The sequence below is a fragment of the Dasypus novemcinctus genome, chromosome 15 (assembly GCF_030445035.2).
Source record: "Dasypus novemcinctus isolate mDasNov1 chromosome 15, mDasNov1.1.hap2, whole genome shotgun sequence".
NCBI lineage: Eukaryota > Metazoa > Chordata > Mammalia > Cingulata > Dasypodidae > Dasypus > Dasypus novemcinctus.
The window spans coordinates 14,845,004-15,421,719 of record NC_080687.1 but is presented as its reverse complement, the minus strand read 5'-3'; the positions used below and the strand labels follow the sequence as shown (position 1 = coordinate 15,421,719).

General features: G+C 38.8%; 3 protein-coding genes, 2 long non-coding RNA genes, 1 other non-coding gene and 1 pseudogene across 10 annotated transcripts; 2 read left to right on the top strand and 5 right to left on the bottom strand.

Annotated features, from left to right (window-relative positions):
* Window positions 1-121,972: 121,972 nt before the first annotated feature.
* LOC131273533 (uncharacterized) lies at window positions 121,973-125,941 on the bottom strand. Its single transcript, XR_009180785.1, has 2 exons — window positions 125,795-125,941; window positions 121,973-122,335 (listed from the first exon to the last, which is right to left on the bottom strand). It is a non-coding gene; the product is annotated as an uncharacterized lncRNA (long non-coding RNA).
* Window positions 125,942-152,281: 26,340 nt separating this feature from the next.
* On the bottom strand, window positions 152,282-173,576 carry LOC131273532 (uncharacterized). The gene is made up of 2 exons (XR_009180784.1): window positions 173,241-173,576; window positions 152,282-152,596 (listed from the first exon to the last, which is right to left on the bottom strand). It is a non-coding gene; the product is annotated as an uncharacterized lncRNA (long non-coding RNA).
* A 103,833-nt stretch (window positions 173,577-277,409) lies between these two features.
* SGCG (sarcoglycan gamma) lies at window positions 277,410-435,004 on the top strand. Of its 2 annotated transcripts, none has more exons than XM_058277057.2 (8): window positions 277,410-277,563; window positions 337,217-337,411; window positions 360,573-360,674; window positions 368,032-368,119; window positions 387,310-387,429; window positions 408,191-408,263; window positions 431,187-431,310; window positions 434,187-435,004. In XM_058277057.2, the coding sequence occupies exons 1-8, from the start codon at window positions 277,510-277,512 to the stop codon at window positions 434,358-434,360; spliced, it is 930 nt and encodes a 309-aa protein (XP_058133040.1). In that variant the 5' UTR covers window positions 277,410-277,509; the 3' UTR covers window positions 434,361-435,004. The 2 variants fall into 2 exon arrangements, with proteins under 2 accessions (XP_058133040.1, XP_058133041.1); XM_058277058.2 differs by lacking the exon at window positions 277,410-277,563 and adding an exon at window positions 310,099-310,190.
* On the bottom strand, window positions 292,281-292,412 carry LOC111762875 (small nucleolar RNA SNORA31). The gene has a single exon (XR_002795880.1). It is a non-coding gene; the product is annotated as a small nucleolar RNA SNORA31 (small nucleolar RNA).
* On the top strand, window positions 370,046-373,243 carry LOC139436565 (protein SDA1 homolog; annotated as a pseudogene).
* A 1,104-nt stretch (window positions 435,005-436,108) lies between the features above and the next one.
* SACS (sacsin molecular chaperone) lies at window positions 436,109-518,049 on the bottom strand. Of its 4 annotated transcripts, XM_058277055.2 has the most exons (11): window positions 517,826-518,049; window positions 504,683-505,210; window positions 477,284-477,434; window positions 471,745-471,832; window positions 470,785-470,870; window positions 467,183-467,294; window positions 462,406-462,552; window positions 459,033-460,518; window positions 458,309-458,400; window positions 452,932-452,958; window positions 436,109-448,960 (listed from the first exon to the last, which is right to left on the bottom strand). In XM_058277055.2, exons 2-11 carry the CDS (start codon window positions 504,700-504,702, stop codon window positions 437,403-437,405), a joined length of 13,767 nt encoding a protein of 4,588 aa, XP_058133038.1. In that variant the 5' UTR covers window positions 504,703-505,210; window positions 517,826-518,049; the 3' UTR covers window positions 436,109-437,402. The 4 variants fall into 4 exon arrangements, with proteins under 4 accessions (XP_058133038.1, XP_071064281.1, XP_058133039.1 ...); XM_071208180.1 differs by lacking the exon at window positions 467,183-467,294 and having other exon boundaries at window positions 517,826-517,966; XM_058277056.1 differs by lacking the exon at window positions 452,932-452,958 and having other exon boundaries at window positions 517,826-517,964.
* A 50,935-nt stretch (window positions 518,050-568,984) lies between these two features.
* On the bottom strand, window positions 568,985-569,763 carry LOC101435828 (ferritin heavy chain). Its single transcript, XM_058277054.2, has one exon. The coding sequence runs from the start codon at window positions 569,622-569,624 to the stop codon at window positions 569,076-569,078; it is 549 nt and encodes a 182-aa protein (XP_058133037.1). The 5' UTR covers window positions 569,625-569,763; the 3' UTR covers window positions 568,985-569,075.
* Between the last annotated feature and the right edge of the window lie 6,953 nt (window positions 569,764-576,716).

The following is a 576,716-nucleotide window of genomic DNA, read 5'->3' as shown; positions in this document are numbered from 1 at the left end:
AGGAGAGCCGCCCAGTGTGAAAGAAAGTGCAGCCTAACCAGGAATGGCGTCGCCCATACTTCCCGTGCTGCTGACTTGACAACACAAGCGTACAAAGAAACAAGACGCAGCAAAATAGACACAGAGAACAGACAACCGGGGAGGGGGGGAATTAAAATTAATAAAAAATAAATCTTTTAAAAAAAAAAAACAGCAATATTGTGATCTTCTTGCACAGATGCCAGAGATTTACTATGTCAATAATGGCGGAGTATGGAAAAAGTGTGTCATATATACACTATGGACCACAGCTGGTGGTTAATAGTCTGATGATATTATCTCATAATCTTCAACAAATATTCTACCATGGTGTGGTGTGTTTTTGAAGGGGAATTCTACACATGTGCATGATTGTTTTGTAAGTTCACCACTTTTGTAATAAAAATATATTTTAAAATAATAGGGTGGGTTAGGGAAAAAGTACACCAAATGTAAGATATGGACCATAATTAGTTGTAATATTTTGATGCTCTTGCACAGTTTGTAATAAAATGTTTCACAACAAAGCAAGGTGTTGGTGGAGAGATGATGTATGGGACCCCTGTATGACACGTGCTTCTTTCATAAATTCACAACTTTTACTATAAACTTATTGTTTATGTATGTTCATGTATGAATGATACTTCAATAATATATATATACACATAAATATATATATATATATATATTTTTTTTAAGTAAAAAAACAACAACACATTCCTTACTGCATGTTTAACTTCTGGAACTTAGCTCATTTTATTTTTTTCAAGCAGATACAAAGATGTTACCACAAGAGAGCGCCATTGTACTTTCTTAATCTTTATATAGCCCTATTTCCTTGATCCTTAATTTTAAGGCTCACGTTAAACAATAGCAATGATAATTTAAGCTGAATTTAGAAAATCTTTTCATTCTATTTCTAATCTTTTTCTGTTAAAAATATCCGAAGACATTGCAATTTGGTTTATTAAAATGAGATGTGAAAACCTTTTAAGTGTTTTTAAACACCATCATAACATAAAATATTTTAAAACAGTTTTGCCTAAGATTGATTCTCTCTGATTTAATGTTGATTATATCATTTCCTTAAGGAGGTTCATATAATATCTATTTCCTGATTTTCAAGAAACATTTGTGCTCATGCTTCTCAGCTTTTGTTAATTGAACATCTATGTCCATCCTATTTATGAATCTTGAGAATTACTGCTACGACTTTGAATATAATTTCAAAGTTGCTTCATTCTCCTATTGAATAAACATTTAGACTTATCCTCCTTTTTTTATCTGCAAACTCTCCAAACTTACCTAAGGCCATTTACATCTCTAACATTCGATGACTTTATATCCTCATATTCAGTATGTACTAGCAATAAAATTCTATAGAGAAAGCCTTGGGAACAGCTGAGAGCCAAAACGAAACAAATAAAAAATCAACAACAAAAATGTGCCATACTTACTGCTAGAACTCTTTGAATTTCCTTTTGAAATCTTTGAAATTTGAAATCTTAATCAAGATGGCTGATAGCTAATCAAACCTCTAACTAGTTAACTTTTACCCAATACACAATAAAGCCCACCTGCCCTAAGCCTGCCCTTCTAAAGTGGATAAACCCCCATCCAATCAACAGGATTCAAGCTAACTTCGTTTTTATGTCTATAAAAATCTATGGCCATCCCTGGGAGCTCTTTGCAGCTTTCATTTTTGCAGGTGATACAGCTTCCTTGCTGCAGCAAAACTTGTGGTATTCCAAATGAAATGTGTCATCTGCAAATTCAACTCTGGTTTGCCTTTTGACAACAGTCAGAGAACATTGCTTCATTAACACAAAAGATGAGCAATTTCTATAATGAGTCAAATTTGACCATATAATTATGTGCTCTTTCCTAATCTTGATGATGTTTTTAGAATAAAGGATGCATGGTCAATTTTCTATAAAGAGGAACTGGCTTTTTCTCTGGTTGAGTTCAGACACTGACAATTGGGAATCCTGCAGTTTTGGTTTCTAGGGTTATGGTTTCAATTATCTTTGCAGTGGACTTATTTGCTTTAGGGAATTCTCTAGGATGGCAATTAGTTGCACAAATGTTAGGTAAATATCCATTCTTTTATCTAGAGTCCATGTCTGGGCAGCTTAGTTTGCCAGAGCTGCTGTGACAAATACCATAAACTGGTTGGCTTAAACAGCAGAAATGTATTGTCTCATAAGTTTGGGGGCTGGAAGTCCAACATCAAGATATTGGCAAGGTTTGCTTTCTCTTGGAATCTGTAGTATTCTGGCAATCCTCTATCACATGGTGATCTCTCTCTCTTATGACTGCTCTTCTAATTTTCATGTGGCTTCTACTTTCATATCCAATTTTCTTTGCTTATAAGACTCTAGTCCTATTGGATTAGGGCCTGCCCTCATTCAAGTTACTAATAAGAGCATCTTAAGGTCCTATTTACAAATGGGTTCACACCCACAGGAACACAGGCTAAGACTTGAACATGTCTTTTATTGGGGACTCAATTCAATCCCCAACACTGGTGAAAGCTGCTTGTGAGAATTTTTATTCTTTTAGAACTGATCAACAAACCTCCAGCTTCTGTTATGAGATGTCCCTGCCAGAACCCAGTGCCTTGGTGAATGAGCCAGGGGACAATGATCCCACGGAAAACCACTGACCCTCTATACTGTGTTTAAAACCAGGGCTGATCTTTTTGTCAGAACAATAGTCCTAGTGAAGGGAAAACATGCAAAAAATAAAATAAAATTCCCTCAATATTAGAGATGGGAATTCAAAATAATACTAATTTGAACTTTAAAAAGAATATGACTGTAGCAGTTTGATATTATTGATGAATTCCAAAAAGAAATATTGGATTATGTTTGTAAACTAGTCTGTACCTGGGCATGATTAAATTATGATTAGGGCTTTGATTGGGCCACATCAGTACGGTGTTCAGTCCCTGCCCCTTGGAGGGTGGGAACTCACTGATAAGAGACTTGGCAAAGGATAGAGTTGGAGTTTTGATGCTTGAGTCTTGAGCTGGAGCCCCAGGAAGTAAGAACACAGAGGAGCTTGGTCATGAAGAACGAGAAAGGCTCTGGGAAGAGAAACAAGCTGTTTGCTTAATAGACTACAGCTGGCCTTGTGGAGATAACAGAGCAGCTAAGCCTGGAGAGAGGCAAGCCCCAGGAAGAGCAGAGCCCAGGAAGCCTGAACCCCTATAGATGTCAGCATGCCATCTTGCTCCAACACATGGAAATAGACTTAGGTGAGGGAGATAACTTGTGCTTTATGGCTTGGTAACTGTAAGCTTTTACCCCAAATAAATACCCTTTATAAAAGACAACAGATTTCTGGTATTTTACAGCAACACTCCTTTGGCCAACTAATACAGAATTTTGTACTGGAGAGTGAGGTCATGCTTTTGCAATTACCAAAATGCTGGAACAGTGTGATAAATGGGAAAGGGGTATTTTCTGGAGGAATTGTGAGCTGTTTGATAGAAAAGGCCAAGATTGCTTTGAAGAGACTGTTGTTAGGGATATGGATGCTAAAGAAACTTTTTATGATGGCTTAGAAGTAAATGATGAAACTGTTATTGGAAACTGAAGGAAAGGCAATCCATGTTTTCAAGTTTCAGAGAACAGAGCAAAATCAACTCCTGGTGTTTTATGGAAGGCAGAAATCAAAAATGGTGAACCTAGGCATTTAGCTGCAGAACTTTTGAAAGTAAGTTTGGAGAAAGCAGCTTGGCTTCTCCTTGCAGATTATAGCAAAATGCTAGATGAGCAAGATAAGCTGAGGACTGAATTGTTGGGCACAAAGAAACCAGAAACTGATTCCAGAAATTCCAAGCCTCTGGAGATCAAGTCCCCAGAAGACAGTGCCCATTTGAGGACTTAACTAAACTAAGAACTTGTAAATCAAGATTGAAGATATAGTTATCTAGGAAAGATTTGTGGCAAGTCTTACTGTCTGATGGCTTGGACCCCTGCTTCTTGCATGCTAAACCAACAAGCTTTTTGAAAGAGCTGTACAAACAAAGCCACTGCCAGCTTGGACTAAAAGGGACGTGGAAAGGAGAGATTGAAGGAGAAACAGCTTTAAGAGGAAAACCATGGAGAGGTGGGGCAAGATGGCATGTGAGTGAGTGCATCCTGGTCATCTCTCCTGCAAAAACTGGCTGAGTGGGGACAGAATCCTGCCCCAGTGGGTTGTTTTGGGTACCCACAAAACAGGAGGTTTCTGGACATCGATCCAGAGAGAGTGTGACAAAAGGAGTGCTTGTTCAAGGTAAAATCTGGGGTTTCTGGCTAAACCCTTCCTCTAGGGCTAATAGCTACAACATTCCTGGAACACCACTGGTTGCATGGCAGCATTCCTGAGCCCCTTGTTCTGTTGTAGAAGTTGAGAGAAGTTCAATTATTTGAGTATAGAAAGGCCAGGACTCAGGAATTATTTTGAGAAGGAAAAATTATTTATTGACGCTGGCTGGACTCAGGAGCTTTCTGTTGCAAACCCGAGTCTCGGACAAGATTTTCAAGTTCCTTTTATACAGGGTGGGGAGTCAAATGGTGTTTTATTAAAGAAAACTACTTTCTTTGTTAGTTAAGTGTTTGCCTGAGTACCAGGTAGGTTTTGAATTAACATATCGCCCACATTTCAGGTGAGCTTGAATTAGCATCTTGCCCACATTCCTTCTGGATGCAACTTTAAATACACAATCAGTCTTACATCCTTTCTGAACATTCAAACCCCTATCACTAAACTGGATTTCTAGAGACTAGGCACACTTGGATACAGAATTAGATGATTTTGAATTTATGCACAGGGTATATTATATTTCCCATTTGAGGACAAGTCCAAGTTCCCTTAGGCTTCGGCATCACCACCATCAGAGTTTCCCGGGACAAACTGGTATGTATATAGAGTTTGCATTGCTAAATTGCCTCCCAGGACTGGAGTCATTGCCATGGTCCCCAAGGGCAGTACTGTAGTCTTTTAATGTCCCACACCCACAAGTCAGGACACAAAGGGATGAACAGTCTCGCTCCCATAGCCCACATCAGTTCCCCAAACCCACAATCCCCAAACTGCATTCCCCAAACCCCACTTTCCCCAAACCCAGCATTCCCCATGCCCCATGTTCCCCGGAACCACATTCCCTGAGCCCATGTTCCCTGAACCCCAGTGCTCCCCAAGCCATGGCATTCTTGAGCCCACTGGTCTCAGACAAACTCCAAGAGTGGGAGGGTTCTGGTGAGGGGTGCAGAGGGGCCCAAGGAGTGTAGGCAATTGTCAGGTCCCCCCTTTATTGAACTTGGAGGAGAATACCAGCTGGCTTAGGGAGAGATTAAGAGAGGAGAGGTGAATCTGCCGAGGCAACCTGATTTATCTAAAGTCGCTGGGATAGGGAAAATTGGTCCAGGAAAAGGCGGGGTCAGACAATTAACTAGTCCTGTGCAATACCCCTAAAGGAGGGGGACAGTAGGGCATGCTTGGTAGGCTTCCAATAGCATATTTAGGGTTCCCAGCAAGGTGTGGGTGCTAGCTCTCAAAAAGACTGAGAGTCATTATTTTCTGTGGTGAGTTGGTTCACCAGAGTCCCATTTTAATCTCAGAGGGGAGCTCTCACATGGGCTTCCTGCTGCCCTGGGAGAGACAGAAGTGAGAAATGAAGAAAGGGGGAAGGACAGATTCTTAAGCAGTTTATTCAATTGCAAAGAGGACTCCTTTCTTGAGGGCTTGTCTAGGTTTTTGTTTTGTTTTCTTGTCTTTCCTTCCTCTTTATACCCCCACCACCCTTTTCTTCTTTTCTTTTTTTCTATTAGGTGCTGCAGGCAGTGTCTCTTTTTTGCTGTGCTTCCTCCTCCTTGATTTCCTCTTTTCTGTGTGTACTGATTTTGGCTGCCAATGCTATCCCCTTTCCTTTACATGTTTCTATCTTCCATCTTCTGTTCTTGCTCTTACATTCCACCTCTCTTTGTTTAGCCCCTAATTTTCCTGGCTTTTTATTTCTAACACTTCTATTCTGTTTTCTATATTTTACTCACTCTTTATGCTTTCCCCCTCTCCTGATCACACTGGCCTTTAAATTCATACTATATTCTTCTCCATATTCCAGTTCCCATATCATTGTAGGTACTCCACTTTTTTACTCTTATAACTCTACACAGCTTAGATGAGTTTAATATTCATTCTCTTAGGTCTTACATGGTTCTTCTGCTAAAATTTATTATCAAGACTATTATTATACTTTTTTCTTTTCTTACCTCTTTTGCTTTCTCTGGCCCTAATCTTTTTTTCTTCAAGGGAACTTGGACAGCAGCAAGGAGATAGAATAAGAACAAAGTGTCAAAGTGAAGACTTAACACACACAAAAAAACAGCACCTAAATAAACCCTGAGACCAGATGGAGAAGCTAATCAACTAAACAAGCTAATCAAAATAAAATGATGACAAGACAGCAACAAATTACAACCCATATCAATAATCAGGAAGACATGGCCCAATCCAATGAACAAACTGAAAACCAGGAAGAGGAGCAGAACATCAAACATCTAATTGAAACTCTCCAAATATCATGGACCAACTTAATGACATGAAGGATGAGATTAAGAGTATTAAGAAAACACTTGGAGATCATACAGGAGAAATTGTAAACATACACAAAACCATAACAGATATGATGGTGGTAAATGGCACAATACAAGAAATCAAAAATACACTCTTAACAAATAACAGCAGATTTGAAGAGGCAGAAGAAAGAATTAGTGATGTGGAAGACAGTACATCTGAAATCAAACAGGTAGTAGAATTGATTGATAAAAGATAGAAAAATCCAGCAGGCACTTGGGATCTGAATGACAACACAAAACACACAACCATATGCATTATATGCTCCCAGAATGAGAAAAGAACGGAATAGGGACAGAAGGGGTGCTGAAGGAAATAATGTCTGAAAGCTTCCCAAACCTATTCAGGAGATGTACATGCCCAGGAAGTGCAACATGCCCCAAACAACATTAATCCCAACAGGCTTACCCCGAGACATACATTTGTCATATTATCCAATGCTCAAGACAAAGAGAAAATATTGAAGGAAGCAAGAGAAAAGAGAACCATTATATACAAGGGAAGCGCAGTCAGATTAAGTGCTGTATTCTCATCTGAAACCATGGAGGCAAGAAGGCAGCAGTATGATATAGTCAAGATACTAAAAGAAAAATTTCCAGCCAAGAATACTCTATCCAGCAAAGCTGGCATTCAAAAATGATGGAGAGTTCAAAATATTCACAGATAAACAGAAACTAAGAGAGTATGCCAACAAGAAACCTACCGTTAAAGAAACACTAAAGGGAATTCTGCAAGAGGAAAGAAAAAAAACAAGAGCGAAAGAGTTAGAGGAGAGTGTAAGAACAACTAAAAAGACAAAAAGAGAAATAAAAACAACATATGACATACACAAATCCAAAGAAAATATGGCTAACGTATGTAATTCCTTGAGAGTAATAACATTGAATGTCATGTCAGTGGATTAAACTCACCTGTCAAGAGACACAAATTGGCAGAATGGATAAGGAAATATGACCTATCTATATACTGTCGACAAGAAACCCACCTTAGACCCAGGGATTCAAGGAGGTTGAAAGTGAATGGCTGGAAAACAATCTTATAAGCAAACAATAACCAAAAAATGGCAGGAGTAGTCATATTAATATCAGACAAAATAGACTTTTAAAAGCAAAACTATTGTGAGAGACAAAGATGGGCACTACATATTAGTAAAAGGAGTACCTTTCAAGAAGAAACAACAATCATAAACGTTTATGCTTCTAACCAAGGCGCCTCCAAATATGTGAGGCAAACAGTGGAAAAACTAAGTGAAGGAATATGTGCCTCTACAATTATAGTGGGGGACTTTAATACATCATTATCACAATTAGCCAGAACATCTCAACAGAGAATTGATAAAGAAACAAAGACTTTGAACAATATTTTAGAGGATCTGGACCTAATAGACAAATACAGAACATTACACCCAAAAACAGCAGGATAGACATTCTTCTCAAGTGCACATGGATCATTCTCCAAGACAGACTACATGCTAAGCCACAGAGAAAGTCTCAATAAATTCAGAAAGATTGAGATCATACAAAATAATTTCTCTGACCACAGTGGAATGAAGCTGGAAATCTGAAAGGACCGGAGAAACATATTAGGCACAAAGATATGGAAGTTGAACAACACCCTCTTAGACAAACAGTGGGTGAAGGAGAAAATCTCAAAAAAAATCAGGAATTAGTTAAAAAAAAAAAAAAAATGACAAACTAATTCCAAAGGAAGAAGAAAGAAAGAAAGAACAAAGATCAGAGCAGAACTAAACAAAATAGAAAATAAGAAAGCACTAGAAAAAATAAACAAAACCAAGAGCTGGTTCTTTGAGAAGATCAATAAAATTGACAAACCCATAGCTAGACCAACAAAGAAAAAAAGAGAGAAGATGCAAATACACAAAATAAGAAATGAGAAAGGGTATATCACCACTGATCCCATAGAAATAAAGACTATCATAAGAGGGTACTTTGAAAAACTATATGCCAACTAGAAGGATAATTTAGAGGAAATGGACAAATTCCTAGAAACACATAAGCAACCTACATTGACAAAAGAAGAAATTGATGATCTCAACAAACCAATCACAAGTAAAGAGATAGAATCAGTCATTAATAATTTTAATGACTGATAGAATCAGTCATTAAAAACCTCCCAACTAAGAACCCTGGGCCAGATGGCTTTACAGGTGAATTCTACCAAAAATTCCAGAAAGAACTAATACCAGTGTTGCCTAAACTCTTCCAAAAAATCAAAATAGAAGGAACATTACCTCACTCATTCTATGATGCCAACAATACCCTAATACCAAAGCCAAATGAAGACACCACAAGAAAGGAAAATTACAGACCAATCTCTCTAATGAACCTAGATGCTAAAATCCTCAAAAATACTTGCTAAACGTATTCAACAATACATCAAATGAATTACATACCATGACCAAGTAGTTTTCATCCCTGGTATGCAAGGATGGTTCAACATAAGAAAATCAATCAATGTAATACATAAACAGATCGAAGGAAAAAAATCACATGATCATATCTGTGGAAGCAGAAAAAGCATTTGACAAAATATAGCACAATCTCTTGAAAAAAACACTGCAAAAGATAGGAATAGAAGGCAACTTTCTAAACATGATAAAGGGTATATATGAAAAATCCACAGCTAACATCATTTACAATGATGAAATCCTAAAATCTTTCCCTCTAAGATCAGGAACAAGACAAGGATGACCACTATCACCCCTTCTATTTAACATTATGTTAGAAGTACTTGCTGGAACACTGAGGCAAGAACCAGATATAAAAGGTAGGCAAACTGGTAAGGAAGAAGTCAAAATTTCACTATTTGCAGACAACATGATGCTATATATAGAAAGCCTGGAAAAAATCTACAACAAATCTTCTAGAATTTATAAATGAGTTCATAAAGTCACAGGTTGTAAGATCAATGCACAAAAATCAGTAGCACTTCAGTGCACCAATGATGAGTAATCTGAGGAGGAAATCAATAAACAAATACCATTTGCAATACTAAATAAGAAAACCAAATACCTAGGGATAAATTTAGCTAAAGATGTAAAAGACTTATACAAAGAAAACTACACAACTCTGTTAAAGGAAATCAAAGAAGACCTAAATAAATGGAAGAATATTCCCTGTACATGGATAGGAAGACTAAATATCATTAAGATCACTATCCTATCCAAACTGATCTACAGATTTAATGTAATCCCAATAAAAATCAATGCAGCATTTTTTAATGAACTAGAAAAACTATGAAATTTATTTGGACAAGAAAGAGGCCCTAAATAGCCAAAGACATATTGAAAAAGAAAAATGAAATAGGAGGAATCACACTGCCTGACTTTTTTTTAAAGATTTATTTTTTATCTTTCTCTCCCCTTCCCTACTCCACCCCCAGTTGTCTGTTCTCTGTGTCCATTCTCCATGTGTGTTCTTCTGTGTCCAATTATATTCTTGTCAGTGGCACCAGGAATCCGCGTCTCTTTTTATTGTGTCATTTTGCTGAGTCAACTCTCCATGTTTGCAGTGCCACTCCTGGGCAAGCTGCACTTTTTTCATGCTGGGTGGCTCTCTTTATGGGGCACATTCCTTGGGCATGGGGCTCCCCTACACAGGGGAAACCCCTGCATGGCACAGCACTCCTTGCATGCATCAGCACTGTGCGTGGGCCAACTCATTACATGGAGTCCTAGGTTTGAACCCTGGACCTCCCATGTGGTAGGTGAATGCTCTATCCATTGAGACAAATCCACTTCCCTACCTGACTTTAAAACATGCTACAAAGCTAGTGTGGTCAAAACAGCATGTTATTGGCACAAGGATAAACACATTGACCAATGGAACCAAATTGAGAGTTCCGATATAAATCCTCACATATACAGTCATCTGATATTTGACAAGACCACCAAGCCCACTCAACTGGGAGAGAATGGCCTCTTCAGCAAAGGGTGCTAGAAGAACGGGATATTCATATGCAAAAGAATGAAAGAGAATTACCACCTCATATCTTATACAAAAATCAACTCAAGATGGATCAAATACCTAAATATAACAGCCAAGACGATAAAGACCTTGGAAAATAATGTAGGGAAGCATCTATAGGACTTTGTAATAGCAAATGGCTTCATTAACTTCACACCCAAAGCAAAAGCAGCAAAAGAACAAATAGATAAATGGGACTTCCTCAAAATTAAAGCCTTCTGCACCTCAAAGGAATTTATCAAGAAAGTGAAAAGACAGCCTACCCAATGGGAGAAAATATTTGGGAACCATATATCTGAGAAGAGACTAATATCAAGCATGTATAAAGAAATACTATTTCTCAAAAATAAAAAGACAACCCATTTAAAAAATGGGCAAGTAATTGGAACAGATACTTCTCCAAAGAAGATATACAAATGGCTAAAAAGCACATGAAAAGATGCTCCACATCACTAGCTATTAGGGAAATGCAAATCAAAACTACAATTAGATACCATGTTACACCCATTAGGCTGGCAGCTATTAAAAAAAACAGAAGACTACAAGTGTTGCCTAGGATGTGGAGGAATGGGAACACTTATCCTCTGCTGGTGGGAATGTAGAAAGATCCAGCCATTCTGGAGGGCAGTTTGGCAGTTCCTCAAAAAACTAGCTATAGATTTGCCATATGACCCAGCAATTTCACTGCTGGGTATATACCCAGAAGAATTGAAAACAAGGACACAAACTGATATATGCACACCAATGTTCATAGTGGCATTATTCACTATTGCCAAAAGTTGGAATCAGCCCAAAAGCTTATATACAGAGGAATGGATAAACAAAATGTGGTATATATGTACAATGGAATACTACTCAGCTGTAAGAAGGAATACAGTATTAACACACAGGACAACATGGATGAATCTTGAGGACCTTATGTTGAGTGAAGCAAACCAGGCATTGAAGTACAAATACTATATGACCTCTCTGATATGAATTAAGCAAATCAAGCTGTCTCAGAGAGCTGGAGACTGGATGACAGGCTTATAGGAAATTGGGGGCACTGGAAGGTTGTAAACTGATGCCTACGTGGGCAAAATCTGATAAAGTGGAGGTAAGTAGCTGTTCAGGGAAGGGATAAGAAGGGGGCATAAGGATACTATTGGGTGGGGCTTTGCAGGCTTGAGGGGGCTAGGGTTGGGAGGATGGGTCAGATGGTCCATGGAACTGGGGGGAGGTTTTGGGGAGCAGGTGAACGAACATGGGAGATTGCCAGGTACGTAGTTGAAATATAATATTGAGAAAACTCTTTAGAAAATATAATAAGGAACGGTTACTTGTTTAAGATGTTCGATGGGGAGCATCTGGCACAGGGTGTACCTGGGGCTGTCTTCTAGGGAGTGTGCAAGTGCTCATCTTGTCATGGAGGGTTATATCATTAGGTGGAGACCCATACAATGAATGGGAAAGTGTTGTACCCCCATCCTGGGGAGGCCTGATGTTCTCAAACAGAGGGAAGGGTGTCTCTCGAGAGCATTGGTGGCTCCAAATTGGGTAGGATAGTCTAGCGTGTCAAGCCCTCAGCATTGCTGCAAGTATCTATGAATTTGGTCCTTCAGGCAGTGAAACTTAGTTGTCACTGTGGGCCCTTAGGGGAGGGGGAGAGAAAAATAGAATAGTTGGAAGGGGGGTAACTGGGGGGCAATGGAATTATTCTATAAGATTGTGCAATAATGGATATAGGCCATGTTAAATTTCACCAAGAATTTATAAAAGTGTATAGTCTAAAATGTAAACCATAATGTTAACTAAAAATCTAGAAAATCGTACAGTCTAAAACATAAACCATAATGTAAACCAAAATGGTTTATGTTACATAAATCATTTTATAACATACATAACGTTACAAAATGGTTGGTAGCTGTTTCAATATCTTTACATCAGTTGTAGCAAATACAGCACACACATGTAAAAAGATCATTGCTGGGAAAGGGCAAAAAGGGTTTGATGTTGGCTATATGGGAGTCCCCTATATTGCATATGTGACTTTACTGAGATCTAAAACTTTTTTGAAGACAAAATTAAAAAAGAAAAAAAGATGTAGACACTGAGGAAGGAATGGAAGAGATTGCCTTGCCACAGTACATTCAGGGCAACACCTATTACAGTGATGAAAGGCAAAACGTGAAAAACAAAGTTTTATGATATTTTTTTATTTTTAATACCTCAATTTATTCTTTATTTTAGTTTTTTTTAAATTCATATCTATTCTATTACTAACCTTTAAACCTATCATTACTATTTCATTTTCTTATTTATTGAACTTGGCAATATATTAGGCTTCATTTTTTAAGAAGTTTTGGATCACAGATGGGTTCAACTATGGCAGGAGAGGAGCACTGGTGTGGGGTGTCATTGATGGGGGACACATGGTTGGGAGGGAGTTCTCCAGGGCATGTATATAGGGTATATAAAAATGTTCAGATAATCATTGGGTATTGTCATAGTAGGTAGAGTTACACACCACAACTGAGGGATGCTGAGTTTCTAGCTGCGAGAACTGTGTCACTTTCCCCAATGGAACAGCAACAATCCCCCAAGTGCAAGGGCAAAGACCAGTGAAGAAGGATGGTCCAATGATGGACCCTTGATACTGAAGACTCTGCTTGTGAGCCTGTGTGCTTGAAATTCCAACTAGGCCTAGAGCTGCAGGGTGCCTAAGAGTTCCCTGCTGAGAGTCTCCATGTTGCTCTAAGCCAAACTCATCATGTAAATGCATTACCTTCCCCCACAGCATGGGACATGACTCCCGGGAATGAGACTCCCTGGCACCAAGGGATTACTACCAATCCCCAGCTGGTGATGCAACTAGAAAAAGATCTTGAATATAAAGGTGACATTTTTAAAACAAATGAATTTATATAGCTAAGAGACTTCAAAATGAGTCAGGAGGTCATCAGAGGGGTCACGCTTATGCACATCTCAGGAGGGTCCCAGAGACAGCAAAAGTAGATACAACCCTAGCTACTGGTGCTCCTGAGGGCTATGGCACAGGTTCTATAGCTATGGCAGATGGATCTGGAGTTCAGTGCTTTGCCAGTGGGCCCTACTTTGGAATTTGTGCTCCTGAGTGTGATGGAGTTGGGTTCAGATGTGACCTTTTTATACATGCCTCTTCTGTCACTTTTTCTGAACCTGTGGCTGGTGCTGGTGTTGGTGTATACTCAGGAGACTTGAATCTCTGGACTGTCCATGTGCCAGCTGGGCCCTCAGCCTCAGCAGAGTTGCAACACCTATTCTCCAGTTTGTTGGACTTACTCAGGTCAGCTAACAGGGAAGTGAAGATGGTCAACTACCACACCAGAGAACTGAGAGTGTCTACAACTGCAAGCAGAAGAATCACATACATCAGCCATGGGGGATCTAAGCCCCTCTCAATTTAGAGGTGGAGTGGACATCACCATCCCAAGGTCCACAGGATGGAGAAATAAAATATGGATTAGAGTGGACTTATTGGTATTCTACTATAGAAATATAGTGCCTCTAGCAATGGAAGATATTGTATCATTGATCTGGAGACAGTGGCCATGGGAGTTGAGGGCAGGGAGAAGGAAAAAAAGGTGTGAGGTGGGGGCATTTTCAGGACTTGAAATTGTCCTGAATGTTATTGCAGGAAGAGATGCAGGACATTATATATGCTGCCATAACCCACTGAATGGACTGGGGAAGAATGTAAACTACAATGTAAACTATAATCCATGTGGTATAGCAGTGCTCCAAAATGTATTCACCAAATGCAATCAATGTGCCACAATGATGAAAGAGGTTGTTGATATGAGAGGAGTGGGATGGAGTGGGGTTTGGGGTATATGGGGACTTCATATTTTTTAATGTAACATTTTTTTGTGATCTATCTACCTTTACAAAAAGACAATTAAATAAAAATGGAAGGAAAAAAAAGAGGAAAACCATGGAAGCTGAGATCTGGAATTAAGATATCACCTAGGGCCAAGAGAAGAACCCCACCCATGTGTACATAGAAGGTGAGTTTCCACCAGCAATTGAAGAGGGTGGATGTTCCCACCTGATGTTCATGGAGAAATTTGCTGCCCCAGGGTACAGAGAAGGTAGAGCTCATTCCTCAAGGATTAGGGTGGTTAAGGTCAGCAAACCATAGGTCTGAAAGTGGTACACCTGTCCCCCATGGATTAGGGAAGGCCAGGTGGTCAACTTGTTGCTCTGAGAGGGTTGAGTCTGTATGCCAAAGGCTAGGGAGAATGTTGCCCTTGCCTCACTGAAATTGGGGGGTTAAATCTCTAACCCAAAGACTGGGTAAGGTGTGGCAATCACCCCAATGCTCTTGGAGGGTGAGGTCTAGATCTCGGTCCACACCCAGATGCTTGATGAGGTTGGAACCAAGAAAATGGCCATGGGGCAAGCCTATAGAAATGGTGGGTCCTCATGAGGCACCAAGGAGAAGAAACCATCATCTTAAGAATGATTCTCAGACTTTGAAATCAAATGGAGGATACCCTGCCGGTTTACTGAACTGTTCTGGACCCGTAACTCATGTTTCCCTCCCAATTTCCCCTTATTGTAATGAAAATATGTATCCTTTGTCTGTCCATTTGTGTATTAGAAGCAGATAAATTGTTTTGTAAGTTTCGGAGGTCTATAGCAGATGGGCTCTTGCCCCAAGACAAACTGTATTTCTTTAAACTGATTGTGATGTTATTCGATACTTAGCATTGCTACTGATGTAAGGGTTTTTGAATATAGTAATGTCTTTTTGGAATTCAAAGGATGGAGTGAAGGAGTTTGATATGGTTTATAAATTCCAAAAATAGATATTGGATTATGTTTATAAAATGGTCTGTACCTGGGTGTGATTAAATTATGATTCAGGCTTTGATTGTGTCACATCAGTAGATGTTGAGTCCCTGCCCTTTGATGGGTGGGGACTCACAGATAAAAGACATGGTAAAGGACAGAGTTAGAGTTTTGATGCTGGAATCTTGAGTTAGAGCCCCAGGAAGTAAGCACACAGAGGAACTTGGTCATGAGTAAAAAGATGACCCCAGGGAGAGAAAGAAGCCATTTGCCTAATAGTCTACAGCTGGCCTTGCGGAGAAAACAGAGGTGCTGAGCCCAGAGAGATATGAACCCTCGGAAGAGAGAAACCCAGGAAGCCTGAACCCTGGCAGAATTAGGCAGCCATCTTCCTCCAACATGTAGCAAAAGACTTTGATGAGGGAAGTAACATATACGTTATGGCCTGGTAACTGCAAGCTTCTACCCTAAATAAATGACCTTTATAAAAACCAACTGATTTCTGGTATTTTGCATCAGCACCCCTTTTGGCTGACTAATACAATGACCTTTTTATATCCTAATCTTGTTTACCCATTACTAACCAAAGTTTTAAAAAAAGTCATGAGACCACATTTTTAGTAAACATACTAGAGTTTATTCATCCAAATGAATGATCATAAATGTGAAAAAATATGCTTGAGTCAATTTTTCCACTGATAAATAGATGCTTTGTACTCTATTTTCTGGAATAGCTAATAATTCACAATTTTATATTTTTATAAACAAACATTGTCAGGCCAATAATGGCATTCCCAGTGTGCTTACCTACTTTATTCAAAAGTCATTGCACAAATAACATTTCATTATGTCCAAAACAAAAATGCATCCTCATATGATGAATATAAACCATCCCTGATTATGTACAAAACAACCCATCACAAGTTTTAAAAATTATGACTTGGTATGAAAAGTGTTTTGAAAATATCTCTTATCAGACTTCATTTAGAGCCAGTCTTGGAAAAGTAATCCCAATCATCTACTGATTGTTTTTCCTCTTAAAAATTCCTTTAAAATTTCAAATCCTTTCTCCTTTGGGCATTGTTTTTGAAGGGGGAAGCAACATTGTGAAGGGGCACAAAAAATGTAGTTATTTTATATAATAAAAAACACAAGTAAGTGGCGAAGAGATATAATAATGAAGCATCCCATTATTGCTATAGTCCTGAAATTATGTCTGTGATTTTCACTTGCATGTGATATTAGGTTATGGAAGTCTTTAACTCAAGTTAAAACTGTGAGCATATAATGAACATATATAAGGCTCAAATTCCTTATCAGATTCTCCTAACAGTTAAATGAGAAAGGGGGAAGACAGTTCTCCTGACACATGTAAATTCCTGTTCCACAAACTTTCTTGAGACCACTACTCCTGGTAAATATTAGTGGTCTTTCTACAGCAAAGACCACTTTCTATAGAAAGAAAGATTCCATGTTCAGGACCTATCTCATCTTACAGATTCACAATAAACATAAATATTTAAAAGCTCTGAATTTCTGAAGAAGAACTGCTAGAAATTTTTTAATATAATTTCCTAAAATTCTATGACCACACCTTTTAAAGGTTAAGCATTCCGTATACTACAATTGGAATATGCTACTCTATGAACAAGAGTAGGATGGAATAATTATCACCCAACACCACCAAGAAACATTTTAATGGAGTTAAAGAAATAAGAGTGGGAACCAGCAAGATGGTGGCGGAGTAAGGAGCACCTAGAGTCAGCTCCTGCTACAAGGCAGTTAGTAACCACCCAGAGCTCTCTGGAGCTAGCTGAAGCACCTGTTTGGGGGCTCCAGGAGACCAGAAGAGCATCCTGCAACATCCTTGAAGGGGTGGAAGGAGGAGACTGCCCATCTGCAGAGAAGACTTCATGACCCAGAGGACGGTGCCCATCCTCCACCGGAGGCACAAGCTGCCTTGGGAGTTGTTATATGGCAGGAATTGAAAGCTCTGCTTCCCTGAAATGGGGGAGGAAGAGACAGTTGGGCATCAGTCAGCTGTTGATGAGTAAATTCAGTGAGCTAAAGTATAATCCTGTGAACAGCTAAAGTTTGAGCCTGCCCAAGTAAGAAAGAGGCCAGGAGCCACCATCTTAACTCCACACCTAGCATGAGGGGAAGCAGGGCAGAATGAGAATCCCAGTGTTGGTGGGACCGGTTTTTTTCCATACAGATCATATTGCAGCTCTAGCCTAGGCCCCAGTGCCACCTCCAGCAGGGAGGAAGCTGCAGGTACCTGCGCCAAACTCTTCAGGAAATTACCAGTCAAGCAACAGAGGCCAGTGAATATCCTATTCTGGCAGCACGAGCCGTCCCAGGAGCTGTTCTGTGGCTGGAATTTGTAAGCTCCATTTCCCAGAAACAGGGGAGCAGAAGATAGTTGATTGCCAATTTCGGCTACCAATTGGTGGGACTTGGCTGGTTAAGAGATAACCCTGGGAACAGGGGGGTGTGAACCAGCCCAAGTCAGAGAGAGTCCAGTAGCCACCATTCTGCCTCCCCCCCAGCCAGAGGGGAAGCCAGGCTGACTGAAACTCTGTGTCAGCAGGAACCAGTTTCTTCATGTAGATCAGCCTGCAGCCCTAGCCTAGGCTTCAGCCCCGCCTCTGGCATGGAGTAGGCTAAGGAGCCCTGCACCGGCCTATACAGGTGACTGAAGGTAACTTTGGCTGGCATAGGATGAAGATCAGAAGTCTACCAGGGCAACTGTGGTCATCTTGGACCCGCACTGCAGAGATTGCTGCCCACACCTGCAGCTCCATCCCCACCCCAGGCAGGAGAGAAAGGGATGTGAAGATTCATCAGTCTTTCTGGACAACTATAGTATAGGTCTGCACTTGGATTATTCCACATAGCTGTGACTCTGACCCTACCCCTGGTAAAGGAGAAAGTTGAAAGAAGCTTCATTGGTCCCTGGAGCAATAAGGGCAGCTTGAGCCTCCACAGCTTACAGCACCAGCTACATGCTTGGCTCCTACTGTACAACCAGCAAGAGAAAAAGGATAGGAAACCCGAAACTAAAGAGAAAAACTGCACCCAGAATGAATACTCTAATAAGCCAGATGTGAAGACACCAACAAAAAATTACAATCCACACCAAGAAACAGGAAGCTATGGTCCAGTTAAAGGAAAAAGATAAGCCTCCAGATGACATAAAGGAGTTGAGACAACTAATTATAGATGTTCAAACAAATCTCCTTAATAAAATTCCATGACATGGTTTAAGAGATTAAGGATATTAAAAAGACACTGGATGAACACAAAGAAGAATTTGAAATCATACATAGAAAAATAGCATGTCTTATGGGAATGAAAGGTGCAATCAATGAAATTTAAAAAAACTTCTGAGTCATCTAATAGCAGATTTGAGGAGACAGAAGAAAAATTGGTGAGCTTGAAGAAATGGTCTCTGAAAGTGAACATACAAAAGAACAGATGAAGAAAAGAATGGAAAAAATTGAACAAGGTCTCAGGGAACTAAATGACAGCAAAAGGTGTGTAAATATACATGTCATGGGTACCCAGAAGGAGAAGAAAGGGGAAAAAAAGGGACAGAAGGAATATTTGAAGAAATAATGGTAGAAAATTTCCCAACCCTACTGAAGGACATAGATATCCCTGTCCAAGAAGCACAACATACTCCCATCTGAAAAAATCCAAATAGACCAACTCCAAGAAACATGCTCATCAGAATGTCAAAGGCCAAAGACAAAGAGAGAATTCTGAGAGCAGCAAGAGAAAAACAATGTATAACATATAAGGGATATACAATAAGATTAAGTGCTGATTTCTTACCAGAAACCATGGAGGCAAGAAGACAGTGGTCTGACGTATTTAAGATACTAAAAGAGAAAAGCTTCCAGCCAAGAATCTTATATCCAGCAAGACTGCCTTTCAAAAATAAGAGTGAGATTAGAATATTCACAGATAAACAGAAACTGAGAGAATTTCTAAGCAAGAGACCAGATTTTCAGGAAATACTAAGGAGTGTGCTAGAGCCTGAAAAGAAAAGACAAGAGAGAAGGGCCTGGAAGAGAGTCTAGAAATGAAGATTGTATCAATCAAAGTAACTAAAAGTGTCAAGAGAGTAGTGAAAAGAAAATATGACAGATAAAACTCAAATAGTCAGGAATAAACTTAACCAATTATGTAAAGCACTTTTATTCTGAAAACTGCAACTCAATGTTAAATCAAAAAAAGCTCTAAATAACTGGAAGAACATTCCATGCTCATGGAATAGAAGACCAAATATCATCAAGATGTCATTTCTACTCAAATTGTTATACAGATTTAATGCAATCCCAATAAAAATTCCACCAGCATTAAAGAAAAAAATGAAAACACAATCATTAAATTTGTTTGGAAGGGTAAGCAGTCCTGAAAAGCCAGAAACATCATAAAAAGGAAAAGTGAACCTTTATCTCCAGACTTTAAATCATAATTCCTACTAATAGTGGTAAAAAAACAGCATGGCACTGGCCTAAAGACAGGCACAATAGACCAATGGAACGAAATTTATGGTTCAGAAACAGACCCTCACAGGTAAGGTCAAGTGCCTGTCAAAATCGCACAGCTCAGGCAGAACAATCCATTCAACAAAAGGTGATGAAAGAATTGGACATCCATAGCTGAAAGAAGGAAAGAGGACCCCTATCTCACACCATATCCAAAAATTAACTCAGAACGGATCAAAAAACTAAAAATAAAAGCAAGAACCATAAAACTTCTAGAAGAAATTGTAGGAAAATATCTTCAAGACCTGGTGGTAGGTGGTAGATTCCTAAAGGAGATAAGAGAAGGACTGAGTGGACTATTGATGTTTAATGTATGTAGAAGTTTTCATTAGCTTTACTGTAAAAGTGTGGAAATGTATAGAGTGGATGGTAACACACAGTGAGTAACAGCTAGTTTATAAATGGGGATATGACTGAAAATGGTAGTCTAGTTATGTAAATGCCAATTGACAGAATGGTTGAGAATAATCTAGGAACTGGATAGCACGGTAAACTAAGAAGTGGAGGAGAAATGTGGTCGATGGTACAGATGCAAGAGTGTCCTTTGTTAGCTAGAACAAATGTATATCACTACTGCGGTATGTTGGGAATGTGAAGAAGCATGGGGGAAAATACAGCTGGAGTGACCTATGGACTGTGGTTAATAGTAACAATATAATATTCCTGTTTCTATGCAAAAGATGTACTGTGTTGATACTGAGGCAGTATGGAAAATGTGAGCCAAATGTATACTGCAGACATGGTAACAATCAGATGATATATTTTATCTGTAGCAAATGGCACACTACATTGTGGTGTGTTGAAGGAGGGGTGTTGTTTGGGAATTCTGCACATGTGCATGATTGTTTTATAAGTTTACAACTCTGTCATAAAGAAATATATTTAAAAAATAATAACAGGGTGGGTTGGGGAAAAACACACCAAATGTAAGATAAGGACAATGATTAGTAGTAAAAAAACACACCAAATGTAAGATAAGGACTATGATTAGTAGTAAGATTTTTTTTTCTCTCCCCTCCCCCCGCCAGTTGTCTGCTCTCTCTGTCCATTCGCTGTGTGTTCTTCTGTGACCACTTCTATCCTTATCGTGGCACCAGGAATCTGTGTTTCTTTTTGTTGTGTCATCTTGTTTTGTCAGCTCTCCGTGTGTGCGGTGCCATTCTTGGGCAGGCTGCAATTTCTTTCTTGCTGGGCAGCTCTCCTTACGGGGCGCACTCCTTACGCATGGGCTCCCCTATGTGGGGGACACCCCTGCATGGCATGGCACTCCTTGCCTGCATCAGCACTGTGCATGGGCCAGCTCCACACGGGTCAAGGAGGCCCAGGGTTTGAACCGCTGACCTCCCGTGTGGTAGGCAGATACCCTATCTATTGGGCCAAGTCCGCTTCCCAGTAGTAAGATTTTGACAGTGTTCTTTCATAGTTTTAACAAACATCTCATGACAATGCAAGGTGTTGTTGGAGGGTTGGTGTATGGGACCCCTATATGATGTTATGCATGTTTGCTTTGTAAGTTCACAACTTTTACTATACACTTAATTGTTTATATATGTTCATATATAAATGATATAAAGATAATAATAGGATTGGTTAGGAAAAAATACTTTGTTTAGCAGTAATGTTTTCACAATGCCTTTAATTATTGAAAAGGTTTAAAAGCAATGCAAGTTATTGGAGGTAGGGCGAGATGTTATATATGTTTGTTTTGTAAGTTCACAACTATTATATTCTATTGTTTATGTATGAGTGATATATTTCAATAAATTTTAAAAAAGAAAAAAGTTGTAGGCAAACACACACATAAAAATAATAAGAGTGGATTTCTCTGTAACTACTGAAAGTTAAATGGAGTCTCAATTATATTTGCATAATCACCATGAACTTATATTTAAACTTTTGTACAATAAGAAATTAGAACTTTTCCTCTCTCGAGTAATGAAGAATTTTTGAAAGATTGTTAAGAACTTCTTAACTGGAAGTTAGGAGAAATATTAACAAGGTCTAGAAATTTTACATTATAAAAAACAAATTGTGAAAGGATTGCCACTTACCAGCTAAGTTATCTTGGGTAAGTTATTGAAATCTGCCAGATTGTATGAATATTAAATTATATTATGCACACAGTGCTAAAGATTCATAGAAGACATTGAGTAAATATTAGTTCTTTTTTCCATTCCTCAGGAACATATAAACTAGATTAAAATCAATGTTCCTTTTCATTAAAACATTTGCTCTCATACATTGAGTTCTATGGCAGATACTGCCTAGCATCCATTCCCCAACTATTTCTAAAAGTATCTTGATTTATTACTTAAGTATTCACTTTTCTGCAATATAGCCTGTACACATCCAGGGAAGTTTATCCCACTCCAGCTAAGAGGTTGGCCTTAGAGGTGGGTTTAGGAAAAGTTAATGATCCAAACGAGATCAATGAGACACAGGGAAATGTTCATATAGGCAAGCCCCAGAAAGTGGTTGTAAGAGATGTTCTCCTGTGCTGGACATTTGCCATTTATAACCACTTTGAACCCTTATTCCCCCCACTCTATGTCCTGAGAAGCTGTCTTCTGTGGATTGCCTCACCTAGACTCCCTTGCTCTCATATTTGATTGATTTCAACTAATGGGAGGCACCAAGAAAGGACTGCAGTGCAAGGGGAAATTTTAAAAGCAGAGTACTTATTACCTCACCCCTGGCCCTCTGCTTGGTGGTGGCTGCCTTTCATCTTTCTCTTCCCTTGCACAGTATTACATACATCTACACAGCTTCTTTCCTACTTAGCCTCAAGAATTTTCGAAGAGCAAGGGAAAAATTGGCATAATAGATTCAAAATTCTCTTTGGAATTCTGGGATCAAGGCAAAGTCTGAGAACACCCTCGTGTTAGTAATTCTGATTCCATCACATGAATAAATAAATAAGAACAGCAGAGAATTAAAGGTACTATGATTTTGTTACATTCCAGTTGTTATGGGAGGATGCACACAAACAGTAAGTGGACAGTTTTACCAGTATGGGTAGAGAGCTATCAAGAAAAGCAGCTTCCTAAAGGAGGTTACAGTTGAGCTGAAGCTTTTAGACATAAACAGATATTTTTAGTGAAGGCAAGGAGGAAAAGAAAATTATAGGCAAATGGTAGTCTAATCACATAATAAAAATAATAGCGTTCTGAAACTCAGCCGTGTACAAGAAACTTCGAGCAGTTCGTTAGGTTTGAAGTACTGAGTATGAGATGTTGACAACACAATAAGAGGTGAGTCTGATAGGAGATGAGATATACCGGGATGGGCCTTTTTGCCCCATGAGAGAATTGGGGCTTCCTCCTTCTGTCAAAGTGAATTTTAAGTAAAGGAGTAATAGGATCACTGTTGCACTTTAGAAAGCATGCAGCCCATGAATTAAATGAGGGAAAGGGAAGAATTGGAAGCATGAAGATACAGTGAGTATTATTATCATCTAGGTGACTGATTATAAATTAGGATTCTGGCAGTGGGCTGAAAGAATCAGTATTTAGACAAGAAAACTGTAAGGGAGTAGAGTAACAATGATTTCTGCATGGAATAAATGAGGATGAGAAAAAGAAAAGAGAAGGGTGAATCCCATATTTCTAGCCATAATATAAGGAAGAATGTCCTACCATAGAGAAGCTTAATTTTTTCTTTATGTGTTTATTTAGCAGTACCACATTCTTACTCAACTTGTCCATGCTGTTGCTCTCTAGCAGGCAGATATAATGTATCTTTCTGGTTTATGTGGAATCATTTTATAAAGCCACAGTGGCTCCTGAATGGAAAAGAAGAGTCTCTTGGAATTAATATCCTATATCCAAGCTATTGATGCAGCCACATGTTTCTGGAGCCTGAGGGAGTCACAATTAACAAAACATTTTCCATCTGAATCAGTATATTTAACACCCATTCAAGTCTGAGATGAAGACATACAACATCACTTGAATTTTACCAATCTTCAGGGTTTTTGTGAATCAGACTCCAAAGGGAAGCCAGATAGCATAGTCTTTGAGTAGCTGATGAGTAGAGACTCTACCCTCTATAGGCAGACACAGAGCAGCAAAACCGATAAATGGACTGTTGGTCCCATTCAGCTACCACACCAAAAAAAAAAAAGGTAGGTAGGTACCCTTAAATAGGTGGGTAGATGATAGATAGATGGAGGATACATATATACATACATGCCTACATATATGTCATTAGATTTGATAGAAATACATGATCCATAGAGATTAGGTATGGAGACAGAAAAAGAGAAAGATAGGATAGATAGGTGATAGATTAATGAAAGAAAGAAGAGAAATACAGAGAGAGAGAGAGAAAACCAAAATGTAGAAGCCACTTTGCCAGGTACTAGGAAACAGAGACACCACACTGAAGAAGATTCATACATTTATTCAACCAACATTTGTTGACCATCTGTTCACAGGCAACTGCTGGATTTAGGGAAATGAATATTCAGGAACAATATTTACTTTCATAGGTCATATATTATAGAAGATGCAACGGGAATGAAATAATTAAGAAAAATTCTAAAATTCCACTTTGATAGGTCCTATCAAGGAAAATTGCATCCACATAGTGATCTTTTTTTAACCACATAGTGATGTTGACACTAATTTAAAGCACTTCTAATATGCCAACTATTTAATTCATATTTTATAAAACAGGCTAACCCTCCATATATAGAGAACTAAAGAAACAAAGGGATAAATAAACCACACGTTGAAATGCTTGGACAAGAGCGATACCCTTTCAATGCATTATAATGTATCTTATAGTGTGGACTTGAACATGAACTTATTTTTTTATTTTTTTTTTAAAGATTTATTTTTTATTTATTTCTCTTTCCCCACCCCTAGTTGTCTGCCCTCTGTGTCCATTCGCTGTGAGTTCTTCTGGGTCCGCTTGTATTCTTATCAGCAGCACCAGGAATCTGTGTCTCTTTTTGTTGCGTCATCTTGCTGCGTCAGCTCTCGTGTGTATGGCACCACTACTGGGCAGGCAGCACTTTTTTCACATGGGGTGGCTCTCCTTACAAGGCACCCTCCTTGTATAGTATGGCACTCCTTGCGTGCATCAGTACTGTGTATGGGCCAGCTTCACCACATGGGTCAGGAGGCCCTGGGTTTGAACCTTGGACCTCCTGTGTGGTAGGCAGATGTTCTATCCATTGAGCCAAATCTGTTTCCCTGAACATGAATTTAATGCTGCACACAATCAAGAAACTAAAAGACTCATACATGAACTACATAACTTTGATAGTTCTGTGGCTACAAAATAGACTAAAACTCTTTTCACTTTGAAATGGTCATATTTCATTAATCACCAAATTCCTGTGCAGACTATTGCTTGGTGATTTCTTTGCAACTTTCAAACCATAGTTTCTAGCAGTATCCATAAACAAATTCATGTTGTTGTCATTGACAGATTGAAATGAATGCATGCTTTCAAGCAGGAAGATTTTACCTTATTTATATTACTGTAAGATTTGAATTGATCTGTTTGATCAGGCTATAGATTCTTAACTCATCAGCACAAAATCTCACCTTTGTCTCTGCATCCTCATCTAATGAACTGCCTAAAAATAAAATGAATGGAAGTGGTCATGGTTTGCTCATTTTTGTTCCTTCCACAGCAGTTGGCTTTATAGTTGTGTTTATTACCATTTTGGGCTTATTTGTTTAATTCTAATTGCTGGTTATAAATGGCAGCAAGGATAAGCAATACTTACTGATGATATGATAATTTATTTAGAACCTATTACAAAGTAGAAAACAGTAGACATTTCTATATACATCTTCGCTTTTAGTTATCACAACATCCTTTGGAGATATGTATTGTTGTCATTTTACCAGAGAGGAAATTCAGTCTTGGAAAGATGAAGTATCTGTCTGAAGACCTAACAGCTGGTAAGAAGCAACTGAGATTAACAAAAGTACTATTCGACTCCAATACCTAAGACCATCTTGACTAAGCAGAAAACTAGTAGTTCAAATGCTTTAACCACCCTCTATTTTTCATTTATGCAGGGAATTATCTTCCTCATTTGTAAAAGGAGAATTTGAATCAGATAATGCCTAAAGCCCATTCATTCATTCAGTGAATTAACTAAGTATGACATGCCTATTAGGCACCAAACACTCTTCAAGGGGCAAGGATACACAGGGAACAATAGAATAAAAATTCCTCCCTTTGCAAAGCTTATATTCAAGCCGGAAGAGACTGGCAATTAATAAGATAGAGGATAGATAAATGATAGAAGATAGATAGGTAAATAGAGAGAGAGAGATAGAAAACATAGATGATAGAGAATAATCAAGATATTATTTATTAAAATATATGTGTGTGTATCTTGTCTGAAATTATTAAAGCTAAAGTAAACAAAGTTTGTTAATAAGAGACAATAATATATTAACATGTATGAGTAAAACTTTCCCTTTTTGGGGGGATTCAATATCAGAACATCCTGTCCAATCACTCCCAAATCTGAATACTATCCCCATACTCTCATTTATTAGAAAATGTCATTAGAGTCAGCCACAGAAAAATGAGTTGATTTTGATTCTGGTTTTCACACCATTGTACTTTTACTAATATTATAGCTGGGGACTAATGGAACTATAATTCAGGTCTTCTACTCCAACAGAAGTTCATTTTTCAATAAATAAACTTCAGGTTAGATTCCATTAAGTGCATCAGGAGTAGACGTTTCCTTGGTGGAGATCACATAATTCCTCCATGTGACACACTCAAGGGTAGAGCTTTGGAATGACATTATCCACAGTGAAATCTGCTCATGGGTCAGGATAGATATACTGTCCATCATGTATGGCATCTCAATAACTCACTGCTCAGATATAGAACTCTCAGACTTCATTGAGAACCCATTTGGATTTAGGTCCATTTTTCATATCTCCATGTCAATTAATTCTATGTGATATAAAATTGACTCTACTAAGATAGATAATTTGGATAAATTTTAACAGGGGAAATCTACTTTATCTGTCTATTATTGTTTCTGTAGAATTAACTAAATAGGGTTAATGTCCTGAAATGCCAAAAAAATTTTTTCTTTAAAGGACTGGGGATGTCCCTGTCCAAATTAGGCTTCTGAGAAGTGGTTGCAATAACTTGTTTAACCACTGAAATCTTGACATCAGTTTGTCAACATCTTCATTCAGCCTGATCTCTATCTGGATCAAATACACTTCCTAGAAGAACTAGCTGGCTTAAGATTTAAAAGTCTTGAATTGTAGCCCCAGCTGTATTATTGGCTAAGTGTATAATCTCAGACACTGTCTGAACCTCCTTGCCCTTCACCTGTCTCCTATAGAAAATGACCACAATACCTAAACCTGACAAATATATGGAGTTTTGAGACCCTGGGAAAGTACTTAAGAGCAAAAGATGCTGCAGTTGTGATATATTTTTATCATTCTAGTTATTTTATCTGATTTTCCAGATTATAAATCAAGTATCTGAGTATTCCATGCCATATCTTGCAATTAGAAATAACCTTGTTAACTGTGGCACTTTGGGTAAAACAATAGGCAGCTAGAAGTTGAATGGTGGTGTCTTATTTTGCAGAAGGTGCTATTACAAGTACATGCAGGGGTTGTCTTAAACAACAAGCATTTATTTTTTCATGGTTTTGAAGGGGAGAAGGCCAATTTTAAGGTCCTGACAGTCATTGTAGTGTTCTGGTGAGGCCAGTCCTCCATTACATGGTCATGTCCATGGTCTCCTGTGGCTTTCTCTGGCTTCTGGCTTCTCTCTATAAGGCCCCCAGGAATAAAGATTAGGGTTCCCTCTGATCCAGTTTGATAGGATTTTAGAAGATCCTATTCATAAATGAGTCCAACTTCAACGAATGCTACATCTTCAAAGGGTGTTATTTACAAATGGGTCCATACCCCCAGGAATGTGGACTAAGATGAAGAACATATCTTGTGTTGGGGTACATGGTTCAATCTACCACAGGAGGTATCCTAAACGGTTGTTCAGGTGTCAACAGATCACCAATTTAAAAATTTGTGAATACTTCTGTCTGCTGATAATCCCTCCAAGCTCTGGGGGTAGAAGGATGAAGAAGAGACAGCATCAGGTCTTAAGGAACTCATACTCAGACACAAAGAAAAGAGAAAAAACAGTCATAGTCCATGGTGATAAGTCTAACATGGAGTTATCCCTAGGGTATTCCAGTAAGTAGTGAACTCTATCCCTGAGCAGGAAAAAAAGATACAGGTTCTGGTGGTACATAGAAAATGAAATAGAGCACGATCAGTAAGTAAAGGCAATTATAATGCATGATGTTCTAGACAATTTTCACTAGACACTGGAACTCCTATGGTTCATTATATTGCTGCTGGCTTCTTGGAGCATGTTTTAGTTTCCCAGCTGGTAAAACAAATAGCATTCAATGGGTCAGCTTAGCAACAAGAACTTATTGTCTCATAGTTTCAAAGGCTAGAAAGCTTGCTTCCTCTCAGGGTCAGTATCTTCTAGCTGGCTGGAAATCTTTGGGGTTCCTTGGCTTTTCTGTCCCATAGTAATACACATGTGCACATCTTCTCTTTTTTCACCCAGATTCTATTTTTCCAGCTTCTGGCTGTCCCTGTGGCTTTCTCTCTGTGTCCAAATACCTTTGCTTAAAGTCTTGGACCATACTGGATTGAGGCCTGCTCTCATTCAAATTGTGCACACCTTAACTATTAATACCTTCAAAAGTCCTGTTTACAAATGGGTTCATAATCATAGGATTAAAGTTTGAGACCCAATGCTTTTTGTGGTGGAAATGATGCAATCTCCAACAGAGCAAGAGTGGGTTGTCCTGGGTTGCTACTGGGTCAGGGCAGTGAATATACTGCAGAGTTTCATCTTAAACTCCTATCTTAAGTTCTATAAAAGGCTGCCCTTGGGAGCACAATTTTATTGCCTCATGTCAGCATGCTTTTCTCTGGTCTAGCACAGGAACAGTGTGGATCAGTACCAGGCCCTTCAGCAATCTGATTCTATTGCTTGTCTTAATAAAAAAAGTGTCAACATAAATGTTAATACTTTAATCCACAATCCATTATTTATGGAAAAACAAAGTTCAAAGGTACGTGTTTCCTTAGCTTTGACAGTCTGCTACATTTCAAAGATTGACCTATTCTAACCTATGTTCTAGAATTTGTTTTCAGGCTGGCCACCCTTACTATAGACCAGGGGCTGGCAAATGTGTGGTCCTATTCCATGCCTATGGCAAACATCATTAATCAATGTATGATGATCTTTTATCTTCAGCCTAAAGGAAGCCTATGGATCCTTTTAGGACTAGGTTACAGGATACAGGCGTTACAGATAAGAGTTGGCACATGAATGAAATGTGTTTGCTATTTCAGCTTTAGAACTTTAGTCTCTGACCAGTCATACTGTAGACTTAGCAATTTCAAATCAATAAAATTTATCAATCAAATATTAAATTGCTTCAAGTATCATGAATACAGTAAAGAATAAGACACAGGATCTATTCTTAAAACTTATAGTCAAATGGGTGGGAAGAGAACAAAAGTGATTTCTATGCTCTAACTTGTCTATATTAGATTTTTTTATCTGTGGCCCAGGCTTAAATCAGTCATGCCTTTCCTTGTACAAGATAAATTAGCACTGTTTAATTCTACCAGAATGCTTAGGGAAGAAATAAATCCCAGTACTGCTCAAACTTCTAGAAAACTGAAGAGAAGGTAATATTTCCCAACTTATGTGAGACCAGCATTACAATGATACCACCACAATAAAAGACATTACCAGAGAAGAAAATTAAGATGTGTGACTTTGGGCAAATTATTTAAGCTCTCTGCAATTCAATTTACTCACCTGTAAAATAGGGATAAGAATAGTGCCTATAAGACTGGTTGAAAGGACAAATTATATATGTAAGAGCACTGTACTGGTTTTCTATTAGCTATATAACAAATTACTACAAATTTCGGGGATTAAAACAACACAAATTTCTTACCTTATAGTTTTGTAGGTTAAAAGTCCAACATGGGTTTCACTGGACTAATATCAAGTTATCAATAGGGCTGCATTCCTTGTTGAGGCTGGGGAAGAATATGTTTCCTTGCCTTTTCCTGCTTCTAGAAGTTGCCCATATTCCACAGCTCATGGCCCCTTCTTCCATCTTCAAAGCCAGCAGTGATGTATTGAATCTTTCTCTTGTTCCATCTTTCTGACTTTCTCCTCTTCCTCCTTCTTCTACTTTTAAAGACTCTTGTGACTATCTTGGGCCCACCTATGTAATCCCGGAGAGTTGACCTATTTTAAAAACCTTAATCCTATCAACAAACGTAATTTCCCTTTGACATGGAATCTAACATAGTCACAGGGTCCAGGATTAGCACATGGACATCTTTAGGGGGTATAGGGAGCTGGCATTCTAATTCCAACAGTGCCTACCAGTGGGCACTGAGCAGGGCATTTGAGGTTAGCAAGTCAATGAAAGGTGCTATATTAAGCCAGCTACCTAGTTGGCAAGCCCTTAGTATGCTTCTCCCACCTTACAAGAGAAAGGCATCCTGCCTCCATCCCTGGATCCAATCAATATGACAATTTGAAATATTAGTGCGGGTATTAGGAAAGTAAATGACTCTAATGAGTGGGCAATACATCTTTTCCTTGGCAGAAAGCTTTAAATTCTTTGCTTTCACCAAATTTGAAAAAAGACCTATGGAACTTTTAGCTCATAAGTCATTAAAAATAAATTTTAGTGATAGATCATTACGTGATTTTTGGTTTATAATTAAAAAATCATTCAAAGAACTTGTATTATCACCATAACAAAATTCATTTACTCACATCTATTTGAACAAGGTTTTTCTATTTGAAAAGTGAAAAATAAGAACAGATTCATTGCTGTACCCTGTTTCATTCTAGCAATGATTATTCAATTATGTATAACATGCTGATAATTGCTTATTAGTAATAAGTATAATAACTCAATCCTCAAAAAATGATATTTAGAATCGCAGTCATTTGAAATAAAATAAAATTTATTTTTAATTCATATGCAGATTTTTCATGCAGAGTAGTATGATGAGCTGCATAAATAAAAGACTCTCAAGCAAAAATTAGTTGCCTTAATATACAATTTTGTGGAGAAAGTGGCATGAAAATAAGTTTAAGAAGAAAATTGAACAATGGAAAATTCTATATTGCTATAGAACAGTTGTTTTTAAGTGTTTTTTAAAAGGATAATGGTAAATTTAGAATTGTAGTTTGCTATTTTGTATGAGATTTAGACTAAATATGCTACGTTTAAAAAGTGATGTAATGGTTGTATTTTTAATTGTAAATAATTACAGTATAATAGAAAGTACACTTTTTGCAACAACTAAAACATGATGACAATTTTATAAGATAAAAATATCTGGTAGTATTCAAGGAAAATAGAAACAAAATGTTTACGCCATTTCACTCATTCTCATATGACAATAATTTAGTCTTTCTATTAAACACAGCAAAAAGTATCAATAAATCTTTTGTTGACCATCTACAACATGCCAAGCTCTTTGCTAAGTTTTCAAGAATGTTTTCTCATCAAACCTCGCCACCATCATGTAAGGTCTTTCCTATTAAAGCCCTTGTTTTCTCTTTAATCTATCCCACTCATATTTCAGAGGCCTCTGTTTCCTTAGGAATGTGTCGCTTTCCTATTTCCTTTGCCCTTTGGTGTATTACCAGGAAGGAAATATCCCCTGCCGGGGGCTAACTAAAAATGATTTAAAAGGTTATGCCCCCAAAGACATTTACACTTCAATAGAGAATCAAAAGAGCTCCCAGAGCTTCCCAGAAGTGATGTCTCGAAGATAAAGGCAGTGCTGGTAAGAAATAACAGACACGGCCTGTGATTTCATCCAGAAGGATCAATAATTTTAGATTTAAAATACATTGTAAGCATCCATGAATATTTCTCACTTTAGGATTGAATTCATCTTAACTGAGATAATTTGGGACAAGGGCCCTCCTATAGCCCTTCAAATTCTCTTTAAGTTGTGTTCTGTCAAGGCAACTGTGCCAACATCCCTCTATTCTCTAGGTTTTAAAGTCTAGGGCAGACAGTAACATCACTGGCAGTAACAATAAGGACACACATGTAGACACACGTTTCTATTAGGGTCTCATAATTAATAACATTTTATAAACCAAAAGTTAATATAATTGGTGCCCCAAAATGAGGAAGAATCACGAAGGGTTACCTAAAATGGAGACGTTGTCCGACCAAAAGACCATCAGAGCTACTGACAAGGGGATGGAAAGGAACATTCAAAAGACAAAACTATTTTCAAAAACTATTATTGGCAAGAACTTATTTTTAGCTAAATATAGACTTAAAATGTGGAGAGAATCAGGGCAATATTCTATTCTTGTTACATCCAAATCCTTTCTCACTTGAAGGTCTGTTCAACTGCTATACCTATGACTGGACAATTTTTCCAGTAATGTGTTTCTTCTCATATTTCAAGGATCACTTAAAATATAACCTCCTTTGAAAACCTACCTTGATTATACTGTCTAATATAGTAGTCCCACCCCCCACACACTAAATGTCATATCACTCCATTTTCTTCACAGATGCTATCACTCTATTTGTCATAACCATTTTTTTACTTGTTTATTTTCTATATCTGCAAAGAGTAAGTTCGGAATGTAGCAGTGCCTGGCATAAAGGAAAAATGCATTTAATTAATGAAAATTCAAAGGATACACTTTGAGCCTTCTGCTTCTAGCCGTAAGAAAGTATGGTCCTGGATCTGGACTCTTGCTGAAGAGTCCAATCTTTAAAGCAAGTAATAATTCCTTTAAAACTGTGGGTAAAATAAAGACATTCTCAGATAAATAAATCTGAGAGAATTAAAAGGCATACAATTTGTGATGGATAGGCTAATGTGTCAACTCAGTCAGGTAATTGTGTCCAGTTGTTTGGTCAAGGAAACACTAGGCTAATTGTAATACAAGGACATTTATGGGTTTTAGTTATCAGTGGGTTTATTGCATAGATAGCTGATTATATCTATGTCAACCAGGGATATTGCCATCAGCAGTGAGTGATGTTTTATCCAAACAATTGAATGCCTTAAAAGGGGAAGTGACTTGAGCATACAGAGAGAATTTCCCAGCTCTTCTTTGGACAGCCAGCGTCTCCTGTGTCCTGAAAACTCAAGGATCATCACTACTTTCATCGAGTCCCTGGTTTGCTGTCTGCCTGTGGAACCTGGACTTGTGCATCCCCGTGGTCATATGAGAGAATCTCATAAAATCTCATACTATTAACATTTGCAGATATTGCCTGTTGACCCTGTTCCCTAGAGAACACTGACTAATACAGCTGGGTACCAAGAATGGAGTGTATTAGTCAGGGTTCACCTCAGTGAAATTTCTAGGTGTCCAGTGGTGTGGGCATGTTGAGATATCCTTCCTAAAATGAAGGATAAGCTGTTGCATCTGGCCCCTCCTATGACCAAAAAAGAGGCACAATGCTTTGTTGGTCTCTCCAGATTTTGGAGACAACACATCCCTCATTTGGGTGTGTTACTCTGGCCCATTTATGGAGTGTCCAGAAAAGCTGCTAGATTTGATTAGGGACTGGAACGAGAGGAGGCTCTGCTACAGGTCCAGGCTGCTTGTGAGAGCTACATTACCACTTGGGCCATATGATCCAGCAGATCCAATGGTGCTGGAAATTTCAGGGGCAAATAGAGATGCTTTGGCAGGCCCCTATAGAAGAATCTCATTGCAGACCCTTAGGATTTTGGAACAAAGCCCTACCATCCTCTGCAGGTAACTACTCTCCTTTTTAAAAATAGCTTTTGGCCTGCTACTGGGCCTTAGTAGAGACTGAACACTTAACCATGGGCCATCGAGTTACCATGAGAACTGAGTTGACTATCATGAGCTGGATATAGTCTGACCCAATCCATAAAGTTGAGCATACAAAGCTGCACTCTATAATGAAGAGGAAGTTGTACATAAAGAGATAGGGCTCGAGAGGGTCCCAAAAGCACAAGTAAGTTACATGAGGAAGTAGCCTAAATGCCCATGTCATCACCCCTGCCATGTTACCTTCTCTTTCCCAGTCCACAGCTTTGGCCTCTTGTGGAGTCCCTTACAGTCAGTTGACTGAGGAAGAGGTAACTTAGGCCTGGTTTATAGATGTTTCTACATGATATTCATGTGCCTCCCAAAAACAGATCACTGCAGCCATTTTCTGGGACATCCCTGAAGGACAGTGTTGAGGGCAAATCCTCCCAGTGGGCAGAACTTCTAGCAGTGTACCTGATTGTTCATTTTGCTTGAAAGAAGAAATGGCAGAGGTGCATTTGTACAGTGATTCATGGGCTGTTGCCAATGGTTTGGCTGGATGGTCAGGGACTTGGAAGGAACATGTCTGGAAAATTGGTGACAACAAGTTCTGGGGAAGAGGTATGTGGATAGACCTTTCTGAGTGGGCAAAAACCATGAAAATAGTTGTGTTCCATGCGAATGAATGCTCACCAAACAGTGACTTCAGCAGAGGAAGATTTTAATAATCAAGTGGATAAGATGACCCGCTCCATGGCTAACACTCAGCCTCTTTCCCCAGTCACTCCTGACATTGCCCAATGGGCTCATGAACAAAGCGACCATGGAGGTAGGGATGGAGGTTATATATGGGCTCAGCAACATGGACTTCCCCTCACCAAGGATGACCTGGCTATAGCCCCTGTTGATTGCCCAATCTACCAGCAGCAGAGACTCACACTCAGCCCTTGATATGGCAACATTCCCCAATGTGATCAGTCTGCTACCTGGTGACAGGTTCATTACATTGAACCACTTCTACCATGGAAGGGACAGTGATTTCTTCTAACTGGAATAGGCATATACTCCAGGTAAGAGTTTGCATTTCCTACGTGCAATGCTTCTTCCAAAACTACCATCCATGGACTTACTGAGTGTCTTATCTACCACCATGGCATTCCACATAGCATTGCCTCTGATCAAGGAACCCATTTCACAGCAAATAATGTGTAGGAATAGGCACATGCCAGTGGAATTCACTGGTCTTACCATGTTCCCCACCATCCCGAAATAGCTGGATCAATATAACAGTGGAATGGCCTTCTGAAGACTCAATTACAGCACCAACTAGGTGGCAATACTTTGCAGGGCTGGGGCAATGTTCTCCAGAAGGTTGTGTATGCTCTAAATCAGCATGCACTCTATGATGCTGTTTCTTCCATAGCCAGGATTCATGTGTCCAGGAATCAAGGGGTGATCCACTGGGGATAATTTTGTTTCCTGTCCCTGCAAACTTACGCTCTGCTGGTCTACATGTCTTAGTTCCAAAAGGAGGAGTGCTGCCACCTGGGAACAAAACAATGATTCCATTGAACTGGAAGTTAAGACTGCCACCTGGACACTTGGGTTCTGCTTACCTCTGAATCAACAGACAAAGAAGGGAATTACTGTACTGGCTGGGGTGATTTCTCTAGCAAAGGGAAATAGGACCACATCTACACCATGAGGGTAAAGAAGAGTTTGCCTGGAATATAGGAGATCCTCTAGGGCATCTCTTAGTACTGCCATGTCCTGTGATTAAAGTCAATGGAAAATTGCAACAACCCAATCCAAACAGGACTAACAACGGCCCAGAATTTTCAGGGATGAAAGTTCGGGTCACCCTACCAGGTGAGCATAACAGGAACATGGAATGGGTAGTGGAAGAAGGTAGTGATAAATACAAACTTCAACCACATGACCAGTTACATAGACAAGGACTGTAATAGTCATGGATCTTTCTTCCTTGTTTCCTTATGAATAGGATTGCATATGTTTAAGACAAATTTCTTTTTCTTCCTCAACCTTTTCCCTTATCATATGGCAAGTTGTAATAGTTTCAAATCTTAATATTTAAGGATGTCAAATTTAAGCATGAATATTACCCAAGGATTTGCACCCTATTATATAGGAAATTAATGTAATCCTGGTTGTACACAGGAAAGGTGAACATTGTTAGGTGGAAATATATATGTGCATGTCTGTTACTGTTTTTACTTAGAGACTAAGTGTGATTTAAGGTAATGTGTATGTATGCCAAGTTGAAAAGTGGTAGACTGTGATGGTTAGGCTAATGTGTCAACTCAGCCAGGTAATTGTGCCCAGTTGTTTGGTCAAGCAAGCACTGGGCTAATTTTAATACAAGGACATTTATGGGTTTTAGTCATCAGTGAGTTTACTGCATAGGTGGCTGATTACATCTATGATCAACCAGGGAGATTGCCATCAGCAATGAGCAATGTTTTATCCAATCAGTTGAATGCCTTCAAAGACCAAATGATTTCAGTATTCAAAGAGAACTTCCCAGCTCATCTTTGGACAGCCAACATCCCCCAGAAATTCATCAAGGACCTTATCAGAGCCGCTGGTTGCAGTCTGCCTGAGGAAACTTGACTCGTGCATCTTATTGGTCACATGAGAGAATCTTATAAAATCTCATAGTATTTACAGATATCTCCCATTGTTTCTTTTCCCTAGAAATTCCTGACTAATACACAACTATTTAAAGCAAAATAACTTGTGTTTAAACATAGGTAGAATAAAATATACTGTTGAAAAAGTCTTACTTTTTCCATGATGTCATAGAAAAATAAACCAAAGTAGACATAATTAAGATGACATTAAGATTATATTTTGTAATCCCTAGAGAAATCATTAGTTAACACAAAGAGCTTTTAAAAACCAATAAAGTTATTGAAGGGAATATTGAACAAATTGTTAACCCCAAAGAAGGCAGAAAAGGAAGAGCAATCAAATAAAAATGGCTGGGAAGCCTAGGAAAAAACCAAACCAGTAGACCAGAATCCAAAGAAATCCAACCAACAATTACAGTAAGTATACACACTTGACTAAAAGACAGAGATTTCAGGAAAGGGTAAAAAGATTCAATTATGTAATGTCTACAGAAGAAATAGTTAAAAATAAATACAGTTATGTTGAAAGTAGAAACGGAGAAAAATATTCCATGCCATCAATAAAATTATTGAAAAAAACAATTGAAAATAATATAGCATACAAAACAGTAAGCAAAAGGAAGTCAAAGGGACAAAATTAGTATCAGACAAAATATATAAAAATAAGTAGTACCAGAGAAAAAGACAGACATCTTAACATGACAGGAAAATAAATTCATTAGAAAGATGTAACATTCTCTCTTTGTGCATAGTAACAGAGTCTCAAAATGCTTAAAGAAAATCTTTCATAAGTAAAGGGAGATTGATATATCCATAGTCATAGTTGGGGAAATTTTTCTGAATTATGCAGGTCTGCTAAGTGTAGCAGGTAAAAGTCTGACATAGAAAAAGATATTTGCATAGTAGTTGTGACAGTTTGAATTTTGTGACTCCCAAAAAAAGCAAAAGATTATGTTTTAACTAATCTATTCCTTTGGGTGTGTGGCCCATTTGACTGGATTACATCAGTGGGGTGTGATTCACGTTGAGTCCGCACCCCCTTGCTGGGTCTGATGTAAACCAACACACTCAGACAGAGGAAAAAGGGAGCAGGCATAGTTGATTCTGCAGTGTGAGAGAGAGGATTATTTAAGTACAGAGACCCTGAGAGGCTGGGCCCACAAAACAACTCAAAAGGAGAGCAGCTCAATCACATCAGCAGTGCTGGTCTATGACAGGGAGTAGGATGGGGGAGTTGAGTTGGACTATCCATGGAACTGGGAAGAGGGTTGGGAGAAGGAGCATGTGAGCTCTGGGGATTTGCTGGTCTGTGATTAAAACTACAATGTTGGAAATGTTCTTTCGGCAAATATGGTAGGGGAGGGTTACTGATGTAGGGTATCAGGCGTGTTGGGATACGCAGGATAGGGCAAGCCTGGGACATGCTTTTATGGAATATATAAGTGTTCATCTTGTCATAGTGTGCTATCTCAATGGGTGGGACCCATATAATAAACAAGAAAATATTAAACTCCCATCCTGGGGGGTCCTGCTATATTCTCAATTAGAGGGCAAGAATCCCTCGAGAACACAGGTAGTGCCTAATAAAACAGATCAATATGTCAAGCCCTCAATATTATTGCAAGTGTCTAAGAATCTTGTTCTTCAAAAATTGAAACTTAATGGTTACCATAGGTTCTGAGGGGAGAGGGAGGGAAGAATAGAATTAATGGAACATAGGACATTATATTAGTCAGCCAAAGGTGTACTGATACAAAGTACCAGAAATCAGTTGGTTTTTATAAAAGGTATTTATTTGTGGTAGAAGCTTACAGTCACAAGGCCATTCAGAGTAAATTACTTTCCTCACCAAAGTCTGTTACCACATGTTGGAGCAAGATGGCTGCTAACATCTACGAGGGTTCAGCCTCCCTCTTTCTTTTAAGGGTCCGTGGTCCCAGCTTCTGCCAATATCAGAGACAAGTCTCAAGACAAGTCTCATCTCTCTCCCTGGGCTTGATCATCTCTAGGTTCAGCTGCTCTGTTCTCTCCACTAGGTCAGCTGTTGACTATCAGGCTCTCTCTCTTCCTGGGGCCTCTGTTGTGTCTATGGAGCCATCTCTATTCCTCTTAGTTCTTCTCCTGTGTTTTTAGTTCCCAGGGCTCCAACATCAAAACACCGTAACCCTGCTGCCATATTGTTTTCTCTGTGTGTCCCCACTCACCAAGGGGGTGGGGACTTGACGTCCTACTGATGTGGCCCAGTCAAAGCCTTAGTCATAATTTAATGAAGTAAAAGTGAAACCTGTGAATCCAATAAAATGTAATGCACCCAGAGAAGAGACCAGATTACAAACATAATCCAATGTCTATTTTTGGAATTCATAAACAATGCCAAACTGCCACAGGCATTTTTAGGGCATTAGAATTGTTCTGCATGATTTTGCAATAATGAATACAAGCCATATTAAACTTTGTCAACACCTATAAAAGTGTGTGGTCCAAAATGTAAGCCATAATGTAAACCATTGATCATGGTTAGTAGCAATGCTTCAACATTTACACATCAATTGTAACAAATGTACCACTGGCATGTAAAATGTTATTAATAGGGAAGTGTTGAAAAGGGGAGGATGTTGAGTATATGGGAAGCCCTTATATTTTCAATGTGCCTTCTCTGTATCCTAAAGCTTCTTGGAAGATAAAATGAAAAAAATAAGACACTGGGGAATTAGAGAGAAGAAAATGTCACTATACATACAAGACAACAGATCTTACAGTGATGAAAGACACATGTCTAAAAAATTTTTATATTATTTCATTTTTTAAATATTTTTTGTATTTTATTTGTTATTTTTAAAACTATTATTCTCATTTCAATTTCTTATTAATTTTATTTGGTTATTTTGTTGCCTTCATTTTTGGAGAAGTTTTGGATCACAGAAGGTTCACAATGGTGTCAGGGGTGGATCAATACTGTGGGGTGTCAGTGATGGGAGATGTGTGGGGAGTGATGCACCTGGGGTATGCCTCTAAGGTATATGAATATGTTCAAGTGTTCATGGGGCATTATCTCTGTGAGTAGAGACCCACACAATAACCAAAGTAATATTGAATTCTCATCCTGGGAATTCTGCTGCATTCTCTAATAGAATGGCAAGAATTTCCCAAGTACAAGGCCAGTGCCTAGTGAAAGAAGACAGACTATTACATCACACCCTTGATATTGATGATTGTACTATGAACCTTTGCTTGTGAAATTGAAACTTAGCCTACTCTTATATATTACCTAAGAGTTACCTCTTGAAAGCCTCTTTGTTGCTCAAATGTGGCCTTTCTCTAAGCCAAACTCAGCATCTAAATACACTACCTTCCCCAGGCACAGGACAAGGCTCCTGGGGATGGGCCTCCCTGGTCCCAGTAATGGGACATGAATCCTGGGGATGGGCCCTGGCACAAAAGGATTATTACCAAGTGCCAACTAGCAATGCATCTGGAAAAAGATCTTGACCAAAAGGGGGAAATATTAAATACTGTTATGGGAAACTGGCTTACCTGTTTGTTATTGTAAATGTTAACACCTGTTAAATGTAGCGGTTGTTAGATGTTTCAGTTGTTCCTTGTTATTGTAAATGATGTTGCAATTCAGATAGTAAACAGCTGCTTGGTAGTTTCCCAATAAATGCGATGGGAAAACTAGGATTGAGGCTCTCAGTTCCAGAAGCTGTGAGTCCCCTGGTCCCAGGTTTGTCTCCTCTCTTGTGTCTCTACTTTTATTTCTGCATTGCCTTCCCTTCCAGCCAACATATTGTGAGCTGAATGCAGGAAAATACAAATGAGTTTTTATGGCTAAGAGATTTGAAAGTGAGTAGGGAGGTCATTCCAGAGGTAACACTTAAGCACATCTCAGCATGATCTCATTGATTGCCACAGTAAACACCGCCTCAAACAGCAGGGCTCCTGAGGACCCTAGAGGCATCCAGATAGCATAAGCAGCGCAGACAATCTCAGGAATTCCGCACCCTGTCAGTGAACCTTACTTTAGAATTTATGTTCCCCAGTGTAACAGAGTTAGAATCATTTATAGTTTCCCTACACATGGCTCTTCTGCTCCTTTTACTTGAACCTATAATAAGGACTGTACTTGTTAAATATATGTCCCAGAGTCTTAAATCTTGGGTCCATTCATGTGCCATTTGAGCCCTAAATCGCAGCAGAGTTGTGACATCTACTCTTCAATTCATTGGACTCACTCAAAACAATGAACAAGGAGATGATGATAGACATTGTATTAGTCAGCCAAAGGGGTGCTGATGCAAAATACCAGAAATCTGCTGGACATTATAAAAGGGTATTTATTTGGGGTAGGAGTTTACAGTTAACCAGGTCATAAAGCATAAGTTACTTCCCTCACAAAAGTCTATTTCTGCATATTGGAGCAAGATGGCTCCTGATATCTGTGAGGGTTCAGCTTCTCTGTTTCCTCCACAAGGTCAACTGTAGACTATGCAGCTCTCTAGGCTTTGCCTCTCTCCACAAGGTCAACTGTAGACTATCAGGTGAATGACTCTGTCTCTTTCCCCCGGGTTCCAGCTTAAGACTTCAGCATCAAATTCTGACATCAAAACTCCAACAACAGAAACCCCCAACTCTGTTCTTCACCATGTCTTTTATCTGTGAGTCCCCACCCACCAAGGGGTGGAGACTCAACACTGTAATCATAAATCAATCATGCCCAGCTACAGATCAGATTATAAGCATAATCAAATATTTCTTTTTGGAATTCATCAATTATATCAAACTGCTACACCCATCCCAAGGAACAGAGAGTATCTGCAACTGCAAGCAAGATAGTTCCATCCATCTGCCCCATGGAATCCAAACCCCTCTCAATTAGAAACGAGTGGGCATCATCATCCCCAAATCCTCATAATTGGGGAATGACCAATGGACTAAAGTAGATTTATTATTATTATAAATTTTTTTTCTCGCAATGGAAAAACTTTTAGCATTGATAAAGTGGCCACCAGACATTCTGAGGCGAGGGAGAGGGAAGAATAGGCATATTATGGGGGCATTTTGGGGGCATTGGCATTGTCCTGCATGACATTGCAATGATGGATACAGGTCATTATGTATTTTGTCATAGCCAACAAAATTGTGAGAGACAGAGTGTAAACTACAACGTAAACTGTAGTCCAGTTACTAGCAATGCTTCCATACGTGTTCATCAATTGTAACAAACATACCACCCTAATGAAGGATGTTAATGTGGGAAAGTGTGGGAGGGGTAGGAGGTGGGTCATACAGGAATCCCCTATATTTTTAATGTAACATTTATATTATCTAAAATTTCTTTTAAAAAAAATTTTTTTTTTGAAAAGAGGAAAACAACCCTGCTATCAGCATGATAGCTTAAACCTGAATTGGGCAGAGAGCAAAACAGTAGAGGTTGACATAGGAAGCCCACAAAGAGACAAGCCCTATGCCTTGTTGCTAAAATCTGAGCTCCAAGCGACAGTAGATTCTGGAATGCAAGGCAGAGACCTCCGCAGAGATTGCTGGTCATTGTGCTTCACCATGTGGCAACAACACCAGGATCAACAGCAGCTGTCTCAGGGAGAAAGCACTTCTTATGGTGCTTTGAGTTGGACTTTTCATGGCCTTGGAACTGTAAGTTTTCACCCTACATAAAAATCCCTTTATAATAGCAAACACATTTCTAATATTTTGCAGTGGAAACCCTTTGGTAAACAAACAGAAATCTCAAAATATCTCCCCATGAATTACATATTAGTTGCAAAAGGAAAAAACTCCACTTGCAGAGGGCTAACTGAAAACACTGTAACTAAAGGATCAAAGTTGACATCAACATTTGTACAAATAGATAATATGTGTTTCCTGGAATGATGCACTAAGAACACAAATTTCTGTGGAATGGAAATGGCTATCTTGAGTCAAAATAACGGGCCCTGCGTTCTTCAAAAACTGTGAAGGTCAAGAAAGAAAAAATACCTGAAGAATTATTCCCAGTAAAGGAAACTAAAATGATGTGATGCCTCAACACAATGCTTCATCCAGGATAGGATTCTGGAGCAGAAACAAAAAGTAGCTAAAAAGGACATTATTTGGACAATTGATGGAATTTGATCAGATAATAATATTATATCAATATTAAATGTCCTGAATTTTATGATTGAAATTTGGTTAATATTAAGTGATATCCTTATTCTCATGGACTGTACACTAAACAATTTAGTAATGAAAGGGGCAAAATGTCTTCAACTTACTCTAAAATTGTTCAGGAAAAAGAAGTATGCATGCCTAGATTATATCTCTTTATGTTATATTTATGGAAATAGTGATAAAACAAATAGGACACTATGTATACATATATTCCTTGTACTATTTTTGAAAGTTTTCCTAAGTATAAAATTATATTAAAATAAATTTACCAATAAAAAGAATGCACATTGACAGATCAAAAATGGAAATTGCATCAAAAATTTTATCTTCCCTATTATGACAAATTCTCGAATTTGTTTAGATGAGAAAGATGTCAATTACTGAGTCATAGTCGGACGGCAGCACTGGTTAAGAGATAGTAGGAAAGAAAGTTCACTCTTAGCAAATGAGTGGATATTCATTAAGAGGGAACATAATTTTTACATTCTGGCTGACTGTGAAAGAACAAAGTTTTCTCATTTAAAAATGACAAGCATTATATTGCACAAAACTTTCTGCACAATAAAATGGATTTTAAATGTCCTAATATTACATGTTTTTAGAAGAAGCACTCTGGCCCATAGAACTGCTATATGGATGTTAGAGATATGGAAGAATTTACTTCTTATTGTACTTGATAAAATGACTGGAAATAACAACTTGAAAATAAAATTGCCATTTTGTTTCAATTTTCAATCCAAGAAAGCCCTTTATTTTCACCCCATGGCTATAAATGCCTTTGCAGGCTTACAAGAAAATGAGTCAAGAATTCACAATAATACAGTTAGAATACAACCTTTTGACTTATATGTTTGCTCTTATTATACAAAATTAGTGTCATAGGTCATTCACTCGAGTTCTGCTCTGAGTGATAGGATGCCCTTGGCAGCCAGAAAAGGGTGAGATGACGGACCATAAAATATCGACTCTGGGAAGGACATTGTTGGGTAAAGAGTGCTGCTAAGATTTCATGCCTTGGAGGTGAGCCAGGAGGAAAGCAAGTACACAGCTCAATCAATAGTAGTTACGTTCAACAAGACAGGAATAGAGATATTAGGTGAGCATCAGAGTGGCAGCAAGTATAATGGAAGGTAAGGCACAGTCTTTAGTTTAACTTGTAATACATATTATTACATATATAATAATGATGGAGAATTAACATCGCATGGGTCCTATGTCACAGAGATTTCATTTATTTTTCATAACCATCTGGAAAAATATAAATTATACTGTCACTTCCTTTATAAATATGACAACAGATTCAGTGAGATTAAATACATCACAGAAGCTACAAGGTCAGTCATTGTGGATGGAGTTGAGATTCAAAATTAGTTACTGTTCCCAAACATCATTTCCAATCACTATGACCCACTGCATACTCCAAGACACAGAGAGATGGTGTTTCCTTTGAGAAAAAAGTGTTTAAAAAGAAGTAGCTGCCCTACTTCTTTTTTTCTAGAATCTTCTCTCTATCGACCTGCCATCACTCTGGGTTGAAGAGAAGTGGGGTTCCCGAGGAACCAGAAGAACTCACAAGGCAGTGAGGATGACTAAGATCCCTGGAAGTGGGACCCTAACTAACCACAGGTTCAGCTCACAGCAACCCAGTGCATGCATAGTTCAGCCTGATGAATTTCTAACTGGAATGCTCTGGCCTAAACCTGGAGGGCTAGACAAAATGCTGATTTCTAGCTTTCCACACAAAGAGATTTTCCCACCTCTGAACAGAACATTTGGGATTACAGGATCAAGGCGGAAAACAGAGAGATTCTCACTGAGACTTAGAAATAAGGAAAAATCAGGTTGTTCAGTGAGAACCAAACTATTAATAATAAATTCTACACAGAATAGATGGGAAAAGCAATTTTAGGTATAAATTAAAATAGTAATAGTAACACTAGTTACCATTTGCTAACCACCTATTACATACCAGTCATAGAATGTGATATTATACACATTATTCAATTCTCATAACAATTTTATTAGGTAAATTTTATTAATTAATTTTCACAGAGGAATATGAGGTGTAAAAAAATTAAAACTTGGCTAAATTCCACAGCTGATAAGCTGCCAAAATTCCAACCTAGCTTGTCCAACACCAAAATTTTTGCTCTCACAGCTAGGTTGCTGGCTATAAATTACTTCAAATTGTTGGGGAGAATCTGGAATTCTAAATAGGGGGCAGCCCTGGCATGTGACTATAATGTACACAGTGGAAACTAAATCAAGTATATCACTTACATATGCATTCCTGGAGTCTTTCTTCTCTCTGTGTTTTGTCTGCCTGTCTAATTTAGATCTCAGTTACAAGGAGCTACTTCCATCCATGCAGGGATGGCACTAACAGCCCTTTGGGAAATTGTTGTCACTTACTATAAATACCTGAATCAATCTCAGAAAATTCTCCCATTTTCTCCTGGTGGCTTAGTTCCTATTTTTACTTGAATAGAGTCCAAGTTAACTTAATTTTGGAAAGAAGGGTAGTAGTGGCCTTATCTAAAATTTGAGGAAGATTACTGTGAAGTGAACATTCAAAAACCTCCAGGCTGGAATCATTGGCTCAGCTTCCAATTAACCTCATGAAGGTTCTAATCTTGTACCCAAGTTTCCATAACTGGATCACCTCCTTGCTTCCTAGTTACAATAAATGACTCTGCGTTTTATCTTCTCTGCCAACACAGTAGAGTAGGTTTTGACCCAAAATGGGTATACTGGTTTCCTATTGTTGTATAACAAATGATCACAACTTTAGCAATTTAAAACAACGCAGGATTATTGTCTTGTTGTTTAGGTGGCATTCACAGAACATTCAGGAGTTCAGGGAAGGGTTAGCTGGATTCTCTGCTCAGGGTCTCACCAGGCTGAAATCAAAGGGTCACCTGGGTCTGCAATTTCATTTGAAGCTTGAGATCCTTTTCCAAGCTCACTGGTTGTTGGAAGGACTCATTACCTTACTGTGGTATGACATCTTCTTGCAAGCTGCCAGCTTGGGAACTCTCTCTACAACTAGACACTGCCCTCAGACCCATGCAACATCCTCTCACAATATGAAAGTTTACTTCTCCAGACCATCAGGAGAGTGTCTGCTGCTACTTATCGTGTCTTTTGAGGACTCACCTGATGAAGCCAAGCCCACCCACAATAATCTGATTAACTCAGACACAATTGATTAAAGGCCTTAATTACATCAACAAAATCCTTTTTGCCATGTCACATAACACAATCATGGGAGTGGTATCTTATCCTATTCACTGGGCCTGCCCACGCTCAAGGGGAGGGAAGTATACAGGGTATGTATACCTGGAGGCAGAATGTTGGGAGCCATCTTAGAATTCTGCCTACCACATTGGAGAATAAGATCATCTTCAGTGGGTCAGGGTAAGAATCTGAGAGACTGAATGTACGGTGCCTGAAGGAGTCTTGGAGTACACTTGATCTCAGTTGATGTTAATTATTACTCTGTGGTGGTTTGAAACTCTGTGTAACCCAGAAAAATATGTTCTTAAAGCTTATTCATTCCTGGGGGTATAAACCAATTGTAAGTAGGTTCTTTTCAATAGGTTACTTCAGATAAGGCATGGCCCAGGGAGGGTCTCAATCTTCTCACTAGAGTACTTTATAAATGGATGAATACTGGGGAAGAGGGGGAGGAGGGAGAGAGAGAGATGGCCCACACAATCAAGAAGCTGAAAGCAACAAAGAAGGGAGAGACCAGTAGATGCTGTCATATGTGTTGCCATGTGGCAGAAGAGTCCAGGATCGCTGACAGTCAGTTTCAGGGAGAAAATATCACCTGATGATGTCTTGATTTGGACATTCTTCTAAGCCTTGAAACTAAGCTTATAAAGTAATAAATTCCCACTGTTAAAAGCCAACCTATTTTATGGTTTCTGCTTTTGGCAGTCTCACAAATTAAAATATATCATCTGGGCCTCTGCTATAATTGCCTGTTTTGTATCCCTCAAGTCTTAAAGAACCAGAAAGATCCCTAAACATTAGAATACTACACCAGTATCAAAGTATTATTTTGTTACCCATGTTCCTGATGGGAGAGACTTCTAACTCTATTTTTATCTCTCTCCATAATGTTGTATGCTGGGAGATAGATATTAGGAATTCAGGACAAACTCTCTTTCCATGGACTTCTTCATATTATTCATTCTTTAGGTCTAGGAACTTGGAGAGAGAATAGACTCAGAAGCCCAGGATAGGTATTGACAAACTGTGTTCAGTGTCATGACTTCTTCTGAGACCAACTCAGAATATATGAATATATGCAATAGTCTCCTAAAGCCTCCTTCTAGCTCTCAGAGAACTAGACTTCTTCCATCTCATGGTTTTGGCATTTCAACATGTATGGCTTCCAAGGTTTCCAAGGCAGAGGAAGAGAAAGCTAGTGGAGTCACAACAGTCCTTAAGTGCTTCAAGTCAAAGAGAGATGCCCCACTTCTGTTCTTAGTTCATTAACCAAAACTAGTCAAACAGGCCTCAGCATGGGAAGCTGGGAATCGAGACTCATAGGGATATTTGGTAAGCACTGTCTTTCCAAACTCCTTTATGTCTAGCAAAATTGAAATTAAAGGTAAATTTGGTTGATTGCCTAGTGGATGTGATAGTCCACTATTTTATATGATGGGGTTAGACCGAAGTGGACTTACTTGTTAGGCTCAGATTGCTATGAGCAATCTGGACTAGCCCAGTAGCTGAATCTGATGAACCTTCCAAATAGGAAAGTTTGGGTTAAAATCAATAATAAATGGAAAGGAAAGATAACAATAACTGAAGATAAAGGAATGAATGTATGAATAATATCTAGGAAAATCTAGTAATAGATTGGTGTCTGAGAATAATAGTCTTTCTTAACTTAAATTCCATACTTGAAAGAGTGAAGCAATATGTTTACCAAATCAGTCTCTACTTCTGGAACATTACAAAGTAGAAAGACAACCAACGAAGTTGAGTGGCATCTCTCCAGTGAACTCATAAAGAACAGGAACAATTGCTTGTGACTAATCAATACTATCTCTAATGTGCCTACATCTTTTGGTTTTTCTTTTAAAGGATATGTATATTCTAAGGGATGGTAATGGGGAAAGTGTTTCCCTTTTGAGCAGCCATGGCAAACAGTATATAATATCAGGCAGATCAATTATTGTGTCAGTATTACTTTTGAGGACAAAATGCTTAGGCAATTTCTGGATATAGTGAGAAACATTGTGACTTCATGCCTGCCATGTCATAGTGTGAAGTGTAAAACTATTTTCAACACTTGTTTCATGAAAGGAAATCTATTAAGCAAGAAAAAAAAGGGTAGGTTTCAGATCTGGTAAAAGCATTTAGCATCACATGGTGGGCTCAAATCCTTGCTGAAGTTGCCCCTACTGAGATGAGGAATGTTGTGGGAAACTTTGTGACACACTAAAACAAAATTACATTTGGAAGAGACCACTATACATTCTACCTTAGTATGGACCCAACATTTTTGTATACAAAATGTGCATTTTTTATTGTTCTCAGGCAGTTGGCCCTCAATAGCAACAGTAACTGCGGTGGCTTGAACAACACTGGTGAGCAAGACAAAGGAGAGCTCTTGGGAAAACCAATGCTGTTCTAGCATAGTGAGATCATCTAATTCACTTTTTAAAAAATAGAAATAGCAGCATTTATCGGGATACCATCTGCATTAAGTACCTATGATGGCATTGCCTTTATTTTATTTTTTATTTTTTTAGTTCATGATAATTATTTTCATTTTCATTTTTAAATCTTTAGATTAAATAAGTGTTACATCAAAAGTATAGGAGATTCCCATATACCCTCCACTTTCCTGTCCCACACTTTATCCATTAACATCTTTCATTAGTCTGGTACATTTGTTATAAATGATGAACACATGTCAAGCATTGCTACTAACTATGGTCTATTGCATACATTATAGTTTACACTTTGCACCACACAACTTTATATAGGTTTAGACAAAATGTATAATAGCCTGTATCCATCATTGCAATGTCATGCAAGACAATCCCAATGTCCCAAAAATGCCCCATGTTACACAAATTCTTCCCTCTTCCTTCCCTCAGTACCTCTGGTGACCACTGCCTTTTTATCAGTGATATAAGTTTTTTGATTGCTAGAAAAATCAAAAACCTTCTTTAGTCCATAGTTGCATTCCTCCCTTATGTTTGCTCATTCCTCAGTCTTGAGGATTTGGGGGTGGTGATGCCCACTCTGCTTCCATCTAAGAGGGGTCTTAGATCCCATGGGGTGGATGGATGGAACTGTCTTGCTTGCAGTTGTAGATACTCTAGGCTTTTGGGGATGGGTACAGTCCATCATCATCCTTTTATTTGTTATCCTGGGCAAGTCCAATGAACTGGAGAGCAGGCATGGCAACACTGCTGAGATTCAGAGCTCAATGGACATATGAACAGACCAAAGACGTAAGTCTCTGGGACATATATTTAATGAGTATAATGCTAATTATAGGTTCAAACATAAAGGGCTATGTGTAAGGGAACTATAAATGAGTCTAACTCTGTGACATTGGGGAGCATACAGTCCGAAGTAATGCCCACTGACAGGGTACTGAATTCCTGAGATTGTCTGTGCTCCCTGTAATGTCTAGATATCTCTAGCGTCCTCAGGAGCCCCACTGTTTGAGGCCTTGTTTACTGTGGCAGACAATGAGATTCTGCTGAGACGTGCATAAGAACGACCTTCCAACTCATTTTGAAATCTCTTAGCCAAAATAATTCATTTGTATTTAATATTTCCCCCTTTTGGACAAGGTCTTTTACCAGACGCATCTCTAGTGGGTACTTGATAATTATCCCTCGGTGGCTCATACCCTGTAGTCATGTCCCATGCCAGAGGGAATGTAGTGCATTTATATGCTGAGTTTGGCTTAGAGAGAGGCCACATTTGAGCAACAAGGAGGCTTTCAGGAGGTAAATCTTAGTCAATATATAATACCAGGCTTAGATTCAATTTCACAAGAAAAGGTTCATACGTATGCTCATCAATATCAAGGGCCTGGTGTAATGATCTGTCCTCCTTCACTAGGCACTGCTCATACACTCAGGGGATTCTTGTTGCTCTATTAGAGAATGTGGCAGGACTTCCCAGGGTGGCAATTCAATATTCTTTTGGTTATTGTGTGGTCTCCACTCACTGATAGCACCCATGACCACTGGAACATATTCGTATGCCATAGAAGCCTGCCCAAAGTATACCCTTCCCCACACATCCCCCCATCACTGACACCCCCACATACACCAGTGATCCTGCCCTGCCACAGTCTTAATCCTTCTGGAATCCAAAACCTCCCCAAAAACAAAGCCAAAAATATAAACAAATAAAAGTAATAGAATGGTAATCTAACAAATAAAATATGAAAATGAAAAATAAAAAGAATTTAAAAATAACAATTTTAAAAGCACAATAAAATTTTTTATCAATGTGTTTTTCATCCCCATAAAATCTGTTATCTTTTACGTACAGTGATAATTTCTTCTATAAGTTCCCCCAATGTCTTCTTTTTCACAGGTTATTTTCAAAGAATCCTTAGGTTACAGAAAAGTCATATTGAAAATATAGGGGATTCCTATATAACCAACCTCCTCCCCCTCTCCCACTCTCACCTATTAATATCATTTTACATGTATATGGTACATTTGTTACAATCAATGTACAAAATCTTGAAGCATTGTTATTAACGGTGGTCAGTGGTTTACATTATGGTTTACATTTCGCACTGCACACTTTCATAGGTTTTCACAAAGTTTAAAACGGCCTGTATCCATCATTGCAAGATCATCCAGAACAATTTTAATGCCCTAAAAATGCCCTATTTTCCATCTATTCTATTCTTTCCTTCCCCTCCCCTCAGAACCTATGGTAACCATTAAGTTTCAATTTTTGAAAAATAAGGTTCATAGCTACCTGCAATAAAAATGAAGACTTGACAATTGGTCAGTTTTCTTTTGTTAGACACTGCTTATGCACTTGAGAGATTCTTGCCCTTCTAATTGAGAGCATAGCAGGACTCCCCAGGATGGGAATTTAGTATTTTCTTGTTTATTGTGTGGGTCTCCACCCACTAAAATAACACACTATGACAAGATGAACACTTACATATTCCATAGACGCATTCCCAAGGTGTGCTCTATCCTGCAAATGGCTCCACCCACGTTGCCCTGCAACCTCTTCTACCTCTTCTACCATATTTGCCAGAAGAACATTTCCACCATTGTAGTTTTAACCACAAACTTACAAATCCCAGAGTTCACCTATTTCTTCCTCCAGCTCTCCCCCAGTTCCATGCATTGTCCAACCAAACTCCCCCACCCTGCTCCCCATCACATTTCAGCACCACTGATCCCCATCACATCACTGCACCACTATCACTTCCATCCATTGCCTAACCAACCCCTTCCAACTTATCACAGATTTTGCCCATATTGAGCATGAGCTCACCACCCTCTACTCCCTCTGTGTCTACTGATAACGTATCTTCCAGATATTAGCTCTGTGAGTCTGCTCAATTTTCTTAAGTCGTATCAGCAAGGTCATGTAGTAATTGTCCTTCAGTGACTGGCTTACTTTACTCAACGTAAGGTCCTCAAGATTCATATATATTGTCCTGTCTATTAAAACTGCCTTCCTTCTTACAGCTGAGTAATATTCCATTGCATGCAAATACCACAATTTGCTAATGCATTTTTCTCAACTTGGGTAGCTTCCAACTTTTCCATAGTGAATAACGATGTTATGAACATAGGTGTGCATATATCTGTTCATGTCCCTGCTTTCAGTTCTTTTGGGTATATACCCAGAAGTGGGATTGCTGGATCAAATGGCAGTTCTACAGTAAGCTTTCTGAGGACTTGACAAACGATCCTCCACAATGGCTGCACTGTTCTACATTCTACATTCCCACCAGCAGTGAACGAGGCTTTCCTTTCTCAACATCCTCTCAACACTTGTGGTTCTCTGTTTTTTTAATAACCACCAGTCTAAGAGGTAAAAGTTGATATCTAATTGTAGTTTTGACTTTCAATTCCCTAATAGTTAGTGATGTCGAGCATCTTTTCATGCGCTTTTTAGCCATTTATATTTCTTCATTAGAGAAGTGTCTATTCAAATCTTCTGCCAAATTTTTAAATGGGTTGTTTGTCTTTTATTTTTGAGATGTAGGAATTATTTATATATGCTGGATATTAGGCCCTTATCAGATAAGTGGTTACCAAATATTTTCTCCCACTGAGTAGGCTGCCTTTTAACGTTCTTGACAAAGTCCTTTGATGTGCAAAAGTTTTAATTTTGAGGAGGTCCCATTTTTCAATTTTATCTTTCTTTACTTGTGTCTTGGATGTAAAGTTTATGAAACCATTTCCTACCACAAGATCTCATAGATGTTTCTACATTATCTGCTAGGAACTTTATGGTCTTGGCCCTTACATTTTGTCTTTGATCCATCTTGAGTTAACTTTTGTGTAGGGCATGAGATGGTGATCTTTTGAATATGGATATCCAGTTCTCCAAGCACCTACTGTTGAAGAGACCATTCTTTCCCTGTTGAGTGGACTTGATGCTCTTGTCAAATATCAGTTGACCATATATGTAAGGATCCATATCAGAACTCTCAGTTGGTCAGTATGTCTATCCTTGTGCCAATACCATGCAGTTTTGACCACTGTAGCTTTGTATGTGTTAAAATCAGGCAGCAAGATTCCTCAATTTTGCTTTTCCTTTTTTTTCAATATGTTTTTGGCTATTTGGGCCCCCTTTCCCTTCCAAATAAATTTCATAATTAACTTCTCCAATTCAGTAAAAAATGCTGTTGTAATTTTTATTGGGATTATAATAAATCTGTCAATCAATTTAGGAAGGATAGATATCTTAATGGGGTTAGTCTTCCAGTCCATGAACATGTAATATTTTTCCAATTATTTAGGCCTTCTTTGATTTCCTTTAACAATGCTGTGTAATTTTCTGTATACAAGTCCTTTATATCTTTGGTGAAGTTTACTCCTAGATATTTGATTATATAGTTGCTACTGTAAGTGGAGCTTTTTTCTCAAGTTTCTCTTCATATTGCTCATTATTAGTATACAGAAATGCTATGAATTTTTGCATGTTGATCTTATATCCTGCCATATTGCTGAACTCATTTATCAGCTCTAAAAACTTTGTTGTAAATTTCTCAAGGTTCTGTGTATAGGATCATGTCATCTGTAAATAGTGAAATTTTTACTTCTTCCTTTCCAATTTAGATTCCTTTTATATATTTTTCTTGCCTAAGTGCTCAAGCAAGTACTTCTAAAACAATCCTAAATAGGAGTGGTGACAGTGGGAATCCTTGTCTTGTTCCAGATCTTAGAGGGAAGCCTTTAGCATTTCACATGAATATGATGTTAGCTCTGGGTTTTTCATATATACCCTTAATCATGTTGAGGAAGTTTCCTTCTGTTCCTATCTTCTGAAGTGTTTTTGTCAAGAAAGGATGGTGTATCTTGTCAAATGCTTTTCTGCATCAATAATCATGATCATGTGATTTTTCTTCTTTTGATTTGTTAATTTGGTGTATTGCATTGATTGATTTTCTTATGTTGAAGCATCCTTGCATACCAGGGATGAAATCCACATGGTCATGATGTATAATTCATTGGCTGTGTTACTGAATATTATTAGCAAGGATTTTTGCTGAAGATTTTAGCATCCAGCTTTGTTAGAGAAATTGGTTTACAGTTTTCTTTTCTTTTGACATATTTATGTGGCTTTGGTATTAGGGTGATGTTGGCATCATAAAATAAGTTAGACAATGTTCCCTCCACTTTTTTTTTTTTTTTTTTTGAAGACTTTAAGCAGGATTGGTGCTACTTCTCTCCAGAATGATTGGAAGAATTCACCTGTGAAGTCATCTGGTCCTGGGCCCTTCTTATTTGGGAGGTTTTTGACTACTATCTCAATCTTGTTACTTGTGATTTGTCTGTTGAGATCATCAATTTCTTCTTTTGTCAATGTAGGCTGCTTGTGTGTTTCTAGAAATTAGTCCATTTCATCTAAGTTATTCATGTTTTTGGCATACAATTTTTCAAATTATACTCTTATGATTCTTTATTTCTGTGGATTGGGGATGATAGTCCCTCTCTCATCTTTTCTTTTCATATTTGCATCTTCCATCTTTTTTCTTTGTTAGTCTAGCTAAGGATTTGTCAATTTTATTCATCTTTTCAAAGAACCAGGTTTTGGTTTTATTAATTTTTTTCTAGTATTTTTTAATCCTCAATTTCATTTAGCTCTGCTCTGATTTTTCTTATTTCCTTTTTTCTGCTTGCTTTGAGATTAGTTTTTTGTTCTTTTTCTAGTTCCTCCAAGTATTCCGTTAGGTCTTTGACTTTAGCTCTTTCTTCTTTTCTAATACAGGCATTTATTGCTATAAATTTCCCTCTCAGAAGTGCTTTTTTTGCATACCATAGTTTTTGATATATTGTGTTCTTATTTTCATTTGTTTTGAGGTAGTAACATTTCTTTCACAATTTCCTCCTTGACCACTGATTGTCTAAGAGTGTGCTATTTAACTCTCATATCTTTGAGCCTATTATGGTTCTCTGCCCCTTATTTATTTCCAGCATCATTCCATTGTGGTCAGAGAAATTATCCTGGAGAATGATTCATATGCACTTGAGAATAGTATATATCTCACTGCATTTGTGTGTAATGTTCTGTATATGTCTCTAACAGAACATATTTTTCAAGTCCTCTGTTTCTTTATTGATGCTCTGTTAAGATGTTCTTTCTAATGGTGATAATGGTATATTAAAGTCCCCACTATAATTGTAGAGGCATCTCTTTCTCCACTTAGTCTGTCCATTGTTGCCTCATGTATTTTGATAAAAGGTGAAAGTGTTCTTCTTTGCCTCTTACAATGCTTTTGCATTTAAAGTCTATTCTGTCCAAAATTAGTACAGCTACTAATTTATTTTTGGTTATTGTTTGCATATAAAATCATTTTCTAACCATTCACTTGCAACCTCCTTGCATCCCTGGGTCTAAGGCGAATTACTTGTAGACAGCATATAGACGGGTCATATTTCCTTATCCATTCTGCCAATCTGTCTCTTGATCAGAGCATTTAATCCATTAATAATCAATGTTATTAATGTCAAGGCCTTACTTACATTAGCTATATTTTCTTTAGTTTTATATATGTTATTGTATTAGTCAGCCAAGGGGGTACCTATGCAAAGTACCAGCAATCTGCTGGCTTTTATAAAGGATATTTATTTTGGAATAAAACTTATAATTACAAGGCCCTAGAGAGTCCAACTCAAGGTTGCTTTCTCGCCAAGTCAGTTGCTATATGTTTAAGCAGGATGGCAGGCAATCTCTGCCTGGTCTCTCCTTCCTTCTTCCTCTTAGGCTCCATGGCCCCAGTTTCTTCTGATCTCAGCTTTAGGCCGGCACATGGCTCATTTCTCTGTGCGTCCTATATGAATCTGGCATAGGGCTCATTTCTTTCCAACTGCTCAAATGCTCTGTTCTCTTCTGCTGCTAACTATCAGGTGAATGGCTCAGGTCTCTCCAGGGCCCCAGGACCAAACATGACTCTCCTCTTCTGTGTCTTCTTCTGTGTGTCTTCTTGAGGAAGTGTATATTTATATAGGTCAAAGGGGACAGGGACTCAACCCAAGCTACACCTTACCCTAATCAGAAGCCTTAAATTGATTTTATCAAGTAAACTTAATCAGAGGCCCCTCGTGGAATCTAATATAATCAAAAGGTGTCAGACCCAGAGGAACAGACCAGTTTACAAATACAATCCTTCTCTTTTGGGAGTTCATAAATAATATCAAACTGCCACTGTCATAATTTGTTTCTTTCTCTTTTTATCTATTTCTACTAATAATCTTTTCTACACTCTCCTCCAACCCTCTCTCTCTCCTGTTTTTGCCTTTCAACATGCAGAACTTCCTTTAATATTTCATGAAGGACAGGTTTCTTATTGACAAATTCTCCTAATTTTGGTTTATCTGAGAATATTTTGAACTCTCCCTCATTTCTGAATGCCAGCTTTGCTGAATACAGAATCCTTGCCTAACAATTTTTTAAGTTTCATTTTAACATTTTAACTATGTCATACCACTGCTTTCTCACCTCCATGGTTTCAAATGAGAAATCAGCACTTAATCTTACTGAGCTTCCCTTGTATGTAATGGATCTCTTTTCTCTGGCTGCTTTCAGTATTCTCTCTTTGTCTTGAGTGTTTGACAGTTTGATAAGTGTATGTCTCATGTTAGGCCTGCTAGAATTTATACTGTTTGGAGTGTGTTGTGTCTCCTGGACATGTGTGCCCATGCCCCTCAGAAGATTTGGGAAATGTTTAGCCATTATTTCCTCCAACACTCCTCCTACCCTGTTTCCCTTCTCTTCTCCCTCCGGGATGCTTACAATGTGTATGTTTGTGTATTTTGTATTGTCTCTCAATTCCCTGAGCCCCTGCTAAATTTTTTCTTTTTATCTATCTTTTCTATCTGTCATCAAGTACAGATAGTTGTAGATCTGGAGTAAAACATATAATTTAGTTCGTGTCATAGTAAATTAAATATGAAGTGGATTTTTGCAGTTGTATAGATTGTTTCTCCACTAATCACTGACTTCTAGAAATGTGGGCATATTTGCATTATTTATTATGTTTTACTTTACAAATTAATGTTATACTATGTATATATAATCATCCGGCAGGTGGCTTCAACTTTGACCAAGGACCAGGGGATAAGCTGAGTAATGAGCTAATGCAGGTCTGCTTACCCAGTGCTTGCTTATCTCTATAGTCAAAGAGACCTAAACTTCTGGAATGGTCATCTGTTCACTGGTTAATGAAGTTATCTTATATGCTCAAGGAGTGCACCAGGCTGTCAGCACTGTTGAAAGTAAACATGAAGCTGTGTATCCCTGAGGACTGCTTTGGGTGCTCAGAAAACTCTGTGTCCAGCCTTCTTTAAGAACTTCAGATGCCAAGACTCAAGCAGGCATTCCTGGGTGGAAACATCTTGCATATGTCTTTTCTGTTTGCAAGTGGACAGAAAAGCACACTCAAGTGAAGTGAGCCTTATATAGGGGAGAACTTGAAAGCTGCCCTTGACCACTCCAGCATTTACATATATGCATCTTTGTCCTGCTATTCTGGCACTGAATCATTTGCTGTAATAAATCTTAGCCATGAATGTAAATGTGTTGAGACATGTGCATCGTTCTAGAAAGCCACCAGAATAATGACTGATTGTGGGATTCCCAGAAAAACAATAAAAAGATCGACATTAATCTACTGGTTTTGTTTGTTTGTTTGTTTTGCATATTCCCTGGAACTCCGCACCATCACTGTGGATGTCTCATCGTGTTCAGATATGGCCCAACTACGTTCCTAAAAGAGAGTGGCAATTTAAATATTCCTCAGTCTGCTTTGGTTCAGAGAGTCTACCTCACTTCACCTTTGCTAATGCAGAAATTTCATAATTTAAAGAAAGATTTGTTTTTTTAGTCCAAAATAAAATTTGATTAATAAGATTCAAATGTGGTTCAAATAATCAAGCAGTTTTGTTCAAACTTAGGTAATTTTCTATTAATCTTTGTTTATCTCAGCAGTTTTGAGCTTTTTATAGTGAAAGAAATGGAATATTTTCTTTGTCATCTTTTTTGCAAATAATGTATCAGTTTCCTAGGATGGGAATTTTCTTACTCCAATAGTGTTCAACCTGGTTATTACTTGCTTTACAGTTTAAAGTATTGTTATCATACATTGGTTCAGAAATTGTTAAATTTATTACACTTTCCTACAGATTCTAATGGATTTTCAATGGGTTATAATAGATAGTCCTCAAATCACCTTTAAAAGTAATCATTGCACCCTTTTTTATGTCCATGTTAAATATTTGTTATCCTCAAAATAGCACTCTAGTGTTTTATATCTAAGAATGTTGTTACTTTAAAATTGAGATATTCTTTATCATCTTATGATATATCTTCAAGATCAGGGATTCCCCCCCCCCCCATAATTTATCAAGAATGTATGGTAAATTAAATATAATGACTTTTCAGCAACTACTTAGATAATGTTGTAATATTTCTTATTTGACCTATCAATGTGAGATACAGGCAGTTCTTATTAAGTACAGGACCACAAAAAATACTGTATACTGAAACCATGTAAAGCAATCATAATAAGCAATGAGAAAAGTTACAAATGTTTTATGACCTTAAAATTTTTTGTCAACATATAGAAAACTCTTACTGCCAATTAAAAACGTACAGAGAAGTGAAAAAAGAGTAAAACCAATAGTTACTTAGTACAATGTGATTTTAAAATGAGAAACATTGAAAATTAATGTTTTATTTCTTTGTGAAAAACTTATGAAGAAAATTTGAAAGCATACCCCCTTAAAAAATTATGTACTTCCTTGTACATTTTTAAGTTGATATCTAAAAATCTCACATCATCAATTTAAAAGTTGTAAGGAATGTGATTTCCAGTACATTGTAAATTGTGACATTTTAAAATGTGTTCCATCACTCTTCCAAATGTATCCAGTGGGCTCTAAATACCATAGTGATTTAAATCTACTATCACCCATTTAAAACATAAGCAAGCTTTTCTTTAACATTAAAAAGAAAATTAATGAAGAGAAGTTTCAACATCACCTGCCTTGTTCTACTCATCATATAACTTAGGGAGAGAGCACTTCTTCTATGCCTGGTCAATTGTCATACTCCTTTCTAAGTTTGAATTAGCTTCGCAGTTATATCCATTGCATTTTTCTGTGTTGTGAAATAGTTTTGAGTCCTTTAATGTGGTATTTTCTGCCAACGTCACTTCTTGGGCATCTTCATCCCTTCTGTTACAACCACTTTCCTAGCTTATGTGCATAAATTCACCTTCATGAGTCCTGCGGCTGCCATCTAAAGTCTCTCCAGCACTGGCAATAACATTGACACAGCCAGTGGTTTCTTCTATGTACACTTGATTTAAATTTCACTCCAAGTCTCCAAGTGTTACTGCTTTTGTTTCTTTGCTTCACTTTCATCTTTATTGGACGATTCCCTCTTCCAACCAGCCATTTATGTAAAATGCCACAGGAATTTATCATTGAAAGACAAAGAGGCAACACTACTACATACTTTACTGTCTGTGCTCACAGCCAAGTTTGTACAATATGCAGTTACCAGAGTTAATAGATCATGGACCTTCATTCAAATCATGTTGTTTATATCTTGGTATTATTCAATTAAACCATGGAAACAATTTCATACACATCAAAACCGTGCAAAATGAGGACTTTCTATATGATATTAAAGGCTTTCTACTCTTAGGATATACTCTTTTGGCTCTTGTAAATTATGAATTGTGTATGTTATTGAATTCTCTCTGATCATTGTTAATGAAATTCTATATTGATATTATAAGTAATGTTGGTCACTAATTTTTTTTTTCTGTAGTTTCTTTTTCCAACTTTCTTGTATAGTCCTGAACAGGCTACACATCTGAGAAATTATTTTTCCTGAAATATTTTAAATATTTAAAATTTCTTTGCATTTGTTACATTATCACTCCCTGATTTCTTTGAGTCAGTATTTGCTTGACCACTGTAATTAATTATATTCAGCATTATTATGTTTTGTGTTTGTTGGAAAGAGCAAATACTTGAATTCTGTATGCAAGTGTACATATTGGTGTGTGTTTTAGTGTGAATTTAATCCCTAGTCTTTTCATAATAACTCTCTTTCAGTATGACCATGCCTCTGTCATTTTCTTTTATAGTTTCTAAATTTATAGTTTCTTTCTAGTCTATTTTATTTTCTGCCAGACTATGTTGTTTGCTATTATTTCCTTTAATGAAGTGGATGATAGATCTTGCTATAAATCTTGTAATAGCTATCTCACAGTTTACAAAGACATTCGTAAATTATTTTTCTTTAACTCTGTTAGCTTAATTTTTCTCATCATTCATTCTGGTATTAAAAATCAACAAAGCATTAAATAAAATTTAAACAAATGAATAAGGACAAATAATCTCAAAATAAAGGAGCTATAGTCTGGAAGCCGCATAAAAGTGGCTGTCAGATTTAGATAAGATCATGTAATTATTTTCCAGCTGAATGCTTTCTGTAGTTGGGTGTCTCATTTTCCTGTATTACTAAAAACAAGGGGGAAATAAAGCAACAATAGCATTGATCATAAAGAAGCATGGTCTTTTCAAACATATAGACATACTATAAAACAGAAAGAAAAGAGTCTAAATAGGCTATCTTTGCAGGCAATCATCTTCATTTCTGCACTTAGAAATGCTTCTTTCCATCATTAGTCTCAAATACATTAAAAGGAAGTTGTCGTTCCAGAATCTTCTTCCCTCCCTCCCTTCCTTCCTTCATTCTTTCTATCCTTTCTTTTCCCTCCTGATTTCTTTTTCTTTTCCTTTCTTTTTCTTGGCATGGAATATTGGAGTTAGAAAGTATCTCAGAGAATACCCAGTTTAACCCCTCAAAAGTTTATGTGACTTGTCAAAGTTACTGACATTCAACCACAGAAGTAGCATTAGAATCCAGGTTTCCTGCAGCTCAGTGCTATCACCTTCCCATCATTACCCTCTAGCTCCCTTGTTTTTGCTGCTTTGTTTCATTTATTTCTTCCCAGAATAAATAACACATCATTTTGTCACTTAGTTGTCTGTAAATGCACATCAAAAATTAAAACGACCCCTGATCATAATTCACAGATTCTGAACTAAATTAAATGCTCACACACACACACAAGGATGCACAAAGTAACATCATCCCTAATGTCAGAGACTTGAAGAGTGATGTATTAGAGTAACACTGAAGATATGTCTCTTTCTGATGTTTCCAGCCACAAGATGGAAATTATCAGTTGTCATAATAATTAAAACCAATGGAAATGAGATGTTAAACAGTACCCTAGAATCTAAAAATATGAATTAAAGAATAGAAAAACACTCTTTCCAGTTGCCAGTAAGGGTCAGATATTTTTACGAAACATAGGAGCTTCACTCATAGGCCTTCTTTAGAAATTCCTTGAGGCTGATATTGTTTTATGTAAAACACCACTGATATATAATCAGATAAGGCAAAAAAGAAAAGAAACCATTTCCACTCTGTGGTTTTCCTGCTCTCCATTTGCTTCTGTGCTTCACCACTCTGATAGTTTGCTGGGTGGCTGTGCCCATCCACAACCCAGTTCTGGAGTCTGAGCTACAATCCACTGATGTAAAAAAAAAAAGGGTCGTCCAGGGAGGGAACAACAGGGCCAGTCTCTGGCTGCTCGTGAGGAACTGGCCTGGAGCTTGCAGTGCCGTGGGCCCCGACCCTCGGCAGCACCACCAGGGCTGTGAACTCCACAAAGGCAGATACTTCGTCTATTGTATTTCGTGCAACTGTCTCAGCACCTAGACTAAGGCATGGTGTGTAGTAGATGCCCAATAAGTATTTGTTTCATAGGAAAATAAAAAGGCCCAGATGAAGTCAAAATGAAAATATATAATGAAGATGTAAAGTGGATTATTAAGCAGTGGCACAGTCTTTGAAGAGTTCTTTGTGCCAATTCTTTGACTTATTTTTTAATTTTGAAGAAATTGTAAGTTAACAAGTCATGTTTATCCATGAAATGAATTAAACTGAACCCTGTTGACTTTTGTCTAGTATAACTGTCCTTTAATTCTTTTTAAATTAAGCTCTCAATGAAGAACACATACCAGCTCAAACCTTAATTTCCCAAATGTGGAACCTGACACGTTGCTTTATTCTTTGAGATGTCAAATAATGTTGGTTAACAGAAAAAAGAATCAGGCTTTAATCTATCTTGTATGCCAGGAAGATTTTTATTATAAGATGTCTGCATATGCAGCGAAGATGGTCCTTTCTCACCGCCAGGAGGACAGAGGAACAGCTCTAATCTGTTCTGATAAAACACAGATGGTCTCTGCACAGCACCCATTCATCTTTCTCCTTGAGTATTACAATCAATCAGCTGCATTCCCCTGCCACCTTCTTTGGGAAAGATCGTCCACTCACGTTTCTTCTCTCTCCCACTGACATTCATAAAACCCATGTGACAGTTTAGGCATGCACACCCCTGAGAGGGGAGAATTCTGACGGAAGGTGGTAATAGTTAAATCTTCTACTCGAAATTTTTTAAAAATTCGATTTACTTTTAATTTTGAAAATAAAATTATGTACTTGCAATTTTAAGAAATGAGTAATATAGAAGAGTTATTCACTTATAATCTTATTGGTGAGGACTGAATACTATTATCTTTTACACATTTCCTTTCCAGGTTCTCTTTGCCCATGCATATTGTATATACAAAAAAGTATAGTAGTCTCTGTTTATGTTCAATATCTTGATTAATTTACCATACTTTTACAAATCTTTCTAAAAGATCACCTTTGATGGCTAACAACATTTCACCATATGAATCAAATGAAATGTCAATCCTCAGGTTAGTTTATTCATTTCCAACCTTTAAAAGTAGCATTGTAATTAACAAATTTGTACATAATGTATTATAATCACAGGAGTCCTGATAAGGAGGCTGGAGAGTCAGAGTCAGAAAGCCAATGTAATAATGGAAACAGGGCTCTCAATCAGAGAAAGAGGTATGAGATGCTACCATGATGGCTTGAAATGGAGGAAGGGGCCATGAGCCAAGGAATACAGGTGGCCACTAGAAGCTGGAAAAGCCAGGGAAATGTATTCTACCTTAGAGCCTCTGGAAGGAGCGTAGGCTTGCAAAAATCTTTACTTTAGCTCAGTGAAACTGACTCCATAACTGTAGAATATTAAATTCACATAGTTTGAGTCACAACATTTATGGCATTTTGTTACAGAAGTCATAGGTCAAGAAAACATTCTCTTATTTAACAATCCCCAATTTTACATCTTCAGCAAGACTAGACTTCTGAGTTCCAGAACTTATACCCTACTTCCCATTTGCCAATTGAGTTTCAGAGGGTCTTAAACTAAGTGTAATCCAAAGGAAACTGTTTATCTTCTTCCCCAAATACACTCCTTCTCTAGTTTCCATATGTCACTAAGTGGTAAACAAGCCACTCAGTTATCAATTCAGCAATCTGGATAGAATCCAAAATGAATAGACATGACCTCCCCTCTTCCTCATTCCCCAAATTCAGTTCATTCTTAGCCATTTTAACAATTCTGCCAACATATTATTTTACATCTCATGGATGGTTGTCATTCTCTGCTTCCATTATACTTATCTAGGCCATAGTGAACCAAGCCACTCATCATTTATGTGGATTTCCTGCTTCCATTTGCCCGCACTTCAATTTGCACATCTCCAAAGTTGTTATACCATATCAATATTCTGCTCAGTACCCTTTGATGAATTCATAATTTCTTTCCTACGGTCTACAAATGCTCAAATAACCTAATCCCTGTTTACCTTCCCAGTCCTGTCCTGTGCTACTTTCCCACCCTCCTTATTAAAGATCTGGCAATCTGCTCTTCATTTCACGATAGCATGCTCTCTTACATGAAATGACCTTTCTTATGGTTTTTCAATTGCATAAACTCTTTTACTCATTGATAACTCCCAAACTCTTACTTCAGTTCCTAGCTTAACAATTGTCAACCCAATGTTGACCCCTGATCCTCCACTGTAAATTAAATTCCCCCACATTTCTTCCTCAAAGAACCTTGCATTTTTCTTCATAGCTATTATCATAGTCTGTAACTATATTTTGTGAATATTTTTACTTAAGGCCTTTTCCCCATATTAGAGGTTAAGTAATACGAGATGTTAAGTAATTTGCTCACCATGGTATCCTTTAACCTGGGACAGTGGCTACAACACAGAAGATGCTCAATAAATAGTTGATAAATGAATTAATGAATAAATAAATAAATAGAAACTAGTATCTGATCCTAAATCGTTAGCTTTTTCTTTCATTCTAATTTGCCTCTTGAATAATTATTTCCATTTAGGTAAAGTGGAGTACTTACACTGTAAGATCATTACAAAGATGAAATGAAATATATGTAGAAGGATGACACATCTACTTGACGATTGAGGCTCCAACCTTGCCTTATTTCTCTCACCACCATATCCCAAGACCCATTGTTTGTGAATGTCAAATGACACTTGCATAGCATATTCTTTGATTCAAATAGTTCAGCCTTAAAATACTGAGTGGAAGATATGTTACATACTACAATGAAATATTAGGAGAATCATTTCTCATAATTAAAGATAAAGAATATTGTGAATTTAGAAAGGAAGTCAGTGGAGCAGGTGTAGCTCAGTGGTTGAGCACCTGCCGCCCGTATTTGAAGTCCTGGGTTCAATTCCCACTACCTCCTTAAAAAAAAAAGAAAGGAAGCCAGATTTCATTCTTTAATCATATTCTTACCACTGATAGAACTGGCTTGAAGCACTGATATCAGTATTCTGAGTCAAATATTAATTTTGGTACAAATCAGAGAAAAGAAGCTCAATACTAGATAAAGAATTTGAGGCTGACCTTTAAATGTTGATCAGTATTTCCTTTCTGCATTTTGAATCAGTATGTTTCTGACAGTATCTACAGATTCCTTTCAACCAGACATTATAAAATTATCTGCATTACTACCTCAACCTTGATATTACTCATTGTATAAAACTGACCAAAATAAGACTTCTTCTCCTTTGCTCCCTGGGTAGATCACATTCCAAACTTGAGTTCAATAAAAAGCCTCAACTGAAAGAAAATTTTAATGTGATTTGAATTTGTCAAATCTTGTCTGAAAAATGAGGGTGGCTAACACATGCAACTGGAGTGTTGTGGATGACATTCAACTGCTAGGATAGAAAATTTAGCCCTGAGACCCTCTAGAAAGCCGCACTGTCCTATGCATTAGAGCCCACAAATACTTAGGATTAATCCTTGCTGGAAACACCCTCTCTACTAGTGACTCTCGGGAGTTGGTACATACATATGCAAGGCCTTGCCCCTTACATGGGCTGATAATAAAACAAGTAGTTCATACCATTTCCAAGTGGGGTTACTCTCCTATTAGGCACTGAGGCCACTCATTAATAGTAAACCCATTACTGCTGGCCTTCGTGTGCTTGGATCCCGCGGCAGCCAGGGTGAGCAGGGTGGGGTAAACCGTGGCACTGCTGTAGTATCCCAGTTGTTAAAATACTCCCCCGTGGTACACTGGAATAGGTAGAGGGAGAAGGGGCAAGACTCGAGCATTTGAGAAACATGGTGATGACGCGTGAGTTGGCAGTTGTTAAGTTTAATTACAAGGTTAATCTAGCTAGCCACCAAATCATACAACAGTGTGAGAGATCTTTTGGCTGTCAAAAGATCCTTATCCCACACAGTTCGGGGGCAAATCTTTAAAAACCAAGTCAATACCTTAATTGTGAGAATGTATGAATTATAGAGGAATAGAGAGGAGGCTTGACTTACAGGCCTGGTAACATCAGGGCACAGATAAGGAAATTCTGGGACCTTGCGACTTGGGGTGGGTGATGTCCTTGAGAAACTGGAGGCCTTGTGTTACCTAAACCCCAGCCTTAGGTATGGTCAGCTACTTTGTCTAAGAGGATGGTGGTCTCCTCTTGCCGGGAAAGCAGGCAGAACCCTCACCTGAGGCAAATGTCGTTAAGATGGTTCTTGTCTTCCTCAGTGCTGCTCCATTTCACTCATGCTTCTATTCCAAGAACTTGGATTGGACCTCAGCACGGCCTGCCCTGGCAGGGGAAGAGCCGGTTTGGCGGTAAGACTAAGGGACTGTCCACCAAAAGAGCAGGAGGACATGCCTAATATAGCAAAGAAAAATATAGTCAAAGATACTCATTTCATTTTTTTAAATACATTTTATAAATTATCTGGGAAGGCGCCCTGGTTCAGGAACCCTCCACTCAAATTTAACCCTGAGTTCCCTAGAAACCAAAGCAAAGAGAGAATCATGACTCATTCCATAGCCCACCTTGTTTTTATCATCATACCCAAAGGAATTTAAGTTCCATGAGAAAACAAACGAGATCTGAAGTGTTCAATGTTATATAACAGGTGTCTAGAACAGTACTTGGCAAACGTAAACATTCAGTAAAGATCTGCTGCTCACCTAAGAGGCTGGTGATTTACCAAGTAGGTCTCTATATTAGAGACACTACATAACAAAAATAATGCCTTTAAAGGAATTTTATTTTTAAATGTAACTATTTTTAAATAGTTTACATTTGTCTGCTTCTTAGATCAACCTCTGTAAAAGTCATGGACACTGCACTAATCTTAACTGTGTAATAGAAATTTAAAAGCAAGACCACATCAGTGGGTTCTGGTGCATAGTATATGGTCCAGGACAGGTTTAGTTCCAACTTTCCAAAAGGCAGTGGATGACATGAAGTATTAAGAAATATTGTCTCCAAGAGAATTATCAGAAAAAGCATCATTTGCTTAAAAATTTTAAACATCATACCTTCTTCTATGTATAATTATAATGTTTCTAGAAAGACTGTAGGACTTTAATTATTTGAAGAGTATATACAAAGGCTGTATTAGGGGAAGCTTTTTATAGCATGTTTCCTTTTCACTTCCAGGAAGGGAGAGGAAGTCAAAATAATAATAATAATAATTAAAACAATAAAGGTATAAGGGATTATTATCTCTTAAGTATCCAAAAATTAAATAAAATGAAACAAAACAAAGAACAAATCAGAATGATACTAAAAAATAATTAAAACCTTGCTAGACTCTTTTAGGTTCAATGGCTTCCGCGAAAAATCATACTAAAGACTGGTTAATTAAGCCAGTGCTTTCACTTTAGATAATGTTAATTATCTGAAGAGGCAGGTGGAAAAAAATTTCGTACAGGTCAGTCACAAAAAAGGAAAACAGGGCCAATGGAATGTGAATAAACAGAAGGGAAAGGATTAATAGACAGAAATACCAGTTCTTTCAGAATCTTTATTTGACTGGATTTTGCCACTGTAATAGCTCCTATATTCTTCAAATTTCACTAAACAAGTGCTCAAAATTAACCATATATAGCTTAATGGCCCACCAAAGAAAATGCCCTTCTGATAACATGGTACTCTTTGTACACTGCTGGCTTTTCCAGTGTAATCTCCTTGTCAATAATTTATCTTGTTCATTGCCAAGTTTGACAAATTTCACTCCATGTCTGTAAGTTCAAAGCTCAAATTTCTCACCAATATACCAGATAAATTTCAGAGTAATACCCAAAGAATGTCTAGTATAGGCATATATATCTATCACTACAGTTGTGCATTTTCTAAGATTGCAGTAAAAATAACAGCTGCAAGGACTACTAAACAAGCAATTTCAAAATGTAGACTCTATTTTGCAGAAATGCATCAACACCTTGCATCAATAACGCTACTGTCTTGCAAATCTCTTGCAGGTAATCAAAAATCAGGCCAAGAATTCTACCACAGTCCTCCTATTGATAACTTCAAAAAGGAACTGTGGCAAGCAGCTTAGGCACTTGAACATTTTAATTAAATTAAAATTGCTGAAATAAACCAAATACCAACTTGATTACTACTATAAAATTATAATGAACAATGAAGGATGCCATCAGCAGCAAGTGGATCCTCAGAAAAATGTAGTGGAGCACAATTCTAGAAAAACAACCAGAAGCAGGCCACATACTCAGCAAATACTTATGTGGTGAGTGACAAAGATCGGCACTGTGTGAGGTGTCTTACATGCATTACCTCATTTAATCAAAAGCTGCCTTTTGAAAGAAATATGATTAATTTCAAATTCCTTTTACAAATGAGGACACTGAGGCAAGACAGATTAAGCACCTTGCCAAGAAAACACAGATTCTGTCTAACCCCAGCATGTATCCTTGAACAAAATGTTATTAATATGTTAGAAAGAAATAACTCGTATCTAATTATAGATAATTTTCAAAAATGAATGCATAATAACAGATTTCCTCACGACCATATGAAATTGTAAGAACACAAATTTGTAAGGTCTATGTAGGCAAATGGAATAAATGAACACATACATGTGTACAAAAGCACATTATATAAATCCCATTATGCTGGTAAAACTGACTATCTGGAAGAAAATGTTGACCACTTACTGCATGTCATATTCAAAGGTAAACTCGAGATATCTGAAGTTTTAAATTAAAAAGTAGCAAAAAGTATAGAAACATTTAAAAAGTGTTAGCAAAAACTGAAGCATTAGGAGAACATTTTAAAAGGATAGGATACTCAAACCTATTGTTTCATTCATTTAGTAATACATATCAAGTGCTTGCTATGTACTAGTTCTAAGTTTCCCTGTTCTAAACTCTAGAGATACAGTACAAAACAGGAAAGAAAATATCCACCTATGAAATTTATATTCTTTTGGGGGAAAAACAGATGATGAATGAAATTACTAAGAAAAAAAAATATTATATGGCAATTTGTGCTAAAAAGGAAAAAAAAAAAGGCAAGAAAATGGATCAGAATGTGCTGAGGCAGGATGGAATGAATTTTAATGAAGGTGGGCAGGAAAAGCAGCCCTCCAATTGGACATGTAAACAGAGACTTCGAAGGGGAGGCACGTGCCATACAGATGGCTGAGGAAAGAGAAGAAAAGGCAGCAAATGCTATTGCCTGGAGGCAGGGACATGAATGGCTCATTGGCAGCCAGTGTGACTAGAGCAGAATTGGCAGGGTATAAAAAGGGGCTGGTGTCCAGTACCTTGGGACCTGGCCCAATATTTGTAATGGCTACATAGCTGCAGACTCTTCCACGTGTACATCTTTTTCTTAATATCTAAGATCACTATAAAAAAACAAGTTTCAATAGAATTGCTATCCAGGTGGAGACTTGAGGACTGGCCACATGGTGGTCACAAATCCATCTTGGAACTGCACCCTGAGGGAACCGAGGGAGAAGCTGCTCACTCTCGCCCTGGGACTGTAGTCCAGAATTGGTGAGGATCATTAGTGCTCTGAAGGCTTTAGAGGGCACCTTTCCAGGTTTTTCTCAAAGAACCTAGGTACCCAAGACTTTTCCGGAGATGAAGTCTCTAACTGAGAGAAATCCAAAGTCAAGTGCAGTCAGGAACTGAGGGAGCGAGGCTAAGCCATTCTCTAACCCAAAAGTCTGGCTTTACTCAGGCAGAAGTGAAGTTTCCTTTCCCTCATCCTATTGCCCCAAACACAAAGACCCACTTTTCTACTGAGCAGCTATTGGTGTGACAGAAAAGCGGGGCAGTCCTGAGCCAGGAGAAGGTATTGCCGCAGAGACCTGGGAGTTCCAGGGTGCCGCAAAGATGGTCTGGGGGGTGTACGAGGAAGGATGGAAAGTTTGGGGGGTGTCCAAGATGGAGGCTGATGTGTGGAGGTGTTGTGAGGCCCTCCCGGGAGGCCTGCACACTGGTCCCCTCTGGGGTCTGCATGTCCCCGACTCTTGGTCTGGGTGAAGGATGACATAGAGGGACCAGATGGAGGAGCAAGTGGGTCTTCAGAGTAATATAGTGGAGCATGGACTTCTCGAAGCAATGGGAAGACAGACACCACGTCTTCATCCTGGATATTCTTAGGTGATAATGAGTAGCAGAGGCCATGGACAAGAACAAAAGGCAAGTCCCAGTGACCATTCAGAGGAGGGGAAAGTAACCCCAGGACCCTTCACTATCTAGGTCAACCTAATCTGCAAGGCTCCATCCACCCCTTCTTGGCTATGGGCAAGACTAGAGGGGTTGTAACTGCTAAGAGTTGGGCTAGAGCTTACACAAGAATCGTGTGCAGGGGAACAGATGGGGCCTTTCTCAAAAAGTTCTCCAAGAAAACCCTTTACCTCAAACTTTTCCTTGCTCTGGCTCAGGGACAGGAAACTAGGGTTCATGCTCCAGGCTGCCCCTGGCTTCAGAAAATGGGTCCCAGAGTCAGCAAAAGATGGAGACAAGGAGAGAAAGTGAAAAAGATATTCATAGATTGCCATTTCATAGCAAAGTCCACTACTGGGAGAGAATCCTAGGCTTTGCTGCCTGCGCTGTGCTTCTCCATTGACCCTGAGTTTGGTGGGTCCTACGGTGTGTGGTGGTTTCCATTCAGAATCTCTCTGGAGTCTTTCACTCTTCAAATGGAGAAAAGAAATTGCCTGCACCATTCTTTGACAGGATAATGATAAAAGTTGAGGCATTTTATGAACTTTATGGATTTACTCTCAATAGAATTATAAATCCTTTGGTTATATTAATTCAAAACATGTTTCGGCAGACCATTCAACTTTGTTTACAAATATAATTCTCTTCACAAATGTTTTTGTGATCTTTTTAACATCTCTCTTAAATATATGCATCAAAACAGCTCCTCTTGGCCCTTTAAGAAAACTTACACACTGTTTCAAAAATCAATATGATCTCTTCATTGTTTACTCCCTAAAAGGCCAAGAATCAATCATGCATACAGAGAAAGTATATTAGTTATAGCATTCCACCTGTGTAATATTTTTTTCCTACACACCACATATCTTCTGACTCAGTTTCGATGTGCTTGGATGAATTTCAGTGTAAATCTGATGTATGCTTTACAACCAAGGCCATACCCTGGCCCACTCTCAGGAGCTGAAAGAAAATTTGAGGACCTTAGTATAGTTTCTCTTATCTTCTTCAGCAGTGTCACCACCATGATCCTCCACATTAGGAAGGGGACCAAAAAAAAAAAAAAAAAAAGAATTCTGAGGCTTTATTGTCCAGGGTCCAGGGGCCTATCCCATCCTTTCTAGTCTACGATTCACACGGACACCACAGAGCACCATCACTGTGCTTTGACAATCCCCGATCACCTAAATCTACACCTTCTATGGGAAGCAGATTTGGCCCAAAGGATAGGGCATCCACCTACCACATGGGAGGTCCACGGTTCAAACCCAGGGCCTCCTGACCCATGTGATGAGCCAGCCCACACCCAGTGCTGATGCACCCAAGGAGTGCTGTGTCACGCAGGGGTGTCCCCACGTAGGGAAGCCCCACGTGCAAGGAGTGCGCCCCATAAGGAGAGCTGCCCAGTGTGAAAAAAAGTGCAGCCTGCCCAGGAATGGCACTGTACACACGGAGAGCTGACACAGCAAGATGACGCAACAGTAATGAGACACAGATTCCGGGTGCCACTGACAAGAATACAAGCAGACACAGAAGAACACACAGCGAATGGACACAGAGAACAGAAAACAGGGGGGCAGGGGAAGAAAAATAAATAAAAAATAAATCTTTAAAAAATAAATAAATCTACACCTTCCAGAAAAATAAAAACAGCAGTTATTTTCAAAATTTTCTTTAGTATTTTGTTTAAAATAGGGGCAAGAATATAAAGGACAAAAGAGAATCTTCTATGCACATTTTCCCCTAGTTCGAGCCAATGATAACTTTTCTACTGCATCAATCATCTATGGGCACAAGAATACTGCCTTCCAAATAACTAAACCTTGGGGTTCTCATGGCAGTCACAGGGAAGCAAGAGCAGAAATGGAAATGCACAAAAGCTCTCTTTTTCAAGGCTCTGCTTTCATCACATATGCTAGCATTCTTCTGCTGAACCTCATGGCTAAGCCCAGAGTGAAACTGAGAGGACACTGCACCATTCCATGGCCAGGCGCATGGGGCAGGGATGAGTGAAGGATACAGGGGGTTAATGTGTTATATATTCCGGTTCTCAAATAAGCATTTGGTTATTTTTTATAGATTCAATCTCTTGATGGTATTTTCCATCTTGATAACTAACTACTTGAACATATTAATCACCGTTATTTTAAAGCCTGCTTCTGTTAACTCCAGTTTCCAGAGCAACTCTGCCTCTGTTTCGATTACCTGTTGTTGTTGTTTCTTGTCTTGTGTCTGAAATGCCTGATCGTTTTTTATTTAATGTCTGACATTGTGTTTGAAGAAATGAAAAGCTTTCAGAAAATGTTATCTTCTTCGAAAAATGATTGTTTAAGCATCTGGCAATAATTCTATGAAGGGAAGCTCAGCTTAATCAGACATGAAGCTGTCTTGAGACTGGGTTTCAGTCTTTCTAAGTGCTGATATAATTCCTGTGTCCCCTTATTCCTAGGGCGTTGTCCTTCCAGCAAGGCAACCAAATGTCTTGGGTGATTACCAGGCTTTCTATAAAGTTAGAAACAACTGAAATATGAAGCTAATTTGGGGGAAGACATATAGAAACAACAAAACAATATTTGAAAAACAGGAAACCATGGACATAGGAGTCAGGATGATAGTTACTTTTGATGAGAGGAAAAAGGCTTTGGATTGTGAGCAGGGTATATAAGGCTAGATGTGGATCACCACCAGGTCATGACTTTGTTTGGTAGGCCCACAGGTGCATCTCGCCTTAACAAGTAATCAAGAAATCAGACAAAATTTGAGTAAATCAACACCCTCAGTTGTGTAGTCACAAACCTGAAGTCCATTCAAAAATAGAGTAAGAAAGGAAGAAACGGCAGATAAAATATGATATTAATTCTACAGGTGATTTCTTCATTACAAGTTAGGTGGATGGATGGATGGATGGATGGATGGATGGATGGATGGATGGATGGATGGATGGATGATTGTGTATCAGTCACTGTTTATTGCCTAGCCAATAGCCATCACTACTTCTTCCATTCTACCATAACTGATTTTTTCCATATACCCGCTTTTCTCTTAATACCCTCTACTTCCTTCTCAGATTCCAGAAGTTAGGTTAGGATGGGTTTCATATGCTCATAGGAGTCCCATTCCCCTTGAAGCTGATGGAGACAGATCAGTTATCTGGTTCTGGGAGCTAAGTCTACTAGGAGTTTCTGGAAATGTATCGTTACTCTTAAGAAGGTGTTGTTTACGTATTTTATGCCTCTGAATGGTTTCACACAGGTGATATGACTGTAAATCTACTGCAGAGATCCTGTCAGCCTGAGAAAAGTTGCTAGAAGACCAAGCCCACAGGGTGGGGGGGTGGGGGGGCAGAAGGAGGGCTGCACCTCACTGAGCTGCTGGACTTAGAAAGTCTTGGAACTCTCTTATCCATTCCATTCTGTTAATATAAAATCACACATTTTCTTTCTGTTTAAGCCAGTTGATTTGGGGGTTTCTGTTATTTACAGATTATGAGAGAGGATAGTTAAATAGATGATAGGTAGACAGATAATAGATTAGAGAAAGATGATAGATTATTTTAAATGATGTTACTTTTATCTCATACAGCGATTATTATTTTTCCTTAAAATGTGGTGTAATTACCAATTTTTTATCAAGACATTGCATCTTCAATATATTTGTACGTTAAATAAACAAAAATTTTAAACTTGGCATAGTATTCCATTAAGAACTGATTTAAAATTTCTTACCTTGACAGTCAGAGCGCCACAAGTTCAAGCCCCTCCAGCCTCATCTCACCACTTCCCTTTTCTTTCTATTGTCTAGCCACTGCCCTTCATGCTGTTCCTGAAAATATCAAGCTTGCACCTACCTCAGGACCTTTATACGTGACATTTCTTTGGCCTAGATGCTCTTCTCCTTCCTTCTTGCAAAGCTGGTTTGCTCTGATCACTGAGTTCTCCATACAAATGTCACAATCCTCATCCGAGAGACCTCCTAATTCTATCTACTTCACTACCTCTATCTACCTCTTCAACAGGCTTTATTTCCTTTTTGCACATATCAGTAACAAAAATCCTGGTTGTATATTTGCTGTAGGAATTTTTGGTTGTTATTTATTTTCTCCTCCCTTTAGGATATAAGTTTATAAGGCAGGAATATTCAATATACATAGCTTTCATTGTTATACTCCCAGTACCTAGAATAGTATATGGAAAAGAGTACATGTCCAGCAACTTTTTGTTAACTGTATAAAAGAATGAGTAATAAGGTTATAGTTTTTGGAAATCGGAGACTCTAATAAAATTATGTATTGCATAAGACCAAAAAATGTCTTGAGTGGATTCGTGATCTGATTCATGCAAATATTTGTTTGTATATGTACTAACTTAATGTGTATTTAAATTAAGAGTGCTTTGATATCTTTCAAGATCTTTCAGAGACTCAGAGACACCTTGGAATAATTGGCGATAGTCTTCAGTATTCAAAAAAAAAAATCGTGTAAAGAATTCCTGATTTAAAGATTAAGTTTTAACACAAATGAGTTCTAGTTGTAGAAAGAGAAAATTCCCTTAACTTGCAAAGATGTGCCCTCATTACTAGGACACTATTTTTCAGTTTAATGCTTACTTTATATTCTACACATTCCTGCTGAATAAAATGTTTGAAATAAGGGAATATAACCTGGACGAAATGAACTTCTATTTCATTGCAAATTAATGATTCAATTTAATAAAATTCCTCCTTAGCACACACCTGCTATGTATAGCATACACAGTTCAACTTACATTATTTAACCCACTTCTATGCATGGAGATCCAAATAATTGATATTGTTTTCAAGTTTTGCTATGTATACCTGGAGGGTTATATTTATTGCTTATTTTTCTGGATCTTTTAATCTTACATTCTATTCAGAAACATTAATTTTTATTAATAATTATCAGGATAATTATTATTTAATAATTATTAAATATAAAATAATTATCAAATAATTACCAAAACTGGTTAACATCCTAATTTATTCTCAACTGAATAAATCAAGGGAACAATCAGAGATGAATGATCTCACTTTCTTCTATAATTGGTAAAGTTCAGGTGCCATAATAAATCAATAGATTAATTTAAATTTTACAAGGTATTTTTGCTTCTATTACCTCAATAAATTTCCATTATAATCTTCTGAAATGGATATTTAAATCTCCAATTTACTGATAAAGAAACCAAGGCACAAAAACATTACCTGGCATGCTGTTCAAGACAACTGTATTACCAGGGACCTGGAAAGAAACATAGCACTCTCAAATGGGGTCTACAGGAGTAGGATAGAGAGAAGCTACAAGAAAGAGCCTAGTACCTCAGGCTAGCTATAGTGTAGGACTGTAGGAATGATGGGAAGCAACAGTTACTGAAACCTGGAAGCAAAGAGAGTTCTGTCAGGAGCCCAGTTGTCAGGAGCCACATGTTGCAGGTATCCACAGCTGCATAACAAATGACCCCCAATATTTAGCCACTTAAAATGTCATTTATTATCTTACATTTTCTGTGGGTCAGGAGTCAGGGAGTGACTGAGCCAAGGCCTCTGACTCAGGATCTTTCATAAAGCTGCAATCAAAATATAGGCTAGGGGAAATGGATATGGCTCAAACAGTTGGGCACCCACCTACCACATGGTAGGCCCCAGGTTTGGTTCCCACTGTCTCCTAAAGAAGATGAGCAGGACATTGAGATGACATGATGCGCTGGCACGGCAAGCTGACATAACAAGATAATACAATGAGGAGACACAATGAGGAACCACAATAAGAGACACAACAAGCAGGGAGATGATATGGCATGTGTGATTGGGCACCTCCCTCACAAAGGGGAGGTCCTGGGTTTGGTTCCCAAGTGCCTCCAAAAAAGACGATGAGCAGACACAGAGAGCACAACAAAAAGACAGAGAGAGCAGACAACGAGTGTAAACAATGTGGGGGGGGTAATAAATAAATAAAATAAATCTTTAAAAATAAAATAGATACAGGCCAGGATTACAGTCACCATAAGTCTATGACAAAGAAATAACTGCACCAGAAAATGTTAAATACACAAGGATGGGTTTATTCAGTGCTGCTGTGGCAGGGGAGAGAGAAAAGAACTCAACTTTGCTGAAACAAAGGACAGCCAGCTTTTTAAGGGCTGAGAGTAGGTTGAAGAAAAGCCCTGGATGATGGTCAGGGGTATATCACCGGGGTGGGTGAGGGATTTCCTGAGGTTGTGAGTAGGACCACTTTGTGCTTATTAAGCCCCCTGGAGTCTGCAAGAGCCAGGAGAGGAGGAGAGAGATAAAGAACTACCCGTTTAGGAGCTGGGTAGCTGGGGTGAGAGGGAGAGTTGCTGGGGAGGTTGGGGCAAGTTTTGGATTTAGAATAGTTAGGGCTGAAAAGATTTTTCCTGTAGTCATCTCCACAGTCCCTGCAAAGCAAGATTAGTTTCCAGGAAGGCAGGATGGGGGAGATCACAGGGAGGGGCCTCAGGAGCAAGACCCAGCAGCTTGGTCAAGATAAAGTAAACGTCTTAGTCATTCCACTGCAGGAATATCCCCCCCAGGCTCATTCACCTGGTTGTTGGTCAACCTAGGTCCTCACTGGCTCTTGCCTGGAGATCCCAGTTCCTTGCTATGCAGGCCTTTCCATAGAGCTACTCACAACACACCAGCTCTTCATGAGTGAGGAGCCTGAGAGAAAGGCCAGAGGGTTTTTTGTAACCTAATCTTGGAAGTGACATGCCCTCCTCTTCATCAAATTCTATTTGATGAATCACTAGGTCCAGGCTACACCCAAGGACGTGCACACCAGGAAGCAGGGATCACTGGACACCACTTTAGAGGCTGCCCATCACAGGCTGTGTGACCTTCTCTCAAGAGAAGCCTTCAGCCTGTGGTAACTCCACAAGGAAGGAGCCAGGGAACACCCTGACCTAATTATCCCAAAATAAAATCCAGAAAGTACAAAGCATGGTGGCCACGAGAGACGAGTGGATTCAGGGGACAGCTGGGTGATACCAAGAACAATTTGTACCTTGACCACATACTGCCAACCAAAAAGAAAAGTTTAGAAATGAATTTCACAGAAAATACTAGGATTCTATGAATCTGTCCGTGTAAATCTCCTGCCAATATTCTTAAATAAAATCATCTTATAATTAGAAGTTAGAAATTAGGAAAAATGAACAATTTTAGGGGAAAATGGGTCAAAGACATGAACAAACTATTCACAAATATAAATGTTTGATGTCCACTAAAACATTTAACCTTATTAGAAATCAAAGAGCACGTTTTTAAAAGCTCTATATCATTTTAATCTTTCAAGCTAACGAAGTTTAAAATGATCTCTAAAACCTAATGTTGTAGGAATATGGAGCGTCCTCATAAACTGACAGTGAAACTGTGAATTGTATAATGTTTTCAGGAAATAATTAGACAATATATACTATATTTAAAAATGTGAATATCCATAGGCTTAGAATATCAACTGGCCTAAAAATTTACCTTCTAGAAATTTATCTTCAGAAAATAAATGTGTATGTGTGAAAGTTAGTTTTATATGAAGAGACATAGAAGTCTTGTTTATAGTTAATTCCCTCTCTATCAAAAGGGGATATTAGTATAAAAACATTATGTTACCATTAAAATTATGATGTCAAGGTATATTTATTGATATGAATAAGTCATTACATAGAGCACCAGCAAATACATTAGTTGCATACCAATATTGTAACAATGGATTACAGGATAATGCATAAATTTTATTTTCATCTTTAAATTTTCTATATTCTAAATTTATTCATACCTTAACACAAATATGTTGCTGCCTCCCTTCACCCCTCCTCCTAGCCTTTGTTATCTCCCTTTTCCAGCCGTTGCTATCCTTCACCGCCTACCTCATAGCTGCCTGCACAGCTCCGCCTATCCACTACCGCCCCGTAGTTCATCCGCCCCCGCTCCTACCCCTCCCTTGACCCAACCTTATATAATCAAGTGTATTTCCGCAATAAAATGGACTAGCTCACTCTCACAGGCTGTCTCCGTGGTTTTTACCGCGCGTCCCCCACACCTGGAGAACCTAGGCCTACGCGCTGGCCTAGGGGCTCACCGCCGAGCCGTGGAAGCCCGCCCGGTCCTCGTGGGTTGCTAACTCAAAGTAGCAAGCTCAAAATAGCAAGCCCACAGTTGGGGGCTCGCCCGGGATCCTTTCCTTCCACCGCCCTCTGGCCCCTCTCTGCTGCTGCTGCTGCTGTCTACAGGCGACCATTTCAGCTCTCCAGGTAGGGACCCCATCGCCGTCTTTTCTTCTCCCACTATGGGCGCCTCTCTCTCCTCACACCATACCCCTCAGGTTCGGCTTTTAGCCACCCTGCTTGATACCAGTGGAGTCCGCGTTTCCCTAAAACAGCTCCAAAAATACTGGGACCTGCTACTTCCTTTTAATCCGTGGCTCGCCACCTGCCAGCTCTGGAGCCCAGACACATACTCTCGACTCATAGATCGAGTCACCTCCGCCATAGAGCATGAAAAGCGGTCTTTTCCGCCCGGCCTGCTGCCTGCTCTAGTAGCCATACACGCCTGTCTCCTTGGTGCGCCGTCAGAAGCCATCCGAGACAAATCGGTTAAGCAACCCAATGACTATGAGCCCGATGATCCTGGCGACACAAATTCTCTGTCTGACCAGCTCGCCGCCGCTCTCGAGCGCGAACCTCCCCGCCCGCGCTCCCCACGACCCGCAGAAGCCGCTTCAGTAGCTCCTCAAAATAGCGGACTTTCTCCCTCTTCTTCCACCTCTGCCCAAAATGGCGCACTTCCGGCTTCTTCTTCACCTATATCCGAGCCCGCCGGCGGGAACAAAGGCGCTTCCTCTCACCTTTACCCGCCCCTCCCTGTCCCGTCATCTTCCGGCCCTGCCCCGGAAATAATGCAGCCGCCATCTTGGCCAGCGCCCGGAAATGACGCGACTTCGCCGCCATCTTGGCCGGCGCCCGGAAATGACGCGACTTCGCCGCCATCTTGGCCGGCGCCCGGAAATGACGCGACTTCGCCGCCATCTTGGCCGGCGCCCGGAAATGACGTGATTTCGCCGCCATCTTGGCCGGCGCCCGGAAATGACGCGACTTCGCCGCCATCTTGGCCGGCGCCCGGAAATGACGTAACTACACCGCCATCTTGGCAGGCGCCCGGAAGTGATGTAGCCGCTCCGCCATCTTGTCCAGCGCCCAAAAATATCCCGCCGCCAGTTTGTTGCCGCCTTGACGCTGCTAAGCCATCATTCTCTCATCTGTTTCCCGCTACCGTTCGTCCCTCGCCACCACCGTATGGCAGCAGCCCCCCACCTGCTTCTAGCGAAGCACATTCTCCCGCCCCCCAGCTATACCCGCTCAACCCGCTGCCCACGCAGCAACGCCCTCAAACTTGGCTTCCCTTCACAGCAGAAGAAGTTAAAACTCTTCGTAAAGCCGTTAAAGAAGACGGCATTGATAGCCCATATGTTCAACAACTAATAGAAGAGTTGGGGGTTCAGCTTGTTCTTCCCTATGAATGGATTTCTCTAGCTCGTTCCATCCTTCAGCCAGGCCAGTTCCTTGAATGGCGCGCTCACTATCAAGTAGCTGTTGATCAACAAGTAGTGGAAAATGTTCGAGCGGGTGTCCAAGATCCAGCTGATGCCTACACAGGGGTTAACAACTATGCTGACCCTCGTTCCTATGTGAACATAGACCCAGGGTTTTGGCTCCGAGTGAAAGTTCTCGTTCAGCGGTCATTCTCTTTAATATCCACCAAACAATCCACCAAGTCCGCGCAAATGCTTCAAGACTCGCAAGAAACCTTTCCGGCATTTGTCGCCCGCGTTATCGAAGCATGCCAACGTAAAATTACTAACGAAGATGCTCAGTTTGCGTTAGCAAAAGAACTCATTCTCGATGGGTGCCTCGCACCCTTCCGAGCTGTCATCCTTCCTATCCGCGACAAGCCGATGCACGAATGGGTCCTAGCTTGTCGAGACATTGACCCACAGACTAAAGCACTTACTGCTGCCTTCGCTTCCGCCATGGCTGTCTCATCTGCCTCCACTTCTGCCTGCTTTCGATGCGGTCAGCCCGGTCATTTTGTTCGCGAGTGCCCTCAACCGGCAGCTCCCCGCCCTGCCGTAGCACTGCACAGACCAAGAGGTCCCCCCACGCCATGCCCGCGCTGTGGTAAAGGGTATCACTGGGCCCGCGACTGCCGCTCAGTGCAACGTTTTTCTCAGCCTTTAAACTTCCAGCGGGGCAGGCCTCAGCCCCTCCCCCAAGAGGCCCTCCACAAAGCTCCAAAACCCTAATGTGGACCATGCCTATCAAACGTCACCAAAAACCTTCACTAGAACTTAAAATAGAGGGACAATGGCTTGACGGACTCTTAGACTCGGGTGCCGAAATCTCTTTTATTCCCTTCAAAATCGCCGCTTTTAATCACTGGCCCCTCGAAACTGGCCCTCAAGTCATCGGCGCCACAGGAGCTGCTACTTCTTGGAAAACATCTCAGCCTCTGCATTGGAGCGACCGAGAGGGTAACGAAGGTCAAATTCGTCCACTTGTCCTCTCTTCAGTCCAAACCATCCTGTGGGGAAGAGATGTACTCAGCCAGCTAAAAGCTCGAATCACCACAGAAGCCTTCTTAGCTGCGCCGCCCCCCCCCCCCTTATAGGGGCCACTGCTCCTGTTTCAAAACCTGACCCTATCCCTCTGGAATGGGACACAGAGGAGCCCATCTGGGTCGAGCAGTGGCCCTTGCCAACTCACAAACTACAAGCTCTCTCTGCCCTCGTTGAAGAGCAACTACAGGCAGGGCATATTGAGCCGTCTACCAGTCCCTATAACTCGCCAGTTTTTGTCATCAACAAAAAGAACACAAGTAAGTTTCGCCTCCTCCACGACCTTCGAGAAATTAACAAGCATATTAAGCCAATGGGGTCACCTCAGCCTGGTTGCCCGCATCCCACTGCAGTCCCCCAGCATTTTTATGCAGCCACTATTGACATCAAAGATTGCTTTTTCTCCATTCCTCTTCACCCGCGAGACTGTCCACGGTTTGCGTTTACAGTCCCGCGTACCAACAATCAAGGAGCAGCACTCCGATTCCAATGGCAAGTACTACCACAAGGCATGCGGAACAGTCCAACTATATGTCAGCTCTATGTCAATCATGCCATTGAGCCGCTACGCTCTAAGTTCCATCCAGAGCACACATACATCATCCACTATATGGATGACCTTCTTTTAGCAGCAAGTTCTAACACACTTCTCAATGATTTACTTTCTGCAGTTATGACGAACCTCTCAAGTCTTGGATTAATAGTGCAACCTGACAAGGTCAACCCCCAGCCACCTTTCCAGTTCTTAGGCTTTCATTTTCATCAATATATTCGGCCCACCAGCCCGCAAATCCATGTTTCCGATCACATGACGCTGACTGAGCTCCAACGGCTTTGCGGACAAATCAATTGGCTTCGATCAGCACTCCCCATCACAACAGCGCAAATGCAACCCCTTTTCGAGCTCCTGCAGACTAAGTGCAGTCCATCCGCTGCAGTCGTTCGCCCCATCACCATCACCCCAGCTGCCAAAGAAGCCATCCAACAAGTAAATGCTGCACTCCAGCAATGCCGCCTAGAGCGATTCTCTCCCGATCTCCCAATCCTTGCCTTAGTTTTGCCAACACCAGTCACCCCAACGGGTCTCCTATGGCAAGATGGTCCTCTTCTCTTTCTACACACGTCAAAAAGTAAACTCCCAAAAATCTGCCCATTTACAAGGGCTTGGATCACATTAGCCACTGACTTAGTACTTCTCTCCATACAAACGTACGGCGTCCCGCCACACACCATTGTTTGGCCCTTTGATGCAAAAGAAGTTACTTCCCTTATCATGAATAATGCTCAAATGCAGAGGCTGATAGAGTTCTTTCGTGGCTCCTTCGACAACCACTATCCTCATCATCCACTGCTGCAAGGTGTATCTCAATTAGCATTTTTCAACCCGTTCCGTCCGCTGCCCGCAAGAAAGCCAATCCCATTTGCCATCACTGCTTTCACTGATGCCTCAAAAAGGGGCTTCGCTGCTGTCATATATGTGCCAGGAAAGCTTGAGCCACGACAGTTGATGTTTGCCAATCACCTTTCTGTTCAAGTGGGTGAACTCTTAGCTGTCGCTGCAGTCCTCAATCTTTACCCAGACCAGCCTCTCAACATCTTTACAGACAGCTTGTACACCTTACAGGTATGTCGCAGCCTCCCACTTGCTACCTTTCTACCCAGCGACTCATCTATAGACCAAGCACTCGCCTTTGTACAGCGACTGCTTGAAGAAAGGCAACAACCCTGGTTCATCGCTCATATCAGAAGTCACTCTGGCCTGCCAGGACCACTGACTCAAGGAAATGCCCTTGCTGACGCCTTAGCGTCCGGCCGCCATGTATACCCAGCTGCCATTCGAGAAGATTCCATTGACAAAACAAGACTAGGAGACTTCGTCAACCAAGCCAAACTTTTACACTCTCAATTCCACTTCTCTGCGCGATCTATCCAGAGGCTCTTTCCAGACCTCCCCATCGAAACGTGCAAACATCTTGTGCGTTCCTGCCGAACATGCGCACCTTTGCTACCCCTTGGACCCTTGCAGCCCCGCGGAGCTAATCCCCGCGGCCTGCGGCCTAACTCCCGCTGGCAGCTAGACGTCACCCATGTTAGTGCTTTTGGGCGACTTAAATATCTTCATGTTGCAGTTGATACCTTCTCGCACCTATGCTATGCCGTGCCCCTCACAGGAGAGAGTGCCAAACATTGCATCAAAGCACTTCGGCAAGCCATTCTATTCATGGGAATTCCCTGGGATCTCAAAACCGACAATGGACCAGCCTATCGCAGTGCCACCTTTGCCAGCTTTGTGCAGATGTACCACATCACACATCATTTCGGCATCCCCTACAACCCGCAAGGGCAAGGAATTATTGAGCGTACTCACCAGCAGCTCAAGCTACTCATTCAAAAGGAAAAAGCTTCCTCTCCCCACAAGGCCCCTGCCGACGTCATTACTGCCTGCCTTATCCATCACAATCTCCTGGCCTTCGATGACAAAGGACTCTCCCCAACCCATAAACATTGGGGACCCATGTGGCAACCTTCGCAAGTTCCCTTTGTTCATTGGAAAGACCCCGCCACAAACCTTTGGCAAGATCCAGCTCCCTTGCTAGCACAGGGGAGAGGTTTTGCTTGTGTCTTCCCAGACTCCGAGCCACAACCGCTCTGGGTTCCTGGGTGCTACATCCGGCCTGCCACCGACCCCAAAGTTCCACCGAATGATGAACACACTATGCCCTCCGTAAGAGACAACATTGACTACGGAGGCCCAGATGTCGCCCCATTCACTCAAATCCAGCACCAACCAGCCCCTCCCTGAAATGTTTATATTAGATAAGTGCTCTCTCCGAGTTTCCTTCTGCTGATTGTCCCTCCCCTATGAGGGCTCTCTTCTCCTTTCTTTGTCTTTACAGATTCCCCAAAAGGACTCACCTCTGCACAGTCTACAAGAAGAGCCTTATTGCCGCCTCTACAACCTGCTGCTGACAAGTGCCTAACCTCCACCGAAATGTGCCTTACAACTTATCAGAGAAGAACTCTCAGTGCAGATGCTCTTCCCACTCCCCTCGCACCCTCACCCACTTTTATACTTCTTTTTTATAGTCTTCATTTTTTTAACAATCTTTTCAGCTGTCTGTCTCGCGGCTACAGCCCCAGCAGATTGGAACCTCCGCCAACGCTTTCTCCTTGCTGTCGCCTTTCTACTTCTAATTGGCGTTTTCACCTCCCTCGTCGCCCTCCTCCCATGACCACCATGCGCCCCCAAGTAAATTCACTTGAGCCTACCTCTCCAACACCACCGTCCGTGAGAACCACACCAGCTCCTTCTCGCCGCGAACGACGTCGACAACGCTTCCTTGCCTGCCGCTTAAGCCGTCTTTCCCTTGAAGATGATGACCCCATCGAGCGCCAAGTTCTCCAGCTCCTCCGACAGGCCCGCTCTGTTCACACCCCCGCCTCCTGTTCCCCTACCCTTCCCTACCTCATCCATCTCCTCATTCTCATGTTGTCTCTAGCCTCCTCTGCCCAAAGCTCCTCATCCCATCAGCCATTCAACTGGACCTTGCAGACATTCCCGGAAAAACGCATTCTCGCTTATAATGTTACTAGTGTCGCTCCCTCCTTTCTCACACACGTCTGCCCTCTTGCTGGAATTTCCTTCCGTCCCGAATGCCAAGTAAGCAACATCAGAAAAGCGAAAGTAGGCCACCACTCCTCCTCATCCTGTCGAGGCGGGAATACAGCATGCCTGCTTTCTCGAAACAACCGTCTCCTTGGCCCTCAATTCAACCCTGTGTCTGGTTTTTACATCTGTCCTGCTAGTGCTCGAGGTTGTCATGACCCATCACACTTCTACTGCCCCTCTTGGGGATGTGTGACCATGGCCCATGGATGGTCCGGCGCCCCCAACAGAGACCCGTATCTCTCTCTCCAAGTAGCCAACAATTCCCGTTGGGACTTCATTTGGCTGACAGTAAAAAACCCAAACGATGATACATGGCTGGCCGCTCGCCCCTATGGACTCCAGTTGTATATGAGCAACTATGATCGTGGCGCTTTGTTTGAAATCCAAAAGCGTGTTGTCTCCACCCCACCCTCTGCTATTGGTCCCAACCACATCCTTAACCCTCCTCCCTCACCCACTGTTCACCTTCTTCCGTCCTCATCTACCCCCCTCAAAATCTCTTCCACCTCGGCCGCCGTCGTCCCTTCTACAAGCCCCACTTCCCCCCCCCCCCCCCGCTTCAGGTATACAACCACATCCTCTCATCCCCTCTAGTCCCTACTTCAAACTCCTAAACGCCTCCTTTTCCTCTCTCAACGCCTCCCACCCCAACCTCACTCGCTCTTGCTGGTTGTGTCTTTCCCCCAGCCTCCCCCTCTATGATCCACTTGCTATCCCTTCACCACTCTTTACTTCCTCCACCGACGATTCCCCCTCTTCCTGCAATTGGAATCAATCTACTCATGTCCCACTCACTTTTACACACATCTCTTCCAAAGGTTTATGCATTCACCCCCGTTCCTCCCACACTCCTAGCCTTACTGCCTGTACCAACTATACCTCCCCAAACATCTCTGCCAAATACTTAGTTCCCCTAAACACCACCCAATGGCTCTGCTCTTCCACCGGACTTACCCCATGCTTATCTGTTGCCACACTTAACAAGACCAAAGAAACGTGTGTTCTCATCCTCCTCACGCCTCGAGTCATCTATCACACTCCTCTACATTTCTTTGAAGCCTTTGACCACACTCAAGAAGCTATTTACCTCCACAAACGCGAACCTATTACTGCTGTACTCACTGTCACTTCCCTCCTAGCTACAGCTGGAGCTGCCACTGGTGTTGCAGCCCTAGCCACACAAGCCTCCGCCCTCCAAAACCTCAGACAAGCAGTAGACTCTGATATCATCTACCTCCGAGATGCAGTCAAATATCTTAAAGACTCCCTCAATTCCCTTTCAGAAGTTGTCCTGCAAAACCGCCGAGGCCTTGACCTCCTCCTCCTCAAAGAAGGTGGCCTATGTGCAGCTCTGGGAGAAGAATGCTGTGTCTATGCCAACTATACCGGTTTAGTAGACTCCAGCTTAAAAGAACTTGAAAAAGGTCTCAACCAACGCCGACTTGAACGAGCCCAAACTGCTGGTTCCTGGGGCTTCCTGCAGCCCCTCCTCCCCTATCTCCTCCCGCTAATAACCCCAGTTGTGCTCATCATCCTAGGTCTCACCGTTGGTCCTTGGGCCATTCGACGAATCATCCGCCTTGCCAAAGATCACGCTGACAGTGTATTTTCCTCGTTTGTTCAAATCCATTACCACCGTCTTGCTACCTCTGATCTCGCTCCTCAATCTCGCCCTTGTCCTCGCCCCCCTTCCCACCGTACTTCCCGCCTGTGAAGCTGCTTGCTGTGAAACTCCCTGACCTTAGCCGCCGGCACGGGTTTGTTTCCCTCGGCGTAAAGGGCTTGGGTGCACCCTCCGCCCCCCTTTATTGCTATACGTCTGAGAGTCCTTCGCGGTTAAGCCAGCCACAGCGCTATCCACCCCAAAAAAGCGTGCGCAACATCATGTTAGATATTTCGTCTAGCACCGGCACGCACCGACCCTAAGGGCTATGCATACATTCTGGCCAAATGATATGTCATTTGCCCATCGCCAGTCGATCCTACCCCCTTTTTCTCTCACCCTCCACAGCCCATCCCCCTACTCTCTCACGCCCCTTTTTTTTTTATAAAACAAAAGGAGCAATTGTTGCTGCCTCCCTTCACCCCTCCTCCTAGCCTTTGTTATCTCCCTTTTCCAGCCGTTGCTATCCTTCACCGCCTACCTCATAGCTGCCTGCACAGCTCCGCCTATCCACTACCGCCCCGTAGTTCATCCGCCCCCCGCTCCTACCCCTCCCTTGACCCGACCTTATATAATCAAGTGTATTTCCGCAATAAAGTGGACTAGCTCACTCTCACAGGCTGTCTCCATGGTTTTTACCGCGTGTCCCCCACACCTGGAGAACCTAGGCCTACGCGCTGGCCTAGGGGCTCACCGCCGAGCCGTGGAAGCCCGCCCGGTCCTCGTGGGTTACTAACTCAAAGTAGCAAGCTCAAAATAGCAAGCCCACACAAATAAAATAAAATCCAATAAGTTTATAGAAAAGTAAGAGCTAAGGAGATTTCTTTCAAACTAATTGAATTAAAGAAATCACCCCTATTGATCCACTTAGCATCAAATTCTACTTTACCTATTTTTTTTTTTGACAGGGGTCCAACATATTTATTTTATTTGTCTTTATTTATTTTTTTAATGTTACATTCAAAAAATATGAGGTCCCCATATAACCGCCACCCCCTCACCCCACTCCTCCCCCCATAACAACGACCTCCTCCATCATCATGAGACATTCATTGCACTTGGTGAATACATCTCTGAGCACTGCTGCACCTCATGGTCAATGGTCCACATCATAGCCCACAGTCTCCCACAGTCCACCCAGAGGGCCATGGGAGGACATACAATGTCGGGTAACTGTCCCCGCAACACCACCCAGGACAACTCCAAGTCCCGAAAACGCCCCACATCACATCTCTTCCTCCCACTCCCTACCCCCAGCAGCCACCATGGCCACTTTCTCCACACTGATGCCACATTTTCTTCAATTACTAATCACAATAGTTCATGAATAGAATATCAGTAAGTACTTTACCTATTTTTATGTGTTGTATTAACAATACTTTAGCAGAAATACCTGTCCAGGCACCTGCCCACTTCTAGCAAGCCAATTACTTCCTTAGGGATTAGCTCACAAACGGCATCCTCTGACAATACCTTCTGGTTTAGATACCCCTCATGTATGCTTGAATTGTTCTCTGTCACCCTCTTTAGCAGCACCAACCACATTGCTTTGTGTTTAGCTGATTGTTTGGATGTTTCTTCAAATGAAGTGTGAACTGGTCAAGGCAGTCACTGGGCTTTAATCATCTTTATGATTGCAGCACCACATTTCAGGTCTAAATCATAGAAGATGCTCAATAAATGTGTGTAGAGAAAGAAATGAGCGATTGAGGAAGGACGGAAGAAAGCCAAGAAGAGAGGGGTCCACACCCACTGTCAGCACCTGATGCCCTACTTAAACTTATTGAAGGTTTACACCTATGAAAAGCATGAGGCACCCACAACCTCTTATACATTAATAGGTTGCATTTTTATAATAAATTTTGAACTCTTAGAAAATAATTTATTTTCTTTTTTAAACCTTTATTAAGTCCTGAGACCAGTAGGATATTGTGAGATGTTCCCCCTCACTAGATTAGCAATAATTAACAAGCTGTGACTCAGTTTTCCACGACATGCATTGAGGAAAGACAAACTCCCTCCACCAGAGGAGCACACCATGGCCTATATGCCTGAAAGCCCAGCACCTCTCCCAAAGGTTGAACAAAGAAATCACATGGAGATGGGAGCGAAGTGAGATGGAGACCTTCACTCCCTCCAGATCAAAGCACTACCAGCTCCTCCAGCATTCCAAGAATGCATAACTCCCGAACCCACTACTCTCTAGCCATACAAGGGAAAAATTTCACCTCTATGACTTCTATTTGGTCCCTGCACCTTACTCGAACCCTTGACCTCCTCCCACCAACTATCATTTCCCTGCCTAGGGATGTACTGTATAAATTCATATTCCCCCTATCCAGGCGTGGGCTGCAGTCTATTCTTCAGACCCCCTCCACTGAGAGAACTTCTCAATAAGCTTCCTGCCTGCAATCATCAGTCTCCAGTCCCAGTGAGCATCGCTTTTCTCCAAAAGGTATCTTGGAGAAGTAATAGTAAATTGTAATCAGAGGACACACTGGCAAGGGCTACTCTGAGAAACCACCCAGGCTTTCTGGACTTTCATTAAAATAAGTGCTAAAGGTCCACTCCAATCAAGCTGGTGAAGAGAGATACTTCAGGGCTCTTTCCCCCGACAGAGGTTTTGAACTGGCAGCAATAACTGGCAGAATCATCTTCCTCAAAGCTCTACAGAACCGTTAAAAGACTATAGTAAGATATGGAGCATGTAATCAGGAACAAGTCTACTTAAAAGAAGTAGAATCTCCTGGAACCCAGGCTGGTGCCACCCCTATCCCTCACCAACTTCGTGCTAGCTGGTATGTACTCCCAGTGCACAGATCCCCGGTCCCTGTTTGGGAGGCAGCCGAGGAACCCTCTGGAAGCATGTATGCCTGGCCCAATCTGTCTGGTGATGGCCTGAGGGATCCATCATCCCAGAATTTGCCCTTCCTTGTAGCAGGCAGCTCACAGGTCTTTCTACAGGGCGAGAGCAGTCAAGTGGCTGCTGGTTGTAGGACTTAGAGTGTAGTGCCCAGGAGTGTGAGGACATATTTAATTTATCAGTTTTGCTTTTTCAGGCTATGCTTTTAATTGGGCCAGAGATGACATGTTGTACTTTAATCACTCAGATATTTAAATATCATTTAAATATTAAAATAATATTTAAACAAAATATTTAAGTAAAATGTGCTGTATTCATATTATATAATATATTATATATCATGTTACACATTACCATTTAAACTTTATACTAAACATGTATTATTCTTTAGATATATACTTTCCAGATTTGTTATGCTTAGATCGTATATTTTTATTGTCTTAATAGCATATCTTATTTATTATAATTTTAAATATTTACATTACCCTCAAATAAACAAACCCAAATTAATTACATGGATTCTTTCATGCTCCATGATATTGACATTCATTGATAAACCATCGATAAACCCTTGTTCTATTTTTCCTAGGCTACCACCCACTTTCTGTTTGACATCATTCACTTATTTTGCCTCCCTTCCTTCCTTCCTTGTTTTCATCTGACTGTCCTTCACTAGCAACTTTCCTTGGCTCTTCATTTGGAGTAGCCCTTCTCAATGGAGGTGGGGGCAGGCATTAAATCTCTAAGTTACTGTGAGCTTTTATATGTATCATGAGAGATCCCCGGGAGCACATGCATTTAAATAAAATGGTTGAGTCTTCTCTTCAGGGCCCGCCCAGAGGAGCTACGGCTCTGGCCCACAATGGCACCGTGCTGCGTGGTAAGACCTGCCCAGTGCGCATTAGGGTATCTTGCATTTTTCACTTTTTTCTTAAATGAAATGGAAATTTCAGGAACAAAAGTTTCCTCATGTTCTTTATTGCTTATCAAATGTAACACTAAACAGTGCCCTAATGTTACATAGAGAGTTTTCACTCTCTCCCTGTAAATGGCCATCTGAGCTCTCCTCACCCCAGAGTTTGTCCTCAGCACCTGGGAAGGATGACCACAGCTGGGTGGCCCTGCCTTACTGCTGGGGGTCCTCGGGCCCGCCATCCAACTGTTAGAGAAATGGAGAAAGGGCTGTTCTGACTCGTTTAATTACGTTTCCTGGGGCAGAAATTGTGGGCACATGGTGAAATTTAATTATATTCTCAGTCCAAGCTAAAATCCAATTATAGCCTCTGCCCAATAGTGAAATCACATCACAAGTTCCTTTCACTTTGCTTCAGATACAAAGAGACACGTCTATCCATAATCTATTTGTAGAGGCATGCAAATTTTTTAAAAAAGAAAAGGGCCTCATGTAGGAGATGGGCATCTGTTAGTCATGCTCCTTGGGAGCTTGAGAAGTGTTTAGCAACTTTGGCTGGGCTTATTAAAGATTAATGGTCATAATTAGATTCCTCTCTTGCTCTAAGAAGGCAAAATCATGACCAAGCAGTGCCATGTGTATCTCAGGTATCACTTGAGAATTCTTTCCAGGACCCTCCACGTCATAGTGACACTTTTCTTACTGTTCAGTTACATGAAAGGCAAAACGAACATGCTAGACTCCCCAAACCAGCTTTCAGGAAGAACATATAATTACCTTTCTATCAGGTGGTAGTTATCTATCTGTGCCTTATCTCAGCCACGTGCTTCTATGACTTTTGATCACTGTGCTCCTCCTTAAACCTTTGACAAACAGTGTATGTATATTGTGGGCAACTTAAAAATTCCTGCAGAGAAATTTTCTATAGGAAAAAGATCAAAACTCATGACTAAAATATGTGTCAGCCCATATATAATTATAACCAGGAAGGTATTATTCATTCCAAAATAAATTTCCCACTGCTAATTCTTGGAATTCAACACGTAGTAATACAGATCTCTTTCCAATTCTTTTATATTGTAAATTCTCAGTGAGTTACAGTGCATGGTCATCTAAGATGAATTTGTCAATGTGTTTTCTTTTTAGATAAGAAGGGTCTGGTGAAATATGAATGGCCTACAGGTTAAACAAGACTGTAAAAGAGAGAAATAAAATAGAAGGGGCAAGAAAAGTAGTGACAAAAATTAATTTTGCCTGCACCACAAATTTAACTACTGTTGACCATAGTTAGAGAAAAAGATTCCGATTATATGCTATTTCTGTCTTTTATCATGATGCTTTAAAAACAATAATTTGACATAAACATTAGCAGTATTTCATGTAGGCAAACCATCTATTTAGCAAAATTCACACAATCCAAAATGATTTGATTCCCGATAATATAATAGCAAATACAATTTGCGGATTTTCCTTTTTCTCTTAAAAATACATAAAATTAAGTTTTTATTTTAAGGGAAAACATTTCTATATTCCTGTTATAAGATAGCATTTAAGTGAGATTTGAAATTAGTGTGATTGTGAGTCTATCATTTTCTTGTCTTGTCAGGTGCTGACTATTGAGTCCCCAAGATCACCAGACCACCAAGCAATTCTAATTTTATTAAACTTAATTCAGTAAGGAAAAATGCCACCTTGACAGTAAACACTTATTAGTATCTCGGAAGGGGGACGATAGTGAAGTATATTTTTAGGATTTGGAGTCTTTCTGAAGTGTTTTTTTATGGGAAATATTTCAAAACGGATATCTGATTAAAATTAGGCAAATTTTGTGACTTAATTTGCAATTGGTGAAATCAGGGAAGCAGATGTCTTGAAGCAATCCTTGGTAAGGTAACCATCGTGTGATAAACAAGCTATTTTCCCAGGCGAGTAATCTATTTTGCTGATAGAAAGTCTATTTGCCCATAGAAGGCTTCCAAATACATACCATCTGTTACATAGTTCTCTATCAAGCTCTTTTTCTGTAAAAGTTCGCTTTCTAAGCTAGTGCCTACCAAAGGTCCCCAGGAGTTATTTCAGTAGATAGGAACCTCCCTTGCTAGATTTGACGTGAGAGAAAGTTTAGACTTTTGGTCTCTGGCCTGTGATGGTGTTTACCATCCAAAATATGTCTTAGTGATAGAGTCCAATTATTCCCACGAAATCATCTACTTCATTGCAAGAGTACTAAAGGAAACTAGGTAGAATCCAGAGGCTATAGTGTACAAACTCAACAGTCAGTTTGATACTATATTTTTGCCAAATCAGAAGCAAACTGTAGCACAGTGGGTTCATTTCAATGAGTGACTGTGAATACAAAAGCAATAATGAAAACAGCAATTTTAGAGATATCAAAGCTAGAAGTAACAAATGTTCATTAACACTCCAGGATCTTAACAAAGTGGATGGAAACAACAAACTCCTAAGTAACCGGTAGATCAAAGAAGAAATCAAGAAAGAAATTTAAAAAATACTTTAAGATGAACAGACACAAAGACATAGATTACCAAGATGTTTTGAGTGCAGTGAAAATAGTGCTAAAGGGAAATTTATAGCTGCAAATGCCTATGTTAAAAAAAGAAGATCTCAGACCTTTACCCAACTTAAACTTCTATCTGCAACAAAGGAAAAAGAACAAAACAAAACAAAACCTAAAGCAAGTATGAAGGACAGAGTACAGTAGAAATTAATAAAATAGAGAACTGAAAATAAGACAGAATTAGCAAAATCAAAATCTGGTTCTTTGAAAATAACAACAAAAATTGACAAGTGTTTAAGCTAGACTGATAAAGAAAATAGAAGACTTAAATTACTAATCCGGAATGAAAGAGGAGAATTACCCCAACCTTACAGAAATGAAAAGGATTACAAGGAAATATTATAAATGACAACAAACTAGATAAAATGGACAGATTTCTAAAAATATAAAAACTACAGAAGCTGACTCAAGAAAAAGTGAAAAATTTGTATAGACCTATAACAAAAAGATTAAAAGATTAATTTTAAAAGTTTCCACAAAGAAAACCCCAGTCCCAGCTGGTTTCACTGCTTAATTCTATGAAATATATAGAGAAGAATTCAAGCCAATTCTTCACACACACACACAAATAGAGAGGCAGGAATACTTGCCACCTCATTCAATGAGGTCAATATTGTCCTGATTTACAAAACCAGGCAAAGATACCACTAGAAAAGAGAATTACAGACTAAAATCTCTTATTAATATAGGCACTAAAATCCATACTTGCAAACAAAATCCAACAAAGTATAAAAATGATTATTTGCCATGACCAAGTAGGATTTATCCCAGAAATGCAATGTGATGTAACATCTGAAAATCAATTAATGTGATGTGGCATTTCAATAGGATAAAGAACAAAAATCACTTGGCCATCTGGATAGGTGAAGGAAAAAAAGCCTTTGACAAAATCCAGCACCCCATAATGATAAAAACACTCAACAAACTAAAAATCGAACTTCCTCAATCTCGTAAAGAACATCTATGAGAAACCCACAGCTACCATCCTAATTAATGGTGAGAGACTGGAAGCTTGCCCCTTGATCAGGAACAAGACAAGGATACTCTATTCAACATTGCACTGGGGGATCTTACCATGATAGCTGAGAAAGAAAGTGAAATAAAAGGCATAAGATTGGAAAAAGAAGAAGTAAAATGATCTCCATCCACAGATGGCAGAATCTTGTACCTTGAAGTCCTAAGGACTCCACAAAAACACTATTAAAAATAAATAGATGTAGCAAGATTATAGGGGGAAGTAGGCGAATGTTGCTGTCCTATTCTGCAGACCTCTGAATATGTTATGTTACAAGGCAAACGAGACTTTGCAGCTCTTAAGTATCTTGAGATGGGGAGATTATCCTGGATTATCCAGGTGGGCCCCAGGTAACCACAAAGGTTCTTATAAGAGGGGGACAAGCAGATCATAGTCAGGGACAACAGGGGAGGATGGAAGCAAAAGTCAGAGAAAACAGAGACTCACTGCTGGCTCTGCAGTTGGAGGAAGAGGCCATGGATCGAGAATTGTAGTCAGTCTCTGCAAGCTGGAAAAGGCCAGGCGACAAAGTCTCCTGTCGAGGCTCCAGAGGTAACATAGCCCTACAGATCTATTTTAGACTCCTGACCTCCAAAACAATAAGATAATTAAAACATTGTTTTAAGGCATTAAGTGCATGGTAATTTGTTGCAGGTGCAATAAGAAACTAATACACAGGGCATAAAATCAATATAAAAAAATCAGTTGTGTTTCTAGACACCAATAATAATAACCCAAAAATGAATGTAAAAAGACAATTCCATTTATAATAGCATTAAAAAAAAATAAACCTTAGGAAATTTTTAACAAAAGAGGTGCAAAACACTGAAAAGTACAAGCTCTTGCATTAATAAATTAAGGAAGACCTAAATAAGTGAAAAGAGATTCTATGCTCTTGGATCAGAAAACTGACTATTGCTAGCATTATAAGACTTTCCCACTGATCAACAGATTCAAAGCAATCCCCACCAAAAAACCCAGATGGTTAGTTTGCAGAAATTGGTAAGCTGAAGCTAAATTCATATGGGAAGTACAAGGGACACAGAATGGGCCAAATGATCTTGCAAAGGTAAAACTAAGCTGGAATACTCACACTCCCAGTTTCAAAACATGTAACAAAGCTATAGTAATCAACAAATGGGACAGATTTGAGCTTCCAGAAATAAACCCTCACATTTATGGTCAATTGATTTTAGATAAGGGAGGTAAGACAATTCTATGAGGAAAGAATATTTTTTTCAACAAGGGGTGGTAGAACAACTAGATATCCGTATGCAAAATTATTGGACCCCTTCCTTAAACTATACACAAATCTTAAACCAAAGTGGATCATAGACCTAAATATAAGCTCTAAATGTATAAAACATTTAGAAGAATATGTAGGAATAAAATCTTTGTGACCTTAGGTTAGACAAAACCTTCTTAGATATGACACCAAAAGTGCAAGTGAGGAGAAAAAACATAGATAAATTAAATTTTATAAAAATTTTTAAAATTTGTGCCCAAAGGATATGAGGAGGGAGTGAAAAGATAATCCACAGAATGGGAACAAATTTTTGCATATGAAAAATCTGCTAAGAAGCATTTATCTAGAATATATAAAGGATACTTACAGCTCAACAGTAACAAAGAACTCAATTGAAAATGAGCCAATGATATGAATAGATATTTCTTCAAAGAAGACATTCGAATGGACAATAAGAACAAAAAAAGATATGCCACATTATTAACCATCAGGTAACTGCAAATCAAAATCAAAATAAGATACCATTCCACAGCCACTAGGATGGCTATAATAAAGACAGATAGTAGCAAAGGTAGATGAGAATGTAAACAAATTGGAACTCTTATACGCTACTGGTGGTAACATAAAAAGGTAAAGCCTTTATAAAAGTTTGGCAGTTCCTCAAAAAGTTATACATAGAATTACCCTATGACCCAGCAATTTGACTGCTAGGCACATACCCAAAAGAAATGAAAACTTAAATGCACACGAAAATTTAAACACAAATGATTAATGTACACTACTTTACATAATAGACAAAAAGGGGAAACATCTGAAATGTCCATCAGCTGACGAATGGATAAATAAAATGTGGGATATCTCCAAAATGGAATATTATTCAGTTATAAAAAGGAATAAAGTACTGATTAATGCTATAACATGAGCATCCTTGAGAACATCATGCTAAGTGAAAGAAGCCAACCATAAAAGCTCACATATTTATGATTCCATTTATATGAAATGTCTATAATACGCAAATCTATAGAGACAAAAAAATTGACTCCTGGTTGTTTAGGACTGGGTATGGAGGTGGGGAATTTGAAAAATGACTGCAAATGGGTACCGGGTTTCCTTTGGTGCAAAGAAAATCTTCTAAAATTGGTTGTGGTAATAATTGCACCACACTGTGAATATACTGAAAGAATCATTGTTCACTGTATAAATTGGTGAATTGAATAGCATGTGAATTATATCTCAGTAGACCTGATAAACACATACACATACAGATAACAGCAGAGGATAAGGAAAATACCTAAGAAAATAAAGAACAAAAGCATTCAATTTAAGCCTGACAATCTAGCTGTGGTCCTCTAAATCTCGTGCTATGGATCTTAAGTGTAAACCGTCACTTCACACAGTGTTCTCCTAGATCTAAATGTCTTGGTTGGAAGCTGTCTCCTCTTAAAGACTGTCTGCTTTTAGAAGAATCCTAAAAATCTTCATCGTGAAGTCTCTGGTTAGAGCAGCCTTCCAGGAGTTCAAACGTTATTTAGGGCTCTTTGATGGATAGATCACAGCTGAGGATCAACCTGTCGGGGTTTACTGTTGTGCTGGTTGTTAACTGTAGCTTGAAAAGCTCCTGCCCATTTGCAGTTCTAGAGCTTCTTCTGGGGTTCCTTTCAGAACACCAGTTCTTCAGGTTTTAAGGTAATGCAATGGGCTTTGGAAGATGATAGGCAAAGATTGTCCCTACCTCTGCATTACAAGAGCAGGTATATAGCACATATTCTTTTCTGTATTAGATGGGTCTGCTTGCAATAGCGTAGGGCTTAGAATTAGAGGTGCTCTTCTTAGATGTGTTTGTGGGCTGGCCTGTCATAAGAGTCCATGAGCCCAAAAGATATGATGTCGTTGCCATGAAAGCAAAGGCTTCTGAGTGCTTTCCTCTGTTTAGTTTCTAAATTCCAATTTTTCTGTTTCCTGAATATTGAAGATTCATATGGGCCGTGAAGCTTCAGAGTAAGCATTAAAATTTTATAAAGCTTTTTAAAGACATTCCCAGTAAAAGGGGTTGAAATACAAAATCAAGTAATATTTTTATGCTGTCAGAACCATAAATCTACAGCAAGGAAAAACTTCACCTCATCCCTTAGAATCAGTGAACAGTGACTAGAGCATATTTTAATCTGTTGCAGTAGGTAGTTATCATTTGTGAGTGAGGCTCTTGTCCAGGTACCACTTTTATAGGTTTGCCTGCATTATCCTGGTGACAGAGGAGACATGGAATCTTAGTAAAATCTTCACTGGCAGTGTTGATTAAGTACATTAAGCAATTTGTCCTTTCAATGGTGGTTAATTTCATGTAAGCATTTTTAAAGATGCATTTGAGATTCTCTGTTGCCCCTGAGCAGTTGTTCTGAAAAGAACCTAAATTTATCCTTCCATTATTTGTGACCAGATTTTTCTTCCTATCATTCTCTGGCTCTGGAGTCAATTGCTGGCATTTGATGATAGCCTTTTGGAACTTCACCAAGTATTTGGTATTTGGGGTATGGTGGGGCTAGGATTTTATTGATGGCTAGTATCTAGCATAATGATAGAACAATCCCTTTAACCTTCATGTTATCTCTTTTTTGCAGAGGTTTCTATCTATAAAATCACCACCACTTAGAAACATTTTAAACTGTTAACAAAAATTGGTTCTTTAACACATTAGAAGGAAAAATAGAATTTCCTATTCCTTTATAGAAAATAGTACAAAACCGTGATACCAAGGACCAGACTTAATTCCTTCCTGAAACAAATGGAATATTACAGCTACATGCTCTGGAATGAGCTGTTGCTTAGGTTAATGGTGTAAGAGTATCTCTGAAACTGGACCAAGGCAAGGCACTTAGAATAGAAAATAGTTTGACATCCCTTTCCTCTAGAAGTCCTCTGAACCCTGGGAAGACACATCTGGATGGTGAAAACCCATTCTGGGAGAATCGTAACTGTCATAGAATGATGAGAGATTGTGATGATGGAGCCCAGTCACATCTGGATTTGCAGATCCCTAGGGGAGAAAACTTGGATCTGACTCAATACTGGAATGTATACATACACTGAGGTTTCTGTTAGATTCCAGATCCTGTGAAGGAAGTCAGCCTGGGGAGAGACAAGAGAGCACACACCTGAGCATGTCCAGCCAAGAGGGTGGGTCCAGCCAGACAGCAGCCTGACACATGAAAGGAACACAGGATCCCGGCATGGTAGGAGGCTGGGCCAACCATGTTCAGATGAGGACTCCTGTTCCCTGTGTGCCCATCCCTCAGAATGCTTGAGTACTCTGCAAAACAGAATGTCATGGTGAAAGGACAGGAGTATGTCACTGGAATCCCAAAACTCTGTTCTGTAGAATCCCTTTAGAGAACAGATGATGAGGACCTGCTGGTAGGAGAGAAAGAGGAGCAGCAGAAGACAGTGATGGCAAAGAGGGCTGTAGGAGATGGACAGTGGTCCAGTGGCCATTTGAGATTCACCATACCCAGAAGTAAGAACTTACCCCATGGGCATCAGAGGATAATAATTAATGGAGAGGAAGGAAAAGAAAAGCTGCAGATTCTCTGGAGCTGCTCTGTTACCTGGGTATATCTATTCTCCAGTATCTCCTGAAGGGAATAGTACAATAGGGATGCTGGGAATTGCTAGGCTGCCAGGAGATAGGCAAGCATAGTGCTCAGAGCACTGGGGTTTGGGTATCTTTATTGCTGTAACAAATTTGAACTCAAGGGCAGGTGAGGCTGGAGATAAACTTGTGCATATGCTTATTCCCGATAGCTGTCTTGTGTCACCTACACAGCTCCCATGAAGCTGTGCCACCACGACAGTCAACAAGCTAAGGTTCTACAAGCCAGAATGGCCTTTGCAGGCCCCTTTTTATCGTTCACTTTTTTTTCTAACAATATCGTGTAAAAAACTGCCAGACATAGGTGAGTCAGTTTGCTGTGTCCGCTAGGCTAGGCTACAGTCCTCAGTCAGTCACTCAACCACTCATCTCATGTTGCTCTAAAAGGATTTTGTACCTGTGATTAAAGCTTATAAATAACTGTCCTTAAATAAGACAGATAATCAGGGTGTGCATGGTTCAATCAGTTGAAGGCCTTATAAGGATATCCCTAAGGAAGACAAAAAATCCACATATAGACTCTAGCTTCAGCTCTTGCTGGAGAGTTCCAGGCCACCCCTCCTGACAGCCTGCCCCACAGAGGTTGGACCTACCTCACTGGCTCCCACAATCACATAAGCCAATTCCCTTCCATAAATCTCTTACTGTATGTCCCCTACTGGATTTGTCCCTCTGGTTGAACCCTGACTGGCACAGTGGGAGAAATAAAAAATCATTTCTCCTGTTGGACTTAAAACAATTAGCCTAAGTTCACATAGAGCTTGAACAGGAAGTCCTGGTCTTAGCTGGCTATTTCTCTTTCAGAATAATAACTTACCATTCAGCATCCACAGTCTTAGGGGGCATGGGGATCCTTTTACCTGGAAAAGTGAACAATTCCATCAGGAGCATAGTTTGTGTGTTTGTGTGTTTTAAGGACTAGTTTGCAGTCTCAAAGTATTGATTTTATTAGACTTTTCAAAAATTGAAAACAGCTGTTTGGGTTTTTTTTTAATCAGTATATTAACTTGAAACACATGGCTCATATTTTCAATTCTTTGGTAAAGCTCTTAGATGTCCCCAGCATTATGGTTGCCAGTTATGTCAATTTAATACCGAATTCCCCATCTTATCCCCTAGTGAGAAGACTTCCTCTGCCCAGAGACTGTCTTGGAGAGTCAGAAGAATGTAATAGTAAAGGACAATGGCTGTGGACTCAAAGTGCCTGTGTTTAAATTCCAGCTCCTCCATTCACTCCCTCTATGCTTTGCTTAACCTCATAGAATTGTCATGAAGATTAAACAAAATGATATTGCAAAGTGCCTAATGTATTGCAAGCACTGAATAATTGTTACCTAATAAAATGATGATGAAGGAGAGGAAGATAAAACAGGATGAAAACACCACACCTTAATGATGACTTTCTTCAAATGGTTATTACAGTCAGAAGGATAAAAGATGGTAGGAAGTCAGGATGGTGATTCAGCAAGATTCTCGGTCTTTTCTAATAGGCATGTGCAAGCTCACAGATGGCAGTAGGTTGAGAATATTTGACATTCACTAGTAGCTGCTAATCTACTCTCCGGTCTACCTTCAGGCCACCAAGCAAGGATCCAAATGTCTTCTGGGATAATCTATCCATGGTAAATAGTGTTCCTGCACTGTCTACATCTAATGTTCCATGTACTTCATTTCAATTCATTTCTGTGTTTAGTGTTTGGGGTGCTGGAGAAGGGTAAAAATAGCTCAGAAATATGTAGATGGTTTTAATTATGTCTGCAACAGTCTTTGAATTTCTTAAACAATGTTCCATCACTCAATTGAATCTGAACAACTCTAATCAAGACTTGGACTTAGAGCTGTTTCTGCAAATGGTAGTAGATTAAGGCTACTTCACCCCTGCTCTCTAACCCAGATATGTTTATGAATTCTGGCATTGAGACCATGGGCCAGTCTTTTCACATCTAAAAAATAATAGATTGTTTCTACAATTCCCTTGAGCCTCAAAATCTATGATTTAATGGGTTATCTTTGTGAGGTTGATGGCTCAAGTTCATTACAATTTGTGACAGTAAAACTGATAGAAGACAAATAGCTCCCACAGAAATTGAACTGCCTCTGTGGCTCCACTAGCTGTGTAGTCAGGGAGGAGAACCAGACACAAGGCAGGCTGCTTTTTTGTTTCTTTACATTTGGTACCTGTATAGGCAGATGTGCCTCCGCAGACTGTGTTTGTAAACTAATTTCTAGTAGCATTATTTAAAAACTATAACTAGAGTGATGTCCAGGACTGCTTCACGAGTTTAGTTCTTATAGAAAAAGATGTATGTGGCTGCCATGTGTATTCAAAGATGGCATTACTCATTCTTGATGATTCTATAAAACAACAAAGACGAAATCCAAGGACAGTAACTACTCTCTTTTGTGTGCCAATGAGCATCTGCAAAATCTGTATTGACAATATGCATCAGGAGCAAACGAAGTCACTGAAGCAGAAAAGAACTTAATTAACATCATCCTATTATCTCAAAACCTCAGAAAAAGTAAGCTCTTCTGTGATCTCTCCTGATTTGCACATCATGTTTTTTTTTTTTAAATTACAGCGTCATTTATAGGGAAATAAGAACAACAACAACACATTATATTTCTACCAACAGCAAATCTCTTTGGGTAGGCAGCCCCTTAAAGATGAGCAGGGTGTTTATGTGAGCCTCCAGCAGGCAGCCAGGATTGCCCAGCCATAGGGCCCAGCAGGCAATGCTCTCTAGCAGTAAATACCACCCTCACTCCCAGAGAGGAAAATGACCAGATCAGCAGGACTGTGCCCAACACTACCCCATCCAATTCTATCGCCTTAGTTGCCAACCACCATTTACGTGGGGTAAATTGTCTCTTCTGAAAAGTCCTTTCCTTGCAGTTATTTCCAATAAAATATGTCCTCCAAATACTATCAAAGTAAGCTGTCAAGTATAAATTTGGGTGCAACCTGTGCAAATATTTGCTGGAATATAAGTATATCACTGATTATGAAAACACCAACAGTTTTATATAGCATTATCTGCTTTTCCTATCCTTCTGCTGCATTATTGATAAGATTTATTAAATAATGCACAAGCCCAGATGTGCCACCAAAATAAAACTCATTTCAACTGATAGGAGAAAACACAGATTTATAAAACAGGCAGTTTAGGAAACAGTAAATCACCTTTAAAATATCTTTGTGCTTGAGAACAGGATTTGCCAGACTAAAGAGCAAGTCCATTGATCCAAGAAAGACATAGGTCCTGCCAGACTCATAAAGTCTACCTGGGTACATAAGCATGGTCTCCAGGAAATAACTGCCCCAGAAAAACTGGGAGTGGGATTTCTTAGACCTCCCTACTGTGTTCACGTAAGATTTCTCTCTATTCTCCACTTCATAGCTTCACATTTTGCTATTTCCTAGGACCCTCATGTCCTTTCCTCATACTCTCTTCCTAGTCTCATTTTCCTAAGCCAGTCTAGAAGGTTTTGCTGACAGCAACCAGGGTAGTTAGGCCAGCAGGGCAGCGTGAAGCAGGGAAGGTAAAGCCCTCTCTTCCTCTGCTCTGGGTCCTGGCTGCCACTCTCCCAGCCAAGCCGCAATTTCATTAACAGGAGCCATCCATGCCTATTCTGCCCCTTGACTCCACCTACTCCTTACCTATTTTCTTGACCCCATTCTCCATAAGAAAATACCTTAAGACTCACTAAATCAGATGCTAACTCTGACATCTAAAAGAACATTATTTCAGCTATTGTACAGAGGCAACCTTCAACCTATAAATGAGGTGTTGTCCAAATGTAGCTTTTGCAAACTATTCCTGCATTGAAATCACATTACGTGGAGTGATTTTATTTCCAATCAGCCCTGAAATGCAGGTTGATTTTAATTTCAATCTTTCTATGCCATGTTCTCCTTATACCTTTTTAGGTTTAGGATTAGGTAAGATTGGGTAAGTGTTAGTGTTAGGGATTTAGCATTAGGGTTAGATTTCTCACGGATGTTACGGCATATTTCCAGAACAATGTGCTTGTAAGGTAGATATCATATTTGCCATTGAAGTGATGAGGCAAATAATATTTAGAGAAGGTATTATATTTTGCCCAAATCTCACAGTTAGTAATTGGCCTTTGAACCCAAACTTTGGAGCTCCAAAGCCAACGTTTGCTCTATGGAAAAGATACAAAATTAATGAGCAGTTTCATATGTTCCAGTTATGGTTCCCCTGCAAGTATTTAAGCTACTCTTGTAGACCCTGATTGAATGAGTGGGAATTTTGTCTTACCAATTCATTCTTAATTTCCTCCCAAACCATTTGACTTAGCATGATTTTTATATCAGGAGAAAATTAGAGCATGCTTAATTTCTTATTGAAACTTCCCCTGGGAGGGTTCCTATCTGGCAGAATGCTTCTCTTTTCATCATCTCTTCTACCTTTGCTTGGAGGCTCCTCTAACACCCTGCTCCCCATCTCCCCACCAGCTGCTCTAATTTGTATTATATCTCCTGGCTTCCTTTTTCTCAGTCTTCTTTCCAAACCAGTAGCCTGCAGGCACCATCAGCCTACCAGCCTGGAATTTGCTTCTTACTCAACCCAAACATACATCTGTCCCCTTTCTCAAAAAATCACTATAAATAAATGGAGATATATTTATGATGATAAGTATAAATATGTGATATATATATATATACATATATATGGTAGCAATTACTATCTCATGTAGAAAAAGTGGCAGGGTTCTCCCCACCAGATTTTTAACATGGTTTAACTATAAATATCTATCTGATTATTTAAAACCTATGTTCGCAGTTTAGAGTGTGGAATCACTATTGGGATCAGGAGACAATTACAGAGGATATTTTAGTGTTCCTTTTTTTTTTTTTTTTTTTAGCTTTATTTCTAAAGAAGTTTTAGATTTCAGAAAATATAGGGGATTCCCATATACCCCACCCCTCTCCTCTCACATTTTCCCCTACTAATACCATCTTACATTAGTGTGGTTCATTTCTTACAATTGATAAACAAATATTGAAGCCATGTGGGGTGGGGGCGGTGGAGGTGAATGGGGATCTCATATTTTTTTAATGTAATGTTTTTTAAAAAATGAATAAATAAAATAAAATTTTAAAAAAAAACAGGAAGAAAAAAAATAAAAAATAAAATATAAAAATGTCCTATGTTCTGCCATTCTTCCCTTCCCCTTCCCTCAGAAGATCTGATAGCCACTATCTTTAGATCAATGTTACAAGTTCTAAATAACTTGTAATTAAAAATTATAGTTATTATTACTAAAATAATAATGTCTACTTTGGTCCATGGTTGCTTTCCCCCTTATGTTTGTTCATTCCTCAATCTTGAGGCTTTTGGGATGGTGATGCCCACTCTGCTTCCACTTAAGAGGGGCTTAAATGTTATGGAGCAGATGGGAGGAACTCTTTTGCTTGCACTTGTAGGTACTCTTTGTTTTTTGGGATGGGGGTTGTCCACTGTCATTTTGTTAGTTGTCGTGGGTGAGTCCGATTAACTGGAGAGTAGGTATTGGCTGCAACTCTGCTGAAAATCAGGACTCAGGTAGTGTATGAACAGACCAAACATTTAAGTCTCTGGGAAGACTTACAGAAGTTTTCTAGTGCTATGAAACAGAAGAATTTTGAATTGTGGAAGATTTGTTCCACAGGCTACATAGAAATACAGTGATCTTGAGTAGCAGACTCTATAAATCACATCAATGACTTTTTATTCGCAGAAACATTTCTTTTGAAGTAGTACTGAAAAAAAGCATGATCTCATTAACTTTCCTGTTTCTTCAAGTGGCCTTTAAGTAGAGTTAAAGTCATCTGCATCCTGCTTTGGTTCTCTTCCTGAGGGTTCCCTGTGCAGACCCTACACACTGTATTATCCGGTGTCCACACCCATGGCAGATGACAGGTGGTCAACTCAAGTTCAGATACCCTCCATTTAGGGGTCTGAAACCCCTGGCTTCCCAATTCTCCTATTTCTTTTTCTAGCTAAATGGTACTTTTCCTGGCTTAGTTGCCCAGTCTTCATCTTTCTCTGGAGCTGAAGCATAAGGAAAAAAGCCATGGGGTTCAGATAACTGAATTGCTCTTTTTTATTTTGGTGCAGTAATGTCACCTTAAATCTTGATTATGGGCTCAAATTCCAGAAAAGCACAGCTAATTATAAGGAATGGGTGGCACAAGCATCTAGTTTAGGAAAAGGAAGAGAGGACAAAGTGACTGTAGAAAGGAAATTAAGAGTGAGAAGCGGCAGGGTTGGCCTTGAGTCCTGAGGGCTCAGATAAGGAGTGGTGAATTGGGGTGTACTGTCCTGCTGCAGGCAAGAGCCACCTCCGTAGGAGCAAGGGTCACAGAGGTGGGAGCTGTGTCAGCTGAATGTCCCTTTCTGGATTAAGTCTCTAGGCTTGGCCCACACCCAAGGCAGCTGAGGTCCACTTATCCCACATGTTTGCATCCCTCATGAGCTCGCTTGTTGTAGAGCAAGTGGGAGTTTGGGAAAGCCTGGGGTTCCTCCAGCTCTTTCTTAGCTGTCACGTTCGTGACTTTTTTCACTTCAGGGGAGTTCAGTTCTGACATAGTTTTGAATCCAGGCCTGAAGAATGATTTGTGAAGCAGGAATGGGTGACAGTGTCATCATGGCATTTTATTGATTTAATGCACAGCTAGACTTTAAAATCATTTTGGGTCAGAGGATTGTGGGAAGATGGTGATGGACTAAAAAGCAGAGCTCAATCCTTTCACATAAACAATGGAGAAAGAGTCAAAAGCTGTCCGAGGGACCTGCTTTGGGGGTCAGCAAACCAGGACCGTGCTACACAACTCCCAGGAGGATGAGGTACAGAGAGATGAAGAAGCCGAAATAACAATCTGAGTTACCAAGCCTGGTGGAAGCAAGGAAGGGCTCCCCTTCCCAACCCTCAAGATATTAAGCTGGGGTAAAATACCTACAGCTGACTGAGAGGAGAACCGACATCTTCCTCCCTTTCAGCTGTCTCAAGGTGAAAGGATGGGTAATCATCTTCAGTGAATTCAGCCAGCAGAGCCTGCTTTGAATCTCCAGTCTGGAGATTCAACACAGGAACACAGGAAAGCAGAGACTGAAACACCTCCATGGAAAGGTGTGTTGGCTAGTGCCATCTGCTGGCCAACAAGGAAATTGTATGGACAAAAACTGTTCACACTCTGTCTCCAATCCCTGGGAGAAAAATCTGCACCCCAGTAATAAGTCTGTCTAATTTTGAAAACTTAAGCTGGGTAATTTTAAATTCTGATAATAAGTTGAACCAAATATCAAAGAAGAATTGTGTGGGGGGGAGGCAGAAACAATAAGCAAGAGAGAGAAATTAGCCATCAAAGTAAATTCACCAACATATTCAGATGCCTAGACATCAGCAAAAAATTACAAGCTATAACAGGAAACAGAAAGAGATGGCCCAACCAAAAGAACAAAGCAAATATCCTGAAGAGATACAGGATTTAGTGCAATTAATCAGTGATAATTACACAACTCTCCTAAATCACTTCAAAGAATTTTTTAAAAATATGACCAAAGAAATAAAGGATATTAAGAAGACACTGGGAGATCGTAAAGAACAATTTGAAATCCTGAAAAGAAAAGTAACAGACTTTATGGGAATGAAGGACATGATTGATGAGATTAAAAATAGATTAAAGGCATATAAAAGCAGATTTGAATTGCTTGAAGGTAGAATTAGAGATTTCAAAGACTGAACATCTGAACTGGAGAAGAAAGGAGAATAGAAAGAGAAGAGATGGGAAAAAATGGAGCAGAGTCTCAGGGAATTGAATGACAATGCAAAATGCACAAACATTTGCATTATTGGTGTCCCAGAAGGAGAAGAAGAGAATATAAAGGGGCAGAAAGAATATTTGAGGAAATAATGGCCAAAAACTTCCCAAAACTTATGAAGGACATAAATATCAATATTGAAGAAGGACAGTGCACCCCAAACAGAATAAATCCAAAAAAACCTACCCTGAGAAACCTACTATTCAGAAAGACAAATATCAGAGAGAGGATTCTGAAAGCAGCAAAAGAAAAGAAAAGCAACACATACAAGGGAAACTTGATAAGATTAAGTGCCAACATCTCATCAGAAGCCATAGAGGAGAGGAGAAATTTAAGGTATTGAAAGAGAAAACCTGGCAGCCAAGAATTCTGTATCTGGTAAAACTGTCCTTCAAAAATAAGAATGAGTTCAAAGTCTTCACAGAAAAACAAAAGCTGATAGAATATGTAACCAAAAGACCAGATTTGCAAGAGATACTAAGGGTATATGCCTTAAAGGAAAAAACAAGGGTGAGAAGGTTGGGTAAGAGTTTAAAAATGAAGATTATTAGGAAGTATAAACTAAAGGATAAAAAACAGACAAGAGAACAATATGACAACAGAGAGCCAAAGGACAAAATGTATGAAGTAAGTAATGCCTTTGAAGTAATAATACTGAATGTTAATGGATTGAACTCCCCAATCAAAAGTCATCAAAGATAGAATGGATAAAAAAATATGAGCCGTTCTATATGTTATCTATAAGAGACCCACCTTAGACATAAGGACACAACCAGGTTAAAAGTGAAAGGTTGGAAAAAGGTATTCCATGCAAATAGTAACCAAAAGAGAACTAGAGTAGACCAGATAAATGTAAAATAACAACATTATAGTATATGAACAATAATTGCTCAGTGCAACTGGCAAGTTGTTCCTGTGATCAGTATTCTATAATTTTTTTTCATACAAAATAAACACTTGCTTTTAATTGAGGAGGACTGGAAAAGAGATTTATTTTTGGATACTTCATGTTTATGTAACCCTTTCTTATTCAAACTCTTTAATTAAAATAATCTATCAGGATCAATAATGATTTAGCATGATTACTTTTGAACAAGATTTTGAGTTTTCCTGCCTCATAAAATTATGAGTTGGCAAATTGTTATCTGCTGTAATTCATTCCAGTAAGATGTGAAGAATTCTCAAACAGGAATTTGATTATCTAGAAAGAATTATGGCCTAAGTGGAAATTAAATAATCAAAACAATAATTTAATTCATTCTTAGAGATTATTATGCCCAATAGTTAGAGCTGCAATATAAAAATTAGAATTCTTGTTGATGTGGGAGGAGCGGAGGGGTGAGAGTGGGGTATATGGGAATCTCATATTTTTAAATGTAACATTTTGTGTGATTTGTGTATTCTTTTTAAAAAAGAAATAAAATTTGATTTTAAAATAATTAGATTTCTGTTATAATTAATTTTTATATTAAATTATTATTTACATTTATAAAGGTTTTTTCCTATACCATATTTTATAATTGATTATATTAAATCTAAACTGGCCCTGCACTCTCTTAAAATTTATCATTTCTTTCAATATATTTTTCTACTTATTTTACAGTTTAACAATAAAGGACTTTTCAACAGCTTTTTAAAAAGCCATTGATTATACACTTTGGATAGAGCGTATGGTATGTGAGTATATCTCAATTAAAACTGCTTAATAAACAAATAAATAATTGTACAAGAATAGCCAGTAATAGCAGCTATGCACAGCAGGGGAAACAGAGATTGAGAGGCGAGGAATTTTCTTGTTTGTTTGGTTTTTGTTTATTATTATTATTGAAATAATGAAAATGCCTTAATAATGATTGAAGTGATGAATGCACAACTATGTGATTATACCAAATACCATTGATTGTAACTTTGGATAAATGGTATGCTTTATTAATATGTATTAATAAAATTGATTCATCTAAAAAAAAAAAAAAAGAATGAGAAGCTCTCAAGTGTTTGAAAAGATTGCAATCAAACTTCAGAACTTAGCAAGGTCCTGGTCAGATAGTTCCCCAGTAATGACTAGTTCTCACCCTCTGCTCTTAATTCCAATTCAATAACGTTTCCTGGTTTATCCCTGCCACTATCCAAAATGATTTCCCATCACTGGCCTGGACCATATGGCCAGCTCCTCACTGGTCCTGAGGCGCCCAGGCCACAACTCACTGGTCCGTTGGCCCTCTCTACCCCAAGCTACCTCCCACTCCAGCCCCTGCCCACCATGTCTGTCTGTCTGGCACGATCTTTCCAAATTAATTAGACGGAGGTTCAGTTCTGATGAGGACATTCCCTGGATCAAAGATTCTTCAAGCAGCTTTCTTTTTGACAAATCAGAGGGTAAACAACCAACTCTAAGTACTTTCCAAAGCCTTCCATGACCTGGCTGAAATCTCTCTAACAATGTGTGCATCATCTTCTTGAATTTCTTTTCAACGGGATCAGATCTCTCCTTATCCCTGAGCACTTTTCTGGTCATAGTCCTTAACTCACATTGTTCTACTTTTCTGCCTAAAATATTCTTCTCTAACTTCCCTTGTCATTGACATTCTGCTTTTACTCAAGATCCACACAAATGACATCCCAACCTCGTAAACCTGCAGCAGTATGACTTTGGGCAAACTTAACTTCCCTCAGCTTAAGTTTCACCATCTGTAAAAGAAAAATAGTGATACCAATCTGATGATGTTTCAGTAAGAAGAAGATAAGACATTCTATCTTGGAGGTGACAAACAAATTTTTAACTGACCCTCTTCAAATCTTTGAAATCTTTCCAGTCAGTGTTAAGTCCCCTGCTTTCTTCTACACTCAGTTTATAAGTCTATGTAGAAACACTGATCACCATCTGTTTTTGTTTCAGTTATTTGTCCAACTGCCCTAACTACTCCCCTGGAATATAAATTCTCTGAAGGCAGGGATTATCTCTTTAAGACTCAGTCATCTCTGTATCCTTGGAGAACAGTAGGCAGTCAAAGAGGATGAATCTCCCTGCCGAGGGGATTGGTGGAACCCAGTGTCACGTCTTTAATAATGTATTGATTTTTTCAATAACATGCTTCCTTCCACCTTCCAAGGGGATCTAAGAGTGCCCAGAGATTTGTCTTCCCATAAACGGCTCCTCTCTGGGTTCATTACAATGCTGGCCTCCTCTATACCTTCTTGGAACTTGTAAGGACTTTCTCTTTGGCAGATGATTGCTTTGTCAACTGGGAACTGGAACCCTCACTTCCATGGAAGCACCTGTGAACAGACTGGTCAGGTGGTGTTGAGAACCCCAGGCATTTAGTTGAGTGTAAAGACAGAGACCCCTGAGAAGGCAGAATTCACAGGTGAGAAATCAGTGTGGTTTGGCCATGGCCCAGGACAGATCAGCTGGGTGGAGGGGATTTTCTGCAGAGCAGTAGTTAAAGTCTCAGATGGAATGAACAACCATAAGTTAGCTGGAGATTAAATGTGGACACCAAGTCACCAAAAACAAAGTTTGACTTCAGTGCAATGCTCTGTACACAGACTGTGATGGTTAAGCTCATGTGTCCACCTGGCTAGGTCATGGTATCCAGTCTGTGCTTGGTCAAGCAAACTCTGTTCTGATCATTACAGTGGGAGTACTTCAGAGATGAGTTTAAATCTTTAGTCAGTTGATTGCCTCTACAGTTGATTGCCTCTGCAGCTGTTTGCATCCACAAACAAGAAAGAAGATTGCTCTTAGCCATGAGGGGAGTCCCCTCAGGCAAACAATTAGAAGTCTTAAAGTGAGAACCAAGGATTTCAGAAGTCGGAAGAAGAATTGTGTGTCTACTTCTGGGGAATTCAACTTGCAATTTCTCCTGGGGGAATTCGATCTTTATCAGCATTTCCATTGTGCAGCCTGCCCCATGGAATTCAGACTTGCCAATCCCCAAGGTCATATGAACCAACTCCTATAATAAACCTTTTAATATTTACATATATGTAATATGAATTTGAATATATACATATTCTATAGACAAATAAATATTTACATATCTATCTATGTGTATATATACAGAGAGAGAGAGAGATACATCTCCTGTTGGTTCTGTTTCTGTGGGGAATGCTGGCTAATAAACAGACTATTAGTTGACACACCCCATGCCCCTCCCCCCAAGTTAGAGCGCTCATTTAAGCAGACTGCTCTTGTAGAAACAAACTATGCAAAGTCGTGGAGAAGTAAAAAATAAACACTCTCTACTCATACCTCTGTGCCCCAAAAGTGATAATATCTATATTTTATTAAAAAAGTAAAAAATAGATGGTAAAACATCAAATTGAGTACTAGGCAGAGCCACTCGTCCCACATTCTCTGAGTGTTCTACTGGCCTCTTGCACACCATAGTGATTTTAGTCCTTTAGTCTGAAGGCCAGGGATTAAAAGGCAGAAACTGGAATCATAACCATAAAAGGTATCCATTCATCTCCCAGTATTTAGCAAATACTTCATTGGTAAAATTTGCAGCTCTTTGCACACAGAAGGACAAAGAGCTCCACATGATCAAAATAGGCTAATGTGACATCTACATGGTTCTTCTTTTCTAATAGGTGAGTTTTGCTGAACTGAATTTTTTTTAACTTTGGTGAATCCCCATGTCTCCAATTATGCTCTATGGAAAAGTGAAGGTTAATTGCAGTTACTGAAAGGAGTTCAGGGGCTCAGCACAAAGTGTCTGTGGTGGCTTTGTATAAAGATAATAATAATAATAATAAGGTATTTTACTTTTGAAGTTGTCTCCTAGGTTCCTACACATAACTTACGAAAGAGGCAAAAATAAAAGTGGTGGGTCCATGTCACCACTCACAGACAAATACTGTTTGTAAAAGAGAAACGACAATTTCAATCTTTAAACTGGAAAATATCAAATGCCACTCAACACATGAAGGATGATCCCAAATCCAGGAATGAATTCTAGTCCAAAACTGGATTTTAGATAGGACTGTCACTTGTGTAACATTTGAGAAAATTGCTGAAAATCAAGCTATGGTACTTATTAACCACTAACTAGAGAAAATAATTAGGCAGTCCCTAGGGGTACATTTTCTGAGATGCAGCAACAACTCTTTTTTCCTGTGTGACCTTATGTAACATATGTAACCCCTCAGTCCAGTTTACTCATGTGTAAAATGAGGTCAAGGACAGCACATATGCAGAATGCTGCTAGGAAGAATGAATGCAATAATGCACTGGAAAGCTTGACCCAGTGAGGGCAGATAGTAAACACTCATTAATCTTAGCTATTGTTATTGCAGGTAAATCATTGGGAGGATTTTTCTCTGAAGCTAGTGAGGGCTAGCCTTCCATTACTAATGAGGATAGCAGTTTTTCTAATGGATTTACATCTGAGCAGGAAGGAAGGTTTAACCCTTGGAAATCAAAGGTTGTCAAATGCTTATGGTAATTTCAGAGCACACATACCTGTGTGCTTACTCCAAAAAAGCATGGCATGGGCAAATAAATACTATAATTCAGACGAATTAATGACTTTCTGTTGATGTGGGCTATGGGTGGAAGGCTCTGTGTCTCTTCAGAGATAACTAAGTTGTTTGACTTGTGGGTGTGGAACGGTAAGAGGCTGCAGTCCTGCCCTTAGGGACAGTGACAGCAGGCTCCAGTCCCAGGAAATATTTAACAAAGCAAGGGCTATAAACTTTAAGTATTTAGGGGAAATGCAAAAACCAAGGCTTATCTAGAATGTCTGGAGTCCTTGCTAAAAGCTTACCTAAGATGTGGAAGATATATGCTAATTGAAGCCTATTGAGAACTGAAACAAAGGGACCATTTGGCCTTTCCTCTCTGTATAAAAGACGTTTGAAAATCTTGTTCGGGGCTCGGGATTCAAACTGAAAGCTCCCGAGTCCGGCCGTCCGTCAATAAACCATTTTTCCTTCTCAAAATCATTGCTGAGTCCTGGCCTCTCTATACTCAAATAATTGAACTTCTCTTAAATTCCACAACATTTTTGGCGACCACGGAGGGATAATAAATGAAGGCCAGAGATGGTAGCATTTTGCTGCCCCTTCCAAATCCCCGAGGAAGCCGGGAGGACTCGGGTGAACCCCAAATCTGGGCGCCCCTGGATTAAATTTAATCCAGAAAAGATGTGGGCTCCACCAGAATCTTCCCGACAAAATCGAGGGGCAATGGAAGGTCTGAAGAGAAAGATTCTGGGAACGAAAAAGAACTCCGAACATGGAAGAAGGTGAGACTCCCCGGGTGAGCACAGTCTGGAAGGCCCTAGCTTTAATTGCTAGGAAGGGGAGGCTGATCACCTCCCGAGAGAACCCTAGTAGCCCCAGAAGGCTGGGGGGAAGCCGTTCTCTCTAGGCTTGGGAAAAGGAGGAAAACCGGGGAAAAGCCCTGGTGTTTTGGGTTTGTCTAACTGCATGTTAGAATCTGGTACTGGTCTTATATCCACTAAAGGAGTGGAGTCTCGATTTTAATAGGAAGGGCTATTTATAGGTTCAAGTCCTAATGTCCTGGAAATTGGTCTAGATTAAGGGAAACAAAACTTGGTTACAGGAAAATGGATCGGCTTTTCTGGTGGAGCTTGGTCTGGGTGTAAAGTTTAAACAGTGGAAAAGTCTAGCTGAAATCTTTTGTTATGGTGCTAATTTGTGAATGAATTCGCTTTATACCAAATGTTAAGTGTTCTGAGGTTTGTGATGGCTGTGGGGGCAGCCATGGTGAAAATAAATATATAAACTTGTGGGTCAGATTAGTGACCTTTGTGCTTCTCTGTCTGTGTCAGCTCAAGGCTAGTGTTGGAGTTGTGTCCTTATGTAGAGTGGAATTACAGCTGAGCTGGAGCCCTCCCTTGCCATTGGCAAGGGGGTGAAATGATTCTGGGGCAAAAGCTGAGGAGTCTGGATGTTTGCGGAGTCTAGATGTTTGTGCATGCTCTGCTGTCTTGTCTCTGGTCTGGCCCTTTGCCGGGGCTTGGAGGCCATCTGTGTCCGTGCCACGCACCCAGTTTGTTGGGGATGTCCCAGTCAGGGTGGCTGGGTCCCTGGGAGAGTTGCCAAATTTGAGTAGGTTCTGTCTGCCCATTTTGGCTGAAAGCTGGAAAGGGGGGAGCGGCTTGCCCCTTTCCAGTGAGTCCACCCTTCTATTCATAAGTCGCATTCCTGTTTGTTGTGCGCCTGACTGCCTGGAAGGGGGGGAAGTGAAGGAGGTGAAAAGCAGAATCAGAATAAATGCAGTAAAGTTCCCTCCTTAGGGTGTCAAAGCCAAAATATGTTTGCATTCTGCTCAGGTTCTTAGAAGGTATTGTAGTAACCTTAAGTAAGAGAATGTGTTCTGTGAAGGTAAAATTTGTTTTAAGGGTATAAATAATTATAAAAGTTTTACAAAGCATTGTTTAAGGTATTTAAGTGGCTAATTGCAGAAAGTCATTATTTAACAAAACTGAATTGATAATAATAATAATAAAAGGCAATTTTATAACAAACTTATTCCGCAGCCAATCTCCCCTGCCAACTTGCTTCCAAAAAAACTGTTTCTGGTATTACATGCTACTAAGTATTTAAAGTGAAGAAAAGTTCATTATTTTAACAAACTTGTTTAGTATTAATGGCAATTATATGTTGTAAGAAGTTTGCCTGGTAACTTAGTATGTGGGATATATGGAGTGGGTTTTTATTGTTAAGGAAACAGAAGATGATTTTGTCCTAAGATAAAATGATTGATTATTGGAAAGAGTAGAGTGTGGGACAGAACCTGAATGAATACTGAAAGTGTAGAAGGTTTGTGGAAGGAAAATTTTTATGATTAAAATTGAATAAGATCAATATACAAAGAAAATCTTTTATCAATAGCTTCTTGTGCTTTAACCTCATCATTTCCTCAGTGTTTAAAGAAGAGTCTTACCTCTTTTAAAAGAACATTTATGTTCTAGAAATCAAATCCTGAAAAGTAGCCTTTTATTTCAAACTAACTGCAAGAGATTTATTCTTTTACTTTAAAGGAAAAATTAAGGTAATAAGTTCATTTAATATGTTATAAGTCGAATGAAAGGTATTTAAAGGTGTTATAAAATTAATAGGTTTTTAAAAAATTAATAAAAACTGTAACTAAGAGTTAAAATCATTTATAAATGCATTTATATTATAAAACAGTGGAAAGACAATAACTGAGATTATAGCTGGGTGAATTTAGCCTGAAACTATTATTTAAGTGTAAATTCTACACTAACCTTTCCTTTGTTTATGGTTACTTCAAGCCTAACCTCACCCTTTGCCTTTGCCTATGGTTATTTCATAATTGAGAAGAGCTGGGACATCACTGTCTCCTCTCCTGGTATTAGTAACCCTTTCTCTCATGAATTCAAGTGTAAACTAAATAAATTGCTGCCTGATAGAATAAGGTTAAATGGCCACTGGAGTTTTATTATCTCCAAAATCAAAAAGGGGGGAGCAGGTAAAAACTAAAATGGTTGGAATGTGATAGAAGAAGCAGTTAAATCAAACTTTTGCATGGGAAAGTTAAATCTCAGATAAGCTGTAACTTCTGAAGTATCCAATCTATGGAAAAACAGGAAGAGCTTGCATGCTAGGCTTAGGGGTATAAATTGTGTCATTTTTCTTTGTTCGTGGCACCAGCCATATCTGGCTCTGCACCCCTTCTTGCAAGATTGAGAATAAATTATTTTCTTCTCCACAATCTGGTGAGCCTTAATTTTTCCAGAAGATTTCTTTCCAACGAAATAAAGGTAATTAGTGGCTCTATTAACAAATTTTCAGTAAGTAAAGGAAAGTCCATAAAAACTATGGAGATCTTTCCTGGGTTATGATTTAAAAAAAATTAAGTAATTGTGTAATGTGTTTTAAAACCTGGTAGTCAGTATGCTTTTAATTTAATAATATTCATAACTTAAAGAAAAGAAGTTCTTAGCTTCCTGTAAGGGAAAAAGAGAACATTCCTTGCATAAACTATTATGGTTTCAATTTTATTTAACTTGAGTGTAATCTCCCATAGTTAATTTATAAACTAAATTAACATTATGTACGAAATCTTTAGTGAGTGAAATTAGGCTGAAGGAAAAAGATTGTAGATATGCTCTCTTAAATAAAGAGTAAATTTCTTTCATTGGTAATTGTAATTTAGTAAGTTTATTTAAACATGAGGTGTCTAGTCAATGCAGTTATAGTCAATTATAAAGAGTTTGTAAAACATCTTCCAAACTGAAAATGTTTAAATAGTTCTAGTTATAGAAGTCATTGTTAACTAAAGAAACTTAGATTGGTATTGGTAGCAGAAATAACTTCATGATAATAAACCTGTCTGAAGGCCACTGCAAAATACACATTTAAGTAAATGGTAATAAAAAGTTGTCTTGATTCTATTGGAAATATTCTGTTTTCATTCTAACAATGAAAAATAATATTTTTCCTCTATTACTAAAGTAAAGTACCTACTGTTATCTTCATAGTAAAATTGTGTAAGTAAATAGTCATTTGATATATGTATTGCGTTAAGTTGTTTAAAATATATATAAAACAAGGAATAAACTTTAACATTGTCAAACTCTTGTGCATTCGAACCAGGCCTTGTATACATTACAGGTGGCCTCTCCATGTGAGTTATTGGCTAGGCTGGTCACTGACCCCTCAATTAAAAATATGTGCTATATCAGTCTCTGGTTCTGCTCCTGAAGTTGATGGAAACTATATTGCAGTTTCAAGCTCCTGCAGCCAATAATGACTCGGTGCAGCCAAGTGTACAATGGATATCGCCTCCAGACTGGCACTGTTCCATGGTGCCAGAGAGCACTATGCACCAGGCTAGTAGAATACTGGAAAATCTCTGGAATACTGGAAGGATGCTGCAACTTGCTCACTGCGTTGAAGAACATGCTAAGTGGAGCCATGATACCAGGAGACTGTAAGTAAAACTTAAACACAATTGGCATTATGGCCTGCTCTCATGGAGAGATAACATGTAAAGTATTACAAACCTGAAACTCAAAACTAATAATGGCAACTCTGAATCCTTATGCATTAAGTAATACATTAGTTAATATTAAGTGCTGTACTTTTATCCTGTACTAAATATATGCCTAATAATTGTAATGTTATCTTTTCTATTTTGGATCAAGTGCAGAAGTATATTAGACATGTTAAATTCCTGGTAAAATCATTTTCTAAACAGTTAATAACATGTCTATAGAATAAGGTGGCAGTCTCAGCCAGTCTCAGTTAGCAAAAGTGAGGCTTGCTTGCTGATGGTGAGTCACCTATTGAACAAGTCAAAATTGCTAGAAATTGTACAATGAAAACCAAGGTGTAAAAATCTTTATTCTGTAGTTCTGATCACTCCCACAGGTGAAAACTAAGAGTATTTCCAAATTAGTGTTCTAATCCTGAGTGAAGCCAGTTGCCCAAGGAGTGCCAGTTCACCAGGAGCATCTGACAAAGCGAATGAGTGTCAATCATTGAACAGCTTGGAATGTGTCTTCAGACAAAGCTAAGTGTCTGTTGCAATTTCTCTCTAAAGATGGATAACTTAAAAAAGAATATATATGCTGTTCCCACCAGCTTTTAAGGAATGCCATCTTTATAGGCACCTAACCTTGTCTACCTCTGTAATCCAATGTGTCCTCTTTTAAAAACAGGTATTCCAAAATTTTAATTAAGTTTGTTTCTTTCAGAGTGAACATCTTATTAACCATATGAAAACTTCATCCAACTTCGTACAGAATGCCAGATCCATCTTCCTCCAGTTAGAATAAATTAAAGAGTTTTACACCTTATTAGGCAATGACTACAGCCCATGGCCAGCAGGAAGCAGTTACAGAAAAGAGATCGTCTCCCTTCAGCACCCCTTTTAAATTAAAGGTGTAAACTCTTTAAGAGTAAAATAAAAGTAATAGATGGATCTGGAACCTGACTGGAAATCCACGTGAGTGCCAGTGGCAGCAGAATAACTGCGGGAGGCCCCTGCCCAAGATTCTGCTGTCCAGAATGAAAAGTTCTAAATTTCTAAAAACGGTCCTGGATGCTGTACTAAAGACTGATAAATAATCAGTCAAGACAACAAACAGCCATCCACCTCATAGCTCCAACAATAATTATGCCAAAGCTTAGCAAGTAAACTTTGACAAAAGGGGGGGAATGATGTGGGCTATGGGTGGAAGGCTCTGTGTCTCTTCAGAGATAACTAAGTTGTTTGACTTGTGGGTGTGGAACGGTAAGAGGCTGCAGTCCTGCCCTTAGGGACAGTGACAGCAGGCTCCAGTCCCAGGAAATATTTAACAAAGCAAGAGCTATAAACTTTAAGTATTTAGGGGAAATGCAAAAACCAAGGCTTATCTAGAATGTCTGGAGTCCTTGCTAAAAGCTTACCTAAGATGTGGAAGATATATGCTAATTGAAGCCTATTGAGAACTGAAACAAAGGGACCATTTGGCCTTTCCTCTCTGTATAAAAGACGTTTGAAAATCTTGTTCGGGGCTCGGGATTCAAACTGAAAGCTCCCGAGTCCGGCCGTCAGTCAATAAACCATTTTTCCTTCTCAAAATCATTGCTGAGTCCTGGCCTCTCTATACTCAAATAATTGAACTTCTCTTAAATTCCACAACACTGTCAATGGCTGAAAAGTTCGACTATTTAAGCAGGTAGGTTAATACTTATTCAAAGAACACACAGAAGAAGAGAGAGGGAGACGGGGAGGTTGAGAAGAAGGGAGACTGAAAGAACAGATACAGGAATTTTCTTCTTGGGTGTTTACAAGGAGAAGCTTCATGGAAAAGCCATTAAAGATTGCAGTTTTATCCCCAAACCATGAAAGTATATAGAGACTCAGGATTTGCTCTGCTTCAGTATCTTTCTGCTTAAGGTGTTCATAAGTGCGGTGAACTACAAAAGTAATTTTTTTCTCATTGTTAGAATACAATATACAAAAACAATATATTAAAAAAATGACTTGAGGCCCTTAATTACTTAGGTTATAAAGAAAGCACATTTCAGGCCATTTTTGTGCTTTGAACAAAATACTAGCTATAGAGTTAGAAGACCTGGGTTCGAACACCAACTACTATGGAACTAAGGAGCATGCAGCTTAGATATAATAGAGGCTCAGCTAAGATGCTACCAAAACCAATGGCTTCCAGCACTTTCACTATTGCTTATGATGACAGACCATACTGTCACTAGATCCCCAATCACCCAGGACTTTTGATTCCCAATTTAAGAACGTATGGCTTTACCCTGACTGCAGAAAACTACTAAGAATAAATGAGAAACTCTGTAAAGTCATCCTAAGGAATGACTACATAATTGAAGGCACCTGAAAACAGAAGCCTGCTCCTGCCTGGAAAGAGGCAGTGCTTCAAGGAAAGATCAGTAGGTGCTACACTGCGGCCATTCAAAGATAATGGGTTGAAGGAGTACAGCAACTGGGAAAGGAGAAAAGTAGATTTCAGGGGAGTCTAAGAAGCCAGTGTAATGGAACAAGAAATATAGTCCATTCTGCCTAATATGTGGGAGTCTATGCTCATGGGAGAACAGCATTCATCCTAGGGCTTCTCAAAGATCAAGGGGAATTAGTGAAAGTTCTAGATCATTCGTGTTACCTCCAGTCTAGAGCCTGTCTGCAAACTGTATCCAGAGCTCAGGGTTGAAAGTCAGATAAATTTAATCTCATTTTGCTGTTCATTTCCTTGAAAATTTTTAAATTAATCCCTTTTTGATAAAGAGTACTATTATATATATATATATATATTTTTTAGAGGTACCATGGATTGAACCCAGGACCTAGTACATGGGTAGCAGGCATTTAACCACCAAGCTACATCTGCTCTCCACTGAGAGTTGGTTTTCTTCATTCATTTTGTTTGTTGTTAGGAGGTCCCAGGGATCAAACTCAGGATCTCATACTTGGGAAGCAGGTGCTCAACCTCTTGAGCTACATCTGCTCCCCATAAAATATGTGTTTTTAAAGGAAATAGATTGGGAAAACACTATGAACAAATATTTGGAGCCTGGCTTAACCTGACCTATATTGAGAGGCAAGGAGAAGAGTGACTCCACTAAAATCCTTTCTCCAACACTGTGGATATGGAAGCCCCATTTAAGTGTTTTCTTTTTCAGGGGTGTGATTGCAATAGTAAAATGTTGGATGGAGTTGGAGCTCAAATTCTACACTTTAGATGAGCACTTTCAAATGGTAATATTGGAAACCAACTCGGGCTTGTTCTACCATGGGTGTTCGCAAAGAAGACTTAGAAAAATAAATTATAAATAAGCCCTTTCCTTTTAATTTATCTCTTTAAAATTCTAAAAAGGAATTTAATGGGTAAATGTACACATCCACCAAGCATTTTTATTGTCACAGGAAACCATATAATATAGTTACATCCATTAAAGTTTTCAAGCAATGATGAATATTTAGGCATACAAAGCAATTCCAAATCAGAGGCTAGAATATCACATTCTTATTTATGTTATAATACATCTCTTTGATGTGCTGTTGGTGGAATGAGAATGTCATTTTTGAGCATAAGTTTGTACTTTTGAACCTTTTTTTCCTCAGGTGGAAATACCACAGCTTTTCATCTTTTGTACATTTTCCTTCATGTCTCTAAGTTGTTCTCACTTGCATCCATCACAAATCCAAATTATAGCAGCACTTCCCCAGTGGCTTCCAAGAGAGCAGCAGGCCTACCCCCATATGCATGGCTAATTGGAGGATGTCACTTCTGCCCAAGCACCTGCACTAGCTTTACACAGCTAATTTCTACATGAGATGAAAAACCATTCCTCGCCTCAGCCAGCCATTTCTCTCCAAGCCTAACCTCCTTGAATTAGTGGAGTCACTCTTCTCCTTGCCTCTCAATATAGGTCGGGTTAAGCCAGCCTCCAAATATTTGTTCATAGTGTTTTCCCAATCTATTTTACTTTTTCCCTTGTCTATTCATCCATTCAAAGTACATGATGGCAAGGTACCTTGGTAACTTAGATAAAAAGCATCACTCTGTAAACTTGAGCTCTCCTTCCAGCATTTCAGTTTCTTGATATCTACTTTATCTTACATTCCTTTTTTGATGCCTTACCAGATACTTATTTGGGGCAGCAGACAGGTTAAATGCCACACAACTCACATTTGATCATTTACTAATTATTTCATGTCCAACCCCTACATAGACAGAATAATATTAAGGACAGGGCATTATTTAATTTTTTTTTTAATCCAGCACAGTGCATTGCATGAGGCAGAACATAGGTTAGGTGCTTATTAAATATTTATTTATGTATCAAATAATCAATGTATTGGTTGATTTTACTAGACAAGCTAAAGAAGTTGGTTGACCAGGCTCCAGATATACAAACTGTTCCCAAGCACTGATACACTGCTTGGCCATCCTTCCTCTTTGAGAGAATTAGAACTGCTGAGACCAGCTCAGCAATAGGTTTGCATGAAGGGAAGGCGATGCAGAACTGAAGAAATAAAAGGACAGAAAGAAAGACATGAGACAGAAATTAAAGATGGGACCAAGGGACTCAACAGCTTCCAGAACTGAGAGCCTCGACCCTAGTTTCCACATCGTATTCATTAGAAATTACAGAGCAGTAGTTATCCATGTTTACTTTCACGGCTACTTGTTATTAAAGCTGCAGCACCTGCAATGCCAGGGAACAGGCCATACAAAGTTCAAAGGCCTCTGCACACAAGTAATTTTCATGCTGACCAGACAGCATTCCATCTAGTCAAGGCCAGTGTTCTAAGCCTGCACTTTTTATCGGCGTTATGGAAACATTTCAACTTCAAGCCAGGTTCCCAAGTTCAAATTGAAGCTATTTTCCCACATTTCCCCCCTTTTGTTTTTGCAAAGCAGTGAAGGCAGATTTAGTGGTTTCTTGCTGTATTAATCCCCGGAGGGTTTGCAGCATGCCACCGAGGACTAAATACATACAAAACAGACAGGAACAGATAATTAATATACCTTTTAGAAGACCCTCTCTCCAATTCTTAATCCATATCATAGGGTTCAGGTATCTTAATCCATCCACAATTCCTGTCATAGTTTGTGAGGCAGGAAGCAATTGCAAATGAGCATGTTGAATGCTTGTTATTTGGGCTTGTAATTGAGAAATATCCAAGCTTAAATTGTTTTTACGACCACGCAAATGACGTTTCACTGATTCCTAAGGAATATCACTGCTATTGTATACATAAGGGGTCACACAAAAACTAGATATATTCCAATCACTTTGTAGGCATAAGCACATACTTACAGTTTGTAATTCTTCTCCTAAACTCAAAACTGTATTTCATACATAATCTATAACTGCAGTAGATTATGCAACAATAAACAACAAGACTTCCAACTAGCAGACGTTAATGAATAGACTTTCATCTTTCGTGGGCTTAAGATTCCCAACCAGCAAGGCTATATAGGCCAGTACTCGATCAAAAATGACCTCATTTTCCCCAGTTTGTGTAGTTGAGGCATAGGCAGTGACAAATTATTGTTCCTCCCCCATTTTGGGCTCTGGGGCACCTGGAAGTTTATTTCATAATTTCAATGCCTTCGTTGGTTTTGCTGTTAGAATCTTTACGGGACCTGGGGCCACAACTCAGTGCTGAATTTAAACTTAGTCCATTGCTGTGAGGATTCATTTTCTAGTCAGAAAATAGAAACTGTCTTGTTATAAGAGTCCCGCTACAGTGTCTGCAGCAGTGAAAGCAAATCTCATCCCTCCCAAGAGCAGAGAGGTCCAATGTCATAGTCATTGACGTGAGCACAATGGACGCTCATGGGTGAAGTCAATGAGCTGTTGGCAAGTAACAGGCAGCCGTAACTGCTGGGCCAGGCACCACAAGGTCTGGTACTCAAGACGTTCACCTTTCCAGTGGAGCCATTCTGCTTCTTCCCAAGTCTCAATGGTATGGCTCTCGATCTTCATGAAGGCATCTGCCTTAACAGTCCGGAAAGGGATGTTAGAGGAGTGGGAAGGGACATGACAGTTACCTTCCACTGCTGGTAGGTGTCCCAGATGTTCCTCCACAGATCTCTCTCCCAGAGGGTGAGTCATAACAGTCCATTATTTTGTCTTGTTTTTAGTATTTGTAATCCACCCCTAGATAGGGATGGCAGTCTTCAGAATCACCAGACACTGTTAGGTTAAGCCTTTCACTTTCAACAGGGCTTCTTATGCTGCACACAATTGCTTTTTTTTTATATTGTACTTTTGGCCCCTTCTCAGAGTTGTGACTAAAACCCAAGGGGTACTTGTTTAGAATGTTTCCTCTGCCACAAACCCCACCCAAAGCCAATATTGGTGCTGGCCACATCCAATTCACAGGCTAAGTCAATGTCCACCTTCTCCCTCTTTTTCTATTTTTTATTTTTTAAAGCAGCTTGCTGGAGGTCCTCCTACTCCCATGAAGAACCTTTCCCAATTACCACATACAATGGATTTAATATTTGAGCTAAGTGAGGGATGAAAGGTTTTTACTATTCCAATAATATTACAAACTACATTAACATGAGAAAACATTGTACTTTATTGATTACAGCAGTGTATAGTTTTGTCTTACTCAATCAAATAACATTTAAGAATTTGATAGAGCAGTAAGGACCTTGCAGCCCGTCCCAATTGTTTGCCTATTTCAGGCTCTTAAGATAAGATACTATTGTCTCTGATGTTTTTTTTAATTCTGAAAAAAGGATTACTGGTTAACATATTGTCATCGGTAGGGTTTCAGCCACAGAGTTCTTCTACACAGCCAAATTCTTTGCCACCAGGCCAGGGCAGATTGTTGGGCTATGCACACAGCCTTGGGGAAGGCACTGGGAAAGTCTACTGTTGACTTTTCTACAGGTAGGAGAATGCAGGTGGCTTGACTTGCCTAAGGAAATATTAAAGAAAGTCTTAGCAAGTTTTAAAACAAAGTGATAGATAGATACTTTTATCTAATATTATGCTGAAACCTTGGAAGTTTCCGGGAATTTTATACACTCTTCAAGTATTCATATGAACTTTTTACTCATACAACTTTAATTAACAGACGGTTAAGTAATCCTTTTAATTTTATAACACTTTTAAACAATTTCCATTCAGCTTATAACATATTAAAGGAACTTAATTATTTTATTACATTAATGTTTTCAAGGCAGAAGAACAAATCTTTTGCAATAGTTTGAAAGAAAAAGATACTTTTCAGGATTTGACTTTGAGAAGGCAGGTTTGAACATTATGTTTCTTAAAAAGGGATGAGACTTGTTTCTTCTTATAAAATCAAGGAAATGATAAGGTTAAAAAGTACAAGAAGCTATTTTGATAAAACACTTTTTTTTGTATACTGATTATTCAGGAGAAAAATTCTTTATAAGCGTTTACTAAAGCAGACTAATGACTTGAGAAACTTTGTTACACTAACAGAGAAAGAACAAAATTCTAACTTGCATTAGTATAATCTTTGATAATAAAGCTTTTAAATTTTTATACATAGACCCATTAAATCTTACTTAACTTTAACCATAAAATTTCCTTTTCCACAACCTGCACTTTCTGTATTCATTCAGGTTTTGGCCCACATTTTACTCTTTCTTAATAACCAATCATTTTTATCTTAGGACAAAATTATTTTCTGTTTCATAATAATAAAAACATATTCTATGCACCCTACATACATAAGTTACCAAAATGATTTTGGAAACTGTCTCCAAGCAAACTTCTTACAATAGACAATTATCGTTACTACTAAACAATCTTTTAAAAATAATGATTTAGCTTGGTTATATGCAAAAATAACTTTAAGTACCTAGTAGTATGCAATATTAGAAATAATCTTAGAAACAAGTTGGCAGGGGAGGTTGACTGCCAACAAATTTTCCTGTTATAAAATTACTTTTTGTTATTATTATCAATTCAGTTTTTGTTTAATAATGACTTCTTGGAATTAGCCATTTAAATACTTTAATTCGAACAATGCTTCCACAAACTTTTTACAATTATTTCTAACCATATAGACAGTCATTTTATTAATCAAGACTTAAAATTTTTATTATTGTAGAAATCTTATCAATATTTAAACTCATGTATTAAGTTAATATGTAATACTTAAGTTTTTGGCTATTTGAATAGAGAGCTCTTTTAGACATTTTTATTTACTAATTTATATTACCATCCAGAGTTATCAAAATATACACTGACATTGAACAAAGAGACAAACACAAAAACAATTACAACACATCAACAGAAACATAAAGTTTACAATTTGACTCATAATTCTTACTTTTCTGGTATAGCTGTTTTTTAAGCTCTCCATCATTTCACATCTTAGATTATACTGCTTTTAAGATTTCTTTTGGAATCCGTGTTGCCTGTAACATGCAAGCTTGTTCTTGGAAACACTTTTATTAGCAATCAGCAAGCAGTTAGAATAACTTGAGCAGCATAAATGCGGTTAAGCTCTTATTTAACAGTTTGGATGGTTAACACACATTTTTTTGGGTTACTACTCTTTAAGACTACACTGAGACTTGAAGTTCAGAAGTGAGCTATTGATCCAAAACCAAAAATTCCTTTTAACACCTTGATAAAAATTTTGTACTAATTTTATTAATTTGGCTAAATAGGCCCAATCAGAATTCGTATGAAAACAAAACAGAATCTCTCCTTGATAGTTACTATCAATTACTCCTGTATGCGCTCTAACTCCCTGTGACATAGACGGCTTCTCTTGAGAAGTCCGACCACGCAACTGGTAAAGGTCCCTTTATTCCTGTTTTCACATGGACATAGGGTGTCTCCTAGAAGCAAAGTAACAGGTTCTGCTGTAAGGATATCCATGGCTGCACTGCCTGCTGTGGCAGGGAATAAATCCAGGGCACGGCGGAGAATCGGGGAGTGCCGGGATTGCTCTGCTGAACTGGGAGATCCCCCTTTGGGAGCATGGTGTTTGGAAGTTTCCCAACAAGGGGGTGTCATTCTTCTGATAATTAGACTGACATAGGCCAGACCAATACTTTCCTTTACCACTGCGGGGACACAGCTCTGGTCGTTTCTGAGCAGAAATATTCTGTCCAAGCAGCATTGTTTTCCCCTCAGACCTTTTCCGACAATCTTTTCTCATGTGAGCAACTTTTCCGGAATTAAAACCTTTTCCAGAGAACCTCTTATTGATTATCATCCCTGCCATAGCCTGAGCTACCATTGTAGCATGGTGGCCCTCTGTCCTACATTCTGGCACATTTTAATATATCCAGTCAAATCCGCTTTACCCTTCATAATCCCTATAGCTTTCTGACAATCCTGATTAGCATTTTCATAAGCCATTAGCTGCAAAATAGTATCCACAGCCTCTAAGTTACTAACCTGTTTTTTGATAGCATCTTGTAATCAGGCAATAAAGCCAGAGTAGGGTTCTTTAGGTCCCTGTAGTAATTTTTGAAATTACACCAGAGGCTGGTCTTTAACCTCAATTTTTTCTCAGGCTCTTAAGCAACAGCAGCAGACCTATGCGATGGCTTGATCATCCATTGTTAATTGCTGATCTACTCCCGCCCAATTCCCCACCCCCACTAACTGATCCAAGGAAATGGGGATATTATGGGCTCTATTATGAGCAGCCTGAGTCTCTGCATGATCTGTCCACCAGGTTTTGAATTGTAAAAACTCTCCAGACCCTAGGGTGATGTGTGCTAATGTGGACCAGTCAGCTAGGATCAACCTAGAGGCTTCACTAAGATCTTGCACCACACAATGAGCAAAAGGAGAATTTGGACCATACTGTTGCACTAATGCTTTTAACTCTTTCCAAATTTTAAATGGGAAGGGTTCATGGGTAAACTCATAAACTCCAGTAGAATTTTGAGGATCCACTCTGGGAGCTACTCTTTCTCATCTGGTAACCAGAAAGGGCATTTGAAGCGCTTCCAAGTCACCTGCCTTCTAGCCTGTAAAATACCTTGTGGTAAAGCTGACAACTTCGTGTCTCCAGGTATAGGAGGGGAAGGAAGTGTCGGCGGAGGGGAAAGTGACTTTCTAAAGTCAGTTAATGAAGGAGCTGAAGGCAAAACAACTTCAGATTTAGTAGATATAGAAGTGGGAGGTACTTCCTCACTTTCTCTATTTTCATTTTTCTCTTCCTCATCTTCTGTTTGCAAGGGTTCCAAAATAGATTTAATAATAGGCAGAGTGGTTTCTATAATCTGTTAAGAGTTCTAAAATATGAGGCTCGCTGGCCTTGGCTCCTCCTGCTTTAAGAAGCTGTTTGAGGAGACAAACATATGGGCAATATTTTGTTGAACTGTCACCATTTCCCATCGTAACCCTGCTAAAATACCCGAGAGTATTTACTCACTGAGGACGTGGAAGGCCTTCTAAAACACTTGGGGCTCTGCACCATGACACATGACACCTTTAGTTTCTCTCGAAGCAATTCTTCTTCCCCTTGAGTCCCTGTTTGGGTGCCAGTTGCTGAAACCAGCTCAGCAATAGGTTTGCACAAAGGGAAGGCAACACAGAACTGAAGAAATAAAAGGACAGAAAGAAAGACACGAGACAGAAATTAAAGATGAGACCAGGGGAGTCAACAGCTTCTGGAACTGAGAGCCTCGACCCTAGTTTCCACATCGTATTTATTAGAAATTACAAAGCAGTAGTTATCTATGTTTACTTTCACAGCTGCTTGTTATTAAAGCTGCAGCACCTGCAATGCTAGGGAGCAGGCCATAGAAAGTTCAAATGCCTCCTCATGCAAATAATTTTTGTGCTGAGACCAGACAGCATTCCATTTAGTCAAGGCCAGTGTTCCTAAGCCCACACTTCTTATCTGCATTATGGAAACGTTTCAACTTCAAGCCAGGTTCCCATGTTCAAATTCAAGCTATTTTCCCACATAGAACATTTAATGTTCTATTTAAAACATTTTAATTAAACATTCTTTTAATATTTAACAACAATCTCTAAGTGTATATGGTGTACTTAGCTCTCCTACGTATATTATGAAAAAAAAATACCAGAAGTTTCAATAAATATGACCCAAATCCTTTTAACAGGTGCCTGGATTAACTTTTTTTTCCTCTTCATGGAGAGTTTTGCTTCTAGAGATGATGTACCTCCAAGGAGACTGCTATCCACAGCTCTGGATGGACATATGGACATATTGTAAATTCAGTGTCCAGATTTGGCCTTCAATGGCATTGTGTTCTTTTGGAAATCATTAATTTTTAGCAATTAATTCTCATGCAAATGCTTTTCAGAATGAAATACAATAATTTAAATATCATGTGCTTAAATAGGACATAGTGCTCACCTCCGAGTAAATATGACATAATAATAACACAGGCAATAGAATTATAGAATTATAATTCCTAACTAAAGTCAACTGTCCTTTAATAAATGGTTAAGGACTTAAATAGTTTAAGAATGACAAAAAAATTTAATCCTTAAAAGTTTCTCAGTAAGATTCAAATATAAAAAATCAATTAAATTTATTTGAAAACAAAGAAGTAGGTAGACGGTAATTTCAGATTTACTCTAAGAAATTCAAGAAACTAAACTTGCCAGTCACTTAGGTAATTTCTAAAATGTAAGAATTTCTTTCTATATTCTTTTTGTTATCACTAGCAAATGGGACTCTGAAATTATTGTAACCCTTCCTGTTTTGTATCCATTAGTTTTCCTCTTTTACAATAAAAACCTTGAGTTTACAACTCTCCATGCACAGAGCCAAGTTAAAAATAAATACATAACAGGTGAAGAGATAGATGCCTCAAATTAACGGAGGTGCAGAGGTTAGAGTTGTGTTTTGTCTTTTGCTAATTCTGCTTAATCTCTAAACAAGAGAGTTAAAATTCATTGCAGCACTAGAAAGTGGGACAGATTTTTCCAAAACTAATTTGAGAACATGCCTAAAAGTGCTTATGCCAAGGGGTCTAATTATTGCTTTCACCAAGTGGATCGTTGACCAGGGATTCTCAAGCTGGAAGCAACATTGGTGATCAGATGATTCAACCACCTCATTTTAAAGACAAGGAAACAAGCAGGAGTAGTCGGGTGCCACTCAGCACACAACACGGAGCTGGAAGCCCCATCCAGTTTCCCGATTCCAGAGAGGGGTGGCCATACCCCCTTCCTGGGTGTTACATGGAGAGCAGCATTGCAGTTTCCCGAAAGGGCTTGATGTTTTTCTTCAATTTTATTATAAAACACTCCTGAGAGAGCAGAAATAGTTACAAAAGAGCTCATTTAATTTCAGTATGTTGGATACCATAATTAATTTCATTTAATTAAGCCTTACAAAGGAACATGAACAGAATAAACTGAGAAGAAAACCTAGAAAGCTACAGCCAGAAGAAAAATTTTAGCATAATTATATTTTTGAATAGGCAATGTATTTACATAATTCTAAAACTAAAACATTATAAATATACATAGCTGGATATGTCTCATCTTTTCTTTTATAGCGTCTGGATTTCAGACCACAATTTAAAAGGTCTTCCCCATTCCAAAGTTATAGGCAGTTCACCCATGTTTTCTTCTGGTATTTTTAGCCTTTCATATTTTGAATATCTAACTTTTGATGCTACTCACCACATTCTAATTTCCTATATGTTACAGGTTTGTTTTCAGTCTTTCTCAACTGTTCCATTGTTCTGTCTATCCAACCACATGTCAATGCCATTCTGTTTTAATCTTGAGGTTTTAAATGCATGTTAATATTTAATAAACATTGCTCCTCTCAATTGTTCTCCATTTTAAAATTTTTCTTGGTTCTTTATTTTTCATTTGAAATTTACAATTGGATTATCTACTACCAAAAAAAAAAAAAAGCAGTATTTTTATTGGCTTCATTTTACATTTATAAAATCAATATATAGAGAACTGAATTTCTTGTGATTTGGTGTCTTCCTGTCCAAGAATATGGTATGTATTTCCATTTGTTCAAATCTATTTGGGTTCCATCAAAGAAGTTTTCAAACTTATCATTGGTTATTGTACATTTCCTATTAATCTTTTGTTCACTCTTTTAAATGAAGTTTCCTCTTTAAGTTTACCTTCTAATGAATTACTATTTTTTATATTTGAAGGCTATTAATCTCTGTATAGACAATTAGTGCACTGCTTCGTTAATGAATTATTTTCTTGCTTGTAATAATTTTTCAGTGGATTCTTTATGAATTCCAAAAATAGGTGTTGGATTATGTTTGTAAACTGGTCTGTCCCTCTGGGAATATTAGAATATATTGGATTCAGAGGTTTCACTTTTACTTGATTAAATAATGATTAAGGCTTTGATTGGACCAGGTAAATAGGACGTTGAGGCCCCACACCCTTGATGATCAGGGACTCACAAAAAACCACAGGGCAGACAAAGGAGTTGGAGTTTTAAAGCTAGAGCCAGGAAGTAAGCATGCAGAGGAGCAGAGGGAAGGCTCTATTAACGATGGCAGAGGCCCCAGGAAGAAAGGCAAGCTGTTCACCTGATGAACTACGGCTGGCCTTGTAGCAATAGCAGAGTAGCTGAGCCCGGAGAGAGGCAAGCCCCTGGAAGAGAGGAGCCTAGGAAGCCTGACCCCTTGGCAGATACTGGTAGCCATCTTGCTCCAACACGTGGCAATAGACTTTGGTGAGGGAGGTAACTTGCACCTTATGGCCTGGTAACTATAAACTTCTACCCCAAATGAATACCCTTTATAAAAACCAACCAATTTCTGGTATTTTGCATCAGCACTTCTTTGGCTGAGTAATACAATTGGGAATTTAGAAAATCATATAATCTATAAATAGAGATAATTCCACCTCTTCCTTTCTGCTGCCTATGTTTCTATACTTCTATACTGCTGTACTTCTTATTTCATTGACAAATACCACCGATACAATGATGAATAGTGGTAAGGACAGTTTCACTCTTGTTTTGTTCTTGATTGGTGTTTCCCCTTCTGTTAAGATGCTGATTTGGGGACTGAAACATCATTTTCAAATATATCCACTAATTCATAATTTTTTTAAAATGGTAATTTAGCCATAAAATTTTTTTTCTCCTTGGACCTATTAATGTAGTTTAATTTTGTTAATGAATTTCCTAACAGTAAATGATTGCTGCAAACCTGGAATAAAATCTTTTTAGTCCTATACATAATTGATTGTGCTATGGGAGTCTGCTTCCTATTTGGGGAGTTTTTGCAGTGAGATTCCTAAATAAAATTGAGGTATAATTTTCTTTATTGTATAATCTTTATCAGATTTTGGAGTGTAAGTTATGCCCACTTCTTAGAATTAGAAAGTTCTCCTTTTTTTAAGATTTGGAACTATTGCATTGAAGTTATCTGCTATTAAAGATTTGATAAAATTCTTCTGTGAAACTCTCTTGGCCCACTTTTTGTTAGAAGAGAAACTTTTGATAAGCTTCATTTTCTTTTCTATAAAAAATGTCTGTTCGGGCTTTTTATCTCCTTGCAGGTCTGGTTTGTTGAATTTCCCTAGAAAATTATTCCTTTTAGCCTGAGTTTCAAATTTATCTGTATAAAGTTAGGCAGAGTAGCTTCATGATTTAAAAAAAAAAAAATCCTTTTTTTTTAATGATTATTTATTCTGGGCATTTCTTCTTTTGTGAATTTGTGCCTTTTTCCTCTTTAATGTTTATGTTTGTTGGTGGTATATATGTTTTTCTTTCTGTTTTTCAAAGATCTCACTGTTTTATTTATTATTTTTACTGTAGTTTCATTCCTCATTGATTAATTTGTTTTATTTTTTCAATAAATCTTTTCTTCTGCTTTTAGTTATTTTATTATTCTTTTTGTAATATTTTTGCCAAAGCTTAGTTAATTTATTGTCAATCGTTTTTTAAAGACTGATGTAAGTATTAAGTAAGGGCTGTGAATTTTCTTTCTGGACAACTTTAGCATTTTCCATAGATTTGGTTATATGGTGTTTTATTATTGTCATTTTCTAAAAATTCATTTTATTTTCTATTTTTCATTTGACCCAAGTGTAACTTACTAGAATATTTTCAAATTTCCAGGTGAAAGGGTAGTTTTGTTTCCTATTTTGTAATTTAAACTCTGGTTTTACTGTATCTATATCAAAGAATGCTCTCTATATTAATCTAAACCTTAGAATGCATTAAAGATTTTTTGTGTCCTAATGTAAAGTCAATTTTCCTAAATATTACATGTGTACTTAAAATAAATATTCTTATCTATTATGGCAGAAAGTTAAATATATCTAACCTAAGATCTACTTTGATCATTGTTTTGTTTCATTTTATATATTATTAGTTTATTTAGCTACTTGATCTCCTTTCTCAGTTTTAATATGAGAAAATTGAGGCTCAGAGAGACTCAGAAAATCACATATCTTACTGCAGCCTCAAGTCCTAAACAATTTTAGATTTTTGTTAATTCTCCACCATGCAAATCCATTGGTCCAGTCTAGCTCCCTATATTGTAGACACATTACACAATTTACCCAAGTCATTCCTTTTTCTGAAATTTGTTTGACACTTCTAACTCACTTGCATTGTCCATCCCAACCCTCTTCTCCTCCATGAGTTGGAATACCCATCTAAGTGTGGGTTCACCATTACCTGCCACATTGCAAGGAACTGTCCTTTAAATTTCTAACAGCAATTACAGCCTTCATTGTATAATATTTATCTCTTAACTTAAATCATCCACAGATTGGTCTGGAAACTTTGGAAAGGGCAGTCATTACGTCTTATTTTTTGTAAATCCTCTTTAATGCCCAATTATTCAGAAAATATTGTATAAATTGAATTTCCTATATATTTCATCCTATTATTAAATACTCTAAATCCCAATTCCTTAAGCATTTGGTATCATTCTCCAAAAACAATGCAATGTTAATAAATGATAACAAAAAAATTTTCACATTAAATCATAAATAAGTAAAAATGATGATTTTCAATTTAATTTTGGTTAACACTCCTTTCATCCAAATTGTGAATAAAATTTAGAATTGTGAATGCTTACATGGGCCAATAATTAATATCCCTAAACTTTCTTTTGGGATTTATGATATGAGAGAGACCATACATGGAAATGGAACTAATACAAGGCAAATCACAAATACAAATGGTCTAACATGACCACTTAAGAAGTTGCATTATTTTCAATATTTATAAGATATTTCAAATCATGTATCAAAGTTGTTTTAGTTACGTGAATTAACTTTATTATGATACTTAAATGCCATAGCCATTATATAAACTGTAAGAAAAACATGTCTCTCTTAAAAGTATAATATGCTTTTCTTCATTTAAAACTGACAAAGCAATTATATCTAGAGAAAAACAACTTTTACAGGTCCACAAAAATTTCAAATTTCAAATATACAGCATGGAACATGACTCCCAGGGATGAGCCTCCCTGGCACCGAGGGATTACTATCAATCACTAGCCTGTGATTCAACTAGAAAAAGACCTTGAATAAAAGGGAGAAATGTAAAGACAAATGAGTTTATATGACTAAGAGTCTTCAAAAAAGAGTTGGGAGGTCATCAGAGGATCCGTGTTTATGCACACATCAGTAGGATCCCAGAGACAGCCAAAGTAGATGCAGCCCCAGGTACTGGTGCTCCTGAAGGCTATGGAGACACACAGGTTCTATGGTCATGGCAGATGGCTCTGGAGTTCAGTGCCTTGGCAGTGGTCCCTACTTTGGAAGTTGTGTTCCTAAGTGTGATGGAGTTGGACTCAGATGTGACCTTTATATACATGCCTCTTCTGTCACTTTTACTGAACCTGTGGTTGGTGCTGGGGTTGGTGTATACTCAGGAGATTTGAATCTCTTGACTGGCCATGTGCCAGCTGGGCCCTGAACCTCAGCAGAGTGGCAACTCCTACTCTCCAGTTCATTGAACTTACCCAGGTCAGTAACAAGGAGGTGAAGATGGTCAACCTCCACATCAGGGAACCGAGAGTGCCTACAACTCCAAGCAGCAGAATCACATCCATCAACCATGTGGGATCTAAGCCCCTTCTCAAAATAGAGGTGGAGTGGACATCACCATCCTAGGGTCCACAGGATGGAGGAATAAAATACGGAATAGAGTGGACTTACTGGTATTCTACTATAGAGCTATTGTAAATAGTAATGGAAGAAACTGTAGCATTGATCTGGACAAAGTGGTCATGGTGTTGCTGAGGGCAGGGAGAGGGAAGAAGAGATGAGATGTGGGGGCATTTTCAGGACTTGGAGTTGTCCTAAATGATATTGCAGGAACAGATGCTGGACATTATATATCCTGCCATAACCCACTGAATGGACTGGGAGAGAGTGTAAACTACAATGTAAACTATAATCCATGCAGTGCAGCAGTGCTCTGAAATGTATTCACCAAATGCAATGAATGTGCCACAATGATGAAAAAAGTTGTTGATGTGGGAGGAGTGGGGAGGTGGGGAGTGGGGTATATGGGAACCTCTTATTTTTTTAATGTAACATTTTTTGTGATCTATGTATCTTCAAAAAAAGCAATGAAAAATTAAAAAACAAAAACAAATATCCATTATTTGATAATTCATACTGAGGACAAATATTGACAATTATTCTCAGCAGTTAACTATAATTGAATACAGCTGGAAAACATTCATGTGGACTCAGCATCATTACTAAAACACCTGTTCTTGATACTGCTTTTTGCTATAGTAGATATTAAGGTATTTAAAGGAGACAATCACTCTTTTCTATAAAGCAATTCATTTTCAATTCATATTTGCTAATCATTAGGATTTCATTAAACTTTTCCACTGACAGTTTCCTAATAATAAATGATGCTCCTCATGATGTACAGGATTTCTTTATTTGCTGACAGTAATTCAAACACCAGAGAAAAACAAAACCATAAGGTTCATATTAATACATCCTATTATTTTAGAATGTATAATGTATTATGATAATTACCACTTTATATCAGTTAATTAACCTATAGGGCCAAGTATAATCTTTAAGATATGGGAAAATCAGCACATTTAATTTGATGAATTTTACAGTCCAACACCTAGGCTAAGAAATAATTTAAAGGTACCCTAAATTTTCCATTTCATTTGGGATATTGTTCTATAACAGGAAATTATGCTTAACTTAGGCCACTAAAATAATGCATCACTGTAGAAGTTGGCCTACATCTTGGTTGGACACCAAGGTAGCTATATATAAACCATCTAAATGATGGGAAATCTGGGGTTATTGGAAAAAAGAAAAAGGTCAGGGCTGAGAGTAATTGCCAGGGAAAGAGGGAGCATGGCATAAACTGAGTAGGGAAAGAGTTGAATATTGCTTCCTGTCAATAAAAAAAGTATCAGGAGAGACAGGAAAAGTTCAATGACTTATTAGTAAATCTACTGCTTCAAACCATTTAGAAAGGGAAAAGTGGTTGTTTGAGTCAGCCAAAGGGGTGCTGATGCAAAGTACCAGAAATCTGTTTGTTTTTATAAAGGGTATTTATTTGGGGTGAAAGCTTACAGTTTCAAGGCCCTAATGAGTCCAACTCATAGTACCGTAAGAGATATTTTCTCACCCATAGTCTTTTGTTGTTGTTGTTTTCATTTTTTAAATTTTTCTTTTTTTAAAGATACATAGATCACACAAAATGTTACATTAAAAATGTAAGAGGTTCCCAAACACCCCACTCCCCACACCCCCCACTCCTCCCACATCAACAACTTCTTTCAATAGAGTGGTACATTCATTGCACTTGATGAATATATTTTGGAGCACTGCTACACCACATGGATTATAGTTTGTATCGTAGTTTACACTCTCTCCCAGTCCATTCAGTGGGTTATGGCAGGATATATTAGGTATGACATCTGTCCCTGCAAAATCATTCAGGACAACTCCAAGTCCCCAAAATGCCCCCACATCACACCTCTTTTCCCCTCTCCCAGCCTTCAGCAACTTCTGTGGCCACTGTTTCCACATCAATAATATAATTTCCTCCATTGCTAGAGTTACAATAATTCTATAGTAGAATACCAGTAAATCCACTCTAATCCATATTTTATTTCTCCATCCTGAGCACCCTGGGATGGTGACATCCACTCCACCTCTAAATTGAGAGGAGACTTAGATCTCAGATGGCTGATGGATGGGATTCTCCTATTTGCAGTTGTAGACTCTCTCGGTTCCTTGATGTGGTGGTTGACCATCCTCACCTCTTTGTTAGCTGATCTGGGTAAGTCCAACAAACTGGAGAGTAGGTGTTGCAGCTCTGCTGAGGCTCAGGGCCCAGCTGGCACATGGACAGTTCAAAGATTCAAGTCTCCTGGGCATACACCAGTCCCAGCATCAACCATAGTTTCAGTAAAAGTGACAGAAGACGCATGTGTAGAGAAGTCACATCTGAGTCCAACTCCATCACACTCAGGAGCAAAGTAGGACCCACTTCCAAGGCACTGAACTCCAGAGCATATGCCAACCGTAGGATCTGGATGTCTCCATAGCCCTCAGGAGTACCACTACCTGGCTTATATCTACTTTGGCTATCTCTGAGATCCTGCTGAGACATGCATAAGTGCGACCCCTCTGATGACCTCCTAACTATTTCTGAAGTCTCTTATCCATGTAAACTGATTTGTCTTTACCATTTCCCCCTTTTATTCAAGGTCTTTTTCTAGTTGCATCACCAGCTGGTGCTTAGTCATAATCCTTTGGCACCAGGGAGGCTCATCCCCAGGAGTCATGTCCACACTGGAGGTAAGTAATGTATTTATATGCTGAGTTTGGCTTAGAGAGTGGCCACATTTGAGCAACATGGAGGCCCTCAGGAGGTAACTTTTAGGCACCCTGCAGCTCTAGGCCAAGTTGAAATTTGAAGCACACAGATTCATAAACATAGTCATCAGCATCAAGGGTCAATCATTGGACCATCCTTCCTCACTGGTCTTTGCCCTTGCATTTGGGGGATTGTTGCTGTTCCATTGGGGAATGCCATAGAGCTTCCCAGAATGGTAACTCAGCACTCCCTCAGTTGTCGCGTGAAACTCTACCCACTATGTTAATACCCAACAAACATCCAAGCATATTTATATACCCTATATGCATGCCCTGGTGAACTCCTTCCCATCCTTGCATCCCCCATGAATGATACCCCACACCAATGCTCCTCCCCAGCCATAGCTGAACCCCTCTGTGATCCAAAACTTCTTTAAAAATGAAACCAAACATATTGCCAAATTCAATTAGTAGGAAAATGAAATAGTAATGATAGGGTTAAAGATTAGAAATAAAATACATAGTAATTTAGAAAAACTAAAATAAAGTAAAAAATAAATTGTGGTATTAAAAAATGAAAAATATCATAAAATTTTATTTTTGTTTTGCCTTTCATCACTATAATAGCTGTTGTCCTGTATGTACAGTGGCAAGGCAATCTCTTCCATTTCTTCCTCAGTGTCTTACAGCTTTTTTTTTATTATGTCTTGAAAAAAGTTTTAGGTCACAATAAAGTTACATATAGAATATAGAGGACTCCTATATACCCAACATCCTCTCCCTTTTCCCCTTTCCCTAGCAATGCTATTTTTACATGTGGATGTTATATTTGCTACAACTGATGTACAAGTACAGAAACATAGCTACTAACCAGGATTACATTATGGTTTACATTATGGTTTACATTTTAGACTGTACACTTTTATAAATTTTTGGTTACATAAACTGGTGGGGGCAATGGAAGTGTTCTGTATGATCGTGCAATGATGGATACAGGCCATGTTAAATTTTCCCATAGTCTGTTGTCACATGTTAATGCAAGTTGGCCAGTAATATCTTCCAGGGTTCAGCCTTCCTTTTTCCTCTTAAGGCTCCATGGTCCCAGCTACTTCCTATCTCAGCTATAGGGTGGAGGACTCATTTCTTTCTGGGCTCAGCTGAGCTTTTCTCTTCACAAGGTCAGCTGTAAATTATCAGGCAAGTGCCTCATCTCTCTTCTCAGATCCTATTCCATGTCTGTGGCACTCCCTTCCTCTGTGTATCCTCTCTGTGTATCTACTTTTGTGTGTTCTTGATGAGCATCCATTTATATAGTCCATCAAGGGGACAGAGACTCAACCCTACACACCGCCAATGACATGGTCAAATCAAAGCCCTAATCTCACCATAATCAAGTAAACATAAAGCCTTTGAATTTAAATCTATCAAAGGGTATCATGCCCAGAAGAACAGACCAGTTTACAAACATAATCAATATCTCTTTCTGGAAATTATAAATAATATCAAACTGCTGCAGTGGTTTATTAAAGTAAAAGGTGTCAATTAGAATAGCTCAGTCAATCTGTATCTTTCTTTGCCTTCTTTCAAATGCACCAAGAGTCATGTCATCCATTTCATATTAGAGCAAAGATAGAAAATCAGCTTTAATTGTGCTGTGTACTCAGTACATACTTTGTGAAACAGTGTTTTATTAACTATATAAAATAGATACAAAGGTATAAATATGTCATTGGATATTTTATCTCACATACAAGAAAAAATACCAAAAGAAGTATATTTCCTTCAACTAAGGTTGAAAAATACTGCACATTTTTCTAAGGTTTTAATAGCAATGATTCAAAGATTACATGATCTCTCTCATGTTTATCTCAGTCTCTATGTGTTGGTCTTTATTTGCTAATGTAATTTGTGTCTATCCTTGTGCATGGCGCATGGCCCTTTATCTTTTTTTTTTTTTTTTTTTGTCTGTGAGTGGCTATTATGTGATAGGTGTTGAAAATATGAAGATGAATATAAAATGCAGTCCTTTCCCTTTACAGGTCTTTGTATTGAGGAGAAAAAATAAAATATCTGGATGAGAAGAAAACAGAAATTTTTTGAAATTCTTCATTTTGCTCCATGTTAACCTTTACATTTAGTGAAAGTACTAATAGAATTGTTTTTACTATGACAATTTGATGTTCAGTTAGGATGAATCTCTGATACCTGATACAAAGGGATTTTTTTATGGTAATATTTTCTACTACATATGGTACTTTTCTTCACTTTATCACATCATATTACATATGTATTATATATAATGACAAACGTAATAAGACATAATTACATTTAATCTCTGTTTAATGTACCTTGTAGATTTTAAGCTTTGTGAGGAAAGAAAATGTGGCTCTATTTTTAAACACCCTATTCGCAGGTCTTTGAATAATATATACATAATATCTATCTATTAAATAAAATCATGAAGGATATAGAATATTTTCTTAATTATTTAAAATAAAAATTTACAGACATCAGTCTAAGAAAATGGTAGGATACATTACTTTGTAGTACTGTCATGCTCAATTAAGCTTTTTAGATTAATTTAATGAATATAAAAACAATGAAATATCACACTTTAAAAATATTTGCCAGCTGGTTACTAATGGGGCACAAGAATGCTACTGAACTTTACTAAATTATCTTTAATGAGTTTAGGAATATTTTTGTAGGCTATTTTGTTTGAATATTCAACCTAATCAATATATAAATATGAAATTTGTTCTTTGCTCTTCCAATATTTATTCCTTTATATATTTTCCATGTCTTATTACATTAGCTAAACTATTAAAGCATGTTAAATAATAATGATAATAGTGGCAATATCATTTTATTTTTGAGTTTTCAGAAATGAAATTAGCTTTCAGAAATCTGGGAGTAAATGGATGGCATGTTTGGCTTTGCTATAAAATACAGAGACTGCATTTCATTCTTCCATCAGGAGACACCTTTGGTCCTTTGTTTTGTGATATTGGCAGATGATCACTGCAAATAGGAAACTGTTCTGACACCTGGAGTTTAGGAAAAATTAGAATTTGATTCTTTGCCTCACACCAAATCCTGAATTGAAGTCCACCTATGTTAAAGATTTAGGAACAAATATTAAGAATGAAAGAAAATATAGCTTTTGTTTGATGATCTCAGGCAGAAAAGAAACAAATGGCAGCTTTGACTCTATAAAGATATGAGATGTATTTTAAAAATTCTGTAAACAAAAATTAATTCAAAATAAAAATAAGTAAAATTCAAAGTATATGAAAAAAGATATCTTTCTATTTGAAAGGCACAAAATTGTGAAGAAAAGTCAAGCTGATCTTATTAAAACTTGGGCAAATGACATAATATGAGACATCATATGAAAAATACAAAATATAAATGAATACATGAAAAGATGGTAACTGTCACTAGAAATCAATATCATTAAATTTTTTTTAAAGTAATGCAATTTTTCACATATTAAATTGCCAAAGTATTTCCAGTTCATCTTCTGGTGATGGAATGAATAAGCAAACATTTTTTTGTGGCTTTTAGACCATACAAAGCAAAAGCTTCAAAAATTATTATATCTCTTCACCTCTATTCCCAATTTTAAGAATTTTTCCAAGGGAATAAATTCAGTGATCATTTTTAAAACACATAAAAGTAAAGAAAACTCATCTCAGTATTATTAAAATAGCAAAAATTAAAATTGCAAAAATTAAGAACTACTTAAATTTCTAATGCTAAGGGATACTGGTTAGATACATTATATGATGGACACTATTAAATTATTAAAATCATGTTTTAAAGAGTATGAAACAAAGTAGGATTTGTGTGTGTATGCAGTGAATCCTCAGTATTCACAGACTCCATATTTGCAAATTTGCCTACCTGTTGCAGTCATTCAAGGACATTCACAGAGTGCCAAAATATTTAGGTCATCTGATATGCACATTCCTATCTGAAGTCAAACAAGGGGATGCTCTGCCTTCTTTTTTCAGCTCCTGTACTATGAAGTATCCTTGTAAATATACAAGAGCAGTATATTTAGTGACACAATTTTCACATTTTTGTTTTTTCTTTAATTTGTGTTTTCACTACTTAAAGTGGCCCCCTAGTATAGGGCTGAAGTGCTGTCTAGTGTTCCTCAATACAAAAAGGCTGTAATATTCCTCACAGAGAAAACACATTGTTAGATAAGCTTTGTTCAAGTCTGAGCCATGGTGCCATTGGCCATGAGCTCAATGTTTTTTATCAAAAACATGTTAAATAAGCTGTCTTTACAGAGAAATGCATAAGACAAGATTATGTATTGATCAATTGATGAAAATGTTGTAACTAGAGACTCAGAGAAACCTAGCACTGTATTTCCCTAGGAGTAATAGTTCAATAATCACTAATTCAGTATTCATGATGCCTTTATAGAACACAACTACAGAAATAACAGTAATAATTATATATATGTATATATATACTGTACAAGCAGATAACAAATAGTAAACATTATACATACAAGCATGCACACTTATTCACAAAGATAAGTGTCTGGAATGGTATACACCAAAGAAGTAACAGTAGTTACATCTGGGGACTAAGCTTAAGGGAAATTTATTAATCTTCTTAGCGGCTTTTCATAGTTTCAGATTTTCTAAAATGGACATATATTTCTTTCATAATCATAAAAAAGGTGTTGTGCTTTTTTTAAAAAAACAAGTAGACATTGGCAGAAAAGAGAGTGAAGAACATTTAAACAGAAGTCAAAGCCCAGGTGAGCACGTGAGAACAACAAAGTACATGCTGAATTCTCAGAGATTCTCAGTTAGAATGGCACATTTAAAGTTTTCTACTGCTTACTGAGAATTCAGGGCTTTTGCTGAATCTATGAGCTCTAATCCCCCAAGCCATCTAGTTCACAGAACAGGGACTAAGCCACAACGGGATGCATTTCAAGCTTCAAGGAGGATTGGCCAGTTGGGACATTTCCCTAAGGAAAACGGGCTCTGAGCAATCACTGTCTTTCAGATTTTTTCCCTATCTTGGAGTTGCCAGTTTACAATTAGAAATGCCCCAAAGCATTTTCTCTCATCATGGTGTCACAAGGGGAAATTTAACAGTCTCTGAGGATTTATGAAGGGCACACTGGCATTCATCAAAGCCAAAGCAAGAAAGGTTTCTATTACTTTTACATTGGTAAAGAATAGAAATTTTATAATTGCTGTTGGTGGGCATTCAGTGACCTATTCACCAGTGCACATTGAACTTCAGGTGCAGCCAATTAGGGACTCTGAAACATACCAGTTTTCTGATGGTCATTATGCTTTGATTCTGAAGGCTTTGTTTATTTCACTGTCCTTGTGAGGAGTTCACAAATGCAGTCTTTTATTTTTACTTTTTCAGAAAAATGACAGGGTCATTAAAGAACTGTAAATAGCAATGATCTCCATGGATTGATTTGACATCATGGAGTCATGAAATGTTGGCCTTTGCATAGTCCAAAATACCATTACTCACTGTTCATTAATAAACAAAGCTCTAGGTTACAATGAACAATCATTTCAGTGCTAATGTTGGGAAGAGAAGATAATAAAGAGCAATACACTATACTTTCATTTCTAATTTGGTAGTTAGAATATTTCATATTTTTTTAAAAATCAAAACTACCCTGTAAAGGTAAAACTCAGTTAAAAATGGAAAGCTTTATCCATCTATATGTAAAATGCTGAGAAAAGTGCCTAGTTGAGAGTAAATATTTGTCATCCACAGAGCATATCTATTTCTATACCATACAGCACCTCAAATTTCTGGCTTTCTATCTGTCTTCAGGACCACAGTGAGAGTTTGACTAAGTTACCAGATAAACTAATTATGTCACAAAAATAACTATTCAAAAGCACTGCATAGAGACCCATTGATCTGTACATTGTCTAATATTCCAAGCATTACTTAGCTGATTGGGATGGGGCATAAATAAAGGAATAATGCTAATTTTCCAATACACCCATTACAAATTATTTTATCCCTAATTTTTATAAGTTTTAAATAAATTATTTCTTTGCTGTGGTTTGTAGAAGCCACCTTATCTTCAGATTGGGTAAAGTGAGGAAATATAAGCAGGAATAGCTTCAGAGTGAGCCTTAAAGTCAGGAATGAGTTATTTGAACCCAAGTTTGGAGACAACTCTAGGTAACTGATAAATGGGCAATAACTTTCCCCCTTTGAGGATCAAGTTAACTTGTGGTTCATTCACCTCAGCCCTAAGCCAGACTTTTCTGTTTTCCCAAGTATCTGAAATGTGGATTGACTGCCTTCCAGTACATGGTGACAGTTGGGGTTTGCCAGTCAAATGAAGACATGGCAAGAGCTGGGGTTTGTCAGCCAATGAAGATTCTCTTAGGGAAGGTAAAGGAATCAGATTAAACCACACCATGCTTTAGAGATTTAAAAATTAATCACATTTCTTCATTAAAAGTAAATTATTCAGGGAGCAGCTGTGGCTCAATCAGTTGGGCTCCCATTAACCATATGGCAGGCCCTGGGTTCATGTCCCAGGACCTCCTTGTGAAGGCAGGCTCACCTGCACGCCACAGAGAGCCACCAGCCCACAAGCACTGCAGAGAGCCGACTCAGCAAGGTGACACAACAAAAAGGGAGACAAGTAAAAACACAGAAGAATGCACAGCAAATGGACACAGAGAGCAGACAACAAGCAAGCTGCAAGGGGAGGGGGGATATTTTTTTTTAAAAAAAGGAAAATTTTCAGTACATCCTAATCATTAATTTTGAAAGACTACATACTATCAATGTAATGTAAATAAATCAAATACTAAGATAAAACACTGTTTTCCACTAATTTTCAAGTATTTTCAACCTCTGCTTAATTTAACCTTGGTTCTTTTGGCCATAAGGAGGAAAACATAGTTTTCTATGAATCAAAATCATTCTAAAAAGTATACTGGTTCTAGTTCTTCAGAACAGGTTTGTATTAAATGTTCTTATGTGTAGCTTTGACTCTAGAATTTTAAAAAATGAAAAGTCATATTTGACTATGTATCTTTGCAGACTTCCTATCAAGATGAAAAAAAAGGAGGTAAGGAGGAAATAGCATTTATTGACTAATTTCTATCCAAGGATAGAAAGAATACATAAGGGTAAAGAAAGTATGTTAGATAATTTACATGTGAAACAACTTCATTGAATGCACTCAATCTGATGAGATAAAAAACTAGAAATAGCTTTATCCATAGTCCCCACCCCATCACAGCCTCTTAACATGTTTTATCAGCTCTGTTCTGCTCCATTCCTTTTGGATAGGTTCCATCACTTTTCATTTGTTTTTTCATCTACTAGAACAGTACCATTCTAAAATTTGACTTTACACTCAAATTCAAATCATTTCCCCTTCTCCCACATCACAGGCCAATCGTGGTTAAGGAAAGACACCTACTTTCACCTTGCTCAACCTTTTCTCCCTCACTCCTCCACATCTTGTCTCTGCCAGGGTCAAGGTAAAGAAAATGGGGATTAGAAAGAAGAAAAGTGGAAGGATGATGAAGCCTGGTGCCCTTTGTCATCCTTACTCAGCTGACCCCAACTGGCTAGCATATCCTCCATGTCCACCACCAATGGCTGGCTCTTGGATGGAGCGTATTTATGCATTCTTCAGAAGACCAGTGGGCAGGGCCCTCTGGACTGTGCTGTCTTCTGACACAGGTAATCCACTCCCTGGCTGCTGTCCTGCACCAACCCTAGGGTCTCTTATGGCTGGTACAGGCAGCCCTGCTGGACAGAGTTCTTTCAAGATGTCTTAGGCTTTCATACCTTCTAATATATGGCATCGAATTGATTCATAGAAAATATATGTATCCTTGCATGGCAAAAGAGAGGAAGTATAGCTTGTCCACCTGCTAACCTCTTTGCCTTGTATTTTGGGCTACTCATACCAGACTACAGCCTTCAAAACTCTCAATTTGGGAAGTGACACATCAGTGTCTAGACTAACTTAGGCTTCCAAATTCTGGAGAAAGGTAGCAAGTCCTCACAATAATTCTTTTACTTTACTCTATGCAAATGGCTACATGCACATGGACGTACAGATTAGCCAGCATTCACCTGTGCATCTTACCTTCTTTGCGGGACTCTCAATTTGTAAAGCAGTTTTCTTGGGTCCCCTTCTTCTCAGCTTAGAAGGAGGAGAATAGCTACTCTTTTCTCCGAAAGAGAAAGGAGGACAGAAACTTTAGAATTGCCTACTTCTGCAAATTCCCCTAGGCATATTCTTTATAACTTCAAGTCTTATAGTTTTAAGTCTTTTATCATTTCTTTTTTACAAAGCATAGGCTCTTGATGGTTGCTGGATCATTTCCACTACATTTTAGGAATTCCTCCTTGGACCTATCTAGCAACTTTAGGAACTTACTGATCATTTACTGTGATAACAGGGGAAGACCTATTAAATATTCTATTAGCTATTCAGTGTCACATTTAACCTCAACAACACTCCTACAGTGTATTTATTTCCATCTTATAGAGGAGGATAGCAGCATCCTTTGAATTTAAGTAGCTTCTCCAAGGATAATAAGCACATGTCCAGTATCGGAAATGCAGATGTATCCAAATGTTTATCTCATGGTGGTTGTAAAACTATCTACTTCATCGCTGGTTGTAGAACTTTCATGTACATCAAAATAACCTGAAGAACTTGTTAAAACATAGATTGCTGGGTCCCTCACCTGGTCTGGGAAGGTGCCTGGAAATCTGCATTTCTGACAAGGTGTCAGGTGATGCTAATCCTGCTGGTCTGGGGACCACACTGAGAACCACTGCTAACTCATTCATGAAAAAGTGCAAGAAAAATAATGCAAGTCTGTACCTCATCCACAAAGCTGTGCCTCCCAGACACTCATTCTCTCAATACTATTTATTCTACAGAAATTAACATAAAATGTATTTCCTTAACAATCTTTGTAAATTATTCTGTTTTTATGTATTGATCTCAATTGCAGATGGACTAATACAAGCTGCTTTTCCTTGAGCCATCCAAGCTCCTCTCTTTATCTCCCCCCTGAAAACAAAGCAAAACTTCTAAACAGAAGTAGGCACAGGGTGACTTTGCTGGTATTTGTCATTCACACTTTGGTGTGGATTGATTTCGAGACCTTTTTTGAACATGCAGCTCGAACACATAAGATGGTAAGGAGAGAGAGAGAGAGAAAAAAAAAAAAGAATTGCCCCAAGATGAGAAGGTAGGTAGAGAATCCAGATAATGGGATTGAGGACCTCAATGTTTATTAGAAGCTGTGTGTCAGAAGGATCATAGTATGGATAGCCACATATAGCATGGTTCAGTGACACCAAAAATGTATGAAAGAAAACTGATCAGCACTGAGATTCCAGTAAAGAGAAGAGCAGTGTGCTCAGTGACCTTGAGTCTGTGGTGCCTTTATACTGTTAAATGGGTGGGGCTGTAGCACTTGGTCAAGCAAGAGTGGGGACTGGGGTGTTTGTATTTGACTTTCGTGGACCATGAGCCCCCGGGTTGGCCACAGGGAAAAGCAAGAGAAGCTGTCTATTTTGTATAAGCAGGTGTCAGGGTGGTCACCGAGGGACCCAAGGACAAGCTATTGAAGCATCATAGCGGTGTGAAAGCCCCTATTTTATTTTAATTCATTACAGACTGGCCATGTGCTGCTATGACAGGAATTTCCCTTCATGAAACTAGAGGAAGGACCACATCTCAATGTTACAGTGAAGATCTTGATTTTGTCATTGATAATGATGATAGGTTAGTATTGGACTTCAGGAGGCAAGATAAGTCTCTAGCTCACCACTGTCTTGCGTTTTCTTTTTTCCATTTTAGTATTAGACCGTTACAACATTTGATTCTTTGTCTTTTCTTGGAAGAAGAAAACAATACAAACAAATGAAGACCAACGAATATATCTAAAGAACTTCAAAATGACTGAAAAAAATAAAGAGCTATCTTTTACCCAAGGGGAAAAACAACAGAAAATTGCATCACATTTCATGTATTCAAGCACTGAATATGGCATAAGCTACTTGGCTAATTACATATGATTTGTGACCATGGTCACTTAAACCACAGGGAGGGAGTTTGACTGGGGAGACAATATTCAGTTTGATAACAACTGGCAGGTAACCTCATCAGGCTGCTTTTTTCCTACAAAAAGGTATAATTATGTTGTTTAGAAACGAGAGTACGAGTGAGATGATGGCAAAAACAATTACAGTGACAGTGAAATATTTTAGAAACTTAGTGATTTACAGACCCTGTTAGGCACATTTGTCAATGTAGCCAAGGCGGTGAAACGTTGCATAAACTTCTAAACACAGAAGCATAAAGATGAAAAATGGGAATTTCCAATGCCTTAGGCAAAGACTCTGTTCTTCCGATGTTGCTGACTGGGACAACCACGTAGGCAATTCTGAGCCTCCCTGCTTGCCCAGGGTTACAAATCAGTCTCTCTCATTTAGTTGGCATTAATTGGATAGAAGTAGCTTTGTAGAGGCCATTTGGCTTCGTACCTTCTCAGCTGTTTTCTTCATGAAGTAAACACTTTTTGTTTTATGACATACATCCATTTCCAATTACAGTTTTACAAAGAGCTCCTATCTTTGGAGGAAAGGCAGTTTGTGGCATTGCATCACCGTGGCCTCTATTCCTCTCACTCTGTCTCAGACACTAACGGCTCACTCGGGCCCTTATGCTTTGTACTCTGTCAAGTTCCAAATGCCTTTCTGGGTTCAGAGTGCTTGCTCAACATGATATTACACTGACATCTCAGCCAACCCCAAACACGGGTTTCATTTCAAGGTTAGCACTTCCAGCAGCAGAAAATCAAAGATAAAAATCACAGCATGGTATACACATCACCATAACAATATGGACAATAAAGAGAGAAACTATCATATCAACAATGGCAACAAAATCGGTCATGCATCTGAATATAAGTCACAGGAAATCTTTCTTTACATTCTGACACTAACCATAAAATTCCCTCCAAAATGAATATGTGCTATATAGCAGTTTGTTACTATTGATGAATTCCAAAAAAGAAATACTGGATTATGTTTGTAAACTGATCTTTTCCTCTGGGCATATTAGATTATATTGGATTCCTAGGTTTACTTGATTAAGTAATTATGTAAACCTCTTGTGCCAGTAGGGCATTGGGTGGGTGGACACTCACAGATAAAAGGCATGGCAAAGGACAGAGTTAAGGGTTCTTAATGTTGAAGTTTGATGTTGGAGTTTGATGCTGAAGCTGGAACACTGGGAAGAAAAGAACCCTGAGCCCAGAGAGAAGAAGACCTAGGAAGAAAGGAACCCAGGAAGCCTGAACCCTGTCTGACATCGGCAGCCATCTTATTCCACACATGGAAATAGACTTTGGTGAGGGAAGTAACTTATGCTTTATGGCCTGGTGTCTGTAAGCTCCTACCCCAAATAAATACCCTTTATAAAAACCAACCAATTTCTGGTATTTTGCATCCAGCACCCATTTGGCTGACTAATACATGCTGTTTTGATCCTTTTCACTGCCTTCTGAAAATTTAATTTCCAGTAAATAAAAATACTTTAACTGAAAAGTAAAAGCACTAATTTTGAAAAATGAATGCAGCAAAACCCATGGAATGAAATAAAATGAGTGCTTTTCTTATTTAAGGAAATATAATAAATATCTGTAAGTGTGTTTTAGTGTATTCTAAGAGCTGCTGGATTCTGAGAAGATGTCAACAAATCAACTTGAAAGATTATTTTATTTTTTGGATAACTAAGGCATGGAGAAGTTGTGACTTAGAGTTTCTTAAGAAAAGGTAATGAAGTGAGAACTGAAACTCAGCATTTAGGTTTCCTAGAAATATTTCTCTCTACGAAATAAGACCTTTTTCATCAATTTTTTTAAGGTTTAATTGCTTTCATCAGAAAAACTCCTTTTAAGGCCTTGATTAAGATATATTCCTGATTTCAGGATCTTCTTTGTGTCTCCTCTTGAAGGATAATTCTTTTCACGTGCTCCAAAAGATTTCCCCTTTCCACCTTTTTATTGGAACCCTCATAATTGCTTACAACACTGTTTTAGTTTGCTAAAAGCTCCTGGGAACAATGTACCAGAAATAGGTTGGCTTTTATAACGGAAATTTATTAGTTAAAAACTTAACAGTTCTGAGGCTGTGAAAATGTCCAAATCAAGGCTGCCTCACCGAACGTCAGCTGCTGGTGATCCTAGACTTCTGTCTTGTGGCAAGACACAAGTGGTGGCTGCGCTGCTCTGGGTCTCTGCTTCTCCTCCGGCTCAGCTGTAGGCAATCAGGCATATGGCTGGTCTCTCCCCTGTCCTCCAGACCTCTTTTCTTTCAGCCTCTCGGGGGTCTCTTTCCACGCCTCTGTGCTCTGCTGATTCCAGCCTCTGGTCTCTGGGGCCTCTCTCAGCCTCTCCGGGTTTCTCTGCCTCTGCTGTTTTTTTTCTGTCTATCTGTGGCTTTTTAATCCTCTGTTTGTAAGGACTCCAGTGAGAGAATTAAGACCAACCCTAGGTCCTGCAATCTAATTAAAGGCCTTTTCCTGAATCGAGCTAATCAAAAGGTCCCATCTACACTGGGTTTACAGGCACAGGAATGGGTTTGCTTTAAGAACATGATTTTCCGGGGTCCGGAAAAGACTCAAGCCAGTGCAAACACTTAAGGAAGTGATATTAAAGCAAAAGCACAAATAAGATGTCACAAAACACAAGCATGTTTCAGTGATAACTTTTTTTTTTTGCATCTGCATTTTAAGTTTGCATTTCTCAATTAATGCAAGCATCTGGTAACTAAAGCAGTAAGTCACATCACAGCTCATTTTGTTTGGCCGGTTCTTATGCTCAAAGATTATCTAGTCCAAAACCCACTTATTTCATTCCTTTATTCAACATTTACTGATCACTTTCAATTTGTACCAGCGATACCAGTTTATCTGCCTACATCACTCCCTGAAACCACTTCTACACATTCTTTGTTACAGAGAAGTTAAGACCTGCTAAGATACAAATATGGAAATAGATGTTTTAATTGAAATGCATTAAGCCTAGGTTTGACATACAATAGGCATACAGAAGACAGGTCTTAACCCTATCCAGAAAGTGTAAGACACAAGAGAATCAGAGAAGAAACCATACAACTTGTTAACTGATGATTTGAATGATTATGTAACAGGTGTTTCGTATGTTTTTTTTCAGATTCTACAAAGCTGGAAAGATGATGAATACATTGAATGATGGAATAATGATCCAGAAATATCTTTATAAGTTTAAAAAAATAATCAAACTTAGAGAGATGAAGTTCAGGAAGAATAAATATGCACTTCCTTTCAAGAAAGCACTATATGAATATGAGATGGTGTCTCTCACTACGTAAGTGCCAACAGTGCTGACTGGCAGAACTACCAGTGCCCTACAGGAATTGCCACAGAACAGGTGAATGAACTGATGGGGTCAGAGGCAAGTGAGCCCTAATCCAATTGGGGTTGGGGAAACAAAAGGGAAGAGAGACTTAGGTCACCACAAAGCACCTGACCGAGTTTGTTTATGAATGCATGGGGACTTCTGTCTGGAGACACACAGAAATACTTGAGTAAAGGAAAATTTTAGGGGATCTGATGCTTTAGTGGCAGAAGGGGTGAAGACCATGCCATAAGAGGCAAAAGCCTGAGGATGTTTATTCAGGAGATGAGAAGATTTACCATAGGGGAAAGATTGCTATGTGGCAAATTAGTAGAACTAGACCATGGGAAGAAGCAAAGTGGAGGTGCAATCCAACTCTCTGAGATTCTCAAGAAGGAAGGAATTCCTGGGCTTTATTTATGAGATGCTTAAAACAAATTTGGAGGAGTATAGTAGAAGCATCCGAAAATAAAAAATAGCAACTTCCATAGGTGACCTTGTAGGAGCCTGCATTCTGGAATTTTATTATTACTTGATTACTTTTCTTTCTTACCCCAACAATGTCAGCTCTTTGAAGGAAAAACTATGTCCCACAAACTATTCATACTTCATGGAGACCATCAGCTACTATTTGCTAGGTTCCCACTCTGTGCCAGTAGTAGTGAGTACTATACATTATCATTTCTACTGGTCATAAAACCTCTAAAGTGAGGTCTTAGCATTAAGCAATTGGCCGAAGTCAACCAACTAATATAAGGTCTTTCTAAAACCAATGATGTTTTTAATTGTCTTTGTTTTGTTTTCTATAATATTAACCAGATTATCCAGCTGCTAAAAATAATTGAACTATTTTCACTTATCAAAGAACATTGTAAAAGAAATAAGTGGCAATGCAATTTCTGTAATTAACCCTAAATCCTGAAATGTTGTTATATGTACATTTTTCACAATTTATGTAATTCAAAACCATGGATTTCCTGGGATTATTCGTTTGTTTTTTAATTAGTAATATTTGCTTTTAGTTTATTACTCTATTTTATATCCCATATGTCCTTATTTGAACATTTGGTTATTTCCTTTAGTGTAATATTGATTTGCAATTTTTATTCTTTAAGAAGAGAAAACATTTATCAACTTGAAAAGAAGGTGGCAAGACTGAAAGAGTCAGTCACTGGAGGGAAAATTGTGACTTTGACCATTTTTGAGGACTTTTGAATTAAACTACCCTGCATTTTCTTTATTCTACCCTGAAAAGTTTACCTTAAGATATGTTAGAAATGGACACGTTTGGTTTTTCATTTTCCTTCATAAATGTTTGAGAGCCGTAAGACCTCATTCGAAACTTCTCTCTTTCAGCCACAGCATCTAGAGGAGTGAATTCCTGTAGGGATGATAAGTAACTACTGACTGTGGTGGGCAATTTGTAGACTTCATCTCATCTTATTTTGCTTCACTAAAGAAGTAGAGATAGTGTTCTTATCTACTTTCAGCAAATGAGGAAATTGAAGCTTAGGGAGTTGAAGAACTTGCTCAAGGTCAACAGCCATCAGGTGGCAGAGCTCTCATTCTAAAAAAGCTGACTTCAAAGCCCATTTTCTTAACCCCTACAATTACAGCACAGTGAACACTGAATATCATGAATATTTGTTGGTGCTGTACGACCAGATGTGGAATGAAGATCTGAGATCAAGGAGTAGAAGACAAACACCAACCCAGACATAGGTTGATAAAGGTCACCAGCATTAAAGCACAGGCCAAAATCTCCCACCTACCTTCTCACATTCTTGGGTATGCTTCCCTAATTCTTAAAGCATATCACTAGGGAACTGAAAGTGAGTTTAGTATTTTTCCTACATTTTGTTTTCTAGACTATTCAGTTTATGGTTTTCTAGTTACAAAAGAATCACCTGTTCATTTTATGACACTTAAAAGTAAAGCACATTTAAAAGAATATAATGACCATTTACAATCTCACCACTTTCTTCCTTTTTGTTTGAATCATTTAATCATAGCTAATAGCTTGATGTTTTTCCTTCCAGACTGTTTTCTGTGCTTATACAGATATACATGCATAAATGCACACAAACATACACATGCACATACACACACACAACCAAGTTTTGTTATTGATGTTGGTCTTATTAAAATGGAACCATTTACTACAAATTGTTTGCAATGTGGTTATTTTTTTTTACTCATGCAGAATGAGCACATGTAAATCACTGCATTCTTCTGATCTCTGTAAAGTATAGCACTTCCTGATTTCTTCTAGTAACAAACATTGGAATAATTTTTAATTGGTTGTTCAATTTAATTAAATTCCAACTGGTTTTGCAAAACCTTTATGTATATTATATATTTTTACATCCTGCAAATATTTATTTAGGATAAGTGCTTTCAAGGGGGATTTCTGAACCATGCCCATATTTTCCTTTTGGGCACCATTTTCATGCCATGCTTAGAAAAGCTTCATCTCCTAACACTATACAAAATATTTTCTTATATTTTATTGTATAGATACAATATTCAGTTAGCTTTTTGATGTATTTGAAAATTATTCTTTTATATGATGAGAAGTGGGATGTAATGGCATAAAAGAAATTACATTCGGTGCTTTGTCTTCCTGCCTGATCTAGTTACAAGTTTCCTTTTTGCATGACCACCCCAGCTAGCCCTGCCCTGGGCACAACTGCAGCTAGCAAGACATGCACCTCCACATGGTCTGGATGATAAGAGTGGTCCTTAGAGATGAGATGTGGAGGCGTTTTTGGGACGTGGAGTTGTCCTGGGTGGTGCTTCACGGACAATTACGGGACATTGTAGATCCCCCCAGGGCCCACTGGATGGAACGTGGGAGAGTGTGGGCTATGATGTGGACCATTGACTATGGGGTGCAGTGATGCTCAGAGATGTACTTACCAGGTGCAATGGATGTGTCACGATGATGGGAGAGAGTGTTGCTGTGGGGGGAGTGGGGGGTGGGGGTGGTGGGGTTGAATGGGACCTCATATTTTTTTTATGTAATTTTTAAAAATAAATAAATAATTAAAAAAAAAAAAAAAGAGTGGTCCTTAGTTCCTCCAAACGGCCCCTGCCACTTTCCCTCTGAACAGTCAGTTTAGTAAGGTCAGGTTAGGTTAGGTTGGGTTAGGTAAGGTCAGGTTAGGTAAGGTTAGGTTAGTTAAGTCAGTTTAGGTAAGATTAGGTTAGGGAAGGGAAGGTTAGTTAGGTAAGGATACAATAGGTAATTACATTTGGTGCTTTGTCTCCTGCCTGACCTAGTCATAGGTTAGGTTAGGTTAGGTTAGGTAAGGTTAGGTAAGGTTAGGTTAGGTTAGGTTAGGTAAGGACAGGGTAGGTAAGGTCAGGTTAGGTAAGGTTAGGTTAGGCCAATCCCACACCCCTCCACAGCCCTCTTTCTCCCCTCTACCCCTCTAGGGCCTCTGATCTAACAAAGCTGTCCTTTCTTGCATTCTCAGCAGGCTGGCTATCTGTGTTTGTGTCTTGTCACCAAAGACCTTCCACATATCATCCAAAAACAGATGATAATTTCATTTTCTTCCAAATGGAAATTCAGCAGTCTCAACACCTGGTATTAAAATATCCTCACTGTCTTAGGTTGGATTCCCCAGAACCAGATCCTGAGTCAAGAATTCTCATGCAAATGATTTATTAAAGTGCTCCAAGGAGAAACTTTCAAGTTGGGAGTGGAAGAAGCAGGAAAGGGAAGGAGAAGAAGCCAAACAAGGCAAAGCTCTAGACCTGGCCAGACCTATAGGAAGCCTTGGAGTATACATTTCACAGAGGAGTTGCAGAGACAAGGAAACTGAGCTCTCAATCTTCGAGGCCAATCAGTCATCAGTAACGGTCCACCAATAGGGAAATTCAAGTTTCAGGCACTTCTGGCTCTTCATAAAGCAACTCCAATAGTCCAAAGATAGTCCTTTGAAGAAGTTTGCAGGTGTGATCTGTTAAGAATGAAGCACACAGAAACTGAAAAACAGCAATATAGATTCTGTAGATGGGATCCAGGGATCCGGGCCAAACACTAGCAGTGTCTGCTTTAGTTCATCCCTTTGACTGCTTGGATCCATTTGCTTCTTACATTAAGTTAGTAACTGTCATCATGTCACAATTTGATCAAAATTCTGATTGCTCATAATTGCTGGGGAAAAACTTACAAGAAGATGGTAATCCATAGCCCATGGGAATCCATCAGAGCCAGGAAACTATCAGCACAACCTAAAAATCTGGTCTTTATTAATTATAAATTGTCCTTCACTTTTAAAAGGAATAATATAGAATAGCAAAGGTTGTTATAACCCAGAACACATAATTGCACGTGAGGTCTGATAAAAGCAATTTTTTTTAACTGTCTCTGCAGTTGTGCGAGAACTTTTCATATCTGCTGTCACTAAATAATCAAATACTGGTATCTTTGGATATCTTAACTTTTCCAATCCAAACATAGCAACTCAGTAAGATTCGGATAATAGGATATTATGTGTGCCTAATTGATCTAACCATGATTTCTTTATTTTCAGTCATCCTGCATCAAGCAAATACCAGGTATAGAAAAGTAGTCCAATAAACGCTTGCTGAATAAAGAAAATTTAAATTATTTATAATTAGTTAATTATTTAAATCCATCTATTTATAGCATGTTTTGGTTGTTGGTTTTTTCACAAGTTCACTCAAATTTAGATCATTTTGTTGCCACTTATAAAGACTTGTTAAAAGAAGTGAGACATGTTGGACAGAAATGAGGCAGAGATAGAGGGAGATAGAGGGAGATAATTTAATACTTTTGGAAGTTCCAGTAGCATATTATGGAAGAACTTGACATCATTCCATAGATGTAAAGGATACACTAATAGAAATCATGCTGTAGACCTCAATGAAACTGAGTAAACAACACTATTATTTAATTTTTGTTAGGTTTTCTAACAAAATTCACAAAGGAAAATATGAACTGCTACCTGCCAATTCTTTTGCTTTTTTCATCTCTTGATATGGGCAACAGCTGCATATACTAGACAGAAATACTGGGCAGTAAGATAGATGTTGATAAATATCCCTGACCTCTATATTTGTAAAACTGCAACAAGTTTTCATTAAAATATTAGCTATTATAAGTTGACCAAAACACCAAAATTTAAATGCAACTATTTCCTAGACTTTTTATTAAACATATCACTTCTGACCAAAAAAAAAATATATATATATATACATGTATATATATATATATATATATATATATACATGTATATATATATACACACAATTTCCAAGATAACTAAAGCAGCAAAGAATCCATTATTCCAGGCTGACTTTCATTCTTATTTTGGGGTAAGTGATCTGTCTCAAGAATAATGTCATTTAATGTAGCCAGAACTTTTGAAAGGGAAGTGAATTGGATCCTGGAAAAGTATTCAGGCAAAGATTTTTACTACATCCAAAGTTAACTACAGTACTTTGCTCTAGTATACTTTATTTCCTTCCTGTCAAATGGAGGGAAGTAGTTTGCATTAAGTCCTGTCATTCTGAGATTATCTCAATTGACCAAATACACATCATTTATGTAATGACACCCTCTTTTTCCCAGGTTTGCAAAGACCTAAAATTAGCCCCAAATTCAAAGAAGTGCCAAAACTTCTAGACTCTTAAGAAAAGCTTGGAGAGGGAAGCGGATGTGGCTCAACTGATAGAGCTTCTGCCTACCATACGGGAGGACCTGGGTTCCATCCCTGGGGTCTCCTGGTGAAAAAGAGGAAGAGAAAGTGTGCCTATGCGGCAAGCCAGTGCCCGCACGAATGCGCATGTGGTGAGCCAGTGCCTGCTTGAGTAAGTCACGCAGCAAGATGATGACGCATCAAAAGAGACAAGGAGAGTCAAAGTGAAGCACAGCAGAAACCAGAAACTGAGGTGACACAATTAACAGAGAACCTCTCTCTCCCCATCAGAGGTCTCCAGGATCGAATCATGGTGAATTCCAGAGGCGAGAAAATGAGAAGAGAAGACAACACGGACAGCAAAAACAGCAGGGTGGGAGGAGGAGAAGGGGGGGAAATAAATAAATAACTCTTTAAAAAAAAGCTTGGAGAAAATAAAGGATCAGTGAGGAGACAGACAGAAGCCAGAGTTTGAGAACCAGAGTAAGAGCCAGAGGAATATCTCAGTCAAAACACGAGCAAAAAGGGTGCAATACATGGTCTAATTCAACCTGAAACCTAGTCACTGGGCTTTCATTACCAATCTATCTACCATGCCAAAGTCTCAGCCCTGAAATGACTTAAAGGCTCTTGACAGCTTCTGACTAAGATGCCATTCTATTTCTCCATGGAAAAATAAAGTAGATCAGCTGAAAGGAGAAATCCAAATAAAGAGAAGGGACTTGCCATACATGACTTATAAATTATGATGAGAACTGAAAAATGTGGTATTGAATAAGGGATAAAGAAATAAACCAGAAAAGATAAGCCTCCAACCAGAAAAAATGTTTCCGACATGCAAAACCAACACAGAAATAGCATACAGAATATATATGTATTTCATTAAGCTCCTACATACTGAAGGAAATAAAAAACAAAGAACCCAATATTATAGTTTTAAAAGGATGTAATAGGAGCAATTCAGAGTGTGAAAACTAAATTGTCAGTAAAGAGATGAAAAAACATTCAACCTAGTGTTAGGAAAATACAAAATCAACCTAGTGTTAAAAAAAATACAAATTTAAAAATAGTAGCAATGAGAAAATATTTTATAATTATCTGAATAAAAAAAATGTTTGATAATAGCAAGTGCTGGTCAGAATGTGGGAAAATAGAAACAGTCATATAATTCTGATGAGAACATGAATTGTTGTTGGTACATCTAGTTTGGAGAACAATTTAGTAATATCCTTCAAATTAAAGGTGTAAATAGCCAATAATCCAGCAATCATATGTCTCAACCACTCTAATTCATGTGGAGAAAGTATGAGGATGTTCACCAATGTTGGCTGTAAAAGCAGGGAAAAAAGGAACAATCTAGTTGTCCATCAATAGGGGACTACATAAAGAACTGTGGCATTCACGTAGAGGAGACCAACAGCCAGTTGAATGAATGATTTAGATTAATATGCATAAAAAATGTGGGTAAAAAGTTTACATACATATGGTGTGGTGGTTTGAATCTATATGAACCCCAGAAAGGCATGTTGTTAAATATAATCCTTTCCTGTGGGTTTGGATTCATTTTAAGTAGGACGTTTTGGTGGGGCTTCTTCAGTTGAGGTATGACCTGCCTCATTCAGAATGGGTCTTAATCCTCTTACTCTAATCTCTTATAAATGGAATGGAGAGAGAGAGAGAGAGGAGCATGCCATGGAAGAAAGAAGTTGAAAGCAATGAAACCTGGAAGAGAAGGGAGAGACCAGCAGATACCACCATGTGCTTTGCCATGTGGCAGAAGCTTCAAGGATTGCCAGCATGTCAAGCCAACCCCTTTCATTTATCTGCTTAAAGCAGCCTAGGCGGCAGACTTGGCCCAGTGGTTAGGGCGTCCATGGGAGGTCCGCAGTTCAAACCCCGGGCCTCCTTGACCCGTGTGGAGCTGGCCCACGCTCAGTGCTGATGCGTGCAAGGAGTGCCAAGCCATGCAGGGGTGTCCCCTGTGTAGGGGAGCCCCACGAACAAGGAGTGAGCCCCATAAGGAGAGCTGCCCAGCGCAAAAGAAAGTGCAGCCTGCCCAGGAATGGTGCTGCACACACACAGAGAGCTGACACAACAAGATAACACAACAAAAGAAACACAGATTCCCGTGCCGCTGACAACAACAGAAGCGGACAAAGAAGACACAGCAAATAGACACAGAGAACAGACAATGTGGGGGGGGGGGGAAGGAGAGAGAAATAAATAAATAAATAAATAAATCTTTAAAAAATAATAAAAAATAAAGCAGCCTAGCAAACTGAAACAAGGGATATAATACTATTTACATATAATTAAAAAGTAATTTACATTTTAAAAGTATTATAGACTGTGTACATTTTATATACATTGTAGTAAAATTAATGTCAGAGTATTGGTTACCTGAGGAATGGAAGGCAGGGGTATGATGGGGATACAGAAATAAATTGTATCTATATCTATATATCTTTATTTACTTTATGAGAAAGCTATTTATTTACTTTCTAAGAGAGTTATCTTTTTAAGATGCTCCTATTTTAGTTGTGGAAAATGTTGTGGACCTTCAAAGGGGATGAATATTTTACTTTCTGAAACATAAAGATAATAGTTTGGTATATGGCAAGTAGTTTGCTTTCTTTCAAAACATAGATAGCTGCTATGTTTTAAGACTATTCAGATTTGAAGATTAGCATATTCTGGGGAAGAACCAGCTATGATCTGACTTTCCATCATTCTTTAGCAAAAGTCATAGTTCATTATGACTTCAGGAATGTTTAAGTTTCTGTTACCCATTTAGACTGAATTGGAACTAATTGGCCAATAGTCCTTGACAGTAATGAGTTGAAACTAGCATTAGTTTCCTAGGGAATTATACAGATGCCTTGTCACTGACAGTGAAAATCCATTAGAGTTGTTGATCAGATAGTAGTGGTTTTCACTGATGATATTTCGATGGCACTTTACTGAGGGAAAGAGAGATGCCAAAGGCTGCCCTTATTAAAGAACCCCGGGATTGGCATGGAAAAGTAAAAAGTGATAGTTTAACAATAATGCAGACTTGGAATCTAGATAATAGCAACAAATTTAAGATATGTGGGGAGAGGGAGGAGAGGAGATGCTGTCATGTTAATTTCCTTTTGTTACATGGGGAATTTCAACCCTGATGTTGTTGGTCTAATATATAGACAAGGTTACATACCTACACTTACATACATATATATGCAAATGAATATCTGAAAATTATCACGAAACTGCTCTCAGAATGAAAACAAGGATGTTTAACTTTCAAATCAGTGGGGAAAAGAAATGAAAAGGAAATTATTACATGAATAAACATTAGAAAGCATAATAAACAGAGAGTGTAAACCAAGATTAGAGATGGTGAACTATGAATATCCAGTTATAACCCTAAAGTTTGAGGATAATGTCTGTAATAGGAAAACTATATCTATTTTGCCTACCACTTCAGTCTTCATGAAACAGAAACTGGCCTACACAAGTACTCAGTGATTCTTGGATTAGATGGAAATAAAAAGCCAAATTTCAGCATTCTGTGGAATACATGCATGTTGAGAGTCAATTTGCTGATATTTTGTGACGTATATTGCATCTTTGTTGAGAGCTAAAATTGCCTTGTAATTTTTCTTTCTTGAACTATCATTTTCAGCTTCTGGTATCAAGGTTATAATAGTTTCATACAATGATGTCTGAGTGACCTCTTTTTGGGGGTTTCTGGAAAAGTTCATGTGAGATTATAATTATTTTTTTCTGGACTGTTATTTATTAGAATTCTCCAATAAAATGATAGGGTTTTGCATTGTCTATGAGGATAGATTATGAAGTAATTATTCTATTTAATCATATTGCTATGTAAGCTTTTTGTTGGTTCTAAAACAATTTTTCAGTCATATTTTTCGAAGAAATTGTCTTATTTCATCTAACTTGTCAAACACATTAGCCATTAATTGATACATAGTGGTCTCTTACAGTTTAAATCTCTTGCTATATCTATAGTTCTGTTCCCTATTTCATATTTAATGTTATTTATTTGTGCTCTCTTTTATCCTTGACCAATCTTTTCAGAGTTTATATATTTTATTACCTTTTTTCCCCCCACAAAGAACCAACTTCTGGCTTTGCTAATTATCTGTAATTGATTTTTTTTTTTTGAGTGTGGTTTCATAAATTTCTGCTCTTCCTTTTATTATTTAATTTCTTCCTCTTTATTTTTCCCCTCAATTTCTTAAATGCTGTGCTTACCTCATTAAATATTAGTTCTTTCTTTTTTTCTAATATATGAAATTAAAACTGCAAATTTTCCTTAAAATAGTCTTCAGAAATATCCAACAAGAACTGTGATGTAGGGTGATTTTATTATATTTAAATACAATAGATGTTCTACTTCCTTTTAAAAATAAGATTCCAAATAGGGTTTAACTGCCTCTATTGTAGGGTTTCTAACTTAATCACATATTGATAGATAACATGGTTAGGATGACACTCTTCTTTGAAATGTTTAGAGACTTATTTGTTGGACAGAATATAGGGGATTCCCATATGCCCACTCCCTAGCCTTCCCACATATTCCCACATCAACAACATCCTTCACTACTGTGGTACATTTACCACTATTGATGAACACATCTTGGAGAATTGCCACTAAGGAATGATTATAGTTTACACTGTAGTTTACACTCTCTCCTACACATTTTCACAAGTTATTACAAGACATACAATGGCCTGTATCTGTCATTGCAATGTCATTCAGGATAATTCCCAAGTCCCAAAAATGCCCCCAAATTACATGTATTTTTCCCTCTTCCTCTCCTCAGAACCTCCAGTGGCCACTGCCTCATCCATGATAAATGTTCTTCGATTGCTAGGGTCACAGCAAGTCTACAGTAGAACAACTGTAGGTCTACTCCAGTCCATCATCCATTCCCCACTCCTGAGGATTCTGGACTGGTGATGCCCACATAAGGGCTCTATATATATGCTCATTAAATAAAGCTTGTCAGTTTTTCTGTTCTGTTTTTCATGCTTCTAAATTAATTTCTGAGAGACATGTGTTAAAATATTTCACTATGATTAATTTAAATTTTTTTCCACCATGATTGCATATTTGTACCTTTCTCCTTTTGCTGTCATTTTTCGCTTTGTGTATTTGAAGCTATACTATTAGGTTACAAGCTTGGAATTATAACTTTCCTCATTTATACTCTTTTAATAATTTTATAGTGACCTATTTTTAAAACCTAATGTTACTTTGTATCTGAAAGTCTATTTCATATGTTTATTTTCTTTTCAAAAGCACTAGGTTATGTTTTATTTAATAAAATTGAATTGCCTTTAATATTTAAAAAGGTAATTTTGTAAATAATAATATAATATATATTTGTATCCCAACACCCAGAATTTAAACATTAATATATCTCCTTCCAGATATTTTACCATTCATATACATAAAATATATATACATAATTTATGTTATATATAATTTTCATTAATGTGTGACATAAACTACACATATGCAGGCACATGTATAATTTTTTTAGCCAAAATGAGATCATACTCTACATAACATTTTGCTGCTGCCTTCTCTCCCTTGACAATTTCCATATATTATTAATTGAAAAGTCTGGTTCAAAATCAGCATCTAACCCAGTCTGATGCATTGCATCCAGTTACATATCTTAGAGAAGTGAGAGAATGAAATGAAAAGTGTAACAAATCCTAATATAGTTATCCCTCACTTTCAGAAGGGTATATTTGAAGAAGATATTAAAATATGTTTCCAGGGTGAGATAAAAAACAAATTGCAATACAATATTTGAGTCCCAGCCTTACTTGACTTTTATGAAGAGATGCTTTGAATTGATTATGAGCTGAATATAACTTCCCACATTATCTAATCACTTCCTCTTTGAAACCTAGGGACGATTAGTTCCCTAAACTATTATTGACCCCTGTTTATTGATCATTCCCTCCCCCGCCCCCCCGACAATTCTCAATTCTCCCACCAGTCCAAATGTCTCATGGCAATTCATGTCATATTCTCGGACAATAAAATATTTCTAAGAATATATATATATATATATGAACTTGTAAAAATATTTTCCTATTCAGTTTTAAATTTAATTTTTAAGGTGTTCTAAGGTCAGAGGCCCTATTCCCTCTACTGAGATGTGCCAAAGACACTGGTATCCAAAAGCTGTTTTATGGGGAGTGAGAAGTAAACAGACGTTCATGAAGAATGAACTAGGGGAAACTCCTCTTCTTAAAATCCTCTTCAAGTAAAACCACTTACCTAGTTTAAGGAAACACATTAAATTCTATTTTTTAATTGACTCCTGAATCTCTGCACTTTCCTTTCCAGCTTATGCCTGGTCATTCCCTGACTCCATCTCAACACTTTTCTGAAACTATAACAACCCTCTCATCAGAGATCCTACTCCACTAGTTTAAAGCTTCTCCTGGTCCTCTTTCCAGCTCTTTACTGTTCTGAACCCTACGCTTAGAGAGCTGTGAAAAGGCCATCTTTCCTCCACTTAGCCTGAATCATGAACCAAAAGGCAGGAACTACAAATTCATATTCTTCAATAATGCATTCGAGCAGTTGTTTCATTGACTTCTTTCAGACAAGTTTCTGAGAGCAATTCAAGAAAAGCTTGAGAAATGGAGAGTAGAACCTGTTTGTTGATTGGAAAACGTAAGATTGTTAAGAGTTAATCCTCCCCAAATTGATCTACAGATTCAGTACAATTCCTATCAAAGATACAGCAGGGTTTTTTTTTCTTTTGTAGCAATTGAAAGGCTGGTCTTAAAAGTTATATGACAATGTACAGGACCTAGAATAATCATAACAATATTTAAAGGATAGTAATGTTGGAGGACACAGGCTACCTGATTTCCAAACTTACTACAAAGTTAAAATAAATAAAAGAATGATGAACTGTATGTGTAAAGATAAATACATTACTGAAAGAGAAATGCAGTCCAGAAATTGATCCTCACAGAGTCAAAAGAGGAAGAAAGAACAGTCCTCCAATTGTAGTTCAACCACACCTGCAAATCCCCAGAGTTCACCTGCTCCTTCCTCCAACACTCTCCCCAATTTCACGGATAGTCCAAACCAACCCTCACAGACCAGCACTGTTGAACCCAATCACATCACTGCACCACTCTCATACCCATCCACCCAACCACACTGTTCCAACTTATCATAGATTTTGCTCATATGGGCCATTTACTCCCTTTCTGTCTCCTCTTATCCTATCTTCCAGACTCTAGCTCTGTGAGTCTGCTCAATTTGCTTAGTCATATCAGTAAGGTCATGTAATATTTTTCCTTCAGTGCCTGGTTTGCTTCACTCAACATTAGATCTTCAAGGTTCATCCATGTTATCCCATGTGTTAATAATGAATTCCTTCTCACAGCTGATTAATATTCCATTGTATGTATATTCCACAGTTTGCTTATCCATTCATCTGTTGATGGACATTTAGGTACTTCTAATTTTTGGCAATAGTGAATAATGTCACTTTGAATATTGGTATACATCTATCTGTTCATGTCTCTGCTTTCAGTTCTTCTGGGTATATACCCAGCAGTGGGAATATTGGATCATGTGGCAATTCTATAGTTAGCATCCTGAGGAACCAACAAACTGTCATCCACAAAGGTTGCACCATAATACATTCCCACCAGCAGTGAATAAGTGTTTCCTTTCTCCAAATCCTCTCTAACACTTGTAGTTCTTTTTTTATAATAGCCACCAGCCTAATAGGTGTAAGATGATATCTCAGTGTAGTTTTGATTTGCATTTCCATATTAGCTAGTGATGTTGAGCATCTTTTCAGGTGCTTCTTAGCCAATTGTATGTCTTCTTTGGAGAAGTGTCTACTGAAATCTCTTATCTATTTTTAAAAATGGGTTTGTCTCTTTTTTTAATTTTCAAGATGTGGGATTTCTTTATATATGTTGGATATTAGGCTCTTATTGGATAGATGGCTACCAAATATTTTCTCACATTGAGTAGGCTGCCTTTTCACTTTCTTGACAAACTCCTTTGCAGTGCAAAAGTTTTTAATGTTGAGAAGATCCCATTTATCTACTTTTTCTTTCATTGCTCTCATTTTGGGTATAAAGCCTAAGAAATCATTTACTAATACAAAATCTTATGATGCTTCCCTACATTATCTTCTAGGAACTTTATGGTCTTGGCTTTTATATTTAGATTTTTTATGCATCTTGAGTTATTTTTTTTTTTTACAAGGTATGAGATGATGATTCTCTCTCATTCTTTTGGATATAGATATAGATATCCATTTCTCCAAGCACCATTTGTTGAAGAGGCCATTCTGTCTCAGTTGAGTGGACTTGGTAGCCTTCTCAAATATCAGCTTACCATATATGAAAGGATCTATGGCAGAACTCTCAATTTTATTCCATTTGTCAGTATGTTTATCCTTGTGCCAATAACATGCAGTTCTGACCATGGTAGCTTTGTAGTATACTTTAAAGTAGGTAATATGATTCCTCCAATTTCATTTTTCTTTTTCAATATGGCTTTGGTTATTTGGGACCCCTTGCCTTTCCAAATAAATTACATAATTAGCTTTTCCAGTTTAGTAAAAAATGTTCTTTTAATTTTTATTGGGATTGCATTACTGTAAGTCAATTTGGGTAGGACAGACATCTTAATGATATTTAGTCTTCCAATCCATGAATATGGAATATTCTTCCATTTATTTAGGTCTTCTTTGATTTACTTTAACAATGCTGTGTAGTTTTCTGTGTACAAGTCCTTTACTTCTTTGGTTAAGTTCATTCCTAGGTATTTGATTATTTTAGTTGCTATTGTAAATGGAATCTTTTTCTTGATTTCCTTGAAAGATTGATCATTACTGAACTATAGAAACGCTACTGATTTTTGCATGTTGATCTTAGATCCTACCACATTGCTAAACTTGTTTATCAGCTCTAGAGTCTTTGCTGTAGATTTCTCAGGGCTTTCTATGTATAGGATCATGTCAACTGCAAATAGTAAAATTTTTACTTCCCCTTTTCCAATTTGGATTCCTTTTCTCTCTTTTTCTTGTCTAAGTGCTTGAGCAAGTGCTTCTAACAAAATGTGAAATGAGAGTGGTGACAATGGGCATCCTTGTTTTGTTCCAGATTTAGAGGGAAAGCCTTTAGCATTTCACTGTTGAATATGATGTTAGCTGTGGGTTTTTCATATATACCGTTTATCATGTTGAGGAAGTATCTTTCTGTTACTATCATTTGAAACGTTTTTATCAAGAAAGGGTGCTGTTGGGAAACGGACTTTGGCCCAGTGGTTAGGGCGTCCGTCTACCATATGGGAGGTCCGCGGTTCAAACCCCGGGCCTCCTTGACCCGTGTGGAGCTGGCCATGCGCAGTGCTGATGCGCGCAAGGAGTGCCGTGCCACGCAGGGGTGTCCCCCGCGTGGGGGAGCCCCCACGCGCAAGGAGTGCGCCCGTGAGGAGAGCCGCCCAGCGTGAAAAGAAAGAGCAGCCTGCCCAGGAATGGCGCCGCCCACACTTCCTGTGCCGCTGACGACAACAGAAGCGGACAAAGAAACAAAAGCAAACAAAGAAACAAGACGCAGCAAATAGACACCAAGAACAGACAACCAGGGGAGGGGGGGAAACTAAATAAATAAATAAATCTTTAAAAAAAAAAAAAAAGGGTGCTGTATTTTGTCAGATGCTTTTTCTGTATCAATAGAAATGCTCACGTGATTTTTTTTCTTTCAATCTGTTAATGTGGTATATTACATTGATTTTCTTTTTTTTTAAAGATTTATTTTATTTATTTCTCTCCCCACCCCCACCCCCGTTGTCTGTTCTCTGTGTCTATTTGCTGTGTATTCTTCTTTGTCCACTTCTGTTGTTGTGGGCAGCACAGGAATCTGTGGGGTTTTTTTGTTGCATCATCTTGTTGTGTCAGCTCTCCGTGTGTGCAGCGCCATTCATGGGCATGCTGCACTTTCTTTCGCACTGGGTGGCTCTCCTTACAGGGCGCACTTCTTGCGTGTGGGGCTCCCCTATGTGAGGGACACCCCTGCGTGGCACGGCATTCCTTGTGCACATCAGCACTGCACATGGGCCAGCTCCACACGGGTCAAGGAGGCCCGGGGTTTGAACAGTGGACCTCCCATGTGGTAGATGGACACCCTAAACACTGGGCCAAGTCCACGTCCCTACATTGATTTTCTTATGTTAAACCATCCTTGCACATAACATACGGGATGAAACCCACTTGGTTATGGTGTATAATTTGTTTGATGTGCTATTGAATACAATTAGCAAGTATTTTGTTGAGGATTTTAGCATCCAGGTTCATTTAGAGAAATTGGTCTGTAGTTTTCTTATGGCATCTTTATGTGACTTTGGTATTAGGGTAATGTTCACATGGTAAACAGGCAATGTGTTCCCTCCACTTTTATTTTTTGGCTGAGTTTAAGCAGGATTGGTGCTAGTTCTTTTCAGAATGATTAGTAGAATTCACCTGTGAAGCCATCTGGTCCTAGGCTCTTCTCATTTGGGAGGTTTTTCATGACAAATTCAATCTTGTTACCTGTGATTAGTATTTTGAGTTCATCAGTTTCTTCTTTGTAGACTGTGTGTTTCTAGAAATTTGTTCATTTCCTCTAAGTTATCCATCTTGTTGGCATACAATTTTTCAAAGTATCCTCTTATGATACTCTTCATTTCTGTGGGATCAGTGGTGATATCCCCTTCCTCATTTCTTATTTTATGTATTTGCATCTTCTCTCTTTTTCTTTGTTAGTCTAGCTAAGGGTTTGTCAACTTTATTAATTTTTCTCAAAGATCCAGCTTTTGGTTTGGTTAAATTTTCTAGTATTTTCTTATTTTCAATTTCATTTAGCTCTGCTCTAATCTTTGTTATTTCCTTCTTTTTATTTGCTTTGTGATTAGTTTTTTTTTGTTCTTTTTCTAATTCCTCCAGTTGTGCAGTTAGGTGTTTGATTTTAGATGTTTCTTTTTTTTTAATATAGGCATTTATGGCTACAAATTTCCCTCTCAGAACTGCTTTTACTCATCACATAGGTTTTGCTACATCATGCTCTAATTTTCATTCATTTCAAGGTAGTGACTGATTTCTTCTGCAATTTCCTCCTCGATCCACTGAGTGTCTAAGAGTCTGTTGTTCAGCTGGTATGGGAAGATACGCAGGATAGGGCACACCTAGGGGCATACGTCTGTGGAATATGTAAAGTGTTCATCTTGTCCTAATGTGCTATTTCAGTGGGTGGAAACCCACACAATAATAAAGAAAATATTAAATTCCCATCATAAGGAGTCCTGCTATGTTCACAATTAGAGGGACAATAATCTCTCGAGAATATAGGCAGTGCCTAATAAAAGAAAACAGACCAATATGTCAACTCCTCAGTATTATAGCAAGTAACTGTGAATTATTCTTCAAACATTGAAACTTAGTGGTTACCATAGGTTCCAAGGACTGGGGGTGGGAAGAATAGAACATAGGACATTTTTAGGGCATTAGAATTGTTCTGCATGATCTTACAATAACAGATACAGACCATTTTAAATTTTGTCAAAACTTATAAAACTGTATGGTGCAAAATGGAAAACACAATGTAAACCATTGACCATGGTTAGTAGCAGTGCTTCAATATTTGTACATCAATTGTAACAAATGTACCATCCACATGTAAAATGTTATAAATAGGGGAGAATGGGAAAAGGGGAAAAGTGTTGAATATATGGACATCCCCTATATTTTCTATGTGACTTCTCTGTAACCTAATGCTTCTTTGAATATAAAATGAAAAAAATAAAATAAAACACTGAAGGAACATAGGGAAGCAATTGTCACTGTATATATAAGATAACAGATCTTAAAGTGATGAAAGACACAATGTATAAAAATTTTTATTTTATTTCAAATTTTTTATTTTTTATAATTGTATTTTATTTATTTTTAAAATTATTATCATTATTTTGTTTCCTCATTTAATTTTATTTGGTTATTTTTTTGGCTTCAGTTTTGGAGAGGTTTTGGGTCACAGAAGGGTCTCAGCTGTAGCAGGAGAGGATCATTGGTAGGGGTGTTGGTGATGGGGGGATGTATGGGGAGGGGTGCACCTAGGGCATGCCTCTAAGGCACATAAATATGTTCAAGTGTTCATGGGGCATTGTCTCATTGCGTGGAGACCCACACAATAACTGAAAGAATATTGAATTCCCATCTTGGGGGGTGCGGCTACATTCTCTAATAGAATGGCAGGAATCTCCTTAGTACATGGGCAGTGCCTAGTGAAGGAAGACAGACCATTACACCAGGCCCTTGATATTAATGACTGTACTTTAGAAACTTTTCTTGTGAAATTGAAACTTAGCCTAGTGTTAAATATTGCTTACAAGTTATGTCCTAAAAGCTTCCTTGTTGCTCAAATGTGGCCTCTCTCTAAGCCAAACTCAGCATCTAATTGTACTACCTTCCCCTGGCATGGGAAATGACTCCTGGAGGGATGAGGCTTCCTGGCACCAAACGATTATTACCAAGTGCCAAACTATCAATGCATCTAGAAAAAGACCTTGACCAAAAAGGGGAAATATTAAATACAAATGAGTTTTTATGGCTAAGAGAATTCAAAGTGAGTCAGGAGGTCTTTCCAGAGATTACGCTTATGCATGTCTCAGCAGGCTCTCATTGACTACCATGGTAAACAGTGTTTCAAACAGCAGGGCTCCTGCAAGCTCTAGAGATATCCAGACACTATAAGCAGGGCAGACAAGCTCAGGAATTTGGCACCTTGTCAGTTGGCCTTACTCTGAAATTTATGCTCCCCAGTGTAAAAGACTTAGATTCATTTATAGTTTCCCTACAAAAGGCTCTTCTGCCCATTTTATTTAAACCTATAATTAACACTATACTTGTTAAAAATATATGTCCCAGGGACTTAAATCCTTGGTCTGTTTATGTGCCAGTTGAGCCCTGAACCTCATCAGTGTTGCAACACCTACTCTCTAGTTCCTTGGACTCACCTAAGACAACTAACAAGGAGATGATTGTGGACAATGCCCATCCCAAGGAACAGAGAGTATCTGCAACTCCAAGCAAGATAGTTTCATCAATCTGCCCCAAAGGATCTAAGCTCTCTCAATTAGAGAAAGAGTGGACATTACCATAACAAAATCCTCAAGATTGGGGAATGAACAATGGACTAAAGCAGATAGACTTATTATTAATCTAGCAATGGAAGAATTTTTATCATTGATATAAAGGCAGTAGCCACCAGAGGTTCTGAGGGGAGGGAGAGGGAAGAATAGGTGTAATATGGGGCATTTTGGGGATATTGGAATTGTCCTGCATGACATTGCAATGATGGATACAGGCCATTATACATTTTGTCATAACGTATAAAATTGTGTGGGGCAGAGTATAAACTATAATGTAAACTATAGTCCACAGTTACTAGCAAAGCTTCAATATGTCTTCATCAATTGTAACAAATAGCCACACTAATGAAAGATGTTGTTAATGTGGGAAAGTATGAATGGGTGGGTGGGGCATATGGGAATCCCCTATAATTTTTATGTAACATTTATGTAATCTAAAAAATAATTGAGAAAAAAAGAAGAGAAGAGGAAGAATGTGAATCTGATGACATTATTTGACTCCCTGAATCCCGGTTTGCTTGAAGTCACTCTTGGACTTCCCAGTTAACCTATTAATTCCCTTTTCCCTTAAAACACTCCAAGTCTAAGTTGTCACTTGCAATCAAAAGAGCCTTGACAAATATTCCTGGATTTGCAAAAGTATCTAAATTGTGATACTACCCTAATTTTCTAGCCTTTCCCAATGACAGACCTTCATTTACTGTGCCCCTTAATGCTTTGTTCTTCACTGTCTGCATGCCTTTCACAGACTTGCTGGTCCCCCATCCTGTAGCATCTCACCTTTTTGACATCCATCTGAAATGCCATCTGCATCATGGAATCTTTAATCATTTCTCCAGTTGGATATTGTTATTTATTCCCTTTTATCTTCTGTGTGCTATTAAGGAATTATAGAAGCTAGCAAGAAAAGTGGGGGAGGTTTCTACCTTCCTTTTCAGAATTATATTTTGAATGAAAAAAGAAGCATTGAAATCTCCTTCAAATTTGTCAACTATGTCCACTAGTGTGAAAAAGGAGGCTGAGATTCACAGTAGGAGAAAACAGTGGAGCTTGGATTCAAACCCATACATAGCTGACTCAAATCCCAATTGTCTCCACAACCCTTGATCTTCTATTGAAGAATTATTTTTATTTTTCCTCATTCTTTCTTTTACATGGCAATTATTTGACTTAGTAACTTTCAAGGTTTTTTTCTTTTTTTTTCTTTTTTTTTTAATTCATTTTTTTAAAAAATATTACATTCAAGAAATATGAGGTCCCATTCAACCCCACCGCCCCCACCCTCCACTCCCCCACAGCAACACTCTCCCCCATCATCATGACACATCCATTGCACCTGGTAAGTACATCTCTCGGCATTGCTGCACCCCATAGTCAATGGTCCACATCATAGCCCACACTCTCCTATGTTCCATCCAGTGGGCCCTGGGGGGATCCCAGGACAACTCCCAGGACAACTCCAAGTCCCGAAAACGCCTCCCCATCTCATCTCTTCCTCCCATTCCCCGCACCCAGTAGCCACCATGGCTACCCTTCCCACACCAATGCCACATTTTCTCTGTGGACATTGGATTGGTTGTGTCCATTGCACATCTATGTCAAGTGGGGGCTTAGATTCCACATGGATACTGGATGCAATCCTCCTGCTTTCAGTTGTAGGCACTCTAGGCTCCATGGTGTGGTGGTTGACCTTCTTCAACTCCATGTTAGCTGAGTGGGGTAAGTCCAATAAATCAGAGTATAGGAGCTGAAGTCTGTTGAGGCTCAGGGCCTGGCTATCATATTGTCAGTCCAGAGATTCAAATCCCCTAAATTTATCTTAAACCCCAGCACCAACTACAATTCCAGTAAAGTAGCATGAAAGTCTTGTGAAAAGAGATCCCATCTGAGTCCAGTTCTATCATGCAGAAATACCAGCTCCAAAGAAGGGCCATCTGATATGGCAGTGAACCCCATCTGCCATGACCATAGAACCCGTGGGTCTCTTTATCCCTCAAAAGAACCAATACCTGGGGTTGTATCTACTTTATCTGTCTCTTAGACTCTGCTCAGTTGTGCATAAGGGCAATCCTTCTGACAACCTCTAGACTCTTTTTTAGAGACTTGTAGCCATATAAACTCATTTCTCCTTTCCATTTCCCTCTTACATTAGGTCAAACAGCATTTTGAAGTCATGTTATTATATGTAGACAGGGATATTCTGCTGATCTGCATTGAACCTTTAATTCAAGGTCATTTTCTAGTTGCATCTTCAGCTGGTATTTGGTAGTGATCCCTCGGTGCCAGGGAGGCTCATCCCCGGGTGTCATGTCCCTCGCTGGGGAGAATGCACTGCATCTACATGCTGAGTTTGGCTTCGAAAGTGGCCACATTTGAGTACCATGAAGGCTGTCAGGAGGAAACTCCCAGGCATAATGCTGCTCTAGGCCTTGTTTGTAACTTTCAAGTTTTACGGTCTCTGTTAGTTCATTTTGTGTTAAAAATATAATAGCAAAAACTAGTAGATTTCATCTTATGGACTTTTTAGATTCCGTATCTAACCCTTCTCTTTGTCTCAGTTTAATCTTAACTGCCACTCACAGGTATTTGGGTGACTGACAGAGGATCATTTAATCTGTCATTCCCACCCTGTCCCATCCCCCATAAGCTCTTTAATTCTGATGTGTGAATCCTAAAATCCTTGTTGTAGATTTCACACAAGATACCACCCACAAATGGGAAGCTAACTATGATGAGATTAATGTCATTGCTGTTGAAATCATCATTCTCCCAAGAAAGACTTCATGACAGCTGACGATTGTCAGAGAGATTGAGACATTTCTTTGGCAAAGAATCTGCTTACTCTGATCTGAGACATGAAGCTATGTGAGCCTATGGGGAACAATTTTAATTAAACGTATTTACACAAATGTGGGTACTATAGCTGGGTCCCTTGCTCTCAATTTCCCACAGGCTACAATCAAAGTGTCTGCCAGAGCCACAGTTACAGAAAGCCTGGGTGTCTCCACATCAGAGCTCCCTCAAGTGGTTTCTGACAGGATTCAATTCCTCACCAGTTATTGGACTGACTATTTCAGTTCCTTGCTAATGTTTACCCAAGACTTCTCTCAGTTTCTTGTCATGTGGGTGTTTCTACTTGGCAGCTCATAAAGCAACAGATGATTTCATCAGAGCAAGCATGAAGGCACAAGAGCGAGATTGAGAGAGAGAAAGAGAGAAAGAGAGAGAGAGATAGACTATAAGCAAGAAGTCACAGTCTTTTATAAGCCTAATCTCTTAAATTACATTTTACCACTTTTGCTGTGTGCTATTCATAAGAAGCAAGTCCTTAGAGCCAGCCCACACTCAAAAGGAGGGGATTATACAAGGGCATGAATACATAGGGAAACATCTTAGAAACTGTGATCACACCTAGTACCAGGAGAAAAATAAAAGAAAATAATCTCTGAAATACATCACCTCTATGGAACATAAAAAATATATGCAACCATTATCCATTCTCAGGGACCTAAAATGAGAGCATTGAAATTTGGAAACAAGATTAAACCCTGATTAATTCTATGATAAAACAAATGAGACCAAAATATGAAATTGTAAAAGAAGGATCTATATAAAATGGATTAGGAAAGCCAACAGTAAACTGGAGGAACATACATGATCACAAAATAAATTAGTGGAGTCGTGAGAAGAAGGAGGGAGAAGATTGCAACCTAAAGAACAGTCAAGCATGGAGATCAAATTGCAAATAGCAGTAGAAGAAAGAATAATCAGATTGTAATCAATTTTTGAGTGGTTATAAAACTTTCCAAAATGAAAAAATAAAATTGAAATGGGCAACTAGGTAGGCCCACTCTACCCTAAGTAAAGTTAGTATTCAGAAGCCAACACAAAATACATTCTGCTAATTAGAAATTCAGAAATAAAAAAGGATCTCCCACTATTCTCTATTTTTAAAAGTAAAACAAAAGCATCAGAAACAAAAAGCCAAATTTTAACAGTCCACTTGCAGAGGAGCTAATTGAGGTTTAGTGATAATATTAGTTTGACTTACTCCTGAAAGTCTTCCCAGGGGATCAGCGATTTCAGCCAGACTCCAAAGTCAAATCCAAGATATAAACTGGCAGAAGGACAACTTGGACTCACTTTGGTGTACTCTTAAACCAGCTAGTAAGCAGAGCAGAGGACACGCAGCTGAGATACTGGGTGGGAGGGTGAATGCTGCATCTGTTCCTCTGTCCAGCAATTTAGGACACCAAGTCAAAAGTGCCCAGGAAGGCGGGGCCGCACTCCTATAGCCCCTATCAGTATAACAATAATCCTGATGCTTACATAGCACCTATGAGGTGACGAGCAGGTATTATTTATCACCAGTCCCACCGTGCTGGCTTCATCCACGGAAGCTGTACAATCACAAAGAGCCCTGTGCTCGCTTTAAGACCCTGCTGCCACCACCTTGAAATCTTTAATAATTTCTGAATTGAGACCTCACATTTTCATTTTACTCTGAGTCTCATGAATTATGTCCTGAGGCCTATTCCCCATTTTACATGATGAGGAAATTGAAGATAGCAGATAACTAACTTTTTCAAAGTACCAGGCTAGTAACAGGTGGGACTGGGATTTGAATCCAGGTAATCTGGCTCCAAAGCCCTGGGGCAATCTCCCTTTGCACTTCAGGACCTGTGGGTTTTCATTTAATGATGAAGTCAGGCTTTCTTTGGCCTGGGTCTTCCACAACGAAGGGCTGTGCATTCTCTTTATTTCCCCGTCATGATGACATATTACCTTTATTGCCATTACTTACTAATTGTCTGTTTCTTTTGTTAGATAATAAGTTCATGAGAGCAGGGATCATGTTCTCTTGCTCATCATCGTATCTTCAGACCATTCTGGGCCCCAAATTCCAACACACATTAGGAACTAAGTAGCCAACCTCCTAAGATACTGCTGAATGAATGAATGATAGGTACAGACTTCCTGTCACAACAGGAAATATCAGAATAAAATGAAATGAAATATAAAGTTGACATTTATTACTAAAACCAACAGGAATATTTTCTCAGTCATGAAAACTTAGAAACGTTTCCACCCAAACAATCTTTCACTAGAAAGTCTAGAAACACATTATTCAAGTTACTGTCAAGATTTTTGTTAGGGGTATTGTCTCTTGAAAATTCTTATATTGTCTACTGAAATTATCCACTATTGAGATGAATAAGGTGTTACTTTTTTTCTGATAGGAAAAGTGTAATTACAACAGTGATTGCTACAAATCACTAAGGCAGCTCTTTTGCCTAATTAACTGGTGTAAGTTTTTTGATGATAAATAGTATACAAAATACCAACGATTTAAAAAGAGTGAGAAAAAGAAAAAAAGAAAAAGAATTAGTGCAAAATTAAATGCGGGAACATTATTTTCAAAGCCAAAGGACTTTATTATGAGGAAATTGGGCTTGGGGGTCAGGCATATCTAGATTCAAATTCTGGCCAAAACATTTACTTGTTACTTTGGAGAAATTACTGATTATCTTAAAGCCTCTGTTTCCTCATGTATAAAATTACCATATAGCATTATTGTATGTAAACTGCTAAACTCAATGCCTGGCACTCAATAAATGATGCCAACATTTGAAAAAAAAAATGAATATGGTGAAACAACCAGCAAGATGACAGCAGTGTAAGAAGCTCCTAGAGTGAGCTCGTGCTACAGGACAGTTACTAATCACACAGAACTATCTAGATTACCTATTTTTGGACCCCAGGAGACCAGAAGAGAATCCTGCAACATCCTTGAAGGAACAGAAGGAGACTGCCCATCTGCAGGGAAGATGCTGAGTAGAGCACTCCAGAGGCCAGTGCCCATCTTCCACCAGAGGCACAAGCCACCTCGGTAGCTGTTCTGTGACTGGAATTGAAAGCTCCACTTCCCAAAAACGGGGAAGGAAGAGACGGTTGGGCACCAACTTCAGCTACTGATGAGTAAATTTGGAGGGCTAAAGTATAATCCTAAGAGCAGCTAAAGTTTGGAACTTGCCCAAGTCAGAAAGAGGCCAGGAGTTGCCATCTTAACTCTGCGCCTGGCACAAGGGGAAGTGGGGCAGACTGAAAATCCCAGTGCTGGTAAGGACTGGCTTCTTTCCATCCAGATCAGAGTGCAGCTCTAGCCTAGGACCCAGTGGCACCTCTAGCAGGGAGGAAGCTAGGGGGACCTGTGCCAGCCTCTCCAGGAAATTACCAGCCAAGCCACGGAGGCTGGTGATCATACTACTTTGGCAGCACAAGTCGACCCAGGAGCTATTCAGTGGCTGGAATTGGAAGCTCCATTTCCCAAAAACAGGGGAGGAAGAGATGGTTAACCACTAACTTCAGCTACTGATTAGTAAATTTGGCTGGCTAAAGTACAACCCAAAGAACAGCAAAGTTTGAACCTGTCCAAGTTGGACAGAGGCCAGTAGCCACCATTTTAACTCCACCCCCAGTATGAGGGGAAGCCCGGCTAACTGAAAATCACAGTGACAGTAGGAACCACTTCTTTCACCCAGATTGGCATGTAGCCCTAGCCTAAGCTTCAGTCCCACCTTATCAGGGAGGAGGGTGGCAAACCCTGAACCAGCCTGCAAGTATATTCGACTGGTACAGATTGAATAGTTGGAAGTCGACCAGGGCAACTGCAGTCATTTTGGACCTGCATGGTCTATTGCTGTCCACATCTGCAGCTCCACCCCCAGTCAGGGAAGAAAGGGGCTTGAAGTTTTATCAGTCTCTCTGGCTATAGTCTAGGCTTGCATGATATCAAATATTATACATGGCTGTTGGCTCTGTCCCTCCCCCTAGCAAAGGAGAAAGTTGGGAGAAGCTTCATTGGTCCCTGGGACAATGAGGGCAGCTTGAGCCTCCATAGTTTACAGCACCAACTACATCCTTGGCTCCTGTTTACACAACCAACAAGGGAGAAAGGGCAAGAAAGCTCTAAACTACAGAGAGAAACCATGCCCAGAATAAATACATCTAGTAAGCCAGATGCCAAGATACCATCAAGGAATTACAATCCACACCAAAAAAAAGGAGGATATGGCCCAGTAAAAGGAACAAGATGAGCCTCCACATGACATAAAGGAGTTGAGACAACTAGTCATAGATGTTCAAACAAAACTCCTTAATAAATTCAATGAGATTAAGGATATTAAGAAGTCATTGGATGAGCACAAAGAAGAATGTGAAAGCATGCATAGAAAAATGGCAGACCTTATGGAAATGAAAAGTTTTTAAATGAAATTAAAAACACAATGGAATCATATAATAGCAGCAGAAGAAAGGATTGGTGAACTTGAAGAAATGGCCTCTGAAAGCAAACATACAAAAGAACAGATGAAGGAAAGAATGGGAAAAATTGAAGAAGGTCTCAGGGAACTAAATGACAGCAAGAGACATGCAAACATACATGTCATGGGAGTCTGAGAAGGAGAAGAAAAGGGAAAAGGGGTAGAAGGAATATTTGAAGAAATAATGGTAGAAAATTTCCCAACCTTATTGAAGGACATAGATATCCATGTCCAAGAAGTACAATGTACTACCATGTGAATTAATCTGAGTAGACCACCCCAAGACACATACTAATCACAATGGCAAATGCCAAAGACAAAGGGAACTCTGAGAGCAGCAAGAAAAAGCAATGCATAACACCTTATAAAGAATACCCAATAAGATTAAGTGCTGATTTCTCATCAGAAACCATGGAGGCAAGAAGACAGTGGTATGATATATTTAAGATACTGAGAGAGAAAAACTTCTGGCTAAGAATCTTATATCCAGCAAGACTGACTTTCAGAAATGAGGGCTAGTTTAGAATAGTCACAGATAAACAGAAACTGAGAGAGTTTGTAACCAAGAGACCAGCTTTGCTGGAAATACTATAGCCTGAAAAGTAAAGACAGTAGAGATGCCTGGAAGAGTGTCTAGAAATGAAGATTATATCAATAAAAGCAACTGAAAGTGTCAAAAGAATGGTGAAAATGAAATATGACAGATAAAACTCCAAAATTTGGGAATAAACTTAATCAATGATGTAAAGCACTTATATTCAGAAAACAACTCATTGTTAAAAGAAATAAGTTTAAAAAGACCTAAATAATTAGAAGAACATTCCATGTTCACAGATTAGAAGACAAAATATCTTTATGATGTCAATTCTATCAAATTGATAGATTCAAGGCAATCCTGACAAAAATTCCACAAGCATTTTTTAAATAAATGGAAAAGATGATTATCAAATTTATTTGGATAGGCAAGGGGTCCTGAATAGCCAGGAACATCTTGAAAAGGAAAAGTGAAGTTAGAGGACTCTCACTTCCAGACTTTAAATAATATTACCTCCTACAGTGGTAAAAACAGCATAGTATTGGCAAAAAGACAGACCAATGGAACCACACTGATGGATCAGAAACAGACTCTCACATCTGCAGTCAAGTGAATTTTGACAAACCTGTCAAATGCACCCAGCTCAAGCAGAACAGTCCATTCAATAGGTGGTACTGGGAGAACTGGATATCCATAGCCAAAAGAAGGAAAGAAGACCCCTATCTCACACCTTATATAAAAATTAACTCAAAATGGATCAAAAACCTAAATGTAAAAGCAAGAACCATAAAGCTTCTAGAAAAAAATGTAGGAAAATATATTCAAGACCTAGTGGTAGGTGGTGGATTCTTAAATGAGGTAAGAGGAGGTCTGGGATGAACTACTGATGTTTAATATATGTAGAAATTTTAATTAACTTTACTTTAAGTGTGGAAATGTATAGAGTGGATGGTAGCACATTACAGTGAGTAACAGCTAGTTTATAAATGGGAAAGTGGCTGAAAAGGGTAGTCTAGGAATGTAAATGCCAACTGACAGAAAGCTAGAGAATAATCTAGGGACTGAATAACACGGTAAATCCAGAGGTGGATGAGAAATGTAGTTGATGGTACAGATGCAAGAGTGTCCTTTGTGAACTGCAGAAGATGTACATCTCTACTGCAGAAAGGTTAGGATGTGGAGAAACATACAACTACAGTAACCTATGGACTGTGGTTAAAAGCAAAAATGTAATATTCATGCATTTATGGCAAAGATGTACTGTGTTGCTAATGGGGGAGTATGGAAAAAGTGTGCCAAATATACATGATGGACCATAGTTGGTGGTAATAGTCTAATGATATTATCTCATGATCTGTAACTAATGTTCTACCATGGTGTAGTGTGTTGATAAAGGGATGTTGATGGGAATTCTGCACATGTGCATGATTGTTTTGTAACTTTACAACTTCTGTCATAAAAATATATGTAAAAAATAATAATAGAGTGGGTTAGGGTTAAAATACACCAAATGTAAGATAAGGACTATAGTTAATTGTAAGATTTTGACAATATCCTTTCATAATTTGTAACAAATGTCTTACAAAAATTCAAGGTGTTGGTGGTGGGCTGACCCCTGTATATGCTATACATGTTTGTTTTGTAAGTTCACGACTTTTACTATACACTTATTGTTTATGTATGTTCATGTATAAATGATATAATAATAATAACAGGGTGGGTTGGGGGAAATACTTTGATTAGTAGTAATATTTTGAGGATACTCTTTAATCATTAGTTAAAAATGTTTCACAACAATGCAAGGTATTGGTGAAGGGTGAGGTATGAGAGCCCTGTATAATGTTGTTTATGTTTATTTTGTAAGTTCATAACTATTACTACACACTTATTGTTTAAGTGTGTTTATGTATGACTGATATACTTCAATAAATATTTAAAAATTGAAAAAAAATGAATTTGGTAATCAGAGGATAGAGCAAAGGATTACCTCCTTTACTGCATATCATTTGTATATGCCCTATATCAGCTGAGATGCATTAGGCTGCAAGTAAGAGACGCCTAACAACGGAGACTAACTAAAGAAAGGTTTAACTTTTTTCACATAACGAGAACCCTGGAGGAGGACAGTCGGGGCTGATGCAGAAGGTCTTCTTCCTTTCTTCCCCAATACGCTTGACTGAGCTTTCATTCTCACCCTTCTCACTCATGGTCTCATGTATCACCTCCAGCCTAATATTCATCTTCCAGAAGGAACACGGAAGCAATAAGGAGAAAAGGCTAGAGCTACAATGGAAATAAAAAACTTTTTCAGAAATTCCCCTGGATTCCTTTGATGTATCATTGGAAAGAACTATTTCATAAGTCCAAATGCATCTGCCAGCAAGGATGGGAAATATGTTCTTAGCTGGACCCACTGCCACCGGATCATATGGGGGTCATGTAGTAAGGTAGAAGGGAGGAATGCATTCTGAGGGGGCAGGTAGCAATGTCTGCAGTCATCACTAGCCTTAAGGAAATGGAAGAGAGGCAAGTGAGAGTGAAATCAGACCAAAAGGCTTATTACTGCCTCTGCAAATTAGGCATGATGTATTTGACCATGTGGTGGCCTTCTTGTGGCTTTGTCCATGGGAATGGTTAGCTTTCATCTGGAGATGTGTACGTCATAATCAGAAAACCACTAATATCCTGATAAAGAATACAAATGTGCTAATACCATTGATTTAAATGTGTTGCTTTATTTCAATATTTATCCTTATATAATCCATTTTCTTGTTCTTGCACTTGTCTGTCATTAAAGTTTGAGTAGTGATAATTATTTCTCTACTATCCTGACAGTTCACTAATCTCCTAAGACCTAAAAGGGATATTTTAGACAGTTGGTGGTAAACCAATTGATTCTTGTTCTATACATGGGACAAGTTTGCACCAGCCAAAGTGATTCATATAGGAAATGCTACTCTTCTGACTGGGCCCTCTTTTATAAGAAAACTTTAATTTTCACATCAGTAAGGCTGATTTTAAATTCATGCCATCAACCAAGGCTTTAGCTTCTTTCTTCCTTTTTATTTCTTTTATTTTTAATTTTTTGTAACCTATTCTTCCTCTGAAAGGATCTACTTTTAAAGCCTTGTGTTGCCAGAATTTTATAACCTAATATCCTGTCCTTAAGATACATTTACTCCACTAGATTGCATTATTAAAAGCAATTGGTTACCTTATTGTCATCTTATTATAATTAGTATGGACATCTAAGATATTTCATATCCTAGGAGATAAAGACAAATTCTTTGTAGTCACACTCCTCTTTAAGACATTGCTTATCCCATTATTTTAGAATAGACCATTGAACTTAATTTTAATAAATTACTTAGGGTGGCTACTTAAGTTTACCCTTGGGCCCCTTTGCAATCTCTTTATTAGCTATGATCACTGCATACTTTTTTTCCCTAAGATTATTTACATTATTCAATGGACTACGGGGGTACATGTAGCTTGATGGAATCAAAAGTGCTGCTGCTTAGATTGGCCATTTATGGAGGCTGTAATGAAAACACATTTTAAAATCATGAATTCAAACTGAACTTTCTAAGTTAAAATACTATGCCTTTTTAATCAATTTTTCTTATAAGGTTCATTGACAACAAAGACTTTATAAGGCACAATCACGGAACAGTCACAGTTTATTCCCAGATTTTTTTACTAAATTAAGAATACCTGAGGAAGGATTAAAAATATAAAACAGTTGCTTTAAAATGGAATGCTTACCTAAAACTACACAAACAAAATTAAATGTTACAGGGAATACTCCACTAATTGGCTTAAAATAGGATGGAAATACACAAAGCCTAATAATTATCATAAATGACAAATTTCTAACATTGAAGGATACTGTTTCATAGTAGACTTTTAATCTAAGATTTACAGCCTTAAATATGAAGAAATTTGAAAATTTCATGAGAGGAAGCATGAACTAAATATTCACCATAAAATAAAATACAGGGAAGCGGACTTGGCCCAATGGATAAGGCATCCGCCTACCACATGGGAGGTTCATGGTTCAAACCCTGGGCCTCCTTGACCCGTGTGGAGCTGGCCCATGCACAGTGCTGATGCATGCAAGGAGTGCCCTGCCATGCAGGGGTGTCCCCGCATAGGGGAGCCCCATGTGCAAGGAGTGCGCCCCGTAAGGAGAGCCGCCCAGCACGAAAGAAAGTGCAGCCTGCCCAGGAACAGTGCCACCCACATGGAGAGCTGACACAGCAAGATGACGCAACAAAAAGAAACACAGATTCCCAGTGCCGCTGATATGGATAGGAGAGGTCACAGAGGAGCATGTAGCGAATGGACACAGGGAGCAGACAACTTGGTGGGGGGGGGGAGAATAAATAAATAATAAATCTTTAAAAAAATAAAATAAAATAAAATATATCTCAGACTCTCTTTTACGCAATGTTTTCTCATCCAGAGAATGGAAAGTTTTCCACACATTTTTGTTGACACACTGAATGAATGAATTTGTGAATGAATGCACACCCATATGAATTTATTAAATCCAGACCGTGTTAAAGGGGGGCGGTCTGGGGGGAGGGAAGGGACGAGGGAGGGCCGCGGGTGTCCCAGAGGGTGCCCAGACCCCTCCCCCGCCTGGCCCACCCCGGCCCGACAGCGCCAGTCAGCTTCACCTTGATTCCCGAGGGTGCTGGCCTGGTGGGGAAACAGGGCTAGAAACACTGAGGAACAGACCGACAGACAGCGCCTCCACGACCAACGTGCTCTGGCTGGCCCCGCCCCCATCGACTGGGCCCCGGCCGAGAAGGCCTCCTGCCGCCCCTGCCTGATCTGCCCAGGGAAGGGGCGACAGGGAGGGCAGGTGGGGGCCGTCACCAGGAGGACAAGGGGCAGCGAATCCTTTTCCTTGGCCTCTTTTGACTTTGGAGGGGCTTCCTGGGGCTCCTCTGCGCTGTGGCCCCTGGGTGGGCTTGGCAGGCAGCAGGTGGTGGCCTCCTCCCTGGGACTTACCCAGGCAGGAAGGAAGACGTTTAGAAGGGTGACTGGCCAATGAGGGCGCTTACGCTAATATCCAAATCAGTAGCTCAGATGGTGGGGGTGTTTGGGTGAGCTCTAGATTTGTTTAAAAGTTTAAGTGTGGGCAAACTGTCTATAGTAGGAGATTGAAATAGAAAAAGCTTCCGGGTAAAGGAAAGAAGTGAAACAGAAGGAAGGATTCATGCATTGAGGAAAGAATGCATCTAAGAAGGAATTCTAAATGAAGGGAGCTGAGTGTAGAAGGTTGTAAAAGAAAAAAAAAATGATTTGAACTATCATGACGAAACCATAGACATAGTGTAGTTAGTTCGGAAGTTTGTGTAAGGAAAGAATCCCAAGGACCCACACTATATTGGGACCACATTGAAGAAAGCCCCTGAATTAATGGTAAAGACTTTGCACGTGATTCCTTTGGCATGTGGAAGCGTTTGCAATTTGGAAAAGTTAGAAAAAATACTAAAGTGTGATTTTAATTTTTTACATCTTAAAATGTGTATTTGTATTTTTGGCAAGAAAAAAAAAAAAACAGAACCCAAAACATAACAGTCCTAGTTTCTCTATGTTTTCTCTTCCCCCATATCCCATCTGCTAAAAAAAGTGGACTTATGATTTTTTCATGTGTAGCAATAGTAATCATTTTCAATTGAATTCCATTAGGCTTTTAGGAAACATTTTCTTTATTTCAAATTAATCACCAGTTGGTAGTGATCGTCACACTTTGGCTTTGTTTCTTTGCCCTCTAGACTTGATGCCTGGAAATTAATTGTCTGGAAAATACAGATGTACTAATAGCATCTGGTTCTTATGGAAAAACTTCTCTAAATTCTATGAAATGAAAAATGCTTTGGGGGATTGAATACTCTTCCTCTTATTATTCCTTTTTGTTCATCCAATTTGGCATATCAGGTCTCTATAAAGCAATTAATACCAGAAGGAAAGTTAAAAGCAATTAATGCTTCATTCAAAATTAGATTGGGATTTACACAAGTTTTAGAAATGAATTAATTTGTCTTAAATGACTCACTCTTCCCGTCCCACAAGTAGTCAATTATTTCGGGTATTATAAATACACCTGCAGTAGAAGAATCCAAAGCACGATCCACCCAGAACAGTTGTTGGAGGAAAAAAATAAAAAAGTGGTGACATGGTGACATATGCTGAATGAAGAAAAGCTAATTTTAGATGCTGCCTTTGTTATAGAAGGAAGCACTACAGGATGACAGACAAATCTTTTGATGCCTATTGGAGGCTCTTCTAGTATTTTCTGAGATGGTAGAGGAAGCACAAATTATTTTGTAAAGATTCATAAAGATTTGCAGAAATAACAGATAACACCAGCAATGAGCTCAGCGACAGCCTCAGAGCTGCGGAGGCTTACATTCCCAGCACCAGCGAAGCCCACCCAGGAAGTTATTACCCAGCAATGGTTTCCAGGGCCAATCGCACCAGGCACATAGCTCTGTACTGAAGAGTTTGCAAAGATGTCCTCTTTTAATTCTCACCAGAACCTTATGAGCAAGACTGTTATTTTAAAAGGATGCAGAAGTGCTGAGAAGTTGAATGGCTTCCTCAAGCTAACAGCAGTGCAGAGCTAGAACTTGGGCCAGATCTAGTAGATAACCACTGTCCCAGCATCAAGCAAAACTTCATCATTCCCTGGTAAGTTGCTTGCATTCATACATTTGACTGCTTCTATTTTACCTCGAAAACAAGTGTATTACACCAAGATAATATGAATATTTCGAACAACTTTTTCACAGTATTAACTGAAAAAAAAATCATTTTGTGAGAAATTCTCTTTGAATGCTGATCACTTTTCATATTATCCCATAGTAGGCTGTGAGGCTTTTAGAAAAACCTGTTTCCATTTAAGCCAAACATGAGCCTTAATCCTGGTCAGAATTCAAATCTATGACATTTTAACCTAGAAACATCTGTTCCAACTGCTAACTCAACTATGTAATAAAGATACAGAATCAAAAGTGAAATGAATGAATGAATGATGAAAGCTGTGACCATTTTGATAAGGTACTAATTTTTTTCCTTATTTAGTTGGAAAGTATAAATTTTCCCAATCAAAAAAGTGGAAACTGTAACTCAAGTTTATTCTTGTCAAATTATTATGTTTAGTTTATTTATTTTCTTTTGTTTTACAGTATTGTCAGTCCTGCATCACAGATAAGTCTAAAACCTAGGAGTATGTTTTAACCTTTTTATTTTTAAACTCATCTATACCTTTCTAGTCTAATATCCTCCTTGTCCTAGACTCAAAAGTTAATCAACGTAACATTTATTTCTTTAACTTGGGAATGTTCAAGAATTGTCACTTTAATGAGGGCAGATGTCTGCTTACAAGAATCACTTAATGATTCCAGATTAAATGTATTAAATATTATCATGATTAGTAATTTTAAATTGAATATAAATAAAAGTATTGTTTAAAGTGACAAATTCCTTTTTTTTAGGTACCAGGGACAAGGGTTGAACCCAGGACCTCGTATGTGAGAAGCTATGTTCAACCCCTGAGCTACACTGGCTTCCCTGAGTTGTTTTTCTCATTTGTTTGCTTCTTTGTTTTTATTTTTAGGAGGTACTGGGGATCGAACCTAGGACCTTGTACATGGGAAGTAGGCACTCAACCATTTTATCTACATCCACTCCCCATAATTCCTTTTTATGCTGAATATTTCAGTTCTCTTGCTGAGTTGACCTAACATATATGATTTTAAAAGAAATGGCTCATATGGGCAGTTAGTTTCAATGTTTTCAACCTCATATAATAGAAGTTAGCCATTTAAATTTTAATTTTAAAAGTATTTTTACTGGAGAACAAAATGGTAAGCTTAGTATAGCATAATGGAAATAAACCTAATTTCTTCAAGCATTATTGAGTACCTACTATAGGGAAGATACTGTCCTAAGAACTATATTTATAATTCCAAAACTTTGTTCATTTATTATAGGAAGAGTCACTTGTTTTATTTCTATAAAATTATTTTTTCTGATTACAAAGTAATTCATGTTCGTTCCTGGTAATTTGAAACATACACACATACGATTTAAAAATCAGCCATAACTTTCACCACCAAAAATAAATCACTATTATATGCTGGGTTTATAATTCTCTATGTGTGTGCACATATTAAATTATTTTGCAAAGCTGATGTTGTGCCATGCATCCTGTACAGAGCCTGCTTTGTTTTCTCAAGAATGTTATAATGGACATTTCTCTAAAAAATGGAATATTCCTCAATAATGGTATTTAAGATGAGCACAAAATATATTAATAATTCAGTTAACCTACTGGATGGATGGATGGATGGGTGGGTGGGTGGATGGATGGATGGATGGATGGATGGATGGATGGATGGATAGGTAGGCAGTTAGATGACAGATGATTAAAGCAAGAGAGATAGAAATAATAGATGATAGACAGCGATAGAAAAATAGAAAATAGAAGGCACATATAGTTGCAGGTTGCCTATATGTCTGTACAACACATCTTCCATGGAAATGAAATTATGCAAGGTATAATTGCATAATATAGACTATTGTCTGCTGTTATTGGCAGTATTATTTTAGTTAACTGTTTTTCCTCCATTGTGTGAGACTAGCATAGATAAAAATATCTTTTTAAAAATATTTTCCTCATCAATACATTGATTGAATGGCATTCCATTACTGGACCATAACACTCATGTAGATAGGATTTCTGTTCCCAACTCCCTTTCTCTATAATAGTACGATTATGCTGTCCACTGCCTCCTGACTTACCTGTGCTTCCCGAGGGAACACCATATATCCTCGTCTTATTTACTTTGGACCTTGGTCAATGTATTATGAGAAAACTGGATTTGCCTTAGCTAAGAAGAAACATTTGATAAGGGCTTAGCATTTTTTTCTGTTAAGGTTCAGATAGTAAATATTTTCATCTCTGTAAGTCATACTGTCTTTGCACAACTACTCAACTCTGCTGTTGTAGCACAGGAGCAGCCTTAGAAGTTGTAGAATTTGAGAGAGGTTCAATTATTTGTGTATGGAGAGGCCAGGACTCAGGAATGATTTTGAGAAGGAAAAATGGTTTATTGACGGCCAGCTGGACTCGGGAGCTTTCTGTTTCAATCCCGAGCCCCAAACAAGATTTTTGAGTCCCTTTTATACAGAGAGGAAAGGCCAAATGGTCTTTTTGTTTCAGTTCTCAATAGGCTTGAATTAGCATATATCTTCCACATCCTAGGTAAGCTTTTAGCACGGACTTCATACATTCTAGATAAGCTTTTAGCACATTTGGTTTGCATTTTCCCTGAATATTTAAAGTTTATAAGAGTTTGCATTGATAAACTGTTTCCTGGGGCTGGAGTCGTTGCCATGGTTACCGGGGAAAGGGCTGCAGCCTCTCACCATCCCACACCCACAAGTCAGGACAGACAGCTTAGGTTAAGGTTATCTCCGAAGAGACAAAGAGCCTCCCACCCATAGCCCACATCAAGATAATACATAAAGAAATGGACATGGGAGTATTCTAACAGATTTTTATTTTAAAAGTAGGTGGCAGGGGGAGTGGATGTGGCTCAAGCAATTGAGCTCCTGCCTACCACATGGGAGGTCTGGTTTGGTTCCCAGTGCCTCCTAAAGAGGACAGTCAGCTGGCATGACAGGCAGGTGTAGCAAGCTGACACAACAAGAGACACAAGAAGAAAAACATGAGAGATGCAACAAAGCAGGGAGTGGAGGTTCCCAGTGCCTCCTAAAGAAGACGAGCAAGACAGTAAGCTGGTGCACGGCAAGCTGATGCAACAAGAAACACAAGAAGAAATACACAATGAGAGATTCGACAAAGAGGGAATGGAGGTAACTTAAGCAATTAGGTGCCTCCCTCCCTTATTGGAGGACCTAGGTTCAGTTTCTGGTACCTCCTAAAGAAACTCAGAAGGTGAACAGACATAGCAAGTGCAAACAATGAAGGAGTGGGGATAAACAAATAAATAAAATCTTTAAAAAAAAGTAGGTGGCAGGCTGAATTTGGCCCATAGGCCAGAGTTTGCAGGTCCCTGACTTATATGATATTGTACAGTTCAGCTCATTCACACTACAGTTTCTTTCTTTCTCATGGGAAGAGCATGTGCCTGATAGGAGTAACTCTGTTTACATGAGTTCTGAACCCAGCCAAGCCTAGCAGGTGTCAGTAGAGCCACTGCCCTAGTGTAGCAAGAGCCAGAAAGAGATGTGGTTAAGATTTAGGGGTTCACATTACTTTCTCCAGGCTTTCTGCATGAATGAATACATATAAATATTCTATCCACTTCCCACTCTCTCAGTCTACCTTTTATTAAAGCCCTTCTCTGGCAGTCAGCTTCACAAAGGTAAAATGTGACAACAATTCACCTCAACTCTACCATGTACTTCTTGCTTTCTGCATCAGGGCTCTGTAACATTGCACAAGGGATACATGTGCAAACCTAGCGTTAAGAAAGATTTCATATCTACTGGGGAAATTCATGACTAAATGAAATGGGAGGCAGTAGATAAATGTTCCTCTCCCTTTCATATATCAGGGGGACAATTCTGAAGCCCATTCTACATGGCTTCTCAGAGAATCCCAAAAGGATTAAAACCTAAATTGCCCACAGGGGTGATCCACTCAATAACACACCTTGTATTGGCTTACCTTCCTTCCCGGTCATGAACTCCAGTTCTCTGGGATCTCTTGTACACAGGCCCTTATGTTATGCTCTGGTATCAGAAGGAAACCAATACTAAAACAAGCTTAATCATGATGAAATAACTCTGCATGATTTTTTAAAAGTTTTCCTTATTTTGTCATGCTCAATTATATTCAAAGTAAGATAAAAGTACATCAAAAGACACTTCTCATCATGAACAATCAGTTATGTAGGTAAGAGATCATGAAGATGAATATAAATTAACCAAGCCTTGGACATTTGAGATACTCTTGGCATTTTGCCAACAGAACTGACTTGCAGAGAAATATGGCAGACAGAATAAAAAAAAGGGACCAAAATTTTCCATTATTTAGTAAAAATGTATCTGTTTCATACAGTTAAAATAGCTGCAAGAGACAACCAGATCCTAATCCTTGAAATTTGTGAATGCTACCTTATATGGAAAAAGGCCCTCTACAAATGTGATTATATAAAGTTCTTGAGATGGGGAGATTATCCTGGATTATCCTGATGTGGGCTATGGGTGGGAGGTTCTTTGTCTCTTAATAGATAACAAGCTGTCTGTGACTTGTGGGTGTAGGACGATAAGAGGCTGCAGTCCTGCCCTTGGTAACCATGGCAGCGACTCCAGTCCCAGGAAACAGTTTAACAATGCAAAGTCTATAAACATTAAATATACAGGGAAAATGCAAACCAAATGGGTTAGAGGCTTATCTGGAATGTGTGAAGTCCATGCTGGGGCTTACCTAAGATGTGGAAGATATATGCTAATTCAAGCCTATTGAGACCTGAGACAAAAGGACCATTTGGCCTTTCTTCTCTGTATAAAAGGGACTCAGGAGTCCGGAGCTCAGGATTGAAACAGAAAGCTCCCAAGTCTGGCCAGCCATCAATAAACCATTTTTCCTTCTCAAAATCATTCCTCAGTCCTGGCCTCTCTATATGCAAATAATTGAACCTCTCTCAAATTCTATAACAATCCCAGGAGGCTCTAAATGTAATCTCAAGCATCCCCATAAGTGGATGACAGAGAGAAATTTGACACAGATACAGAAGAAGAGAAAGCAATGTGACCGTGGAGGCAGATGTTGGACTGAGTAGTCACAATCTAAGGAATGCAGGCAGACCCCAATGCTGGAAAAAGCAAAGAACACTCTCTCTTCTGAAGGAACACAGCACAGCTGATACTTTATTTGAGCCCAAAGATACTGATTTGGGGCTTTTGGCCTCTACGGCTGTGAAATAATAAATTCCTGCTGTTTGACACTGCCAACTATGTGGAATTTGTTACAGCAGTCATAGAAAATGAACACAACAGTAAAGACCTCTTTAAATTCTGTTTTCCATTAATCCAATGGGAAAACTGGAAACGTTTTCAAAGTCAGCCATTTCCATTTCCAAACTCTATTAACCAAAGTCTTACAGCAACCAAAAAAGTGTATCTTCAAGAAAAACTGCTGGTTATTGGTAAAAACAGCAAAATTTGGTGTAATTTGACTTAATTCCTATCCCTCCCCCTCTCTCCAGTTCTGCAATGGCCTTGAAAACCAGCAGCCTAAAAGCAATTGGAGGTGGAAGAATAAAGTTGGAGTTACTGCAAAGCCTCATCCCTAAAGAATTCTCATTGTTTAACCTGCCTGGTGGATCCCTGGAAGACTCCATTCACAAAGTTATCTTTATTTGGCCTGATTTGGAGTCCAATCAATGCAACAAGCCTTCTCCCTGTGAGTATTGGTTGCAAACAATGAAAATTATTTTTTTAAACATTTTGGCTGCTGGAGCGGTGGATAACAGTTTGGGGTGTCCAATAGGCTAACCAGAAGCTTAAGTGTGAGTGAGCTGCAGGCGCCACTCCTTAAAGATGGCGCTGAGCCTCACAGTAAACAACTGTGAGCCACTCCTAATTCTTCCCCACCCCTCAGCAACAAGATCCCATGAGCCAACCAGCCTCGCTGAATTAGCATAATCAATCGGGAGCCTGCAGGACACCTAGCTTCCCCCCAGCCACCCATAAAAGTTGTTGCACTTCCTCAATAAACTAGACCTGCGCCACCAGCCTGCGTCTCCAGAGTGGTCACTGTGTGTGTTTCCTTGCTCTGCCGTCCTTACCCGTCCGGCTGAGGGGGTCTGCCGGCCAGACCCCGTCGATGACACTTAAAAGGAAAAGCTGGGGAATTAGATACCACAGGACATTTGAAAAATTCCAGCATAGTCCTTGAACTATACACACACTCAGGAAAGACCTGAGCAAGTTCTAAGTTCTCACCACCTCATGGCTAACCAGCAAGAGTTACGGCTGAGGCAGCGATGTTGACTGCCTGGCTGATTATTGAAGGCATGCCCCAAAATGCACACAAAGCCCCTCAAGAAATACTGGAAGACTTATGGGCTCCAGGTATTTAAAGAAATTTCTGCCCCCTCATTAGCTGATCACTAACTGAACAGGGACTTGAGTGGACACAGATGACAAAGAATACAGACTTTAAGAATTAGTTAAGAAATTTTACAAAAAAAATTAAAACAACAATAAGCAACAGGGAGATGGAGAATCTGAGTTCCATAATTTCCATATTATGTCGTTTAAAATATTTCAGATTTCCACAACAAATAGTATGAGACATGCAAAGAAACAAAGTTTAGCCCATACGTGGGAAAAAATACCAATCAATAGAAATTGACTGTGAGGATATTGGGTTTACTAGGAAAAGACTTTAAATCAGCTGTAAAAAAAATACATTCAAAGAACTAAAGAAAACCATGTGTGGTGGTTTGATACTGTTTATGAATTCCAAAAAAGGATATTGGATTAGGTTTGTAAACTGGTCTGTTCCTCTGGGCATAGTAGATTATATTAGATTCAGAGGTTTCACTTTTACTTGATTAAATAATGATGAAGGCTTTGACTGCAGAATATCAGTAGGATGTTCCCCAATAACAGAGAAAACTACATGGAAGAGGAAAGGAGTTCATTGGAGCTTTGATGCTGGAGTTTTGAGAAGAAGGCAAAGGAATAGACACAGCTCCACAGACATGGCAGAGGTCCTGGGAAAAGAGACAAGTCATTCACCTAATAGTTTACAGCTGACCTTGTGGAGAGAAGCAACCCTCAGCCTGGAGAAAATCCAGCCCCAGGGAGAGAGACTAAGCCTAGCGAGTCTGATGGCCTACAGCTGATACTGGATGAAGCTGGGACTACAGAGCCTTAAGAGGAAGGGGAAGGCTGAACATTGGCGGTCATCTTGCTCCAACACATGGCAAAAGACTTTAGTGAGGGAAGTAACTTATGGCCTGGTAACTCTAAGCTTCTACCACTAAATAAATACCTTTTATAAAAGCCAACAGGTTTTTGCTATTTTGCGTCAGCACCCCTTTGGCTGACTAAAGAATTAAAGAATGTCTAAAGAATTAAAGGAAATGATGAAATAATGTCTCTCCAAAATGAGAATATAAAGAGGTAGAAATTATTTAAAAGGACCAAATATAAATTCTGGAATTAAAAAGTACTGTTGAAATGGAAAATTCACTAGAGGAACTCAGTAGCAGATATGAACTGGCAGAAGAAAGAATTCATAAACTTGATGATAGGTCAATTGAGATGATCCAGTCTAAGGAACTGTTTTAATTTCCTAGGCTGCTCAAAGCAGATGCCATAAAATGGGTTTGCTTTAAACAATGGGGATTTATTAACTTACAGTTTGAGACTATGAAAATGTCCAATCAAGGCATCATCAAGGTGAAGGTTTCTTCCTAAAGAACAACTACCAGAGAGCCTTGGCTCCTCTGCCATATGGCAAGGCACATGGAGGCAATTGCTGGACTCCCCCTTCTCTTCCAGGTTCCGTTGGCTTCCTCTCTCTTTGTCTGAATTTTATTCTCTTAAAAAGGACACCAGTAAGAGGATTAAGACACACACATCCCAGGCCATGCCTTAACTGCAGTAAACCTCATCAAAAGGTCCTATTTATAATAGGTTTACACCCATAGGAATGGATTAGCTTTAAATCACATGATGTTCTGGGTACATAGAGTTCCAAACGACCACACTCCACCTCTGGACCCCAAAAAGATTTGTTCTTTCTATATGCAAAAATATTCATTCCATCAGATTATCCAAAAGCCTTAAGTCATTTCGGTAACAATACTAATATCAAAATCAATTACAGGTATGGTCTTTCCTGGGGCACAATCCCCCTCTGGCTATGGACCTGTGAAACTAAAGGACAAACTATCTGCTTCCAATAAACGAAGGAGGAAAACATACAGAATAAATAGTCCCATTCCCATAGGGAGAAATTAGAAGGAAAATAGGGGTCATGAATACCAACCAATTCTGAAACCCTGCAGGACATACTCCATTAGATTTCAAGGCCTGTCTGAGAGTCAGCTCTGGAATGATGTTTTGTCCTCTGGGTCTGCTGGAGTGGCAGTCTTACCCTTTCCAGGTGCTTACACAGTGGCCATGCTGTTCCCAAATACTGGGGTGAAGGCTCCACCCTCTGAGAATACTGGGGTGACAGCCAGACTCTCTGCAATCCCCAGAGAATAGACTCCAGCCTCTGAGAACACTGGGTTGGTTGTGCTCTTTCTGAACAATGGTTTGGGAGGACTGCCCTCTCCCAGTTCTGGGGGCATACTCACCCTTTATGCACACTTGAGTAAGCCCACTCTCTTGGCCTGAGAACATGTCTTTGGTCCAGATCTCAGCTTCCATGGTTCTGCCCATGGAGTGATTTTTCTTCTAATCTCTCCCTGCTCTGTCCCTTTTAGCCCAGGCTGGCAGTGGTTCCATTCAGACAGATCTCATGAAAAACTGATCAATTCCACATGTAGTACACAGGGGTCCAAGCCATCAGACAGAAGAACTTCCCAGAAATCCTTTATGGATAACTGCATTTCAACTCCTGACTTGCACTGAAATGGCTGGCTTGTTCCACATTCAGTTAAACTATTTCTGGAGACTTGCTTTCCAGAAGCTTAGAATTTTCCAAATCATAAATTTCTGGGTTTCTTTGCACCCAGTTTAGTTATTTCCTTTCCTCTCACATTTTACTATAAGCTTCAAAAAGAAACCAGGCTGCATTCTCCACATTTAGCTTTGAAAACTCCTCAGTTAAATATCAATTTCTAACTTTCATCAGAATTTAGGACTCAGTTTTGCCAAGTTCTCTGCCACTTGAAAGAATGGCCATCCCTCTCCCAGTATGTGATAACACATCCATAATTCCAAGCCCTCATCATAGTACCTTTAGTGTCCATATTCCTACCAACAGTCTTTTCAAAGCAATCTAGGCCTTTTTTATCAAGTGCCTCACAATTCTTTTAGCTTCTACCCATTTCCCCTTTCCAAAGCTTTTTTCATATTTTTGACAGCAGCATCCCATTCTCCTGGTACTAAAAATCTGTTTTAGCTTCCTAAGCTGCTCAAATCAATACCATGAAATGGTTCAGCTTAAGCAGTGGGAATTTATTCACTTATGGTTAGAGTCTGGGAAAATGCGCAAATCAAGGCATCATCAGTGCAATGGTTTCTTCCCAAAGACCAGCTGCCAGTTATCCTTGGCTCCTCTGCCACATGGCAAGTCAGGTGGCAGTGTCTGTTAGTCTATCCTTTATCTTCCAGGTTTCACTGGTTTCAGATTCTTGCTCCTTTGACTCCCTCCCTCTTTGTATGAATTTCATTCTCTCATAAAGGACTCCAGTAAAAGGATTAAGTCCCATCCTGGGCCATGCCTTAATTGAAGTAACTTTATCAATAGCACTATTTACAGTAGATTTACACTAACAGTAATGAATTAATTTTAGGAACAAGATTTTCTGGTTTACATACAGTTCAAAGGGAACAGAAAGAAAAAAGAATGAAGGAAAATGAAGAGAACCTCAGAGATCTGTGGGACACTGTCAACTCTATCAACATATATGTGATGGGAGTACTGGAAGGAGTGGAGAGACAGGACAGAAAGTACATTTGAAGGAATAGTGATTGAAAACTTCCCAAATTCAATGAAAAGCATTAATCTGTCCAACCAAAAAGCTCAAAGAACCTGACATAAGGTAAACACAAAGAGAACTAAACCTAAATACATCGTAGTCAAACTAAAACCAAAGACATGCAGATAATCTTAAAATCAGCAAAAGGAAAGTTGCACATCACATAAAAGTATCATATTCTCATATTCAAAGTGGTAAAATAAAAGAGATTCTCAACCAAGAATTCTTTATATTGCAAAAATATCCTTCAAAAATGAAGGTGCCATTAAGACATTTTCAGATAAACAAATCTAAGAAAAGTTGTTAGATGAAAACCTTCCCCGTAATAAATGCCGAAAGAAATTGTCTAGACAGAAGTGAAAGGACACTAGACAGTAACTCCAATCACATGAATAAATAATGAGCACACAGATAAATATAAAACATAAAAGCATTTTTGAAATTCTTTTTTTCTCCTATCTAATTTAAAGACAACTGCAGTAATTACAAATCTTAGTTGATGGACTTACAGTATATAAAGATATAATTTTAGGACAATAAGAGCACAAGAAGAAGATGGTGTGTTGCTAGGTAGTAGCAATGTTTTATATATTATTCTAATATATAGTAAGGTTCTGTTGATCTGAACTACATTATTATAAGTTATTATTTGTAATCCCTAGGGAAATCACTAAAAACACCCTCAAAATATATAATAAAAGAAATGACAAGGAATTAAAAAGCTTCCATAGAAAATATCTATTTACATAAGAAAAGGCAGTGATTGAGGAACAGAGGTATGATGAAGACTTTAGACATTTAGAAAACAAATATTTAAATAGCAATCATAAAATCTACCTTTTCTGTAATTACATTAAATGTAAATATTTTAAACACTCTATTAAAAGGCAACTATTGGCAGATGGATAACAGAAGCATATAGAAATATTCTGTCTATAAGAAATACACCTCAGATTCAAAGACACAAATAAGTTGAGAGTTAAAGGATGTAAAAAGGTACAGCACACAAAGAATAAATAAAATAGAGCTGTAGTGGTGATATTAATATTAGGCAAAACAGAATTCAAGACAAAAATTTTCACAAATGAGAAAAAGAACATTTATAATGATAAATGGGCCAATCCACCAAGAAGATTTAACATTATAAGCATACGAACCTAAAAATAGAGCCCTAAAGTACATACAGCTAAAAGTGACAGATTGAAGAGAGAAATGGACAGTTCACAATATTAATCTGAGCCTTAATCCCATACCTGCAATAATGGATAGAATAATTAGATTTCTAACAAGGAAATAGAAAACTTCAAAAGCACTATAAACCAATTATACTTAACAGATATATACAGAACACACCACCCAAAGACTAAATTACACATTCTTCTCAAGTACTCATTGGAAATTCTCCAGGATACACCATATTTAGGCAATAAAACTAGTCTGGAATAATTTAAAAGAATTGAAATTATGGAATTCAGAATTTATTTTCCAGCCACAATAGAAAGAAATTTAAAAATTGATAATAGTAGGAAATTGGGGATTTCCCAATGTGAAAATTAAACAACACACTCTAGAATAATCAATCAGTCAAAGAAGAAATCACAAGGAAATTTAGAACATATCATCAGATGAATGAAAATGAAAACACAACATACCAAAGTTTATGAGATTCAGATAAAGGAGTATAAAGAGGGAAATTTGAAACTGTAAATGTCTATATTAAAAAAAAATAAAGAAGATCTCAAATCAATTATGTAGCCATCCACCTGGAGGAACGAGGAAAAAAAGAACAAACTAAACCCAAAGCTAGCAAAAAGGAAGATAAAAACATGATTAGAATAGAAAAAACAATAAAGGATATTGTAAAAAAATAAAAAATAAAAAAGTTGCTTCCCTGGAAAAAGCAACAAAATTGACAAATATTTAGCTCACTGAATAAGAAACAAGAATTGAATTACTGATGTCTGGAATAAAAGAGGGGACATTATTGCTAACCTAATAGAAACATAAAGGATTATAAAGGAATAATATGAAAAATATTATGCTACAAATTAGGTACCTGAGATAAAATTGACTAATTCATGGAAAGACACAAACTACTGAGTCTTAAGATATCTATTTCTCAAGAAGAAATAGAATGAACAGACTATAACAAATAAATACACTTTATAAAAACCAACCAATTTCTGGTATTTTGCACCAGCACCCCTTTGGCTGACTAATACAGACCGTGAGGTCTGAAGCTTGGTTGACTCACAGATGCTTGATGAGGGTGGAACCAAGGAAATAGTCATTGGACAAATCTTTGGAAAGGGTGGGTCCTCATGAACCCAGGGAGAATCATCTTAAGAATGACTCTCAGACTTTGACATCTAATGAAGTATGCCCTACAGGTTTACAGAACTGTTCTGGACCCATAACTCATGTTTCCCTCCCAATTTCTCCTTATTGTATTGCAAATGTTTATCCTTTGCCTGTCCATTTGTGTATTGGAAGCAGGTAAATGGCTTTGTAAGTTCCAGAGGTCTACAGCAGTCAGGAATTTGCCCCAAGACAAACTGTATTTCTTTAAACTGATTGTGATATGATTTTGTACTTAGCACTGCTGCTGCAGGAAAGTTTTTTTAATATTACAATGTCTTTTTGGAATTCAGAGGGTGGAGTATAGCAGTTTGATATTATTTATGCATTCCAAAACTACATATTGGATTATGTTTATAAATTGGTTTGTTCCTCTAGGTATATTAGATGGTATTGGATTCAAAGGTTTCACTCTTACTTGATTAAATTATGATTAAGGCTTTGATTGGGCCACATCAATAGGATATTGAGTCCCTGCTCCCTTGGTGAGTGGGGGCACATATAGAAAATGACAAGGCAGAGGAATTGGTTGGAGATTTTTTTGCTTCTGGAAACCCAGGAAGTAAACACACAGAAAGCAGATACGTGAGGAAGGAGAGAAAGCTCCATTAGACACAGCAGAGACCCAGGAAAAGTAACAAGCCATTCACCTAATAGTCTACAGCTGGCCTTGTGGAGAGAGCAGAGCAGCTGAGCCCAGAGAGAAACAAACCCTGGGAAGAGAGGAACCAAGGAAGCCTGAGCTATTGCAGACGTTGGCAGCCATCTTGCTCCAACATGTGGCAACTTTGGTAAGGGAAGTAACTTAAGGTTTATGTCCTGGTAACTATAAGCTTCTACCCCAAATAAATACCCTTTATAAAAGCCAACAGATTACTGGTATTTTGCATCAGCATGACTTTGCCTGAATAATACAGGAGGTAACACATCTCAACTCATTCTATGATGCTAGTATTACCCAAATGCCAAAGCTAGACAAAGACTTATGTGGTAAGTTGAATTACATATTCCAACACCAGATATGTTCTTGATATGAATCCACATATCTGCAGGTATGAATCTTTTTGTAAAGAGGAAGCTTGAAGATGTATTATCAGTTAAAGAATGGACTCATTTGTGCATAGGATTTTCTATAGTCCTATTTAGCTTGAACTGGGGTAGGTCTTTATCCAAGTTAATGGATTCCTTTACAAGCAGAAAAAATTCAGATATAAATGCAGTCAGTCAGAGAAAGCTATAGAGAAGCCAGAAGTCAGAGGAAACCAGAAAAGCCAAGGAGAAAGAATTTGCCGTATCATGCAAGCCAGAGGTGCAAGCCAATGAACCCCAATGACTATGGCATGCTGTCACCAGAATGCTGAAGACTTAGAAGAAGGTTATGGCTTTGCCAATTCCTTGGTTTTGGACTTCTGCCCTCTAAAAGCATAAGCCAATAAATTCTTGTTTAAGTCCACTGGATGTGTGGAATATGTCATAGCAGCTCTGGCAAACTAAGACAACAAGAAACAAATTCTACAAACCAATGTCCCTTATGAATGTAAACACAAAAATGTTTTTCATTTGGTTATTTGGCCATCATTTTTTAGTTGGAAATGTTCTCAGATATGTGATTTGCAAATATTTTCAATGGGTTGTCTTTTCCCATTCTTGGAAGTGTCCTTTGAAGTATGGAAATATTTGGAACTGATCCATTAATGGGATGAAACTTTGAGGGCCCTTGGGAGGGAAGGAATATACTTTGTTCTTGGAAGTATCCTAAATCATTGGGTCCTACAGGGCAGTGAAAAATGACTCCCAATATTTGTTCCCTGTATAGTCCCCCTCCACAGTGAAGTGGAGTTGACCCTGTGTGACTAATAAAATATGGTGGAGGGAGGCAGACTTGGACCAGTGTTTAGGGCATCTGTCTACCACATGGGAGGTCTGCAGTTCAATCCCCAAGCCCCCTTGACCCGTATGGAGCTGGCCCATGAGCAGTGCTGATGCGTGCAAGGAGTACCCTGCCATGCAGGGGTGTCCCCCCCCGTAGGGGAGCCCCATGCACAAGGAGTGCACCCTGTAAGGAGAGCCACCCAGTGCGAAAGAAATTGTAGCCTGCCCAGGAATGGTGCTGCACACACGGAGAGCTGACACAACAAGGTGATGCAACAAAAAGAAACACAGATTCCCGGTGCTGCTGACAACAACAAAGAAGAGCACTGCAGCAAATAGACACAGAAAACAGACAACTGGGGCGGGGGAGGGGGGAAGGGAGAGAAATAAATAAGTCTTTAAAAAAAAAAAGAATATAGTGGAAGTGACTTTGTAGGGCATCCAAGAGTAGTTGATATAAATCTTGCTAGGTTTTGACTGGTGTATTATAACAGTCAATTTTAGAGCCCTGAGCCACCATGTAACAAATCCAATTATCCTGCTGAAGAGACTTCATACAGAGACCTTGATATTATGTGAGATGGAGTGGGAGAGGGACTCACTTGAGCCCAGGCTTCTAGCCATTCCCACCATGGCACCAGGCATATGAATCAAGTCATGTGGAACCCTCCAGAACGACTACCAGGTAAACATCACTGAGTGACCCAGTCAATGCCCTAAATAACAGAATTGCAAAGTCAACCCTGTCCAAACTGCCAACCCATAAAATAGTGAGTTAGAATAAAGATGCTCTTTAAGCCATTAAATGTTGGGGTAGTTTTTTACGCACTGATAGGTAACTGCAACAGAGTTTGATACCTGGAAGTGGAGTGCTGCCACTGCAAAAGCCTAAAGCACATTGATTTTGAGTCCAGGCAGCAGGTAAAAGTCTAAAGTGCCTAGTGGAGGCTGGCTGAAGGACTGTGAGGAGGCAGCTATAGAAAGCTACAGGAAAGGGGAACTGAGCATATACTGGCACAACCATTTGCAAACCATTTGCCCACAGTAATGTGGAAAAAGAAAGGGTAGCAATTGAACCCATGAACCTGGGCATTCAAAGTCCCATTGCAATCAATGACAGTAAGACAGGATGTGCTAGAAAGTAGAATAATTTCCGGCACAATATAGAAAACTAAAGCACACCATCTATTAACTATCACCCCCTCCCTCTTCACACCCTCAACACCGTCCAGTGCTGCAATCATGAAAAGTAAGTAGACAACTTATTTCCAAGCTTTACTTCGTAGTACCAGGTTGTTGTTTTTTAAGTATTAGAAGAAAATACAGGAGTATATTTGGTAATCTTCATTCAAGGAAAATATTTCTGTTCATGACACTATAGCTGGACTTCATAAAGGAAGTGATTAAGAGAACTGACCATATAAAAATTTTAAAGTTCTGCTTGGCAAATAATCCATTGAAAAGCCATTAACACAAATAGAAGTTGGGAGAAATGTTTGCAATATATATGATAAAAGGTTAATAAATTTGCGTTATAAAAACTTCTTACAAATCAATAAGAAAATGATGAACACCCAAAAGGAAAATAGGAAAATAATATAGACATCAATGGTCAATTAACTCCTTCATTAAACAAAGACATGCAAGTTAAAATGACAGTGAGATGCCATTTCACCTTTGATATTGTCAAATATTTAAAGATTAATAATACCTGTGATGGTTAAGATCGTGTGTCAACTTGGTTAGGTTATGGTGTCTAATTGTTGTGTCAAGCAAGCACAGGCCTGATTGTTACTGTGAAGGCATTTTGTAAATTTAAGTTATCTTTAGGTATCTATGACTGATCACATCTACAATCAACTAAGATTTCCTTTAGCAATCAGAGACATCTCACCCAGTCAGTTAAAGGCCTTAAAAGGAGAACAGATGATTGCAGTGGTCAGAAGAAAGAATTTCTATCTCAACTTCAACCATCGAGTTTCTCTTGGGGAATTCATCAAAAACTTTCATCCAATTTCCAAACTTGTGGCCTGCTGCACAGAATTCAGACTTGCCATCCCATATTTTTGTGAGTCAATTCCTATAATAAATCTCATAATATTGATATAGTATATTTCCCCGGAGAACCCTAATACAATACCTTTAGTTGATGTAGTTCTGGGACAATGGACTTATTCATATACTTCATAGTTTTCTTTCTCAGTTGCAAATTGACAACAGGGATCAGAATGTAACCTGTTTATCCTCTGCCCAGAAATATAACTTCTAGGGAGATTTGCTATAGTTACACTTAGATAATGCACAGAAATATACTAGAGGTACATGTAATGCAAAAAATGTCTATAACAATATCAAATTTTAAAATCTGAATGGTCTTTGAAGTGCCGGCATATGAGGGAAAAAGATAGTAAAGACAGTCTGACCTTGTAACCTTGAGAATACAGGGAGGGGAGGACAGAAAAAGAAAGAGGAAGAGAGAAATTGTTGTTAATTGTGGTTACATCTTATGATTTGGAGTCTATTTAATCTTGTATTTTCTACCTCTGAATTGCTTGGGTTATTTTCACCTAGTAATTAAATTCCTTAAAGGTATTTTCATTTTGCAAAAAATAAAAATAAATTAGAAGCAGAATTATTCTTAGGCTGACTCTTTTCATTCATAGACAATCAATAATACTTAGTTCTATATCACCTTTAAGCTAGTAAAGGCACATGCAAATTATAAAAGCCAGTGTTTGCATAAATGTTTGAAGAAATTTATATCCAAATGTTGGTGTTCTGATAACAGAAGAAACTCTAAAAATAATCTAATACAAAGTAAACAACTTATACTAATAATTTTAAATAGTGATACTTGGCTTATAAATTTATATATCATCCTGAGAGCTTAAAATATTTTAAATTACTTTTAAGATTAAAAGTAGGCAATATTTCAGAGAGACAGATAAAGCAGATACAACCCCCAGATATTGGTTCCTTTGAGGGCTAAAGAGACCCATGGGAGTTATGGTCATGGCCGATGGGGTTAACTACCAGGTCAGATGGCCCCTCTTTGGAAATGGTGTTTATGTGTGATGAATCTGGACTCAGATGGGATCTTCCTTCATAAGACTTTCATGCTAATGTGCTGGAGGTGCAGTTAATGTTGGGGTTTAAGATATATTTAGGGGATTTGAATCTCTGGACTGACAATGTGATAGCCAGGTCCTGAGCCTCAACAGACTCAAGCACCTACAATCTGATTTATTGGACTTACCACACTCAGCTAAGATGGAGTTGAAGAAGGACAACCACCACACCATGGAGCCTAGAGTGATTACAACTGAAAGTGGGAGGATTGCATCCAGCATCCATGTGGAATCTGATCCTCCTCTTGACATAGAGGTGCAATGGACACAACCAATCCAATGTCCACATAGAAGAAGTGGCATTGGATTGGGAAAAGTGGACATGGTGGCTGATGGGTATGGGGAAAGGCAGGAAGAGATGAGAGGTGGAAGCGTCTTTGGGACATGGAGCTGCCCTGGATGGTGCTTCAGAGGCAATCACCGGACATTGTAAATCCTCACAGGGCCCACTGGATGGAATGGAGAAGAGTATGGGCCATGATGTGGACCATTGACTATGAGGTGCAGAGGTGCCCAAAGATGTACTTACTAAATCCAATGGATGTGTCATGATGATGGGAACGAGTGTTGCTGGGGGGGGAGAGGTGGGGTGGGGGGGTGGGGTTGAATGGGACCTCACATATATATTTTTAATGTAATATTATTACAAAGTCAATAAAAAAATAAATTAAAAAAAAAAGTAGGCAATATTTCAAGATATCCTTTAAAATACTCTGGTATATAAAACAAGCTGCTGAGAAAAGGCATAATTGTTCAATTAACACATTAAAACTATATTACAAGAGCATAAAAGGAGGCAAGTAAACGAATACATGCAAGCTTTAATTAAAGAGACACATTGTGGAAATAAAAATAATCCATAACATTAAGTTGTGGTGGTTTTGACTGAATAGAATCAGTTCAACTTGCTGTCTTCTAAATTTTGTCTGTCAGTTTTATCGTAAAATTACTTCTCCTTCTGTCAGGGTTGTGCCCACGCCTTTCCTAAGAAAGTCAAATCTTTTTTCCAGTGTTAAGAGAATCCAATATTCATAAAGACTATTTGACAATTCCAGGAAATAGAAATTTCATGTAACACAAACTTTAAATACAAGATGTAATGTTCCAAATGAATGCTCTAAGGATAGACCATGAAATCAGAGAACAAGTCTGCAAGAACTCTGACTGGAGTTTGTAAATGGAATTTATTTTCTCCAGATTTATTTTCAATGACAATTCATACAACAGATAAAATATGTACCCCATGTTTATTAGGAAAATATTAATCAAACATTTAATTATGGTTCTCCATCTTTTTTTCCCTTAAAATGGTATTATCTTACATTTCTCCAAGTATTTCGATTATGCTTTGACATTTATTCTCTCCTTTTATCTCTACCCTAGACTGTTTAGATACATTATGTTAGACAAAACCATAGACCGTAGATAACCTCAGGTATTCAAAAATAAATCCTTGTTATTTGGAGGAAATAATAAAAACAGAATTTGTTTTTGTTTTTTGACTTAATTGATTCTTTTTTTTGTCTTTATTTTTTTAATGTTACATTAAAAAAATATGAGGTCCCCATATACCTCCCACCCCCCTCACCCCACTCCTCCCCCCATAACAACAACCTCCTCCATCATCATGAGACATTTATTGCATTTGGTGAATACCTCTCTGAGCACCGCTGCACCTCATGGTCAATGGTCCTCACCATAGCCCACACTCTCCCACAGTCCACCCAGTGGGCCATGGGAGGACACACAATGTCCGATAACTGTCTCTGCAGCACCACTCAGGACAACTCCAAGTCCCAAAAATGCCCCCACATCACATCTCTTCCTCCCACTCCCTACCCCCAGCAGCCACCATGGCCACTTTCTCCACACCAATGCCACATTTTCTTCAGTTAGTAATCACAATAGTTCATGAATAGAATATCAGTAAGTCCACTCTAATCCATACTCTATTCCTCCATGCTGTGGACCCTAGAATGGCTGTGTCCACTCCACATCTATATCAAGAGTGGGCTTAGATTCCACATGGATGCTGGATGCAATTCTGCTTTCAGTTGTAGGCACTCTTGGCTCCCTGGTGTGGTAGCTGACCTTCTTCACCTCCATGTTAGCTGAGTGGGGTAAGTCTAATAAACCAAAGTGTAGGAGCTACAAGTCTGTTGAGGCCCAGGGGCTATCACATGGTCAGTCCAGAGATTCAGGTCCCCTGGGTATACATTAAACCCCAGCACCAACTACAGTTGCGGTAAAAGTGAAAATTGATTCTTAACAATATAACTCATGCTCAACCAAAAAATCAGTGATATATGCCTATATTTCAAGGTTTTTTTTTTTCTTTCTGACAAAATCTACTTGATCCCTAATAGATATGTTAAATTAAAAGGTTAAATATTAAGATGAATAAAATTATAATCATTTACAAATAGCCCCAAGCAACATCAGTATTAGTCTGTTTTCTCAGAGAAAAAAATACAGCTTTATTATTTTATATAACCTATCTTGGGGCTTATTTCTCACCTTGTTCATGTAATTTATAAAAGTGCTGATAGACCTTAGACACATGAAAGGAATAATTAGACCTTTTAAATCAATGTAGGGGCCTTTCCAAAATGCAGAGGGGAAAACAAATAGAGTGCTTAACACTCCAAGTTTCTTTTATCTAAAACATCTTGCAGAAGTTTCGATCTTTGATCTTTGCTATAATTGGGTATAATTAGAGGAGTTTTCTTAGTGGAATCAAGACAACATAATAGTAGCAAGTGATTATACTCACACAGAGATGAAAGTAAATGTCTTGTTTCAGCTAATAAAACTGGCGGTATTGTGCTGTTAGAATTTGGTAGAACCTCTGTAAGATATACAAATATACTAACATTAACTAAATTCTTAGCTTTGATTCTCATCCAACAAATATGGTTTAATATTTATTTAGTTTATGAATAATTACCTAACTAATTCAGTGGTGTAGAAATTGAAACTAACCTAGATTAAAAGAGAGGTAAATAATTTTAGGAATAAAATGGGTTCCTTTCACTTTAAAAAGCACAAAGTAGAGATGATAAGGTCATTTTCTGATTCTCCTGCTAAACTTTTACCATCTCTGCAAGCGGTGCCATTAAAGTCATGAATAATCTGTCCTTGTTTTGTTAAAGATGAGACCCGTGGATTACTCACAAAATACATTGTCACCTCACTATCATCCATATGCCCGATACCAAAATTCAACAAATTCCAATTTACAGATGGCAGAGTTAAGCTTCAAAAAGGAAGACGGACTCATTTACTCAAAACTATAAGATCTAGTTTTGACTTTTAGGTTAGGTGTGATTAACACAGTGAATCTCGACTTCTTCATTCTTAGAATACAGCTTATGTTGTAAAAGAAAGTATAGCAATAATATCTAAAACTGATGAAAGGTTACCAAAACTATAGTCAGTATAATTTATGAATTCCAGTGCAAATAAGACAAAAATAGGAAAGTAATACCCCATAAGCAAGTGTTGTTTACAGGAATGCATAACTGACCCAATATTAGGAAAATCATTAATATTATATATGCTATCAATAGATTCAACAAAAAATATGGTTATTTTCACAGATGTTGACAAAAACTTTGACAAAATTCAACACGTTTTATAATAAGCAAGAATCATTTATTGTACCAAAAAGGATATATTCTAATAAAGCAAATTTTTGAAGAAGTAATTGTATTAGGTATGATTACAATGTATTTTGCACACAATTATGAGCCCAAGTTCAACATTTAAATTACCTGTGTCATAATCCCAGCTTCTCCATCTACTCTGTTTATAACGTTAGGAAACTTGGTTTCTGGCCCTTAGTTACTTCAAGGTGAAATGGACTTAACAATACTTCCTAATCCTTAGAATTGTTGTGGAGTTAATAATAACACTCTTAATAAATAATTGATTAGTACCCAATTAAATAACACCATTAATTAATATCTTTAATTAAGTGCATTGAAAACACTTACAGTACCTGGAACGTGGTAACTTCTCAATAAAGGTGAAATAAAAGTTGCCAGGATAAAGTTGGCAGCCTTCTTTAAGACATAAAGATCAACCTTATTTCTTCACCTTTAATTTAAGCTCCAATCTTCTTTCTGGATTACTGTTGTTAGAAAATTCAGCTTATGTGCCAAAAATAACATTTTATAGATATTTAAAAACTTTAACCAATGTTCAATTTTGTAAGTGTAGAAGACAAAATTATAGAATTTGAGAACTGAAAAAGACCATCTTTATTATCTTCGCACAATTCCATGTTAGTTGTGAGCTTTAATTCAATTCAGTTAATCACATATTAAGGAAGCATAATGAGGTGAGCCTGGATCGATCCATTAAGAATATTGTGAATATTGTGAATTAAGAATATTGTCAGTTTCTACACAGGCAGTGTAAACTGAGGTAGGGAAAGTAGTTTGGGGACTTTGACAGTTTGAAGCTTTTTGTGGACCCTGGAAAAGTTCAAGTGTTTGGAGGTAATCTGTTCCTGTGGATGTGGGACCCTTTGATTGACTTGGGGACAGTTGGGGGGCCTTTGGATGGCTTCAATGGAGAGTAGGTTTTGATCCTCTTGCTGGAGTCCTTTATAAATGGAAGACTGAAAGCAGAGGCACACAGAAGAAAATCAGCAGGACAGAGAAACCCTGAGGAGCTAGAAGAGATGACATCCAAAGAAGAGGGAAGAGACGAGTCATATGCCTGATGGCTTATAGCTGAGCTTGGGGAAGAAATAAGCCTGGTGGACAGGCAGAAACCCAGACCTACAGAACTGCCATTGTGTCTTGCCATGTGGCAGGTGTCCAGTATCACCAGCAGCCAAACTTCAGCAAGACTGCATCTCTGATCATGCCTTTATTTGGACATTTTCACAGCCTCAAAACTGTAAGCTTTTAACCAAATCAATTTCCATTTATAAAAGTCAGCCTATTTCTGCTGTATTACATTGGCAGCCTTTTGCAAACTAAGACAGGGATTCCTGCTTTTGGTCACGAAAATCCTGGCCTGTAAAGACCAAGGAATAGCGACTTAAATTTGATCTAAAAACAAGTATAATTTTTACATACATTGTAGCCCATGGTAATATGAATACAAGAGAACATTCTGCAGACACCAAATTAAAATCTGTATTTATTCCTCCAGACTCAGTTGCACTTAATGCACAGATTCGTTCTCAGCTTTTTATCACCACCCATTCCAGAATAGTTATTTTGCCAATGTGCGTGAAACCTGAAGAGTGCGTGCTTTTGCAATGCCCATCTCTTTTCTGTTTCCCTAGTACTTGCTTCTCCAGAGATGGCTGAGAACCTGGCCAGTGGCATGTGCTCCTACAGAAGCTGGATAGGGCACGAGCTCCCAGCATGCCCACCAGGGCTGCAAGCCCTTACATCCTCCGGTAGCAATCTTTGGCTCATTCGTATCACTGCTCCTCCCTGATTCATAGGTGACTTTATTTTCAGGATGCATAATGATAGCAAAGGTAACAATAGCTACCTAGGCCAAGCGGATATTTTATCTATACGTTTAGGAAGTTTCGTAGGTCATTCGCTGGGTTCTTGAGACCCCGCCATGGAAAGTCTCGCACATGTCTGCTGTCAGTGGAGTTTACTTTCTAGTAGAGAATAAGGAAATAAATATTTATTAATTTATTAAATAAATACTTAATACATTAGGTGGTGTCCCTTCCACCTAAAATAAGGGACCCAATGCGGTGAAAGAATTGGAGACGCAGGAAGACTGTTTCACTAGGAAGTTGACATTCAAGCAGGGAAGTGAATGGAGTGGGAGAGCCAGGCACGTGGCTCTCTGGAGCCAGCGAGTATCAGGCAGAGGGGAATGAAGGTGTGAAATAGCAGAGGCTGCAGTGAGCATGGATTGCCTAAGGAAAATCAAAGAGATCGACGTGGCTGCAGCAGAGTGCACGAGGAGTGGGGAGGAGACCAGGCGGTCCCGCCAAGCACTGACAGCCTAGGTGAGGAGCTCTTCCTTTCATTTGGAGTGAGATAGGAAGTCCCCTGGAACCAAGTGCTGAGCAAAGAAGTGACATGTTCTGACTGAAGTTTTAAAAGAATAGCTCTCACCTTTACAGGAGAAGAAACGGGCTGAGGGCGGCAGCAGGGAGACTGGGATCTTTATATTTACAGCTCCCTTGGCCTTCTGTGTTAACTGCGTGTGAGACGGTTAGTACCTCTGCACGTGGCTAATCCAGTGAGTTTGCTGAATGCTGTGTGCCAGCGGCATGGGACAGATCAGGGATTCAGGCACGGCCCCCGCTCTGTAGGGACTTAAAATTTAGTGGAAGACACTGATACCAAAAACAACTATAACGCACAGTGGATAGGTGCTATAATAAAGAGATGTACCGAATATTAGAGGAATAGAACAAAAAACGCACGAGGTTTGCCTAGCTAAGATCACGAGGGCACCTCAGAGGAGAGGAAGGAAGCCCAGGTCTGCGCACCGTCACCTGCCAACCAGGTGCAGGATGAAGGAGAGCTCAGCAAGCCCCCCCCACACACACACACACAGGATGCAGCTACATGTACTTGATCTGAGTAGTTCTGTCCATATTAGAAAATGAATACATACTAAAACATAACAAAGGCATTAAGAAAAAAAAAAAAGAAATAAAGGAAAGAAAACCCTACTCTCAAAAAGTCCTTGAGGTAAAGCAAATCTATGCCCTGGTTTTCCTATGGCAGCCAGAGACAGATTTTTTAAAACTAAGAGTTTTCTAAAGGCACCTATGAAATGGGAAGAAGTCCCAGTGGAAGCGCAGGCTTTAGATACATTGTCCTAAATTAGATCCTACTAGCCTAAAAGAGTAAATTCATGTTTCTTTGCAAGTCTTCATTGGCCCGTACCTCTGTGGATTGACAAGGGCCTCCACAGAGACAGACTGCATGGAGCAAAACCCACTATGGGGAGCACCACAGGGCTGGGCTGATGTAGCAGATAGATTTGCACAAGAAAATTGGAAAATAAGGAGGTGGACAAACACATGCCAGGCAACCGCGATAACAGTGAATATAGGCTTGGAAAAAATTGACATTTGACAATATGGAAGGTAAGACCAAAGTATTTAATGTGATAAGGAGAAATGCTTTAGATTGATAAAAGATGCACTTCCTCAAGAAGATAAAACAGTTGCAAAACATATTTACCAAAGGAGCATTAATTACAGAAGGCAAATGTTTTTTAAAATGCAAAGACAAACTGGCAAAACCAGAACCAAGGAGGGAGACAAAAAAAAGGTCTCTCAGAAAAATGATGCATTAATTGGAAGAAAATAATGTAAAGTATTTGAACACCACATGTATAAACCTTGATTTGAAAGATATATATAGAATTTTGTACCAAACAAATAGAAAATACAAGGTTTTTTTTTTTTCCCAAACACCCAAGGAGCACGTCCCACAATTAGGCAGATGTTAGGTTTCAAAAAAATCCTAAATAAAGTACTGAAAGCAAAATTATACAGCCCAAGTTTTGATTACAATGCCACAAAACCAGACGATACACAACAAAAGGCTAGCCTAAAAGAAACTTTCCACTTAGAAACATTAAATCACTCTTCAAAATAACTCTTGGATAAAGAAGAAATCAAAATTAAAATTAACGGCTATTCAGAAATGAGTGAAAATAAAAGTACTATATATCAAAACACAGAATTTGGACAAAGCATTAATCAAGGGAAATTTGACTGTAAAGGCAAGCATTAGAAATTGAGAAAGATGGGAAATAAATGAGCAAATGAGTCCATTCAAAAGAGAGGATGAACAACAGTCTAAACCCAGGAGTAAGAGAGTGAGCTCTGGAGCCAGACTCCCTGGGATGACACTTGACAACTCCACTGTCCAGCTCTGTCTCGATGCAATTATTTAACCTTTCTGTGCCTCAACTTTCACATCAGCAAAATGGGGCTCTGATAGGTTTGTTAAGAGGATTATGTGAGACAGTATATGTAAAAATCTTTGGCATGCCTGGCACATAGTAAGAACCAATTACGTATTAGCTTATTTTAAGAGAAATAAACAATATAATGTTATTAATCCAAGGACTCATTTCCTAGTGGCAGGGTGGGACAGTCTCTATTTCCTGGAAAGCACTGCCCTTTTATCCACCACCTGGGACCCTCCAAGAATGCCAGGGGCCTCACCATTGATGTTGGAAATGTCCAAATGTCTTCAGCAGTGAGTCTACCAAATATTTAGAGAAAATTTAATGTGAATTCTACACAAACTCATTCAGAGAATAGGTGTATTAGTCAGCCAAAGGGGTGCTTATACAAAGTACCAGAAATCTGTTTGCATTTATAAAGGACATTTCTTTGGGGTAAAAGCTTACAGTTACAAGACCCTAAAGAGTCCAACTCAAGGCTGCTTTCTCACAAAATGTTGCCACATGTTGAAGCAAGGTGGCAGGCCATCTCTGCCTGGTCTCTCAGGCCTTCTCAGCTGCTTAGCTATTATGTTTTCTTCAGCTGCAAACTATCAGGCTAATGGCTCATCTCTCTTCCCCGGGCTTTCACTGTTTGAATCTTCTCCTTTCTGTCACATGTCAGGACCAAAATGGCCAAGTTCTCTCCTCTTCCGCGTGTCTTCTTGAGTGCGTGTCTGTTTATATAGGCCCACCAAGGGGTCGGGGGCTCAATCAGACTCATGCCCTACTAACGTGGTTGAATCAAAAGCCCTGAATTGATTTCATCAAGTAAACTTACAGCCTTTGACTTTCATATAATCAAAGAGGATCATACCCAGAGGAACAGACCAGTTTACAAACATAATCTTTCTCTTGTTTTTTGGATTCATAAATAATATCAAACTGCCACAATAGACAATGAATATATACCTCCCAGCTCATTTTATGAAGGCTGAATAACCTTGATTTACAAAACTTAAAAGAGGACATTACAAGGGAAAAAAAATTTGAGCTTATCTCTTTTATGAACATAGAGATAAAACTCTTAAAACATTCGCAAAAAAAATCAGTGACATATGAAAGGATCATGCCATGTCCTAGTTGAATTTATTCTAGAAACACAAAGTTGGTTTACCAGTCAAAAAAAAATCAATGCAATTCATGAAAGAGAAATGAAATAGTATTCTATTAACTATTTTACTGTAACTTATTACTTAAAATAAAATAAAGGAGAAAATTCAAAGTATCATCTCAATCAATGCAGAACAACAATTCAACATTTTTTGATAATTAAAAAAGTCTTAACTCATAATAGCAGGGAATGTCTTTAGTCTACTAAAGCATGACTACAAAAAACATTGTACACAATGGTAAAATGCAGACCACTTTCCTTTTGAGATTGGGAAGCAGACTGGGCTATCTACTGTCTCCTCTTCAATTCCCATAGTATTGGAGCTATTAGCCAGTACAGTAAAACAAGAAATAAAAAGTAGACATATTAGAAAGGCAGAAATATTATTTTCCACTGTTATAGATAATATGATCATTGAAGAAAATAATCCAAAATAATCAAATAATTACTAAAGTTAACATTTGAGTTTACTAAGGTTATTGTACATAAAGTTAATAGGTTAAATTCAATTTCTATTTATCAAAAAAGGGGAAATTTTAAAAAATAACTGGCAATAAATTTAACAAAAGATGTGTGAAATTTCCAAAAAGGAGATTATAAATACTGAAAGTAATAGAGGAATATAATGTGTTCCTAGAATTGGAAGATGCAACACTTCAAAGATGTTAATTTGCCCATAAAATGATTTATAGATTCAATGAAATAACATTCAAAATCCCAACAGGTTGCTTTGTGAAATTGACATATGGTTCTATATGGGAATATAAAGGATTAAGAAGGGCAAAGAGTGTCTTGAAAGAGAAGAACAAGACGGGAGTACTTGCTTTAATGGATATCAAGATTTACTTTAAAGCTATAGTAATTAAGCAATGTGGTATTGGGATAGAGATAGGAAGACCAATGGGATAGAACTTGATTTTTTTGAAAAGGTGGGTCTCTTGAGCATTGCAGATGGTCTCTTCAATAAACGAAGATTATGAATTTTTATACACATATTGAAAAACATAAAACAATCTCTAATTCACCCCTCATCATCCAATCCAGCAATGCAGAAGTTGTTTGTGACCTCACTGAAAGCAGTTTTCATGGTGTGATGGGTGCTAAAATCTGATTAGAGTGTGTTAAAGAGAAAATGGGAGAAGAAGAAAATGGGACCGAAAATATCAGCCAACTCCTAGGAGTTTTGCTGTGAAGAAAAACAAAATAATTAAAGTGAGGAAAATGGGATCAGGAGAGGGTTTTTGTGTTTGTTTAATGGGGAAATAGCAGCATGTTTGTAAGCAGCTGGGACTGACTCAAATGTAAAAGAAAAATGACTGATAGGGAAAGAGCAGAATTAGGTAAATAAATAGTTTTAGAGAGTGAGTCAAAAACAAAACCTGGTAGAATATCCCATGGTTCCAGAGAGATGAGAGTAATTATGAGAGTGTGCGATACAGTATAATAACATGAGATTTCAAATCTTGGGCATTTTAGGGAGAAACGAGGGGGAATGTTCTGAAATTGGCAAAAACAACTAAAATGGCTTTTACTGTATCTCCAGTCCCAATGATGCAAGATCTGTGGGAGGAAAAATTCACCATGGAAAAGACTATAAAATGAGTGTCCTTATGGAAGAAGTGGCTTCCTAATAGAGCAGAAATGAAAGGAAACAGTTTGGGTAAAAAGTTGTGCATATTAAGGCTATTGTTACTGAGGAACCATGAGGTACACAGGACACAATGGAATCGTTTCAGAAATTGGGGAAGGATGGAAGGTGGGAACAAAACAAGAGACGTGCAGAGACCCTGGGGCTGAGTGTGGGAAATGAGGAGTGACCTGGAAATCCTGGCTTTCTATGACAAGCAGGATCAAAAACAATAAAATTAGTGCTGGTAAATAAACTACCAAAGAAGAAAAGTAAAAACCCAGTCTAGTTACTGCATCCAGCTCAAAGTTCAGGATCTGTGATAAATAATTATCTCCACCAACTATGAATGTAGCTTCTGGTAGCACAGGAACCTATAAAATGAAAAAGACAAATTATCTGCCACAGACACAGATACCCAATATACAGCAAAGGGACAGGGATGTGATAACTTTCATCTGGGGAAAGGGAACAATGGGAAACACTCAGCAGCCACCTGTCCATAGTAATTATTAAATCCTACAATAGGCATTTGGACTGCCTTCTGAGCCATGACTAGCAACAACTTTACAACTATTTTACTGGTATAAAACATGGGCTTCTATCTTTCCAGCTTCCAATATCAGTTCCCTTGCCAACTATTGTCCAACCACTAAGACAGTGCCACATATTTTAGATTTTGTTACAGCAGCACCCCACTTTAAGGTACTCATTTTCCATATCTGTTCAAGTAATGTTAGCTGCCATAATAAGCTCCAAAACCTCAGTGGGTTAAACATGTGAAAGCTTTTTCTTACTCAGGTAATGGTCTCATTTTCCTAGCTGGTCAACTCTCCAAGCAGTTTCATAGGCACACGCTCCCTTCAAGCAGTGACTCTGTCACCTTTAACATGAGACTCACTAGGTCATGCTTGGGGTTGCCTCCGCTCTGGTTAGCAAGAAAAGAAAAGGGGATGATGGACAAAAAAATGGGAGGTTTTGAATGGGTCATGTCCAAAAGCAATGCACATCATGTCTGTTCATACTCCACAGGTCCAATGCAATCTCATGGCCACATCAAACCACAGAAGAGACTTCAAAAATATAGCCCAGCTTGTCCAGAAGGAAGAGGAGAAGAGTTTGATCCTTAGGTACCAGTCTGTCACACTAGCACATACATTTTTGGAAAATAAGAACAATGAGTAGTACTTGCCTTTTATCTATAGGTATTAAAACAGTGAGGCTTGAGTGAAGAAAGAAATCCATAGATAAAATAGTCGTTTAATTTACTACCCAAACTGGGGCACTTTTGAGAATGAAAAAGTATATTGGAAAACAATTCAAATCATATAATTTTAAAAATAATTATATTTGACCAACAAGTTGGTTTATTATATTGCTGACTCTAGAAAATAATTCTACTGAAATTTTTAAAAATATTGTAATAGTTAAAATTATTTCAAATAATAAATTGATTTCTAAAAATAAAAAATCATTCTAAAACAAACTTTTATAAATCTACTTTATATTATCTTATCCTTAAAAAGTAATAAAAATCACTCTTGTTATATATTCATCTACTTAAGTTTTTTCATGATATTGTCACTGTTTTTCCTAAAGAATGCATTTTTTCAATGTGATCTTATTTTTTAAATTTTTCACAAAGTTGACTGTACTATTCTTTAAAAATTGCATTTTATGTTAAATACATTTGAAGTTGCTGCCTCTGTCAATTGATTTTTCTATGTAGACCATAATATTTTAGTTTAGAAAATAGTATCTGCAAGTGCTGGGGTACCTGTGAAGCTAGGAGCAAATTCTAACTAGGTAATATTTCAATTCTAACTTTTATCTCTAAATATGTAAATATTTCAGCTCACATTTTTATATAAGTAGCCTGCTTCTTTTCAAAATACTTTTTCCCAACAAGTGTTTTTCTATTACAAAAAAAATTTACGTAATTTATCAATATTTATTATTTTAAAATATTTCACAGATTTAGATGATGCAAAATCTCAATTTCATTCCTTTTCAGTAAAGAATGTCATATATCCAATTAAAACAAGAATTTCAACAAAATATTCTTCCCTCAAGTAGAAAATTTCCACAGTTCAATTATTGAACTTTAAAATTATATTTTTTATAACTCTTGAGAGCTCTTCATTTTCATTTTTCTTTTCTTTTTAGGCATAAAATCCAATGTATGCCTGTTTTCAATCTTTGATTTTAACTGTAGTTGGTTAAAATTTCTAAAATATTTGACTGTTTTGAATAAATGTTCCAATGGATTTTTAATAAATGGCAACCAGCATATTGACATCATGCTTTCTCCAGGTCCATCTTAAGCCTTGACTGGACAAGAGACAATGTTGCATATGCAAATAGCACTGCTCAGCTCCCTCCACCCACAGGCTCTTTGCCTCTCCTTCCCACTGATGGTGAGGTGTAAAGGCAAAGATCAACATTGAAAAAGATCACATTCTAGGAATGCTACGGTCATTGGCTAGGTTGGTCAAGAGGAGACATGGGTGGAAGATATGTTGTTCTTTGTGTACACTATAAAATTCCAAATGGTAAATTTAACATGACCAGAAAATTAATTGTCAATTGTATTTGCCTTCATATTCTGGGATTGACTTGCATTTGTGGTTATCATCAACAAAATACAAAGGGAAACCTTAAGAGATTCCTTGGAATCAGCGTTATGAGCAGCATCATGGATGACGCAGCATGATATAATCAACATTACATAAATGGTATTAGAGAACTGCAGTACTGTTTCAATTAAAAGAGTTTCAGGGAAACGGACTTGGCCCAGTGGTTAGGGCATCCGTCTACCACATGGGAGGTCTGCGGTTCAAACCCCGGGCCTCCTTGACCCGTGTGGAGCTGGCCCATGCGCAGTGCTGATGCGCGCAAGGAGTGCCCTGCCACACAGGGGTGTCCCCCGCGTAGGGGAGCCCCATGCGCAAGGAGTGCACCCGTAAGGAGAGCCGCCCAGCGCGAAAGAAAGTGCAGCCTGCCCAGGAATGGTGCCGCCCGCACTTACCATGCAGCTGACGACAACAGAAGCGGACAAAGAATCAAGACGCAGCAAACAGACACAGAGAACAGACAACCAGGGGAAGGGGGGGAATTAAGTAAATAAATAAATCTTTAAAAAATAATAATAATCAAAGAGTTTCAAAGAGCTTGGAAGGCAAATTATTCTGCTGTCAAGCTCCAGATGAGACTACAATCCTGAGGACACCTTGATTGCCACTTTGTGGGACCCTGAGCACAGGACCTGTTAAACCATGCTCAGATTACTGACCCCACATAAACTATATGATAACAAATATGTTTTGCTTTAAGCTGCTAAGTTTGTGGTCATTGTTTTGCAACAATAGAAAACTCAGAGTTATCCCAGCTGCTCTCTCCTTACCCCTATAATCTTCATCTAATATTGTGCTAACATCCAGTGTTTCAATGTCTACTTATTTATTAACCCACTTTTTTTTTTTTTTTAATCTCTGCTGCTGTTAGTTATCTTAGCCTGCACCATCACAACTTCTCACCTGGATTACTATAATGGTATCCTAACTGGTCTTACCACGTTTAGAACCTTGTTCTTCTACAGATTCATCCCTACACTGCAGAAAGATTGATCATAAACACAACCATCCCCCCATGTTGAAATTCCTTTAATAGTGTCATATTACACTGTCCTAAAACCTTTTAGTATCTTAATTAATCCTGAGAATTCCAGGGGATAGGTAATTCTCCCGATTTTTAATGTAGGAGCTTGAGGCTTAGAGAAATTCAATAATTGACTTGGAGACTACAGTTATTCATGCTAAGCCAGCCCTGATTTCTTTGGGTTGCTTGAACATACACACCTGCCAGAATATTCCCTTGGCCTAAAAGCCTCAGCCATCCTCCTCCCGCCTTCCCCTCTGGTCATCCTTTTTGGACTCAGATGAAAGTTTCTTGCTCCAAAATGCTTTCCCTGAACTTCTGGATTACATTAAGTCTCACTATTGGGTACTTTTAACTCCTTTTCCAAACTGACTCCGTATATTTATGACCAAGTGATCTCTAAGTTCCTTCAAGGTCTAAAGATGACTACAATTTCAGCCAGTTTAGAGAAGTTTGTTATGAGAACCTGGAAATCTTTAATTTAAAAAAGAAATATTTCCATAAACTTTATGGTAATCCATTAAGGCTTATAATTTTATTACTTCTTGGGGGTGCAGCCTATGTAATTATGTTCATAAAAAGCTCATCACTGTGATATGATGTGATTAAACATCTGGAAAAACAAATAAAAGCACCCTTGAGTCTTCTGCTCAGAAAATAATAATCCCACTGCCTGTCTGGCAACAACATGTTGCTCCTCAAGCTCTAATGCAGAGTCTCCCTTTTCTTTATGAAATATGCTTCACTAGCATTTCCCTGAGAAAGTTAGACAGCCAAAGAGCCCCTGCCTGCCTCAGAGCTATTAGGAGCAGCACTGTTTTACTCCAATAGGTGCTATCAGCAGTGTATCTAGAATCATTTGGAGACCATTCAACTGACAAAATGACAAAGATTAAGAGTTACAGTCAACTGCCAAAGCCACAGTTAGACTAATGCATCCTTAGGAAGGACAGTACACACATAAGAAACAGAGTTGAAGGAATCCATTAACTTTTTCATAGAGAAAATTACTAAGGAGGAAAAGAAAAGAATTATATGTGCAATATTTATAAATATTGATATTTATGTGCAAAGATATAGTGTGGGAGGGAGATAGAAGGATGGGCATTACACACCCAGTGCCATGGTAGGTTTCTTTGGTAAATACATGGTAGGTTTCTTTGGTAAAAACTCATCAGCATCAAATATGTATTTCTACACCACACCCCCAGACAACATTTCGATATTTCGATAGCATGCCTTAGAATAGTTTGGTCTTTACTACTTTCTATTAGGTTAGATGCAAAAAAAAAAAAAGTAGTTAAATAAGCTGTGTAACAGCACTGATTAGGAAAAAAAAAAGGGAAGATAACAAATATAACACTTAAAATCATGAAGCTCAGCTTGCTCTTGGGGAAAGAGATTTTTAAAAATTAAGCACACTGAAAATTGCTTTAATTAAGGCTGCTTGGGTTGCAAGATAAAGCCCAAATTTAACTAAGAAATTTGTCATAGCCACCACGATAGAAACATGTAGGGGACACAGATTAAAGCACCTCAGGAGGCCTGAAAACCATCAAGACTGCATTTTTGTCTGTCACAGCTGCTTTTCCCAGCATGTGGACACTGTTATTTTCTTACTGAAGAATGTTTTCTCCAAGTTGTAAAACTATGACTTCTGATAGCTCCAAACTTTCTGTCTTGACAGTAGTCCATAGAGAGAAACTTCCCTGATACTCTCTGTGGCTCCAAGTCTGAAAATTTCAAGGAAATAAACCCAATGATGTAGGTAGTCCAATCTGGATCCATCATTGGTGACCATGTAAGAAAATAGAAGTTCCTGTGAGAACAAGATGGATGGAATGAAAGAAGGTAATTGTCGGGGACTGAACAATGTACCCCACAAAAGACGTGTTCATCTCACTCCATATTCTTGTGGGCATGAGCCCATTTGTAAATAATATCTTTGAATATGTTAATGTGAGTCAGGGTTGGACTTATTTGTGAATAGGATGTTCAGAGGTATTATTTAGGTGCAGCCAAACTGAACTGATTGGGTCTTAATCCATTTTACTGGAAGACTTATAAAGAGGAAATTGGGACAAAGGGAAAGAAGTGAGAAATCAGAGAAAAAAGCCACAGGAGGAGGCAAAAGAGTGATGCAAGTCAAGGAACCCCAAGGATTGTGGGAAGTCAGTACTTGCATGCCATTGACTTTGGGGAGAAAGCCTGGCCTGCCAACACCTTGATTTTGGGCTTCTATCTTCCAAAACTGTGAGTTCAAAATTACCAGTGTTTAAGCCACCAGAGTATGATATTTGTCAAAACAACTCTAGCAAACTAAGACAGTAATATTCATAGAGGAAGCCTGATTCTGGGCAGTTCAACTAATGGACATCTATTACAGCAACTCAGGTGAAAAGATATAACAGTGTTCATAAAACTAATAGAAGAATCCTCTAGCAATAAAATAACTTAAAAATATCAAATTTGCTAAAAAAATAAGATAATTTAAGTGTCCTGTTAACACTTCTGCTTGGCTGGGCAAGTAAAAGCACAAGTGCTACAACTCTTTGCATTTATGTGTGTCTTCTACCCTTTTCTAAGGGTTTTTATTTTGTTTTGTTTTGTTAAATCAGTTTTATTGATACATATTAATAAAGCATACAATTCATCCAAAGTGTACAATCAATGGTATTTGGTAAAATTATATAGCTGTGTGTTCATCACTTCAATCATTATTAAAACATGTTCATTATTTCAGTAATAATAAACAAAAAACAGATAAACAAACAAGGAAATTCCTCCCCTCTCAATTTCTCTGTTTCCCTTGCTGTACATAGCTGCTTTTTCTGGCTCTCTTGCTCAATACAACAAAAACAGTGATCCCTAATGTAAACCAAGGGCTGTAGTTAATAATATAATAATATTCTTTCTTCAATTATAACAAATGTACCAAACTAAGACAAGGTGTTGATAATAGGGTGGTATATGGGAACTCTGCAATTTTTGCATGATTTTTCTGGAAACCTACAACTTGCTAATAAAAAAATTATGTATTAGATATTGTGACCAGTGTAATATAGGGGGATAAGGTGATCTGAAGTTTTTATGCCCTGGTTCTTGAAAATTTTAAATAAAATAATAAGGTATTTTTTTTAAAGCCATTGATTATACACTTTGATTAGATCATATGGGAATGTATCTCAACAAAATTGCTTAATAAAACTGAGGATTTTTAAATCTCATTCAGTAGACAGAACAAACACTATTGGAAGATTAGAGAAGGTTTAACTTATAGATAAGAATATCAGGGCACAGATGGGTGACATAAATTTCCCAAGTATTGCAGGCAGGGCACAGATGAGAACATAGTTCCCTTGCTTCCAAATCCTGAAAACCAGACAAGGATCCAGATCTTTTAAGAGTTAAACTTCTAACAGGGTATGGTTTTTCCCACTTGCCACACATTGATAATTCTTTACAACAGTGAAATTTAGTGCAATTCTCTTCTTTACAATTAGCTAGAAACAATCTCCCTTGTTTTTGTCTGATGTAGGGTTTCCTAGAACCAATTCCTTTCCCTTCTCCATTATGTTGGAGTAGTTTTTGTGCAAACAGATCAAGAGCCGATCTGGCTGGTATGGGAAATCCGTAGGCTGATAGGAAGAAAACCATCTGCTATGGTCCTCTCTAATGGGTCCTAAATTAAGTTTAGCAGAAACTTGCCCCAGGTGAAATCAGAACCAGAGAGATGTACAAACAGTATCCAGTGGGCAAAAACTATCAGCTGCCAACAGGAGAAAATAATTTCTTGCATCCAGGAGGCATTGGATATTTTAACATACTACCACAGGCATCTTTACAAATGCGCTAAAACTATATCTTAGTGGCCCTTAAAAATATGGTTGCCTTTCCATAGGTTCGTGGGACTATGGTGAATATAGTGAACGATGTAATTTTTATCAAGAAATAACACAGTTTCATTCCAGATTTAGAGTATTTACAAGTTCTCAAGCAAAATAAATAGGTATTTTATAAAAGCAATTCATTCTATTCTCATTTCAGAAATAACATAAAAATTGCCCATTTAGTGGGGGAGATAACCAGATGACAAATTACTTAGCTTTGTCTAAGAATTTTATCTCAAGGGGGCTTAATCCATATGTGCAACTCTTCAGTTTGATCTGTCTATGGATGTGAACCCAGGAGACACGCAAAATTTCTTTTTATGTTTATTCAACTACACAATAGCCTAGTGACCTGATGGTTACGGTGATTATAAATATGAATGATGAGCATTTAAAGGAACATCTTTGGGCAAGAACTGATGAAAGATGGGATATCCCGGGGACGATTCTTCTTTAAAAACACATTCTTAATAGTAGCACAAAATCCAAAAATATGACTGTACCATTGATTAAAAGATCACAATCTAGAGCTCTTTCTGAAAAAGCATTTTGCATCTCAACAAGCAGCCAGACCACATCAAGTGGCCCATATTAAGAGAGATGAGAATGCCCACATGTTATGAGAAATTCAAATTCACATTAATATATGAAGTTAAACTATACATCCAAACAATAGCTTCTTCCCACTGCCATACTGGTTTCACATAATGATCTTACGATTGCTTTCAGTGAATGCAGAACATAATAATGCCAATTTTTTAATGTAAAAAAATTGAATTATCTTGCTCAATGTCCGGGGCAAGCAACAAAAACCTGGTTTTCAAATTTTTAAGAGGAATTTTTTTCACTTTCGGTGGAGCTATATGAAAAAGATGGGCAGGTAGTATTTTGTATTACTCCCTTCTCTGAACAAATCATCAAAATGAACAAAAAGGAATCAAAACTGGGGACAAAAACATCGTCTCTACTGACAATAGGGGGTGATCCACAGTACAAACTCATGAGAATATTTGACAAATTCTGCACCTTTGAAAGAAACGGAAAGAGGAAACTTAGAGTCAGTGTTCGCTTCCTCTACTCATGAGCACAGAACAGTTTGCAGGAAGGGGCAAGTTCTGAAGGACCTCAGGCAGATCTAATTGGAAACCTGGAAGAAGGAGGGTGATTTTTTCTTGTAGCAATTTAGATTCTTTTGTTTTATTTCAACCAACTTTTTGAGCTATGATTTATGGACAATAAGCTGACCCATTTTAAGTGAACAGCTTGATTAGATATGACAAATGTAACTACCATAACAACCAAGTTATAAAATATTTCCATCACCCCAACAAGCTCCCTCAGATGGAGTTGCATCGGTTCTACACCACCATTTTTCCTGTCCCCAAACAACCAGTGACCTCCTTTCTCTCACATGGCTTGGTTTTGCTTTTTCTAGAAGCTCACATGAATGGAATGAGGTGTTATCTACCCTACTATAACTTGCTTCTTACACTCAGCTTAATGTTTGTGCAATTCGTCCATGTTGCTGCGCATGTATCACCAGTTGTTCCTTTTTGTATTGGGTTTTATTTTATTGTACAGATGTACCACAATTTCTACAGTCATAGAAAACATGATGAATGTTTTGGATTTTGTTCAAATTTTGGCTGTTAAGAATAAAGCTTCCATGATTATTCAGATACAAGCTTCTGTGTGATCAGTCATGTTTTCAATTTCTTCAGTAAATACCTAAGAGTGGAATTGCAGGGTCATAGGGTAAGTATATGTTTAACTTTATGAAAAACTTTCAAAGTGTTTTCTAAAATTGTTATACCATTCTGCATTCCCCAGAAATTTATGACAGTTTCAGTTCTTCTGCACCCAGTCCACAACTTATTGTTTGCATTTTAAATTTTAACCATTCTAGTGGATGTGTAGTAACGTTTCATACATTTCACTGATGACTAATGATGTTTAGCATCTTCATATGTCATCTTTGTGTAGTAACTGTTCGAATATTTTGTCAGTTTTTAATTGACTTGCTGGTCTTCTTAAAATTGAATTGTAAAATTACCTTTAATATTCTGGATATAAGTCCTGTGTCAGGATAGATAGGTGATAGATAGATATATAAATAGGTAGATAAAATGATATAGACAGATATACAGTATACATATGTCTATAAATATATTATAGATATAGACTATATATACAAAGTTTATATAGATATAAACTTTCCTATTGCTGCCACAAACTTAGTGCCTTAAAACATGCTAATTTATTTTCTTACAGTCCAAAGTCAGATCCAAAATGGGTCTCCATGGGTAAAATTAAGGTGTCGACAGGGCTGCTGTCCTTCTGGAGGCTTTCGAGGAGAACCGTTGACCTTCCTTTTCCAACTTCTAAAAGCTGACTGCATTCCTTGGCTCACGGCCCATCCCTCCATCTTCAAAGCCAGCAGAATAGTTCAGATCTCACTCTGCTTCCATTATCACATCACCTTCCCTTTTAAAAGGACCCTTGTCCTCATGACATCAGGCCACTAGGGTAATCCAGGGTAATATCCCAATCTCAAAATCTCTTACTTAATCAAATCTTCAAAGTCCCTTTTACCATGTAAAGCAACATTCACAAGTTTTGGGCATTAAGATATGGGCATCTTTGAAGAACCACTGATCAACCTATCATAATATAACAGATATTTTCTCACAGTCAATGGTTTTTCTTTTCTGGGTAAGAGTAAGAATAATACCTAAGAAGAAGAGTGTTCTTAACTTCGATGAAGTCTGATTTAATATTATTTTTCTTATATTGGTTGTAGTTTAGGATGGTATTTTTTTAATCTTTGCCTATAAATTTTTCTCTCTAAGTAAGGGTTTATATGACTCACACAAATTGGTAGGTACTGCTTTCCTAATTGTGTTTTCACTAACTATCACTCAATTGAAAGTATTTTCTCATTTCCCTTTTGACATCTTCTTTGACTCATGGGTTATTTAGAATTATACTGATTAATTTTCAATTATGTGGGGATTTTCAGATATCATAGTCTTTTCTATTCTTAATATAATCCCTCTGGGGTCAGAAAAAAATTCTCTATTTAATTTCAATCATTTTAAATTTATTGAGACTTTTTTATAGTATGACATATGGCTTATCTTGATGAAAATTCCATTTGTACCTGTATTATGTTGCTGTTCAGCAGGGTCATCCACAAATATCAATTAGGTCAACTTGGTAGATAGTATTGTTCAAGAAATTCATGCCTCACTAATTTTTTGTCTTTTTGTTTTATTAACTTTGAAACAGAAATATCTAATTTTATAGTTTTGTATGATTTTTATTGTATATTTAAGCTCTGTTATTAGGTGCATACACATTTTAAATTATGTATTCTGGTTGAATTAACCACTTAATCTTTTTGAAATGTCCTTATTTATGTCTGGTAATATCTTTTGTTCTGAAATCTGTTTTTCTCATATCAATATAGCCACTCCAGGTTTCTTGTGATTTGTGTTTGCATGATATCTCTTAATTTTCTTAGTTTTAACCTATCTGTTTCTTTATAAAATTAAGTTTGTTTAAGTATCTTATAAACATCTTGGAGTATTCAAAGGTAATTATCTATATAATTGGGTTTAAATCTACTGTCTCGTTTTTTGTTTTCTATTTGCCTTATCTAATTTTGTCCCTTCTTTCATCTTTCCAGCCTTCTTCTTCTTTTATTTGAGTGCTTTAAGATTCCACTTTATTTATACTACTAGCTTATGAATTATATTTCTTGGATTTACTTTTCAGCGGCTGCTTTAAAGATTTCAGTATGCACCTCTAAGTTATTACAGTCAACATTCTAAGAAGATTTTACCGTGATGTGAATAATGTAAGAACTTTCCAAAAGTCTATTTTCCTACTTTCTTTCCTTTGTACTGTTGTTTTCATACATTTTATTTTCCTCGATATGTTGTAAACTCTGCTACATAATGCTGTTATTTTTGCCTTAAATAATCATCTCCTAAGACATTTTTAAATGAGAAATAATAAATGTATTTATATTTATTTACCTATTTACTATTTCTAGTACTCTTCATCCTTTTGAATAGATCCAACTTTCCATACAGAATTATTTTCTTTCTACCTAAAGAATTTTTTAAATATTTCATGAAATGCAGGTCTGCTAGCAATAAATTCTCTCAGCTTTTGATGGCATGAAATGCTACAGAGAAGACTAAAACAGAAAGTGCTGAGGTGAGCTCCAAATTTTAAGTTGGGTGGTCTGAGAAGATCTCTTTGAAAAGGAATGTTTCAGGAAAGACCTGAAGAAGATAAGGGAGAACTCCATGTGGGTACTTGGAATACTTATTAAAAGATAATTTTAGGAGGACACAGATGTAAAAACATATACGACCACAGATAGATAAAACCATTCATTTACAAGCAGCATAAAGTAAAAATCCTTAAGGACAGAAAAAGTATTTCCCAACTTCCCTATTACTTCCAAGGCTGTCTCTCACATACGGTATCATGTACCAATATCAAGCTAAGTAATGGTAGTTACTTTCTTCATCATTTCACTTCAAATTGTTTACCAAGTGCCTACAGTATATGAGAAACTAGCCCATTTTGGGGAGCCTTCCATCTGACCCAAACTCTTCAGTAGCTTTTTGTGAGTGCCTAAGTCCTCAGTGAAGGATACTCGGGAAGAATTTGTATATAGCTGGTTAATATAGAAACTTCCATGAGGTGGATTTGGATGTGGAAGATGACTTTCATTTATGTGTTGAAAGTTTTACATTGTTTTGAGCACACATACTGCCTGTACAAAATTTGAAAGAATATTTGGGAAACCCCAGATTAAGTTAAACAATAACATCTATCATTAATGAACATTTTTATATGCTCAGAAATATGCTAAATATTTTATCCATGGCAATCTTTTTTTTTAAAGATTTATTTATTTCTTGCCCCTTCTCCCTCACCACCCCAGTTGTCTGTTCTCTGTGTCTATTTTGCTGCATGTTCTTCTTTGTCCGCTTCTGTTGTTGTCAGCAACACAGGAATCTGTGTTTCTTTTTGTTGCATCATCTTGCTGTGTCAGCTCTCCATGTGTGCAGCACTATTCCTGGGCAGGCTGCACTTTCTTTCGCACTGGGTGGTTCTCCTTATGAGGCGCACTCCTTGTGCGTCGGGCTCCCCTACGTGGGGGACACCCCTGCGTGGCACGGCACTCCTTGCGCGCATCAGCACTGTGCATGGGCCAGCTCCACACGGGTCAAGGAGGCCCGGGGTTTGAACCGCGGACCTCCCATGTGGTAGACGGACGCCCTAACCACTGGGCCAAGTCCTCTTCCCTCCATAACAATCTAAGAGGAATTATTCCCATCTCTATTTCATACATAGACACTGAGGTACAAAGATGTGTATCTTGGTCAAGTTCTCACAGTAGTGAATGACAGAAGCTGGATTTCTAAACCAGGCAGCCTTGGTACAAAGGCCACACACTTATCCACTCAGCTCACCACTGCCTCAGCAGTTGGCAATTATATATTTTGTGTACACAGTGGTGAAACAGGCAAATATTCATACTTTGCTGCCTTCTAAAGCACCAGCTTCCAACCTTTCCCACCACCAATTCCCTGAGAAAGCTAGTCTGCGGAATAATGTCCTCTTTACCTTATTACACACTTCTGCGTTGTTGTTTAAAGCTTTTTCTGCACAAGTCTTAGTCCTCACCCCCAAGCAATGTGATAGTCCTTGAAAAGCCAAGGTCATCTTTTTTCTTTAGTTTATGATTATTATTACTGACATATAAACATAAAACCAAGAGTAGAGACATGAAAAGCTTGTTTTGTTTATTCTCAATTCAGTTATACTTTCACACACACAGTTTGATATCAACACATAATATTGTCTTAAGAACTCCTTTTCTTTGGTTCCTTGACCTTTTTCCTTTCATACAAATCAGGCTTTTCTAGCAAAATAAGCATGTTAACTTCCTCATATGTATTTTTCCTTGTGTTTCTCTGTGCTTATATAATCCCATACATAAATTTACAGAAACAAATGTAGTAAGAGGTGTTCTTTGCTTTACATTAGGACCCATACTCTGCATACTGTTCTGCTTCTTGGTTTTTCAGCTCAAACAATTCTTTTTGGAAAACTCTAAAAATAACAGATATAGAGTTAAATTATTCTTTTTTAAATACGTTTATTTTACTGAGTGTTAAAAACCTTTTTTTAATGCCTTTATTTTATTAAGTGTTAAAAAACCTAAAAATCTCAGTCCTACTGGCATTTTGGATTTGATCATTCTTGTTGTAGGGGCTGCCTTGTGCATTATGAGACGTTCAACAGCATCACTGACCTCTACCCACTAGATGCCAGGAACAACTCACAACCAGTGTGACAATCAATCAAAAATGTCTCCAGCCACTGCCAAATGCCCACTGAGGGGCAAAATCATACCCAATTGAGAATCTCCGGTGTCGATATACTATACAGTATTAACCTACCACATTATTGAAGAACAATCAAGTTTTTGCCAACACATTACAATTTAGCAATAATTTAGATATATTTTTAAAACAAATATTTTAAATATACTTTTTGGCAAAACCTTGTATCTGCGTATTAAGTTCTCTAAATCTATAGAAAATATCTACCATATAAACTAATTAGCAAAGCCAGGTCTCTTTGTCAAACTAATTAGTCAGTCAATCTTCTCTTTAATAAAGAATTTTAAAATTCAACTAAGCATGTTAATATGCATTTAGAGGAATATCTTGAACTGAGAAAGTACAGAATTCCTATTATGAGATGAACTATTAAAAGAAATGAAGTCAAGGCTAAAATTATTTGACTTCAATCTAATTAATCCATATATTTTATAAGTTACAGAATTAAAAACATAAACCTATATTGCTTTCAGCACATAATTTTTAACAATGCAATGTACTATATAGCTAAAATAGCAAATATTTACAAAGCAAGAAACATAATTAAAAGCATGGCATTCAACAGATATAAGTGTACATGGGTATGAACTTTAGTGATTGCCTTTGGGAATAATAATTAAACAGGAATAATGCATAACATAAGAAGAAAAGTCTTAATATATATTTTAGACTTCTGATAAATTTTAATAAATGAGTTTCTGTGTTTCAAATGGAAGAGAAAGAAATATGCTGCAAAGGTGATGAGCCCAACAGCTCTCACATTCCACATGGCACACTACAAAAAAAAAAAAAGAAATACAAAGTAGACACAAAAGGGTCAGTAGAAGAACGTCACAATGTGAGGCTAGAGAGACAAGTGGGGAACAGATCATGAATAATCTTTTGGGCCATACCGAGGACTCAGACCTGTCTCATAAAAGCAATGGGAAGATATTGAAGAACTTTAAGTAGAGAAATTATATCATATATTTGCATAATTTTTAAGTTCCCTCTGATTGAATCATGGAGAACTCAAAGAGGGCTACAAGAGAGATTGAGAAATTCTATGGTTACCTTAAACCAGAAATGAAGATAACTTGGGTTAAGGTGGTGAGTGGACATGACAGAATTGTGCATTTGACTATGTAGCAGAAAGAACTGCTCTTCAGAATAGAATGGTGAGCACCCATCAAATGTCAAAGATAAGTAAAATCGCTGGAGGACATGAAATCTATTACAGTGTGTACACATAGGAGCCAGGACCAAGTCTTGTGAAATTCCAGCATCTACAGGCAGTAGAGGAGAAAGGGCAAGTGCAGTATACTAGAAAGGAGGCAGCAAAGCAATGAGCACAAGGGCTTATTGGCAAAGAGAGGGTGTTTCAAGAAAGAGTGCTCAGTAGTAAGCAAGGCTACTTGTATCCATCATCCATGTGGAATCTAAACCCCCTCTTGATGTAGAGGGGCACTGGACATAGTCATCCCAGGTCCACAAGATGGAGGAATAGAGTATGGATTAGAGTGGACTTACTGGTGTTCTGCTGGGGAAATATTGTGATTAGTAAGGGAAGAAATCATAGTAGTGATGTGGAGAGGGTGGCCACGTGGCTGCTGATGAAGTCGGGAGAGGGAAGAAGGGATATGGTGTGGGGCATTTTCAGGATTTGGAGTTGTCCTAGGTGGTGCTGCAGGGATGGATGCTGGACATTGCATGTCCTTTCGTGGCCCACTGGATGGACTGGGGGTGAGTGTGGACTACAATGTGGACCACTGTCCATGTGCTGCAGCAGAGCTCCAGAATGTATTCACCAGGTGCAGTGGATGTGCCACAATGATGGAAGAGGGGTGGCATGGGTGGGGGCGGGGGGGATATATGGGGACCTCATATTTTTTAATGTAACATTTAAAGGAAAGTAAAGAAGAAAAAACAAACAAACAAGGCAGTAGGAAATGAAAGTTTAACTTCATTCCTCCCAATTTTCCTGCAAATAGTGAAAAAATTAAAATGATACATTTTCATTGGAGTGCTCTGTTTGCTATATCCTGTAAGTTTCTATATGTAGGGTTCTCGTTTTTATATTCTAAATTATCAAGGATTGTACTTATTTCCTCTATGAAATGATTATGTTAGAGGTGTTATTTTAATTTTCAAGTGACTTTTTAAAAAATTTAAATAGTTTTCAGTTTACAGGGAGGGAATTTGTAGGATTCTTTTGAGCTCCCTTCATGAACATGTGAGTTATGAATTAGGTTGACTTTTCTTCCTCATTGATATCAATTAGACCTTAATTGGAAGAAATTCAACAAAATTCTTTTGGGAATTTTCCCCCTTCCCAGGTTGCTAGCACTAATATGAGTTTTTCTTTACTTTCATCATTCATTTCTATGGGAATCTGGAACTAACAAAATACGCGCTCAAATCATTTTGCCCAGAAGCCAATCACAGAAAACAGTTTAGTTGTCTGATGTTTCAGCTCTCTTCTTCTCTATTATAAACCATTATTTTATCCTTTTCTCTTTGCTTTCTCCAGCACAATCAGTGTTCTGTGGCTGGCACAATGTTAGAAGCATTTTAAATCCCACTTAAAGGAAAACTCACTTTCCGTTTGAATTCATGCTTAAGCCAATACCACACCATCCTCCATTGTTCAGAGCCATGTCTTTTTTTTTCCTATATAACATTATTGTAGCAGTCTCTAATAGCAATAACTCAGGAGTGGCTTGAGGATAGGTCTGCTGAATTGCTTCCTGTCCAGTGTCAGACAATGAGAACATTGCAAGGGACTTGTGAGATCATCCAGTTAGTGCAAGCGCCTTGTTTTGGAGATGAGGAAAATGAGTCATAGCTAAGACTTTTCATGCAGTTATTTTGTGGAAACTTTGCATTATTATTTACACAAAGAGCAGTGCTTTACATTACATAAAAACTAATGGCAGTATAATTCATAGAAATGTAATTTTTAAAGAGCTACCCATAATCTTGGGTCCTTTAGAAACTAGGTAGAACAAAAATGGCTTTGTCAGCCTTTAAATATAGCTACTATCAAATAAAAATAAATCAATGAAAATTGTAAAAGAAAAAAATAAAAATATCTAATAATTTGCTATTTAAATGTCAGCAGCTATGTTACTCAACAGAGTACAGAATGAAAAGTACCCAAAAGATATTGAAAAAGTTGAAACTTGAGTTTTTCTGTTTCAAACTAATTGGAATGTCTTGATTTGTGATTATGAAGACAAGTGATGTTTGAAAAACATCTACTTATTACTTAAAGGCAGGTAGATCCTGACTTTTAATGTCTATTAATGTACTTTCCATATAAACAGTTACCATCTACTGTGGCCCCACTCATCCCTATTGCTATCTCCAGTTCCTCCTTTCCTTCCTCTTCTTACAACATTTAAACATTGAGCTTCACAGGGTTAAAGCCAGCCCAGGAATAATACTAATACTACTAATGCTATTTTTGAAAAATATTTATTTGGTTTTTTGCACATGTGCAGAATTCCCAAATAACACCCCTCCATCAACATACCACAATGTGGTGCGTCATTTGCTACAGATAAAATAATATCAGCTAATTGTTACTATGTCCATAGTGTACATTTGGCTCACATTTTCCATACTGCCTCAGTATCAACACAGTACATCTTTCACATAGAAGCAAGAATAGTACAGTATTACTACTAACCACAGTCCATAGGTCACTCCAGCTGTATTTTTCCCATGCTTCTCCACATTCCCAACACCCTGCAGTAGTGATATACATTTGTTCTAGCTAACAAAGGACACGCTTGCATCTGTACCATCAACCACAATTCTCACCCACCTCTTGGTTTACTGTGCTATCCAGTTCCTAGATTATTCTCTAACATTCTGTCAGTTGGCATTTACATAACCAGGCTACCATTTTCAGTCACATCCCCATTTACAAACTAGCTGTTACTCACTGTGTGTTACCATCTACTCTATACATTTCCAAACTTTTACAGTAAAGCTAATTAAAACTTCTACATACATAAAACATCAGTAGTCCACTCAGTCCTCCTCTTGTCTCCTTTAAGAATCTACCGCCTACCACTAGGTCTTGAAGATGTTCTCCAATAATTTCTTCTAGAAGTTTTATGGTTCTTGCTTTTATTTTTAGTTTTTTTTAATCCATTTTGAGTTAATTTTTGGATAAGGTGTGAGAGAGGGGTCCTCCTTCCTTCTTTCAGCTATGGATGTCCAATTCTTTCAGCACCATTTATTGAATGGATAGTTCTGCCTGAGCTGTGTGACTTTGACAGGCTAGTCAAATCTCACTTGACCATACCTGTGAGGATATGTTTCTCAACCATAAATTTGGTTCCATTGGTCTATTGTGTCTGTCTTTAGGCCAGTACCATGATGTTTTTACCACTATAGGTAGGTATTAGTCTGGAGATGAGGGTTCACTTTTCCTTTTTATGAAGTTTCTGGCTATTCAGGACTCCTTACCCTTCCAAATAAATTTAATGATCATATTTTCAATTTCTTCTTTAATGCTGGTGGAATTTTTATTGGGATTACCTTAAGTCTGTATATCAATTTGAGCAGAATTGACATCTTGATGATATTTAGTATTCCAATCCATGTGCATGGAAAGTTCTTTCAGTTAGTGAGGACTTTTTAAATTTATTTAACATTGAGTTGCAGTTTTCTGAATCCAAGTGCTTTATATCCTTGGTTAAGTTTATTCCTGACTATTTGAGTTTTACCTGTCATATTTTCTTTTCACCACTCTCTTGACACTTTTAGTTACTTTGATTGATATAATCTTCATTTCTAGACTCTCTTCCAGGCCCCTCTCTCCTGTCTTTTCTTTTCAGGCTCTAACACACCTTCAGTATTTCCCAAAAATCTGGTCTCTTGCTTAGAAATTCTCTCAGTTTCTGTTTATCTGTGAATAGTCTAATCTCATCCTCATTTTTGAAAGACAGTCTTGCTGGATATAAGATTCTTGGCTGGAAGTTTTTCTCTTGTAGTATCTTAAATATATCAGACCACTGTCTTTTTGCCTCCATGGTTTCTGGTGAGAAATTGGCACTTAATCTTACTGGGTATCCCTTACATGTTGTGCATTACTTCTCTCTTGCTGCTCTCAGAATTCTCTTTGTCTTTGGTCTTTGACATTCTGATGAGTATGTGTCTTGGAGTTGGTCTGTTCGGATTTTTTTGGATGGGAGTACGTTGTGCTTCTTGGGCAGAGATATCTATGTCCTTCAACAGGGTTGGGAAATTTTCTACCATTATTTCTTCAAATATTCCTTCTGCCCCTTCTCCCTTCTCTTCTCCTTCTGGGCACCCATGACGCTTATGTTTGCATGCCTTTTGCTGTCATTTAGTTCCCTGAAACCTTGTTCAATTTTTTCCATTCTTTTCTTCATCTGTTCTTTTGTATGCTCACTTTCAGAGGCCATTTCTTCACGCTCATCAGTCCTTTCTTCTGCCTCCTCAAATCTGCTATTACATGATTCCAGTGTTTTTTTAATTTCATTTATTGCACATTTCATTCCCATAAGATCTGCTATCTTTCTATGTATGCTTTCAAATTCTTCTTTGTCCTCATCCAGTGTCTTCTTAATATCCTTAATCTCTTTAGCCATCTCATTGAATTTATTAAGGAGATTTGTTTGAACATCTATGATTATTTGTCTCAACTCCTTTATGTCATCTGGAGGCTTATCTTTTTCCTTTAACTGGGCCATAGCTTCCTGTTTCTTGGTGTGGATTGTAATTTTTGTTGGTGTCTTCATATCTGACTTACTAGAGTATTTATTTTGGGTGCAGTTTTTCTCTTTAGTTTAGGGCTTCCTACCCTTTCTCCTTTGCTGGTTGTGCAATAGGAGCCAAGCACGTAGTTGGTGCTGTAAGCTGTGGAGGCTCAAGCTGCTCTCATTGTGCTAGGGACCTATGAAGCTTCTTTCAACTTTCTCCTTTTGCCAGGGGTAGGGAAAGAGTCACAGCTATGTGGAATAATCTGAGTGCAGCCTAGACTGTAGTTGCCCAGAGAGACTGATGAAGTTTCACATCCCTTTCTCCCCTGCCTGGAGCAGGGATGGAGCTGCAGGTGTGGGCAGCAATCTATGCAGTGTGGGTCCAAGGTGACCGCAGTTGCCCTGGTAGACTTCTGATTTTCAGTCTGTGCCAGCCAGAGTTACCTGCAGTTACCTGTATAGGCTGGTGCAAGGCTCCTCAGCCTCCTCCCCACCAAAGGTGGGGCTGAAGCTGAGGCTAGGGATGCAGGATGATCTGTATGAACAAAGTTGGTTCCTGCTGACACAGAGTTTCAGTCAGCCCGGCTTCCCCTCAGGCTGGGGGTAGATTCAGAGTGATGGCTACTGGCCTCTTTCTGACTTGGGCTGGTTCACACCCCAGCTGTTCCCAGGGTTCTCTGTTAGCCAGCCAAGTCTACCAATCAGTAGAGAAATTGGCAGCCAACCATCCTCTCCTCCCCTGTTTCTGGGAAATGGAGCTTCCAATTCCAGTCACACAATAGCTCCTGGGGCGGCTCGTGCCACCCGAATAAGATAGTCACTGGCCTCCACGGCTTGGCCGGGAATTTCCCAGAGAGACTGGTGCAGGTCCCCGCGGCTTCCTCCCTGTTGGAGGTGACACTGGGCATAAGCTAGAACTGCAATATGCTCTGGATGGAATGAAGCTGGTCCCCACCAGCACTGAGATTCTCAGTCCGCCCCGCTTCCCCTTGTTCCAGGCGCGGAGTCAAGATGGCGGCTCCCAGTCTCTTTCTACTTGGACAGGCTCAAGCTTTACCTGTTCTCAGGATTATTCTGTAGCCTGCTGAATTTACTCATCAGTAGCTGAAATTGGTGCCCAACCATCTCTTCCCCCCTCATTATGGGAAAGTAGAGCTTTCAATTCCAGCCGTGGAACAGCTCCCAAGTTGGCTTGTGCCTCCAGTGGAGGATGGACACTGGCCTCCGTGGCGTGGAGCCTCTACTTGAGTCTTCTCTGCAGATGGGCAGTCTCCTCTTTCCACTCCTTCAGGGACATTACAGGATGCTCTTCTGGTCTCCTGGAGCCCCCAAACAGGTTCTTCAGCTAGCTCCAGAGAGCTCTGGGTGTTTGCTAACTACCCTGCAGCAGGAGCTGACTCTAGGTGCTCCTTACTCAGATGCCATCTTGCTTGTTCTCTCCTACTAATGCTATTTTAATTCTAACTCTGCATTTTAATTCTAATATTAACAGGAGCAAAAATGTACTGGGTGCTTACAAAATACCAAACTATGTCTTTTTTTTTTAAGGATTTATTTATTTATTTCTCTCCCTTCCCCCCCCCCCACCCCGTTGTCTGTTCTTGTGTCTATTTGCTGCGTCTTCTTCTTTGTTCACTTCTGTTGTTGTCAGCGGCATGGGAATCTGTGTTTCTTTTTGTTGCGTCATCTTGTGGTGTCAGTTCTCCATGTGTGCAGCACCATTCTTGGACAGGCTGCACTTTCTTTCACGCTAGGTGGCTCTCCTTACGGGGCGCACTCCTTGCACATGGGGTTCCCCTACGTGGAGGACACCCCTGTGCGGCAGGGCACTCCTTGCGTGCATCAGCACTGCGCATGGGCCAGCTCCACAAGGGTCAAGGAGGCACGGGGTTTGAACTGTGGACCTCCCATGTGGTAGACGGATGCCCTAACTATGTCTTAAATGTTTCCCCTGGATTATCTCATTTAATACAAATAACAACCTAATAACTACTAGAATTTTACAGATTACCTCCACTTAACAGATTAGGAAACTGAGGCAAAAATAGGTAAGGAACTTAGCCAAGGCTACACTTTTCGTAAGTGGCAGGAGAAGACCATCTACCCAGGCTGTTTGATTCCAGAGCCCCTAACCTTTTAGTCACCGTCTCCTCAGTAGCTCGTTTGGGTATTCAGACAATGTTCAGGTAAGAAGAGGAATTCTGAGAGCCTTCCCCAACTGCAACTCAGTATGGACCATGGAATTGCTTTCATGTAAAAATACAAGTGACTTGCCCAAACGTGATCATGCTTACCACAACATCCTAATGATAGGAACACAAATGATTTTTCATCAGCAGAGGGGAGAAAAGGGTTATATAAATCTTAACTTTCAGATGATCATTTTGAGAAAGAAAAAAGATCCAGAAGAAAAAACAGACACCCATTCAGCTATTTTAGGAACTTTTAACCACTGTTCATGATCCAGTGATGAAAGAAGGTTCACCAGACTTACAGCACGCTATTTTTTTCCAAAAGATTGTTTTACAGAAAAAAAACAAAAAACCAATGGAACTTTTTTGGAAATGCTTTCTCTTTATTCTCACAATTTTTTTGTCAACATTAACATGGAATTCTGGAAGGCTTTTTCTAATCCTCATGAGCTTCAGATGAAAACTGAAAACGTCTATCAACTTTAACAACCAGGAGATCATTAATGGGGACAAATTCAGTGGATTCGAGAGGCTGAAACAGGTATCAGCGGATTCAGGAGAAAATGGGTAGGGAAAAGAAAAAAATTCTTTTTTAGAAATTCAGTTTGTAGGAGATGGAGAAAAATAAGTTGATAGCTAAAAAAGGAAACATTCTTGAGCGTGTTTTTATACTAGGGGGATGGCAGCTGTCAAGATGGGGAAGACAAAATAACTACAGGCATAAGCTCTAAAGGAATCCAAGGCACTATACAGGACAGAGAGAAGATATGTCCCCACTGATGCTGAAGGAAAGTCCTCCACAGGAGGTTGCCATGGGCAAGAGGCTGACCTACTTTTCTCCCACATTCTTCATTATCCCTGTGAAACCCATAGAGCATGGGCAATATTCATTGATTTCAATAGCGTTAATTGGTCATTCAAATACTAGTTTGAATATTTCAAATGAAGTATTCTGAAATGCTGGGGTGAGTGGAACAAAATTGGCCAAGGTTTTGTCCACTAAAGGGAAGGATAGAAAAGGCAGAAATGAGAGGGCAATAAAATGGTGCCATTTCAGGTGTTTAATATTTTATTGATTGAATTTTGAATCTCAGTGTAAAATAATGATTTCTACATATGTATAGTTTCCATACATATCTCATCTAGGCTTGTCAGGTTACTGCTACCACCTAGGATTTTTTTTTTTTACCTTTTTCACTTTGATTAACACAAATAAAAAATAAGTAATTACTTCTTCAATTTCCGTATCCTGCAGTCTGATAATTTGTGTCTAAGGTCATGTCTCAGATAAGAGAATTGGAAAATCTGCATACACACAAAATTGAATTGGAAAAGTAGAGTGTTTTCCTGGCAACGGTAGGCACAGAAGGATATCAATACCTCTTGACATACCTCGTTTTCATATTCGGTAATTTTGACATCTGTTCAAAAAATGAAAAATACATTTTTAAAAGGCTGAGAATAACTTTTCCCCAAAAACCAGACAACTTAGGTGGATGGTAAAGAGTATACTGGTTGATGCTATACAGTGGTTTCCATTTTCCACTTTCATTCTAAGCCTATCTGCAAAACGGGAATGGCTGCTTTGATGAGAACATTTCCAAAAAGCTTAGCCTTCAGCATCACTGGGCAGAAAACCTGAACGATGCAGAGAAATCTTAACCAAAGCTCTGACATGTTCATTTCAAACTACTAGCAAAAAAACCCTTGTCAGTGAAAAGCAACACATAAATCTTTGCTAGACTTGAATGAAAACTTGCTTATGGCACACTCTCGTTTCACTAGTAACTTTTCTCAGAGTATAATGCTGTTTTCACCTATGCAGTATCAACAATATCCAGCATACACCATAATTAACCTGAAAGGAATGCTGAAGTTTGCAGCCCTAAATTAATAGGTCTCAACTAATAATAAAGAAATTAAACTAATAATTTAAATTAATAAAGAAATAAAGTCTCTCTTCAGTTGCTTCCTGCCAGTGAACATTTGCATATTTTATTCACACCCTATTCCCATGGCTACCCATGGGTTCTAACATCAGATATGTTTAGCACAGATTCAATTTACACCCAACCTTCCTATTTAGTCTTTTCCCCTCTACTATAGTCATCAGTGATCATCTCCCTTCCTCAGCCCTAGTTTACAATGAGGTGTGAAATTGCACAATTTCCTCCTCAATAATGGCGAAGGTAAGGGTGTCTATTCATAAGAGAGAAAAAAATTACCAACATTGACTCTACCATTATGTGCTAGGAACTGAATTAAGGGTTTTTTGTGTGTGTGTTGTTTTGTGTTTTGTTTTTTGTTTCTTGTTTTTTTATGCAAATTAACAATCCTCTCAACAACCACCTGAGGTTAGTGATAGTTGCAACTCAAATCTACAGAATAGAGAATTGAGCCTCAGGGAAGTTGCATGCTTCCCAAGAGCCACTCAGAGGCAGGCTGTAAACTTTCCCCTATTTGGTGACCTTCTCTTCCTTCACTGAGAAAAATGAAGCCAACCAACCTGAAAAGCCTTTCTTTCCCCACTGTTCATGTATTCTCATTTGCTCTGTCTTGATCCCATGCTCTCTCTCAAGAAATACATTCAGACATTGGTGCTCTCTCACCTGCTTCGTTTTTCACTGAATCTTTGTCATCAGTCTATAGCCATGCCCTCTGATTTCTCAACATAAAGAAAACTTTCTTTGATCCTTATTCCCCTCTAGATGTCCCTCCATATTTCTGTTCTTTCCTATAGTAAAACTCCCAGATGTGTTGTCCCTATTTAATGTCACAATTTCCCCACCTCTCTTTCAGTCTTTAAGGGCTTCTGCCCTTGCCTCTTTTCAGAATTGGCTCTTGTTGCAGTCACCTATCATCTCTATGCAGTCAAATATAGTGAGCGCATTCCTGCTTTATTTTTCTTGACTTTTGTGCCTGAACTAGGACTTAACAACAGGGTCGTGGAGGATCCCATGACCCCAGGAAAGGCCTGCTTCTCAGGTCGAGTTGCCCTAAAATGAAAAATAAAGTCTTCCATGTCAGTGTTATTTCATGTAAACAGTGTTCAAGCAAGAAGACTGTACAACCTGAGGTGCAAAAGGGGCACCTGCTTATCACAGCGGAGTATGCAGTGTGGCCAGTAACATCACAAAAACATGGATTTTCAAAATAGAAAAAATATCTAGAAAAATACAAAAATTCTAGAAATTAGAAAAATAAGCAGATTAAGCTAAACTCACCTGTTAGAACTCCAAATGTTAAATTTCTTTGTCCATCAAGACATCTCTTTGCGCAGCACATGCGTATCTCCACCAGAGAAACTGTCACTTTTCTTTGAGTAGCAGAAAACCTTAGAAATTGAGTAAAAACTAGACCATGACAAAGGTCGAGTTCCCACACAGACGAGCAGATCGTAACTAAATTATGCACTCCCTTTAATGTCAGACTCCCTGGAATGTTGCCTGGGCATCTTCAGACAAACCTGGGCCCCATTTACAAGAGAAGGATCATTTGGACTTAAACTAACCACCACCAACAAAATAAAGGAGAAAAGTCAGCAACTTATATGGAAAGACTGAAATGTCATCAGTGGTCATTCAGGCATTGATGATGTCCCTGAGAATAAGTCGGCAACACGAAACATCAAAGTTCTCATTTTGGTTCATCATTACATGAATTTCAACAACCAAAATAAAAGGCCATGAACACAAAAATCATGGGAAAACAAAGAAATCTCTGGACTCTTCAGAAGAGTTCCAGAAATCTGAGGGCCTGGACTGCAGGTGGTTGTTGGGGATTTTATTGTGAGATATTGGCTAGCAACCCTTCAGTTCTCTAGAGAGGAAAGGTCCTAGAAAAATGAATACCATTATCAGCTCTGTATCACTTTTTTTTCCCAGACTCAACCCTCAAATAACCTAATGCCAGAATTCCATGACAATCTTTGTTAGGAAAGCCTGGGAATCAGTGTCTTTTCCTCCCCACCTTTGTCATTAAACTAAATCTGCCCTTATATCTCTTGCACACCAGCATGACTTACTCAGTTACTCTTGGCAAACGATCTACTTGTTTACCTTCAATATTTCTCTATCCATGCCTTATTTTCTGAGGTTGCTAATGCAGCAGGTATCAACCATATCCAGTCTTTCACCCATAAGATATTCTAGAAATATTATTCCATAATTTGTATTTCTATCAAGCTCCTTCTTCCCTATTGGAAAGTGACATATTTTGAAAATAGTGTACAATCTAACCCAAAAAGACTATATTTATATAAGTGTTTTAAATCCTTTCTAAGCATGAATTCCCTATTTTTTTCCACCTTTATTAAAATCCTCAATCCAGATCCCATTATCACTGTATTAGTCAGCCAAAGGGGTGCCAATGCAAAATACCAGAAATTGGTTGGGTTTTATAAAGGGTGTTTAAGAAGTTTACAGTTACTAGGCCATAAAGTGTGTTACTTCCCTCACCAAAGTCTTTTGCCATGTGTTGAGAACAAGATGGCTGCTGACGTCTGCCAGGGCTCAGGCTTCCTGGGTTCCTCTCTTCCCAAGGTTCATTCCTCTCTGAGCTCAGCTCCTCTGTTTTGTCCACAAGGTCAGCTGTAGACTATCAGACTAGACTATATCTAGGCTTTGCCTCTCTCCACAAGGCCAGCTGTAGACTATCAGGTGAATGGCTCCCTCTCTCTCCCCAAGGCCTCTGCTGTGTCTAAGGAGCCATCTCTCTTCCTCTGTGTTCTTCTCCTGTGTGTTCACTTCCTGGGCTCCAGCTCAAAACTCCAGCATCAAAAACTTCAACTTTGTCCCTTTTCATGTCTTTCATCTGTGAGTCCCCACCCACCAAGGTGCAGGGACTCAACATGCTATTGGTGTGGCCCAATCAAAACACTAATCATAATTTAATCACACCCAGGTACAGACCAGTTTACAAATATAATCCAATATTTCTTTTTGGAATTCTTCAATAATATCAAACTGCTACAATCCCCAAAGCCTGTGTACAAAAAAGATCCTTGCTGCTGTATCTGCCTCAAAAAGACTTCAACATGTTGGATATATTCCATCCGATCAGAAAACTATGTTTATATTAAGCTCCATCAACCTCCTTCCCAGAAAGACCATTATGATTCTTTCTTATCTGGAGACAGAGAATGGCATACACTTTGAAATTAAGTCTCACCTGAGATAAGGAATTATACTTTCTACCAGAAGTCTTTGAAACATCATTATTTTACCCATTAAAAAGCAAAATAAAAACATGAATATTTGGTCAATATCTCCAAGCAACAAATTCTGTAGTGATGCTTCCTTTTTACTAGTTGCCCTTAGATTGGCTTTTACTTTTTCATGCATTCCACCCAGACAGCCACTTTTAATTGGTATTTACATAATAAAGTATATAATGGGCAGAATATATGGCCCAGATGGAGAGTCCTTTGTGGTCACAAATTCTTAAAAGGACATATTTTGTTTCCTAGGTACTCTATCCTTGCCAATATTTCAATAAGCCTATGTCTATCTGTGAGACAAACTCCAATATATCTTTTCTATAAATTAAATGTCTTTTTCTCCAATCTATGAAAGGCATACACAAAAAATAAAATAGAGAGATGTTTACCCTGAGGTTGTCACATAGGATGTGATATTTCTGCTGGAAAGCAGCCTTCCATACTCTGTGCCAGAGGAACAGAGAACTTTCATTCTCTTTCCTGGGTTTGCTAACTTAGATATGGGGTGCATCCTACTAGAAGACCCTTTCTTAACCCATGAAATCAACACAGTGAAGTGAGACTGACTGATGGAGACACAGATAAAAATCACTGCCCTCATGGAGCTTGCATTCTAATGAGCTTATAACAAAAATAAGTAAATGTATGATGTATGAGATAGTAATAAGAGATAAATAGAAAACATTAAGCAGAGAAGCAATATAGGAAGTGATGAGTGGGGGAAGTGTTAAAATTTTAGACAGCTTTGCCAGAAAAAGTTTTGCTAGAGACATTTGAGGAAAGATCTTAATTAAGTGAGGGAATGAGATATGTGGACCTTGGGGGATGAGTGTTCCTGCAGAAGGAATGTAGCCAGTGCAAGGGCCCTGAGGAGAGGATGTACTGGGTGCAGTCAAGGAAATGGTAATAGGGCATGTGGCTATAGCTGAGCAAATGCAGGGAAGCAAGAGTAGAACTTGAACTCAAGAGGTAATATGGTGCTCATTCATGTGGAGTCTCATAAGTCATATCAAAATGTCAGTTTTTACTCTGAATACAATGAGAAGCCATTGGGCAGATGTGAACACAGGAATCTCATGACCTGACTTAAGATTCTGTATGATTACACAAGCTGCAGGAAAATGCCAAAGGGGAAAAGGACAGAAACCATAGCCAAGGAGACAAGAAAAGAAGAAGATCAATTAGGACACTCTTTTAACAATGCAGGCAAAGAAGAAAGAGGAATTCTGTGGTAGCAGGAGAGATACAGAGAAGTTGGAGGCTTGGGCATATATAGTGTGAGAGGTTCCCCCTCACTAGTTTGGAATAATTAACAAGCTGTGACTCAGTTCCCCCTGACATACACTGAGGAAAGACCAGTCCCCCCTCCCATAGCCTACATGTCTGAAAGCAGGACACTTCCCCAAAGGTTGAAAAAAGAAACCACATGGAAATGGGAATAAAGGGAGATAGACACCTTCACTCTCTCCAGATCAAAGCACCACCTGCTCCTCCAGCATTCCAAGAAAATATAACTCCCTAACCCACTTCCCTCTAGCCATGCAATGGAAAATCTTCACCTCTAGGGCTTTCTATTGGCCCCTGCACCTCACTCGGACCCTCAACCCCTTGCCCCCAACTATCATTTTCCCACCTAGGAATGTACTGTATAAATTCAAATCCCCCCTTTCCAGGGTTGGGTTGAAGGCTCTCTTTAGACCCCACCATGCCAGCAGGGGGGCTGAAGTCTATTCTTCAGACCCACACTATTGGGAGAGCTTCCTAATAAACTTTCTGCCAGCAATCAGTCTCCATGTCCCAGTGAGCACCCCGTTTTCTACCAACATGTAGAAGGTAGAAAGAATAGGATTTGTTAAACCCATTTGTGTGTCATTCTTTTTCTTTCATTCAATCAATAGAAATTTATTGAGTGGCAATTTTGCGTGAAGCTCAGTGCTTGGTGCTAGAGATATAGGAAGGATTATGATGCTGTTCTCCCCCTCAAGCAATTCATGATCTAGGGAAAGAGACAGCCATGCAAGAAAATGTTTAAAATAATTTACTCCCGCATCAGGAAGAGGGAATTAATTACTATGGAAGAGAAGTCAATTTACTACTCCATAGGATATGACTGAATGGAATAGTTCCCTCTTTCCCATTCACTATGAATTCACTATGGGTTCTATAATGTTAAGTAAAAAGTTTAAAATGTCCTTGTCTTGAGCATGGCCTAATAACTAAGCCACTAAGCTTGGGTCATTGTTAGTATTGTTGTGATAAACAATAGACAACTTTTTGTGAAGAGAACTGACTTGACAAAATTGCTCTATTTTTCTCCTTTCAAAAATTCCCTTTGCCTTGAAATATCAACTGTGAGAATCCGGTAGAACAGAAGAACATCTTGGAGCAGATCAACTTAGAATAAATTATCAAAGTTCTTCTGAGTACAACAGTTCTCCAAACTGGAGAAATAGTGTTGACCACAAAGCTCAAATAGCTTATTATTGATGTAGGTGCTTTGTTGGTTCATGAAACTTCTTGTGGTGTTAGGATTTTAGACTCAGACAGGAATGCTGAGTTTTACTTCGAATCACTTATCTGTGGTATAATTTTTTTTTAAGTTTTACGTTCTAGACAGTTCCCTTCATGGAAAAGGCACCACGTAGACAGCAGGAAAAATAGGCCCCTTGCAGTGTGATCTGAGTTTTAATCCATTTGTATTCTTAATTAGTTACTTGGACACTTCCTTAACCTTTCTGAACCTCAGATTACAGATTACAAAATGGTATACTAAGTGTTAGGGATAATGTTTATAGAAATTCAATAAATGGTAGTTAGTGTTAAAATGCTGTGTAAATGATGGAGAATCATAGTATTACCTGGCCAAGAGGGATTCAAGTATGAATTTGATTTGGGGGGCCTAAACTATTCCCACAGTAGGCTGCTAATTCCAGGGGAATGAGAGATATTTTTTCTCATGTGTATAAGGATCATAGTATGGATAGCAAGGACGAGTGATATCAGAGACATATGAAAGAGAAGTTTATTAGAGAGGAGCGGCATGCGGCATGCGGCATGCTCACAGGGTCATGCGGGGAAACCTGTCAGGAGCTTGGTTCAATCAAGCAGGCAGGAAGTAAAGGTCAGGGTGGACATGGGGGCCATACCTTAATAACATTATCTGGGTGGAGACGTAGTGGTTGGTCAAGCAAGAGTGAGGATTAGGGAGTTTGCATTTAACTTTCATGAGGGCATGAACCTGGGTAGGAGGCAGGAAGAATGGGAGAAGCCCTTTTCTTGTGTGAACAGATATTAGGGATAGTCAACAAAAGACCTAAGAACAGGGTCTGGGAAACCAAGTCATCATCATGTTGCAAAGACCCTGTGCTATTTTTCTTTTTAATGTTTATTTTTATTTCTTTCTCCCTCCCCACCTCCTCATTTCCCCCATTGTCTGCTCTTTGTGTCCATTCCCTGTGTGTTCTGTGTCTGCTTGTATTCTCATTAGGCAGCTCCGGGACCTTCCATAGTTGGAGAGAGGTGATTACTGTCTTGCGCCACCTCATCTTTCTGTTTTGTTATGTCTTCTTATTTTCTCTCCTCTGTGTCTCTTGTTGTGTCATCTTGCTATGCCAGCTTTCTGTGTCAGCCAGCACTCCTGCGCAGGGCAACTTTCCCACACGGGGCTGCATTCCCACATGGGGTAGCACTCCTGCATGGGGCCACATTCCCACATGGACTGGCACTCCTCGTGGGCCAGCTTGCCATGTGGGCCAGCTTGCCCTCACCAAGAGGCCCTTTGAATCAAACCCTGGACCTCCTATATGGTAGATGGGAGCCTAATTGCTTGAGCCACATCTATTTCCCCTGTGTTTTTTTAATCCACTACATGTCAATACCACACTTCACATGTTCTTTATTAGAATTAAATGACATAGTAAATAGAAAGTCTTAGAATAGTGGCTACGACAGAGTAAGTGCTTTGTACATGTTGGATAGTGGCTTCGTACATGTTGGATAGTGACAGTAGTAGTAGGAATGACAGCACTTAAATTTGTAAAACTTTGTTAAAAATTGATTAGTAACTGTAATTAAGTAAAGAAACAAATACTCATCACCTTCAAATGCCAATCCTGTAAAAAAGCACTGGGGATCTAAAGATGAATGAGAGCAAGTTTCTGACCTAATGTGTTTAAAATGATAAATAACTAAAATGGAACATATTTGGACTATAATGGAGGTGTTTTCGAAGTTTTGTGGGCACACAGCATGACGAGCTGCTAACCCCGTCTAAAGAAGAACATGAAGATTTCACCGAGAAGGGATCTTAAGGTTGGGTCGTGATGAGTCAGAGAGGATTTCCATAGGGCAAAGGTGAAAGGTTTTCCAAGCAAAGAAAATAGATCACCAAAATCCCAGAAATAGGAAGTACGAGGTGGACTCCTATGAATTAGATTATAGACAGCATGGAGCAATTGGTCAGGTAAGACTGGAAAAATATGAGCTTTTGGACTAGGAAGGGCCCTGTGGGTTTAGAAGTTTTCTTGTAAGCAAATTTTGAACTAAGCCATGGCCTTAAATAAAAGATATTTCAAAATTACATTTTATCAAATACTTTGGAAAATTCGTGAGAGCTGAGCCATTGAAAATATATAAAATAAAGCAAAAGTCAGTTTTAGAAGATGGGCTCATTTTGTCTACGTCACTCCCCGGGAGGCCCTGGAAAGCTATTCTGTCATCAGCTGCAGTTGCACTCCAGTGAATTTAAAGAAGAACTTAATTTAGTACCAGGGATTAATTAAGGCATTGGAAAGTCTCTGGCTCATTGTCCCTGACCAAGGTCATTAAACAATGCTGTTTTTGCATATTTTATAGGCAAAGCTAAGATGAATTCTGATTTTCTTATATTTGAATGTTTCTTCTCATTATTGCACATGCAAAAGCAAGAGAAAATGGAGCTAGCTCCAAGGCAATTAACTAGAAATTATCTATGAAAACTCTATATTAACAAGTTTGTGATGATCTTTATATATGAATTCTTCTTTTTAGAAGTCAAAGTACCCATTAAAAATTTAAGAGTGTGGACTCTTCTGAATATAAATGGGATTTCAAATACTATGAGCTTTGAAATGCTTCTATCCACTGTGATAAGAAATGAAAGCTACTAAATCCAAAAGTTACATTTCAAAGGCAAGCATTTATACTTTCTATAGGTATTATTACATTGTACTAAGGGAAGAATCTCCTTGGAATAATGTAAATCTATTTCTTACAATTGCTAAAGAGCTGTTTCTAGATATGTATATGGAGCTGATTCAACAAATCTTTATTATTAGAGATTTTCATGGCAACTACTTTGAGTCCATTCCAGATTCTTTCTCTTACATTCAAATTCATTAACGTCGATGGCCATAGCACTAAATATGTCTTCTCTGTTCCTCAAGAAGATTTGTACATATTTTGATGGACTCTTAGTGTCATGTTGAAAAATAAATTGCCACTATTTTTTGTCTACAATGTCAACAATTTTTGATGATTATATCCTTTCAGAAATTGCTATTTTTCTCTTGTTTTCAAAACCCAAATCTACTCACATTTTTATCCATGGTATGGCAGATTGGAAAAAATGTAAAACATTACATATCAAAGTATACATTGTCTCTAAAGAAAAAACAGCAATTTTTGTCTCCATTTAAGGAAAGTTATAGAGCTTTTAACCAGCTCAGAAGCCCAGAGAGGTTAAATAACTTATCCAAGGTCATGTAACTTATAAATAGCAGGCCTGCCTGACTCCAAACTTCACACTCTTCCCCACCGACATCCAGGGCCTCTGTTGAGATTAGTGTTAAACTACTGATGCTTCAACATGGGTATTCCTCAGCCACTGGACTTGGGCGGATGATTAATTGAAATCTTGTATCCATCTATGTTTATTCATTCAAAATAATTTTTTAAGTACCAAGTACTGGGCCCTATGTTTGCAACAATAAATGATACACTATTCTTGACCAGAGGACTGTTTAGCACAATAAGGGAGGAAAACCCATGAATTTAAAAAAAAAAAACCTACTACATGTTAATTGTTATTAAAGGAATTTGGAAAGACAGAGAAGAAGGAACTAAATCTACCTACAACGCGGGAACAGAGAAGGGATGTTGAAGGGGAGGTCAAAAAGGCCTCAGTGAGGAAGCAACGTGTAAGGTCAGTCTTAAAAGAGTAAGGAACATTTTGAAAGACAGAGTCATTCAGGTAGGGAAAATCCCATGATCAAAGGCACAGAGGGAAAAATTGTGTTTGCAAAATAATGAGAATCATACATAGGAGGGTAGGGAATGTCTCCTCCAGAATTCTGAGTGGAAATTTAAAAGTTTGGTGAAATCAATGTGTTAAAACATCATGTTTTCAAATAACAAAAATCACTTAAGCTAACCTAAGAGTAATTTCATTAAAAAAGTACATATTTTACAGAATCTAAGAGCCAGGTACAGATAGGTCCTTGCAATAGATTGAACTAGAAACTGAGTTCTGTGAACACACCACTGTACTATTGCACCTTTCTTGCTTGCTTGCAGTTGAAACTTTTTCTGTTTCTAAGACCACATGGTCCAAAACGGCCACTGCCAACAGGCAGAATTCAAATTTCCATTCCAGAACCTAATCATGGAACTCAAATAGTACTCTGAAGTCCAGGTTCCTGGGAAAGGGCTCCAGTTGCTTGAGGTACTGACCCCTTAATATGGCCAAAGTGGAGCCCCCACGGTGTCCACAGGTTTGTTAGGCCCGTAATAGCACATAGCAGGGGAGGGAGGTAAGGAGAAGTGGGCCTGAGAACATGACTATCCCCAGAAGTATATGAAAGAGGTGACTAGACAAAGGTAGAACTGCCCACCACAGGCAGGTATTTAACAACATTCAAACCCATTTTTTTTTAACTTAAATCCTGGAGCTATCTCAGACCCCTGGTTTTCCTTGATCCCTCATATCCATCAGCTACCTAGTCCTGCCCATATTTCTCATATCTAGCCCCTCTTTCCAATTCCCATTTTCACCAACTTATCCAAAGCCACACTTACGTAACTGATGTTACAAAGATGGAATATTACCTTTCTTAAACCCTTCTATTTCACCCTACTTATTGCTGCTAGATCTGTTTTCTTAGAATACATACTTGCCCATGTTATTTTCATTCTCAAGACTTCCTCTGAGCTGAATAACTGGTTTGCCAGCTGCTTTTTTTTTTTTTTTAAAGATTTATTTATTTATTTAATTTCCCCCCCTCCCCTGGTTGTCTGTTCTTGGTGTCTATTTGCTGCATCTTGTTTCTTTGTCCGCTTCTGTTGTCGTCAGCGGCACGGGAAGTGTGGGCGGCGCCATTCCTGGGCAGGCTGCACTTTCTTTTCACGCTGGGCAGCTCTCCTCACGGGCGCACTCCTTGCACGTGGGGCTCCCCCACGCGGGGGACACCCTTGCGTGGCACAGCACTCCTTGCGTGCATCAGCGCTGCACATGGGCCAGCTCCACACGGGTCAAGGAGGCCCGGGGTTTGAACCGCGGACCTCCCATATGGTAGATGGACGCCCTAACCACTGGGCCAAAGTCCGTTTCCCTGCCAGCTGCTTTTTTGCAAGTCAACCTATGTTTTAAGTACAATCTTAAACATAGAACCCCAATAACAAAGGCAAATTAAAACATAATTCATTTGGCAGAAGAATTATCCCAAACCACTGTGCCTTAGGGATCTGAGGAACATCATTTAATAATGCTTAAAGGATTAAGATGCACTTCTTGACAGTGCATTAATTGGTATTATTACTAATAACAATACGTCAGAGCCTTGCTGCTCAAAGTGTGGTTCACATGCCAGAAGCATGGGGCCACTTGGGAGCTATGTAGAAATGCAGGTCTCAGACCCTCACTAGACCTGCTGAATCCTAACAGCACTTGAACAATCCCAGGGTGACTGGGTGCACATTAAAGACCGAGGAGCAGAGATAAAGTACTCCAGCTTTTTGCAGTTTTCACATATTGATCTATTGAATGAGCCCCACAATTTGGCCCCAACTATGTTCATGGAAGTGTATATCTAACAGCAGCATTTGTTTCTCCTCTTTGTGCCTCCTGTGCAGCTGGTGTGCTAAGACTCCCTCTATGACTATGGCATGGCATCTTATCTGTGACTTCATCACCTTGGTTTACTTGTCTGTCCTATTCCCACCCTGAGCCTCTGACAATCAGAAAACAACCTATAATTCAAATCACAGCACAAGGGTTGCCACCTGCTGTGACATCCCCCCCACCCCTCAAAAAAATGTGACATGTCCTCTTTGAGACCCCGCAACAAATAGTACCATTCTTGGACAATGAGTATTATTTTTGCTTGCTTTTCCCTATTAGTTTTCTGTCATACCTCCTACAGATTGAACGTTTTTAGGGATCAAGGATGCCAAATGGTTTATATCACATAAGTGTTCACAAAATATTTTTGGAAGGGATTTGAGAATTATTGGTAAAGCGAATGAGTAAAGAGGTGTGCGTTAAAGTCAGATGCCCTAAGCTTTAATTCCAGCCCTTCCAAAAAACAGTGTACCTTATGCACTATAATTCATTTCACTTCTGTTATGTAAGGAGCCCCTTCCAATTCTATATTATATTATTTGTGGGTGGTGGAAGTGGTGGCAGTGTATGAAACATCTGCCAAGAACATAAGTTATACTCATTGGAATTACAAAACTTAAATCCATTCTCAATTGTGCTTCTTAAAAGTATACTTATAAGGGAAGCAACCCAAGTGTCCATCAATAGATGAATGGTATATATGCACAGTGGAATATTATTCAGCCACATAAAGGAGTGAAGTTCTGATCCATGCTACCACGTAGATGAACCTTTAAAATATCATTTTGAGTGAAAAAAAGCCAGACACTAAAAGACAGATATTGTATGATCTTGATTTTCTGAAATACCTAGAATATGCAAATTCAGAGACAGTAGATCACAGGGAATGAGGGATTGATAAGTGGAAGGGAATGTAATTGCTTAATGGGTGCAGAGTATTTGGTTGTGACGAAATATTGGGATAATGGATATTGTTGAGTGTAGCACAATACTGTGAATGTAGTTAATAACAATTGTATATTTGAAAGTGGTTAAGTTGGAAAATTTTGAGTTGTATATATGTTACTATAATAAGAAGTGTTTTTTTAAGAACAAATAAAAATGTAGGAAAAAAGAAGAAAATCAGTGCTTCCCAGCCAAATCCATTGAGTTGTTATGTTTCAGATTTCATGAAAGTTATTTTTATTTTTTTTAATTAATTTTTCTTTTATTCAATCTTGTTAATTTTATTTTTAAAATTTTATTTATTTGTCTTTATTTATTTTTTAATGTTACATTCAAAAATTATGAGGTCCCCATACACCCCCCACCCCCGCACCCCACTCCTCCCCCCATAACAACAACCTTCTCCATCATCATGAGACATTCATTGCATTTAGTGAATATATCTCTGAGCACTGCTGCACCTCATGGTCAATGGTCCACACCATAGCCCACACTCTCCCACTGTCCACCCAGTGGGCCATACAATGTCCAATAACTGTCCCCTCAGCATCACCCAAGACAACTTCAAGTCCCGAAAACGCCCCCACATCACATCTCTTCCTCCCACTCCCTACCCCCAGCAGCCACCATGGCCACTTTCTCCACACCAATGTCACATTTTCTTCAATTACTAATCTCAATAGTTTATGAATAGAATATCAGTAAGTCCACTCTAATCCTTACTCTATTCATCCATCCTGTGGATCTTGGAATCATTGTGTCCACTCCACATCTGTATCAAGAGGGAGCTTAGATTCCATATGGATGCTGGGTGCAATTCTCCCGCTTTCAGTTGTAGGCACTCTTGGCTCCCTGGTGTGGTGGTTGACCTTCTTCACCTCCATGTTAGCTGAGTGGGGTAAGTCCAATAAACCAGAGTGTAGGAGTTGCAAGTCTGTTGAGGCTCAGGGCCTGGCTATCATATGGTCAGTCCAGAGATTCAGGTCCCCTGGGTATACATTAAACCCCAACACCAACTACAGGTCTGGTAAAAGTAACAGGAGAGACTTGTGAACAAAGATCTCATCTGAGTCCAGCTCTATCACACAGAAACACAAACGCCAAAGTAGGGCCAACTGACATGGCATTGAACTCCATCTGCCATGACCATAGAACCTGTGGGTCTCTGTAGTCCTCAGAAGAACCAATACCCAGGGTTGTATCTACTTTATCTGTCTCTGGGACTCTGCTGAGGTGTGCATAAGGGCAACCCCTCTGATAACCTCCTGGCTCTTTTTGGAGACTCATAGCCATATAAACTCATTTGTCCTTTCCTTTCCTCCTTTTTTTCAGGTCAAAAAGCATTTTTAACTCCTGGTATTATATGTAGACTGAGATATTCTGCTGGTCCGAGTTGACCCTTTTATTCAAGGTCATTTTCTAGTTACATCATCAGCTGGTACTTGGTAGTAATCCTTTTAAATGGAGAAAATGCAACCATGAAATCAAGATTTAATTAGTTTATTCATCCAAAAACTCATTTCAGAATTAACCTTAAAGGAAGGTTATAAGGAACAGAGAATACCACAAAATGACATGAAATAAAATGAAAAGGGATGTGAGTGGGGATTTGAAGTGAAACAGAAAACAAGTTCCCCAAGTTGAGGTAAAATTTTATTAAGACAACTGCTTTGCATCTTTTCTAATGCACAAATAGATAATGGAGACCTCAAGATCATGCCATTTTAAGTATTTAGCAGTCAACATAAAAACAGAAACCTTCCCAGTTAGACAATTCATAAATTTCACAAGATGAATACAAACCAGTTGTTCAGAAATTCAGCTATACAGTCTTCATGGAGAGAACATGGTATGTAAGGAGTGGTGCTCCTAGCAACATTTTATTGGATACAATGATGGGTTTTCATAAAGTGTTTTTTATAACAATCCTCATAGTCTGATGGCATCAAACTGATTTTGATTTCCAAAAAATCAATCCTATAACATTTATTAGTAATCAAGTTAAATTAGAAATGTGTTGGGCCAGCGATAAATCTGAAAATTAACAATCAAAATTAAAGCAAAGATGGGAAGCGGCTGTGGCTCAAGCAGTTGGGCTCCCAGAGTCTACCATATGGGAGGCCCTGGGTTCACGTCCTCGGGCCTCCTTGTGAAGGCAGGCTCGCCCACATGTCACAGAGAGCCACCGGGGTGCAATTGCTGCAAGGACCGCCCGGTCCACAAGTGCCGCAGTGAGCCTACTCAGCAAGGTGATGCAACAAAAAAGGAAACAAGAAAACAAACAAACAAACACACACACAGAAGAGTGCACAGAGAGCAGACAACAAGAAAGCCATAAGGCGGGGGGGGGGGGGAATTAAAAAAAATTAAAGCAAAGATGAACTTTGCTTAAGAAAAGTTTAGTCCCTTGCCAGTGGGCCCTACTTTGGAATTTATGCTCCCCAGTGGGACAGAGTTGGATTCAGTTGTGCTTTTCTTACATATGGCTCTTCGTTCCTTCTATTTGAACTTATAATTAGTACTAAATTTGGTAGGTAAACATCCAAGAGGCTTAAATCTTTGAGCAGTCCATATGCCAGCTAGGCCCTGAATCTCAAAGGAGTTGCAACATCTACTCTCCAGTTCACTGGACTCACCCAGGAAAACTAACAAGGAGGAGATGATGAATAACCAATATACCAAGGAACTGAGAGTGTCTGAATCTGCAAACAAGAGAGTCCCTTCCATCCACCGTATGGGATCAAAGCCCCTCTCAATTAAAGGTGGAGTGAGCATCCAAAATCAGTTTCTGTTTTCTTTGTGCCCAACAGTTCAGTTCTCAGCTTATCTTTCATCTAGCATTTTGCTGTGAGCTGCTAGGAGAAGCCAAGCCACATTCTCCAAGTTTACTTTGGAAAGTTCTTTAGATAAATCCCCAGGCTCACCATTTTCAAATCACACCTAGGTACAGTCCAGTTTACAAACATAATCCAACATCATGTTTTGGAATTCATAAACCATATCAAACTGCTAAAGTGGCAATGCTCGAAAATGTGTTTATCAATTGCAATGAATGTACTACAATAATGAAAGATGTTGCTAAGGTGGGAAAATGTGGGACATATGGGATGCAGGGCATATGGGAATCACCTATAAATTCTCTGTAACATTTATATAATCTAAGTATCTTTTAAAAAATAAAAAAAATGGAAAGAAAAAAAAGAAAAAAGAAAAACATGACAGAATTTTAAAATGAAGGCAAGAAAAATAAACCAATAATTACATTCTAAAGAGCAGATAACTTTTAAATTATGGGTCTGTTGTGGCTTGAAATATGTCATCCCCTCCCCAAAAAAAGGGTAGGTTAAAGTCTTAAACCACAGGAACTCATAATGTGACCTTATTTGGAAATAGAGTGATTGCAATGGAATTCGTTATTAATAAAATGAGGTTACACTGGAGTAGTGAGGCCCCCTAATCCAAAACAACAGGTGTCCTTGTACAAAGAGGGACATTTGGATACAGAAACAAGGATGTGAGTGAGAAGACAGTCACATGAAGACAGAGGCAGGGATTGGGGTGATGCTGCCACAAGCCAAGCAACACATGGGGCCACCAGAAGGCAGGCAAGGAACAGGTTCTTCCCTAGTGCTTTTGGAGGGACCATGGCCCCCAGATCCATGGGACAATACGCTCTTGTCACTTTAAGCCACCCAATTTGTGGTACTCTGTTAAGGAAGCCCTAGGAAACTAAGACAAGGTCTTACAGACTCATACCTTTATTTCCCTGTGCATCCCCATTCATTAACCCAACTTTTACTCAACTATTATGTGCCAGACTCTGACGAGGTCTGTTGATGCAATGGTGAGCCTGATAATCACAGAGCTTAGAGTAAAATGGGAGAGCAAATGGTCCACTAAAGCATGATATGTGCTACATCAGGAAAGTATCTTGCTATTTAGAGAATGTCCAAAATGGACTCGGAGAGCAGTTGTTGAGAAATAAAAAACATAACCTTGCAAATATATCTAACAAGTCACTCCTGCCCCTGCTTCTGTGGATCGGCCTGTGAGGGCATGGCCTTGCAGGAGAATATCAAATGAATGACTCCTGCCCCCTGTTTCTGTAAATCAGCCTGTGAAAACATGGCCTAGCAGGAAGATATCAAACAAGTGATTTCCCCCACCCTGCTTCTGTAAATCAGCCCGCAGCCTTGCACCTGCATTCCACTCTTGTAACCCCATTTGGAAAATTTCGCCTAGCAACAAGTTAGCCAATGAGCAAAAGTGATGCTGATCCCACATAAAATCTTATATAAACCTATGAAAACTGAAAAACAGGGCTTGGAATTTGTAGAGTGACTCTCCTCTGGGCCCACGCATAATAAAACTGTTCCTCCACTGCTCCTGAAAGCTGATTTTGGGTCTTTCTGTGGTTCAGAGCTCCTGGCTTTGCTGCAACACAGTCATGGAGTGATTCACGTTGCATCTTAGACCTTGCCTAAAGTTGAACTGCTAATAGTCTATTACGCAGCCACTGTATGTAAAATCAAACAATTGTGAACGGCCCACTCCACTATCCAGCAAAGGTTGTTGTTCAGTTTTGGTTTATTATGAATCCGCTGAAACTGGGGCCTTAATGTTATCTTTCATTGTCTTCACATGTCCGGGAAAATATCTGTGAAAAGAAATAGAGAAGCTATAAAAATGCTCACAAGTTTTCTTGGAAATGGCCTTAAAATGTTAAGGCATTCTGAGAATCATGAAAAATTTAAACAACTTAAATGATTGGAATTACAACTCTTATAGTAAAAATTACAGGAAATGCCAGTCTAGATATGCTACCTGACAGCACTCTATTTTGATGTGCCATGTTCCGAATCTGCATCTTATTTTTCAGATAGAACGGTACTAAAATTACAAGCTATGTCTTGTTAACATTTGTTCAGAAGATTTTGCCCTCTCTTGAGTGCGATTTTATTTCATAAATAACAACAAAAATATTGCAATTAAACACATCTCTAATTTAATATCAATGTGCAAATTATTTTGCTTTAAGTCATCATTTTTAAAATATTGGAACAAAATATTTCTTAAAGCAAAGAATTATTACTTGAGTTAAACCATGGACTATAGTTATTCATAATAGTACAATTATATAAATGTGCTAGCATCACTTGTTACAAATCTACCACATCAATGCAGCGTGTTAATAATAGGGTGGTACCTGGGAACTCTGTCTTTTATGCATGATTGCCCTGTAGACCCACAAGTTCTCTAATAAAGAAAAAATATAAAAAATAAAATAAATTATCAGTAGAATTTAGAGACTTTTTTCTATTTCACATAGGCTAATTACCTAACCAAAGGTTTAACCACTAATCATCTCAATATTTTTAGGAAGACAAAATAAAATTAAGTGATGGTTACTGTTTTCAGGGAGTTCATTACCCACCTAGGTAGACACACCAAAAGAATAATATACTAAAGCACATTAAATAACTAGTGAAATATACAAGACAATGTATTACTAACAGCAAAATCATGTGAAGTAAATCAATAATAAACAGCTCAGAAAAGATGCTCAGTAAGGGCTAAGCAAGTCAAAACTTACTTCATAGTGGATTTAGGCTGGGAAGGAACTTGAAGGAGACAAAGGATTTTGACTAGCAGCACAGAAATGGAAGAGCCTTCCAGCCCCAGACTTAAAAGTCAGCACACTGTGGTAGAGCGGTGTTTGGAAACTATTGTTGCTCCTAGTTCTGTCTAATTTTTATGTGTAAGTATTTGCGTGCGTGTATACTACTATCAGAGAGACCCAAATCCCATTTATGAGCATGCACTGCTCCAAGATCTAAATTCCTGGCCCTCAAAGTCTGCTTTTCCTAAAAAGCCCCTCACAGTAAGTGGCATCTCTCATTCAGATTCATAGATTTCATTCACAAGAACTAAAATCATCTCACAATCATCCAATCAGAGCAGGAGAACTCCATGAGGCAGTTTCTCCCATCTTGGGTTGATTTGAACCCACGGTCCAGTGATTGCTGCTCTTGTTTGCTGTTTTCAACTCTTGAGTCCTCCAGTCAGTGCCTTTCCTTCAGCAAAGCCACACCACTGATCCAGCGTGAGTTTTAGAAACTCTATGGAAGAGCAACCACTTTCAGTGCCAACCTTCTCTTCCTATTACCACTTTCATGTGGCCTGCTGAGCTCCTGCCAGGGCTCTGCCACTTTCCGGCTCTGCTGTGTCAGGCAGAAGTCACTTCATTCAAGTCCTCTGTCTCTGGTTCATGAGTTTCTGCTTACGCTGATCTTATCCTCTGCTACTGTTTTAGCAGAACTTCCAAACAGAAATGCTGTTTCTCTTTTGATTTCATTTAGAAAGGGCAATTCATAAAAACAACTAGCATTATTGTTTATAATTAATTTTTTTATTTTTAAAGAAGCTTTACATTACGTAAATGTTACATAGAAAATATAAGGGATTCCCACGTGCCCCATTCCCTCCCCCTCCTACACTTTTTCCCACATCAGCAACATTGTTCATTAGTGTGGTACATTTGTTACAATTGACGGCACATATTGAAGCCTTGCTACTAACGATGGATTACAGTTTACATTATTTATACTCGGTCCTGCACAATTTTGTTGGTTATGACAAAATATACATGTATCCTGTATCCATCACAACTAGCATTTCTTGAGCACTGGATTACATGCTAGTTTACAGATGGGGAAAATAAGGGGCAAAGAGGTTAATTCGTTTTAAGGCTAATAACTTAAACCCAGACCTATCTAATGCTGAGGGTCTGTAACCAATTTCCAGCCTCTCACCATTCGGTATTTGGTACTGTGTCCACTCTTGCTAAAGCCAGCTTTCCGTCTTTTGTAGACACTTCTCACTAGTTGATGTAGATTACCTTTGTTTTAGAGCCCTTTTGCTATTTTTAATCTTTGTCAATTTTATAATTACAACAAATGGTAATTTCTCTGATTTTAGAATCTTCTCTTGACGCATGAAAAGAGGCTCAACCTTATTGGTCATCAAAGAAATGCAAATAAAAACTACAATGTGATACACACCCACTGTCTAGGCATTTCCCAGTTAGACCGGCCATCAAAATACAATCGAATCTGCAAGGACTTCCTTGGAACTAAACCAACGGCCAATTCCCAACTATCATCTTACCTGACATTTCAACCTAATTTACCACTTCTGATGATCTCTTCTCCTCGTGAAACCGAGTTCACTTGATTTCAAGGAGGGACACAGCACTCCATACTCTCCTGATTTGCTCCCATTTCACTGGCTACTCCTCCTCACATCCTTTGCCTCTTTCTCCTCATTTCCCCCAAACTATAGATATTAGAGTGACTCAGACTCAGTCTTCTGTCCTCTTCTCTAGCTACAATTCATCACTTCTTTATTGAATCCTATTTCATGCTTAAATAGGAACCCCAAGCCTGGAAATCTCTGAACTCTTGACTTATACCAAATGGCTAACTTAACATCTCATCTTTGACAAAAGCAACTGAAATGTAACATTGCCAAAACCAAATTCCTCATCATCCCCTTTAATCTTGTTCTTCCAGAAGTCTTTCCCAAGTGAGTCCCGGGTGCTCACCTATTTTGGGGAGTTGAAAATTTACAGCTCTTCTTAGCTCCACTTGTTTTCTCTTTCCTCCTGTCCAATCCATCAGCAAACGGTGTCGCCTCTCTGTGAAAGAACTCGCTAATTGCTACCTCCTCCGCACTGACTAGCGTTCTGGTCTGAGCCACTGTCACTCCCCACCTGAACTATTGTAATAAACATCTGTCACATTGCCCCTACCACTCGGACCTATTTCTCACAAGGCAGCGAGTGATTTTTTTTTTAAAAAAGCCTGGATTATGTTATTCAGCTGCTCAATATCATTTACTGGTTTCCCATCACTCAGAAAAACCACTATATGTCAGAGGCCTGCAAAACTGTCCACGACCTGCCTACCCTCCTCTCCACGCTCTCCTAGCTACCTTACACAGGTGAAGTAGCCTCTTTGCTGTTCCTCCAACAGACCAGGCACTTTCCTGTACTCAGCATTCTCTGTGCTCAGGCTATTCGGTGCCTCACTCTCACACAGCCTTCAGGTCTTCACTCAGATGCTGCGTCTCCATGAGACGTTCCTTGCTCATTTACAGTCACAACTCCTGCCATCCATTTGCACGCTATAACCCCCATCCCTGCTTTATTTTTTGCCAAGACACTTATCTTCACATCTCTTCCAATATTGGCACAACATATATTTTATGTATTTATTGTTCATTGTTTGTGGCTAAGCTTCATGGCAGCTGAGGTTTTTGTTTTATTCAATACAATTCTCCATCATCTAGTATACGTATAAATAGTCTCCTATCGAGATGACAGAAATTTGTGACTCTTTACAAGTTACATTGCAGATAGGAATTATTAACTATTTCTAGAATTTTTTTGGTGTTGGCCAATAAGGGACCTTCACTCTCTCCTAATAAACTTTTACTGGTTCTTGGACATTCCCTGGCTGCTGACTTTGCACAGCTACTCAAAATCCATTAGCATTCCTTGTCTCTTTGCTTGTATACTTAGAATTTGCTGAAATCAGCACATATGAATTCATAAATTCAGACCTCAAGGGCTTTTCTATGAAAGCCTCTGATTTATTGAGGTGTTAGCATAAATAGTAGTACTGCAAAAAGGAATTTTAGACTCAAGAAGAGAGCATTTATTGAGTTCCTACTATGTGCCAGCACTTTGTAAATACACTACTTCATTGACTCCTTACAGCAACCCTATATATTAGTAATAGTAGTAGTAGGTTTATTGATCTGCTTATCTCCTACACACAAGCCTACATTATTTCCTAATTTTAAATAATCTACCTCTTTTCCAAAGTTAATTTCAGAATTTTACAGAGTTAGACAATTATCTTCTCAAATAAGCCAAAGTCCTCTACCACCCTCTAGCATTTATACTTGGAAACAAACTTGATCTCAGAGGCTTTTTGAAGAGAAGATCAGGTGCGTGCCTTCATCTAACAATCTCTGGAGCAGAGGTTTGCAAATTGTATTCCTCAAGAGGATTCCTCCGAGATCTTCAGCAAATCTCCAAAGCACAATGTAATATATTTGTTAAGAATATGGGCCCTGGAGCCAGGTGCCTGGGTTCCAATCCAGCTCTACCATTTCATAGCTGGTTGTCTTGGGAAAGATATTTCAGTGCTCGGTAAAATGGGATGATGATAATAATAGTAATTATAGAGGTGTTTGAGCATAAAAATGAAATATATACATGAAAATAATTTAGAGTTGTGCCTAGAACCTTACAAGAGCATTTAACGAATTTTAGTTATTACCCTACAACTTGCTTTTGTCATTTGTGTAAATATAAAATACACCACAGATTTTTCTTTCCCCTGATAATAAACATTTAGGTGATATCCAATTTTTCACTTTAACAAACAATGCCAACCTAAACATTATCATGTATTGTTTCCATGGGCGTATGTGAAAATTACTAGGGTATACGCATAAAAAAGGAATTGCTGGGTTTGAGGAATGTTCATCTCCACTGGGTCTATACATTGCAAAACTATTCTCTAAAATGTTTTTACCAACTTGTATTCCTCAGACAATTTAAATAGTAGCTAGAGATAGAGAAAGAGAAAAATAGCAAATTAAACAACAGATGAGAAAATTATCCTGAATAAAACACACAGCTAAAAAGAAGAATTTTTTTAAAAAAGAAATCAACATCAAGCTATAGTTATCTAGATGGAATAAAAAGAAAGGGGAAAAGATAACATTTGAAATGATAATGAATGGCTCAGTCTTTTCCAGCATTAATAAAAGTTGTCAATTATGAAATCTAAGTAAGACTATGAGTCCCAAGCAATATAAATAAAAATAAAATCTAGAACATTAAATATAATGTAGCAAAATGCACAATGCTACAGATAAAAACAAAGTTCAAAAAGTAAAAAAGAGAAAACACAGATGATCTACAAAAGAATTATAACTTGAAATCACATTTCTCAGCAATGTAGAAGACAGAAGAAAAGAGAATATTTTCATTATCTGAAGGAAAACAACAGCTAACTTAGCATCAGCAAACCCAGATAAATTATAAATCAAGAGTGAAAGCCAAGTAAAGACATTTTCAGACAAATAAAATACAGATAGAATTTGCCGTTCATAAACCTTCCCAGAAAGAACTACCAATGGATGTCGTTCAGCAAGAAGTGAGTGAAACCCAAAAGAAAGACGGGAGTATGTATGTTGAGGAAAATAAAATGGCCACCTGCATTGGGTGTTGCTAGAAGGGAGCCCCTTCCAAGAAAGGATTTTCCAGAAGATAAGAACAATTGACCTGCAGGGGCTTTCCAAGAAAATGGAACAATGGGCAGCAGACTTGGCCCAGTGGTTAGGGCATCCATCTACCACATGGGAGGTCCGCAGTTCAAACCCCGGGCCTCCTTGATCCGTGTGGAGCTGGCCCATGCTCAGTGCTGATGCACGCAAGGAGTGCCCTGCCAAGCAGGGGTGTCCCCGCGTAGGGGAGCCCCACACGCAAGGACTGTGCCCCCTAAGGAGAGCTTCCCAGTGCGAAAGAAAGTGCAGCCTGCCCAAGAATGGCGCCGCCCACACGGAGAGCTGACACAACAAGATGACACAACAAAAAGAAACACAGATTCCCATGCTGCTGACAACAACAGAAGCGGACAAAGAAGAGGCAGCAAATAGACACAGAGAACAGACAACCCGGGTGAGGGGGGAAGGGGAGAGAAATAAATAAATAAATAAACCAAAAAAAAAAGAAAATGGAACAATGGAACTCACCCATTATCAAATGGACAAGCATACCATGCTATATGCTCCCCAGTATATTAGAACCACAGCCCACCTGTAAAATGGAAACTTAACATCAGCCAATCAGATTATTTCCTTACTTGCTTCTGGGTTTGCCCTATATCAGCTCCCCCTTTTCACCCTCACTGGAACTCCTTTCCACGTGTGGTTTAGATGCTGCCTGATTCATGAATCTCAAGCTGCTCAAACTCCCATAAATGATATCTAACATTATATTGAACTGATACACAGAAATTGATCAACTTGTGTTTGAATTTAAATAACCACTGACTACCGATAACAATGATAACAACTTTGGGGAAATACTGAAAACAAAAATTCAAAGTGGAAATAGCATAACAGACAACAAGATATTGCCACAAGTGATCCAGACCATATAACGTAAAAGCCCTTGTGATGTTTCCATGGAGTGTAGATATTAGATTAGATTTAGATTTAGATTACCTATAGACCCTGTTAAGTATGCAATTTAAAAATGGAAAGATAACTACAAAAATAATATTGACATGGTGCTACACATGAAAGGAACACCATTATTTCAACATAAAACAAGAAAGAAATAATCAAAGAAAAATCATCATAGTGGAAAACACAAAATAAGATGACAGTAAATCCAAGTACGTTGACAATCACAATGTACAGATGTATATTCAACTTGCCATTAAAAATCTGAGTCTTTTTTTAATCTCACTAAAACATAGTAAGAGACAAAGGTGAAGGATGGTAAAAATTGAAAATATTTATGAAGAAAATACCAACAAAGAAAGCATTGTACCACTATTATTTTCAAATAAAATAAAATTCAAGACAAAAAAATTAAGTGTAAAGGGAAACAGCTGTGGCTCAATCAGTTGGGCTCCTGTCTACCAATTGGAGGCCCTGGGTTCGCGTCCCAGGGTCTCCTTGTGAAGGCAGGCTCACCCACGTGCTGTGGAGAGCTCCCCAGTCCGCAAGCACCATGGAGAGCCAACTCAGCAAGGTGACGCAACAAAAAGGGAGACAAGCAAAAAAACGCAAAAGAGCGCAACAATAGACACAGAGCGCAGACAGCAAGCAAGCCGCAAGCGGGGGAAAGGGGAATTAAATAAATAAACAAACAAATAGACAAATAAATAAATAAAATACAGACACAGAAGAATGCACAACGAATGGACACAGAGAGAAGACAGCACACAAAAAGCCACAAGGGAGGGGATTTTTAAAAAATTAACTGTGAAGATATTGATAACTTAACAATTAAAGGAAAAATTCACCAAAATGATACAGCAATGCTGACCCTAACAAAACCTACCAATATAGGTTAAAGAAAAAAAAATGAATAAATGCAACTTAATCCAACTTTCTTGGAAACTGATATAACAAACAGAAAAGCATATTAGTAAGAACATAGATTTGAATAAGACAATAATAATTTTAATGCAATAGCCTCAACTAGCCTAATCACAAAATTTTCATGCAAACGTGGAACATTCACAAAAATCAAATGGGCCAAGAGCACTGGGTCTGACTCAAAAGCAATAAAATTTAATTCTCAATAACTAAAAAAAAAATATCATAAGTTGGAAAAATTACAGTACTCTTCCAAATTATTAATTACATATTTCCAGATAATTAATAAGCCTAAGCAGAAATTATTATTGAAATGGAAAATTATTGGGATCTGAGTGACCAAAAATCAAAGGAAAGAAAATCTATATATAAAATCATAACAATGCTAGTAAAGTGTATTTAACTTCAATGCACATATTTTTAAAAGTAAAGATGGAAACTAATGAGCTAATGAGTTAACTCAAGAAGTTAGAAAAAAGAAAAATGAATAAACTCAATGAAAATAGAAAGAATTCGGTAGCAAACATGACTGCTGCATCCAAATAGTTCTCCATGTTTAACCCTGAGCAGAAGGTGCCATCACGTGAAGTAATACTTCCTTACACTGCTGTTTCTAATCTTGCACGCAAAATTATGACCACTAATTAGTCAAGGGGATAGGAGTTTTAGTAGAAAGTACTAAGACATTTAACAAACTATTTACTAATTTCACATAGGGCTAATTGACTTTGACATGATACTCATCTCTTCTTCCTCTCCCTCCTCAATTCCAATTCATTCCCCAAGATCCATTTAATAAGGCAATAAATAAATAAATAAGATGAGTCCTCTATTAATACATGATTTCTTAGAGGTAGTCTTTTTATGATCTTTAAATGTGTTGCAGTTTTATTCATAAATAAGGAAGTTTAGTTACTTGTTTATAATTGGCCCCACTTCCATGCTGTTTGATTATGAGCAAATTGAGAATAGGAATCATATTCTAGATAACTTCCAAATTAAGTAAATGGATGAAAGTTTTTTTATGTTCAACCCTCCCAACACAACTGCATGATCCAATCATATTGGGAATGTCACACCAGACACTTTAAAAAGAAAATCAGGGAAGCAGATGTGTCTTAAGCAGTTAGGCACCCACCTACCACATGGGAGGTCCTGGGTTTGGTTCCCAGTGCCTCCTAAAGAAGACAAGTAAGACACCAAGCTGACATAATGGCTGTCATGGCAAGATGATGCAATGAGACATGCAATGAGGAGACACAATAAGAAAACACCATGAGAGAACAACAAGAAGGGAGCAGGGGTGGCTCAAGTGATTGGGCACCTCCCTCCCACATGGGTGGTCCTGGGTTCATTCCCAGTGCCTCCTTAAAAAAATAAAGAAGACAAGCAGACACAGAAAACACACAACGAACAGACACAAAGAGCAGACAGTGAACGCAAACAATAAGGGGGTGGGGGGTGAGAAATAAATCTTAAAAAAAAAAAGGCAAAACCATTTTATTAAGAGGAATGGACAGAAATGGAAAAGAAGGGAGTGGAACTAGCCACTGTGCATCCAAGGTAGAGTAGCCCAGATTTTGAGTGATATGCCTCAGGATGGATGTCCCCTTTCCTGGATGTGCTAATGATGATCCCTCCAGAACTATGAGTTGACTGCTGCTAGTGCCCCATCTTTAATTATTTGTATTAAAGGGCAAGTTGTAAGACTCAAGTCAGTTCTCAAAATATCATTTGTAAAAATTGCTTTATCTTACTTAACAAAACCAAGTTGAGTGATACCAAAAATATTTCATGGACCTTTTAAACTCTGGTTTCAATGTGAAATTATGATGTTATTTTTGAGAACTCTTTTTGACCATTCAGGGTCACTGAATTTACACATTCCATATTGTAGAAAGTCACAGCTAGAATTCTATAGCCAAGAAACCTTGTGATCTCTATTTTAAGATAACCTGTGCTACGAATTTATAAATATACAGGTCCATAATAGTTGTTTTTATATGCAAAAATAGGCGATAAAAAGAGTGGCAACTATTTGTTTTCTGTAGTATTTAGTGCCAATTTCTAAATGGGCACATTTAGTAATGTTTTTATATATTCATAAAACATTTATTGAGCTCCTTTATATTGTGCCAGTATGGTGAACCACATGACCTCCTAAAATTTACCTAGTACAGTTCAGAGGGTCTCACACAGACAAAGAGGAATATTTGGAGCTCTATTTGGAGGAGAAGGGCAATTTTGGAGACGAAGAGGCAGAGACGGGAAAAAGGGTAAGAGCATGTGGTACCAGCAAGGTGGCAGAAGGACAAAGTTTCACGAAGTTATCTCTTCCTCAGAACCCCCAAACCATGAGTTGGTTTTAAAACTCACAGAATGTTTGTTATGAGTGGTCACTTTACAGAAAGCATTGAATGGACTAAATTTTTTGTTAGGACAATTATGAGAAAACGCTTCTGACAACAGAATGTTTTCCCAAAGATATTTACAGAATCTTTCCTGGAAGTTTTAAGAGTAAATTAGTTATTCATGACATTGAAATGATTCCAGTATAAAACTGGCCAAAGTTGTAGAAATGTACTAATATCTTCTTGAGGATCTTTGAACCTGTGATTTTTATGATTCTATGTTGTGCTCTCTTCCATTAGCCTTCATGTTTTAAAATATTAGTACCATTAAAAACAAGAATTCCAGGTACTGAATTTAAATATATCTGTGAAATTCATTCATGCACATGGATTTCATTAAGTTCAGTGAAGCAAATAAAATCTGTTGTTATGAAGAGGACCTTTGACAGCTCATAATTACATAAAAATAAGTGCACCCGTTAAAGACTAGAACAAAATTAAGATGTCAGCAATGACGGATCTCATAACTAAAATATTCAAGAAGCATTTTAAACTCAGTCATTTTTTCTGTTTTGTATAGCTATATTAAAATGGTAGTGAATTAATTTTGCAGCAACTTGACAGTAATTATTTAATTCTTAAAACATCATGAAAGTTAATTTTTAGAAACGATAGGCTAAAATATATTTTGTTTAAATCTATTTAGTTAATTAAATCATGAAAGACTAAGATGGCAATTGTAATGGGAATTCAATTTTATTCAAAACTTGGAATAAATTTCTAGATTATAACTAAATAATTGGCTCTAACACTTATAATTAAGGATTATAATATTAAAATGAAAAGTGGTATTCCGTAAGTTAAAACTTCCTCCAAAAGGTAGAAATTGATACCCTCTAACTAGCTGTTCAAATGGGGCAATGAAGTTTGGGACAGAAAACTTTATAGGAAAAGAACTTTAAGTTTTTAACGTATTAAATTCAAATCCCACCAAAAAGGATAATACAGAAAAACAGAGGCAATGCATTAGGTTGATTAAAACCATCTTCAAACTTCAGACTCTGTTTGTTTAAATTGACCTTGGATTATGAAACAAAAAAATCCTCAACTTTGAAACTAAAGCCCAAATTTAGGATCAACAGTTTGTAATATGCTTCCTTGGCCATTCAGTTCAGGCCACCCTTTGTTTCCCCACATCTGTAGCACTCTTTTTTTAGAATACCCTATCCCAATCCTCAATAGCTAGTTTTTGTTCTCCCCTGTCAATCAGCTGTCAGGAGGACTGATTGGGAAGCAAATTAATTTCTAATCTATGAATAATTCTACCAAAACCAAGTACATAGCCCCATTCTCCCTGTCAGTGAATCTCAGATTGTCACAGCCACACAAACAGCCTGATGATGCTTGAACTTAATTGAAACCTCTGGGGAAATAATGATCTGAAAAGCAATCCATGTTCAGGGAATGAAATGTGCTGACAACAAAGGAAAATGCGACTCGTGATATTTCTGTGTTTTTATATGCAGAAAACAATGCCTATGGTCTATTAGATAATCCCAAGTAAGTAGAGCTTGAGCTTTCAGGTATAAGGTTTTATAAACATCAGTTTTATTTATTTTCCATTAACATTTCCTTAAAGCTGATCAGGATTAGATTAGATTAGATTATCTGTACTTATAAATTTCAACTGTATATTTTGCAGTTTCATCTTCATTTACATGACCGTTTTCTTCATTAGAAATTGTCAATTAGGATTTTTGTTGTTGTTGTTATTACAAATCCCCATTTATATTACATTGACTGAGTGGCTTGAAGGATGTATTAGTCAGGGTTCTACAGAGAAAGGAAGTTAACAAACCCGTCCCCACTTGGGGGATGGAGCTTTAAATTGGGTGCAGAGCCACTGAGAATACAGGGTTCCTAATGGCCCTTCTTCCAGCTTGGAAGTCGATAGTTCAGTGCTGGGAAAGGCAAGCTAAGAAGGCCTGAGGCTCCTTCCCCACCCCCATCCCAGAGCAAGTGCTCAGCTCCTAAAGTGATGGGTCACTCAGAAAGAAACAAAGTACCCCCTACCCCAGCACCGTGCTTTGGCTCAGTGATTTAAGTGGGGAGGTATAGCAGTTTGATATTGTTTATGAATTCCAAAAACAGATATTGGATTATGTTCGTGAACATAAGCATTGTGGTCTGTTCTTCTGGGCATAAATTGTATTGGGTTCACAGGTTTTCACTTTTACTAGATTAAATTATGAATAGGACTTTGACTGGACCATATCAGTAAGACGCAAGTCTCCGCCCCTTTAGTAGGCAGGGACTCACAAAGGAAAAGACATGGCAGAAGAGTTAGTTGGCATTTTGATCCTGCAGCCCGGGAAGTAAGCCCACAGAGAACAGATACATGAGGAAAGAGAAGGCTCCATTAAACACGGCAGAGAGGTCCTGGGAAGAGAGACAAACCATTCACCTGACAGTTTATAACTGGCCTTGTGGAGAGAGCAGAGCAGCTGAGGCCAGAGAGAAATAAGCCATGGGAGAGACAAGACTTGTCCCTGCCTGCAGCTGAGATTTGAAAAAGCTGGGACCATGGAGCCTTGGGAAGAGGAGGAAGACTGAACCCTTGCAGACATCGCCCACCATCTTGTGTCAACACTTGGCAACAGACTGGGTAAGAAAGTACCTCTTAGCGGTACCTTGTCTTGGACTCTTTAGGGCTTTGTGACTGTAAGCTTCTACTCCAAATAAATATCTTTTATAAAAACCAACCAATATCTAGTATTTTGCATGAGCACCCCTTTTGTTGACTGATACAGGAGGGGAGTGGGAATTTAGGAGACAGTGAGAAAGAAAAAGCATTCCAAAGTTCCAGAGTTCCAAGGTTCCAAATCCTTCCCCAAGGGAACCGACTTCATTTACAACAGAGTGTGAAGAAATTCATATTGAAGGGTGTTCTCAAAAGCAGTGGACATTGTGGTAAAAGGTAGATTGGAGAAGATTGATGGAGTCACTGGAGATACAAGCAAAATGTTTGGCCAAGTTGTTTGCTGAAGAACAAGAGGAAAAAGAAATAGCTGGGAAGAGGCTGCTGGGGTAAGAACAAATCCCAAACACTGGCCTCAAGATCTATCCCTTCACAGGAGCCCAAATTTGATTGGATTAGTCTGTGAAGCAATTTATGTCCCAGGACGTTGTTGGAAACAGTAGGGCAATTAGTTTTGGTAAGGCTGGGTTGAGTGTGGTCAGTGGTACGCCAAAGCACTGTCATCCCAGGGTGACTGTGTGCACATACCCAGGACAGAGCCTCTGGGGAACAATATCAGAGGTTTAACACAGGGTGAGAATGGGGGATGGGCTTTACTCAAATAATTCAACAAGTCACTGAAATATAAACAAGTGAATTACAAGCCCAGGGATTGGAACCTGTACCAAGAGTTGCTCAATATATTATCTAAAACGTCCAGTTTCCAAGCTGCCAACAAAAAATTATGAGACATGCAAAAAGAAAAAAAGGAAAGTATAACCCATATGCCAGGAAAAAAGCAGATAATATAACTACCATCAGAATTCCAACTGATTTTTTTTGTTGACAAGCTGATTCTAAAATGCATATGAATTCCAAGCCTAAACAATCTTAAAAAAAAAAGTTGTTGAAGGATTCTCAAAATTCCCAATATGAAAACTTACTACTAAGCCCCTGTAATCAGGATCATGTGGTCCTTCCATAAGGTTAGGCACATAGATGAATGCAAAAGAATTGAGAGCGTAGAACAAACCAATGTGTTAAGGCCAACTTATTTTTGACAATGGTGCCAAGACCAATTGATGGAGAAAGAATAGTTATTTCAAAAAATAGTGCTGGTGCAACTGGATAGCCACATGCAACAGAGTGACATTGGACCCTTACTTCATACCGTATACAAAAATTACCTCAAGATAGATCAAAGACTTAAATGTAAGAACTGAAACTATAAAGCTCTTAGAAGAAAACATAGAGCTTAATGTGCATGACCTTCACGTTTGGCAATGTGACACCACCAACATTTAAAACTTCTATGCTTTAAATGATATTATCAATAAAGTGAAAAACAACCCATGGAATAGGAAATAATATTTGTGAATCATATATATGATAAGAGACTGGCGTCTAAAATATATTAAGAACTCTTACAGCTCAATAACGAAAAGACAAAGCAATTAAAAAATACACAAAGGATTTGCATTCACCAAAGAAGATATGCAAATGGCCAAAATGTCATGAAAGATGTTCTGTATCATTGGTAATCAGGGAAGTACAAATCAAAATCATAATGAGGCACTACTTCCAGCCCCCTATAGGATGGCTATAATCCACAAGGAAGATAATAACAAGTTTTGGTGAGGATTTGGAGATAGGGAACTCTCATACACTGCTGGTGGGAATGCCATGGGAAAACAGCCTGGCCTTTCCACCCAGCATTTCCACCCCTAAGTGTATATCCAAGAGAAATGAAAGCATATGCCCATGCAAAAAACTGTATACAAATGTTTATATCAGCATTATTCATAATGGCTAAAAGGCAGAAACAATCCAAATATCCATCAACTTATGAGTGAATAAACAAAATGCAAAATATCCATGCAATAGAATATTATTCAGTTTAGATACCCAGTCTCACAGACATCTCTGTCCCTTACCATCCATCCTAAATGCTCCCACCAAAGACCCTGGTCATTGGAGGTCAAGATAAAGTGTGCCAAGACATGCTGCATCTGCCTTCCCTCTGTGGCCCCTTTACTTTTGTTGAGTTTCAAATCCTTGGACAAATGAATCTTGAATCTAAAGCACATGTATGTAATTGTGACCTCTTCTGGTTTATCTTAGCCTCCTCACTGGCAGGAATCATCTACAACAAATCAGGCCTTGTACAGAATGCAGAGTGGGGTACGTGTATGTCAAGGTATTATTATCTTGTTGTTTAAAAATGCCCATGGAAACAAGGAAATCTGTGATATTTGACCGGATGATTGTAACCCGGTAGAGTAAAAATGATTTCTCACATGGTTTCACGTTGCAGTTCTTCTTCCATAATAAATTAGCCGTGGCTCAAACACACTGGAGAATAATTTAGAGGGCTACTGACTGAGGGAGTAAGAGTCAAGGGCTTGCCAGCTCAGTTCTGGACTATCAAACACACACCACACTGAATTTTAAAAAAAACCGGCACTTCAGCAATTTTTGCTTTTCTTTGGGTTGTTAAAAAATATTATTGATGAGAGTATCTGAAATTGTGATCTTGGTAATTATGGCACTTTCAATGAAAGTGAAGAATGAGATTATTGACTAAACACTATGAATTATTTTTCTTTTTCCTGGATATATTCAAAAGTGGTGGAAATGCATTCTGATATGAATAGGGGCATAAGATACTTAGAAAACGAACAGGTAAACCCTCTCCTTGCATTACTAAAGAGCTATTCAATGTGGGTAGAGAGAAAGGGTACTTTCCTTCTTTAAATTATTCCAAAGAGTTGGGAAAATTATATTCATAACAGATGTGTATGCTAATATTAAAACCCAGGTGAAATATATGTGGCAGAAAGCAGCTAGAATGAAATGCCTAAAAGGCAAGCAGTAGCTGTATTTTAGATTAGTGGTATTATGTGGGTTGAAACTCGTTTACACGTCTCTATTTTTTAAATGTAATATATAATAAGATTAAATTATTTTATAATTTATAAAATAAAGTATTAATATGTATTGTATAAGTGGAAGTATGTTCTAAAACAAATGGAATAAAAATATATATATACACTTGGTTGGTTGGCTAGTTAGTCCATTAAAACTTTTCAACTGAATAATAGAAATGCAAACAACCTTTTCTACATGAACAAACATAATTGGTAATTTAATTTTAATGCAACATTTGATATCATTTTAACTTTTCTTTTAATTGCATATGCATCATTGCTTCACAAATTCACCTTATATTGATATTTATGACCTCTCTGGTAAATTTAATAAATTTAGTTGATTTTTTTTTATTTTATATTATTTTGAAATATATAGTATGTTTATTTCTCTTTGTATCTCATATAAATGATCTCATGATAAGGAAGTTGTTGCTTAGCAATTTTTTCTAAAACTACTGGAAATTGATTTTTCCCTGGCTTAACTTTCAGAAAACAAAGCAAAGAATAAGGAATAAAATAAAATACCTGATTTTACACACCCAAGATAATCTATTGGCCCATATTCTTCAAACCTTCTGCACTCAAGGAGAGATATACATTGATTTTTTTAAATAAAAATTGTTCCATGGGACCATTCTATATTTTCCTCTTTTTAAATCAATACATCATGGGTACCTTTTCAAGTCAACAAAGAATTCATCATTTTAATGACTGATTCATATTCCATTGTAAGTACAAAAAAACTCCTATTTAACAAATGCCATAATGGTGGACACTCAGTAGTTTGCATTTTTACTGCAATTCACAATTCTCTAACAATCAGGAATTATATCTTTGCAACATTGTCCAAACATGATTCTTTTTAAAATTCCCAAAGGTCGAATCACTCTCCCAAAATGAGCATATATTTTAAAAAAGCTTTTGATTGCATAGTGCTAATTTGTAGTCCAGAAATATTGTGCCAATGAAAACTCTCACTAGCAGTTTATGAGATAGGCCTTTCTCCAAAACCCTTATGATATTGGATACTATCTTTTTTCTCCTCAACATTTGCCAATCAAAAAAAATAAATATTATGTCTAGAATTTGTTAATAGTTCTTAGTTATGAAAATGTTGGAAATTTTCCCTTACTTTCATTGGCCAATTACACTTCTTTGCATATATTTTGTCTATTCATGGCCTTTATCATCATGTTAATAGTGACTTTAATAACTTTTATTCGCTTTATTCTTTAAAATTAGGAGTACTTCGAACAGTGTTTCTCAATGGTCATGGCTGCCTTGGGAAAGGACACTTCATTGCAAAAGTTTGTCCCATGTATTTCAAGATATCCATCACCCCTAGACCCTGTCTCCTGTCGTCATGACAACCAAAATGCCCCCCTTATTTCCAAATATACCCCAAGAAGGTAAGATAAGAACTATTTCATTGGATATTTTCTGCTATCCTTTTTTTTTAATTCCCAGTTTTATTCCATTTTGTTTAATAATGGTTGACAAGAGTCTTATCATTATCTTTAAACTGTGTGAGAAATTTCTGTTTTGGGGTTCCAAACTGTAGTCTAGGACATAATACCTCTTTATTTATTTATTTTTAAAGTATTTTATTTATTTCTCCCCCCTCCACTCCCGCTCCCCTCGTCGTCTGTTCTGTGTCCATTCACTGTGTGTTCTTCTGTGTCTGCCCGTATTCTCATTAGGCAGCTCTGGAAATTGATCCTGGGACCTTCCAGAGTGGGAGAGAGGTGATTACTCTCTTGCGCCACCCTGGCTCCCTATTCTTCTTATTTTCTCTCCTCTGTCTCTTGTTGTCATCTTGCTGCACCAGCTCTCCGCATCTGCCAGCACTCCTACACAGGGCAGCTTTCCCATGCAGGGCGGCATTCCCACGCTGGGCAGCAATCTTATGTGGGGCCACATTCCCACATGGACCCTGCGTTCTGTGTGGGCTAGCTCTCTGCATGGGCCAGCTTGCCCTGGGCATCAAATGCTGGACCTCCTATTTGGTAGGCAGGAGCCCAATTGATTGAGCCACATCTGTTTCCCCTACTCTTTAAAAAAAAATGATCTGTGATCATTCAATGGCATGTGTGTTTCCTAATATTAGATTATCACACACATTAAATGCAGTATTCAGAGCCTCTGTCACAATCCATACCAGCAAACAGGGTGGCCTGTGCCTCACCTTTCTCCTCAAGCGACTGACTCAGTTCCATCAAAGGCTTGCATGGGTGCAGCAGCATGCCTCTGAGAGTGGAACTGAGTCACACTGAGAACCCAGCTTCAGCAGAACCTGGGAAAGCCTGAGCTTCCCAGGTTCTCCATGACAGAACAGGATAGGGAAAAGTTTTGAGATAACGAATCCATGTGGTTCATCATATTGCCATTGTAATTTATTCTTTTTTATTTTAATGGGTATTTCTTAAGTTATACTTCTCCTTTTCTCAATTTTTAAAAAAAGTTTAGCAAGTTTGTTCATTTTATGCCTTTTATAACTTCATTTCTCACCTCAGATGGCCACCCACTTATCCTAATGCTATTTTTGGCAATTTATAATTTTGGAAGTTATATAGCCAATCTTTTCTAATAACTTTATCATTAAAAAGTACATTTCTCTATCAACATAAAGAACAAGTCTATGTAAGGTTTCCCATGAGAAATATGGAACTTCATATTATTTTTATTCCTTCAAAATCCCACCCAATGTCCAATATTTTTCTTAAATATTCAAGAATATTTCTAAAATTAATACATGGCAATGGGGGGTTATAGTTTTATAGTCCCCAAACATTTGAAATTATTTCTTTCATCCTCTGGCATACATGATGTATTAGCAGGAGTTAAAAATCCGATTCTCTGCTAACAACATTTAGTCTTAACAAAAAAGTAAAGTTAATCTGATATGATTTCCTTACTAACTACTCCTAAATCTAAACTTAATCTGATACGATTTCATTACTATTCATTTAATTTTTTATCTAGATACTGACAGGAATTTCTCTTCATTTTTTTAAATCAAAAAGTTTTGGGTTATGAACTCCTTACTCCTGTTAAAATAATTGGTGAAACTTTTAAGTAAATATTTATGTCTTTCTTCATTTTAGAATAAATTTTCTTAGTTTCTCTACTGCTATATCTCCTTCCCCTTTGGTTCTACTTTCAGTTTCTCTTTCCATTCTAGAACTCCTCTTATCTATTTCTCAGGTCTTCTGAATCTATCCTCTAAATAGGTTATCTTTCTCTCTTAATTTCTACCTTTCTTTTACCTCCAAATTATGAGAGGAATTGCCCTCTTTAGTCTTACGTAAATCGTTTCATTTTTTATTTACAGTGTTGGTAATACTAACACTTACATAGTCACTTACACAGACTTTTAGCACTCTCTTCTATTTTAATTCAGTCCAATAAGCATAATTGAGACCTTTAGTTCTCTAAGCAATCCTCATAACAGATAACACCAAAGGAAATTTTAATAAGTTGTCTTGTGGTGTCTGTAGCAAATAATTAGAGGACAAAAAAAGAATATTAATTTTAAAAGTGAGAAGAGAAAGAGGTAGGAAAAGAGGGACAATAAAGGGATAGTGAGCAGAAGTCAAAGAAGAAGTCCTGATAGAAAGAAAGAGAAAGTGAAGAGAAATTGGTAAAATGACATAAAATGGAAGATACTGGGAAAGGGAGAAAGAGAGACACAAAGGAAGATTGAAATGGAAATGTCTATCAATATGGAAAGGAGAAAGAGGAAAGAAAAAAGAGCTGAGAAATTATAACAATGACATAGAGCATATGACACCAGTATGCCTTTAGAAATTAACTTTGTTGAAACTATTTTAATTACATTAAAATTGATTAAAAGATCTTAGTTAAAAGATTAAAATTTCATAGAGACATGATAACAATGACAATAACTTTGCTATTCTAAATTAAGGCTATGAAATCTAAGAAATGGATAGGAGTTTCTCCTACAGAAAAGTCAATGAAAGGATTCATGAAATAATAAAGAACAAGAAAGGCAAAAAAAAACTAACCAGACAATGATTAAAGTTACATTATCCCAATGGGTAAATAATTGTCTATAAATCAGGTGTTCTTTCGAGTTGCAATAATTATTTGTAGATACCAAGTTTCACTTAACATACTGAAAGAATAATACACATATAGTAGTACGAGGGGTGTAAGGAATCCATTCTGTTTCTGAATATGTTTTACTGCTCCCAAGATGTGTAAGCACTGGAAGAATGTAGACCATTAACTTTTATTACCACATATTCAGAATAAATTAAATAAAATTATGGGGAAAAAGAAGAGCTCTATAGAAGATAAGAATATATTTCAATGAAACTTCAAAGTCTATTCCTCCATAACAAATCATTTAACAGAACATCTCACTTTGTCATTATGAAATTAAAATGGAAACATAGATATGAAATCTTTTGAAATAAAAGTGTAAAAGCAAAATTTACTATAGCTAAGGAATGAATTTCAAAAGGAAATGGGAAAAGTTCATTACACAAAATAACTGAGTTGAACGAAAGAATAAAAAGGAAGTAACCATGTGGTCAATGCACAAAAACACTGGTAATAAATGGTGGTGGTCTATTGGAACTCTGAAATAAATTTCCATTGTCTTGCTCATTAATTTCACTAATGATAGAAAAAAAGAAATGTTTTGAAATAATTCAAGTTTAGCTATAAAAATTGAATGCATGAAATCATCTGGAAGATCTATTATCTTTGGTAAGCGCAGGAATATTTTTGAAGCATGCTTCACATATATATTTATTGCACTAATAAAATATCATAGAAATAGTATTTAACTTTGAAAGACAGTTCTATCTCTGTGAATTATGATTTATAATAGAATATGCAGAATTAACAAGAAGATCGTGCAGAATATACACATAAATGGCCATGAATCAATGAGGAAACTGCTTCTCTGATTCAGTCCCAAGAGACCCATAAACTTAGGAGGCATGTCCCGACTTAACAGTCCAGTGTCCTGGAAAAGGAGAGATTGTAATTGTTGGAAACAGCATAGACATGTCATACTACATGAAATTACTTAATTAGCACACAAAACATAAACCTTTCAGTTTGGAAATTAAGTAAAACCTGCTTAATTTTTCAAGATAAAAAATAAAAGCTATGAAAGAACACAGTTTATCATAGTGGACTGTGTGGTAGGGTAGATCGCATTATTGTTCCAAAATGTTCATCTCCTTCTTTTGGACTCTAAAAAATTGAGGATAACACAAGCCTGCCTGTGGTCAAGTGACTCCCAGTGCCTTGGGAAGGACAAGCATATGAGTGTACAATGACTCCACTGACATTTGCTTTGGCATATGTGCATACTTGGGTTTGACATGCCACTTTGGAACAGAAGCTTAAAGAAATATTGTCTGTCTTTGGAAATGAATAGAAATGGTGAGAGTACATCATAGTGTGTGTGACTAGTAGAGCTATTATATGAATATGACAGTGGTTGAAAGGGAAAGCCTAAGGACATTTATACTACTAGAAAGAAAGCTAAAAAATGTAGCATGGGACTGTATAACATAGCAAAACCTCAGGTAAAATATGGATATGGGTAATACTGTACATATAAGACTGTTTTTACAAAATGTAAATACAAATAAACTAGAGAGAAGGAAATAGTAGCAGCTATGTATGGTAGGGGAAGCATAGAAAGATTGAGCAGTGATGAGTCTGTTTGTTTTTGTTTTTTAGTAGTAGTAGTAGTATTACTGGAACAATGAAAATGCTCTAAAAATGACTGAAGTGATGAATGCACAACTATGTGATTATACTGAATACCACAGATTGTACACTTTGGATGGATTTATGCCTTATTAATATGTATCAATACAAAATAAACTAAAAAAGAGTAGAGAGCAAGACCAGAGCAGGACTTACAAAACATTTTATCAATCCAACCAACATTCATCAAGTGGGGAAACAGATTCACTTTGTTAAAATAAAATATTAAATAGGGGGGAAAAAAGATACATTGTGAATATCAACCAGCTTTCTTGCTCTTTCCCATAAGAACGGCAAAACCCAAGTAGAGCTCCTTTAACCTGCATCCCAGAATGAAAGAAAATCTTTGAAGCTGAGCAGGAGGAGCCAGACTGCAGTGGCTAACATAAAATATGAGATAAAACTAAATGTCTATTCAGTCACTGCTCTATGAAACAATAAGTGTACTTGTACAACTCTTTCACACCACAGCTATTTTAAATATCCTGGAAGAAATAAAATGAAAATGTGAAAGGCTCCTTTTTACATAACACACACTTCTGCTTAGAAGACTTCATACACAAAAATTCCATCCAAAACATGAATTGCAAATACTCAAAATCAAAAATGATATGTCCCAAATATGGACTAGTTCCAAGTTGACCCTCCTCACGTCAAGGGCTATTCCTTCAGCACTGGGAAAGGACACCTCTCTTGACTTATAAAGAAGTCCATTAGCTGCAGATGCCCTGTTCTTCCCAGCTTCCATTCACCGTGTCAGGGGACCTGCCTCCCATCCTACCAAAGCTGTGACCCAAAATCTTGAAAGGGTCCCTGCAGGGAATTGTGGAGCCCTCCCCTGCTTTGTGTCTCGTAATTACGAGCCCCTGAACTACGTCTCCTCGGTCCCAAAGGACCACAAAGTCTCCCTTGAATAGTTTCACCAGCCCTTGCTCTGGGAACTTTTTGATGCTACATGATTAAATGAGGGATAAAAAAGAGTAGCAGAAGCAGTAATTTTCCTAATAAAGTCAAACTCACTTGGTGAAAGGGATTTAATTTAATAAGTTTTGAAAGTATTTCTTTAATACTTTTTGGATAAGAATAAATGCTTTTTAATGAAATGTTAGAGAGAGTTAATAATAAAAGTTGCTGTTTTATTTACTCCTTTTGGCAAAAAACCCTGGTGCATTCCTATACTTTTAAAAATTGGGATATAACTACCAGAGAACCCCAAATTCTGGCCTATATGAGCAGCATCCAATTGTATTTTGCATATACCTAATCATTATTCTCACACACCTGCTGGAATATTTGCTAGAATCCACTACTCTAGTAAGAGCAAATAGCTTGGGCATACATATTTTAAGTACTATCTTAAGTTAGAGTGAACATGGTATTTAAATATAAGGGGAACAAGAGGCACTTTCCCATATATATCTGTTAGTGTTTGTCCTATCTGAAGTTCTCTGAGCTTCCTCTATGTGTAGATTGTTTTTCATCAAATTTGGGGAGTTTACATCTTTTAAAAGATATATTTTTCCTGCTTCGTCTCTTCTCCTTCTGATACTTCCATTATATATATATATATGTCTAAGCACTTAATGGCACATCAAATTTCTCTGAGGCTCTGTTCATTTTTTGCCACTCTTTTTTCTCTGTTCTTCAGATTGTATAAACTCTATCAATCTATCTTCAAGTTCACTAATTCTTTCTTCTGTTCACTGATTCTTTCTTCTGTATATTTTTTCAGACATAAAGTTGAGCACCTCTAGTTAAGTCTTCATCTTCCATTATTACAGTTTTCAATTCCAGAATCTCCATTTGCTTCTTTTTTTTATCATTACTATCGATCGATTTACTCTATTTGATTTGATATTGTTCTCACCCCTTTCTTTCATGCTCTAAGTGTGGTTTCCCTTCAGTCTTTGAACATATTTACTGTAGTTCCTTTGAAACATATGCTAACTTCAACATCTCAAAAGCAGTTTCTATTGTCTGTTTCTGGGTCATTTTACTGTGGGTTTTTTGTTTTGCTTTGTTTTGTGGGTTTTTTTTTTTTTTTCATGCTTCATAACTTTTTTGGTAAACTGGATATTATAATATATCATAGCAACCCTGGATTCCAAAACCACCACCACCCCAGGGTTTGCTGTTGCTGCTGGCTTGTTTGGTCAGTAACTTGCCTGGACTACTTAAGAGAAGTCTTTCTCTCTCATGGTGTACAGTCTGTGATATTGCCCCTCATGGGGTGCAACCTTAGGCATGCAAGCAATCACTCTGTCACCCCCCACCTCAGATAGCTGTGATTTTAGCCTGGTTCTTCAGTTCTCCTCTACTGCCCCTTCCCTGATCTCCTTCTGACTGGTCCATCTCTAGGAGCTCTTAGCCTCCATCAATTACTAGCTAATTGCTCTATTAATTTGACAGCCTTGGGGCATAAACTCTTCCATGATTTGATCCAATTACAGTCTGGTGCCTTTGCATGGACAGTCTTTGAGGCCACAGGCTTTCTCTGACCCCAGGAGGGCTCTTCTTTGCTGTCTTTTTCCTTAGTTCTCTCTACTGGCTTGCAAACATAGAGCCATTGTTTAGGCACGACCTTTCCCATACCCTGTTACAAATAAAGTCTTTGTTCTGGAAGCATACCTCTCCCTGGGGTAGAACCTCTGCATGACTGCTCCAGAGCTAAGGGCACACATAGCAGCTGGTTTCTCTTGGAGTGACAGCCCTGCTCTCTGAACAGAAAACTGAGTGGGGACAGTAAGTGATCCTTGTTTTCTCAGCTTGCTTCTCTTAACGTGGTGTCACCCCACTAGCAGTGGTTTCTGGGGGGAGGAGGTGAGGACAGTAGGATCCCAGTGTTCTTGAACTGCCACACCCAGCATAAAGCTTCCACCCTACAAGTGGTTGCTGAAGCTCCAGACCTCTCAGCACACTTGCCTGGAATAGAGCTTGTGCATGCATTTCGGAGGAGTGGGATGAAAGGGCTGGCAACTCATCCATCCTGGGAAGAAACCAAAGCTCTAGGCTGGGACCTGAATGGGGAGGCCCATCTTCCAGGCTACCTGTGCCCAGAATGGAGCTTCTGTCACACTGAGCTGGGGGGAGGGAGTAAGTCTGTTCTTACCTAGATTTAGGCAAATGGCTGTTTCTCCATTTACTGTAAGCACTTAGGACAATGTCCAGAGATTCTGGTTGCTTTTTGACAATTTTCACCAGTTAGTACTATTTCGTTGTGGAGATCCTTACACCACCATTCCAACTGCCCTTCTTATTTACATGTACTTTTATCTTACCTTTTTAAATTTCTATTTTCCCTGTTTAATAATGTAAAAAATAAGGTAGGGCTCTGCATATAATAAACAATATACTCAAAAATTCATATAATTTATAAATAAATATACCTATATTGGGTTGTTCAAAATCTTTACTGATAAGGTTCTTACTCAGAAAAGTTTGGAGACCTCACACCTTTGTGAAAAATCCCAGTTTTTCCATATATTGGATATATTTAGCTTTCCTGCAAGGTAATCACAGCAAGTGCTCTCACCATCTACAGACTGAAATCAATGCCAGTTATTTCCTCCTAAGTCAACAAAAATAGAAGTTTTGGCTCTGAGATGTTAGTTTTGCCAATTAAACCACATCAATACATTTTAAATTCTTCAACATAATTAAATAAAATGTAGTCTTTGCTGGTCAGTACTGACATTTTTAGAACTTTAATTCATATTATTTTCATTTTGCTGTCTGTGAGATGTGTAGAAAATTATTAATATATCCTTAATACCTTAATAATATATCTCTACCTACATCATTCTTATTTATCCTTTGTGAGAACTATTTTTTTTTTTTTTTTTGGAGAATGGTTAAGTCACTGAGATGGAAAAGCAATTAAAATATTTTCACTGGACTTTTCTGGGAAATTCCCTTTTCTTGTTTCCACTTTTGAAAGTTTGCTTTTTTAAAAAAAAAAAGTGTAATCTAGGTTTTGTAAGCATTTCTGCCTTACAATTATCCATTTTGCTACATGAAAAACATTTTAAAATGTACCTACCCCCGGATTTTTGTTACCATTTGATTCCACGTATGACAGCATATTTCCAGTTTAAAAATCATAATATATTCATATACACCGTTATGACCCTTTCAGGAATGCGTTTTGTCATTTACCCTCTTAGTACATTCATCAAACATCTGCAGATACCTATGCCATTCCCAGACACAACGCTGCTAAAATCAACTGTCATGTGTGCACAGAGGGGTGCGTGTCAAGTAAGTAAATTATTGAAATACACAGATGCTAATAGAGAAGCCATGGTTCAGATCACGGCAGTTGGGCCGACCTCTCCACTTGATGAAAAACCATAGTTAAAGAGGTTTCTTAAAAGTGAAGAAACCGCGCTCACTACTCCCGAGTCCCAGCCCAAGAGCTAAAGGCAACGGCGTTTTTCGGCCACAGGCGAGTCTCTGCAAAACTGGACGGGCGACCCCTGGTGGCGAGTCAGGCCTCTGCTTTCCGAGAGACTCTAAGAGTAAACTGGCGGCTCCGGGGAGCCCGGGGGTCGCGGGGGACCGGCCGGGCGGAAAGGCTCAAGGGCCTGGCCAATGGACCCATTCCCCCACCGGGTCTCCCCACAGTACCTCAGAGGAGGAAGCAGCCGACCTTTGTGATTGTACGGGACCCGGGCCCGAGTTACAAGCCCAAGAAGCGCCAGGCAGACCTAGATGCGCGGGAAGGGAAGAGAAGCAGCGAGCCGCCGGGGGCAGCGCGCCCGGGACGCCTGCCCGGGAGGAGCCCGCGCGAGCCCGCCTCGCTGAGACCCCTGCTCCGGGGCTCGAGCGCGTGCGCGGGCGCGGGGGGCGAGCGGCGACGCGGAGGCTGGGGGGGAGGCGGGGGGGGAGGTTAGGGGGGGAATCGGGGGGAAGGCTAAGGGGAGGCTGGGGGGCTCGGGAACGCGAGGAGGGGCTGCGGGGTGCTGGAGGGCGCGCGGGGACGGGGTGTGAGGGGTGCGGGTCGCCGGGGGGCCGAGCGCGGTGAGCGGCGGGCGCGGAGGGCGCGGTGTTCCCGGGGCGGGCGCGGCGCGGCCGGGCGCAGTGGCCGGGGCCAGCGGCCCGGGGCTGGCTGCCCCCCGCCCTCCCTGGCGCCTGCGGAGATGTGGGCGCCCGAGGCTCGGGGGAGCTGTTCCCACGGCCGGGACCAGAGGCGTCGCTGCGGTCGCTGAGGAAGGAGGACGGCGGCGGAGCCCGCGCTGTCCGGGGAGAGGACGGCGGTCTCGTCGGGTCTGGAATGAAGGGACATGCGCGATTTGTGGGCGCTCGCGGACCTCAGGAAGTGCAGCAGGTAAAGGGAATGGCAAGGGTCGCCACTTGAGTCCCCAGGTTGCCGCGTCCTCCTTTTCTGCCACCCCCACTGCCTTCTCCCTGGGCTGGGCTCCCCCCTGCCCGCTCCAGCCTTTACCCGCACACACACACACCTCTCACCCGACGGATGCCCCAAGCCGCCCCCTCTCCCGTCCCATCTGCACCAACCTCCCCGACCGCGGCTCCTTCTCTCCTGCGCCGTTTGAGAGGTCTCTGGAGCAACAGTGAACTGTAGTTTATTTGCCCCGAAGACTTCACTTTGCTAACAGAAGACTTAAGTAACTTGACGTGTGTGTGCCTAGGAGAGAGGGCGAGAGAATATGAGAATGACAATTAGTGTTTTCTGTAAATTGATTTGTCGGAAACATTGCCCCCGTTTGCCTTTGAGTGTACCCACAGCTTTAGAGTGAGCAGAGTGTCGGGCTCCAAGTAAGTTCCCAGGGTTTATCGAGGCATTTCAGGGGGCTGAGGATCCCTGATATCGCTAGTGGCTGCAATGATCTTCAGGATCAACCTGATGATCCTCACCCCATTTCCCAGCGCCCCCCATTAGACCCACTGGTTGGTTGTTAAGATATTTGCATGCCATCACCTGATGAAGTCCGAGTTAGGAAGCTGATAGGTTTTAAAATCACTGCTGCATATTCTGATACTTAGAAATATTAGTACGACCATGTACAATTTATCTGTGAAGCAACCACTCATCAAGCGATACTGAATGTTCTACAAGTAGATTTTGTAGTAATGGCACTTTATGTATACACATAGCATTTTGTATTAAAGCTGCTGGGTGTTCTTTCAAGCAGATAAGTCTGTAGAACAATGGAATTATATATATTTTCCCAAAAGAGAAAAAAAACCCAAACTGCTGTATTATGGATCTTCCTGTGCTTCTCTTTCTTGAATATGAGCAGGCTCTAAAGAAACTGTGAAAGGGAGATTGCACAAAATTATTCAAAAATTTAATGATGCTGAAATCTTGGGTTTTGGTAATGGAATGTTTTCCTAAAAGCTTGGGTGTCTCTGGTAATTAAAACTTCCTATGGAGAACATGTACTTCCAAGACAAATTAACTAGAAAGGTGTCATCTGCTGCACCTATGTAAAAATACCCTACAGTTCAAAGTACAGTAAGCTTTCTTAAATTATAACAGTCGTCTTTTGCAAGTTTTTTACTTTCCCTAAATCCTATGTGTTTTTTTTCCACTTTTATTGTCTATTTTAGCTAAACCAGACATTAGATGCTGTACTTCATGGATATTACACATGAATCATCAAAGCACATTGTACAACTTTACACTTCTGGGCTTATAAATGTGGAGAAGGTGTCCTGTATACCAGCTGTAATCCACAGGATGATCTTTCTATAACCTGAGAAAAAATAATGAGCCGTGTGATAATTTTAAATGATCAGAACTACACAGCTGAATAGAGAAGGAATAGGCAAATTTCACATTTAACAAATAATTTGTTTGCTGTTTTAAACTATCAAAATACTACTCAGATAATGAGCATAATACTAACCTATTTTTTAAAAGCATTTTATTAATTGTGGCTAGGGAATATTTAAAATTGCTTTTATATACATTCTTCCATTTTTAATGAGCACCATGTGGTTATCATCCTGGTTTTTGTTTTTGAATTTATCAAACCCTCATTTAGATGTTTGGTACTTAAAATTGAGTCCTGTAAGAACTCCCATTGTACTCTGAGAAAACTAGGTAAGAATCTACAGACATACATAGGTAACAATAACTTTATCTCAAATCTCATTAGGAAGTGATTTATATGGACATGATAATGGTAGCTTAAAAATACATTTAATGATCCAGGTGATGATGCTTTGTAATAGAAAATACCTATTACATTATGTCTTGTTGTTAAACTTATGTGAAGTAAAACAACTATTTATGTGTGTCAGTGGTACAAATATAGTGTTCTCTGTACACTTATCCCTTGTGTGAGTACATCTGCATATAAACTTCTGAGCATAACACCTTTTAAATTAGGAAACAAAAGAGCTGCATATAAAATTTGTATTCTGTTACAAATCATTTTGCTACTGATGAGGGCAATATTTGTGATGAAAGAGGAGCCAGCAGGACAAAAAGGGAGATACTAACTGATACTTCCTAACTATGTTAAAGTGGTAAACCCCTTTGGAAATCTGATCATATAGATCTGCTATGCAGAAAAATGCCTTGACATGTATATCTAATTTGGACTCATTTTCAAGAGGTTAACAAACCTGTGAAGCCCAGTTGTTGGCTCTGACTAACATCACCTAATTACAACTTTAACATGAAGATGGGCCTGGCTGCAGCACATATAAAACCTTGAGTCATGCTGTGAGAACTACATTAATAATTACTTTATTAATAGTAAAACAATGAATGTTTAATTGGAAAAGTAACATGAGCCAGGTATTAATGTACAAAAATGTGCTTATGATTTTATCTCTAGTAGGCTTTATTTAATATTTGTTGCTAAACTCTTAAAAAAAAAAAGATATGTGACCTGAAAACAATATGAAAAATATAATTAAATTGTCCATGGAAGACAAGAAAATCAATTGATTAAGTAGCGACCTGATGTCAGGCTATAAAAAAGTTACATTTTTATGAAGAGTGTCTCCATGAATTATTGGATTATTTACATAATACTGTGTGGGTTGTATTATAATTGAAATTGTCTGGCATTTGGAAGGGATTGTGATTTCGAACAGATATTTGAGTTGCAGGTGTCCCAGCTACATAAAGATTGAATGCCTTCTTCCTCTTTCCTGCTAGACCTTATAACACCCATCTATAGTTGTCTGTAGACCTGTTTGATGGCCCCTTGTTTTCTTCCTCTGTATCCTTTGCCTTTATGATTCGTGACTCAGTTTGATGTTTATAATCCACCTTAATCCAAAATGTCTTGAGGCAAATACCTCCTAAATTCTTCTGCAGGTAATTCACGTATGTACCTAATAGCTTGCTCCTTTGCCTTTTTTCTTCTAGCACTTGCTCTAAAAAGAAAAATACTAGTTATAGTACATTCATTGAATTCTTACTATGGTTGGCACTTCAGATATTTCATTTCATTCCATTTTCTCACACATCTTGTGAAAAGGATCCCATTTAACACAGAAGGAAACTGGGTCCTGAGCAGCTATAAATTAATTTGCCAAGTTTGCCAAGTGGCAGAGCCAAATAAGAACACAGGCCCAAGGGAGCTTTCCCTTGGTCTGCCCACATTCATTCTTCTTGTGAGTGCAAAATATCCCAAAGAGTTAGTCAGTATGATTAGTGCCAGTAAGACATTTGAATCAAGGGAAAAGAAGACCATCACATTTAAAATTAAAGTTAAGTAGCATAAAAACCAAGGGTCATCAAACTTAGCGCAGTTAAAATCTCCCAGATTTTTTCTTTGGAAACTCAGAAGTCTCCTTCTGTCTTCATTGTCTAATTAAATATTTTCCTTTGACCTTTTAGTAATTAGTAAATACAAGAAGTTATTAAAATAATATTTTATCAATGCAATATTCTGTTAGCAAAGTTTGCAATGTGTTGAGCATGGAGGAATGATGTTTTAACCCATTTATACTTCCTTTTTTATATGAAAGATTTGATTTCATTACATTTTTAAAACAGGAAACAGTTCTGTCACCCTTCACATGTCATCATATTTTACTGCCTCAGTTTTCCCTTTCTTCCTTTTTTTTTCTTTCCTAATTTCCAAACTTCAAGGTGTATGAGTGGAGAATGGAATTCAGGCATGATTGGCCAAACTGAGTCAATCCAGTTCCTTCATTTGACTTCTGGCAAGCCCTCGTAACTGTCTTATGGTGTGTGTTTCCTTAAGAAAGAACGCATTTTGTTAAGATGCCATATGCTTCTTCCAGCTGATAACTCATTTCTACACATTGGAAAAAGCAGAAGCCAGACTTTCTTTGAGTATTGCTTCTCCCGTTTTTTCCTCTTCTCCTTCTCTAATTCTTACCATATGTATGTTGGACTTCTTGTTTCTGTCTTACATTTATTCTTGGGCTGTTGATTCCCTTATTCTATATAATGATAGTTTATTTCCTCAAGTGATTTTTATTTATTTTTGTGAGCTCGTTTACACTGAGAGTTATTTTTAAAAGGGAATCTCAAATTCGCCACCTTGTCAGTGTCCCTAGCCCTGATTTTGCTTTTTTGTCTGTTGAGGCCCCAGGGATTTTATGGAGCCTGACTAGTTGTATGGAAAGTTCTTGGTTTGGGGCTATAGCCAATCTATGTTGAAAAATATTTCACAATGAAACTCTTCCCTTTAACTGATTGCTTATGTGAATTTATGTTTGGTATACATGTGGCTAAACCCTCACTCCCAAATGATATAGGTTTGTGGTTCATGCAAAATTGGGACTTCGCGTTTTTCAAGGTACTTGTTTTCCCAGGCACAGACTTAGAGAGAGAAGGTCTCTTTCTTGTCCTTTTCTTGAATGGTGGGAGTCTGACTGCCCTCTGGCAACAGGCCAGTTACCCTGTTCTAGTTTGTGCATCAACACAGTCTCAGGAATCTTGGAGGAACAGTTTCCATATAACTGTTTTCAAAGAAAATTATGAAATAAAGAAAAATTATTAAATTGTACATCATATTCTGAGATAGGTTCATAAAAAACAGGCCATTCATTATCCCTATTTGAAATTGACCAAATTTTAGGCATCCTTCTTGAATTTATAAATTAGTGATAATGTTAAATAATGTATTAAAATGGTATTAAATGATTATAGGTAAATAATTTACATTGATCTAATTTGTGTATTAGATTAGTCATCCAATCTACTGATTATGCTTGTGCTGCCTATACCTTTACAATTTTAAAAAGTAAATAAAATATTTTATTAATATTTCTTCCAAGTATTATTTGGAAAGTGAGACTAAACATCAGGGCAGTTTTGTTATTACTTAGTAAGCTTGGTTTAGGACTTGAGAAATTGGTTATTTGAAAATAATAAGTAAACTGTGTTTTGGTTGTTTCTTTTCTCATTGGGATATTCTTCTCTTGGAGTATTCCTTCAAAGCAAAGCATGAATTTGTGATCAGAGCAGGTCCTCAGTGAGAACAGTTCATTTTAGATTTCTGATTTTTTGGAGGGGAGGTATAAGAATACGTAATATCAGTACATTCACCTCATTGATTAACAAAGATAATGCAGCATAATAAATTAATTTTTAAGCTGGTAAAAGATGAATGAAACATGATTTGCATGTCTTACAACATAGTCTGTTTCCAGTTACCTGTATTAGGGTCCACAACCTTTTTCTGTCAAGTGCCAAATGGTAAATATTTCAGGCTTTGCCAGCCACAAGTTCTCTGTTGCAACTGCTCATCTCTGCCATTGTAGCAAAAGCGGGCGCAAGCTGTACATAACTGAGTGAGTGTGGCTGTGTCGATTAGAACTGTACTTAGGAAAAGCATAGGCATGATTTGGCCAGCACTCCATAGTTTGAAGACTGCTGATCTGTACTAAGAGCAATCAGACTTAACAGTAACAATTTTCCGTATTGTAATATTGTGAAGGTTTTATGGCTCACTAGACCTAACCTCAAACAGCCTACTAAATATTTCTACACAGCAGTTCTTCCCACCCCATGATATTGTGTATTTCCCAGGCAGAATGCCTCTTTACTCGGTTTCAAACCTTTCTGCTCTGGTTAGTTAATGTTTCTGTCCATTCCACTGCCATGCACCCACTAGCTGGGTATAAAAGCTTTCCCTTTCCCACTTCATCCAGATGAGAGTTCAGTTTCCTCAGGCCTAACTCCACCATCTCCCAGTTTCCTGAGTTCAGGTCCAATGACTTTTGCCTGTGTTATGCTTTACACAGCAACCTGGAGCTCACCATCGATATGGGTGCTCTGCAGATTGCACCCCATAATCTCAACTTTGACCAGAGCAGCCTGTTTTTGATCTTTCATGGCTCCACTCCCTTTGCACCTCTTAAATATCATGAAGAAGTTCAAGCCTTTCATCCTTCTGTTCTTCTCCCATACAGCAGTGGATCAGCCTCCCCTCCTACTCAGCTGAACCCCATATTGAGAGCCTTCCTAGACACCAGCAACTTCAGCATCCACTTACCCATTTCATTTTGCTACTTTTCCCCTAAGAAAAGTCCAGCCATGCATCAGCTCCATCATGTGTTTTTTCTACTCTTAACTCAAAGATGCTTTTTTAGAAATCCCCATAAATGTTCAATCTGGCAGTGCTGTGAATTTTCAACCTCAGCCTTAGCTGAAAGGACCAGTCATATCCCAGGCTTCAAATTTCTGACTTATGCTTGTCTTGTTCCCTCTCCCATTTCCATTGGAAGCCACCCCAGACCTCCATTACTCTCCTCTAGCCTCCTACCAACCCTTAGAAATCCTTAGCAGTGCTTGGGATTAGCACTGCTAAGCTTCCTACACTCTTAGCAGATGGTCAGCCTTGTAATCCTTTGAGAAAACTGAGGCAACCGATTGAAATGCCTAAACTTCCTGCTCTTCCTCCAACCATAATTTTAACCCTCCCCTCCTCAAGGCTATCTTGTCTGTATCCTTTACTTTACCCAACTCATCACTATGACTCCTCTATCTTCTGATTCTCCCTCTCTACTGGTATGTGTCCCTCTTTGTGGATTAGTTCATGATTAGACATATATTTGAGGATTACATTCAAAAATACCTTTTAAGAGAAATGGTAGCTAAATCTATGACTGGTCCATTAAAGACAGAAAATAGGTACAAATTATATTTGTCTCTATTTGAATCAATCTGTGAACAATTAAAATCTATCTTATTCTGGGCCTATTTCAATACATTTTTGTTTAAAATGTTAATTAAGTTATTTCATTATAGCATTAAAACATTTGGGCAAAGAATAGCTTAAGATAATTCCTTGAACAATGAAAAAGCTTGAACATAATGAATATTGCAGACCCCACCCTGAACAAGATGGCAGCTAAGACATTTCAGGGCTCTGTCTCTGCCTAGAAGCTTTGAACAATCATCAAGAACTGGCATCTTTCTCAAAGCTCCAGGAAACAGTTAAAGAACTATAGTATAGTAACAGGGCAAATTCAAATTCAAGAACCAGACCACTTAAAAGCAGTAGAATCTTGTGACACTCTGGCTGGCCCCTGCCCCACTCCTCACTAGCTAGGCACAAAGCCAGCATGTACTCCCAGTGTGGATCCCTGGTTCCAGTCCAGAGGGAACAGAGTAACCCTCATGCACATAGGTCTGGACCAGTCCGTCTGATGGTGGCAGAGAGGTTCACTGTGCCAGAACCTCCGCTGTGTGTAGAAGGCAACTCACAGAACCCTCCTACATACCATTATTGAAGAGCAGTCAAGTCGTGCTGCTTGGGGCAGGGGATTGTTGGCTGTAGAACTATGAGGAAACTGTTCCCTAGGGAAGAGAGAACATTGGGAACCCTCTAAAAGGGAGAATTCCCAGGGTCACATGAGCATGTACAGGACAAGATACATGAGCTCAGGGGATCAGGGAGAACCCTAAGCTTTGGCCTGGAGCTATTTTCTAAACTCATTGTATGGATAAGACCTAAAGGAAAGCACTTGCAAGTGTCAATCTGCAAACACTAGGAAAGTGTTTTTGTTTGGTGTGGTTTAAAGCATGGGTTAGCTCTGTCATACCACCAGCTAGATACAAGCTTAAGAAACAGACGCCTCAGGCATGTATATTCCAGCAAAAACACTTTAAAATATCAAAATGCCCAGGTTTTAACAAAATGTTGTAAAACATACTAAGGAAGAGGAAGTGATGGCCATGTAAAGCTTTAGAAACCAATGAAGACAACTAGACTAGACAACGACTTTTTAAAAAATGGTCCCAGATTGGAGGGGGCAATATGATGGCAGAGTATGGAGCTCCAAGAGTCAGCTCCTCCTACAGGGCATTAGTAATCAGCCAGAGCTACCTAAGTCCCTGGGGGTGCCAGGAAACCAAATGTTCTTGCAGTACCATGGAAGAATGGAAGGAGGAAACTGCCCATCTGCAGTGAAGATTCATGAGTAGACACATACACATATGCTTTGAGCACTCCATGCCACAGAGGCCAGTGCCCATCCTCCACCATTGGTGCAAGCCACCTCAGGAGCTATTCCCCAGCAGGAGGTGGAAGCTCCATTTCCCAAAAATGGAAGAGGAACTGATTTCCACTACTGATTAGTAAATTCGGCTCACTAAAGTCCAGTCCTAAGAATAGCTAAAGTTTGAACCTGTCCAAGAGAGAAAGAGGCCAGTAACCTCCATTTTAACTCTGCCCCCAGCATGAGGCAAAGCAGGGCTGATTGAAAATCACAGTGAAGATAGGGACCAGCTTCTTTCCACCCAGGTTGGATTGTAGCCCTAGCCTAAGCTCCAGCCCCACCTCTGGCAGAGAGAAAGCTGAGGTGATGTGCAGCAGCCTCCCCAAACAACTGTATCAGCCCCCACAGCCTAAACTGGTGGGCGAACATGGATACATCTCCACCCTCAATAGGATTAGAAGGGGGCAGTGTTTCCTCACCTCTCCAGGCAACTGCAGGTGCTTTCAGCCTTCACAGACTAGAGTGTTGGGCACTCCTGTGGTTCCATTCCTACCACTGATAGGGGAGAGGAGACTGTGCTCCCTCACCCTCTCTGGGCAACTGCAGCTGCTTTCAGCCCACATAAACTAGATTATTGGACACATCTGTGGCTCTATCCCTGCTCTTGACAGAGCAGGAGGCTGGACAGTGCTCCCTCAGACTCTCAGGGCAACTGCAGCTGCTTTTGGACTGCACAAACTAGATTATTGGACACATCTGTGACTCCATCCCTGCTCGAGGCAGGGGAGGAAGGGGCATGGAGTTTCATCAGCCTCTCTGGGCACCTACAGATGGTCATGGTCTGCACAGCTTCGATTACTGCACACAGCTGAGGCTCCATCCCTATGCATGGCAGGGGAGAAAGGTAGAAATAGATTCATCATTCCTGGGGTGACATGGGCAGCTTCACCTTCACAGCTAATAGTACCAAACACATCCTCAGGTCCTATTCCACAGCCAGCAAGGAAGAAAGTTCAAGAAAGAGATGAAAAAGAGCTGAAAAAATTCAGATTGCTAATCATGAGCCACCATAAAGTTCCAAATTAAGTTGAACTAAGTATCAAAGAGGGGCCATAGCACAAAGCCAATCAAATAGAAAGCCTTGACTAAAGAGAGAAAAAGAGACAAAAATAAATACATACAATAAATCAGATGCCAACACACCAACAAAAAAATTACAATCCATACCAAGAAACATGAAGATAATGGCCCAGTCAAAGGAACAAACTAAGTCTCCAGATGACATAAAGGAGTTGAGAGAACTAATCAAAAATGTTCAAATCTCCTTAATAAATTCAATGGCATGGGTAAAGAGATTAAGAACATCAAGAAGACACTTGGGGAGCATAAAGAATTTGAGGCATACATAGGAAAATAGTAGATCTTATGAGAATGAAAGGCACAATAAATGAATTTAAAAATACACTGGAGGCATATAACAGCAGATTTGGAGAGGCAGAAGACAGAGCCACTGAAGGTAAACATACAGTAGAACAGATAAAAGATTGGGAAAAAATTGAACAGCATCTCAGGGACTAACGACAGCAAGAGATGTGCAAATATACCTGTCATGTGTGTCCCAGAGGTGAGTAGAAGGGAAAGGGGAGAAGGAATATATGAGATAATAATGGTATGAAAATTTCCCAACCTTATTGAAGAACATAGATATCCATGTCCCAGAAGCACAATATACTACCATCTGAATAAATCCAAATAAACCTACTCCAAGACATACACAAATCAGAATGTCAAATGCCAAAGATAAAGAAAGTCCTGAGAGCAGCAAGAAAAAAGAGATTCATCATGTACAAGGAATACCTAATAATATTAAGTACTAATCTCTCATCAGAAACCATAGAGGCAAGAAAGCAATGTTATGATATATTTATGATAAGGCCAGAGAAAAGCTGCCAGCCAAGATTCTTATATCCAGCAAGATTGTCTTTCAAAAATGAGGGCAATTTAGAATATTTACAGGTAAACAGAAACTGAGAGAGTTTGTAACAAAGGACCAACTTTGTAGGAAGTACTAAGCAGGGTCTACAGCCTGAAAAGAAAAGACAGGAGAGCAAGATCTGGAGAAGAGTCTAGAAATGAAGATTGCATCAGTAAAAGTAACTAAAAGTGTAAAAAGAGTCATGAAAACAAGATATGACATATAAAACCCAAAGGTCAAGATGGGTGCCTTTACAGTAATAACTTCAAATGTTAATGGATTAAACTCCCCAATCAAAGAACACAGACTGGCAGAATGGAGAAGGAAATATGAGATATTTATACGCTGTTTACAAAACATTCACTTGGGACCCAAAGGTACAAATAGATTGAAAGTGAAAGCTGGGAAAATATATTCCATGCATGCATTAACAAACAAAAAAAGCTGGAATAGCTATACTTATATCAGATAAAATAGACTTTAAAAGCAAAACTGCTATTAGAGACAAGGAAGGCCATTATATACTAATTGTATTAGTCAGCCAAAGGGGTGCTGATGCAAACTACCAGGACTCTGTTGGCTTTTATAAAGGGTATTTATTCGGGGTAGAAGTTTGTAGTCACAAGGCCCTAAAGAATCCAACTCAAGGTACCTTAAGAGGTTCTTGCTCAGCCATAGTGTGTTGCCACATGATGACACAAGATGGTGGGTGATATCTGTGAGGGTTAAGCCTTCCTCTTTCCTCTTAAGGCTCCATGGTCCCAGCTTCTTCTGATCTCAGCTGTAGGCTAGATAAGGCTCATCTCTCTTCCCAGGGCTCATTTCTCTCTGGGCTCAGCTGCTCTGTTCTCTTCACAAGGTCAGCCATAAACTATCAGGTTCATTTCTCTTCCCGAGGCTGCAGGATCCTCTGTGTATCTTTTCCCTGTATTTGATTCTCCTGTGTGAGAATTTGTTTTATCAGCCCAAAGGGGCTAGGAATCAATGCTGAGTTGCACTCGGACATGGTTGAATCAAAGCCTTAATCTTAATACAGTTGTTTAGACATCTCAGCTGAATATAATGCAGTCAAAGGGTATCATGCCCAGGGAAACAGACCAGTTTACAAACACAATCAATATTTTTTTCAAATTCATAAATAATATCAAACTGCCACACTAATGAAAGGGAAAAGTCAGTAGAATGAAATAACAGTCATTAATGTATATGCACCTAAGAGGATACCCCCAAATTGCATGAGGCAAACATGGACAAAACTGAAGGGAGAAATAGATGTCTCTACAATAATAGTTGGAGAATTCAATACAGTACTTTTATCATTGGATATACCATCTAGGCAGAGTATCAATAAAGGAACAGAAAGCTTGAATAATATGATAAACAAACTAAACCTAAAAGACATATAAAGAACATTGCAGCCCAAAACAGCAGGATATATATACTCTCCTCAGGTGCTCATAGATTTTTCTCCTGGATAGACTAAATGTTGGGTCATAAAGCAGTTCTAGATGACTTTTTAAAGATTGAAATTATACAAAGAACTTTCTGTGATGATAATGGAATAAAGCCGGAAATCAACAATAGGCAGAAGAAGTGAAAATTCACAAATATATGGGGATTAAACAACACCCTATTAAATAATCAGTGGGTCAAAGAAGGAATTGCAAGAGAAATCAATGAATATCTCGAGGCACATTTAAAAAAGAACACAACATATCAGAACTTATGAGATACAGCAAACGCAGTGGTAAGATGGAAATTTGTAGCCCTCAATGCTTATATTAAAAAAGAAGAAAGAGGGAAGCAGATATGGCTCAAGTGTTTGAGCATCTGCTTCCAATATGGGAGGTTCTGGGTTCAATCCCTGGTGCCTACTAAAAAACAAAACAAAACAAAAAACAACCAACAAACAAATGAAAGAAGCAAATAAGGGGAGCTGATGTGGCTCAGTGATTGTGTACTGGCTGCCTACATATGAGGTCCCAGGCTTAAGCCCGAGCCCCATCCACTACCTCAAAAAAAAAAAAAAAAAGAGAGAAGAAGAAGAAAGAGGTAAAATCAATGACTAACTACACAGCTGGAGGAACTAGAAAAAGAATGGCAAACTATTCTCAAATCAAGCAGAAGGAATGAAATAACAAAGATCAGAGCAGAAATAAATGAAATTGAGAACAAAATAAAAAATAAAGAGAATTAACAAAACCAAAATTGGTTATTCAAGAAGACCAACAAAAAGGGCAAACTCTTAGTTAAATTAACAAAGGAAAAGAAAAGTAGCAAATAAATAAAATCAGAAATTAAAATGGGGACATTACTACTGATTCCACAGAAAAAGAGATCATAAGAAGATACTATGCCAACAAAAGAGACAATGTAGATGAAACTGAAAAAATTCCCAGAAACGTGAACAATCTACACAACCCTAGAATAAACAGAAGACCTCAGCACATCAATCACAGATAATAAAGAGATTTAAACAGTCATCAACTACCCACCAAAATGAAAAGTCCAAGACCAGATGGCTTCACAGTTGATTTCTACCAAGCATTCAAAGAAGATTTAACTGAACTAGCCATGTGCCAGCTGGGCCCTGAGTCTCAGCAGAGTTGCATTTCCTATTCTCTGGTTTGTTGGACTCACACAGGTCAGCTAACAGGGAGGTGAAGATGGTCAACCACCAGGGAACTGAGAGTGCCTACAACTCCAAGCAGGAGAATCACATTCATCAACCATGTGGGATCTAAGCCCCCTCTTGATATAGAGGTGGAATGGACATCACCATCCCAGGGTCCACAGGATGGAGGAATAAAATATGGATTAGAGTGAACTTACTGGTATTCTCCTATAGAACTATTCTGACTAGTAATGGAAGAAACTGTAGCACTGATCTGGAGAAAGTGGCCATGGTAGTTGCTGAGGGCAGGGAGAGGGAAGAAATGAGATGTGGGAGCATTTTTGGGATTTTGAGTTGCCTTAATGATATTGCAGGGTCAGATGCTGGACTTTATATATCCTTCCATAACCCACTGAATGTACTGGGGGAGAGTGTAAACTACAATGTAAACTATAATCCATGCAGTGCAGCAGTGCTCCAAAATGTATTCACCAAATACAATGAATGTGCCGCAATGATGAAAGAGGTTGTTGATGTGGAAGGAGGGGGGGATGGGGTGTGGGGTATGTGGGAACCTCTTATATTTTTTAATGTAACTTTTTTTGTGATCTATCTATCTTTAAAAAAAAAGACAATTCGATAAAAACATTTTTTAAAGCCCCCAAAATATTTTAAAAATAAATAACAACAACAAAAAGCAATGCAAGTTTTTGTTCTTGCAGTGGCATATGGGAGCCCTGAATTATGTTATGCATGTTTGTTTTATAAGTTCACAACTTTTACTATACACGTATTGTTCGTGTAGGTTAATGTATGAATGCTATACTTCAATAAAATTTTAAAAAGCTAAAAAAACAAACAAACAGCTGGGGCATTCTGGCAATATTTTACAAAACTAGATTACCTTAATCTGTAATATGTGTGTAAATGATGTGCAAGAAGATTAAATATTATCATGTTTGGAGTATCAAAAGCCAGAAGCCACTTAAATACTCAGCATTAAGATATTCATTATGTATGTTATAAGATTTATATGTATGAGCATGTGCATATACCAGATGCAAGTATTAAACTGATATTGTAGATATTAAAAAAAAAGACTTAATACCAGTCTTACTCAAACTCTTCTAAAAAATTGAACAACAAGGAATGTTCTATGAGGCCAATATCACCCTAATACCAAAGCCAGATAAAGATATTACCAAAAAAGGAAATTATAGACCGATTTCCCTAGTATATAGGAATGCAGAAATCCTCAACAGAATATTCATTAAATAAAATCCAACAATACATTAAAAGACTTGCTCATCATGATCAAGTGGGTTTTATCCCAGGCATGCAAGGGTGGTTCAACACAACAAAACCAATCAGCATAATACACGACATTAATAAATCAGAGATGAAAAAATCACATGATCATCTCGATTGATGCAGAAAAGGCATTTGACAAAATCCAGCCTCCTTTCTTGATAAAACACTTCAAAAGATAAGAATTGAAGGAAACTTTCTCAACATGATAAAGGCATATATGAAAAACCCACAGCTGATGTTGTATTCAATCATGAAAGGCAAGGATGTCCGCTGTCACCACTGTCATTCAATATAGTGCTAGAGGTTCTAGCTAGAAAAATCAGTCAAGAAAAAGAAATAAAAGGCATCTAAATTGGAAATGAAGAAGTAAAGCTTTTACTATTCACAGATGATATGATCCTATACCTAGAAAATCCTGAAAAATCTACAATGAAGCTGCTAGAGCTAATAAATTCAGCAGAATAGCAAGATACAAGATTAATATGCAAAATCAGTAGTGTTTCTGTACACTGTTAATGAGCAGTCTGAGGAGGAAACCAGGAAAAAAATATATTTAAAATAGTAACTAAAAGAATCAAATATTAGGAATAAACTTCAGCAAGAATGTAAAGTATTTGGATTCAGAAAACTACAAAGCATTGCTAAAAGAAATTTTTAAAAACCTAAATTAATGGAAGAACATTCTATGTTCATGGATAGGAAGACTAAATATCATTAAGGTGTCAATTATACATAATTTTTTCCCTGTATTCCCCCATTCAATCTTGGCTGCCACAACCAGACAGACAGAAAGCGCAAGGACTTCTTTTTCTTGCATCTAGAGTGGAAACCTTAGCAGCAGACATTAATTGCTCCAGGGCTGTCAGAGATGCATAATTATACACAAATTTATTTACAAATTCAGTGCAATCCCAATAAAAATTCCAACAGCCTTTTAAAAAGAATTTAAAACCCAATTATCAGATTTATTTGGAAGGTTAAATGGCCCCAAATAGCCAGAAACATCTTAAAAAGGAAGAAGGAAGTTGCAGGATTCTTATTTCCAGACTTTAAATCATATTACCTAGCTACAGTGGTAAAAACAGCATGGCGCTGGCAGAAAGACAGACATATAGACCAATGGAACCAAACTGATGGTTCAGAAACACACCATCACATCTATGGTTAAGTGATTTTGACAAGGCTGTCAAACACACCTAGCTGGGGCAGAACAGTCTATTCAATAAATGATGCTGGGAGAGCTGGATATCCATATCCAAAAAAGGAGTTGGAGCAGGAGGGAGGGAGGGAGAAAGGAAGATTATACCAAAATTAACTCAAAATGGACCAAAGACCTAAATATAAAAGTGATGACCTGAATCTCTGTACTGTCCATGTGACAGCCAGGTCCTGAGCCTCAGCAGACTCACAACTCCTACCCTCTGGTTTACCAATAAACTTACCCTGGCCAGCTAACAGGGAGGCGAAGGTCAACCACCACACCAGGAAGCCAAGAGTGCCTACAACTGCAAGCAGGAAAACTGCATTCATCATCCATGTGGTATATAAGCCTCTCTTTCAATATAGAGGTGGAGTTGACATAACCATCCCAGGGTCCACAGGATGGAGGAATAGTGTATGGATTAGAGTGGTCTTACTGATATTCTACTATGGAACTATTGTGATTAGTAATGGAAGAAAGTGTAGCATTGATGTGGAGAAAGTGGCCACGATAGCTGCTGAGGGTAGGGAGAGGGAAGAAGAGATATGATGTGGGGGCATTTTCAGGACTTGGAGTTGTCCTGGGTGGTACTGCAGGGACAGATGCTGAACAATGTATGTCCTGTCATATCCCACCGTGTGGACTGGGAGAGAGTGTAAACTACAATGTAAACCATTATCCATGTGGTGTAACAGTGCTCCAAAATGTATTCACCAAATGCAATGAATGTCCCACGATGATAAAAGAGGTTGTTGATGTGGGAGGAGTGGGGTGAGGGGGTGTGGGGTTTATGGGGACCTCTCATATTTTTTTTAATGTAACATTAAAAAAAAAATAGAGAAAACAAACAAAAAAAGTGATGACCATAAAACTCCTAGATGAGAATGTGGGGAAGTATCTTCAAGACCTGGTGGTAGGAGCGGGTTTCTTAAACCTTATACTGAAAGTACAAGCAATGGAAGGAAAAAAATGGATAAATGGGATCTCCTCAAACTTAAACAATTGTGCTTCAAAGGACTTTGTTAAGAAGGTGAAAAGGCAGCACACTCAATGGTAGAAAATATCTGGAAACCACATATCCATAAGGGTTTGATTTCCATGCTATGTAAAGGTATCATACAACTCAACAATAAAAGAGCAAGCAGTCCAATAAAAATTAAATGGGCAGAAGACTTAGACATTTTGGCCAAGAGGAAATACAAATGGCCAAAAACCACATGAAAAAAATTCAATGTCACTAGCTATTAGAGAAATGAAAATCAAAACTACAATGAGATACCATTTCACACCTCAAAGAATGGCTGTTATTAAAAATCAAAACAAAACAAAACAACAAGTGCTGGAGAAGATGTGGAGAAATAAGAACACTCCTTCACTATAGGTGGGAATGTAATATGGTGCAGCCTCTGTGAAAGACAGTTTGGCAATTTCTCAGGAAGCTAAATATAGAACTGCTATATGATCTGGCAATCCTTCTACTAGGAATATATCTAGAAAAACTGAAAACAATGATGAAAACAGACATTTGCACAGGGATATTTTTAGCAGCATTTATTCACAATTGCCAAAAGATGGAAACAACCCATGTCCATCAACCAATGAATATATTAAAAAAAACATGATATGTTTATGATGGAATACTATGCTGCTGTAAGAAAAAATGAAATTGGGACAATATGATAATATGATGACCCTTGAGGACATTATGCTAAGTAAAATAAGCAAACATAGAAGGACAAATACTGCATGGTCTCACTAATATGAACTAATATGAACTAAATATGAATAATAAGCACATGGAGTTAAAACCTAGACTATATGTTACTAGGAGTCTGGATGAAGACTGAGAAAGGGGTACTGATGCTTGATGTATGTAGAGTTTTCAATTAGCTTGACTATAAAAGTGTGGAAATGGATAGAGTTGTTGGTAACACATTACAATAAGTATATCTAACATGGCTGGTTTATAAATGGTATTGTGGCTGTAAAGGATAGTCTCAGGATATATATGGCAATTGAAAGAAAGCTAGAGAATAATCTAGGGACTGAACAGCTTAGTGAACCCAGAGGTAGATGAAGATTGTGGTTAATACAAATACAAGAATTTCTTCTAGGAACTAGAACAAATGTACATCACAGTTAACAAGGTGTTAAGAATATATTTAAGCATGAGAAAAATACAATTAACATAACTTACGGACTATAGTTAATAGCAATATTGTAATATTCTTGTATCTGTGACAAAGAAGGTACTATATCAATGCTAGGGGTCAATAATAAGGGGTATGGGATTTTTCTTTTGGATTAAGGAAGATGTTCAAAGGTTTACTGGGATGATGACTGCAGAACTCTGTGATGAAAGTGAGAGCCACTGAGTGTACACTTTGGCTAGAATGTATAAGGCATGGGACTGTGTAACACAGTGAACTATGTTGTGGAAGATGGACTGTGGTTAACAATACAAATGAGATGGTGTTCTCATGAACTATAACAAATGTACAATCAATGCTAATATATAGTGTTAATAATAGAGGGTGTAGGGAAAAAACATACCAAGGGCACACTGTTTACCATAGTTAGTGATAATAATCTGATCCTGTTCTTTCATAACCTGTACCAAATATTCCACAACAATGTAAAGTGTTGGTGGAGGGGTGATGTACTGGAATTCTGGACATTACACAGAAATGTTTTGTAAGCTCACAACTTCTCTAATTTAAAAAAAGATTTTGAAAATGGTCCTAAATATGCTCAAAGAACTAAAGGAAAACATGGGCAAAGAAATAAAGGAAATCAGATAAACAATATATGAACATAAAGAGAATATCAATAGAGAGTTGGAAATCATGAAAAGGAACTAAAAATTCCCTACAGTGGTTCAACAGCAGATTGGAGTTGGCAGAAGAAAAAAACAGAAAACTTAAAGATAAGACAATAGAAATTATTCAGTTTGAGGAGCAGAAAGAGGAAAGAATGAAGAAAAGAGTACAGAGCCTGTGGGATACCCTCAAGCATACTAATATACACATTGTGGGAATCTCAAAAGGAGAGGAAACAAAGAATGGGGCAGAGACAATATGCAAAGAAAAATAATGGCAGAAAGTTTCTCAAATTTAACAAAAGATGTGAATATGCACAGCCAAGACATTCAATGAACTCCAGACAGGATAAACCCAAATAGACCCACACTGCAGCATATTTTAATCAAACTGTCAAATGCCAACGATAAAGAGAATTCAATGCTGCAAGAGAGAAGCAATGTGTCAGGTACAGGGAACCTCATTAACATGAAATGCCAATTTCTTATTGGAAACCATGGAGGCAAGAGGCAGTGGATAACATATTTAAAGTACTGGAAGTAAAAAAATGTCCAAACAAAACTTGTATGTCACACAAAACTGTCTTTCAAAAATGACAGCAATATTAACACATTTCCAGATGTACAAAAGCTGAGGGAGATTGTTACCTCAGACCAAGCCTATATGAGATACTAAAAAGAGTTCTATAGGTCAAAAGACAATAGATTGAAGTCTCATGAAGATATAAAGCTCTTCAGTGAGGTCAATGACAAGGAAATGTAAAAGCCAGTACTATTGTATTTTTGTTTGTAACTCCACTTTTCACTGTCTACAGGGTCTAAAAGGCAAATGTATAAAATGTAATGATAAATCAATAGTTTCGGACTCACAAAGTATAAACATGTAACATATGACAAGAACTACATTAAGGTGGGGGGTGGAGGGATATAGGAACATAGTTTGTTTATACTATTAAAGTTAAATTGGTGTGGCAGTTTGATATTATTTATGAATAAAAGAAAAAAGAAAAATTACGTTTGCAAACTGTTCTGTTCCTCTGGGTGTGAGCCCCTTCGATTGTATTAGGTTCACCTGAGATGTCTTTGATTAAATTACCTGTTAAGGTTAGGCTTTTGATTTGACCACTTCAGTAAGGCGTGACTCTAGTTGAGTCCCTTCCTCCTTGGTAGGCTGATATAAATGGACACTCACTCAAGAAGACACATGGAAGAAGAGAGATCTCTGTCATGTTTAATCCTGTGGTCTCAGAAAAAGCTAAGCCATTCTCCTGATAGCTTACAGCTGAGCAACTGAGAAAGCCTGGAAAGAAATGAGCCTTATGCCAGACTGATACAGGAAGCCCTGAGAAATGAGCCCTGTGCCAGCTTACAGTTGAGATGGGAAGAAGCCAGGCCCACAGAGACTTAAGACGAAGAGGAAGTCTGAACCCTCGCAGAGATCAGCAACTATCTTGCTTCAACACGTGGCAACAGACTTCGGTGAGAAAATATCTCTTATGATACCTTCATTTGGACTCTTTAGGTCCTTATTACTATAAGCTTTTACCCCAAATAAATACCCTTTATAAAAGCCAACAGATTTCTGGTACTTTGCATCAGCACTCCTTTGGTTGACTAATACAGTTGGTATCAAAGCAAACAAGATTGTTATAAATTTAGGGTGTTACATTACATTTAAGCTCCTTGGCAACTAGAAAGAAAATATCAGAGAATATGCAAGCTCTTAGACACAGAAGTTAGAGTACAAGTTGCCAGGGATGGGGAGGGCAAGAAGAATGGAGAATTAATGAATAATGAGCTTCTGTTTGGAGAGATTTGAAAGTTTTAGTAATGGAAGGTGGTGAGGGTACTACAATATTGTGACTGTGATTAATCCCACTGAATGGCATGCTTGAGAGCAGTTGAGATAGGAAAGTTTAAGTTTTATATATATTCCCACAATTAAAAATAAAAAAGAAAGAGCAACTAAATAGATAATGATGTTAAATAAATTACATCATCCTGGATGGAATCTATCAAGGGAAAAGAAAAGGCTCAAGGGACATTATTGGGCTACATGAAAAATTTCCAGTGTTGAATATAAGCTTTATATCAATGTTAAATTTCTTGAACTTCCTAACTGCTCTTAATGTGGTTACATAAGTGAATATCCTTGTTCTTAGGATATGCATAGGGCAGTATTAAGTGTTCAAGGAGCATGATGTATTTCACCTACATGCAAATGTTTGGAAAATGAATTGATAAATGATAGGTGGATGGGTAGCTAAATGACACAATACCATAAATGTGGCAAATGTCAAAATTGGAATATCTGGGTAGCTGGAGTATACAGGCATATGTTAAATTTCTCTGTATTGGGTTTATATTATTTTTGTTAAGTTTGTAAGTTTGAACATATTTCATGATACAAACTTATAAAAACTGGTTATTGCAACATTATTCTCAAGTCAAATTATGGGATGAATGTTGCCCCTCAAAAGATGTGTTCAAGTCATAAACCCCAGTTCTGTGAATGTTACCTTATTTGGAAATAAGTTCTTTGAAGATATGATTAGGTAAGATGAGTCAAAATTGGATTCAAGTGGGCCTAATCCAATACAACTGGTGTCCTGATAAGAAGAAATTATAGTCTGCCCAGGAGAGGCAGACTGTAGAGAGGACAGCCATGTGAAGATGAGGGGGGTTTGGAGTTGTGCTGCCACAGGCCAGAGTGCTGAGGCTTCCTGGCTACCTTTGGAGCTAAGAGAGAGGCATGGCACTACCTCTTCCCCACAGACTTCAGAGGAAGCACAACCCTGGCAAACGTAGATTTTGAACTTCTGCCCTCTAGTTTTGTTATTTTAGGGTCTCTAGTTTGTGGTAATTTGTTACAGAAGTCTTAGGAAATGAAGGCATTGCTATTTGATAAATACAGCAAAGAAAAATGACGTATATTTCCTAGACTAAATTTTGAAGTACAAACATTGGGCTGAAAAAAAAAAAAAAAAAACAATAGGGATGAATAGAAATAATGAGAAAGTTTTTTAAAAATGTAGTAGCATTACTTGATGCCGTCCCTTTCTAAAGACATTCCTTTCAATAGAGGCAGACTTTTAAAATATATATAGTTATGATTTGGAAAGAAGAAAAACTTGGAATTAACTTCCTCATAGTGTAAAAACACTTTGTATGCAGATAATTGGCTTGTATTCTAGAAGTTTGCTAACAAATCCGAACATATTTTCTCAAAAATATGTCAACTTTTATGTGCTAAGGATATTTTGCAAATGCTCATTTAGCCCATAATGTAGCTAAATCATAACATTTACTGTTTCACAGAGCCTGCACATTATTTATAGCCTCATGCCTGTTTTATGATTCTTAAGCCAAGAGTATTTTCAGAATATCATGCTCAGAATTGGCCTGAAGAAAAAGGACTCTTTCCCAGGCTAGATGATTGGAAATTAGGTTGCAGTGGAGAGCACTGGTGAAAAAAAGAAACCAGTGTGGATACTGGGGAGAGAAGGAGGATTTTGCACACATCCAGGGGCGGCATAGCGGGGACAGGTGCCATGGTAACCAGGTGAGACAATGACTTAAAAAGCTGAGCGGTAATTTTTAAGTGCAGTATTTATAAACCATGAGTAGCCTGTATGTTCACACAGCGCAGCCTAGATGTGAAGACAGCGTAACTGTTTCTTTCAAATAGACCAAACAAGCCTCACTTTTGTAACCTAAAACAATGACTTCATTCTGTTGGGTTAAAATGGACTGTTGAAGGGGGAAGGGGAGAGAGACTAAGCCTTAAGTCATACTTCTAGGCATAAGGGTGGGTTGAAAAGAATCTGTGTTGTTCCAGAAAAGAACAGTTGCATTACTGAGTTGAAAGCAGGATGAAGTCTGTAAAAGTACCAGGAATCCTGGAGGATAAAGAGAAGGGCACACACAATATTTATAAGTGGTTTGCACAAGCAGCTGTTAGCCCTGGTGTATAGAAACATGTGGCTGACAGACTGCCACTACTGAAGACAGCAATATAAAATTGGTATTTACATGTTTTTACTTCTGGATGCCATTCAAAAGCAACAAGGCAAATGAGGTACTAATTTAAAAATCTATTTTTGGCAAAACTAGGAGACAACTAAACTTTCAAATTCCAAATTTGATGGAAGTTGTCCAGAAGAGGGAGCTTGGATGGATATATGAGTCTGAAAGGAAGAGAGAGGGGCATTAGAGCTGCAGATCAGAGAAAGCCAGCAGTGGGTTCTTTTCAAAGATAAGGGCACATGCCAAGGTGGGTGTGCTGATTTGAAGCTCTATGAAAACATGTTCTGAAATCTAATCCATCCTGTGGATGTAGACCTATTGTAAGTAGGACCTTTAGATGAGGTTATTTCTGTCAAAGTATGATCCACCTTAGGAGGGTAATCCTGTTCCTGGAGTCCTTTGTAAGAGAATGAAATTTAGACAAAGAGAGACAAAGCCCCAGAAGTAAGAAGCTGAAAACAGCAAAACCCAAAGAGAAGGGAGACACCAGCAGATGCCATCGTGTGCCTTGCCATGTGGCAGAGGAGCCAAGGATTGCCAAGAGCCAGTCTTTGGGAAGAAAGCATCACCTTGATTTGATTTGGGCATTTTCCTGGCCTCACATCATAAGCTAATAAATTCCTATTGTTTAAACCAAACAATTTCATGGTATCTGCTTTGAGCAGCCTAGGAAACTAAAACAGTGGGACAAAGCTAAGCATCTTATGTGCAGTGATGTGAATGAGTTGTAAGAGCTGACAGCAGGGGATTCCTTGAACCTGGCTCAGTGCCCAAATGCAGAGGAGGTGGGTAAATGAGAAATCCATAAGTAAACCATATGTCTGTCTGCTCTGGTGAAGTAGAGGACAGATTGTGCATTGTTAAAAAACAGAGAAAGAGAGAGAGAAGGAGGGAAGGAGAGCAAGAGAGAGAGAGAGAGGAAGAGAAGGAGCTTGTTACTTTGAGAAATGGTCTTGTTTGTCCTTGTCATGTTTATTGACTGCTTCTCCCCTACTAGAATATAAGCCTTGAGGAGGCAGAGACCTCCTGTGTCTTGCTCACTGTGGTATTCTCAGCACCTGGAACAGTGCTGGGCACCTGGTAGGTACTTGTGTGTCAAGGAAGCCCCTGACGCTTTTCCCAAATAGCTGACTCATGAAACAAAACAACTCAGCATCCCAGAAAATTAGTTTTAGAGTCTGTCATTAACTCCATTCTTATAACATCTATACATAAGGGTAAACATTTCCATCCAGCTGCGTAAATATGCAGTACTTTTCTGACTCAAACAAGAACTGAATATGTTGTCTATCCTAGCAGACAAATGTTTTTTAAAAACCAATAAGCAAAAGCAGCTCACACATAAAACAGAGATAATCAAATGGAGATAAATCTAAATAAAGCATGATGGACCCATAACTGCTATCAACATCCACTCCATTGTGCTGTGGTCACATTTCACAAAATCTAATATTTTTTTCACATTTTAATAGCTCTGAGAGTGAGGTGTATATTACAATCTGTGGCATATTATAGTTTAATTTAAAGAGGTATTTCCTTTCCTAGTGGCACAGAAACAAAATAATCTTAGATTTGATGAGATATGACATATGACAAAGTCAAGACATTTTCTATGAGGTTTTCAGAATCATTAATTTTTGTATATATATGTGTGTGTGTGTATGTATACACTTTTAATTTAGAGAGTACCATCTTAAAATTTCCCACCAGTTTTTTCTTGTCAAATCAGGTGATCTTTTCTCCAGCCACTTCTCTGACCTCTCCAGAACATGTGATGGCATGGGACATGGTCCCCTCGTTCATGGGTGGCACCATGTGGGACATGGAGTTACAGAACCCACAGGTTCCCTCTGCAGATGACTAATGGCAGGGAGTCATTGCAATGTGTGTCCACCACCTCTCTTCCATTTTTTAAAATTTATTTTTATTTCACTTCCTCTCTTCATCTTTTGATACTCTTTTCTACTCTTTCTTGAACTTTTCAGATTCTTCCACTTTTCAGAAGCTAAGTGCATTCCCTTCTTCTGCCCTACCCCAACACCACCAACCCTCCCCCAACTCACCACCACCACCAAAAAAGGCATATACTTTAGATTATCCCATTGGTTTGACTAAAATTTATATTAACTAAATTCTTCCTGTTGCAAGTGATTGAATAACTTAAATAGTCTAAAAAAAAAAAAAGACATGTTATTAGCTGGTGTAACTGAAAAGCACAAGATGAGGGCTGGCTTAAAGACAGGGACAATATTGAAAGAAGTTAGAGGGGAACAACAATTTACCTATTTAAAAGTTAATAGAGAAAACCAAAAGCTGATTCTTTGAAAACATCAATAATCTTGATAAACCTCTAGCCAAGCTAATCAAGAAAAAAAGAGGGAAGACACAAATCACTGATACCAGAAATGAAAAAGGGGTCATCACATCTATCCCATGGACATCAAAAGGATAATAAAAAAATAGTATGAACTCTATGCTTACAAATTTGACAACTTAGATAAAGTGGACCAAGTTTTTGGACAAAAAATCTACCCAAACTCAGAAAACTAGATAATCTGAATAGGACTATATCTATTAAAGAAATTGAGTCAACAATTAATAACCTTCCAAAACATATGGCCTCAGGCCCAGATGATCTCACTGGTGAATTCTGCCAAGCATTTAAAGAAGAAATATTCCAATTCTCTACAATCGCTTCCAGAAAATAGAAACAGAGAAATGCATCCTAACTCATTCTCTGAGGTTAGCATACCCTAGTACCAAAACCAAACAAAAATATTACTAAGAAGGAAAATGGCAGACCAATTCTCTTATGAACAGAGGTAAAAGTCTTCAACAAAATACTAGCAAATTGAATCCAACAATGTGTGAAAAGAATTATATACCACATGACCAAGGGGAATTTATTCTAGAGATGCAAAGCTAGTCAAAATCCAAAAATCAATTATGTTATTCATCACAGCAACAGACAAAAAAGAAAAATATGTGATCATATCAATAAATGCAGAAAAAATTTTTGGCAAAATCAACAAATATTCATGATAAAGAAAAAAAAACTTGCTCTTAGCAAACTGGAAATAGAGGGAAACTGCAGCAACTTGATTTTTAAAAAACTGCAATACCTACAGCTATCATCATACTTTAATGATGAGAAGCTAGATGCTTTCCCCCTAAGACTGGAAACAAGAGAAGGATGTTCCATCTTACCACTCTATTCATCATCCCAGAGAAGTCCTAGTTAATGCGAGAAAATGAAAGGTATACAGATTGGGAAGTAAGAAATAAAACTGTCTTTGTTTACAGAAGATATGACTGTGTGGTAAATCTCAAAGAATTGATGAAAAACTCCTGGAACTAATAAGTGATTACAGCAAAGTTGCAGGATACAGGATTATTATGCAAAAGACAATTGCTTTCCTATATGCTAGCAATGAAAAATTGGAACTTGAAATTAAGAACATAACTCAATTTACATTAGCTTTCCCCAAAATGAAATATTTAGGTATAAATCTAACCAAATATACACAAGATATATCTGAGGAAACTGCCAAGGTCTAAATAAATGGAGTGATGTTCCATGTTCTTGAATAGGCAGACTAAATATTACTAAGATGTCACCTCTTCCCAAATTGACCTATAGATTCAATGCAGTCCCAATCAAAATCCCAGCAAGTTATTTTAGATCTTGACAAACTGATTCTAAAGTTTTATCTGGAAAGGCAAAAGGTCTTTCTGTAAAGGTAGGTAAATGACATTAGGCATTTGGCAAAACCCATAAAGCTTTACAAGACAAAGAGTGAACCCTAATATAAACTATGGACTTTAGTTAATAATAATATATCAGTTTTGGTTCATCATTTGTAACAAGTGTTCCATACTAATGATAGATGTCAATAGAGAAACTTTGTGTTGTGGGGAAAGGGGCATATGAGAACTCTGTACTTTCTGCACAATTTTTCTGTAAATCTAAAATCACTCAAAAAATAAAGTCTATTTTAAAATTGTTATTATATTAGTTATATCTTCCAGTCAAAATACCTTTATTATAAAGGCTATATATGCATTAATACATGATTCATGTATATTATTTCTACTTGATAAATTCATTCTGAACAATAAGAAATAATTGTAGTGATAGCTACCATTTCGTGTATATTTACTGTGTCAAGGACCTTTTATACATTGTCCCATTTAATTAGTTTACTCATCTTACCCCCAACATTAATAGGGCAAAACCGTTCTCAAAAGTAGATAACTAACTTGTTTAACATTACACTGTAATTAAGTGAAGAAGCTGAGTTTAAAACTCAGCCAACTCTAAAACTTGGGATTTTTATCCATTTGTCTATATTGGTTGTGGGCAAAGAGGAAGTAAGAGAGATTTTTAACACCTTATAGTGTTAATCAGGATGAGAGTACAGGTTATCAGCCAAGCTGTCAAGCAAAAGAGGCCGTCAGGAATCCAGATCTGATTTTTTAAAATCTAGCAGTCTGAGCCAAAGTCATTAATTTTGAAAATAAGATTTGGAAGTAGGAAGCCCGGGGTTGTGGCTCATACCATAAAATTGGAGCGGGATAGAGAATCAGATTTCCTGTAGAGAGAAGATTGCCTTTGGAATTGAATGTCTGACCCAGTCATCCTCTCCACCTCCATTCTCCAAAGCATCTCCCAATTGCAGTATCACATCGTGTCATGTCTGTGTTCCTGGGTGTCTCCCGGGGGGTGTCCAACAAACTCAACATGTGGTATGCTTCTCTCTCTCTTTCTCCTCAAGGAGTGAAGTTTGTAGCTGTTTCAAGGTTAAGGCTAGTGTCTCCAAACTTATTTATGAGTTACTATAAATATAGCTTCTAGGACTGGCATCCATTGCCATTTGTGTTAACTGTTATATGCTTCTAAATTTTGTTAACGTACTCTTACGCCAATATAGTACGTACTTTGCAAGCTTACATAAATAATGGAAGTTTTTAAATGATGAGTTAATGATGGTTTCTGCCCTGGAAAATCATCTACCTAAGTCTCTTAGAGATAGAATTTCTCTTATGTGCTTCCATAGCCTGTGGTTCATACCTAGGCTAACCATACTGTTGAGTAATTATTTAACTATCTGCCATCTCAGCCCTAAAGAAAGCTACTCTAAACAAAGAAAGAACTCTACTTATCTGTTCATCCACTTAGCAAATATTTAATGAGTATCTTAAGAGACTGAGGAAATAGATATCAAGATTCAGTCCCTGCTGTCAAACTCACAGTCAAGTGAAGGATTAACAGGGTAAATAGACAACTGCAGTTCAGTCTGTTTTGAACACCCCAAGTACCATGGAGGTGCTTAGGAGAGCCTTGCAAGAAAGGAGGAATTAGGAGCATAGGGTTAGGGAAGGCTAAAAGGTCAATATAGAACAGCTCCTACTACATAGTAGGTCCTCACCCAAGATGAGTGGTTGTTAATGCTGCGTTTTCTAAGTTTGAGAGGATGAAGAAAATGACAGCCCTAGTCACTGCCCAAGTTCTGAACCATCCGAGAGATTGGCACATGGACACAATTTTCCTATTCCTCCTTCTCCAGATTTCCAGTATCCTATTTTTAATTCCTCCCAATTAATTTATATCATATACCTTTCCTTTCATATCTCCTGCCATGAACTACTCACTATTCCTTGATCAGAAATTTCTGATGAAGTGAAAGAAATGTTAAGGCTATCAATGAAATATAATTTGAGTATTTCTACTTGATCATTACTATTTTGCAATAAGAACAAAGGCACTTACATTTTATAAATGCGTGCTATCTTCCCATTAATCAAGTCATGTATGTGAAATGCCAGCTGAATGTAAAAGGAATAAATGGGGGAGAATGTTAATTTTACTGAAACATTCCCACAGGTACCTTTAAATATTAATATATCTTACTCAAGGTAAACTAGAAATGCAAATCAGACTCGAATTAGTCTTCTCTGTAGGAGCTCTGAGTGACAGGTAACAGTGGAGCAAGGACTTCAAAGCTAAGTAGGAAATTATTTCAACCCAGAATTAAATGCTAAGTGTTAAAATGTGAACACTATTTATTACATTTTTATTTTTTAAATCAACCTCATCAAATCACAGAAAATGTCATTATCATTTTAAAAAGAATGTAAATAGTATGAGCTATTAATGCTTTGATAATTGTAAAGGTACAGTTGTCAGAGCTTAGGAGATAGAAGTGGCAGGAATTGGAGACTCGGGTGGAAAATGAAACATTGAAGTGCTAATGTCCATTCTTTGTAAAGCAGAAGAGTTAAAAGATTCTCTGTAATGATGAAACAAGAAATGCATGTTTTAAATAGACAGTTTGAAATTGCAGAGGTGACTACTGAAGGAACTGAAGCTAATGATAAAATTACATTGAAAAAAGGGTAGGATGGCTTTGGGTCATAATGTACATGAACTAAATCAATAGATATGTATAGAGTTAATAAATCAAGATATAGCAAGATAAGGTTTTCTAAAGGAAAAGGAGGAAGTATGAGAAGGAGAATCTAAAATGCCTGAAGTAGTTGCCTTTGACAAGTGGAAGTGGAGATGAGATGGGGAGAATTTATTATTATAACCTCTCTGATCAACTGCATCTTTGAACATGTGCAAGTTCGACTTTGATAATTATTCTTACTACACTTCACGTGATTCTGATGCACAAACACTACAATCCCATTCCTAGCCTCAATTGAGAATAATGTACAAGAAGCATATAACTAATGGGTTTGCAAGTATCTGTTCCCTGTAAATTATGTAAAGTTATATGTTCATGAAATAATACTTTTTTAAAAATTATGACCCAATTCAGTGACTACCAGTGGATAATCCATGACACTGAAAACTTCAGGTACTATTTCATTTTCTCTTCTGAAATTCAGAGTTGTCTTTTTCTTACCTCTTAACTGTGCCAACATTCCAGTGATTCCTTATTTATTATATGTTTCTTCTGTTTCCCTGACAACATTAAATTAGTCTAATTTTAACTCTTCACATTAAGTACTGACTCCTAAACATCCCAAAAGTACCTTGAAAAATATAAAATGCTTACTTTTAGTAATCTAGTAATCAGTCTAATTTTTTTTTATTGATACAGCAGCTCTAAAAGGAATTTGAGTTATCTTAAAGTATTACACTTGGGTGATTCCTATTGAAAAGTAATCACAGTTAATTACAAGTCAGATGAAAACTCCCTTAGTTTTCAGTTGCATATATAATCATTTGATTTTTCATTTTGCATAAGTGAAAGGTCGGTAGCTATATATTGTGAAGAATTGCTGATTTAATTGAAGAGGCAAATAATTGACAAGTTTTTTTTTTTAAGTTTTCCACTTACAAATAATTAAATTTGATTTCACATTTAATTTGCCCTCAAGACCATACTTTTTATTACTGTAACACTGACCTCTTCTGGATAACTCTAATAATGTCACCCTGATCATATGTTAGCTCCATATTTTTTTGAAAGTTAACGTGCACTATGGACTCAATATTTTAAGAACCACTGAACTGTCCAGTGTAGCTATTCGAAGTTCAGAAAACATTGATCGAGGGCTCATTATGTGGAGGCACTTAGCAAGGGGTTCATACTCTAGTAGAGAGGACAGGAAGATAAACAAATGATTGCAATATAAATGCAACTATTTATAAGTTCAGCAGTACATATAGAAAACTGTTAGTGACCTACAAACAGGATTTTAAAGATCAAATTGTAGTTCTCCAGCAGAAGAAAGATGGAAAGTAACTTTTGTCCCAGATCCAGCAAGGCATCAAACAACATTGTGATTCCTAATATTTTATGGAACATAAGCAGGAGGGGAAGATGAACAGGGCCCAGCCACAAAGGGCTGTGTGTGCCAAGTCGAGAACTTTGTACCATATCCCCAAGGCTCCCCAAAGAGCAGAGCAGGGAAGTGGTAGGGACAGAATTACAGTCCAGGCAGTCTTGGGGAGTGCAAGATGTGGGACTGCCACCCAGAAACCAGGTACAAAGCTTCAGCAAGAGCTTAGGCCAGAAACAGTGGGTACCAATGCTAAGGCAAGGACAAAGGGGTGGAGCGCCAGGCAGCTCCAGGAATCCACGGATGTAGTGATTGGCAGGATGGTCAGTGATGGAGAAGGCAAGTTGGGGAAGATTCCCAAGTCATCTTCCAGGACCTTGTGGAGGATGGAGTAATAAACCAAGAAAAGAAGAATGGACAGCAGAGAAGATTTGGGGAGAGGATGTGATTCGTTTTGGAGAAGTTGGAGATGGGCCTGGGGAATTGAGTCACAGAGGAGCAGATGGCTACAAGTTAGACACAAAGTCGTGGGAACCATCAGAACATAATTAACATGTATGCAGCAACTCCAGCGTGAACACTGATTAATGTATTTCCCTAGTAAAGTTAGTCCCCAGCTCTTCACAGCAACTGCTGTAAACTTTCCCATCCTTCTTTTCCAACTCTGGACCATCTCATCCTCTATCAACACACTCTCACTCAGCAGATAATCTTACCCTCCTACTTCATGGCAAGATAAGTGCTATTGGCCAAAATATGACCATATTCCTACCATGAATTCCCTATTATCACTGCTTCTCAAAATGATCCCCCCAAGCCAGCCTCTTAAACCTTTCAATGAGTAACAAGGAGTTCTGTCCCCTGGCAGAAGCAAGAGTTGAATGAGGAGGAGCCAAGTGAGGAGGAGACAAAGACCAAACCGATTACTGTAGTGGCCAAGAATGGGGACAAGGAGAATTAGGATGAATCTTTTAAATGGGCTTATGGGTAGGGGTAGGTAGAGTCATGATTTGGAAGCACATTAGTAGTAGAGAACTCAAAAACCAAATGGGTATGTTAAGCCAAAGGACTTTCAGGGCACTTCCCCTATGCCATTGCTAGCTATAGTAACCTTCAACAAATTACTGTACAGCTACATTAGTCTAGAAACTGGTTTTCTTTAAGACCTCTTAGCTTTTAAACATTATGATTCTACTAGAACAAAAAGGTGTCAGATGTGTGAATATGTGAGCTACAAACATAAGCCAAGCCTAAATCTAAAACATTGAAGATCATGTTTTAATAATTTAAACTAGCCTATAAAATCAAAGAATTATTTCTCTAAAGTCATCCTTCTGCAGTACTAAAAGTAGATGTTGGTAGTATTAAATGAATCTGTGACCGTGAATGGAGATAAAACATATAACTTGACTACTATCTTTACAAAGCAGTGCCCAAAACATTGAAAAGTTCGTTGCTACAAAACCAGTTTACTGATTCATGAAAACATCGTTCAAAATGTAACTTTTAAATGTGTGACATTTCAATCAGAATACTGAGTGTGGAGTTGCAAATTTTGACTTTCCAGACACACACTGTTAGAAAAGTATACCCCTATTATCATTGCTAACTGTATTATATATTTTCGTTAAGAATTGATAGGTGTGCTGCAATTTTTTTCTTAACTGATAGTAGAAATCGTAATGTGCAGGGAATTCATGAAAGATTTGACATGCTTTATAAATGCCTGCTTCATTGAGATGACTAAGGCCTGCAGCTGTCCGTTTTACGGGAGCATCAGATTTCAAAAGAATTCAGAGTGTGAAAGAACAGAATGTAGAGAAATGCTCTCCTGAGAATATAATAAAATAAAATTTTAAAAAATTTAGCATATGGCTTATCATGGCATTGCTTCTCATATTCAAGGTTTAGGGCTAAAATATGAATTTTAAATATATAATTTGGTCAATTTTTACATTCATGCTACAAGCCAGGCTACACAAAAAATGATGCAAAATAAAAGATTAAGATTATTCAAAAGTTTGATATTCTGTTTTCTTTACACTTTGTAAATTTCAGTGATCAAATTGTTATTTTTATTAAGAAAAGAGTATAATATAAAGATCACATGGTTACCTCCCTATAATTTATTAAAGTAATATAATTATTAGTTTACTAGAAAAGAAGTGTCAGAATTTTAACATGTAGAGTTTATCTTCTGTTTATTATCATGATTATTATTTAAGATTTTTCTCTCCAAATAGTAACATTCTATTAAGGAAAGTGAATTTTAAAAGAATAACATGAAAATACTTGGATGAATATACTATATTTTTGCTACTAATAAAGTCATGAGTTCTGAATGTTGCCTATTAATTTGAAACTATTTTTCATGAGATTGTGTTGATGTTAGACTCTACTGGAAACTAGTCTGCAGAAGTTTTTGCTATTCACTTGCGGTAAGGTTTATTTTAGAAAGTTATAATTATGTAAGTCTATCATGATTCAGGATTTAAATGTTGGTTTTATAAGAATGCTTTTTTTTTTTTGGCACAGTTAGAGCTATGTCCTGGAATTGGTGCCTGAACGGTTTTAAGTCTGGTATGAGCTGTGTACGTCACTGAGTAAAATTAGACATGCCTGTTGCTAATACCAGGCAATGAAACATAAGACAAGGCCAAACACATGAGTCTTTTCTTCCAGTCATAGTTGATGACACTCAAAATATCTCTCACTCTCGTTTTGAAAATAACGGGAAAGTTTGAACTGTTTAGGTTTTTATAGACATCAGGCGGGTTGTAGGTCATTCACCAGTGCTCTTTAGTACAGCCAAGGTAAGTAATCAGTTTTAACTTAGTTTTTATATAATTACTTTACAGCGTTCAACATAAAAGCCAAATAGTTATAAGGTTTCTTGATTCTTTTTCCTTCTTAGATGACATAATAGTTAACAAATTTTAAAACAATGTTGAATGAATTAATCTCAAAATAATTAAATTTTATCTGCTTCTTATATCAACTGTTTTTATTTATTTTGACTGCTAATATGCTATGTATTTTAGCATAATCCTGTATTTCTGCTATTTTCCACTTTCAGAATGCCATGACAGCATTTCTGATTATTGGGCATTAAATTGTATGCTGTAGTTAATCAAGTCATAGTCCTGAAGACCACCTACTGCTAATTCTGCTTTTAAGCTTTTGTGATAGAATTACACTTGCTTCACATTTTATCAGTAGCTTCATTCTGGATATTAAGAGACAGATTAATGAGACTAAAAGTCCACCTGGTTTTATAAATTGGCAATAAGCAAGAGAAAAGAAACCAAGAACAAAGAGATCAACTTCAGCTTCACAGTTATTCTTGATTGAGAAAGGAAAGAATCTTTCTTCCCCAAAATCTGTAAAAATTTGTGTTACTCAAAATATGTATCCAAAGTAAACATAAACATGGCAAAAGGCAAAAATGGGCTAAGGCTTTTACCTATTTAAGTTGTCAGTTCTTTGTGTTTTGTAAGTTAATGCGTGGCAATTAGAAAACATACATTTTTAAAAGACAGCCTAGAGAAGGACATCAAGGGAAAATAGACCTCAACTGCCTTTAAGATTATTGCCAGCAGGATGGAGTAATTGCTAGTACAAAATGAGCTACAAACCATGTTTATTTTTTTGCTTATTTTCTTGGAAATTTTTGTAAAGATAGGTATAAAAAGACACCCAGACACAATTTCAAAATTAATGGTTCACTTTGGTGTTAGTTTTCTGAGTTCTAAATTTACTTAATGTTTTCTTTCAAAGCCAATTGAAATGTAGTCATTCAGTATATTTAAATATCCAATTCCCAAAACTAACTAATCTGGGTTTCCAAACATGCTATGTTAGCTTGCTGAAAATAAGGGCATTCCATATTGTCCTTTAAAAAACGTATTTTCTAATTATATAAGTTCCTATTAAATCAAATGTGAAAATTAAATAGTAATTGTAAATGAAGATTGGGGGTCCATTTTGTTCAGTCGTATTTTGCAGGCCCCATGGTCCTCTCTCTGTGCTCCTTTCTGCCTGGCTCAGCACAGCCCCTTGATTCTTGTCACCTAAGCCCAGCCCCATCAAGACCTCCATGGCTGGGCTTTCTTAGTGGGGAGAAAAAAAACACAAAAACCTAAGTCCTGAATATGACTCTGCTACTTTCCCATTCCTTCAGAACTTGCCTCTACCCTCAGGACCTGCCTGTAACTGTCCTTCCCCCCTATTCTGCTCAGCCCAGACAATTCTGTCTGGTTTTACTACTCTCTATATCAATTGTGTGACCAGATAGTTCTGTGATGTTCTCATGAGAACTGTAAAATTCTTCACCCAATAGCTTTGTCATTTCAGGCTCCAAGTTCATCTTTGATTTTATGTATAACGAGGCTTTAGAGGATTTTATGGGGAAATTTCTGAGAGCCGGGTTGGGCAATTGTGAATTTGCGAAGATCCACCACCTCTCAGAATCCTTCAAAATATCAAAGTCTATGTCATATGACTGGTGTGTTGTGCACCAGTGATGAAAAATGCAGCTGGAGATTTCAGAGGGATCTCTTCTGCCCGAGGAATGTGTGCTTTATCCTGAAGCATCAGGGAGCCTTCGAGTGTTAAGGGAGAATCAGATTTATTCTTTGGGAGGCCCGATCTGGTTGTCCTGGGGAATGGGCTGGGAGCCGTGGGGGAGGGAGGAGGGCGAGCTGCTCGACAGTCACCGGCAGCCTCGTCTGAGGACTTGGAAATGGGACCTAAGGCAGAAGCAGCAGCAAGAGATCCTCCTTTATGGGATATGAAGGGGTGAAAGAGATGTCAGGAAGTTCCGTGGGTTTTCCATTTGTCAGAAGATAGAGAGCCCAGAAGAAGGCTACCTGAAAACCTAGCTCTACCTTTTTGACTACTTTACTCTATTGAACAATTCTCACTTGGTTTTACTTGTGAAAAATCTTTGAAAAGTATAACATCAAAGAAGGGGCAATGACTAAAAGTTTTGTCTGTCCAGTCAGACTGTCACTTTCTAGCTATAGGACCTTCTTATGTACCTTTGCCTCCTCATATATGAAAATGAGGTAAGCATAGTATCGACCTTGTAAGGGTATAACAAAAATCAAATCCATATCTATTGCTCAGTGGGTACAGAATTTGTTTTGAGTGATGAAAATTTTTTGGAAATGATGGTGGTTGTACAACATTGTGAATGTAATGAATACCACTGAATTGTATACTTGAAAACTTAAAATGGCAAATTATATATTTTCTATATTTCACCATAATAAATTTTTTAAAATTATATTTATAGAAGGCATCTGGAAAGTTTCCAACTTCTTAGTAAATAACTCTTACCATCATCATCATCATCAAAATCATCACCATCACCAATCACCATCAATATCAGGAAACCCTACACCCTCTTATCCTGACCTGCACTGATAGGAAAGTAAGGGGAGATCCTCAGGAGAAGGGTTGCAAGCGGTCAGCATTTCCACCTTGCTTCTCCCAGGTTGGCAGGAGAGTCCAGCCAGAAGCTCTTTCTGCTCTAGCAGAGAATGTTCTCTGCACATAGCAATGGCTGCTGAGGAGGAATACGTGTGCAAATAAAAACCAGCCCGATATTCTCAGCAACTGACTGGCATCTCTAATGGTGCCTTAAGTATTTATGAAGGAAAGAAAATCAAATGACTGCTTGGGTTTCCCATGAAAATTTTCCCCTGGTAAAATGTGATAGCTGTTAATGAAAAGTTGCATCTTAAATATTCTAAAATGTTAATCTTGGGGAAGCACAGAAGTGTGCTGTCCTCATACTGGAATGCATTTAGATGTGTATATTCTGGGCAGCATTTGGAAGTCATTTTATATTATCACATTCCAATCCCGAAGACAAGGCGATAACGGCAGAAGTGTATCACGGCCTTGAAGTCTGCTGAAACTTTTTTAATAACTGTCAAAGCAATTGGAAAAGGCATATACACCACATTTGATAAGAACCATAATTAGGTTTACCTCAAGAATTTCTTTTTGCCTTAAATCTTTCATTTAGAGTCTTGCAACTAAAAAGAAGCTCGGCTTAGTTGATAAATTTAAATAACCTTCTTGAAATTTGCCCTAGATTTTGGAGAGTGGATATATTTCAAAATTCAAGTTTAGTTAACTGCTATTTTTAGGGTCTATGCAACTGAAGGTTTTTGGAGGGAGGGGTTAGAGTTATTTGTCTGAAAATTTCACCTTCAGTAAAAAAAATCAAAAGACATAAAATTGAGGGAAGACTGTTTTAGTCTGTTTGGTTAAAGCCAGATTTTGTGTGTAATTTTAAAAGTATTCTAAACTCGGTTTTCCTTTGTAAAAAATTTCAAAGTCAAGAATCATGTCTGCATAGGGTAAATGGAATAATCATATATACTCTTAATGTCCTGCCAGCTCCTCTCTACCGGTTACCAAATGGCCAGTGAGGGGATTCACACTTCTCTGGACCCACACCTCCATCTAGCCACATCCTCTCTTAGCCCTCTCCTGCCCTGCCCGACATCCCTCATTGCCTGATAGGTTCCTCCTGAGAACAGTCCCTTAATAAACACTTGCATGAGAATCCTCAACTCAGACTCTACTTCTGGGAAATCTGACCTAAGACAGAAAGTTGAACAATGTTCCACTGAGAAAGCCATCAGCATGCCTAGTAATCTCATAAATCCCATCTTCTCCACCATCAGTTGTTTAGGCAGGTTCCCCAAGGAACAGACCCTGAGGTGGAGATTCGCATGCAGGTGGGAAGGAGGCTGGGATTTTGCAAACGGGCATTGCTCGAACACTGGACACGAGTTGTTTCTCCCAGGGAGGGATGTACCCATGAATGAGGCAGCTCAGTTCAGTCAAAAGTAATTCTCGTCATCAAGTATCACTCCTGGCCCCTGGAAGAATGAGTGAGTGTCATGCTTCAGAAGAGTGCCCAGACCAGGGTAGCACACCCCAGCTGGCATGTTGGTCCACTCCTTACATCATGCCAATTCTCTTGCTTCATATAGGAACAGCTCCTCCAATCGGCCTCTTTTCCCGAGGATACCTGTGAAAGGAACGTTGATGAGATGAGATTCAGCCTTTGCTCCTGCAGCTGGTCTCACGCTCGCCATTAATAACCACCATCTCTCCCACCCACCCTTTCTTAGTTTGCCAGGACTGCCAAAGAAAAGTACACAAGATGGGTGACTTAGAACAATAGGAATGTGTGAAATCAAGGTGTCAGCAGGCGTGCTCCTCTGAGATATGAGGCAAGGGTCTGGTCCATGCTCCTCGCCTGGCTTCTGACAGTGGCTTACCAGCAGGCCCTGGCATTCTCTGCCCTAGTCATCACCCGGCATGCTCCCTTCTCTCTGTGGCCAAGTTTCCCTTCTTAGCAGGACACCAGTCCTTAGTGGATTAAGGACCCACTCAACTCTGTTATGACCTTATCTTAACTTGCCTAATTAGACTTCAGCATGACTTTTTAGAGGACACAGTTCAACCTATAGCACACTCCCCACTCCCCAGCTACCCACTCCAGACTCTTCTCTTTCTTATCTAGACCTCTGCTGGTCCAGGGTAGCCTCCCTAGTGAGGTGACCCTGACATTCAACGCTAAGGGGTCGGAGCCCCGGGTCATGAAGCCTTTACCAGCCGGGGCATAGGGCTGCACTTTCCCGTTTACTATCAAGATGGCCAGGGGTACACCAAGAAATGCCCTGTGGTTCCCCTAGGTGACAAGTATACTCTTTCCTGACAGTTGCTGTCAGAAGAGGGGGCCCTCTCCTTGACAGTTTGGGCCTTGGTATGAGGAACCTGGAGTGACTAAGTGGCAGCTTAGGGATTAATGGACACATGTCCCTTATAGAAACGCCCCCACCGGGAACAGACTTCCAGAGCCACAGAGTCCACGAGACTGAGATCGGAAAGCTGGAGTGGGCAGGATGCTCTCAGGAAGAGTGATTTTAAGGGAGTGAAAAAGCGGGTCAGGCAGAGGAAGGAGTTGACCTATGATGCAGTTAAGGCAGGCCACAGCCCGTCTTACAGGACTCACAGAGGAAGGCTCTCTGCACTTAGGCTGGTCCTTCACAGATGGCCTAGATAAAGACAGGGGGCCTAGCCTTTGTGCTTCAGTCATGAGCAGCTTGAGGAGGGGTGCAAGCTTGGGGCAAGTCAGCTCTTCATCAATGGCAGTTCCAGAGGGGCAACTCAGTTGTGAGCCATCAGCAGAAACAGTCCTGGCATCTGGGAAGAATGAGTTCCTTATTCCTAAAGGGCCATCTTGGTGGCACACCAAGCATCTACAGTCATCTTTCTAAGGATTTTTGTTTTTCTGAATATTTTATTTTTGCATGAATTTTGCAGCAAATATTTTTTTCTTTACTGACTTTCCTTTCTAAATTTGGCCAAAGTGTGATCTTGTAGAACAACTAAAACGTAGGTTTGCTGAAGAATTCATCTTTGCATTATGTTCATCCATTCAGTCAACAAATATTGACAGTATTCTAGGCACTGGTACTAGTCAGGAGCATCACAGAGAAAAAATAACCCTGCCTTCATGGAGGGGGGACAAATAATATTAGCATATATATGCAATCTTTTTGGATATTGAGGAAGACAGAAAACAGAAGACAAGAGAGAAAAATTTGCATTGCAATTTTCTTGGTTCTGGTAGAAAGGAAATGGAATTAAAGCTATCAGCAGAACTGCCTACCTCCTGCACAAATTCTCCTTTATATAATGATGAACTTCAACCAAACAATTCTTCCTTTACTCTCAAAAACGACAAATTAGAGGTTGTCATTATTTTGGTGATTACTTTGGTTAAAGCATATTCTGTTTTGAAAATCTTTTAAGAAAACACAATATAAAATATATGTTTAAATTTTTAATATGTTAGGAGAACTTGGTAGTGAAAAGAGTTTCAACATAATGGCACTATTTAAATATTTTAATGTGAGTGCACATGGTAAATATATAGAGCAAACATAAATAATTTACATAGTAAATGACATTATAAATTGAGTTCTGATTTGAAGCAAGTCATATCTGAAGTAATAGTTTCCAGAACTTTGTCAAGATATAGCGTTATCATATATGAAGCTATATCTTGAACTACTAGGATGGCCTGGGGTCAGCATCAAAAGACCATGGATTTCAGACTTAATATACAATAATAGCAAGTATAATTCATCCTCTGTGTTAAATATTGTTCTAAGAGTATTGTATTTTCCATTTGGAGCTGTGATGACAAAGTTTAGATGATGTAGGCCTCCATATGTGTAGATACATCGATATATTTGGGGGTGCATAATCTATGATAAAGGTTACCTGGCTCGGTTGTGAATTTTTAATATGCAGTGCTAATAACATGGCTTTAAAGAATAATAACCAGATAAATGAAAGCCTTCAGGAAACTTACAATTGCCGTGAGGTTAAATACACTTAATTTACCAAGGTGACTTACGGCCCATCCAGTGTGAGCTAGGCAGAGAGCAGGTGCAGGACTTAGAGGCTCTCAAGCTCTCTGATGTCAGTGGAAGCCTCAGCAACAGCATCATGGGACTTAGAAGAAAGTTGGCATTGCTCATGCCATAGCAACATTTTTATCGTAAGTTACGATGCCGTCAAACAGCCCTCTGCAACCTTTATGTGTTAAAATGTTTTTATCTTGGATGACTAAACAATTAAAACCGTATTTGATAAGCCAGACACGAAAAAACAAATACTATATGATCTTGCTTCTATGAAATACCTAAAAGAAGCAAATTTCATAGAGATAGATACTAGATTATAGGTCACCAGGGCTTAGGGGGACAGGATTTATTGTTTAATGGGTGCAGAGTTTCTGTTTGAGGTGATGAAAAACTGGGGTAATGGAGATTAGTGATGGTATCACAATATTGTGAAAGTAATTAATGTGACTGAATTGTACACTTGAAAATGATTAAAATGGGAAATTTGACCTGTATAAGTTATGATAATAAAAAGTTAAAAAGTTTATTTGGTGATATTTTTTGTTATTATAGCTTTCAGAAAATATTATATAATCAAATATTCCACACATTTACCGGTATTTTCAGAGTAATTTCAGAGAACATAAACTTAGCAACAAAACCTTAAAAATACATAACCATACACTGTTTTCTAAAAAAGGTACATATTAAATCAAAAAATAAATCATGTTCAGTTTTGACCCTCTAACCCAAAGAACTCTATATATATATAGTAAGACAAAAAAGCCAAGATCAAATAATATCATACCTTTATCTTTTTTTCCCAAGAGTCTTAATTCTATGAAACTGTGGGCACCCATGTCAATCTTCTTCACCATTTTCCCCTGAAGTTTAGTAGGAACTGGGACACAGAAGTAGAGTTTGGAGAAGGAATTTCATTCTGAAAAAGGAAAGGAAGGAGAGAAAACAGTAAGCTGATAATTACTCCTAATCAGTAATTAAGTGATAAGAAAGAGTATTTCAGGGGTAGGATTGGGTCTCAAAACTACAGAGCCTCATGATAGAACTTTGAAAATGTATTCCACCAAATTTCAGAACATACCCTAGAGTGGACTGACCAAGAATCCCCAGGTCTGAGGAAAAGCCTGATAGACCACTTGAGTTGTTATTTGGCAGAATTGATCATCATAACGTTTTCATCTTAGAGCTAAATCAGTCTTGTTTTTAAAACTCAGGCTGCTTTAGATTACAGCAAAAGGGAAATAGCTAAGGTATTACAGTCACAGAAAAAAAATAGAAATCAGTGTTTTTCTATCCATTCCAAACTGTCCATTCATTTTATTAAGGTAGAACTTCATATGATCTTGAGCCTCAAAATACACTGCTCAGACACAGAGAGGACAAATGGATTAGCATTCATGCTAGAAAATGGAGTAGTATGCCTGATCACTGAGATGTGAAATGAGGGAAGTTTCAACCTATGAATTATAACATATGCATCAATCAGATTATAGCAATAAAAAGGCCTGAAAAATAACAATGTACAAATCTGTCATTTTCCCGTTTTGCGCTATGAGTTCTGATTCTTTCCCCAGTTGTTCATGTAGTTGCTGTTAACATTGGTGGATTCTCTGCTAAAGAATAGAGCAGAATGGGTAAAGACTGATGATTTGGGTTTTTAATCTCAATGCTATATGCTAGACATGGCAATCTATTCCATGCAAGTACATTATAGGTATGATTATATTTTAACAAGGGCTACCTGCCTTCCATTAGCAAATACATTTAATTGAGCCCTACTATGGGCAGATGCTACTTTAGATGCTGAGTATATACTGGAGAACAAAACAGGCTCCTCTCCTAACCTCATGGAGGTAAGAGTCTAAGGCAGGAGCAGCAAGGAAAAGTAAACAATTATTTCATTATGAGCCTTGGTAAGAGCTGTGGAGGAAAAAGGACACAGCTGTGTAGATTTTACTTTTTGGACCATATACCTTTATAAGATCTGATAAAAAATGCTCATGACTTCACTATTTGGGGTTGTATCTACCTTGGCTGTCAATGAGATCCTGTTGAGACGTGCATAAGTGCTACCTCTGGGATGGCCCCCCCATTCACTTTGAATTCTCTTAACCATACAAACTCATTTGTCTTTAACTCTTTTGGTAAAGGTGGGGTGTTTTTTTGTTGTTGGTTTTTTTGTTTGTTTTGGTTCGTTTTTTTCCCAAATGAATTTCTTGTTGGTACTTGGTAGCAATCCCTTGGTGCTGGGGAGGCTCATCCCCAGGAGTCATGTCCCAGGCTGGGGGGAAGTTATTGCTTTTATATGCCGAGTTTGGCCTAGAGAGAGGCCACGTTTGAGCAACAAGGAGGCTCCCAGTAGATAACTCTTAAGCACCCTACATCAGTAGGCTAAGTTTTAATTTCAAGAGCAAAGGCTCATAAGCATAGTTATCAGTGTCAAGGGTCCTTCAATGGATCATCCTCCTTCACAAGTCTTGTCCCTGCACTTGGGGTATTCTTGTTTTTCCATTAGAGAATGAGGCAGAGCTCCCCTGAATGGGAATTTGAATTTTTTTTTTTTTTTGGTTATTGTGTGAATCTCCACCCACCGTGACAATGCCCATGAACATTTGAACACATTTATATGCTCTATATGTATACCCAGGTGAGCGTCCTCCCATGTAACCCCCCTCACTGAAACCCACACAATGATCCTCCTGTTACAGCTGTAACCATTCTGTGATCTAAAACTTCTTCAAATATGAAGCCAATAAAAGAACCACATACAATTAATAAGAAAATGAAATAGGAATGTGTTTTATACATAAGAAGTGAAATACAGAAAAAATTAATAAAAAGTAAAAATAGGACATTTTTAATAATTGGAATATTTAAAAATAATGAGAAAATATTTGAAGAAAAAAATTTTTTTTTACGCTTTGCCTTTCATCACTCTAAGACTGTTGCCCTATATGTACGGTGACACTTTCTTCCTTTTATTCCCCCACTGTCTTTTTTTTTTTTTTTTTCATTTTTTCTTTTTAGGTTACAGTAGAGTCACATACAGAATACAGGGGATTCCCATATACACAACATCCTCCCCCTTTCCCCTTTCCCCCTTTCCCTCATCAATAATATTTTATGTGTGGATTGTACATTTGTTGCAATTGCTGCACAAATACGGAAACTTAGCTACTAACCATCGTCAATGGTTCGCAGTATGGTTTTCATTTTGGATTATATACTTTTATGAAATCTGATAAATTTTAGCATGGTCTGTATCCATCGTTGCAAGATCATGCAGAACACTTCCATCACCCCCACATTGCCCAGTTCCATCTTTTATTCCTCCCTCCCAATCCCCTTTGGGCCCATGGGGACCACGAGGTTTCACTCCTTGAAGAACAAGATTCATAGTTATTTGCATCTTCACTGAGCACTGACACACTGCTCTGTCCTCCCCTTTTAGGCACTGCCAATGCCTTGAAGTGACTCCCATCCCTCTATTTGGGAACATAGCAGGCCTCCATAGGATGGGAGTCCAACACCTTCCTGCTCGTTATGTAGAACACACTGATGCAACACACAATGCCAAAATGATCACTCACACGCTCCCTAGAAGCCTGCCCCAAATGCCCCCCAATCCAACACCCTAAACTACTAACCCTTCCCTGTCATATTGCCAAATAAGCATTCCCAACATTGTAATTTCAACCACGTACTGCCAATCCCCAGTGTTCACCTGCTCCTTCCCCCAACCCTCCCCCCAGTTCCATGGACCATCCAACCCACCCTCCCCACTTCCTCGCGCCCCCCTCCCCCGTCAAATCTGTACCACCCAACCCAATATTATCACTATCTCCCTGTTACGTCCCTTCACTGCACAACTACACGCTTCCACCTTTTCATAGATTTCACCCATATGGGCATTGGTTCACAACCTACTTCTCCCTTTTTATTTCCTGTAAATCTGTCTTCCAGACTCTACTTCTGCTCAGACTCTAATTCTGAGTCTGCTCAGTTTGCTTTATTTATATCATGTAATATTTGTTCTTCAATGCCTGGCTTGCTTCACTTAACATAAGGTCCTCATCCATGTTGTCCTGTGTGTTAGTACTGTATTCCTTCTTACCGCTGAGTAATATCCCATTGTATGTATATACCACATTTTATTTATCCATTCATCAGTTGATGGGCATTTGGCAATGGTGAATAATGCTGCTACGAACATTGGTGTGCAAATATTTCCACAATGGCTGCACCATTCTACACTTCCACCTGCAGTGGCTGAGGGGTCCCATTCCTCCACATCCTCTCCAACACTTGTAGTCTTCTGTTTTTTTAATAGCCTCCAGTCTAATAGGTGTAAGGTGGTATCTCATTGTAGTTTTGATTTGCATTTCCCTAATAAGTAGTGATGTTGAGCTGAAATCATTTCCTATCACAAGGTCCTGTCGATGTTTCATTATCTTCCAAGGTCTTTATGGTCTTGGCTCTTATATTTAAACCTTTGATCCATCTTCATTTTTGTGTAAGGTGTGAGATGGTGTTCCTCTCTCATTCTTTTGGATATGGATATCCAGTTCTCCAAGCACCATTTATTGAAGAGGCCATTTTCTCCCAGTGGAGTGGTGGTGGCCTTGTTGAATATTAGATGACTGTATATGCAAGGATCTATATCAGAACTCTCAATCAAATTCCATTGGTCAGTATTTCTATCCTTGTGCCAAAACCATGCAGTTTTGACCACTATAGCTTTGTAGTATGTTTTAAAGTCAGGTAGTGTGATTCCTCCAATTTCATTTTTATTTTTCAATATGTCTTTTGCTATTCAGGGCCTCCTGCCCTTCCAAATAAATTTCATATTTTTTCCAAATCAGAAAAAAATGCTGTGTTGATTTTTATTGGGATTGCATTAAATCTATATATCAGTTTGGGTAGGAAGACATCTTAATAATGTTTAGTCTTCCTATCCATGAACAGGGAATATTCTTCCATTTATTTAAGTCTTCTTTGATTTCCTTTAGCAGTGCTATGTAATGTTCTGCATATAAGTCATTTATATCTTTAGTAAAATTTATTCCTAGGTATTTGATTCTTTCAGTTGTTATTGTAAGTGGTATTGTTCCCTGATTTCCTCCTCAGATTTCTCATTATTTGTGTACAGAAATGCTACTGATGTTTGTGCATTGATCTTATAACCTACAAATTTACTGAACTCATTTATAAGCTCTAGAAGCTTTTGTTATAGATTTCTCAGAACTTTCTGTGTATGGGATCATATTGTCTGCAAATAGTGACGCTTTGCTTCTTCCTTTCCAATTTGGATGCCTTTTATCTCTTTTTCTTCCCTAAGTGCTCAAGCAAGTACTTCTAACACAATGTTAAATAGTAGCTGTGATAGTGGGCATCCTTGTCTATTTCCCAATCTTAGAGGAAAAGCTTTTAGGATTTCACCATTGTGTATGATGTTCACTGTGGGTTTTTTCATATATACCCTTCATCATATTGAGGAAGATTTCTTCTATCCCTGTCTTTTGTAGTGCTTTTATCAGGGAATGGTGCTGTATTTTGTTGAATGTTTTTTCTGCACCTATAGAGATGATTACGTGATTTTTCCTGTTTATGTGATGTGCAACATTGATTGATGTTCTTATATTGAACCATCCTTGCATACCAGGGATTAAGCCCACTTGGTCATAGTGTATAATTAATTCGATGTGTTGTTGAATATGATTAGCAAGTATTTTGTTAAGGATTTTAGGATCTAAGTTCATTAGGGAGATTGGTCTATAATTTTCCTTTCTTGTGATGTCTTTGTTTGGCTTTGGTATTAGGGTGCAGTTTGGTGTCATAGAATGAGTTAGGCAATGTTCCTTCCACTTCTGTTTTTTGGAAAAATTTAAGCAGGATTGGTGTTAGTTCTTTCTGAAATGTTTGGTGGAATTCACCTGTGAAGCCTTCTGGTCCTGGGCTTTTCTTATTTGGAAGGTTTTTAATGACTGATTTTATCTCACTACTTTGATTGGTCTTTTGAGCTCATTAATTTCTTCTTTCATCAATGTCAGCTGCTTGTGTGTTTCTAGAAATTTGTCCATTTCCTCTAAATTGTCCATTTTGTTGGCATATAATTTTTCAAAGTACCCTCTTATGATACTCTTTATTTCTCTGGGGTCACTGGTGATATTTTGGATTGTGCCATTCATCGCCATCATATCCATTATCTTTTTTTTATCCATGCTCCCCCCCCTTTGTGGCTTTTTGCTTGCTGTCTGCTTTCTGTGTCTATTCGCTGTGCGTTCTTCTGTGTCTGTATTTATTTTTATTTATTTCCTCCTCCCCTTGCGGCTTGCTTGCTGTCTGTTCTCTGTGTCTATTCGCTGCATGTTCTTCTGCATTTTTGTTTTTCTCCCTTTTTGTTGCGACACCTTGCTGAGTTGGCACTCTGTGGCACCCGGACCAGAAGCTCTCCATAGCATGCAGATGAGCCTGCCTTCACAGGGAGACCCCAGGACACAAACCCAGGGCCTCCCATATGTTGGACAGGAACCTAACTGATTGAGCCACAGCCGCTTCCCATAGACATTATCCTTTTATGTATGTTTACAATTTCTTCAGTATGTTCTCCCAGGGTCTTCTTGATACCCTTAATCTTTCCCTTCACTTCATTAAGTTGATTCATAATATTTATTTGGACAGCACTAATTAGTTGTCTCATTTTCTGCATTCCCTCTTGGTTTTTTGTTTGTTCATTGGACTGGGCCATGTCTTTCTATTTCTTAGTGTGGCTTGTTGTTGTTTTTCTTGGTCTGTAGTCATCTGTTTATCTTGGTGTGTTTATTCAGCTGATTGGCTTCTCTCTGCTCTATGGTTTGTTTTTTTTTTAGTGTGATAAGGTTTCACTTTGACACTTCTTTCCTCTTGTTCTATTTCCTTGCTGTTGTCTATGTTCCCTTGGAGGAAAAAATGTTAGTACCAGAGAAATAGGAAGAGATAGAAAGAGAATGAGTAAGTAGTGATAATAGTAACAGGTAAGAGAGGGACCATACAAGACACAGGCAATTGAATAATTGACCTGAGTAAGAAGTACAGGAGAGTAAGATTAGAAAAGTGTAATAGAAAAAATGAAACATGAAACAGAATGGACAAAAATATAGAATGAATTAAAAGTCCAGAATGATGAGAAGAGAGGAAAAGAAAAAGTAGAAGAGAGCAGGAGAAAGAAGAAAAATGTTTTAAAAAAGAGAAAATAAAACACAGAGAAAGTAGAAGAGAGAGAGAAATGCGTTCAAGAAAAATTGAAGACAAAGCCCAAAGAGGTGGAATAAAAGAACAACAACAGAAAACAGAAAATAAAAGGATGAAGGAGGGAAAAGATATAGCATAGGTATAGAAAACTGGGAAACAAAAGAGAGAAAACTAACAGAGAAACAGGAAGGTGGAATACAACAGCAAGAAATCAAGACAGCAGCTACTTGCTTTTTTGTTTTTGTTTAAAAAAAGGAAAAAGGCAGGGAAAAGATCAAAAAGACAAGATTAACAAGGAAAAACAGCCTTTTCTCTTGGACCCCTAGTGATCTGCTCAGGCTGTTGCTATTCAACAATCAATCACCCTGCAGCCTGTCCGCTCCAGGTTTTAAGTCAGATTTTAGTGAATAAAATAAGAAAGGTAAAAAAGGAAACTTTTTATTTTTAAATAAGAGATCCAATAAAAGCTAATACAAAGAGGATGTGAATATGTTCCCTGTCATAAGGCTTTCCAGGAGGCCTGATACCCTTGTACCACTTCTCAGAGAGGAGCCAGGCATCACACCAGGGACCCTGCCCACTCCAGGTAAGGGCCCCTCCACCGAGCTAATGGGTCTTCCTAGGTTAGTGAGGCGTTTCAGAAACCTGTGAGCCCTCTTCCCCCCCTGTTACCACCCCCTCCTTTCTGATGTAAAGTCTCTACCTAGGCAGCTGAGCCCAGCAGCCTGCCTGAGGAGATCCCCCTCCCCTCTCCCTGTCGCATCAGGGTCCCTTCCAACCCCCAAGGAGCGCTAGGCTGGTTAAAATAACCCCAAGAGACCACTCTCCACCCTCTCCAGCCCCTTCTCCTCCAAGGAGGTTGCCACCACACTCCTTTTGGCAGAGGAAGCCGGGGCTCCACTTAGGCTGTCCTGAGGACAGGGTATAAGTGCCACACGCTGGAGAAACTCAAGATTTTTCACCGGCTTCTTTTTCTTTCTAGCACCCTCCTAGATGACCCAGAGCACCCCCCATGCTCTCTATATATCTAGAGGAGCTGGCAGGGAGGAAGAAGTCTGTTCTCTTAGATATTATTTGCCAGGAGTTTTAGCCTCGCCTGCCATCTCAGGGATAAGGAGGCGACCCCTTCCCGTCAGTCGGGAGGATCAATAACTCACAGTTTGGTGTTTCTGCTTCCTCCTCTCTGTCCCCAACTCTCCTGTGAGCTGTGAAGCAGTGTCCTGCTCTTCTGTACCCCTAAGCAGGGCGCCAAGGCAGCCCTGGACTCCCTCTCAGTCGTTTTAGTAAGAGCTAAGCTTTTTCTGTCCCTCACACTGGCCATGTTCCCCTGAAACCACAACTCTTGAAACACATATTATTCAGGACTCTTATAGGTGCAGGTGAGAAAAACCCAAGTCAAAGAAGTTCAAGCAAAAATGGAACTTATTGACTCAAAATAAATCAGTGTCTGATTTAGGTACTCAGTGATGGTACAGATTTGTACTCACACAGACTCTCCCCCTCTCTTTGGGTCTTTCTGATTCCTTCTCTGCCAGCTCTTGACAAGTGGAAGGAAAGACGATGTTGGCAGTGCAGCGGCAGCTGGTCACGTAGCTCTCAGAGCACCCGCGTCCATTCGGGGACAAAGAGCATTTAATGGCCTACTTGGACCACATGATGTCCCATTGTCATTTACCATATCTAGAATTAATATACGCTCTAGTTGGTCAACCTGTGCCACATATGCACACAGGTGAGAGTGGAGATGCGCCCATGTGACTGATTGTTGCAGCACCATCACAGGAGCTAGAAGGAGGTGTTCTGGGGTAAACAAGAAAGCCATAGCAGCCCACTGCGGCATGCTACAGAAGGAGGTTCAGGGTGGCTTTGGAGCTTCCAGTTCTTGAAGATGACACCCCGTGAACAGTAGCTCAGCTCTCACTGTATTGCAACTACCACTTTTTCTCTTTCCATTTAATATTCATGCACTAAATAGAGTTTAAACCATGCCAAGAAATGAAACAAATTTGTTACCAAGCAACTCATGGTTCTTGTTAAGAGGCTGGGTCTGCACATTTGATGGTTTTGTTTGATGCTCTAAATGTGCACTTCTAATTGAAAATGCACTGTCCTGCTAGATTACTATTCTGTTTTGTTTCTGCTTATTTCAATTGCTGGATGTTGATGTTATTCCTTCGTCAAGTACTATACAATGACACTGTAAAAGTATCAGATAGCTGATTACTTTAGGGTAAAATAGTGGGAAAAACAGTATATTTGCTTACCTTTGTAAATTTAACACTGTTTGAAAGTGAGCCTCTATCTGAAGTAAAAAACGAAACAAGACCTTTAAAACCACTGTCAGTATGTCAGTAGGTTTGAGATGTTTGGTTTTGGTTTTTTCCCCCTTTTAGTCATTTGCTCATTTAAGTTTTATTTTCCCTGATTAGGTCTGTTAGCTATTTAAGGGGCATTTGTTCAGTTGGGCTGGTGTATCTTAAAAGGAACTTTAAAAATGGCAGAATTTGCCACCTTACTGTAAAAGTTAATCCTGTTATAAAGAAGAGACTGATTTGGTGATCTTTTAACCTATGTATATGTGTATTTGCAAGACACGAGCATGTGTGTATGTGTGTATATTTACAATAGAGCATAGTGTGCTTTTATAACAAGAGTGGTTGTAAGAATTATGCTGATTACAACTTTGGATGATATTGATAATTTTGATCAATCTACTTGCCTATATTTAGGGGTACCTTGCTGAGTGATTTGACAAAAGCTTAAGCAGAACTATTCATTTTTAAAACTTCAGTCTTTTTTCTATGGGTATATATTTTAATATGTATTTTTATATTATTTTTCATTTAACGTTTCATGTGCATTTTTCAAACTGTTATTATATGTTTTTCAAACTTTTAATTTTATAATTCTATAATTGCTTTATTTATTTATTCATCATTTAATCAGTGTCTAGTTTTTCACCATTATAGAGAGGCTGCAGTAAATATCCTTGAACATAAATCTTTGTTTTCATCCATAATTGTTTCTTTGAAATAAGTTCCTAGAATTGACACCACCTGTTTGAGACACTTGGTATTTAGTGCCAAATATCTTTTAAAGAGATTGTGTTAATTTCCATTTCTAACAGCAGAGAAAGAGCATACCTTGTGTTGGCTAGTATCACATAAAATACGCACTTAAGTTTTTTAAACTGGTGTTGAGTGTTGCAGCAGTGTTCATTTGTTTTGATTCACAGTTCAACTGAACATTTTTACATTTATTAGTCATTCATATTTCTTTGATGTATATGCATGTTCATTGTTCAAGGTTTATTGGATTATTTGCATTTTTCTTAATTGTTTTCTACAAATCATTGATATTTTAAAGGTATTAACCTTGTCTTACCTCTAAGGCAAATATTTTTTCCCAATTCACCTGCTTTTAAATTTTTCTTGTCCTGGTATATTTTTTGTTCCACAGCTACTAAAGCAAACACCTCCCCGTTACTCTTGTTTTCCTAAATGTTGGGGCCCATCCTTCCATCTGTTGTGTATGCATTATGGTGCAAACAGTTGGGCAGAAAATAAACTGAGAATGACTGCTATTAACATGGGAATGAGCTATTTTTTGGAGGTTTTAAAGGAAATAGAGGTAAAAATGACTCAGTCGTTAGAGTGTTAACCCATTGGCCTCCTAAGCTTTCACTTCATCAGCCTCACTGACTGGCTCCTACCCTTTCAGTGGTGCTTCCTGGAAAAGTAACCTATACCCGATGTTTCCTATATGTCACTTTTCATTTACTTATTTACCACCTCCGCGTATGGCTTTGTTTCTAGCTCCTGTATTCTATTTTCTTTGTCCGCCATCTATCCTTTTGTCACCACCACCTCTTTTCATTATTACAGCATAAAGCTATGTCCTGGCATCCAGTAAAGTAAGTCCCCACTCCTTACACATTCATTTGTTCTTCCAATCTTGGCTGATTGCTTATTTCATGCACACAATCTGCATTCCTCCATCACGGTTACCTAGTCACATAGTTGCAATTCACTTCTCACGTAGCTCGCCTTCTCATTTGGGTGGATGATGCAACATGATAGCACTCATTGTGTAATAAGAAATTATGCCACTAGTGTATTAGATCTATGGTGTGTGTAAGACAAGTTTTGCAAATATGTGAAGTAATTTTCCTGGAGTTTTCAGATTGACCTGAAAGTTGATAGTTGATAGAAGAGATTTGGGAAACCCATTCAGCATATCCTGTGGCCTGGAAGGACCTTAGCATGGGCAGGCAGCATTCCATCACTACCACTCGAATGAATCTCCCACAGAGAAACCAAGGAAACTGGAGAGGACGCATGCCTTGAATCTCCTCCCCTCTCTGACCTGACTATCACCCTTGCAACCTTGCTAAGCTATTGAGCTTATGGCAGTAAAACACAATCTTAGTTAAGATTTATATGTCAGATTAAGTATAATCTTCAACCCCAGTCCTCTGTCATATTCTTACAAGGTTTATTGTTTTTATTTTATCTATTTCTTTTACTACATTGTGGCCAGAAAAAAGAATTTGTATGATATATATATTTGGCATTTCTTGATATTTCCTTGTGTCCTAGTATATTGTCAGTTTTTGTCAATGTTACATATGTGTTTATTGAGCATAAGCATTGGCCATTTTAGTGATAAGGCTCTATAACTGTCCATTTAAACAAATTTTAAATATGCTGTCCAAGTTTTCTTAGTAGCCCTTAGAAGTCAACTAATTTCAATTGACTTGATATAGCAATAGAAGTATGTTAAAAATCTCCCACTATGATAAGAGCTTTCTCAGTTGTTCCATAATGTTCTGCCATTTTTATTACATATATACAGATAATAGATGTAGATATAGACGTAGATACAGGTACAGGTATAACTCTAGATCAAAGTGTAAATATAGATATATTGGGACGTATTGCTAGATGTATACAAGTCCAGTATTTTTATAGGCTCCTGGTGAATTTATTTGTATTATATTGATAGTATTACAGTAATAATCATAATATGCCCTACAATTATGGGAATCCAAATATAACATAAATGACAAATGGCTTCTGTCCTTGGCTCCTGCCCCATTGCCAAACAAGGACAAGGACTGGAAACAATCAGTCTCAGTAATGGGGGTATTAAGTGGGTTCTATCACCAAAGACCACTTGAACTAATCTCCTGAAAATGGGTTGAGGAAAGAGGCTCCAGTTAACTGGAAGATTCCTGGCATCACACCCCGCTTCTGAAATTCTGTGCAGCCCCTAGGATCCAGAAGTATTCCCATGAGGTACCCTAACAAGTGTGTCAGCTGGTAGAAAGAGAGATTTGGAACTCTGCCATACCCTGGCAGACTTTTGGCCCTCAGAGTTATTTCCTTAATTTTGCAGTGTGACTCCACATCTATAAAGTTGAAATTTGAGATTCATACTTCTTGTGTAAAGTGTACTTCACATTCTCTTTTTCACGAATATTCCTTTTTTGCCTTACAGTCTGCTTCACCTTGAAATCTATTCTGTCTGATACTGACTTTGTTACATCAGCTTTTGTTTGTTACTGTTTGTCTGGTATATATAATATTTCTGCCACTTTTTTCAAGAGTTTTCAAGAGTTCATTCATGCATTTAACAAGTATCTATGGAATGCTTTGCCAGTAATATATCATTTTGAGGGTGCAAGGCTCTTTTTGTTGTTAGTTAATAGATTTTATTTTTCAGAGCAGGTTTAGTTTAACAGAAAATTAAGCAAATAGTACACAGAATTCCCATATATCCTTTTTCCCGCAACCCCAAACACACAGTTTCTGCTGTCATTAACATCTCGCAATAGTGTGATACACTTGTTATAATTGGATACAAGGAACCAATATTGATACATCATTAATAACTGAAGCCCACAGTTTACATTAGAGTTTCCTCCTTATCTTCTGCAGTTCTATGGGTTTTGACAAATGTGCAGTGTCATGTTTCCACCATTATAGGTTCATACGGAATAGTTTCACTACCCCAAAGATGCCCTGGGCTCCACCTCTTCACCCCATACCACCCCCCTCCTGCCAACCTTTAATCTTTGTACTCTCCATTAGTTTTGCTTCTCCTGGAATATCATATAGTTGGAATCGTGTTGTTTGAAGCCTTTTCAGACAGTCTTCTTTCACTTATCAATAAACATTCAAGGTTCCTCCATGTCTTTTTGTGGCTTGAGAGTTAATTTCTTTTTATTGCTGAATAATACTCCATTGTATGGATGTACCACAATTTGTTCATTGATTTGCCTTGATTGTTTCCAGTTTGGGAAAATTATGAATAAAGCTATAACCTTTCGTGTTTTCAGCTCATTTGAGTACATTCCTACGAGTACAATTGGATTGTATGATAAACTTGTATTTAGCTTTGTAAGAAACTGCCAGGCTATGTTCCAAAGTGGCTGTACCAGTTTGCATTCCCCCCAGCAATGTCAGCATTTGGTGTTGTTGGTGTTTGGGATTTTAGTCTTTCTAAGATGGGTGTAGTGGTATCTCGTTGTTTTAATCGATAATTTCCTTTTGACATATGTTGAGCATTTTTTCATGTGCTTATTTTCTATCTCTTCATCTTCCTTTTTGAAGGGCCTCTTCAGATTTTTTGCTCATTTTAAAAAAATGGGTTGTTTGCATCCTTATTGTCAAGTTTTGAGCATTCTTTGTGCATTTTAGATACAAATTCCTTATCAGATATGTTTTTGCAAGTGGATTTTTTTATTTTAAAGAATTTTAATATAAACTTAATATAAACTGTTTCAGCCCATCTTAACATGTATAACCCTGACTCAAAATACTTTTACACAGTCTTTAAAAAAATAATAATAATAAATGAAAAAATATTTTACACAGTTTTTCTCAAGTACTGTACAATATAGGTACAGAATTAATATTTGCAATTACATTTTCTTCCATAACATATAGCAAAAATCTTTAAATCTTTAATGGAAAATATTTTTTGAAAAAGCAAATATTTGCTTGTTTCAATTATACCACTAAAGCAATATTCTGTGCACAATATTTTGAATAGTTCATGTCTTTAAGGTAATATTTTACTATTTCAGTAAAAAAATACATGAAGCTGCTACTTTCTCTGTTTTTGGTGTTCAATAGATTCAGAATGACTTAATTTAATAAATTTCAATTAATTTATCCTGCTTAGTAGTCAGTATCTATTTTCAATCTGATAACTTGCCTTCAATTATAGAAAATTATCAGCAATTGCATCTTTAATCATTATCTGCTATATTTTCTCTAATTACTCCACTGGAGCCTATATCAGACATAATTTCTGAGATCTATATTACAACATATTGATTCTTTTTTCAGCTATATGTAATCTCTTACATATAGATATAGATTTTCTAACTTTAAACTACTTCTCAAATATGATTGCATTTCTCATTGTTGAAGGGTCTGTTTAGTTCGTTTTAAAAACCCAGTCTTAAAAAAATCATTTTGTATTAATTCCTTTTGAGCATCATCCATGTATTTAGTACCTTCTGCATCAAACTCCTGCGAATGGCCTATCCAAACTAGGTATGCCAATAAATTTTAGTTGAATTAAAGAATGTTATTTACAGCATTTATTTAGTAGGTATTATGTTCAATTCACTATATTATATATTAAAACAAGAATCAAAGAAGGTAGGAGGCAAAATTACTATCCTTACACTTGTGTTATTTCAAATAATAAAGAACCATGAATTCAAAAGCATATAAAAACTGAGATTAATGCAAAAATATAATGTTTCATGCATGTTTTCCTATCCATTAGAAGGCTCATAACTATATTTGAAGGAAGCATTTAAGATATTAAGCATAATATCAGCATATTTTGAAAGATGGTTAATAGAAAACTGCATTTAATTTTTAATGCCATTTGATATGTTGTTTATATAATTCATAAGAATCTATAAAAGTAAGTTTTTTTCAATTTGTATTAAAACTCAAAATTCTTCATCCTGGAGTAGAGGTTTTAAGTTCTGATATGAAATATTTATATCATTAGATTATTTTGTAAAGCATTTATAAATAGATTACAAGCATCGCCTTGATCCAGTGCAATTTCTTGCCAACATGAATACTGCTTTGCAGTTGTCTGACCTTAAAGTGCTGAAGAACTGGTAATCTTCCAGATGCTAATTATAATCAATATCAAAGGGAGCAAGCAGAGCCAGACAGCCTCAGAAAGTCTCTTCTAGCTTTATACTGAAAACCATTTTTAAAATGTTAATACAAAATGAGGTCTAATTAAGAATCAAAGCTACTTGTGGGTTGTGAGAAATAAAATTAATATTATACTAAATAACAAAATCAACTTCCTAGAAAAGTTTAAGTTGCTTCTTCTTCCTAATGAGTTAGATCATGATTATCTAGAGGAAAAGCCTCTTGTTATGCAACATAATTACCAGTGGTAGATGACAGATTAACCACACACATACACACACACCCGCAAGCACACAAATCAGTGAAATAGGAAAGCATAAAGCATGATACAATAAGAAATTAAAATGTTGAAAAAAAGATTAAGTGGGTTTGGGAACAAATAGAAATGGTTTTGGCTAAAGACAGCACTGCTTGAGGACTAGAAAGAGTCTAATGGCTTCTGGCATTCAGCATGCAGTCAGTATGTTTTCTGGAGGAAGTGGAGTCCAGCCTCTTACGTAAGCTAGCAAAGTGAGGCTAGGGCCCCTTTTGCCAGTCAGCAAGGCAAGTATGAAGATGTGGGGTGACTCATAAGAGTGTAGAATACCTCACCCAGTTTCCCCTTCCCTGAGAGAGCCCCTACGGCAAACGGAGTGCTAACCATACTCTGTTGTGCGTAGGTTTGAACTTGCTAATTATAAATAGTTGAAGAAATTCAGAAGTAATTCTCAACTTCTTTTATTGCTCATCATACATTTAAAATTTAAAGGAAATTATCTGGTTATTTATCCATTCAGTGTTTACATTAAATTTATTCAACAAATGTTTATTGGCCACATACTCCTTGCCAGGTACCATCTTAAGTGCTGAGGATCCACCAGGTTAGTACAAAAACACAGCAGTTGAAAATCCCTACCCTCTCAGCGCTTATAGTCTAGTGACATGAGTGTTTACAATAAAATAAATAAATAAAATGTATAATACGTCATGTGGAGTTAAGTGTCATGTAGAAAAATAAAGCAAGAAGGAGCCTAGAGTGCATAGGGGTGTTATTGGAGGATGGTTATTGGAGGTGGTGGTAAGGGAGGACTTTACTGATAAGCAATATTCGAGAAGAGATCTGAACATTGTAAAAGCAGAGCCTTGCAGCTATCTAGGAGAAGATCTTCCAGAAAGAGGGAATAGTAAGGGCAAAGCCCTGCGGTTGGCTCATGCTTGGAGTACACATGGATAAATACGACTAGGGTGACTTGGAGCCAAAGGAAATCGAAGCGGGACTGATAGGCTTGAAGACAGAGAAGCAACAAGAGGCCACATCAGGATGGGCCTTATCGGCCATTGCAAGGACTTGGATTTTACTCTGAATGAAGCAGGAAGCCATAGAAGGGTTCTATGCAGCAGTGGAACATGGCCTAATTCATGTTTTCAAAGGATTGCTTCAGCCTCTTTGTTGGAAATTAACTATAGGATATTTTTAAGGGTGGAAGGAGAGTACAGTTATGAGGCTGTTGCACTAATGCAGGAGAAGATGGTGGTGAGAAATGGTCAGAATCTAGACTTAAGGGAGAGCTGACAAGCTTTGTTGGTGAACTGGATGTAGTATGTGAGAAGTAAAGGAATTAGGAACCATGTTCAGACTTTTTGTCTTGAGCAGCTTGAAGGATGTTGTTGCTTATTGAGATAGGAAGGATCTCACAAGGAGCAGGTTGGGGAGAAGAGGCCAGGAGTCTGGTTTGGGATATGTGGAGCTTGAGACTGGATATAGGAGTCTTGGGTACAAGGAGAGTTCTGGGCTAAGAACATACACTGGGGAATCCTCAGCTTGAAGAAGTGTCCACAGCTAGGTGTAAATGCATAGAGAAAAGAGGTCCAAGGACTGAGCCCTGGGTTGGGAAAATGAGGAGGAAACTGCAAAAGAGAATGAGAAGGAACATCGTTAGAGTAAGAAAGAAGGCAGGGGAGTAGGGTTTCTGGAAGCCAAGGGAAAAGTATTTCAAGGAGGAGAAATGCCCATTTGGCCAGTGCAGATGGTAGGTCATGCAAATGCCCACAGAGACTCAGCCATTAATTCACAACACGGAGGTCATCAAGACCTTGCAAGAGCAAGTTCAGTCAAGTGGTAGGTATCAGAGACTGCCTGGGAGTAGGTTCTAGAGAGAATGGGAGACATGGAATTAGAGAGGCAGTGAGCATAGATGACTCAGTGAAGAAGTGTTGCTGTAAAGAAGAAGGAAGAAATGGGGCCATAGCTGGAGATATTTATTAAGCATCTCCTGTTTGCAGGGGATATAGTGATGAACGCATAGTCCCTGCCCTCAGAAGGCCACAGTCTTGTGGCTCAGCCCTGCCTAGAGGGTTTTTCTGATCTTGTATATTTTATCCCCATTTCTATTCAATCAATATTTAGAAAGGAGACCCTATATTCATATCTTATCAGTTCCCTCCCCAACAAATCACTTCTCAAAATACCTGACCATAAAGACATCATATTTTCTCTTATGCCATTTGAGATTAGCTCCTCATCCAAAATTGTTTAAGACTACCAAATCTTTTCTTAATGAATTGAGTATGCCCATATATTATAGAATGTTTTATTTAATATATAATTCAGAGGACTTACTCATTTATCAAGTCCTGTTTCTTACGTGGCTGATTAGACAATTACTGTTTGTCAAATTCAACAGTTCTTTTGTTCAGTCATTCATTCCTTCAGTTAAGGCATTTATTGCCTGCCTATTATTTTCCATGGTATTTTTTGGGAGCACAGCAATAAATAAGACAAACAAGGTTCACATGGAATTTATATTCTAAAAGGGGGGAAGGGGGGCAATGAGAAAGTGAACAAATAAGCAAGACACGTGCCCAGGGCTAATTTAGGGGGATTTAAAGACTATCCTCAGAACAGAATTGCCTTCCTGTAAGCCTCACTACAGTTGTCTTAAATGGATATTAAAGTTTTCTCACTCTTAGGTAAGTGTGAACAAAAGCTTTCTGTGGTTGGCATTGGGGTTCCCCAAAGATGTCTATGTCCTAATCCCTAGAGCCTACGACTATGTCACTTTACATAGTAAAGGGATTTTTTTCCATTGTGATTCAGGGAAGGATCCTGAGATGGGGAAATTATCCTGGACTATCCAGGTAGACTCAGTGCATGACAAGGGTCCTCATAAAATGGAGGTACAGTGTAGGGAATGGTTCCTAAGGGCGTTGGTCCGGGTGAGAGATTTCACAGAGATGTGAGCAAGGGTGGCAGCCGTGGAGACGGAGTAGTGAATGGATTTGGCGTACATGTTGACACTAGACTTGAAAAGACTTGCTGGGGAAATAGAAGAAGCAAGGACAACTTCTGGAATTTTGGCATGAGCATCTGGAAGGATGACAGTAGTCTGATATAAGGGAGAGTGAGAGAGGTAAAAGAAAGGAGCAAATAAATAATGCCCCTAGGAAGCTGTTAAACGTTTAGTTTCTGAATAGCCTGGATCCTGGGAATTTGAAAATACTATGTGACAGGTAACACAATTTTATATAATCAGAACATAGGAAAGTGTCTATTGTTAAATTGGAAAGAGATTTAAGGAACTGTTTTGGACCATGACCTGTTTTCAATAAGACAGCTCCGATTATTAAAAAAAATAAATGTAGAATCATTCAATAAAGAATCTCACAGGAGAATAATTTATATTCTGATTCATCCGTTTACTACATTTACAGTCAGAAAACACTTCATAATTTCTAATCTTTATAAATTAAGTCCACTTTCTTTTGTTCTATATGTAAAGGAAAAATGACTTTTAAAATCTTCATTGAGTTGAAATTGTTGCTAAAATTCTTATTCTCACTTCCACAAACACAAAGTGTATCTTTAAGCATGTGTACATATACATACAAACACATAGTCTAATCTTTCTAGAAGTAGGTCAGTATTTGGGAAATTTATTATAGGCAAAGTTTAGTGTAGCAGGTACCTTGCAAAGAGACTATTTATTTTTTAAGCAATTCAATAGTTTAACCAAGATATAATTTAATGACATCACATGAAATTGAGGAATTGCATTCTATTTTTAAACAGATATGTAAGTTACCAGCTTTATTTTCCTCCCACTAACTCTTTTAAGAACCTGACAACTTGATTATTTTAGGTTGATGTTTTAATTCCAAGTTTCCAACACTGACAAATTTTAAAAGCTACATGTACATTGGATTTACTGATCAAAATACAGTCAATGAATAACAAATGAATTTGTCATATCTGAAATATTTTAAATGACAGATCACGGATCCCTACCATTTAAATACAGAGTATGAGCTTCCTGTGGCTGCTGTAACAAATCACCGCAAACCAGTGGCTTAAAACAGCAGCAGTGTGTTCCCTCAGAGTCCCAGAGGCCAGATGGAAATCACGGTGTCTGCGGGCCGAGCTCCCTCTAGTAGCCCCAGGGGAAGTCTTGTTCTCTGCCTCTCCCAATGTCTGGAGGCTGGGCCTTCCAGGACCTGTGACCACACTGTCTCCATGGGCGCCTTCTCCTCCTCTTCTGTCTGTCTGTCTGTCTGCTCCTCTGTGTGTCTCTTATAAGGACAATGTCATCAGATTTAGGGTCCACCCCCATAACCCGGATGATCCAGGAGCATCTCATCTCAGGATCCTTAAACACATCAGCCCAAACCCCTTTTATAATCAGGCCACATTCACGGGTTCTGGGGATTAGGATGTGGACCTACGTTGTTTTGGGGGAAGGGGGGTCCCATTCAGCCCACTGCACACAGTGACATGATTCAAAGTAAATTTAATTCTGTATTTAAAAATCATTAATTTTGTTAACTTATTATTATTTTGTTAGGCCCGTAGTAAATCAGTATTGGTAAACAAGTTTCTCTCTCCTCTCCCACTCTCCCTTTCTCCCACCCTCTCCTCTCTTGCTCCCACCCTCACTCTCCCTGTCTCCCCCTCCCTCCTTCACCCCACACTGGCAGATGGTTCGGGAACAGTACACCACAACCACAGAAGGCACCCACATCGAGAGGCCTGAGGACCAGTATGTCTATAAAATCGGCATTTATGGCTGGAGAAAGCGATGCCTCTACTTGTTTGTTCTTCTTTTACTCATCATCCTAGTAGTGAATTTTGCTCTTACAATTTGGATTCTCAAAGTGATGTGGTTTTCCCCAGTAAGTATTTTTAACTTGGTAAGCACGTTCTTGTTTTGCTTGCTATATCACTTCACCTGCCTTGTACAGATGGAAGCATCTTCTTTTTTCATGTAATTTGTATTTGTTTCTTTCCTGACTCAGTCAGAATTTTCAGTGGAATATATATATAGCATTTACATTGTTTTTCCTTTCTGCCCCACTGTGAAGTATAGATTTTTGTTTCTTGTTTTTGGGTTCTGTGTTTTTTCCACAAGTCATTATCTTTACCTGATGGTAAATTTGTAGCAACCTTTAATTTGCCATTGATTGAGTCAAGGTTGCTTACAATGGATTTTTCTTCTTTTTCAGTCTTACTTCTTAATATTTATTTAATTCATATATTTGTGAAATTTTATAAATCATTTTTTCTGATCTCATAAATTCATAAATATTTAGTATTGAAATGCTACTCTAACTTTTTAAAAACTTTCATTCTTATACACAATAAATTCATGTCCACATTTCAACATTTAATAACAGAATTAGGAAATAAAGTACTAGCAGTCCTAAAGGAATTCATATTCTAAGGAATTTACAGTTTTAAAGATAGCTGGCTAATTTGATATGCTCTCATAATATTTTGTGTATTCTTTGAAAAAAATGATCATTTAATGTAGAATGCCTTCATTTTGCAAGATTATTAACAATGAGAAAAAAATGCTGCAGTGATTATCACAGGTAGGAAATCTGTTCCTAACATGCGTCTGGAAATGTGATTTATGCACAGGCTCTTTCCAAGTACAATAGTTGGAGTCATTCCTTCCATTGATTAATCTCCTTCACTTCCTATGCTATTATTTTTATGCTGCCATATTTGTATAACCAATTGAGACATTACCTATTTTGAAAATAAGTATTTATAAGAATAATATTATCTCTTTTATATAATAAATAGACTTTATATTTGCAAAAAGGTAAAATACCAAATATACATTGATATGTATGTGCACTTATAGTTAGCATATAAAACATATGCACTTAAATATATTTAAATTATTCAAATTTAAGTTGTGATTTCATGTTAAAATTTACTTTTAAAACTATGTGTCTGTGACATCACAATGTACTTAGTTTCACTGGGTGCTTTACATCAAGAAAATAGCACAGGCTACGGGGTGCATGTTTGTACATATCACATACATTTTAACATCTACATTTAAAATATTCTATTTAACATTTCTTTTGGAGTCTGAGTCAGTGTTGAAGTCCTCAAATTAGAATCTGTCAAGGGATACGTACTCAGTAGAGAAACACACTTTAGCCTCCAATAAGCCCTTCAGTAATGCAGAATGTAGAGAGAAAGTTTACTGGGACAAAGGACTGATGATACTTAAAAGGACATGGAAGCAAGAAGCCATCCCACAGCCTAGCAAGTGTCGAGTTCATCTAGACTTGAATAGTCTGTGACTCCAAAGGACTACAAACCACCCCAGTGCTGAGTCCCTATCTCCTTTTGCTCTCCTTTGTGATCCTGGCACATGGTTTTCTCTCAATAAATCTCTTGAATGAATGGATATAAGCTTTATTTTAGAAATACGTGTGAATTAATTTTGTAAACTGTATCCAAATGTAAAGTGACTTTATGCCTGGTTTACAGTCTTGTCATACAGTGTAGCACTTAAAACAACTATTAGGTACTATAAATTTAGATTAAATTAAGTTGTGCCAACAGCTAAGTCCGTTCCATTGACTTAGAGTAGCTAATCAGAGAAACCAGCAGACTTTCCTGCCATCCCTGCTGCTATTCATAGCTAGCACTTTCAAGTGAGATATGGTCATTTGGACATGCTATTTTCTTCGACATTAGTAACCCCTTGTTACTTGGAAGGGAATATTCATGGTTCTTTATTGTCCTTCAACAAAACAAGAAAAATTTGTTTTCTTTTGATTATGGGATCAAAAACAATAGCACTATTCCATGGAAAGTGCCAGACCATAATAAAAAAATGGTGGCTAGCCTTTGAGTCATTTTTCTTAAATTCAAATGACATAAATAATACTATTCTCCTATATGTGGGAGTTTGACTCCTTGATTTTACAAATGTTTCATTCATTTTATTCATATATAAACCAATGTACTTCTTGAATACAAATCCAGACATGCCAGGGAGGTAAGGTACCATAAAATAACCTTTTATAGAGTTTTGGTTTTGAAATGCTAAAGTCAGAAATGGCTTTCCATATTTGAAGAGAACTATGGAATTTTGAACATGGAACAATTATGGTATAGTTCTTTACCTAAATTCAACTTAATACTCTATCTGTGACCCACACAGTCATCAGAGTATAGTAAAAATGAATTATTTCCAAAATTATCAAAGTTTACATGTCTTCCTCTACTTAGATCCCCAACATTTTAATAATGCAAGTTAATAATTTTAAATGTATGACTTCTTCAACTCACTTGCTTTATTTCATTATGCTTTTATACTTCACTGTAGAAAACAGTATGATAATCACCAGTAACATATTCAAAAATGCCAAGATAAAATTGGGGGTGGGGAGCAAGTAAAACATTACAAAATGAAAACACATGGATGCCAAAGAATATTGAGACTTCAAAATGAAAAAAGGATAAGAGATATGGTTAAAATGTTGATAGGAAACTAATCTCAACTCAAATGAAGCTGCCTTAAACAGTTTATGTACCTGTCCCAGGTAACAAAGGACCCAAATTATGGATAGCTCACAAATCCAGTTTTACTCTTAAAATTTCAAATTTTATATAAAAGCAGTGTTTATCCACTAATATAACTTCTATAATATACATCTGTTGAATATACAGAAATATTTAGGAAACTATAACAACTGATGTTAAGCATAGAGGTACTAGAATATTCCGTTAGCCATTTTAGTTTTGTAGTCTGCTGAAAGCAGATACCATGAAATGGGTTGGGATAAAAATGGGAATTTATTTGCTTAAGGTTCTGAGAAAAAATGTCCAAATCAAGGTATCATCAAGGTGATGCTTTTTTCTGAAAGATGGGCTGCCATTTATCCTTGGCTACTCAGTCACATGGCAAGGCAAATGGCAGCATCTCCTGGCCTCTTTCTTCACTTCTGGATTTCATTGTTTTCAGCTGCTTGCTTCTTGCTTTCTCTGACTTTGTTTGAATTTTATTCTCTTATAAAGGGCTCCAGTAATAGGATTTAGACATATCTTTATTCAAGTGGCTCACACCGAAACTAAAGTAGCCTCACCAAAAGGTCCTACTTACAATGGGTCTACACCCACAGGAATGGATTAGATTTAAGAGCGTGTTTCTCTGGGTACATGCAGCTTCAAAACACTATACCATCCTAATAGTTAAGTCACTGATAGTAAAGCAAGATGTCAATTATTCATGTATTAGGATTCTCCAGAGAACATAACCAACAAGATATATACATGCAAATATTAAGAGATTTATTATAGGAATTGGGTCACTTGACAGTCGAGATTGGCAAGTCTGAATTCCATAGGGCAGGCTGTGAATTGGAAATTTAAGGAAAGTGATTCCCCAGGAGAAGTTAACTGGCTGAGGTATAGACAGAAATTATTCTTTCTGACTCCTGAAGTCATCATTTCCCCCCTAACCTTCAAATGATTGGATGAGGAGACTTCTCTTATTGCTGAAAGCAATCTCCTTCATTGACTGTAAATGCGATCGGCCATAGATGCAATCAAGTGACTAATGATGCAAATCCATCTATGAAATACCCTCATGGTAACAGTCAGGTTGGTGCTTGCTTGACCAAACAATTGGACATCATAACAGGACCCTAGCGAAGGTGACACATGAACTTAACCTTCAGTCACGGAAATATACATTAGAAGAAATCAGTGCAATAATGTGGCCAATTTTGTTTTGCTTTATTGCAAGTACTGCAATATTAGTTTTGGTTACAATATTTATGGGGTAGAATATATTCATGAGTCATGTCAGTAAGTATGTTAAAATAAGACATTTTTAACTGTTAAGGACCTTTATAAATTAAAAAACTTTACAGTTATCAATATTTGCCTGCATATAAAATATTTAAGTGTGCTTAATAAATGTAACTAAGATAACTACATTAATCCTAGAAGTTAAATTTCCTTGGACACTTCTGTTTGACCAAAAAAATGATATAAATAATCAAAGCAGAATTAAAAAACCAAATATTAGAATTAAGTTTACAGTTCTCCTATAAAACATTTTGTTGATAAATTTTTTCATTTTCATTTACTTTGGTAGGAGGCAAATTTGCCCTTTATTAAGTGGTAAAAAACCAAGTGGATTTACCTGAGCAAGGATTTAAAATTAAATCCAGCAATTAGATATCTTCCATCAAGCATTTTCCCATTAAGAATTTTTCATTTAGCAAAGAAGTGAGCAGACAGCCTGTGTAGATATTTCCTTAGACAAATGTTTTATCATTAAACGGTAGTGATTATTCAAAGGAATGTGGGAAGAAAGTTATTAAATGGCATTTTATTTCAACCCCATAATTATAGAATCATTCGAAAGAGTTTTAGAAGACACAGTGGGAAAAGAATGCAGATATACAAATGACTATAGTCTGTCTTTGAATGCATAATTATCATGCAAGTTCCTTAAAATATCATTTTTGTAGCAATATTTTCTATTATCTCCATTTGTTAACTATAGCATCTTACAAACTCGCAAAATATGAAAAAACTTCTTTATACTAACTATATATCTTCATCTCTATAATATCAAATTCATACCAAATGATACCCAGGTCCTTTCTGGTATAAAAGCTGATGATTTTATGCCTAATACCCTATCTTTATGGATTTGGGCAACTTTCATTGGCTTACTTTTCTGTATCAAGGTTCATACCTTATCCTTACAAAACTCTTGTTGCTTTGAGTAAGTGTAAATGTGTGTATTATATACTAGCTTTGGGATAATCTGATTTGTATTATGAATACTTAATTTCATGGCAAAGATGAAAATCATTAAAATGCCTTTATATTGTTAAAGAGCTTTATTTCACATTTTAAAACTCTATCTAGTTTACGTTTGCGGGACTCAGAATTCTAAGGTGTCATGATCACATTAGCCATGCAGCCACTCCTCCCCTGGGACCTGCTTCTCTGATGGAAGGTCCCCCATATATCCGCCCTTGAGAGATGTAACATTGATTTCTCAGACTGCCAAAGAGGGGACATTTAGTAAGGTCTACATCACAAACTTGCAAGGCAATATGGAGGAGCTGGGGGCCCTCCCAACCACCGTGGGGACCGAAGTGACCAGTGTTTAAAGCTCTCTCTGTAGGACCCTGAGGCCATGCCTCCGATGTACGTATCCACTCTTACTTAGTATGAAAAATCATGAGTGTACTCCCTTCCTATTGCACCTAAAACAATAGCAAGACACACAGGCAAACACAACAAATCCCAGCAGTCTCTACCACGGACCCTATAGCTCAGCCCAGTTACCTCCCGTCTAGTCTTAAACCATTTCCCCATTGCCCATAGGCCTCTTGTAGTTCCATTAACAGGTCACTCTTGCTTCCATGTTTTGGCATACAGTAAACATTCCCTCTGCCTAGAAACAACCACCCCCCACCTCCAAACCAAGCATACACACACATACACACACACATAAACCATTAGGGTCTCGGCTTAAAATGACTTTCTCAGACAGATGTTCTCTGATCACCCAAGCACAGTCTAAGCCTCCAGTCATTCCCTTTCTGGATCTCTGGTTCACAGCACATTACAATGCATGCTGCATTTCTCTGTGGTGGTTCATTATCTGCTCACCCACTAGCATTTCCGCCTAGGAGCACCCAGCATAAAATGGACGCTCTGTAAATATAAGTTGTATAAAGAAATACACAATTGAGGGACTGATCGACTGCACATTCCTTATCTGCGTTGAGTCAGCTGTTGTTACATGGATTTTAGTAAATGAATAGACAGAGGCAGAGGCAAAACAACCCAGAGAAAAGCCAAGACGATTAATGAGTAGCGGGGAATATCAAGTCACTAAAGAGAGAACTACGAGGCTAAAAGAATAAGAACAATGTGAGGGAGCCAAGGAGTGTTGACGCCGCAGCAGGGGCTCTCCTGCTTTGGAGAGCATGACAGTTAGCTGGGAAGGTCGTTGGAAACGGATCTTGCTGAGCCTCTTCCCAAGAGGTGCTGGTTGGTTGGGTCAGGACAGGAGCCCAGGGGTCTGTGAAGTCCCCCTCACCAGGTTTAGGGACCCCACTGCAGAAGCACTGTTGTAGTTTAAACTACAGTCAGAGAATACAGTTTCTTGTACTCATTTGCCAAGATCGCCTATTATCTCATTTTTAATGCTTTAGGCTGACAGTGCTGATCTGTCTTGTAATATAGAGACATTCTACTCCTTAACGGGTGAAGTGAAAACAGAATAAGGAGTATGCCTGAATGAGATAATACAAAACAAGAACTTGGGAATTCTCCCTGAAGAACGGTCAACCTCATTACCTAGATCTCACCATTAGTCTTACCAGCAAATAAATTAAATGGGATTACATTTTATCAAATAATTAACTCATAAAAGAAAAGTGACTGAAATTATCTTTGCCTAAGTCGCTTCTGGCTCATTCATTCAACTTAAAGAGATCAAATTTAATCAAGACCAAAATTAGTCTACTCAATAATCTTTCCTGTTATGATGTTCAATGTTTTACAGATAGGAGTTTTATCAGATTGAATGGAGAGTTTATAAAACGTATCTTACTGCAGTCATTATGTGAATTTTTAGTGACTATTCCAAAAGTCCGTTTAAAGATATTTTGCTCCTCACACCCCTCTGCCACCCCTCACTCTGAGGCTGAGCGGCTCAGGGAGCAGGCGCCCCCAGCAGCCTCGGCTGCGAGCACGAGTGCGCCCACGCTGCGCAGAACCGGCCTGGCTCGTGCCCGGAGGACTGCAGCTTTGTTGTCAGGGGAAGGAAGGCCACCGGCAACCTCGGTCGTGAGCCCCAACGAACAATTTCTACCAAAAGGGAAAAAAAAAAAAGGAGTAGAAGGCAATCCAGTTTATCTGGCACCCAGACTACGGAAAAGATTCTTACTTCTCCACTGTTCCTGACTAGTATGTTTGATGCCTCAATTTAGCAGTTTTGCCCTTGGCCTTTTGCTTGCTTTCACAGAGACCACGATATAGGGGGAAAGATTCACCGTGCCCAGAAGAGGCACACCCGCGCGCCCTTCCTTCCCCACGCATGCCTGCCTCCTCCGTCTACACCTGCCTCCTCAAGCCCGCTGTCCTTCTCCGTCTACACCCGTCCCGCTCCATGGCCGCCCTGCCTCCTCCGGCTACACCTGCCTCCTCGAGCCCGCTACCCTCCTCCGTCTACACCATTCCTGCTCCCTGTCCGCCTTGCCTCCTCCGTCTACACCCGTCCTGCTCCATCCGCGCCCCGCGCCTGCGTCTGCACCTGCCACCTCAAGCCTGCCGTCTCCTCCACCCGCGCGCTTCTCAGCCCCCGCCCGCCTGTCCGCTCCTAGGGGATCTGATACTGCGTCCTGAACCTGCCTGCCTCGCCTTCCCATGTTTTTCAAATTAACTGAGATGTGATTAAAGAAAAAGTATGACACTTGCATTTTTTAACCATCATCTTGGTATATATTTTTTCAAATTCTTTTTGTCTCTTTAAAAGGTATTTTATTATATCAGGGCTTTCCAGTCTGAAAAGTAAATGGAAATTTTTGATTTATATGTTACGCATAATAGAGTGGGATTGAATCAGAGGTCACAGAAGGAAGGAACATATACTAACTTAATTGCATTTTCTCTCTAAGAAGGGAAGATATTATTAAGAGGAAGTTTAGAGGAGGAAGATAAACCTAGAGCTATTCCAAGTACCGAGGAATCTCATTATCGCTGGTATCACTGATACAAATTCTATTATTTCTGGTGTCTAAAGATACAAATAGCACTGAAGTTTTAATTTTTATCCCAGGGATATGCCTTCAATTTTCCTTTTTATTATAACTTTTCTATCATATGAGTGATTTAACCATATTTCAACAACAGGAATAAAAAGGCAAATTGGCACATGGTCTCAGAAAGCCATAGGTACTTCCTGGGAGATGTGATATTCATCAGCTTGAACTACAAATATAATTCACATTCCTGTTGCATGGAGTAGTGTTATAACAAAATTAATGTGCTTAGAAGTAAATTGATTCACTTTTTTCCATTACCCACCAACAATATAAAACTGTATAATGTCTTCTGGTAACATAATTTCTCATAAATGCTAATGAAGATAGTACTTTGCAGTTATAAACCAACTAATCTCATTTACTTGTTTGGGTTTTATTTGTAAAAAAAAAAAATCTACTTTAAAGATACTATGAAATAGTAGAGCAAGAGTTCTTAACCTTTTTTGTTGCACAAAGACCCCTTTACCAGTCAGGTGAAAACCATGGCCCCCTTGCTGAGTCCACATTATACTGTGCATTGTTTAATAAATATAGTCACACCCACACCAACACATCCCCACAAGAGTAATGTTGTTGTTTTTTTTTTATTTCAATTCAAACTCACGACCCCTTGTTAAGAATTCCTACAGTAGAGAGAACATTAGCTTGGGAATCAGACTGGGCTAGAGTCTTGGTTTTAATTAGAATTATGGTCAATCTATGATGCTTTGAAATCACACAAAATAAAAACAAATATTGATTATGATTGTTTATATTAATAAATGTATAGATCTATGTCAAATAAGCTTGGCACAAAATTATGAAATTCCTTGGCCAAAGTTGCTCTCCATTCCATTTGCAGTATAAAATGCAAGTATCTGTCATCCTGTTAAACTTTTCACAATAAATTCATTGTGGAAAGTCACACTTCAGACAAAAAATAGCTAAGACATTGGTAAAGTATGGGTCTCTGTGCAGATGATTTAGTAGAAGTTAATAACATGAACTGGCAGTTAAAGCTGTAACTAAAACAAAGTCATAGTTTGTCAATAGTCACTATTGCTCTATGGCCATAAGTGCTATTTACACCTGTCACACATGAACATCAGACCAACTTCAGATATTCTAGCTGCACAAAATAAACATGAAATAACACATTGCAAAGATGACAGTACTCAAAAAATAAGATATACAGAACAGGGCCATTTACTTTGTCTTAACAATGAAGGATACTAGATTCTTAAGTATGTTTCTACAGAGTAATCACTCTATTACAAATTTCATCATTGCCATTCCACAAGTAATCTAAGACTCTAAAAGTGAAATTAGGACTTTGCTATCTTGGCCCAGCCACACTCCATACAGCATTCTCCAATTCTCCAATACCCTTTAATCAGGCCCCATTCTTAACTCTTGCTGTTATGTATGCTTCAAGTACATAGTTGTATATCAAAGGAACTTCTTGAGGGACCAGGAAGGCTCCATAATTCCTTGATTTACAGGCCTTACACATTATTAAATAAACCAGAAATACTTTATGATCCTAAAACATGAGAAGAAATAGAAGATAACTTTCACATGGTACCCCAAATAGCTAAGTTGGCACCCCAGATAATAAAATAAATATATATTCACACAATTCTATCACATACCTACACATGCTCACACACACATAAACACACATACGTACTAGCTTGATGCCACTGAGTTACTGTAGGATTTTTAGGTAGTGGTGATGGATCCGTGGTTACTATAAAAAAATTGATTAGTCTATTATTTGTTAATAGAATCTGATTCTTAATGGACCACAGCATTCTCTTGCAAATGCACTTGGGTAAATTGTTCTATAAAATGTGCACCCTTAAAGTTGTTGCATCCCAAAATTTACTGAGACACATATGTAGTTTGCCTAATATTGACTTTCGTATCTAAATGTCCAGATGAGTGGCAGCAAAAACTTTAATTGTTCTCTAGCACAGCAAGCAAATGAGAGCTAGGATTTGCACCCATTTCATTTGACTTGAAATCAACACTTCTTTGCTCAAACTACGGAGGTATCTTAAAGAGTGGTAGTTGAAATAAACAGTTGATCAAAATACATATTTCTTTAGCATGTGTTTCAAATCAGAATGTTTCGAGAAATGACTGAGGATGACTAAATAATAAAAACCAAAGTGTGAACTTGGCAGTAATATGAGTGGCCAAACAAAATAATTCATGCCAAAGCATTCACTTGGGCCCTCAATTATTGTTTCTCTAAAATTTGCCAAGTTTCCTTTCTACTTTTGTAGCTTCAAATGAGGAAATTGCTATTAAACCCCTTTAAACATTCTTTGTATTAAAGTTTCAAGTTTCTATAAAATCTGCCAATTAAAAAATCTCATATCTTTTTTTTACATATCTGCCATTAAATATTGCCTGAATTTTCTAGAGAAGGTGTTTCCATTATGTTCTTCTGCTTTCTTGAAAACTTTGCTCAACTCCCATTTTAGAAAGACCAAGTAGGCATTAGTAAAGAAGGACTTCTTTCCTTGATTCAGCCTCAATTTCAGAAATTGTCCTTATGTAACACTGTATAAAGACCAAATATATCCCTCTACCATGTAAGAATCAAATAGTTGCATTTTTTATAATTTTATAAGCAATACTGGCATAGATACAGAATTAACCTCAGTCCACAGAAGAGGATTTAAAGAGTGTTTAAATGGCTTCTTACTTAACTTTTAACTAGTGGCAGTTCTGGGAACTCAAACCCAGGGAAAAAGCAACTTTAGCCAAAGTATAGAAAATATTTCAAATGTTATGAAAATACAAATCTTTCCTAAGTTCTAAAATATCAATTAAGTGGAAGAATGTCTAGAAAAAAATAAATAAATAGAAATAAGGAAGTAAATAGAATATCATAAAGGGTGGGGGAAGGGGAGAAACAGAAAATTTGACTCAGAATTTCTTTTTTAAAAAATGTCTAAGAGGTTCTCTAACCTTTAAACGAAGAGCTTAAGCACCATTCTTTACAAACTATTCCAGATTATAGTAAAAGATGGAAATCTTTCCTATTTGTTGGCCAAACTAAACTAACTTAAATAAAACATAACACCAAAAAACTACAGGAAAATATCGGTCATAAAATTAGAAACAACACTTAAAAATGAGATACTAGCACCTCAAAGCTGGCTGTATATTTACAGAACAATACACCATGACGAAGTTAGGACTTAATTCATGAAAGCAATGATGATTGATAATAGAAAATATATTAATTTAATTCATCACTTTCACAGGTCAAAAAAGAAGCTATGTGCCATCAAAATTCATTCCCAATTTTATAAAATCTATTAATAAACTAAAAATTGAGAGATACTTCTAAGATAACATGGTAAAAAGTAATTTACAACAATCCATCAGCCCAAACATTCTTAATACCGAAACCCTAAAGACAATTCCCATTGAGGTCAAAAATAAGAACAGGATGCCGACATTACTGTAATTTAGCATTTTTCTGAATGTTTGATAACTGCAATAGGACAATTTAAGTAAGGAAAGAAATAGATAAAAAGCAGATAATTACTCGAGAAAAAGATTATTTGCTGATAATTTTAATGTTGTCTTATAAAATCCAGGAGAATTAAATGAAAAACTGCCAAAGCAAATAAAGTTTACAATGACTAAATAAAGACACAAAAATCAGTGTTCACTATCCTAAGAACCTATCAATTTGAGGAAGTCTACTGACAGTCCTGGAAAAAATCCCAAATGAAAGAAGAGAAAGCAGGGTGAAAAGGTTTAATATTAGTTTTATTCATAACTAGGCAGAATAATTTGGGAAAACTTGCCCTAGTAGATAATTGAAACGTTCTATAAAGGAAGCATAATTCAAACAATATGGTGCATAAATACCAAATGGAAAAAAAGATTTCATAAACGGTGGAAATACAAATTGGTAAATTTAGTGCAGTTATAATTTGTACACTTTTCTGACAGTGTTATACTTAATATAAATGTTTTAAAAATAAAACATTAAAAAGGAACTCAGTTGGAAAAGGGCAGTAAACTCAAACATATTCTACTAATTTAAAAACTTTTGTCACATAATAACCAATATTTCAACATACAATCGGACAGCTACCCATAAAACATTTTATTTTTAACTGTGTTTATTACCTCTCATGAACGTTCTTGTGCTGCTTTCATCGCACAAATATTTCAATACATTTGAATGTTGGTTAATGAGGGGAAAACATTACTTTGTTGAGTAGAATAGTCTCCCTACATCTTATAAAAAGATAGCACAGACTACAGGGTCTAGATCCAAACTTCCTGTGCCCAAATACCAGCAACACTACTTGATAGCTTGGTGACCATTTGCAAGTTGCTTAATTTCTTGGTGCCTCAGTTTCCTGCTCTGAAAGGAAGGAAATAATGGTACCTCTGTCATAGAATTTTCATGAGGATGAAATGTTTTCTCAACTTTTATACGGGATTTGAAACAAAGCCTACTACACTGTAACAAATGTGTGTGTGCTAAGTAGAATTTGTCCTGCCTGGCAGTGTCTAATTAATCTTAAATACCACTGGTACTCACAGCCTGTCGTAATTACCCCTGCTTCACTGCTCTTCTGACATCTAACCGCATAGAACACTTTTGTCTGTTTTTGTGTTTCATCAAGATGGAGCTGTGTAGTTTGTTTTCTATTGCATCTGGCTTTGTTCACGCAACACCGTGTTTGGTGAGATCCACCCATATTGTTGCGTGTAGTTATGGTTCATATATGCAGTTCAGGTGTGGCCCGCCTGAACCAGGTGGACCTTCATCTGTCTGACCGACATCCTTAGTAAGCAGAAGAAATTTGGACGCAGGCCACACAGGAAAAGCCAGAAATCAGAAACAAAACAAGAGTAGACACAAGGAGAGAGCGTGCCGTTGGAGCGGGAGGCAGAGATGCCAGCCAAGGAACCCCAAGGAGCGTGGCAAGCCAGCGCCAGAACGCCACAGGCTTTGGGAAGAAAGCCCAGTCTTGCAGATGCCTTGGCTTTGGACTTTCAGCCTCCAAAACCATGAACCACTAAATTCCCATCCTTAGGTGAAGTAGCATGTGATATGTGTCAGAGCAGCGTGGCAAACTGAGACCCCAGCTTTCCTGCTCAGTGTGGTCGACGGAGCAGCAGCAGCAGCAGCCCCTGGGGACTAGAGTCTTAGAAATGCAGACGCTCAGGTCCCACTGCTAACCCACTGGATCAGAATCTGCCTTTTAGCTAGATCCAGGTGATGTAAGTACACATTAAATTTGTCAAGAACCATGGAAACTTTTTCCACTTCGTTTCAGTCAGTAAGCGTGGTGGGCTAAAATATGGCAATCCCCTAAAGATGCCACATCCTAATCCCCCCGCTCTGCAATTATATGGCTACTTTTCATGGCAAAATGGACATTGCAGATGTGATGAAGAGAAGGTCTGAGAAGAGCTGATCCTGGCTTACCCAGGTGGGCCCAGTAGAATCACAAGCGTCTTTATAAAAGGGAGGCAGGCAAGGCAGAGGCAGAGAAGGGGCTGTGATGCTGGAGGCAGAAGTTGGCATGATGCTGGGCTGCAGGCCAAGAAATGCTGGCACCCCTGAGAAGCTGCCAAGGGCAAGGTAAGGTATTCTCCTTTAGAGTGTCCAGTAGGAACACAGCACTGCCAACTCATTCAGGTTTCTGACCTCAAGAACTTTAGGATGGTAAGTCTGTGTTACTTGCAGCTACTAAGTGTGTGGTAATTTGGTACTGGGGCGATAGGGAACCAATACAGGAGGCTATAGGAAAAACACGTGCCATCCCAGGTAACCCTCAGAAGGTGTGGAGTGGGCAGATGGTGATTAAGGACCACAGTGCTAGGTCTTCTACAAAAAGGGAAAGTTAGTTATTTGAAACGATTAGCTAAATTGGTAAATCCAGGAGAATGCACAGGTTAATTAAGCCTCAAGAAATGAAAGGAGAAGTACCATGCTGTTTTTACCACTATAGGTAGGTATTATGATTTATAGTGTGAAGGTGAGGGTTCTCTTTTTCTTTTTATGATGTTTCTGGCTATTCAGGACTCCTTACCTTTCCAAATAAATTTAATGGTTGTGTTTTCAATTTTTTCTTTAATGCTGGTGGAATTTTTATTGGGATTGCATAAAATCCGTACATCAATTCGAGTAGAACTGACATCTTAATAATATTTAGTCTTCCAATCCATGAGCATGGAATGTTCTTCCAGTTATTTAGGGCTTTTTTGATTTGTTTTAACATTTTGACAATGCTCTTTAATCCTTAGTTAAAAAGGTTTAAAAACAATGCAAGGTATTGGTGGTACGGTGAGATGTTATATGTTTGTTTGATGTTATATGTTTGTTTTTAAGTTCACAACTATTATGCATTTATTGTTTATGTATGTTTATGTATGAGTGATATATTTCAATTAAAAAGTTTAAAAAAAGAAATGAAGGGGGAAAAGCTTACAGAAATATGAAATGCTCAGATAAAGTGAGGGAAGTTGAAAACAATGGAATATTGGCCAAATATAGTTAGGGTTTCAGGGAAAGTTGATTAGGGCATATACCAGTTTTGTTGTCACGGGAGAAAATAATGATTGGAGGGCAGAATCACACATGATCTTGTAACTCAGACTTTGACATTCAGAAGGGTTTCTGCTACAGTTAAAAGTCCAGGTAATAGGGGAGAAAGGGGAGAATTTACTGAGGAGTGACGTTGTCTTGCTTGATCTACCTGCTGCATGTTCTCCCCCCATGAAAGGGACTCTGGCTTGCAGAGCTTCTAGTGTTCTGTGTAAACTGCCTGGGGAGGCATTTTCCTTCCTGGATTATTCTCCCTGCCCCTTGCTATTACTCAGAAGTGCTGAGCCCACTGAGAGTGCATCGTGGGAGAAGAACAGTCAGAATTCTGCTAACAAGTGTTCTTTGCCAAATGAATGAGGGCAGAATCGCATTAGAAGTTATACCAAGTAAAACCTTGAAAGCAAGCAAGCACTGAGATGTTATATAAAGGTTAAACTGATGATATGCTATAATACAGGATCCAGCTGATAATTGGGTTTTTATTGGCTGAACTGTTTTTTGGTTTTGGTTTTTTCTTACAACAGGTAACTTAATAGTTTAACCTTGCAAACCAGCACTTGTGTGCCAGGCATGAAACCAAGGGATGAGAATATTTGCAATTGATCTCTGCGTTCAGGGGATGCTCTACTTAGCCTTTGCTGTGAAACCTATTACTCCAATATAATGACTTAAGACAAAAGTCATTTCATCCTATCTTTTGATTTTTGAGGTCAGGAAGCTGGGTAGGGCTCAGCTGGACAATTTTTCTGCCCAGTGTGTTGTTAACTGATACGGGGCTGGTTTGAACTGCCTGAGATGACTCCTCTCACATGTCTGGGCCACTGCATAATGGGAGGCTGGACTTGACTGGGAGGCTGGGCTGAGCTAGAAACGTTGACCGAAGAGCCTACATTTAGTCTCTCGGCATGGTAGTCTCAAGTTAACTAACTGAGTTTCTCACATGGTAGCTCATGGCTTCTAGAGTGTTCCCAGAGGCCCAGGCAGAAGTCCCAGACTGACACATCAGCTCCTGCATTCTTTTTTTTTTTGTCTTTTTTTTTGGTCTTTATTTTTTTCATGATACATTAAAAAAATATGAGGTCCCCATATACCCCCACCGCCTTCACCCCACTCCTCCCCCCATAACAACAACCTCCTCCATCATCGTGAGACATTCATTGCATTTGGTGAATACATCTCTGAGCACCACTGCACCTCATGGTCAATGGTCCACACCATAGCCCACACTCTCCCACAGTCCACCCAGTGGGCCATGGGAGGACATACAATGCCTGGTAACTGTCCCTGCAGCACCACCTAGGACAACTCTGACCCCCAAAAATGCCCCCACATCACATCTCTTCCTCCCACTCCCTACCCCCAGCAGCCACTATGGCCACTTTCTCCACACCAATGCCACATTTTCGATTACCCAAATTCAAGGGGAGGGGAATTAGACTCCACCTCTGGGCAGGAAGAGAGGCCAATAATTTGATGGAGACAAATAGCTAATATAGAGGTACAGGAAGGGTGCTATGATGGTACAGGTGTAACTGAAATGAGCCTTGAGAAATTAATAAGAATTTGCATATAAGAAAGTAGGAATGTTATTCATGCCAAGCCAACAGTATGAGCAGAGACATGGCAGCAGGAAAGAATCTGGTGTATTCAGAAAGCTGTAAGCAGTATGCAACAACAAAGCACAAAGATGGTGGGCCACACTCAAACCACAGGGTCCAGGGAAAGCAAGCCTGCCCCTCCTCACGGGACAAGGGTGGAACTGCACTGAGGCTTCAGACACTTCTCAGAACCCCTTTCAATGGCAGGGTGAAGAGGGAGCATCAGCTGCATTCCCCTCCACACCCCCACATTCCCAGCCTTGCCACCACGATCTGCCTGTGGCCCACTGCAGTTAATGCCGGTTGCCCTCCTTCCCTCTAAGTTTCTGTCCATGAGAAACTCTCATCTCCTGCACTTGAACCTTCATTACTCTGTATTGTCCACTGTCCTGTCCTCCATCCCCAACCCTCCCCAACTCTTGAAACCCTTCTACGCCACCTTCTGGAACTCAGGATTTATCATCTGCAGAGCAGATGTCCAATTTGTCTCATCACTATTTACTCTGAGCACCTGATGAAAGAGCCAGGGTTCTCCACTGGACAATTACTGTTTTCCCTTAACTATGAATCCATTTTTGTGACGATGTGAGTAGCCCGTTCTTCAACAAGCTTTCCCTTTAGTTACTTTGATCTGCCTGAATTGGCAGATAAGGCTTTGCCTTATCGATGGCTGCACTAATCCATAGCAATCACCATCTGGATATTCACATTGTCCCTGCCTTGGCTGGCAGGATCCTCTGAAGCTGGCTTTCCTTCCTGTCGACTTGTCCCTGCTCTTTGAATCATTCCTTGTTTCTACGCACATGATTGTCCAGGCTTATCCTGCCCTTTCTCCACTCCAGCCCTGAAATGAGCTGTTTCTCCAAGGAGCCATTGTTCCTTTTAATGGAGAACATTATTTCACAAGCTAAGATTCAAGTGCCAGGCAAGTTCATTGCTAATGGGTTATTGCTGCTCCCAGGCCCCCTCGGAGGATATGTATCACTCACACACACACACACACACACACACACACAGCGTATATATGGAAAAGAGTGAGTTCCCAGCATTACATCCAATTTCAGCCCAATACAGGGTTTGATCTGGTCCTCCCATCCTTGACAGTGAGAAACTTGGTCCCCATTTTTCTTAGTTTACTTGTTCAGTCAATTCCCTTTCACGTGTATGTTTGTCCCTTACTCTATTTCTGCCATCACCTGCTCCCCCACGTGGTTGCGCCCCCCTATTCCAGGCTTGGACGCCCTGCCCTGGGTGGCTTCAGTGCCAGGAGTTCTCACTCGTAGGCTCTGACACTCACTGCTGTTTCCTCCTCTTCATGGGTGCCCTTTCACCCCTACAGGCTGACACCCACACATAGGTCCCACCCCTTCATGGGTTTCCTTTGTGCCCTGCTTGGGAGCCCCTGCAGATCCCTCATCTTCTGTCACAGAAGCTGACTTTTTCTGCCCCATTTAATTGTCTTGGGATTGTGTGGGAAGGGAAGTGCAAGGAGAAGGGAAAAGCAGGAAAACAAAGAGAAAGAGCTCAATTGCACATTCGTAAAATTTTAATTGTTCATATGCAGAAAATACATAGAATATGACATACACAGATTTTTCTGACAAAAAACATTAACATTATAAATCATGTAAAACTTACTTAAACTTCCTGGTACTAAAAGATTCACATGCCTTTAATAAAACAATTGCCATCCCACTTAATGAAGTTTGCCTCAGCACTAGGAAAGTCAGTTGTCACCCCAGTTGAGTCTCTTTACAACTAAGAGTGCCACCTGCTAGGAGAGCTGAAGCCTCAGGCATGAGGATTCAGTCTTTCTTCCAATCTCCTTATGTCCAATCTCATGCCATGGAAAGGCTTTACACCTTTAAAGGGAATTGGCCCCTGAGGTTGTATTTCCTAAATCTCTGTCCACTTGCAGCCATGCACAGGCTCATAGTGTGTTTGACTTTTCTGTTTCTTTGATTTGTGACAATAGCCTTAAATCCTTAGAGGAGAACCTAACATCCATTGTTCTAACTTTTTTAAGAACAAACACTTGACCTCAGTGGAAGTCTGTATCCCTTAGATTCTCAGAACAATAGAATTCTTAGAGAGCTTTGGCCTGGATGTTACATATCAAGAGATCATTTTACTGGAGAACAGATGTCACTCAAATGATAGAGCACCTGCTTCCCAGAACAAGGTCCCAGGTTAGATCCCTGGTACCTCCTAAAAACAAAATAAAAACAAATGGAAAAACAACTCTCCTTGGGGACCGGATGTAGCTCAGTGGTGGAGCACCTGCTTCCCATATACAAGGTACCTCCATAAAAAAAAGTGCCAGATTGTCAGGTCATCCTGAGCTCACTATGTAAACCAGTGTAAAGTTTTAAAGTAAACACTAAATAAGATAGTAGAAATCAATCTGAATATTTGGTAATTGCCATGACCATAAACATTAAATTCTACTATTAATAGATATTATCAAATTGCATTTTTTTTAAATCTATATACTGCTTACAAGAGACAATTTAAAGAAGTCAACTGAGAAAGCCTGAAAATGAAAGATGGAAAAAAATATACCACATCAGTACTAACTCAATGAAAGCTGGTATAAAATTACTCAAAGCCATTTTTAGTGACACCAAAATGCATGAAGTCTTTAAGTAAAATCAAGCAAAACTGTGCAAGAAAGATCTGTATTCTGAGAACTATGAAACACTGAAAAGAAATTAAGGAAGTAGAGAGGCAGACAGTGTTCATATTTTGGAAGACTCAATTTTAAGATATCAGTCTTCCCAAATTGATACTTATATTCAATACAATGCTGATCAAAATCCCAGCAAGAATTTTGTAAATCCTACAAGATCTAAAACTTATTTTTAAAGGCAAAGGAACTAGAATAGCCAAAATAATTTTGAAAAAGATCAAAGAATTTACACTATACACTATACAACTTCATTTAAAGTTAGAATAATTAATACAGTGAAGTATTGGCAAAAGAATAGACCCAGATCAATCGAACAAAGTAGAAATTTCAGAAATGACAACATGGTCAGTTGACTTTTGACAAAGGTATAAATGTAGTTCAATGGAGAATGATATACTTTTCACCAAATGGTGTTAGAATAATTGGATAACCATATGCAAGATAATGAATCTGATTCTCATACACAAGTTAACTCAAAATTGATCATAGACCTAAGTGTATAACCTAAAATATAAATATTCTAGAAGAAAATTAGAAGAAAATCTTTATCCTTGATTTTAAGCAAAGATTGCCTATAAATATCAAAAGCATGATCTGTAAGAGAAAATTGATAAATCGGACTTCAAACCTAAACCTAAACTTTTACTCTTCAGAAGGTACAGTTAAAGGAATGAAAAGACAAGCCACAGACTAAGTGAAAAGATTTCTGAATTAAATGTCCAACAAGGGATTCATATCCAAAATACATTAAGAACCCTGATACTTCAATAATAAAACACAAAATAGCTCAAAAATGGGCAAAAATTTAAACAGATATTTTACTAAAGATATATAGATGGCAAAAAGTACAAATTCTAAACATTAGTCACTATGAAAATACAAATTATAACCAAGATATAACTACATACTTACTAGAATTGGGGAATAAAACTAGCAATACCAAGTGCTGCCAAGAAAGTATCAATATAAGAATATATTCCTCATAGGAGTACAAAATGGTATAGCTACTTTGTAAAACAGAGCAGTTTGGCAGTTACTTCTTATTAAGATAAACATATACCTATCATATGGCCCAGGAATCCCATTCCTAGGCATTTATATAACAGAAACGAAAACTATATTCACACAGAAAATAACACACAAAGGTTATAAGCAATCTTGTTCATAATCATCAAAAACAACCCAAATGCCCTTCAGCTGATAAATGTGTGAAAAAACTGGTACCGTCATACAGTGGAATAATACTTTAAATAAAAACAAACTCTTGATTTAATATGAATTAATCTCAAATACATTCTAAGTGAAATAAACAAGATTCAAAGGACTATATACCGTATGATTCCATCTATGACATTCTGGAAAAGGCAAAATTACAGGAAGAGAAAATAGATCAGTAGTTGCTGAGGGATGGGAGTATGGGTGGGAGTTGACTGCAGGGGAAACAGGAATTTATTTTTCTGATAGAACCTTTCTGTATCATGATTGTGTTGTGGATACAGAAATGTTCAATACAAACGGTAAATCTTCTTTATAAAATATTACTCAGTATAACTCAATGTACTTAAACTAAACACAGATAGCCACGTTTTGTTTTCAAGCATTAGTATGATGACTTGATGTTTGCAGGAGTTTATAAACTCCTTTAATTAAATCCATACCATTTTATGAGTGAAAGTATACTTATGTCTTCTCAGTTCCCTCTGTTTATAAATAAGGAAAGTTAACAGAGAAGGAACTGTTAGCTTTAGTATTCTGATTATGTTAATTAGCTACTTCAGAAGTTAGATTAGCATTAGTTTATATTTCTTTTTCCTAATGTAGCAAAATGGACCCCAGAAAACAGCTGGCATTTGTTCACATGAACCCAGAAAGTCAGTGGAAGATTTTTAGATTTGAATTTATAATATTAAAATTCAGCTTTGGTTTAGCTCAGAGCCAATTGCCTCAAAGATATAAAATTCTTCACGGAGATGTTTGCTTAAAAACCCATACACGATGGATTTTATATTTATGTTCTTGGTTTAACTTCATAGCTTTATAAATGCATGGTTGAAGCCTGTGAGAAACTCAAACAGTAGTTGTCAAGCTTTTTGTCTCCAAACCTTTTCATTAGCCAAACCTGACCTGAATCACCACATGATGAGCAGCTCAGAAAAAGCCCAAGTGCCTGTAGTAAGAGGTCGGGTCCATCACGTGCAGAGTTGAAACCACTGCTCCTAAAAGTCAGCTTTGGAAAGACTATGACAGTAGTGGTCCATGGATGGATAACTATGCACAATAGTTACATTTACTTTGCTCCTTTTTAATGGGTCTGTTAATTGATAGAGTCCTTGAAATGAGACATCTAAGGCACAGAGGGTGTTACGGTTCTGCAACAGAATTGTTGCACACCTAGGTATATACACAAGAGAATTAAAAAATGGACTTACACAGATACTTGTTCACCAATGTTCACAACAGCATTAATCACAAAAGCCAAAAGATAGAAACAATCCAAGTATCTATCAACAGATGAATGGATAAATAAAATCTATGTAATATTACTCAGTCATACGAGGAAGTTCTGATACATGTTACAACATGGGTAAACCTTGAAGACATTATGGTGAGTGAAAGAAGGCATATACAAAAAGACAGATAAACACAACCTTTCTTTCTCTTTTTTTAAAGATTTATTTATTTCTTCCCCATTCTCCCCCTCCCCCGCATTGTCAGCTCTCTGTGTCCATTCGCTGTGAGTTCTTCTGTATCTGCTTGTATTCTCATTAGATGGCTCAAGGAACTGATCCTGAGACCTTCCGAAGTGGGAGAGAGGCAATCATTCTCTTACACCACCTCAGCTCCCTGATCTGCTGCCTCTCTTATTATCTCTCCTCTGTGTCTCTTTTTTGTTGTGTTATCTTGCTGTGCCAGCTCTCCTCATGGACCAGCACTCTTGCGTAGGGCATTACTCTGTGCAGGCCAGCTCACCACATGGGCCAGCTTGCCTTCATCAGGACGCCCTGGGCATCAAACCCTGGACCTCCTATATGGTAGATGGGAGCCCAGTTGCTTGAGCCACATCTACTTCCCACAGCCTTTCTTATTTCAAGTGTATTATTGAGCTCTCTTGCTTATTTTATTCTTTAAACCTTAAAGTATGCAAGTAATATTAAATATTAACGCTCTTATTACAAACATGAGGGAAAAAAATTCATGGAGTTCCCATTTCTATATTGTTTTATTATCTCAAAAGTTCAAATAAGCTGTCCTACTATCTTTGTTTTTCTAACTATCCAGTATATTAACACTTTCCTGGTGTGTTTAGCAGGTTGACCTATGAATTCCTTAGACTTTCTGCTGGAATTAATTTAAGAGTGTCTTGATTAGGTGGTAAAAATAAATTTGAGACAAACTTAAAAAAATTTTTCCCACTTATCTGAAACTCCTAGAATGGGCAAACAGAAATAAATTAGAGGTTACCAGAGGCTAGGGAGAGGGAGTGCTTCCGTTTTCTTTAGTGAATGCAGAGCTTTTCTTTGGGGTGACAAAGTTTTTGGGATAATGGTAACGGTTATACAACATTATGAGTGCAATTAATGCCACTTAATTGTACAGTTGAACTGGTTAAAAATAGCAAATTCTCTGTTATGTATATTTTACTACAGTCTTACAGTCTTAGCCAGAGCTGCTGTCACAACTACCTCAAACTGGTTTTGACTTAAGTAACATGAATTTATTAGATTATAGGTTCCGAGGCCTGAAGTTCAAATCAGGGCATTTGCAAAGCCATGATACCTGCTGGTCAGTGGGTGCCTGCTGCCAGCAGTCCTTGGGGTTCTGTGGCTTGTATTCCCAGTCCCCTTACATGGTGCTGTCCTGTCCTTTCTGGCACCTGTGACTTCCAGCTTCTCTTTATAAGACCTCCAGTGCCCTGGATTAAGACACACCCTCATTCCATTGGGGCACACCTTAACAAAAATAACTTTCAAAAGTCCTATTTACAATGAGTTTATGCCCACAGGGACACAGACTAAAATTAAGAACATGTGTTTCTAAGGTACATAACCCTATTTACCACAACCACAAAGTTGTTTTTTTTTTAATCAAAAGTAGTAGTAATGGTAAGATTATTTTCCTTTATCTGGGTAGTAGATTCCTGGATGTTTATAAAATGATTCTTTAAATCTATCTTCTAAGTAGTTCTCTATACAACATTAATAAAATACTAAATATTAATATTCACGTTTTAAATATGGTGTTTAGGAAAAATAGAGAAAGAACTGACAGAAAAGCTATGAAAATACACTCATAACTTAAGTTAAAACTAAGAAGTGAAAAATGAGAGCAACAAACTCCGTTATGTTGTCTTTTTAATAGACAGGAATGGGCCACTTACGTGTTACGAAGGATGGGCTTCGCCTAGAAGGGGAATCTGAATTTTTATTCCCATTGTACGCCAAAGAAATACACTCCAGAGTGGTAAGTAAACAACGAAGCATTTCAGTAATTTGTACTTTGTAAAAAATGAATAATGGTTAAACGCAGAAATCCGATGTGTTTTTTCAGAGGAGCATTCTTAAGCGTGTATACGTGTACACATAATAATGTTATACTTTTACAAAAGTGTTAGCTATTATGTTGTAGGCCTTACCTCTGTTACATTCCAAAGCAGTTCCATTTTCCTGTGCTTCAGAATGGAATCTTGCAGCCTCAGTAATTTAGGTCATAATAAACTAAAGGTTTTCGAAATAGAAACCCTTACCAAAAACTTTCCTTTTGTGCAAATAACTTAAGTCTACTGATTTCATAGCATTTTAAATTATCTGAGAAGCCTAAACTAGTTTCTTATTAGTATGCTCTGTACTGACTACACTAACTACAGATTTTGATCCTGTCAGTCTCTCTAAGAGTGGATTAAACATCATCATTAAGTAATTGAGTGACTTTAAAAGTAAATCTGCCTCAATATATCACTTACTTCCATGGAATTGATGGCAAATTCAGCTAGCCGTTATTTGTAATGTTTCTGTTTTCCTGATGTGATACTATGAACTTTATAGTAGAGAAACATTGTGCTGGATTTAATAGATGATTTTATCCAAACATTAAAACTTTGTAGCCCATAACTTGTGAGATGTTGGAACACTTATTTCCTTACATATTTCTGGTTAGGACAGGATATTTCAGCACCTCCCATCTTCAGAGCTCAGCACCAGCTACTAGAGGAAAATTACAAAGGAAATAAAAGTCCTGCCACTGAGAAAGAGGCAGGCTTGCTAGAGATAAAACACACATCTAAAATAGGCACTGGTGCCACGACCAAGCAGCACTAACAACTGCAGAATGATACGGCATAAAACGTGTACATAAATAGTGACTGCAAAAGACAGATTTGAGTGAGAGCAAAGCAGAAAGTAGTTATGAGGCACTGTTCTGTTACTTCTAGAAATAGCTTAGTTGTAGTAAGGAGGCAAAAGGCCAGCAACAGGATTGGCTGATACGTGTATGAGTCTGCGCGTCTTTAGCTAATAGACTTACATTAATCGTGATGGCATTTCAGTGTGTCAAATACCCCTGACATATGGAGATGTGGTAAATTAATGCAAGTTTTTGTAAAAGAAGAATGCAGATATGAACAAAGAATTCACGTATTAGAACTTAGCCTTCTTTGGCTGATCCCTGCCCCCCAAATTTTGGAAGAAATCAGACTGGTAGAAAGGCCTGTAAATGAAATCTGGTGACCAGATCATAGCACAGTTAATATTCTGGAATTAATAACTACTTTTAGTTTTCTTAGCAGACTTATTCCCGTATACTTTTTAGAAAAACGGGAGCAAAATTATACAAAATAACATCAGGTAATCACCTACTAAACTTCTTAATATTGTGTTAATAGGATATATCAATCAACACAAAATTAAGGTAACATTTTAAATGTGGTGAGCTATACAGTATTTTGTAACTAATGACTCTCCAATAATAGTCACTGAATAAAATTATGAATAAATTATGTCTTGTAATTTCTATATGCACTGATATATTAATTTTTTCAAAGATGGGTCTAGGAAGTAATTTCCATGAAAGTACAGAAAAGAAATCTTATTTGCAAAATTTTATACAATCCATTCATCTATATTGTTGGCCTGGGAAAACGTCATTAGAAGTGTAATTCATTAAGGTGCTCTGACCTCTAACAACTGAACTTGGTAACATTTCAAAAGCACTATCTGAGGTCCAGTCCAGATTATACTTTAAGTCCATAATTTCAATTTATCCACTCTGCTGATGAACCCAAATACACAGCAATTGTCCTAAAATTAGAAGTTATCTTAAAAATATATAGCCATGTTGAAAAATATGAAGCACATTGTGCTAACATTTGACTTGAAGGAATTGTCCACAAGGCTCACAGCCCTGAGAAGAAGTAGATGTTTAAAACCAATGCCAAGTTAACCAGTCTGCTCCTCAGAAGGAAAGGACTGCTGGAGACCCACTCTCAGCGCTGGCCCAGCACTGCCTGCCCTGAGGTTGCCTGCCTGCCCCGAGGGACTTCAGGGAGAGCCCAGGCCTCCTGGGCTTCCCGCACACCTGGGAGGCCCTGCAGCCCCGCACTGGATCCTTCCTCTTGGTTGAAGGCTCTTGTAGATGTCTATGTGAGGTGAAGATCTCTCTTTATTCCATTAGGAAAAAAGCAAACAAGAGAAACAAATGCTATTGATTTGCCCTGGGGTGCCCAGAGATGCTGACAATCCATTCTCCACAAGATGTTTGACAATAGGCGAGCCTCCAAAAGCACCTGGACTTAAAGCATAGTCCCACGCAGGAGGCCACAGAGGGCCAGGCCAGGTTGCTGAAACTGTCTCTGCAGGTTGGAATAAAGACCCTTGGAGGGGGCGGAAAAAAAGCAATGGAAAGTAAAAGAGACCAAAGTGTTTCTTCCAGAGATGGGGACTCCGGCCAGCCCCATTATTTGAGACAGTGGCGAGAGACAGAAAATTGCTGCAACTTCTGATCACGCTTAAATGCAGCTGCATCTCAGGGGGCATAGCAGAAAAGGTGCCAGGACAAGACCTGGATGTGTCTGAGGACTGGAACCCTGAACCCCTATAAGACTGAGACCCTAGGGCTGGTGGAAAGGAGCAAAACCATTAGGCTGTGTTGAGTGCAGAAAGAAAAGTTTGTCTACATGACCAGAGCTTGAAAGTTGAAACTTCAAACCATGTGAGGAAAAGTTCACCTAAAAGATACTTAATGAAATTTACCAAAAAAACTTAATGAACTTTACAAAAACAAAACAAACTGACCTCCAACCAAAGAAATGGTCAAGAAACCTGAAAATGACTGCAAAAACATTTTAGGATTCTCAAAGAGAGAAAGCTATCTTTGGAGTAACTTTCATTAAAAGAACAAGAAATTAGAACATCACAGGTATAATAGGGTAGACTTCTGTTTTCAGAAGTAACAGGGATCAGGTTTATCCTCCAAACAACTAGTAAAAAAAACAAAAAACAATAACCATGAAACACTAGTTCTCAAAAACTGAACAATAGGCAGCTCAGAACTTCCAGTTTTCTCTTAAAAAGGAAAACAAGTGATTAGGGCTAGGGTTGACCAAGTTACTGCCTGGAGAGCTGTTTCCAGGTTGCAGTGCAGGTGAAGGTGGGTAGCTATGCAGAGGTAGGTGGTCTCCCTGAGTTGAGACCGTTGGGAGTCCAGGGAGAGCAAGGAAGCTAGAGTTCACAGGACACAGAGTACCCTAGAGGAACTGCACACTGACAGAGCTCCCGAGATTGCAGAGTTCACCCACTCCTTCCACTGACCCCAGTCTGTAGGTAAGTATTTATCGACATGTGTGTAGGGAAAACTACCTGAGGTTGGGAAATAACCATTTGACAGAGCTCCCGAGATTGCAGAGTTCACCCACTCCTTCCACTGACCCCAGTCTGTAGGTAAGTATTTATCGACATGTGTGTAGGGAAACTACCTGAGGTTGGGAAATAACCATTTGAAGAGAACAGAAGGAACAATCCCCAGGGTATAAATCCTCAGAGTATAAAAAACTCCTAATTCATGGGGTGCCAGATAGCGTAACCAGAAGTATCTGGCTCTGTAATGGTTCAAAACCAGCCCTAAAATGATGTTGCTCTAGTCTTAATAAAACTTAAAAGGAAGACTTGAAAGTATCACAGTTTTCCAAGTGACCTAACTGTGTCCCAGAACAAAGCTCAAGAAATGTCTATTCCATCTGTGCACCAAGATAGAAAGAGAAAAGATAAACATGCTAAAGAGAAGAGAGACAGATGAGACCTGGATTGGTCTTCTAGAGATGAAAAGTATATCTGAGTTGTTTTTGGTGAGTTTTGTTGGGTTTTTTGGTTGTTGTTTTTTTGTACCAGGGCCGGGGGTTGAACCTGGGACATTGTATGGGAAGCCGGCACTCAGCCACTTGAGCTATATCCATTCCCCTGAGATTTTTTTTAAAAAGTCAGTGGATGAGATTAAGAGTAGAATGGGCACTAAAGAAGTAAAGTTTAGTGAGCTTGAAGACACAGCAATAAATACTATCCAAATGTAAAAATTTGTTTGGCACTAGCATTTCTATTGGTCCCAGGCTGCTGTGAAGAAGTAAACAACAAACAGGGCTACTACACAGAGGCCATCTTTGGCTCATTTATGTAACAGATGATAGATTTAAATCAAGCAATATCAGTAATCACATTAAATGTGAATAGTCGAAATACTCCAATTAAAGGGTAATTATTGTCAGATTGAATTATTTTTTTAAAAAGGCAACTATTTGCTACCTACAAGAACCTTAATTATAAAGACAAATAGGTTAAAAGGATGAAGGAATGATAAACTCTTAACAGCACTCAAAAGAAAGTTGAAATAGCTATATTAATAATAGTACATTTCTGAGATAAAGGGGGTCATTTCAGATGATATGGGAGCAAAATCATCAACAATATATAACTAAATGTCTATATACCTAATATCAGAACTTCAAAATATATGAAGCAGAAACTAAAAAACTGTAAGAAAAAAATAGAAATATCCACAATTATAATCAGATTTCAAAACCCTATCAATAGGACAAATAGAAAAGCATTACGGATATGGAAGATTTGAACAATGCTATCAACCAACTTGATCTAGTTAACACTTATATAACATTCCACCCAACAGTATAATGAAAATCATTTTCAAACGCACAATGAACAGTTACCAAGATAGAGCATACTGGAACATAAACAAAGCTCAATAAGTTTTAAAAGGCTTAAAATAATACAAAGTCTATTATTTGACTACAGTGAATTTAATAAGAAAATAGTAATAAAGATATCTGGAAATTTCCCAAATATTTGGAAATTGAAGAACATATTTCTGAATAACCCATAAGTCAGAACGAAGAGAAATTAATATTTTGAATTGAATAGAAATAAAAAAGACAACATGATCAAAGTTTGTGAGATGTAGCTAAAGCAGTGCTTAGAGGAAAACTTACAGTACTAAAATGCCTGCATTAGAAAAGAAAAACAATGACTTCAGTTTCCTCCTCAAGACACTAGAAAAAGTACAAATTAAACTAAGAATAAAAATAGATATGAGGAATAAAGAATAGAAATCAACAAAATAGAAAACATAAAAACCATAAAGAAAAATCAGTGAACCCAAAACCTGTCTGCTTTAGAGATCAAAAAATTGATAAACTTCTGAACATTCTGATAATTACAAAAGAAAAGAGGTACAAATGACCAATATCAGAAACAGTAGAGGGTTTACCACTATGGACCCTAGAGACAGTCAAAGGATGGTAAGGAAATATTATAACTTAATGTAAATAAAGCATTAAATTGTGTAACTGTTAATACAATTCTTACAATGCATGTAACTTCAATGACTAAATTAACCTCTGACATTCCTGATATTGTGTGTCAGACTGAAGTCCTTACCAATATGTATAAGAAGTGGCCACAGAGGATTATTTTGCACTCTACATTTGAGACCTACTAGATATGCCTTTATATTGTCAGTGTTCTTTTTATGTTATCTCTCTCTTGTTGTTTCTTATCTTGATCATACTTTCTTGAGTAAAGGCATGTCCTCTGGCTGTTTTATCTACTCCCTAAGGCTAAATATAGTGTTGAGGTATTTACAGTTGTACCCAGTTAACACATTCAGAACTCAATGGAGATGAATGGAAAAATCCAGTCATCTTCCATATCTAACTTGCTCTCATTCTAAAATAGCATAAAATTTTCCTAAAAGGATATGTCATTAGTTAATTATGAAGCCAGAAAAAACTCATTCAAAGACTTTAGAGCTGTTTCATCTAGAAAGTAGAACTAATGCCACTGTACTTCAGTACAGTTTTTTTTATGTGTGTGTTAATTTTTTCAAATATAGAGATTTGAGAGCAAGTACAATTTAATATGAGAGCTTTTGTTAAGTAATAAATAGAAGATTTATATCATTTTGTTGTCACTACTGATACAGAGCAATTTCTGGTCTGTAATTATATCCCATCCCTAGCAGACTTCAACTCACATCTCGATGACCAGAATTGTCACCTAGGTATCACTAGCTCCAAGACAGGCTGGGGAAGCAAGCGTTTAGCTTTTATGAGCCCTAGAGTAAAAGGCAGAAAAGAGAAAAGCATTTAAATTTGGTTGTTGGGTCAGACAACCAGAAGTGACTCCCAGAGCACTTACTTAGTATAGGCATGGAAGGAGAACTCATGCTCTATCCACATCTGTCCTCTATTCCAGAAAAAATGGAAGGCAAAAGCTTAGAAGCTGGCATACGGTGATCAGTCTCCAGCCATGGAACTGTCACCTTCAGCTTGTGACTTGGACGAGACTTAACTTAATTTCTATGCACTGTTTCCTCAGCTGTACATAACACATGGCACCTACTTCATAGAGTGGAAGGTGAGAAGACGGGTACTAAGATTATTGGTGAATTATTTCACCTTATTTTTCATTACCAAGCTGGTTATTTTCTGATAATAAAAAAATAACTATTACGGTCACGTCACTGGATAAGATCTAAGAATCCAATAAATCCATCCGCTTCTACAAAGGGATTTCTGGCATGCTATGGAGAGTTCCCTAGGACAATCATTTTGAATCTTCTTTCCATCTGAAAAAGTACATTATTTCCTACAACTCTGGGAGATATTTGGTTTCCTCTGAGCAAAGTGTAAACCCACCTGAATCCAAATGCCAAACTGTACTGAACCCCTTTTGAAGAAAATATTTATACAAAAGCCAGTGACCTGAGAAACAAAGCCAGCACGTAGGGACTCAACGCCCCAGGAAGCACAGACATGCTCATAAAGTCACGTTACCTTCCAACAAAATTTTCAAAAAAAACATATATGTTTTCCTACAAATTCTTTAAAACATAGAGGAAATTGTGAGAAACCTTTACATTTTGAAAATAAATAGCATGGTATTTGTTGTGGAATAGCTAACCATTCTGGTTTATTTTCTTAAAGTATATTTATATCCTGGATATAAATTGACAAAAGCAAAATTTTAATTCTTTGGAAGAGAAAATGCACTGATCAAAACTTGAATGTACTAGATCTTCACCTTGAGAATTGCTTTGGCACACTGTACCCAGGACACACAAGTATTACAAGCCCTTGGGACTATTATATTTTACTGTAAAAAGTTTTGTTAGTATATTTACCGTACAAATTTAAAAGATCACAAATTCTGCAACTGTGGAGAAATTATTTTATATAAACCCTAATTTACATGCAAATATAAAGATACAAGCATTTTGACTAGTATGCATTTTTCTGATTTTATAAATCCCTCTGCCTTAGGACTCCTCTCTGCTTCTACAGTCAACTCAGAACGTGACTGTAAATGCCCGCAACTCGGAAGGGGAGGTCACGGGCAGATTAAAAGTGGGTGAGTCCAACTGAATCACAATGCTTTGTGTGTGTCCTCCATGAGTAGTGTACTTAAGGAATAAATGCATTCTTTCTCTAACAAATTCCAAGTTCTTTATGAATAACCAGGGTTTGAATTATTCAACTCTTATCTTGTGTTGATCACAGGGAATAGTTAGTCCCACAAGGGACTGTCTAAGGTATTTTAATTAAAGTTGTTTTGGTTCCAAGAGATAGAGGACCATGCAAGCTAGGACAAGAAATCGATTGTTTATTTCTAGGATACACAGGAATCTCAGAAGGACCAAAGGAAAAAAACCAAAGTGTAGCTTGTCTCAAGGGAACAGCAACCAGGGACTGGGAGCAAAAAAATAGAAGAGCACACAGCGAATGGAAACAGAGAGCAGACAACTTGGGGCGGGAAGGGGAGAGAAATTAAAAAAAAATTTTTTTTAATCATTCTCTCCCCCTCTCCTTCTTCCTCTCCACCTTCCCCTCTCTTCATTATTCCCTCTCTCCACCTTCTCTCCCTCTTTCTCTCTCTTCTCTCTTCCATCTTCCTACTCCTCTCCTTCTCTCTCTCACATAGTCCTTTATCCTCCTATGCAGTTGCTCTTCCACCAGCATTTTCACCTTCATAGGGACGTAAGGGCACATGTTCTCACTCTGCTTGATGGCAGTGGTTCTTCATCTCACTTGGCAATAGTACCCAACACCAATCCTTTGGTCTTCAATTTTGCCAATTCTAAATTCCCAAGAAAATTCTCTAATTCTTCAAGTCATGTTTTCAATCAGTTTCCCTTGGGGCAGCTATGTCCATACCTTCCAATCTGCTAAGGCCAGGGAGTGGAGGTCAGAGGGGAGCAGGGATCCCATGAGCATTGCAAGGCTGATCAGAAGGAGTTGAAGCATTGAAGACATTTCTAATTCAGTGAGAAAAAAAATATTAAAGAATGTAGATAAAGGAAACAAAAGAACAAAACCAGCTAGTAAAATTATTGTGTACATTCTCTACATAGTCAACATTCTATAGATTTGCTAAATCTAGGAAAATTGAATGGCCTTTCTCATCACAGGAGACTAGATGAGAGAACCTATCAACAGAAACTGGCAACTTGTCATATCGCTCCTTTTTATTGGCTACTTTTGAAAAAAAACACAATAACTTACTGAAAACTACAGTCAAATGTTAACCAGATGGTTTCTTTTTAATACACTAATACAAGAATGCCATATTTTATGTTCTGTTTTAATCTTTATAAATTGCTCCAGAAATCTAATTGTAGTTCACTTTTGCTTGAAGCTTTGTTTGGTCACCAAGTCCAATGAAATTCTCAGCGGACCCAGAAATGAACTTCAGTGTCTCCAATAGTCATATTCTTGAAGCTTATCTAAATCATATACCTTTTTAGGAATTATACGGTATTATGATTTATCTTTACCACCATCCTTAAACTTCTTTGTAGCTTTAAAATTGTCTTAGTTCTCCAGAGGTGCAATGACAAAAACAGGAAATTTATTGGATCAAGGTTTCAGAGACTGGAAGCCCAGCATCAAGGAGTCCCCAAGGCCATGCTTCTCGTGCCGGCAGGCCACAGTCCCTGGCGCTCTTCGTCTTGCTCCTCTGCCTCTGTCCCATGGCAGTTACTCTCTCCTGTGTCTGCTCAGGTTTCCTCTGACTTCTGCCTCTAGTCATGTGGATTAAGGTCTATTCTCATTCAGTTTGGCGACACCTGAACAGGATGTTAGGAGATCCTGTTCACACCTTAACTGATAGTACATCTTCAAATGGTCCCGTTTACAGACAGGTTCATACCCACAAGAACGGGAAATAAGATTAAAAAAAGGCAAGTCTTTATTGGGGTACATGATTCAATCTACTACATAAATATTTGAGTTTTTGTCCTTATTTTGCCATTATTCAACAAATATTTACTGCACGCTTATGCGGTAGGTTCTATATACTGTTGTAGCAGTTTAATATTATTGATGAATTCCAAAAAGAAATATTGGATTATGCTTGTAATCTGATATGTACCTGGGCATGACTGAATTATGATTAGGGCATGGCAAGAAACAGAGTTGAGGGTTTCTGATGTCAGAGTTTTGATGTTGGAGATTGATGCTGAGGACTCAAGCTGGAGCCCTGGGAAGTCAGCACACAGAGGAAAGAAAAGCCAGCCCCAGGAAGAAAGGAACCTTGAACCCAGAGAAAAGCAAGCCGCAGGAACGTAGGAGCCCAGGAAGCCTGAACACTCTCAGACATCAGCAGCCATCTTGCTCCAAATAGACTTTGGTGAGGGAAGTAACTTGTACTTTATGGCCTGATATCTGTAAGTTCCTACCCCAAATAAATACGCTTTATAAAAACCAACCAATTTGTGGTATTTTGCGTCAGCACCCCTTTGATTGACTAATACAACTGTCAAGTAATTAATTACTATGAAGAATATATAATTGTTTCTCAGGTGCTCCAGAAGTAGAAGAACCTTTTATATTCTCATTAAAACAATTTATACAAATACTAATTTCCTCATTTATCTTTGTTAAATATGGTTTCATATATCATTTAAAAGGAGCTTAGAAATGATATAAACCTGCCTCTTATTTCATAGATTAAAAAACTAAAGTACTGAAAGACTGACTTGTCCAAGAACACAGTTAGTAGAAAATCCAAAGCAGAATTGAATCCAGGATGTTTTCATCTGCCAGCAGTGTTTCTACTAGCCCACCCTCTCTCTAATCAGATTTCCTAAAATTAGGCATGCCAGTAATTGTCCTAGTTGCTAAAAATATGGTTCCCATTTCTGTCTCTAAGAAATTGCCAGGAGTTATCGAGGGAGAAGGAAAAAAAATGTTTGCCCATTTAGATTACTTTGGTTTTAGTTGTTAACCTCCAACCTTCAGTTTTAGGCTTGGTGCTTAAAATTAGTCATTTTATTAAATAGTTGATAAAATCTTTAAATTAGTGACTTCTATTAAAGTTTTGGCTGCAAAATCTCTGTTATATTGAGGACTAAGTGCCAGGAGATATCACTCATCTCACCAAGTCCAAGATTTTCACTAAATGGCTTTCCAGGATCACAAAGCCCAACAGACTCACACTTCCTAGAAGTTAAATTAAGCCAATCTGGATGTTAAAATGTAATTTATTTGATCTAGCCAAATTCCACTTAATTACGTAAGTAACTAGTTTTTGCTAAAACACCTGAAAAAAACTTGGCAACCAATACAATCAAATTCAAAAATTCCAATTAAATTTCAAAAGAAACTAAGCATTGAAAAGTAAGCATGAGTAATGAGCATTTCAAATCTTTAAACTAAATGACATCAAACCATAAATAACAGCAAAAATCTTACTAGCTATAAATGCAGCTCTGGTTGCCAAAGCTAATTTCCTTTGGCAATTCTGGTTAGCTTAAAAGTAAAAGAGGCACAAACTGTGAAGTTCAAATCCACATTGCACGAAGGTGGGTTAGTGGATGTCAGTAGTGTGGGTTTGCTGAGAACTGCTTGCTCCTGGAAGAACCACAAAGCTGCCCAGCAATCTGCCACAGCTATAGAATCTGACCAAACAAACCCTGCCAGCCTACCTCAAGAAGTTTCTACAGCAGTCCCATCACCACAAATTCAATGTGGAGATTTTTTTGAGATACTCATGGCACAGATTGGTCACTGCTACATTGAACATCTAAACAAATTAACTCAAGAGCTGAAAGATATGCTGTCTTACAATCACACTGTCTTGATTCCAGGTCCTTAAAGGACATTTTGCAAAGCTTTGGTCTTGCTGAGAAACAAGAATCTCATTAATCCATCAAGTTTGCTAGAGCTCTTTTTGAGGTTCAGTGTTGCCATGACAGTCTTCTGAGAAAGACTTTATACACTCATAATGACTGACAGCAAGAATAAAATGTGAAGCACAAGAACAATAAAGGGAATATAAAATTGCAGAATGTCAGGCATACCATGTTAGATACAGCAATGTGACTATAGCCAAGGTATCTTTGGATGTGATCATTAACTCTACAGAAGAAACGTCTGGAATTATGCCAAAACTGTCAATGTTATCACAACTGTATGTTTCTCTAAAGTTACTAAAATATTATATGCTGCTTTGCCATTTTTCCCAGGGAAAGAAGAGAAACAGGATGAAGGCTCAGAATCTAAGGATGAAGGACCAACACCAAGAGACCTTCTGGGCAGTGTGGCATAGGGAAGAGAAACTCCAAACATAAGAAAAGGTAGCGAAGACTATGAAAGCCTAAGGAAGAAAATAATAAAAAAAAACAGATGTTTTCAGCTATTTACTTGATTCATGATCCCCAAGGTTCTAGGAAGAAAAAAAAACTACTGAAACACCTCTCTAAGGAGAGGCTTGAAGTGAAAGTGATGCTTAGTACCTTATCTCCATATTAGGAGGAATTCATGAGTATTTTCTCCTTAACTTCTAACCGTTTGTGAAAAGGTCTCTACAGCCCCACTTAAGAGAAGTAAAAAAGAACGCTCTTTTTGCTGCACAAGAACCTCATCACCTGGTACCCTCAGAAAACATCTGTCATTGCTCACGACTGTGGCCAACAATCTTGTAACCTGCAAGAGCTCTGGGGAAATCACAATGGTACTTCCAAAGGAAGTAACAGCATGATGTCTTCTAGCCATGAGTAAGAACTTCTCCAAGACTTGCCTAGGATAAAAGACACAAAGATAAGAATGTCGTCATGTCCACTAGAACTTTGATTCAGCTCTTCTCAACACTGAGTCCTCAAGTCTTACAGAAGAAATTATGGGGTAAACCAACAGAGGCCTTGATAGAAACAAGAATGCTAGAATATGGAGAATTAGATGGCAAAGATTACATTCCAGGAGTAGAAATCCTGGAACTTGAGAAAGAAGAAGAGAATACTGAAAAGGATGGAGATGAATGGGAAAGTACCAGAGTCAATGAGGAGGAGAGCACCAGTGATGCACAGGTTGATGCACACAATTCTTCCAATAAACAACAAGAAATGTCCAAGCAGCTGGATGCAGGAAAGCCTAAAAGGGGAGGATCCTAAAGATGAGTTACTTTTTTTTTTTTAAGGAGGTACTGGACATTGAACCCAGGACCTCATACATGGGAAGCACATGCTCAACCACCGAGCTACAGCCACTCTCCAGATGAGTTACTTTTACTTCAGGGCTTTGAAAGCCTTCATAACAATATCAAAGCCTATCAAAGAGACAAGACTACTGAGTGCAATGACTGGAAGGACAGACCAAAAAGGAGTCCCTTCAAAGAAAAGCAGCTGACACAACAAAATGCACGATTTAGAAAAAAGAAAAAGAATGGAGTAAATTCAACCTAAAGTTTTCATGCCAAAGAGAATGCTAAATTTGTGTTACTGTGTCATTACTCTGAAAGTTTAGTACATTTAGAAGAATGTTTACATGGAAATGTCCAAAAGCACAGGATTTTGAAAACCACAACTAAAAGAAATAAAAGAGAATTTATTTGAAAGGTGTATTTATTTTGAAGGGTATGTCTAAGGTGTATGAAACATGACTATGATTCTAAGAGTCTAACTATACAAAAGATGTAGTCAAAGAAATATCACTTTCTCTCCATCCCAGATACCTCGAACCCACGCCATCCTTCTTTCTGTTTTCGAACCATCCCCTGTAAGTAACTATTCTCTATAGTTGCCTGTTTAGCCTTTCTCTGTTTCTTCTTCATAAATGAGCAGATACATGTATCTTTTCTTATGTCTGCTTTTGAGTGAGTTGCTGTGTAGTGCATCGTGGGAACAGGTTCAGGCAACGCAGAAGCTTTCAGTAAATGCCTGCTTTATTACTTACACAGCACAAAGGGACCAAGAGCATGGGAAGAGAGCCCATCAGAGCCAGTCTGCCGTGGAGCCCAGCTGCTTGGGTCAGGGACAGTTGCTGGCAGCTCTGTATGTCCCACATCGCCTCAGGAAGGAAAGACAAATTTTCGCCACCTAAGAGTGTGGTATTTATCCACACCAGGGAGAGGGGGCCACTGAGAGTTCCTGCCCTGATAAGCAGCTAAAATTGCTTGTTCCAAGTTCAGGGTCTATTAGACCTAGCATCTCTCCTCAGGCTGCAGAATGGAAACATATTGAAACAATTGCACACAATAGAAAAGGAGTCGGTGTGGTAGGCAAGGGCTGGCAGATGGCTACTAAGTGTTTCCATGACTTCCCCAGCATCTCTTCTGTCTAACATGAAGAGCGAGCATAAATACTGTCTTCCCTTTATTTTTTTCACTTAATGATATGTCCTGGAAAGTATTCCATATCAATTCAATTCATATATATCTTCCTCATTCAGTCCTGCAACTGCATAGTTCACTATTGTGTGGATGTGCTGAGAAATAAAAAGCATAACCTTGCAAAAATATCTAATAAGTCACTCCTGCCCCTGCTTCTGTGGATCGGCCTGTGAGGGCATGGCCTTGTGGGAGACTATCAAATGAATGACTCCTGCCCCCTGTTTCTGTAAATCAGCCTGTGAAAACATGGCCTAGCAGGAAGATATCAAACAAGTGACTTCCCCCACCCTGCTTCTGTAAATCAGCCCACAGCCTTGCACCTGCATTCTACTTCTGTAACCCAGCTTGCAAAATTTCGCCTAGCAACAAGTTAGCCAATGAGCAAAAGTGATGCTGATCCCACATAAAATCCTATGAAAACTGAAAAATGGGGCTCAGAATTTGGAGATTGACTCTCCTCTGGGTCCATGCACAATAAAACTGTCCCTCCACTTGTCCTGAGAGCCAGTTTTGGGTTTTTCTGCAGTTCAGAACTCCTGGCTTTGCTGCAACATTTGGTTCCCTGGCGGGGAAACCCAGCCGAGCTGGCCCTTTGGGCGTCCGGCTTGGGACTGGTGGGCGCAGCTGGCGGAGATCTCCACACACGAACGGGGTGGCGCCACCTGTCCCCTTGACAGGGCCTTCTTCAGGTAGAGGATCCCTGTGGGCCTTCACCCCGGTCTGACTCGGTGGAGAGGTGGATTGAACAGTATCAGGCGCTGGAAAGGTAAAGCCTCAGGGTTCTGTGTCCCACTCAGGCCCGTCTCTGGACAGAAGGGGAGACTGATCACCTCCCAAAAATCTCAAGATTCGAGATTCCAGGATGAGGTAGGCCCTTGGGTGGGACTGTGTAACCTCTGAGCGATTGAGTGAATGAGTGGGGACTGCAGAGGCTTGCCTCTGCTGACCCAGTTTGTGGCTCCACAGCCTGCGCTACGGAGGCTGCGTGAGCCCCAACCTGCTCTCCATGACTACCTCATACGGCATAATGGCTAATCCGGACTCTACACAGACGCCTTACCTTAGATGAGCCGAAGTTCTCGCGAGAGACGCGGCAGGTGGCAACTGAGTGACCTCGTGAGGGGCCCCCTCCTTTGTTTGTCCTGCGACACCGGTTCACGGATGGGATCATCACAGTCCAAACTCACAGTCTTAGACCATATGTTAAAAAAACTTCAAGAAAGGCTTTTCTGGGGATTATAGTGTCGTATGTCCCCCAGAACTCTCCAGACTCTGTGCCAAGTAGGGTGGCCTAAGTTTAGTGTTAATTAGCCCGCAGAGAGAACCCTAGAGGTGGCCAAAGTGCACGCCGCATGGCGGGCAGTCACTGAGACCCCCGGCCACCCTGATCAGTTTCCCTACATCAATTCCTGGTTAAAAATTGCCCAAACCCTGCCCCCTTAGGTTGGATTCTGTGTTGAAAGAAAGGGTCAGAGCAGGGTCCTAGTAACTCAAATGGCCGAACCTCTAAAACCTATTATTCTACAAAAATCTCCGAAAGAAAACCCACTATCCCCGCCATTTTTTCCAGCCATTCCAGAACATTTCCCTGCCCCAGGCCCCCCACAAGCCCAGAAACTCCTCCACCTTCAGTTCCTCAGCCCGTCAGCCCCCCAGGGGGGTCCTGAAGTCCCTGGGCAAAAAGACTCTGGCCAGCGCAACCTGTGCTTGAGATGCCCCTCGGTGAAACAGGGTCCAGCCCACCCCGGGGGCCAAGCCTGCTTTGTCAGCCTCTCACAGCCGCCGCTGTCTTAAACTGGAGCCCACATGGGTTCCTGTTCAGAAAAGCGCAGGCTCTTATCGACCTCATGGGGTTCATTTTCCAAACCCACCTCCCCACTTGGGAGGATCACCACCAACCCCTAACCCAGTTCAATACGGAGGAGAGACGCGGAATACACAGAAGCCAAAAAGTGGTTGCGGGAACAGGCCCCCGCAAGTGTCATAGAGCCAGAGGAATGGGCCCGAGAAACAGCACCAGCAGCTCAGCCGGCCTGGGACCTCAGCACAGATCAGGGGCGCTGCCCTTCAGCAGTGTCGAGCAGCCCTCCTCAGAGGGGTACGGGAAGGAGCGAGGCGACCCACGAACATGCCCAAAACAGCCTCCGTCACTCAAAAGCCTGAAAAACCTCTGGGAAATTCTTATAAGCAACTTTGCAAAGCCTTCAAGAGTTCCACCCGCTTCAACCCAGAACCCCCAGAAAGCCAGAAAATGGTCAGCGCAACTTTCATTGTCCAGGCGGCACTGGACATCAAACAAAAACTTCAGAAGCTAAATGCATTCACAGAGATAAACATCTCCCAGCTCCTCAAAGTCACAGACAAAGTATTCATCAGTCGGGACAAAACTGCTGAGGGGGGAGCAAAAAAGCAAATAAAACAGCAGGTCTCCCTATTAGCAACAGCCTTAAAAATCCAGACCCAACCAATCGAGAAAGGCCACCCCGAAAAGGGGGGAGTACTTTACCCTGAATCTCCGTGCTGCTGCCAGTATCACCTGGGGCCGCCTGGTTTACGTGTCTGGATTTAAAGGAGCTTTTTTCTGCCTTTGGGTAGCTCTCCGGAGTCAGTCACTATTTGCTTTTAAATGGGAGAATCCCAAGACTCAAAAAACAAAAAAAAAGGACTCAATTAACTTGGACTCAGATCCTGCAGAGCTTCAAAAAACTCCCGCACCTTTTTTCCTAAATCCTGCCACTTTTTTTTGCCAACTGAAAGAGGAACTCCTGAACACAGCTGTGCAGAAATGACAAAAAGGTGTATACCAGCTGCCCCAACCTCCAGGATGGGCCACTTCCTTGCCCAGACCAAACCCTACTCACAAACGGCAGCAGTTTTATCAGAAACGAAAAGAGTCTTACTAAATACGCAGTCACCACAGCTAAATAAGTAATAAAAGCAGCTCCCCTACCTAAAAGGTAGTCTGCACAGCAAGCAAAACTCTGGGCACTAATTCAAACACTACCACTGGCCACTGGGCAAACGGCAAACATTTACACTAAACCTAAGTATACATTCGCTACTGTACATATCCATGGAGCAATTTATAAGGAGAGGGGACTCCTAACTGCAGGGAAAAAAAATCCTTCAACTACTGGAGGCTGTCTGGAAGCCAAGCAGAGTCACCGTCATACACTGTCAGGAACATCAGAAGAAAACGGATGCAGTTACTAAAGGAAATACACTAGCCAGTGAAGCGGCTCAACAGGCTACCAAAAAGGCCCTCAAACTGCAACCCCTCCACTGGTGCCTCTCCTGTCCCTTTTAAAACAACACATTAAAAAACTTGACTATACCCGGGAGAAACAGAGTGGGCAAAGAGAAAAAAACACCAGACCCCAGAGGAAAACTGGCTACTCCTGGATAGCCAAGTCTTCATCCCAGAGGGGGCCACCCACACCCTTGTTCAACAATGCCACCAGCTCGCCCACCTGAGAAAAACTGCTTTAAAAGCCCTGCTCAGAAAATATTACTGCATTGCCTGGATGACCTCACTCTGCACCACTGTTAGCAGCCAATGCCAAACTTGTGCTAAAAACAACCCCTCCCAAGATCCCCGGGCCCCGGCCAGCATCCAACACACAGGAACCGCCCTTTTTAAAAACTTAACAACAGGGCGGCGGACTTGGCCCAGTGGTTAGGGCATCCGCCTACCTCCTTGACCCGTGTGGAGCTGGCCCATGCGCAGTGCTGATGCGCGCAAGGAGTGCCCTGCCATGCAAGGGTGTCTCCCGCGTAGGGGAGCCCCACGCGCAAGGAGTGCACCCCATCAGGAGAGCCTTCCAGCACGAAAGAAAGTGGTGCAGCCTGCCCAGGAATGGTTCTGCACACACGGAGAGCTGGCACACAAGATGACGCAACAAAAAAGGAAACACGGATTCCCGTGCTGCTGACAATAACAGAAGTGGACAAAGAAGACGCAGCAAATAGTCACAGAGAACAGACAACCAGGGTGGGGGGGAAGGGAGAGAAATAAATAAAATAAATAAATCTTTAAAAAGAAACTTTATAACAGACATTACAGAAATAAAACCAAGTCAAAGGTATAGGTACTTATTAGTAATAATGTGTATCTCGTCGGGTTGAGTCAAGGCCTTTCCCCACCACACTGAAAAACAAGAAAAGTAACTAAAGCTTTGCTCTGAGAAAAACAAGAAAAGTAACTAAAGCTTTGCTCTGAGAAATAGTTCCCTAGCACGGGATACCTTTATTCATAAGCAGCAACAATGGCCCAGCTCTCATATCAGCCGTTGTCCACGAGCTAGCAAAATATTAGGAATTAAGTAAAAACTCCACACAGCATATAGGCCCCAAAGCTCAGGGAAAGTAAAATGCATAAATCAAATCCTCAAAAGCACCCTAGCCAACGTCTGTAAAAAAATAAAAAACTGGCTTCCCTTGAGTAAATCTACTCCCATTAGCCCTCCTTAAAGTCAGACTGCACACCCCAGACCCTTAGGCTTTTCACCTTTTTAAGTTCTGTTTAAACAACCCCTCCCAATTACTCAAACCTTCAAGGGAAATCTCAGGCTCCTAGGAAAAACTGGCCAGGATTCTATCCTCCAGCAGTTAAAAAAACCCTAGCCCAACTACACAAAACTGTACTGCCTCACGATCCCATTCTATTAGGCCACCCACACTTGCCCAGAAGCCTAATTTGGGTAAAAAAAACTGAAAAAAGAGCCCCTCCAACCTACCTGGATGGACCCACATACTGTTATCCTTGTAACCTCCACAGTTCTCAAAGTTTCAGGTATTGTCCCTTGGATTCATCACACTAGAGTTAAAAGGGTACACTCCAATTAAAAACAAGACAACTGGACAACTCATCCTGTACCTGACTGCCCTTTGAAAATCCATATTCCCCAGAGCCACCAAGAATCGCCATCACCTGACAAGATGAACTCCTGCTCCTATAGTTCCTACTCCTCCTCAGACTGCTGGGATTACTGTTTGGGAGTGAGCTAACAACTACATCTCCCAGAAACTGGAATGTGGTTTTAAAAATAGGTACTAATCTTAGTAACATACTTGTGTTTTGTAAAATGCTTTACTACCTTAAGATGTTTTTCCACTTAGCTCGAGTAACGCCCTATAAAAATTATAAGGACATTAAAGGGGGGGAATTGTTGAGAAATATAAAGCATAACCTTGCAAAAATATCTACCAAGTCACTCCTGCCCCTGCTTCTGTGGATTGGCTTGTGAGGGCATGGCCTTGCAGGAGAATATCAAAGGAATAACTCCTGCCCCCTGTTTCTGTAAATCAGCCTGTGGAAACATGGCCTAGCAGGAAGATATCAAACAAGTGACTCTCCCCCACCCCCGCTTCTGTAAATCAGCCCACAACCTTGCACCTGCATTCTACTTCTGTAACCCCACTTGCAAAATTTCACCTACAACACGTTAGCCAATGAGCAGAAGTCGTGCTGATCCCACATAAAATCCTATATAAACCTATGAAAACTGGAAAACAGGGCTCACAATTTGGAGAATGACTCTCCTCTGGGCCCGCACATAATAAAACTTTTCCTCCACTTCTCCTGAGAGCCAGTTTTGGGTTTTTCTGCTGTTCAGTACTCCTGGCTTTACTACAACAGATGTACTAAGTTCATTCAACTATTCTCCTCTGTATATGGGCATTTAGGTTATTTCCAATCTTTTTGCAGTTATAAATTTTACCACAATGAATAACCTTATGTATTTTGTTTGATGAATGCATACCTTCAGGGTAGAATCCTAGAACTGAGACTGTTGGATTCAAAGGTAAGTACATACATAGTTTTGTTAGGTTTTTCCAAATTTCCCTCTAGAAGCATTGTAGTGATTTGAATTCTCACCACAGTGTTTCCTCAGAGGCTTGCCTACAGAATAATCTTTTAAGTTTCCAATTCCATAGGTGAGAAATGGTATCTCAGTGCTGTTTTAATTTGCATTCCTCTAGTTATGGGTGATTTTGAAATTTTTAATAAATCTAAGAGTCAGTTTTAGGCAGAATTGACATCTTATAATGTTGAAATTTCCTATCTAAAAAACAAGGAATGGGGAAGCGGATGTGGCTCAAGTGATTGGGCTTCGACGTACCATATGGGAGGACCTTGTTCAATCCCTTTGGCCTCCTGGTAAAAAAAAATGCCCATGCAGCAAGCCAAGTGCGCATGTGGCCAGTGCCTGCACAGTCATGCAGCAAGATGATGATGCAACAAAAGAGAAATAAGGGGAGAGTCAAGGCAAGGCACAACAGAAACTGGGAACTGAGGTGGCACAAGTGACAGGGAAACTCTCTCCACATCAGAGGTCCCCAGGATCAAATCCCGGTGAATCCTAGAGGAGAAAAATGAGAAGAGAAGACAAAAGGAGAAATAGATACGGAAGATCACACAGCGAATGGACACAGACAGCAAAAAACAGGGTGGGAGGTACGGGGAGGGGGAGGGAAGAAAAAATAAAATAAAATAAAAATGGGTAATGTCTTTCCATCTGTGTGATGGTTTATTTCATGTGCCAACTTGGCTAGATGATCATGTCCGTTGTTTGGTCAAGCACTGGTCTATTTGTTAATGTGAAGGTATTTTGAGATGGGATTTATATCTATCATCAGTTTATTTTATCTATGATCAACAACGAGATTGCCTTCTATAAGGAGTCTCCTTATCTGATGAATTGGAGATCTTAAAGCCAGAACTGAGGATACTGGGGGTCAGAAGAGAAATTGGGACTCAACTTCAGCATTGGTTCTTGTCGGAATTTCTAGCCAGCCAGTTTCCTCTGGGGAATCCAGACTAATAACTTCAGCCTCAACCTCATCAGAGTTTTCTACTTGTGGCCTGCTCTACAGAGTTCAGACTTGCCAGCCCCCGTGGTCAGATGAACCAATTTCTCATAATCTCTTATAAATATCTGTATTGTGTATCTATATATCTATACCTATATAAGTTGATTTTGTTTCTCTGGAGAACTGTAATACAAATTTTTTGAAGAACCTTTCAGGAATGTTTTAAAATTTTCTTCCTTTAGGTTTTGCTCATTTCTCATCAATGAATTCCTGAATTTTTTATTTTCTTTTTTGTTATTGGGAATGGTATTTTCTCTGTCATTATGCCATTTTACTTTTGTTTGTGTATTTGAAAGTTATTGATTTTTCTATATTAATTTTATATCCTACAATTTCACTGAATTCTTTTATTGGTTGAGTTAGTTTTATCATGGATTCTCTGGAGTTTGTCAGCTATACTATTATGTCAACTGCAAATTGAAATGGTTTTACTTCTTTACTCAATCTTTATGCCTTTAATTGATTTTACTTTATTAATTGTATAGACATATACTTCTAGTATGATGTACATCCTTGCCTTTTATTTTTATCTCAACAGGAGTGTTTTTAGGTTTTTTCCATTAAATAAAATATTAATCTTAGGATTAAGGTACATGCATTTTATCACATTAGGAAAGTATCTTTTAATTCCTATTGTCAAAGGCTATGTCAGCACCTGTGGAGATAATTATGAATTATTTTATTAGATTTATTAAGTTAATATGATATTAATCATATTCTCATATTGAGCCAACCTTGCATTCTTGAAATAAATCCCACTTGTAATGGGATAGTATTTTCTTAGTGTGGTGTTGGATTATAGTTTGCTTCTGTTTGATTAGAATTTTTGTACATATATTCATGAGTAGTATTATCCTGCAGTTTTCTTCCTTTGTACAGTCTTTACCTAGCTTTCGCATCAGGGTTAAACTTGTTTCTTAAAGTATTTTCAGTACTCTGCAATAATTTACAGAGCGTTAAGACAATTTGGTCTTTGAAGATTTGTTAGGAATTCCCCCATGGAAATATCCAGGCCTGCTGCTTTTAGGTAGGGTTCCTTTATAATTTTCTCCATTTGTTCTGTGGATCTTGGTTTGTTTAAGCTTTCTAATTCTGATGGGGTCAATTCTGGCATCTGTATTTCCCTATGAAATTAGCTATTTCTTCTATGTCTTCAAGTCTTTTTTTTTTTTTATTTCTTCTGTTTCAGCATTTATTCTCCACTTATCACTTATTATGTGTATATTTGTGCTTGGTTTTTCTTCATTACATCACATAGTGGCTTGTTTTGCTGAATTTCTCAAAAAAAACCACCACCAGTATTTTGATTTATAATTACATCTACCCTTACTGTTTTCTTCCTTTTTAATTTCTGCTTTTATTTTTAATTCCTTTCTTGTGCCTTCTTTTGGCCCACTTTGTTTTTTGTTTTTTTTTAGTTTTGTGTTGATAAAAGCATTTAGTACAATAAGTTTTCCTCTCATCAATGCTTTACATGAATGTCATAAATTCTGAAATTCTTGTTTTCTTCTTTGACTCAGTTATTTTGCAGTTTCTGTATTCTCTTTCTGCAGAATTTTTATAGTTGTGACACTGTCAGAATTGGGGAAAGATTTTTTAGAGATTTATTACTACACAACCACCATGTTTTCAGTTACACAGAAGTCCCTCATTTTCCAATTTAATTTGTATAAAGTCTCCGTAGCATTATTTTAATGGCTACTTATATTTGAAGCAAAATACATATAATAATTTGATCAAGCAATTCTCAAATACTGGGCATAGATTATTCCATTCACCCTTATATGAAAGTATGTATGTATATAAACGTTTATATATATAATCTGCAATATTCTCAACTAATCTCTTCTCTGATTTTTCTCAACTAACCCTGATCTTATTCCTTTTTTGATTCTTTCTCCACACTGTCCATTACAGTGTCTGACACATTGTGGCCGCTTATAAAATAAGTGTTTAATGAAATAGTGAATGAACTGAAACCATAGTGATCTTTCGTTTCTGCTCATATCATCCCCCTATTTGGGACTCTTTGCCTTCAAACTGAATTTCAAACTCCCTGACATGGTTTCTAAGTCCCTTGGAGATCTTGCCCCAACTTATCTCTGCAGCATTCTCTCATTAACATCCCACCTAAACTCTAAGCTTTCAGGAACTCTGAACCACTATTTCAGACATGCCAAGAGTCCTTGCACTTTTATCCTTCGCTTTGCTCTTACTTCTGCCTGGATAAAATTCTTATTTTTCCAGGCAGAAGTAAGCTTCCAATTCTTCATCTGTCAGGTTCCAGTTCTTTCTTCAGATTTCTCCTTACCTGTCCTTTCCTCCAGGAAGTCTTCCCCAATTGACATTTAGCACCAGAACCTGAACTTGTGTTCCTCGAGAATAGGGTCCCTGGTTATCCGGTCCCCAGTGCTTAGCATAGTGCTGGATGCATAGTAGGTATTCAATAAATATGCATTCAATGAATGAATAAGTGAATAAAAGATTGTGTACCATGGGCATGCTTGGGACACCAACCTAAGCTTGAGGTAGAGTTTTCAAACTCTAAGGGATAAAATGGGACAAGATGTTTATCCAAGGTCATCCAAACTGGTAAGCTCTAAGTACTGTTCTGGGCCTTGAGGGAATTTTCCCAGGGGAACTAGACACCAACACCAAGTATCCAGCATCATGGAAAGCATCATGCATGGAAAACCTAGCTCAGATTCATCAGCCAAGTGAAGACAAAACCCTAACAAAGCAGGTCAGGAATAAAGAAAAGAGGGTTCATCCAGGTGATTGCTGTAAAGGGCACTGGATTCCTTGCTTAATCATTAGAGGTTCTTGGACTCAAAATGCCTGGCTATAGCAGACTGACCTAAAGCCAGGCTGTACAGGTAATGCTGATTAATGTCAGCTTTATAAGGCTGAACTAAATACAAAATGAGACCTAAAAGAAAGTAGAGTGAACTATACTTTGTCCTTCCTTTATAGCACTTTTCCCCATCACACCGTATTTCAGCAGCAGATTTTTTCCTTTTTTTAAAAGACGTTATGACTTTTGTTTTCAAATGATGGTATTTTAAATTAAAGACATGATGGGGGAGATGGGAAAAGGTTGTTAATGAGGCATACTGTATGTAAGGAAGAAATTGATGGTATTTTCACTAGAAAAAAAATCCTTAAGCCAGTTTCTCAAACTTAATCAGATGATAAAACCATTAACCTTTCCTTCTTTGTACCAAAGCCTTTCATTAAAAATTGCATTTTGCCACATGGCTCATTTCTTATCACCAGGGTAGAATTTGAATTTTTTCTTAAAAATCTCTGCTGCAAGAGATGATTACTGGCTCAGCTTCATCAATGTCCCAACTAGGTTATAAAAACCAGTAGAATATTAAAAGTGAAAGATTAATTACAAACTTTAATTTTTAAGAGTGATTATGGGCTTTTATCACTTGGAGAAAAGTACAGCTTCCTTCAAAGTAGAAAATATATTTCAATTTATATTGAATATTCAATGTCTATTTTTTAATAACATGAAGATGGAATTTTATTCACCTTTGTGCCTTTGCTCAAGCAGTTCCTTCTACCTGGAATGCTTCTTCCTCCCTTTACCAGGGAAACATGAATTCCTTCTTCAGGGTCAGCTCTGACACCATCTTTCCCAGGATGCAGTTCCTGAACCTGAGATGAACCACGAACTTCTTGTTGGGTCTCTCATGGAGCCCTGTCCATGTAATCACAGCACTTATGAAATTGTCCTGGGACTAGGCTGCTAGGCTTTCCTCTTTAGGGGCCTATGAACTCCTGTAAGATGTAAGCTACAGCTCACTCATTTTTATGTCCTCAATTCTTAGTGTAGAAACCTGTACATAAAAAACATGCAATAAGTCTTGTCAAATGGTCAGATGGAACACACTCATCTTCTTGCATTTTCTTTGATTCAAGTAAGGGTTGATATGATTTTGCTATTCTTAAATATCATTCAGTTAACTCATTGAATATTTCACCTACATACATGAAATAATCAAATAAAATATTAGTCAATATTTAACCCCTTAAATTTAACAAAAGCCTCCTAGAATCATTGTATAAACTTCTAATGAGCAAAAGAGTTAACTATTTTTGGGGTGGAGGGGGTTCCAGGATCGAACCCAGGACCTCATACATGGGAAGCAGACGTTTAACCACTTGAGCCTCATCCACTTCCCAAAAGAGCTAACTTTTTTTTTTTTTTTTTTTTTTTTAAGATTTATTTTTATTTCTTTAATTCCCCTCCCCTCCCCCGGTTGTCTGTTTTCTGTGTCTTTTTGCTGCGTCTTGTTTCTTGTTTCTTTGTCCACTTCTGTTGTCGTCAGCGGCACGGGAAGTGTGGGTGGCGCCATTCCTGGGCAGGCTGCTCCCTCCTTCGCGCTGGGCGGCTCTCCTTATGGGTGCATTCCTTGCGCGAGAGGCTCCCCTACGCGGGGGACACCCTGCGTGGCGCGGCACTCCTTGCGCGCATCAGCACTGCGCATGGCCAGCTCCACACGGGTCAAGGAGGCCCGGGGCTTGAACCGCGGGCCTCCCATGTGGTAGACGGACGCCCTAACCACTGGGCCAAAGTCCGTTTCCCAAGAGCTAACTTTTAATGGGTAGATTATTCCGGCTTTCTCCTCAATTTTATGCTCAGATAAATTCATATTTGTCACTAAATACAAATCTGTATTTATATAACAGATATGTAAGGTGTATTAGTCACCCAGATAAACAGGAGATAAACAGGAGCCCTGAGACTCTGGGTAAAAGTCCAAAGGAGAGAAACTATATAAAACCATCAAAAAATAGGCTTCCTTAAGAGAAGAAAGATAAAACATAGAGGAAAAGGTGAGGTCTACCTTTCTAACTGCCCCTTTACTGAAAACAAACAAATGTATATGTGCATATATGTATTTACATATATGTGTATATATATATATACATATTTAAAGGAAGGATCATTGGAAGGTTTGTACCTCAAAATATGAATTAATGAAATCACGTAAGAATACCTTCATGTTGATGTCCAAAACTGATGAATTCATTAATTGGAAAGCTTTTATTTAATTTCTATTAGGTATGTAACAACTTTAATGAGTAGTGTAAAGGGATCCAGGAACAAATACACAAATTATATGATCAATTTTTTCAATGAGCTTACATTTTCAGATAAGACTATAAAGCTAACATTAAAAGAATGAAGGAACTCTTATAGTTCCTTAAGCAAATGCTGAAAGCTGTGTTCTAGAGGAATGAATCCATTAAACTGCCTGGCTTAGAGAGAGTTGGGAGCATAAAGAGAAACTGGGAAATACAAATTAGTGAATATCTGAAACCAGAGTATAACTGAGTGTTTGAATGAGTGAAAAATTGAACAGGATCTTATAAGCTCCATGAGGGCTTGTATCCCCAGTGCCTGACACATAGGAGGCCACCATTAAACACTTGTGGTTCTAAAGCTCAGGTGAAGGAAAAGTGCTATCTCTGTAACTATCACAGAGAGAAACTGAGAGAAGGCAAAATGCCTTAGGTGAAGGGGAAGGGCAGAAACTTGAGGGTGTTCTTACTTGGTACTATTTTTTCCTGGGAGTAAGAAGTAAGGACCTCTTCTAAGACTAGAGTCAGGGGGTAGAATTTGAGTATGTTGTATCCCCTGGGTTAACTTCAGTTTATGACATTAGCTTAAGTGAGCCATTACTAAAATGTGTGATTTCCCAAATCTCACATTTTAAAATGCAGAATCCTTAGCTAATTACTTACATAAAGAATATAAATTTATTTGAGTAAAAGAATTATATTACTTTTTGGCAAGTTTTAAAAATCTGGAAAGGTAACTTTTAAATAATTTATTCAACATATTTTTATATGATTATTTTTAGTAATACAATATATTTATGTTTACAATTTACAAAGCCAAATAATAGGATCAAAAAGTTATTGGCAATAATTCTAAATATTTGGTAATTTTGTATTGCTGGGTGACATGGCATGTATAAAAATAGGTGTTTTGAAACTGCATGTAGTAAACACTTTATAACAAACTGTTTTCATTAATCCCTCAGGTCCCAAAATGGTAGAAGTCCATAGTCAACAGTTTCAGATCAACTCGAAGGATGGCAAGCCACTCTTTACTGTTGATGAAAAGGAAGTTGTGGTTGGTACAGATAAACTTCGTGTAACTGGTATGTAAATAACTTTAGAAAAACACTATCCCATAGAGTCCACTCCTGAAAAACCCAATTGCGGTATTGCCAAGGTTACTCTTCAATCTTTCAGGCAGATAAGAGAAACTAGTTTGAATTCTTGGCTTTTCTTTGTGATATTTCATCTTGAAATTCTTCTAGAAAATGAAATCCTTCTCAAAATTTTTTACCCACTCTTTTCCCCCATACTGCTACCCTTGATCTCTTTCCAGGTGGCCTCACCCAGACTTATCATATATTCCTTTTTCATCTATGAAATTCAAGTATCTGTTTTCAATGTAACTTTTGCAAAATAGCCTTCTTCAGAGGTCTTTATTTCTATTACTTCAAGTACTTGGATTCCCTATGTTTCTACAAAAACACTTTTCTTTCTTTGACTAAAGATTAGATAGGGTTCTGATAGAGCTCATTTTTAAGACTAAAAAGAAGAAATTTTATAGATAAAAACAGGAAATTTTCAAAACATTGTCAATTCACTTGCTGAGCTGCTATAAAGACTAGAAAACATAAGCATCAGATACTTACCAAATTCATTCCAGGACTTTTCTATGCCATTTTGAAAACCAATAACTAGTTTATTCTCTCTTCTTCAGATATCCCCAGTCAGGAAAGAAATAATATTTCCTAACATAAGAAGTAGACTCAACTCTAAGATACAAAGTTTTATGTTGTAGATAATTCCTAACAAAACAAACTATCAGGTCATAACCTAAGGTTGCAGCATACTCTACAGCAGCGATCCTTGGTATTCTTACTAAAATGAAGGCCACTGGGAAATCTACCTAAAGGAAATTGGTTGTTGCCTAATAAAGAAAAGGCTAGGTTGCCCATGATTTGTCATCAGAAGCCCAACAGTGGGTAGTAAAGAGAACATGGGCTTTGTGGATTTAGATTTGATTTCTATCTCAACAATTATTAGCTACATGATTTTGGGCAAGTTACTGAGTTGCTCTTAGCTGTTTTGGTAATATATAGTGGTATATATAGTGGTAATATATATAATACGACATTGTGAATATAATTAACACCACTGAATTACATAGCTGAATGTGGTTAAAAGGGGGGAAATTGTAGGTGGTATATGTGTTGCTAGAACAAATTTAAAAACAAACAAACATAGGACTGTACAACACAGTGAACCCTAATGTTAACTATGGACTATACCTAATAGCACAATTATAATATTCTCTCATCATTTGTAACAAAGGTACCACACTAATGCGTAATGTTAAAAATAGGAATGGGTATGTGGGAACTGTATTTTCTGCAGGATCTTACTGTAAAGCTACAATTTCTCTAATGAAAATGTAATAAAATATATATTTTTAGAAAGGATGAATAATTCCTAGTCTACCAGCTTTGCTGGATTAAATGATGTAATGCATACAAAGAAGAGCAAGGTTCTTTGTAAACTAGAGTATTATTGCACTCCAGGATAAAAAAAAAAAACCTGTGGTGTAAACAAGAGCTTAGGCTTCTTTAAACCCAAGCTAACCTACACAGGGCATCAGTAAAGTGACAGTCCACCTTTCCTAGCCCAAGGATCCTTCCAGGTTGTCATGTCAATTAGTGGAACAGGTAAGAAATATCGATGTCACTCTCTTACCCACACATATGCCTCAGAACCACGTGGAGCACCCGTTAGTACACTGCTGGACTGCACCCCAGAGTTTGTGATTCAGGTGTCTGTAGTGGCACATGGGCCACCACAGCCCTAAGTTCCCAGGTGATGCTGATGATGCAGATCCAGGGACCAGCCTTTGAAAACCACTGACTTGACCGAGTTGGGAGGAGAAACAACAGTCAGCATCACCTAAAGACAATCTCTAGCCCATATACTCAAGTTAGCCTTTTGAAAGATGCCATATTCTTCTCTCTCATAACTTTTCTTTGTCAGCAGTACAGATTTTCCCCAAACTCCTCCTTCTCCCCGCTGAAGCAAACCAGAGCATCTCTCTCCCCCCTAATTACCATATTACTTTATTTGTATTTTCCTTGTCATTATACTATTACAGCAATACGGAGTCCTTGTTTCCATAGCAACCATCAGTACAATTTTGACCTAAACCTAACTCTTCTCAGTTTCCCTATGTTTCTGGCTTTCCTAAATCTTGTGCATAGAGAAGCACAAGGAACTTCACAAGTCTCTTCTTTGTTTGTGTGTCACTTTCCAAGGTCTAATTCCATCTCTACATTATCAAGCTCAAGGTTTCTCTGCCCTACAGAAATTTTGGTTGGAAAAAATATCTGCTGTAGGGGGGACGGGCTACTCTTACATTGTAAGATGCTTGGTAGCATCCCTGGTCTCTACCCATTACATGCCAGAAGCACCACCCCCAGTTGTGACAACTAAAAAATGTCTCCAGACATGGTCAAAAGTCCTCTTGGGGGAAACCCCCCCCTCCCCAGTTGAGAACCAGTCTTTCTCTGGAATTAGCATTTATTTTATATTTACTATGTGTCATTTATTAAGCTATATACTTAGAGTGCAAAATAATTAAGCCATTCTCCCTTTCACATGGTGCTCATATTTTGGCTGGGGAGATGAAAACACATTAACTCTTTGGGTACAGTCAGCTAAGGACTGTAAAAGATGTTTGGGAAAAGTGATATCAGAAACATCCTGCAGAAAAGTATCATCCTGTTAGGGTGGTGGAGGGAAGAGAGATGGCGTGGACCAAAGATGGTTTCTTAAGGAAAGAGATAGTGCAGCTGGTCCAAGAAAGATGGTTAGGAGTTTATCAAGGGGAGAAGGTAAGAATTATCTTTCTTTTCTGGATGTATGGCATGAGTGACTATTATAGACTATTATTTAAAATAATGGATAACTTTGAGAACTAGACTGAGTTCCAGTCCCATCCCAGTTGCTCCATTAATTTTGTATTTGACCTTGAACAAGTTAATTCACATCTCGGTGCTTCACACTGTAGCTCCAAACATTTTCACCCAGACGTCTCTCACTGTAGGATATTGGAAAACACCCAACAAAGCAAATACAGGATAGTTGTAAAATTAAATTGCAAAACTTGCAAAAGATGCAGGGTTTCATGAAGTCAAAGAAAGTGATGTAGAAATGCTAGAATTGCCAACAAAGCCACTAATGAAAGAAGACCTGGAAAATTAAATGTGTTAACAACTGATTAAGTGAAAATCAAAAAAGATGATGACATAATAGGTGCTTCAAAGATAAATAATTTTTAAATCAAACAATTAATATTCACCCTTGGGCAAATTCATAATAACTTCAGTTTGCCCCCCAAAATGAGTGTCATTTTGGTTTTACTTCAACTGTTAATCCTTAAATGAAGAACATCATATAGTGGTAGGCAGAATTCTAAGGAGGAGCCCCGATGAGCCTTGTGCTTATATAATTCCCTCATCTTTGAGCATGAGTGGAACTGGGACGATGAACTCTCTCTCCCATGGGTGCTACTTGTATGGCAAAAGGATTTTCCAGGTGGGCCCAGTCTAACCACTTGAGCCCTTGGAAAGCAGAGTCTTCTCCTCCTAGCAGAAGGACAAGTCAGAAATTCAAAGCCCAAGGAGGATGCAGTGCCCCTTGCTGGCTTGACAAAAGAGGGGAGCCCACAACCAGGAATGCGGGTGGCCTCTGGGAGTTGAGATCTGCTCTTGGCTCTGTCTCAAGGAAACAAGGACCTGCATCCTAAAACTTAAAGGATCTGAATTCTGCCAAAAACCTGAATGTCCTGGGAAGTAGATTCTTTCTCAGAGCTTCCAGTTAAGAGCCCAGTCTTGCTGACACATTGATTCCAATCTTGAGAAAAACAGAGCATAGAGCCCAGTCAAGCACATCTAGAATTCTGCCATACAGCACTGTGAGCTACGTTTGTCAAATTGTTACACAGTTTTGGAAAACTAATACAGATATCATACAATTCCAATTGTGTTAGAAAAATTTGCTCAAAAAAAAAAAACACTTTATATCAAATAATTTCAGTTATTATATGATGGCTAAAATTTTACTAAATATAAAATATGAGAATATTAAATCATTCAAGAAAAAGTCCCATTCAAATCCCACCCCCACCCCTCACCGCATAGTATAAAAAGTGGTCCCTGGGAAGCAGACTTGGCCCAGTGGTTAGGGCGTCCGTCTACCATATGGGAGGTCCGCGGTTCAAACCCTGGGCCTCCTTGACCCGTGTGGAGCTGGCCCATGCGCAGTGCTGATGCGCGGAAGGAGTGCCCTGCCACGCGGGGGTGTCCCCTGCGTAGGGGAGCCCCATGCGCAAGAAGTGTGCCTGTAAGGAGAGCTGCCCAGCGCGAAAGAAAGTGCAGCCTGCCCAGGAATGGTGCTGCACACAGGGAGAGCTGACACAACAAGATGACGCAACAAAAAGTAACACAGATTCCAGGTGCCACTGATAAGGATAGAAGCAGTCACAGAAGAACACACGGCGAATGAATGGACACAGAGGGCAGACAAGGGTGGGGGTGGGCAGGGAAGAGAAATAAATCAAAAATAAAATCTTAAAAAAAAAAAAAGTCGTCCATGATTTAAATGGATTGGCTCCAAGTGGTCTTTCCCTTCAACATTTTGGGTATATAGGATGTTTTTCCAAAAGGTCACTGTGGCAGCCTATGAAAGCAGGAATCCCTGGAAAACAGTGGAGGCAGAGAGCCCAGGTAGGGGGTAGTTGGATGGTCCAGGTGAGAGATGAATATGGAAATAACAGTGCCCATGCAGAGGTGATGGCAGCACCTTTAGAGAGAGAGTTTAGCTTGCCCTATTGCCACCTGCACGTCACGAGTGTCTCTATATGATCAGCAAAAGCAGCAACAGTTGGCAGCCGGAGGAAGAGTGATAGAGAGAGAATCCTGGAAAGAATAAACAGATGCTGTTATGGATGGAATCATGTGCCCCATAAAGCCGTGTTTATAGCCTATTCCTTGGTCTTGTGGGTGTGAACTCTTTTGTAAATAGGACCTTCAAGATCTTATTAAGATGAAACCCAGTGAGTCAGGCTGGGACTTACCCAATATGACCCGGGTCCTTATAAGCAGAAGAAACTTGGCCACAGAGCCAGGAGGAGGCAGCCTGCCACGTGACTTGCCGGCAAGCCACCCCCTGAACACTGAGGCTTGGGAGAAAGCAGGTCCTGCTGAGACCTCGGTTTTGGACTCCCAGTCTCTAAAAGCTGTGAAGCAAATTTCCGTGGTTTAAGCCAACCAGTCTGTGGTACTCTGTTACAGCAACCCAGGCCAACTAAAACAAATGCTTTCTCCCACGTTTCTCCCCTGCAGTCACTCGCACAATTGACCTAAACATGGCTGTGAAGTGACAGGCAGGGGATGGAAGTGCCTCTCTCCTTAGGATGGTGCACTCCCAACTCCTCACTTGTACCCTAGCCTCCTTCCTTTAGATAAAGGGGGTCATCTTGTGATTGCCTTTATCTTAACTAGTTAAGGAATAAGTAGACACTTCTCTTTCATTCTTAAGCAGCTTCGATAGCCACCTGGGAAACTGAAAAATAATTTTTAAATCCAACTTACGGAGGAGATGGAACAGTTTAACCAGCTTAGTTTGAGACTAGCCTAGGCCTTTAAGCATTCTCCTCTTTGCCCCAGTAAGAATAGACCAAGGTAAAAATGTCTCTTTTACTAACTGCAGGTATAGAACCTATTATTGGAACAGAATCAAAATACAGTCTTCAAAAAGATACTCTATATCAGTGCCAGAACTGACTTCTGGCAGATGATTAATTGTTGGTTTGGCTACTTCAAATGTATTTTAGTTCCTTGGAAAAAAAATTCGCTATGCTGTATCCATTCCCCAATATTAAGTAAGAAATGTAGCATTCTGTGAAGTGCCCAATTCCCACTACTAATGAGAAAAATACACTCTATTGACAAGCTCAGTTCAATTTCTTTACCCCTTTCTGTGCAGCTGAGAAGGATCACACAAGGGCAAATTTGATGTAGAAATGCTGGACTTACCCACAAAGCCATTGACAAAACAGAACCAGGAGAGTAAGATATCAGCAAAAGAAAGCAAAAATAAACAAGAATGATATGTCCAGGTCCTATGAAAAAAGACAGAGACAGTTATCCATAAAGGTGCTTATAGATCACTGTGCCCTTCAAGCACAAATCCAAGGTCACTGAACATTTTGGGATGCTGCTCTGTAGACACTTGAACCTCGTGCCTCACTCTTTCAGCTGAAAGGAACAAAGAACCCATTTAAAACTGCTTAAACCATAAGAACGTGTACTATCTAACATAAGAAGTCTAGAGGTAGGGTAGCCCCAAGTTGATTAATTCAGTGGCCCAGTATTATTTTATTCCAGCTTTGATTTTCTGCAAGTTTGCAGACTTTCCCCTTCAGGTTACAAAATGATTACAATTGGATTACAATTCCAAGCATCACGTCCTTGTGCCATGACCAACATCTATAAAAGGATGGAAACGTCTCCTGGTGACCTGACCTCTTTATCCTTCCAGCCTCCATTACCCTCAAATTAAATGACTTGCACTTCTCTTGTACATGGCATTTAGCTAGATTTCTTTTTTTAAAACCCAGTTAAAATGCTTTTTTAATGTATTTTTTATTGTTCTTGGAGAAGTTGTAAGTTTACAGAAAATTCGTGTAGAAAATACAGAGTTCCCATATATCCCCTCTCATAAGTCAGTTTTCCCTATTAACATTTTGCATTTATGTGGTAACTTTATTACAGCTGGTGGAGTAATATTATCATGATTATACTATTAACTATCATCCATAGTTTATATTAGGGTTCACTCTGTTGTACAGTCCTATTGTTTTTGTTTTGTTTTGTTTTTTAAAGACTTATTTTTTTTATTTATTTCTCTCCCCTTCCCCTCCCCCCCCCCCCCCCCCCCCGCCCCCAGTTGTCTGCTCTCTGTGTCCATTTGCTGTGTTCTTCTGTGACTGCTTCTATCCTTATCAGCGGCACCGGGAATCTGTGTTACTTTTTGTTGCGTCATCTTGTTGTGTCAGCTCTCCATGTGTGCGGCGCCATAAAATTTCCCATTTTAACCACATTCAAAATGTATACTTCAGTGGAGTTACATTCACAATCACCACCATGCCCTACCAAAAATTTTCCATCATCCCTAACAGAAACTCATTATCAATGAAGCATTAACTCCCCATTCCCTATTACCAGCCCAAATACTGATAAACTATATTTTAGCTTCTGACTATGAATTTGCTTATTCTAATTATTTCATATCAGTGAGATCATACAATGTTTGTCCTTTTGTGTCTGACCTTTCATTTGACATGATGTCTCCAAGGTGTATCTCTGTTGTTGCATGTATCAGAATTTCATTCATTTTTATGGCTATATATTATTCCATTTTATGATTATACCATATTTTCTCAAGCAGTTCATCTGTAGATGGACACTTGGAATACTTTCAACTTTTGGAAATTCTTAATAATGCCATTATGATTGTGCAGATAACTATTGGTGTCCCTCCTTTCATTTCTCCTGGGTATACAATAATTCTCCACTTAACTTTCTCTACCAAACTGTCTTCCACAGCATTTGTACCATTTACATTCCTACCAACAATGAAAAGGTACTCCTACTTTTATAGATTCTCTCCAACACTTGTCATTTCTTCTTTTTTTTAATTGTAGTCATTTCAGTGGGTAGGCAATAGTATCTCATTGTGGTTTTGATTTGCATTCCCGTAATGACTAATGATGTTGACCATTTTTACATGTGCTTTTTGAATATTTGGTATATTTTCTTTGGAGAAATGTCAGTTCAAATCTTTTGCTCATTTTTAAGTTGGGTTGTCTTTTTGCTGTTGAGTAGTAGGAAATTAAACCCTTACTGAATATGTGGTTTTCAAATATTTTCTCCCATTCTATAGTTTGTCCTTTTACTTTCACAATGAAGACCTCTGTACAAAAGGTTTTTTTTAGTTTTGATGAGACCCCATTTATCTAATTTTTTTTTGTAGCTCATGTTTTGATGTAAAGTCTAAGAAACCATTGCCTACCACAAAGTAGTGAAATGATTCCCTATGTTTTCTTCTAGGAGTTTCATGGGCATGGTTCTTATATTTATATCTTTGATTCATTTTGAGTGAATTTTTGTAAATGGTGAGGTAGGGGCTCACCTTCATTCCTTTGCATGTGAATATCCAGTTTTCCCAGCATCATCTGTTTTAGAGACTTTCTTTCCTATTGAGCAGACTTCAAACCAGTCAAAAATCAAATGGCCATAGATGTGAGGGTTTATTTCTGAAGTCTCAAATCAATTCCTTTTGTCTATATGACTATCCTTATGCTAGTACCGTGCTGTTTTGATTACTGTGGCTTTGTAATAAGCTTGTTTTGTTGTTGTTGTTGTTTTGTTTTGTTTTGTTTTTTTGAGGTACCAGAAGAGCTAGGGAGTGAACCTGGGACCTCATATGTGAGAAGCCATTGCTTAACCACTGAGCCACACTGGCTCCCCTAAGTTGGTTTTTACCTTTGTTTGCTTTTTGTTTTGTTTTGTTTTTAGGAGGTACCAGGAACTGAACCTGGAAACTTCCATGTGGGAAACAGGTACCTAACCACTTGAGCCACATCCATTCTCTGTAATAAGTTTTTAACTTGAGAAATATGAGTCATCCAACGTCATTCTTCTTTTTCAAGATGGTTTTGACTATTTCCTTCCACATAATTTTGATAATTGGCTTCTCCATTTCTGTAAATAAGGCTCTTGGACTTGTGTTTGGGGTTGTATTGACTCTGTAAATCATGTTTGGCAAAAATAACATATTAACATATTTAATTAATATGTTAAATGTCCTTCTATTTATTGAAATCTTCTTTGATTTCTTCTGGCAATTGTTTCATAGTTTTGTAACTGTGAGTCTTCTACATAATTGCTTAAGTTTACTGTATTTGATTCTTTTAGTTGCAATTGTAAGTGGAAATTTTTCTTGATTTCCTCTTCAGGTTCTTCATTACCAGTGTATAGAAACACTACAGGTCTTTGCATGTTGATTTTGAACCTGCCATTTTGCTTTATTTGTTTATTAGTTCTCATATATTTGTTGTAGATATTCAGGATTTTCTATATATAGGATCATGTCATTGGCAAATAGGGAAAATTTTACTTCTTCTTTATTAATTTTTATTCCTTTTATTTCTTTTTCTTTGCCAAATTGCTCTGCCTAGAACTTCTAGTACAATGTTGAATAACTGTGGCGACAATTGGCATCCTTGTCTTGTTCCTGATCTTACAGGGAAAGCTTTCAGTTTTTCCCTTGGAGTAAGAAATTAGCTGTTACTTCTCTTCTTAGTTTTCTAAGTGGTTTTATCAAGAAGTAGTGCTGGATTTTGTCAAAATCCTTTTCTGTATACCTGAGGTGGTTATGTGGGTTTTTCCCCTTCATTCTATTTATGTTGTGCATTACATTAATTGATTTTCTTATGTTGAACCACCTTGCATACCTGGGATAAACCCCATCTAATCATGGTGTATAATTCCTTTAATGTGCTGTTGAGTTCAATATGCTAGTATTTTGTTTGCTAATATTTTTGTATATATATATATATATATATATATTTTTTTTTTAGCGAAACTTGTTATTAAATTTAATATTCTTTAAATACATACCTTTTTCCCATCCTCACCCACTCTGGGAGGAACAGTAGATCCCCCCACTCCTGCTTCCATTCTGGGGACTCCATGTATAAATATATATTCTTAAGGGATATTGGTGTATACTTTTCCTTCCTTGTGGTTTCTTTATCTGGTTTTGGTATGAGGGTAGTGGTGGCCTCATGGAATGAATTAGGGAGTGGTCCCTTCTCTTTAATTTTTTAGAAGAGTTTTGAGCAGGATTGGTATTCATTCTTCTTGGAATGTCAGGTAAAATTCACCAGTGAAACCATCTGGTCCTGGGTTTTTCTTTGTTGCGGGGTTTTTGTTTACTGAGACTATATTTTTATTTGTTGTATGCTGAGATCTTCTATTTCTTCTTGAGTCAGTATAGGTAGTTTGTGTGTTTCTAGGAATTAGTCCATTTCATCTAGTTTATCTTATTTACCAGCATCCACATGTTCCAATATCCTCTTGACTTTTGGGGGATGGTAGTACATTCTACCTTTTATTTCTGATATTAGTATGGAGTCCTCTCTATTTTTGTCAGTCTAGCCAAAGGGTTGTTAATTTTATTGATCTTTTCAAGGAACCAACTTTTGGTTTTGTTGATTCTATTGTTTTTTTATTCTCTATTTCATTTCTCTCCATTCTCGTCTTTGATATTTTCTACCTTTTGATCATTTCAGGTTTAGTTTGCTCCTCTTTTTCTATATACTCCAGTTATAAACTTGGTGTCCGATGTAAAACTTTTCCCTTTTTAATGTAAGCACTTCGAATTATAAATTTCCCTCTCAGCACTGCTTTTGCTGTATCCCGTAACTTTTCCCATGTTGTGTTTTAGTTTTCATTTGCCTCCAGTATTTCCTCATTTTCCTTGTGATTTTTTCTTTGATACATTGGTTGCTTAACAATGTGGTGCTTAATTTCCACATATTTGTGAATTTTCCAGTTCTTCTTCTTTTATTGATTTCCAGCTTCATTCCATTATGGTCAGAGAGGACACATTGTATGATTTCAATATTTTTCAATTTATGGAGACTTGTTTTGTGAACTAACTTATGGTCTATCCTAGAGAATGATCCATGTGCATTAGAGAAGAATACATATTCTACTACTATTGGGTGAGGTATTCTACATATGCTATTAGTTCTAGGTGGCTTATAGCAGCATTCAAGTCTGCTCTTTCACTGTTGATATTATGTGTAGGTATTCTATCCATTACCAAAAGGGCCATATTGAAGTCTATTTCTATTACTGTAAAACTATCTCTCCTTTCAAATATGTCAATATCTGCTTCATATATTTTTGGTTTCTATCACTAGGTGCACATGTATTTTAATTATTTCTTCTTGTTGAGTTGACCCCTTTATTGCATATAGTGATCTTCTTTGTCTTTTGTAACAGTCTTTGACTTAGTCTATTTGATCTGATATTAACATAGTTATTCCACCTCTCTTTTAGTTACTATTTGCATGGTCTATTTTTTTCCATCCTTTCCCTTTCAACCTACTTGTGTCTTTTAAATTTAAGATGAGTCTCTTGTAAGCAGCAAATAGTTGGGCTATGCTTTTTTTTTAAGATTTGTTTTTATTTATTTCTCTCCTCCCCCCCCACCCCCTGCAGTGTCTGCTCTCTGTGTCCATTCACTGTGTGTTCTTCTGTGTCCACTTGTATTCCCATCAGGCATCACTGGGGATCTCTGTCTCATTTTGTTGTGTCATCTTGCTTTGTCAGCTCTCCGTGTATGTGGAACCACTCCTGGGCAGGCTGCGGTTTTGCGCGGGGTGGCTCTCCTTGAGCAGGAGCCACTCCTTGTGCAGGGGGCACCCTTACTCCAGGGCATCCCTGCGTGGGCCAGCACACCTTGCATGCAGCAGCACTGCGTGTGGGCCAGCTCACCACACAAGCCAGGAGGCCCTGGTATTGAACCCTTGGACCTCATATATGGTAGGCAGGTGCTCTATCTGTTGAGCCACATCCGCTTCCCTGGGCTATGCTTTTTTAGCCATTCTTCCAATCGCTGCCTTTTGACTGGAGAGTTTTATCCATTTACCTTTTTTTTTCTTTTGAGGCACCAGGGGCCAGGGATTGAACCCAAGACCTCATATGTGGGAAGCCAGCACTCAACCAGAGTCACATCGGCTTCTCTGAGTTGTTTTTTTGTTTGTTTTGTTCATTGTTTGTTATTTTTTTTTAGGAGGCACTGGGAACCTAACCTGGGACCTCCCACATGGGAAGCAGGTGCTCAACTGTTTGACCCACATCTGCTTCCCTATCCATTTACATTTAAAGTGTATACTTATAATACAGGATGTGCTTCTGCCATTTTGATATTAGGTCTTTGTAAGTGTTATACCTCCTTTTCTGCCCCCTCAGCTCTTCCTTTAATGCCTACTCTCTTATTTATTTATTTACTTATTTATTTATTTATTTGATACTGGGACCAGGGATTGAACCCGGAACCTCATATGTGGGAAGCCAGTGCTCAATCACTGAGTCACATCAGCTTTCCTTAGTAGGTTTTTTGTTTGTTTGTTTTGCTTGTTGTTTGCTTTCTTCAGGAGGTACCAGGAGCTGATCCCAGGACCTTCCATTCTCATATTTATTTGATTTTTGTATGCATTGTGTTAGGTGTTTCTTCTCATTTCTTTCAGGACATATTTTTCAGATATTTTCTTTGTGCTTCCATGGGGCTTACATTTAGTATCTGAATCTTTAACAATCACCTTTGATTTGACACCATTAACTTCAATAGCATTTATATATACTGTTCCTATACCTTTCTATCTTCACACCTTTTTATTTGTTGTACTTGTTAGAAATTATATCTTTACATATTTTATGTCTAAACCATAGGTTTTTCATCACTTTTTATGAATTTGCATTTTAGAACTTTTAAGAAGTAAAAAGTGGGATTACATACTATACATATATATATATATATGTATAGTTCAATAGTACTGATGTTTACAGTTTCCCATGTGGTTACCTTTATCTTTTCCTTTATTTCTTTATGCCACTACAATCCCCTTTCAGTCCGAAAAGCTCCTTTTACCATTGCTTGTAGAGCAGGTCTCATAACAAACAGCTTTTGTTTACCTGGGAATGTCTTAAATTCTTTCTCATTTTTGAAAAAATTGCTGTATGTAAAATTCTTAGTTGGAAAGTGTTTTCTTTCAGCACTTTAAATATTTCTTCCCACTGCCTTCTTGCCACCATGGTTTCTAATGAGAAATTGGCACTTAATCTTTTTTTTTTTTTTTTGTAATTGCTTTCCTCATTTATTTATTTTTTTTTTATAATTTTTTTATTTTTTATTGACTTTGTAATAATATTACATTAAAAATATATATGTGAGGTCCCATTCAACCCCACCCCCCCACCCCCCCTCTCCCCCCCCCCCAACAACACTCGTTCCCATCATCATGACACATCTATTGGATTTGGTAAGTACATCTTTGGGCACCTCTGCACCTCATATACATTGGTTCACATCATGGCCCATACTCTCCTCTATTCCATCAAGTGGGCCCTGTGAGGATTTATGCTTGATGGTTTCCCAGAGGTGTCTTAGGCTCTGTTCACTTTTTTTAATATTTTTTCTTTTGCCTCTCAACCTGAATCATTTCAGTTGTCTTGTCTTTGATGATTTCTTTTGCCATCTCTAATCTGCTGTTGAACTCCTTTAGGGAATTTTTCATTTTAGTGATTGTGGTCTTCAACTCCAGTATTTCTGTTTGGTTCCCTTTCTAAAATTCCATCTTTATTGAGATTCTCATATTTTTCATTCATCATTTGCCTGATATCCTTTAGTTCTTTTTATGTCTTTTCCTTTATATACTGGACTATATTGTGTATCTTTTTTTTTTAAGCTTTTGCCTTGTCCTGTATGTCCAAAGTCTGGACTTCTGCATTGATGATTTCTGGATTTTTTTCCTTGTTCCTTTGGATAGACCATCATTTCCTGTTTCTTTCTTTGTCTTAAAACCTTTCGTTATGCATTATACACTTTAATATTTTAAAGTGTTACCTCTGTGGTTTAGTTCAACCCAAGGTAAAACACCTTTCACAATCTTTGCAAATTGACCCTGCTGTTGACTGGTGCTTTCCTTCAGAGTTTAGCTCTCCAATCAAGCTTAGCCCAAGGCAAATGTGAAGAGCTGGGTACTCTCTGTCTATTCTAAGCTCCTGTCTTGTCCTGGGTTTGTTCTTGCTAGTGGCCTTAGGAATTCCTCTTTTTTTGCAGGAATTTTAAGGCCCCCTCTAAGTTCTGTGAAATAGACTTTCTCCCCCTCCTGCGTGCTCTATTGTATGACTTAAAGTTAGTAATCTTTTGCCCCAGGCCACTTTGACTTAATTGTTCTGACATCGCTTTAGCTGTCTGCAAGATGCTTCCACCTACAGGGAAAATTTGGTATGACAAGCCATACACAAGTTTCCTGGTTCATTCTTTCAGGCTTCTCCCAATATATTGGCACCAACATATAGGTACCCTAGTATGTGCATAGCGGTTACTCTGATTCTTCCAGAATAGGGCCAGGGTTGCCCAGTGGGAGCTCAAACTGGCTCCACACTGCATTGGAAACAGGGTGGGGAAGGGACCAAGGGTACTCAGGCTTCTCCTACCATTTTTAAAAATATGTCTTTATTAAAGAGGTTGTGAACTTATAAACCAATCATGCACATGTGTGGAATTCCCATTCAACACCTCTCCACCAATACACTACATTGTTGTGGAATATTTGTTACAGATTATTAGATAATATCATCAGACTATTACCACTAACTATGGTCTATAGCATACATTTGGTATATTCTTTCCATAATCCCTCTATTATTAACACAGTATATCTTTGGTATTGGTGCAAGAAAATTATAGTACTGCTGTTAACTATAGCCATAGTTTACTTTAATTGTATTTTTCCCATGCTTCTCCACATTCTTAGCACCTTGCTATAGTAATGTATATTTGTTCTAGTTCATAGAAGGACATTCTTGTATTTGTACTATTAACCACAATTCTCATTCACTATGTTATTCAGTTCCTAGATTATTCTCTAACTTTCTTGCAATTCATTTACATTCCTAGACTACCCATTTATAAACCATTTATAAACCAGCTGTGGTAGTTCTATTCGCTATAATGTGTTATCATCAACTCCATCCATTTCCATACTTTTACAGTCAAGTTAATCAAAACTTCCACATACATTAAGCATCAGTAACTCTTCTCAGCCCTCCTCTTGTCTCTAATAATCTATATTCTAGGTTTTAACTCCATGTGTTTATTCTTCATATTTAGTCCATATTAGTGAGACCATGAAATATTTGTCCTTTTGTGTCTGATTTATTTCAGTTAACACAATGTCTTCAAGATTCGTCCATATTATCATATGTGTCCCAATTTCATTTCTTCTTACTGCAGTATAGTATTCCATCATATGTATATACCACATTTTGTTTATCCATTCATTGGTTGATGAACATTTGTGTTGTTTCCATCCTTTGGCAATTGTGAATTATGCTGCTATGAACATTTGTGTTCAAATGTCTGTTCATGTCACAGTTTTCAGTTCTTCTGAATATATTCCTAGTAGAGGAATTGCTGGATCATATGGCAGTTCTATATTTAGCTTCCTGACGAACTGCCAAACTGTCTTCCACAGAGGCTGTACCATTTTACATCCCCACCAATAGTGAAGGGGTGTTCCTAAATCTCCACTCCTCTCCAAATCTTATTGTTTTCTGTTTATTTAATAATGGCCATTCTATGCAGTGGGAAGTCATATCTCATTGTCATTTCGATTTTCATTTCCCTAATGGCTAGTGATATTGAATTTTTTTTCATGTGGTTCTTGGCCATTTGTATTTTCTATTTGGAGAAATGTCTATTTAAAAATCTTTTGCCTATTTTTAAATTGGATTGCTTGCTCTTTTATCGTTGAGTTGTATGGTCTCTTTATAGAATTTCTCCTGCCTTTTTTAAAGCTGAATTTTCTTCATTCTGCACTCACCGAGTAGCTGCAACCCTTTAACTGTTTTACAGAGTTTTGAGGAGGATGACTCTGCCAGTTTTGCTAGATGTTCAGAGATTCTGGGTGGGGAGTATAGTACCCTGGAGTGTTTTATCCACCATCTTTGTCGATGAGAAGTCAGACTTTGATATTTAATGAGGAATTCAGTTCACATTCACTTTTAAAACTGCTCCTCTTGGGCTTGTCTCTTACATATTATTTTATGATTTGAGGTTTTTTTTAGACCTTGTTGCATGTGAATCTGAAAGAAGCCAGTACAAAAGGCAGATAGAAAAGGAACCAGATCATGAAGGACCTTGTAGGCCATTATAAAAGTGGGTTTATTTTAAGTGCAAGGGAAAGGCAGGGATGGTTTTAAAAAGGTATTTTTTTGATTCATTATATACTTTATGAAGATTAATATTACTATTTCATGGAAGAATAGATTGTGGGGAGGAAAGAATGGAAGTTAGGAGATCAGTCAAGAGGCTAAGATAGCATAGGCAATAGATGAAGGTTATATGGACTGCACTGATTGCAATAGACATAGATGGAAATGAGTGTGTCCAAATCAAAACTGACAGGCTTGGCAGTGGATCAAATGGACAGCATGCTTTGAGAGAGGTAATCAAAGATGATACTTATTTCTAGACGATGGCATCACTCACAGGGTAATGATGAAGACTAAGGAGGAGAAGAAGAAGACATTCTCAGAGAAGAGGAAATCAATGGTTAATGTTTCAAGCATATAACTTGAAGAAATCTTTGAAATAACCAAGTGGGTATGTCAAGTCAGCTATTGGATATCTGAGATTAAGGCTGAGGAGAGGTTTAAACTCAAGTTATAAAAATGCGCTTCATCAACCCATGAGCTCTGAGAAGTGCCAACACTGGAGGCCAGGTGAAGGAGGTGACCACCAAAGGAAATGAGAAAATCATATGGTGGGAGGAAAATAAGAAAAGACATTTTCTTGATTCCAAAAGTGACTATGTTCCTAGAATTTTTGTCCAAGAAAGATGATAGGAAATTCCATTAGCTTTATCATCACGAAGGTAATTGTTATATTCATGGAAGAACTAGAGCAAAAAGTAGGTGGAGGTGGTTGGAATGGGAGGCAGTTGAGACATTATATGGAGAAAACGTATTAGAAAAATTTGCCTGTGAGGGGGGCAAAGGAATTTTTTTTTTCATCACATGAAAAGCCCATTTCAGTCCATAAGTATTCAATAAATATGTGGGATTAGTGTTAATACACAGTTGTCAGTGTGGCTAACAAATATCTGAGTGTATTTTATCCATTGTTTGAATGCAAGTATTAATATTGAACTCTGCATCTTTCTCCAACTGAAATGCCTAGGATAGCAGGATGTTAGGAAGAATGTAGCAATTTGAAGCAATTTTGCATCCAATAGTTGGACTGTATCCCTGATCTCCATAATTACTGAATGCATCCCTCTTCATCTGCCCTCTCTCCGTTCCAATCCATCTTGTACCACAACCTTACTGAAGATCTTCACATAAGCATCAGGGATCCAGAATGGGAGAATGGGGTCAAACAAATGCTACTGATACTGTAAAGTGGAAATAATGGGACCATTTACTATGGTTAATTTTGGGGGCTTATATTCTAAAACAAAAATTTCATTTTATAAGACTAAGCTTTTTTTGCCTTCTTAATTATACTTTCATGTATAAATAATGTATAGTATACAGGGTCATGTAATTCAAGATTCAATAATGATTTTTAATAATGAAGTTTTTTCTCTGCGTAAAATTTAGACTGTACAATGACAGATAATGTGTACCATTTTCCACAAGGAATGGGTGTTAAGCTAATTCTATTTTTATATAATCTTGGTTGGTAGTATTTAAATATTAATGCAAACCTAAAGGAAATATAACTACTATCGACAACCATTGACTGAGAATTCTTTTATGAAACCATTCAGTAAATATCCATTTTATTACATGCAAATAGGTTCTGAGAAGTATTTATTTTGAATCTGGATACTAATAATATAATTAAAATCATATAATTTGGGTATTTAGAATTTCTATGATAGAGAAACTGCTGCTCTTATTTATAGATAATACATTTCAATATATAGATTTTACATCTGCCTCTAAGTACATTAACATAATCACATATAGCTATAATATAGCTAACTATGATCATATTAGATAAGTAATTGGCATACATTTAAAAACTAATTGTGGAGTTATATTTCCTTATAAAATAATGCCACGGCACTTTTAGGTTAATTTCAACTCTTAAGGGAAAAAAAGAATTGAAGCCGTGCTAAATATTGCCTATGCAACTGGAATACATTGCAATTTCTAGCTTGGTTTTATCCAGATTATATGTTTATTTAGAGTAAACTGTGTTGATACTTTTTTCTTCATCATCATATCAGTTTATTTATATAAAAATATATGAAATAGTTACCCAGAAATTTGACTTCTAGCCTTTTATTTCTATTAGCTATATACAGAAACCATTCATTTTTATTATTTGAAAAGCTTACCACAGGTCCTTCATATTAAAACATACTCATGTTTCAAACAATGCTGTATAAACTACAAACAATATATGTATATAAATATAGAACTACACCTAGCATCTCTCTACTCATCTTCTTAATGAATGGCTTGAAATGTACTTTTTCTTTACTTTTTCTTTGATGTTTTGCAAATAAGGAGAAAGGGGAAAAGAAAAAGTCAAAGGGGACAGAAATATCATGCAAACTACCATGCCAAATTATCTCCCCCTCCAAGCCAAAAAATCTTGTCTGTGTTTCAGGCAGACCAGACATTGCACTATAAAACTCAATTGGCACCATTTACCATGGGAACGCCAATGCTTGGTATAGTCTTCCTTTCCATAATGGCCACCATTAATCTTTAGGTTTGGCATGATATTTTAAGCAAATGTGACTTGTTACAGTATAAATGGGGATATCTTCTTCATCTGAATAAAATGTGCATGAATTATAATATAATTTCATGAAAAGTTAATAACCTTCACTTACATATATTCCTTGATATTTAGTTCATTGTAATTTTAAGTTAATTATGCCACTAAATTTAGTTTATAATTTAAAATTCTCATTTTATACTCATTTAAGCCTATTTTACTTATGTGCCACGAACTATTATTTCGTTAGCAAGAGCTTTAAAAATGGTGGGGTTTTCTGATATCTTCATATTTAAATACAATTGCTGAAGAAGTAGTAATATAATAACATGGCTAATATCATTAATAGTATTGTGGAGAAAATGTGAGAATATTGTTTCACAGAAGTTTTGTTTGTTTCCCCTAATTTAAGGGCCACTGGCAAGACCTTTTGCACAGGGTCATGATTTCTCATCCTCTTTTCTGGGAAACTTTCACCTGTGACAATTACTCAGGCAATTTTTTTTCTGTGCCTAATATCAAAACCAAAACAAAGTAGATTTTAAAAATTAAAAATTTTCATTGTTCTCAGTGTTTCCTAAAGAGGAAAGACTGCACAACGTGAGGCCACTTCTGGTACCCTTTTTGGAACCCGGAAGCAGAGAAACAAATTACTTGCAAAATACCATCCCTAAACCAGGGATGGGCCATGTCTGTAAATCATGTGAAAATGTGGGCAGCAGGAGCTGCTTAGGTCTTCTGTGTGCATGCCAAATATTCAAGAGCAGAAATATCTTCAATTTAATATTAAAGATACATTCCTATTTTTGTACTAGATCCTTTAATTTCCCAGTGAGCTAGGTTAGTTGTTCTTTCCTTATATACAACCCTCACTTTTACTGCCCTGGTACCATTGCTCTCATTGAAAATCCTCTTAAATGTTCTTAAATGTCTAATTCTTTTAAGGTTCAGATCAACTGCGTTTTCCTATACAGAGTCTTCCCTGTTTCCTTAAAGTATTTCTTTCCTGCTGACTCCCAAAATAATTATTTGTGCCTTGGTGGTGGTATAATACATTCTACCATATATTGTTTATTTATATGTAAGAAACCCTATAGTGTAGAGGTTAAAAGTCTGAACTCTGAATGCAAAACCCAGCCCTGCCACTTCTGAACTGTGTAACCCTGGGCAAGTTAATTAACCTTTCTCTTCCTCCATTTCCTCTTCAGTCATGTGGGAAAATAATATCACCTGTTTCCTGAGTCTCAAGTATGAAACAGGATAGGATATATCAAAGACCATGTCATGGCCACCTTTGGATCTCTACATCCTGATGGGCACTGGGTCTTATATATTAACTATTTTCTCAGACTGATGACACAACTTGGAACATATGGATTCCTGGAAATTATAAGATCAATTTAAAATATTTCAAAACTTGATTTCTTTGTAAATTTCCTGATAAACCTTAGTAAAAATATGGCAATAGATACAATTATTACACATAAAATGTAAAGAATCATCAAAATACTATTACCTAAAATATATGGACTTATTCCATTTTCAACAAGAATTTTTTTTCAATTTAAATTAAACCAGGTCAGGAAGCGGCTGCGGCTCCATCAGCTGGGCTCTGTCTACCACATGGGAGGCCCTGGGTTCGTGTCCCAAGGCCTCCTTGTGAAGGCGGGCCCGCCCGCGCGCTGCAGAGAGCCGCCGGCCCCGGGCGCTGTAGAGTGCCCACAAGCACTGTGGAGTGCCACCAGCCCGCAAGCGCCACAGAGAGCCGACTCAGCAAGGTGATGCAACAAAAAGGGAGACAAGCAAAAAAAGCAGAAGGAGCACGCGGTGAATGGACACAGAGAGCAGACAGCAAGCAAGCCATAAGGGAGGGTGGATAAATAAATTAACTACAGACACAGAAGAACGCACAGCGAATGGACATAGAGAACAGACAGCAAGCAAAAAGCCACAAGTGGGGGGGATAAAAAAAAAGTAGGCCAGTTTATTTGTAACCAACTCGAAAGTAATTTTTTGTGGCTAAGAATCAAGTGAAATCTTGGTATTCCAAGAAAAGAAGGGAAGCGTCTGTGTCCATGTTGTTTCTACAACTCAAACATCCGCACAAACAGCAAACAACAAAATCTCCTTGTCCTTTAAAATGTAGACTGATTGTTTACTTTGCTTAGTGTCATTTATTCTACTTCTTTTGCTGATTCAGCTTTTGTTTTTGTTTAGGGCCTGAAGGGGCTCATTTTGAACATTCAGTGGAGACACCTCTTGTCAGAGCAGACCCATTTCAAGACCTTCGGTAAGAATTTTGTTCAGATATAAACAAATCTTCTAGTAGAAGACATGGATTTGTGCTGTAATAATATTTTATAAGGTATTATCTTATTCCATTAGTAGTTTTATTTTCTTTACTTTCCTTTTGTAACTTGCCCCTGTTTATTAAAACCTAAAGGGGGTCCAAAAGTCCCTTGATTCTATATATTCATTACGTCTGAAATCCATACCTCATCCACACCCACTGCTTTAGCTCACATCTCTGTACTATTCCAGTAGCCCACCTCTGTCCCCAGTTTCTCCCCACTAATGTGCCCTTCACACTGGTGTCAGAGCAACTTTGCTAAATGCAAACTGCTTTAAAGCATCTCTGACTCCGCATTCCCCACAGGGAAATCCACAGTCCTCCAGGGGCACTCACGACCCCTCGTGTGGGTTGTGGGCTCGGCCTGGCTTTCCAGCCACCTCCTCCCCTCCACCTGCCCAGACTTGAGCACCTACCATGCTCATCACCCCAGACTTTTGTACAGGTTGCTCCACCTGAACTAGAATGCCCCTCCTTCTCCTGGAGACCTCAGCAATGTCCACTCATCACTTAGGTTTTATTTCAGATACCATAGGTTTACGATTTGTGTAATTTGCAAACCCTTCATTCTCCCCTGAAAAGTGTCAACGTAAATTTCCTGAAAATGTTTACAATTTGTAGGATCAAACGTGTACATTCCTATAATACTCTCCATCTGTGCCCATCTACAAACACAACATTGTTGAATGCTTTTGTACCTTTTTGTGTCCTATGTGGCATCTCAAAATGTGCAAAAGGCATTCTTGAAAAAATTAAATTTCTTAAAGTGTGTCCTATTAGACAAAGTATTACAAAACCAAGCGCATGATAAAGCCATATTTGCAAAACGCTGGAAAACTTTGGTGTAGTTCTTTACATAATGTGCTGAGTATACAAAATCACCCACTTGCAAATATGAATGTGTTATTTACACGCAGTCTGTGCATGCCTGTGTGTTTCACTTTATTGAATTTCACTTACTCCTGCAGCTATTTTTTCCAATAGCATTTTTGCATTTTATTTTAAAAAATTGAACAATTTTTTTTTTTAAAACTTAGGGTCTCAAAGTCTAAGATAACACTTAAAATCACATTTAGAATTTGAACTTGAAGTATATGCAGGAAAATTAATATATTCTAATCAATTATGCTAATAAGGGAAACAAAGTATTAGGAGTCAGAACTTTTAATATGAATGCCAGCTTTACACATATCAGTCTGGTGACCTTGGCAAATTAATCTTTTCAAGACTATTTTCTCTCCTGTATAAAATGCTAACAGTAATATTGAGCTCAGTGTGTTCTAGGAAAGATTTAATAAGATAGCATGTTATTTTGTAAAATGAAAAGTCAAATACAAATATTCATTTTTATTATCATTATTATACCAAGTAGATATTCATACTACAAGCAATAGAAGTTAGGAAATTCAGCATTTCTCCTATAGTTAATGTCTAATTAAGTATTAATCAAAAGCAAACAGAAGTTCAATTTATCTTACCTACTTAGAAAACATTTGTAGCATAAAAATAAATTGTGGCTATAATTAAATTATAACAATGTTCATTAATTTTGATAAAGGATCATAAGATTAATATTATAGAATTATTGTAGTTAGTGAAGAACATTTCCTTTACTGGGATAGAAAAATGATGCAATAACTTTTAAAATAATCTCATTAAAACCCTTTTGAAATAATAAAATCATACAAATTGTAAAGATGCCAAACTACTTTTTAAAGTGAACATTAATGTTTTAAAAATACATAGATCTAAAAATTAAATAATTCGTCTTATGTTGTCTCATTAGAACATAAATCTGCTAACTTATACAGCAGCCTCTTACTACAAAAGAAACAGCAAAAGATTATTCACTTGCTTGCTAAAAGGAAGACTATGTAACTCAAATGTTACTTCCAAGGGAACTTAGAAGTTAATGAAATTTCAAGGAATTATTTGAGGAGTATGGCAAGTATGGTAGGCCTGAACTAACAGTTTTTGGTGTCTTCAACTGCCAGAATTGTTCTTGGTGTTTTCATCATCAACTCAAAGTTAAAAGGTAGATATTTTTATTCCTATTTTATAAAGGAGATCTAGAGAGTAGTATGTTCTAAGTCACAAAGCTAAAGATGCATTCGACATATAATTCAAATTCAGCTCTGGCTCCAAGCCCCGTGTAAATCCTGTTCATAGTCTCTGCCACCAAGGCAGAGCCTGCCCTACTTAATTCTTTAATTTACTACCACACTCCACTGGTTGATTTTATTATATTCATAGTTTCTTCTCTAAGTTCTAACTATAAACTGTGTTTTACTTTTTTATTTCTGGGTCCAAGTAACTTTACAATTCCAAGCCTGAGTATGGTGAAAAAATATTCTAGAGTATTCTAATTGACCTATGAAAACATTTACTGTGGATTTTGTAGGGTTGATATCAAGATGGAATTCTAAATATATCCCTGGAATATACATGTTTAAATATTACAGTCTAAACTTTGACAGTATCTCAAATGTTTGTCCTAGAAGGATATCTAAGACTTAAAGATTTCTTTAAAAATGGATACATACCCTAAACTGGATTTACATTTCTTTTGGCAAAATTATTCCCAAGAAAAATCTCTGAACTCTTACATACTACCTTAATGGTGCCTTTTATTCATACATGATATAATTTTTTTTTAATTCAGCAAAAATATAATGATGTGTTTATGTGCCAGACTGTATGATAGATTCTGTGTACCCAGTGATAAGATGCATGGCCTCTGACCTTAATGAGTTTACAATCTATTGAGAAATAATTAGAATACTATAATAAGGTAATTGCTATGATAAAAGTAAAAATTCTAGTGGGGAATAGGAGAAACAACATAAAGGCATCCTTGGGTGATCAGGGATGGCATCCAGAGAAGGAAGCTTTAGTCCCAAGACTGGAAAAATAAGTAGAATTGAATATGGCAGAGTAAACCGTAAATCATCTGCAACACATAAGGATGTGATGTACAGTAATTAAGTTATTTGTAAACTGCTGGCAACAGGGCCTAGCACATAGTAACTAAAACACCTATGTCCATTGAATAAGTTAAATGTGCGGATATGGAAACCTTTGTTTCTGCTTCATAATACATATAACGACTGGAAAAATTATTTGATAAAAATTTATCATTGTGAAGCTCACCACGAGAAGGTAATTCTCAGGTCCAAGAAATAGAGGAAGCTTATGTTGAGAGCAGTGAGTTGGCACTAAAGCGAAGGAGCTCACAAAGGAATGGAATCGCAGAGACTTGGGGCTGGGACTTCAGTGCTCACTTAGGGACTGAGATTCCAGGCTGTGGTGGACTCAGTTGTTTGGACGTGGTCTTGGTCTTGGTCCTCATTCTCGTGATTATCTCTTCAAGATGTTCCTTCAGGGAAGCGGCTGTGGACCAAGCAATTGAACTTCCGTTTACCATATGGAGGACTCAGGGTTGATCCCCGGGAACCCCCGGAAAAAAAAGAAAAAAGGCGTCCCTAGCCCTGGGCAGAGAGGCGCAGGCCCCAGCAAGGGGACATACCAGAAAGACGACAATGCAACCGGACAGAAAAAAAAAGATGTTTCTTCAGTTAGGATGTCACCCATATGCATCAGGTTGGGCTTTAATCCAGATTACTGGAGCTCTTTATGAACAGAGTGATGGTCAGACAGAGAGGGAAGCCACGGGACAGCCAGAAGCTGGAAGTCAAGGGAACTGGGAGGAGAAATGAGAAGACACCACCATGTGCATGGTCACGTGATAGAAAAGCCAAGGAAACTCAAAGGTTGCCCACCAGCCAGAAGATACTTACCCCAAGAGGAAGCAAGCCTTCAAGCCTCAGAAACCATGAGCCAATAAATTCTTGTTGTTTAGTCAATCTATAGTATTTGTTTTAGCAGCCAGGGAGCTAAAACATAGGCTATGGCCTCATGTGCATGAAATGCCTGGGCCAAGACACCTCATAAATCCTGGCTTCCCATGAAACTCTCCCCTCAAAAAATCTGCCCAGAAGCCCAAGGATGCTGCAAGAAAGTTACTATCTTGGACAAGAAGATAATAAATAAAGAGCAAATCATAGGCTGGCCAAGGAGGAGACCTGAATCCACACTACCGCATGCTATTGGAACTCCAAGCTGGAAAATTAAGTTTAAAAACTGCACCAGGCTCTGTGAAACCCATGGACAATAGAAAATGAGAAGATATGTTGAAGAAATTATCCCATTATCCAAGGCATAAAGTCACCTATGGAAAACTACCTTACTAAAGATAAGATTACATTTTTAAGAGAGATAGTGAGAAATGAGAAATTATCACAGACAAATAAATGAACTACCATGAGGAAAAATCAGCAGCTGCTCAAGTAGCCATCTGAAACTCTAAGTAGTGGAACAAAGTGAAGAAATGTTTTAATCTGTATGAATAAAATGCTCAAAAAGGAAAATTTTTAAAAAGAATAGAAACATAGAGCAAAGGTAACACAGTATGGAAAGTGGAATATTTGGAAAATAGAAATTCTATAAATGAGATATCAAGTAATTAAAATAAAATCAGTGGTGCCCAGATCAGATCTTGGTTTCTAATATCATTCTTTTTTTTTTTTTTTTAAGATTTATTTATTTATTTCTCCCCTCCCTCCATTATCTGTTCTCTGCATGCATTCACTGTGCATTCTTCTCTGTCTGCTTGTATTCTCATTAGGCAGCTCCGGCAACCGATCCGGGGACCTTCCAGAGTGGGAGAGAGCTGATCATTCTCCTGTCCCAACACAGCTCCCTGGTCTGCTGTGTCTCTTATTGTCTCTCCTGTGTGTCTCTTTTTGTTGTGTCATCTTGCTGCACCAGCTCATCTCGTGGGCGAGCACTCCTGTGCAGGGCAGCACTCTGTGAGGGCCAGCTCAACACATGGGCCAGCTTGCCTTCACCAGGAGGCCCTGGGTATCTAACCCTGGACCTCCTATATAGTAGACAGGAGCCCAATTGCTTGAGCCACATCCACTTCCCTCTAATATCATTCTTAAATAAAAAGGAACCAGGGGTCCTTGTAGAAATGGCTGATTTGACAGGGAATATAAAAAATGAGCCTGGAGCATCTTGTAGGGCAAAAAAATAAGGAAGCCTCAGAAAAACACGTAATATGAGGGTTTAGCTGAGAGAATGAGAGGCCAAACTAAAAGAGCTCCAGTGGCCCAAGCTGGAACAATCTAAGCAACCAAATAAATGAGAAAGCAAATATTAATGAGTCCATATTGAATTAAATAAGTGATTGAATAAATAAATACATGGGGACAATAAACAAATCTCCTGTGGAGAAGAATTCAATAATGCGTGTAGGTACTCCCATCACAATGAGATGGAGCTTACCTCCCTACTTCTGGTGTGGGGAATGCTCTAAGTAACTTGCTTCCAAGGAGTCGACTATGGAAAGGAGGAAACAGTAATTTTACAGTGGAGAAACCTGACAAATACTCCCTTGGTCAAGAGATCAAGGTCAGTATCATCAGCGATAAGTAGTATCAACAGTAGTTACCCCCATGTCAGGGGGAAGACACTACCTCAGGGATCTTTCTTCCCCCAAACTGATAAGCTGAGTCCAATCATGAGAAAAGCATCACACAATTCCAAATTAAGGAGCATTCTACAAAACATCTGACCAGCACTCCTCAAAATTGCCGAGGTCATCAAGAACAAGGAAGGTCTGAGAAATTGTCACAAAACAGAGAAGCCTAAGGAGATAATGATGATTACATGTAATATGGGCTCCTGGAACAGAAAGGGACATCATGTAAAACTAGTGAAACCCAAATAAACTATGGAGTTAAGTTAATAGTGATGTACCAGTATTATTTTCCTAATTGTGGCAGATGTGCCATGGTTATTAATAAGTTAACTCTAGAGAAAACTGGGTATGTGGTATGCAGGAGCTTTCCATGTTATATTTGAAACTTTTCTGCAAACTTAACACTATTCTGGAATTAAAAGTTTATTAAAAATCAAAGCAGGGAAGTGGCTAGAGCAATTAATAGAGCATCCGCCTACCACATGGAAGGTCCACGATTCAAACCCCAGGCCTCCTTGACCCGTGTGGAGCTGGCCCATTGGCAGTGCTTATGCGCGCAAGGAATGCCCTGCCACACAGAGGTGTCCCCGCGTAGGGGAGTCCCATGCACAAGGAGTGTGCCCTGTAAGGAGAGCCGCCCAGCGCAATAGAAAGTGCAGCCTGCCCAAGAATGGCGCTGCACACACAGAGAGCTGACACAACAAGATGACGCAACAAAAAGAAACACAGATTCCGTGTGCTGCTGATAAGGATAGAAGCGGTCACAGAAGAACACACAGCAAATGGACACACAGAGAAGAGACAACTGGGGGGTGGGGGGAAGGGGAGAGAAATAAATGAAAAATAAACCTTTTTAAAAATTAGTCAAAAAAGAAGTATTTTAAAGAAATAAGGTTAAACAAAATTTTTTAAAGAATCAAAGTAAATAAATCCAGTGGATAAGTTATAATAAACTACATACTTTCAAAGAATTGGTAGAGTAGATGACTGATCTGAGAGAATCACTCAAATTCATGAAAAAGAAAGATAAAGAGATGAAAAATACCAAAGAGAAGTTAAGCGCATTAAGAGCTCATTCATTTCCCTACACATGATTCTTCTACCCTTTGTTATTTGAGCCTATAATTAGCACTATCCACATTAAATATAGATCTCAGAGACTTAAATCTTCAGTCTGTGCATATGACAGTTGAGCCCTGAATCTCAGCAGAGTTGCAGCCAACACCTTCTCACCCAGGACAATGAACAAAATGATAATGATGGACAACCCCCATCCCAAAAAACAGAGAGCCTCTACAATCGCAAGCAAGAAGTGTCCAGCCACCTCCTAAGATCTAAGTCCCCTCTCAGTCTGAAGCAGAGTGGGCATTACCATCCCAAAGTACTCAAGGTTGAAGAATGAACAAACTTACGGGGTGAATGCAACCATCGACAAAGTAAACTTACTAGTATTGTACTAATGGAAGAACATGTAACACTGATATAAAGGTAATGGTTACTAGAGGTTGAGAGGAGGGGGAGGGAAAACAGGTGGAACATGGCATTTTTTTTTAATTACTTTTTTATTTTTAAAGAAGCTTTAGATTACATAAGTATTACATAAAAAATATAGGGCATTCCCATATGTCCCACTCCCTCCCCTCACGCACTTTCCCACATTAACAACATCCTTCATTATTGTGGTACATTTGTTACAATTGAACCCATATTGAAGCATTGCCACTAACAGTGGACTATAGTTTACATTATATATAGTTGAACATAGGGCATTTGGAAATAAGTGTAAAGCCACAAAGTAAACTATAGACCTTGGTTAGCAGCAATGCTTCCCTATTTATTCATCAATTGTAACAAATGTACCACTATTTTAAGATGTTGTTAATAAGGAAAGAGGTGGGAGGGTAAGCAGGTGGGGTATATGGGAATCCTTTATACTTTTGATGTAACTTTTCTGTAATCTAAAACTTCTTTAAAAATAAAGTTTATTCTAGGAAAAAAAGCAATTATGATAATATGAGACTTTAGTAATATAAACATAAGTACTGAATCATATAAAGGGAAAAATGTCAGAATTACAGTGAAAAATGGGTAAATCCACAGTCATAGTTGGAGAATTTGATTCTGAGTACCTAACAGTTCAAGCAACACAAAAATTAGGAAAGTATTACACAATTAATGAGCCAGAACCGATCAGCACATACACGAAGCCCTACGGACTATGGAAAGAAAGCATGCGTTAATTTTTGACACACAAAAAGCATTCACAAAAAATTAGCCAGACACTAAGCTGAAAAAATAAAACCCTATAACTTCCAAATTCTATAGTTAATTCCAAATATCAGTCATACAGATCATAGTTTGTGACCAAAGTTATAAATTCCATAAACTAAAGAACATGTTCCCTGACCATAGTCAATTAAATTGGAAATGATAATCTAAAAAATGGTTTGGAAACTAAAACTTATTAAATACTCTGAGTTAAGCAGAAATGACAAGGTGAATTTTGAAACATTTCTGACAAATGGCAATATGTAAGTTAAAACATGTAATGCCAATGAAATACTATTCAGTGGCAATGTATACATGTACCTTATTTGAATTAATTTAATGAAAAAAAAGAAAGACTATCAGTAACCTGTTCATTGGAAGAAATTTTTTACATGGAAAAAAATCAAAGAAAGAAAGAATGAAAGACTAAAGATAAGAATATGAATCAATGATTTGAAAACAAAATATTAAATTTTTTTAAAAATCTGTGTTACTGAAGAAAAAATGAAAAACAAAGCTGTTAAAACTTTTAGAAGAAAATATAAGCAAATGTCTCTAGGGTCTGATTATACTTAGATAAGACACAACATATATTTAAAGGGAAAAGATGTTAAATTTGGCTACATCAAAATGAATACTTTTGTGCAATGAAATGTATTATAAACAAAATTAATAAAATATCAGGAAAAGGTTTAATACTCAGAATACTAAATTCTCCAATTCCATTAAAATTTTTTTCTTAAGCTTTATTTTGAAATAATTTCAAACTTATAAGAGAGTTGCAAAAATAATACAAAACCCATACAGAGAGCTCCAACATACCTGCCCCCAAATAGCCAGATCCACCAATTTTAACATTTTGCTACATATGCTGTATCATTCTATCTGTACATCTTTTTATCTTTCTTTTCACCCATCTGTCTATTTTTTAATCTAGTAACATCTACCTACATACTTACATACCTACCTATGAATCCTTTTTTTAAAATGCAAGTAATTGAAGCAGAGGAGATGAGGAGTCCTTTTGCCAAAGGATGGAGCCTCAATATCAACCCTAACAACAAAGTAAAAATAAGAAAGCCGTTTAACCACACTAGTCATCAGAGAAACTAAGATTAAAAGTAACACGGTATAAAATCCTTACACTTACACTGCTGATGGGATTTTAAAATAGTGCAGCCACTTTGAGACTCACCATGGGATGTTTGGTAAAGTTGAATATACCTGGCAGCAAGCATTCTAAATTCTTGGTAAAATCGATTACTTGGAGCAGAGGTCTTCGTATTCACCCTAAAAGACTTTTGGAAAACCATATACCCATTCCATATTTCTAAGTTAACATCTGCATGTTTTATCTAGGTAGTTCCAAAAGATGTCATTTGGTCGTTTATAAACGTTTAAATGAGAGTTCATTTAAAAATAAAACTCTTTCTTCACTCATAACAGCATCTAAAACCCACGTAGATTAGATGCTCACCATCAAAGAACTGAAAAACATACAAACAAGCTCTTCTGAAAGTCAAAAAATTTTTTTTCCTTGAACTATATCCATTTCACTTTCCCACAAATTCTTTCCTGATGTACTGTATTTAATAATTGACAGTATTTCATTGATCATCCTGTTTTATTTCTCCACAACAAAAATAAACATATTTTTATTGTGACCTGCAAACAATACAGTCAGGATGGCTAAAGGTGACGCCAAGAAAACAAGGCAAGGTGTCTGCTTATGTCTTTGTACAGACGTGCAGAGGAACATAAGAATAAAAATCCCGAGGTCCCTGTCAACTTTACAGAGTTTTCCAATAAGTACTCAGAGAGGTGGAAGGCAATGTCTGGGAGGGAGAAATAGAAATTTGATGAGATGGCAAAGGCGGACGTAGTATGTTATGATCTGGAAATCACAGCTTGCAAATTGATGACCTCTGTAATCAAGGGTCCTTGTTTCGAATTAGTTAAGTTAGATTTTAAATTTTGTTCCGGGAGGCGGTCAGGTACGGCAAAGGGAAACCGAGGCTCTAATGCTTGAGATAAAGTGTTGTCACTCATGGGTGCCAGAGAACAGGGGTCCACGGGAGGTGCCTGCAGGGGCTTGTGCCTAATGGGGTCCAGGGGTGGAGGGTGGTAGGTTTCCCGCAGGAGTCAGGGACTGCTCAGTTTAAAGCAAATGCGGTGAAAAGGCAAAGGGACTGGGGGTCCCAGGGCGAGGTGGTGGCGGGACCAGCTCTGGGCTCTGGGTGAGGCAGTGGGTGGGGCTGCAGATGGGCCTGGGCTCTGGGGCAGTTCCTGCCCAGGGCTGGAAAGCTGCTCCTCAGCAAGGCCAAAGGGCGCCGTGGAGGCGCGCGGCAGCCGAGGGAGAGCGCTGCCAGGCAGCACGCAAAAGACTTGGTGCTTTTAACAGTTGTTCACTTGGTCATCGCCGTCACCAATATTTTAAATTGCCCCTTGCCTGCTCTTCGGAGGTTATATTAGTTTCCTAGGGATAACAAATTACCACAAACTGGGTGGCTTAAGACAACATCAGGGGAAGTGGACTTGGCCCAGTGGTTAGGTCGTCCGTCTACCACATGGGTTTGAACCCCGGGCCTCCTGGACCCGTGTGGAGCTGGCCCATGCACAGTGCTGATGTGTGCAAGGAGTGCCGTGCCACGCAGGGGTGTCCCCCCCCCCACTGCCGCGTAGGGGAGCCCCACGTACAAGGAGCGCGCCCTGTAAGGAGAGCCGCCCAGCGCGAAAGAAAGTGCAGCCTGCCCAGGAATGGCGCCGCACACACGGAGAGCTGCCACAACAAGATGATGCAACCAAAAGAAACACAGATTCCAGGTGCCGCTGATAGGATAGAAGCGGTCACAGAAGAACACACAGCGAATAGACACAGAGAACAGATAACTGGGGGGGGGGGGGGGGGCGGGGGAGGGAGAAATAAATATAAATAAATAAATCTTATTAAAAAAAAAAGACAACATCAATGTATCGCATCGCAGCTTTAGAAGCTAGAAGTCCAGAATCAAGTGTCGGCAGGGCCACACTCTGTCTGAAGACTTTAGGGGAGAATTCTCCCTTGCCTCTCCTAGTTTTCAGCGGCCCCAGCCGTTCCTTGGTTGTGATAGTAAAACTCCAACACCTTCCTACCTCTATCTTTACATGGCCATCTTCTCGGCGTCTTCCTTCTCTGCTCACATAGGGACAGAAGAGGAGGGAACTACACTGAGTGAAAAAGCCATGTGTACGGCAAGAACGCACAGTGTTCACAAAATATCCTTGTGCATGTGTATTTTCATGTTGTTGGAGATGTATCTTCACAGTAAATTCCTAGGAGAGGGCTTGCTTGGAAGGTAAATGCATATGCAGTTTATTTAATGCCAAATTCCCCTCCCCACTAATTCCCTTCTGTTGGCGGGGTGGGTGCCAATTCACACACCAGCATTGTAAGATAAAGCTTTTCTCCCATAGTCTCACCACCACAGTGTATTTTTAATGTATTTTAATTTTTGCCAATCTAAGTTATAAATTGCATCTCAGTATAATTTTAATGTGTATTTCTTTTAATATAATAGAAATGGAGCCTCTTCTCAGATGTTTAAGCACCATGTTTACATCTTTTTGTGAATTCTATCTTTCTCTCTTTTTCTTTTTTCTTTTTGGTCTTTTTCCTTTCAATTTTTAAGAGTTCTTTATATACCAGCAATATTAGCCCCTTATCTCTGGTAAATGTTTTAAACAATTTCTCCCAGTGTGTCTGTTGAATTTTAACTTTGTTTATGGTGCTTTTTGCCATGCAAACTTAAAAAAATATATTCACATACTTGAATTTAACGATCATTTCTTTTATTGCATCTGGATTTTAAGTTATATTTTAAAAGACTTTCTCTATAGCCCCACTGAGAAGAAGTCATTCATATGCAGGTTTTTGTTTTTTACATTTAGATCCTTGATCCAATTAGAGTTTATTTTTCTATAGGGTATGAGGCAGAAGGTGTGAGGTATGGATTTAATATTATCTTTTCCAACTGGCCAACCAGACACCCTAGTAACCAGATTGTTTATTGTAAACTCTACCTCTGACCCTATGATTTAAAAAGACCTTTGTTATATATTACATTTCCCTACGTACTTGGGTCAGTTTCTGTACTTTCCGCTCTAGTCCATGAATCTCTTGATCTGTTCATGTGCAAGTACCAACACAATGAATTAAAGAGGCGTTAGAAAATATTTTCATGTCATGTAGGGCTAATCACACACATCCTCTCTTCTCATAACTTGCCTGTTTCAACATTTCTGACTCTTCTTGTTTGCTTATTTTCCAATATGAACTTGTTCAGCTCAAGGAAAGCTTTTTTTTTTTTAATTAGGATTGTGCTAAATTTATAAATTAGGGTAAAAAACAATCCCTTTACAGAGTTAAGTTATCTAACCCAAGAACAGGGATGACTTTTCCTTTGCTCAAAGCTGCCTTATATCTTTCAGTTACATTTAAAAGTTTTCTTCATATATGTTTGTCATCTTTCTCATTAGGTGTATTCCTAAGCATCTTAGTTCATCCTTTGTTGTTTTGTAAATGGAGTTTTATTGCACCACTATATTCTCTAACTAGTTACTTTTATGTATATGTAGGTTATTGATTTATATACATTAATTTTATATCTCACTACCTTATTGAATTTTTTTGAGTCAAGTTGATCAATGATTTGCTAGGATTTTCTAGGTATGTTATTATTTTGTCTGCAAATAGATAAAGTTTTTGTCTTACTTTCCAGTTCTTATGTCTCTAATTGATTTTTCTTGCCTGATTGCATTTTCCAGTTATCTTCAGTGCAGTATTGGAAAGAAAGGAAATAGTAAGCATCCTTGCTTTTTCCAAAACTGAGTATAAATACCTCTAACGTTTCTCATTAAATTAGTTGATGTGAATCTGTATTTTGTAATGTGAAGAAAGTAAATATCAGTTTCTTTTTTGCATTCAAATTGTGTGCTGAATCTTGCCAAAGGCCATGCACCTATGGAGATAATCACATTTATGTCCCTTAGACCTATTAAAATGAGTTATATTAATGGAATTTTTAATATTGAACCAATCTTGCATTCCTGAAGTAAGTCATACTTTGACATGGTATATTATTTTCTTAATGTGGTATTGGATTCTTTCCATTGTTTTATCTGGAATATTTGTATCTATATATCATAATTTATGTGTGTGTGTTCTATCTTTATAAGGAACTTTTGTGTCCTATCTTTATAAGGATTAGGTAATGTTACTTTTGCTTAAAAATTAATAAGTTTTGCCTATTGAATGTTCTGAAATAGTTTGTGGAGTATTGGGGTTCTCTTGTCTCTTAAGCTTTGGTGGAATTCTCCAGTGAACCATTTGGGCCTGGTAAATTCTTTTGAATAGTTTATTGATAGTTTTTTGTTTGTTTGTTTTTAAAGGAAATTGTTCTGATTAAGCATTCTACCTTTAATGACAGTAAATTCTGGTAAATTGTCATTCACTGAAAATTTTACCCATTTAATCTAGATTTGCAAATGTATTTATTTTGTGCTCTTCAAAGTATTCTCCTCTGAATTTTATTTTTTCCATTTCTATGGTTTTTAAAGCAACTCATTTCCTTATTCATACTAAATCAGTTTTCTAATAAATGTAAATTTCTAAAAGTTTATTTTCACAGAATACCACAAGGACAAATTACCTTTCATACTGGTCAAGTACTTCCCAGATAAAAATCAGTCTAATAATGCATAATTAGGCATTTAATTAACCCAAAACTGTTTATATAACCACATCCCTAGTTCCAAATACTTATTTCTCATTAATCACGTTATTATCAAAAGTCTGCTTCATTTAAACAATGAAAACAATTTATGCCATCTGACAATTGATAGCTTATGGTGTGCTTTATTTTCCCTAGTTCTAGCCATTGTGGGAAAAAGTCACAAAATGTCAAAAAGAAAAAAACAGCAAATTTATTTAATTCGGCAGTTGAAAATAATTTTATTAACTTGACGAACTGAAAATTTCATCCAATGACAGTATAGTAAATTAAATTCTTACAGTTTTATTTTCAGAAAGTACCACTTGACCATGTGAAGAAAAAAGGTGGTCATACGTGAAGAAGAATTCATTCATGACCTATCTGGTTCCTGAACAATAAAATACTATTAAATCAAGAAGGTGAAATATATCATGTAAAAAATGAAATTTCCAAATATAAATGTATGCTTTCTTCCAGAAAGGGCTTAGCAAATATATAGGTTCTATGTTTCTTATAGTTAGAAGAATTAAGATTATTTTTTTTTCTTAACAAGTAGAAATGTTTTCAAGATTGACAGATACAGTACAAAGTACTAAACAAGGACACTGAAATGGAAGTCTCAGAGAAGCCCTCATTTTTCTAATGCACTGACTCCTGTGGTATATCAGGCGTGTCATAAATGTTTTAAGTATGGCTATCTTACCAAGTGCATTAATTTTCCTGTGTAGCATAATCTTTCACAGATTTTTACTTGTGCAATACTATTCCTCTTCCTGCTGGACTTTAGTGATTATTAGTCTTATTGATTTTAGAAGATGATTTCATATTTTCAATAATTTCAACAAATCAGATATATTTTCAAGGCATAAAGAAACTTTTCAGAAATAATGAGCATACAAGAGTAATTTGAATTATTCTGGAATTGGTGTCAGGATTGAAGGTGGGCAGTATTTAATACTATGCCATGTTATGCATCATTTAAGAGCGAGATTCTATGGAGGTGTATGGTTTTTCTTATAAGTTGTAATGATAAGTGACCCAATTCTGATGTAAATATTTGAAGTCAGTCATGATACATGTAAGAAGAAACAAAGGGCAATCATATTAATATCTATAAATATCCATCTTTATCTGCATTTAGAAGCATATTTTCCCAGTTCAAATGAAATACCCTAAGCCTCATAATCATAATAAGACCTAATGAATATCATTAATGAATATGTAACTATTATTAGAAAGGCAGACATTTGTAGTGTGCATATGACTGCTTCTATCAAATGCTTTGCATAGTTCATTCATAGACCAAAGTAGAAACTTTCATGTACAAAAGATATTAGGTATAGCAATGAGAAAATAAAAATAAAAAGCCATTTCCAGATCTCCATAAATACGATCATCAAACTTGCAAGCAGCTCAGGTCTTAATAGGCAGCGGTTTGCCAAACTGAGGGTGCTTCTCTTGTTAATTGTGCACTTAGAGAAGTCGATTTTTATCTGAGAAGTATTTGGCTAGTATGAAAGTTAATTTATCCTTGTAACATTCAGTAAAAATAAAATTTCAGGAAGAGAGTGTGTTAAAAAATCTTGGGCATTACAAAGATAATGAGTTGTTGCAAAAACACTTGTTTTTCATATTTAGTCTTTAACTGGAATTTATTTTTCGTGTGGGGTATGTAGTAGGCAACTAATTTTTTTTTTTTTCTCTATGGATAGCCAGTTATCTCAAAAGTAAATCTAGAGTGTAAACTACAATGTAAACTATAACCCATGCTTAGTTGCAATGCTCCAAAATGTATTCATCAATTGCAATGAACGTACCACACTGACAAAAGAAGTTGTTAATATGGGGAGAGGTGGGAGGTGGGGGAAGTAAGGCATATGGGAATCCCTTATATTTTTTTATGTAACATTTTATGTAAACTAAGTATCTTAAAAAAATAAAAAATATTTTTTTTAAATGTCAATCTATTCCTCTCTTATTGGTAATGCTGCTTTGTCATTTATGAAAGTTTTTTAATGGGATATCTATTCTAGTCCATTGTTTTATCATTTTATTCCTAAACCATTATCTCCCTAATCAGTTTGTAATACATCTTGGTGCCTACTAGGCTAACCTTTTTTTTTCTCAATAGTATGCGATTTTCTTTTTTTTTTTTTTTCTTGTATTTTTTTGAAGATACGTAGATCACAAAAAATGTTACATTAAAAAATATGAGGGAAGCGGACTTGGCCCAAAGGATAGGGCATCCGTCAACCACATGGGAGGTCCTCAGTTCAAACCCTGGGTCTCCTTGACCCATGTGGAGCTGGCCCATGCACAGTGCTGATGTGCACAAGGAGTGCCCTGCCATGCAGAGCTGTCCCCCACGTAAGGGAGCCCCATGCGCAAGGAGTGCGCCCCATAAGGAGAGCTGCCCAGCACAAAAGAAAATGCAGCCTGCCCAGGAATGGCACTGCACACACGGAGAACTGACACAGCAAGATGCTGCTGCAAAAAGAAACACAAATTCCGAGTGCTGCTGATAAGAATAGAAGTAGTCACAGAGGAACACACAGCAAATGGACACAGAGAGCAGACAACTGGGGGGAGGAGGGGGGAAGGGGAGAGAAATAAATAAAAAACATAAATCTTTTAAACAAAAATGAGGTTCCCATATACCCCACACACCTCTCCCCCACACTCCTCCCACATTGAAAACCTCTTTCATCAGTGTGGCACATTCATTGCATTTGGTGAATACATTTTGGAGCACTGCTACACTGCATGGATAATAGTTTCCATTGTAGTTTACACTCTCCCCCCAGTACATTCAGTGGGTTATGACAGGATACATAATGTCCAGTATCTGTTCCTGCAATATCATTTAGGACAACTCCAAGTCCCAAAAATGCCCCTACATCACATCCCTGCCTGCCCTCAGCAACTACCATGGCCACTTTCTCCACATCATTGCTACAATTTCTTCCCTTACTAATCACAATAGTTCCCCAGCAGAACACCAGTAAGTCCACTTTTTTTTTTTAATTTTTTAATTCATTTTTTAAAATATTACACTAAAAAAATATGAGGTCCCCATTCACCCCCCACACCCCACACCCCACCACTCCCCCCACAGCAACACTCTCTTCCATCATCATGACACATCCATTGCATTTGGTGAATACATCTCTGGGCATTGCTGCACCTCATGGTCAATGGTCCACATCATAGCCCACACTCTCCCACGTTCCATCCAGTGGGCCATGGGAGGATCTACAGTGTCTGGTAATTGTCCCTGCAGCACCACCCAGGACAACTCCAAGTCCCAAAAATGCCTCCACATCTTATCTCTTCCTCCCATTACCCGCACCCAGCAGCCACCATGGCCACTTTTTCCACACCAATGCCACATTTTCTTTGATTACTAACCACAATAGTTCATGAATAGAATATCAGTAAGTCCACTCTAATCCTTACTGTATTCCTCCATCCTGTGGACCTTGGATTGGTTGTGTCCATTCCACATTTATGTCAAGAGGGGGCTTAGATTCCACATGAATGCTGGATGCAATCCTCCTGCTTTCAGTTGTAGGCACTCTTGGCTCCATGGTGTGGTGGTTGACATTCTTCAACTTCATGTTAGCTGAGTGGGGTAAGTCCAATAAATCAGAGTGTAGGAGCTGAAGTCTGTTGAGGCTCAGGGCCTGGCTATCATATTGTCAGTCCAGAGATTCAGATCCCCTAGATATATCTTTTTTTTTTATTTTTTTAATATTACATTAAAAAAATGTGAGGTCCCATTCAACCCCACCATCCCCACCCCCCACCCCCCCACAGCAACACTCTCTCCCATCATCATGACACATCCATTGCACCTGGTAAGTACATCTCTGAGCATCACTGCACCCCATAGTCAATGGTCCACATCATAGCCCACACTCTCCCACGTTCCATCCAGTGGGACCTGGGGGGATCTACAATGTCCCATAATTGACCGTGAAGTACCACCCAGGACAGCTCCACATCCCGAAAACGCCTCCCTATCTCATCTCTTCCTCCCATTTCCCGCACCCAGCAGCCACCATGGCCACCCTTCCCACACCAATGCCACATTTTCTCTGTGGACATTGGATTGAGTGTGTCCATTGCACATCTATGTCAAGTGGGGGCTTAGATTCCACATGGATACTGGATGCACTCCTCCTACTTTCAGTTGCAGACACTCTAGGCTCCATGGTGTGGTGGCTGACCTTCTTCAACTCCATGTTAGCTGAGTGGGGTAAGTCCAATAAATCAGAGTGTAGGAGCTGAAGTCTGTTGAGGCTCTGGGCCTGGGTATCATATTGTCAGTCCAGAGATTCAAATCCCCTAAATATATCTTAAACCTCAGCACCAACTACAATTCCAGTAAAGTAGCATGCAAGTCTTGTGAAAAGAGGTCCCCTCTGAGTCCATTTCCATCACGCAGAAACACCAGCTCCAAAGAAGGGCCATTTGACATGGCAGTGAACCCCACCCTAGATATATCTTAAACCCCAGCACCAACTACAATTCTGGTAAAGTAACAGGAAAGGCTTGTAAAAAGAGATCACATCTGAGTCCAGCTCCATCACGCAGAAGCACCAAACTCCAAAGAAGGGCCAACTTACATGGCAGTGAACTCCATCTGCCATGACCATAAAACCTGTCAGTCTCTTTTGCCCTCAGAAGAACCAATACCTGGGGTTGTATTTACTTTATCTGTCTCTGAGACTCTGCTCAGGTGTGCATAAGGGCAACCCCTCTGATAACCTCCAGACTCTTTTTTAGAGACTCATAGCCATATAAACTCATTTGTCCTTTCCATTTCCCCCTTGATTTAGGTCAAAAAGCATTTTTAACTCCTGTTATTATATGTAGACAGGGATATTCTGCTAGTCCGAGTTGACCCTTTTATTCAAGGTCATTTTCTAGTTATGTCATCAGCTGGTACTTGGTAGTGATTCCTCGGTGCCAGGGAGGCTCATCCCCAGGAGTCATGTACCATGCTGGGGGGAAGGCAGTGCATTTACATGCTGAGTTTGGCTTTGAGACTGGCCACATTTGAGTAACACGGAGGCTCTCAGGAGGGAACTCTTAGGCACAGTGCTGCTCTAGGCCTTGTTCTTATTTCATGTGCACAGGCTCACAAGCATAGTCATTAGTATATCAGGGGCTCACTGTTGGACCCTCATTCCTTCTTGTTCCTTGCTGTTGCACCCAGGGAACTGCCACTGCTCCCCTAGGGACTGCGACAGTAAGTCCACTCTAATCCATACTCTTATTCCTCCATCCTGTGGACCCTGGGATGGTTATGTCCACTCCACCTCTATATTGAGAGGGGGTTTAGATTCCACATGGATGATGGATGCAATTCTCCTGCTTGCAGTTGTAGGCACTCTTGGTTCCCTGGTGTGGTGGTTGGCCATCTTCATCTCCCTGCTAGGTGACCTGGATAAGTCCAACAAACCAGAGGGTAGGAGTTGCATCTCTGCTGAGGTTGAGGGCCCAGCTGGCACATGGCCAGTCCAGACATTCAAGTCTCATGGATATACGCCAACCACAGGTTCAGTAAAAGTGACAGAAGAGGCATGTGTAGAAAGGTCATATCTGAGTCCAACTCCATCACACTCAGGAACACAAATTCCAAAACAGGACCCACTGACAAGGCACTGAACTCCAGAGCCATCTTAGGCCAAGTTTCTATACCGTGTCTTCTTCAGAATTTTCGTGGCTATTTTTAGACTTTTATTTTTCCATGTAATTTTTAAAAGCAGTTCATCAGGATTCATGAAAAATTCTGTTGGATATTTTTTTGGAATTGCAAGGAATTTAGGGGAGAATTCATATCTATATGAATAATAATGAATTCTTCCATCCATATATATGGTATAACCGTTTTCAAATAGTTCTTCTTTTATTCTCTTCAATGAAATTTTGTGATACTCTACATATAATTACGGTCATGATTATTAGAATTCATTACTAGGTTAGTCACAATTTTTGTTCCTATTGAGAATGGATTTTTTTTTCTATTTTCAAAGTGATCATCACTGATTTTTGCTTAATAGTTTTTAAGTCAACAACTTTGCTGAACCCTTTTATTAGGTCTATCATTTTGACTCCAGAATCTATTGGATTTTCCAGGAAGATGATAATATTATCCCTCCCCCAAAGTCTTTTCAATTATTCCACTTTTTACCTCCTTGTTTTATTACTTTTGCTAGGATCTTCAGCAAGTGCTGAGCAGGAAGTATAACTATGGGAATCTATATGTGATTTTGAGAAATGCTTCTAAAGTTTCCAAATTAAGCATGATGTCTGCTGAGTTTTTGGTAAATACCCATTATCAGGGTAGAAAAATTCCATTTTAATCTGTGTTGATCTGTTGTTTTTCTGATCTTTGAAACATGATTAAGAGCAATTGAAGGTTTGATATAAAGTCACCTGCAAGGTCAAGGAGCCAGTGTTTTTTGGGAGGTTGGATTTTTTTTAACTTTCAGTTAAACGTATTTAAGGAATTTCTCCTCTCTATTTAGTTTTACAAGCATGTTTTTTAAAATCTGCCACTGCTTCTAACTCCATCCTTCTGGGTTTAATTTCTGTAAGTACTTCTTTCTGAAAGAGCATGTAGGTAGTAAATTTTTTCCATCTGTGTCTGGAAGTATCTACTTTCCCTTATAGATGAGTGCTAGTATTCTAGGCCGCTATTAACTTTCCATCATCTTTTAAAGATATTATTCTTTAGTGTATTTTGGGTTCTCTGTAGGTAATCTGTCTTAATGTTCTGAATACATTTAAGATTTTCTCTTTAATCTTAATATTCTGCAATTTAACCACAAAGGGTTTGGGTGAGAATATGTTTTAATTAATACTTGAGTATTGATGTACCTTTCCAATTAGAGGAGCTCATGTTATTTTTCAATCCTGGAAAATCATTAGCCATCACCTCTTTATATGTAGTCTCTTCCTCATTCTCCAGACTACAGGAATTCTTACCTTCTGGTCTGCAGACCCCTGGGGGCTCAGGAATAAAATTGAGTGGACTTATGATTTGGGATGGGAAAAAAATCTTTATTTCCACTGAACTCTAGCTGACATTTAGCATTTCCTTCAATTATGAATGACAGGAAACAAACTGCAATAGTATTAACAGTTCCTTAGTTCCTCTGACCTTTTCACCAATAGAACCTTAGGTATTTTCACGTATTAAGACCACTACCAGGTCTTATTTAATGCAATACTAAATAAGCTCATAAATTACTATATCACACTTTAAAAACATTTTTATATACCTGTGTCTGAAAGTCATTAGTTTCCTTTGTGATCCAATGGGTTTTATCCTTCATCATTAAAAACATGAAATATATAGGCTTCACCAAATGGCTCATGGCACCAAAAGAGCTTAAAAGAAACTTTATTAAAGTCCCTACTTCTGTTCTTCCCTGGTGACTCACTTTGGAACCTTATTTTCGATCCTTCATATTTCAGAGTTTACATTTCTTGTTTTCTCATTGAATTACCAGATCAATATTCAGAGTTCCTGCATTCTCTTCCTATATGTCATGTCTCCCATTTAATCCACCAAAGTACTTTGTTTTCCCTAGAATTTCACTTACCTGGTTTACAATCCTTCCATATTCTAGTCTTATTCTATGGGTAGTAATTTATGTCTTTGAATATGCTAAACATAATTATGTTTAGTCCCTTCTCAGCTGCTCTATTGTTTCTAGTTCCTTATGTTGATCGATTTTTTCATGGGCTTTGAAAATTTGTCTGGGAGCTTGCAGCCAGCAGTTGCCATGCAGAACTTTGCAGATGTCACTGCTGTGTATCCAGCTTTCAAATTTATTTCTTGCTTAAAATGACGCAAAGGGTGAGACGTGAGCTCCTCTAAAGACATCACATTGTAACAGTGTAGAAAATTGCAGTTTGGTCATGTTCAGGCCTTTTTGTCATAATGTTGTTGTTTAATATCTGATCTTGGAAAGAAACATTTTCACTGAGGTCCTTAGGAAAGGGTCTTTCCCTCCTCCCCATTCCTTTCTCTCCACTTTCTTTCCCTTCCCTCCCCTTATTCCAGACAGGAGAAATGTAGACAATTAGCAGAAGTCAAAATGGCAAAACAGTCTTGCAGTCACCAGACCAAGCACATCCAGACAGAGCGAAGCATTTCCTCTTAAACTAAAGCCAACAGAATTTGACCAATCAACTCCATAATGTTTTAAGAAGGTTCTTATATTTAAAGCAAGATTTCAAAAATTGGTAGCAGGTCAAATTTTACTTACTGTGATTTAGATGCACATAAGGAAATGAAACTTCGTAACAGAAATGGTAGCGAAAAAAGACACACAACACCTTCCCAATTAAAGTAGCAATCCACCTCATTTTTGAAAGGCTACAAATAAATATTCAGTCAATACAAATGCAAAGTCACTGTCAGGGCAATTCTCTCTTCTTAAGCCATTTCTCTTTCTCCACTCTCGCCCCTCCCCGCCACCCTGAGTCTCCCTCCTCTCCCGCTTGGGGAGGATCACTGAGCTACATATAATTTTCTAGGCTCTTCTCCTTCTCATTGATCTTGTGACATTTCTACCCAATCAGTTCTTCAAACGTTTCGGTGGCTTGGGGCAGCTGAAAAATCCTCTAGGTAGTCATATTGTGCCATCTACTGGAAATTCAGGCTTTTCCAGGCAGAAGCCAAAGAATTTTCCAGGTCCACATATTTGACCTCACAACAGAGGGTTTTTAATAAATTTTACCAAGACAAAGCCAGCTGGAGCTCATCTCCATCCAGTACCTTGATTCCATCTCCGCATCTACCTTGGAATCTTTCATTAAAAAAAAAAAAAAAAGGCAAATAAAACTTAGGACCAAAGATATATTTTACGTCAGGAACACAGAGCAAATGTACGTATTGTTCTTAAGTCTGTCTCTTTCCCAAATGCGTTTGTGTTTTAAAACTAAAAAATAGTTTTACAAAGGTATTCCTAAGTGGTATTTTTTTCTGGCTTGGTGTGCAAGAGGACTGAGACAATGAAAAGATAAGACTGCCTAATTTTTTTGTAAGAAGGTATTAATGTGACAGGCTTTCTTTGATGGGAAGTTTATTTCTTTACTATGCATTATTTCTGGATTTATCAATGAATAATGTATGTGTTAGCATTCAAGAATGACATGAAGTTTCTATGCATGTCATTAATTATACTACCTGTGCTTAGCTGTTCTGTGAGGGATTGCTGGGTGGGTTTTTGGTGGTGGTGCTTTCTAATACTATTTTTCTTGGATTCTCTTCCCTCCTTTTAGGTTAGAAGCGCCTACGCGGAGTCTAAGCATGGATGCTCCCAGGGGTGTTCATATTAAAGCCGCTGCCGGGAAAATTGAGGCCCTTTCTCAAATGGATATCAAATTTCATAGCAGTGATGGAATGGTAAGCTCAGGAGATCAGGCTCTGCTGCATGTCCCAAAGACGCTCGGCAGTGTCATGTCCATTAGACATCAGGATATGAAATTTATGCTACTTTGGAAAGAAAAGTTATGAAAGGCATAGATTAGAAAACATTAAAGGAAAGCAAAACACAGTTTAACTTTGAAAGAGAGACCAACAAAGGATATTTAGACCTTGATATTTTTTATTTAACTGGTATCTGTACTATCAAGTCACTTATTTTTAAACTTTGGAAAAAGCCCTACCGACTTTGAGCTCTTACAGAGAGCATCGGTTTTGCCATTCACTGGTTATCCAGCTTCTATCCAGTATTGCTGTCAACAGGAGTTACCCATAAAGCACAACCCCTGTCTGTTTTTGCCCAGAGCACTTGTACCCTGCTCACACCAAATTAAGTGTAAATGAAAACTGAATTAAAAAAAAAAAAAAAAAAAGAACTTTACGAGTCAACTACAGTATGGATAAAATCTGGATCTTCAAGTCTAGAAAGAAAATATGACTGATTCAATCCCAAGTCATATTGAGGTATGCTACTCAGTAGTGATTGTTGGAACCCTCTTTATTAAAAATGGAAAAAGCTTATTTTTAGTCAGCCAGAAATCACACATGATAGACCTTAAAAGCTCTGGAAGACCAAGAGTTGGGTTTATAAGCAGGATTCCAATCATACGATACCATATTATATAGATTTGTACAAACAACTGATCTCCTCTTTTAGCCTACCCCTAGCTATTTCAAAGAAGTTGTGCTCAAAATACGGTATTACCAATGATTTTTTTAAAAATACCTCATCCTGATAGCAGTTTGCACTGCGTCACACAGATAATACTTGTTTATGCTGCCCTTGGCTGGTGAAGCTTGCTGGGATAGATGTGTGTGAAAGCCCTTTGTGCAATGAGAGCGGTGACGTCTTCCCGTGGCTCCTTCCCCCACCCCTCCCAGACACAGCCCCAGGTAGAAACGCTGAGACCTCACACATAAGATTCGGTTCAGTGGGCAGGGGACCCACCCACTAAGTGCTCCTATGAATTCAGCAGGGTTGACCTCCTGGACCCATTTCCTCATTTGTCAAGAGAAAATACTATTTACTTAACTGTGTGCTAAGGTGGGTGGTAACATTTGGCAGCATCATATGCTTGTACTAATTTACTGTCAGGACTGTGTGGCCAAGGGAGCTCATGGTGTGGTCGGTCCTCCAGCACGCTGTGAGGCAGGTTGGCCGCACCCACTGAGGGCTGGGCAGCAAGAGGGTGTGGAGAGGACTGTGCTGAGAAAGCGGACAACCTATTAGGACGTTCTGCTAGGTGCGCATAAATGCAGAAAAGGAAATCAAGAATTTTGGAATCCATTGCAAAATCATAATGTCGCTAAATACTTAAAATGTGTTACCTTGAAAAAGTAAAGTAATTTTATTTTATTTTTTCAGTTCTTGGTACACTATGAGGAAAGAACACTCTCATATACATGAATTCGGTCTCATTTTTTACAAGTTGCTCATAGGCTGAACCCATCATTAAGTCGATTCTAGGAGCTAATTCAAAATGAAATGGTGTTGAGTCACTCACCACGTGTTGTCCCACAAAGGCAAAAGAAATTGGGCAAAGAAGCAGTGTGTGGATTACCAGTGAGAGTTTGGAAGAGAAGGAAGAATTAGCCATAAGAAAGGATGAGAATATGTGCCAGGGGTTCACAAAAAACAAAAGGCATGTTAGGGAGAACCACATACCCAAAGAACCCAAAACACTGGAGGATAACCTAAAAAGAGTCTGCTTTCCAAAAAGAATACCCATTTATGTTAGGCTGACACTGGGCCAGACCACCTAGGGTGAAACTTGCCTGTAGGTACTGATGCTATTCTACCGCCCCCTCACCCCCACACAGTATTTCACAGGGCACGGGTCAGGATCCCAAGAGGCAGTACAGGCTACAACTCTCAGCTGGGTAAAAGTTTGGAATTCACGGATGAGATTCATGTGAAATGAAGACGGTGTCTAACTTTGCTGGCAAGGAGGAAAATTCTGCTTGTTCACAGCAAATTTCATTTCATCCTACAAACTAGTACCCTCACATGGATAATGGGGTGGTTGCTCAGCATATCAATTCTAATTTTTGTAGTTTATCAATAAGATTTCCAAGCCTTAATCTCAATGGCCATTTGTTTCACTTGTATAATTTAGCTTAACTAAATTATATGCCCCTTAAATCAAACCCTTTTCATTTTGTTTTAATTAGCTCTAATCTAAGGTTTTCTGCTTTTCAGCATCCAATCGAAGGCAGTAGTTTCAAATAACAGTAAAAAGTCAGAAAAATTGTTGATACCTGAAAGGATGGATGTAATTTCTCCTCATGGGAAAATAAAATCACAAATCCAGATAAATCCCAACACTCAGTTAAAAATTAGTAAAATGAATGTATTTCTGAGCCTTGTACTTTATTCTAATGAGGATGAAAAGATGTTTCAGCATAAAGTCCAAATGGATCACAACATGAATGCAAATCAGCAAAAGAATGCTATCGATTTTTGTCAAACAAGTCTGAGAGGCATTTTTAGGAGTGGAGCATAGCAAACCTACAAAGTAATTGAGCTTATCAACACTGTAAGAACAAAATTGTGGTTGTTGGCCCATTATCCTAGCTGGTAACAAAGAGGGAAAGGAAAATTGCCTTTCCTCCAATTTGGAGAAGGAATTGTTAAGCATCTGCCTGAAAACAGAATTAGGCTAAAATATCAGATAATGACAATATGACTTAAAGGCCTATTTCATTTTTGTGAGGGGAGAAAATGAAATTGTGTGGAACATTTAAAGGATGAATTTTACATTGATCATGTTCATTCCTCTTGTTTTTCTCCCTTGCAGCTTGTGCTTGATGCTGAAACTGTGTGTTTACCTAAGTTGGTGCAGGGGACTGGGGGTCCCTCCAGCAGCAATCAGAGACTCTATGAGATTTGTGTCTGCCCAGATGGGAAACTTTACCTGTCTGTGGCTGGTGTAGGTACCACGTGCCAGGAAAGCAGTCAAGTCTGTCTCTAAACCATCCACATCGTCCACAAAGTACCCAACCTACTTTCACTGGGCTATATGTATTTGACTTCAAAAACTTCGCTATTTTACATTCTTTAACTGGGACTGTAGCTGGAAAGTGGAAAGATACATTCTTAAAAGGAACACAGAATGAAAAATGTACCAATGAAAAAGTTCAGACAAGATTACGTGATCTCAGAATGGCAAGTGGATGCTAGACAAACAAGCTGAAGAAATTTCAAAAGATTTTTATTCTGAGTTTTCATCAGAAATATTGAATAAACTGGGACTTTTTATCTTCCTCACCTCCCTCTCCATCCCTTGTACATGTACCTCAGTTTACCATAAAATGATGAACTGCTATGTGAAATTTGATTTATGATGGCCAACTGTGAATATCTAACTCCCCATAAAAATAGCTTTGGCAAACACTACAATGTTCCCAGAGTTCTTGGCAGTCCCCTTAAATCACTCAATCTGTAAGTTCTCTCCTGAGTTCCATGCACGTCAGGTTTTATGAGAAAATCTTCAAATTTTGAAGGTACTTTGAGGTTGATCTGATTTTAAATGGTCATCAAGGCATAAATAATGCTATCGTGCTTTCTTTATATGCAGTCAATGAGCAATAAAGTCAACCTACATTTTCGACAGGACTTCACAGTTTGAGTGTCTTGCTTTCCTTAATCCTCGCAACACTGCTGCAAGGTAGGTTATTATTTTTCTCAGGGGCTTAGATAGAACAAATCACTTATAAAGTAACATACATCTACTGAAATTAAATCAAATGGTGAGCCTAAATTGATCAGCCCTTTTCACTTTGCAAAACTTTGATGTTGTCCTATTCTATCCAAAATAACAATGTGATAAATGTACAGATTGATAATCCTCGTTTGATAAATGAAAAGGTTTTGTCAGCCCCCAGGATGGATAGTCTATTAAGGGGTGGGACCCTGAACTGCCCAGCCTGTATATTTACCTCTACACAGTAGTTAAAAGATTTAGATTTAACTTCATGGAACCAGACTCTGTTTTCCAAAATGGTTTAGTGCCAGTGGTTGTATAAATTGCTATATAAATCAAATAGGACAAAATGAATCCACTGAAACAAGTTAGTTTTTGTGTAAGCCACACACTCTGCAGAGTGCCCTTCCACACAGAAATTGTGGTTTTTTTGTCTTTTTGTTTTAACAGTTATATATTTCAGGATCCCCAAACAGCTCACAATGTAGTGGTACCAAGAGCATTACAGCTTTCTAATTTTACGGTTTATATCTATAAACACAAGTTCGCATTCATTTTCTGCACTCTCAGAACTAAAAGTTGAAAAAGTCAACTCTTTATTTCTAATGCCTTTTTTAAAAGGTATTCCATTTACAGTGTTGACCACTTAAAACATCTTCCCAATTTTTAAATTGCTAGTATGCATAAATGTTTGAAATTATAAAATAAAAAGCATGTTTAATGTATCTACTTCCAAAAACATGTACCTGCCATGTATATCCACTGATCTTATTCCCTGCAAAGGTGAAGTAAGACAAATTCCACTAAATCAGTGAGCAACTAATAAACCTATTTTATAACAAGCATGTTATAATTAGTCATGAAAAATAAACCTACTAACACCCTGGCATAAAAGTACAGAGGAAAATTCTAACATTCCCAAGAAACACACATTCACACATACACACACATCAAAACTTAATATAGGGGGATACGAAGTCTGATTTCCAATGAACTATTTCTCAGGAAATACAAGATTTCATATGTACAATTTACTTTATTAAAATTATGGCACTTAATAGCAGAAATAATTACATGGCTTCACATCCAGAAGCAATATAATTTTGGAGGCGCAAACATTCCTTATTACCAATAAATGTAAAAATGTTTTAACATATTCCTTAAGCCCTTAATTGCATAAAATATATTTTGCAAGATTTACAGCCAGTACACGTAAATAAACTAATTACCATTATCTTTCTTTCACATTCTACAAAAGAAATATGTTAAATAAGTATGGTAGAACAATTAAAACATGATGAGAATTAAATGTCAGTTCTGAATCATTCATGGGGAAATAGACATTGATAATTCCTCTTGTAAAAGCAACTGGATAATTGTCACAAAGATTTTACAACTTTTAATGTTTTTAAAGTAAAATCCAATAAAGCCCCACTGTGTCCTACTGAAAGACAAAATTTCTTTTTGTTTTTTAATCACAGCACCTTTAAATATGAGGCAAAAGATTGCATCCTGTTCAACCGTACTACATAAATTATGACGTCTGTGGAAAATATGTACACGCAAACATAAAGCAAGTGTTCTGACAGCCGATTGCCACTAGTGTGGCAAGCAGTGTGCAGAAGCAACACTGACATCTGTCGGGAGCACTGCCACCACTCTGAATTTTCTGTATGCTATCTTCACGGGAGAGGAAGCTGTAAACATAAGGTGTGAAAACACAGTTAAAGGGAGGTGCAAAGTGCACTCAGCGCACTCCAAGACGTCCTAACTGCTTCATCAAGTAATATTCAGGATTAAAATACTGTACCATTTTTTACATATACTGAGTATTCAAGATGTAAAATTGCAACAAAGTCATAATCAGATCCAGCTGATAAGAAAGTAATGAGTCCAAAAGAGGATCCACTTAAAAAAAAAAAAGATAAACTCCAAAGAATTCATTCTCCTTATTTGTTTAAATCAATGATATGTCCAGTGTTTCATTAGCTCCTTCAAAAAGAACCATGTTAAAAACATAAAATTACTTTCTTCCTAATCAGAGACATATATAGACTCACCTAACAAACCGCTAAGCTTTGGTTATATAAAGTGCAGTTCAATAATGTGCCATCCAAGCCATTCAAATACATCTACCAATTTTTTAGTTCCTTGCCATCTTCAAAATAGTTTTCCTTTAGATTCTGGTAAATTTTCTGTGCTTCACAATTCCTATGTAACTGGTAATGAAGCTTAATGGAATACAGCAATTCATATTTGTGCTCCAACACATTCATGACTTAGCTCTGCTCTTCCTTTTCTTTAAATACTTCACACTTTCTGTTGTATGAAGTTTTCAAGTTTTATTATGATACAGGCAGTACATTCCATCACCCTCATAGCAACCTCAGAGGTAAATCTGTCGTTTGGAATCTGCGGAAAAGGAAGCAAATCAGGATATCTTGTTTTTAAGCTGTCTGCGCCATAAGCTTCCAACGTATGTACGTCATTTGTCAGTCCTTCAAGTTGCTGACTGTATTCCTCTATTTTTTGGGCAAGTGCAGTCGGCTTTACATCTTTATCAGACTTTCCCCTTACGGCATAGTCAGCCGCAATCAAAGCTAACTTGGTAGAAAGGTAACATTTGAAGCACACCCATTCGTTGGCATTTTTATGAAGGTCATTTCTGGCAGCTGAAAAATTTGCTCTGGCTTGTCGTAACCACCTGCGTGCTTCTACGGGATTACCGACTGACTTGAAAGTGGGGGGAACAAAGAACCTCTGCGAGTAAGTCTGTCCCGCTGAAGGGGGGCATTTTTCTTTGTTTTGTTGTTGTCTTTCCGATTTATGACTCGTGGCTTCTTGGTTCCATGAAGTATAAAATCTTTGAAATGAGTACTTGTCGGACTGAAATCGGGATGCTGAGGTTGAAAATGTCCGTCTTGAGGCTCTGTCTGCATTTTGATCTAGAAAAGCCTGTTTCTCTAATCTGTTGATTTCATTCTGCAAATGTTTAAAGACCTCATTAGCAATATCATGATTCTCTGGATTTTTGTCAGGATGCCATTTCAAATACAACCTTCTAATAATCTTTTTTCTTTCTGACTCTGGAAGCTTCCAAGCCTGCTCCACCACTGATGTCACTTCCTTTAAGATTTCTGGTAAAGAATTAACTTTAAGCTTTTTGGGGGAATGATGTTTTGAAGATGAGGTTTTGTGGCTCTCTCTGCCGGAGAAGAGGGGAGGGATGCTCCGTAGTCCAGGGGCCAGATACTCCGTAGGACTGGTTGGTGTAGAAGGGGCGCTGTCTCTGCTCTGAGAACTCTCGTCAGGCCTGGAAAACTTATACAGATCAAGAGAGCTAACGATTTTATATTCACTATAGCCAATATCAATCTGATATATCTTTCCTAGGAAACTGGAATTGTCGGCATCTTCCCTTTCCACTTCTTGTACAATAATTGCATATGTGTATGTTGGCTGGTATGATCCATAGATATCGCCGCCTTCAGCATCAACAAGGTACCCAACATATTCTCCCGGGTAAAACACATTCATTGGATCCATGAGCAGAGTGTAATGAATTTCACCAGGTATTGGAGTGCCAGGCATAGGAAGTTCAAGTTTTGATGGTTCTGAAGAGTCATATTTCACTCCTAAACTGTCAAGTTTCTCACTGATCCTGTAAATATCATTGCACCCTAACATAGCAATTAAATATGAAGTGTCGGAAATCAAATTGTCAGTTGCTGACTTAAGTGTCATTGCTAACGCCAGCAGGAAGTTAATGTCTTTACTGTCCGAATGCTGAATGTAGAGCAGAATGACTGCGTTGCCAAATCTCTTCAAAAACGCAAACGTCTCACTTCTGCTGTGGGGAATGGGATTAAATCCTTTAACTCTTAAAGTTGTTTGAAGCTTTTCAAAACAGGAAACTTTCAATCCTTCTCTCAGGGCTTTGCAAAGTCTTATGGCTTTTTCTTCATTGGCCAGGAAAGCATTATCATTTTCATGCTTCATAATTCTAATTAGTCCTGTAATAAACTGCTCAGAAGACAAGAGTAACTGCAGTCTCCCCTGGAGAGAACACAGTGCTCCAAACTGGCAAACTTTAGGAGTCTCCTCATCTAGCTGTTCTTCAAGAATACTGCTCAGTAAACGAGGTCTGAGTTTTTGGGGAAAGAGCATTATCAACTTCGTGTGGAATCCGTGGTCTTTCCCTAAGTAACACTGGCTAAGATCAACCAACATCTGGACACCAATATTTCCCTGAATTCTGCTCTTGTAATGTGGTGCATCATCAAACACTAAGATGCTCGACTTTACCAATCTACCATCCTGGCTCGGAAGGTGCAGTGCAAGGTCGCGTACATTCTCAAGATCACTTCTAACCTTGACTGAATCATTCTGCAGACTCTTGAACAGTCCAGAAACTACTCGCTTAACTGTACGCATTTCATTAGGGTCTAACTGTTTTCCTTCTGAATTTTTGAATATGCGGCTCAACACTTCAACATATTGCTTAGTTGAAATAATATCTTCAGTACCTAAATGTTTGAACAACTGATGAAATGTGCCAAGTTCTAAAGGTAGCTTATACAAATAAGGCTTAAAATCAGACTCGTACTCCAGATTTATCACTACCTCCTCAGGCTTCAGAAGTTTCCAACCTTCTTCTACCATCACAAAGGCAATGCCTCGCAGTTGGAATCGGAACTCCCTTTTATCCGCGCTGAGAAATTCGTATATGCTCCTTAAGACCTTAGCTCTCGTTTTTACCATTTCTTCATCCAAAGTTGTGATGTTGCAGATGTTTCTGCAGTTATTAATGACCTTGTCAAGAGGGGGGTCCAAGTTCACATTAAGCATGCTTAAAACTTGCTCCAGCTGTTCTTGTGGACCGAGCTCACTGCCTTCTTGCTCTCTGATACTCAAGGGTGTGGCTTTCTCAGGAAGGATAGGGCAGGATGTCCATAACAGCTGCAGAACATCGCACTGCTTGAACTTAGGATTTACCTGTGCTCCACTGAATTTTATAAGAGGAAGTGTTCCATTGACCTCTTGATATTGAGGATGAAATCTAATGAATTCAGCAGGTGCCCGCTCAGGACATAAAAATGGTATTAAGGACAGCTCTTTCAGAAAATTCCCAGAAAACAAGTCCACTCGTTCTTGGAATATATGATGGAGAAGGATATCAACTGTACTTTGCAATGTTTCTTTAGACCAGTTTTCAGTATTAGCTCTCACACTGATTTCCTTAGCAAACTGTAACAACTGCTGTTGAGAAAGTATGTATTTTAGTCCAATATTCCTTAAGAATTCCACCCAAGATGTCATAAATGCAACCTGATTTTTGGGCTTTATACGTTGTTCCAATTTTTTAAAGAAATCCTTAGGGATAAACAATTTTTCAGGAAGCATCACTTCAAAAACTCTCACAGTTCTATCATAGAAATGTTTTGCTTGTTTTAGCCGACTGTTGGCATCATGAATTATCAACAAACTTTCAAGTTTTTCAAAAAGTTGCTCCTTAATCTCTGATACTTCTTCAATACTTGATAATCTATTCTTCAGATAGATCAAGTGCTCTAATTTTGCATCATAAGAGAGATTTTCAATTTTTGGCAACAGGTGTTTCAAATACACCTCAAGATCATCCACAGGTACACAACCAAGTACCTCATATAGTTCTTTTAAGTGTATTTTTTCTTCAAGAAATGCAGATGATGATGATTGTGTCCATTTTTCCACTTCAGCTGAAGGGATACTTTTTGTCAGCACATAGCATGCGCCAAATTTTGCAATGCTCATATAGCGACCACTAATGGATTTGTAACATGGAAGTGACTTTAAAATTTTAATGTCATCTTGAGACATCAAGTGACCCAAATTGCAGTTGAAATACATCAGAAGGGCTTCAAAGTCATTTTCAACTAATTTTTCAGTCCTAAATGTTGAGGTTTGGACCATATAATGCACAGCCTTCAAAATGCTTGAGGGGTTCTCTATGTTTGCTGTGTGACATGACAACAGGGGAACAAATACACTGTCTTTGGAGCAGATTTTGTTCAAGGCAAGCTGAATACAGCCAGCTCTCATTAGAGCATGAAAAACTTTATCACTCTGGGCATTTGGAAAAACTGCTATATGCATAAGGCTTAGAGGAAGCAGAACGTCCCCTTCAGGAACCACAAGCTGATTGGCTGAAACAGTAAACTTTGTTCCCGGAAGCAATGCCCAGTCTTTCAAGGTATCGACCACAAGGTCAAAGGTTGGTTTTGTTTCTTCCTGGTCTTCTCGCAAGCTTACCGATTCACTGATAAAATGCCATGCATTCTTAAGCCAAGACTCACTTGCAAAATTGTCTTTCCATTTTGTACAATTTTTGGTCTTATATTCACGAGGCAACACAGATGATAACAAATCAGCAAAGCTGGAAATGTCAAACACTTTTGCAACGTTACAGTTCAATAAAATACTACTATATTTCAAATACAATGTATTCATAAACAAGTCTTTGCGGGATGGAATCAATTCATGGTATGTTGTTAAAAACTTGGGTCGTTTTGCATCAAAAGTTTGCAAAACGCTGTCCAATGTAATGAGAAGGGGCAGTCCCTCAACTTCAACTTCATTTTCTTCTGCATCCTTAAAACAATAATCAACTAACAATTTTAAACTGTGAAAAAGTTTTAGGTTAGTCTGCTGAAGACGACAAGGCAGCTTTCCAATGTGGCAAGTCGTATCAGGGGAGGAAAATGTCATTAAAAAAGACCGAACGTCGGCAGGAGTTACGTAACTAACAGGAATGTCTGCATCTATGAGACAGTGGTAAAGATTAGCAGTTTCATCACAGTTATAAACCAAGTTGAAGCCAATTTCTAAAAGCAGGTGTTTTAGTCTGTAGACATTCTCTGCTACAGTTTTGCGTGTTGTGATATTATAATCTGCATTTTTAAGGTGTTGCAATTCATCCTGTAGTAAATTGTCAAAAAATGGCTTAGTTTTATTTGCCGTGGACATATTAATCCAAGTAATTATAACAGCAGAGTGCAAATCCGAGCCATCGATATTTGGCGCCCGTACAACAGGTAAAAGACGTTTCATGTCTTCATGAATGCAACTATACAGTGCTTTCACCAGACAATACAAATCTGGCTGTAGATCAAGCCTGTTAACTGGGAAAAATGATAAAAACTTTTTTAAAGTGTCCTTCACAACATGAATAGGCGTGTTCTGTAAAACTGATATCGTTGGGTCAGAACCAGGGAAATACCGTTTTTTTAACTGGATTAGTAATTCAACATATGCAGGAGCTATTAATGCCATCATTAAGCTGTTATTCCAGTCACTTCGAACACCGACACCATTATCATCACGCCACAAATTTCTTCGAGCTGAGTCCAGGGCAAAGTGGCCATTCACATGAAATGGCAACCCTGTCTCCAAAGAGAGGGGCAGAAAACAGAAGGCCCTGTGGGGCTTTTTATAGTTGTGAGTGATGCAGGCAGCCACCCCACCACGTGGAAAAAGAGTAATATCTTGGTTCTTGTGAGCTGATATAACACTCTTGGACACTTTGTCCATACTCGAAAAACCTGACCTATTACAAATTAGCCATGTGGTAAGATTTCCTTCAGAGTCCTCAGTATCCATGGTATAGGTTATCTGTTGAACCGGTATGTCTTTGAGCTGCCTTTTTTTAGTAACACTGTCGATTACAGATGCATGAAATTGTTTCCTTTTTAATCTGTCTCCATCGGTGATTGTGCCCCTTACTGAATACAGAACATTTAGAGCTCCAGTAGCTTTATCTATTTCACAAATAGAAATTTTTTCCATATGATTAAGAAACATTAGAAGTTCTGCCCCATCTGAACGCAATTTGTCCAAAAGATTCTGGACCATTCTGTCTGATGATGGAACAGAGGAAATTTCTGACACCTTTGCCATTTCTGTATTACGAAGAGGAAACCTAAACATGGTGCAATTATCCAGTTTAAAATGGGTTCCCAAATAAAGATCCAGGACATCTGAGAACTGCGTCCTAAAGTCTACATCCAGGTCCCTAAACATGCGGCCAGGACTGACTGATGTGGCTCCTGGTGCATATCTGGCATGAGGATCAAAAATGCACAGGATGTCATTGCCAGAGATAAAGGAAGGGCAGTCTGTAATATGATAAACAGAATTAAATCCTATTCCGTATTGTCCGGTTTTGTAAGGATTGCCTTCTTTGGTGCCTTTCCCAAGATTCTGAATTCCTCTGACATCGTCATCTGTAAAAGGCTGATTGTTATACACACAGAGTGCTGGCCCCTGCAGTGGTGCCCATTTATCATCAAAGATTCTGTCGACTGGATGCTGTCTCGGGTCAAACACAAAACAGATTTCAGTGGCTTTTGCATCATCAGCATTTTGAAGCAGCTCTTTCAACATTTCCTTTTCTGAAGGGTAGGCATTCAGAATACTCTTAATCCTGCTGGTCAATTTTTCTTTCTGTCCAAATTCAGTGCCGAGAGTTGTGAAACAGATGTTGGAGGCATATCTTTCTAAGGCTTTATGTCGCTTTGGGACTGCTCCTAGTTTCACAGCCACTTCCCTGGGTATGTCAGAATGACAATATTTTACAGTGGTATCCTTTACTTTTATCCAGGGACAATCATTGTAGCATAAAGATTTAGCAGGGAGAAGCACCAGGTTAGTATCTGGCAATAATATTTTGCCATAATTTTTCTCACAAAATTCTTGTTTCTTTTCTCTAATGAGACTCCATATTCCCTCACTAATTATTCGTCGGCAAAGCTGGAAATTCTCCTCTGTTATTTGCTTTGTTCCTCTTTCTTGATCTAGAGATTCCAAAACAAGGGCAAAATCTTCAACAGTAAATGACTGCCTCACACCCACACTTTCAAAAAGCTCACGAAAATTATTTTTATATTTATTAGGCAATTGATAAAGATATGGAGCTGCCTCAAAATTCAAGTGAAAAGAGACTTTTCCTGAGTCAACATATGCATTTTCAACTAGGATGAAGCTACAGGGCTTTAACTTTTCAATAATCGATATCTTTGTGATTTCATTTTGCATCATTGCTTCATGCAAGTATTTGTAGCAAGCATTGGTGATATTCTCCTGGTACAATGTAATTCCATCATCAACTGACTTTGCAACTTCTTTCAATTGGTTGATAACCAGATCAACCGTTGGCTTCTTAAGTAATCCCAGAAACTCTTTAACAGCCAATGACACTGAACCACAACCTCTAAAGGAATGAGAATTTTCATTTAGAATTGGCTGCAAAAGACAAACTATATCCTGATGCTCAGCTGTATAAAGGTCAGTTGCTGCAAACATGGTTTCAGGCTTAAAACTGTTTCCTTTCCATTCCAAAGAAAATCCTGCTGGTTTTGTCAGAAATGGGAGGAAGGGGATTGTTTGATATTTTGCAGCAAAATCTTTTGCTCTGGGATCCCTGATTTTTAATTTTTCATCAATAAGACTTAATAAGATACTACTTCTCAGGCAAGCAGCAGCATGATCACTTTTATTAATTTCAGCTATGGAATCTGCACGTTCTAGCATGTCATCCCATAAAATATCATCTTTGGCCATACCTAACTGAACTAGTTTAATCAAAATGATAGGATTAAGATAATCCTGAGTAGAACCGTAAGGAAATCGTCCATCTTTAGTATCAAATAACTTTGCGACTCGTCCTTCAGGATGGATCAATCTTGATGGGAGAACCAAAGGATGCCCCTCTAAAGAGCAAGGAATGCACGGAGTAACACGAAGGATTCCTGAGAATTCGTCAACTTTTTCATTTAGAACAAAATTCATTAAAGGATCTCTAAGCTCTGCTTCAATTTCTTGAATATTTGGAAAAAACACTTCTGAAAAAAACTGTTTCTCTGAAAATGTATTTTCAAGCAGTATCTGTTTGCATCCAGCTTCTTCAAACCCTAATTTTACTGAAGAAGGAAGTTCGACAGCACAGAGGTTTTTTGACCCAGTCTTCTTGAGGTATTTCAAAAATATCTTGAAGGCTGCAGGACCAACATCTCTTCTTTTAAGTATAGAGTCATCTAAAAATCTCACATTCTTCATGGAAACCCACATAGATCCGTCAGAGAAGACTCTGGTCAATTCTTTCCCTTTTCCATTTGCTATATCTTCATAAAATCCTTGACAAATTACAGAAAAGTCATCATGAACTAAATCAGGATCAGGCCAGACTGCATAGTAAGTATACTCAGTTAGTTCCCCACTGACTGCCAGGTCACGGAGCACACTCAGTGCTTCTAAGTAGGCTTTCACAATAACGTGTCTCATGAAGGTGGTATTCCATCGTCCTTTTGTATCCGTCTTCCATATTTCTTTTCTATTTGATGTAACGGCAAAACACCCATTGATGTGAACTGGCAAGCCTGTTTTTATTCGTAAAGGTAAATAGCAAAACACTTCCCCAACGTGTGGTTTCACAATCCACTTCTGGTCTTGGATTTCAGACAGGAACACTCCTACTGCACCACAAGGAACAAGTCCCAGTCTTCTTCCGCTTTCATTCAGGGAAAATTTCAGAGCCTCTCCTACATCCATGCAGGTGCATATAAGCCATGTTGTACACTCAACTGTCTTTTGTGGCAACTCATCTGAAGGCTTTTTTGCTTGGCCAGATTTAGCCATTTCAAAGAAGGCAGCTGGGTCGTCATCTGGACCTCTAAAAAGTGGTGACTGCAAATCAGCAATCCTTCTGAACACATGGTGAAATTCTTCAACTGTTATCTGAAGAATGACAGATGACTTTGGTGCATCAGTGGACAGCTTTTTATTACTGCCACTGCACATCTTCATAAGCTTAGCAGCTTCTTTTAAAACACTCAAAACAGGTGCACTCAAAGCTTTGGAAGGGCAGATTTTTTTTTGGATTGTTATTGTATCTTGTGCTAAGCTGGGGTGGGTTTCCTCAATTTTCAAGTACTTCAAATACATTGAGTTTACATTCTGAGTGAAAATGATAAGCCTGTGTCCACAGAGACTAAATTCATCCACGAGAGAGTAAATATCTGCTGTGTTATAGCAGGTACTACTGACTTCACTCACTTTAGCTTCTTGTTGAGTTCTAAAGGCAAGTCGGAAAAGAGTCCCCTTGTAGCTGTAAGGCGTTTCCACTGTCAGGGGTAACTGACAGCCAAACACCTCTATAAATGGTTTGAACTGGTTAGGAAATTTCCGAAGTCTTTTCTGTTGTTTGCTCCAATTAATTTTGATGCCAGGATTCGATTTGTCTTTAATGTGTTTACTGATATGGTTTATGTTTGGATCGAACATGATCATGAATTCTCGACTCATAATAATGGGAATGTCAGTGATGTGGTAGACAGAATTAAATCCAAGACCAAATTTTCCAACCTTGTCAACTTCTCCCCTTTTTAAAGATTCTCCTAGCCTCGTTATGTTCACAAAATCTGAATCTGAGAATTCAGAATTATTGAATGACCACAGAGCAGGCCCGTGGCAAGCAGCCATCCCTGGGTCTAGGAGATTCTCTCTGATGTCCATGTTTCTTCTCATGTCAATCATGAAACTGCACTCAGTGGCATTAGCATCATCAGCATTTTGAAGTAGTTCTTTAAAAATATCTGACACGGAAGGGTATTCTTCCAGAATATTTTTAATTCTTACAGTAAGTGGTTCTCTTTGTCCTGACTGCTCAAATCCCATATTTTCAGGATTGATCAACCTTGTACTAAGACATGGGACTTTTAACCATTCTGCAGTTTTCATGGGTATGTCCTCATGTACCAAAATGATGGGTTCCACCGAATCTTCAAGTAAGTCATTAAGGTCATCGACTTTGATGTCACAATAACAGCATTCATGAATTGGCTTCATGATAAGTTTAGAAGGATTTTTGCTGTGATGTATAGGAACTGGTGTATTGGGGCTTGCTGGAATCTGATTGCTATACAGCCATCTGATAATGTTTAATATAAGATGAAGATTTTGTTTGCTCTCTTGTTCACTGAGATCTTGGTCACTTTTGAGAAATATCTTCTGAATGACCATGGAAATATGATCTGATGTCAACTCCTCTATTGAACCACAGACCTTAAACAGTTGGTGGAATTTTGCCATGGTTTTAGGCACACTATGCAAATAAGGCTGAAGGTCAAGATCATGGATTGGTTTTATCACTGCTTGGGTAAGGGAACAAAATTTTTTGCCAGTCCAGACCCAAGGAAATTTTAAGGCCTTAAAAGCATCTTTCCCTTCATCTAAGTGATCATGCATGAATCCATAAATTTCAAGCAAAACATGTTGGAACTGATAGTAATCTTCATCACTAAAGGTTTTTGAAGTATACCAGTCAACCACAATTTTAAAGTGTTTTAATACGGCACTGATGCTAGGTTTTGTGAAGATGCCTAACGCTGTTGCCAGGTTTACATGCACACTTTCAACAAGAGGGACTGATGAGCCAACCAGAATGGCATGAGCCACATCACACATATCTGGAGGTGCACAAAAGTTACAGAGGTCTCCTTTCCAGACTAATGACCCTGGATAATTTGGAGGCCTTTCCTTACAGGCTGGAACCCATTTTATTTTCTTCAACGTAATTTTTCCTTCAGATGACTGCAACAAGGCATGATTCTTATTTAAAACTAATAACAGTGTTTTGGCTTTCTTTAAGAGAACATCCTGATTTAGACTAGAACTGCCCTGTAAAGTTTCAATTTTTTTTGCCACTTGTACCACCTCTTTCTCTTTGAGACTGGCTTCATTTTTTAAACCAATCTGTCTTAAAGAGTGAAGAATATCCGGTGAGGTGAAAACTGAAGGTGGAAAATAGATTTCTTCTTCACTGTAAAAGAGATCCTGTAGTACTTCTATATCAGGATCAAAGAAGTCACTGGCTGACACCAACCGTTCCTGTGAAATGTGGATGAATTTTAGTGGTATTAGCCAATCAATCACGTTTGAATTCTCATTTTTAAGAGAGGACAGGTTCTCAAGGGTCCATAACATAAGCTGTGTTATCTCTTCACGTGAATAAAATGCATTTTCAATATCTCTTAACACAAGCTTTAAGCAGCTAGTGGTCTTTAACTTCTCTATTTTCAACATGTTTGCCAGGCGAATAGTTGCTTCATCGCTGCTGTCTATCAGTGAAATAGAAAGTCGTAGGTCTGGCGGAAGCTTGGCAGTATGATGCAAGACTTTACAACCTTTCAATTTTGTATAAGAGGAAATTCCCTGACCAGATGAATGGTTGATTCGCTTGAATATTGCCAGTTCTTGAATTATCCTTTTCTCCTTTTCACTGCTATCAGTTAAAGTGGCTAAGAACTCCCTCAGAGCATCCTTGTGTGTTGGAAGGAGCGAAGCTATTTGGTTACACAGTTTCTGCAATGGCATCTTCTCCATTATCTGCAGAACAGCACCCGGTAATGGTGAATGGATGTACTTTTTAATAAGTGGATGTTGTATGGAGGCATCTAATTTTTTAAGGACAATTCCTCCAAGTTTTTGTACAACGTCCGCTAAAAATTCTGGAAGCTGTGCATCAGATTCATCATCTAAAATGACTAGTGATGGGATCCTGAGTCTAATGAGCTCCACACACGCCCGGTCTTCTTCTAGTGCAGTCCTGGGGATGAGCGGCATCTCATCAAATAAAGTCAAATCCTCTGCAAAATGTATGTAGAGGTTCTTCCAAACCATCTTAAGCCATGAAAGAGAGGGATGATTTCTGTCTTCAGCTAGTGGGTACCAGTGAACAAGCAACTCTCGGCCAGGCCAGAATGCATTCATCACTTCTTTCATTAGACGTGCAAATCTTTCTGGGTTTAGGAGCTGCAGCTGAGTACAGGGCCTTCCTGTAAATTACATACAAAAATGGTATAAATACATATAATTCTACTGTAATTTATTTAGTCTTCTATTCTTACAGATTAGATAGTACTGCAAAGTGACTTTAAGAGTTTTAACTAGACTGTAAAAATGCAAAAATTCAGGATAACTGGGCTAAAAGGATTTTCACATAATGATAGCAAATCTATACATAAATCCATATTTATAATAACTTAAAGGAGAAATAATTCTCTCTGGAAAGTGCTTGTTTTAAATAAATGTAGAAAGCACATTTAAACGTGCTTTTAAAAATTATCCTTTAATGTTCTGCAGATGGAATCAACATCAAAAACAATTTTTAGTTTTGTCCAAAAACAAAACCACCAAAGATAGATGCAAATAAAGTCCATATAAGTACCTTTTCATATAAATGGAAATTATTTATAAACGAACCCATTATGAATTCCTTCGTGACTACTCTGTGTCACTTCTTAATGCTTCAACAAGCCGTGTGAGTGCAGGGGTAAAGAGAGGACACTGCAAGTGGGGAAGAGGTCTGAATTCTAGGTCTCAGTCAACCAGCACCTCTGAAGTGAGGTGGTGAGGAGGTTCAGCCACTAACTAGATGTGCGATTTTAGTATCATTCCCTCTTTTTGGGGCTTGAGGTCTCCCATCTAGAAAAAAGGTGGGGGTGAGGTTCTGCACCTAGAGGCAGCTCTGCACACACCCAGATACGCAGCACACTTAGGGCCTCCCTAGGGGAGCTATGACCTAGTGCAGTTATTAACCGTACTCTTCAGATCCCAGGATTCCGCAGAGATGCTTCAGAGGCAAGCAGAGAACAGGGGCGTTGTCCTCAAGGCAGGACTGTGCCCATAACCATAGCTGCTCCACCTCAATATGCTCAATAAACCGGGGGAACTAAAGATTATACTTGGGAGAAAAAAAGGTTGTTGCTGACATTTTTTATTTAACCAGTCGGCTAGTATATATGATTTTATTTATCGTATTTTGAGTTTCTGATTTATAATATCAGTAGGAACAAAATGAAAAAATAATACTCAATATCTACAGGTATGTACTTGCCCATATTGGGGGAAAAAAAAAAACCTCAAATTAAATTCCACTTTGTGGAAAACTAACAAACAATTCCTCCTCTGTACATACAATGTTTAGACTCTTAAAAGTAACTTTGGAAAAGTTGTAGAGGGGGGACACCTTAGGGCCTTGGAGAACATTTTTCTGTCACTATTTTTTAACCAACCCTTATTTCAGAGTCTTCTGCATCAGAAGACCAATTTGCCTTTTACCAAGAAAATTATCTTTTATGTTACAATAAGAGATTTTAAAAATTACCACCTTATTGATTCAAGCAAAGACACACTTTTTCAACTTTAGGACAGTGTCAATACCCAAAGTCTGAGTACTTTTAGTTTCTTCATGGTATAATTTATGGCAGGTCAAGTGGTAATATTTTTAAAAATTATAAAATCTTGCCAGCAGTCTGACTAGTATAACCTCCTTTGTCTATGAATCCCAATAAAATCTAATTTTTATACTTAATTTTTATAACATGTTCTTTAAAAATGCTTACTGGACTGAAGTAACTGTAATAGAATTTCCAAATCATAAGTAAGGCAAAGATATAATAAAAAAAGATACAAGAAAAAAAAGTTAGAAATCAAAATTCACAACACACAGAGAACAAAAAATGAAATATGCATCACACTGTGTTCTATGTTAACAATTGCCATGTGGCATGCATTTTGCAGCTAATCGTATCCAATGTCCTGGCATGAGATTTAGCAATTTATAAAATACACACCTACCTTCAGGAAAAATACATAATATTAATGTGTAAATAAAATGCCAATTAAACACACACGTACTCTACATATAGCATGCAACTACCACACTGGGCATGCTCAACTAAAGAAACAGGATAGAAAAATAAAGGAGAGAGAAAATGCAGTAACACACAATTCTAAGTACACCAGTCTATTCAGCTTGAAGTCCTGATTTCTGTTTTGTTTTGTATGTAAGCTATTTAGCTTCTATCTAAAGTATAAATGTTAACATACACACAAAAAAAGTCTTCATGTCCTACATTAGAAAAACACTGAAATTGTAAAGCACCTCTAATTTGATTGCAAATTAATTTTCACAGCATTTTCATAAATAATGTGTGTTTTGTGACCTAACCTTTAAAATTATCAGCACTATCCAAAGAGGTTAGAGTACTGAAATTGTTCCTAAAGCTATAAAGGTTTTATCTAATCTATTATCAATGATCATTTAATTTAAAAGAACTCCTTAAAGAATAATTTATGGTTTACTTTATAGGTCAATCCATTATATGTTCAAAATAATCACCTTGACACACTGAATCACTGTTCAAAGTCTATTATGTTTAGTCCTAACCTTGAGAAAGATACTCAACAGGGATGGAAACAGGATATTGTAGCCTGAACTTGGCTGTTTTAAAATTACTTAAGAAATTTCAGTCCCTTAATGCAATAATTAATTGGGAGTTGACTACCGTTCACTCTGCACATCTCACCCAGCCACCTGCTATGAGGGTGAGAGACTGTAAGCACAGCGACTTCCTCAGACTCACTGCGTTTTTATACTTTCCTCGGACAGAAAGTGACAATGGCAGCTGGGATGGTGGATGAATTCTAATTATACCCCACCATGCAGAATTAGTCAAAACTCGTTATTAATACTGCTATAAATAAGCCTGATTCATGGTGTACTTGAGGTAAGTCAGATCTTCAAAAGGGGTGGGGAGAGAAAAAGAGAAAGAAAGAAAGGAAAGCCAGCCTGCCAGTTAAGACCTTTGTGGGGTGGGGGTGAGGGGCCATGCGAGCCAAAGGGGCCGCTGCAGGCCCCTTGATCCATCTAGGGAAATGTCCTGCTCTAAAGTGATGCACTTCAAAATGGACAGAAATAGCATCAGGGATTGAATTTCTTCCAAGAAACCAGAACTGACCCTCTGCAGCTTACTCTCCAGTTTTCAACCTAAACAGGTGACCCAACAGCTAGTAGGGAAGTCACTGACCAGAGACTCCAGCTCTGGTGCAGGTGTTATCTCTGCATCCTGCTTATATTAAGATGTAGCTTTAATCTTTGATTACACCTTGTATAGAATATATTGGGTAAGCCTTAGGAAAAATAATGTAGTAGCTGTGCATGATAGGCCACTTTTAATATAAGTTGGAAACAAAATTTAATATTTATATAAATTATCACTATGAGTTGGTTTCTAAACTCATTTGAATATAGGTGTGGCCTGTTTCAAACAATAGATTGACTCCAAAAATAATATTCACCATAAAAACAATTTCTGTAAAGCCAATCTTAGCATCCTCTAACTTTCCAAGTGTCAATGAAACTAGGGGGAAACTGCTCAAAGTTGAGTCAAAAAATTTTTATTTAAAAAGAAAACTTAAGCAGCAGTCAGGCATAACAGAATATCAATCAATCATTTATAATGAAAGCTGTGTTAGCTCCTGAGAATTTACCTCTCCTCAGGAGGCCGACACCATCCAGGGATTCTCTGCCTTATCGGCTACTTCAGCACATTAAGCCATAGTCCAAAACTCTTACCTTCACAATCACAAATCCCAGGAACTTAATCCCCTCTCGTCTTTAAAAGCTCAATATTTAAGTGTATAATAGAGGTGCAATCACTATGACACTTTCCCATTAAATGCCACAGCTTAAAATACAAATTGTAGAATAATTCTTTCATTTGGGACAAACTGTTTTATGTAATGAATGTCTCTGAGTCATTTAAATATGGTTGAATTGTGGTGTTTATAACAATGCCTACAGTAGTATAGTTTCTTCTCTCTTTTAAAAGTTACTTCCACCAGAAAAAAATTGTTGACACAATTTCTAGCTACTTAGTAAACAGAAAGACAGGATTCAAATAACCGAATGCACAAGAACATCAGGCTTCAAATGAACACAAAACTTAGTCAGTCATCCTACCTGAATATCCCCAGAGAAGTTGTTGTGCTAGAATATAATTAAATCCATTCTTAGAAAAGGCCAAAATTGTAACACGTTTCAGTGATGGCTAAAGAAATTATTTTGTTTCTTAATATAATGTCATCTGTAGAATCTTTTTTGTCTTTTACACATCATTATATAAAAGAAAAGCCATAAACAAAATTCCAAAAAGAACAGAATACACATTCAAGATTTAAAGAGATATTTCCATGACTGAATCAAAACCACCTAAGGATAGGTAATCTTAGAACAGAAAGAGAGAAAAGAAAGGAGTATGTATTTTGCATGCATAAATTACATTTTATCCACATAAAATCATTTGATAAGCTACCAATGGACCCTTTGCACAGGCTATCATATAATATTAAAAGATATTCTAGATAATAAAGAAAGGGAAGAAATCTGATTTTTCATGAGTTTAGGAGTATCTATACAAAATAAATATAAAATTAATTCTGACCTCGTGATAGAGAAAGGGAGATTTTATTACATATTTCTACCTCTTGCTTATGGTAACTGTCAATATTTAAAAGTATTTAGATTGCTCCATAAAAATATAATCCTCTTCTACTCAAAGCAAGGCAGTTTTTGAAAGTAGATCTCTGTAATCTGTAAGAAGTTTGTGTGTTTGGGTATCTTATGCCAAACTTGGCAGTTAATTCAGAGACCACTGATTTTACCAAAGGTACTGAAACTCTTCTAATCATAACACCTTTAAGTCATCCTAGAAGCATTCATTCTGTCAGTCACTCAGTACTATACTACAGAAATTAACAAAACAGGCGTTCTCAAATAATTCTGAGACGCAGACCTGGAAGTGAGAGGATACTAAGAGGGCCACAGGTTCAAAGAGGGAGTTAAAAGAATAAGGAAAGTTCACTAGATGTAATTAAAAAATAATCATTAAATGATGCCCTCAGCCAGACAGTTTTAGTGGAATGGTGGTGGAATCCACCGTGTATTTGCACTAATAATGCACTAATAAGGAAGTAAAGGCAAGAAGCATACATTTCTCTTTCTAGAAGCTTGACTATAATAGAATGCAAAATAGGAAATCAAAGTCAAAGTATGTTCTGTTTTCCCCCACACAGGAAAGAGTGAAACATGTTTAAGTTGCTAACCAAGAGAAAAGCAGAGGCAAACACTCAAAATAAGAGCAGCAACTATCTAGCTAAGGATTTTACATGCAGTACATGTATAAGGTAAAATGATCAAATAATGAGACCTATTTTGCTTGAGTAGTAAAATTAGGGAAGTATCCACTGCAGAGATAAAACATCACATGCTTCAACTTTATGCAGCAGTGCTTCCAAGACTGGCCAATCACTTTTTATGGACAACCAGTAAACAGAATCCACAGTGCTTTGTGTCAATAAAAATGGACTGAAGAGCCATTATTCTGAGCAAAAATATCAAGCCTTATATATTTATACTGTTTCCTATCATATGAAGGTTGCTCCATAAATATAATTCTCTTGACATTTTCTTCCAAACTCGTCAATACCTTCATGTACTTCACACCACCAGAAAATGGAACAACCTAGCCAACTGGTAAATTTAGGAAGAGCACCTGCATATTGTGCAAAGTACATGATGGGCTGCTCCTCCAAGTTCTCCATTTTACAGGGCCAGGCTCCACGTAAGGATGCCTGTGGTTTTCTACTGCTGCCTGTGATGAGATTAGTGCTAAATCCATTAAAATCCCGAGTTCAGTATTAGAATGCGATGTTTTCATATCTATCCACTTGGCTCCTCTCTATGTATCTCTTTACTGACTCAGATTTTTCAACAAAGGAAAAAAAGGTATTACTTCTTAGACTCCCATAAATCCTTACATCATAATACCCCTAAAACATTAAAAATGTTAATAGCAAAAAAGGACTATCAAAAACTAATTTCTGTCTAGAACAAATAGTAGAGAAATAATAAGGAAGATGCCCATGGGCCACTTATCCATCACCCATATGACCAAAATTACTGAAAAGGTTAGAGATCAGGGTTATTAATAATTATGAGACTGGCAGCCTAAAATTTAAATCTAGTTTTTAAAAACATGACTACAAAACAGTTTCTGGGAGGACTGTGCCACACGTTATGGGTAATATGTGTAATCTTCCAAAGAAAATCAACCAAGAACCAATGACAAAAATGGTGTTTAGAGTAAGACCCTAAGCTAAAGAATCAGAATTACAGTAAATAAGAAAATGAAAAGACATACAAAGTGGAAAGACTCGACTTTGTCAATCTGTTAAGTTATAAATTTAACTGATTTGTAAAAATATAACTACAGGTTCCCCCAACCACCTGGAGTTAGAGAAAGAAGTTGAAGCAATGAGGAGTAAGGAGTTAGCCCTACCAAATAACAGAAAATACAAAAAGACTCAGGATTAAAAACAATGTGGTGTGGGTACATAAACAGACAGATCAACGGAAAATGGACTTGATTATAAGTACAAAACCAGACCTATATACAAATGGAAATTTGGTACCTGATTAAAATGCATCTCATATCAGTGAGAGAAAGTAGTTTTAAATTAGTTGTGTTGAGTCAAATGGTAAGGCATATGGAAACAAAGACCAGAATAACTTCCAAATGAGTAAGAAATAAGCATGTCAATAGAAAAATGATACTACAGTATACTTTGGATAAACTGTACAAGGCATGGGACTGTATAACACTGTGAACCATGTGGTGGAAGATGGACTGTGGTTAACAGTACAAATATGAGACTGTTCTCTCATAAACTATAACAAGTGTACAATACTCATACATGGTGTTAATAATAGAGGGCATATGGGAAAAAATACACCAATGCACACTATGGACCATAGTGGTAACAGTCTGATCGTGTTCTTTCATAATCTGTAACATGTTCCACAACAATATAAGGTGTTGGTGGAGGGGTGTTGTGTGGGAATTCTGCACATTACACATGATTGTTTTGTAAGTTCACAACTTCTCTAATAAATAGGGATATATATATAAAAAAGATTATCGTTATAATCCTAAAATGGCAACCAAAAAAAAAATTTAAATAAAACTATACAACAGTAGAAAACAAAGAGCATATTTCCAGACTGGAAAGAACTTGCCCAACTGACTCAAAATCTGGAGCAAAAGGAAAAAGATTAACATTTAATCACACAGAAGTTTTAAAAATTTGCCTGTCAAAAAGACACAACATAAAACAAAAAGACAAATAAAAAACTAGGCAAAAATACTTGCAACTTATATCACAAAGAATAAATGCTTCTAAAAATTGGGAAGCAAAAGACAACCCAATAGAAAAAAAAAATGGGAAAAAATAGTGTCTCCCTCCCTGAAAAAAGAAATGCAAACAGACTTTAAACACATTTAAAAGAAGTTCAATTCCCTTCATAATAAGATAAATGGAAATTAAATCCACACTATCTTAATCATTTCTCACTTGTTAGACTGGCAAAAGTCCAAAAGTCTAAACATACTCTTTTGGCAAAGGCCTTGGGCAAATTCTCTCACTTCTAGTACAGATTAACAGAGCACAACCCCCATGGAAGAGAATAGGAGATATCTAGAAAAACTGCACATGCATTTACTCTTTGACCCAGCAATACCACTTGTAATCTATTCCAAAGATACACTGCCTAATGTTTGAAATGGCATATGCAAAAAACTACCATTGCAGCATTATCTGGTAAGTGCAGAAACAACTCAAATATCAGTAAATAGAACGCTGGTTGAATAAACTGGTATTGTCACACAACTGAATGCTATATATCTATAAAAAAGAAGAAGGGGAAATTTTCCATACTGCTTTGGAGGGAGGGATGTCCAGAATATATAATAAGTGAGCGCAAGCAGGGTGCCAAAGCAATGTTTATAGTACACTACCTTTGGCGACAGGAAAGGAGGAAAACGTGAATCCACATAAACACTTTTGCTCATATTTTCAAGAAGAAACAATGGAAAGACAAATCAGAAGTCAAAAATGGTTAACAATAGGTGAAGGAAGTGAGCAATGGTAACAAGGGTAGATGCTAGATTTCTCTGAATGTGCTTTGTTTTATAGTTTTGACTTTGGAACTATGTAAATGTTTTATGCAATTAAATAAATATAAGAAAAAATTTTAAGAACTAGAAAACTTCTTAAAGTAAATCTACATGTGAAAACATAAATAAATCATTAATTTATTTTGATACCCCAGAAAAGTGGTGCTTTGAATTTGCCAACAAAAAGATCGCAGGGGCCAAAGATCAACTTACTCCTGGTGGGGATGCTCTGGGCCATGGGGTATTGAAAAATGTCGAACAAAAACAGTCTGACTCTGGTTGGTCTTCTGCCCTTTTCATCTGATGCAGTTCTGAATAACCTCCAGTTAATTTCCAAATCCATACCCACCCTCGGAAACTACTTGCTACCAACAGAAATATTCTCTTCAAAAAAAGAAAAGTACTATATCACACAATGAAATGTTACAAGAGTGAGGAAGAAAAATGTAAAACTACATGCCACGATGTGGATGAAACCTCATAGACATAATAGTAAGCAAGAGAAACCAGACAAGAAAAAGTACAAACTGTACAATTCCTTTTATATAAAGTACAAAAAGGGGCTAAAGTAATGGATGCATTGAAAAGTCAGGATAATCACTGCCCTGGGGTGGATGTGACTGCAAAGGGCATGAGGGAGGCTTCCGGGGGTGCTGACAATCTTCTGTTCTTTTGATCTGAGTTACATGGGTGTGTTCAGTTTGTAAAATTTCATTCAGCCTAGGTTTGTGATATGGACATTTTTGGTTTGTTGTGTGTCTCACTGTCTTTCCTCTGTGTCTCGCTGTGCCTACCTGTGGTGCAAGTTGACCTTCAACAGGAGACCCTGGCAACCAAGCCTCGGACCTCCCATATGGTAGACAGGAGCTCAATCACTTGAGCCACATCCACTTCCCTCCTCCTGCATTTTTAACTAACAATAGCAGTTCTCCTCTCCTCACAGTGCCACAAGGCAGCTTCTAGTCACTTCACAGTGCCACAGGCTGGAGGTTGTGCAGCTCCAGTGAGAAAAGAATTGGGAAGGGCTTAAACAACTGTAGAGTACTCTGCAGGGTAAAATAAGATTTCCATCAGTACACACCATCTACCAATAAAAACTTCGGGATGTTCAGATGTCATAATGGTTACAAAACATCCTAAAATAAAACAATTGTATTAGGTTGAACCACATGAAATTGTTGATTTTATAGGTTTTGAAGGGATAAATACTGGCAATTTTATATTGGTTCAAGATAATAGAAAACTTACAAAAACATTATATAAAATTTTATATCTATCTATCTACATACCAGGTTTATTTTTTAAAATACTCAAAATCTCTAATACCTCGGGTTTGGGCAGCCTCCTTTAGAGCAGCTAGAATGTGGGGCTTCAAGTTATCCAAAATAAATCTTCCTTCAAGACCTGGGAAAAGGGCCCTAACAATGAAAGAAAATACATCAGTAGTATTACAATTTTAGAACAATTCTAAGAAAAGTCAACCATATAATTTTAGCAAGCTAAACCTGAAATCTTACATAAATTATAATGCATACGTCAACTCATATTACAATACTTTCTGACCAAATATTATCTAGGCTTTGTTTAAAATGTCAGAGCATTATATACCATATTCAAATTCAGTAATATTCCAAACACTTAATAAAATTCATTATATATTGTGAAATGGTAACAGATATCAAAGTTAGAAAGATGTTACTATTTTAATTATTTTAAATTACAGTTCATCAAAATGATTCATTACTGATTTATCTCAACTAATTTATAAGCACTGTTTTCAGTGGTCTGTTACTTGAAATTTCCTAGGAAACAACTGCTTGGCATATTTTTAAAAGTCATCAACATTTGAATGCTTTCTCACTTTAGATAATGTAAAAATAAGTATTTTAATATTTTAACAAAATATGTCTTCAAAATTCTGGCTAACTATAGAATCTATATAGTTGCTATAGAATCTATGTAAATAACTGAGGACTTCTTGGTAAAGGACTCTAAATTGGGTGGGCAGGGAAAAGCCCCTAGACTAGGATTTCAAGAGTGTCAACTCTACCTTGGGTAATCTTCTGAGGTAATATACACAGCATCCTGATCGGACACAGAGGAGGAGAAGGGGACGAAATGCCCGTTCTGCAGAGGCAGGAGCTCCAGCCCCAGCAGCTCGCTGTAGGCGTCATCGGACAGCACGAACTCGAGGAGATGCAGCCTCTCCTGGGAGCCGCCTGTGGGGACCGACTTGCGCAGCACCTGCCGGACCAAAGCTGGGGTCACCCTCTTCACAGGCTTCGTCCTGGAGGCAGCGAGCTGGGCCGCAGCAGTGAGGTTTGCTGGGACCTTGACGATCTGCTTCCCTGAGCTCTGGAGGTAGCTGAGCACAGTTTTTGTATACTCCAAACTCTCGTCAAGTTCTGAGAAGTGTGCCTGCTCTAACTTCACCCAGTGGCTGCTGACTGAATAAAGAACTGCGTTCTGAAAGAGCTCATTAAACAGGGGTTCTAAAATCGGTTGCCAGTGTACCTTAACTTTGTTCATATCAGGCCAAAGCTTATAGATAATCTCAACCGAGAGGGGGAAATCGGAGTTTTTTTCTGTCTCCAGACGTCTTATTGAGTCTAAGATGAGAGTGGCATAAGCTTTGGGGACAACGTTCACAACAAGAAAGTCATTCCATAAGGCAGCTGGGTCCCTCCACTGGTCCAGCTCCCTCCATTTAATGCTCCTGCGATTGTCTGTCAGACCAAAGAATCCACTGATGTGCACAGGAAGGCCTGTTTTGCTTTCCTCACCAGGTGGTAAAGGAAGAAAGCAAAATGCTTTTCCTGGGAAATCAGATGTTGCTCCTTGTTCTTCATCATCTCTGCTTGATAAAGACATGGCTATCCCAATGATGGGGACAAATTTCAATTCGTCAGCCAAGGCATCAAGTTTACTGCACATCCCTCGACCACCCACACTGTTACACACCAACCAGGATGTTTTTTGTGCGTCTTTAGTACTCTCATCTTCTAAAACTATATTTAAGTGATACGTCTCACTGGTTATGCTATTGCTTGGAATCTTTTTACAGTAGTTACCTATGGCAGTCCCCAGAATCTGGATAGAATTTGGCCTTTCGTGTTTCAGGGCCTTATTCTCACTGGCAGTCACTCTGAACACCAGTCTCTCGGTTCCATCAGCCTCCCGGACGTGCAAGGACACATCCTGCACACTCTTCAGAAACAGCAGCACCGTGTCTGCATCTGCTCTGAAAGAATCAAACAATTCAAGAACCTTCTGCTTATTGTAGAGGTTACCACTAAGCTGGGAGGGTTGTAGGCGAAGAGGGAAACGGAAAAATGTTCCAGGAAAACTGCCACTTGTGAAAGTTTCCTTGGTGCTTCCAAAAACGCCAATGAATGGTGCAAACTGGTCTGAAAGCTCACTAATTTCTTTGCTGTCACTTTTAAGATTCCAACATTGGCCTGATTCATGTGGGCCAAAAAGTGTTTGATGAGGATCTAACATTCCAATCTGGTCACCACTGAAGATACAAGGAACATCTGTAAGGGAAAATTCAACAGTCATGATCAACTCTGAAATTTAATGAATAATTATAATTCTCTTAATTATAATGAATAATTGTAATTACTTTCAAAATATTGCATATGGAAAAGCATGAACCATAAAATGACTCTGAAATATATTTATTGCAAAAAAACTCAATTAATTCTCCTAGTTTTAAACTTGCTACATACACTTAAAATTTTCTTCTAATATACAGTTGAGCACCCAGACACAAAGGAAGACTGTAACAGCCTATTCCTAAAATTTAAGGACAAAAAAAGACCTTATTGACTATGATATAAAATCTACATAATATCCTGTGGATACTAAATTAAGCCCAAACTCTTCACCAGAGTCCCTAAGCCTTCTCATCTCCTTTTCCTTTCTCCTGGCAATGCAGACTTGGGGCTGCTTATTCAGACATGCTCCTTTCCTTGGCCCATGTGGGGCCTCAGGTCGATTTTGACATGTGCTTTGCCACACATGCTGACTTTAGCATGTGGCTGAGCCTCCATATGAAATGCTGCTCCACAGATCTTTAACACCTGTGGCCGGTCAAGAGAAACACCTCCTCCTTGTACCTGTGGCTCTTGCATGTTTTACTCAGGAAATGCATCTTCCTCCAACCACCCGCTAAACTGACTGACCAGTCTACAGCCTTCTTGTCTACACTCCAATTGCAGTGTCCACTCCACCTGTTATTCAAAGTATCCTATCAGATAGAGTCCTGATATTTCTAAGAATGTGACCCAAGGACATCACCCACTATTCATACTTAATATTGTCCTGCACAAATGTGCTCATAACTTCAAATAGGGAACAAACTACAGGAGACAAAGGTGGTGGGCTGTCAGCTGACTCTCTCTCCACACTTGTGCAACTTGTATCTATCCACAGTAAAATTTTTAAAATGACTGCATGTCACAGACCTGAGGGGTAACTTACGTGAAGAATAAATCTGCAAATGCAATAGGCTGACATAAACGGTGCCTCACCTAGGATAAGCCTACGTCCCATTTGCCTAGGGCAGTCCCCATTGAGGCCAGCTGTCTGACAATGACCACTAGCAATGCCCTCTTTCCCACTTGGGCACCCCTGTATGGGTGATAAATTACAGGTCACCCTGGAGCAGCTAGAGCCCTGCCTGCTCAGTTTCTCTTCTGGCAAGACACAGTTTGAAACTAAACCATAACAAGACCAATTCCATAAAAGAAGTTGTAAAATCACAAGATTCTAAGTATGAAGAGCTTTGATTTTGCAAGAATAGCCATATACTCTTAGAGATGTCTACACTAAAACGTTCAACTACTTCCTCTTACAACCTGAAACCTCTTATTTTTTCTAGACTCAAAGCAGGATTTCAAAGTAACGTTTGCAACACTCATAATTCTAAAAAAAGCAGAATTTTTACATGATGAAAACATAGGGAAGTCAGAGCCACTTCAAGGACCTTTATCCTGTCAGTTATTGGTTATCATTAGATATTATACTCGTCTCTTTAACATCTTGACATTTAGAAATATGTGCAAGAAAATCTGTGGAAATAAAGATTTTGTGTAAAACACTTTCAGAGTAAATATTTTGGGTAGTCATTTCAAAAGCTATATTTAAAATCTAACATAAAATGACTGTGTATTACACAGTTACCACTGGATTGTCATTATCATTACATTTTAGCATCACATGGTGAAGTAAAGCTTTGGGAAGTTACTGAGGAATTTTAGAAAACTCAAGACACGATATTTCCATACATACTTTTGCCACTGACAAAATTTTGGGAAGATGAATTTAAAATAGGATGATTTCTAAAGTTAACCAAATACATGACTGAGGTTCATCTAAAATATATTCCACTATTAAAAATGAAAAGTCAAACACTATACCTGTTATATGATAGACAGAATTAAAGCCAATTCCAAATCTTCCAACCTTCAAAGGATCATCCTTTTTCCTGCTTCTTGCTATTTCCTGAATGCCGTGCCAGTCCTCCGGGGTGAAAGCTGCATTGTTGTATGCATAAAGAGCTGGACCTGGGTGTTAAACATGCACATGCAGGCATCAGAAAGGATTAAGCCAAGGGTCCAGTTCTGTTTCAAGACATCTCGTCCTCAAACTTGCTTAATGGGAAGATGGAGAGTAAATGGAGTGACTGAATTCTGCATTATAATTCTAATGGTATTCATGATAATAATAAAAACACAAAATAATGGTAAAAATTACAGCAAAAGAAACACAGCATTGTTGGCCAAAAAACAAAACAGGAAAAATAGAAATGTGACAGTACTAGATACCCAAAACAACAGGCAACAAATAAATTATTCAAAGTGTATTATGTTTTGTAAAATTTGTTCCTAAATATATTTAAATTGTTTTTTTTTAAGTAGAATTATCTTTAAATATACAAAGGGTATTTACTATTTAAAGAAACCCCTTTACTATATTATTTCATAAGATGAGAAATAATCCTTTAGCCCTTTATGTCATCCTCTAGATTTTTCATATACAAGGCATTTCTTGCATTCTTTTTATAAATTATTAATGTGAGAAAATTTTTAATGAGTACTCCAGAATAACACTACCCTTCTCCAAAATAATTCCTTTAAAAAGTTTTATATATCATTCTGCTCCAGATATTTCTGGAACACCCTTTTTGGGGGCCTATATTCAGAATTTCTAACATTTTTTGAATATATTCAAGTATAGTAAATCATGCTATGACAATTTTTTTTTCCTTTTTAAAACACATCATTGGGGGAGTGGGAGTAGCCCAGTGGTTAAGCACCTGCTTCGTATGTACAAGGTCCCAGGCTCAATCTCTGGTACCTCATAAAAAATAAATAAACAATTAAATGAAGTATAACATACACATAATAAAGATGAAGACCTTAAGTGTATGGTTCAATTAATTCTCAGAAAGGGACTAAATCTGTGTCACCTACATCCAAATGAGTTATAGAGAACACTGCAGCACCCCAGAAGCCTCTTCTCAAGCTCCTATACATGGAAGCACATACATGGGGTTGACCATAGTTGGTTTTACAAAAATAGTGTGATTACTATTTTTAAAACAGTCAAAGTAGGGATACGAAAGTAATCAAGGCTGCCAATGCTCTGTTGGAGAAAAGACTGGCACCAGTGGTTAAAGAATGGATGGTGGAGCCAGATGAATGTGGATTTCAAATGCAGCTCTACCGTTGTCTGCACGACTTCAGACAACCTAAGCTCATTAAGGCTCAGAAGCCTCATGTGTAAAATAAGAACAAAGACAGTATCTACTCCCATAGGGCTGCTGAGAGCAAATGAGATACAACTTAGTACTCAGCACAGCACCAAAAATACAGGAAACACTGGAAAAGGTTGTCTATTATTGCTCTTGTAATCATTATTAACTTTATTATTAGCATAATAATTATAAGGAGAATATTAATAAAATAAATATCCTATTACTCCTCAACAGGTAACTATAACTGGTTTAAAATGGCATCTAGCAAGCAGGGTCTGGCGCTGCTTTCTCCAAATGTCCATTAAAAAAACTGATGAAGACACATAAAAAAAGAACCAAAATAACTTGCAGCACTGAACACCATGCCTGACAGTGAACCTCTTGCCAGACTCTGGAAAGAATCTGCATAACCAGTAGGTCAGTGAATGCAATTGAGAAATACAGTCAGGGGCACAGGGCTGCTGTATACAAACATAGCAGAGCTGCTGGCCTTGCTGCAATCCACCAGGAACTGGGCAGCTGACCCTTCTCTACCTGACTGCTTTTACAAACCATTTTAAACTGCAAAATAAAAGACAGAAGCTTGTTTTTACAAATACAGCAATGTTTCACATGAGAAAGAATTTTCCTCTCACATGGACCACTGTAAGATCAAAACTGCTTTTTCCATTCTTATAACATCAGAACTCTCTATCTATAACAATTTAGAAGCTGCAATACCTAGAAAAAGGTAAAGACCTGCCTAGAATGTAACTGTCATAAATAAACAGCTAATGCTAGGAGCAGATAAGAAGGATCACCTTGAGAGCAAATATACACCGGGTATGGTACATATTTGCAGCTTTCCATCCACTCTGACTATTCAGGGTCAGAGACTCTGGCAGTGCACACAAAGACGACCCCCAGCTCATCTGGCAGGGAACAGAGAAGGTCTGCAGATGCAGAGCTCTTGACCAATCCCTGCCAGATGCAGGGAAAATCTAGTTATAATTTAATGTTTTTAGTCAAGGCACAGGTGCTCCGCAGCTCCTTTACTTCTGACTGTGCTCATCGTGGAATAAGAAGCCTTTGCTCCAGTCAACGTGGAGTCTGACTCTCTCTGCCTCCATCGGTGAAATCCATTTACCACCCCCACATCTATACTGATCAGGAGGCAGTGTCCTTGGTTCTAAAGGTGAAGCCAGTCAGGAATAAACACTCTGAGAGAAAAACCGAAAGGTTCTCTTGGAAGAAAGGCTCGGCAGCAATCTGCTTTCTCCATTTACCGAGGGAATGCCCAAGAAAGAGCTGACCGAGTCAAATACCCCTGGGAAGATGCTGGGGACAGGCCTCTGGGCAAACACGCTGAGAGGACTGACTAGCAGGAGAAGCTCCATCTTTTAGGATATTATTGCAAATAAACTTGGAATTCAAATTTTTATGGGGCATACTTCCTTTGAAAATGTCACGAGCTATGCAATTGTCAGAGAAAAGCATGAACATGCTTTATGACTGAAGGAGCCCCCTGGTGTCAGTGATGTCCCCCATGTCCCCTGGAGACCCTCTACTAACCCCAGCCAGGGCCTACCCTCACGCAGCACAAAGGCCAGGGAGGTGCTGGCTGTCCTGTGCTTCCTTATCACTAACTCCTCGATCCAGCTTGATCCTGGGTGAGATTTCTTATTCCTGTACTTCTGATTTGACCACCTGACCCTCTGGTTACCTCATTATCTAAAAAGGAACAAAGAGCAAGGTGGCCTCAGAGTTCTGCAGCACTAAGTGCCATTAAAGGGAAAACACTGTTTCTAAGAAGATGATACAAAGCCAGGGTCCCATGCCCATGTGCACACAAAAGAAAGACAGAAATGCAAGGGCATGAGGCCCTCCATAAATACTTGTTAATGAAGGTATCAAAGATCATGCCCACCGGCTTAGGTATGTCCACATGCATTTGAAATTGGCTACTGGGAGAGTCCTCTATAGAGCCTAACTCTCAAGTAAACTTATGCACAAATTTAGCTAAATCATCTTGTTTCAAATATTTTTTTAACGAGGCAAAATCAAGGTTGGAAACAAAAAATCCTAGCCATTAAGTAGAATTTGAATAGCATATCTTCAAATGCTCACCTTTTGAATTCTGGGATTCTAAAATACATAACAGTACATGCCTATATAATCATGAGCATCAGTATGACACCACACATAAAACATCATATGTATGGTCTCATTTAATCCTCACAACAATTGGGAGATAGGTTTTGCTCTTATTACCATTTTATAGACAGTAGGTAGAAGTTAAGTGAGGGTCAGTATTGGCCTAATTGATAGAGAGTAAATATTAAGATCAGAGCTGCCATTTTGCACACTGGTGGCACCTGAAGCTGCACCCCATCTAGCCCTGTGTACCCTCAAGACCTGAGCCAAAGCCCCTTGAGTCCAAACGTTATGTCTTTCGGCAATGGTTACCTACATTAAATTGCAGACGCTTAGAGCCAAGGAACCTGACAGATTCATCCTCTCATCCTAAAAAAAAAAGGGCCAGAACAGGTAAGATGCCTTGCCCACAGTCCTGGCAGGTGACAAGGAGTCAGGATGAGAATGCAAGCCTTCCCATTTGACTGTCGCACCAACTTTTTAAAGAACAAAGAAAATATAACTTTTATATCACAAATTTGACCTAAGAATACATTTGCCAGAATTAATATTAAATATTTAATTAACAATAAAATCAACTGCCCTCCAAATGTTTACAAATTTAAAAATATATAAATGACTTACATCTCTTTAAAAATATGTCTAGGAAAGTGTGCACTCATCCCTCTTTTTCTCAATACATTTCCATCATATACAGTCCTTCAATATCAACTTCTTGACATTAGGACTGCATTAAAAGTTACAAACATTCTTTTTGGCACAACATTTCAGTGGGTTGGAGTTAGAAAATCAGGAGTCTATTGATTATAGTTCACTTATTGTCTTTCATTATCCTAATCCCCTTCTTTCCTTCAATCCTTCCTCCCATCTCAATTCAAAACAGTTTCAAGGGTACTCCTGAAGGAGAAAATAATACTTGAAAAAGCACAGCCTCTTAAAACTTCTTTCCAAATGTGGAAAATCTTATATAATAAATATAGAGAAAAGGTGCCGCTTTGTCTTCTGATTATAAAATACTCACTAGTTGACTGACTAAAATGGGAGAATTATATATATATATTACATGGTTAATCAGTGTTAAATCTTAAGTTTTTGAATCTGTGTTCTCTAAAAATACCAACTGGCAGAGTCATCTATCCACCAAAAGCAGAGAAAAACATCAGAAGCAGCAGAAGTACAAATGGGTTGCCAAGATGTGAAGTACAAATGATAATGAGATTGTTCATTAAACACAGTATTATAAACTGCTCAAAATCACCTGTTAGCACACAAAATAACACTTGCTCCTAATTATGGATCCTTACCCTGATATTGCGCCATATCTTTTGACCAAAGAGTCTCCGTTCCATATTGAGTTTCATCATATAAAAACTTAACTTCTGTGGCCCCAGCATCTTCTGCATTTTGAATTAATTCCTAGCCATGAGATACACCAAAAAATAATTATATTTAATCATATAGTAATCTACTTCCCATCTTTTTATTTCCTACAATATTTTAAAAGTAAATATACTTAAGGAGAAACCCACTTTGGCATCATTAGTTTTAAGAGCTGTTGAGGGTATTACTGAAAGTAACTGCTACAAACACATGAGGAAGTGGCAGAAAAGATCATGACTCCTTCTCCAATCATACACATCTAAAATTCCTCTTTTAATTTGTTATTCCTCAGCCTCTAAATACAAATGCTGTACCTATTTGCAACTTCTCTTATTTGCAAGCTACCCAAAGGCTTTGTTCAAAAGAAATCACTGCACTTCCAAGCACACCTATCGTTCACTGTGGCCATCCTCTAGCATTTGCAACTGCACCTTGTTCTCAAGCAGGTACCAAAAACTGACCTGAGGGAAGCAGACTTGGCCCAGTGGTTAGGGCATCCGTCTACCACATGGGAGGTCCACGGTTCAAACCCTGGGCCTCCTTGACCTGTGTGGAGCTGGCCCATGCGCAGTGCTGATGCGCGCAAGGAGTGCCGTGCCAAGCAGGGGTGTCCCCCGCATAGGGGAGCCCCACGCACAAGGAGTGCCTCCCATAAGGAGAGCCGCCCAGCAGGAAACAAAGTACAGCCTGCCCAAGAAAGGTGCCGTACACATGGAGAGCTGACATAACACGATGACGCAACAAAAAGAAACACAGATTCCCGGTGCCACTGATAAGGATGGAAGTGGTCACAGAAGAACACACAGCGAATGAACACAGAAAGCAGACAACTGGGGAGAGGGGGAGAGAAATAAATAAAAAATAAATCTTAAAAAAAAACTGACCTCTGTTTATCATCGGCTTACCAAACCTATCTTCTCTTAGAAAAATTGAAACCAAATAGATCAGTCTTTCTCTACCATTCAGCATGCTGCATTCATAAGAACTTGCACTGTGAACATGTCTTTCTTCTGTATTAAGCTGAAAGCTTCAAAGGTCAGGATTGACTCCAGCCATCTCTGGGTCAGCTATAACTGTTACCAGAGTTCCTTTCACAAACAGGGCAGTAATATTATTTGTTTGGTGGTTGGTGGGTGAATGGCTGGGTGACTGGGTGGCCAGACTCCTGTAATTTAGAAAGCAGAGGGCAAACTACAAGATTTACACCCAGCAGTAACCTCAAAAAATTACCAGTCCCAACAACTCCCAGTCACTTCTGGACAACAACATTTTGATCTCTAGTAGTTCTGAAAGTTGTTCAGGCTCTAAAAAAAAAAAACTTTCAATTCCTAGAGCCAACCTCATAATCATCAAAAGTTGAAAAAATGCTAGAGATATGATCTGTAGTTTATTCTGGACCTTGTCTAAAGTAAGGAAAAGTCAACAGATGATCACTGCTGGATAAGCTCTAACTTAGAACAAACTGAATCAAGGGGTTATGTTTAAATGGATGGATCTTTAAAAATATAATAAGTCATCCTGTATCACTAAACTCATGAATTTATCATTAAATGCCTTTTTTACTTCCCCCAAACCTTGGGAGCACTTAATTGGGACAGACATGGCAAGAACTGAATAGCACATGTAACAATGCCACAGCAATGCCAACAGCAGAGCCTGTGCCAGAACACAAAGGTGATGTGGCATCCCCTGGAAATAAAGTGGCTGTAAGGAGACTGTGGCAACAGAACAGAACTGAAGAACTATTCTGAGATCAAGTAAGGGTTTCAAGGCAGCAGGGTCCAATCCAGGCCTAAACATGGGAACCAGATCTTCTCCCACCTCTTATCAGTCACTAATTCCTCCTATTGACACTACTACATATTTCTCATAGGGTATTCTGGAACCCATTCCTACCCTATTCAGACTAACAGAATCCATAAAAATTAGCAATCTTATTTGCAGTAAGACATTATAATACAAAAGATAGAAATAAAAATTGAATAGGTATCAAAATAAAACATTAACTTATAAAGTGGTAGCACTTGGAGGTTGGATCTTGTTTTCATTCAAATAGCTATTTGAGATTTCAGTGTACTTCAGAGAACAGAGAGGAGAAAAGTGAACTGAGGCTCCAACTCGGTCTCAAGTTGAACAAATAATATGACAAGATGCTTCTCCCTAAGATGTGATTCTGGGGGGGTCTCTTACAAACTGAGTCTGAGATGAAGAGGCAATAATTAGCCAATTTGCATGTGATCTTGGGCAAGTCACGAAAATATCTCTAGACCTCAGTTTCAGCAAACATCACAAAAAGTGATGGTCGCGGTCTAGGAAATTTCTAAGATTCCTATTAAATCTATAACAGTAGAATTCAACTAAAAAGGAGCAACGATTACATTGGCTATGCTGCAAGTACATACAATAAGCAAAGTGAAAGGACTAAGCATCATTGCCTTTAACAATGGACAAATCCACTGCTCAGATTGCTACCTTGTGTCTCCATGAGGCATCCTGGTCATACTTTTCCAATCTCTCACTTCTGAATTTATTAGACCCTACTTCCTTTACCACCAACTCAATCTTCATTTTAAATTTATTTTATTCATTTCTGTCTACCCTTATAATAACCCAATAACCACAGTCTTCCTATCTCTGATTTCCTAATATTTCAATATAAAAACAGGTTCAAATTAACCTTTGTGAACCACTGGTGCCTATGCAAAAGGATGGGCTGAAACCATTCTAATATGCCATCATTCTTCAAACACTGAAGATACACAGCAGTCCTCACTTAGCACCTATCTAAGCAGGACATGTAAGATGAGTAAACAGACTCGTGCATTATTCTCAAAGAAGAACACCACCTACACTAGAAAATATAATGAAGGCTAGGATATGGAAAGTATGTAAACACTAAATAAATTAGTGAGATGGAAGAGGCATAAGAATTGGTCTACTTTACAATTAAGGAGGCTTCCTACTAAGCTAAAACACAAAATCTAATTTGTTGCAATATCTTCATTACTGCTTTCTCTACTGGTTGCTCAGTTTTGTATTTTTTAATGAGTGTATTCAGACTAAAAGAATGTATCGTAAGTAGAAATAAAATCAATACTTAAAATAATCATCCTAATAAATAAATCCTACCAAAAAAACAAACCACTAAGTTCAGGGACTCACAGGCGCATGTGCAGATGGACTCTGACTGTGGATTTTGTGTTCTTTTGTCTGTCTGGTTGGTTGGCTGTTTTGTTACTCCCCTGCATAACACTTTACATAAAATGTAACTAGAGAGCCCTGTGCTTGATTATAGCACTGAGCTTCTCAGTGCTGTCCTCTGCTCAGAAACTTCATGTGTAGATGCTGAAGGCATTCCTAACCTCACACTCTTTCAGCATCTGCACAGATGGAAAGAAATATAGCCATGCAAATCTAAACTAAGATTTGTCTTTTTAATCAAACACTAAAAAGAACTTCTAAGTAATTTTACTCCATCTCATTTTTATCAAAATAAGTTCACACATGTACACAACATATGGCCTACCTTAAGAATCTGTCCTCCTTCTGGGTATCTTCTTAAAATGTCCTTGAGAAAATCAACAAGTGGTGGAGTTGTTTGACCAAATCGACCTAAAATATAGAAAACATTTAGAGTGATTTAGAAAATAATCTCATAGCCTATCCCCAATGTGTGATTTGGTTCCAAGACGTAGCACAATTATACAGATTATGGGCCATACATCTAGCTCAGTGCTGCACCCAGGGATGAAAATCTACTTGACTGAGCAGATTCAGTAGTAAGTCAAGTAGATTCTAGTCTATCAAGTGTCAAGATTTTTAATGAACCTACAAATTAGTTTTTAAAATTGCTCAAAAGCATAAGTGCCACGGAGACTATAAACTCAAATATGGCAGGGTGGGAGGAGGGAGAAGCTGTAGCTATTTCCAAAGCAAATGAAACAAACAGCATTATTTTGTTGGTACTGCTGCTCCTAAACAGCAGGCCAAATAAACTCACCCAGGTCTTCTGCTTGTGCTGCAGTTCAGCACAGTCACTGCCTCGGTGGCTGTCCAGTTCAAACTCCCTAAGCCTTGCCTAAACTAGAGATTCTTACAAAATTGAAGCAGGTCACCTTAAGACAGGTGAAGAGAGAACTCAGGGAGAATGGGTAAAGGGAAGTCATTCTTAGATGCAGAGCTTTAAAAATCTGCATTTAAGTAAAAAAATAAATCTGTGCTTTTTAAAAAAATCACTATAAATCTAGCTACATTATTCTGGTGTAACTATCCACCATGCCTGAGCCCTGCCTCCACCAAACAGGACCCGGTTTCCAAAGACTACTGTACCTCACTTATTTGGTAACTTAACTTTCCCCATCCATCCTCTTTGCCTTGATAACCCCACACTGCATCCCAATGTTAGATTATTTCATTTCAGTTTTTAAACATAGTCTTTAGTGCACCTAAAATTGACATATTTTCTCTTTAAAGTCAATATTTATACCTCCCCCTTTTAAGCCTTTTGATTGAAGGTTTACGAAAAGATGACAATTTTTGGAAGTCAGATCTTCAATCTTGATCCAGTCAGATAACTAAAAACAAAACAAAACAAAACAAAACAAAACAAAATATATTAAAAAGTAAATACAGTTCCTCATACTGTAAATTCAAAATTTTACCTCAAAGTTTTCTTTCACAATAAGGAATAATGTTCAATAACTGTTCTAATCAGGAAATAAGGTGGCCTGGAGAAGTGAATATTCCAGAGAAAATAAATTGAGTAAAAAATGTCTTTGAAAATTTAAAGAATTTTTCCAGAATAAATCATGAAGACACACACTTCTGCACTGGCATAATTTAAAGTTTTCATGATGAATCAGGATCATCAACATAACGAAGTCATTCTTTTGGTCAGAACGGAATGGCAGTGTACATGAGAGTACAAGAAAAAAATTCTGTTTTCACATCAGCTGGGAATAATTTGGTTTTAGGTCCTTTACAATGGTAATAATACATATAGTAAATTTCTTAGAAAAGATTATACTAAGTAGCAGTTCCCAATTGTTACCAACAAAATAAAAAACTCTCTCCTTTCATGAAGCAGCATCTCACAGGATAGTGCTCCCAAAAGTACTTTAGAAAACCTGCTGTGGATGTTGCTGAACAAAGCGTGATGTGGAAGGAGAGGCCAAATGAGGATTCTACATCGAAGTTGCTTTGCTATATAACATCTCTGAAAGTGACTTTCCTGAAAAACACCTTGACCTTAATTTTCTTTTTGGCCATTTGTCTGTTTCTGATAAAGGCAGGGTAGAAGTGTGCAACCATGACTTCCAGGAAAGGTGGGTGATGGTATCTTTTTTGAAAACTAAAGTAAATTATCCAAAGCCAGAGGAGCCTTCTCCTCAGCAGTCTACTCCTAAGTGTTACTATGGATGACCTCTGAACTGCTGACCATCTTCAAAACATGACTCAAAACCTCACCTGAAGGACCACTTTTCTAACAAACACTTTATGGACAGGATGTGAAGAAAATCATTTCTATTTCAAGAAAGCCAGTATTTGCAACTGTCTACCAAATTTCTCAGAGCAGTATCTCACAGGTTTCTAAAGCTCAACCTGACAAAAATGAACTCACTAGCTTTCCTTCCAGGACTCATCTCTCCCCTTTATTTCACATCTCAATTAATGAGTCCCTACCTACCTCATCACTTCAGCTAAGAGCACATGGAAAAGCCCCCCCACGCCCCAGTTAATCTCTAAGCCCGAGCACCTCCATCCCCCTGTCTCTCTTAAATCCACCTTGCTCTTCTCTATTTCCAGTTGTTCAGATGCTCATTATCCCTTGGATTTTTATAACTATCTCCCATCTGGCTTCTTTACTTCCTGTATACCATTTTTATTCTAGCCTCCACACAATGTAGGTTTATACTTCTAGAACACAAATCTGACACATTGGTACAGTTCACAATTTATAAAGCCCTGTCATAGTCCTTCTGAATTTTAAAATAGTAAAAATAGTTTCACTCCTTTGTAAATTAAGTAGACCAACTCCTTGTACAGATGCTACAGGAAACAAGTCTAATTAAGAATGTTTAAAGTAGTAATGTTAAAAACCCAAATTGTGTGACACAGTTACAGAGTGGAATACTATTTAGCCAGTAAAAATGAATTACCTAAACAGAACACAAATTTGGATGAATGTTAATAGCATAATACTGAGTGAAAAAAGCTAGTTCCAAGTTCCTATGTACAATATAATAAACTTTATATATAGACTTTTATAAAGTCTATAACCAATGAAAAGTAAATATATTGTTCAGATTACATATGTATGTATGTACACACACACATATATATACACATACACATACACATACACACACAATAAACCTTTTAAAACTATAAAAAGAAAGCAACAGAGTGAAAAGCACACAGGTGTAGGGGAAGAGGGTAAGGCGACAGGCTGGGCGAGGAGAAGCACACAGGAAAAAATAACCATCGGCCATGGTCTAGTTGTCTGGTTGGACAATGTCATCATGGATGTTAGTAAGCTAAATAATTATTGAAAGTGAGCCATGCATAAACCAAGGATTTTTAGTCCCAGGTAGTAAAGCTGAGGGACATTTAAAGGAAGGAGGGCAGGAAGGGAGGGAAGAAGGGAGTAGAGAGGTATAGAGGAAACATGTAAAGCAGGAAGAAGTTCCCAGGTCTGAAAGAAGAGTTGAAAAGGAAAACAGCAAGTAGAACCATTTCAGTAAAAACAGAAATAACTGGCTATCTGAGTGTGACAATTAATGCTCTGGGTAGATTGTAATCAGGGGTCCATCTGCAATAATGTGATTCTCCAAAAGAGAGGTCAAGCAGCACAGGTCACGTGAGCAGTGCTTTCTGCTTTCTCCTCCTGAGATTTCCAAGACTGGGAGGTTTTGCTTGGGCCTTTCTCTTTCCTGGATTTCCAATTATTTCAACCAAGCAAAGTAACTTTGGTCCAGTTCATCCCTAATTGCAAAGTGTCATATGAAATCTTAAAAGTTGCCCATTTCAGTCTCTCTATTTTGTTTTTAAAACAGGATGATTATAAAATAATTTGAGCATCTGGGTCTCTGCCCACCAGCTGCAACATCCCTTACAAACCTCAGAGAGGTTCACCTTCATTTACCAAGAAACAATAACTCCCTCCCAATTATTAGGAAAACAATACAATGTTAATTGCAATCTATAGCTCCCAACTTTTCTTCCTTGGTTCAATTGTCAAAGACACAGGGAAGTTCTTACGATTTAATAGTTGTGATCAGTTAACAGAAAGAAAGGCTAAGTAATAATTCAAAGTGGTTGGTTTGAGACAAAAGCAATTGGTACAGGAAAAAAGATCAGGAAGATGCACAATTCTATTTTATAGCTTCAGTCTCTTCTTAAAGATAAAGTGAGAAGCTTACAAATTCCACTTACAGGACAGGAAAACCTAAAGAGAGAGGGAAATGACAGCCAGAAAGACAGGGCGAAGGAAACACCTGCTGCTAACCTAGTCCAAGAGCAACCAAAGCCACTAAGTGACAAGGAGCCCTGCCTGCCCCGAAATGGAACTCTGAGAATTCAAACCTAAACGGTTCTGAGCAGCATATGGATTACAAAGGAAAAGAAAACTTTACCTGCTGTGAAAGAGCCACTTATGTATAAGGGACCCTTTTCAATGGCACACATTAGTATTACCAAATTCACCAGCTCAGCAGAGGTTACAAGCCTGCCCTCTGGTTCAGGGAAGAGTTGGGTCCTTTAGTTTTTTCTGGCTGAGTTCCATATTTGGCTTTTAAAGTTCATTGTTAATGGCTTAAGTCTTTCCTCTGTGTTTGGAGGAGCTATATACATTTAACTTTTATTTACCCCCAATTAATACTCTCAGAGATTCCCTATGGCATGGAATAATAAAAAGCCCACAAACTTTGGAACAGACCTGGGTTCAACTTCTGATTTGATACTCCATCTTTCTGGACCTTGGTTGTACTCTTCTGCAAAATGGACTAGTAATAATTAAATGAGGTTGTTCTAAGCATTAAATTATATCTCAAGTACCCAGAACAGCTTCTGGAACATAGCAACTGTTCAATAAATGCCCATCATATTCCCAACACACTTTACTAAAGTATCAAGATGTGCCGAGCAAATTACATTTCAAAATTCTATCTCCAGCCCTGACCTCACCCCCTTGAGCTTTGGTCCCAGATCTGTAGCTGCCTGCTGAGTGCCACTATCTAGTCTAGACTCTTACACAGAGAGATCTTAGAAGTAGTTAGAATTTGTTTTATCCCACTCACAGGAGAAACAGGAATGCAAATCTTAAAATGTTTGTTAATCTGACTTCCCTACTATACTGGCAGTACAGGAAATAGGCTCTCGGCCACCTACCTCATTTCCATGCATCTTCCTAGAAGCTTCTTTTATGTCTCACCATCAGCTGAGCAAGACATAAAAGCAAACTGCTCACCTTTTCCCTCAAATGAGATGTCCTTCTGTACTCTATTATCTCTGCTAATTAAAGTGTTACCTGGGCTCCCTGACTCATGACTTGTGAATATCCTTGGCAAGGCCTTCCGCTTTATTCTATACTCAACTCCATTCATTTGGTACCAAACTCCCTATCTTTTACAACTCCTCCTATATATCCTTTGCTTTCAGTTTCTTCTCTACAAAGATAGTCTAGAACCTCATTATACAAAGACAAAAATTTCCTACCTAGCCCCCAACTCAATCTGAAACACTATACTCCACTGTGACATTTATTATGCTGCATCAATGCTTTGCAGAGACACCTGCTGAAACACTTTGGATGGTGAGGCCCTCTGCACCAGGCCTTTGGAATTACCACATTTTGGTGACAAGATGACCAAGCAGAACCAGAGGAGTCCACGGTAGTAACTGAAGGAGGTAAGTTAAGAGATGGGGGTATAAGCACAGAAAAAGAGGTAAGAAGGGCAAACTTTGTTCATTGATAATTCTATCTAATGTCAATCAAACCAAGGTCTGTGGGCTAACAAACACTTGGATATCCTCAGAGAACACAAGATACCATGGAACTGAGCCCCACGACACAGAAGGTCAAGATTACATTAAAGGATTAAAAGTCACAGGTATACCAAGGGGTCTCAATTTGCTCATATTGGTGTCGGAAAAATAAGGAAATCCAATATTTGAAATGTCATTCTGTATTGCTCAAGTATTCTTTCATATAGGTCAACTATTCTTTTTCTGATTCTTTTAAATCCTAGAAATGATGCACTTTATCATATAAAAATGAAAGGCTATTTATTAGAAAAAAAGAATAAGTTAATTTTGAGTAAAATCTATTAAACTCCTACTTTAAGAAAACCAGTATTTTTGCAAATCTTAACTGCTACATATGTCAATATGAAATATTCTTATTTTCCAAAGTTTTGATAGGTCAGGTCATTAACTTGCATTTTAGATAAGTTTTTGATATAATTTTACTCCTCAAAAATAATAGATTCATTACTAAATTTTATCCGAAGATCCTCCAGCCCTAAATGTCTGTGCTTTAATAATGCGGAAAAAACTTCCAAGGATAAAAGGCCAAAGAATCACTGGTATGCCCGTTAAGTAAATAAAACAGTTAGAAAAGCATGACTAATGATTAAATCACCTTAATGATGATGTCTCTAAACAACAAGCCTCTGGTTATTACAGCAATTTAAAAATTCTCTTCATTTCAGCAAGTGAAACTTGATAGAAAATAGGAGGACTTAATGGGGCTGAGAAATACAAACCTGACATGGTAAATCAAGGAAAAAAACAGCGAGTAGGAGTAACATACTCGTGTCAATTTTTTCAAGTTATTTACAAAGCTTTCTTTGCAGGGTGACTATCAAACCTGAGCATTTGTATTCAATCACACCAAGGAGAAAGTAAAACAGTGTGTTTCTCGACCATCAAGCGTCTGTGCTAAAACCCCATGCATACAACAGGGAACACAATCAGCCCACCCGGAGGCCCCCGTTCGTCCGCGCGGGCAGCACGCCGGCACCTACCTGGCGGTTGCGGTGCCACAGGCGCTGCTCGGACGCGGGGAGGCCGGTCTCCCGCAGGATGCGCTCCTTGACCTCGCGCACGGTCCAGGTGGGCGGCACCGCGAGGGTCCTGCAGCCCACGCAGCTGGGGAGCACCGTCACGCGGACGCACCTGCGGGAAGCGCAGAGGGACCCTCAGTGCGGCAGGGGAGGGGGCGTCCCTCCACGCGGGGAGCGGCGACAGGACCAGGGAGGGGGGTCGGGAACGTCGAGCACCGCGTGGGGGAGCCGTGAAGGGGCCGCCGCGGGCGACGTCCTGGACCGCGGAGCGGGGCCGCAAGGGCCGCTGGGGGCGCGCCGGCGACCACGTGGGGGGCCCGGGACCACAGCGGGTCCCTCCATCCCCGCCCGAGAAGCTCCGGGCCGCGGACGCCCGGCGAGTTACCTGTCCCGCCTGTCGGCGTCCTTGCCGGGGGGTCGCAGTGCGGGGGACGGAGGGGCCCGGTCCGGAGGTGACGGGACGTGGGAGGGGAGCCCGGCGCCGCGCGGGGGAGCGCCGGGCCGGGGAGGGGGCCGCGGGCTCCGCGGGCCCGGGCGCTCGGCGTCTCCGGGAGGCGCGGGCCGGAAGGGCGGAGGCCGCATCATCGCTGCGGGCCCGCACGGCCCCGCCGGCCTCCACCGCCGCTCCCCGCGCGGGAGCGGGTGGCCCGGGCAAGGTGGGAAAGGAAGAGGAAGGCCAAGGCGGCGCGCGCCCGCGGCCCGGGCAGGCGGCGCGCGCCCCCGGCTCCTCCAGGCGCCGCCCGCGGACGCGCGCCCGCCGGACCGTTAGTCGAGAAGGCGCGGGGGGTGGGGGCGGGGGGGAGGCGCCCCGCCCTGCAGGCCACGCCCCCTGGCCACGCCCCTGCCCGCCTGGTGGCTGAGGAGGACGCTGCGCCGCCAACCTTGCAATTACTAACGTTCATGTGCGCGGTGTGCGCAGCTAGCAGGGAGAGGCAGGGCCCCTGACACGGCTCCGTCGCGCCATTAGATGCAGCACTGGGTATTACTAGGGCCTTAAGTCTCTTCCACTTCTAAGAGCGTCTATCTAGGAAAACACCTCCAGTTCAAATCTGAGGCAGCCTGAGGACCTAGAGGGAGCCTGCGGGTTGCAGACCTAAACTTCTTTCACCGTTTCCTCTCGTGTTTGCTGTTTAGGCACAGAAGTCGGCTCAGCGATTCCGTTTACTGGAGAGTCAGCAGGAGAGTAAGAGATGGGAATCCACAGAAAGATATCCTGTGGCATTGGAAGCTCTACGTAGCTCCCTTGGGGAATGTGATCCTGTGGTGTTTGCAGCCTGTGCTTGCCCACCGCGTCGTAAAGGCGGGAACGTGCGTTTTAGAGTCCAGGGAATCTCCCCGCCAAAACCCAGCGCTTTCCAAGTGTGTGAGATGGATGAGTCTTCAGCGAAGATCCATTGCAAAAAAAGACAACATATACTATTAAGGTAACTCAAGGGTTACATCGTAAACAAGTAAACTTGAATGCTATTTAGTCAAATACTCTGAATGGAATTAAATTTTAGAGTTGGCATTAATGACTTTTTCAGCCTTTCCTTCTCCCTCCCCCGAAAATATTATTGTTCTGATCTCAATGTCAGTAATATATACGGAGAATATGCTTATGGCTGTCCCATTCCTTCTTTCTAACGATGTTTAAATTGAAAATGCTGAAGTCAGGCGTGCCTTTTCCCACTCGGAAGATATAAGCATTCTCGGTCAATTAGAGGAGTGTATGCTAATATAATGCAAAGATACAGACAGAAAGTCCCAACGTGGGGCTATTTACCTCTTCACTCAGATAAGAGTGTACCCGCCAATGCACAAGAATTAGGGTAAGAGATCCTTCTCCCCAGACCAAGCTGCACGCTCCGTCGCCAAAGCCTGGACACTCTTCCCCTGCTGCAGTGTCATACTGCACCAGGGCCCTAGGACAAACCCTTCCCACTCAAGCCTCCAGCCACTTCACGGCATATTCCTTCCACTTGTTTTCCTTACCATCTCTCCTAGGGAGTCAGGCAAGCAGGATGCGGTGACAATGGAATACAGGGATGGCATTGAGGACTTGAGGGACAAAAGAGTGACCTTGACCAAGGGGGACTGCCAAAAGTGAACAGATTTGGGTGGGAGAAGGAGGCTGAAGAGAAGAAGCCTCGAACATCTAGAGTCTAAAGTAACAAGAGGTTTAGTCACCACGGGAAATGCAGATCTGGAACTCCAGAGAGACGTCAAAAGCTCCTAGGAACTGTTTATTTAATCATTATATTTATTGAATTCCCTGCTTTGTCTTAGATGGACAGATTCGCTTGTGAGTGACAGGAATACAATGAACAAAACAAAGTCCCTAATCTAAGGCTTACATGCTAGGGAAGGAAGACAAGAAGTAAACAAATAGACAATCTAAAAATTCACCCTATGATGTCAGGTAGGGATAAGTACTATGTAAAAAAAGAGGGGGGGAGTCTCAGCAGGGCAAGATAGAGAAGGTGGAGAACTCCTTTCTGAGAAGTGACATTTGAACAGAGACCTGAATGAAATGCAGGAAGACGGCATGACCCAGAAAGAGTTTATGCAGTAAGAAAAAAGGCTCCAGAGCAACCAGTGTCGTTCACCCTTTCATCATCTTCAACTGGATGAGGACAGTCGCCTACTACTGGGTCTCTCTCCTCTAGTTTCTCTCTCAAATCCATTCCCCAGTCTGCCACACATTCAGGTTTGGAATTGGTGACTTTTGTTTACTGATGCATCCCCAACACCTGGAAAAGGTCCTAACACAAAATAGGCTCTCAATAAAAAGGGAGGGGGGAAGGAAGAAAGGTAAGACAGGAGGAAAGGAAGAAAGAGTATCTGGAAAAAAAGATAAAAGTAGAAAGAAATAATCTCAAACTTTATCCATAGTTCTAACACCTCAATGCAAGCAGTTATGTTTGCACATTGCTACAATTTAAGGAATTTTAATATGATCGCTATTATACTACAGGAACAATTTAAAATCCCAATTTTCCCCTATATTATTTCATAGAACTTTTCATTTTATAACATTTTTATCATTGTATAAACATCATTTCTCATAACTATGAGGTATTTCATTGAGAAAAAATACCTTAGTTTACTTAGTCCTGTTGGTGTTTGCATGGGTATTTTAATTTTTCAAAATTATGCATGCTTCAATAAATATCTTTGTTCATGAAATCTTATTACTATATATATTGAGAAAGAAATTTGCAAAAATGATGCATTTTAGGAAATGTTTAGCTGAGTCTTAGTTCCTTCCATAAGAGTGCATTATCAAGTGCACAATGCAAGAAGTCAAGATTTTATTCCTTTTAGAGTGAGTTCAAACTCAGTAAGAAATGATGGCTCTTTGAACCTATTTCATTTGTAGAGAAGAACAAATAAAATTATTTTCTTGAACAAGCTGGACTCTACAGGATAGAAGCAGAAAATAGTTTTATTCTCTCTCATCACCCCTGTTTTAACTTTCTCTTCCCCGCCCCCAAATGAAATATCAGGCATGGTCCTAAACTTTCCCCTCACTCTTAGATGGTAAAAAATCTCCTCATCACTTTCAGTTACTGAAATGGAAAATCCTATCTGAGATAATCAAAACTCTAGTCTGGGTCAATGTAAAAAGTCTTAAGTAGCAAGCAGTCTTCTTGATTCTAGTCAGTCCTCAGCCACACACATCGTGTGGCTGCCAGCTTGGAGGGAGGCTAAGAGTGAACTTTCCCTGAAACGATACTCAGGATCTCTGTGAAATGGAATAGATCCAATAGCACATGTTTCATCAGAGGGAAATAATAAATCATTCCCTTCTGGAGAATGTTTACTCGTTATGCAAAGGACAAAAGTGCAACAAATCATTATTCCTTTTTTTTTAATGAGTAAGCAAAAGGTTGTTGAGCCTTAAGAAGGTGAGGATATTGGGGGCATGGCATTCAGTTAAGTCCTAAAGAATGAGTAAGAAACACAGGTCAGGTAAGGAAAGGGGAGAGAGCGTTAAGAGAGAGGAAATGGCACCTGCAAATTCATGTGGTGGGGGGGTGGGCAGCAATATAGTTGAGGAACTTCCATGTGATAGGAACTGAGGGCACAGAGAAAGATGATACTGGAGAAGTTTGCAGAATGTAGTCACGAAGCCTCCTTTATGTCACAGAAGGAGTTACCTGAAGGGAATGGGCAGCCACTTTCAGATTTTAATCCAGGGAGTAAAGTGATCATAATTGCATTTGACAAAGTTTCCTCAGGCAGCAGTATTAAGGATGAGTTGGAAAGAGATGAGATTTAAAATAGGCACAAAAGCAAGAAAAAAATGGCATCAGTGAAATTTAAAGTTTCAAGAAGGGATTCAGCAATGCCAAGTATCCCATAAGCAGAGAGGCCATAGGATTTAATGACCAGTAAGCCATTATTGACTTAGCTCTGTGCTCTGGAATCTTCAAGAATGTGACAATGACTATAAGATCAAGTTCATGTGATTCTGTATGGTACACAGGCCCATGAGAATTTAGCTCCAGCTCACCTTCTCAGATTCTTCTGAGCCCCACCCCCATGTTGTCTCCATGATAAATTGATAATAATATGTAATATTTATTGGGTACTTACCATGTGCCAGGCATCTACTAAAAGCCTTTTGTGATTTAGCTCATTTGACCAGCATCCCCATGAAGTACGTAAACCCTCATTTTGTCAGAAGGGAAAAATGAGACAAACTAACTTACCTATGCTCATACAACTATCAACGGAGCCAAGATTTGAATCCAGGCAATCTGACTCCTGAGCCCAAGCACTTAAACATGAAACTACAATGTACTATTTCATATTGCCTAGATATCCTCATGAACTCTACCTGAGTTGTCTCCACCTGCCTCCAATCTTCTTTTCATTCCTCTCTACCTGTTAAATTCCTAAATTCTAATTAAAGAATCACCACTTCTCACTGTCTTCCCCAATTCTTCCAGGTCATTCCTTTTCATAGAACTTGTTTTCATATTGATATTATAGCATGAAGTCACATTTTGTTGATTATAACTAATTTTACTTCTTACAGTGGGAATACCTACATAGTCTTCTTTGTAACTTGAGGACCTAGCAGGTAATAATAGTCAATAAAGGTCATCTAAAATGTTTGATAGTTGAATGAATGACTGCCTAAAGATGTCAACTTCATTCCAGACATCAGACAACAAGGTTTCATTTTGTTTTGGGGCCCACTAGAAATGCTTTTGCCTGCAAGTAACTGATTACCTAAGAGTAGTTACGTTGATGAAGGTTTGTTTTCTTTCTTGTTTTTGTCAAGAAGTCTGTACAAAGGCAGTTACTCAACAATGTCAGGATCTGCATCCCAGTGATATTTTGGTCCTTGTCATAAAATGGCTATTATGGATCCAATATATCTGCTTTCATTGTGGGGATAGGGGAAAGGGGCAGTCAACAGTTGCATCTATTTGCATTATCAGGAAAAGAAGATTTTTCCCAGCAGACTTCTACTTCACTTTCTGTGTCCATGACTTTATCACCTGGCCACCCCTATCTTCAGAGAAGGCAGAGAAAATGAATAGTTGCTTTCCAAGCATCCATAGTAGAAGGTTCCAACAAGAGAGAATGGGATTTCAGAATGACTGTTGAGCCAACAATGCTATCTATTATAGTACTCTATTCCAGATGGCAACATTATTTCTAAAGTACCTGCAGAAATATTTGAAAACAGTGTAACTGTTAAGTTAGAAAGAAAGGAAGAAAGGAAAGAAAAAAGAAAAGAGAGAGCCTGATTAAAATGACACACTCAAAATATATTTTTTAAAAGGATGGGGGGGGGCGGGGAAGGGAGAAAAGATTTTGTTCAGGTAATGTTTCCCTGGCTTTGGGGAATTTGGGCAGATCCCATAAATTTTCTGCTGCCTTAAACAATGACAGACCTGAAGTCACAAAACAGAGTTTCAATTCTATAATTGGAATGAGTCTAAAGTCATTAAATAAAATTTCAACCAGCAATCTTCATTCAAAGGTAAGTGTTTTCCTCACTCCTACCATCAGCACCCCCTACTAAGGCACGTCATTAAGCAGGAGGTGATGGCAGGAGATGTAGACTGTTTCTGCTCTCTCCATAGTCACCCAAATAGTTAAGCCGCAGTATAACCCCACAAAGGCCAAAGCCATGGGACGATGAAAGGAAAGAGGGTTGGGTGGCTTCATGCCCTGTGAATCTGGCAGCAGGTGATTAAAGTTCACCCTTTGTCTTGCAGGGGCTCTTTGGAGAGTTCAGTCACCGAAGACCTCTCTCCCAAGCTCCTTATGGCCCAGGCAAGGGCATTTCTATGCCACGTGAGCACTTGGGACTTCTTCCACCAACATCAGGAGCTCTGCATCACCTCCAGCTTCCACCCCAACCCTCCAGCAGACCCAAACAGATAAGCCCCAACTCGACACCACTGTGACACTGCCTCACTTAGCTCAGGTGTGGTCTGTGGACCACCTCCGTCCTGCTGCCTCGGGATGATTTAACCCCAGGCAGTGTCAGGCACTGGATCTATGGAGCACACATTTCACGTCCTCTGAGTGCTCCTTAGACACCCCCTTCGTAGGCCTGACATGAAGGAGGTGACATCCTTCTATTCCTATCCACCTGATGACATTTCAAGTAAATCTCAATACAACTTCTCTTCCGTCTTTGTACTCGGACTCCTTTCAAGCCTCTGACCTGGCTGAGGGATCTCAGACTCCTGGAACTTACTTAGATATTCCCTGTGAAGCTGTGCACTGAGATCAGGGAGGGTCTGGCCTCCAGACACTTCGGTATAAAATGTATTTTAACATTTTTTACCCTAGACCTATACTAGGCTCCAGAAAAGCTTCAACTGTGTTCTCATTGAGCCCGAGAGGAGAAAATAACATGTAAATCAACAGAAATATGCACAGTATATAGTCATTAATTCAAAGGCCAAATGCCGATTTTATGCCAGAATTACACCAACGGACGAAACTGCACACCAGCTCCTAAGAAGCAGACTAGAAATAAATACACAGATACATAACATGCAAAGCAGAAATAAGAACTAGGATGGAACATAGTGGGTAAGGGAATACAAATGTGAGTTGGGTTCTATTAAATGGGGTAGAGGGAAGCGGACTTGGCCCAGTGGTTAGGGTGTCTGCCTACCACATGGGAGGTCCACGGTTCAAACCCCGGGCCTCCTTGACCTGTGTGCAGCTGGCCCATGCGCAGTGCTGATGCGCGCAAAGAGTGCCCTGCCACACAGGGGTGTCCCCCGCGTAGGGGAGCCCCCCGTGCAAGAATTGCGCCCCATAAGGAGAGCCGCCCAGCATGAAAGTGCAGCCTGCCTAAGAATGGCGCCGCACACACAGAGAGCTGACACAGCAAGATGACGCAACAACAAAGACACAGATTCCCATGCCGCTGACAACAGAAACAGACAAAGAAGAAGACGATGCAAATAGACACAGAGAACAGACAACCGGGGTGGGGGGGAGGGGGTAAGGGGAGAGAAATAAATAAATAAATAAATAAATAAATAAATAAATAAATCTTTAAAAAAAAAAGGGGGAAATGGGGTAGAATGGGAAGGTCTCTGCTCAGATGTCATGGGAGAGGAGAACCATATATGATGAGAAAGTGTATTGAAGAAAGTTTTGGGGTGCTTTTGGTGACTTTTAGTTTCCTGGCTGCTAAAACAAATACCGTACAATGGGTTGGCTTAATGACAGGAATGTATTGTTTATTTACTGTTTCAGAAGCTAGAAGGCTTGCTTCCTCCCTGAGTCAGAATCTTTGGCTGGCCGTCAATCTTTGGGTTCCAGGCTTTTCTGTCACATGGTTCTTTTCAACTCTAGGTTCTGATGACTTCTGGCTGGTTTCTGCCTGCCCCCTGTGTCTTCTTTTTGTGTGGGTCCAATTTCCTTTGCTTATCAGGACTTCAGGCATATTGGATGCATGCTGGCCCTCATTCAGTGTGGACACACCTTAACTGACATCTTCAAAGGCCCTATATAAAAAGGGTTCACAACCACAGGACCAGCGACTGGTACCTAAATGTGCCTTTTGTTGGGGATGTGATTCAATCCTTGACAGTGATCTAGGAAAGAAATCCCTTACCCAAATGCAAATTGCAAGGATCTGATTTCTTCTCCACAATAAGGAAAATTAGCTATTCTAGTTAATTCTCCTTAACTCCATCACTTTATTACCACAGCTTCTGCCAAATGCATTTAAAATGATGATGGGGGAGCAGATGTAGCTCAGGTGGTTGAGTGCCTGCTTCCCACATATGAGGTCCTGGGTTCAAACCCCAGTCCTGATACCTCAAAAAAAAAAAACAAAAAAACAAAACTGATGATGGTATTCATATCAGAATCCTGTATTTTCTATCACTAAATTTCTAAATGAAGTATCTTACTAAATTCAATTAATCTACATACTTAAAGTTTGCTTCAAACTGATGGATATTTTAAGATATGTTTGTATTGTTTTGTTCATACATTTACTCAATGACTACTCTTTATTTAAGGGAAAGCACTTCACTTTCATTACATCTCTTGAAGATAGTTGTGTGTGTGAGATCATGGTGTATAATATGTTGGGGTATGTAGAAGACAATTGCTAACATTCTTTTAACACACTAAGAGTCTTTAGGACTAAGCATCATTATGAACTGCTATCATGAATGGAAGCTGGCCACAGGATTTTCAACAGTCTTGAGCCCAGAGAGGTTCCACACAGTGGAATGAGGAGAAACCATCACATTCCTCAAGTCTCCTGTCATAGCTTAGGAACCAGGGGGCAGCTGGGAGAGGAGAGGTCACACTCCACCCCCATTACGCAGCACAGTAGGATTTTCAATGGTACCTTTATGAGTGCTTTGACTGCAGCCAGTGGAATGCTGTGTGTGCACCTCTACTTCTCACGGAACTTTCCTCTGAGCCTGCCCCTTTCTCACGCTTGTAATAACCTTGGTGAGTCTGATAAACTCCTCTCCCTTACAGTTTTCTATTAAATCCATCCTCACTCTGAATTGTTTTCTTTCTCCACATTGCCTGCCACCATCTGCCACACATTTACTTCTTTATTTGTACACTGTTAGCCTCCACCCACTTTATTGGATCCTCCCTGAGAGCAGAGCCTTTGTTGTACTTGCTGCTGTCTCCCCAGCATCTAGAGCAGGTCTGGCATGGAAGAAGAACCCCATGAAGACCTAATGAGCCAATGAATGCGTGGATGCTTGCACCTGACTCCACTTTAGATGCCCATACTTGCTACCCTGGGCATCTGTGCCACATCGCCACTCTCCACTTGCTTGTTCTCATGGGGAAGAAACTGTCAAAACTCCATATGGAATTTAATGCAGTACTGACACCTGCTAAAACATGGAAGAGCATTGAAAAGCCATGCTGAGTGAAAGAATTCAGATACAAAAGGACAAATGTTGTATTATTCCACTTAAATGAAGTATCTAGAATAGGCAAATCTATAGAGACAGAAAGTAGATTAGCAGTTGCCAGGGGCTGGGGGAGAGGGGGGTTAAGGAGTTACTGCTAGTGGATATGGGGGTCCCTCTTTGATGAGAATGTTCTGGATGATGGTTGCACACTCTTGTGAATATACTAAAACCCACTGAAAATACACTTAACATGGTGAATTTTATGATATGTGAATTATATATCAACTTCTAAAAATTAACATCCTAGCTGACATGGATGCAAAGGTTTCCCCTGAACCATTAGAGTCCTTCTGGGACACAAGAACATTTGAACATGTCCTCACTGGCTTGTCTGATGAGTTCAGTGGTCTGCTCTCGTATCAGACTGTCTTCTATGATTTATTAATTGAATTTTGCAAACACTCCCCCTTCCTTCCCTCCCTCCCCAAACCTCTAATCTGCTTTCTATGTCTACAAATTTGCTATTTCTACTCATCAAAGTGATATTGCACCATTTTTGTCCTTATACACCTTGCTTATTTCACTGAGCATGTTTTCAAGGGTGTTACATGTTGCAGCATGTCTCATTGTCTCATAACTTCATTCATTCTTATAGCCCAATAATATCCCACAGTGTGTATGCACCACATTTTATTTATCCGTTCATTTGTCGATAGAACAAATGGGTTGTTTCCAGTTTGGGGCTATTGTAAATAATACTGCTATAAATACTGATGTAGAAGTATCTGCTTACAACCCTGTTTTCACTCTCTTTGGGTATATACCCAGAAGAGGGATTGCTGGGTCAAATGGTAATTGTATATTTAACTTTTTGGAGAACTGCCATATTGATTTCCACAGTGGCTGCACCATTTTACAATCCTACCAGCAATGCACTAGAGTTCCAATTCCTCCACATCCACTCCAACATTACTTATTTTCCTTTTTTAAAAAAATAATAACCATCCTTGTGGGTGTGAAGTGATATCTCATTGTGGCCTGGATTTGTATTTCCCTAATGACTAAGGGCAGACTATGCTCTTAACAAGCTCTCAGACCATTAAAGGAATGATCGAAATGGACATCTTTGCTCCCAAGTACATACAAAAACAAGATAAAACACCAACGTCTTAGAACGTTCAAGTTCTACTGTTTACTCTACTAACCCTCAGTTGACTTTCCCCCATTCCCCCTCCAACCTCCACCTTTCACAGTACCTTGATTTTCATATCTTCTCCTTCCTTCTTCAAGTTCCACTCCTTCAGATTCCACTCTGGTGTCCTTCCTCAGGAAAGGCTAATGCCTCACTGGGCACCCCCACGACAGCCCTCTTCCCCCTCACCTAGAGTGCTTATCCCTTCTGCATCCCCAAGACTGAGAGCTCGCTGAGGACAGGACACAGGATCCCAGCTCCAAGCTCAAAACCTTACACATAGCGGTTCCTTCAAGGGAAGACTCACTCTTCCACCCAATATGCTGGTGGCCCCAATGTCATTTATCTGTCCTGGCTGTCTGCAGTAACCAGTAAGTCAAATGACAAAACTCCTCTCTTTGGGTTAAGGTAGACACAATTGCTTAACTTATTTTTAGTAACATTAACCATAGTTTGGGAAATGATGTAATGTTTCTGAATTAGCTGCCTGGCCTTTTCTGTTTCCAAAGACGGCATTATGAATTCCCTAAAGTGCTGTAAAAGTTAGGAAAAAATAGTGTTGTGCAGACTTTACATGATGCATTTGATTGCACTGTTAGTTTTAAAGAGAACTGGCTGTTGGTTTGCCAAAAATCCTATATTATTCGAGAACAGCTTTGCCAAAGCAAAATAAACCAGTATGCTTTAAACATATTCATGCTTAAACATAAATCAGTTGAATAATTGAAAGGGACTGTGCATTAGAAAGGCAATCAAGTCACTCAGGTCATCAGATACTGTAAAGGTGACACAGCTGGACCTGACTTGGTCATTTCAGAGGATATTAAACCACATGTGGCTTCTGAATTCCTCCTTCATTTATGATGACTTTTGATTCAACAGCTCTGTTGCAACATTTTATAGAAATTATGGCAATAGAGTAAGCTGGCTGTAGCAGTATATGCATGAAAATAAGTCTAATACATGCTAATACTTAACATGGTATGATGGTGTCTCAGTCCTAGCCACAAGGATAAGGGAATTTAGGGTATAAACCTATAAACCTATAAAACAGTCCATCTAGAAAACTGAAGAAATGGAACATAAAAGAGGATATAGTATGAGAAATATGAAAAGAATGCCCTAATACACTAATACACGTCTTTCTTTTTTCTGTTTCTTCTAGCTATTGTTATTCTTCCAGTAGCCTAATTTTCCTTCTGCTTCTTCTTGAATTTTCTTGAGTCATTGTCCTTTACTTTTCTGCCCTTTTTCCTCCTCTGCCTCATATAGTGAAATGAGTATGTAGTCTTGAGTCACATAGACCTGGAAGTGACTCTCAACATTCTCACCTATTAGATGTGAGGATGTGGACAATTTATTCCTCTGAGCTCATTTTCTCACATGTAAAACTGGACTAATAATTCCTTCCTCATAGGGTTACTGTAAGGGTGAAATGGGACAGTCACTGACTGGGTAGGCATTAGATGATTCATTAATAAAATATTAAGTGCTAACTATGTGCTGGGGGCACAGATATCATAATAATGGAGCACACTTCCTGTCCTTTGGAAACACGTCACCTCATGGGAAATAGCCCCAAACCGGAATTACGATATGGCAGGCTCCTCTGTTCTTCTCGTGCTCAGCCTCTTCCTTCCCCTCCTCTCTTGTTTTGGCACCTGAACAGTCAAGGCCAATGCCTTATCTCGACTTCGCCTGGCTCTCTTGAGGTGCCCTACCCTTTTCTCCACCCAAACCCTGAGATCATGAAATATTAACTGAGCACAATCTAATAATCTGTGCAGGAACTCATCTGGGTGCCAAGCTAAGCTAATGATAATATTCAGAACCTCTGCTGGTAAGGATGGGATGGGATGGGATGGGATGGTGGTAGAGGAAAAGGGCAGAGAATAGGCAGATACGCAAATACAATGAACACGATTTCCAAAAAGGAAAGTGCTGAAAGAAACTTACCTAAAGTCATTAGTTGCTGCCAAATGCAAGATAATGTCTTCTATTAACAGGACGTTCCTGGTTTACTCAGAGACTAGACCACCTGGACTATCCAGACTGGATATTCCAGACTGGAGGATCTTTTCTCTTTATTCCCCAGCTCACTGCGGAGCTCAGTTCCCTCTTCGCTCTATCTGTCGTGTTCTGGTGATAGTCGCACTTCCCATCTAGGCCATGCTTTAGTTCTTGAACAGAGTTCATTCTCACGAGAAAAGCCTTATTATAAAAAATATGGCCCTGGTAACTTTCTACCTATTTCCCTTTGCTTGTTCTTGAGTGTTTACGGATAGATTTTTTTTTTTCTTTCCTACATCATTAATAGCAGTTTCTGACCTTCTTTAGAAAGGGAGCTCTGAACAGCATTTGATGTTCTAAATTGCTGTGGCAGTGCCCTTTGCTCATCTACAAGCCCAGTCAGGCAGCTTGCACCCTCCCACAGTTTGCGTTTCATGTAAGAAGACCCAGCTAATACTCCTCTTTCAAGTATATTTGTGTTTGAACAGCAGATTCCGATGTCTACTGCTGGGTGGGTCACTGGGTTCGTAATTTTGGGAAGGCAAGTTGCCCAGCTGCCTCTGGAATCATGCCAGAGAAACAATTGTTCAGTCTTAGCAGTTGGGTGGTGAGAAACTCAAAACCACGGCAAGTCATAATAATAATAATAATAATACCTGCCATTAATTCTGCACTTACTACATGCCAAACACTATTTATTTAATCTTAAATTCTCTACATTCATTTAATCTTAAATTCTCTACAAACACTCTTATTTAATCTTCACAAAAATCACACGTAGCATTCTTATTCCTATTTCTCAAATGATAAAACAAATTCAGAAAGGTTACAACTGTCCAAGGCCACACACACGGCTGAGATCTAACTCCGCTCTAAGCAAAGTTTTTAATCACTATGCATGCCCCATATTGGGGGATTAGTGATGTAACAAACGTAGAGAAAGGAGGACGCTAAGGGACATGTTATACTATTCAAATAGGGGAATGGCTCCCATGTATAAAAGTTTCTGTGGTTCAAAAAAAGAGCAAGTTTTGATTTCAGCATGGGGAAAATCATTCTGACAATTCGAACAATAATCATTTTCCTTCATTTATCACCAACTACATGCCAAATCCTTTATCTCAATTATCATATTTAAATCCCAGATAAGCTTGCACAGGAGGCATTATTCGCCACATTTGTAAATCAGGGTTCAGGATTCAAAGACGTTAAGTAATTTGCCTAAGGTTTCCTTGCAAATGGAAGGGTTAAGATTTGAACTCAGGTCTCCAGGCAATTTCCCTTATGCTGTGCTGCTCCCCAGATTTGAAATAACTGAGGAAATCCACACTTTGCTTGATAGCCTAAAGATCATTGTCAACATTCACCAGGGATAGCCGTGTCCTGAAATCTTTCCTAAGGACTAGTCACAACTGGGAATTGTCAAGCCTGTTACAACTTTGTGTTCTGCCTGCATATAGAGAGCATTCAAGCCCATACACGTGTAACAATACAGTACTTATATTAAATGTATATGAACACATCTAGAAGTATACATTAACAGCAAAGATAATACATTAGGAAAAAGGGGTGTAATTTTACAATTATCTGCTAACTTCTATTTGGTTCAATGTAGTCGATTGAGTTACTTATCTGAAAATACACAAATTCCTCTTTATTTGGTCTGAAAACGTATCTCAGATAGAACTGGACTAAGCTAATATCCTTAGATACTAGTCAGAAATAATTGATAAACCTGAGTTTATTTGTGAAACATTCTGTTGGAATCCTAGATTTTTGTCATATTTTATTGTTAATATTTCTTGATCACACTCATTCAGATTTTTTTAAACTAAAAAACATGCTCTTATTCATCCTATTTTTAAACAGTTTTGGAATGATGTGGTCAATGAACAGTTTAAAAGGTTACCATTACATTTTCTCTGTGCAAAGCCAATGTCACAATAATTTGGAAATATAAATCATAGAAACCAAGTCCACAAGATTATAGATCTGTGAATTTTTGAAGAATAAAGCTCAATTTTATTTTTGTTTTAGATTAAAAGAAGAGCATACAACAGTCTTCCATAAAACAAAAAGATTTCTAAACAACTGTACAAATTTGCTGTCTTGTGGAACAATTATAGTTGTTGGCAAACATCCACTACTGGAGAGGACAAAAAGAGAACACCAGTTTAAAAAAATAGGTCAAGGGAGGTTTCAAAGAGAAATTTGGACCAGATCCATAAAAAAAGCAAAATGCTTGGATCTTACTTGATTACTGCAATTGAAATAGAAGCTTTATCTGTTAAAATCTTACTTGTTGCTCACTTTCCAAACCTCTTTAAATTTTCTTTTGAGGGCATGTCATTGGATTAGTTAGATAGTATTAAAATGGATAAAGATATCTTTTTACTCACTGGTTATAAAAATGAATATTTTTGAAGCAAGAAGGACAAAATGTTCAAATAGAGAAGTCAAACAATAATGTCGAAGTGTACATGTGGTGGCTTGAATTGTATACCCCAGTGCACAAGTTCTTGGCCTTGGTCTGGCATAAAGACATTTAATATTTCAAGCTTCTTGCAGAATAAGGTCCAAATGCTTCAAAGACACTCTCACCTTCCAGCCTGGCCAGTCCCTTTCCTAACATTCACTTGGAGCTTGGCACGAGGGCTCAAGTCGCTGTACTTTCTACACATTTCTCTGCACATTCTGTTTCCTCCTGCAGCATCTGCCTCCTGCCTACTCTTCAACTCTTCACCCATCCTCGCTGGCTCAGCTCACACATCACTTCAATTGTAAACCCCGCTTGACCCCATACAGTTTAAGGCTTAAGTCTCCTTTCTTATTCTGTATATCCATTTGTATGTCCATCTGTCTATGCAGCTGTATATCCATCCTTCCCAGATCTTTTCACTTTACACCAACAATGTGTTTACAAGGCTGTGTCCCCTCTGGGCATTGTGAGTCTCTGAAGAGCAGGAAATAGGTCTCTCTTCTTTCTCCACACCCCCGCCCACTCTCCACCCAACCCCAGTGCCTAGCAAAGACCCCAGGGAATGCTCAGGAATGAATAGGAACTGAGAGGAGCAAGGTAATTTACATGCTGATAAAAAGTTAGAACTTGGATTCAGATCATGTAATGGGAGAACGCTGACCTTACATTGAAGTCATTAAGGACATGAATGGGATGTTGGGAACACTGCTTCACACTCTTCAGGGAGTACATATAAAAGACAGCAGAGTCTGGAAGATTCTAAAGCGCCTCTTGAGATTCTAGCCATCAATCCAAAAAGCCAGAAGAGCAGAGTTTTCCCTAATCCAGCCAATGAAATGTGACTTCCGTCTTCTTGAACATCTTCAGCACTTAACTTCTACTCATCAGTGATCACATAAGGAGAGAATTCTTTTTATTCATAAACATGTTGAAACTCCCTACTGGATTACCATCTTTTAAGTGCCATTTTATAGTCCACATCATTCATGGCGAAACACGTGAATGCAGCGATTTTCACATATTTGGCTTCTCATGACCATACACTACAAACATTTTGCCACTTCTGTACAAATTAAGAGTTATGAGAAGAAAAATGGGTACTTCCTAACTTCCCATTCTTTCTCTTTTCTTTAATAATTTCTTGAACAGATATTAATAAACTGGTGATGAGATTAAACTGTGAATTGATTTAGCCTTTCAGGACAAACTCCAAAAACAGTTTTTCAACGCAGGGGGGAGGATGCATGCTCCTTCACTGTATATAAGTTTGGAAAAGGCAGTGGCGAGAAAAGAGGACAGGGACAGAAAGAAGTTGAGATTCAGACTGTGGAAGTCCAGAGGATGAAGGAATAATTGGCATTTGTGCAAGACCTAAATTTAATTTTTTTTTTTTTTTTTTTTTTGCCAAAATTGTTGTTAGCTTTTCCTGAGCACTTACTGTTCTAAAGAGGAAGAAGACCCTGTAGAGCTCGGCTGCTGATCACCTGAAACCAGACCTGAACCAGGTCTGTTTGGTCTCTGTATCTGGCTGCCAGGGAAGGCGCCAGTCCTCTGCAAAGAGGAAATGAATTCCTGTGACGCCACTGCTGAGTGGAAGGAGCGCGCTCAGCTGGGAGCGCAGCTCAGCGGACGCTCTGCTTCAGCACAAGCTTGTAACTCCATTCATTCCTGGAGCTTGAAACCCATGGAAATGGCTTTTTAATTGTGAGGAATAACATATGTAAAAACTAACATTGTATAATCTGAGGACTCCTTGGAAAATGTTACTTTAAAGACCTTGTAGAAGTTTGATATAGGTATGAGTTCCAAAAAATAGATATTGGATTATGTTTGTAAACTGGTCTCTACCTGGGCGTGATTAAATGATGATTAGGGCTTTGATGGGCCACATCAGTAGGATGTTGAGTCCCCACCCGCTGTGGGTGGGGAATCACAGATAAAAGGCATGGCAAAGGACAGAGTTAGAGGTTTTGATGTTGGAGTTTTGATTTGGAGTTTGATGCTGGAGTCTTGATTTGGAGCCCTGGGAACAACACTCAGAGGAAAGAGAAGCCAGACCCAGGAAGAGAGGACCTGAGCCAGGAAAAGAACACAGAGGAACAGAGATGGCTCCTTAAGACACAGCAGAAACCCCAGGGAGAAAGACAGAGCCATTCACCTGATAGTCTACAGCTGGCCTTGTGGAGAAAACAGAACCCTGAGCCTGGAGAGAAGCAAGCCCCAGGAAGGGAAGAACCCAGGAAGCCAGAACCCTCACAGATGTCGGCAGTCATCTTGCTCCAACATGTGGCTGAATAATACAGACCATAAAGTGAAAATAAGCCACCACTAAGTAGGCATGATTTAAACAGTCAGCTAAATGGAAGCAGATTAATGACAACTTGACACTAAAGCCTTCCGCTTTAGGAGTCCAATGAATGTGCTAAAGATCCCTAACCTAACCCCTCAGGCAGCCTCCACGAAGTGACTTTGGATAAGTCAGGTAACATTAGAGGGGTTTACTTTAAAATTTTATAGTCCACCCACTTCTAGAATAGGAAATAAGGTAATTAATAATCTCTTACTGGAATATCATCTATGATACAAGAATTTGATGATATGGCACTCTTAGCAAAATGTGGATATAAAATTCATTCTCCAATTTCTTGTCATTTTCAATGGGCAGTGGTCAGAAAGAAATGATCAGTTGCTCCACACTTAATACGACACCTGCTAACCACATGCTCTTCTCTGTCTTCTCCTAGTTGAGAAATATCTTATTCTGAAACTCAACCTAGGGTTTGCGCTAAGCCTTCCCTAATTAAAAAAAGGACCCTGTATGTGTGCAAGGAGTAGATAGTACATTATCCTGTTTAAAGAAAGGATTGCTTCCATTCTTCTCCATGCAGATAAAAGAAGAAATAAATCACAGTGTCTAAGAACTGTTCCTTTTGGCCTCTGCATTTAGCCACCATCTGCTTGCAACATGAGAAAGGTCTATTTTTTTTTTCCTTTTTTCAGGGGAGGGAGAGGAGGGAAGGGAGCAATTTAATTTTATGCCTAATGTTCAATTGTTTGGATGCACTTACATATGCCAGAGGTCACAGTAAGATGCAGCCACTTTTATACAGGTTTCCTGGTTTTTAAATGTCCTAAGAATTTTCAGGGGATTTTTTTTTCTATCCACTCTACAGGAATTGAGAAGTAATTCTTTCAAATAACCTATTTACTTAGTCTGGGAGCTTCCAATGGATTCAGAGGGTTCAGAGGATTTCCCCTGCTCAGGAGATTCAGTAAATGGGATCACTTAATACCCTATATTTTATGCTGAGTAATAATTTCATATTATTCTCATGAAAAAGCTATCGGTTGAAGTGTTCAGTAAAGGTGAACATCTTAAGTGATGTCTAGAGAGAAATGCATCCAATACCCATAAATGCCCAATAAACGAAGCCCGTACACATGGTCACTGCCCCTGCGTTCCCTTCTGCTGCCCTCAGGTGTTGCACTGACCATCACGTGGGACAGCACGGTCTCTCCTCCACGTACCTCCATCCACCTGGGGGGAGCAGCCCTCGGGTCCTCCGTCAGGGACCACCAGGCTGATTTCAGAAGTGCCACCATGCAGCTGTGCCCCCAAGCACTGAAGCTCCCACAGGTCCTTGCCACGGGGACCAACATACCTAGAAGTGAAATACGATGGCTAGGATATGCTTTTGAACACTGGCAATGAACAAGAGGGTCTGTGAGGCAAATATTGTGGATTTCCAATCACTGTTGAAGCTGCATAATGGGCCTCTGGGTGCTCGTTGTGGCACCACAGCCAAGCAGGGGGTCCTGGCCATTCTGGGGTAAAGGAGCGTGGAAGCCCAAGGATCTCTGCAGATGATAAGCATCGTCCATTTGCCCCCTTAGGCCCACTCTCCTCCCTGCACTCTGCCCCCGGCTGGCCTCAGCATGACGCCTGGGCACTTGGGCCTCAGGTTGCACTGGTCAATGAGAGAGGGATGGGAGGAAAGAGAGTGAGGTCGGGAATTCACTCCTTCCACTCCCAGCCTGCACCTTCCTGCAAGTCACTGCTCTTATCAAGGCACCTGGCTCTACATTATTGTTCTTGGTTCTTTGAGATTCCAGTAATTGCTCCTAGCCCAATTCCCTTGAGTGCCAGGGTGGCGACAGTGCCACTGAGACCAGACCCAAGTTCCTGAATGAGTCCTTCCAACTTTCACATATCGACCCTCCCTGAACCTAACTAGTGTTTGGGCCCTGCCTGCCACACCATTCCACATGGTATGATCACATATTCTTTACATGATGGGAGGTAAGACCAACTCACAACTATGAAAAACAGAAGTATGTCTGCTTGGCAGAAACATAAACCAACCACTAAATCTATTTCCCCCTCCTCTGTCACCAAATTCTCCACTTGCACACTGAACATTGGTCCCTTATCCTTCTGAAGCTGACAGAGCTAACAATAAGCCACCTGCTGCAAGCCAAACATAAGGCAACTGCTCCACAGAAGTACTCACATGTGCAGTGAATATTCCCTCTCGGAAACCACAGCCAGTGGAGGCCTCTGCTGGAGCCAGCAGTCTGCTGAGTCAGTCTTTTCATTACCATTTGGCAAGGACCACCAATTGTCAGCAACCATCCTGTTGCCCTTTTATTATTTTTCTCTATATACTATGTGTACACCAAGATTCTACCAGTCCCCTTTTCCCTATCTTGTATTTCATATTGTCTTAGTTTCCTAACTGCTAAAACAAATACCATGCAGTGTGTTGGCTTAAGGAACAGGAATTTATTGGCTCACAGTTTTAAGGTTAGAAGTCCAAAATCAAGGTTTCAGCAAGGCAGTACTTTCTGCCTAAAGATTGAGACATTCTGGGGCTGGACCTTGGCTTTTCCATCACATGGCAAAGCATGTGGTGATGTCTTCTCCCTTCTCCTCTGTTGACTTCCCACTTCCACCAATGGTTTTCTCTCTCTCTCTATGGCCGTCTCTAAAAGGCCTCCGATAATAGCCTTAAGACCCATTTAGCCACAGCCTAATTAAAATAACCTCCTCAGGAAGATCCTATTACAGTGGGTCCACATCCACAAGAATGGATTAAGTATATGTTTTTCTGGGGTACATAATTCAATCACTAAAAACATACTTAATGCCTTAAGATACCCTCTCCAAAACAGATGCTGGTATATTTGGGCATCTTGAGGGAATTATTGTTGCATAAAGAAAAATCCTAGCAACCAACCAAGAGGGATTAAACATGGCCGGTTGGAATCACTTATTAAACTGGGATGTTGGTGAGTAGCAGTTTATCCCCTGACATTTGCATAACAGCAGAAACTTTTGAGTTTTTGGGGTGGAAGTGCAATGATTCACATGTTTGGAAAACAGTGCCTTTGATGGCTACACTAGATTCCAGAGGATGGAAGTAAGAACAATCGTTAGCTTTTCCTGGGCACTTAACTCTGCGTCAGAGTCTCTGCCATGTGTTTTACATTATGATCTCTAATCGAACATTCTTGTAGTTTTACTTTTCTTACATTTTGGAAGAAGGCCACACAACTAGAAAATGGCAAGACTGGGATTCAAATCAAGTATGTCTGGCTCAAAAGCTTAAGCTCTCTCCATTATACTATTTGTTTTCACTTAAAGGAAGAGGAAGGATGCTTTCTGGGAGTCTGTTTCATTTTGTGTTTGGGTGCAAAGGTATCTATGGCAAAGAGCCGAGAGAGAGAAGACACAGAAGGGAGAGGACAGGGCCTTCATGTTACTCAAATGTGGCCAGTCTCGAAGCCAAACTCAGCATGTAAATGCAATGCCTTCCCCCCAGCGTGGGACATGACACCCGGGGATGAGCCTCCCTGGCAACGAGGGACCACTATCAACTACCAACTGATGATGCAACTGGAAAATGACCTTATACGGAAGGTTCAATGCGGATCAGCAGAATATCCATGTCTACATAAAATACCATGACTTTAAAATGCTGTTTGACCTAAAGTAAGGGGGAAATGGAAAGGAGAAATGAGTTTATATGGCTACGAGTTTCTAAAAAAGAGTCTGGAGGCTGGCAGAAGGTTTGCCCTCATGCACAACTGAGCAGAGTCAGAGAGACAGATAAAGCAGATACAACCCCCAGATATTGGTTCCTTTGAGGGCTAAAGAGACCCATGGGAGTTATGGTCATGGCCGATGGGGTTAACTACCAGGGCAGATGGCCCCTCTTTGGAAATGGTGTTTATGTGTGATGAATCTGGACTCAGATGGGATCTCCCTTCATAAGACTTTCATGCTAATGTGCTGGAGGTGCAGTTAATGTTGGGGTTTAAGATATATTTAGGGGATTTGAATCTCTGGACTGACAATGTGATAGCCAGATCCTGAGCCTCAACAGACTCCAGCACCTACAATCTGATTTATTGGACTTACCACACTCAGCTAAGATGGAGGTGAAGAAGGACAACCACCACACCATGGAGCCTAGAGTGATTACAACTGAAAATGGGAGGATTGCATCCAGCATCCAGGTGGAATCTGAGCCTCCTCTTGACATAAAGGTGCAATGGACACAACCAATCCAGTGTCCACATAGAAGAGGTGGCATTGGATTGGGAAAAGTGGACATAATGGACAAAGGGTATGGGGAAAGGCAGGAAGAGATGAGAGGTGGAGGCGTCTTCGGGACATGGAGCTGCCCTGGATGGTGCTTCAGAGGTAATCACCGGACATTGTAAATCCTCACAGGGCCTACATGATGGAATAGAGGAGAGTATGGGCCATGATGTGAACCAATGTATATGAGGTGCAGAGGTGCCCAAAGATGTACTTACCAAATCCAATGGATATGTCATGATGATGGGAACGAGTGTTGTTGGGGGGGGGGGAGAGGGGGGGTGGGGGGGGTGGGGTTGAATGGGACCTCACATATATATTTTTAATGTAATATTATTACAAAGTCAATAAAAAATAAAAAAATTAATAAAAAAAAAAAAAAAAAAAAAAAAAAAGAAGGGAGAGGACAGGACCTCCTCTCCCCTCTCCTGGCCACTTGTGAGGGACTGGTTTTGAGCCCAGGAGAATGGAACATAAAGGCACGAGTTCATGGGATACGCAAGGGCCTGAGCTCACACAGTACTGCTTCCATCCCAGGAAACAAAATCAATATGGGCTTGAGGAGAAGGCCATCCTACCACCTCCACCCCTTTCCCCTATCCACAGATGGCAAAGTCACTTCAGACTTATGGGATCCATTGGGTCCAGGGCAGTGACAGTCTTATGAGAGCACCAGTTCCAGAGGCTCCAGTGGAAAGAACATGAGCAAACTTGTCCCTTGGCTCATAGAGATGTATGCCACTGCCTGAGGATATCCAGAAATAGCTGGGGAAGAATTTATGTAGAAGAGAGGACTGGGTATTAGGGACTTGTCAAGCAGGTGAAGGTTTAAAGCCATAGAGATGTGTCTGTAAATATCAACACACCTTATTTATACTCCTGAACGACTGAAACCTGGAGGCAAGGAGTAATTGCTCATCCACTTGGTCCTTCTGGTCTGGATCCTGCTCACCCTGGCCCTGCTTCAGGCTCACTGCCATGAATCCACACCTCTGGCTCATCAGAGGTTAAAGCTGGCTTGTTTTCTTGGCCCTCTAAGGCCCACCTGCTCTTCCCTGTCTGGGCCTGGTTTTCTTACACTGGATTGGTCCATCTGCTTGCTCTCCTGGAGCCTGAACCTGCTCTCCCATCTGAGTTTTGTGTTACTTCCATCATAACCGGCCTGTGGAAACTCATTTTAAATGTATTCAACTTACTGACACTGCTGAAGGGTAGGGATGTATTCACGGCAGGTGGGAGAGAGTGATACCGAAACCCCACAGGGCTGTTCAGATAGGGACCCCCACTGCTCTGCCATCCTGGTCAGAATAACTTCCCATTGGGACACCCCACTATGTCCTTGCTGCTCCACACAGCAGGTAGAGGAGTATTTTAAAACTGTAAGTCACCTATAACTGAACCACAGGAAGACAAACAACCCAATTAAAAATGAGGAAAGGACTTGAATAGGCATTTCTCCAATGAAAAAAGCCAAATGGCCAACAAGCATGTGGGAAGATGCTCGACATCATTAGCCATTAGGGAAATGCAAATCAAAGCCACAAGGAGATATTTCATATCACTAGGATGGCAATTATTTTTTTAAAAAGATGGAAATGATGGTGAAGATGTGGAGAAAGTGCGTTGCAAATGGGAGTGTAGAATGAAGCAGCTGCAATGTAAAACTGTTTGGCATTTATTCAAAAAGTTAAACAAAGAATTATCATATGACCTGGCAGTTCCACTCCTTGGTATACCCCCCTCAAAGAACTGAAATCAGGAACTTAAACAGATTCTTATACAACAATTTTCATAGCAGCATTATTCACAATAGTCAAAAGATGGAAACAAACCAAGTATCTATCAATGGATGAATGGATAACAAAATGTAAACAATGGAATATTAATCAGCTGTAAAAAGGAATGAAGTTCTGATTCATGAGACAACATGGATGAACCTTGAAAGCATCATGTTGAGTGAAATAAGCCAGACACAAAAGGACAAATATTGTATGATCTCACTGATATGAAACAATTAGAGTAAGCAAATTTATGGAGTCAGAAACAGGTTACCAGGGGCTGGGGTGGGGATAAGGAATAAGGAGTCAATGCTTACCTGGTACAGAATTTCTCTTTGGGGTGATAGAAAAATTTTGGTAATGGATGGTAGTGATGGTAGCACAACAGTGTGAAGATAATTATCAACATGACTTATATTTTGAATGTGGTTAAAGGGAAAATTTTAGGTTGTATATATGTTACTAGAATAATAATTTAAAAAAAGAACAAGACTGTACAATACATACAGCGGACCCAAATGTAAACGATGGACTGTGATTAATAGGTTAATAGTACAATTATAATAATATTCTTTCATCAATTGTAACAAAGGTACCACACTAACGCAAAGTGTTAGAAATAGGGAAAACTACTGAGTGTATGCTGGAGGGTATAGGAACTCTGTTTTTTCTGTAAACCTAATTTTAAAAATTAAATTAATTTTTTTAAAATTCCCTAAATAAAAAAAAATTTTTTTAAAAGAACAAATATACTACGGGCCCACTTTAATGAAATATTTTGAATAAGAAAATTCATGGAGAAAGGAAGTAGGTTGGAGGTTGTCAGGGACTAGGGAATGGGAGAATGTGATATGATGGCTTAATGGGTGATGACACAGTTTTGGTAATGGATAGTGATGTTGCTAGCACAACATTGCAGATATCATTAATGTCACTGAATTATACATTCAAAAAAATGGTTAACATGGTAAATTTTATGTTATATGTATATTTCAAGAGTAATTTTTTAAAAAGTAAGCCAGGCCTTGTTCACTCCTCAACACCCTGCAAAGGGCCCTGTTTCATCAGCACGATTAGGGGCCCTCTGACCACATCTTCTACTTCCAGCCCACCCCCACACTCCAGCTGGCGGCCCCCTCCTTGTCCTGGGAACACAGCAGGCAGCTCCCACCAGAGGGCTTACGCATTTGCTCCTCTGGCTGGAACACTCTTCCCAACAAGCTTTAGGACACATTCCTTCACCTCCCTTCAAGCATGTACTCAAATTTCACCTTCTTGATCAATGAGATTATCCTGATGATCCTATTTAAAATAACAACCCACATCCCCTCCTCCTTTTCTTTGCCTTTTTCTTTTGTTCCATCTTCTAACGTAATTTAATTATTTATGTCATTTTATTAGTTTTCCTCTTCCCCTGCTAGAAGGTGAAACACCCAAAGGTGGCCATCTCTACCAGCTTGATTCACTTATATATTCCAGACACCTGGCACATAATAAATGCTCTATGCACGCTGGTTCAAAGGATGATTTTAAGAGCAAAGGCTTGCTTGGAAAAATCAAGGAAAGGATTGCAATGCATACCCCTGGCTAGATGGATAGCCAGGCAGAACACAGAGGAGAGTCAGGTCCAGTCGCCACTCTGGCTTTAACCCCATGACCTTGAGCAAGTCCTGCCACTTCTGCCTTCTCTTCTCTCAGGTGAGCTCCACCCATAGGGGAGGATCTCAGACCTGAACCAATCTCAGATGTGGCCAGCGCCTTAGCACACTGTTTCTGCAGCGTCCTGGTGGAGGCTCCACAGCTAAGGCAATCCCCCTAATCTGACTTTCCTCCCTATCGTGGAACCGCGTTTTTCGGTTGTCACATACCATTGCCCAGGGTCTTCCTGAAATCAATGGAGCGGGAACCAATCCCAAAGCAGCCTTCAACAGCGAGGCCCTTTTAAGTCTAAAGTTCTATCTTAGATTACAGATTAAAATATTAGATAAAATGCATTTAGTGTATATATAACATTAGCTTTTAGTTTAGTGTCTATATGTTTTATATTGCTTTGTCAGTTAAATTGTTTTCCATTTTCAAAAAAAAAAAGTTACATAAAATCCCTTCTTGGGTGAGACACTCCTCATTAACCCTGTGATCCACACAGGCCCCCCTGCATCCAGAGTTTGAGTAGTCCAGACTGGGATCCTTTTTAAAAGTTTTGAAATTTGCTCTCTTGACCCAGGAACTGGGAAAGCAGGCAACAATGTCTTATACATTTGCATGTCTTAATAAGTCAGGATTTAAATGGGAAAAACACAAACTTAAGATGGACATTTTGACCATCAACACATGTCCGCAACTCTCTGCATACATCAGTGATGCCAAATCCAGTTACTGTTATTTTAGCATCAAGTAAATTACTAATTCTAAGGAAACTCTAAAGTACCCAGAGCTCACATCATGTGAATATTTGCAAAGATACACTCAGTTAATTCATACATTTTTCTAGCTATAAATAGAATAGACTGTACCACCTCATGATGCCCAAGATAACATAATCCATTGTTTTTCCACATTGTTCATGCTTCAAATCAATCCTGACTGTTGAAAATGTATAGCAAGTGTCAGCATCCATGATTCTTATAGAACTACTGCTCTTTAAATGAATTTTAAAAAGTCCTTAATAACAAATTAATCAACTGGTAAGTTAAATAAATATGAGTTCACCTTTAATTTGAAGGAAAAAAAAACTACTTCGAAAACTAGAAAAAAAACAGCACTAATATGGAAGCACTTCCGAAAGTAAAAAAAAAGTTCATACAAATACTGTAGAGACAGCACGTATAATGATAGATAAGTATATTTCTTTCACTTTTATATAATTTTCCATCTGTAAGAAAACTCATCTCTGGTGATTCCTCATATTATAAGAAAAGACAGAAAATAATCAAATATTCCAGTATTTGATTATTCAAAAAATCAAACCCATAAAGTCACTTCCATAGCTTGTGCATTCACATATTTCCATAACAATTGGCCACAAAATTAACCCTGCTTTGCTAGCAGACAAATTCTACTTATAAAGTTACATTTACTTCCTCTGTCTAATGAGTAAAAAATTTCAAAATGTCAAGAGAAAAACAAGTAGTGAAAGTGTTTTTTTCCACAATATTTCTGTTTCAAATTTGACAGCCAAATTTGAAAAGTCTTTTTGCCTGTTCACACTACTAGGCTACAAGGAGACATGAAACCTAAATTGATCTCTATGGCACTGAAATTTTGAGTGTTGAAAGTACTACCTGAACACTGCAGTCAAAATATATCTGAAAGAATATTTTGTTATAAACGTTAAAAAAAGAGGACATAGAAATTTGAGGGGTGACTATAAAGAGACATAAATATTATGGTTTTGCCCAACACTCAAGCTTGTATATAAGCATACATTCTTATAAAATAGCAGCTAAATTTGAGGAAAGAAACAAGGATTATCTTTTATTGTCAGAGTTCATAAAGGCAAAGTGAAGTGTTCTCTCTTCTCTCCCAGGTTATCTGTTGTAGAGTTGGCGGTTCGCACAATTCTAAGCACTTCACAGTTTTTTTGTTGATATTTTCTGAATAACAAATGAGAGGCACTAAAGACACACATTTCACGAAGGAGAAACTAGGAAAACACCAACTGATAGTACATTACAGCAGGCCCACCTGGAAACAGAAAATCCAGAACTATCTGGACCAATGTGAAAAAATCATTTCCAACCTTATGGCTTAAAATGTTACATATATGATTTCAGTTAAAACTGAAATGTAAAGTGACACGTGTATTCACTTCTACCTCTAGAGAGCTTTCATCTGTGGTTCATTACTTATATTTCATTCGGGAAAACCCAGTAAGCCTTAAAGAATCTCAACACAAAATTTTGTAATTTAAACATTAATTCATTTACCTATTAGCTTTGGTCTCCATTATCGCTGCTCCTGAAAGAGTGACTTGTGAAAATCATGAAACGGTCTTCCTTCTTCTGCTTAAGTCCTTTGTTTTTCTTCCCTTTAATTGTGTACTTCACGGTCCGCTCTTCCTAGCCAGTGAAAAGCTTGTTTTCCCCTTCAGCGACCATCCATCATCTGATGTCAGAAAACATGGTTGTGTTTTGTGTTTGTGCTCTTTAAAGTACGACGCTCCAGTCTGACAGGGGTTACCTCCTTGTGTAATAACCTTGAGCCAATAACCCAGAGAAGTTCTTCAGATAGAACGGTATTTTTAACAAAGGGTTTTTAGCTTTTCCCCTTAAAGCACGTTTAACCTTTTCATCTGAGAATCTTCTGTATTTCTTTAGAAAGGTGGTGGGGGAAGATGCCAAGGAAGTTCTCTGATGCAGTTTTTTTCACCCTCATCTCAGGAGACATAAAATACTCGTTGAGAGCCTGTCTTCTTGCTCTGGGGACACCTACATCTTAGCATCATTTCTGTGACCCTGAAAGAAAAATCAAGGAAGTGTAAAGAAAGGAGTAGGGGAAAGTGTTCAAAATAAGTGCACTGAAAATGCAATTCTCGGGACATACAGCCATGGTTCTCAGCTTCAGTAACTTTCTAATTATAAGCTGCTGGCTGCACCCTGGTCCCTGCCAGTTAACATGGCATCTGTCCCCCTCACAGGACGTGTAGCCAATTGTACAAATGTGCAGCTACACCTGCCAGGCTCTACAAAGAAAAAACATCTCCCTAACAACTTAATTTCAGGCGCTCACCCTCTATGCAGTTCTTTTCATTCCTCTATTTGTCTAACTTCGTCCAAGTGGAAAAGAATATTTCCCTTCACACACAATGTGCTCTTTTTCAGGAACGACATGCTTTAAATCCAAATCTATGACTTTGCACATAAAATAACACATGCTTGGAAGCAAAACACCTCTTTAGAGAAAGAAGAGTAAATGTGTAAAGAGTGAAAGAATAAAGAAAAAGTAAAATCTAACAGAGTAAAGAAAAAGTAAGGGAGTAAACCCTTTATTTTACAAGAATGACACCCTTTAAATCCAAATCTATGACTTCACACGTAAAATAACTCATGTTTGGAAACAAAACACCAACTTTAGAGAAGGATGAGTAAATGTGTAAAGTGTAAAAGAATAAAAAGCAAAAACTAAAAGAGTAAAGAAAAAGTAAAAAGAGAGTAAACACTTTATTTTACCTAATATTCTCAATAATCATTGGTGCCTGCAACAAAAAATGACAAACTTTTCAAGCAAAGATAAACTAGAGGTACACGTGAGACTGAATTCTGTCCCCATTCATGCAAATATCATGCTTCTAAAATACTTTGAAACTTTCAGGGTGCTCTATTAAGCATTATCAGAGGTAACAATTACAATCATTCTTTGAAGCAGATAGAACAAGAGAGGTAGAATTGCTACTATTTTAAAGAAACTTGGACTCAGGAGGGTTATTTATTTTGTTCAAGTTCACCCAACAAGGAAGTGATGAACTTAAAACCAGAGGACCAGTTCCTGACTTACTGTATGTTTTTGCTGTCCAACAATGCTTTACTGAGGACAGGTGTAATTTACAGATAATGACTTAAGCTATACTTAAAGCATTATAAATTCTTAGATATTCCTTAAAACCCAGTAAAATCTTAAAAAACAAAACAAAAAAAAATGCAGGAAAAGAATTCAAAACTTACTCTTTCCCAAAATTATTTCCCTATTAACTTGCTATTATTAAAATTATTACTAGGTATTAACTAAAAACCAAAATAAAACAAACAAAAACAATCCAAGACCTTTTGCATAATATCCTATAGCATGAAATTTTGATTGCCATGTGTCAAGAATTACAGAAATTCTAGAGTTGAAATTAAAATTTAAGGATTAAAATTAAATTAAAGGAATTAAATTAATTGGATGGAAGTTTTTCATGTTATGATAGATTTAAAAATTTGGACTCTTCAATTTGAAATGTGTCGACTAAGAGACAGTGTTGCAATTGAATCGTGTCCCCCTCAAATGGCATGTGCAGGTCCCAACCCCTGGTCTTCGGGACGTGAGCCCGTTTGTAAACAGGACCTTTGGAGATGATATGAGCTAAGGTGTGCCTACACTGTATGAAGTTGGGCCTTAATCCAATAAAATTAAAATTCTTATAAGCAAAGGAACGTGGACAAGGAGAAAGAAGCCTCAGGAAGAGCAAGAAACCAGAAGTCAGCAGAACCTGCAGGAGAAAGAAAACACTGCCATGCGCATTGCCATGTAATGGAAAAGCCACAGAACCCAAAGACTGTGCCAGCCCAAAGATACCGACCTTGGGAAGAAGCAAGCCTTCTAGCCTCTGAAACTGGGAACAGATGAATTCCTGTTGGCAAGCCAATCCATTGTATGGTTTTTATTTTAGCAGCTAGCAAACTAAAATCGTTTTTGGTACCAGAAAGTAGGGTGCTGCTATTACAAATACCTTAAAATGTGGAAACAGCTTTGGAATTGAGTACTGGGTAAAGGCTGGAAAAGTTGCGAGACATTCGACAGTAAAGGCCTAGCTCACTTTAAAGGGACCATCAGTAGAAATACGGGTGTTAACATTACTTCCAGTGAGAACTTTAGAAGAAAATGATGAGGGAAGCAGATGTGGTTCAAGCAACTGGGCTCCCATCTACCATATGGGAGGTCCCAGGTTCAGTTCCCAGGGCCTTCTGGAGAAGGCGAGCTGGCCCACATGGAGAGCTGGCCCACGCAGCAAGCTGGCACAATAAGACGATGCAACAAAAAAAGAGACACAGGAAAGACAATGAGAGACACAACAAACAAGGGAGCTGAGGTGGCTCAAGCAACTGAGCACCTCTTTCCCACGTCCAAAGACCCCAGGATCAGTGCCTGGTGCCTCCTAAAGAGAAGATGAGAAAAAAAGACAAGCAGACACAGAAGAATTTGCAGTGAGTGGACACAGAGAGCAGACAGCAAGCACAAGAGCAAGTGGCAAGAGGCAGGGGGTAGAAGAAATTTTTAAAATCTCAAAAAAAAAGAAGGAAATGATGAATGTGTTATTGGAAATTGGAAGAAAGGAAATTGTTATAAAGTGGCAGAGAACTTGGTGAAATTTTGTTCTGATGTCCAATGGAAGGCAGAACTTGCAAGCCATGAGCTTGGATATTTAGCTGAGGAGATTCCAAGCTAAGCTGGTTTCTCCTTGCAGCTTACAGTAAAAGGCAAGAGGAAAGGGATAAACACAAAGGAACCAGAAATTGATGATTTCGAAAATTCCAGCCTACCAGGTAGCATGTGCTGAGGCTAAGGACCAGCAGCAGCTCTATCAGCTTCTAGGAGGTGAGACCCCAGAGAACAGGGATCCATGTGAGGGTTTCACTGAACAACCCTTGGTAAAATGGATCCAGTCGACCATATCAGTGGAAGACAAGATTGGAAAAGCAGTTGTCCAGGGAGGATCATTAGATGAACCCCTTGTAACTGCACACAAAGCTGACAAGATATTTTGCAAAATTTGTATGAGCAGAAATACAACCAGCCTGGACTTAGAGAAGGGACAAATAAAAGGAAGAATGGCATCAAAAGCAGAATTTTGGAAACAAAGGTCTGTAACAAAAGTTCTCCTCTGGCCAAGTGAGTGGGTTCCCCCACATGTGTGGAAAGGGCAGGTCAGCCCTGCATGCAGAAGATGCAGTCATCTGTCCCAGCCCTTGGAGGGGGTAGACCTTGCTCTCTGATGTTCAGGAGGGATACTGCACCCCAATGCTCAAAGGACAAAGTATCAAGCCACAGAGGGCTCTCAGACCTTGAGATCTAATGGAGTTCACCCGCTGGGTGTCAGATGTGTGAGAGACCCATGACCCATGTTTTCCTACCAATTTCTTCCCTGTGGACTGGGATTGTTTATCCTATGCCATCCTATGATTGTATATTAGAAGCAGATAACTTGTTTTCTAGGTTTCATAGGTTCATCAGACAGAGGAATTTTGCCCCAAGAAAGACCACACCTATAACTGATTATGGTGAGACTCTGTATTCAGCATTGATACTGAAATGAGCAGGGAGCAGATGTGGCTCAAGCGATTGAGCACCCACCTCCCACATGGAAAGTCCCTGGTTCAGTTCCTAGTGCCTCCTAAAGAAAAAACAGACAGACAACAAGCTGACAATGAGCGCAAACAAAACAAAACAAAACAAAACAAAACACAACGAACAGCCAATGAGCACAAACAGAGCAAAAACACCAGCAAAAACAACAAGCAAACCAATGAGGGAGCCATCTGGGGGTAAGGGGGTTGTTCCGTAAAATGTTATTTAAGTATAACCGTAAAATGTGAATGTATTGTAGAACAGATGCAGGTTTTGTAGGACTCATTATGATAAAATATGAGATTCCAAGGGATTGTGTAACTTGATGCAAGACTTTAGAGCTCTGTCCACGATCTTCTGCCTGGTAGGAACATTACATTAGGGAGATCAGAGAAATACTCATCTACCAGAGAGTAGACCATCAACCTCACTGAACGAGTTTATGTCTCTAATTCCAGTTTATTAATATCTTAAAAAATACAGATTCTGTAATCTGGAATATTAATTAGCTTTATGTCACCTGCCATGTTAAAAAAAAAAAAAAAAAAAAAAACTTGGCAAGCTGTTTCTAAATGTTTTATGGGGAAACAAAGGGACAAGAATAGCCAAAGACTTTCCTTAAGAAGAATAAGGGGAAAGACTTGCTTTACTAGATAACAAGCCTTTACTATAAAGCTGCAATAATTAAGTTAGCACAGTACTGACACAGGAACAATCTGGTAGAGTCAAAAGCTCAGAAGCAGATCCGTGCATTAACAGAAACTTGATACACGACAGAAGTATTTGGAAAGGTCAGCAGGGAAAGCTGGACCTTTCAAAAGAATGTTACTAGGATATATTGTTATCTACATTGAAACTAGAACAAAATTTTTCTATATTTCACACTGCACAAATAGCAATTCCAGATCATTAAAAACATAAGTAAGAAAATCCAAGTTCACATCTAGAAAGAAATATAACTCAATGTCTTCATGACCCCAGGATGGAGAATTCTTTAAACAACAAATAAAAAGCACTAACCATAAAGGAAAAGCAGGTTAAACTCAAACTATATTAAAATTGGCAACTTCTGTTCATCTGAGATAAGCTGCATAAATATGGAGCACATATTTGCCACACAGATAATCCATGAAGGTTAGTATCCAGAATATATAAAGATTCTTGAAAATAAAAAAAGAAACAACCTGAAAGTGGGCAAATGGCTCAAATTTACACACTCTTTGTATGCATAATAATATTTTCATTAAAAAATAAATTAAATTTTTACTACAAATTGCATTTCACCTGATATAATATTGAAAATAGATTTATAACAATGCAATAATAATGACATCTTTGAAACAGTATCTTTAGTACCTTTCATTTACTATCGTAATAGCTATTAAATATGAATTAAGTACAGAGGGCTCCCTAATGTCTACATAATAAAGTTTTAAAAAAAGGAAAGAATGAGGGGCAGGGGAGGCAAGAAGAGAAGGAATTGGCCAAAGGAGTTACTTTCTCACGACACAATCTCATTTTTTGCTGCCTACTTGTAGCACCTACTCCTTCCTTGAATTCCAATCACCATCTCCCATACCATCGTGGATATGCATCCTATACCTGTGAAATGCTCCATTGGAATTTATTTCCCAAGTCTAAAGTGTTTATTTGTTTTCCAAAGATACACAGCATTCTGATAAACCTTTCTTAATTAACATTATATTCTGCATATGGTGTTTAAACAATGTCAGCTTCCTTTTGCACAGTATTTCACAATTGTCTCATTTGATCCTTAAGGCAACTGTAAGAGCAGTTAGAGTAGTTTCCTCAATTGATGGGTTAAGAGATTGAAACTTAAAGAGGTTAATGATGTGCCTAGATCATTAAGTCTTAGAAAAGAAGAGGGTAGATGACACGTGTTCCTCGGGCCAGCCTACGGGATGCCATGCCCAGCTTTGTGGTTCCAGCAGTTCCAGCATGTAGGTGCAAACATGCACCTTTCTTCTCATCAACAAATAATCATTTCTTAGTGTGTCATATTTAAAAATTCTAAATGTGCAGATATGTGACTCACATATCTGCAAAGAATGTCTTGGCTTATAATTAAAATATATTTAGTTCTATTTCAGTTTTATTATTTTAAACTACAGAAGTGTTTTTGTTCCTTACTGGTTATATGCTTAGTATCATATGGATTATTAAATGCATATGTTTAATGCTCTGATAATGCATCCATTTTTAAATGCTTCAATGTATCACCCATTTATTTTTATAATCCTTAACAATGGTATTGCATGGCAGATAAGAGCTAGTAGCCTTTCATTTTGCATTTAATGTGATTGAAGAGCAATATAATACAATTTCAAAACTAAAGAATGCGAACATTTGAGCTATCATTGTAATACATCTATGACTGACTGGTTCTCAATGAGTCATTCAAATTAATCATGGTACGATAAATCTGGTATTTTTTAGAAATAGTTCTTTCTTCAAAATAAATTAATTAATTAATTATAAATCTGGCATTTTTTACTGCTTTCATGATCATTTTGTTTCTTTAGTATATTGACATGGCCAAGAAAAACTACTATACCCTAAAATTTTTATACAGCTGAAAATGTTATTGGTAAAATTAAATGCAGTATAATAATATTACCTTGTAGAGCTATGGTATTTTTAATTTGTTAAAGTGCATATCATAGATACCTTATTTCATTCTCATGTACTGGTGTACAGAAATGTCAAGCAACATCCCATAGTTAGACTTACGTATAGGTCCTACTGACTACCTGATACAAGCATAGGTACACAAAAAATATTTCCTACTCTCCCATACCAAGCACAAAGGGGAAGAAAACTGTTTCTAGCATATTATTTTGGGGATCATATGGCATAAAGGGGATCTGGAGGAGTGTAGTTGGATCTTCAGCTCACCATGACCTTGAAAGTCACAGAATCTCTTGGTGCCCAACTTTTCTCATGGGTAAAACAGGGTTAGCTTGTCCCAGCCACCTATAAGGTCACCATAAAGACACAGCTGAACCGTGTATAAGAGTGCTTAGCAAACTGCAGCCAGTTTTTGCAAACATCGGATGCCACTGTTTTTGCTTCTGTGATACTCTATGATGTAATATGAAATGTGTTCCCAATATTCTCTGCCCCCTGATTCATATCCACTTATAACGCATCTGGAGCCAAAAGATTAGATGCTTTCCAATTGCTGTTAGGGAACCAGCTTGGAGAGCTTTGTGTCGTCATCCTTAGGGCTGTGGGATCCGTCAATTTGGCTCTGAAAGTTGGCGCTGCTGCCCAGGGCTAATATGAGCACAGCACAGCCATCCAGTGCCCTCTTTGCCTTCCCAGCAAAAATACCCTATTTTGGCAACCTGGGCCTTATCCACAGTAGGTGGATTTGGCACTCCTCATAATCTGACTGAAGGAGCAGGAAGAGAACCCTGCCGAGTTCCACTTCCTCACCAATGTGAAAATTTGAGTTCCACTGCCGGAGACAGAACCAGCCCTGGAGACTCTGGGCTCAAATCACAACCACTGTACAAATAGCTGATAACGTTCCCTCTGCCAAAAGCCTCCCTTTGGTAGAGGTGGTCTAGGAAAAGAGTGAGGGAAAGTGAAGAGTGAGCCAGAGGCCTGGGCTCCTCCTGAAAGAAAGGGGGCAAGGCAAACTTCCCCGTGACCGTCACCTAAGGAAACGGACAGAAGCGATGGGATACCAAAAGGGTGCTCAGGAACTACTCCTTACTCTATCCTCTTCACAGTGACAGCGTTTCTAGTTTCTAGGGGTGTCTGCTAGATGACTGCGTAGACTTAGAACTAATGAGACACCCTCCTCATGGTGGGGAGGGCACGAGAGGCAGGGGTCCGCGTCCTAGAGGAGGGAAAGCGTCTTGAACCACTTCTCCTTCCCCCTATTGTTAGTGTCCTGGAGCTCACAGCAGCAGCCCTCTGCAGCTTACCCTATCAGAATGGTTAGTTTCCCTAGAAACGGGCTTTTAACCCATTTAGCAAAAAATAGAGGCAGAATCGCCCTTAGAAATCCCCTGAGAATGGGGTGCACATTTGTCTAAAAATGAGAAGTTAAAAAAAAGTCAACATTCTTTTTTATCACGTTTGACTCAATAGATTCAAACACGGCGAATCCTGTGGGATATGGTGAAAACTTGCCCTTGAAGGTCCCTGACATCACAAAAACAAGGTGCTAATACAGACAGACTTCAGTCGCACAGAAGGCCCCGAGTGGAAGAATAATCACCATGCCCTCTTTAATGTCAGAGTAAAACATGAGTCAGCAGAGACTAAATTGGTTTAAAATGGAAACTTTACAAAAGGGAAAAGTCTATTTAATTCAACCCATAAATCAATAGGCAAAAATGTAAGACGGCAAGCTTTGCGGATATCATTAGTGACAGAGCTGTGTTGGCACAATGTATTATAGAAAAGGCCACTATTGCCATTATTTTGACCTCAGATACGCCTCTCTGCAATGGAATATGTACAGAAAAGGTGCTTTACAAAGCACTGAGAGGTAAAGCGAAAGGTAAGTGCTTCTCCTTGGCTGTGTTGTGTATGGATATATGTGTGTATGAGTATCTGTATCAACATTTTAAATTTCTATGTAAAATTTACAACAGTTAAAGTACTGCATTTAAAATTTATTAAGAACATATACATAAATCGTTCCCCCAGTGTTCTAAATCCTTACGTGTTATAAAAGTCTTTCACAACTACTTTGCTGAATGTTCCACAAGGCTGTCGTGCTCACCTTGGGCTCCCCTCCTCTGTCTGGTCAGGGCCCTGCATACAGAAGATGGCCAATAGAAGGTCAATAACTGAGTCACCTTGGACAATTTCCAAGTAATCAAAATACAAATATACTTTTTGTAGCACATCACGAATCGGGTTGATCTAGCCTCAGGTTTCTCTCTAGTACCGAGTAGAGCTAATCCTGGGAGGCAAGGCTGGAGGCACCGGGCACTAACACTGGAAGAGAAGCTCCTAAGAATCAAGGTTGACCTTTAAAAGTTTGATTTCTCATCAAATGGAAAATTTTTTGTAAAAATAATAAAGCATATCGGTGAGTTTTTTGGTATGCGAATTATATCTGAGTAAAGCTGTCAAAATAACATAACATTAAAAACAGATTATATGATTAAAAGACATCTCATTTGATATTATCCAATTAATATTGTTACTCTATGGCTTTTTGTAGGGAAAATAATATTCATTCATTCGTTCATTTCAGAAGTAACTTCTGTTTCAAGAGCCTGCCATGGGCATGCCAGCAGCTTTACAAAACCATCATGTAATCTCTGTGGAGATAATTATTAACATATTATCAGACTCATTTTAAGTCTGAGGCTCCAAGAGGTTAGTATCAGAAGTAGTATGACGTAGCCAAGATTCAAAGCCAAGTCTATCTGATTCCAAATAAATATATTTAAAATCTTGTGGGTTTTTTTGTTTTGTTTTGTTTTTTTCCATCCATTAGCAGGGACTCTAGAGACTATGAAAGTGAGATGAACATGGATACTTTCTTTAGGACTGGAATTTTCTTAGGGTAGCTGCTTGGTTTAAACATTTAAGAAACAAAAAAGTTAGGTAAAACTAGAGGAATGTTTGGCCTAATTAATGGAAAACTAATAAAGATAGATTTAATTTCTGTTTTAAGCTTAAAGACAACAATTTAATATCCTTACACTCCAAGTAACTATTATTTAATTCATCAATTTATAGAGGGTTGCCAGATTCAGCAAATAAGATTACACCGAGTTAAGTTGGAATTTCAGATAAACAATGAATACATTTTTGGCGTAAGTGTGTCTCATGCAATATATCCTATATTTTATCTAGTAACGCTACTATGATACTTTTCAAAGCTAACTTTATCATTGCATTAAAAACAAGAAGAAAGGCTAGAGCTCTACTACTATGTAAAACTATCCACAAATCCCAGACATTTATAAAATTCTCTAGAAATTAATGCTTTCATGAAATAAAGAGCTCTATCGAATTCAAATGATTACATATATAATAGTAGGGGTCTGACATTTTAAAATGTGTAATTACAGAATACATGAAAAGGCTATATGGCCTTCAGAGCCTGTATTTTCTGGACGAGATGAAAGATTCACAGTATAATTCAGACCAGAATATTTAAAATGAATTCATCTGGATATAAGGTTGCTAGAAACGGACCGTACAATACTTCTTACAAACTGAGAACCAATGTGGCATTTTAGACTTCCCATCACCATAAATTCTAAGTGCTGTGAAGAGGACACAAGGCCTAGAGCTAAGGATTTGCAATCTGAGAACTCATGGATTTCAGCAAGAGAAGTGAAGTGATTTATCATCTAGTCAACCCCACTTTTTGCATTCTACTCTCTCGATCTTATGGTTTATAATCTGCAAAATGAGATTGTCTGTTTCATGAGGCTCTTGTGAAAATCAAAAGATGCCACATATGTGAAAACATTTTATTTGATCACATAATTGTTTTAAACTCAAGGAGAATCATGTAATCAGAACTTAGGGGAAATTTAAAGATTATCTACTCTATATCCCTTATTTTAGAGATGAAGTTAATGACCTTCCAATTAGCACTGAGAGAAACCAAGGCAGAGCTGGACACAACCCCCTTGGTACCCAATCTGATGCTTTTTCCAACTTCACTCTGCTCCCCCATGGGTATGATGTAACAGCTCCTTCTTTTGCTTCTAAATTTGATGTGGGCAACTTGTAGAAATTAAGAAAAGATGGCAAGGAAAAAGGTGCATAAAACAGAAATTAAAATATTAACAAAACCAGCATACAAAGAGCAAATTGTCACCCAACTTGTCCAAGACCAGAATAGCAATGGGAATTGTTCTGATTTCCAATTTGGCATCCTTTACATCAATCACATTTAACGTCCTCACTTGGACTCATGGCACAAACAGTCAATATCACCATCCCTTGTTGCTATTTTAAAGAATTTAATAGGACTCATACGAAGGGACTTGGCCTTTCCACCTCCCACAGAACACACAACATAGACTGGTGTTTAGCCATAGCAAGATTGAATAAATTTTTTATACTGATGAGAGCTGATTAAGATGCACTCAGTCAAAAGGTCACTTCAAAATGTATTCCTTTAATAAAAACGGTGTGTGGAACCACTTTAGCCTGCTTCACCATGGATGAGTAGAAAGGTAGATGGATGGACTGAAGAGGAAAATGACCAAATACTTAATAAATAGCTACATTGTACAACTACCATGCAAAGTGCTTTCCCGTACATTATTTCATATAAACCCCCTGACAATCATATAATGACTGTCATCAGCTTCCAACAAAGGAAGGAACTAAGGCTCACCGAAGTTTAGTGAATTTTCAGGGGGCTCAGAACTGAGATTTGAACCCAAAAGGGTCAGAGGTCAAATCTAGAGAAGGCACCAATAAACCCAATCAGCTAGCAATGTAAGCTGACTTTGGTCTTAAAAAGGCGTAACAGTACTTCCTTCCTACCATGTGAAGAACAGAAAACATCGTATTTATCGTGGAAAAGATCTTATAAACCAAGCAGAGTACAAGGAAGATATGGGCATATGGAGATTCTGCCTTGGTTTATTAAAAGGGGACGAAAAGAGCCTTCATCCAGAGAGAAAGGAAAAAAAAGAAAAAGTAAAAAGAAAAAATCAGCCAGCTAAATAACCAAGGGAAGAAAAGAAAAGATGAGACAAGTGAAATAAGCAAGTCATATAAGGACAATATTGTATGTTGTCACTTAAAAGAGAAGACTAGAAATAGAATATCTGCAAAGATAGAAAGTAGATCAGAGGTTAGCAGGGGTAGGAGGGGGGGAAAGGGGAGTGTTTGGAAAATTGAAAATTAGTTAATTAAGAACAGAAAAGATATAGGGAACTGAAAAGGAGGAAAGGAACTGGTATCATTGAAGTAAAGACATCATGAGCAAAATTAGGGAAAGAGAGTTGATTATTCATAAGTAAAATATTGATATGATAACTACACCCTGATGTAATATGTATTCGGTTACTAATAGGTAGCTTGAAAAAACAATGTGGGAATTTTATGTTGAAGAAGCCAAATAAAATAGAATTAAATGTAAATTACTTTTATCTGCATTGGAGGAGAAAAAAAATAGTTTTACTTCATTATAACTTCAGTGCAGCCTGTCCTTGTGAAAGAAAAATAAAACATGGAATGAACCTGCATTTTTCCTTTTATTTAAACTGAACAGGATTACATCCATTTTCAGAGCTAGAAAAGATCAAATTAAAGCCAAAATAATTGATGATAAAAAAACAAAACAAAACCATCCAGCACTCGTTTGAGATAACCTCGTTTTAAGAAAAAAGTAAAAGGGAAAGAGATGTTTTGTGGCTAAGATGGGAAGACTCTTTCCAAGAATTTAGTGATCACTTATTAGAATAAAATTAAAGAACTACATAAAATGTTTTCTCTAAAAGCAAAATTTCAAAACATTACCGCGTAAGATAACAACACATGGACTCATCTAGGATCATGCTGCTTAAAATGAGGACAATCACTATAAATTAAAACTATAAGCTACTTTGAGAATCCCACCTTATTATGCAAAAAGGGTCCTTGGCCCCACACCCAGCATCACAGTCCCTGGACGCACCGTGACCGCCACCGCAGCGAAAGGGGACAGGAAACGACAAAGCCCTCGGCCTGTGTGGCTCCAGCACCAGCATCTCTCTAGCAACACTGCAGCTGGCGGGTCACCCCAAATCCTGCAGGCAGCCGGCCCGCACTGGACACTGCAAACGGCACTCGTGACCCCCAGCCGCACGGCCAGCTGGAGAAGAGTCCCTAGCCCCCGGCGAGGGCGGAGGGCTTCGGGCCCCGGCCGCCCCCTCCCGCACCCGCCGCGCTCCCCCACCCGGTTTCAGCCCCGCTCCGGAGCCCCCGGCGGTGCCTGCAGCCCCGCGGCCCGGCCCTGCGCCAGCAGCTGCTGCCTTCACTCCTCTCGCGTTCAGCTAGCCGGACCCTGAAATACTCACCCGAGCTGTCAGCATCGCGGTCCCTCTGCCTTTGTTTTCCTTTTGTCACATCAGCAGGTCCCAGCGTGCCGGTTACCGCAGCGCCCGGGTCCCCGCGGCTTCAGTGCCGCAGAGTCAGGAGCTCCCCCTACCCAGGCAGACGATTTTTTACTTTTTAAAGAGACAGGACCATCATGGTCCTCGGTTTTTCCCTAATGCTGCAAAATGCTGTATTGTTGCTCATTGTGGTGGTGGAAACGAACAGTAAGCGTATGTTTCATGCTCTTCAAATGACAAAGGTTAATTTTTAGGAGGTATATCTGGGTGACAAAGAGTTGACTCTTAAATATCAGCTGTGTGACCTTAGACAAGTCATTGGGTTGCTCTCCTCAAAAATGAAGTGTTTGACCAGGCAATGTTCAATTAGGAAATCCTGTAATATAACAATAAAGTCACTGACATCAGCAACTCACTCACTGATAAAACGCAGGAACATGCTATCTGCTTGTGTGGCAATGTTATATAGGTCACAAAGTGTTTTGTTGTTGTTGTTTTGTATTTTATTTGGATTTGGGCATGATAGTCCCAAGTTAAAAAAAAAAAAGGAAAAAATGCATGCTCTGCATCATTTGTCATTAGGGAATTGCAAATTAAAACAACAATATACTTAATACCTAATAGACAACAACATACCTAATAGAACGGCTAAAATATAAAGTACTGACAGCTTCAAAAGTTGGCAAGGATATAAAGCAAAAGGAATTCTCATTCAGAAATGGCACTAGAAGACAGTTTGGCAGTTTTACAAAGCTAAATATGATCTAGTAATCATGTCCCTAAGTATTTACCCAAAAGAGTTGAAACTTACATGCATCCAAAAATCTGTACGTAAATGCTAATGGCAGCTTTATTCATATTTGCTAAAAGTTGGAAGCAACCAAGATACCCTTCATAAGGTGAATGAATAAACAAACTATGGTACATCCATGCAGTGGAATATTATTCATCAATAAAAAGAAATAATCTAAGTCTGCAAAAGACATGAAGGACCTTTAAATGCATGTTGCTTGTAAAAGAAGCCAATTGTTTTAGCTTCCTAGCCGCTAAAATAAATAATATACAGTGGGTTGGCTTAAACAATGGGAATTTACTGGACCATGGTTTTGAGGCTAGGACAAGTCCAGCATGGAGATGTCAGTAAGGGGATGCTTTCTCCCTAAGACTGGCATTCTGGGCATGACTACCAGAGGTCCCTGCTCTTTGGTCTTTCTGCCACATGGCGATCCACATGGCGACATCCTCTCTTTTCTTCTCAAGGTTCCGATGACTTCCAGTATCAGCTGTTCCCTATAGCTTTTCTTCTGTGTCCAGTTTCCTTTGCTCATAAGGACTTCGGATTAAGGCCTACCCTCGTTCAGTTTGGGCACAACTTAACTATTAACTTCTTTAAAGGTCCTATTTACAAAGGCCTTCAAACCCACAGGACCAGGAGTTGGGACCTGAACATGACTTTTGTTGGGACTTGATTCAATCCTTAACACCAATCCAAAAACAAAAAATCTATATACTGTATGTTTCCAATTGGATGACATTCTGGAACAGGGAAAATTATAGAGACGGGTTCAGAGAGAAGAAGGGATGAACAGATGGAACAAAGGGCATTTTACAGGGTGGTGAAACCATTCTGTATGACACTGTAATGGTGGATATGTGACATGATGCATTTGTCAAAGCCCATAGACTCATACAAAACATAGAGTGGACCCAGATATAAACTATAGACTTTTTAAAATAATAATGGGACAATATTAGTTCATCATTTGCAACAAATGTCTGCTACTAATGCAAAATATTAATAATAGGAAACTGGGGGTGGTAAGTAGGGGGAAGGGTACATGGAAACTTAAGTTTTCTCAATTTTCTGCTCAATTTTCCTATAAACCTAAAACTGCTCCAAAAAATAGTTTATTAATTTTTAAAAGGATTTACTCAAAATGCTTTGAAAATCGTGAAGTGCTTTATACTTGTAAAGTGTTCTAAACTTTCACGGTTGCTATTAATTTAATAATGAATAGATTGTGACAATAAATAAAATAGAGCTCTATTGTCTTGCTTTCAACACCAGTAAAGTCAACAAAAGCAGCATCTCTTCTTCCATGCACCAGCTACCTTCCTTACACTCCCCAGGAGAACTGTCTACCTTATCAATATGAATCTAGAATATAGGTTCATCCAGGACCACTTGGAAGCTTGGAAGGCCCAGGTTGCCTTACTCCTGGGAAAAATACCTAACTCTGCTTGGCCAGCTCCAGATCTGGAAAGGCTCAAAAGATCTCTCCAGGATGAGGTCAAAGTGAACCCAAAATGTCAGCACAAACTTTAGAAACAGATACTGGAGTCCAAGCCACCTGCCTTTCTACACAGGGCTGACATCTAAAACATCAAACCTTTGCATGGTAGATACATAGAACAAATGTCTTGTTCTAGCACAGTCACTCTGTAGCAACAAGTTTCTATCAGGGAGATGTAAAGAGTCTTGAGTGAACCTTTTTTCTGATCCTCACCACGATGTCGAGTGGGCCACCCCAGCAGGCTGGCCCTTGGTGGCGTGTTTCTATGGGGGGTTAGCCTGCACCTCCAGAGCTTCCTCAACTCTAACAGTACCATTTCTTTTGTCACCCAATTAATTAAGCATGCATCTACTGAGCACCCACTATGTTCCTGACACACAGCTAGGCACCAGCGGTGGAAAAACGAATATTCTTCGTCCCCTACCCTGGATATCCACACATAACTTTAAACTATTAGAGTCTCCCAGGGGCAAAATTTACCAATCAAAATATTTCTAGCTCTCCACACTCCCACCTTCCAAGGAAAGTGGGGCCCAGGGAAGATCATTTTGTTTTGCTCAAAGTAGGAATGTCTAGGGTGCACAGAACAGAAGCTGAGAACGGAGAGCGGTCATGCTCCATCGGAGTTCTGATCTGCCTGGAGAAGCTGCAAGAGTGACAAACACTTAGGAGACTGAGAGCTGCTGAGCTGAGAGACCCAGGAGGGCGAGGCAGAGAAAATAGGTGAAGATTTGTCATGACAAGGGAAATATTGGGGAGAAACTTAGAAAAGTGAATATTTAGGAAGCTGTGCACTAAGATTCTGCCTTCAGCAGGCTCACTAAGAGAAAACCTGTGGTGAAGCATTTCTATTTCTCCTCTCTGCTTTTGAGGCTGGATTTGGGCTCCCTCTGAATGTGACACAGTGCTGACTCACTCAGCTCTAGGAACAAGCAGGCATATTGGGTCACAGAGGCTTGCGCAGGGTCAGTGTGGAACATTGCTCTCTGGACCACAGATCCCCTAGGTATGAAATGCTCTCTGCAGGGCCCCTTCATGGTCCCTACAGCTCAGGGGAGACACCCCCCACTTCCCCTAAATTCTCTTTCCTTCTGCATCAGTTCTGCCACCACCAGACTCAGGCCCTTCACCCCATGCCTCCATGGCTCTGAATGCTTCATTGCTGTCTCTTAAACACATACCTTGATCATCAAAGGTGGCTTCTCAAACTAGGCAGGTGGTGGGGTACACAGCTCAGCCTGGGGTGTAGGTCCACATAAGGGCAGTCCATTCTATGAAATCCCTAGGTCTTTCTTGCCCTTTATGAATCTGTTGCTATATTTTGCAACTAAATGACAAAGTCCAGATTTTTTCCTTAAAAAGCTGTTATTTTATTTAAAAAATATTTTTGAAAGTACAAAAAATATAGCCATTAATCCTACTGTCCAAAATAACTACTCTTATTATTTACTCTTAACTTTTGGGATAGAGGATGGATGGATGGATAGATAGATAGATAGACAGACAGACAGACAGATGGATAGATGAGAGATTACACATTTAATGTCCTTTTTCCCACTTAACATTATTGTGAAAACATCTCTCATTCTTTAAAAGCATAATTTTTAATAACTTCTTGGTAATCCTTCTTACACTTGTACGATTATTTATTCAAGCAATCCCCTATTATTGGACTTTTCGATTTATAAATACTGTCTTCAGAGACATTATTGCCATTTTGCCCTCCCACCCAAGCTGCTTAAGGCTGCTCAGCGCAACACTGGTTAGGCAAAAGTATTCTACTAATGCAGAGCTTAAAGTTCAAATATCTTCCTGAGCACTGCACGTCATATTCCTTTCCACTATGAAAACAATTTGCATGTGTTTTTATGTGGCTTTATAAGTATTCTGAAGGTGCTTATAGAAATCTCATAAACCAGACAAGTTCAGTTAGACTTATGGTACTATTCGTGGTATTTGAAAGTTGTCAAAAGATGTAGACTTTGTCCTAAACTGTTAAGAAGGTAAAAGTTTCTTAATGATTGTGAATCACCGATCTTCCATTTTCTGGTCAAAAGCTGACCCCTGCTGCTGAGGTCAGACGCCAATGCCTACTTTTCCTGACCATAAATTGACTCGAGAAAACGAGGGAAGGAAGTATTATCTAGTGCCACTGTCGCCCAGATCCATGATGGCTTCCCTACTTATTTAGAACTTTTAAAAGGCTGGCAGCACCAACACTCTTCCCGTCCCCCCACCCCCAAGATGGCTCTCTCGTCTGTTTGCTTTTTGTTTTTGCTCATTGTCTGCTCATTGTCTGTTTATTGTTTGTTTTTTCTTTAGGAGGCACCAGGAATCGAACCTGGGACTTCCCATGTGGAAGGTGGGCATTCAACTGCTGAGCCACATCCCACTCCACAGCACCAACACTCTTGATCCTTCTTCTGGCTGGCTCCCTCAATTGTTCATGCCATGGCCCTCTTCCTTCCTACAACTGCATGTGGCTGAGATCTTGCCACGTGCGGTTTTGAGACCACATGGCTTTATTTGACCTCTTCCATGAACTGTATGCATCAGATTTAATCACCACCACCTAACTCCAGTGTTATTAGCTCAATCTTGGTGTCCACGCATATTTCTTGATTTAATAATCCTCATCATAGAATCTGTGAATTTGCCAATATATCATACCAGCATTCTCTTACTCTCATAAGTGCTTTTGACTTCTTAATAGGGTAGATATATTCCCTATATACCAGGAGATACCCAGGCAAGTTACTACGCTTTTTGGCCTTTAGTTTCTTCATCAGTAAAATGGCAACTTTACCCTCCAACATGGGAGTGCACACTAAGTGTTCAAATCGTGAATGCCATTAGTACTTTTATGTTATTTTTCCTGTTAAGACACCCATACTTTTTGAGAATATGAGTTTAGAAGTGGGAGGAAGACATTTGCCCCTCAGTTCCATTTCAGGAAATTTCCATTACGTTTCTGCGATGGTTAATTTCATGTGTCAGCTTGGCTAGGTGATGGTGTCCTGTTGCTTGGTCAAGCAACCACTGGCCTGATTGTTACTGTGGGGGTATTTTGCGCATGGATTTACATCTTGCTTCTCCAATCAGTTGAATGCATCTACAAGAAACCGAGGAGACTGCCCTCAGCAATGTGGCGATTCTCCTCATCCAATCGATTGTAGGTTTTAAAAAGCAGAACTGAGGGTTTCAATGTCAGAAAAAAACTTCTGCCTCAACTTCAGCATTGGTTCATGCCCAAATTTCCAGCCAGAGCCGGCTTCCCCTGGGGAATTCAGACTGAGGCTTTCAGCCTGCCTTTTTCTAGTACACTGCTTACAACCTGCCCTACAGAGTCCAACTTGCAAGCCCCATAGTTATGAGCCAATTCCTTATATTAATTTCTTAGTATATCTCTTAACAGAAACTGAAGATTTGGTTTCTCTGGAGAACATGACTAATACAATTTCTAATACCGCCACCAAAATAATCTTATGACAGGCTCTAAGAGAGACTTATTAGGTTATGAATCTCTGAGTTATAAAAATATGAAGGGCACTCAAGTATCAGTTAACCACAATATTGACCTCATAAGACCCCACAGTAAAACTGGCAGGCGCTTTAAAGGCCAGGGCCGTGTTGCTGACTTCTGCTGAAGGCCCCACAGCTGCCAGCACTGGGTGGGCTGGTAGGAGGGTGAACAGAGGAGACTTGGAGCAGGGCCAGCTTATCCAAGCCCCTTTTTGTCCTCACGCCTCCCTGAGCGACAATGCCTGTCCTTGGTTCCCAGGACTCTTGCCTGAGAAGCCGGTTTCTCGGGCTCTGCTCTCCCTTGCACCCCTGTAGGCTTCTCGTTACTGAGACATTCCAGGATAAACGCTCTTTCCAGAGCATAGGTACATAAACCAACAGCACATGGCTTCTTGGCCGCGAGTGTCTGTTCAAAGTCAAAATCACGTTCCTTTTGTCCTTCTGCATGATATGAGGACCTAACAGAGAAGAATCACAGCCTTTGCGTGTCTTCATTACAATGTACCCAATTCTGCCAGCCCATGCAGGGTAGGCAAAGTGACCATTGACTATTATGGTGGTGCATGAAGTGATCCTGGTCACCTAAAAAAAAAGTAAATGTCATCCCCAGGCTCTTTAACTCACTAGAAAAGGAATGCTATTGTCAGAAACCTCAACTTCCCTGAGGTTACCAAACAACCTAGGGTCTGTTTAAGAATCAGAGGTTTCTCAGATCAGCTTCCCAGCTCCCACATTTTTTTTAAAAGAGAAAATAATTCCTTTTATGAAATTTAGTATTCAAATTTTTTAAAACTGTATTTAATGTGGAAAATGCAGAAAACAAAAAATAATTATATAAAAATCAACCATGGGAAGCAGGTGTGACTCAAGCAGTTAGGTGCCTGCCTACCATATAGGAGGGTCCGGGTTTAGTTTCTGATGCCTCCTAAAAGAAGACAAACAAGGCAGTGAGCTGATGTGACGGGATGGTGCAGCAGGCTGATGCAATAAGATGATGCAACTAGATGAGGCAACAAGATGATGCAACGAGGAAACACAATGAAAAACACAACATGCAGGGAGCAGAGGTGCTTAAGTCATTGGGTGCCTCCCTCCCACATGGGAGGTCCCAGGTTCGGTTCCCGGTGCCTCCCAAAAACAAGATGAACACACAACGAACACACAGAGAACAGACAGTGAGTACAAACAACAAAGGGGGGAGAGGAATAAATAAATGAAATAATAAATCTTTTTTTTTTTAATCAAACATAATCCTATCACTCAGAGAAACACTACTGGCATTTTAGAGTATGTAAATCAATCTGTTAACTTCCCAGGTCTATGTGTGCAATCAAAATGATTTATTGAGCACTCTCTATATATTTATCCCTATTTTCCATGGCCTGCAGTAAATAAACAACAACAAACAAAACAAAGTCCCTGTCCTCAGGGAACTTACATTTCTAGTGGGAAAAGATAAACTATAAAAGGGGTTCTTAACTAGGGGTCCAAAGATACCCCCACCCCTGAAAGGGTCCATGCACAGATTTCAGAGGGTCTGTGAGCTTGAATTGAAAAAATCAACTTATCATCTTTATTTTCTCTGATCTTTTGCTGAAATCTACAATTTCCTTCACTTATGATTGTATGCAATAAATTACAGTAGTAGTTATTTCATATCACATTACAGTTGTTGTATATCTTAGAAAATCATGCTCATCCATACTTCGAAATTACGGTAGTTGTTAGACCCATTGCTAGTTGAGTGTCATAAATCTGCCTCTACATTCTGAGAAAGGATCCATGGTTTTCACCTGACTGGTAAAGGCATCTGTGGAACAAGAAAGGTTAAGAACCCCTGGACTATACACAAATAAACATGTATATCAAGTAATAAACAATGGTAAGGGGAAACGGACTTGGCCCAGTGGTTAGGGCGTCCGTCTACCACATGGGAGGTCCGCGGTTCAAACCCCGGGCCTCCTTGACCCGTGTGGAGTTGGCCCATGCGCAGCGCTGATGCGCGCAAGGAGTGCCAAGCCATGCAGGGGTGTCCCCCGCGTAGGGGAGCCCCACGCGCAAGGAGTGTGCCCGTAAGGAGAGCCGCCCAGCGCGAAAGAAAGTGCAGCCTGCCCAGGAATGGCGCTGCCCACACTTCCCCTGCCGCTGACAACAACAGAAGCGGACGAAGAAACAAGACGCAGCAAATGGACACAGACAACCAGGGGAGGGGGAGGGGGATTAAATAAATAAATAAATAAAAATCTTTAAGGAAAAAAAAACAATGATAAGAAGAAAACTAAAGCAGGGTAAGAAAATAGAGAATTATGGTGGCAGGAACCAACCTCCTATTTTAGAATCCTGAACACTGAATGTGTTCAATCAGAAATCATATACCAGGCATTTTTATATAAAACATAAAATATAGAACTCTTCAGCTTAGAATCAGAAATACAGTTCCTAACTTAATGAAATTAAAGCCAACAACAATCAAAGAAAAAAATCAAACACAAAGACAACCACTCTTAACTTCTTCATATATCTCTTTCCTTTTTCCTTTTACACTGAAAATGAAAAAGGTTTTTTTTTAAATTACACAAAGAACATGTAATTGCCTTCTTCTTGTAAATGATTGAAAAGCTGCAGATGAAACTAATCTCTCTTTCTCACCACACATCCCCTATTCCTCTTTCCAAAGTAAATAACCTTTATCATTCAGAATGTCTCCATCTGGGCCAAATCTAAACCTTTTCAATAATTTATATTCACACAAATATAAAATCATATAGTACTATATCATAAAAGAACAGAAATGGTACTTTCCTTTCTGCAACTTGTTTTTTTCAGTTAATAATCTGTCGGCAAATATTCTCATCCTCCCAGGTCAGGACCTCATTCTTTGTTTCTGATAGTAAGGACATATCAGAGTTTGTTATCTCTTCCTTTCTTGATAGATATTAAGGTGATTTCCAATATCCATTTTTAAAAATTAGGCTACAAGTAGCATATGAAATGGAATTGGTGGATCATAGTATTTCAAATTTTAATACATATTGTCAAACGACTATATCATTTTAAAGTAGCAGCATCAGTTAAAACTTCTGTGAGAAGAGTGTCCTTTGTGAAACACTACACTTACTGTTTAAAACTACTTTTTCCCATACGGTGAGCATTTCCTCATGTATTTAAAAGACCTGTGGGAAGTGGATTTGGCTCAACAGATAGAGCATATGCCCACCACATGGGAGGTCCAGGGTACAAACCCAGGGCCTCCTGACACACATGATGAGCTGGCCCACGCGCAGTGCTGATGTGCACAAGGAGTACCCTGCCACACAGCGGTGTCCCCTGCATAGGGGAGCCCCACACTCAAGGAGTGCACCCCATAAGGAGAGCTGCACAGTGCAAAAAAAGTGCAGCCAGGCCAGAAGTGGCGCTGCACACACCAAGAGCTGACGCAGCAACACAATGCAACAAAAAGAGACACAGATTCCCAGTGCTGCTGACAAGACTACAAACCGACACAGAACACACAGCGAATGGACACAGAGAGCAGACAATGGAGCGGGGAAGGGGGCAGGGAAGGGGAGAGAAATAAAAAATAAATAAATAATTAAAAGACCTGTGACCTTTTAAAAGACTATTTTAATGGAGGCGTGTGAATCCATCTTATTATTTATATTATAAGCTTTTCAACAATTTCCCTATAATGAGATATTTCAATACATCCAATCTGTGGCTGTAAATCTTTGTATGCATCAGGGGCAATTTCCCTCATGCAATATTCCTTGAAAATTAATACCAGGCCAAAGGTTAGAGAACATGTTTGAGCCTTGCATCATTCAGGGGTCTCCAGAGGAAGAGAACCTGTTGGATATGTGTGTGTATATGTTTGCATGTGTGTGTATGCATGTGTGTGTTTGAAATTTATTTTAAGGAATTGGCTCAAGCAACTGCGGGGCTGGCAAGTTTGAAATTCGTATGGCAGTGTAGCAGACTGGAAACTCAGGCAAGAATTCCTGCTGCAGTCTTTTTTTTTTTTTTTAAGATTTATTTTATTTATTTCTCTCCCAATCCCCCCCGCCCCAGTTGTCTGTTCTCTGTGTCCATTTGCTGTGTGTTCCTTTTGTCCGCTTCTGTTGCTGTCAGCAGCACGGGAATCTGTGTTTCTTTTTGTTGCATCATCTTGCTGTGTCAACTTTCCGTGTGTGCAGCACCATTCCTGGGCAGGCTTCACTATTTTTCACGCTGGGCAGCTCACCTTACGGGGCACACTCCTTGCACGTGGGGATCCCCTACTTGGGGGGCACCCCTGCGTTGCAGGGCACTCCTTGCACGCAGTGCACATGGGCCAGCTCCACACAGGACAAGGAGGCCCGGGGTTTGAACCGCGGACCTCCCATGTGTTAGACAGATGCCCTAACCACTGGGCCAAGTCCACTTCCCTCTGCTGCAATCTTGAGGCAGAATTTCTTCTTCTCTGGGAAACCTATTTTTGCTCTTAAGACTTTCAACTGATTGGATGAGGCCTACCCACATTATTGAGGCAAAGTCAACTGACTATAGATGTTAATCACCTCTGCAAAATACCTAGGCTAGTGTTTGAATAACTGGGTATTAGAGCCTAGTCAACATGGCATAAAATTAACCAGCACAAGCACATTATACAAAAGTTGCCAAAGTACCCTCCAGAAAACCTAGCAGTTGTCATTCCACCATTTTAAAAGAGTGTTTCAAAGTGCTGCTCAGGGTTTACAGAGTGTGAGAAGGTCTTCATGGGCCACATCCTGTCCTGTAGGATTTGCCCCACCACCTGAGGAGGCAGAATGGTTAAGGGAGTGCCTGGACTGACTTCCCACCTACCACAGTGTGATCTGGAAACACTCGTCATCTTCATGCCTTGGTTTCCACAAATGTAAAATGGGGATTATAATCGTATCCCACAGAGGTTTTGCATGGAATAAATGAGTCTATATACGAAAAGCTCCCTGCCCAGCACCTGATCCAGCTCTCCCACAAATATTAGCATGAAAGGATGATATCATTGCTGTGTGCTGGATGCTTAATGTCAGCAATGTTCATTGACTGATGTGCCACGTTCATTGCCTGAACTTATTTATTGTGCACTTCCTATGAACCTGACTTGGTGATAAGTCGGGGGTGGCAGGATCCTAACCCTTGGTGCAAATTTATTTGAGAGTTTAGCATGAAGACTGTCTGCTAAAAGAAGCACTTTTTTTCTGTGAAAAATGACAATATGCGCATTATGTATTTGCCTTTAATAATACTGATGCTATTGACCTATGGATTCAGTATATTGATTACCTCCTTATTTTAATAGTTTTTTCATTTTTCATTTCAATATCATTGGCCTTATTTTGGGTAGGTTTGGTGTGTGTGTGTGTATCATATAGTTTCACTTAAGCACCTGTATATTTCAAATTTAAGTAAGGAAACTTGCCATTTAAATAGAAATACAAGTATAAGATAAAGGACCAAAAGCAGAAAATGTAACAAACTGCAGACTAAGATGAATACCTGACAGTTTGAAGTTCTTTTGTGAATTTCAACAAGAGAAAGATGATGTTTTTGAACTAATTCATTCCTGTCGGCATGAGACCCTTTTGATTGGGCTACGTCGCTGAGGTGTGACTCAGGTTGAGTCTCTGCCCTCTTACTGGAGCTGATATAAAAGACACAGAGAGAGAGAGACACACACACACACAGAGAGAAAGGAAGCCGACATTTTCAATCCTGTCATATGAAAGAGAGAAATCCAGATACACCTACAGCTGCAGAAAGACAGAGAAACCTGGAGACACTGAAAGAAGAGCCCAGAAAGAGACAAGCCCTATGCCTGGTGCCCACAGCTGAGCTCTGTAGACAGTAGGTTCTGGAGGGGAAGGCAGGGACCTCTGCAGAGATTGGCTGCCATCTTGCTTTGCTACATGGCAGAAACCTGAGAAAGCATCTCTATTGATGCCTGGATTTGGACACTGCAGGGCCTCAGAACTATAAACTTTTACCCCAAATAAAATTCCCATTATAAAAGCCAAACCATGTATGAGAATTGTGATTGATGTTACAGTGCAAGAGTGTTCTTTGTGAGCTAGAGCAAATGTACATCACTATTTCATGGTAGAGGGAATGTGGAGAAGCATGGGAAAAATACAACTGGAATGACCTATGAACTGTAGTTAACAGTAATAATGTAATATTCTTGCATCTGTGCCAAAGATGCACTGTGTTGGTAATGGGGCAGTATGAAAAATGTGTGCCAAATATACACTATGGACCTGGTAATAATTGGATTATCTCATAATCTGTCACAAATGTTCCACCACAAGGTGGTGTGTTGACAGAGGTGTGTAGTTTGGGAATTTTGCACATGTGCATGATTGTTTGGTAAGTTTACAACTTCTGTCATAAAAATATATTTAAAAAATAATAATGGAGTGGGTTGGGGGAAAATGCATCAAATGTAAGATAAGGACTATGATTAGTAAGATTTTGACAATATTCTTTCATATTCAGTAACAAATACCTCATGACAATTCAAGGTGTTGGTGGAGGGTTGAGGTATGGGACCCCTGTATGATGTTATGTATGTTTGCTGTATAAATTCACAACATTTACTATATACTTACTGTTTATGTATGTTCATGTATAAATGACATATAAATAATAATAAAGGGTGGCTTGGGGGAAAATACTTTGGTTAGTAATGTTTTGAGGATGCTCTTTAATCATTAGTTAAAAATGCTTAACAACAATGTAAGGTATTGGTGGTAGGGTGAGGTATGAGAGCCCTGTATGATGTTAGGTATGTTTGTTTTATAAGTTCGCAACTATTAATATACACTTACTGTTTATGTATGTTTATGTATGAGTGATATACTTCAATAAAATTGTTTTAAAAATCAATTTTAAAAAAAGCCAAGCTATTTCTGATACTTTGCATCAGCAGCCCTTTGGCAAACTAAGACAAATACTAAGTATACGAATGTCACAGAAGAGCAGACCAGACTGATTTCTGTGATGAGTAAGACAAAAAGGGTGGGGGAGGCTCAAAAATCTGACCTTGCTTTCTTGGGTTCCTGAGCAAATAAGTAGATGAAGTTGATTTTAAGAAGGAATGGAAACCGATATCTGTTTGTCTCTGCAGCATTCAAGTATTGTGTTGGTTACGCTAATGCTTTTCTTATTTAACCTTCACAAACATAGTAATAATACCCTCATTTTTCAAAGTAGAAGATGACACAAAGAGTGATTCCCTCCAGGTCTTTGTAATTGCCACTCTCCTTCTCAATGATGGGAAAGCACCGTGTACTGCCTCAAGGAGGTAGCTCCTGCCATACAGCCTTTATCCCTACCAGATGAGGGCTGTCTTCAAGAAACCTAAAGCTGAGTAATTGCTTGTTGGTTTAAAAGACATGGTATGGTATATGCTATGGGGTTGAACTGTTTTTTCCCATAAGATATTGTATCAGTCATTGTCTTCCAGACACATAGCTCTAGCTCTAGCTCCATCTCTGTGTGCATATATACCTATAGAACATATATACCTATAGAAGAGATCGATTATGGGGCTGGCAAGTCCAAATTCCCCAAGGGAAGTTGGAGGCTGGAAATTCCAGAAGCAATGATGTTGGAGTCTTTCATCCAAGTCTGTAGGGGATACCAGGGAGGATTTGAGGGCATAGTCTCCAGGCAGAGAAAAATCAATTCCTTCTGATTCTTGAAACCCTCAGTTCAAGATTTTAAGACCTCCAACGGATTGGATGAAGTCAACCCACATTGCTGAGGACCATCTCTTTTAATTAAAGTCAACTGATTGTAGATGTGAATCCCATCTATAAAATACCTCCACAGTAGCAACTAGGCTGGTGTTTGACCCGACCACCAGACACCATAACCTAGCCAAGTTGACACCTAAAATAAACTGGTGCAGACACATTCAAGGCCTAACCCCTGGTCCCATGAATGTGACCTCATTTGGAAATAGGGTCTTTAGAGATGTGATGAGTTAAGATGACACCAAAGTGCATTAGAGTGGACCCTAGTCCAATGTGACTGTTGTCCTGATAAGAAAGGGAGAAGAGACACAAACGACAAACAGGCAGACAGACAGATAAAGGGGAGAACACCATGTGAACATGGAGACTAAAAAGAAAGGCACGTGGAGTGGAGGCAGAGATTGAAGCCCAAGGATTGCTCACAAATACCAGAAGCCAGGAGAGAGGCACAGAATAGATTTTTCCCTACAACTCTCAGAGGAAGCATGTCCCTGCCAATACCTTGATTTTGGACATCAGGCCTCCAGAGCTATGAAACAATAAATCTGTTGTTTTAAGACACCCAGTTTGTGGTACTTTATATAACAGCCTCAGGAAACGAAGATAAGAGAATAATATTTTTTAAGAATAGGAGAAATGTACATATTATACCAGAATATAATTAAGTAATTAATTAATTAATTAAAATGTACATGCTCGGACCCATAAAGCCTTAAATGTCTGAGTGCAGAGTAAATTATGAAATTAATATAGGCATAAAAATGAAAACAAAAACAGAAACCAGGACCATCCACAAAACTGGTGAGACCCAGTGCAAAATAAAACTCAGTGCCCCTTGTTCAAAATCAAGCATGGGGCCCTTCTGAGCCAGCCCTGACAGAAACGTAGAAAATGTCTATAATCTGCTCATTGTGAAATGGAACATATAAAGTAAATACACACGATTATAATGACATGAATATATATGCACATGCAACAAGTCTAGAATGAATCTCAATTAAAATAGCTATACTAAACATGGGAACATAGAGTTCAGGCAAAAGTTTCTATAATATCTTCTTTTACAATTAAATTAATTTTCAATTTTTAAAAATAATTATATTATTTTTGCAATTCAAAGTTTTTTAATGAAGCAAGAAGAAGAATAATCTATGTCTATAGAAACAGGGTAGTGAGCAAGATTAAAATATAAGCTAATGAGATGTTTCATTTAGTCCCTATGGAACTGTGTGCGTCCCATTTGGCATCCCCTCGCTGGGGCTAACTGCTTGTGTAACCTGTGGTGATAGATTAGACAAGACAAGAAGAGGAGTCAAAGATGAAAGCTGATCCTTGAGACCCATTACTGAGCAAACGGGTCTTGGCGAGCGAATAGAATGATCTGAGGTAGGCTTTGGGGACAGCAGACTATGAGAAGTGGAAAGAGAACCAATAGCTCCACTTTATGGTGGTGTTTTTCCTTCTGATTTTCCATCTTTTCCTTTAAGTCATTGTTTTCCTTTCCCAAAACTGAAATATTGGGATATTTATATTCTACTTTTAATGATTTAAGCAGGATCCCATGAGATCCCCAGGCCCTCGTCCCTTCCTGTGATGGAAATGCTGTCAGGGTGATAGTTCCACTCCCATTTCTTACCCCTGGATCCCTGCACTGAGCTAGCGTGGGCCTCGCAGTCCACTCAGTCGTCCATAACCCCTTCCTATGAGGATTTGTGGAATGGCCTGGAACCTGGGCAGGTGCCAACCACGTTGCTCCTTCTAGGTTGAAATACGAGTGACTCAGTGCTGACACCATTAAAATCTCATAAAGATAAAGCTGCCCTACAAACCAATGCCACACATTTGCTGTCCCTGGCTGGATCTAAAAGCAGAATAAAAAAATAATTTTACAATACTAAAAAGCATATCTACATGTCTCTTTTGCAATGTATCAGCTTTAAAACAGAGGTGGAACCCATTGGCTCTCAGCCTGGAAAAATGGAGAAATTCAGATCTCTGTCCCTTCTTTCCCATCATTTTTTAAAGGAAAATAGTGACTCTGTTCTAGAGGGGAGAGGATGGTTGGAGAGATTAATGGTTGACCCTAGGGTTGCCTGCGGACACCTCCTCCTATCACATGCACATGATAAAGCCAAATGAAAGACTCCTGCTCTCTTCCACACGCAGCCTCAGATCCCTCAAAATGAAGGTATGGGTTTTCCAAAGTAGTAAAGAACCCAATTGCAGAGGCGCTGCTAAAGGCAAAGGAAAGGCAGAATGAACTGAAAAGAAGGAAACTCTTAAAGACTAGTTATGGCCTTGTGACCATTTGCAGAGACAAGGACTATAATCTCCACCCATTTTTTTTTAATATAGGGGATGTTGGTAGTAATGAACCTTACAAACCAATCTACAAATTTCAGATCCTAAAATAAAGCTAAGAAAATATAAGGAGAAAGGATATCAGCCAGAAATACAGGACCTGGATCTGGGTGAATAAATGAGCTATTTCCAGGAAAGATAATGCATGTCTTTTTGGTTTTATGAGTAATAGCTGCATTATGTAAAGAGAGAACATTTCTTTTTCTTTAACTGTATATGTACAAAGAGGAGGGTATTAGTTATCTATTGCTGTTTATAGTTTTCTGGCTGTTAAAACAAATACCATGCAGTGGGTTGGCTTAACAACAAGAATTTATCTGCTCATGGTTTCAGAAGCTAGAAGGCTTGCTTCTTCCCAGGGCCAGTATCTTCCGGCTGGCCAGCAATCTTTGGGGTTCCTTGGCTTTTCTGTCATATGGCCATATCCTCTCCTTTCTCTTCCAGGTTCCACTGACTTCTGGCTTCTTGTTTCTCCTGTGGCTTCCTACTGGGTTCAATTTCCTTTGCTTATAAAGACTTCAGCCATACTGGACTAAGGCCCATCCTCATTCAGTTTGGGCACATCTTTACTAGTAATGTCTTCAAAAGTCTTAAATACAAATGGATTCACATCCCCAGGACCAGAATTGGAACCTGAACATACCATTTGTGGGGGCCATGATTCAATCCCCAATACGGTATAATGAACTACCCCCAAAATTAGACACTTGTAACAACATTTTTTTATCTCACAATTTCTGAAACCCAGGAATTCAGGAGTAGCTTCTATGGTGGTACAGGTCAAGGGCCTCTTGTGAGGTTCTCATCAAGATGTTGACTGAAGCTTCTGTCATCTGAGGACTTGGAGTTGGATGGCTCACTCCCATGCTATTGGCTGAGGCCTGTTTCTTGCTGAGTTACCTTAGCTCCTTCCACATTGACCACTCCATAAAGCTGCTTGAGTTTCCTCACAACATGGCAGCTGGCTTCCTCCCAGACAAGTGATCCAAGGTAGAACAAACAGGAAGTCACAATATCTTTTATGTCCTAATCTCCAAAGTTTTACATGACTTCCATGACATTCTATTCATTAGAAATAATCATATAAGTGTAGCCTACACTCAAATGGAGCAGGTCCACCTTTTGAAGGGAGAAGTATCAAATGATCTGTGATGTATTTTAGAACCACCACAGGGTATATGACCTGGGAAATCTGGACATATTTTCATTTTTTTACCCACCCAGATTCTGACCAATATGACTATTTGGAGGAGGGGGGTAGTGTACCCATCAAGGAAACACTTCTTTTCTGGTTCCTGGCAAGGAGGTCAAAGGCTCATCACCTTGGGCAATTCAAACCCATTGTTATATAGTGAGTCATGTCCCCCACAAAGACATTTTCTTGTCCTCACCTCCCATTTTGTGGGTGGAAACCCATTTATAAATAAGAGCTTTGAAGATGTTACTAGTTAAAATGAGGTCAAACTGAATCAGAATGGGCCGTAATCCAATAAAACTGGAGTCCTTATAAGCAGAAGAAATTTGGATACAATAAGTAGGATACAGATAGGAAAGGAGATGACCATGTGACTGAGGCAGAGACTGGGTTTTGAATCATTGGCAAGCTACCACCAGAATGCTACAGACTTCAGAGAGAAAGCATGACCCTGCCAACATCTTGATTTTAGACGTCTAGCCTCCAAAACTGTGACACAATAAATTCCTATTGTTTAAGCCAGTAATATTTGTTATAGCAGCCCTGGAAAACTAAGACATCCATGCTTCAAAGACTGGTAGATAGTTGGGGAAATATTTATGGCAGTTGTGATAGCACACTGTGCAGTGGCATTAAGTGTCCAATAGAAATGGCTCTCCAGCAGCATTCTTCTCAGGCCTTGGCTATTTCCTGCTACTCAGCCTTCCTTCATTCCTGCTGATTTCCTGAGGCTTCCCCATAATGCAATGAGCTACCCAATATCCTTTTAGTCATCTTCTTTGCTGCCCGTTAGTCAAAATCAGATGCTTTTGCTTGGTCCCTGCTCTTGAAGAGGACACCTATATGAAAGTACTAGAAAAATATTCTTAGAATTCCACCAGAGAACCAAAAGCAATTAAGCAAGCAATGAAATGCACAATGCACTGATCACTAGAAAACTCACCTTGCTTATTTATATTTTACTTGTATATATTGACTTCTTTAACCCACAGGGCCAATCAGAATTAATCCCTACCTTGGAATGACTGTAAGATTCAGACAAGAGGTTGCAAATTGGCCAGCAAAAAAGCAGGGAGAAAGGAGCAAACCCATTAAATATGGTAGACCAGAAAGATGGGCAGAGCTGGCTACCAAATGGTACCAGTGACCTTATAAATTAATGTCCACAAATGTCTACAACTAGATTTCCAGTTAGTGAGAGAAAAATTAAGATCTCATTGATGCAAGCCAGTTTTGGGTTGTTTTTTGTTTGTTTTGTTTTGTGTGGTTTTTTCTTCTGTTTTTTGCAGAAAAAGAAATGTGGTTGGTCAGACAAAATCAATACCTATTACAATGTCATTCCTGCCTGCCTCCGCAAGTTGTTATGTAAATTAAATGACACAAGGCATTTTAATAGAGTGCCCAGCACAATGCAATACACAGAGCAGCTATTCAAGAAACTGTGCTGAAATGAACTGGATTACACCACAACACGCACTAAGCAAATGCTTTACTTGTGAGTTTTCATTTTTTTCCCCTCACCTAAGAACAAACTAAGAAGAAAGTATTTGAAATCAATATATATATATTTTTTGAGTAAGGAAGACAATGATGAATTTGATCTTTTCACACACACATGAAATACCATACTATATTTTGTGAATTTGTGCTTCTCATAGAAATACATGTGTTCACTTAAAGACAGATTTTGAAAATGAGATTGAGTTGTAGAGGTATTAACAACTGATATCTTGCTACTCCATCTAACTTGAGAAATGCTAAAGTTACAATAAACAGTTCATTTCTGGCTCATTTTGTATAAACCAGGAGGAAATTATGGATCCATGAGAAAAGAAAACTGGAATAAATTATGCTATGCCAATAGTGAACCTTGAATGGTCATCAAAGACAGTCTAGTTTTACTTTGGACTGTCTAAATCTGCACAGTGCTTGAGAAATGAGTGTTAGTTCAGCAACCCTGCCACCTGCTCCTCATTAGTCAGGGATGACATTGGGAGCCAAACATGCCCACTCAAATCTGGAAGGCATGCTGGTACATCCTGGCAGCATTTTCCCTTTGATTATGAAAGTGAAACGTATTTATTCAAGCAATAATAGCATATTATGACTCTATGTAGACTGTGGAAAATTACTTTCGTGTTTTTTTTTGCTAAGGAAGTTTATGCCATTAAACAAACTTTACTAGTTTGTAAGGAATCCTTTAGCATAAGAACTGAACTCTTGCACTTTACCACTTAGAAAGGGTAACATGAATCTGGAGGCCATTAAACACAGAGACTATTCCTTGATTGAATCCCCAGTTTTGCCACTTAGCCTGGTACAAGTTAATTGCCCTCTCTGTGCCAGAAGTTTCCTCATTTATCAAGTGGGATATTGAGAGCTCCCACCTCCCCGTGGATGTGAGGATTCAGCAACTGAATGCATGCAAAGCCCCTAGGATAGCATCTGTCATATTGTATGTTCTCCAGGGGTTAGCTGCTTCTAACGCCATCCCTCATATTGCTCTTTCCCCTAGACAGAAGTGTCTAGAAGAGATTATCACAAACTCTAACACAATGCCTCACCAGCACTACCATCCTTAAAATTTTCTCCCTTCTTCCCAATCTCTAGACTCCTCTGTAAAGTCTATCACCAGGAGACCAGGATCAAGAATATGCGTTTCTTCCCAAGAAAGTGTGAAGCTAGCCCTGCACCTGTCTCCTCCTCTGCTTGTGTAGCACGCCTGCTCCAAGACTCTGGTGATTTAGTCCTAGCCCTTCCAAGATACCAAAAAGGTGAGGAATACATTACTCCCACAACAGCGCTGGGAAATCTAAAATAGCTGAAGTAGCTTCTAACAGTTGTCTGTCAATCTCTTATAAGCCAGTACTTTACATACATGCTTTCATTTAAATTTCACTCTTTTGTACACACCTCGAATGCAGGTGCAATTTTACCCATAAGAAAGCCATTGCACAAAGAATTTAAATAATCTGCACAAGTTAATAGCGTTATTGAGTGGCTGAGCCAGACCTCCAAACCAGGCTGCCCGACTGTATTTGCATTACATGAACATTGCTGTTGTTGGGACGGTGGTTATGGTGACTGTTGTTACTATTATCATTGTTGTTATCACAGTTACTGTTTCTCAAGGTCACAGAAATAGCATTTTTGTTTAATCACACCTTCAAAATAAAATTTCAAAATTCTAGCTTAAGCAGGAAAGACAACTTTCATCTATAACACTAGCAATCCAGAATATTTTTTTAAGATTTATTTATTTATTTCTCTTCCCTTCCCGCCGCCCCACCCCACCCTGCCCTGGTTGTCTGTTCTCTGTGTCTATTTGCTGCGTCTTCTTCATCTTCTTCTTTGTCCACCTCTGTTGTTGTCAGCAGCGCAGGAACCTGTGTTTCTTTTTGTTGCAGCATCTTGCTGCATCAATTCTCTGTGTGTGCAGCGCCATTCCTGGGCAGGCTGCACTTTCTTTTGCGCTGGGCCGCTCTCTTTACGGTGTGCACTCCTTGCGCGTGGGGCTCCCCTACGCGGGGGACACCCCTGCGTGGCAGGGCACACCTTGCGCACATCAGCACTGCGCATGGGCCAGCTCCACACGGGTCAAGGAGGCCCAGGGTTTGAACCGCGGACCTCCCATATGGTAGACGGACGCCCTAACCACCGGGCCGAGTCCACTTCCCCAGAATTTTCTTATCAAGGTTGCTTCCATAGTTTACCTCTTCTCTAGACTGTGCTATGTATTGTAAAAATGCATTCATTCTTAAATATTTTTTCTTTGATGGAGTACTTTTGCAAATAACATAGCAACAATTTTCCACATGTGAAACCATATCAAGGACTAAACTTGTTAGGCAATTCCCAACAGGAAAAAAAATTTCCCATTCTAACACACCAATCAAATTAACTGGCTAATTATGGAAATTGAGTAGTCTGATTGATTAATTGGATTTTCTTAGCAAAATTATAAAACACTTTGGTTCTTCAGGGCATTTTTATTCATTTTGTATAAATGCAAGAAGTTGTTTGATAGTAATAAGATGGTAAGTTGATTAAAGCTTTTTCATATATGACCAGGGTTGGAGTTTGTGCAGTTTAGCTCATTTAGCAAATTGCTCTGTTCCGTAAGAACATATCATACTACTGACCCAAGGCAAACACCACAGAGATGCTTGTTTTTGAGCATCTAGCAGATCCTGCCTTGAAAGGCAGCAATTAAAACTCTAGAATGAGGTAGCCCCGAGGGGAGGGGGAGGGAGAGGGAGAAATAGAATAGATGGAAGAGGGAGTAGTTCGGGGCAATGGAACTGTTTTGCACGATCTTGCAATGATGGATACGCCATGTTGAATTGCACCAAAAATTTATAAAAGTGTACGGTCTAAAACGTAAATCATAATGTAAACTACTGACCATGGTTAATAGCTAAATGATTCAATATTTGTACATCAGTTGTAACAAATGTATTGTCCACATGTAAAAAGATCGTTAATAGGGAGGGGGGGAAAGGGGGAGGATGTTGAGTATATGGGAGTCCCCATATGTGATTTTATGTGACCTCAAACTTCTCTGAAGATACAATGAAAACAAAAGTAAGACACTGAGGAAGAAATGGAAGAAAATGCCACTGTACATACAGGGCAGCAGTTATTACAGCAATGAAAGGCAAAACATCAAAAAAAATTTTTAATATATTTCATTTTTTTAATATCCCAACTTTTTTTACTTTATTTTAGTTTTAGTTTTTCTAAATTATTATGTATTTTATTTCTTATGCTTAAACGTATCATTACTATCTCATTTTCCTCTTCATTGAATTTGGCAATATATTTGACTTTTTTTTTCATTTTTTAAAATATTTATTGAAGGGAAACGGACTTGGCCCAGTGGTTAGGGCGTCCATCTACCACATGGGAGGTTCGCGGTTCAAATCCCGGGGCTTCTTGACCCGTGTGGAGCTGGCCCATGCGCAGTGCTGATGCAAGCAAGGAGTGCCTTGCCACGCAGGGGTGTCCCCCGCGTAGGGGAGCCCCATGCCCTCTAAGGAGAGCCGCTCCACGTGAAAAAAAAAGTGCAGCCTGCCCAGGAGTGGCGCTGCACACACAGAGAGCTGATGGAGCAAGATGACACAACAAAAAGAGACACAGATTGCTGGTGCCACTGACAAGAATACAAGCAGACACAGAAGAACACACAGCGAATGGACACAGAGAGCAGACAATGGGGAGAGGGAGAAGGGGAGAAAAATAAATAAAAAACAAATCTTAAAAAAAAAAATCATGTACATGTGCAGAATTCCCAAACAACATTCATCTATCAACACACCACACTGTGGTGGAACATTTGTTACAAATAAAATAATATTATCTGATTGTTACCATGTCCATAGTGTACATTTAGCACAGATTCTCTATACTGCCCCATTATCAACACAGTATATCTTTGGCATAGATGCAAGCATATTACATTATTACTGCTAACCACAGTTCATAGGTTACTCCAGTTGTATTTTTCCCAAATTTCTCCACAGTCCCATCACCCTGCAGTAGTGATGTACATTTACTCTAGCTCACAAAGGACACTCTTGCATCTGTACCATCAGCTGCAATTCTCATCCACCCCTTGGTTTACTTTGCTATTCAGTTCCTAGATTATTCTCTAGCACTCTGTCAATTGGCATTTACATCCCTCGACTACCATTTTCAACCACATTCCCATTTATAAACTAGCTGTTACTCACTATTTGTTACCATCTGCTTTACGCATTTCCACACTTTTACTTAAAGCTAATTAAAACTTCTATATACATTGAACATCAGTAGTCCATCTCCGTCCTCCTCTTATCTCATTTAAGAATCCACCACCTACCACCAGGGCTTGAAGTTATTTTCCTACAATTTCTTCTAGAAGCTTTATTATTCTTGCTTTTATTTTTAGATTTTTGATCCATTTTGAGTTAATTTTTGGATAAGGTGTGAGATAGGGGTCCTCTTTCCTTCCTTTGGCTATGGATATCCAATTCTTTCAGCACCGTTTGTTGAATAGACTGTTCTGCTTGAGCTTTGTGGGTTTGACAGGCTAGTAAAAAAAAATCATTTGACCATACATGTGAGGGTCTGTTTCTGAACTATGAATTTGGTTCCATTAGTCTATGTGTCTGTATGCCAGTACCATGCTGTTTTTACCATTATAGCTAGATAATATAATTTAAAGTCTGGAAATGAGAATTTGCTTTTCCTTTTTCTGGCTACTCAGGACCCCTTACCCTTTCAAATAAATTTGATAATCATGTTTTCAATATTTTTTTTAATGCTGGTGGAATTTTTATTTGGATTGCATTGAATCTGTATATCAGTTTGAGTAGAATTGACGTTTTGATGTTATTTAGTCTTCCAGTCCATGAGCATGGAATGTTCTTCCAGTTATTTAGATTTTTTAAAATTTCTTTTAACATTGAATTGCAGTTTTCTGAATACAAGTGCTTTGCATTGTTGGTTAAGTTTATTCCTATTTGAGGTTTATCTGTCATATTTTATTTTCCCCACTCTTTTGACACTTTTGGTTACTTTTATTTCTTCATTTCTAGACTCTCTTCCAGGCCTTTCCCTCCTGTCTTTTCTTTTCAGGCTGTAGCACACCTATTAGCATTTCCTGGAAAATTTGTTCTCTTGGTTAGAAATTCTCTCAGTTTCTGTTTATCTGTGAATATTCTAAACTTGCCCTCATTTTTGAAAGACAACCTTGCCAGATATAAAATTCTGGGCTGGAAGTTTTCCTTTTATAGTATCTTAAACATATCATACCACTGTCTTCTTGCCTCCATGGTTTCTGGTGGGAAATCAGCACTTAATCTAATTGGGTACCCCTTTTATGTTATGCATTGCTTTTCTCTTACTGTTCTCAGAATTCCTTTTGTCTTTTGCATTTGACATTCTGATTAGTATGTGTTTTGGAGTTGGTCTATTTGGATTTTTTCAGATGGAAGTATGTTGCGCTTCTTGGACATGGATGTCTATGTCCTTCAAAAGGGGTGAAATTATTTCTACTATTATTCCTTGCAATATTCCTTCTGCCCCTTTTTTCCCTTCTCTTCTCCTTCTGGGACACCCATGACATGTATATTTGCATGTCTTTTGCTGTCATTTAGTTCCCTGAGAACTTGTTCAATTTTTTCCATTCTTTTCTTCATTTGTTCTTTTGTATGTTCACTTTCAGAGGCCATTTCTTCAAGCTCAGCAATCCTTTCTCCTGCCTCCTCAAATCTGTTATTATATGATTCCAATGTTTTTTTAAGTTCATTTATTGTAAACTTTCATTCTCATAAGATCTGCTATTTTTCTATGTATGCTTTCAAATTCTTCTTTGTGCTCATCCAGTGTCTTCTTAATACCCTTAATCTCTTTAGCCATCTCATTGAATTTATTAAGGAGATTTGTTTGAACATCTGTGATCAGTTATTTCAACTCCTTTATGTCACCTGGAGGCTTATCTTGTTCTTCCTTTAACTGGGCCATATCTTCCTATTTCTTGCTGTGGATTGTAATTTTTGTTGGTGTCTTGGCATCTGCCTTCCTAGAGTATTTATTCTGGGTGCAGTTTTTCTCTTTAGGTTAGGGCCTCCTGCCCTTTCTCCCTTGCTGGTTGTGCAGGAGAAGCCAAGAATGTAGTTAGTGCTATAAGCTGTGGAGGCTCAAGCTGCCCTCATTGCCCCAGGGACTGATGAAGCTTCTCCCAACTTTCCTTTGCCAGGGGTAGGACAGAGTCACAGCTGTGTGGAATTATCCCAGTCATGTAGGCCCAGACTGTAGTTGCCCAGAGAGACTGATGAGGCTTCATGCCCCTTTCTCCCATACCTGGGGCAGGGATGGAACTGCAGGTGTGGGCAGCAGTCTTTGCAGCGCCGGTCCAAGATGACTGCAATTGCCCCAGTAGACTTCCAATTATTCAGTCTGTGCCAGCCAAAGGTACCTGCAGTTACCTGAATAGGCTGGTGCAGGGCCTGCCAGCCTAGGCTAGGGCTTCAGGCTGTTCTAGGTGAAAGAAACCGGTTCCTACCATCACTATGATTTTTGGTCAGCCGGGCTTCCCCTCAGGGTGAGGGCAGAGTCAAAATTGTGGCTACCAGTCTCTTTCTGACTTGGACAGATTCACACTCCAGCTGTTCCTAGAGTTAAACCTTAGCCAGCCAGGTCTATTAATCAGTATTTGGCTTCATTTTTTGAAGAATTTTTGGATCACAGAAGGATTCAACTATGGCAAGGGAGGAGCACTGGTGTGGGGTGCCAGTGATGGGAGATACATGAGAGGAAGTTCACCTGGGCATACATAAAAAGTATATAAATATGTTCAAATATTCGTGGGGCATTTCCACAGTGGGTAGAGAGTCACACAACTGAAAGAATACTGAATTCCCATCCTGGGGAGCTCTGCCACATTCTCTAATGGAATAGCAATAATCCCCCACATATAGGGACAATGACCAATGAAGAAGGATGGCCCATTGATGGGCCCTTGAGACTCATGACTATGCTTATGAGCCTTTTGCTCTTGAAATTTCAACTTAGCCTAGTGTTGCAGGCTGCCTAAGAGTTACTACCTGAGAGCCTCCAAGTTGCTCAAATGTGGCTACTGTCTAAGCCAAACTCAGCATTTAAATGCATTACCTTCCCCCAGTGTGGGACATGACTCTCAGGGATGAGGCTACCTGGCACCAAGGGATTACTACCAAGCACCAGCTGGTGATGCAACTCAAAAAAGACCTCAAATAAAAGAGGGAAACAGTAAAGACAAATGAGTTTATATGGCTAAGAGCCTTCAAAATGAGTCAGGAGATAATGCTTATGCATGTCTCAGCAGGATCTCATAGACAGCCAAAGTAGATACTACCCCAAATAATGGGGCTACTGAGGGCTACAAGGACACCCAGGCCCTACAATCATGGCAGATAGCTTAGGATTTTGGTGCCTTGCCAGTGGGCCCTTCTTTGGAGTTTTTGTTCCCGAGTGTGAAAGAGTTGAACTCAGATGTGACTTCTCTACACATAACTCTTCTGTCCCTTTTATTGAACCTATAGTTGGCACTGGAGTTGGTAGGTGTAAGCCCAAGAGACTTAAATCTCTGTCCATGTGCCAGCTGGGCCTTGAGCCTTGGCAGAGTTGCAACACTTACTCTCCAATTCATTGAACTCACTCAGGACAGCTAACAGGGAGGTGAGGATGGACAACCACCACACCAAAGAACCATGAGCATCTACAACTGCAAGCAAGAGAGTCCCATACATCAGCCATATGGTACTGAAGTCCCCTCTCAATTAGAGGTGGAGTGGGCATCACCATCCCAGAATCCTCAGGATTGGGGAACAAAATATGGACTAGAGGAGACTGCCTGGTATTCTACTATAGACTTATTTTGATTCTAGCAATGTAAGAAATCATATCATTGATGTCAAGACGGTAGCTACTGGAGTTGCTGAAGGCAGGGAGAGGGAAAAAGAGGAATAATATGGGGGCATATTCGGGACTTGGAATTATCCTGAATGACATTGCAAAGACAGATACAAAACATTATATACCCTGCCATAACCTACAGAATGGAGTGGGAGAGAGTGTAAACTATAATGCTACAATGTAAACTATAATCCATGCTGTGTGGCAATGCTACAAAATGTGTTCATCAATTGCAATGAATGTACCACACTAATGAAAGAAGTTGATATTGTGGGAAAAGTGGGAGGTGTGGGGAGTGGGGCATATGGGAATCCCTTCTATTTTTTAATGTAACATTTTATGTAACCTAAGTATCTTTTAAAAATAAATAAAATATATATTTAAAAAATAAAAGGCAGGAAAAAAAAAAGCTCTAGCATAAGCTATAAAGACTCATTTTGCATGGGATGCTCACAGAACCCTAAAAGACATAGCAATGCATTTAGCCTATTATTCTAAAGGAATAACCAAGTCTCAAAGATGCTGCTGTGTTCTAAAGCACAGCCCACAGATGAGTAACTATCATTAATTGCAAACAGCACATTATGGTTGATACTAAGTATGAAAGATCCTGTAACATCACTATCTTCCAAACATTTATCCAGGGCCTTCAATACATCAGGTGGCTCAGGGCTACCTAGAGAAGGGGGTGTACACATTGCTGTACTCAGGGAATCACATTCTAGTGAGGCAGCCAGGTGCAGGAGTGCAAAGGTTTAAAATACAGGGTAATAATGATTACTCTAGGGGACTCGGGATTCCTGGGAGTAGAGAAGGGCACTTGATTTAGAGTGACTTCACCTGCGATGTTTGTATCTACTGCCAGATCTAGGGGCCATCTAGTAAGAGACAATGAATTTTTCCTTTTCCTTGTGTGAAATACCAGCCCTGCACACCTTCCGACGAGCTCCCACCCTTCATTTCTCCAGCCTTTCCTCCTGTCCCTGAAAACACCTCTGTGCTCTCAAGTGCATTCTCCCACGCTGGCGTTCTTTGGTACTCTCACAATAACTTGCCCCCTCGCCTTTTTTCTCTTTTCCCTTACCTTTTCAAGCCATTACAGGTGTGCCCTCTGTCCCACTCAGCATGCCTCACCCGATGGATCACTCTCTGGAACCCTCCGTCTGGGACACCTACCCCATCTCCATCAGGATGTGCCCAGTGCTCCCTCTGGTGACTCTTTAGCCTCCCCCACAGACCCCATCCCCAGCCTCTTGCTTCCATCACAGCAGGGGCTGCTCAGGGGTTGCCTGGTGCATCACCAATGCCCAGCGCTGCGTCACCGGGGGCCCAAAGCCCAGCACTGTGTCATCGGGGCCCAGCAGATAACTGTGGCTTTTAATGAATGGATGAATGAACAGAAGCAACTTTTTAATAATATCAAAATGCTTTGTTGCCACACAAATAACCGTGCAAGCAGCATGGTGAGTCCCTTGTGCTCCACAGCTCTCTCTAAAATGCACATGACCAAGCCTTGGTGCTCATTTGCTATCTGTAATTTAGAAGTCCATCCACACTGAGATCCCCAAGTTTCCAAGTACAGTGGCATCTCTAGGACCCCCTTAGGTGTATACAGGTGTCTGTCAGGGTTTTGTATGTCTAAAGAACTTTCTGCTGCACCTGGTACAGCATAAGTATAAGATCTTCAATACTGAGCAATCTGTCTGTATGATAGCAGTAATGGCTATGAAGGTGATGAAAAGTACTTATCAACTGTGAATCAGTGTACAGAAGCTAGGTCTGAGGACCCCACTGCTGCCCCCAGCCTGTCTCCAGTCTCAGCTTGAAAAAGACTCCCAGATGGTTCTAGATTGGTGTTCATCCTCCCCCTTTCCATATCTAGCTGAGCACCTGGTAGTGACTGAGAAAATAAAAACCCATGCCCAAGAATGCCTCCAAGTTTAGCAGCAAAGAGCAATCGTATAAACCACACGGCCACAGGGAGCTTGCCACGGCTGCACGTTTTCCCCGCTTAGTGACTGGTCATGTCTGGGATCCCAGCATCCTCCACGGACAGGCTAGCACCTGTTTCCAACGTAACGATGTGGGTGTCTGTCACCACGGTCATCAAGCGTCACACAGAGTTGAGGGAAGTAGTAAAGCTTTGGGGAGAAAAGCTGGCTCTGGAGCCTGACTGCCTGGGGCTGCCACTTGCTCGCTGCATGAACTTGGACAAGTGAACTCACTTTGTTGGTCCTGATTCTTTGTCGGAAACATTGGGATAATAATTGGACTTTGTAAGATTTTCATAGCAAACCCACATTCCGAACACCATCGTTAACTCTGTCAGTGCGTATTTGTGGTTTCAAGTGGCAGCAAACTAACTCAAACTAGTTTAGGCAGAGAAGGAAAATATTTGGTCCTGGGAATGACCAAAACCATGACTCAAACGGTCACAAGAGTTCTGATTTTGTTTTTGTCTCTGTATTCTCTTTAGCCAGTTTGCTCTGGGAGACTCGGGCAGCAGATCCGCACTTGCAAAGGGTCTCCAACCAAGAAAGACCCTCCAGGTTCTGTGATTGGTCCAGCTTGGGTCAGGTACCCAGCTCGGCTCCAGTCACTGTGGACAGAGGATGAGATCTGAGGGAGAGGGGAGCTCCTACTCAAACCCTGAAAAGAGACAATTCCCAGAAGAGGTGTGAGCTCTCCAAAACAGATAAAACAGCACTGTTGTTTGCTGCTTCCATCGGCACCTTCTACAAAAGTATTTTTATAGAATTCAAACCCATACCATCAAGAAAATTATCCTCATTCATTCATCCTTCCACTTGTTCATGTAACAAATGTTTCATGGCATGCTGAACAGGTACTCCCAAGTGGGGTCTTAGAGATGAATGAGACACAGCCACTCAAGATTCTGAATTTTCCTTTTTTCCTTCCAGCAAACTGTTCAGCTAAACCAAATCCATCTATTGATAAACACTGATCATTTACCCTGAAAGACTGATACCTGCCCTTACTCCCTCTGAGAAGAGAGAGAGAGAGCAGTCATTCTCCCACAGAAGCCACTGTGTGGAAGAGACAGCCAGCTCTGACAGCCCAGGGCAGCTCCTTCCAGCCACAAGGTGACATCTCTCTGTGAATCTTTTAAAAACGGTGGCAGGCAAGTGTGGCCATAACCTCATCATGAATGAGTGTTTGGAATGCGGAGAAGCGTGACTTACCAAAGCATCGAGCCCAAACCTAGATCCACACAGCTGCAGAATCATGTATTGCCCAAGCGAGCCGCCTGCCTGCGGGGCGTGCCAGGAGAGCCAGCAGAAGGCCAAGCCCCGGATTCCTTCCACAGGCCCGACCTGAGGTTCACCCCTAGGTGGCTGCCCTTCCCGGCTCAGCCTTCTCCCCACATGCGTCTCCCTTACTCAGCGTTCACAGGGGTGCCACTGGGTTCTGCGGCTGTAAAGAGAAAGGAGAAAGCCCCCTGCCCCAGAAGGGGGCAGCCTGTCCAATTGTCATGGTGATGGCAGGCTGAGAACAGGGCTCCTCTGCCAGTTGCCTCTCAGGCAAGAGGCTCTGAGAGAGAGAATGACTGCCTGTGGGAGCGAGAGGGCCAAGGAAGATTTTAAGATGTTATCAAGAGGGGCTTTTGTACACCAAAAATATTGCTCCAAGGTTATCTTAGCTTTAAAAATTAATATCCATTTTATTAATGTTACAAATGTTAAAATCTAATTTCTCTTACCTTTTAATCCAGTTTACAAATCTTATCTTTTATGAAATGAATGGCACACTCTAGCAAATTTTAGCAATCTATTAAAAGAGAACTTTCATATCCTGTAAATTGCCATAAATAGTTCAAACTTACTCATAAATGTAAAATATTCAACTTTCCTTTTATGTGCTATAATTTAATAAACAAAATCCACCTTATTGGATTTACCTATACTATTTACATTAATGCGCCCAAATCTTCAGTGTTTTCTGTATCCTTTACCTTAGGACTTTGCAGGGCCCTCCCTCTGTGGGTGGGGTGGAATTCTCCAGCCCTGATTCAGCCATGAGACTTGTTTTGGCCAAACAGAATATTAACAAATGTGATGAAAACACAGTCTTGATAAAAGCAGGAACTTAGAACTGGTACATCAATGTTCACAGCAGCATAGTCACAATAACCCAGAGGTAGAAACAATCCAAGTGTCCATCCACAGATGAATGGATAGACAAAATGTGGTCTACCCATACAATGGAATGTTACTTGGCCATAAAAAAGGAATGAAGTTTCAATACATGCTACACAGGGGTGAACCTTGAAGACATCATGTGTGGAGAAGTGAGACACAGAAGGATGACTATTATGATTCCACTTAAATGAAATATCTAAATAAGCCAATTCATAGAGACAGAAAGCAGATTTCAGGTTACCAGGGGCCAGGATGGGGGCCTGGGGAGGTAATGGGATATTATTGCTTAATGGGTACAAAGTTTCTGTTTGAGATGCTGGGAAAAAAGTTTTGGTAATCCATTACCAAATGAATGGTGGTGGTGGCAACACAACATTGTGAATATAATTAATGCCACTGAAAATGGCAAAAATGGCAATTTTTATGTCATATATATGTTGCTGCAATAAAATTTGTAAAAAAAACAAAAAACAAAAAACAAAAACACACACACAGTCTTGAAAAGTGTTTCTATGACTGGACCGGCAAGCTGTACTCCTGCCATCAGCATGAGAAGGCCCCAAGAGGAGGATTAGAGACAAGCAGAGCGCTAGTGCCCCAGCTGCGCGCCCCAGTCCCAGAGCAGGGACCCCATCAACAAGTGATAGCTATTTCAAGCCTCTAAGGTATTGGTGGTTCTTAAGTAGCTATACCCAGTCTATTACTGCAGCTTGCTAGGCTGTTTGGCTCTGACCCTTCCATCCAAGATCATCACTGTTCCTTGCCAGCTTCATCTCACCCTAAATTTGACAAGTAGAGTCAATTCTCGTTCTTCACAGTGATGTTCTATAAGGTCGCTGAACACTTGATTAACCAATACTGGGCTCTGAGGCGAAATACAGGCCTAGGTTCTCGCAAGCGTCTGCCCACAATATTTTTGCCAACCAACCAATACGTAAGCTTGCTTTGTGTGTTTGCTTCAGGTTCCCTCACTGAATATGTATTGTTGGCTCAATAGCACTGAACTTGTGGCCAACAGCACCAGAAGTCATGCCTGAGGAAAGCTCTTCCTGCACAGTGTTTCTTCCTCAGGCACATCACGTGCTTCGTGTGTGGAAGAACACAGGACGGCGCTGGAGCCCTGCGCTTGGAGGTCATTTTATTTTATTTTTTTTTAAAGATTTATTTATTTATTTAATTCCCCCCCCCCTCCCCTGGTTGTCTGTTCTTGGTGTCTATTTGCTGCATCTTGTTTCTTTGTCCGCTTCTGTTGTCGTAGGCGGCACGGGAAGTGTGGGCGGCGCCATTCCTGGGCAGGCTGCTCTTTCTTTTCACGCTGGGCGGCTTTCCTCACGGGCGCACTCCTGGCGCGTGGGGCTCCCCTACGCGGGGGACACCCTTGCGTGGCAGGGCACTCCTTGCGCGCATCAGCACTGCACATGGGCCAGCTCCACACGGGTCAAGGAGGCCCGGGGTTTGAACCGCAGACCTCCCATATGGTAGACGGACGCCCTAACCACTGGGCTAAAGTCCGTTTCCTGGAGGTCATTTTAAACAGTGCAATCACCAATAAAAAGCACAAATCTGTGGAAAACGTGGCACTAAACAGATTGTGAAGCAGACACTGGTTTACACTAAGAGACCTGAGGCTAGCTGCCGGAGCATCGCCTCACTCAGCTTCGTGAGCGTCGGTGACGCAAACGTTTTGCCACTCTGCGCATGCCTGGGAATGGCCGCAACAAGTGCCAGAGGGCTGATCTGGGTTGAAGGTAAATTTCAGGGAGTAGGCGAATTCGCAAATACAGAATCCATGCATAAGGAGAATTGAGTGTGTGTATGCCATGTGCACCCTAATTCATGTCACTTTACACTGCTGCATAGAACGTGGATTAAGGCAGAATTCTGAAAGTCTCTAGGAACAACATTCCTGGTTAATCTGGAAAATTTAATCAGAATTCTAAAGCCAGACCCTTTAGTTATAATAAATAATAACTAACATTTATTGAGCACTTATTTGCAAAGCCCTTATTTGCAAATATTTCTTATGTATTATCTCATATAATCCTCTTAAAACTCCATGAGGCACATGTCTTTATAATCCCCATTTTTTAAATGAAAACACTGATGAACCAATGAGTTAAGGAACTTCCTCACCATCATACTTCTGGAAGTGGAGTCCAGATTCTCACCCAAGCAGCATGACTTCAACAACTTCCCCTCTACTGCCTCTGAGTTACTAACTCACTTCATCATCCTCGTGTTCCAGGACATCTTGGCAAATGGCTTTTGGGAGTTGAGAAATACATTTCTCTAATCTTATAGTGATATCACTCACCTAAAAAATAAAAAGATGGGAAGTGGATGTGGCTCAACTGATAGAGCGTCCGCCTACCTTATAGAAGGTCCAGGATTCGATACCCAGAGCCTCCTGGCCCATGTGGTGAGCTGGCCCATGTGCAGTGCTGCTGTGCAAGGAGTGCTGTGCCATGCAGGGGTGCCCCCTGCATAGGGGTGTTCGATATGCAAGGAGTGCACCTGCACGAAGAGTCACCCTGCGCAAAAAAAAGCGCAGTCCACCCAGGAATGGCGCTGCACACATGGAGAGCTGATGCAGTAAGATGATGCAACAGAAAGAAACACAGATTCCTGGTGCCACCTGACAAGAATGCAAGTGGACACAGAAGAACACACAGCAAATGGACACAGAGAGCAGATAATGGAAGGAGGAGGAGGGGAGAGAAATAAATAAGATAAATCTTTAAAAAAAAAGAAAAAGAACATATAAATCAAAAAGAACAAGAGATTTGGAGCTTGCCAGACACAGCTCGGTTTAAATCTGAGCTTGACCACTTACCCACTATCTGACTGTAGGCACCTACCTTCTCACTCTGAGCCTCACTTTCTCATCAGAAAAATGAAAATAAAAATGCTATCCTCAAGGGGTTGTTTAGAGTGTGTAAATTTCCCAGCAGAGCACATAGCAGGTTTAAAAGGTACTTACTTGCTTCCTCTTTTTCAGTAGAAACTGGGTTGGTCTGACATAACTAGTTCTATGGTTTGTGAACACATTAGCATCTGTGCTAAGGCTCTCCCTTCCTTTGCCAGCCATGCCTGCTTTTCCTTTTATAAAGCTAATTCTTTCTCTGCTCTGCACTTGCCATTGCTGAGTTTTATTTTGAATTTTCAGGTCAATACTTACTCCAAACAGAGAATTAAATCCTCTTCTTGAGCTAGCAAAATGAAATGAAAAGTCAAGGCACTACTTGTTGTTAGAAACAAAAGTAGGAAGTTGAAAAGTCAAAAAAACAATTTTAAGAATTCTAACGGTAAGAGAAGATGGAAAACTCACTTTCCAATTTTGGAAATCATGCCATCATTTGGGCTCTAAATTTAGATTTGAAGTAAACTTTTGGGCATGTGGGATTGCAGAATCCCATAATGGCAAATTCTGAATAGCTGCATTTTGACCATATATCAGTATATACAAAGATTACAATCCCATGTTTCAGCTCCTGAGGTTCTAAGGATGCAAAATGATCATTTCCAACAAGTATATTGTTTGATCAATAGGATACGACTAAATCTTATTTGAAAATCAGCAATTATTCTCAGCACACACATAAAAAAGCTTTAGGAGTCGGAGACGAATTTCAGTCCTCTGTCTAAACAGTTGAGTTAAAAGCAAATCACTTTGCATTAGATTCAATGATTTCAAAACAACTTCAATAACTGTTGTATTTACCCATATCTCCCACCAGATTATAAACTCTGAGGACAGAGACAATATCTTATTCCTGATATTTAAAGCTCAGTACCTGGCATACAGTTGAAGCTCAAAGAGTGTTTGTTGACTTGTTGACCATCAAACTAGATAAGTTCAAAGTTTCTACAGTTCTAAAACTGTAGAAAATAATAAACCTAAACTCACAGGCTTTTATAGAAGAGAGTGTTCTCAAGTCCCTCCTTTGTTAAATAGTGGGTACATGTTTTAAAACACAGTGCAACCCAAGCACTAAAATTGCTTACCCAGAGCTAAAGCATCATTCCCCTCCTGTCCCTTTAAAGTCACATAGAGAGAAAATTTGAGTGCCAATGAGTGAAAATGGAGAGGAATGAAATACTTGGAGAGGTATTTTGAAGGGAGGGTGAATAAGATTTGGTTAGTGGTTGGATAAGGGGAGTAAGGGATAGGAAAGTGTCGTGTCAAGGGTGTATCCCAAGTTTTAGTCTTGACTAATTAGAGGGATATAGAAATCAGTGGAGTGGACTGTAGGGATGAGATCATGGGATTTGCTTAAGCTATTGAGCTTGAGGTGTCTATGGGACACACTAATTGAGGTGTGAACTGGATCTATGATCCTTGGAACTCAGGATAATTCTAGGATGGAGATGGAAACATGGGGGTCATTGGAGTATAGGTGGTAATTGAAGCCATGGGATATATAAATATTTAGGACAGGAGGATACAATGAGGATGGAAAGTGACCCAGTAATGAGGTTCTATGATAAATTGGGGACCTGCCTGATTCACCCACAGCTCCACCATTTACTAGCTGTGTGACCTTGAGCAGGTTGCTTAATCTCTCTAACCCTTTTTTCTCATCTGTAAAATGGAAATAACAGTAGCACTATCTCATTACAATAGTGGGGACGATTAAAAATAGTAATGCCTATAGAAACCATAGCACATTGCAAACTCTCAAAAAGTCCACTGGGAATACCATTATTAATAATATTTTCTTCAATTAAAAATATCTTTGGAGCACATTTTATGTAAGCATTACAATTTAGGCAAGCATTACAGCAGCAATCCAAGGCAAGGCTACAAAAAATAAAAGGAACTGGGAATAGAAGCATTGATCTTTCCTTTTAATAATTCTTAATTAGGTACCTTAAAATGCTTCTTGACCTCCTCTTCCTTTCCATATTCCCTTCCCTTCCAACTTTTCCTTCCTCTCCCTTCTCTGAAACAGGAGTCTAAATGGATGCTAAGGAAGGTCCATGGAGGATTGATGAAGAACAGGATATTTATGTAATAATAAATATCTCCTCTCCAAACAATAATCACGTACAAAGTGGAAAATGGTGACTTTATGATGGAGGAACTTGGCAGACACTAACCTGGCCATTTGATGAAAGTTAATATCATAGCAATGGGTCAGGGTGAGAAGCACACAGCATAAATTCTGAGTATTCCTGCCAAGAACATATGGATTGAACCTAGTCATGAGGAAATAGCAGAGGGACCCAGGTAGAGGGTCATCCAACCCACGGAAGAATCTGCATGCTTTCAGGCTCTCAAGGACGTTGTGGAGTGAGTTGCTATATGGCGGGTCATGGGAACACAGGCTCAGGCACAACAGATGCTCTCAGCAAATGCCTGCTTTATTACTTACACAGTCCAGAGGGTCCAAAAGAGCAGGGGAGGAGAGCCCATCAGGGCCCGCCACTCAGGGAGGCCAACTGCTTGGGTCAGGTTTGGTGGATGGCAGCTTGGCAGGCCCTGTTTCTGTAGGAGAGGAGAGTCTACTCTGTGCTGCCCCAGGTCGGGTATTCATCTACCCCAGGGGAGAGTGCCCTCCCCGGAGAGTTCCCACTTGAAAAGCAAGCTGGGACTGCTTGCTCCCTGTTTTGGGTTTAAGGTATGACTAGTCATGCCGCTCGTTAGACACATTGGAACATCTGCACACAGTAGAAAAGGGGGCTGAGTAGGTGAGGGCTGGGAGATTTGCCAAGTGTGATGGGGACTTTCCTAGCAGAAAAAGAGGGGGAAAGACCCAGGAACTGTTCTAGATGGCAACCAGTGAGATGCCGCAATGAAGTACAACTCACAATCCTGATCTTGCTGGGACTGCTAGTGAAAACCAGCTGGTGACTAGGATCCAGTGACGCTGAACTGATGTTGATTTCACGGCTGGGAGGGTTGTGTGGTAGTTATGGAGGGTGCCCTGGTTTAGGGAGGCACCCTCTGAAGGGAGGCACTTGTGGAACATCATGCCAGAAAACAAACATCTGTAAATATAAAGAGAGAGGGTGGTGGAGCAAATGAGGTAAAATGCTAACAACTGGGGGCTTGCGGGGGGAAGCAAAGGAGTTCTTTTTACTCTTCCTGAAGTTTTTCTGTAGGTTTGAAGCTATTTTTTTAAAGGTTAAAAAATAATACATTGATTATTACTTATCTCTTTATAAACCTGCCTTTTCTTCCTAGCTAGAATATAAGCCTCTTGGAGGCAACCAACCTGACTTTAAATCTGCAGTGTCTCTCAGAACCAAAAGATCACATGATCTGACCAGTGCAAACGTACTTAGAGGAAATGCTGGACTGCGTGTTTGAACTGGTGGCTGTCTGACAAAACGGGAGCATACTATTCCCCAGTGTCTATCACAGGGCCCCAGATAAAGTAAGTGCTCAATAAATGCCCATCTATGATAATGATCAGGACTCCAAAGTTTCTCTTAATATAGTCTCTCCCTCCTGGTGGTAGGAATACCAGGCTCTGGCTAAGTGGCTGTTTTTCTCCCTCACTCGAAAGTGTCTGCAGCATCACATCTTGCATTCGTTATCTGGACTCCGACTAAAACCAAAGCTTCAGCTCTTTATCTGCCATTTTTATCGTTCTATGACTTTGGTCAGTCCCTCAGTGTTCACTAAGGGAAATCCAGAAATACGTCTGAGGACCTTAAGGTACAGCAAGAGATCTAGAATTTATCCAGTGGCAGCTACTTCGCATTTGTTATTTCATTTAAGCCTTATGTTATTAAACTGGTTTTACAACAGCCATCTGTGCTGAAGCTTGCAGAGACTACATAACTCTCCCAAGGACACCCACCTGGTAAGCTGCAGAGTATTTGAACTGAAGTCTGCAAAGTCCATATCCACCCCCACCCCGCCCCCGATAGCACAGTGAATCCAGAGGATTGATTAATGGCTGCAGTTTTCCTGTGAGCCGTCTGAGGTTTGATAGGTGACGTGGGCAGGTATCGAGGATTTGTATGGATCCAGAAACATTCAGACCAGTAAATGCGGGTGACTCCATTAAAGGGCACATCCAATAGATTTTTTAAGTCAAGGGGGGCAGGCAGCAATTTAGCAAAGCCTGGCCTGGAGGGGATTATCTGATTACTAATTCTACTAGGAAAAAAAAAGCCCAGCAACCAAGATGTTTCTCAGGAAGGTGTAAGAACGCTGAGAGTTTCTCAGAAGTACAGAAAAAAAACCTTGATTTTCTGCCAGTGAAGCAGAAGTGGAAATCAAAGTATCCAGATCTGGAATATTATTTTAACAGTGATCTCACTGGTATTCCCAGGCTAGAGAAACCTGGGGCTTCCCAGTTATACTTGCAACCAAACTGTCTCCATGGTGATAAGGTGCTTTCATGAATAATCGATGTCCTTTGTATGCCTATCCTTCAGCTCTTTGGTTATTTATTCCAGGTTTACATTTCTTACTGAACGCTGCAATCCTGAGGAAACAGTTTGATTACTCCACTTTCAACCACATGAGGGCACAGCGGTATCATTTTTTAAAAACTGCTTCTCCTCCAAATCTTCTAATGCATAATTCAGAAAAGACCCGCATATTTTTCATGACAGATTGTTCTAATACAAACCTAAATGAGACTGTCCGAATCACAAGCCTATCCCAACACTCAGAAAAGACCCGCATATTTTTTTCCTGACAGATCGTTCTAAAATAAACTTCAATGGGACTGTCCAAATCACAAGCCTATCCCAAAGCTCTCATTTCCGCGAATGAGAAAACTAAGGTCTGAAAGGTTGAAAACTTTAACTGCCCGTGGCACAAAAGTGGTCGGTGCCAAGCTTATCACCAGGCTCTGGAGCATAACCCAACCTGTATCGAGTCTGGAATGTCCACCACGCAGAAAGGACACGAGGGCTCAGTGGTCAGCCGTTCCGACAGGGGCTTGGCTGCCACCTCCCATTTCTTGAACCCCCGTGTGCCGTGGAGAATTACAAAGGAGAAGTCAACATGGTCTCAGTGCTGGAGGAGCTTTTGATGTAATGGGAAAATGAATGAGCACAAAGCACAGGAAGAACAGATCGTGGAAACACATGGTACCCAGAAGGGCTTAACTGACTGCAGCTGTACTGTGTCGTGCCCAGCAGCGCCCACGGGTGTGTGAGTGACAGGCGTCATCTGTGCTGAGGACCTCGGGAAGGTTTCATGAAGACTGTCTGGCTGTCTTTGTTTTCACAGGGAGCTCCTTTGCCGCACTCCATCCACCATAATCAGCAAAGCATGGTTCTGTTCCAGAGTGTCTGATAAGGGATCAGGTTTAAATGATGATTAAGAAAGAATAGGATCGTGAGGCCATGTTTGATAGGATTGGGCTTTTTAGGTAAAGAAATGTTTCAGGCTATCTAAGGGGGGGTTAGCATCCAGAGTTATAGCATAATCCTTATATCATTTAAGTGCTAAATTGCCGTGTCGGCCCAGGGTTTAAAATTATTCTGCTTAAACTTGAAGCTTCTAAAGGACAGTGCTGCCTTTGGAAATCGCTCCACATACAACCCAGCTCGATGCTGGAGCCTTTTACACACGAACCCACTAATGGAGTCGCAGTACTGATTATTTGGGCAAGTGCATTCCTTACATTTTGCAGGCACAATCCCATTTTTAATTCTATTTTATTAAAATTTCATTATACTCAGTCATGATCACTCCAACTTAGCTGCTATTGTCTGTGATTTGGTTAAATATCTTTTCTAAGATAAGAATCTTGTCTACCTCTCCAAAGTAATGAAGTAAACTGCAAGTTGCTGAGAATGTGTTCAAGAAATTCCCTGATTATCAAGGGCAATCCTGATGAGGTTTTCAGGCACCGATATCAAAGTGGATGCTATATCTGTGGCTAATTAAGAAGAAAGCTATGTGATTGTCATTTATTTAAAAGCACAATCCATTTCTTCTAGAGGCATGTAATCTAAAACAAAAGCCATTTATTTGGACTGTAAACAAGACAGTTATGCTTTATTATTTATATAAACCCTGCCTTTCTCCAAAACAGTTCTTTGAAAGCTTACAACAACAACAACAAAAATATATATAATAGGCTTAATAAAAGAAGAATGGAGATGTGAACTAAGGATCAAGAGAAAAGAATATAGTAAAGATGGTAATGCTGACATTTAATATAGTGTCCGTGTTTGAGTATAAAAGTTGGCTCTGAACTTCCTGGATGCCAAAGCAAAAGTAGAAACAAGGTAAATGTGTAGTATTCTTAGAAGGCAAGAAAGAGAATGTGGATTTTAAAATGGTCCCCAGAAACCAAATCTAGAAAGAATTGATTTGAATATGAATTTATGCATATGGCGGTGAGTGAAGAAAAAACGGACAATATCCTCCATAAGAGTTTAGCACAATTTTAAGGGATGAGAATTTATGTTAAAGCACAACTCAATAAAGTTAATCCTGAGAGCGCTAGGAAAGCAGGAGCAAATTTCTAAAGAAAAATTTTGAGTTTCAGAGAATGGAATGGGGGATGGGGAGGGGCAAGGGCACAGACTGAGAGACGCACATTCTCTCTATTTTACATGCTGGGGCCAGGCCCGAATGCTGAAGACAGCTTCTTCTAATAGAAACTTAAATGGGATTGTGCAAAACAGGAGCCTGCAAGCAATTGCCATCTCGGATATGAAATGATGAATTCTTTCTGTCAGTCATGTATCTGGTCCCTTGGAGTCACCCCTTCCCAGACACCAGGCTCACTGCCATGTGCCATCTGGCAGCTGGGTGCAGGCACAGAGCAAGTCTAAACTGCACATGTGTAACACAGCTTTCTTTCATCATTTCATTTCTGGATTAAGTTGTGAGCAGATGTGTATTATTCCCTTTTTAAAGGTAAAACGCATTGAAAAATGCTGTGGTTTTCAAATTAAAGGAGCGCTTGAAAAATATCAGCTTTGTTAGGCTTTGGACTTTGCTACCACCCTCATCTCCCAAGGTTTTCTTTTTGGTGGCAAAATATTCCCATTGAAAAAAAATTCAACATGCCAAAAAAAGGGAGGGAGGGAAGGCGGGAAGGAGGGAGGGAGGGAGGGAAAGAGAGAAAGATGGGAAGGAAGGAAGGAAGGAAGGAAGGAAGGAAGGAAGGAAGGAAGGAAGGAAGGAAGGAAGGAAGGAAGGAAGGAAGGAAGGAAGGAAGGAAGGAAGGAAGGAAGGAAGGAAGGAAGGAGGGAAGGAGGGAGGGAAGGAAGAAAGAAAAGAAAAGAAAAGAGGAAGGAAGAAAGAAGGGAAGGAGAAGAGAACTGTCTACCAACAAGAAAAGGGTGAAGTTCTTTACAATTTGTGTTTAATTTTGAAATGACAGCCTTTGCTTCTTTTTTGTTTTTTCAGCAGTCTTTTAAAAATGAACCAATTTCTTGGTTTTAATTAAGAAGATTAATCAATTACAATCAACCAGTTGTGTATTAATTTCTATTGAAACGTGTGCCATGCTGAGTTACAAAAAAAGGCAAAACTATGTTTTCTCTTCCCCAGGTTACTACCATCTGGAGAGAGGAAACTGAAACACGTGATACAGTCAGAGGACCAAAAAGTGCAAATATGTCACATTATTCAAAGAAGGAGCGGAAAGAGTGATCAGGGGAATAAGATGTTGTGGTCTTTCTTGTCCCAATCACTCATCATGCCTCCTAGAATAAGGAGTAGCTGAATAGCCTGTATCTCTCTGTGCTTCTCCAATCTAACCAATATTTATCCAGATCCAGATGGACTCCCTAAGTTTCACAGTGACTCTTCTTTTCCCAAGTAGCACTTCTTAAAAATTTTTTAGTCTCTGCTTAACATGTTGACAGCTAAATGAAGAGCAAGAAGATCTTGCCTGTGACTAAGACACTGGGAACGGCGCAGACCCAATGCCAACTCATAAGCTCACCATCTTGCTAATGGGTTCCTGGGCACATTCTCGCATTCTTTTCTTTCTAATCCTCCCTTGGCGACCGTCCACCTAGGCATCATCTTTTGTGCAGAGAACCAGGCACGTTTCTCATCGCCGTGAATCCTGTTTTCAGTCGGGTGTGCAGCCAGAAATCACACCGACAACAGGAGGGGCTGGGCACCAGGGGATGTGAGTTCGTGCCATGGACTCACACCCTCGGCCTCTGGCGGTGCTGCTCCGCAGATGGACGTCGATTATAGATGAAGCCAGCTTGCAAACTGCGGGTGTGTCTACATGCCTAAGAACACATGGGCTTTATCCCCCACTCACGTCCACAATATACGCGCACCACCTGCTCACTAGTAAGATTATTAACAGGAAAGGACAATTATAGTCTCAGATAATGGTTTTGTTCCAACTTTTGCCCCATTAAAATGTAACGACCAGCTGAAGATGGAATCCTTCAGGGAATAATACTTTGATTGCTCCAATTTTTTACTGAGAAAAAAGTAATCTCTGGAATGACTAAAATAGCATGTTGATTGTAGGGTGGATGCCAACTTCATTCACTTCCCAATCCCATTTGCACCTAGGAGACAGAGATTGGGCAGCGGCTGCGGATACAGAGATTTAAAAGATAAGACCTTGGATTCAATCACTAGTTCTGCTACAGTCCCTGATTTTAGTCCCTGTCATAAACTATATTTTGTGTATTTCATGTATTAAATACAAGGGGGTCAAGATGATTAAGGACTGGTCTTCAATCATTTAATAAAATGTTACTAAACCCCAACTATGGACTTTCCTAGGCGTTTGGGACACATTGAGTAATAAATGGCTGCTGTCACTGATTTGTAGGAGAACTCTAGAAGCAGTCAGAAAAGGAGGTCTCGGTGAGGATGGCCCTTAAACCAAGTAAGTCTTAAAAGGTAAACTGATCAACAGAATTGGAGGGAGCACATTTCAGAAAGAGTGAAAAACTTGAGCAAAGGCACAGGCCCCCAGAAAGCCAGTGTTTGGAGGACAGCAAACATTTTGTAGGGCTGAGACTAGGAGCAAGAGGGGGCCTTTTGAAAGAGGTAACGAGGAGCCCGAGTTTGTATCACACAAAGGACCCTCTTCTGCCAGACAAAAGGAATTTGAATTTATTCCCCCCTTTAGGTATAAGGGCGTCACTGAAGGGTTTTAAGCAGACAGCAATGTGATCAGATTTACTCTTTGGCAATAAGACCCCCTGATTTCTTTGCTTGTATGCTAGCCATTGCTTTATTGCTTGGTATTTAGACCTACTAGTGATCAAAATACCAAAGTGGTAAGAATCAAGAGGCTGTGCCACTAAACTTTCCAAAGTCTCAGTTTTATCTGCTTTTGAGGTAGTGGTCATAATACCTGTTTTACCTCGTTAGTTCAATGTAAGAGTAAAGTTAGATAAAGGCAGAGAAACTAGCTTGCAGTACTATTGTTACTGATAGATCTGTTGGACTCCTTTGGCTAATTGGTGCAAACTAGAGATGAATCACTATTTACAATTGTACCAATTATAGACAAAATCAGAAAATATGAGATCTAACATAAATTTTATAAATCATTGATTGTTTCATTTTACATTTCTAAATGCTGCTATCTGGACCTTACTCCCAAATATTCTGAGTTAATTTGTCAGGGGTGTAGCCTGGGCTTTGGTAGTTTTAACAGCTCTCCAGGTGATTCTGATGTACAGTTAGATTTGACAACAACAACGCTAGTCTTGTGTGGCTTTACTGGTAATTTCTTCAAAATTCTCCAGTAGTATATAATTCACTGCTGTATAAACAGTCCTAAAACACAGAAAGAGGAAAAAAGAGAAAGCTATTGAGCTCACTTTATGAAGCAAGAACAATCCTTGTAACAAAAGATAAAAACTTTTTTAAAAAATGCATCCAAAGACCTTAAGCTATAGATTAATCTTTCTTTTGAATATAAATATGAAATCGTAATAAATATTAAACTATTTCAATTCACATTAAAAATTAAAGGAATTAAAACATGGTTTACTATTAGGAAATTTGTTATTATAGCACATTACCAGGTTAATAATAATATATTGAAGATCATAAAGTGGGAATTTCTACAGTAGATTATGGAGATACAATACAGGCATCATGTCTACTCATACAAATATATTCTCTACTGTCAAGAAAAATATCACATTCATTGCATATGTCAAAAGGTAAAATAAGAAAAAATTTAATGCGTCAAATGACATCAGATAAATTTCAACACTAAAACACTGTTAGAACTAGGAATAACAATATATATTTTAGCATGATATCAAAAAGAAATGTATTTCATACTAGAAACCAACATCTGTGAAAATCAGGAACAAAAAATGCTTGCTGATGCCATGATTTAACATTGTTCTGGAATGTCCAGCCAACACAAGAAATGGTACTAAAAAATAATATTTGAAAAGAACCTGATTTTCTACCCAGGAAAACAAGGAGAATCATCTGAAAATGTTTTAAATTAATTTTTTTTGCAGTACCCCATCCTGGGGATTGAACCTGAGAATGTGGGAGGTCAGCGCTCAACCACTGAGCCACATTGGCCCCCCAGAGTTGATTTTTTCATTTGTTTTACTTGTTGTTGTTGTTTTTTTTAGGAGACATGGGAACCAAACCTGTGACCTCCCATGTGGGAAGCAGGCACTCAACCTCTTGAGCTGCAGCTGTTCCCCTAAATTAATTATTAAAAGTTTAGTTACAACACTAAATAAAAGATTAACATGCAAATCATTACCATTCATGTATGTATTTTAAGAATTAAAAATATTTCTTTCATTAACCACTTCCCCTGCATCTGCTTCTCAGACAACAGGCCATGCCTCTTTCTCAAAGAGTGTTTACTACTGACCACTCCCCAATTTTAGTGGTCAGCTTAAATGTGACTGGTCCCTCAGGCTATAAAATGATGCTTGGTCCTTTTCTGTCTTCACAACTATCCAGTGAAGTGTTTTGATTGTGCAATTTTACATGTGAGGAAATGGTGAAGGTCAATGCAAATAACAGGACACAAGCCCAGATCTAACTCCTAACACACTCATGCTTTGTTAATTTTGTTACACAGATATCAATCAACAAAAAGAGAAATTAATGAATCACTGAAAGCGGAAGACATTTTAAGTTTTAAAACCTCAGCCACAACTTTCAGAACAGTAACAATAAATAGAAGATCCTAAAATCTTCCAGAAAGAGAAAACAGGCCAACAACCAAGGAGTAGGAATTAGATTGGCTTCAGATATTTTCTCATCAGCAACACAAGATGTTAGAAAATGCTGAAACAATGCCTTCCAATTCAGAGGGAAAAATGATTCTGAAAGTTTGGTAATAGACCCAGACAAATAATAAACTGTGAAAGAATTCAATACTGGAAGTTCCCCGATCACATCCCTTTTTTCATGAATTTGTTGGAGAATATATGCCAGCCAAATGAAGGAGAAAACCAAAAAAGGAGAAGACATGGGCTCCAGGAAACTGTGAAGCACAAACCCAGGAGCACAGTAAAAGCGAAGACGCAGGATAATAGCTCATTCAGCAGGCCCAGAGAAAACTCACTTAAGATGAGGACAATGAAAGACTCTGGGAAAAGAGGGACTTCATGCAAGAGTGTGACTGGGATGCAGATAATGTTAGGATACAGTGAAGATTTAGTATCCCTTTTCCAACAGTGAAGATATATTATCTCTTTCCAACAAGAAGGACAGAAAAGAATTTAAGATCTAGGGGAAAAAATGAAAAAGTATAAAGGAGTGGTTCAGGTATGCCACTGATTATACTATGGTATGATTTTGAGCATTTAATGAAGGACACAAAAAGGGAATTCACTTTATTCTAATGTGAGAAACATTCTCCTTGGAGTGGGACCACATTTTGACATTGGACGGTTAGGGAAGGAAATATCACCATGGCATATTCCTTGGTTCTTCAATGAACAATATTATAAATTCAGAAAGGCTGCTCTTGGTTTTTGGTTCTTAGAATTATTCTGTAAAAGAAGCAACCAATATGGCAGCAGAGTAAGGAGTTCCAAGAGTCAGTTCATCCTACAATAATCACCTAGAGATATCTAAACTACCTGTTTTGAGGTCCTGGAAGACTAGAACAGCATCCTGCAACATTCTTGGAAGAATGGAAAGAGGAGATTTCCTATAGTAGTGAAGACTCATGAGTAGAGCAATCCATGCCATGGAGGCTGGTGACCATCCTCCACGGGTTGCAAAAGCCACCTCAGGAGCTATTCCATGGCTGTTGTCAGAAGTTCCATTTCCCAAAAGTGGGGGAGGAAGAGATGGTCAGAAACTGATGTCAGCTACTGACTAGTAAAGTATAATCCTAAAAACAGCTAAAATTTGAACCTGTCCAAGTCGGAAAGAGGCCAGTAGCTGCTATTTTAACTCCACCCCTGGCTTGAGGAAGAGCAGGGCCAATTGCAAATCACAGTGATGGTAGGGGCTGGCTTCTTTCCACCCAGATTGGAATGCAGCCCTAGCTTAGGCCCCAGCCTCACCTCCAGCAGGGAGGAAGCTGGTGGGACCTGCACCAGCCACTCCAGGCAACTGCAGGTGTTTTCAGCTAGCACAGACTGGATAGTCGGAGACCTGGGGCTCCTTCCCCACCCTCTGATAGGATAGCAGGGGAGCTGTGATTCCTTGGCCTCTCTGGGCAACTGCAAGTGCTTTTGGCTGGCACCATTGGTTGTTAAGCATTTCAATTCTACCACCCCACCCCTCCACACATAAGATAGGAGTGGGGTTAGTATTTCTTCAGTCTCTCTGGGCAACTGCAGGTTATATCAGCCCACACAGACTGGATACTGTGACACCTGTAATCCCATTCCCACCCCCCAGTAGGATAGGAGGGGTCTGGTGCATCTCCAGCCTCTCTGGGCAACAGCAGATACTTTTGGACTGCACAAACTAGACTGGGGTGCCTGTGGTTCCACCCCACCCCTGATAGGACAAGAAAGAGGCATTGTTTCCCCAAACTCTCTGAGTAACTGCAGGTGCTTCTGGCCTGCACAGACTAGTTTGTTGGGCACCTGTGGTTCCATCCTCATCCCTTAAAAGGATGAAGGGCCACATGAATTATATTGTCAGGCGCTCCAGAGGTCCATTCCCACCCCTGGCAAGGGAGGAGGGGGAATGGAGGTATGCTAGTTTACCTGGTCAATTGCAGTCAGTTTTGGCCCACACAGCTTAGTTTTCTGCCCACACCTGCAGTTCCATCCCTGCTCAAGCAGGGGAGGAAAGGGTCTGAAGCTTCATTAGCCTTTCCAGGCAACTACAGACAGTCTTAACTAGCATGGCTTGGATTACTACACACAGTTGTGGCTCTGTCTTACTCCTGACAGAGGAGAAAGGTGGGAGAGGCTTCACTGATTCTTGGGGAAACATGGGCAGCTTCAGTCTTCACCGCTTACAGCACCAACTACTTCCTCAACTACTACCACATAACCAGCAAGAAGAAAGGACAAGAAAGCCTAAACTAAAGAGAGAAACTGCACCCACAATAAATACATCTAGTAAACCAGATGCCAAGACCCAAACAAAAAATTACAATCCACAACAAGAAACAGGAAGATATGACCCAGTCAAAGGAACAAAATAAGCCTCCAGACAACACAAAGGAGTTGAGACAACTAATTATAGATGTTCAAACAAATCTCCTTAATAAATTCAATGAGATAGTTAAAGGAATTAAGGATATTAAGAAGACTCTGATTGAGCATAAAGAAGAATTTGAAAGCATATATAGAAAAGTAGCAGATCATATGGGAATGAAAGGCACAGCAAATTAAATAAAATAAAAAATACACTGGAGGTGGAGGAGGCAGAAAAAAGGATCAGTAAGCTTGAAGACATGTTCTCCAAATGTGAACATACAAAAGAACAGATAAAGAAACAAATGGAAAATATTGAACAGGGTCTTGGGAACTAAATGATGGCAAGAGAGTGCAAACATATATGTCATAGGTGTCCCAGATAGAAAAGAGAAAGAAAAAGAGGCAGAATGAATATTTGAAGATATAATGGTAAAAAAATTTTCAACCTTATTGAAGAACATAGATATCCATGTCCAAGAAATACAGCATACCCCTATCTAAATAAATCCAAATAGACTTATTCTGGGACACATACTAATCACAATGTCAAAAGACAAAGACAAAGAAAGAATTCTGAGAGTAGTCAGAAAAAAACAATGCATCACATACAAAGGACACCAACAATATTATGTGCTGATTTCTCATCAGAAACCATGGAAGCAAGATGGCAGTGATATGATATATTTAGGGCAGTGCAAGAGAAAAACTGCCAGCCAAGAATCTCATATCTGGCAAGATAGTCTTTCAAAAATGAGGTCAAGATTAGAATATTCACAGATAAACAAAAACAGAGTTTGAAACCAAGAGACTGGATTTGCAAGAAGTACTAAAGGGAGTGCTACAGCCTGAAAAGAAAAGACAAGAGAGAAGATTGGAAGAGAGTCTAGAAATGAAGATTATTTCAGTAAAATTAACTACAAGTGTAAAAATAGTGGTGGAAACAAAACAAGATAAAACCCAAAGGTCAAAATGAGTGAAGTAAGAGCTGCCATTACAGTAATAATATTGAATATTAATGGATTAAATTCCTCAATCAAAAGACACAGACTAGTAGAATGGATAAGAAAATATGAGCCATCTATATGCTGTCCATAAGATACTTACGTTAGACCCAAGGATACCAATAGATTGAAAGTGAAAAGCTGGAAAAAGAGATTTCATGCAGGCAGTAACAACAACAACAAAAAAGCTGGAGTAGCTCTACTTACATTGGATGAAACAGACTTTAAAAATAAAACTGTTATGAGAAACAAGGAAAGACATTATATATTAATAAAAGGGGCAATTCACCAGGAATAACAATCAAAAAAGTATATGCACCTGGGAAGTGGATATGGTTCAATGGATAGAGCTTCCACCTACCAGATAGGAGGTCCAGGGTTTGATATCCAGGGCCTCCTGGCCCATGTGGCAAGCTGGCCCATGTGGAGTGCTGCCCTGTACAAGGAGTGTTGCCCTGCACAGAGGTTCCCCCTGTGCAAGGAGTGGCCCCCATGCAAGGAATGCAACCCCACACAGAAGGGCAGACCCCCAGGAGTGGAGCCACCCACATGGAGACTGACGCAGCAAGATGGTGCAACAAAAAAGAGACACAGAGAAGAGACAATATGAATGCAGCAAACTAGGGAGCTGAGGTGGAGCAAGAGAAAGATCACCTCTCTCCCACTCTGGAAGGCCCCAGGATGGGTTCCCAGAGCCACCTAATAAGAATACAACAGGAGAAGCAAAGAAGGGGAAAAAAGGATGCCACAAATTGCACAAGGCAAGCACTGGTAAAACTGAAGGGAGAAATAGATGTCTCTACAGTAATAGTTGGAGACTTCAATGCACCACTTTCAGTATTGGACACAACATCTGGGCAAAGGATCACAAAAGAAAGAGAGAGCTTGAATAATATGATAAATGGACTAAACTTAATAGTCATTACAACTCAGAACAGCAGGATATACATTCTTCTCAAGTACTCAGGGGTCTTTCTCCAGGATAGATCACATGTTGTGTGTGTCACAATGCAGATCTCAATAAATTCAACAAGATAAAATTATACAAAGCACTTTTTAATCATAATGTAATAAAGATGCAAAACAACAACAGGGGGAAAAAAAGGAAAACTAAGAAATATATTGAATTAAACAATAGACTCTTAAATAATCAGTGGGTCAAAGAAGAAATTGCAAGATAATTCAGTAAATATCTTGAGATAAATGAAAATGAGAACACAACATATCAGAACCTATGGGATGCAGTGAAGGCAGTGGTAAGAGGGAAATTTATAGTCCTCAATGCTTACATTAAAAAAGAAAGAGCTAAAACCAATGACCTAACTACACAGCTGCACAAACAAGAAAAAGAACAGCAAACTATTCCCAAAGCAAGCAGAAGGGATGCAATAACAAAGATAAGAGCAGAAATAAATGAAATTGAGAACAAAAATCAGTAGAGAGAATTAACAAAACCAAAAGTTGGTTCTCAAGAAGATTAACAAAATGGACAAACCCTTATCTAGACTGACAAAGAAAAAAAGAATGAAGATGCAAATAAATAAAAAATGAAAACAGGAACATTACTATGGACCCCACAGAAACAAGATCACAAGAGTGTACACTAAATAACTGTACACCACCAAACTAGGCAATGTAGATGAAATGGAAAAATTCCTAGGAATGTATGAACAACCTACACTGACCATAGAAGAAATAGACCTTAACAAACCAATCACAAGTAAGGAGATTGAAACAATCATCAAACAACTCTCCTAAATGAAAAGCCCAGGACCAGATGGCTTCAGAGATGAATTCTACCAAGCATTCAAAGAAGATTTAATATTGGTATTACTCAAACTCTTCCAAAAAATTGAACAAGAAGGAACACTACCAAATTCTATGAAGCCGAAATCACCCTAATACCAAAGCCAGATAAAAATATCACAAAAAAAGAAAATTGCAGATCCATTTCCCTAATGAATGTAAATGCAAAAATCCTCAACAATATACATGATAATCAAAGATAACAACACATTAAAAGAATTATTCATCATGATCAAGTGGGTTTTATTCCAGGCATTCAAGCGTGGATAAACACAAGAAAATCAATCAGCATAATACACCACATTAATAAGTCAAAGAAGAAAAATCACATGACCCTATCAATTGATGCAGAAAATACAATTGACAAAATACAGCATCCTTTGCTTAAAAAAAAACAAAACTACATATATATGTATTGAAGGAAACTTTCTCAACATGATAAAGGTCATATTTGAAAAACCAATAGCTAACATTGTGCTCAATGGTGGAAGACTGAAAGCTTTCCCACTGAGATCAGGAACAAGACAAGGATGCCCACTGTCCCCACTGTTGTTCAATATAGTGCTAGAGGTTCTAGCTAGAGCAATCAAGTGAGAAAAAAGAAATAAAAGGCATCCAAATTGGAAAGGAAGATGTAAAACTTTCTCTATTCACAGATGATATGCTCCTAAACCTAGAAAGTCCCAAAAAATCTACAACGAAGTTGCTACATCTAAGAAACAACTTTCAGCAGAGAAGCAGGATACATGATTAATATGCAAAATTCAGTAGGGTTTCTATATACTAGTAATGTGCAATCTGAGGAGCAAGTCAGGGGAACAAATTCCATTTATTAACACAATAATGACTAAAAGAATCAAATATTTAGGAATAAACCTAGCCAAGGACATAAAGTATTTGCATTCAGAAAACTGAAATGCATTGCTAAAAGAAATTTTAAAAGACCTAAATAAATGGAAGAACATTCTATGCTTATGGATCGGAAGGCTAAATTTTTTTTTTTGGGGGGGTACCAAATAACTTTATTTGAAGGAATGGTACCAATGAAAGAACTTGGTAGACGTTGATACAACTTATAGAAAAGGTAAACCCAACACACATGCACTACTACCCTGTGGCTCTGGGGAAGCCAACAGAAGGTTTAGCTCTCATCACTGCTTCCCAGAGTGTGCTTGTCAAAGAGATACTCTGCCAAGCCAGAATCCGGGGCCCCCATCTTGCGCAGGTTGGTTACGTAGTCACCCAGTTCTTTGATGGACTTCACCTGCTCATTCAGGTAATGGGTCTCAATGAAGTCACACAAATGGGGGTCATTTTTGTCAGTAGCCAGTTTGTGCAGTTCCAGTAGTGACTGATTCACCCTTTTTTCCAAGTGTAATGCACACTCCATTGCATTCAATCCGCTCTCCCAGTCATCTCGTTCTGGTTTCTTGATATCCTGAAGGAAGATTCTGCCGCCTCGTTGGTTCTGCAGCTTCATTAGTTTCTCAGCATGTTCCCTCTCCTCATGAGATTGGTGAAGAAAATATTTGGCAAAGTTCTTCAAAGCCACATCATCACGGTCAAAGTAGTAAGACATCGACAGGTAGACGTAAGAGGCGTAGAGCTCCAGGTTGATCTGGCGGTTGATGGCGGCCTCCGAGTCCTGGTTGTAGTTCTGGCGCACCTGCGACGGGGATGTGGTCGTCATGATGGGCGGTTGAGAAGCAGCAGCTGCGCGACACTGGACGGACGGTGACAAGCAGCTGGGGGTGGCTGGCCGACAGGGGCGAGCGCCGGGTTCCGTTCAAGCACTGTTGAAGCAGGAAACCACGGCGACTCTCCACGAAGACATCTCTAAATATTATTAAGATTCAATGTAATCCTGATAAAATTTCCACCAGTAGTTGTTAAAAGAAATGGAAAACATAATTACCAAGTGTATTTGGGAGGGTAAGGGGCCCAAAATAGTCAGAAACATCTTAAAAAGGAAAAGTGGTGTTGGAGGACTTTCACTTATGGACTTTCAATCATGTTATCTAGCTACAGTGTTTTAAAAAAACAACAACAGTATGACATTGGCATAAATATAGACACATAAACCAATGGAACCAAAATGATGGTTCAGAAACAGAAACTCACATCTATGGTCAAGTAATTTTTGACAAACCTGTCAAACCCACCCAGCTGGGACAGAACAGTCTATTCAATAAATGGTGTTGGGAGAATTAGATATCCCTTTCCAAAAGAAAGAAGGAGGATTCTATCTCACACCTTACACAAAATTAACTCAAAATGGGTCAAAAACCTAAATATAAAAGCTAGAATCATAAAACTCCTAGAAGAAAATATAGAAAAACATCTTCAAGACCTGGTGGTAGGTGGTGCATTCTTAAACCTCACACAAAAACCGTGAGCAATGAAAGTAAACATGGGTAAATGGGACCTCCTTAAACTTAAACACTTTTGTGCTTCAAAGGACTTCATCAAGAAGGTGAAAAAGCAGCCCACTCAATGGGAAATCACGTATATGGTAAGGTTTTGATTTTCATTCTATATAAGGAAATCATGCATCTCAACAATTAAAGATCAAGCCATCCAATTTAAAAATGGACAAAACCTTTACATAGACATTTCTCCAAAGAGGAAATACAAATGATCAAAAAACACATGAAAAAAATGTTCAATATCACTAGCTATTAGGGAAATGCAGATGAAAACAACAATGAGATATCATCTCACACCGCAGAGCGGCTATTTTTTAAAAAAACAGAAAACCATACGTGGTGGAAAGGATGTGGAGAAATAGGAACACTCCTTCCCTTTTGGTGGGAATGTAAAGTGATGCAGCCTCTGTGGAAGACAGTTTGGCAGCTCCTCAAGAAGCTAAATATAGAAATGTCATATGATCCAGCAATGTCTCTATTAGGAATATATCCAGAAGAACTGAAAACTGTGATGCAAACAGACATTTGTACACCAATGTTCATAGCGATGTTATTCATAATTGCCAAAAGATGGAAACAACCCAAGTGACTGTCAACCAATGAATGAATAAACAAAATTTGGTATATACATACAATGGAGTACCATGCTGCTGTAAGAAGAAATGAAATTAGAACACATATGGTAACAGAGATGAATCTTGAAGACTTTATGCTACGTGAGATAAAACAGACACAAAAGGAGAAATACTGCATAGTCTCACTAGTATGAACTAAATACTAAGAATAAAGGCATGGAGTTAAAACGTAGAGTATAGTTTATTAGGAGACAAGAGGAAGGCTGAAAAGGCGTATTGATGCTTAACGTGTGTAGAAATTTTGATTAACTTGACTGTAAAAGTGTGGAAAACAATAGAGCTCATGGTAACACAGAGTGAGTAGAACTAACGCAGCTGGTTTATAAATGGGATTGTGACTGAAAAGAGTAGTCTAGGGATGTAAATATCAATTGAAAGAAGCCTGGAGAATAATCTAGGGACTGAGTAATATAGCAAAACCAGAAGTGAAAGAGAATTGTGGTTCATAGTACAAAAACAAGAATGTCTTTCTACGAACTAAAAAAAATGTACATCACTATTGCAAGGTGGTAAGAATGTGAAGAAGCACAGGAAAAATACAATTAATGTATCCTATGGACTATACTCAACAGCAATACTGTAATTTTCTTGCATCAATGCCAAAGATGTACTGTTAATAATTGGAGAGTATGGAAAAATACACCAAATGCACACTACAGACCGTTGTTAGTGATAGTAGTCTGATGACAGTATCTCATAATCAGCAATGTAGTGTGTTGGTGGAGAGGTGTTATATGGGAATTCCAAACACATGCATGATTGTTTTGTAAGTTCACAACTTTAATAAAAATATATTTCAGCTCCGGAAGTGTGGACATTTCGATTTGGGCTTCATGGTTGCTGTTTAGCAGTTGAAACGTGGGACAGTGGTGTGCACTCCTTGTATCATCATTCCAGTTCTGCTTTGGATCTACAAAAAATTCCTGGATCCATACATATACCCTCTGATTTCCCCTTTCATTAGCCATGTATGACCCCAAAAACTTAAAACCAGAACCCCAATGGTAAAAATAAAGATGAAGTAGGCTCTAAGGATACAAAAATAAATGGATTACCAACCAAAAACCATCAGAAATCTCCAATAAAAAGAAAGACGAAAGCAGTTTTCTCAGAGGATTTCATTGTTTTGAAAATGGACTTGATAATTTTAATTGTCTTCCTTGTAATTGTCTCTGACCTTTTTCTCTGAGACCAGAATTTGAGATATATAGTTTACGTATTTACCTGATACTAATCAGGGAATACATGGTAATTGTATTTAATATGTATTTTGCTATATTTAATGACTTTATTCCTGCCTTACTTTTTCATTGAAGTAGCTTTCACTACTACTATTACAGTTTTAATGATATGAATAAATAGAACCTTCGTACCAGTAGATTTTTTTTTTTTTTTTTAGTCATTCTTTATTACTAAATCAGAACTGAGAAATCCTTGGGCCTCTAACTTTCATTCACGTGAATATGACTGCTGTGCACTGTAACTTCTTTGAACTCTTCTAATTCAAATGGAGTACAATTTTACCACGAAACAGTGCAATGAGACTGTGCAATGAAATGAAGGGGAGAGTTTTGGGAAATGCCAATGACTTGAAACACAAAGATAGACTTACTTTCCAACACAATGAAGCAGCTTATCCCTGAAAGTAGTAATTACTGTTTCTTGCTATGAAGAAGATGGAAGAGACAGGGAAAATTGAACGAATGTCTTTGAAAAGTAAAACATCTTTTACATAAATGTCTAATGTAAATTATAAAATTCTAATCTTTGTAGTAGTCCTATAAACATATTCAAAAAATATGTGTTTTTTTAAGAGAATTAACCTGTAGCCATGGAAGATTTAATTATAGTTGTAGAATAAAAGTTAAAATACTAACAGACTTAACATTAAAATAAAGTTATAAGTGTCTGAAGTTAAGCAGTGAAAGAGGATAAGGAGAAAGAGGGCAGTGTAAGGTAGCTCTTTATATGGAATCAAGGGAGTCAAAGATATTGACAAAAGCTTGGTGGAAAAAATATATAGGAGTATGTTGCTTAAAATAGCAAAAATAGCCAACATGAAAATTTTAAAATATTACAATTATCAAATATTGGGAGAAATGGAAATGGAGAAAGAGAATTCTGTGTATGAGATAAATCATTATCTTTTGTACAAGAAATCAGTAAGTATTGTTTTATATTTCCACTTCTACGAAATGTCCAAAATAGACTAATTTTTAGAGACAAAAAGTAGATTAGGAGGTGATTGGGGCTGGGTGTAGAAATGACAGGGAATGACTATACATAGGGCCAAGGGATATTTTTGCAGTCAGAGAAACGTTCTAAAATTGGATTTTGGTGAAACTTACACAACTCAGTAGATTTATTAAAAATTGTTGAAACGTACACCTAAAATAGGTGAATGTTATGGTATATACATTACATATCAATAAAACTGTACTTTTAAAAAAAACTGCTAAAAATGGAAAGAAATAAATGCAAAAGCATATTATTCCTAATTGTTGGCCTCCGCTGCGGCACTGCAGGCGGGTCACTGCAGGCGAGTCGCTGCCGGGGATCGGGCCTACGCCACGGCCTGACCGGGGCGGCAGCGGGCGGCTCAAGGCTTGGTGGGGACGCGCGGTTCGATGGAGGAAAAACCACGGAGACGAGGTCTATGCGCAGGTCTGATTTTATTCGGGAAGTACATGAGGTTTTATAGTGTCATGGAGGCGGGGAGGTTGTGGGAGGGGCATGTCCGCGGGGCAGCTGAGGATTGGCTGCAGAGGCAAGGGCGGACCTGCGGTTTATGACGTAAGCCATTGATGGCAGAGGGGGTTGTTTCCGAGGTTGTGCCGGGGCGGATACGGGATGAGGGCGGTTGAAATGAGGCGGGGAGAACAGCGATCGGCTGGGAGGGGGAAGATAACAGTGGCTGGGAGGAGGGGCGGAGGGAGGCAGCAGCACAAACTGCTGCTGAGAAGGGCCATAATACAGGGAGGTTACGAGGAACAGGCGGGCAAAGTATAAGGAAGCGAAAGGCAGGGTGGGAGCAGGGGACACCTAATTATGTAGGTGACCAAAGGAAGAAGTAAAAATAGAAGTGTTTTCAGGTAAGTAAGAACAGTAGAAAAAGAGTGAGGAAGAATGTGGAGACTGTTTCTATCATTTATGCTTTTCTATACTACTATTTTTCATCACTGCATGTATTACTGCAATACATTATCATTTTTAAAACATTCTAATTTCTTATTTTTAACCTTGTAGAATTTAAATAGGGATAGCAACGTTGTCTGAATAAATCAGCAGAATTTCTTTTTCATCCTAAAGACTAAAGCTATAAATCCCAAGTGGCAAACTTACAAGCCATCATTCTTGCCTTGATGGAGGCAACAGATCCACCGAGCATAGTCAAGAGTCCATACCACTACAGAAATAGCACAGTGTAATGGAGCATACACGATGGATAATCTCCAGTACAACATTTGCTACAGCTGGGTAAAGTGGTTGCCATGGACTAATATATCAAACATAAATACTACACAGGGAAGCAAATGCTCTGGGAAAACAAGACGGCAAGTGAAGTTGCTAATGTTATCAGCTGTGTCCATCTGTTTATGTAAGAGCACTGCCAAAATAACCATCCATCCACATGCTTGGGTTTGAGGCCTCATGACTTAGTCCTGTAACATGAGTTAAGACTGACCTGGTGGCAGATGAGAGACTGTTGACTGTGGAAAGCAACTATTAAGGAAAGGTTTTTGAAGTTTGAAGTAACATAGGATCATGAGGACTTAAAACTATAAGCTGATGGTCTTACAGTCAGTTTAGTAATCAACATACTTGGCACCAAGTTTGCTACAAAATACAAGGATTTTTTTTTGGTATAATTTTGTTGAGTAGCCAAAGACTTTCAGATGTTGACTCCCTTTAAAATAAAATGCTATGTTAACAGTGGTAATAATAATAAATAAATGACAGTGAGTCCACCCAGTCAAGTAGATACATGGTTTCTACAGCTTTCCTAAACATACAAGAACAAGAATTGGGAATATGCCTGTATTTCTGCCAACTCCACCCAAATAAATATGTCAGCTGTAAAGGTGAAAAGAGACCTTTCCCGGGGTCAACCTGCTGCTTGAGTGCACTGAAATTACTTCTGGATTTGGGGGACTGACAGCAGTCTCATTAACTTAGGTGTGCAAATGGAAGTCCCCAAGGCACTGAGGACAGGTACCAGCTCCAGCGAGGGGCCAGCTAACAACCATGGGGAGAGTAGCTGCCTAGCAAGAGGCATGGTGGGAGATAAGTGCTACCCATAACCTACCCTCTAATTCCACCCACCAATTTTTTGGACAACTATAGAGAGGCTGAAGAGAGAACTGAGACGTAAATGTTAGGGAAGAATGCCACATTGTCTCCCCAGATAAGAGTGGAAGTGAAATCATAACTTCCTTATTTACTCATTTATACATTAAAACAAATAAAAACAGGGGAAAAAAATGGCCAAGAACAATTCCACTCAACTAATATTCTTGTTTATTGAGATTTTTTTAAAATGTATTACCTTGTCAATGGGAGACATATATTATAAGATGAAGAGCTAAATATAAAATTTTATTTGCAAATCTTTATGTTGCTGTCAATAGTTGCTGATTGGTATTAGCCACCTAGATGCAAGTCAGAGATTAATCTTTAAGTACCACTTCATTTTTCAGCAGCTAAGGAATCCTGCAAGAAAGAGTTTCTCACCAATAATTAAGTTGAAATCTCTAAACATACCTCATTGCTTCAAAATATACACATTTGGTTTTTGTAAATAAAAATATAAACAGGATGTACTTCTCTTTGGATATCATAAGAAGTTTCAGACAAACATCTCATCCTGATCAGATCCAGCCAGCATTTCCTGTGGCTTTATCTCCACGTGTGTTGAAGACAGCAGATAATTGAAATTGCCATGCTTTTGCTTTATGTTTAAATGTACACACTTTCAGCTCAAGTATAGTCGGGGTTACTTGCTAGACTGGCCACTCCCTAGCTGAGGGACCTTCCTCAATGTCTGAAAATTTCAAAGCTTCTATCTTTCATCTTTGCTTTATAAAGTATCATGATGCTTCAGTGTTAAGCTCCCAGCACAGTGCCTGAAACTTAGTACCCACTCAACACACTTAACTTTTGAGTCAGATAGCAAGACTGTGAAGTCGATATTTATCCCAATTTCAGAATAAAGAAAACCGAGGTGCAAGACAATTAAGTTGTCTGCAAAACTGTTGTCATTATCAACTAGTCATTAGAAGCAGAGGCTCTGGAACCAAACTGCCAGCTTATCTACAATCAGTAGGACCTTAAAAGACTTAACTTCCCTGTGTCTCAATTGTAAAATGGTAATGCCAGTCATAACACCCACCTTGTCAGGCCATTGCCCACACTAAATGAATTCATTCCTGCCAAGCACGTAGAAAAGTCCTGATTATGAGCAAACACTTAAATAGAGATCTCTTTTATTGACTTCTTTTGCTTTCACACTCTCTTTTCCTTAGTCTGACTTCAAGAATCAGAGCCTGCATTATAATTTCAATGTTGATGTCAAAGCTTCACAAATGCCTGAAAGGAAAGAACTTTGTGGACTTGTGTTTCTGTTACACCATGGCGGAGACATGATTTGTTCCCCAGCTCTGTTTCTGGAAGAACTATAACAACGGTATATCTTCAGTGCATAACTATAACTGGGCAGTCCTG

Bases quoted from the DNA above. Each gene is read 5' to 3' on its own strand.
- SACS (XM_058277055.2), bottom strand. From the start codon at position 504,702: ATGGAGACCAAAGCTAATAG. The intron at 462,553-467,182 runs GTAAGGATCCAT...TTTAACACCCAG, and splicing joins AGATATGGCGCAATATCAGG to GTCCAGCTCTTTATGCATAC. The intron at 448,961-452,931 runs GTAGGATGACTG...TGTAATTTACAG, and splicing joins ACTTCTCTGGGGATATTCAG to GAAGGCCCTGTACTCAGCTG.
- LOC101435828 (XM_058277054.2), bottom strand. From the start codon at position 569,624: ATGACGACCACATCCCCGTCGCAGGTGCGCCAGAACTACAACCAGGAC.
- SGCG (XM_058277057.2), top strand. From the start codon at position 277,510: ATGAAGGGACATGCGCGATTTGTGGGCGCTCGCGGACCTCAGGAAGTG. The intron at 360,675-368,031 runs GTAAGTAAACAA...CCTCTGCCTTAG, and splicing joins AAGAAATACACTCCAGAGTG to GACTCCTCTCTGCTTCTACA. The intron at 431,311-434,186 runs GTAAGCTCAGGA...TCTCCCTTGCAG, and splicing joins TTCATAGCAGTGATGGAATG to CTTGTGCTTGATGCTGAAAC.